Source organism: Phyllopteryx taeniolatus, chromosome 18, assembly GCF_024500385.1.
Source record: "Phyllopteryx taeniolatus isolate TA_2022b chromosome 18, UOR_Ptae_1.2, whole genome shotgun sequence".
Taxonomy (NCBI): Eukaryota; Metazoa; Chordata; class Actinopteri; order Syngnathiformes; family Syngnathidae; genus Phyllopteryx; species Phyllopteryx taeniolatus.
This window is the reverse complement of record NC_084519.1, coordinates 9,596,304-10,099,196: the sequence shown is the minus strand read 5'-3', so window position 1 is coordinate 10,099,196 and position 502,893 is coordinate 9,596,304. Positions and strand designations below refer to the sequence as shown.

Sequence of the window (502,893 nt, the reverse complement as noted above, 5' to 3'; positions counted from 1 at the left end):
ATAAAGTCTTCTGGACGAACACTAAAATTTGATCTTACACTTAACACATTCCCTGCCGTTGACGGCTTTAGAACTCAAATATCCATGTTAACTGGGAAGGCTGGCAGAAAATGAGTTTAATAAATAATCGTCCCTTTAGGGGTAGAGTACAGTGGATTGTCAATGGGGTGGTACGCTCAGAATTGGCTTTTGCAGCCTTACCACTTGACTTTGACACACAGCATTGTAACATACTTTTTTTTATTGGCTTTTTAAAAGTTACAATCCATAGCCGTGCAGTCCAGTGATTATCACAATAGTCTACATTAGTGTGGAATGTACTCTGGAGGCCAAGTACTAGTCCTACTTCACCTCTCTGTCTGATGGAGCACCACCAAATACTTCTAGTTTAAATTATTGCTCTCAAGTGATCGTTCCACTGTGGTACTCCTTCTTAAGTATGACCATCATATTAATTTTTTCAAATGACGGAAAGATGCAATCGTTGTTGTCAAGTCTTCTTAAGTACTTATCTGTGCATTCCTAATAATTCAATTGTTATCACCACTTTTCCTGCTATGTAAATAACACACCTATAGCGGTGATAGCATGTCAAAGCCAGCTTGAATAAGCATCATCCATCCATCCATCCATCCATCCATTTTCTACCGCTTATCTGAGGTCGGGTCGCGGGGGCAGTAGCTTTAGCAGGATGCCCAGACTTCCCTCTCCCCAGCCACTTCATCCAGCTCTTCCGGGGGGGTCCAGAGGCGTTCCAGCCGAAGGATGTAGTCTCTCCAGCGTGTCCTGGGTCGTCCCCGGGGTCTCCTCCCGGTAAACATCATGACAAATAGAAATGTTATGAATTCTTGCACACTTTAGCTACAAATATATCTCATGGAAATATAGGGAGACAACAGTAAATATAGTCTGGGTGTTTTTACCCTTCTGCAGTTGCCCCTCTTGGATATGGAAGGTGCGAGGACCCTCTTCTTGCTGTTGTCTTGCTCTTGCACACAAGAATATTAGCATAGGCAATCTTAGTCTGGATCTAGAGGAGCAATACCTCTAATAAGGTTATTACCGCAGCTAGATTGCCGGTGTGCAATGGTGATTTGGTCTTCTCCCAATGTCCGATCGGTACGTGTGAATTTCTGGCCTGGAATTGTACGGCAAATTAGCCAGTTTGCTGTCTCCATGGCTCTCTTTTCAAAGCATGAACTTTATATGGTAACACGCAAAGATAATGCCAGAGTTTTAGACAGCATTACAACACATCGGGCTCCTGTGAAATCGCATTGAACTGGTTGAAAGAAACAGAAAGGTTTTAGGGTACACACACGTTCCGATTTCTTTAAAACGTGAGACCCCACACAAGACAAACGAAAAAATGCTATTTGTGTCGTGTGTGGTGTACTTGAGATGACCAACACAGCTCACCACCCACAATAAAAATATTGCAAAAGATAATCGAGTCTCCTGCCCCCAACCAAACATACTTGTGAGAGGCAACATAGTGCTACCAGGCATCTAGAATTCTAGACTGCTGGAAACGAGGAAAGAATAGTAGTGTAAGAAGAAATAAAAGATGCTGGGTTGATTATTAGCTAATCTGGTAACTACAATCTGGCTAATTTGCTGGACCATTCCAGACCAGAAATCCACATTCACAAACAGTTGCTCCTCTGTTTGTGTCCGACAGCATTTGATTTCATCAAAGAGCTCTGTGGTAAATCCACATTCAAATCCTTTTCAAACATGGTGAAACATGTCATGGGCAAGTTTTTTGTTGTTGTTGCATGAAAAACTATTCAATTCAATAAATCAAATATATATATATACATATATATATTTTACCTCATTCATTGCCAGTCCTCCATGTTAACGTGGATATTTGAATTCAACAGCTGTCAATGGCAGTGAATTAATGGATTAACCAAATGTGAAGTGTCATGTTTGCATTTTATATATCATACAATTTGTACAACTTTTAGTCAAAAAATTCTCTAGCTAAAACTGGAATGTTGTTAGAAATCTACTGGGAAATGAAATGTTCCCTCCCCTTTTCAACTTTGGTACAGAGTAGTACGGACAATTGGAAATCAACCTTTTAAAATGTAAAGGGCGTGGCTAATAACTTGTTTGTACAGAATGTGAGAAAAACATATTTCCAAGCTATAAAGAAGCAGAGTAGTAGGAGTCAGACATCATACAATCTTTTAATGTTATTCTGTGTGTATAAGTATATGATTGCTCCCTCTTTTCAGCAATTCATAACAGGACAAGCAGTAGCATTAATGTTAAAGAGTGAGAAGCAAGCTTACAGGTCCATTGGCAAAATACAAAGCATGGCTCGGTTTTACCTCAGGCATTAAAGCATGAAGGTGAGAGGTACTCACAGTTTGTTGTTTTTTTTAGTTATGAAGATTAACCACACAGCCAGTTTTCACCAAACTTTATGGAGAGGTGGTACATGTGCAATTTCCAACAAAAATTCAGACATGAATTTATCTTCCGCACCCCAAATGGTAGTCCAAACGGTACAATCCCACGAATCAGGATGTGGCCTGGTAACTTCTGAACTGACAAACAAACAAATACTGTACGGCATTTTCTTTTTTTTCATTTTTGCTTACAGTTGAGCCTTGGTTGGTGTCTGTGCTTTGAATGCCATTGTAGAGTTTTCACATTTTTACATTGATAACCACCATATAGAGTATTTGTTTTCAATTCCAGGGTTGGTCTATTTACTATATATATTTTTTTGTCACAATCTAGTGGAGATTTGTGCAGCCTCAACTCAGAGTTGTCTTTAACCTTCTGCTTTGCTCTTATTTAGTTAGGATCTGTCAAAGATTGAGGCGTGAGGCATTAGTAGATACACTTCTGAATGTATAACCTCAAATCAAACCACTTGTGGTCTCGGTGTGAAAGATGCGTAGTGTTTAGTTCCAGTCCTGAAGTCTTAGCTGTTGAGCAGAACAGCTATGCGGAAGTGTGTTTATATTAGAAAGAAATATGAGAAGACTTGGGTTTGTATTTGCCAAATCCTTTTGACACACGTTCAGGTCTCAGGTATGCAACCCGGTGTAGGAGTGTGTAAACACACATGCACACAAATATGTACTTGTGCACGCCATACACTCTCAGCAAAAAGCAAGTTTTGCAGCTCGTCATTGAACAAGCGTTTGTAATTTGCTGATGCAAACAAATGTCGTAAACTCATCCAACAGCTATCAACTAAGATATGCAATCCAGAAAAGTCAATAATTGACATTTAAAGCTGCAATAATAAAAGTACTACTCACTGACCTTTCATTAAATGTAACTTTTATTAACTTCAATTCCACACTATTCACATTGTATTTCGTTTTTTTCTGGCTGTAGTGTGGCTGTTAAGGTAGACTTTCACATTTTCTCAATGTTGAGAAAAAAACCAAAAACAAAACACAACTTGGTATTGGAAATGTGATGCAAATGGGAACCAGCTATAACTAGATTAGAATACCTGTTATACTGATGGGTGCTTACCTTGCCTAGTACTGTTCACAATGAGTACTATATAGTAAATGGTAAATACACACACACTGTTATGCAGACTGTATAGCACCTCACTGATGAGGCATATTCTCCACAAGCTACACAAATAAACATAGCATTGTCTTCCAGCTTTGCATACACAGATTATTCACAATGTTCTGTTTTTCTATTACATATTTTATTGTCCTGGTGCCTTCATGCATGCTATTCCCAAACGGGCAAGTCAGCCCCTGGGACAAGGGATTAGTCCAGACTACTATAGCCAGTTTTCCCACACTGGTTGCAGTGCTAAACCAGGGCACGGTTGGTTGTGTTTCAGTCAAATGAAAGACTCCACAGTAAGCTGCAAACTGTGATATGAAGAGAAACTGTTCCAGACTTGTGTTTTGTTTCAAACTAACATCTGACACGAAAAGTAATAGGTATAGAATTGGAACCGGACGAATCAGAATTGGAAATAGAACAAAAGTTAATTTTAAATAATGGTAGAAAATAGAGAGTAAGGAAAATGGACAATGCATTCATGCTACAAAGCAGGAGTATTTGGGCCCCAAAAAGTAATCATTTGAGAATAAAGTCAACATTTTAACATCAAAATTCCCACATGAATGTAAATGCAACAGAGTCAGACTTTGAATCTCTGTTGATTTTTCTCTCTAGAGACAACTTATCCCAACTGACTTTGACATACACTTTAGACACCTATGGACAATTTAGAGTCTTCAGTTAAAGTAACATGCATGTTTTTGGGATATTGGAGGAAGCCGGAGTACCCGGAGAAAGCTCACGCAAAAGTATTTTTTCTTGCAACTGTACTCACAAAATTCTGACTTCAAAAAATGTGTAAATTTTTTTTTTTCTCATAACATTAGAAGTTTGCTTTTGCAAATGTTTTCCCCGATAATAGTTTTATTTATAATATTACAACTTTATGCTTGTAAAATTTGAAATAACATTACGCTCATAAAATTCTGACTTTTGAGAAAAGTTGTCCTTTTCCTTTAAAAAAAATGTCCCTCTTGTAATAGTATGATAATAATCACATTATCTGATTATTTGTTACATTATGTTAATTATTTGCATTGCACCTCAGTGTCCTCACAAGCATAGAAGTATAGTACATTCAAATTGTATGTGGTTGAGTTCCAGGTCCAACCTAGCCTTCAAGCTTGGGGCAATGCCCACTTGTCTGTTCTGCCGTTGTCATGACAATGCCCACCAATGCCAGGCCAACACCATATGGTTGCTATGGTAACTCCCCCCCCCCCCCCTCCCCCCTTTTCTTTTGGCCAATTCCGGCGAGCCAGGTGTGTGTGCCAGCTGGTAATGACAGGTGGATAGTGGGAGTGAGTGAGTGTGTGTTGCGTCTGTTTTGGAGCTGATAATCAGAAACAGCGAGCCTCCAGGAGACAGAATAAGCCAGGGCAGAATGAAACACAGCTTATGGCTATACCACAAACAGAATAGAACTACTGCTGTGTTTTTTTACTCACTCCCAGATGATGACATTTAGAAGTGTCGATGCATTATGTGCATCTTCACTGATTCACAGCTCTCTTTGCTACTGAAGGACTGATATACAGTATGTAAACAACAACTGGACATTTGGTGCTTTTGGACTGTAACTCTGTCGCATGTCTGTGATGGAGGGCCAACCAACTTACTGTCATTTAAATGCTGAAGATTGGTTTCTTTTTCCACAAACAGAGGACCAGCCCAAATCATTACCCTTTAAATTATGTAAATAATTACGTTTTCTTTGTGTTGTTGTTATGAAGACTTTTTTTTTTTTTTTTTTTGCCAATGACAATAGAAACAATTTTATTCACAGAAGCACCACTTCATATACGACAGTGAGTGTATATGGCACATCGACAAATACAACACCACCGCCATGACAACTTCACAGAGCAATCAAGCATTACCTGGTTTATCAGAAGCTAAAGCTGTTCACGAATGCTACAAAACTAACTGCAGCTCTGCTTACCCTTCGGCTTTGACATGATAGCCGTGGAGGACGAGGGTGTTTGTTCTTGATAATGTTTCAGTTTTTAGAGACTTTTGGCATACCATTACAACTCTAACGTACACCCCAAGAAGCTAGCAGAAATTGGATTTTTGCACAGTTTCACATACAGCCAACATTGATGAGACATTTAAAACTGAAAACGTAATATGAATGCCAGGCCAGTTGCCAGGCCAGTTGCTGACCGTGTAAAGAAATTAACTACCTGTCATTGAGGTTGTTATTCGTTTGAATACCCTTTATCGGAGTTCATCTGACCATAACATTTGATGCACAGTTATTTTCAAAATAAAATAAATGTTTTAAAAGTGAGTAAAGCTCCAAATCCTTATACAGATGTTCCTCAGTTTACGACCATTTACATCTGTTACATAACGCAAATGTGGACATAAGCCGGAACTAACCTGCGCTAACGCTAAATATAGGTATGAAAAACAGTTCTAGGGTTTAATTTAATGAAAAACAGCAAGTATGGTAATAACCGAGTGTGCCTTCTTTTTCTATGTGATGATGTATTCTTATCCTGCGTGCCATTAATAACCCCAAAACCAGTCTGTTGGGACTGTTGTAGACTGAGGACGCCATGTAATAGCTTTCCATACACACAATTGCATTGGTAACACTGAACACTCTATTCCAAATCAAAAGATGAGGAAAGTAAAAAAAAATACGTATTTAGCTGAAAAGAAAAAGCAGTTTCCGCACTTGTCCTGTATAAAGTGAAATTGAAATTTCAGGGACTCACTGAACTAACAAGTGGTCTTTCTCAGCTGGAATCCTCCCATCTCCAATTTAACAACTTTTCACGACATAAAAAAATAAAAATATAAAATGGGATCTTGCTTTCGTTACCAAACAGCAGATCAATCAAGTTGGTGTTATACCTTATATTGCGCATCAAAATCAACCCAAGACCACCCCAAAATCAAGTTCAATCATTAATTTAATATGCTTGACAATTGCCAAAACAGACTTAATTAAATATATCTAACATCAATATTTTACTCATTGTCTAAAAAAACATCCAAACTTTCAATCTTGAGGCGACATAATTCTGCACGGCTCCCGCAGGGTGAGGGAGGAGGCGGAGTTTTACAACACTTCCCAGATCGTTCAAGCATAGAAGAGTGTTAATAGATTATTTTCAACCCTTTAAATTTGGTAATGTGTAAAACTAACAGACTTCATGGGGAGAAAACCAATAGTAGCGATTTGTAATAAAAAAATATTAAATTCACCACACGTCATATGTCCCGTATGAGATTTATTTACGACAATGTAGTAGTATAACCGCTGTTTCTGTGAATTGCTTCACATTTGTGTTTCTGTTATGGCTGCTACCTTTTTTAGAAACAAAAACAGTATTTTCTAATAACGTCAACGTTGTCTTGTCAGCAGCCGCTGAAACTTGTTACGGTGCCTCATCTGTTACAAGATGAACTCACAACAGCTTTATCATCATGATTGTTATGCGTGGACATTGCTCACCCACACAGTCGCCCTTGTACAACAACATCAGATGGCCAAAGGGGTAAACTTAGTGAAAGGATTAGAATTTGTAATAATAACTCTTGCCTTGACCACTTCTATTGACATGTAGCAGATACTACAAAGCATACTTCCCTACATTTCTAGGGCGAGGTTACATTCAGAGGCCTTTATCTACATTATCATGGTCTGAGGAGCTTTTGATAATCACATCATTAATGTGTTTTTACGTCAGTGAAAGCGTCTACTTTTGCAAAGTGAGTTCAGCGTCTTCCTCTGCGCTGTTCCAACCGGTGTTATGGTCACTTTTAACCAGCTCATATTTGTCATACACAATGAGAAAATAGCTTTTTTAAATGACCCTTTAAATTCACAAACTCTCTCCAAGGAGAGTATCCAAAGGAGAACGTAAGCCATTCATTCCTGCATGTTTCTCAAGGAAATAAAGACAGCAGGCAGGTGGAAAATAACCACCTTGACATTTTCAGTGCTGTATATTTGTACTTTTACACCATATTTTGATGAACACTGCAGTAATTTACATTAATCGTGGAGTCCTGTTGGGATCAGTTCAATAACTGCATCCTTTGGAGCCCACATTTGAAGGCAGACGTCATGACACAGCATGAAAACCCAATTTGAAGACTCCCCCAGGTTCAGCCTCCAGCCATCCATCCATCCATCCATCCATCCATCCATCTTGATAGCGCTTGTCCTCATTTTTATCCAAAACAACACTTTTCACTTCAATTTTCACCACAAAAACATAACCATTTACTGTTTCACAATCACACCAAGATTACAAACCGCAGCTGCGTTGTTACCAATGTGCAACAGCTCATACATTTGTCGACATAATTAGTGAGTGACTTCATTTTTGGCTGTGGTGTCCGTTTCTACATTGACTTAGAATGTGACGTTATGGTGTGATGTTGCCATCATAATTCCGATACACTTCACAGGGAGATTGGGTGAAGCGGGGGATTTATACTCATCACCTGGCAACAACTTCTGCACTTGTAGCACTTTTGTCCTATTAGTACGCAATTAAATCTTACAAGTAAACTACTATATATATTTAATGTATTCATTGTGGTTCATGTTTATGTGGTTTATGTTTTACATTTGAGATTTGAAAAGTGTTCTATACATATACAGCACTTATACAACAGTTGCAGCTGTAACAAAGTGCTATACATAAAATCAAACATAAACCACAATAATAATAATAAAAGTAAATAAATAAAAGTAAGCAAATCAAATATTCCTTTCTAATTCATATATTCAATAACAGCTCCCTTCACAATGGCATTTTGGCATACAGGAGGTGTTGTGTTGGAGCTGTTTGTCACTGAGAGAGAGGAACATGAGTGAGTATGAGTGCATCGAGATACTGAAATTGTAATTTCGCGACCACATCGTGAATGACGTGTGTTTTGAATGGCGTTTCAAATTAGTTTGACAAAAAGCATATTGCAAGCCATGAGACCCGCTAACCAGAAGCTGAGCTGCACTGTATTTGTTTACAGCATAAACTAGTGACTAGAGTACAGGTGAGTAACTTTTCCTGTCGCTTACTTAATATATTCCATGTGGGAGCTTGGTACGCCTTTGAAGTTTACAGAAAAAAATCTGAATACGAATACATATAACGTTTTACTAGCTGTCTGCGACGCACCCAAATTGGGTCCGCGACCCACTTTTGGGTCCCGACCCAGCAGTCCGGACCCATCACAGGATATCAATGCAGGCTATCACACATCATATCAAGTCTGTCTCCTGACTCTGTTTGATGAAGCAATCCTCTTCTGCTAAAGATGTTGCAGCGTTGATTGCTTTGATGCGCTACATGATGGGTTCTAATCCAGCTCGTCTTCTGCTGAATCGGAGCATGAGGATGCAGAAGACTGATCAATGAATGCAATGATGTTTTTCTAACTGCGGGCGTTAGATGTAACACGCGTCATGCCGCGCCCTCATCAAGTGTCGGTTCGAGCACACAGGGATTCTGATTTGCGAGGCGAGCGGGCAGCACAGAATGTGAAAAAACATGGGCTTGATTTGCTACATGAATTAGCCGAATCGTGAGAAAATGGATGAATAATTCACAAATTCACAGTGTATCACTTTTCAGCCAATGTCTTGATTTTATGGCACATCTTGATCACAAAAACAGCTTGGAAAAAAACACAATATGTATGATGTAGTAAATCTCAGAATTGGAATTTTTTTTCGAAACCCCCCCCCCCAAAAAAACAATAAAGTCATACAAAACTTTGGAATTTGAGCTGCTGTCATGCATGGCATATCATAAGATATTAACTTTTTAATGCTAGTAAAAATGTTAAAATATTACATTATATTATAAATGTTGCCATCACAGCTAAAAATAGAATATAGAATAGAATTGGAATTGGAATAGATGCTTTCTGATTCTGTAATTTTCTATGGGAAAAATAGTTATGAAATGTATGAAGTCCCAACCCTACCCAACGTTTTTGGAATGTAGGAGGAAGCTGGAGAACCTGGACAAAACCCACATCAGCACGGAGAGAACATGCAAAATCTACACAGGAAGGCCCTATATAGCTGGGTTCTGAACTGCAGTGTTTGTACAAATGTACTGCAAACTATAAAATTATCATGGACAATACATACATACATGTTGTTTTTTTTTTTTTAAATGGTGTGAGATTAGAAACAAGTTTTGCTGGTGTCCATTCAAAGTAGTCCACTAAATAATAGACATCATTTATATCTGCTGGCTTGTTTTTCTGCTTAAATGTCCATTTGTATACCTCACAGTGTCTTAAAAGTAAATTACAATTCACAACTCGAGCGGGAGATTTCAACTAAAACACCCCACTATTTTTAACTCCTGCTTTAATCATCCATCCATCCATCCATTTTCTGAGCCGCTTATCCTCACAAGGGTCCCGGGACTGCTGGAGCCTATCCCAGCTATCTTCGGGCAGGAGGCGGGGTACACCCTGAACTGGTTGCCAGCCAATCTCAGGGCACACATAAACAAACAACCATTTGCACTCACATTCACACCTACGGGCAATTTAGAGTCTTCAATCAACCTATCATGCATGTTTTTGGGATGTGGGAGGAAACCGGAGTGCCCGGAGAGAACACGGGGAGAACATGCAACCTCCACACAGGCGGGGCCAGGTTTTGAACCCCGGTCCTCAGAACTGTGAGGCAGACGCTCTAACCAGTCGGTCTCCGTGCCTGCTTTAATCATTTTACAGTAATAATGCAAGTCACAGTTTAATAATTTAATAACAAGCTGCTGCTACACTCGTAATCACCTTAATAATGCCACGTAGTTTTATTCTTGACACTGTTTTTGAAACCCTGCTAAATTCTAAATTACTTTCGAAATAGTTGCTAATAATTGGCTCTCTTTTATCTTGTATGTAATTCTGAATGTTGCATGGGGGTCTTGGGAAATTAGGTTTGGTAGAGCAGTGATAATAAATATGAACTGAGTTTACCTGTGACCACAGAAACCTCAGCCACCCTGTCAGACGTAATTCAAAATCAATATTTTGGTTTCGACAGGCTACAGTGTAATCCCAGAAGGTTTGAAGAATATTGGCTGTAAAACGGGCCTGGCAGTGTGCTCTCAAACATGTACCTTACTGACCACAGCTATCTTAATAATAAAAATTCATTTTAAAGGAGACTAATATTCTTACTTATTATTATTGATATTGTATGTTTTCACAAATTAAAACAGGTGTCTGAATAACCTATCTGTGCCTTTCATCCAAATACCCCAAGGATCAAGACTTACATGTACACTTGACACGTACGAGAGCGGCTCCAACTACCGGAGACAAATTCCTTGTGTGTTTTTTGGACATACTTGGCAAATAAAGATGATTCAGATTCTGATTCTGACACACAACCTATTTCCTGTGTTGTTAATATTAGCCAGTTTTAAGGGACCCTTCAGGAGGCTTATGTGTGGGGGACCAGAATTTGCTGCTATACGACCCTGTTCCAGGCAGATTACTTCCAAGGGGAAAACTTGTTTATAGTTTGGTTTGAAATATATCGTTTCTGCCACAATCCTGGAACTCTTCTGACACACCTCTTAGGCAGACAACACAATATTTACTTGGTTGCTTAATGTCACTCTTGCTTGGGGGGCAGGCACTCCGAAGAGCCAACCATCTGTTCACATGCAATTAAAAAGTTAAATTTGAATATGTCCCCGTTAAAATCTAAGGATTCTTTGACAATACTGTATGTTTTGAAGACGTGGCTGCCAAAGCGCAGAAAAGAAACACACGCTACTAAAACAATCCTATCACCTTTTCTGAGACTCCAACTAATATTTTGTGCAGGCAACAAATCTGTTCAACCGTCAAACTATTTTTGCCAAAAAATTATAATTGTTCTCTTGTAGATTGATTGAAACGGCAAATTTCACAGCTGGATGTGTCCCCAAAGATCAAGTGATGTATTAAGACCCACATTTGGGGTTAGAAGGTTTATAATTGTCATTGACGGTGTGCCAGAAAGGACATGAAAAATGACACTAGGCTTCTGTTTGCTCTTGCCAGAGGATGCGTGTGTATCACCATAAATGTGTGTGGTTTCCCATAGAGAGCAAGAGAGGTAAATTCATATCAGACTGTTTTGCCAAAGGGGTAGTAATTACGGCATTTTTTAATAACTGTGCTTTATAATCATTTAGCGCTGATGATGCATGAAAACACGCACGCACACACACACACACACACGTACACACACACACATACACACGTAGGAGAAACAACACGCGTGATCATCTCTTGAGTCACAAATGAATTCAGATGTGATAGGCACTGGTGCTTAACAAAAGGGGAGCGGGGAGATGGATGGATAGATAAGGAGGCACGAAGTTCAAGAGATAGATAGGAGGGAGAAGTTTGACGAAAAATGGTCATTCTTGCATGACAATATTGTTCGGCATAGATCATTTCTCATGAGTGTGCTCTGGGAATATCTTATATTCATCCAACGGAGTGCTGTTTTTTATTGAGTGAGAGTTACTTCTCTTCACACCTGAACACAAGTATGCAGCATTTTGGTTTCTATACATCACAAAACTGTGTGCATTCAGGATACTAAATATTATTTCAGTGCCAAATTATTATTTTATTTAGTTCTCTTTGCAATGTTTGTGTGTTTCCCATGTGGCATTCCTTTGCGAAGCCTAGTTGATCCACAGAATATTTAGAACTGAATTCCTGTATTTACAAAACAAAGCATTTTTTCCCATTGAGCATTAACATGGCTTGATGTAATAAGGGAATTATTAGACCGAAAAATGTAAAGCACAAATAAAGATTTCAGGTACAGTATCAAATATCGAAGAATACCACCAGTTATGTACAAATGCAATACCGTACACTAAAAAGGAGAGTTTGCAATTTTCCCAAAACTTACTTTTTTGTGATACAGTTGTGCTAAAAAATATTGGCACCCCAGTACTACTTTTTGAGTACTACTTGAACACTAAATGTCAGAATAGTGAGAGGATTTTTTTTTTTTTTTTTTTAGACAAATATATATAATAGACATACAATCATGCTCAAAAATATTGGCACACCAGGGGTACCAATATTTTTTAGCATTACTGGGCTTCAGGAGCTTTGCTGAAACTATGGCAGAATATCCACCTCGATAAAATGAGATAAAAAATGCCCATCCTTCGCTTGCCAACAACTGGGCATGAGACCAGCAACCAGAAGCAGAGCGAAGGAACTTCAGGCAGCTGAGATGATTCAGAATCGACACAGAATTTGCAACATGTCTGCTCATCAGGTACGTTCATGACCTCTTTTTTTGTTTTTTAATGATTGTACATGACAAAAATTAAAACTTAAAATCGATAACATGTAGTGTTATCGTAACACTCCAGAAGGAAAATGTCATGCTACAACGTAGCAACCGTGGCTAACATCATTTACAGTGCTAGCTTAGTATTGCTAGCACTGGTATTTTGTTGAAGCTGGATATGCGTTTTCTATGACTATCTGGCTGTATGTCTTGTATGTCAGAGACTCGAGGATAAAGTGTAGTCAGGCTACATTCAAATCTTGCTAGCAATTGTAACACTGCGACCCCCTCTTTAATCAAATGACTGGCATTATTGAGGTCGGCGGCACGGTGACCGACTGGTTAGATCGTCTGCCTCACAGTTCTGAATACCGGGGTTCAATCCCCGAGCCCGCCTGTGTGGAGTTTGCATGTTCTCCCCGTGCCTGCGTGGGTTTTCTCCGGGCACTCCGGTTTCCTCCCACATCCCCAAAACATGCATGGTAGGTTAATTGACAACTCTAAATTGCCCGTAGGTGTGAATGTGAGTGCAAATGGTTGTTTGTTTAAATGTGCCCTGCGATTGGCTGGCGACCAGTTCAGGGTGTACCCCGTCTCCTGCCCGATGATAGCTGGGATAGGCTCCAGCACGCCCGCGACCCTAGTCAGGAGAATCGGCTCAGAAAATGGATGGATGGATGGATTATTGAGGTCCTTGAAGAAACAGTTGGGTGTTTTAGCCCAAGGGCGCCTCCTACAGTTGTGAAGTTGAAATGATTTGGAAATTCTTCTTTGTAAGTTTGAATGCACACTAAACATAACAGAAATATTAGCACTGATTATCAAAACACGTGCCCTGGCTGGTTCACCAATAATTTAGAACACTAAAATAAGTGATGCAGGTTTGCCATGGCAATGACAGTGATATCATTCTTTTTAATTAAACAGACTGTACTATTAATATGATTTCATGCTGTTCATTCGTGAACAATTCTTACACATCGAGGGTACTTTGATCGAAAAACATGTTTGCTTTTGCTTCTCTAGGAATGCAAGAAATACTTAATATATATTCTCCTCCCTTATAATGTAAACACTATTTTTTTTCCTATGATGTGACGAAAATATATACAAACAAAACATGCGATACATGTGTTCCTGTAGACCATTAAGAGTCACCTGTGTGAAACATTATGCTTTTTTTTCAACATACTCATTGTCATACCATTTAAATGTACAGAAACTTTAGCATACACAAACAATGCAAACACACCTGAACAGTGTTAATACTTGTGCTAATGTAACACGAGAGGTGTCTTGGGTCCTCATTGCAGAGTACAGCCGCGCAGTTGCCATTCAATCGCTGAGCATGTATAGACAACCATTCAGTCCCATTCACGCCCATGGAACTTTGCGTCTTCACTGAACCTAATATGTATCTGTTGGAATATGAGAAGAAGCAGGGAGAAGTTGAACATACAAATTCCACACAGGAGGGCCTAACCTGAGATTGAAAACCAGAAGCTTATGAAGCAACGTTAAGCTTTTTCTGCATAGTGTGCGCCTATGGAGAAAAAAACGGTTAACGTCCAGAAAATCGGGGTGATTGTTCTGATATATTTCAGAGGTTGAAGTGGGCATAAGTACAGATGTCCATATAAATTTTGGTGACAACTGATCGTAGTTTTCGGACATTAAGTGACATTAAGCTTTTTAACATTAAGCGCTGTAGACTGTCCCAAAGAAAGCAGCAGGTGAGCAGATCAGCAGCGTGATTGTATCAAGCTTCCGGCACGGTGGTGGCATCAGACCAACCGTCATCATGGTTTAAATAGTGTTTTAGTCCATATGTTATAAATATTTTAAAACAATGGCTAACTGAAGGAATCACAAGGAAAAATCGAGGTGTCAACACGAAATTCAAAATACTCTATTTGTGTATGTAATACACAGAGGCTTACACAATTATGGCAATTCATACATGCCCTTAAAGTGAATCTATATTTGCCTTTTGTTCTCGTTCTTGATTCTCCTCAATAAGTTTGGACAGATACTGAGCGAGGCAGCGCTGAGTGAATTGGTTGCTGAGATGGGTCATTAGCTTTTCGCCCTCGCCATCGATCTGCGGAGGGAGAGCCAGGAGAGAGAGAGAGAGCGAGTGCCAATCGACGCCGTCGTGCCGTTTTAAATTGAGACAATTGGGGGGAGAATCAAAGAACGAATGAAGTGGCTCCAACAGGGTTGGCCAGGTTAAATTGATTAAACTGTCCAGAATGCTTTGTTTTAACTTAATGTCACGGGTCCAGTAAGTGTGCTTGATAGGGCGACCATCTTGTGAATGACATAGTCCAAAGGTTTTCAATAGGCGGACCCAGACCAGACTATTATTAGATTATTTTAACCAATGTAACTTTTTGTGATTTATGGTAATTTCATTTTAACATGCCAATCAGCTTCGATCCATCCATTTTCTAAACCACTTATTCTCGTTAGGGTTACAGGTGTGCTGGAGCCTATTCCATCAGATTTTGGGCAAACTGCTCATCAGTCAATCACAGGGCACATCGAGTAAAAAAATGACCATGTGGGATGGAAGTATCCGCAATAACATGGAAACACCACACAGGAATGCCTGAGGCGAGATCAGGCTCCCAAACCTCAGAACTGTAAGGCATACGTTGCAAATATTCTTAATGATACCTTGGCTTGTAGTGAGAACATGAATGTCTCTGTCATTGCCATGGCAACGCCACATCATCCGCTGAAAATATTGTTGGAGCAGCCTTAAAAGCTCCCGTGTTAGCCTCATACTAAAATGATCAATTTCCTCATTAGGTCACCACGATTCATCATCCAAATGCGTGTCTGTTAAAAAACTGAGGCGGACGTGCAAACTACTACTTCCATCATGCGGCCCTTTTCTGGTCTTTGTTGTAATAATTGTAGAGATTAATTTCACGCATAACTCCTCCCACTTGACACTAGTCAACCAACCAAATTGTTTATTCTGAGCAGCTTTCCGAGTCGTGAGTGAGTATGTACGAGGCTGGCAAGGCGTTATATAGATTATTAAAGGGGACCTATTATGATATTTTTCCACAAATAAAACAGCTCCCAGGGAAATTATTACATTTTATAATAGGATATTTTTCCTGCAGTGCAGGTGCAGTGGTTTCTCAATAATCAAATTAGAGGAACAAGATGGAGCCAGAGGGCTGATTTTTTTCACCAATGATTCTTTAAATGTGCTACTGTCAGGTCATACTGACAGTTTTATCAGAAATGACAGAAAGTGATTTTTTTTTTTGAATTGCAAACCATCCCTTTAAGTGGACCTCTAACTTTTAATTGAATCTGCCTGGTAAAGTCAGTTTCACTCGCAAAATCCATAAAACCAGCACACAGGATTATTTTGTTCTCGTTTGGCTCAACAACTGATCTTAATTAACTAACATTTCCGAGGAAGAAGTAGCCGGAATGTCATTCTAATTAATTCTATTGCAATGCTCTTGTTGAGAATTGAACAGAAAAGTACTCCAGCTGGGTGTTAAGATGAGAGAAGGCTCCCCTAATTCACTTAAAATTATTCCGTTTCCAGTGGCATTGTCTTCTTCAGTTATATATGTTTAGTTGTCCTCTACAGTCCTCTTTGGTAAACTCATATATCGTCTTTGTATGAAGCCCTAGTATGTCTATTTAGACGCGCATTGACTAAAACATCAGTCCGCTCCACTCATCCCCACCAACATCTTTGCGATCTTAATGAGCTTTGACATCACTCTCTTGCCGTTTTAACGGCCCGTGACATCACTGCAGCCGTGCTTGCTTGATTAAAATGCTGGCAGCCTTCAGGAAGTCGAAATAAGATCCCAATCCAATCACGGCTCGCCTTAATGGCATTAGGAGCCGCCATTGGCTTGCTGCTTGCGCTGTAACATGATTAGCACTGAAGTAGTTTGATGTTAATGAGATTTGCTCTTATTGGTGTCTGATCACATCACATCACTTATGCATATGCACTCACACACATACACACTCACGCACATACACTTAAGGAAGAGGTGAATGTACACGTCAACTTGTATTCAAATATTGCATTACAATGAAAGTGCCCAACTCTGCTCACCAAAAGAGGAAACTGAAGGAACAACCAAAAAAAAGACCACTGGAACAGTTTAAAATCCAAACCCTGGAGGCGGAAGAGTGGAGATTTGTTGCTTTGTAATATTTCTGTGGTCAATCATGTGGAAACGGAGAGACAAAACAAACAGATCTATCCCAGCAAAGAACTCACATATTCCCATCACATCCATGTAGGCCAGGTTTTTCAACGCTTTGAAAACGCTCATTCCATTCATTTTCTTTGCTGTCTATACTGTGCAAGGTCACTGGAGGGGTTGCGGTCTGAAGGCATAGTATATTCTGGCTAGATCAGCTGTCAATCATAGGCTGACATACTTTATAGCTTTACATACATTTACAAGCACACAATAGAACCTCTAATGTTGAACACAAGCTGTGCCGGGACGCTGGTCAACCTCAAATTATTGGGAATATTGAAGCCAGTTTCCTCATATGAAGAAATGTATAGCCTTGAGATACGAGGGACACACCTTACACATTTTTTGAGATGCGAGCCGTCTTTTGGCTGATTTTTTGCTTTGACTTGCGAGCACAAACTTGATATAGCCCTGTAACCCGAGCTCTCGTGAACAATTCTTCAAAAAAACCGCTTCAAGCTGTTTAATGCCACGCCCTTTTGAAGTTTACTGTAAAACTAAACATCAAACTAGGAGGATTATACATTGTGCATTTAAACCACACACATAGCTTAGGCTTTAGTCCGCTAGCTTAATGCTGAAGCTAACACATAATAGGAAACACATATATACCCCTTTAAGCAGCTAAAATATTTGAACACAATTGGTGCAGGAACACATTTAAACATTAAATATAACAGTACTCACAGTCATATAGTCTTTATCCTCTGCGGGGAGCTGAGATGAGTTGAGTGGAGCTGAGATGTCTCTACTGTACAGACTGTACAGACATCTACAGTATATCTGTCTGTCTGTCCTTTACTGCCTCCAGGTGGCCAAGGCCACATCAACAAAAAGGCCATTTGATTGATGCAACGTATGACAAATGTTTTTAATTATTTTTCATTTTATTTAACCATATGAATAATAAGTACAATAAGTATAATATTATAGAGTGCTATTTTTCTTATTAAAAAAAAAAAACACGACCAGAAAAAGCAATTTTTGGCAATTGATAGTTTGATGCTGCCTGAACTGTGGTCTCGCGCAAATTGCTGATTTTCGACACATTTTGGATTGTACAGCCTCAAGGAAATTGTATACCTTATCAGCAAAGTCCGACTGTTCCACTCCTTGTACTAGTTGACATGAATGTTTTTTTTTGTTTTTTTCCCCCCACAATATTTCCATTTGTCAGCTTGTTTAGCAGTGAGGCTTTTAGGTAGCTGCAGGTAGCTAGAAACAAACATGTCACTATCGTAGCTACTGCAGCGTGAACTCATCAAGCACCTCTTCTGCCACATGTGAAAAATAACCCAATTTCAACAGGATATAATTGTCTTTGCTCCTGACAAACTTGGGTTGGTGTTACAATTACATGGAGACTGTTTTAAATGTTTTTTTTCTCCAAATTAAATTGTCTTTTAGTTGTTTAGTTAACAAGCCACCCTTGTTTTAGAGCCTGAAAATGCAATCATTTGAATAGTGAATGTTGTTGCTTAACAACAGGTCTGTGTGTGCGTGTGTCCTGTTGATGAGACTGCTTGTTGTTGCTCTGACCTGAGGGTTGGTAAAATTAAGAATAATAATAGTACTGCATGAGAATAGATTTACACTGCATGGTTCAAGATATTTTCAAATGGGAATTACGCCTCTTCCACATGTGGCTAAAAATCACTTACATAACAGACACATAAGTGCCAGATTCCAGCATAAATGCACAGATCAGATATATCCCATCAATGCAAACTGGACGTCATCGATTGGTGACATACACTATATACACTCGAGTCTGCCCAAACACAAAAAAAACTTAAGAAAACAAGTCAGACCAGGCCAACAAAACAGTAACGCGAACCTCCACTCATTGCAGGGTATACATTCCAGACCCAACCACTATAGGTGAAAATCTGCAATGTGTAAGAGACCATATAAAAAATACAGTCTTTTATAGTTTTATCCCTACTTCACATGCCAAAACACACTTTTTAAACACATTGTAAATGTATTTGAACATTTTGAACACAAAAATAACACTGCAGTTGGTGAACCGAGATATGTATACTGTTACCATGTTGTCGCTGCCTGGTGCTGATGATTGTGGAGATACTTATTTATGTGCAAGTTGGGGGCACGTGGATTATTTCATGCTTTACATGTATCAACAACCTGCGATTGGCTGGCGACCAGTTTAGGGTGTACCCCACCTCTCGCCCGAAGATAGCTGGGATAGGCTCCAGCACGCCCGTAACCCTAGTGAGGATAAGCGGTTCAGAAAATGGATGGATGGATGCATGGATGTATAAACAGCCATATTGCATACGTGTCAGTTGAGATGTTCCGTACATGGAAATAGACAGAAAAAAACCCAGATATGGAATTACATTGACATAGGGTACTTGGACCTTTAGTATAAATCCAGCCCAAGATGTAAACTTCGAGGTTTGGTGTTAGCCATACTCTTTTAAGAGATTTTAGATTTTGGTACGCGGCCCCTCATAAACACAGTAAGAGAAGATTATGTGAGGATGTAATGTACGTGTAGGTGCAGGGTTTCTTTATATTGAGTGAGCTGAAATTCCATCTCCTCTTTTCACTTTTTCTGATCCCCTTATAATTAATCAAGCATGCAATTATAGCAGAGAAAAGAAAGCGAGGGAGTGAGAGACTATAAAAACTTGTATGCTGTGGGAGCGGGACAAAGAATCATAAGAAATAGTGGGTTTCTCTTGAAAGGTGATAATAAGGAGACCTTAAAAGAACAAATGAAAGTGTCAACCCCCCCACCTTTATTGCCTTTTGCCTGCACACACCCCCTTCCTGCTCTATCCTGTGCTTGGTTAATGAGGGAAGTAAGAGAGAACGACATGTCGAAACAGCGCTGTAGTTCTTGAGACATCTTTCCTCCTCCTTCCTTTCCTGTCCCCTGAACACCTGACTGCCTTTATGGTTGTTTCCCCCCTCTAATAAATGCACTGCCCTTCTCAACCGCCTTCTCCTGCAGCTTTTTGTTTTGTTTTTTTGATTCCATTATTCCCAACATTAATTTTAGCTTGTTATCAAAGCGGCAGGTTTTGATAGGTTTGCTCTCCACCAATTGAAATGTCACTTATTATGCTAATCATAGACACTTTTGATATCAAAAGCCGCTTTCTTGTTCCAGACAAGTTTGATTATCCTCTGCTTCTCTCTCATTACAAAAAAGCACACTTGTGTTGAGAGGCGATAACACAGGGCCCAGGAAGAATCAGCCCAAAAAGTCTGAGAGTTCGTCTTTACTTTTGGAGCAGTAAAACAAAGATCAGAGCTCATGTTACTGACGACTAATGTCTGGGTTGGCATAAAAATTATTCCAGCATGACACATCCAAACCCAGAAGAATGTGACAGCATGTGTTTGTTTTATTACAAGAAGACACAATGTCGGTTGAGTGTTCTTCTACTGTATGTGGTCTTATCGTTTGGCTCTGAATAGCAGCTTTATGAACCACTGTTTTTGCTGCAAATCCAAATTTGAATCGCTTGGGAACGGTGTCGCAACATTGCATAATATGTAACAGCCAATCAAAAATGCACATGAGCTTTCACAAAACAAAACAAGAAGTTTCCCGGATTTAAGCGTGAGTGAAACCCAGTCTCAATGCCAATACCTTCCCAAAATATCCACACTCTCTCCTTTATTACAGCCCATTTCCTCTCTTTGTGGCAATCTACTTCTCCCTTGACAATCGCACCATGTGGCGTCTGAAAACCCAGGTTTGCGTCTGAAAACCCAGGTTTGCATTTTTTCTGTTGCAGCGTGTCAGTGGTGCTCAATCGCTTGGTGCGACTGTAACTTGTTTTTCAATGGTCCACTTCAGTTGCTTTTGGCCGTGCCGCTCTGTGAACGACGGGCTTTAGAGTTATTGATGATTCATTTTCAATGAGTTTGCTCTCTAAAGAAGGACAACATGATGTCAGCCATGGGAGGTTAATCTACATCTAAGCAGATTATTCAAAGGCTACATATCAGGAAAACTACAGTACTCAGATATTATCAACTCTATCGGAAATGTTTTAGAACATGTACTGGATTAATTGGTGCAGTTTGCTTTTTTTCTTTTTTTAAAATTTCCAGGCATTGTAGGATGCCTTATTGTAATTCACATCATTTTTAAATACATCCATCCATCCATCCATCCATTTCAACACCGCTTATCCTGGTTAGGGTCGCGGGACGCTGGAGCCTATCCCAGCTGACTTCGGGCGAAAGGCGGACTACACCCTGAACTGGTCGCCAGTCAGTCGCAGGGCACATATAGACACGGACAACCATTCGCACTCACATTCACACCATCACTGAGTGGGAACTGAACCCACGCTGCCCGCACCAAAGTCAGGCGAGTGTACCACTACACCATCAGTGACTTTTTTAAATACAGTACAAATTTATTTTACCATTCATTTGCTTAATTATTATTTTATTTATTATTGTAATACTATTGAATTGTAACATTTCTGTTATGGACTAACCATTTTTAAAAAGTTCTATGCCAGTCTTGCCCGCTAGACTTAATTACAGTCTCAGAGTTGACAGAGCCATGGGCTGGAAGGAAGAGGAAGAAGTTAGACATACCAAGCAAATCAATCAATAAACTAAATATATACTTTAATAACTATGAGACAACTTTATTGATATCCACTCATTTTGCAATTGAGTCACTGTGCTGTATTTAACAACAAAAAAAAGATTATTGGGAAGAAAGAAAAATAACCACGTGTTGGTGACTGCTCCGGAAGAATTACTTTTTCCTGACAGTTTAGTTGATAAGCGACAAGTGCTGTGTTGTCATAAGAAGGTGAGTGTAGAACTGTGTGCAGAAATGTGTTCCTTCTCAAGGAGACCGGTGTAAAAAATCATGTTGGGCTTTTTCAGGCGTTCAGCATCTCACAGCATGCTTGACCTGTGACTTGACAGGCCTGCTCTCTGTCACAGAACAAAAAGACAACTCTTGCTGTGTGTGCTTTGCTTATTCTAGTGGCATACTGGTGGTGTTTTGAACACTTAATGATGGAAGATTTCCTCTTATTATGTATACAGCATATAAATATATCCTTATATGTAAAATGAATCAAATGTCTTACAAATTTCACCAACCACAGAGAAGAGTGTTAGCAAGTCTGCCAAATTTGAATGAATAAAAAAAATAAAAAATAAATCACCGAGTATATAAATACTGGATAGCCTGCTAGCTCACTAGCTCACGGATCGGCGTCGTCCAATTAGTCACCGCCTCACTCGGATTTGTGTCGTGTAACATTGCGCTGTATAAGTCTAAGAGGCTAGTAGCAGGTAGGTTAGAATGAATGACTAATACAATTATTTTTGTTCAGTTCAAAGTACGGATGGAGACAAATTAAAATCAATTCCATGTATTTACAGTACACTGTTAAAAGCTGGTTGTTCCTCTGTGTTCACGTTGCGTATGTGTGTGTCTGCGTGAGTGTGTGTGTGTGTCTGCGTGAGTGTGTGTGTGTGTGTGTGTGTTTGTACACAACAGATGGGCAATAAAAGAATCAGTGAATTAATCTTCAATGCAGCACATCATACTAATTACTGACTAATAACCACTGGACTCCCTCTGTCGTTTTTTTTTTTTTTTTTTTTTTTTTACACAAACATAAACACACTAGTTTGTATAGCTACCTTTTATGAGAACATTCATTAATATAATGAATTTCTTTGCCCCTAAATTATCACAGCAAAGTGTTTTTCCATTTTCCATTCATGACCTCTAATCATAGTGCTTGTTATTTCAAATAGTCCTTGTCAGCATGTCAACACACTCTTGAATATTTGATTTTGTATGTGTGTTTGTTACCAGGGAGCATGTTGGAGTAGTGGTTGACACATCTGCCCTCCTCTGTCGAGTTTACGTGTCCTTCCTGTACGTGCGTGGGTTTTCTTCAGGTACGCCAGCTTCCTCCCACGTTCCAAAAACATGCAAGTTGGGTTAATTTAATCCTCTAAAGAGTCCATATGTGCTTTGACTGCTGGTGAACAGTCCTGAGTGTACCCCTCCTCTGGCCCAGAGTCATCTGTAATAGGCTTTGGTCCACCCGTGACATATTGCATTTCATCTTTCACACTGCCTCCTAATCGCAGATTTTTTAACCATCATTTTTTTGTGGCTTTTTACAGTATGCAGGCCAGTCTCAACTCCCCCTTTGTTGAGCAATTTGGCACCTGCTATTTGGGATCTTCGTAAATCAGACCCCAAGAGTTGTTGTCTTTTTCGCTTATTTCTTACAAGAAAGGACCCAAAATAGAGTAGATAAAATATGCAGAATACTTCTGACTAACATGATAGCTTCTGTTACACTTAAACTAAATATACGCTGCCTGAACATCTCATTGTCGTTGTAACTTGGGACAGAGTAAAAATAAATAATATCATTGGATAATGATCCACATGCTGCTTCACCAAGTCTAAGGAAAAATGCATGCTCACAAGTAACAACGTGTTCTGCTTAATTTCTAGCATAAATCAAAATGTATAATCAGGTGTGGTGTGCAACTTATTATTTGACCAAGAACATAATAATACACTGGTTTTTTTTCCAACCTAGGTGGAGGTATTCAGCATTGCGGTTCATCTTTTAATGACATTTAAAAATAATAATATTTAAGAGATTTTAGAGAAAGAACTTAAATTAGACTAAAAATGGAGAGAGCGTGACATGAGAATGCACAGGGATTGTGCCCATTGTCTTTGGCCTGCACACAGTGCTCATTGTTCCTAATCCATGTAGACGCAGTGGGGTAGTGCTCACACAGACTGTTATGCCTCTATTACTTCATATGACTTATTCATATTTATGTAAAAAATGTCATAACCTATCAAGACTCTCTGTGCAGCAAATCATACAAAGTCTTCTTACTGAAATGTAATGATTTGTATGTCAAAAGATTGAAATCCCCCACAACAAGGGTATTATCTGGAGGAGACATGCAAAAATTTCATGTGCTTCCACTTAAGGCATTTAGCTGACATACAAAAAAAAAGAAAGAAAAGAAACGCACACACAAAAGCAATTTTCATTGTGGTTTTGAATCATTGTTGCATTGTGTGCTATTTGAATAGCTATAATTAATCTACTTTAACCTCATATTCAACACTGTCCCACCATTATTCATTTCATCACTGTCTTCTGTGTTTCTTTGTAAACCCATTCGAACACATTTTCGGCAAATCAAAGGAAGCACAACAATAAAGAGGAAAAGACATTAATTGTTCAGTTTCAAGAAAATGTTCAGCTTTAATGAGTACATTCTTACTCAGGGGTTTATCCAATCTGAGAAGGAAACAACAGGAAAACAGTCCACAAAAAACACCAGTCACTTTACATGACAAATGGTACCAGACCTGTGAAAACAATGCATGAAATCCTTTTAAATAACTTTATTTACACACTTGCTAAAACTACACCAGTGGTGGTCTCTGGTCTGGATCCATGTGTTTTTCTGTATGCACCCAGTCCTATTAGATTATTTTCATGACCATTTGGGTTTAACCTGCACAATTTTTGATGGAGTTTTGTTGATCTGCTAACAGAAATTTCCGCTGCTTAAACACACAAAGAGCAGCAACACATAGCACACAAAAATACTCACAGGCATATGTTCTCCCTGCTCTGTGGGAGCAACCACTATTACGAGAGTTTTGTTGGGGATCTTCTCTACCTCTTCTTCTTGCTCTTAATTATGCTGCTTCTCTTTCAGTAGACCTTAGTGCTGCCCAGCATGTTGGGGCACATTGTGGTACTACACTAAAGGCGCACAACTTTAAATTCCGACTTGCCTGTATACAGTTTAAAAAAGAAAAAAAGAAAGAGTGGGTTTTCTTCTGGTATTTGAGCGACCTCTCACATAAAAATGTTAAGTTCACTGAAGACTAAATTGTCTGTAGGTATGAATGTGAGTGTACCCTGCCATTGACTGGCGACTGACAACTGACTCTTGCACAAAGTGCAAACTAAAAGTGTAATGAGGACAACAAAATGGATGGATGTAACATATGTGCAATGGTTTTAACAGGAGTTATAACAACAACAGTAATAAAACAACACTTCTTAATGTGATCTATCCGGATTTAGTTGGCGATATAGGCTGCCGCAAACATCTGGAAGGAGCTTATAGATGACCTCATGCTATAATGACGCTTGTAAACAACATCATGTTTTGAATCTGAGCTTTGCAGCTATTTTTCAAATGTAACTAAAATCATAATCATGCAAATTTCAAAAAGCTACATCTCCCAGTAATGTAATGGATTTCAACTACATACATTTTGCAATTAAATTACATCATCTTATTACATGTAATTAGTTACACTGCAAATAACACATTTAAACATGGCTGTGTACGGTCATTTGTCATGTTGGTGTTTGTCTTTAGCAGTGGGGCACTGAGCTGACACTGTGTGTCTTGAGGAAGGACACTCACTATTGTATGTAAGTGGAAACTGTACGCTCATTAGTCAACATAATGGACAGAAACAGAGAGGGAGGAGAGAGAGAGTGGGGTTAGGGGGAGGCTGAGTTGGATGTGAGTGAGTGTCCCCCCCACTTGATCATGCAATATTACCTCTCTAATAGATAAAGTCCAAAAGTGCTGAGGTGTACTTTTCCCGCCTCTGAACTGGACCATCTATCTCACTAACCGCCGCCGTCCGTGGAAGCTGTTATTTCTACAGGAAATTACCATAGAGCCTTTACTTTCCTATGGAATGAGCACATTAGCTTTATCTGTGTGCGCTGCCATTTCCACTCTATAGCCTTTTTAATTGTTAAAAAAACAACAACATTTAGTTGATTCATTAGTGTGATGATTAAATCTGGTGTGTCCTTTGATGACGTTGTTGAGAGTTCACATGAGAATTTGCATCTTCACTCGCAAACTGTATCGTACACTATAATGGTGTTTTTGGAAATAACCAGCAGCAGAAATAAGCGGGCCCACTTAAGAGATAAGGCACATAGGTTACAACCCCTATAAATATTACATCTATTGGTCATTACATCCAGGACGCCTAGAGCAGTAATACATTAAAGGGGACATATTATGGAAAACTGACTTTTTATTTGCTTGTTTGCAAATACAGTAGTTGGGTGTCTGGGGTCCCTGTCGAGCTGCATTGAGGTTTGGATGCACCGATTAGTGTTGATAATCGTGTTAACTTCTTATAAACGGCGTTTGGTGAAGTTGTCGCGACGGTGATGTGTCTGTTTGGTGATGTGCCCATCCATCCATTCATTTTCTGTACCACTTATCCCTGGAGCCTATCCCAGCTAACTGCGGGCAGGAGGCGGGGTACACCCTGAACTGGATGCCAGCCAATCACAGGGCACATATAAACAAAGACCCATTCACACTCACATTCACAACTACGGGCACTTTAGAGTCATCAATCAACCTACCACGCACGTTTTTGGGATGTGAGAGGAAACCGGAGTACCCGGAGAAAACCCATGCAGGCACGAGGAGAACATGCAAACTCCACACAGGCGGGGCCGGGGATTGATCCCCGGTCCTCAGAACTGTGACACTGATGTGCTAACCAGTCGCCGTGTGCCACAAATACTTTACACACTTTGCTCTGAGAAGTCGCTCTAGTAGACGCAACGCCAGTGCCCTGCCCCCAATTGTCATGGTTAAGAAGTTAGTTAGTTGGTTAGTTAGTTAAGAAGCAGCAGTTCAAGGGCTGAGTATACAGTTGCTCGTTTACATGAGAGAGGGCCGATCTCTCAAAACAGTCTAATTTCAGCAAGACAAAAAATAGTGTGTGAGAAATTGTCTATAATTCTTGATACTTGCGGTATTTTGACAAAAAACATGTCATAGACATGTGTTATTAAAGGTTTTTTTATTTGTATTTAAAAAAAAGAAATTTTCAAAACAGTCATTATGACAATACTACATGATAAATTTGACCTGTTTACCTTGTTACCGCAGAAAGGCACCTTATTGATAATGGAGTGTTACTATAACACTAAACCTTATCTGAAGTCTGAGTTTTCGAGAGGCCGCGGAGGTGTGCCCACGATAAATGAAAGACACCGCCTAAGTCGTGCTTTCTCTCTATGATTGATTGTTATTCCTGGGGCGCAGTGGTTTCTTGTACAGTGTTCCCTCGTTTTATCACAGTTTACCTGTTGCGGATTCAGTGCATTGCAGATTTTTTTTCATATTCGTATCGTGCATAATTCGCCATATCGTGGGATTTTGAGTGTATGATGTACTTTTTTTTGTGGTAAAATAGAGGCCTATCTAGCCTAAAGCAAAACTGTAAAGAAAAAAAAAAGAAAAGAAACAAAAAAACATTAGAACACATATTACACGGAATGAAATGAAATGAAACATAGAGTCCAGTACTACTGTGCATTACTGTATGTATAAGAGTTTAAAAGGTGTTTAAGAGTAAATAAAATGTTTATAAGGGTATGGTAGAGGTTAATTGGAGTCTGGAGAAGAGCAATAAGAGTCTGGGGAATTTCATACAGCTTGACATAAAAAGGAAATATGTGGTCGCTACTTCACAGATTTCATTTAATTGCGAGAATGGTCCCGAACCTTATCACTGGAATGAACAAGGGATTACTGTATATCAATCACACCATATGTATCATTCACAACTGTCAAGTCATATTGACTGTTTGAACTAAGTTATTTTAAAAAAACTCCTCCTTTAAAACACCTGGGAACTCTTTTAAACTATGATAAAAGTGAATAATATGTCTCCTTTAATTCATATGTAGGTACTGATTTGGGATGACCTCTTTTATAAGACCCACTTATTTCAGACTATTTTTTGACAAAACCGTATAAGAATATCACACTTACGCTCTATAATTTAAACATAAATTTAAAATGGTGAGTTTAAAATGATACAATAAATGAACTACCCATAGTATCCTATTTTTCTACTCCACTTATTTTGTGTATAATGTGGTAAGCCACACAAGAATTAGAGAGCAATAGTCAGGATGTGAGTGCGGATGGTTATCCATGTCTAAATGTGCTCTGCAACTGACTGGCAACCAGTTCAGGGTGTAGTCCGCCTTTTGCCCGAAGTCACCTGGAATAGGCTCCAGCGCCCTGCGACCGTGAACAGGATAAGCGGTGCAGAGGATGGATGGATGGACATTTGTGGGACCACATAGAGATGTAAATCTCACAGTGTTGAGTGGGGGAACAGCTTTAAACAGGTTGATTGTGCTATAATACCTATTTGTTTATATTTCATGTCTCCCGTATCATTCTAATCCTAGTAATTACCCATACATTTTTTTTTATAAAATGTGTCTGTTGGATAGTAATATGTCAAAACAGAAACTGATGAGCTGCTAGGCACTTAAAATGGCTGCTACAAGAATATAACCACTTTGGTGAGGTGTCAGTTATAAATATTAACATCCTACTCGTCCCTCACGTCTGTGCTTACTCATTCGTCAAGTTAACTCATCCGCAAAGCCATCCTTGGCAAGCCTTGGCTTTATCTAAGCGCACCTGTCCACAGCTCCCAAAATTTCCAGCCCTCTGCTTCTCCACCTCCTCCTCATCATTCATAACTCTGTAACCCACTTCACTGTGACACTGCCAGACATCGCCGTCAGCTCCACCCCAAAAAACCAAATTGATTCTTCATCCCTGCCATATCCTTTTAAAACAGGCTGATCAAAATACTCGCTGGTTCATGCACCAGCCACCTTACATTGCTAAGGAATGTAGGTTTTTGCTTTCTCATTACTTTCATATTACAACACTCTACCAGACTGATTTGCCCTCCAAATCTGAGCTGTGGAAAGTGCTCACCGCAAATAAGAATTTATGGCCAGCCAACCCACAGGATTAAACAAATATAAACAAGAAAATGACAATATTGCATGGCATCATAATGAGAGCATTACGATAATTAAAAAAAATCCTAATAAGCTCGGCTTACAGCTAACCGCTTGGACCTGAGGATTGGCAGATGTGGAGCCCGTCTCATCATAGAAATGCCACCAGTTGACTTATGACCATTGCAACGACTCAGTGCCATTTGCGTCCTGAGGAAATAAAATGCACGATAAAATTAACTGTAAAATATATTTTTTAATACAGCAAAGTCTTTTGCACATTGATTTGATCACATATTTAATAATTACAATTTAAAGGGTGAGTATAACACTTGAACACTGGAGAAATAGCATGTGTCGCCTGTTTCCTGTTACAAAATTACACTTTACCTTGGAATAATAATTTAAAACCTTTAGAAATGTCATATTTTTTACATAATTGTGATACCCCTTGTCCCAGCTATACTTTAAGTTTATTTTCTTGAAAAAAGAAACATTTTAATTTAAATTCACACTTTAGTTGTGTCCCTGGGTTTTCACTCACTCCTTTAGCATTATTCAGATCCTCTGCTGGCCAAGGGAACTGCACTCCTTTATTTTTTCTGTATTTTTGATAATATTTCAACAATGACTGGGGGTATAAAATACATTTATTTTTGTTAAATCATTTTAATGTGCTTACCTGAAGTGTTAACATGATTTTAGCATAAATGCCATGTGGGTGTATTTCGTGGATTTGCTAATTCTATGCTTAAAAAGTCACTTTCAGCCCTGTTGCTCAAACAATAAGTTTCAGTACTATACAAGTTTTTCATTTTTTAAGTTGCTTGAGAGGGGCCAATACACATTTTGAGGTACTATATGATTTAGTGCAGAAAAAACCAGAAATGTTTCTCTTCTCCTATGATTGACTGGCGACCAGTTGGAGGGTGTACTTTGCCTTTCGACCCAAGTTAGCTCCCCGTCTACCCTCAACAGGATAAGAGATATAGGAAATGGATGGCTGGAAATAATTCTGATGTACCTAAGATTTGTCACGTGGATGTTTTCATTTATTCACTACCAGACTGTTAAAGCCATAAAGGACTATTATTAAGTCACATTTCTAGTCTAGTCTACCACGTTCTATGCTGCAGCAGCTGTGGTGTGAACATACAGATGCTGATTAAACTTAATAGCATCTAACCCAGATCACATGCACATCTGACACAGAGACAGTATTTGTGCTCATACACTTGCGCGCAACAGCCCCGGATGTGTGTATTTTGTTTGTGTGTGTATGTTATGGGTCAGTCATTAGTGATATTGCTTCTCTGCATCTGTCAGCCTAATCCGGTTCACTACCAGGAGCCTGGATGATCCTTGTGTGTGTGTGTGTGTGTGTGTGTATGTGTGGTTTCAGGTATTCCTATCATTGAGTGGCTATTAAGAGAAGCGAAGCCATTTTAACCACTGTAGAAAATGCAAATAAAGTCAATTAATCCTCTGCATACAATGAAAAAGTTGAATACAAGTTGATTTTGATGTTAGTTTTTCCAAAATTAAAACTAATTTTCCCATAGTAGACTGGATTAATTAATTCCAGGCTTAAATGTTCACTTTCATAAAAACAATTAGGTAAACAGATGTCCCAGGATTCTCTTATGCATCTTCATGTGTTGATACACTGCGGTTCCTGTAAATGTTTTTAGTAGGGATGGGCGAGTACTGATACCGATAATATTATATATTATCATTTTATTAATTGAAATGTTATGTATCAAAAATATTACTGTAGAGGTATCGGTACTTGGTATCGATGAGCACACAATAGTGAATACTCGTATGGGTATCGGTTTGAAAAAAAGTGGCCTCAAACAGCCATAGTTTTTTGTAATATTTTAACAATTCTAATGCTCATACAGGCGCAAACATAAGTTAAACATTGTGTAATAAATCTAAATTAAAGTAAAACTACTCAACCTTTGACAACACCTTACAAACAGAGTAATGGAGAGGGAATAGGAAGGTATTTGTAGAGCCATACTGTCACATATTATTATAGGTAAGGTTGCTGCAATTAATCACTGTATGGTCCCTTTTGTGTTGGTTAGACAAGCACTGCACACCTCTTTGAACAGCAAGGTTAGCATTGACGCTAGTGCTAACACAACATGAGAGCCCTCCCAGCTGGTTTACTGATATTAAAAGACCACTAAAGTAGGACATCTGGAGTCACCATTGAATCAATCTCTCCAAGTCCTTATGAGATTTTAACCCGCAGCTTCTATTCTTTATGGTAATGTAACCTCACTGAGTGCAGCTGATGAGAAAATGTGGACCGAGCATAGAAAAGATGACCGCATTAGCCTCGTCCTGACCTCGCCGTGCGACATATTGCATGGACTTACACCGTCTGAAGTCTCTCTGAACAGGCTGTACAGTTATTTTTTTTCTTTTGTGTCTTCATTTTTGTTTAATTCATGCAGAAAATGTTTAAACAATTAATAGATGTTTTTTTTTCCTTTAGTGCTGTTGCTAGGGAAGTTATACACTTAGTGGACAAACCATTAGGTACACTTGTACATGAGCTGTGTACAAATACTGTAGCTAGCCAATGATTCTCTACAGCGCGGTCCTAATTAGGGTTGCAGATGAGATGGAGCCTATCCCAGCTAAGATTGGGCGAGAGGCAGGGTACAACCTGCTAGCTGCTAGCCACTTGCAGGGCACAAATAAACCAAAAATCATGGACAATTTAGTTTCATGATTTTGAATTAACCAAACCAGAGGAGGTAAAGGTACTCATACTCTGTATTTAAGTAGAAGTACAGATAAAAAAGAAAAAAAAGAAAAATAAAAAACAAAAGAAAGAAAAGTCCAGGGTGTACCCAACTTCTTGCCCAGAGTCAGCTGCGAAAGGCTCCAGCTCACCAGAATGAGGACATGCGCTGTTTAAAATGGATGGATATATTGTGCAGGTGTACCTAACGTTGTTTCCAGTAAGTATAAAATCCCTTAAGGTTATCAAAGTTTCTCTCTGACCATTGGATCATGTAGTGCAACACTGTTGGAGTCATGCATATATTATGTATAGACTACAACTAGTAAGCGTATGGTTGCATACACACGGCCATGCAGGCAGGAAGGCAGGCATCGCGAAGAATGGGCCTGTGGCACTCCCACATCCACACTCATACATGAGCAACGTGTCTCAGTGGGCCAGATGCGTGTGCATGTGTGTGTCTGTGTGTGTGTGGGGGGGGGATTAACAAAGTTGGCAGTCAGCACAAAGCTTCTTATGCGCTGGAGTTAATTCACTTAGCACGCTACGTCTCCCTCCACTATCTTTGTCTCCCTCTTCACCTTTTCAACTGTTGCTTTTCCTTGCCTTCTGCTCATCATTTCAACACTCCCCTTTTTGCTCCGTTTCTTTCGTTTGCAAGCCGCAGTTTTTCAATTTTCTACCTCCGTCAGCTGAATTGGTGTTGGAAAGCATCCCATGCCTGTGGCTGTAAAAGCCCTGTGCTGATAAACGGGGACATTACTAATGAGGCTCCTTTCAGCTTTGAAAATTGACTAAAGGTGAGTCAATGTGACTGGGGTTTTACTTTTCCAACTAATTCTTAACAATTTAGCGCTACTTTGGGGGCAACTGCGGATAAGTGGTTAATAATACATGTTGGCCCAATTCCGCCGACCAAAATTGGCTGTTGAGCAAGTCATTTCCTTGAAAAAAAAAAGAAAAAAAAAGTTACCCACTACTACAACCTAGATACATTTTATTTATATAGTGCCATTTGCAAAAAAAGTTACTTCAACACACTTTACATATGGGGCCGGTCTACAATCACACACCTCACGCATTAAGAAACCAACTGAACACTGCATGAGCAAGCACTAGACGATGGACGCAAGGAAATTAATTCATTCATCGTGGTGATTAGCAGCGTTTATGGATTTAGTACTACTGAATTGTATTCATTAAAGCAGATGCAAAAGGTGGAGTTTGCAATCCCCCCCCCCCCCTCCCCAAAATCACTTTGTCATCATTTGTGTTAAAACTGACAGCACGACCTGACAGTAGTACATAAGTAAAATGACTTAAATAAATAAATAAAATTAATGAATAAAGAAAACAGCCCTCTCTGGCCACATCTTGTACTTCAATAAGAAACCACAACGCCCGAGGAAAAACAACCAACCAGAGACAGAAGTTGTGACCGACGAGGTGTTAACAATTTGCCCTGCACTTGTTTCCTTGAGCATCAGGAGTTTTGATGAAACTATTGTGGAACATCCACAATTATCCGGAGAGCAGCAAAAGTTAAAAAGATGGAATTGGACAGATCTCGAGACAAAACAGTGGTGAACATAGATGCTGCCTGTCAGACCATTTGAGCTGAATTTTCATCTGGACTGCAGTATCAATACGTTTGACACTTTAGTTTTGTATTTTGTTGTAATTACTCATGCACTTTTTTAAAAAAATCACTGAAATGCTCACCTGACACTTCTTTAGAAACTAAAATAATTTGATGATCACCACAAGGCTTTTCATTGTTTTCATTCCAAAGCCTGGTCGAAATTTATTTTTATTCTATTAAAGAAGTATTTGAGCACAAAAGACAAGGTCTTTTCATTCACGTCTTCGCTGCCGGAGAGAAAAATTGGTAGACATCGGTTTCCTTTATCACATAGGAAAACACAAGGCCAAACCCTTATGGATGTGACATTGTTGTGTTGATCATAATGTTGTGTAGATTTTTAGACTTGTTTTGCAGTGTTTAAGAAAACTACTTGTAATGTGAAGGTTGGATGGTTACCTGGCATGGCTACTACTTATTTAATACTGTTGGCGTGACCATGGTGAGGACAAGAGCTACAGAAAATGGATGAATAGATGTACAAACACATTTTGCATGCTTCAATGCTGAATGTTCCATTATACTACCATCATATGCTATGAATGACATTAAAGACGGCGGCACGGTGGCTGACTGGTTAGAGCGTCAGCCTCACAGTTCTGAGGCGTGGGGTTCAATCCCCGTCCCCGCCTGTGTGGAGTTTGCATGTTCTCCCCGTGCCTGCGTGGGTTTTCTCCGGGCACTCCGGTTTCCTCCCACATCCCAAAAACCTGCATTAATTGGAGACTCTAAATTGCCCGTAGGCATGACTGTGAGTGCGAATGGTTGTTAGTTTCTATGTGCCCTGCGATTGGCTGGCAACCAGTTCAGGGTGTACCCCGCCTCCTGCCCGATGACAGCTGGGATAGGCTCCAGCATGCCCGCGACCCTAGTGAGGAGAAGCGGCTCAGAAAATGGATGGATGGATGGATGGACATTAAAGACATTTTGAACAAAGGAAAATATAGACATTTGTTGATGAGTTTGTAATATAGGCCTCCATTTGTTTCGGGTGATCAGACTCTCCCTAAAAAAAGGCAGAATGAAATAAGCTACTGCTCACCCCGACCCCCTCTACTATGTCATTTGTTACCATGACAGCTGGGCTGAGCTGGGAGTTTCAGTGACGCAAACAGCTAGCTACTTGCGGAAGCAGCAGCCCAAACCAGGAAGAAAAAAAGTGGGCGCCCATAAAGACAATGAAAGCATCAATGGATTTTCACTTGTGGAGGCAGCATTTCATCACCAAGCCACTTGTTACATTGGGTCTGATTTACTAAGATCAGATGGCACACACTGTTGGTGGGGATGTAGCGTGTAGTCTTTTAAGGTTGTGATTTTTTTTCAAAACTAAAATCACAAATTGTGCTCGCTGTTGACAACAGATTAAAATTTGGGATAGCACACCCGATAACTGCTCTGGGAGAGCCAACCACCAATTGTCACAGAGCTTTTAAATGACCCAGATGCAATGAAATGCAGAGTTGAAAGGCGTTTTGTCATCGGCGGTATGGCATGACTCCTTCTTGTGACTGGAGGCAAATCAACCTTTAGATCATTCAGAAGCTCCAAAATTACATTGCTGAATAGACAATGTAGTATTTAAACACAAAATCAGCTATCGCAATTGATCCCACCTTTGATTGCAGTCTGGCATGCATTCCAATCGCTGACTAATTACAAGCGACGATCCCCCCAAGCTGAGAACAATAGCACATTAGCCAATGACTTGAATACCTTCTACTGCAGATTTGAAAAGGACAGTTTCACACCACACACCAACCCGGCCGCACCCGCGACCACAATCACACCTCTGACCTCTGCGTTAACCATCCATGAACAGGATGTGAGACGCATCTTCAAACAACAAAAGATTAACAAAGCGGCAGGCCCGGACCACGTGTCCCCATCCTGCCTCAAAGTCTGCGCGGACCAGCTCGCTCCAGTCTTCACTCAGATCTTCAACAGATCTCTGGAACTGTGCGAAGTTCCATCCTGTTTCAAACACTCCACCATCATCCCAGTCCCCAAGAAACCTGCAATCTCGGGTCTGAATGACTACAGGCCTGTCGCTTTGACATCTGTGGTCATGAAGTCCTTTGAACGTCTTGTGCTGGACCACCTCAAGAGTGTCACAGGTCCCCTGCTGGACCCCCTGCAGTTTGCCTACCAAGCGAACAGATCTGCGGATGATGCAGTCAACATGGGACTGCACTTCATCCTAGAACACCTCGACAGTGCAGGGACCTACGCGAGGATCCTGTTTGTCGACTTCAGCTCAGCGTTCAACACCATCATCCCTGAACTCCTGAACATCCAGGCTTCTCCAGCTCAGCGTCTCACCTGCCATCTGCCAGTGGATTTACAGCTTTCTGACGGGCAGGACACAGCAGGTCAGGCTGGGGGAGGCCACCTCATCCACACGCAGCATCAGCACTGGGGCGCCCCAAGGTTCTTCTCTCTCTACACGAACGACTGCACCTCCGCGAACCCGACTGTCAAACTCCTGAAGTTTGCAGATGACACCACTGTCATCGGCCTCATCAAGGACGGTGACGAGTCTGCATATCGACAGGAAGCGGAGCGGCTGGAGCTGTGATGCGGCCGACACAACCTGGAGCTGAACACGCTCAAGACTGTAGAGATGATCGTGGACTTCAGGAGGCATCCTTCGCCACAGCTGCCCCTCACGTTGTCCAGCTGCCTTGTGTCGACCGTCGAGACCTTCAAGTTCCTGGGAATTACAATCTCCCAGGACCTGAAGTGGGCGACCAACATCAACTCCGTCCTCAAAAAGGCCCAGCAGAGGATGTACTTCCTGCGGCTTCTGAGAAAGCACGGCCTGCCACCGGAGCTGTTGAGGTAGTTCTACACAGCAGTCATTGAATCAGTACTGTGTTCTTCCATCACAGTCTGGTTTGGTGCTGCTACAAAAAAGGACAAACTCCGACTGCAACGGACAATCAAAACTGCTGAAAGGATTGTCGGTACCCCCCTACCCACCCTTGAGGACTTGCACGCTGCCAGAACTAAGACAAGGGCATGCAAAATCCTCTCGGACCCTCCCCACCCCGGTCACCAGCTCTTCCAGCTCCTTCCCTCAGGAACGCAAACTAGAACTAGTAGACATTCCAACAGCTTCTTCCCTCTTGCAATCAACTTCTTAAACAGCTAATTTATAATTCCATTACAACAAGCTGGCAATTTTTTGACTTGAGTTCGTTGTCACATTTCTGTGGGGCCAATTATGTATTACTCGTGCACTCACTGTAGTTGTCTCGCCGTGCTGCACTATTTGCATATAGTGGCCACTCATGCCAGAGTAGCATCTGCTCCATTTGCACACTGATTGAGGAGTATCTGTAACATTTGCACAACCATTGTCCCAGATTATCGCACTACTCGTCACTTTAAACCGCATACACTCCTTGAAGTCTCAGTGCCCTTTGCACAATGGTCATTGCACCGGACTATTGCGATATTAGCCATTCGAACTGCTCTAAGTGCTAGAGGACTCTGCATCTTTTTGCACAATTGTTTTTTGTCAATGTCTTTATGTCTCCAAAGTGTTCTGTAAATTGACTGTCTGTTGTACTAGAGCGGCTCCAACTACCGGAGACAAATTCCTTGTGTGTTTTGGACATACTTGGCAAATAAAGATGATTCTGATTCTGATTCTGATTCTGATTCTGATTAATCACATCACACTCTGCGTACTAAATTCATCAATTGTCATGAACTCCCAGAACGTGCAAAATAAACCACTCCGACTTGTGACTGGTGCCAAGTAAGCTCTGTGTTATAGAGCAGAATCTTGGACTACCAAACAGATTAATCACAAAAGACGATAAAACTCAATTTAATAAAACTAAAAAAAGGTTGCACGTAACACATGGAGTACAATAAAGCGTGATATAACTAAAAGCGACACCAACAAAAGGCCGATGTGGGGAAAACAAATATAGATTACTATATCTAAACTAAAATGGTGACAGAAATAACAAATGGAATCTAACTTCACAAAGTCAGAACACAAAGTAAAAAAAGATCACAGAAGTAACCACACAATACGAGAAAGGCAAAGGGAGTAAGCAATATAATAATCAATCCACTGCTGTCTTTTCGCTTCTGCTGCACCTAAATACACAGCTAATAATCAGAGACAGGAGGTGCAAAGGAAGAGGCTCCGCCCACCAACGATAACCTCTCAGTGTTGTACGTCAATAATTACTGTGGTGACCAACATCTGAACATCAAGAGGCAACACTATTTTAGTACTCAACTAAAGTGGTGCCTTGAGATAGTCTTTTTTTAATTTCTTTATTTTGCTTTGACTTTGCTTTTAAAATTGAGATACGATGCTGTATGGTGGCAGTGAACTCAGCTTTCTTCACAATAAGCACCAAATGTTCAAAAAAGAGATACCACTCACAGTTAGAGTTGCCTGTCAAACTAAACAAAAAACATAGAAATAGACATAAAAATAACCATATAACTTTAAATCCTCCTAAATTCTACAATATAAAAATGCAATAGAAAGTCTAACAAATAGCATCTACAGTATGTGACGGTGGTAAAACGCTTTCTGGAACAGATATCAGATATTCATTCAAAAATAATTTGCTCCAAAATGTTAAGTAGTTTCACCTCATCCTTAGGGAGTAAAATATTATTTAAATAATTTGTTCCCATGACTATATTTAATAATTGACAACTCTAAATTGCCTGTCGGTGTGAATGTGAGTGCAAATGGTTGTTTGTTTGTATGTGCCTTGCGATTGGCTGGCAACCAGTTCAGAGTGTACCCCGCCTCCTGCCCGATGACAGCTGGGATAGGCTCCAGCACTCCCGCGACCCTAGTGAGGAGAAGCGGCTCAGAAAATGGATGGATGGATGGACTATATTTAATTTCTTGCTTTACTTTTCCCTGTGCTTCACATCATGCTTCTCTCTCTCACTTTCATATTTTCATCGTGATGGTTTAACTGGTGTGAAAAATACAGAAAATCACTGCTTCTTTTGTAGTTGTTTCTTGATTCATTTCATTCCACAGTGGGTTACACACACAGAGAAAAAAGATGTTGAAGGAGAGCCAAGTCATGACACTCACTCATTCACACACACACACACACATGCACACACACACACACGCACAAACACACACACATACATGCACGCATTTTCTTTTAAACATGCGCTATTCAAATTATAATATTCCCAGCAACCCTGAACAAGATAAATGGTACAGAAATTGGATTGAAATAAATGGATATGGCTTATTTGCAAATTGTGTTACACCTAAATTAGTTTCACACACACACACACACACACAAATAGAAATTCACAGTCATACAACAGTTTCCAAAGAAAGAGATAAATTGCAAAATTGGTAAGGGCAATAATCACCTTCTAAATAGCATCTAGAGCAATTAAAATTGTAGTCCAATTATAAAACACAGCATTTGCGAACTGAACAAGTCTCATCCAGATGGATTTGCATGCACAACTGTGTGGCATTATCTTATGGTGAGGAAATAACTGTTCTTCACAAGGAAAGGACCACAATACACACACTTTTATACATCTTCCTCTCAAAATTAGATTGGAACATTTTGACAGCGTGCTTAATGAAAAATCCCCAGTGGTGACAGATGAATCCATAAGCATCAAAATATGTTCTGCGCTTTTACTTTGTGTTATTGATGAATTCTTTGTTTCTATTTTATATTTGATAAGCAAATTACTTCCATGTATATGTCATACTGTATATGACATAAATATATGATCTGTATTCTCCTGGTGAGACTGGCTATACATGCTATACAAAATGATACACTACATTGAAGATACATCTTCCATAAGAGTTACTCCAATTAATATGCTGTCCAAAATTTGCAAACCATGCGCCCCCAGAGCGGCAATGTGTCAAAAAAAATCAGACAACAGAGATAAATAAAACAACTTTACTCATCATTGAGTCTATACTATTTATCTTGCTCATCTAATATATCTCTCATATATTTTGAGTCATGTTTGTTTTATTATTAATATTTTTAGTTAAACTTTTGTTTTAGTAATGTGGTTACCACCATGTGAGGTGGGGCGGCAACCTAGCGCCCTCTATTAACCAGCCGCCACTGAGCAGCCTTGCTGTTATGTACATGAGCAATAAAATTAAAGGGGATCATTGGTTCACAAAATTATTACTTGTATCAGAATGCTTTAGTTAAAACTCTGTATGATCACACTGTCATGATATGCAATTTATTTTGTTTTGTGATATAAGAACAGATCAAATAAAATATTTTGTTACGATAGTCAGCCAGACCTGTATGGAAAGAAAAGTTATCAGTGTCCAATGTCCTTCCATCGTTCGTACTCTGCTTTTTTTGTTTTGTTTGTACAATAAGGACAAAAGTCCTGTTTTTGTTTAAATTCCTCATTTTAAAAAAGAACAACCAAGCAACACGTTTGTCCTCATGTTTTTGAGATTGCAGGGTGAAATCTGCAGCTAGCTAATAGTGTGAATTGAATGGGTGGCAACAGTTGGAAAATGAAATGCCAGCATTTTAAGGGTAATAGCCTGTCAGCAACATATTGAGAAAAAAAAACCCCAAAACTATTAACTAATTTATTTTTGGAATGGTGAACCTAGTTAAAAATTTTGAATTAATTTTTGAAACTGTGAACTGAACTTTGAACTAGTTCGCATAGAAAATGAATTTTCCCAACACTGACTGTTGAGATGTGTTCCTACAACAGCGAGGTAACCAGAATTTTGTTTTTCTTAGTCTTTCAGTAACCTACGCTAACACAGTAGTAAGGTCATAATTACAGTAAATATTTGTATTAAAACTCTTATAGACTGCCATAAATATAAAACAATTGAATGAATAACAGTGGTGGTAACAGAGCGTGCCTTCTTGTGCTGCGTGATCAAGTGTTCTTACGCTACTGCGCAAACTAGTTCGTAACCTTGAAACTTTATATGTTGGGATCCTCATAAACTGAGGACCTCCTGTACTATAAAGCAATTAACTTATCTTTATACTCACATTGTCCCAGATTATCGCAGTACTCGTCACTTTAAACCGCATACACTCCTTGAAGTCTCAGTGCCCTTTGCACAATGGTCATTGCACCGGACTATTGCGATATTAGCCATTCGAACTGAGGACTCTGCATCTTTTTGCACAATTGTTGTTTGTTGTTGTTTTTTGTCAATGTCTTTATGTCTCCAAAGTGTTCTGTAAATTGACTGTCTGTTGTACTAGAGCGGCTCCAACTACCGGAGACAAATTCCTTGTGTGTTTTGGACATACTTGGCAAATAAAGATGATTCTGATTCTGATTCTGATTCTGATTAGAGTTAGGAATGTTAAAAATGTGACGCGAAACATTGCCTATACTGTACAGTTACAAAATGTTTTAAGATAGCAACAGTTTGAGTTTAATTCAAAATGTAGCTTTGAAATGACAACAGCTTGGATGTCAACCAGCATTACCCAACAAATTGTATTTGACTTTGAAGGTGTATATGCTTTTGACGACATTTTCTTAGGTGGGATGCTGTGAGATCTTTGTAACAATAAATGAAGGTTGGGAAACACTTGTCTACAGCCATCCATCTACCTGCTACAACCCTCCCACCAGTCTTTTCACGGAACAAATCACACCAGACACATTGCAGATGACCCTCACACTCAGTATACACACATCTATCCACCATTCCTTCCACGTAAGAAAGCCTCAACACAGTCTTAGGTGACAGAGGCAAGTGCCACGAACAAGCAGGGCGGAACAAGAAGACGAGCCTCAGTATTTCAACGCCGAAGCAATGTGTGGAGGCGACAGGACATAAAAAGGCAAAGGGCTGAGGCGTGAATTGAAAATCGATCATTAGCGTTGGTCATTAGTGCTCACCTCGTCATTAGTGTCACCAGTGCTCACCTCTCGACAGACAGGTGTGCAGTATCTCTGCAGCTGAATAAAATGGGATAGGGTAGCCAGCAGTCATTGGTTGACTTGGGGTCAGAGGTCTGGGCGAAGGTTGTCTGTATTGACCTCACTGGTCTCTACATCCCAGGTCAGCATGACCTAATGGCGTAGGAAAACAATCAATCACTCCATCCCCAATAGTTTTCACTGTTTTATTTGGACCTGTTGTTCTCCAACACATAGATAGAAAACAACAGGAATGGCAGTTTTTGGGCATATTTACTACCCATCAATCCATTTCCTTTTCCGCTTGTCATCAATTAGATAACAATTATTGGAAGCTGTTATTGAATACATTACTCTGTAATCCAAATGGGTAAAATCATGTCGTCATTTATTGTCTTACCTGAGCAACATCGATCATCCATCCATCCAGTCCAGTTGGGGAACAGGTCGTTGCGACAGGCCTCCACGATGTCCTGGTGGTCAAAATCTAAACTCTAACATCTACATAAACATGCTGGGGGCAGTGCAGTCAAAAGAAACGCTACAAAATGCAGAGAATAGATTGTTACGAATAAATGTATACAATTTCACTGACCAAATATGAGAATTTGGGTTGTAAATGAAGGTCAGTGCTTCTGATAGTGTTTAGATCAGCAGAGAATGCCATGATGGCCCTGACTTCTCACCAATGTCATACACTATGTGGATACTGAAGAAAAAAAAAATAACAAGTACACAACAGAACTAGATGATCGTTGACAGTGTTGAGAAAACACACTGATATTATGAAGGAACATAGGGAAGGAATTAAGAATAGAACACCTCAGAGAATGCAACCTACTGTACCTTTGCTCTTCTTGGTACAAACAGGCAACCAGGATTCTCCCTGTGCAGTTACGACACCAGGCTGAAAGAAAGCAGCAGAATCGAGCCCGTGTAAGCTGACTGGGCCAGAGCAGAGGGCAAAGCCAACACAAAGATGCCCTAAGAGAGAGGCATAAATAGTGCTGAGATGACAAAGAGCTACAGTACTGGTTAATGATAACCATGCAGCGTGTATAGTTTACAATGCACATTTCACACGGAAGATATAATTGCTCAAATGATGCGCAGTGGGGGAAAAAACCTGCAGGTGGAAATGAGAGGAACGATTAAGGTAAAGGAGATGAATGAAGACAGAATGGATTTGTTTAGAGGATCCGTAGATGAAGATATATCTGGCAGTTGGGCCAGAGAGAAGTGGGAGCGCCTTGGCATTTCACCAAGTGAGCTGCCACGGAGGACGGAGGTGCGAGTTAGGAGGCGAAAAGGAGAGAAAGGGGGGAAAAGGACAGGACCGACCTTTTTGGCTGCGGGATGCCGAAGGAGGAAGAGGGAGAGATCAGACGAGACACGGAGCCGCTTTGATGGAGCGTGTGTGTTTTGGATGTTGGAACATGGTGATGCGCAGCCTCGTTGTGAGAGCTGTGGAGGCACATCACACAGCAGACATGCACACACTCACGTACCACTTTGATGTGGAAAAACGGAAGTGCTCGGGATGAAAGCGTCTTGGGAGGAATGTGACGCTCAAGTACACGATGACCCCCCGCCATCGCCATCGCCACCGCCGCTATCATCCCCCCTTCCCTCCCTCTGTCACTTCTACTTTCTCTCTGTGGTCCTGCCAGTTAATTCCTAATTGGCTACTCTGTGCACAACCTGAAGCCGATCCCAATCACAGCGAGCCTCAGGGACCGGGGGATGAAAATCCCACATTGGCTGTGAAGAAGACGCTGATCTGAGACGGTCTTTTCAAGTCCAGCCAGTGAGGCCTTTAAGATCCATTCAACTGTGGAATGTTGATCACTCCTTTCCAATACTTGACATTCTTCTTTACAAAATATGGACTGTTATATATTCTGCACTTGCCAGGAGAATGATTTCAATTACTGCCCTTCAGCTCATGAGCAATATTTTCAGCATATGCTCCAGGCACAAAAAGTGATTTCTCCACCATATGGGAATTAATAGGCAAAAGCAGGAACCGACAGGTTTGACTATTAATTAACTGGAGGCATTATTTTTTCAGATTATATCCCTAACCAGTTGATGGTAAACACGGAACAGACAAAAACTGATGGAGATAGGGAGATTTTGTCATGGTCCGATTAAACCAAGGTTGAACTTTTTGGGGCAAACACAACATTGCTCATCACCAAAGCAACGCCATACCTACAGTGAATCATGGTGGTGACAGCGGCATGCTTTGGGCCTGTTTCTGTTCAGATGATTCAGGAGTGAACCAAAACGTTTTCCACATGAGACAAATCTGTATTTTTTGTTTTGTATTTTTAATTTGTATATATAGTGTAGCTTCAATCCGCAGTTAATCAACCCAGTTCAGCATTAAGCAGCACCCTAGTTAAATGACCCGCAAGCAAGGTGAGTTTATTTAATTAACACAGGTCTGTCCATTTTATCTGCACTGGACAAACTGTTGTGTTGTTAAGTCATTAACAAGCAGTTGCAATTCTAACTGAGTTTCATCCTATTCCCAAGATGGCTGCCTTAAGAGCTTGAGAAAGATTATGCATTTTTTTGGCAACGATTTTGCCCCTCAATAAAAACTTTATGAAGCTGGCACACAGTGAGTTATACAGGCACCAATAAACCAGCACCGGGAAATTCATATTTTCTGTTTAATGGCAGATAAAACTGTTGTTCTTTTTTTACATTTTAGGTCATCCGTCAGCCCTTCAACAAATTGAGTCATACTTTTAATGAGCTCCATTTATGAGACTTCCAGCACCTACTAAATCCTCAATTACAACACTTTAATATGATGTGATATTATACCACGTTTTACATTTACTTAACCCACTATTTACCTTGAACCAGAGGTAATGAATTACCAACATTAGCCCACAGTGCACGTTGGATTCAAGCATAGTCCGTGAAAAGTCCAATAACAATTTAGATCAATGTAATGCCAATGTATAAGGATTAATTAAACAGTTGTAATCAGGGTTTGAAAAGTGTTTGTACTGTACCTAATCTATTTTCTGGGGAAGAGGTGGGCTGCACCCTTAACATCTGGCCAGCTAATTTCAAAGCACATAAAAAAACGACAAAAAAAAAATTATTCTCACTCACATTCACGCCCACAAGCAATTTAGAGTCTTGAATGAATTTAACATGCATGTTTTGTAATGTGGGGAGAAGAAACGCCACACGAGTGCCTGAGTCGAGACTCCAGCCCAAACCTCAGAACAGTGAGGCATTTCAGTGTAAATTCTGTGCAAAATGCAGTAGAAAAAATATAAATATGTATAAAAACTAAACGTCTCGTCGTCACATTTATTTATTTATGGAGAATGAGTGCTATCGGCCTTGGTTTCCTGCGTGTTTTTGTTTGTGATTATGTACGTGCATTTGTGCTTGTGTGTGTGCGCAGGCCACAGAGCCAAGGATACAGTTCCATCACACCACAGTCATTCAGCGGAAGAACACTTTAACATGAGTGCCGCAATTGAGCACGCCTCAGAATTCACAGCATAATAAGCTATTTGCATTACACGAGCACACGGATGCAATCCAGTCCGTGCTTTATTTGATTATAAGTGCCGCCCGCATACACGGCACTGCATTGTTCAGTCATATTTAAACACAATTGGAGCAGATGAAATGCGTTGCACGCCAAATGCCTTGGCGCTGAAACAGAAGTCATTTGTATTTTGCATTTGTCTACTGCAAGAGGAGATCTTGTTGGTTGTGGCATGATAAAACTATTCATCCATTTTTCATCATTGAGAATATTGTTGATCAAGTGGGAGTTAATTGATCTATTTTTCAAAGGATAAGATTTTGTTGTGAAGTTCATCCATCCATTTTCTTTTTGTTACCGCTTATCTGTTCAGCCTATCCCAGCTGACTTCGAGTGCAAGGCAGACTACACCCTGGACTGGTTGGCAGTCAGTCGCAGGGTACAGATAGAGACAGACAACCATTCACTCTCAACTGAACCCACGCCATTTGCGCCCATGTCAGGTGTAATGTACAGCTACACTATCAGTGACGTTCACACTCTACTCAAGCGTGAATTGGTTCTTTATGTTGTGTGATGTGTGCATGTGTAATGCTCAAAACAGGGCGAGAAGCGGGTTTCCCTTAGTTGATTAAAATTACAATTATTGAATATATTTAAAAGCACCCCAGGAAAACCCGGCCTCTGAGCCCAGGGAAGAGAGCCTATCGTCAGCTCTACTGTCTGCGGTACCAGCCTTTCTGCATCTGGAGGTCTTTTAGGGTCACAAAATATTTGATAGATAAAGGACAAATTATTTCACGCTTGTACTACATACTCGTGAACACATAATGATGCAAATCAACCTACCAAACTGAACACATACTACTGTATTGATTGACAAGTTGGCGAGATGCAACATTTCAATGCGAGTGAGTTTCAACAGCATAGGAGTAAATGGCCATTGAGTATCAAAAGATGAACCCGTGGCATGTTTTGCTTTGTCTTTTTAGCAAATATGAGAGGATGAACTTAAGGCCTGCTGCACTCTGAGCGACGCAACCAAACGCGACTGATTGCAAAAAAATTAATGTTGGCGACTCTTTGCTGCATGCCATGCGATTGAGCACAAAAAAATCTCCAATTTCAGGTTAAGAGTACATATAGACAAACAACACACCGAGACATTAATCTTCCATTGACCTAACATGCACATTCCTGGGATGTGGGAAGAAGCTCTAGTGGCTGGAAAAAAACCCCCACGCAAGCATCGGGAGAACATCCAAAAACCCACACAGGCGTGCCTGAGCTGAGATTGACTGTGAGACACACGTGCTAACCAATTGGTCACCATACAACACATATCTAATTATAACGTAATTTAGCATTATGCGTGAACCTAAACTCCGTACATTCAGTGTCTGTTTAAAGTGTGTGTGTATATGGCATCTTGGTTTCGAGAGAGAACTACTTGTTACCACTTCAGACAGCGTGTGGTGAGTGGTGCGGGGCAGCAGGAGGAGCCCTAAAACTGTTGTCAAGTTGGACCAAAACTTCTGGTTTCTTCACAGGACAACATTTTCACATGTTCCCGTCCGTTCCCCTTGAGACAAAGAGGGGAAGGAGGAGAGAGAGGAAGAGGAGGAGGCGTGCAAAGTTCGCTTCAACTCCTGCTCACAGTGGCGCGCCGGCTCCCTAAACCTCACACGGGACAAACATGACGCCGCTCGGGACGGTGCTCCTCGCCGCGTTGCTATGGCAATGCGGCCACGCGCAGCAAAGAGGTAAGCGTCTGTCTGTCTCTCTGTCTGTCTGTGGCTAATGCGAGAGTCCATTAGTGATTACGTCACATGAGTCACTCAGTGGGCAGAGGCTCATTTGGCCTAATCAGCAAATTAGTCAACTGCTAGCAACCGTCACAGAAAACACAAGCATCTCGGCACTTTTAATTATTTACACTGTATGTGATCTCTTTAAGATAACTCACATTTTTTATTATTATTTTATTCTCTCAGTGATGGTAAAACATTTAACAACGTGGCTTAGTGTGATAATAGTTAATTAGTCATCAGCTAGCAAACATTTCTGCAGGCTAGCAAGGAGAGTCATTCAGCTAGCCTCACAGCATGCTTTTTTCTTCCATTTTTTTGGGAAACCCATATGAATTTTGTAGCCCCCTCCCCCCCACAATCAGAACTGTTTAAATTAACACATAACATAGATCTTTACGGGAAGATGTCAAAATTGTATTTTTTGGAAAACCCATATAAATGTTTTTTTTTTCCTCTCATAGCTGTTTAAAATCAATAGATGATGACACAGGCAATTATAGGACTTATCCATGTGGAAGAGGCTTCCGCAATGTTGGTGAAACTTGCTTTATCCTGTCTTAAAAATGTTATTAGTTACTTTGCTGTTTTGTCCTGCCAAGCCAACATTGTTGATACAATCTATATGTAACCCCCTCAGTCTTACATTTCACATTTATCCTCCTTGTCGTTTGGAATACGTCTTTCTTGAAAGCATGCCTATCCGCTGTAAGCAGAATTTCATGTGACTAAACCCGGAAAACACGTTAACTGACTTCCTGTGTATGCTACACTAATGAGCATGACTACGGTTTGATGACATGACAAGTTGAAGTCGAACTTGTTAAAATTTTGTTTTCTTTATAGCTAGTGTCTGTGGACAAAAGTTAAATACATGTGCAGTATATCATTTATTTATACAAATATGACATGATATATGTAAACATGAATGAAGCCTAAACATTGAATATTGTCATCTTTGGTGGCTCTGTGGTGACATCTTAAAAAAAAAGAAACTGTAGCTGTTTCGAGTTCCTATGGTTGTTTTGTCAGGGTCCCCTTCGCCATTCAACCGAACTGTGAGAAATTGCTTCAACATGTTTTGCCGAATGCCGAAGTAGGTTGTGCAGATACTGTACTGGATTGTAGTAGCTGTCAGTCTGTTTTTCTAATCTAATCTAATCTATCAATCTAATTTCTTTTGACCTATTTTTTTTTTAACTGCTTAAAGCCCTCATCATATCTACCATAGACTTCTTTCACACATTTCTAGTATGGATCATCAACTTTGCCCCCTGTATGTTTCCTAAGAATGACCAAAAATACTAGAGAAAACTGAGAAAAGTGTTTTGGAGACTTTTGGTGATGACTCAACCTGATCAATGACTCATCAGCCATGAAAATAACAGTTACAGACTGAAAGAGCTTCCATCTTGGTTGAGATTAAATATGATTTTTTTAAATTAGTTTTCAACAGTGGTGGCATTTCAAAGTATATTGTTCTGGTCTTGTTTCTCTCTGAAAGAAGCAGGACAAGCATTCTGTTGATAATTGTTATTTTATGATTGTTGATCAATTTTTCACGAGATTCTGTGCCCGTAGAGGGTTGTTTAGGTTTGTTTCACACCACCTGACATGCTCAGGGATGCTTTTTCTGGAATTACTCAAAGAAAATAGGCAGACCCCTCTAATGATCTCAAACCAAATCAAATAATTTTGCTTTGTATTATACTCATGCAACTGAGGGGAAATGTGTGTTGGTTTTAATTGGGTAGGTAAAGATCAAATCCTCTCACGAAACCCTTTGAGAAAAGACACACTGTAATTTGAAAATGAATTATGCTCGGTGACACACAGGTAACACTGACAAATGGCATTAATGCTTTGAGAGGCTATGACTCACAGCTGGAGCTGGGTCAACAACACGGGTCAAAATATTCCCCCCAAAAAGTAATTTTGTCCTTTTTTGGAAATGATTTTGTAAAATTGAACTTGTATGTTCTCGAGAGGTTTGTCTATTGTTTCCAGTTTTACAGTTATGTCACAATAGCAGGTGGCTGCATATTAGTGTTACTAACATGTATTTCAACAGAAAAAGCAGCATTCACCATTATTAAATGGGTTGAGCTAGCCTTCAGAGATGTCCTGGTTTGCGTCACAAGTTCCCATCTTTACATCATGATGGTAGGTGGCTTCATATTAGTGTCAAAAAGATCACATATGTCACCAAAAAAACTGTTGACCTTCGTTAAATAGGACAATCTAGTCTTTCAGGCAGAATTGGACGATTTATTGAATTAATGTGGGGGATCACATAAAATTGATTCTTCCCCTTGTTCACACCGTTTAGACTGATGAGATCGTGGCGAACAGAGAGAATAAATAGGCACCATTCCGTCAGTCATTTAGAATTGGGTTGGGTTTGCGGCACCAGACAATGACCAAGAAACCTGCAAACTACGTTTCAAGACTGTTGAAACTAAAGCGTGTAGCACAGAAGGAAAAACTCCTACTACGAAAGCGACAACACGACCAAATAATTTCACATTGTTTCACGAATGACAAGAAGGGTTAGGTTCCTAATTCAAGTTTGCCAAGTTTTACCACATGCATATACAAGATCTGCGATTGGCTGACGATCAGATCAGGGTGTAATAGCTGGGATAGGCTCCAGCACACCCGCGACCTGAGTGAGGATAAGCAGTACGGAAAATGAATGAATTAATGCATATACAAGGTGTTTCAGAAAACTTCTAGGATTGGTGTCACAAAAGATATACTGCATTTCAAATCCAGACTATAAGTTTCCCTTTCGAAGTAACCCCCTGGAGTTATGCTATTTGACTTTGACTTTGACTAACTTTCAGACTACCATTCAGCCTCATTTCCCAGCCTTCTCTGCCTAGCCTTCATGCACTCCTGGAAGAATTCTTCCGGGATCCTCTGTAGCTCCATCACCAGGATTCCATCTTGATGTCATCCATGTCTTTTCAATGTGTCCCTTTCATGACCGCCTTAAGTTTGTCAAAGTGGAAAAAATATCACACAGAGCTAAGTGGCGTGGGTGAGTTGGGAGGTTAACACCAGTGTGACGATGCTTTTCTCGGCCAGGAATTGTCAGGTGCTCAGGGCCTTGTGAACAGGTGCATTGTCATGGTGAACCACCCATGAGTTGTCCTGGCACTCACCTCTTCTCATGTACCGAATGAAGCCTGAATGTCACAGGATCTCTCTAGACATACCGGATCTCGGTATCTCAACTCATTGTCTGCTCACAATGCCCTGAGCATCCGACAATTCCTGGCCGAGAAGAACACAGCCGTGTTGGAGCAACCTCCCTATTCACCCGCCACATTCAGTGATTTTTTTCCCCTCTTTCCCAAGCTCAAAGGGGTCATCAAAGGGACCCGTTTCGAAGAAGAGGATGGCATTAAGATGGCTGTGATGACGGAGCTGCAGAGGATCCCGGAAGAATCCTTCCAGGAGTGTTTGAGGGCGCCACGGTTGTTAGTAGGAAAGTCTTTTAGACTCTGCGGGTACTTCAAAAAAAGGAAAACTTGTAGTTTGTAGTTTAATTTTGAAATACAGTATATCTTTTGTTACGCCAGACCTGGAACTTTTTCCATACACTTCCTACTTTTCACCCGCGACTGTTGCTCAAGACCAACAGCAACAAATGTACAGCTGGCACAAACAAACTTAGGTTTTGGTGGTCAAATACACTAAATGAATGGTACTACCACTCCCTTGACAATCCAAGAAACAATTATGTATTGTTTTTTTTTTCTGATTATGCTCTAACTTGCATAACACATTCGTTATATATAGAGAAGGAAATGTACTTGTAAAATGGGCGAGCAACTTCTCTCAAAAACCCCACCTGATGATTTGTGCTGGTATAATTGAATGTCTGTTCCTTTTAGTACTATAAGCAGTGCTAATAATTTTTAAAAGACTATCTTCAAAGCAATTACTGATTTGTTCATCAGTTTATGTTAATGAAAATTCAAACAAGGTGCGTTTGACGACTTGTTAGCTCCCAAGAGACATCACTGAATGTGATGTGAATCCAGTGTTTTTCTTCTAAAGGCCATTAGAGAAATCAATATTTTCATGAGATGGATTCATCTCAATGTTATGTTTCTGAAACATGTTGATCCCAGCCTGCTTTGTTAATGTGAAAGCAGCCACGCTTACTTGGATGGGTTTGATAGACAGCACCATTGGGAAATCTGTCCAACTTTCTCAACTTCGAAAGGCAAACTTACTGCAAGAAATTAATGTTTTCTCAAAATAAGAGCAAAGGGGAAAAATGGAGTGGTGGAAGCACCCAACAAAGCATAAAATTTGAGCGATATGAAGATGTTTTAAAAGAAAGTCAATCCAAGTGCTAGATCAAATTGGCATATGCAAGAACAATTGAAAAACATCTGAGGAAATGAGCGCTAATGAAAAAGCAATGGTAGTGGTTAGTCTTTAATTTGTGCTGGAAAGTGGTCAGCCTTGTCCACCATATTTATTTCTAATTACAGTATGGGAGCATTGTGTGTTCTTATATCCAAAATTGCACTCAATTTAATCTGTAAACTGTATAGATATTGATTGATATATACAATTGAATACTACGTTCACCCCCAAATTGTTCACATCAGAATGAGGAATAACGTTCAATGACATTGTGCCAAAGACACAAGTCACTGTAGTGTTAACAGGTGTGTGAGTGTTTGTATGTGTGTGTGTGTGTGCGTGTGTATTATCACACTCCTTTGGGTTCTAAAATTAAATGGGTGTAAAGTGGGAATGAGCGGCACGGTGGCCGACTGGTTAGAGCGTCAGCCTCACAGTTCTGAGGACCCGGGTTCAATCCCCGGCCCCGCCTGTGTGGAGTTTGCATGTTCTCCCCGTGCCTGCGTGGGTTTTCTCCGGGCACTCCGGTTTCCTCCCACATCCCAAAAACATGCCTGAATTGGAGACTCTAAATTGCCCGTAGGCATGACTGTGAGTGCAAATGGTTGTTTGTTCCTATGTGCCCTGCGATTGGCTGGCAACCAGTTCAGGGTGTACCCCGCCTCCTGCCCGATGACAGCTGGGATAGGCTCCAGCACGCCCGCGACCCTAGTGAGGAGAAGCGGCTCAGAAAATGGATGGATGGATGGAAGTGGGAATGATGCGGCATCCTTACTGTTAAGATTGGGGAACCAAGGTAAAAAAGTATCATATTTCTGTGACTGTGACACCCAATATCACTTTATTTAGTGCTAAAAAAGAGTTGGTAGCATCACATCTCTCTGCTTTGGATACATTTATCTTTTTCATTATATAGTGTTTGTCATAATGAATGTTGGTTCTGTTATTTTCCAAAATTTTGTGATATATCATTGTTTGCGTGTATGCTACTGTCACGTTAATATTTAATTTAGCCTTTTCCCTTTGGGCCTGTGCCTATCAAAAAAATAGTACATCCTCAGCAAAACAAAATCTAGGTCTTTTTCATGTACGTGCACACCTCTGTCTAGCTGGTTTGTTGTCAGAGCTGCACTGATAATGCTAAGGAGAAAATCAATAGTTAATTCTTCTAGGGACACAATAGCTGCTCTGCCCACCTCCACTCTGCCTTAGTGAGAGAGCGAATGCTGGCATTGGCATGAGTTGATGAATTAATTAAGTGTGTGTGTGTATGTGTGTTGACAGAGGCGCCTGCGTTCTTACTGTTTACCAAGAGAACATATATAACTTTACAATTGGAGGACAGACATTTTGAAAATAATAACAGTCCCTGCTGAAGTCGGCACACATTCTTTAATTCAGGCCGCATCTAAAACAAACTCCCTTGAGGGTTTAGTCTGCACCACAGTGTAAATAGAGAAAGCTCATACAAGAAATGTCAATTTTATCTATGCTGAGAGGTCACAGTCTTAGCTGTAGATTTTAATAAAAAGACAAAAAGCAAAAAATGCGACCTAAAATTCATTCTCCCATTCTGCATTGTTTCATTACCGTTATTTCCTCAAACAGTGGCTATCCGCCCAAATTAGTCACTGGAATTTGTCATCCAATTAAGACAAACGCCTCCCTTTTCTCACCAAGAAACAAATAGTAGCAATAGATAGTAAGTAAATATTTCAGTTCATAGACATTCACACAGACATTAAAGAGTTGAACACATTGGACTCTGTTCCTAACCAAAACAGAATCACAGAAGCATGTATGTAAATAGTGTGTCAGTTGAAATCAAGTGTGGAGCCTCCCCAAGGTTTTGTAGACTGTCATGCATAATAATCATTAAAAAACAACTCCAGCTTCACTTCAGGTAATTTGTAATATACATGTAATATTCTATATATGTAACATTATGTTATTATCCAACATTATTATCCAACAATGTCCAAAAAAAAAAAAAATCCTGTTGAATTTATAAAGATTATACAGTTTTTTGACCCTGGAATGGATTTTGTATTTCAATTATTTCTAATGGGAAAATGTGTCAACCAGCATTTCAGAGAATATTGCATTATTTGTTCCATTTTATGCTTGATTAAGGGTTAAACAACTATTAATACCTAACTACATATAAACTGTCAGGCAGCCCCAATTTTACCTCCCTCTCCCTATATTTACCACTCATTAGTTATAGTATTGCAGTATTTAAAATCCTCAACGAAAGAAAATGGCAAAAGGTAGGCTTGTGGTTCTACAACTGTAGGGATTAAAATGTTTGATCCCGTGGTTAGCAACACTGAAGGCCTGACACAGATGTACGCCCGTTGAACCTTGGACACATGCACACATGCAGGCCTGCAGCTGCAAAGAGTTGAAAACCCCTCCTTTCGCTCACTTTTTTTTCTTATATTGTTTCCCCCTCTCTGATCTGTCCCCATGCTTATATTTTCCCAAGGAGCCTCCTGGGGTAACACATGGTGTCAATAATGAGCCCCCCCCCCACACACACACACCCACACACACGTTCACTAAAATTTTACATTCTGTCTTACCTATCACTTTCTTTGCCTCTCTCTCCATTCGTTCCTTGGTCCCCTGATCTTCCTCTTTGGTGTATCCTTTGACTGAAAAATAGCATCTGTGTATGCTTTATAAAATCCGAATGGACTATAACTTAACAGTATATAAAAAAAGAAAACATCAAACATGTTTCACTGATGGATTTGGGTACCATTTTCACATTTCCACCCATCAAAAGCTTTCTGCACTTTTGTGTTGCACCATTTCATCATTTCGCCCCTTTACTGCCCCCCACTCTCACTACACTACTCATCTCTTTCTCCTCCTCCTCAGCGGCTTCCCTTTCATCTTGCAGTTAGAGTATGGCTCACAACCTCTACAGCCATACCCTAGATCTATGTTTGGCCTCACTTTATTTGTCTCCCTGCTCCTTCACTTTTGGTTTGTGGAGGTACTGCTGGTTTGTTCAAGTTTAAAACCTTCTGATCCACAGTGAGGACACTGAGGGCAAGTTGTCTTTTACAGGAAGAAAACATTGTCTGACACGTAATTCAAAGAACGCTATAACGTGAGACACCAAGATCCTGTCTGGTTTCTTTTTTTAGTTTGTAGTGGTTGGTGTCGTGTCATGTTGAGGTCAGTGAAGTGTTTATTCAGGTCTGGTTGTTTCCTGTTAATCTGTTTCTGAAAGATCATCTTAAGAAACTTTAGAATGCTAAAAGATAATTTTTCCTCTGACACAATCTCGGAGGACGTCAACTTCGCGGGTTGACTTTGAACCCCCATTTTGCATTGCAACCTTAAGCGGGGTACACACATTTTTGCATTTTCCCTCAAATAGAGGGGCAACTGGTGATGTATAGTTTTGGGATAATGTGTTTAACAAGTCATCGCCACAATAAAAGTTACAATGACTCAAACGTAGCCCAGCTTCTTGTTTTACTTCTTTTACCACTATTCTTTTTTTCTTCTTTGTATTCTCCGGCACTCTGGATAGCTTGTGGCACCATAATGCATCTCACAGGTCAGTCTCTGGGCGACGTCAGACATCTGGTTTGAGGGAGAAGACTCACAATAAGGGTGTGGTGTGCTTTGTTGGTCATCTTGAGTAAATCACGTCTTATGTGTGGTGTCTCTAACATTTAAAAATATGATAGAATCCAGATATCCTTCAAAACTGAGTGGTGTTATGTAAACGTGATGGATGAATAGAAAGAAAGCTCCACCCCTGGTTTCTGCACAAACCTGTGGATAACCATGACTGAAAGGCTTCAACCCCATCAAACATCCCAGGGATGCTCATAGACTTGCACTTCAAAGTCTCGTTGAAAGTTTTCCCAAAATGTTATTTTGAATTCCACTTTCTGCAGGTGTAAGATGTCGTAATGCTTTTCTCCATGAGTTTTGATGGTTTGAATTTGTTGGGCTCATTGTAGACTACTAAAGCCAGTTAACAATTCCAAAGGTATTTCTGGCCATATACCCTTTAAAAAAACCTCAACACATTATCAGTGTTCTCAATTTCTCAACAATTTCAGGCTTCCAGTTATGCCACACTGCACTTTGGCTCACGTTCCCCCAACTGAGGCGCTGTCAATTTGAAACGTGGCTGGTTTGTGTCCGAAATTGCATGGTTTCATAGCAGCTGGGTTTAGTGGCTGCGAGAATATGCTGGTTACTCTCCCACAAATACTTGCTCAACACATGGTCACAGCATGGTTTTCTGTGTATTGGTATCACAGGAAGAGATTCCCAGATAATGTCTTGGAAGGTTTGTTGTTGCATCTGTTGGTTTGGTGTGTGGCCTGCTGTGATGCTTTTTTTTTTTTTTTTTTTTTTGTCAAGACATTCAATATCAAGTTGAACTCTAACCTCTCACACTCGTGATCTTTGACCCTTTGCAATCACCCTCCTCTCTCTTATGTTGTCATAACCTTACCCAGCTGTGTGGGCCTAGTCTAAATGCCCAAACTGCTCCAAAGGCACAAACGAAGAGTTTGACTTGATTGATACTCTAGGCCAGGGGTGTCAAACTCAAATTGACGGTGGGCCAAAATTAAAAATTGGGACGTCGCGGGCCAAACTCAATATTTCATGAAAAATCACTGTGATGTGCATGTTTCCCTTATCCCCATAAATGTAGCGTTAAAGTTTATCACATGAGAGCAAACTTAAATTTAGCTTAATTACTGAATCTGGAATAAACAAACTTTAATATTATAAACACGAGAAATCAAATTTGCAATAAAAGACAACAGTGGTGTTTGTTTCTTCTTTTTTATTTAAATAGATAAGATGAATTCTTCTGTCTCCATCTTCTATTTATCTATCTCCAACTACCTTTTTTTATGTAAATCTTTTTTGAAAGGCCAACAACAACAAAAAACCCAAAGATAAGAATGTCCTTCAATAAAAATCCAAACTTCAAACTATTAACAGTCCCTGCCTAGGAGTTGATAAAGGGCATTAAAAAAAACAATTCAATTATGTCATATTCTTTGTTACAGCCACGTTGCTCTGCACACAACAAACAGGTCTCTCTTTTACTTTAGTGAACAGACAATCTCCATCCCACCTGTCTTGGAAGTTAACCGTTATCCATCTTTCGTTTGGCCATTTTTGGGAAGGGGAAGTGTAAATTTGCTCGAGGAGACTGGTAGCATAGTTGCTAACGACTGCAACAGTGCTCGCCAGTCTCGACTGATGGGCCAACACACTATCAAAGCATTCTGGGATTTGTAATATTAGTGGCCCATGTACTATATACTGGTGGGCCAGCTCTAATACACATTTGATATGGTCTTGCGGGCCAAATATAATTACATTGTGGGCCAAATTTGGCCCCCGGGCCTGAGTTTGACATATATGCTCTGGGCAATGCTATGCTCTTTCTGGTCTGCCAACTTCTTGGGGGGAAGGAAATGTTTTTATGTGTATGTACAGATTAGTCAGAGCCTTACTCTGGTCTGGTTGAATTTGCTGGTTACATGCTCCATTACATTTTGACTGAATGGCAACCAGTCCAGGGTGTACCCCGCCTCTTGCCCAAAGTCAGCTGGAATGGGCTCCAGCTCATCCGCGACCAAAATGAGGACAAGTGGCAAAGAAAATGGATAGACGAATTCTGCAATACAATTTTTTTAACTGCCTTATCCAGGTATGAGCATTAAAATAACAAGTTAGTAATAAATACTTCCAAAAAATAAATAAATAAAGCAGAATTCCAAACTTGTGCACTGGTTGACAGGTATTTTGACCTATGACTTATGAGCAAACTGTTCCGTCTGTCACAGGCAGTGCATACTCCAGACTGCATGTTTGAGCTCCTTCTATACATGTTCAGTAGCATTTAGATGAGAATTCATCAAAGTCCCATGTTCTGTCTTTAGCAGTTCTTTTTTGTTTTTAGCTGTGTGTTTTGGCTCTTTATCCAAGGCTTTCTGGAAAGCCAAATGTGCTGGTCTTTGCCGCAGGGTTTTCCAATAGGATAAAGACCCAAAACACACAGCGCTTCAAACTCATGACAGGAAGAGCAGTTTGCTCACAAGGAGTGGACCAGAACACCCATTGACAGTTACAGAAATTGTTCGATTACAGTAATTGCCTAGTAAATTGTGCAACACAACACTAAGTCAACGGTAACATAATTTTTGTATAGGCCAGTGTCATTAGTTTGTGTTTTGAAACTGTTTAGTTGGACCACAAAAAAAGTGAATTGATTCGAAGATAATTTAGCCTCAGTGTGTAAGTGTCCAACCAGCAAACTGAAGTGCAATTTTTTTCATAAACTACTAATTAGATATGCACTAGATGATAGTACTTCAGCTCCAAGACTATGGCCGTGCATTGGCTTCAGTTTTTATTTAAATTACTTATTTACCAGGTAAATTTCCATAAGAAACAGATCATGAAATAGAAAATAAATTGACCCCTAAGAAAATCTGTCACTAGTGACCTCCACTGTCCTTTACTTTTGAACTAACACACATTCGCAAAGTCAGTCAACCGATGAAATGCTTGCAATAATAAAACTGAGGGTTCCTATTTCATTTCCAGGCAGCATTAGTTCTTTTTCCTAATTAGGTGACTGAATTAACATTAAAATTTGACAGTTGGCTTAGTGTAAAATTGAATCACCGAATCAAAGGATTCTGATGTGTCTTTAGCAGCCCATCTGTATGCAGTGCACATGGACACGTTGCAGCTCAGCTTCTAGATAGAAATGAATGCACACGCACACACATACGTGTACACACACAAACACACACACATACACACGTACACTCTCACACATGCACACACACACAGCAAGCAGAAAAGCCATTATTTTCTTGCTGAATGTTTGTGTGATTCCGCTGATAAAGCATCAGAGAGAATAAGAGTCTATCAGAATGGCCTGGTTGGTTATAGGACATTTATACACTGTGTGTGTGTGTTTGCGTGCGCAGGTGCGTGTGTGTCCTTGCATATGTGTGTGTGTGAGTGTACACAAACAACTAAGACAGAGAAAAATACTCCCAGAAGTGGAGCTAAGGTGGCAGAAAAAAAGTTTCTATATACATTTTGATTTTCCATTATTCCTGTGGCTTTTCTCACTGATATTGTGTGTACTGTGTATAGGAATGAGATACAGAAAGAGGGAGAGGTCTATATTCTGTATTTCACATTTCCATTCGGTTTTTCTATTTCTATTATTGTGGTCCAAGGCAAACCCACAGAGAAACTACTGCAGAGCAAATGTTCACATTTGACAAAAGATGAAAAATGGGAAAATGTGTGCGTGTGCCTGTTCGCAGGGATTTTGGATCATGGCTACAGTAATAGACTGGCTGCACCTAGGAATAAGGGTGGTGGTCAATGATTGTGCAAGGTTGTGAGTTAGTCCAGCATGTCCCTTTCCTGTTGAGGACACAATGAGTATTTGGCTGGGTAGTAATTTGTTGCTTTATTAATTATTATCTGGATGGTTAACTTCAAGAAGAAAAACGTCTCGGCCAGTGATGAGAAATAACTTACTAGACATCTATGGGGAAAAGGCTAGTGAAAGCACTCTAAGACAGGGTTTAATATCAGTGAGTTATTTGGATGTTTCTCTTCCTGCTGACCTTGTTTGGATCTGCAGAGGACAGCCGACCTAAGCGTTCAGCGTGACCCGAAGCTCTGATGGTGGGTGGTCCGTCAGCACATTTATTCTTTGAGTAACTCACAGCTCTGGTAGAGCAAATCAACATGCTCATTGTTTGTGGGGACGCTGTGAATAAAGGCTGTTATTTTACTTGCTTTGCTCTAGGATGGGAGGTGCTTGTTTGTGTATCAGATAAGCTAATATTGTTTTGAAGAGCCAAAGCCCTGTGAAACCCAAACCCATCCATCCATCCATCCATTTTCTACCGCTTATCCGAGGTTGGGTCGCGGGGGCAGTAGCTTTAGCAGGGACGCCCAGACTTCCCTCTCCCCAGCCACTTCATTCAGCTCTTCCGGGGGGATCCCGAGGTGCTCCCAGGCCAGCCGAGAGACGTAGTCTCTCCAGCGTGTCCTGGGTCATCCCCGGGGTCTCCCCCCGGGCATCCGAATCAGATGCCCCAGCCACCTCATCTGGCTCCTCTCAATGCGGTGGAGCAGCGGCTCTACTCTGAGATTCTCTCAGATGACTGAGCTTCTCGAGAGCTTCGCCTTTCAGCTTAGCTCCTTCTTTACCACAACGGACAGGTACAAAGTCCGCATCACTGCAGACGCTGCACCGATCCGCCTGTCGAGCTCCCGTTTCATTCTTCCCTCACTCATGAACAGAACCCCAAGATACTTGAAACCCATCCATCCATTTTCTGAGCCGCTTATCCTCACAAGGGTGGCGGGCGTGCTGGAGCCCATCCCAGCTATCATCGGGCAGGAGGCGGGGTACACCCTGAACTTGTTGCCAGCCAATCGCAGGGCACATAGAAACAAACAACCATTCACACCTACAGGCAATTTAAAGTCTTCAATCAACCTACCATGCATGTTTTTGGGATGTGGGAGGAAACCGGAGTGCCCGGAGAAAACCCACACAGGCACGGGGAGAACATGTAAACACCACACAGGCGGGGCCGGGGATTGAACCCAAGTCCTCAGAACTGTGAGGCAGACGCTCTAGCCAGTCACCCACTGTGCCGCCTACTTGAAACCCAAACCCAAGAAATAAAAATTACTGGCCTTTTGATGAAACGTAATATATATTAAGATGAGCAGGAACGCTGTCATTGTGCCTTACTCAAGTCACTGGGGGGGGGGGGGGGGGGGGGGGGGTAACCTTGGATCTTCTTTTTGGTCTTAGAAAATATACAAACAGTTTCCGTTAATCACTTTTCCAGTAAGCGTTACAGTTTACTTCGGATTAGTAAAACCTGATCAGGGTTGTGTTTCCCCCGCATGTTGCATATCACTGCCGTCGGGTGGAAACCCATCACTTTTCTGGAAACAAAAAAAAGAACTAAAAGCATGTTTGTTGAGCCATTAACATTACATTGTAAAAGATGTGGGGACTGGTCAATAGTATCTATTTGTGAAAAAATATGAAATTGACCAAATTTAGACATAGGAGGCTTTGGCCCGATACTAGTGATATGTAGGATGGGTGTTAGCTACATTGGCTTTTTAAATACTGTGACATCACAGTATGGATGTTGGCACAGAAGGCTTTAAAATCCCTCCCTCCATCGTCACGTTGTTGTTTTCTTTCCATCACTGTCATTCTATTGTAACATGGAAGGGACTATTTTCTATCTACCAATCAATGTGCAGTAGCGGTTCCAGCTCCATTCTACACAAACAAACTGTATCATACTGTGCCACTGTTTCCATTACCCTAATGAATGTTGTGTGAAAAGGGATGGGGGCATATTATGGGACCCTTTATGTGTGTCTTCATGTATCCGTGTATCTTATGAAACTGAACCAAACAAGCTTTGAAATCCAATAATCAACATGAGCAATGGGGCAAGATTCTTTTTTTTTCACTCTACTGTATTCATTCTGTTCTTGCTACAAACGTGTATATATATGGTCTATATATACAAAACCATCTACACAGACTATTAAACAAAGAGGCTCTACACAAGCCACCATGTCAGCCAAACCAGCAGTCGTTAATGATCCAACAACAAATGTTGAAAGCTCTGACTTATCTCGGTTTGTGGATGCTTTAGCGAGATGGCTGAGCAAATAACATCTGACCCTCTGGGAAATATATTTGGGGGTATACGCTGAGCTTCAAATTAAGTTCTCCGAACACAGGTATTAAAACAATGCTGCTGTGACCTTAATGTCAGCATTATCCCAGGACGATAACTTTTAGATTTTGTCGTTGCGAGGTTTGTTAAATTGTGGCAAAATGACCCAGTCTTAGCACTGAAACAGTCATTAACCCCACTGATAATCTTCCCACAGAAGACCAACTCTTCTATCATCAATGCAAGATCTTGGCCAAGTTTTTAATGGAAATATTTATCGGGGCCTTGCGTAAGCTAATGAAAATAATGTCATGGGGAAAGTGCGTAGTAATCATAGCTGAAGGCGGCTCAAGAAAATATTAGTGTGTTTGCTGGGCAGCGTATTTTGTCTAAAGTAGTGTGTACAATGCACACATTTCATCAGTATTTCACAACAGACATGTCTCTGCTGCGTGTCATCATCACCTCCATACAGAAAGCAATACAACTATGTTGTATTCTGTGCTTTACTGTACCACTTTACACAATTTTTGTGTGCTGCTGGGTACATGTCCATGTGTAAGGCATTTCTCACATTGCAGACACCTTCCAGGGACTGAGGCTATTTTTGAATGACTTCACAATGCAAACTGTGTTGTAATCGGGGGTCGAGATTTCATCTACTTGCTTTGGCAGTGCTGACTGTAAACCCCCCCTCACCCCACCGCCAATAGTCTCCCCTGTTTATTTGTGTGTGTTTCTTTGCTGAGGCAGCAGGTCTTTACCCGTGGCCGACTCCCGGTCCAAGCTGTTGATGCATGGAGGAGTCAGTGTATCAGTAATGAGCAGAATCAGCGTCCTTTTTCTGTTTACCACTTTCACTCCTCTTTGCATTTTATTTTTGAATTTTTGTAGAAAAAAACATTAGAAAAAACATTGCTTTAGGAATGCCTCTTTTTTCCCTTCATTCCCCTTAATTATCAATATACAGTACAGGTTAGGGCTGGGTGATATGGCCTAAAAATAAACAACAAGTGCAAATGACAGCGAACTCTAAAGTTTTGTTTTTACTTCATGAAAAACTTAAATGTAACCCCTACTTCCCTTCTGGAATTAAAGTGCAAAACGTCTGTCTTGAATAAAATACTCCTGAAAACATAAAATGCAGCATAGCACTTTGTATGCAAAGAAATAATAAATCCACTCCAACACTAATTGCAAGCTTACAACTTTTTTAAAGCTTTGTTTTAAAAGATAAAGAGTGCCAATTGTATCCCTGAATATCGGAACAAAATAAATATGATATTTAGGTAGGCGTGAATAGTTTTTTAGTACATACGTGGGGTCGACAGTTTTCAGCAAGTGGATAAACGCTGTAGATTTGGGCCATAACTTAAGCGATGTGCAAAGCGACCGCTTCAGTGATTGGTCGCCATAGTGCCCATTTTCATATCATACGTGATGCCTTCGATAAATGATTCCACCACAATAAGCTCCTTTTTAGCGGGAGTTTGTTGTTTGTAGCGGTCCTGTTTCCCTTGTAAAAATGTAAATTTCTACCACTCGGCTGGATGCTGATGTTTTCAACGCTGGAATAAGTTTGCTGTGCCGCTGTCTTACGTTGCAATGTGCTTTCAACAGACCTAATACTGTGCAGTTACCTATTCCACATCTGTCGCCCCATGTCCTTTCTTTTGAACGAACTTTTTTCTTACGTTATCGGGAGCCATGTTGTTACGCTAGTCTGTAATGGAAAAAAGGGGGAGGGTGGAAGCTATGGAAGCAAGAGGGGAAAAAAATCTAGTTTATTATTTTTTAAATCATCCGCAATAAAAAATTCAAATGAATCGAAAAAAATCAATATATCGCCCAGGCCTAGTACAGGTATATCAGTGATTTTTTTTCAATTACCTTCATGTAATCTCTTCGGCTTCAATCTCAAATTAAGCATCCCATTTTATATACACCATATCTTTTTGTCTCTTATCTCATTGATTGCACTTTTTCTTTTGCTTCATTCGCCTGTATTTTTTCCTCTTGACACTCCATCTCTTTTCTCTGTTTTCCTTATTCTCTCTCCTGCCCATAGGGGCTCATTCATAACCTGTACCCATTACCCACCGAGCTATTAGGCTTTGCTAACAGTGAGATCCATTGGGTGAAAATCAATGTCTCTCTAGGGAGCAGTTTGTCCGTAGTGCCACTGTAATGAATGCTATGTGCTATGCTACACATGTGAACAGAAACACACTTTCTCTAACACACATGAGTGTACTGCACGGACAGAGACTCATACACACTAATGGGAGCAGCTCATACCTTTTGTTGGAACTTCAGTGGAAACATGTCGGAACTGTCTTGTTCTAGTAAAACTCATGTGGAAACACCGGGAATGGTGTGTCTTGGCTTTTTTAACTTTTTAGTAATGTGTGTGTTGACAAAAAATGTAATCCGGTACAACCAAGACCCAAAGAAAACACTACATTAACACTGTAATAAATGTTGTAGTGTCAAACACATCTCTGCTGCGGTCAATACCTTGAACATTTCCCATGCCAGGGCAATGAGCGCAAGCTTCAGACCAGCTATTAGCAGAGGTGTCGTCATCAGTGGTGGCCAAAATCATTGCGTCAGCATCCTGCAGTTCAGCTCTCTCCTGATCAATAGCCTTTTTTTTTTAATACTGTGTGAGAGCACTGAACACAGACATCACTTGAACTCATTGTGGCATGTGTATGTAAAAGTCTTACATTACCTCCCTTACCTTTCATTACATTCGAACAGAGACGGAGGACAGTTCCCTGTCAGCCTATCAATGTACAACAGCGTGTATAACTCCACCCGCCACAAGTGAGAAAACATGTTTCACTGTGACCGGATGTACAAACCCTGTTTTTGATGAACGTCTGAACATCTGTCTTTTTATTAATTCTGGCCTGCAATGATTGATTGTATCTCATGTTCAAATTGTTGGCTGACATCTGTTAACAGGCTGTAAAGTGCTTAACTTACTTCTTTGCTTGTCCAGTTGCAGACGGCAAAGTGCTAACAGAGACTGATTGGGATGCAAGCTTCCATAAGTCTTAAGTAAGAATGTTGCGCATACCCACTTTCTTCCTTCTGAAAGATTGAGTTTGTGTGACTCGGCTGTCAATATTCCCCATGATTACTGGCTCTTCCTCCTGTACATACTTTGCTGATTGTACCCTATGGACTCTCCCACTCAATTCTTTAGTCAGTGGCACACTTGACTGTTTCTTGAATCAGTCATAGGTCAAGTGAGTAGAGAACACAGGTGAGCACAATACAAAAATGAAACCCCAAGGATCAGAAGAAAATGGAAAAGGAGAAGAGAATAAGAAAAATAAAACTGAGATGACAGCTGAAAAGACCGAAATGAATGCTATTAACGTTGTTGCTTGTTTGTTCAGTTCAATCTCCTCGGTAACTCCTTCCTCTGTGAAATTCATGCACGTCCATCTGGATTTCCAATTACTCACAATCCCTTGTGACCCCACTGGCCACATCTAGAAAATGATGTTATTTCCTGACCTGTCAAATACAAAATACACTCAGTCCGTATGACCATGTGCACAGACTGATCTACAAAAACTCAAATGTAACATTGTAAAGCTAGAAGTCATCCCAAAGCCACTTGCCTATTTGATCTGTCTTGCCAATGTCCTTAAATAATTTTTCCACGCCAGCGAAGATCCTTTAAAAATGAACACTGATCTGCCAACACTATGGAAATTATCTTTATAGTGGTGTTTTCTTTTTAATGCAACAACCAATTTGCTCGGCTTTATACAAGGAAATTGTATTGTCGAATGTGTGAATTTCAAATTCTAATGACTCTTCCGAAGACTTTTGAGAATCCGGCGTGTAGAGCTTGAGCTGAGATCTGACTTCAAATGGTTTAACGTCATGTTATTAACTCATGCAAACACTCCTACCTTCTCTCAGCGCTACTTTGTTGTGAACATGGAAGTGTTATGAGCTTCTAGTACCCTTGTAGAGCCTCATCTACTGCAAGGTCAAGATGCATCTAGAGAAGTGGAACACGAGTGTTCCACATACATGCTCTTCTACAGCCCATAAGTGAACCGTGACTGTATCACCAAGGAAGACTTTTAACGCAATGCTCTAGCAATCAGCAGCATGAGGGACTGTGATTGCTAAGCTAAAGATAAATGCCAAAACTGATATTGTCATTCTTGCCTATGCTATGTATGTGTTGGGTTATAGTGGTTGTAACTATGAGAATATTAGATTCTTCACCCGTAATAAATCTCTGTTGGGGCCAGAGATCAAGTTCCTCTCCTGTAAATCTGCTCAATGGCATGTTTTCATTACCAAGCCCAACATATTCCCCATATCCCCAGACAGTGTAAATGTGTGTATTTGTTTGTGCGCTTGTGCAGGTCTGTATGTGTTTGTGTGTGTGTTGTAGCCTTGGCTGATGGCTTTGTGAGTGTAACGCAAGGCTAGCCCAGATGAGTTCCTACTTAAATCATACGTGTATTTCAGAGGTGCTTTGGGATGATTGAACAATGTCCTCATCACTGCCTCATCAGGTGTGTGTGTGTGTGTGTGTGTATGCGCAACTGAGGGGCCAGTCGTAACACGGCTTGATAGATTTACCACTAACCGTCCCGACCTGGCTTAAATCACTCCAACCACTTATCCAGGAGTAATTGTGCATAAAAATTCAAACTCTACTTCATTTAAAAAAAATAAAAATAATACAATCAGAGCGGAAATAACGGGTTTACACTGTAACTTTTTCGATGCTGAATGAATGTAAGCGTTTCATTGACTGTCTAGAATTCTTCCAGTTTTTGATGTCTGTGCCTGACAACGTTTGGTTTATGATTGGCCTTCTTATCTGCAGCATAAATTTAATTGCTGAGAGAAGCACAGGGCATCAAACCCCCCTTGTGCGTGTCTTTGTGCGAGAGGGGGATTAACCGTCTATAACTCGGTGGTTTTCCTGTTTAGTCTGACTTTATGACCGTCTGGAAGAGGACATCATTTGCAAACACCATTCCCACTACAAAACACAAAATGAGAGCGCATGTGCAGGGTAAGAGACTCACAAACACACTCACGTCACCACCACTTCTCTGTCGACTGCGTCTGCCAAGCACTATGTTTTTATTTGTATTTAGAAAAAAATATAAAAACTAATGCATATTGGAAATGGCCATTATCAGTCCCTGGTTGTCATCATAAAAAGTGAAAAGAACATTTCAAAGTAACAGTTTTACATTCAAGCATAAAAATAGGTGAATCCCTCCCGAAAAGGTGTAATGCCAAGGTGATTTGTGTTGCTGATCAAAAGTGTAAAAAAACAAAAAAACCAAAAACACTTAAACGTAACTGAAGCATGACAGTGGTTGCTTTGCGCAGCTTTTGAGGCATGCTTTTCTTGGACTCGGTTACATTTTGAATTATACAAGTGGTTAGCATGTCTTCCTCGCGGTTCTGACGTTTTGTGGTTTGTATCTCGGCTGTGTGTTCTCCGGTGTGCTTGTGTGGGTTTTCTCTGGGTTCTTTTGCTTCCTCCCATCTTCCAAAGACATGCATGTGAGGTTTATTGAAGACTCTAAATTCTCCATAGGTGTGAATGTAAGTTTGCAATGTGATCTGTGATTGACTGTCGACCACTCCAAGGGTGTACCATGCCTCTCGCCCAAAATCAGCCGCTAATGGCTCTCGCTCACCTGCGACCCATTTGAGTATAAATGTGGACAAGCGGTATAGAAAATGGATGGATGGAACCGCAGAAGCATTTAACTTTATTGGTGTATATCTTTTGCTAAGAAATTATAGATCATTTGCTGTCCTTTATAAAAATGCTGATATTTCCATGCCGTTGTTACGATCAAATATAATAGTCGCATGTGGTATGGTAGAGCGGGAGGACAAAAGATGTTGTGCTGCCATTATAGTCAATGGAATGAAGTCTAATTGGAAAAAAAGCAGGGAAGTGGGTTGGAGAAATATCCTGACCTTTCTGATCTTTCTACAGTCATTCCTCCTGCCTTTCACATGAGCTCTCTGCCTATTTTGTTGGTTTAATAAATAATTCATGACAGTATTTCTACGAAGGGTGACTGTTTGCTCGTGTTTTTCATTTTGGAGCTTCATTTCAGACTTGGACGGCATGCCAAGGCAGGAAGTCCGAGTGAGAGGAGGATGTTGACTTAGTTTTCATTACTCCTAAAACCCCTCGAGGTGGAGCGGAAAGTGACCACCAGATGTAGAACGAGACCGTCAAGGCCAAACTATAGTATACATCCAATTCTTATCGCACCACATCATACAGACAAGATTGAAGTGGAAAACCTGAAGCACATAGCTATTTATTGACAGCAATGATGTGTAGCAATAATGTTCATCCTTAAAGTGGATGCTGAGACTCAAGCCACCAATATATATTTTACTTACCATTCCACTGCATAATAATATTGCCTCACCAGATTTAATAAAGAACATATTGTGCAGCTCATTCAGGTTGGGTCGGTTGACTAATCACGGTCAATTCCTGCACAAATACTGATTTTTATATTTGAAATGAAATGTGTGTGTGTGTGTGTGTGTGTGTGTGTGTGTGTGCGTGTGTGCATGCATGCGTGCGTACGTGCGTGCATGTGTGAAGCCTTGTCTGTCTCTACTGTATAAACCCTGCTATAATCTGTTGACCATTCCTGACTGTAGTCTCCTATTTGTCCTAAATCAGCCCTTTATCCCTCCATTCCTGATCAGAAAAGGCAGTAGAAAATGCATGAACTGACTTTGTCCTGCAAGGAGCACTTACTGTACTAAAGCCCCAATTTCACCAAAATAATCCAAAACACATATTTCTTTTCCAACACCATTTTATTGTACAATATATTTTGCTTATATGTTTGTGTAGTGTGGAGCAGTGGCATCGTTAGGCCTATTTTACGGGGGGCTTCAGGCAGTCTTTGCACATATTTTCAGCAATTATCTTCAAACATACAGTTATACAATTTATTTAGAAACCAACAACTTTGAAGGACAGAACTTGCTGACCAATGGTGACGAATTTTTCTAAGAAGCAGAAGGTTTTTAGCTCCAATTTCAATTGGTCACATCCCTGAGCCTACCAAGATTGAATTCATGGTTAAATGTATGAATGCAGGCGACCTTCTACATTCGGTAACTATTCCAATATGTTAGAAGATAAGGGATAACTCTCAAAACATGACAGATCTGACATGTGATATCTTCAAGGTCTGTCTGTTTTCTCCCAATGAGGAAAAGTGGATATAGAACCGGTTTGTTCTCAATCAAATGTTTAAATCATGCGAATCTAAATATGCATCATAGTATCTGTAGGTTTAAAACAACCAATTTTTAGACTAAATCTAGCCTACATTTTAAAGCCTTTGCTCCTACTGCAGTGGTTTTCAAGTTTTTTTTTTTATTTCCTCCAGTGGATGAATCCCAGATTTTTATCCAAATCTGAGCTACGGTACTTTCTTTCTGCAATGTGATATAATAAATAAACTCACACCCCTAGTCTCGTAGCTGTGAGATAAGTCCTGCCTGCCACTGTGAAATATGACAACAATAGTTCCAACAAATTAAGACACAATGGTCGTATTATTGTCCAGTAGCACAGCCAGCAGCCTCTCATATGACTGTGTATTGCGTTTTTTTAATATTTATTTTCTCTAATAGATTTCCACCAGTTTAATTGAAAAATAGTGCGTGAAATATATTTTTTTAATTGAGACCTTTATCATTTTTTCAGAGCCTTAGATCGTGACTCCAATCTGATTGTACCAGATGTTCTACCACTGTATTTGTCCCTTATTACACCTCATGAATAAAACATGAAAAGCTAGTTATAAAAAAATAAAAGCAGCAATGATGCACAGTATTAATGAGTCCTGCTGTGCTCAGTTGGCTGCAGGGATTTAATGAAGCGACTGGATGTTTTGTATTGCAGAAGCAGCTTTTGAGCTTCAGACACAATCTGATTTCATGGTTTTTATCGCTGTTTTTTCTGGTGCTAATTTATGAACATCTGCTGGTTGGGGCCAAGTTTTATTCAAATAATTAATGTATTTAAGTTTTACATCCTGCTCGTTCTACTACATTTCAAATATTTCTTTAGTATTCACAGTTGTTAATTTCTCCAGAAACTGCATTCTCTAGTTATTCTTATTAGTTATACTTCCCACATAATTGCTTTGAGAGTCAAATACTTTGTCAGATTTAGCTTGTATATAAGCAATCTAATGTTTTTAGACCACTAAGCAATTTCCTTCACCTTTAAGTCAGTAACAGTAAGCTTCAACCAGTCTAATTTGATACTGTAGACGTGTGGCTTTGCTGTTGCTAGAGTCAGGAAATTCCCACCGATGTAATCATCAGGTTTTGGGTGGTAATACAGTATCGGGGTCAAATATTATGTGTCCAATTTATATATGCGCATTGAGGTGAATGCTGGTAGGCGATGCCATAAAGGTCAGTTTCTATTCGTGGAACAGGCACAAAAACCGGAATGGCAATGATGAATGATGACAGGTGATTATTAGAAAAGAAAAGGATGGTTTTGGTTAAGTCTTAATGATAAAGGTGACCACCACCTTCTTGTGCCTTTAGAATGCAGTGGCCGAAGATGGGAAAACGCAAAATATCAATTCATTTCCTCCTTGTAGATGCATGTCAATTAGCAGTGACAACCATCTTGCATTATATCAGCCACCATTAAGTCCATCGGGAGCCAATATCAACCAATTACAGCCATATAGGGGCATTTAGAAACATATCATTATTCCTAACATTCCAGTAAGAAATATGTAACCATGGAAACAAGACACCGTGGCCACTTGGCACACCACGCATATGTTTAAGTAAAATATTTTTGTAAGGTGTGTGCTGTGGTGAACGTCATTAACTCTTCTCCAGATTGTTGCCCTTTCACGCATGGATCACGAGATAATCACATGCACTCTTACCTTGCAGAAAGAGCCCAGTTGGGCTGGATGAGGTGTGGTTGAACCTGCAGGGTGTACCTGGCAAAAAGATTATTTAGTATTTATTTAGTAATGTTTTAATAAAAATTGAAATACTACCAACTGCTTGTATAACTATAGAAGCGCAAATGTATGTCTCTGTGTTTTTGCCTTGTGTGGCGAGCCCAAATCTTTGGTGCAAGCGAACTTCAGAGATGCCACCACTTGAGTGAAGAAAAACAAAATAAAAAATGGAGAAATGAAGGTACTATAGTGTCTTTGCATGTAGGTAAGGAGAGCCACTCTCGCCATGAATTGAACAGGACAAACACTCAAACACACAAATACAAAACGAGAACACTCACAAGGAGCTGGAGTCAGTCGGGGTTTTTCAGTTACTGCTCCTGGTGTCACTAGCCCACGCCTCTTAAAGGCACACATGCGACACACAAATACTGCAGTATCTACAGTAATTACAATTTATAAATAGTATTTTCTAACATGATCTTTTATTGTTTATTTTTATACAAGACAGTGCTATTTTTCTATTAACAATTTAAACTTGTCAGTCCACTGTACTACTACCGTACTAAGGCGCCACAACAAGGCACATGAGGTTACTGCCATACTTACTGTTTTTAATTCTATTTCTCTTATATTTGTGGCCTAGAATTGTTTTAAGCACATTTATGGTAATTCTAACCTTACTATTGTGTTGGGGTATGTTAGTGATAGACTACGCCATGTTGCAACATTTTTGGGTTGTGACAAATTTGGATCACGTTGCCATAGGAACAGTACTCTGTTGTGAAGGGAAGTCCCCCTGAATGTCCATATTGTTGTTTGTGCGCATAAGTTAGTATATTGAGCCCAAAGTGATTTGGATTTCTGACAAAACACAGAACTCTCATCAGGGACATTCTCATGAGAATACACTGAATAGCGAGGTGATGGAGGTTGTTGTTCCTTTTCAAATTCTCTCTCTTTTAGACCCTTACTGACAGAAGTTCCTCGATCTCATGCAAATGACGGCCCTCCTCAACCTTCAGATGTTTGCATTCATCTAGATCCTCTCCCATTGGGTTAAGATCCAGTCCGAGTGATTTGGACATTTGCATTCTCAAGTAATGTCAAGGTTTGCAGTGTGTGGTTGAAATCAGCTTACGATATGCTGTGATCAGAGAGTCATGTTGTACAGTATGTTTGCGCATAGCTGTTGCGTGGGTTGTTAACCTCAGCTCTTTAATTTATGCTTTCTTAACCATTTCTTGAATCGCTCATATTAATTTGGTCATTTACATTTTTTTAAAACTTCCATTACTGAAAAACTTTACTGTGCTCTTGATTTGATGAGATTCTATACCTTGAAATGACATGGAGTGCATCATTCAATTTGTTTAAAACTTTTATTCTTACTAAAATCATTGATGCTCAAGATTTAAAAAAATATCTATGTTGTCTTCTTCTGTGTTATCTAGCTGAGTATGTTGAGGCGATTGACTTGTCCGTTAGAAACAGGAAATTAGTTTTGTTCCGTTTCTGTTTTACAGATAGCGTCTTAGGCAGCCATAGAGTTACAAAAACAGTTTGTTGTTTGCTTTAAGTAAATTTGAATATCCCAAATAGGAGATGATTATTTTAAGTGCATGACTAAAAGAGACTTCAAATCTGTTTTACCATATGGCTAAAGATGAATGGATAAACGCTACATGCATAGTGCAGTGTTTATCCATTCATCTTTTACTTACTCATCTAGTTCTACCTGTCTGAACATCGACAACACAACTTTTTGTATAGTGTTCACACAGAAGGGTGAACGTCTACTGCTCTGGAGTCTCAGTCTCCAAAGGTCTTCAGTAATACCACAAAAAGTCACTAGATTTGTAGTGTGTCGCTTTTTTTAAAAATAGAGGGTCTCGAAAAGGTTGCTAAATTGGTAACAAAAGCTATACTCTTCCTTAATTGGACTTTTTAAATTAATATTTTTTGTTATGGGACAAATTGTTACATCTTTGTTCACTAGGCCTACGTCATTCGTTATCAACGACGGGTGAATAATTTAATTAGACTCTTATTTAGTGTTTTTAGAGAGCAGGTCACTTATTTTTACAGTTGTGTTACAGTTAGGGATATTACAATGTTACGAAACATTGCCAGTAGTTTTAGAATGGTAACAATTTAACGTACATAATTTGCTATGGGGCACATTGTTTTTAAATACAACAAATTGGATTGTGTTTGGACTTTGGAGTTTTCACTGTACTTTGATCACTGAGAGTTCTTTGTCGATGATGTGGATTTTTATTGTCCTTTTTTGCTCCTTAGCATTTTTCATCTTTGGGTTTATGCTTGCACACAACTTTATATGTAGATGTGGTCACATCCTCCATATACATGTGTGAGCATAGAGGATTATAGTAGACTCATCCCTCATTCCTCTCCCAGTCCTGACCCTTTTAAACAACACACTATCCTTCTCTAAGAATTCTTCCATCCATCTTGGCATCTTCATCAATCTTTCCATATTTTTCCCAGCCTGTAACGCTGAAGTGCTCAGGGTGGATGGGCAGATGGAGAGGGAGGTGCACAGAGAGATGATCCCGTCCTTTTCAACCTCCTTTTTATTCCATCACGCTTACATCTAGCCCCAAAACTCAACAATAACACATCCATCAAACACACATACACACGCATAGAGGGAGGATACACTACACACAATATGAAGACTCATCTCCCCCTCATGACAGAAAACGCAAACACTGTTTCCTTGCACAATGTAATAAAGAAACCTTGGGTACATTTTCTGCTTTAATTTAGCTTGAGCTCCATTGCTAATGTCTTGTTTTAGTGACTGTATTGATCAAGTGGCATGCCTCACTATTCTCTAGTCCAGTGTTTCCTAACCTTTATTGTGTGAAGGCACACCTTTGAGTTGCCTGTTAGCAAAGAGGTAAATAGACACAAAGTACCTATTAGGACTTTCCATCTTTGAAACAATTAGCTCCACTAATGTGGTATAGTGTGTTTAGTGTAGACTGTACCTTGAGGGACAGAAATGGACTCCTACTGTACACATATTTGACAGAACTCTGTAACCATCTTGGAGTACAAGGACAGTGTGCTAAGGCTGAGCCTCTTAATTATGACATTTTACAGATTATACTTGTGGATCCGTTAGTATTGCAGGGAATTCTTACACACATTAAACAGTGCACAGACGGGTAATAAAGTGACTCTCAGGCAGGTTTCTTTGGTTATGAGGGCAGGGAGACAAGAATGGTGTGTGACAAACCTGAAGGCAAGACCGTCATTGTGTGCATGACATTCATTGGATTTGAAATCCGATCCCTGTCGCCGATGTTTTCCCACCTTTTTGTTCAACTTGAAAAGGAAGCGCAGAAAGGTTTTACCCATGATAACAAAATGGAACATTTACAGCAGGTTGCTATGGCAGCTTAGGCAGAAAACCAAAAAAATCTTAAATTTATAAAAAAAATATATAATTTAGCTGTTTTGCTTTCATTCAGGATTAAATATACACTATTCATCATCTATGTTTAGTCTAAACCTTCAAGCATACTGTACATCTATTCATGAGATTTGGTCATAAACTGACAAGTTAAAAAAACATAAACAAGCTCATAATCGGTATCCCTGTATGCCCATTGGAGAGATAGCCAGACATTTATGCAAAGGTAACACACAACAAAATGAATCTTCACTTGTCGATAGTAATGGCAACCCATCAAGTGTTCAGAATTCAAAAGCATCTGCGTTAGGGTGCAAATGCGGGCTTATTCTTTTGTGCAAGCGCAAGGCTCGCTGCACGTTTGCCAATTTGGCAGACCGTTATGCGCCAATCTGGGTGAGGGTGTGTCCTTGGAGACTCGCCTGGTGGAGTGACAATTTGGTGGCACAAAGTGAGGGTACATTTACGCCTGCTGAGCCCACGTCTAACTTCCAGCGAAGCTGGTCTAACGCGATTTTGATCGAGGTGCAGGTCGACAGATTCTGAACGCTGCAAACGTGTGGTGGACGTCAGATGTATTCCATTCATAAATACGTGAACAGCGGGCATCAAACCCTCTGAATAATTGTAGAAATCAATTCTTTGAAAACGTTATTATTATAATTGTTAGACCTCCCTCTTTTAGTTGCGCCGGGCTGCACTGTTCTATGAAATTACCAACACCAGTCTAACCCGCCTCCTCGCAGAGTTACACCGCCCGCCGCGCCGGTTCTATGCCAGTCACAAAAATAGAACCAATAATTTTAGGGTGCAGGGATTACCTATTGTTTGTTAATATTTTCTGCAAACACTAGCATTTTTCAGTTTTCATTGGACATTAAATTCAGAATGATTTGTGTGTGAGAATTTGTACATTCATAGATTATTAGGATATCTCACATGTTCTTCACACTTCAACAGTGTTGACATCTGCTCCAACAGCTGTGGTCATCTGGACACAGACATACACATGCACCACTTTCCTCCACTTCTGGTTCACACGTTCCTCCTGTTTACGACTAGACTACATTTTTATGTATCTGTGTTTGTTTTTCTGTCATTGCACCTGTTTAAATATGGCTTGGCCTGTTCAGACCAGACTTGGATATTTTCGTGGTTTCGTGGTTCTCATGAACAGTATGTGTTGGTTGTTTGCTGGACTGTCACACAGTGAGCATTCCTGAACTTATTTGATTCATCCTTAGTTGGTGTCCAAAAAATAAGTAGTTGAATAAACAAATACATTTTCTATATCACATATCTGGGTCAGGGTTACTGTGAACTGGAGCCTATCCGAGCTGACTTGGGAAGAAAGGTGGACTACACCCTGAACTGGTTGTCAGTAAATCACAAGGCACATATAGACAGGCAGCCATTCACACCCTCATTCACATCATCACTGAGTGGGAACTGAACCCACTCTACCTGCCCTGTACGGAAGTCAGGCAACCTGACGTTAAATAAATGTTTGACACTTTTATGGCTCTTTTCAGGACACTGAATGACAAACTAATATAAATAACCTTAAATCAATAAATGAGATATCCACACTAGAGCTTAGTTGAGATTACAAAATGATTATTTACACAATCAAAACTGCACTGTCAGGCAAATTTAAAGACAACAGCTTTTACTGTCAGTGGGATAGATGGTTTTAACTGATTTAGGCAATAATAGAGTAAATTCAAATTAGACTTTTTGGGGTTGTCCGAGAAACAACCCTTCCGCTGATGATCAGGATTGATTACTTACCAACTCAACAAATATCGTAGGTATTACAGCCCACAAATATTGTACACTAAGAATGTATGCTCGTCCTTTGTGTTCCATAGAAATGCTGCTGCTCACATTATACTTTGTTTTCAATGCACATCGAGATACAACATCTAATGCTCTATGTAATTGTAATTGTCTTCTTTTTTATCCCAGGGTTATTCCCGGCTGTTTTAAACTTGGCGTCCATGGCGGATATTACAACCAATGCTACGTGTGGGCTATCTGAACCAGAGATGTTCTGTAAACTAGTAGAACATGTACCAGGTCAGCCTGTAAGAAACCCACAATGTCGATTCTGCTATCAGAACAGTGCGAAACCATTTGGTAAGAGAGAGTCTCACACACATATTCAAGATAGCTCATAATCATAAAATTGGTCAGCAATTAATTACTGTAGATGTGTCTCGAATTGTTTGGATCAAATTGATGGAGGAGTACTGCTATGTCTGTCTACAGAGCGTCACCCCATAGAATATGCCATTGATGGGACGAACCGTTGGTGGCAAAGTCCCTCCATCAAGAATGGAATGGAGTACCACTATGTGACGATAACACTGGACTTGAAACAGGTAGAAAACAATCACACTTTCACGATACTGCATTTATCCTAACAGTGTGCCTTACTCAACCTAGATTGAATCCTACATTGAGGAAATTACTCAATTTTGATTTGGTTTAGAAATCTTCCAGTGTAGGTGGACAGAACAGATAAACACACTGGCGGGAAATCAAGATTAGTGCTAAATAATGCTGAGACTATCTGCCTTTTAAGCCTGTGTGTGTCCAGGATAAAAGCCTTCCATGTTGTTGCTGACGATGCCACTTATGTTTTGTTTCGGGCAGGGATATTGCACCAGTGGTGCATGTGGGTGTTTCAACACCACTTCTATGGCACATTCCAACTTAAATTTAGGTTATGCTGCTGCCTTTTTGTGTGCGGTGTGTACTATATTTCCTATAGGCACGACATTGCAATTGGGCATGAAGTTCTTCACTGTAAATCTAGCTCCTCTTTAGCATCAAAACATTTTTTGCATCATTCAAAAAAAACAAAAATTCCTAAGGAGTTATTTGGAAGTCAGGCTCATTTTGAAAACAGCTGACACAAGTTCGAAAATCCGGTCATGGTGCTGCGAGTTGGTGACCCAACCTGTGCAGTGACCCCTCGTCTTTTCCTTTGTCCCAGTCAAGCTTGCATAGAGTGCCAAAGAGAAATGATTGAATATTGATTATAACAGTTGACTGCAGGCTTGGCAGTTGACGGCAATCATCATCTTGCTCAATTTGCCATGCAAAGATTCTTTAAAAGCTTTTTAATACTAGAGACATTCTTTCTAGACGACCACCTACTGAGGCATTGCTGACTTCCAATGCTCTTATTTTATAATGACACATTTTCCTTAGTAACGAAGGACATTTTAGATCCCACTTGACTGCGTTATTGGCAAATATGTGCTAGATATTGTTTTTGTATTTTTTGAAAGATCGCAGATAGCCACATTCATATTCGTGATATATTTTTATATAGCTCGTTTTGAACTCAGGTAGCACTTGTAATACGTTAATTAAACTACTGTTGGTGACAAAAATAAGCTATGTTTCTGCCATTATATGTATTTATCCATCCATTTTCTATAGTCCTTGGCCTCAGTAGGGTCGTAGGTGAGCTGGAGCCTATCCTTGCTGACTTTGGGAGAGAGGTGGAATACAGCCTTGACTGATCACCAGGTTTTTTTTTTTTGTGTTTTTTTTTTTTTTTTACCTTTGGGGCAGTCACAATCGAGCGAATGGACTTTGTCTGGCAACTTGTGATTTAACGAGGGCAAATACTCTTGTCTTTTTTATCTATGTTGCTGAGTCTGCACCTATATAAAATGTAAATTTTATAGGTTATTTTTGTAGTTTTCCTGGTTAGGGTTAACCGAAGCATAGCAAAGTTGGTCAAGCACTGTGTCAGACTTTGCTTAAAGCATTGTGAAGCAAGGCGCTACTGTACCTTTTATGAATATTAACATTAACATATATGTAGGCTGTGAAATAGCCAGTAAATGTCCAGGGGCTAGCCACTTCACAATTGAGGTAAATTGCAGTTATCATGGAAATGTATCAGCCTGGTTTATTCATAGTCAAGTTGATGAATGTGGTGTAATGAGTCACGGGCCAGGGAGGTGGGAGGAGAAGCTGTCGGAGTGATCAGGATCCTGAAAGCAGCTGTCAGTCAAAGCACTTTTAATGTCCTTACTTCCTGAATACTGTGACACACACCCTTGCACAAAAAAATTACATCTTAGAATTTCTTCTGTATATGCTGTCTTTCATTCAGAAAATTCAGATTGTCAATCAAACATTATTCAACTATCTAATTGTTTTAAGTTTAGTATCTTTTCCTGTACATAACCATTAGATTTGAGAGTTTTTTGTGTGATGACTGGCTGAAGGGATGCATAATAAAATATTTGCCCTTTAGCAATGCTGACAGTACATTATTAGCCCTAGTGCAGCAGCTTGGCTAATATGGCCATCAAGCAGATCTGTGGTTCAATCTTTGGTTCTTTTTCAGTCTTGTTGAGTGTTGGGTATGTTAATGTTCTTTGCGAGGTAAAGCAATAGAATAAAGCATTTGTAACAACATTTAGGTAATATTATACCTGTAACAGTTACAATGCATTTTATGACCAGACCTTCTCTTTTGCACCTTTTGGGACCTCCAAATATAATCTGCTCAGGATTCTAAATTGACAGTAATGCAAGCAATTACGAATGAAATGTCTTTAATATTATACAATTACTCAGTATCTCAGTCATGCGTGCTACAAAGCTAATGGTGACCATTCTCTTTTCCTGGAACGCATCCGCTTCTTACCCCAGGATGTTGTTGTTGTTCTTGTTCTGCTCGATAGTGGCTTGTGCCTCTGTAAAGTCTCACCTTCCTGCAGAGACTGACTGTACTGTCAGTAGTTTGACTTTAATCCACTGTTCAGTAATTACTTGGCGGTCTCCATGTCAATCACTAGTTAGATACAGTCACGTGTTTGTCTATACTGTATGTGCCCTGCGATTGGCTGACAACCTGTTCAGGGTGTACCTCGCCCCTTGTCCATAGTTAGCTGGGATAGCCTCGTGCACACCCGCAAACCTAGTGAGGATAAACGGTACAGAGAATGGATAGATGGATAATTTGATTTTGTGATCAATTATAAAATTCCAATGGAAAGTACCAAACCCTGATTTTTTTTGAAAGATAATACATTCACTATGATTACCATTTTTCAGTAATTTAGAATGCCAAGTCATTGTTCTGCAGCTGTTTTGAAAAAAAAAAAAATCCTTTAACACACTACATTTCAATGACAACAATTTGGAATATAACTAATCGCATTCAAGTAACAATATACCCTGCTTATGAAAAGTCAATCTCAAAACCATCATTGAACCAGTCTCTTATTTCAGCATTTGGACTATAAGAGGTTTTTTTTCTAGTACTTTTCTAGTACTCACTAGTAGTTTTCTAGGACTTTTATTGAAATTTAGTGTGAAATCATGAAATTTTTTGGGGTGCGTGATGTGACATCCCGCATGTGACAGCAGCTCAGGCCAAAGCAAGACTGTGAGAGATTGCAACATCTGTTGTTTTGCGCAGTAGACTATTTAAAAGCTTAAGGCCAAATTCCTACCAAGTTAGCTTTGTTGGCACATATACATTTTTATGTCTTTAAGTGTACAGACAAACACACACAGAACATTTCCCCTTTTTCTAATCTGTTTGATCCAGAGGCCTTTATCTCTCCGTCGCTGTCTTGCTCTTCTGCATTCTCTTCATTATTAAGGCAGATGTGGAAAACACTAACAAAACAGTTTTAGTTGTGTATTTTTTCTTCAATGCAGAGAGTTCCATTTTAATGTTTTTCCACATTCTGTTATACACAGAACTGCGGCATTCAAAATGTCTCTGTGTATAAACAGGGCAATAAGATGACTCCAGTGAATATCTGCTACTTTCTTGCCTGAAAGTTTGGCAGGCAAGAAAATTGGACGAGTCACACGATTAAGAAGTGGGCCAAAAACCTTTTTAATAGTCCAGTGAGATGTTACCACATTTCCAGTGACAGTAAATTTTTAGGGTCTGTCTTGTGGCATATGCACCTGTCAGCTTCTCTCATGTTTTTATGTTAGCATCCCAGAACCCACTTCACTTATATGACTGCCCTCATTCTCCCAATTAACTCTCTGGGTTGCCCTTTTGGTCTTTTAACGACTAATTTCCAAGTTACATTATTAGTATCTTTCCATTTTATTTAAGCCAACAAAGATTCTAGCATATGCCCATCGGTGATATTTAAACACCAACTGTTCCTCCCAAATTATTTGTCCAAAGCTCACAGAGACCACCGGAATTCCTCACAGTCCATTTAATGGCAGGCTACCCAATTACACTGGATGCAGGCCTTAAATGGTCAGCTGGAGAAACAAAACAAACCCTTCAGTGTGCTCACTTAGCTCTGATGCTTAAATATTCGGGAAAGCAGGATTTTTTGCTTTTATATAAGGACTGTGAGAAAATGTTTGAGTACGTTGTGACAATGAATTCATTGTTGGACTGTCATATTTAAATATGAGCAAGCTTGTAGTTGTCAGTGATGGCTATTCCTTCGATAGCATTTCATTTTAATAACATCAGTGAGAAAAACAAGAGCAGATGATTTCATCTGGGAACTTCTTTTTTTGTCTCTTTAATAAGAGCATCCAGATGTGTTTGAGGTATCTTTTAAAACAGTCCATCCACCTTTATGACTGTTAGGATTCAACCTATTACTGTACATCTATATGTAGAGAATGTCAAGTGTGTCATGTGTCCACTATGTACTTAGCTGGTTTTATATAGCAGTAATGACAAGTTAGAAAAATATGGTCCCCTCCTTTGCAGTTATCTGTCTTCTGGGAAGACTCTGGACAAGATGGATGCAAGATGCAATTTTTTATATCCATTAATCCAGGAGAACATTTTTAAGGTCCCGTGTCATTGATGTTGGGGGAGAGGGCCTGGCTAACAAACAATCTCTGTTCTACTTCGGGGTGGGTCAGGACTCAAGTTCTTTCACACCAAACTGACCCGAGTATGACTTTATGAACCTTAATTAATTCATTAAAGAGCGTCTCAATAGATTTGTGTCTCAATATATCTTTGTGTTTAGGTAACTAAACAAAATATTTGAATAAATCCATAGAATCCAGTTCAATCCATCCATTGGAACACCGTGTTTTAAATGTCAGTGAGAGTATTTCAAATGTATTATTTCATTTCCATAGTGGGGTAGGCACTCCCAATTCAGGGAAGCATCCATACATTTTCTTTAGTGTGTGTTGGTCTATCTCAGATGACTTCAGGCGAGAGGGGTAGTACAGCCAATCTCAAACGACCATTCACACACACACATTCAGAAAATCGGCGGTTATGTGAGAGTCAAGCCGGAGTACCTGGAAAAAAACCCATGCTGCCACAGGGAGAACATGCAACCACCACACACTATGAATCAGATATTAAGGTCCAACTAACAGTTTCAAGGAGTGATTGGCATTCTCCAATTTAAGTTATGTTTTCTTAAAAACACTCCACAAAAATACAGTTTGATTGTCTTTTACATGTATATTTCAATGACAAAACCCTGTTTACACAGATAGAACAAATGAAATTTGTGCACAAACGTATAACTTCGTATATGAGCATCAACACCGGGAAGTGAAAACTTAAGACTATGATACATAAATAATACCAATAATAAACGTTGCATTTATTTGGCCTGGGCTGATTCTTCCCACCAATGATTTAAATGAGGGTATCCCCACATTACGCCACTGGCCGCCTTTGGCAATACAGTATGACTTATTTTGCTTATATCATGGTCAACACACCTCTAATGTGACATATTTTAGACCATATTCAATGTTTCATGCTTTTGCTGTAATTTAGATGGGATGTTTTGAAGATATTTTTTTGTATTGTTTTTTGAAAAACGCAGGTTTGTGTACATTACACGTCAGTGTATTTCGATGACGCCCAGCTGTAATTGACACTGAACTTGCATCGGTAGCTAGCAATACATCATTAATATTTATCCACATGTGGAAGAGATCTGATCTGAAGATGTCCGGTTCCATGCGGTTCTTATTTATTTATTTTTCCTCTGTAGGCAGCCATGATTCATATCCAAATAGTGCCACTCAAAATGAATTGTCACTTGAGCCATGTAGTGTAAATCTAGCATTAGATATTTTTCCCCTCAAGAATCTTCTAAAAAGAAATTTTAACAAACTACAATACGCTAAGTGAAACAGGTCCAATATTCCTTAACAAGACAGGATCCTCAAATGCAAGATGTAGAAACAGTTCGTCAGTTTCAAAACAATGAAAATTGTAATTTAGCCTGTTGGATTGGAGCTTATACAACATAAGATAATCATTTTTACTTGTTTTGTTATAAGTTATAAGAGAGTGTCATTTGTTGTTGCTTTGTTGATGCTATGTTGATTCTTCGACTTAGAAGTAAATCCTTTTCCTCAATGTTGTCTGATCAAAGCACAGAATTTGATGTGCCGTGCAGTCGATAGCTTCTATTTGGTGTGAATACATGTAAAAGTCACTCTTTTGTAAGGGCTTTGAGTAACTCCTATCAGGTTACTCTGAAATGTACTGTTCTTTCACACTCACACACAAAACCACACAGGACACACACACAATGGATGTTCTGATCACTGCAATATGACACTGCTGCCCATATCACTCATTTGCAGTGAATTCAATTTAGACTTGTTGTATATTAGCCTACATATGGTGTTTATAACATTGAATGACCCCATCCATCCATCCATCCATCCATTTTCTGAGCCGCTTCTCCTCACTAGGGTCGCGGGCGTGCTGGAGCCTATCCCAGCTGTCAACGGGCAGGAGGCGGGGTACACCCTGAACTGGTTGCCAGCCAATTGCAGGGAACATACAAACAAACAACCATTCGCAATTTAGAGTTGGCAATTAACCTAGCATGCATGTTTTTTTGGGATGTGGGAGGAAACCGAGTGCCCAGAGAAAACCCACGCAGACACGGGGAGAACATGCAAACTTCACACAGGCGCGGCCGGGGATTGAACCCCGGTCCTCAGAACTGTGAGGCTGACGCTCTAACCAGTCATCCACCGTGCCGCCCATTGAATGACCATTCTCATTAATGTACTTTAGATCTTTAGGACGCTTACATTATGTTTTTGTTCAACTGGGCAGTTTGGATGTCTTAATTTTGCGCAATGATATGGAAAATGGATGGATGGATGGATGGATGGATACTTTAATAGGATTACGGAGATTTAAACTGGAACCTTCCAGTCTAGAGAGAGACATCTATCTCAGCCAAGAAAGCCCCTCCAACACCAATGTCCCTTTGAGAAATTATTATAGTCTTAAGTGCAAGAGTTTATGTACTATAGACATGCCAATAATGGGGAACAGGCTTCTCCCTATTTTCTTCAGAGAGATATAGTCATTTTTTTCCATATGTAAATACAAGTGTGCTTAAATAACAGTCTAGTGTAAATGTGTCAGTTTCAATCATTAATCTTTTTTTATATTGTCAGGTTTTCCAGGTAGCCTACGTGATCATTAAGGCTGCCAACTCGCCTCGTCCGGGTAAGCGTTCCACCACATCATTACTATTCAAACAGCCTCACACTTTCACATTTCCACATTGCTTTGATTCTGACATGCAACCTGGACAACATAAAGTACACGAGAAGGTACAGTATATTAGCACAATAAAACATTTCAGGAAAAATTCCATAATCCAATCCAACAGGGGTCTTTTTTTCAATTGATTAAATTAAATTATCCATAACATGTAACTGAGAGCGGCACAGTGAGCGACTGGTTAGCACGTCCGCCTCACAGTTCTGAGGACCGGGGTTCAAATCCCGGCCTCACGTGTCTAGAGCTTGCATGTTCTCCCCGTGCCTGCGTGGGTTTTCTCCCACATCCCAAAAACATGCATTGTAGGTTGATTGAAGACTCTAAATTGCCCATAGGTGTGAATGTGAGTGTGAATGGTTGTTTGTTCATATGTGCCCTGCGATTGGCTGGCGGCCAGTTCAGGGTGTACCCCGCCTCTCGCCCGAAGATAGCTGGGATAGGCTCCAGCACCCCCGCGGCGACCCTAGTGAGGATAAGCGGTACAGAAAATGGATGGATGGATGCAATTGAGATCAAACTAAAATCGATTAAAGCGACAATATGTAGACGTGTAGTATGACCTTGGATAATCTACTTTGTTGGTCTATACTATTGGTGGACATGTTGTGTTAGCACTAGCATTAATGCTAATGTTATTCTCAAGAGTTGTGTTTGTACAAGCTTTGCTGATAACTGCAATAATCAGACATTGGTTATTTCAACACTTGCTGTTATACCACAGATGAGTTAGGATTCACCATATACCTTCCTTAGCTTGGGAATACAATAAAATATCATAGAACCTGGTAACAGGGTGTAGGTCATACTTATGTCAGTTTATGGTGTATTTCCACCCCAAACATGCATTTATGAATGCGCTCATTTCACTTAAATATTTCTCTCTGCAGGTAACTGGATCTTGGAGCGTTCAATAGATGGTGTGACCTTTGAACCGTGGCAGTTCTTCGCCCTCACAGAGACGGAGTGCCTGACAAGGTTCAACATGAATCCAAGGACAGGACCGCCATCGTATACTAGAGATGATGAAGTTATCTGCACAGCTTTCTATTCCAAGATTCACCCTTTGGAAAATGGAGAGGTAATGTCTGTTGTTTATGTTACAGTTTGATAGACAGATACCATGATGAGTTATATTATTCTACTGATTATACACCAAACATGGTGGTACAGTACCAAAAGGGTGGCACAAGTCAAGTTTATTTGAACAATTGCAGATAATTGCCTCTTTTCAATTATATTCAGCTACAACAGATATAGAATAAGAACATTTTATTGTTATATCAGCCAAATGCCAAGAAGAAAAAAAAAATCCTTTGTCTACTATGGCCTTGTTTACTCAGAGATCCTGCAAAATACTGTCGAAGCATCTGACCCATAACAGAAATCCAGTAATCAGTCAAATGTGGCTTTCAAACAAAACCCGGCAAAGGTGGGGTATTGCCGCAGCTCTGAGTGCTTTTATACAGAGACGCAGCATCCTGCAAGCAGATAATTAGATAAGGATGGAAGGATATATCTTCTGGTGTGATATAAAAAGACAATTACCGGTACAAGTTGGACAGTCAGTTAGAAAAGGGCTACTGTGTCGCATTCATATCATGCCCCACTAAACTGTTGAAGAACACACTCACACGCACACAGACATGCACACACGCACACACGAATTAAGTTATTCAAAGAACAACTTAATTTTTCCATTTTGAACTCACCAAATGGAATTGTGTGGAACCGGTTGTTATAAAAATGCTAAGCCGGAGAGTATCTGACACAACTGCCTGCACATCTGATCCTGACAGGTCAAGGTTTGCTTTTTCAAAACGTACTGTTGCGAGCTGAATTGAACTGTATCTCTTGGTGTAAACATTGCTTAACACAATATTATTACTGACAGATCATTTTTCTGGTAAAACACTGTGTCCATTGCTGTCAGTATATGTTTTAGATTAACTTTTTCTTGCCCTCACAGCTTCTATGAACCGAAAGACCAGACAGGTGATTTTTTTTTTTAAATCAATATTTTCTTATCGTGTACTGCAAGTTATTACAGTGTGCACACAAGATTATGGTGCACAACATGTCAGTGAGTTTTCTCCGGGCACTCCGGTTTCCTCCCACATCCCCAAAACCATGCGTGGTAGGTTGATTGAAGACTCTAAATTGCCTGTAGGTGTGAATGTGAGTGCGAATGGTTGTTTGTTCATATGTGCCCTGCGATTGGCTGGCGGCCAGTTCAGGCCCGCGACCCTTGTGAGGATAAGCGGTACAGAAAATGGAAAATGTGAGTGAAGTTTTGCCATGCAAGACAACTCAAGAAGCTTACTCAAAGGTTTGTGGAGGTAAATGGGCATCGGACCATATTAGTGCGAGACACCCAATCTACAGCCTCAAAACATCATTCATTAACCCTACCCATTAAGACAATTATTGTTCTGTTTTGTGTAACTATATTACCTGCATTATTGATCCATAGTTTTATGTTTGTGCTAAAGATTAGCTTCTCGCTTTTAAGCATCAATACTCACAAATATATTATGTTTATTGAATGAAGTAATTGTTGTGCTGTCTTTGTTTTTCTGACCAGGGTGGACAGAAGGCATTAAAAACATTTAAAAAAACGAATGTTTTTGATGTGATAATTAAAACTGTCATTATTTCAGTCAGTCAAATTTTAATGCACGAGTAAAATAATTATGACGATAGTGGTTGCTTGATTATTAGTGTTAGCTACAATTATGTGTGTGCATGTGTGTGGGTGTCTGCGTGTGTATGTGCATTCAAAAGTGAAATAGCGTTCTTAACTGACATTAATGAACGGAATGCTTTAGGATACAGACACACACATCTACATTTCCTACACAGGCTTCTAATTGTAGTTGCCTGTCTGGATATGTGTGCACATTTCCCTAGGGTGTGAGTGTTTGTGTGTTTTTCTAGTGTGTTTGTCCTCTATATGTGTGTGTGTGTGTCCTGTGGGAGAGCACTGGAGGGTATGTGAGCGAGAAGATGTCAAGAGCTGCAAGTAACGGAGGAGTCTGAATGTGCCGTGTGTGCATGCGCGCTTGTGTTTGACAGCTCCCTAGCCGTCTGATCACAGTGCAACTATAATGAGTCAGAGGCTATGTGTCTCACACACAAACACACGCAAATACACTTAAATACACACACACCCACACACCCACACACACACACACACCACACATGTACGCGCACACACGCACAGTGTCACTCATAACACGTTCACACCTACACAGCCATCTCCTTCGTTACTTCCAAGTGTGCAGCTTGCACCCATCAAGTATTCCCCCCCTTGCCACACACACACTCTTGGCACAATTGACAACTTTTTGGCAGATGCCAAATGTTGCTTTTGGCCACATTAGTGAGACAGGCTGACAGAAGTTCTCCTCTCTCTTACTGTGCGGCTGCTTGTTGACATTGCTCTTACTGGACAGCAAATAATTCTCATTCTATGCTGTACATATAGAATTATGTAAACCGTGGTAGCGCATAAAAACTGTCCTTAAGTTTACAGTTCTACTCACACAACTTTATCTTAAAGTGTGACCATAATCTGTTCTATTTCCAAATAAAAACAAAAACTCCTATTGACATCAAATATATTTTGAATGCTATGCATGTTGCCGGTTCTTCCCATGCTTGCTTGGGGTTTTTTGCTGGTACTCTGGCCTCCTTCCACATTCCTCAAAACATGCATTTTAGGTTCTTTAAAGACTCTAAATTGTCCTTAGGTGTAAATGGTTGTCTATATGTACCCTGTGATTGGCTGGCGACCAGTCCAGTGTGTACCCCGTCACTTGCCCAAAGTCAGCTGAGATAGAAAATTGATAGATGGATAATTTGTTGCCATAAAATCTTTAACTACTGACAATGTTTTAATTGTTGCCATACAAGTCTTATCAGAAGTAAACAAATCTAATGTTAATCTGTTAAAAACAATAACACCGACAGCTAGTGAAGCTAATGCCGGCTAATATCTTCACTCAGTGCATCTGACAAATGGGACATAAATACACAGCACCAGTCACAGAATATCCCAATCAAAGTCATTTGTACACATAAAGATTCAAGTCAAACTAATGCTAAATCAGGAACCGGAAACCTACAAGAATATACATAACAGTGCTAATAATAATAACAGCGCTGAACATCGCTTAACAGCGCTAACACTTCTGCTCAGTCATCTACATGGCTCCAGGCGATCATCTCAAATTTTCATGGCACTGAAACATTCAGAGACACTTGGCAAGTCTGCTTACTTCACAGTAACTTCTAGTGGATATTCTTCTCCTCTTACCACTCCCTTACTACCTTCAGTGACGCAAACAGCCACAAAAATGCTGAAGAAGAAAGCATTCTCAGGGCATTGCGTCAATCGCAACAGGACTGTTCTGCCGTCCAGTTGCAATTGATTCAAGTGCCCTGAGAATGAAATGACTTGGATGGATGAGAATATTCCCAGGAAAGAAGAAAGCAAAACACCCTAATCCTTTCAATGCTTACTCGTGAGATTTGATGAGGTCTTTCAAGATACATTTGGTGGTATTGTGTAACGTTGTAGATGACAGTGAAATTCAAACTTATTCAACCATATGGACTTTTTGAGTGTTACCAGGGTATTTCGCTTTTATCATTCAGTTATTACGATTAAAGTTGAGTGGAAACTTTTTCAATGTGACTTTAATGCTTGTTTGGAGATTTCCCATACTATAGTAACCACTGCATATGCTAGCTATATCTTTACAGTGTGCTCTTGTCAGAAAAGGGAACGTTTCAGTGTGTACCTTTCTTTGTGACAGGTTGAAGCTTCTGTAGACTGCACCAACCCACCACGATCACCAATAACACCTTTTCTTACCACAACACACTATAATCACATGGCTCTCTCTGCATATGTCTTGAACTTAATTAAATGAATTCAATCAATCCCACCCACAGGTCACTTACAGTACATCTAAAAAAAATATTTAATGAGGTACCAAACCAGAGAACCAAAAAAAACCATTTTTTTATAAAGATAATTTTGCTTTTGATTGATGCTATCCGAGGGGTGTTCATTTAACATTTCATTAAAGTTTTTATTGTGGTTGTAGTTGTGTATAACTGGACTGCATCGTGCTGAGAGTGTTTCCTAATACCAGCCAACTGACAAAAATTACAAGATTGTAGGGGGGATTTAAAGTTGAGTACAGTAGATGTGTGTGTGATTTCTGGCGACTGTCCTTTTCCCTCTGTTACCCAAGAAGCCTTTCACCTCTGTCACTGTAACAGACTTTATCCACCTTTAATGTTTGCCTTGTTTCATTCATTTGTTCCACGTCACTATTTATCCATCTTTCCCTCGTATAGATCCACACTTCTTTAATCAATGGTCGTCCCAGTGCGGATGACCCTTCCCCGACCCTGCTGAACTTCACCTCAGCACGCTACATCAGACTGGTCTTTCAGAGGATCAGAACGCTCAATGCAGACCTCATGACGCTGACACTGCATGACCCCAAAGATATCGATCCCATTGTGACAAGACGGGTAAGGCTGACGATACATCTTGTTTCATCCCTCTCATGTGGGCACATATATCTGTCAATCTGGAAAGGGATTTTAAGTTGTAACGACGGTTCTAATGAAACTTTATGATAGTATATTTCAATACATCTTACCAGCAATTTTTATTTTTCATTGTAGGGAAATATAAAGCCATTCAAGAAATTTGATTTTCTGTCCATTAAGTCAGAAGTCCGTTGGTTCCGGGTCCATTCAATCGAGGTTCCACTGTATTGGTTAGTGTATTGTTTTAATCGTGCTAAATACAAATTTGCTGTGGTAACAAGCTCATGAGCTCAAGAGATTGACTGTTTGTATAAGACTTGCACTTCTGTTCTATATATTGGTTGAAACATATAATGTTTATTCTGTATTTGTGTTTTATTTATTGATAATTCACTCAGGAGCGAAGAGCTGTTGAATACAGCCCCCACCCCCGCTATTTATGGGGGAAAGGGACCGGGCCGGACCGCAAATAGTGAAAATCCAAATTGCATTGCACATTTTTTGTTTTGTTTTTGTTTACCCCAAAAATTATTGAATAAGTGGGGATAAACCTCCAATAAGCGCTTTTGGGGTTGGTTCCCCCCAAAACAAAGAGAATAAAGAAAAGAAAAAATCCCAGAACCGCAGGTATTCGGGGGTTCCACTGTGCACCAACATGTACGTAACTTTCTGCATGCAAAATCAAATTGTAATACTCTCCTCCAGAATTATTCGAACCGTGAGGCCAATTCCTTTATATTTCACCATTGACTGATCACATTTGAATTTGACTTCTAAAGACACATCAACAGTTCAGCTTTTATTTCCAGGTATTGATCTTCGAGCACCTTTTGTCCAAATCCACCCATTTTTCATGTGAACAAAAATCTTCGAACATGTGATAGTCAGATGTGTTTTGTTGCCTGATGTGCCTTCTTACATGAATTTGTTTCAAACAATAAATAGCGCTTAATGTCTATGTATATACATTGCCGTGAAAAAGTATTGGCCCCCTTCTCAAATTGTTATGTTTTTGCATGATTTCCCCACTTTAATGTTTAAGATCATCAAACAAATGTAAATATCCGACAAATATAATATATTTGTATTTTGATGTCAAACACAAATGTTTTCAGTCTACAACAAAAAGTAAAGAAGTTGGCCTCCCTGATCCACTACTTTAGGAAGGGAGTGTAGGGTCATGTGATGTCAAGCCAATGAATCTCAATGCCAAACACAAGTTATAAGGTGGTCCTGATTGCTCCACAAATATTTTAAATGACTTACGTAAATGACTCACAAAGCAATGACGAGAGGCTATTGTTTTCATGAAAGGTGCTACTTCAAGGTCCATTTTTTTTACATAGTGTTACTTTAAAGGTAGGATGTCATCACATCAATTTGTCTGCAGACTCATGAATGTGCTCATGTTGTTCCTCCTCAGTACTACTACTCCATTAAGGATATTTCGGTCGGAGGGATGTGCATCTGTTATGGTCATGCAAAGGCCTGTCCACTCAACAGTGTTACCAAGGTAAAACCACTGAACTCCCTCATATGCATGTCAAGATAACATAGCTTCTTATAATAACATGTTTAAAAAAAAAAATCAAGTAGCCTCAAGCTTTGAGCTTGTTACGTGCCGCCATGATATCAAACCTTTTCCTACAGGGGACACAGGTGTTGTCTGGCTTGTCAGTTCAAACAGTCGAGTGTTTGATAGCAGACACCTGATCTTTCACGCTTTTTCTCACACATTCGTGGCCTCTTGTCCTGCACGTGTCCTCAGGCTGAAACAAGCCTTACCCCGATGCGACAATTGTGTTTCTCTCTTAAACTGATGATGTCATTGAATTAAGTGATGTCATTTGTGTATGGTGTGCCAGCTCTTTTGTAGCTTTTTTCAGATCTTTCCAGCACAATCTACATATATCCCCAAGTCAAAGGGGGGGGGGAAATATGCATATTTAAATATTATGCATTGGTCCATCATTAATTATGATTAATTTATACATACATTGGAATGGATTAATTTCCTTCACAGAATGCATAATTTATCTATCGCTACAGACATTACAGTTATTGGAGAATAATTCAATACTTTTAAAATTATTTATCATTATAGAGAGTGATGTGTTAATTTAATAGCCAGCTTTAGGTTTTATCATTCCATCATCTTTTAATTTCACATCCCGTTTTGAGTTGAGTTTGAGTTTGGTCCCACCTCTGCTGCTAAAGTCACAGCTATGGGAATCACTACGATACCAATGGTCCATATTTCATTATTTCTTTTCATATTCACTTTTATTTTGTTTTTTTGCTTACTGGCAAAGGAAACATATTATGTTTCACCTAGAATACAGTTAGTTACCAAGTTGGGTCCCCAGCCAAAATAAGCGCTTTACAAAACATGATCATGATAATGATGATGATCATCACCATCATCATACACAATGTCTAAGAGGCTTTCAGGTTTGGATGGATTTCCAAAATATTGTTTGTCTTGAATCAGATGGCAGCAATTTCTCCCAATATTCTTCCAAACAATATTTCGGTCAACATGGTTATCCCTCCATTTTTTGCAAAAAATAAAGACAAATAAATATAGTATTTTATTTTCTTTCCTAAAAAAATGAATGTGAACAGGAACATAACAACCTTGGACAAAACAGTATATATAATCTAAAATATGGCTTGTTTATTCGGTACAATATATTAGCTCTTCTACACGGTCACCCGTCCTTGTGGTTAAATCCTGGGCAGATGTTCAGAGGGCAGATACGATGGAGACCTGTGAGCTGATTTGTTACTGATTGTCCACTGAACATCTGTTAGGATGCGTACTCAGCACAAAAGCCGCATGGAGCCAAGAGCTGGAGCATTTTGTATCAGATAAAAGCCGGTGGGAAACTGACTCGTGCCAAAATAACCAAACTTGGCCCGTGATGCGCTATTGTACTCTGTTCAATCTGGCAGCCTCTCCTCATCAACCAATTTACAGAAAGTACTAAATTGAATTACTAAAGCTCTAAATTGGCAGATGTCTTCTATTGGAGTATTGTGCTCCAACTGTGTTATGATTTCTTTTCTCTCAGGAAGGTGGTAGTGAACCCATTTGTTACCAGCTGATAATGTGGGAAGGGAAACAAGATCCTTTTATTGCACTCCCTTGTGAATACATTGTTTGATAGGCCACTTACAAATTCTGGTAATTACCTTTTGCAGCCATCTATTTGAACATTGAATTGATTGTTGTTCAGCCACATGAAGCCACATTTCCTTCACTGTTTTCTTAACAACTGAATAACACATATATGATTATGGAGAAACACAACCTCAAAGGTTAGACAAAAGGTCTTTACTGCATGTTTGAGTTATTTGATGCTGGATGTTATACTGTATTTATGTACTTTGACTTTAAGTATACAGAAGACAACATATTCTGACATCCTTAGGCATTTGATAGATTCAGGTAGCTACTCTGAAATGTAAAGATATTTCATTTAACTTTGGAACAACCATGTCGCAGGCAGAAATTCTTGCAATTAACCCATGTTTGGTTCTGTCTGATTAACATTCTTTAATATCTGTGTGTCCTTGCAGAAGTTTAGCTGTGAATGTGAACACAACACATGCGGAGAGAGTTGCGATCGTTGTTGCCCTGGTTACCACCAACAAGCATGGATGGCTGGAACTTTCGTCACGCGACACGTTTGTGAGCGTAAGTTGGTGCACCACATGAAAAAGCAAGCAAACAAACAAACAAACAAACAAGTAAAGAAAGTTAAAGTCTGGAGAATTGTGCCTTTAGTATAATTCTGAAATGGACATTATTTTTCAGTTTCAGTTTTCAAGCTATTCATTCGTGTGAACTATAAAAACAAGTTAATGCCTCAAGTGTGTTTAGCTGTTATATCTGCCCAAAGCGGCTACTTTAATGAGTCAAAGGTTTAGAATACATTTTTGTTTGTAGATTGATTCCATGATATCTTTTGTAACTTGAATAGTCTATTTGGTCTGTGCTTTCATTTCAGGGTAAAATGAGAAATTTCAATTTAAAAAAAGGTGGAAAAATTGGGGTGTTCTAAAACCTTTGACCGGTAGTGTACATACTTTTTTTTTTTTTTAATGATATGACAAAAAAATATACCGCACCCCCAAGTTACAGCTTGCAGATCCCTGGGAATCCAGGGAACACAGTTTGAAAGCCACTGATGTGTAACAAAAAGGTATTACAACTAAACAATCACATTCCAATGGTAAGGGCAGCACACATTAATCTGTTAACTGTATTTTAATGACATTGACTCTGTAGTTAAAATGTGACGGCAACGTCTTCTCACACCGGTAGCAGTGCCAACCGCGAGATCAAACCCAGAGCGTGGCCCTTTATCGATCTTAAGATCAAACCAGCCGTTGTCTTCCTCCCTGCTATTATTCCATCAGGCTGATATGTGACACTGATGAGTGCTGTAGGTCTCATTGATTATGCATAAACAGTGGGAGGAGGCTGCGAGCCAGCTAATCATAGGACTGTGATATTTGCATTAATGTATAAGCCAACCACACATGGATGTGCATGGGTGAAGAGAGTGTGGGATTCGAGGGCCAAATCCTTGGGCAATAAATTGCTTTTCTAATGTAGATGATTAGATGCTGCACATTTGCATTCTTTTCAAGACATTTGACACGCTTAGCAGTTGTTTTGTATGCATCCATTTTTTTGCTTGCTTTGCTTTTTTTCTCTTTCTACTTGTGGTTTTCCCCCATATTGCAGTTCCAGAGGGACTGCCAGTTGCTATACTAATATCAAGTACTTTAATGAAAGATACCTACATGTCAATCAACTGCATTCCTTACATCCATCCACCTATTTTCTGTAGCGCTTGTCCTTATTGGGGTTGTGGCTGACCTGGAGCCTATCCCAATTAACATTAGGTACACCCTGGACTGGTCGCCAGCCAATTGCAATGCGTGAAACAGGTCAAACAGCACCCTCAAGATTACACAGTGATAAAATTTGTTATCTTAAAAAGTATCACATTTACATTTCATTCCACATACTTGGCGAAGACATACACAAACACAGAAGACAGTCACTAAATATGTGACTGAATTAAGGACGTCACAAGGAGAACATGAGGTGCTAAATGCGACCTAGTTAGCAGGCTATAAAACAAAACAATTTTCTTATTTACATGAAAAATAACTGTGAGCACATTAACAGACAGAAGATTGTAGATTGGCAGAAACCGATATCTCCAAAAGTGAGTGTCATTAAATAGCAAAAGACTATGATCATTTGCAGCAAGCATCCTTTTTACACAACTTACCCTCAGTGACATAGTTTGTGGAGAACCACTATATGGAATTCAGCTTCCACTACAAAAAACAAGACACAATTAAAAAATCAACCTCACATGCTGTATGTAATGCCGAAAGCAAAAAAAACAAACAAACAAAAAAACACATGCAACCCAGAGAAATGAAACAGGGGTTGATGACTCTGAAACAAATGAATCGTGTTAATAGGCTGATGTATGATGGGGAGTTCAGCAGTGTGCAACCAATTGCTGTATGACCAAACCCCCCTCTGTCCTTGCTTTTAGAGTGTAACTGCCATGGGAAGGCTGAGGAATGCTACTTTAATCAGACTGTAGCAGACCTATCGCTCAGCCTGGACGTCCACGGCCAATACCGAGGGGGTGGAGTGTGTATTTCATGCCGTGACAACACAGATGGTATCAACTGTCAGAGCTGTGTTCCCGGCTACTACAGACCTACTGGAGTAGGTTGCTTCTAGTGGAATTCACTATTCGAGTCAATGAGTAAATGTTAAATATTGGTCTTTGTGTCCTGTCAAGGTGAACGCTGAGGAGGAAAACCCCTGCATCCCTTGCTCATGTGACTCACATGGTTCTCATGGCCAGTCTTGTGTTGAGGACTCAAGCCGGGCGACACCTTGTATGCAATAATACTTACTCTCTCTCGTCTGTCTTTAGATATTGTTAGTTTCCAATGAAAACCATGTATGTGTACATTGCAATTGTATTCAACACAATCCATTCCGGGGTAGTGGTTAACCTCTGATACAGTTGGATTTTCAAACGGTTGTAGGAAATAATTTCCTCAAATAGAGGCTGTCCTAATAAAAGCTAAGCCCTAATCAGACACCGGGGGCATTATTCACATAATACAAATGGACACCTTCTTTTTTCCATTAGGAAACAAAAACAAGTAGTAATTATCTCAGTTCATAGGCACATACTGTTTTATATATTTTAAAAAATGCCCATAGACTAAAGCTGTTCCATGCCAGATATCACAAAACCTTTATTAATTGTACAGATGGTGATGAATACATCCATCCATCCATTGATTTTCTGAGCCGCTTCTCCTCACTAGGGTCGCGGGCGTGCTGGAGCCTATCCCAGCTGTCATCGGGCAGGAGGCGGGGTACACCCTGAACTGGTTGCCAGCCAATCACAGGGCACATAGAAACAAACAACCATTTGCACTCACAGTCATGCCTACGGGCAATTTAGAGTCTCCAATTCATGCATGTTTTTGGCACGTGGGAGGAAACCGGAGTACCCGGAGAAAACCCACGCAGGCACGGGAAGAACATGCTAACTCCACACAGGCGGGGCCGGGGATTGAACCCGGGTCCTCAGAACTGTGAGGCTGACGCTCTAACCAGTCGGGCACCGTGCCGCCGGTGATGAATACATCATTTCATATTCTTAATGGCCATACCAGAGTACACATTGGTTAAATAAGACATACCGGTACCTCAAATATAGGTGTAGGGTCCACTGTATGTCTGTCTACCACATTTTATTCCTATTTTTTAAAATTATTTATTTATATTCTTTTATTCTTGTCCATGTTGTGGATGTGCAGTACTTGTTGAAAATATGTCAAGTGAAATAAGTGAACATGTTTCTATTGGATGTTAACATACAGTCTTCCAGAAAATAGAAAATATGAACATTCATTACATGATAACTCCAAATTATCACAAACTGGAGTTGCATGAGTTTCATTGTACATCGACAGTATCAATCATTTTCCATTTATGCTCTTTAAATACTTTTTCCATACTTTTTCTAATTCCAAATTATGATATGACTTGGGCGGCACGGTGGCCGACTGGTTAGAGCGTCAGCCTCACAGTTCTGAGGAGTGGGGCTCAATCCCCGGCCCCGCCTGTGTGGAGTTTGCATGTTCCCCCCGTGCCTGCGTGGGTTTTCTCCGGGCACTCCGGTTTCCTCCCACATCCCAAAAAACATGCATTAATTGGGGACTCTAAATTGCCCGTAGGTGTGGATGTGAGTGCGAGTGGTTGTTTGTTTGCATGTGCCTTGCGACTGGCTGGCAACCAGTTCAGGGTGTACCCCGCCTCCTGTCCGATGATAGCTGGGATAGGCTCCAGCACGACCGCGACCCTAGTGAGGAGAAGCGGCTCAGAAAATGGATGGATGGATATGACTTGCATTCTTTTCCTTCATGGGATTTCTTGAACTATTTATACTTATTACGTTATTTGCGCTATTAACTTCACCAACAAAGTTATGTTTATATCTCTGTTTGTTACAGTAGTTTTAAGGGATTACTCAAAAATGACTTAACAGATTGCTAATAGTGCAAATTCAATCATTGTTGGTTGAACTCATCAAAAAAATGACATTTTAGGACTTAAAAAAAAAAATCAAAAATGCTGTACAATTTGGCTGAATTGGGCTGAATTAGTATTTTTTTTGGCTTTAGCAGATTTTTTTTTAACATGACTAATATACCCTAATACCTTTTTTAAGTATTAGTATTTTAAGCAGACACTTCAAACAGAGAACCCTTTACCCTTACACACTTCTGTGTTTGTGCGTGTGCGTGCGTGCATGCGTGTGTTTGACTGACAGCCCAGCCACCAGGGTCATGCCGTTGTAAGGAAGGTTTTGGCGGTCTGCGATGTGACAGGTAACACACACATATATACACACACAGAGACAGTCACATTTTGTGACAGGTGAGCTGAACCTTTCAGCTGTTGTCTGTTCCAATTAGTGTTTGAAAATTGCCTTAAAAGTTTTCATTAAAACTAATTATTAATTATTTGTTATTTACCAATATGCTGTAGTTGAGATGACCTTTTAAGCCCACTAAATAGATGCTGCATTTGATTTTAATTTTGTTCACTTATATCGTCTTTTCATTGGCTTGTTTCCGTCACTGCATGTTGTAGCATTATTTCGCTCATGCGGTGACTTCCCAGGCGTAATTATTCAAATTTATTCTGTCGCCTTAAATCAGATCATCTTTTTTCCTATAAACCATTCAGCCCACAATTAAGGCGAGTAAAAAAGGCAGCATAGTTAACTCAATTTTAATGGGCAAGTCTCTGTTGCCAGTTAATTATGTGTAATGTTTCCTCTGAGATGCATGTTACACATGCATGCATGCTTACCTGCTTTGCAAAGTCAGCTGTTTGTTCTACACCAGAAGTCCTGTAACAGCTCTACTTTTGAGTGGGGGCCACTATCAGGAGGATTGACCCTGTGATCTACCGGTTATTAAATCCATTTGTCTTTAGGTGTGCAATTGGTTATATGGGCTACCCAGACTGTCAGCCATGTAACTGCAGCATCGAGGGAAGCAGCAACAGTGACCCGTGTACTTCACCCTGCATGTGCAAGGTCAGCAAACACACACCCACACCCACAAATAATAACTATCAAGACCATTTATTGCAGTTATGTTATGTTATTTTTCTGTTGGACAATGTAGCACAATAAAAACATAAAGAAGTCATGGAAGGCAAGTAGGGTGTCATTTCTTTTCTGTTTATGTATTAAAAACTGAGGGATGATGTTTTTTTTATATACAGTAAATGGTTACATTTTTCATCTTTGATTCTATTAAGACCCATCTATCACTCAGCCTGAACATCCATATAGCAGACAATATGGTTAACCTATGATGAAACAATATTTCCAATAGGGTGACAAACATGAAAGCTTTTTTCTTTTTACTTGGGATGGGATTTTCACTAGTAGTGTAGTGGTATATGCTCCTTTCTGCATTTTGTATAGCAGGTGGGGGTTCCATGTGCCCCAATACCCAGGGGCTGTCACTCCCAAGCACAGATAAAAAAATAAATGAAGAAATAAAAATGTTAAAAATAAAAATGTGTGTGGTTTAAAAATTGCGTGGTAGGTTGATTGAAGACTCTAAATTGCCTGTAGGTGTGAATGTGAGTGCGAATGTTTTTTTTTTGTTTACATGTGCCCTGCGATTGGCTGGCGACCAGTTCAGGGATTACCCCGCCTTTCGCCTGAAAATAGCTGGGATAGGCTCCAGCACGCCCACGACCCTAGTGAGGAGAAGAAGTATAGAAAATGGATGGATGTATCTCTCAAAATGATTTTCTGATTTGAGCTTGTGATTTGTTATGCATACGTACAGTCAAAAGTTGATGCCTATCAATAGAATAGTGGGATGAGTCGCTTTAACCCCTACAGTAAATAGATGGATGGCTGGCAAAAGTTAGCTTCTTCCTCTTGTGGCTAAAACGAGGATTAAAACTAGATTTTGTCCTTGACTAAAACATCTTCCATCAAAACAGTAACATAAAGTATGGATGAATGGCCTAATAAATATCTTTCCCTGTGCTCACAGGGCACATTGTCTCATTGTCTTTCTTCTTTTTCCAACAGGAGAATGTGGAGGGAGAGAATTGTGGCCGCTGCAAACTCGGCTTCTACAATCTCCAGCGTGACAATCTGCGTGGCTGCGAGAAATGCTCTTGTATGGGCGTAGCGAGCCAGTGCTCTGCCTCCACGTGGGTTTATCAGAATGTAAGAAATGACACACAAACTATGATTAGGATTATCTGCCTTTCTGGCTTTCACAAGTAAACATTGTTCAATACTGAGGGGGAGGCGAAAGAATCCGCAGCGGGTGTTTAACTGCAGTTCAGTCTTTGTACAATCCAAGTGCAGACACAGACAGCTGCTAAATTAGATAAGTGAGGTTATTATTACAGTGGAAAGGCAGATTGGAACATAAAGGAAGAGAGAGGAACTGGAGACAGGGATGAACCCATTTTCACTCAAATCAGTTTAGTTTTGCTGGCTGTTTTCCCTGGAAACACTGCATGTTTTGGGCAATACATTTATCGCATACAGTATGAAAACCAAGGTGAATGCCAACAGTCCACCACTTAAAGGTTATACGACGGGCCCAGGAAAACACCTGATCAAAACTCATCCAGGTATTGGATGACAATGGCCTACATTTTGTTTTTAACTCCAAATATTGGAAAGTGTAAGTTGAGGGTGAGTGTGTAACTGAAGAGAGAAATGAGGAAAGTGGAGATAGGATAAAAGAAGATGAGAGAGGGGAAGAGAGGTGAAAAGAGGAAAACAGTTTTTGACTGACAGGCGGGGGATGGGACGAGGGGACGTTGACAGAATGACAGCTTTGATTTAGACACTGATAGGGTGTGCGTGTGTGCGTGCGTGTGTTCAAAAGGGTAAGCCAAGGTCAGGTTAATCGCATGACAGATGTGTGTCTGAGGTGTTCCTCACACACACACACACACATACACTGACAAGCTGACGTGTGACAGAATCTTAAAACATAATTTGAGTTCAATACAGCACTTGTAAGGGCCAAAAAGTCTTGCATAGGATATTATTGGATTTCCACTTACCGACACTTCATGTAACAAAGCATCATCGTTACCTACGCCAAGGAGTTTATGTTTTGATTGCCATTTTTTTTATTAGTTGTCATAGGCATTTAGGTATATGCAGCAAGTGGGCATCTATGAAGGTATGCAATTTAGTGTCGATCCAAGTGTCCTTCAACTTCAGAGGTCTGTGTTCTTCTGCCTTTTTTTTCTTTTTTTAAATAAATTAAAGCTGTGTTCCCAACCTTTATTGAGCCAAGGCACATATTTTACATTAGAATAATCCCACGACACACCACCTGACAAAATTCTTACGAAATAATCATGATTTTGCTTCAATTTACTCACAAATTTATTTACTCAGTGCAAAATCTGTGCCTGTTTTAGTTAAACACTAAGCTATTATTCTGTGTGGTATGAATGCCAACAGGTAATATTTGTATTTTACCTACTGCCATCTTGTGGAAAAGCATTTAATTGTTCTGCCTGTCACTATACATCGCTGGCATCAATATATTATTTGTAGTAAATAGATAATAATTTTGGACCAACTAATTGGACAATTTCCCACCGCACACTTGATGATCTCGCGCAACACATTGATTAACAACGTGACAAATGAGCGCCGTCTTTGTGAATTTTCTAAAAAACATGTCATGAGCACGTCAAACGCTTCTAAAATCCTCCAAAACAAAAAAATTCAGGAAAAAACAATAGATGACTAAAGTACATGACCTATTTTGCTGCCCAGACTGCCCTTTTCGCGCATAATGTTAAATTTGCGCTATTTAAGTCGAGCCTATCTGAAAGCATTGGTGGATATTTTTAACTGAAAATTGTCAGCCAATCGGGGTTCCCCGAGTAGATGCCGAAATGGAAGGGTTTAGGAGATATGTTGAGAAATAATGAATTCATACTTTTTTATTCCAATTTGAAGGCATTTTTTGATCAGATGTTGGGTTGATATCACACAAAAACAATCCCAAAGAGGGGAAAAACTGAATTTCTCTGGAATGCATCATCTTATTTTCAAAATTCTTGCTGTGTTGTACTCAGATTGAAGTGTTCATTCCAACCAGACTCAACATTTTGACAGAAAGTCATTTTTGGGTAATCTTGTCACATTGCTACATTGATGTGCCTCAGCACAGTGGTTGGGAATAACTGAATTAAAGAACTCAATAATGAACATTGTCCGTCTTTTTGAATGTCTGTTGCACAGGAGAGCACACTGGCTGGCTGGTACCTGAGTGGAGATTCAGGACGGACAGTGTGGCCTATTCACAGAGAGACACCTCAATATCTAAGTGTCCACCATGCAGATGTTGTGGACAACCTTGGCTCCGCTTACTACTGGAATGCACCTGAATCATACCTGGGAAACAAGGTGAGAGGAAGACATACTGCGTAGTTAAATCTATCATAATGCAAGTCCATATACAATGGGAGCGTTTAACATTAAGGCATTTTAACTGTGATGAACAGTAAGTGTGAAAAAAGTAGGTAACCACTTTTAACATTAGTCATCCGTTACTTTGAGTGAGCGATGCATTCACTCATAGTTCATTCTTCAGTGGATTGCATTCTACTCTTTGTCGATTTTACTAAGAAGCTGAGAACCTTTTTTGCCATCATTGGGAGCCTTCAGTGGTGGCATTTTGAAGAAATAAACAAAAAAGACCAAGAAAAAGCACAACACATTAGTGTAAACTTGAACTCCAACCCATAAAAGGGTGTCAAAGCTTATGAAAAAAATCAAGTCAAGTCAAAGTTATTTCTATAGCCATTAATCACAAAAGAGTCTCATAGGGCTTCACAGGCCCACAGTTGACAAAGATTGACAACAAGCTCTGATCTAAAGCCCCCCCAACCAGGGAAGGAAAAACTCAAAACCCCATTTGGGGAGAAAAGAAGAAAGCTTGAGAAGGGACCACAGATGGAAGGATCCCCCTTTCAGGCTGCAATGGATGTCACGTGGCCAACATTTATCACATAGTATAGTGCTGTACAATGTTAATTAAGATGGCATGACGGTCCATTTGAAGAGATGAAACGCCGTAGGTGGATGCGTTCAGGAAAGAGGTTCTGCCTCAGGACCTAGCCCAGTCGGTCAGAGCAGAATTTCAAAAATATAGGTGTGGCATGGAACCTTTAACATAACAATGAAATGCAGGGGCAGTTGCGCATAACAATGAAATGCAGGGGCAGTTGTGTATAGTACAAAAAAAGTATGAGGAGGTGATTATACATTCATATCACTGGCTGTAATCCTCGCATGTCTAAAATCGTCACTTTTGTTGAGCCATTATATAACACTGCATCTTTAAAGAGGAAGCCATTTTCAACACTTGAGATTGGTCAATAATTTGTAAAAGAAAATAAAAAATAAAAAAGTTGGTCAGGTCCCATGTGGGTCTGTGATGTAAATGTGTAATATCTGACCCAAGGCTGCATCATTAGGATTGACTTGCACAAACAAATGTGTGCGTGATCTAAGAATGAATGGTGTGAAGATACCACGCATTGTGAGAGAGCATATCCTGCTGGGATGCCTGCCTCCCCCCAGCGCTGCTTCTCTGGATCTGCTTCTGCTAATGTCGACTATTTGAGCGTGTGCCTCGTTTTCTTTTGTCACTGTAGCCATGATTAGACGTTAACACTTGAGCTGGCAAATAGCTGGAGTCCATGCTTGTGAAGTGAAGTTGTTGTTCTACAGCAGACTGCCTGTGAGGTTTGTCTGGGTGTCATGGCTTCGAGGAAGAGATTGCTGCTGCATTTCATTACTTCACCGCCCGCAGGCCCTGGCTTGTCATTTCATTTATTTGTCTGTACTTCTTCCCCTTCATCCCTCCAACCATCCCTCCATCCATTTCTTTTTGTGGGCCCCCTCGTCTAACTCACTCTGTCTCTCCAGGACTCCCATTTTCTCTCCTCATGTTCCTTAATCATGCCTCTCGATCTCCCCTCAGCTCTTCTGCTTCTGTATCCCGCTCACTCTTTCTGTCTCTTTTAGAGTAAAGAGTGTTTTTGCCTGTTGAACTCCATAATAAACTTTGTTTATCTCATAGCACGCAAACACAAACTCACACAGATTTGTACCTTGAAAGTCTCTTTTCACCAATGAGCAACATTACAGTTTACCATTGTGAACATTCAGTTCTACCACGGGTTGGGAGCCTGTTGCCCATCAGTATGGTTTTATTATAAAATAACAGAAATAAAACATCAGACAAAGTTTTATAAAATGCACCAAAATATATATATTTTTAAAAAGCAACACCAATGCTCATACGATATCACAAGAACATTTAGTGTGACACTTGAAGGACTTTTGAAATACTAAAATTGCCCCTGATAGGAAAATGATTCCTCACCCCTGAGCTACAAAAATAGCTACACCGCCACAATGATCTTAACAAGGAAGAAGGACTGGGTAAACAAAGACAGCCTGCCAAAACCAAAAGTCAGACACACACTGGAAACTTGCTTCCCTTCATCCATCCATCCATTTTCTGAGCCGCTTCTCCTCACTAGGGTCGCGGGCGTGCTGGAGCCTATCCCAGCTGTCATCGGGCAGGAGGCGGGGTACACCCTGAACTGGTTGCCAGCCAATCGCAGGGCACATAGGAACAAACAACCATTCGCACTCACAGTCATGCCTACGGGCAATTTAGAGTCTCCAATTCTGCTTCCCTTCAATCACTTTCAAATTTGTGAGAGTTTGTCAGTAAAGTTTAATCTAGCCCGTCGGGGAAAACCCTGGAGATACTATGGATTCATGGTCATTTATCCGCTGCTGCCTTCGAGGAGTTGTGTGTGTGGTTATGTGTGTGTAAATCACAGGCCATAGTTTTATTTGGATACGGCTCAAATTGTGTACACTATATAGGTGCATCACAATAAATTAGAATAAAACCTCATGTGTTTCTGTAGTTAAAAAACTCATTGATTAGCGACACAAACTATTTTTTGATGATTTTAGTTTACAGCTGCAAAAGACGTTTTACAATCTCCAAGAAATTAGCATGTTACATAAGAAACAGCCAAAAAGATTTTAATATGGAAATGAGGTTGGAATTGGCCTTGTGTTGAATGAATCTGTATAATTTATGAGTTTCACTTTTGGAATCGGAATGCTAAAATACAATGAACTCTCCCGTTCGAAGCCATTGAACATTTCATTGCTGTTGAGGATACAGAGTTTAGCGGCTTGCGTGATCACTTTGGACTGCCAGACTAGTTTCATAGTAATGAAAACTGCTGACCTTGCATTACCAATTATTGCGTTGATGTATTTTAAAATAACACTCCTTAATGACGTCTTCAAGAGTCTCCCAATCTAGTGCAATGCCATCATCAGTTGCTTTGGTTTTATTTTTCCTAACTGTCAATCTTGGCTGATGTGTTGGACAGTTGAGTCTTTTGCCGTATTTGCTGGTGATTGTGTGACACTAGAGCAATGTCAGCATTAAAAATTAGATCATCTAATTGGGACCATGGTTTCTGTCGTTGTGCGCATAATCCATCATAATCCTTTCTGGTAATTACTCAAAATTATTCATTTTCTTCATACAAACCTATTAGGGGTGTCACACATGTTATACCTGTACCTCCATCAAACCTTAACAATGAACCAAAACTTAAACTCAAGCCTAAATTAAAGATCATGTTGTAAACCTTCAAACTGGCTGCCTTGGACATGTCACAAAAAATGTACTCAAATTGTTTTAACATTGTAAATGACTTTTAAGTATAAGCAGACATGACTATACAAAGACACATAGCACCATTAAACGTGGGCAGCTGAGACACGAACGAACACATCTTATCAGTCAGATGATGATGTTTTTTTAAAGGCAATGGGGACAGCTAAGCAGAACTGATGCATCAGAACATGAGCAACAAATGGCACTGTATACGCTGTCTGTGTGTATTCGGTATGAAAAAGTGATTATTTGATTCAGTCTAAGATTGTGTTATAGAGATACTCTGTGACTTGACACACACACACACACACACACACAACGTTCTGTTACTTTAAGAGCGTGTCATTGGAAGTGACGTGTAATGACAAGCTAGCCGTGACTATACGTACGTCTGAGTATGTGCGTGATAATGCCCTCAATTCATGCATGACCTGCAGTGTCGTTCAAGCCAAGGATGCTCATTGGCCCGTCAGCACGCTTAGTGGCTGCTCATTGGTCCAGAAAGCACGTTGGTATTTTATTGCTGGTCTGGGTCCAAGGACTGCTCCTTCACACGGATATTCTCAAATCTTATCCGCCAGAAACAATGGATGCTGATGACATCACTCTATTTCAGAAATTAGTACACATTTGAAAGTAGCAGGAAGTAATTTTTTTCCCCTCAAAATATTGTATTACACAATTTAATTCACTCCTCTTGCCAGTCATTCATATAAACCACCGCCTTGCACAATAGAGAGAAAACAAAACGAGAAACAACTCACAGTTAAAAGAGGCCACAGCAAGTTTGGTCGCATGCGCATGTGCAATGTAGATGTGTCATTTAAATACCGCAATGTGATTCTTCATCAAGTTATTAACGATAACTACCACCTTGCACAATAGAAATGAACAGACTGAATGCAATAAATGCAGTAATAGTGCTGTTTAATGAAATGATGGCACAGTTAATGGCGCATACTATAAGCCTGAATTCTTATTTTCCTAATAAAGTGAGTCCTTCATTTACTGGGTTGTACATTACTCAGAATGCGCTGTAAGTCTATCGCTAACCCATCCTAACGCAGTTGTAGGCTATAAATTGAAAACAATCAAATGAAAAACACAAAGCACTAACTCCGGTAATTGAGTGTCTTCTTTTGCCGCTGGCCAAACTAGTTCATTGTATGCAGTTCGTAACCCCGAATCAGCGTATATCGGGACCATCGTAAAGATAAGTTCTAAATACAGGTGCTGTACTTAATTTCCTTCACAGGATTGATCAAGTATTTATCTATGTGTCTATTTTAATGGGCAGTGTGATCCCAGGCCAACAGGGATCAAGACATTTAAATGGCTGAGTGTCAAACTTAGGCCTGGGGGCCAAATTTGGCCCAGCATGTAATTATATTTGGCCCGCAAGACCATATTAAATGTGTATTAGAGCTGGCCCGCCAGTATATAGCACATGCGTCACTAATATTACAAATCCCATAATGCTTTGCTAGTGTGTTGGCCCATCAGTCTAGACCGGCGAGCGCCCCTTCCCTTTCTGTTGCAGTCGTTAGCAACTATCCTACCAGTCTCCTCGAGCAAATTTACACTTCCCCTTCCCAAAAATGGCCAAACGAAAGATGGAAAACAGGTTACTTCCAAGACAGGTGGGAGGCAGATTGTCTGTTCACTAAAGTAGCCAGACCTGTTTGTCTGGAACAAAGAAGATAACATAATTGATCATTTTTATGCCCTTTATCAACTCCTAGGCAGGGACTGTTAATAGTTTGAGGTTTAGATTTTTATTGAAGGACATTCTTATTTTTGGGGGGTTGTTTTGTTGTTGGCCTTTGAAAAAAGATTAACATCAAAAAGAAAGGTAGTTGGAGATTGATAAATAGAAGATAGAGAGACAAAATAATTAATGTTATCTATTTAAATAAAAAAATACAAAAATACCACTGATGTCTTTTAATGCAAATTTGATTTCTCATGTGTTTATAATATTAATGTTTGTTTATTCCAGATTCAGTGTTTAAGCAAAATTTAAGTTTGTTGTCATTTGATAAACCTTAACGCTACATTTCTGCAGAGAAGGGAAACAGGCACATTGCAGTGATTTTTCATTAAATATTGAGTTTGGCCTGTGACGTTGTCCCAATTTTTTATTTTGGCCCACCGTGAATTTGAGTTTGACACCCCTGGCCTAGTGTAAGAAACCTGTTAGAAAAGTTCTCCAATATTCATATATAGGGGCAGAGCTAGTCATTAGGGAGCCCAAGGCAAATCCAGTCATTGGGCCATATACATCCACATGTAATTAAATGCATTTTCTCAAGTACTGTACTTTAGTTCAATTTTGAGATATGGTAAGTGAGTGTGAATCACTTGGGTGATTTTGTGCTAACATGGCTTCATTTCCCACTCAGTGATGGTCCATCAATCCATTGTCAACACCGCTTATCCTGGGTAGGGTCGCGGGGTGCTGGAGCCTATCCCAACTGACTTAAGGCGAAAGGCGGACTACACCCTGAACTGGTCGCCAGTCAGTCGCAGGGCACATATAGACACTGACAACCATTCGCACTCACATTCACACTGTCACTGAGTGGGAACTGAACCCACGCGCCCCGCACCAAAGTCAGGCGAGTGTACCACTACACCATCAGTGACCTCTCAGTGATGGTGTGAGTGCGAATGGTAGTTTGTCCATAAATCCCCTGTGATTGGCAAGCAGTCCATGTACCCCGCCTCTTGCTCAAATTCCGTTGGAATAGGCTCCAACTCAAACATGACTTTGAATGGGATTAGTGGTAGAAAGTGGATGAATGGATGCTTTGGGGGTCACTGTAAATGCATGTGAACCTTTTACTGGGTGGCTTTGTTTTATTTAGGCTGCAATGTGTCTGTTCAACTTGCGTGTTTCTCTGGATTGTTGCATTTCCATCACTTATTTCTTGAGTGTCGTCATCCAGCAAAGGTTAAGTACTTTTGGTAGATCCCAATTCTTCTTTAAAGCAGTTCTCAGTAAACAGTATCCAAGCTATCAGCAGTTTTATCAGCCATCAGTCAAACCAGTCAAGTAGACTAATTGCTTCCATCTACCTTGTACCCAGCTACACTAACAGATTCACTGTCACTTCAGATGAAGGCTGAAAAACAGGAACGTTTCCTCACTTGTTGGGGAAGGAGTGACAGGGATAGACCGATGGAGAGTATAGTGGGAGACAAAAGGAATGGATGGAAGTGTAATGGATGAATGTGCAAGTGTCCTTACTGAACATAGACCCTAGTGTAACCTGACACACGATGGGGATTGCCTTTCACATCAAAGTATTCAAAGTTAGTGTTACAATCTGTTTTCATCTGTTTTATCTTCCCTGCATGCTGCCTTGTCCAACAACAACCCTAACAAAAGGCAGAACCATGCTCCAGTCTGTGTCCCTGTGACATATCACAGTTTGATAAATGAAACCACTTTTTTTTTTCATGCGAGAAAATATTTATCTGGCAGGATCACCAGCCGTGACCGGCTTTAAGAGAATTGATGTGTGAGACGTTGGTGTGCGCCGTCACTCCTAATCTGGTCACAATGGCATGAGATGGATTTGCCCATTCCACTTTCTTTTCTCCTCTCTTCCCTCTTCGTTTTCCCCCACTTACATGGCTGAAAAGATGCCCTTACTTCTATCACTGCAGATTAGTGCCGCTTTTTGTCAGCCAAATAATTTGCTCTCACACACACATTTGTGTGTCTGTAAAGTGTGTGCAAGGGGCCTTGCATGTCAATCCTGTGATTTTATTTACGAATATACTCATCATAAAACAGGATATGAAATGTAGTAGAATTACGGGATTAGGCTGCAATCTAATCTCTTAACTATACAGTATGTTTTCTGAGGATTCCATGAATACCTTTGTACCTTCACAAGTCAATTTATGTCATCAAGCTAATTTGAGTACAAATGAGATCTTTTTCTCATTCAGCTGCCACGGATTTTTATTTTTTCATAGTCACAGTTTTATTTGAACATGTCACAACTTTGTGTTTATAACATGGGCCTACAAATTGTAATTCTTTTAATTTGGACAATTTGCTGTTTGGAATCTGCCATTTACTCACAAGGTAGAACAAGTACACGTCTACACTTATACCACGCAGTTGTGCTTCCAGCCAATTGTGTTTTGAAAGACACGAGAACCACAGTCCATGATGTCAGGTGTAATACTTTGTGGTGGTCAACATGTGCCAAAATTGTTTTCATCTTCTTCAATGAAGTGTAAAAAATAAGAGATGGATGAATTATTTTCTCATTACATTCTGTTGCCGTTATAAAACCTTGTGCAAAAACTGTATAGACAATATTTTAAGTATCATGTTATATGATATACCACTTATACAAATACTGTACCTTCCACTTCGCTGATAATGATGAATGAGGACCTTTTTAACACCACTTGCCACACAGGTGTAAAAAGAAGTTAACCAGTTATTTTAATACACGTTCAGAGTTAATCTTTTGATGCCGGCAGACCTGAGCCTTCATGAGATTTTCTCATGTGACATCCCGTGCAATAATGCTTTGACCTTCAAGTTCATCTCCACCTTTTAAAGTATATTTTATTCAGTGGAATAGCGTTACCTGCTGCTCAATTATTTTCTTCTGGTATCCGATATGTTTTTTGGTTCAACTTTTTTCCTTGTTGGATGCAAATTTAGGTAAGTGCAGCCTGGAACGGATGATAACACACCCTGGTTACCGTCCATCCATCCATCCATTTTCTGAGCCTCTTCTCCTCACTAAGGTCGCGGGCGTGCGGAGTAAACCCTGAACTGGTTGCCAGCCAATCGCAGGGCACATACAAACAAACAACCATTTGCACTCACATTCACACCTATGGGCAATTTAGAGTTGTCAATTAACCTACCATGCATGTTTTGGGGATGTGGGAGGAAACCGGAGTGGCCGGAGAAAACCCACGCAGGCACAGGGAGAACATGCAAATGTCCACATATGCGGGGCCGGGGATTGAACCCCGGTCCTCAGAACTGTGAGGCAGACGCTCTAACCAGTCGTTCACCGTTCCCCCTGGTTACCGTCCAGTAACTAATTAAGGTGTCCAAGTTTTGAGGTACCATCTCTGTATAGTGATCATATCAATTTTTGTATCAGTTTGTTATGCTGCGATTCCCAATATTTAAAATGAAATGTAAAAAAAACAACATAAAATACATTATTGTCTGGTTAGAGGTAATAAAAATAGGTCGGAAACACATACTTGCATATGCAAAATTATTCAAAGCTCGCTTGTCATACACATGGGGGCTCTGGTGGGAGGGCCAAGGGAAAAACTGAAGTGTGTGTGTGTGTGTGTATATGCCATTTTTATACCTATCCTTGTTGAATACTAAACGCACACTTCTGAGAAGAGACTATGAATGTTATCCAATATTTTTTTACTTCTGTTTTCCTCATCTTTCCCATGTGTTTGTTATCATCCTTCCATGTTCTTATCCCGGTTCTTGCTTGTTATATGCTCATATTAACTATATTTTAAGTGCTTGCAGTGATGAAATCCTTTGATTATGCGTTATAAGTCCATATTAGGTCATTTCATTTGTGTAAAGTGGCCCGGCTTTCTTTGTATCCACATCAATGTGAACTTTCTGATTGGGGTTCTGACCGTGAGGATGATACCTTCTTCCTCTTTATTTCGGTCACCAGGAGTTAATAACAGGCTTAGTGAGTCTCTCAAGGGGGATCACACTGATGCCTTTTGTAGCTGCCAGCGTGTCAGTGCCACTATTGTTCTTTTGTTTTTGTCCCCTCTAATTCTACTCTCTCTTACCATGCTTTCAGGCTTTCTTGCTTTCTTCTCCTCCCCATGGTGGAGAGGAAATAAAAGAATTTCCTCTCCCTAATGCAGAGATTTGGTCATTAGGTTGCCATGGCAAAAGCTTTGATTGCTTTCCACATTGAATGTCTGAAATTGGAGAAATTGTGAGCACTGAAAATGTTACATATTTTTCTTCTAAATGCTCGTAAACCCCTGAAAAAAATACTCAAATTATCTTAAATGCACATGATATGCACAAATTTAACAAAAAAAGAGTTAAATTAGTTAAACATCTTATAAGCAATATATTGATGCAATATTGCTTTTTCTAGTTATAAATCTTAAAAAGATGCTGAAGAAAGCTGAAGTAATACATAATTAAACAATAGTCCTAACAACAACAACAGGAGTAGCAATAATAATAATCCATCCATACCCAGAGAAAGCCCAAAGAACCACAGGAGAACATGCAAACTCCACACAGGAAGGCTACATCCCAGATAAGATTCCACGACCTCTGCACTTTGAGGCAGTTGAGGTAACCAATGGATCACCACCAACACACTGCCACCACACCACCACCACCAACATCAACATTTGTTTTCACACATTTTATTTCAATTTAAATGAAAGTTCATTAAAGAAATAACATCATCCCATAAATACTTTTTTGAGGATCTGCAGTAGCATTATAGCGTGCCTGCTTGTGTCAGCAGTTGCCCTATTACAGTAATAGCCAATTTGTCTTTTTATGTAGTGTCTTTTACTTTCACAGCGCCGCTATTAAGTGTTGGCTCCATTTGATTAGATAGGCCAACCTCACTGGAGGCCGTGTTGGTTAATCGTGAGCGAGATGATGCAGCCCCTCCACGCTAACTGTACTGTGCCTTTCAACTATGATTTTACTGTCGTCCAGAGTCCAAATCAGCAAATGGGGTTAGATAGAGAATAAGTGTTCGTCAATAAAATGGTCAGTACGGTGTTTGTGTGTTTTCATTCATCTGTGAAATGGGTGATTCCTCCTCCAGGTCTAAAGATGAGTGCAAAGGATGGAAGAGGTTTATAGAGGCATAAAATCCACTTCTATACTCCCCCCTCCAACTCCTAAGCTCAGTTTCTTGCACCCTTCTTCCTCAACATTGTCCCTTTCTGTCTGTTTTTTTTTAAATGGCCGTATTATGCCTTCACTGCAACCCCCTCCCCTGTATGACTGTTCAGGTTGCAGAGAGAGGAATACATTCTGCCATCATGCTGACACAGCGTTGTGCTATGTACTGTAAAGCTAATTCAGTATAGTTGACAGAAACACTCATTCATTCTTCTTATTGCATTTATACAGTATATAAAGATTTGTGAATGAAAAAAACATCCTTCACTAGTTGTATTCACTGGTTTTAGTACTTTGGGTTAATCATATACTTACAGTATGTATACAGCCTTGCTCCTTAATTTGAGTTTTTTTAACTTCGTCAACTAGGTAGCCAAACAGCCAATGAAAACAGTTTTTTTAAAGCCATGATTTTAAAGAGTATGCCAATTAGAAAACCAGAGCTGTCCTTCAAAATACATACTCGACATTATCAGCATCATTACCCTTGGAATTTGAACACAATATTCTGAGGAGATGCCTGACGATAAAGTTATATTTTCTGTGAACTCAGTCTAATTAAATCATGAATTACCACTATTCAATGTAAAATGCACACAATGTTTTGAGGACATTGTGCGCTTTCTGTAAACGTAAAAAGATAATCAAGTTATGAGTATGTCAGCTTCAATACATGAAAAGATAGTGAAGCTTAGCACAAATGTTTCTATTTGTGGGTTTTGCTTCATATTATCTTATCTTCATTTATGAGGCATTGTTATTGTTAAACCTCGCCTATTACCCGTTTTCTTTGTCTTTAATATTGAGCATTTTTGTGTAATAAGAGTCTTACTTTCTTTTTTTCTATTACAAAATCACATTATCTTTAAAGTTAAAAGAGAATAATCGGAATTAAGTGATCGCATGATACCAGGCCTATCTTAAATATGTATATGTGGACTGATATTTGGGGGTGATCTGTACATTAATTGCAATGAACAACTTACATGTAATTTTGACACCTTTAATACACATTTCTTTCATGCAAACATATCCCAATTACAGTATCTTAAATACAACAACAGAGCGTTGTATGTTATTCATGCTCCACCAGTGTACAGCACCGACCACAGTACAATGTGTCTGCCTTTTAATATCAGGCATTAAACCATGTCATTAAATATTTGTTTTACTAATGGCTAGGATTTAGAAGACATTTACCAGCGCTTATGGGCATCATCAGTATAGGCCCACATATGTGCAGTATCAGCAAATCCTGTTAAATAGTTTATCTAATAAACAGACATACCCATACAATGCGCAGTAATTGGGAATCCAAGTCTTGTAGAGTGATGTTTCATCACATCGCTTGTGCTGCATATAAATGAAAACATGTTTTTTTTTTGTCTTATAATGAAAAAATAAATAAATACAATCTCACTGTTTAAATTTTGTATTTGGTCTTTTATTCAGCTACCAGCCTATGGAGGGACAGTGGTCTACACTGTGTCTTACACTATAGATCAGCAGGAAAGGATTATTCGAGTCACTTCAGAACCCGACTTTATTATTGAGGTAAGTGTTCAATCACAGTATCACCAAAAAACTGAAACAACACACACACACACACACACACACACACACGAACGCATGCACACACACTGCAGCAAGTATAGAAACAGTTTAGAGATGACTTATGGACTCATAGTAATAAAACAGTCTATGAAAATCCCAAGCCTCCCTCCTTCCTCTCAGTTTGCCCCTCTGTCATCAGCTAGTGGTGATATGATGAACTACAGCAGTAAGCAAAGCACCGACACTACCTCGTTATGGTTTACATGTCACAAAACGGTGTGTAAATGCGCTACACAAAAAGTAACTATCTATCCATCCATCCATTTTCTGAGCCGCTTCTCCTCACGAGGGTCGCGGGCGTGCTGGAGCCTATCCCAGCTATCATCGGGCAGGAGGCGGGGTACACCCTGAACTGGTTGCCAGCTCATCGCAGAAAAAGTAACTACAGAACAAAAAATCATTTTGATGAAAACCAAGGAAACCATAGAAATGAGGCAAATATAAGGGATCGTCAGTAAATGGAAGACAGACAGAACGAAATAAGTAATTAGAATGATTCAGCCTAATTGGGTAATTAAGGATAGAAGGAGAAAGAGAGGTATAGAAAAGAAGAGAAAGATATGCAATCAGATAATGTTATTTAAAGACATGTCAGTGAGAGTGACAGACTGGGAGGAGGAGGAGGAGGAGAAAAGGAGGAAGACAAGTGTCACCCTTGTTGTCAACAAAAAGCTGCTCCAAACGATGACAATAACGAACCACCTACATGCTGTCAAGCTGCTCGGTGTCCCTCTTTGCTGTCTGTCTCTCAGTAATCAACCCTCCCAACATGCTTTATTCATCTGACACCCACCACCAAACATGCAAACATGTGCATTGTATGCATCTAGAATGATGCATATATAATCATCACTCAGTTTTAATTTGTGTTCATTGTGTTCTTTTTTACCCACTCCTCTCTCTCCGTAACCATACACATAACTTTACGCACACCTTTACAATCTATCCAAATCCCAAATTATAGAATAGCAGTGAGGAGAAGACTCACAAACAACAAAATAAAATTACTCAGGCCCTGTAATGGTGTTTGTTCGGTTATCCTATGTTATTGTTAGAATCTATCCTTCCTGGTCAAAAAACAAACAAAACATCCATGTCCTATACAGGGTCACAGGGAGCTAGTGACTACAGTCTACACAGAAGTCAGTTGAACAAACTGTTACACCATCTGTCCCCTAAATTAAACAAAACAGGACAATTAACTAACAAACGCCAACCTAACCAACCGCAATAACCAATTAACAATATGACCAACACTCAAAACCAGCAAACCAACCAACAACTGAAAAACCCTAGAAACGAGGTTGAGTTGTGTTTTTTTTCTTTCTTTCTTGTGTTTGCTTCAAACCTTTTTTTTTTTTTGGTTGGAGAGTGGCTCTTTTATACATGCATTTGAGCATTAAACTATATTAAGATAATGTGATTTACATTGGTTCAATAAAAAAAAAAAACATGCACATATTTTGTCCTTATTTAAAATGCCATTTTTGTTTGAACATTAATTATCTTGTCTTTGTAGTGTATTCAATTAAATATAGGTTGAACATGATTTGCAAATTATTGTATTCTGTTTAACACAACGTCCCAACTTCATTGGAATTGGGGTTGTACAACCAAACTAGCCATTAAAAATGCTAAGCTACCAACTTAATCAATGTTGCTCAACCACCTAAACAACTCTAACCAAACATCCATCCATCCATCTATCCATCCATCCACTCTTGATTTCTTTCTTTCACCCAGGTTGATTGTATATCTAATTGTAGATTCCTTCTGTATCTTGGCTCATAAATTGTATGCAGTATACATGTCTGCACCAGCACAACTTCTGATTTCTGTCTCCCTTGTGCTCCCTCCATCTCCTCTCGCAATTAGCTGTTATTTAATGGCTTATTGGCATGGTGGGCTCACGCTCTCCCCCCCTTTCCTCTCCATCAGTGGTTGTCACTCTGTGTTAACCACTGCATCCCATTGATCTGTTCCCAACAAGAGATCGTCAAATGTATGCGATTCACTTTTCATTGAGTCTGTTCGCAAATATTGACTGAAGCAGCAATGCTTCATCTAATGATGCTTCAATCATTTCTTGCAAAAGAAGTTGAATCTTCAGAGAACAAAACAACTTGTAAATTAGAGCACATGAACAAGGGATGACATTCCTTTCTCCGGCAGGGCGGTGGGATCAAGATTATGGACAAACGGTACGGACTACCCGTATACCCATCCTCGCAAAGCACCAATCACATCGCTCTCCTTCCTGAGAACTTCCTGGTTTTAGAGACTGCTGAGCCAATCGGCCGCAGGGACTTCTTGACAGTGTTGGCAAACATGACCAGACTAATGGTCAGAGCCTCTTACAGTACGGAACCCAGTGCTGTGTACAGGTACAGTGTAGCAACACCTTGCGTCAATGGTTCCCACGTATAGCTGTTCTAATATGACAGTTTTACACAGTTAGACTAGCATGAGATTTTTTTTAATGAATGGTTATTTCAAAAGTTTTAAAACATTTGTTTTTGTGTGTGTGCGCAGACTTCACTTATTCTTGATGCAGGTAGGTAATCGCTATGCCAAAGGAGAGAGGACAGCATCAGCTGTTGAAATGTGTTCTTGTCCACCCGGATATGCCGGAACATCCTGTGAGGTAAACACATTTTAAAGCAACTCTTTATTGTTTTTCTAGCAAATTCCAAATGAACTATCCATACTAGTGAAACAATACCTTTAAGGTCCAAAAATAAACTTTGGAAGATTTGGGGGCTGCAAATATTTTAGCTCACAGTATCTAATAGGTTGAGTCATGTTGCTAGCTATCCACTAAAAATACCACACGGTGTCTTAAAAAAAAACAAAAAAAAATGCAGAAGCAAAAAGGAAGTACAGCTTAAAGAGTTGTTTTGGCTTTTAAATGCAGCCAATGGTGATGGTGCCATCAAGGCTACAGAGAGCTTGCATTTTTGTCAAAAAGATTAAAGGTTAGGGTGTAAACTAAACACCAGAACGTCATCTGCTTCTTTAAGCTTTTTTTCCTCATTTTCGCAACAGCATTCTACAGTTCCACACGATTTGAGACCATTATCTTGTTCTGTGTAATACAGTGCGGCATTGGGGCAAATGTAACTTAAGAAATCTGAATAGCAAAACACACAGAAAACAACAAAGCTGTGGAAGAACTCTTTAAAACCTCACTGTCAAGATGATATAACTTTTAACTAGTTTTAACTGAAGCTATTCGGGGTACAGAAGGTAAATAAAACTTGGATACAGCAAGTGTGGATAACTTTAAGTGGTCAATGTTAGCGGTCAGATATGCCTAATAGAAAGAAGACCCTATACTAATCAATTTAACACATTCAGGCATACACACATTTTTTCCCTGTCTTAAAAAATACACAATATTATTCAAAAATACATGAATGTATACACACACGTGAGTTCTTACACATTACAGCAACTGAGAGAGCAACTACATCTGATTCTGCTTATGTATATGTGCGTTTTAGGCTTGTGTTGCTGGATTCCGAAGAGTGGATGGGCAGCTCTACAACGGTGTGTGTGAAGTGTGTCATTGTCATGGCCATGCAACACAATGCCACCAGATCACAGGCCACTGCCTGGTACGTTTTTAGCCATGCCTTTTTAAAATGAATCTGAAGAGGTTTTTGAACTCCTGCAATGGCACATAATAAACAGCCTCAACCATATATTAAATCATATGTATGTATAGAATTGAGTCACAGTATTGCTTTCTGGCCACGATATGATGTTTTCCGACAGAACATTGAATATTGATTTACTGCTACACCTTTATCTAAATGTGCACACTCATATTTTTTTATATCTGACATTGTTATTCATGTTGTGGTCTTGTCAGCCTAGAGGAGCTTCATTGATTTTAACATGAATAATTGTTAGAAGCTCTGATTGTTCACGCATATTGGTCGATTACTGAGTCAGAGTTAATGCTATGTTTTCAAGAGAAAGTCGGAATATCGTGCACTAGTTGGGGTGACCATAATACTATTGATTCATGAAAGCGTTAGAAATGAACATCAGAATAACTCATTACAATAAGTAGAGCTACCTCTATAAAATGCAATTTATTAATTTAAAAAGATACCTAATTTGTCTCCCCACTGAAATTAATTACAGGGAAAAATGCCTTCCACCATGAAAATGAGGAGAAAGGCTGTTGCTGAGGCAAAATGCCAATGGAATAATTTCATTCAGGACCAATGAATCGAGAATATGCGGTATACATCACAGTATAACATGGAAGTCCCCAGATACCATGTAAATATGTCCTCAAAAGGCAGTAAGCAGCATGGGGATAACATCATAGACAGTGTTTGAGAAAGTAAATAGCTTACCTGTCCCTAATGAGCCACTAATACTTCCAACATGTCCCTCAAAGAGAAACAAACAGAGCACACACCATCTAAAGGCCATCTGAGGAACAGCATGTTGTTAACATTCCAATTTTACACATATTCACCCATATCATCATGGCCTGTGTGCACATTACCATCGGCGGACACGCACAGATACAAATATGAACAAACACACGCGTTGTGAACTGTGTTGTGAACAGGAGAGAACGAACACTGTGGCAGATTTGTGGGTGGTTTCTTTTTTCATCACTCACAAACACACCTCGTACACGTTGTGAGACAACTTGACAGTTAATCACTCACAGGCACACACACATACACATGTTTACATATTCACCCACAGTGATTGGCAGACCGATAGATGCCCAAAGCAGAGTGACTGAATATTCCTGTGACTCTGCAGGTGAACACAGCATGTGCTTGTGTCAGCAGTGAGGAGATACGATATTTGATTTAAAGATGAACTGAATTGGAACATAGGTGACATTTCTGCAGTCTAGCGACCTTACAAGAATAATTATAGGTTTTTTTCATCTTCAGGACATGAATATGATGTTACTATGTTCAGATTAAAAAAAAAAAAAAAAATGCAATGTGTGACAGTCAGATCTCACCATTGCATGTGATGAAACCATTTTCTACAGGTAATAGAATTACCGCCGTGCTTGACTTTCACTAATACTATGATTTGGTGCTTAATTATTAAGCAGTTACAAAGTTCTGGCTCATCTCGTTGAGCCCTAAGTGCTTGGTTACTATGGTAACAAAATGTGATCGGGTGCTCATCCTGTACCACATCATTAAGCTTTAGTTCCCCAGGTTTGTTTATTCTTTTCTGTCGTCCTCATACGTGAACGTGCGTTAATAGAAACCGTAATGTTGCTCTTCTAATCTTTTGTCAAAGTGCTGATCCTCCCTTTTTGCGATTCTGTAAATCTTGATCTTGGTATCGCTCAATACAGGAGCTTATATATACTGTGTATATATATATATATATATATATATATATATATATATATATATATATATATGAATATATAAGTATTCAGACCCTTTGTTCAGTATTTACTAGAAGCATCCTTTTGAGCTAATACAGGCGGTGGTCTTTTTAGGAATGACAGGTGATGACCAGTGCTTGGTTTTCTCCACATATGCCACTTAGAATTAAGGCCAACAATTTCTATGTTGGTCTCATCAGACCAGAGAATATTATTTATCACTATCTTGGAGTACTTCAGGTGTTTTTTTTTTTAGCAAATGCCATGCGGGCTTTCATGTGTCTTGCACTGAGGTGAGGCTTCAGTCGGGCCACTCTGCCATAAAGCCCCGACTGGTGGAGGGCTGCAGTGATGGTTGACTTTCTCCCATCTCCTGACTGCATCTCTGGAGCTCAGCCACAGTGATCTTTGGGTTCTTCTTTACCTCTCTCACCAAAGCTCTTCTCCCCAGGTTGCTCAGTTTGGCCGGACGGCCAGCTCTAGGAAGGGTTCTGGTCATCCCAAACATCTTCCATTTCAGGATGATGGAGGCCACTGTGCTCTAAGGAACCTTAAGAGCAGCAGAATTTTTTTTTTGTAATCTTGGCCAGATCTGTGCCTTGCCACAATTCTGTCTCTGAGCTCTTCAGGCAGTTCCTTTGACCTCATGATTCTCATTTGCTCTGACATGCACTGTGGGCTGTAAGGTCTTATATAGACAAGTGTGTGGCTTTCCTAATCAAGTCCTATCAGTATAATCAAACACAGCTGGACTCCAATGAAGGTGTAGAACCATCTCAAGGATGATCAGAAGAAATGGACAGCACCTGAGTTAAATATGAGTGTCACAGCAAAGGGTCTGAATACTTATGGCTTGATGATTTTAGCAAATGGCTGCAATATAATAGAGTGAAAAAATTAAGGGGGTCTGAATACTTTCCTTAACCAATATTGATGTCCCAATATTTATGGACTTGACTGTGTACTGTATTTCGACTTTAGGACTGTTCCCACCGCACCACAGGCCCCCACTGTGACACCTGCCAACGTGGTTATTATGGCGATGCCACCCACGGGTCAGCCACAGATTGTCAGCCCTGTGCCTGCCCTCTCAATCTGGCTAGTAACAAGTAAGTTATCTAGACACCCGGGCTAATTCTAAACATTGTCATCAAACGACTCAATCTATCCCTGCTGACCTTTGAGTCCCGTGGCACTCAATTCCTTCTTCAGCGTCTCTGTCCTCATCATCTCCTCAGCTCCTCTTCTTCTTTTGTCTCATTTTAAAGGCATCACAGAAAAACAGCCGCTTCCTGGTGGCAATGCTCAAATATCACCAGAGCAGTTGGTGTAAATGTCATCAATGTTGTGTAGCATCACGATGAAATCCACCAAAAATCTGACACAGCTGGTAACTCGAGCCTCTGAAAGGAAGTTAAAACTTTTTGGCGTGTTGCCTCTACCCTGCTAGGCTAAAATCAAGCTGTCGAGCTAAAGGAATCATATTACTCGAGTTAATAAATCCCAGATTCATTGATAAAATTTGATATCACGTTGAATTATGTTAAACTGGATCTGGTCTATCACATTTTAAATTTAATAAAGTGTGTTTTGATATGCGGCACGGTGGACGACTGGTTAGAGCGTCAGCCTCACAGTTCTGAGGACACGGGTTCAATCCCCGGTCCCGCCTGTGTGGAGTCTGCATGTTCTCCCCGTGCCTGCGTGGGTTTTCTCCGGGCACTCCGGTTTCCTCCCACATCTCAAAAACATGCATGAATTGGAGACTCTAAATTGCCCGTAGGTGTGAATGTGAGTGCGAATGGTTGTTTGTTTGTATGTGCCCTGCGATTGGCTGGCAACCAGTTCAGGGTGTACCCCGCCTCCTGTCCGATGATAGCTGGGATAGGCTCCAGCACTCCCGCGACCCTTGGGAGGATAAGTGGCTCAGAAAATGGATGGATGGATGGATGGATGTTTTGATATTATATTTTTAATATTCTTAAATAGTGGAGAAAAATATATTAATATAACTAAAGTCCTTGTAAAGTGAAAAAAAACGTGTTCTAAATTTGACACACTACAGAGAAGAGTTTTGTTAACAACTAAGCAAAATGTGAATGATAAAAAAAAATTGGCAAATATGTAAAATGAGACTTCAGAATTTTAGTCAGACTTTTCTTCCGGTGCTTCTGCCTTTCCGACCGTGAAATGCACACACTCGCGGCCAACAACGAAGCGCACCAGTGTGAAACCCCAGTCCACAAGCTGGCTGTCAAGCCAGACAGCATTTCTCTTCCCTTTCTCTTCCTGGCGCGTCCGCTTTTCTCACCGTGACATTCGCACACTTTTTGTCTCTTTAGGCATACATACATCCTCTTTGACTGTGTTTACATTCACAGAACACGTGGAAAAACCTGCGTAAGGGTGACTTAGGCATTACTCCACTGGCCGCTGTTGCCGATTGATTTGCTTATTTATTACTTAATTGACACACCTCTAATGCAGCATATTTAGACCCTAGTTAATTCTCTATGATGTCACTTTAGTTTAGATTTACATCAGGTGTTTTTAATATTTATTTGTGTTGTTTGGGCAGATGCGGGTGTTTATATGTCACCAAAAGATGTATTTCAATAAAGTTCACATTTCAGATCAGCATGTTTACGCTGCAGTCAAATTGGCACATATACAATATTTAGCAGATTTTCATACACATTTGTAAGAGGCCTGATTCCAATCTGAAAATATCCAATTTCATGCATTTTATTTTATTTTTTTTATATACGCTGCCAAAGACATATGTTCGAGTTGCGGCACTTGAGAGGAAAACATCAGAATTCAAGTCACTTGAACCACGCAGTGTAAATCCAACCTAAAACACACCTTGACCTGCGGCCGAAAACAAAGGATGCTGATTTGCTCATGTACATTATATCTTCTCACTGTGTAATTATGACCTCCCACCGGATCCTTAGTCGTCTCTTTTATGCATTTTCGTTACTACAGTGGACAGCTATTCAAAAGCTGTTTTCTCTTTGAATATGAGTCCTGAGGTCAAAGTTGGGCATCAGTGACTACAGTGGATGCTGCAGTGTCATTCCATTCACTGCCACCCGCAGGTCAGCCATTGTAAGTAGACAAAATAACAAAGCCAAGATGACTAATGGCCAGAAGTGCAGTGCATCAAACCGTCATCAAGACTCATGTATATAGAAGGAAACAGCTTTTGAATAACTGTCCACTATGAAGTTGTGGCTATTATGCATTGAAGGGTTAGTTCTGTGGAAAATTCCATGTGTTTTTGTTAACTGAGAGCACTAGCACACGCGGCCCCACACACACACACGCAGACACAGCAGCTGAGAATGTTCATGATGCAGTGGTGATACATCTTGTCCAAACTGCCTCTCCCGAGCTAAAGAGAGACACATCTCTCTTTCAGTCTGTGCAACTTCCCCGTCTTCCCGTTAACCTCCCCCTGCAGTAATAATAGCCTGGAGGAGCCAGGTCTGCAGCCCCCTTAAAAATAACCCTCTATTCCCTCGCTTTATGTCCACTGTAACATGTCACTCAAACAGGCAGTCAACCAGACAGACTGGTCCACTTAACGCTAATGTCAAAGATCTTATTAATGTAGAAAATTAAATAAGTGTGTAGTGATTTAGAGAGAATCAATCCAAAATCAGTTTAGTATTCAGTGTGGGTGCTTTCATTTACACCTGGGCTCAATTACCTAGATCCTAAGCATGCTTGAAGTTGTTTCTGTCAGTTATCAATATCTAGCTGCAGCAGCATTTACTTGCACTATAAGAAATGTAACCAACATTTTTTGGGGATATTTAACATAAATAGATCAATCTATGAAGTTTTTCCCCTTTCTTATCAGCGTAATCTCTGATGCCATGGTGTTGCTTGACTACTAATTACTTTTTCCATCCATCGCAACTGAGATCAGTATGAAATAATTTTTAATTTGCGTCCTTTTAAAATATATTATACGTATCATACAATCGGAAACCATTATTAGGCACACCTGCACTGACTATTAATCCATTGTAAGAGTTACATCCAATAATCTCCCATTAGATAATGTTCTGCTTTGATTGACACTATCACAGAAATATTAGTTACCATTGTTTATTATTGGCACAATCGTAGCTGGTACACCTCACTGAGAGCTGTTCCTAATATTTTATTATTTAGCACCATACACATGCAATGCAGTTCTACACCACTACATTCATAAAAATAAACATACAATTAAATTTATACCTACTTGATCAATCAAAGCAAGCGTTGTTTTTTGTTTTTTTTTTAAATTTAATTTCTGTTTTATCATCTCCAAACAGTAGCAGTAAATCATTTGGATACACTTTCTCAAGCTATTGAATGAGAAAGTGTGCCCAAACATTTGACAAATGCTGTATATTTATTCAGTTTTATATATGTGTTGTGTATGTGGGCTTGTTGAGCTCACACAGTCAGCTAATGAGCCAGTCTGGGCTTGGAACCTGAGCTTGCAGAACTATCTATAGTTTATGGAAGTGGGAGGGTGACAGTCGTTCTCACTCGGTCTCACTAACTCTTCATTTGGGATACATTTTGAGCAGAGGAGAAGTGTTTGTAAAAGCTGAGAGTGCAGCATTTTGTTACGTGTACGAGAAAAGTGAAAGTGGGGACACAAGTGTGTGTGTGTGTACAGGGAGACGGACAATGGCCTTAACCCATTTCTGTCCTCTCCTCCTCATCTCCATCCTCATTGCCCCGCTCTCCACTGTGGGACAACGTCACGGAACCAAAAATCAACAACTTCAACCAAAACTTCGCCGTCCTGGCAACCGCAACAGTTTCAGCCCAACCTGCCACCTTGGTGAGGGAGGAGAGCTGCTGTGTGACCAGTGTCAGCCTGGATACACCGGACCAAGATGTGACAGGTAATGCACAAGCACACACACACTCACGAAACCAGTAAGCATGGGGAGAGCATGCAATCTCCAGACAAAGAGGCCAGAGCAGAAGTTCACACCCTGAATGCCAGAAATGTGAGGCAGATGCACTAACCAATATTCCACTGCACTGCCCTATTTTTGCTCCATGAGAGGTGCAAAATGCAATGGAAATATACATGATTTTGAATACAGCTCTTCTATGTGATCTCATGAGCTAAATTATTACCTAATATTGTGGCCTGTGAGTTTATTTTCTTAGAAATAGTTCAATAATGAGGTCTGGATTAAGACCTGCTCTTTATTGTTGTTTTTCATCAGTGTGGTTTCCTCTCATCAATTGCAGTCAATCAATGACAAAAATCCTTACTTATCCTATAATAGGCTGTCAGGTCTTTCACTCTCTCTCTTTATAAGCTGCCCACCCTTTGAAGCTAACTTTCTTCTTAATGAACAGCTTCTCTAAGCCTTCCTGACAGTACTTTGTCAGCTTTATTGTGTAAAAACCCAATTTGCCAGACATCGTGAAACACATAGTGAAGGTTGAGCAAATAGCAGTGATAGCATGCTCTGCTTGGAGCTGGTCACTGTATTTAACACCTCACATATAGAAAAATGTACATATATGAATATTACTAGTCAATTGATTGCTGTCTTTTTCCCAGTACAACTACATCTTTCTGTGCATGGCCCAGGCCCAGGTGTCTGACATTCTGAATTATGAACTTTTAGTTCTATTAAAAGTTTTCTTCACTGTGGCTGTGGAGGCTAGTCTGCAGGCTATGATGTGGCTCGATGACACGTGGAGAGTAAATATAGACTAACCCCCTCAGGCATGAGGGATTACATTTGCCTGAGGGCAAAACACTTCAAGTTGAATTATTAAAGTTGTATTCAGAATGTGGACTTGAAGTGTGCATCTGTGTGAGCTGAAAGTAAATAAGTGAAATAAGTGGTAATGTTATGAGAATAAAGTATTAATAATATGGGGGGAAAGTTGTGATATGAGAAAAAAATTACGATGTTTCGTGAATGAAGTCGAAATATTGAAAGGGAAAGCGGATATATTATGAGGGAGAAAGGTTTTTTATGAATGAAGTCATAATATTCTGAGAAAAGTGAGTGATTGTCCAAATTCCCACACAAATATCAATGGCAGCCACTGCCATTTTTCGTCATATATTTGTTAATATCATTAAATATCAGTTAATTGAACTTTAGGTAGATGAATGTTGCACATTCACTGCTCATACTGAAGACAATGTTGAAAACATTCACGTATTTTTTTGTTTGCGAAATATATATATATATATATATATATATATATATATATATATATATATATATATGCTGCAGAACCCACCAGTTACAAATATGGACTGGTGCCGAAACTGTGGGCAGTCCATTTAGTGGAAGTAAATTGTACGTTAAAAGAGAACTACCTAAACACTCTCTTTTTGTGTTGTTGCAAGAATAGTTTGTATGTGTCAGCACTTGTCAAAACAGGGTACTCTGATTAATACAGCATTCGTTGAATAAGAAACAAACATAATAATAGGGGATATTTGTCAATCTCAGGGTTGCGCCATTTTGGGCAATAGGACTAAGTGATGTCAGAATCACAGTAGCGCTAGCCGCTTATGCCGGCGACTGGCGATGTATCATATGATTTTAAACAATTACAGCGTAATTAATTAAATTAAACCATTGCTGACCAAAAAGACCACAAAGGCTGGTGGAAGAAAAAAAACAAAAAAAAAACATCTGACTGATTCCCAAGACTTTTGGGAGAATATTATATGGACTGAGGAGATGAAAGTTGAGCTTTTTGTAATCTTCGTATTACGGTTGTAGTGTCAGGACAGTGTGAACAGTTGTCGTTTTGTCCTCTGTATGTGAAACCTTTCAAAACACAAACCATTCAAAGTTAGTGTTTCGAAACTGAGGTTTGCATGTTCTCCCTGTCCTTGCATGGTTTTTCTCCAGATACTCCGGCTTCCTCCCACATTCTAAAACCATGCTTCTTGTTGAAGACTCTTAAATTGGCCATAAATATGAATGTGAGTGTAGGTGGTTGTTTGTCTATACGTGCCCTATGATTAACTGACAACAAGTCCAGGGTGTGCCTCACCTCTCGCCTAAAGTTAGCTTGGATAGGTTTCATTTACCCACAACCCTGAGAAGAATTAGTAAGATGCTAAAAAAATGGATAGATGGATGAAGTTGGGGGGTTACCACAGGGAAAGAAAAAACAGAGAAACTATTTACATAGAAAGTTTGGGATCTGACATTGTGTACTGTACACTATCTGAGTGCCAAGCTATGTGTTTTATTGAACTTGAGTGACACATCCGGAACACAACCTCCTGTGACACGCTTCATTATCCACAATAATGTTATTATCATTGATTATTTTGCTGTTGCCTTGAACAATTACATTGTTCTTTCAGTTTTTCACGACTTTATAACTTTCCCGACTCGTTTTTCAACCATCATTATTATACAATAGAAGAATTGCGATGTCTTTGAACCTTAATGGTAGCTCCAAATCAGCTTTATGTGACCTTGCTTTCCATTCAACTTTTTCCAAACGACGTGCCGTGCAATAGCACATAGAAAATATCACTAAGGTTGCCTTTATTTAAAAAGATAATAAGCTGAAATGATGTGATCAGAATGTTTTGGCCCAGCCATTCAACAAGGTTGCAGTCTTGTACCCCTAAACAATAAGATATCAATTCGCTATTCATCTCTCTTCGAAATGATGTCGCAGATTTTTTCGAATGGGATTCTTAATTTTCTGTAAATGTACTTCTTTTGGACAATTCTATCCTTTGGACAGCAGATACAAACACACAAGTGTTCAGTATTGACTGCAAATAACCTTGAGTTTGAGAAAAGCAAGTTCCAACTTGGAATCCTTTTCTTCCACCAAAGCCGCAGGGAGGAAATTGAAGACTACCTTGGTTTCATTGCCTAGAAAATTCTAAGGCGCTTTCAAATGTACATCCTTTTTTGAACTGCAGTGCTCTTGACCGCTTTGGTTCACTGTGTAGCCAAGAAACAGCAGCAAAATAATAGAGATGGCAGACGTCGGCTATTAAGCTCCTACATAACTTACATAATTTGATTAACTTGATATATATACACATACATATATGTATATATGCAAAGATTTGATTAAAATGTACTGCCCATTATAGTTAAAAAAGTATTCTACCTAAATAAATGTTTAAAAACAAACAGTTGTAACAGATTAAATTCAAATGTATTTAGATTTAAAGTTATATACAACTGAACTGTACTTGGGCTGTGATTCTTTCACATACCACTAGAAAGCGCCCACATACCACTGGTGGTACTCGTACTACACTTGGAGAATCGTTAGTCTGACCCAGTCCCTCAACAGGTTGCCTGCAGGGTGACGCCATAGAATTGAAAAAAGTTCAATCCATCTTCGCGCATCCAACAGGGGAAAAGGTGGCGCAGTGATCTAGAATGAGGACAGTAAGACATTTGGAGTTTTACACTGAAAACAGCATGGACAAAATGGAGAACAAAAATATGAATGTTCTAGTATCCCGAGCTCTGGGACACAAGACAGATGTAGTATCGCGACATGGTAAAAAAAAAAATATTTTTTTAAAAAGGCACAGCAATGGACCAAGCTCTCAACTACTTTGAATGAACTAGGTTGGTTGAAAATGGTAGAAATGTGTGATTTAAAATGTTTTAACAATAAAAATGTTAGCTTATATTAACATTGCATCGCCACACATGCTTCACTTGTATCAGATGGCCTCCTCCTAATTATAAGCAAAGCCGGGGCTTTCTGTTCTGTTGCCGTCCTGCATTTTGTGTGTCTAAGCGCCTTTAGATTTTCTTTGGCTGGTTGCGTCAATGACGAATTAAGTATACTGTAATTGCCTTGTTAGCTTTCGCCATTACCTGTTGCACCAGAATGTGTTATTAGTGTTTCATATAATATTAATTAGTTAACGTTACCGTTTATTGATAGTTAAGTTAGTGGCAAGAGCAGAGCACAGCACAAAGGAACCAGACTTTAATTATTGTGCTTGTTTTGTACACCTTTTGTACACCGGACTTGATCCCTCATTAACTGCCAAATAGGAAATTTTAAAATACGGAAAGGCAATATGTTCAGGCGTGAGCACGAGAAGCTTTTTACAGGGAATGTTGTCAAATGCACCCTCTTTCTTTGTAAAGTGAGTCCTTTGACAGCTAAATTTGCCAAATGTCCCTGTTAACTTGCCCTGGGCCATTACGATTTAATTTACCATAAAGGTCAGAATCCAAATTTTCAGGGAGGCCTACTTGATTGCACATGTTGAGATGAAGTAAAAGCGATAGCTTCTTTAAAAGGGCATCAATTGTGGCAGTACTATTTCTGACAGTGTTATTATAAATGATAGCAACCATAGTTTGTTTAAAGCAAATAGTGGCCGCTCAAATAGACGCCGTGTGTCAGTTAATCCAGGGAAATGTAACTTGTTAAGAAGAAGAAGAATCATCTTTTATTGTCATGAACATGCATGCATGCATGCATGCACACAAAATTTGTTCTCTGCATTTAACCCATCACAGTGAACACATACACGTTAGTGGAACACACTGGAGCAGGGGGCAGCTGAAGCGCCCGGGGAGCATTTCGGGGTATCAGTGTCTTGCTCAAGGACACCACAGCCGTGAGTCCGGGGGATGTTGGCGGATGGTCCAGTCGGGGTTTTTGAAGATAGGTCCCCCACGGTGGCAGGCGATGATCTTTACCATTGGGCCATGTGACATAATACCGAGCTTTATTTCTATTGATTAAGAAATCAAACCGTGGAATCTGGATTTAAAATAAGCAAATGGAAATATATATGATAAATAAAATGCACATCAATATGGTCCTACACCCTTGCAGCAAATGCAAATATGAAAAGATGTAACTTCACCTAATCTGTTGAGGCATAGGAAGAATTGTGCGACTCCAACTGCGCTGCATTACTGATAAACATGCACACTAAAATAAACTGCGAGCGTGAACTAATTACATATTCTATTCCCATCATAACATGGAAGTAACAATTCACAGCTGACCAATAAATGGTTCCACCTGAACACAAGCATTTGTACACAATGACATCCTCTCAAATGCCTCCTTGAATTAAATGTTTTTTCCTTTGTCATATGGGGGGTCTCTCACATTTAAAAAAATGGTTAAGATGTTAAAAATAGGTGTGTATGTACCCCACTTTGGATACAGACGCTCAAAATCCTGATTTATAATTTGGTTTGAAGCACATGAATATCAGAGAATAAGTTTCATTGATTCAATTGAGTTTCAAAAACAGCACAACAAAAATTCTTCTTTTTTCCCCCCAACGCATGCGGTAAATTTGTTTCCATTGTCACAGTCCTGCTTTATGTCTGTGTTGACTGCCGTTGACACACACAAGACGAGGCTGACCTGATTTTTTTAACCTGAACACATAATGACTCTCTTGCACATGCACACAAGCTTAAGCATCCTACTTAACTTCCTGCCCACTGAGATGCTTCTGACCAGGTGTCCAGGCCGGGCAACCCTCCTCCCCCATCCTTTTCAATTTCTGAACACACAACTATAAATAATCTCATTTGCTCTTGGGCTTCTTTTGAAATAAAACTATGCACTATAGAGGGAATATAAAGAAATGAAACTAATAAATATGTTTTAATATTTCCCCGCTTAATTTATATCATGCAGTAAAAGTCAGTTCTTCTTGGAAGCCCCCCAACACACACACACACACACACACACACACACACATGCACACTTAAATACACACACGCACACAAAATCTAATAAACCATCTCTATTGAGTACCATAGAGGGTCAGCGGTAATAATAGCTAGCTGCTCTTGACTGTTTTCCACTTTTTGTCCTTTTCCTCTCCCTCCTCTCTAAACTCAATTCTCTCTCCAATCTGAAGACCCTTCTCATCCCCTCTTGTTCTCCTCTCATCCACCTCTCATGCACTTTCTCCTATTAATATCACCCACTCTTTCGTATTTCATCTGTTCTTTTTTTTCAGCCTCTGCGTGTTATGGAGCAGCACTCTAAATCTAGGCATTAGGACTTTCTTTAATTGTAAGCCAAATGAAAGTGTGTCAAAGCAGAAATGATTGGAATGGTGTGACAACTGACACGTGTCACACTTGTGTGTCCTTGTACAAGAAGACTGTGTCTGTTTCCTGTTCCATCAGTAAATGATTCATCTTCTCGATTGAATTTGTGCGCAATACAAGTTTAGAACTGAGTCTTCTTTCGTTATGCTGTCTCCTAGGTGTTCCAATGGGTATTACGGACAACCCACTGTCCCAGGAGGCTCCTGCCAGCCCTGTAATTGCCACGGTAACCTGGACCTGTCTACACCAGGCAGCTGTGATCCAATCACAGGACAGTGTCTGCATTGTCGACATGGTTACAGCGGCGTGGCTTGCGACAGTTGTGACGACGGTTTCTTTGGAGACGCCATCACTGCAAAGAACTGTCAGCGTAAGTTTTAATGTGAAAAAATTGCTATTCGGTGCAAAGCAAAATGGACGTCCAATGGATCAGAAGATAAAAAGCACATACTAATACAGTGGTACCTCAAAGCTTGAACACAAGTCTGTTCTGTGAGATCAGTCAAACTTTCATTTGGTCAACAGTTAAACCAGTCATTCCCATTAAGATTAGATATCCAGTATTTGGTATAATTATTTTTTAAATCCAACTCTTGAGTAGGTGACTTTGTGAGGGTTTACTGTATATTTTAATAAATGGGAACTTCCAATAGCTTCAGTGTGTCAGGAGGGGTGTTATACACTGACAAAAATATTGCATCTGTGAAAAACTCCAATTGTTGCAAACTTTTATCTTTAATCTGACCACAGAAACAGTACACCATCTGGAGTGTGTTATGCGCGTTTTGCTGCTCGTGAGCGTTGCCGTGTTGTGCGGCCGGCTAATGGCGAGCAGCTGTGGAGGTGTGATGTCGGAGCGGCTCACTGGTAGCCAGCTGCGTTCAAGAGTGAGACCACAAAGTCTACCTGTGTAAAAAGGAGCGGCACGTGTGGAGATGTTGCATGTCTGTGAAAATGAAGACCCGTGTTGATGTTGCCCGGTGCAGACGGGAAAAGAATGACACCCCGCAACGAGCGATAGACAGGCTGTTCAATCAGCAGACAGATAAACCACAAAGGCAGCTTGATGGGCTGACTTTGACTATTAATGTCTGTTTGATAGTTCATTGTTCTGTAGCTGTTTTCCCTCCACCCGGCTAAATGGTTATTGATTAATCGGCCTGATCTATGGAACTACTCCACTGCTGATTGGCTGTTCATGCCTGGGAGACGGAGGGTTGTTATTGATCCTGTGCAAATGACAAAAGACTAGCAGGAATTATTAAAAGACAATAATTCTCTTTCTGTCTCTCTGCCGCTCCTTATCGCTCCAAGTCTTAATGAATTCTATTGAGTGGCGCCGCAGAGTACGGGTCAAGTCCATTTGTGTTCCATTAGACTGTAAAAATGCCGCACTTTTTTTGTTTGTTTTGAGGTCAGCTTTCACATCCGCGGCCATTTCTGCTGTAGACATCCTTTTGTTTGACATCAATGCATGGTTTAATTCATTTTTTAAATGTGAGCCTGACAACACAGCAATGTGTCTGAGAATTCAATTCAATAACAATATAATACCAACTATTTTTCATTCAAGGAAAGGTCTTCTGGACATTGTTGAATAGATATGTGAATTGTACCAGTGCTCTTGTTCCATCACAGGAAGCGAGTGAATACGTAGTAATTCAAAAACGTAATAAAGGTTTCCTCCCTTTCACTTAATGAAGGTTCCATAGATGCTTGGTAGATAAATAAAATGTCGGGGTCATTTTTAAAACCACACAATTTAAACTCTACTCTTGCCCAGTACAGGCAGAGTCCATTGTGCTGCAGAATTTTCAGCTTTCTCTGTTAAAGCTCAAATCTAAAAAATTTCAAACAATTAAAGATACTCAGAAGCTATGATGATGCTGAAGAACATACATTTCCACTTCCAGCTCTGTAAGTGCAGATCCATCTGCCAAATCTTGTTGGTCACTAACCCCTACATGCCCCCAATTCAAGTGGAGTGGAATAATGAAAAAGGAAAATAGATTTTTGTACCCACATTTATATTTGGATGTTTTGACTGAGTTCCTGTTTGGCACATATAGCTCCTTCCTTCTACAAAAGTTATATATTTCTCAGGAATCAGGGGTAAAAAAAAAACATGTAGCGACTATAATCATCTCCGATGAAAAGCTTAGAAATTTACCGCGTGCTGTAAACAATTATAAAGGAAGAGCTCGTTAAAGAGAGATGGCATTCGGAGTGACAGGTTCCAGAATAAACGTGACCACTCCACAATGTTGTGTGCCTCCATGTTTATGTTTCGTGAAGATACACGACTAGCTGTCCCCTGTCTGCCTTGGTTCTTGCCATTCTCTTGCATTTCCCCATAACTAGTTTCACTCGGCCTGAATTCTAATAATTATATATACGAACACACACACTTTAAAATTATTTTTGAAAAATTCAGTTGTACCAATATAGACACTTCATTCAATCTGCTGTTGATTCATGAAGTTGGCTTGAGCAGAATTCATAGAATTAAGCTAAAATTAGCTTTTAGAAGAAGTTCCATGACTTCATCTGCTATTAGATGAAGTGATTGATTACTTAGTAACACATTAGGATTGTTTCCATACTATACAAACAATATTATCCCCACTACCAAAGGACAGTGCAGACGTGAAAAAGCCCTTATTTCAGGCCACAACAAGGCTCGTATTGTGGTGACTGACAGAATGGAGTCCAGATGGTCCCCCAAAGGGTGAAACCAGAAGGGCGAGAGACTCTTTGAGTGAGACTGTGTGAAACAGCATTTATATGTGCATGTACACTTGTATGCTTTAACATGCTGCATTCATTTGCATGTTTGGATTTGTAGGTGTGTGTGTGTGTGTGTGTGTGCTGTAGATTTATGTACTTGTGTCTTGTAGCATTTGTGTGTGTGTGTGATGTGTCTTTCTCTGTGTGAGTGTGGACATCTGCTGTTTTTTTTTTTCCCCTCACTTTCTCAGCCCACACTCAGGTCTGTCCTTCTGTCTGCTTTGCATCTAGCGGGCGACGAGCGAGTACATGTGTGGCAATGTGAGCCGAGCAACTTGTTTCTTTAGAGGGACTGTTTTTTTTTTTGTTTTTTTTTGTCACTGCGTGTTTGTGTGTAGTCGTGTGTGACAACCTCATTTGCCAGATGGGAGTTGTGATGTTCAGGCTTTTAATTGCTCTTCTAAGAGGCTGATTGGCGTGTGGGTTTGTGCATCTTGTTTTCACAGTACAACTTAAATGTACAAAAGTTTAAATAAAGTTGAGGAGTAGATTGACACTCAGGAGAGCGCAAACCTCCACGGTTTAATGGTTCTAATTTGTACAACCACTGAATTGTTGGCCTTCATATATCCATCCATCCATCACTTTTCTGAGCCGCTTCTCCTCACAAGGGTCGCGGGCGTGCTGGAGCCTATCCCAGCAATCGTCGGGCGAGAGGCGGGGTACACCCTGAACTGGTCGCCAGCCAATCGCAGGGCACATACAAACAAACATCCATTCGCACTCACACCTACGGGCAATTTAGAGTCAAACTCCACACAGGCGGGGCCAGGGATTGAACCCCGGTCCTCAGAACTGTGAGGCAGACGGTCTAAACAGTCGACCACCGTTGCGCCGGCCTTCATATATATTATATACATTATACACATTATATACATTATCATTATTTACATAATCATTATTTTATTTTATAACTTATTGTTATTGCTAAAAATGAGTCACTTTAGACATAAGTAGTTACGGTCTTAAAAAGCTTCACACATTAAAAAAGCTAGGTGCAGAGCCCTTTTGAACTCTGTTGCTCACCAAAACAGGAGCACCTAACCAAGGCAATCTCTTAGAGAAATAAAAAATGTGCGGACTTATAGCATGTTATAAACGAGTTCCCTACACATTGTTAACAATTTGAAAATGAAGAAGTTCTTTCAATATTTTAAGAAGAATTTAACCTCTGTGATCAAAGAGGGAAAAAAGGCCAGCATTTTGTTTTGAAATAAGAATCATAAAAAGGAGGAAATATCGGAGTTTCATTAAACTTTCTGTCGTCAGTACATGCAAATGAAGTCCTAATAAGTAATGTTGAATTGAATGTTGTAACTTTATTGAACAGTATTCAGCCTGAATAGAAAATACATGCCTCAAGCAAAACTAATTTGGAACCAAATTGTGCTTGTTTATTGTATAAAGGAAGGATTTTTTTTTCAGTTAGGAATTGCTAAGGAAATATTCACTCTGGTATCTTGATAGCTCCTTTTATTTGCCTCAGACATACTTGACGAAGAAAGAAAATTATCATGAATGTCTTTATGAATGTGATTTATCATATTTATATAATAAAGCGACTTAGCCTGAAGACTGTATTTGGGAAGAGAGGAGGTGTGCTTAGCAGGAAAATAAATTGGATGTCAACAGCTAATCCTCAAGACGACCTTAAGCACTTTAAAGTAGCGTGAAGTGAACTCTTAAAATCCAAATAATTGATGCAAAATACCTCTTCTCCTCCTATTGCAGCTTGTCGGTGCCATATTAACGGCTCCGTTTCAGAAATCTGCAATAAGGAGAGCGGGCGGTGCCAGTGCAGGGAAAATGTGGTTGGACGGCAGTGTGACGACTGCACGGTAAGTGTTTTGACACGCCAGTACGCCGTGGTCACGATGTCTCCTGGCACCATATGATGTTGATGATGATGATTATGATGATGATTATTGTTATTATTATTTCACACTACTTTTTGCTAGAGTTATAACAATCAGTACCATTGTACCTTGACCTTCAAGTCGAATTTTAATTACACACGAGCTTCAGATATGGTGCCGAAAAAAAAGGATAATCACAGTGGCCAATGCACTTTTAGCCATTTATTGAAATCTATAGACAGTGAAACAAGCAAATTAAAAAGTAAGGCAAAACTCCTGTCCAGACGCTCACATAGAGACGAACCGGCTATGTTCTTGATGCCACTAACTAGGCCTTGCCCATTAAAGGCAAACATACACCACTTCAGTTGTTGTCAACACTTTCGGCTTGTCTCAACGTACAGTATTTACACTCAATGAAACCAATTTAGTTCTTTATAATCTCTTTAATTACGTTTTATTATATACAGTGCTATTTTTCAAAAATGATGCAGATTGTGGAATTTTCATTCATTTCAAGGGCAGAAATTGATTTGATATAGAATTAAATTTGGTCACGGAACAAATTAAACTCGTAAGTCAAGGTATCACTGTACTTGTATGAAGTTGTACAGTATGTCTTTAGTGATCATTTTAATTCAATGTACATAAATTATATTCACTTAAAAAGAAATACTATGCTTTATTTTCATTAGTTAAAATCTGTTGTGATTGGTCCATCCAGCCTAATTACTGGTGGGACGCTGAGAGTCACGAGTGCGTGGCCTGTCGCTGCACCCACCTTGGCTCCGTCTCTCAACGCTGCGACGTTGAGGGCAGCTGTATCTGTCGCCCAGGATTCGCGGGCAAGCACTGTGACCTGCGTCGCCAAGGTTATGAGAGACGGGAGACGCGCCGCCCGGTGGAGCGCGTACCCGTGGAGGCCGTACAGCGGCGATGGGGCGGGCCGTCTCGCACGGGGGGTTGTCCTAGGGGGGCATTCTGGCCCAGTGAAGCGGTAACACTGCACGGGAATGACAGTGGCGTGAAGCATGGGTATTTCTGTTTTGTGTGTGAACATTGGAGATGCACGCATACTGTATGTGCAGTTGTAATTAACAGGTTTTCAGAATTTGTTTCAATTTTCATTTCATATACTTAACAAAGGCAGCATGTGCCCTCGAAGTTATCACACCTGGGAGGTCCCAGGTTGGAATCACAGCTCAACCACTCCTGTGTGGAGTTTGTGTGTTTTCTCCCATGGTTTTGTGGGTTTTCTTAGTGTTCATATTAAGGCCCCAAAACATCCATCCATCCATTTTAACAGTCCATTAAAGCTGAAGTGCGTACGAAAGATGTGGTTGCAACTGTGTTAATGTGAGCGCTCATGACTTCAGGTGTGACAACTTGGCTAAGGTTTACACAGAAAAGCCAATTTAAACATGTTTACACACTTAGCTCTCTGTTAAATCTCATCCTATCAGATTGTAAATTGTATAATTACACTTTATTCATATATTACCTTGGATGCAGAAAAAATATGGAAAAATTGCTTGCTGACAAGTCACTGATGGTGTAGTGGTACACTCGTCTGACTTTGGTGCAGGCAGCGTGGGTTCAGTTCCCACTCAGTGACGGTGCGTATGTGTGTGCGAATGGTTGTCCGTGTCTATATGTGCCCTGCGACTGACTGGCGACCAGTTCAGGGTGTAGTCCGCCTTTCGCCCGAAGTCAGCTGGGATAGGCTCCAGCGCCCCGTGACCCTAACCAGGATAAGCGGTGTTGAAAATGGATGGATGAATGGATGGTTGCTGACATTGTTCGATAGGTTGTAAATATTTATAACGGGTTGTGGACTTTTGAAGTGTTCTTTTTCATTTGTGTGACTTGCTGAGTCCCTGTAATATGGTCAAAGACAATGAATTTCAATTGGTGTTGGCCTGACCCAGTCTGTAGTCACAAAAATGCCACGTGTTCTGTTTTGAACTGTGTTTATGGACATGAAAAATATGGCAAATCCTTGAAGAGAATCAGATCATATAAGCATGTTAAAACACACGAAGGATTTTTATGGCTGTTTTTGGCACCCAGACACTGTACATATTCAGTATCCATATGGGTAATTTTCATATAATTGGTCAGTCATGGTAAAGACAAAAAAAAAAAAAAAAAAAACAACAACCTAATTTAGTTGTTTTTTATTCCGCTTTGTTTTTATATGGGTAAATGTCTCCCATGCTGAAACAGCCATGGTGAAAGTCATATTTTCAAAAGGTTGTTGATGATTTCAAATTATAGGCATTCATGCTAAAGGCAGTCCTTATTGACAGAGCAAATGGTGGTGGCCCACTGAAATACACCTCTTCTATAACGGTAAAGACAAAAGTGCATAACAATAAAGACCTAAACAGCTTCATAAAAATCATGTGAGTTGCACAATTTACATGTGTTGCCCTTCAAACTATGCAGATACAAATGCATAAATGGCCCTAACTACTCATTAAACCCGTTACACTCGGGAGACAATCGTAACAATGGTAAAGACATGTTACAGCACAGTCACAAATTCATACAGCACATATTCATTCTTACCTCAGAAATAACATTGTTTAATTTGCTGTCTGCTATTGTGTGGATGCAAAATGGCAGCCTCATCCTGGCACTTTAGCTCACAGATCCCTCTGTTGTATTGCAACAACATATTGAGGCTTTCCCCTTAACTGTAAAGACAGCTTGAGTGACAAAGAAGGACTGTTTGTAAAAGAACCATCAAAAGGAACTCTGAAGTCACTAAGATGCATTTGTGTTAGTTTTAAGCAACTGGAGAAAAATCTGCCATATCCAAAAATGTAATTAGCATCTTCAGAAAACATGTTGCAAATCATGAAACTTCCTTTCGAACTTTAAACAGGAACAGTAAAGACATTTTGGCATTAAAAATTTGAGAGATTACTTTGGAATCATTTTTTTTCTCGGAAACAATTGTGACGTTTTGATGGATAACACCGGCCAATAATTCCAATTCATTGATTTTTAAAAGGAAATTTAGTGGGCCATGACTTTACCGTTATTGATCAAATTATATGAAAATGACCCATGTACAGTATACATGACAGCTTTTAATTCAGTATATAAAGACAATACACAGTGTGCAGTGAACTTTCCTACTCTTTCAATCGTTTGGAAGTCTTGCCCCCTCATTCTCACCTTGTCTGGTCCTGTTTGTCTCCAGGCTCAGACATTCGGCCTCGCTACAGGTGGACAGTGTGTGCCGTGTCACTGTAACTCCTTTGGCTCCAAGTCGTTTGACTGCGATGAAAACGGTCAGTGTCGGTGCCAGCCGGGTGTCACTGGACCTAAATGTGACCGCTGCTCACGAGGATTCTTCAACTTCCAGGAGGGAGGCTGCACACGTAAGCAAAGCTAGACTGGGGGAAAAAAAGGCGTTTAAAAATATGGGGCCGGGGTTGGGTTGTTATTACACGATACAATATTATCACAAATTATTCCAATGACAATAATATCATCATACAGTGATGGATTTTCTCTAATAGCAATACTTTCTTTTCAAACATATTGATAGTATTTTTATAGTATTTTTGGGAGCATGAACACGTATAGCCTACAAACATAATGCAAACAACAGTTACTTGTATTTGAGGTACAGTATTTATTTAGAAGCTGCTTTCATGTATTAATACTGACTAGCAAAGTAAAGGCTCATTAAGTTATCAAAGCATTGCCTTGACAATTCACATTAAAATCAGCTACATTCAAATTTTAATTGCACATTCTACCCAATCAGTTTTGACCTGCGTGCATCTATCATAGTCTGTTCAGCAAAACTAGACCTTAATCATCAATCGGCAGCTCAAAAGATTGTTTTTGAATAGCCAAGGTTGTCAGCACTTGGTTTATTCATACAAAATAATGAAGGTTGGCTCCTGTCTTGACAAACACTCAAAAAAATGAACAGATCAGCAAATATTATTTTTAATAATAAGACTAAGAATAAAACTTGTTTCCATTGGTTATTTAAATTATCCTTGTACTGACCTCTACTTTAATAGAAGTTGTGTCTCAATTAGTCTCCTGGTGCGTTTTCCACTTCAATCAAATGCCTCTACACAAATAAAGGCCTTCCTCTTTCCTGTTAGAAAAAAAAAACACTTGTACCTAATAATCTGCTGCTGTATCGTAAGAGATAACTGTATAAAACATTTTACTGTTAATATCTTGTTCTATTCCTACCTTAAAGTTTCCCAAATAAAAAACCTATCAGTAACTTTAGCTTTATTTAAGACAGCTAATTGTACAAATAAGCTAATTAGAATTCCGTTGGCAGTGCCCATGGTCATGTTCATGCCACCCAAAGGCCTTCTAAAACCTATTTCAAGCCAGCCTTCATAATTGGTAATGTTTATATTTGAGATGCTTTGATGTTTGAATCATCCACTCCAAATAGTTGGCACCGCAGGCAGCAGGTGTCGCAAACTTTATTTGTGCTGCGAAAAAATGAGGATTAAGAGTGGCGACTATGAATAGCGCACCCCTTAATATCTCCTTATGCAATATGTCAAGGATGCCAAGCACAATTGACAGCCAAGAACAAGCAGGAACAAACACACCCAACTCAGTCACACTGTCAACACAAATGATAAACTTGGGATTTATTTGCTTTGGCTCATCTTGAAGTTTTGGAGAATGAGTATGATATTGGTGTTTATTTAATGTCACGGCTAATTTACTGTGAGACAAGATAGAAGTTAGATATCCTCCAGCCTCCCAAGATTATGTCTGTGAAGAAAATATTTAAAGTGAAAGCGTGGCAGTTGGTACACATGAACCAGGTGTATGTAATTAAAGTGTGAGCTTTGAATGAAATGTAATTTAGCCTGGATACATATAGGCTCCTAAAATTTGTACGTAAATCAACTAGCTTACGAATGACTATATAATACAGTATAATTCAGTTCTTTGGAAGGTTCTCACAGAGGCAAACCTCGCTTTTCTAATCTATATCATCCATCCATCCATTTTCTCAGCCGCTTATCCTCATAAGGGTCGCGGGAGTGCTGGAGCCTATTCCAGTTGTCATCGGGCAGGAGGCGGAGTACACCCTGAACTGGTTGCCAGCCAATCGCAGGGCACATATAAACAAACAACCAGTAGCACAAACATTCACACCTACGGGCAATTTAGAGTCTTCAATCAACCTACCACACATGTTTTTGGAATGTGGGAGGAAAACGGAGTACCCGGAGAAAACCCACACAGGCACGGGGAGAACATGCAAACTCCACACAGGCGGGGCCGGGGATTGAACCCCGGACCTCAGAACTGTGAGGCAGACGGTCTAACCAATTGACCGCTGTGCCGCCTAATCTATATCATGTTAATTTAAAAAACGTCATTCAGCTACATTTCGGATTTTAATTATAAAATACACCCATTTTTACAGTGACAAATAATAAAACAACTGCATTGTTAGCTATGAGGCATGCACTAATAAGTCTGCTTTGTCACAGCGTGTCTCTGCAGCCATGTGGGCAACAACTGTGATGCCAACACAGGACAGTGTATCTGTCCTCCAAACACACTTGGTGAAAGGTGCGACCGCTGCGCCCCCAACCACTGGGGCCACGATATCATGACTGGATGCAAGGTACCGTGACTGTAACAAACAGTCAGTGTAATTTATCATGCCCAATTCAGGTAACAAAGGGGTCAGCTCAAAGTTAGATTGTCTGAAGGACTTCTTTGACACATATACACGTTCACCTTTAACAGGGAGTTCCAAAAACTCATTGAATTCAAATACTTTACATCATTTGAAAATATGAATATCCATCAACTTCATGTCCTAAAGCCAAGCAAACTAAATTAAGATCACACGCACATGCAGGCAAGCAAGGGGAAAGTGAAAGTTGACATGTAAACAGTGCCGCATCCCTTGAGCTGGGGGGGTGGGTGTGTCTTCCTCTTTGACCTTTTTTGTGCCATATACCAATATGCTTTCCAATTGGTGTATTATTAAATTTCTGCGAAAATGAACCCTACACACACTGCCATGACTCTGCTCGAGCATATACTAAAAATGATTTAGTCTGTTTAATTTATTGTACTGATTAGAATCCCTGAGAAGGAACTTCCACTTTCACTCTACAGTAAATTTTGTGTTGCACACCAGACAGAGAACCAGATCACACACATGCAGGTATGCATGTAGTGAAGAGTCCAGAAAACCGTGCTAGACCTCTTGCTGTTGGGTTAGTGCCTTGTTCAAGGGCACCTTGACCAGTCAGAAAGCATTGGGATTTATTTATTTGTCTGTTGCAGTTGAGTAAAAACATTATTTCTGCATGTGTGCAGGAGTGTGGCTGTAGTTTGGTGGGCTCAGTGCAACAGCAATGCAACGTCAACACGGGCTGCTGCCTCTGCCACGACTCCTTTAGAGGAGAGAAATGCAATGAATGTCAGCTGGGATACAGAGACTTTCCTCAGGTAAACAATATGAGCAATCAACATAGTCGTGTACTGTTTTTATTCCTACTATTATACTAAAATAACATTATTGAATTGGTGTCGTTTTCTCCGGGCACTCCGGTTTCCTCCCACATCCCAAAAACATGCATTAATTGGAGACTCTAAATTGCCCGTAGGTGTGAATGTGAGTGCGGATGGTTGTTTGTTTCTATGTGCCCTGCGATTGGCTGGCAACCAGTTCAGGGTGTACCCTGCCTCCTGCCCGATGACAGCTGGGATAGGGTCCAGCACGCCCGCGACCCTAGTGAGGAGAAGCGGCTCAGAAAATGGATGGATGGATGAATTGGTGTCATACACGTGTAGTGGAATTAAAGCGATATTAGCAGCCTGTTTTGAGTCTGTCTTTGTGACGTTCCTGGTAGTGCACCACATGCGAGTGTACCATCTCAGGATCGGACAGCGAGACTTGCGACATAGAGCGAGGAGTTTGTGCCTGCGCGGATCGAACTGGGAAGTGCAGCTGCAAGGTATACATGTGATTTTTTTTTTTACTTTAAGTACAAGACACATACAAAATACAATAAATGTATGCATCTATTCTTAAAGGAAAATGTGATGGGAGACAACTGTGACCGTTGCAAGCCCAACACATTCGGATTATCCCTGCAAAATCCGCTTGGTTGCAGCAAATGTTACTGTTACGGCCTGACACACTCCTGCACTGAGTCACAGGGACTCATCAGGATGTGGGTGAGTAGACGCTCAGTATCTTAACATACAACATAGTGATAATGACTTGATATACACATAAACATACATCAGCATGACACACCATGATGAATACTTATACAAAATATAATGGAATCTCAAGAGCGGCCTTTACTCAGATCATAATGTTCTGTTTTGATTGACAGTGTCATAACTGTATTCATTTAGCAGTATGTTATTATTGTAATTTAGACCTGTTTTGCATCATAGAGAGCTTTTCCTAAAATGTTTGACTCCCTCGAGTAAACAATGGAGGTAACCACATAAACACGTCATAATTTTACAGTGAATGGACTTGCACACATACATTATTTTAATTTGATTCTTTATTTTTTTGTTTTTTATACCGTACATAGTCTATGAGGTCATTATACCCTAATGTGAAGTAATTTAGCTACAATAATTTCAATGTTGTTAAATTATCGACCATGTTACCCTTTAAAATCACACTTTTTAATTGAATTCTCCTTGGTGAGATTTTTAGGGAATAACAATAATGTTATTTTTCTTATCATTTTTTTTGTTGATACTAAGTAAAACCTACCCACCATTCTGGTATTGTATTTAAATATTTGAAATTGAATACATTTTGTGTTATCATGGAGATTGAAATAAGCAGTCTACCATGTGTGACAATGGCTTTATTATGCAGCCAGTATTGCCTTCATGTCCGAGCTATATAAGCTTAATAGAGGTCGCATCTTTTCTTCCCAACCAACTACACACTTCGGCAGAGCCTCATATCAACACTGTAGGACTTCAGGGACATAAAAAAAAAAAGATCCCAGCCCCGGCAGATTAATCTATTTTTAAAATCACTCCGCTCAACAGTATCCCCGAGTCAATAATGAACCCCTGATATCATTAGCACAATGCTGAAATGAAAACAACTAAAATGGGAGACAGGAAGGATGAAAACCACTTTAATTTACTCCAGCCTGTTGATAATAACTCAAATATTATTCACACATCAGACAGGAAGACTCCAACGGTAACAACACTTGTAAACACTTTTACGGGTTTACAATGGACCCTACTGTTCCCAGGGGATAGGGACCGAGCCTGGCCGTGAATAGCAAATATACGCCATTAATTGACCCTCCCATAATAGCGATTGCAATTATTAATAGTTTAAACCCTGAATACACTACAACCTCTGGTCCCAAAAACACATTTATAGCATTTCAAACAATTACAAAACACTTTGGAAAACTAGGAACATTTGACTGCACAGCAAAATGCAGGAGTTAGAGCAATAGTGCCAACGTTGTGAAGAATGGCTAGCACTTCGTTGTTTACTGATCCGAAACCATGGAGCACAGTGACAACACAAATTGGCAGTTGTAGGTTTAGCGATTTTCCATTTAGCTGTTGTTACTGATTCCAGTTGTTTTGATGCCATGTTTAGTCCTTCTTTGGCAAAACTATTCTGACCCAAAGCACACGCAGCAAACATGAGCGTTGCTTGTATTTATGCTTTCCAGCTGAGTGTCATTAACAGATTTAACATGACTGCTGTTGTATTTTTTTAATTTGGGTTTCTGCAGAGCCTTAAAGCTTTAAAAAGGTTGAATGTTATTAATACACAGACACACACACACACAGTATATTTTGTTACTTCTATAGAAATGGTTGTTTGGCGTCCCTGTTCACCCATCAAATGTAAAATTACGCAACCCAGTAAATCTTTTCTGAACTGCCTATTTCTGTGAATGTATTTGGCAAATCATGCGCCACATGGACAGATCCGCAAGTGTAATTTGGCTGGTTGGCGATGAAGCTTTTACTGTGTGTGTCTAACGCGATTAATGTCTCCAATAACACTAGAAAAGGTTGCTAGATCGGTAGTATATCAACTGTAAAGCGCACAAGTAGCCATCGCCATTGTCCAAAAGCTGGACTCAGGATCGGACAGTGGCTCATTTATACGAGACAGGAGCATGCCCTCAAAACAGGCTAATTTCAGCAAGACAAAACAAAGCATGGATTTTGACTCACATTCACATTGATCCCACTTCCACCCAATTCACAGTGAGTGTTTAAGAAAAAAATAAATTTCCATTCCCTCCCACACCGACAGAGACTGTTCCCAATCCCGAAAATTTTACAGAATCCCACTCCCATCCTTTTTCCCCCATTCCCGCCTGCTCCTGCCTAATCCCGTGATTAATAGTGAAATTCACTCCCATCTCCTCGGGAGCTGGTGGGAATCCCCCAAAAATGTCAGCCTCAAATAGCATTTAGAAAATATTAGAGCAAAATTACTTACAAATGAAATAAATAAAAAATTCTGATATAATATTTCTGTTCATTGTGGTAACATTTAGTAAATGAGAGATCTTAAATTTGATCAATATGGCCTTCAAAAGTTGTAAAAAAATCTTAAAATTGGTTCTCTTAAACCTTCTCACCTTGTTAGTGGTAGGGGTAGTTATGAACTCTGCCCAGCAATGAAATGTGACACAGAAAAGAGACTAGGAAAAATAGATTACTTGAGCTGCATTGCGACTTCTAATAGATAACATATTTTTAAATATAGTGTATTTTTCAATTTTTTTATTTTCCATTCACATGTTCCTAATATTCTTGCATGAAGGCTATTTTTGCTTGCAAGATCCACAAATTGTAGTTGTTTTAATATAGCCACTGCTGTTTGTTTTTTATGGTTACGTTGTCATCTGGTTTATGCATTCAAACATAAAGTGTGCACCAAAACAGGCACATTTTTCCACCTTTTGGTTTGCTTTGCAGTTAACACTGAGGCCAGAGCAGACAGTGCTTCCCCTGGTGGATAAAAACAGCATTGTTGAGACGAGAACAGGAGTGAGCTTCAAACACCCAGAGATCCTCGCACACGCTGAGCTGGTCACCACAGTTCTTTCTGAGCCCTATTACTGGAAACTACCACAACAGTTCCGAGGCTCCATGGTAGGAAACTTGTTTTTCTCATCATTTATTATACGGTCATTTATCCATTCCCAACATGTTCCCAATAGATCACAGCATACGGTGGGAAGTTGAAGTATGCAGTATACTATGAGGCTAGAGATGAAACTGGGCCCTCCTCATACGAGCCCCAGGTTATCATTAAGGGCGGCGCTAGCCACAACATTGTGATGACACGCCACGTAGCGGGGCTCCAGATTGGTCAGCTCACACGGCACGAGATAGACATGACAGAGGTATGTTCAGGCTTCGGGAACTCAATAAACTTAAAATGTGTTTGTGTTGTATATTTAGGTAAATGTAAGTTTGCGATCAATGTTTTGTCTCTGTCTACAGCATGAGTGGAGGCATGCAGATGGACGGCCAATGACACGGCAGGACTTCATGGATGTTTTGTTCTATGTGGACTACATCCTCATCAAGGCCTCACATGGCAACCAGATGCGAAACAGCCAGTATAACGCACACAGACAATCTTGTCTTAAATGTGATTGGAAAAAATAAGTATAGTAAAAAAAAATGTGTTGTGTCCCTCACAGTATTTCAGAGATAAATCTCACTGTGGCAGAAGAAGGTACACCCACGAGGGAGAGTGAGAAAGCCTACCAAATAGAAAAATGTGAATGTCCAATTGGATACTCCGGACTATCCTGTGAGGTGCGTTTGCAGTCAGCTAACCACAAATATATACTACACTACAGTATCCAGGCATTGTTTTTGGTAGTTGTCTTGGAATTGTTGTTAATTATTCTTCTGACGGAAGGACGCTTTCGGGAAAGCCTGAAAAGTCACTGAATTGGGAAAGTGCATCTATCCTGGTGAAAATTTACCTATTTTAGGGCTCCTGAACACAAACCCCTAAAACTCACTGGAAAGTTGGAAGAAAAAAAGTCCACCCCGACACCACATTTTCAACAAACGACATGAGACACATGAAAGTGTTTCACACCAATACTGAAAAATAAATTGGCCATTTTGGTTTGAAGCAGCCAATTTGGCCCAATCATAGTTGGACGAACTTAGACTGTGGAAAACACCTCAACAAGCCCCAAACAGAAGCAGGTATATAAAATCGAACATTAAACATACTGTAAACTACTACAAGAAATAAAATAATAATTATACAAAACGAGCTCCCTCCACTTTGTCATTTGGCATCCAGCAGGTCCAGAGATTTCTTATTTTGTTGTCTACATTTTGTTGTTCATCGATGAGAGAAAGAAACATGATTGAAGTCTCTAACAACCAGCATGAGGGCACCGGGATGCAGAGATTTTAATTCAATGATCACAGCGCATTTGACGCCCGGAGCTCAAGTTTGAATGCAAACAAACAACTGCAGTTTTCTAACTGCCGTTAGTTTGTTGTTTGGCGAGTAATACACATACACATACAGTACTGTGGGAACGGAGCTGTTGTAAACAGGCTGCCGATTCACGGGCAATATTCTACACTACCATGGCTAAAACTGTAAAAAGCTCCAAACTGGTTAGCACAAGGCAAAACAAACACTTGATGAAAAAAAAGGTGGAAAAGTAAAAATAACGATAAAGGAAAACGATAGTGGAACTGTTGTAACAGGGTGCCGACTCAAACCCAATCCTAGAAAATGTGCACTAAATCGGCAAGCTTTTTATCCTACTCTGTCTAATGTGAGCGACACATTTTGACCATCATTTCCTAAATTTCTACTCTTTATTTTCTTTCTTTCCTGGCACAGGGATTGCTGATGGAAATTAGGTACAAAGATAAAATCTGGCTCAGATCATCTCCACTCTTTTTGTTTGTCTTCTGTACATGGTCCCTGACAAATAAATGAATAAACTAAACTATTTTGATGATTCACCTTGAAAAAAAGGGTGCAAGGGTCATCATTGTTTTTTTTTTGTTTTTTTTCAATTTGGGACAAATATACATTATTCCCGTTTTAGTAGGAAAATGAATCAGTACTTCTATTAGAATATTGCAAACAATTATTTGTACTGCAAACATTAATGATATGCTGGTCTCAACTGTTCAGATGTTTGAAACTTCTTGAGAGAACTTTTGACGTGTGTTTCCAGTAGAATGTCTGAGCTTTAAATTGCTGCCTGTGTTTTGCTTTGCCTCGTTGGGATTAGCCCCCGCCGTTCAATTGTGATGTTTGTCAAACCAATTCAGCTGAATCCGGCTTCTCCTCTTAAGCCACAGAAAGCAAAGAGGAGCTAAGCCAATTTTTAGTTGAGTGAGGATTTTGTAGAAGGGGGTTATGATACACACAAGCCACAGCTCTGGCCGATTCCTCTAGGTGATGGTCATCAATTTATACTTGTAAATCTATTTTTTTAAACCTTGGTTTTAGTTACCCAAAGGCCGGTGGACAATCCAGCTTTATTGTCTGACAAGTCTGAAGTGTGCCAACTTGAAGGCAAATAATAAAGTGTAGCTCAACTTAAAACTTTTGTCGAGGGCTTTGCCAACAGATGGGCATCCTGTTTGTAGCTGCTGTCGTTATTAAAGTATTTCTAAAACGGGCGTTTAGCTCGAGCAGAGGGAGCAGATGGCTCTTTAAAAGGACTTCATTAATTATTGCTGAACACACAGGTGTGTGCTCGTGTGTGTTCAAAAGTTACTGAGGGGAATAACCCTTAATTGGCTGTATGTGTATAAGCGGAGGTCAACAGTTGCCTTGAGAAATAGCAATTTAGGATAATTATGAGTCCATGAGTAGTGTTGTCTTCGCTCTGTGCAACCTCCATTATTATTCACATTTTATTGTGACTGTGGGAATGCATGCTCACACAAAAATGATCTGACATTCGGCAAGGTCCTTCTACAGTTGTACCCTGCCTGCTTTGTTAACTCTTACTGATGTTGTCTGTTCACTCTGTTTTATGTCCTTTTCTCTTTTTCTATGCAGGAGTGTGCAGCCGGTTTCTACCGCCTTCGCAGCAGCTCACACGCATCTGCTCCGGCCTCCAGAGTCCCCACTGCTGTGGGCATGGGCGGCTGTGTTCAGTGCCAGTGCAGCGGCCACTCGACCACCTGTGACCCTGACACATCCATATGCCAGGTAACTTGTGTATAGGTGTGTGTGTGTGTGTGTGTGTGTATGTGAGACACTCTTGGGCTAGAATCACCATTCAGCCATATGCCAGGAAGCTTTTGAAAGAGAGATTAAGGTGAGACTGAGAAAAGAAGTTTAATTAGCCTCGCTGTAATTAACCAGGCTTATTCATATTTCGCGTCATTCTGTCGCTCTTGATCGTGGGCCAAAGGTACTTCAAGAGAGGAGAATTTGAATTTCACAGTCCATGTCAATAGGTGACAGAGTACTGGCAGAGAGTATGGTGTCCCCCTCTTCAATGTGGAAAATCTCACCTCCTAATTTTGTTTTGCAGACCTTAGTAACAACAAGAATCATTTACATAAAAAAAAAATAAAAAATAAAAAATAAAAAATACAGTACTCTAGTCATGTATTTATTTATTTATTTAATAGAGCAACAACCATGTTCGGGAACGTTAACACACATGCTTCACTATAAGGCAGTAGAGCCTTTCTCTTGACCAATCAAAAAAGAAAGCTAATTATTATATTAAAAGATATTAAACATAAACCGAAGAGTAACTACACTATTATATTGGTATATCATTCATAATGACATTAACTGCGATTGGCTGGCGACCAGTTCAGGGTGAACCCCATCTCTCACCCTAAAATAGCTGGTATAGGCTCCAGCACGCCTGCGACCCTAGTGAGGATAAGCAGTATGGAAAATGGATGAATAATGACATTGATAAAAATGTTATGGAAAGTCACTTTTAAAAAGTAGTGTACTACAACAATTTTGTGAGGTCAAAACTGTCAAATCCAAAAGTAGGAATGGCCTTTAAAGCAATTTGCTGACAGTATGAATTCAGGGTGATCATCAGTGGCCATCACAGGTGATCAGTTAACTTTTAGTTTTTTACATTATTTGGAATTGCAAAAAAAAAAAAAGAAAATAAAAAGAAATGAAGAGACACATTTTGTTAAGTGTACATTTTAATTGTTTGCATACATATAGAGTAGTTTGGAAAGCCAGTCCACCCATCAAGTATGAAATTAAGCAGCCAAATAATATTACGCTACCATTTGCAGAATCATGGTAATTCCAGCCAACTGATTGTTGTTTAGAAATAAGACAGAGCCAGTCAGTGCAGCAACTAAAAATATCCACCAGCAATATACTGTATCGTATAGGGATGCAGATGTATTGACACGTTAATGCTGTCAGCCTGCTGAGGTAACCTCACTCCTTTCACATTTTTTTTTTTATTGCCAATGCCATTCATCCATCCATCCATCCATTTTCTACCGCTTATCCGGGTCGGGTCGCGGGGGCAGTAGCTTTAGCACGGACGCCCAGACTTCCCTCTCCCCAGCCACTTCATCCAGCTCTTCCAGGGGGATCCCGAGGCGTTCCCAGGCCAGCCGAAGGACGTAGTCTCTCCAGCGCGTCCTGGGTCGTCCCCGGGTCTCCTCCCGGTGGGACGTGCCCGGAAAACCTCACAATGGGGGGGGTCTGGGAGGCATCCGAATCAGATGCCCCAGCCACCTCATCTGGCTCCTCTCAATGCGGAGGAGCAGCGGCTCTACTCTGAGATCCTCCCGGATGACCGAGCTTCTCACCCTATCTCTAAGGGAGAGCGCGGACACCCTGCAGAGGAAACTCATTTCGGCCGCTTGTATCCGGGATCCTGTTCTTTCGGTCACGACCCACAGCTCGTGACCATAGGTGAGGGTAGGAACGAAGATCGACCGGTAAATTGAGAGCTTCGCCTTTCGGCTTAGCTCCTTCTTTACCACAACGGACCGATACAAAGTCTGCATCACTGCAGACGCTGCACCGATCCGCCTGTCGATCTCCCGTTCCATTCTTCCCTCACTCGTGAACAAGACCCCAAGATACTTGAACTCCTCCACTTGGGGCAGGATCTCATCCCCGACCTGGAGAGGGCATGCCACCCTTTTTCCGAATGAGGACCATGGTCTCAGATTTGGAGGTGCTGATTCTCATCCCAGCCGCTTCACACTCGGCTGCGAACTGCTCCAGTGAGAGTTTGATGAAGCCAACAGAACCACATCATCAGCAATGCCATTCATTGTATTTATTTCAACCCCATTCTCACTCATTCCCTTTTTCATTTCTTATTCTTGCGAAGAACATTAGGTAAGCCTTTCCTTGATAGCAGTGAATGAACTCTTGCTTCCTTGCACGCAATCCACTATATCTCTCAAACCCAATTATATCCAACATGTTTCGCTTTTGTTAATTTTTTTTTAAATTCCTTTTCTCGCTTCTTTTCCATTCCCTTTTCACTTGTTTTATTCCTACCTATGTTCCGCCTCATAGCCATTTCTGATTTCCTTGCCCATTTTCATTGCACCTTCCATACCAGCGTCATTAGAATTTTCTAACCAAGCGAGCCAAATTGAAAACGCTAAACGAGTTTGTTTCTGGGGTAATTAGCAGTAACGAGGAACACAGGAAGTTAATGGAAATACAACTTCCTGTTGCAGCTGATTGAAGGTCTCATTTTAACAAACAAAACCAGCACAACAAAGCATGACCCTGGAGGGGAGAAAAATCAAGGGTACTCCTATGTACTGATACTGATAACCAAATTATTATTGTATATAAATTTGGAAACTATACCCACACATATAAATGGGCATTATGTGTATATTTTGTGCTTAATGTAGGTATGTGTGTGCCATTCAAATTTTTCTAACAAAGACGGAGAATGAAATCATCCAAACATGAAAGAAGCTATTCACTATCGACTTTTATGTGCAGCATGGGGAATGGCAATATTTCCTGCCTCGGTTAAAAAAAAAAAAAAAAACCTTGAAATGTGCTGAAAAGAAATTCTTTTTCTTTCACTCCTTTGGCAGTTGCTTCTACAGTGCATATATCGGTTTGTTGAAAACTAAAACATATTAATTAAAATTCCAACAAAATATTCAAATGGCTATATATTTTTTAAACTTCATTGACCGTGTTTGAGCATATTCTCACATAAGAATATGCATTTTCATCGCTAGTGAATATCATATATTCCACCCTGATAAAAAGTAAAATATTAAGCTAACATTAACTTAAAGCTTAAGTCTAACATTAAACTTTTTTTTAAAACACTTCTCATTAAAATGTGCAATCATTCGAGGAATGATTGGCTATATTATTAAAACTTGAAAATTAAAAATTAAATTACGCCAAATGTGTATTTGCAATCCAGCTCACCTGTCCTGTATACAGTGTTTATCTTGAATTTCTATCCCTTGATGATAGCGGTATAATTAAACATAATATAAAAAGTTTAGTTTTTATGTACAATAGCATTATTGGCCACTTAGCATTCAGCTTTTTGCATCATGTGTATGGTTTCGTGTGTTCTTTATAAAGAACTGTCAAGACAACACAGAGGGGGATCACTGTGAGCGCTGTGCTCCGGGATTCTACGGTGTGGTCCGAGGATTCCATGATGACTGCAAACCTTGCGCCTGCCCCCTTACGACACCTGGGAACAAGTATGTGTTGCCGTTACACAAATTCATTCTTTTTAAAATGCTGTATCATTACTGGATATGTCACTGGTAGTGTAGTGGTACAGCCACTGCTGGTCCCAAGCCTGGATACAAAGAGGGTGGGATCTGTCAAGAAGGCTATCTGGCATAAATAATGGGCCAAACATATCATGGGAGTGACTTGCTGTGAGAGCTGACAAGATAAACCGAAAGTCACAACAGCACTGGTATATGACTAAACATGTTAATGGCTCAAATAGGGGCTTCTGCTTTATCACACTCTTGCCCAAAATCAGCTGGGATAGGCTCCAGTGTTGTGTTCTTCACGATACATAGTGTAATATGTATTATTTGTGGAAAAAAACATTTCACAGTACTTTTGTGTAGTAACAGCCTCCTCTCCAATAAACGTTTGGATCCCTGTGCAGTTGAATAAATAAACAGCCTTGTTCCACTATTTAACATAATACAGTGGACATTTAATTTGCTTTGCCGTTGTTCCATATTGATATTGTTAACTGAACTCTTTCCCCATGTGTCTAGTTTTAGTCCAATGTGCGTCACCGAAGGGTATGATGACTACCGTTGTACGTCTTGTCCTGAGGGATACGAGGGAAAATACTGTGAAAGGTCAGAAACAAATTTACTAAATTACATTTTTGGGGGGGGGATTTATGTTTCAAAGGTGCAATTCCAGAGAATGCAAATTTTATTTTACACATTTTGCAATGACGATTGAACAAACCATACCTGTATAGCTCATTCCATTTTGGCTAGTATTAAGTGCAAGATGTTTTTCTTACTAAGCAACTACAAATAAACAGTATTGTGTAGTCTATTTTTTGAAGTGTAATTTACTTTGAAGCCATTGTGATGACTATGAATCGACTGGTAAAATATGCACTTGCATTAGTTAATGGCTGCTTTACCATTGACTTCCTTTTCCCCGTCCAGATGTTCCACTGGTTACCATGGTAACCCTCAGATGCCCGGCGGTCGATGCGAGGAGTGTAAGTGTTCCCCGTGGGGGGCGTTGCCCGGACCGTGTGACCCTGTCACTGGCCAATGCCGATGCACGGTCGGGGCATCTGGGAGGTCTTGTGACCAGTGCATGGAAAGGCATGTGTGTGGACCATCTGGGATCATCTGTAAGGACTAACACACAATCTTTTTATACATTATCACTTTTTTACTTTTGAATTTATGTTTGCTGTGCTATTTATCAAGTTCTTATAGTCAGCATATTAATATATACCTCCAGTGATAACAGCCACATTTATTTACCTATATTTGTTTGTATTGTTACCATAGGTGAAATGCCTGCACTCTACAGAGTTTAGTAATTTACAAACTATCAATCCATGCTCCGACCACATCAAATGGCATAGTCAAAAAAGATTTGCAATTTAACATTGCCTGTCTGTCTAGTATAGCTGAGTCACAATGGGACTCATTTGGACGACTTCCCTAGTAGGAGCTCGCCAAAGTGTGAGCCTTAAATTTTGTGTGCCTACATGCCCGACGTCCTGTTAAATTTCAGGCATGGGTCCTTCAGACTTTTCTGTGCGCCCTGTCATGGTAGATATATCGGCTATTAAAAAAAAGAACCCTTTTCCGCCATTAATGAGACAACTCTTTAAAAAAATTTACTATCGAGATGGGAAGTAAAAATAAACAACTGAGATAATGTGGTTGTACAAGTGTGCACACCCTCTTATAACTGGGATATGACTGTGTTCAGAATTAACCAATCACATTCACACCGATGTTAAATGGGAGTTAGCGCACACCTGCAACCATTTAAGGTGACTGATTAATCCGAAATAAAGTTCAGATGTCAGCTGAGCTAGGTGCCAGCACACGCGCGACCCTAGTGAGGATACGTGGTATGGTAAATGGATGGATGCATGGATTTTCTGTTATGCTTTTCCTGACATTTTAGTAGTCACATTTTAAAGTACAGGCCATTCTCCACAGAGATCTTCCACAGCATCAGAAGGATCTTATTTTTCAAAGGAATCAGTCAGAAGAAAGTTAAAAAAAACTACATTGGATTTAAATATACAATGGAACACAGTGAAGGCAGAAAATATAGCATAACTGTGGCATTACCAAGAACTGGATGCCTCGCCAAAATTGATGAAAACACGAGAAGAAAACTGGTCACGGAGGCTGCCAAGAGGCTAAGAGCAAAATTGAAGGTGGAATTTCTGGCAAATACTGACTGTTTGATACATGTGCATATCTGGGCTATGGGGTACGAGTGGATTGATGAAAGCCTTAGTGGGAAATGGTTGTGTGGGAAATGTGGGAAAATTTGTTGAAACCAAGGATAAACCTTTTGGCCTTAATCCCAAACATTATGTTCGGCGCAAACCCAACACTGGTTATCACCAAAAGAACTCCATACATTCAGTAAAGTGTGGTGGTGACATCATCATGCTTTGGAGCTTTTTTTCTTCAGGTGGAACTGGGACAAGGTGGAGGGAATTTTTAACAGTTCCAAATACCAGTCAGGACCTCCAAACCCTCAGACTTCAAATAGAAAGCAAGAACACATCTAGAACATTTTAACTGCATTTGAGGTTAATCAGAGGCACTTTTAATGGTGGCAGCTGTGTGCTGACTCCTATTTAACATAGTTTTGTTATAAACATTTTTTACTTCCACTCTTGAAAACATTTATTTTTTCAATTGAATTGTACAGCGTATTGGTAACAATGGTGGAAAAAAGTTTTTAAAAGATTTATCTTGGTGTCATTTTTTGTATAACAAACACCTGGCATTTGAACAGGGGTGTGTAGACTTTTTTTTAATCCACTGTATGTCCACTCAATTTCATGTTGATTGGTGAAACTGGTGTTGGGGCTAATTTGAAATGACTTTCCAGGGTTTACTGCTACATGTGTTTTAGAGGGTTTGTGTCCTTAACCCATGAAATACATACAATACATTGAATCTGTGTGTTTCCGGGCATGTTGAGCCCCTCCATAAGGAAGAATAATAAACATTAATTCCAAGTATTTTGTTTTACACTGGTAACAAACTACCATCATGCCAATGAAAAGGTAACTTTTTAGTTGACATGTAGTTGAAAACTTGAAATCAATAAAAGTACCTTAATGTAATTCATTAAAACTAAAATCATTACGCTGTTCTCTTTGGCTGCTTTCCAACAACAGAAGCCAACACAAAGACCAAATTGCGGTTAAACACGGTTTACCCACAGGCATCCTCGCCCCACTCGCGTTCTTCTCCTCCAATTTTTCTCTGTAGGCACCAAGCGCATTCACCTGATGTTGCCATTTTTACTTGATTTTTCTAAGCAAGTGCAAATGAGCAGCTTTCACCCGGTTCCCTTGGGAGATGGATGGGATGGTCTGCATCAGAATTGAAATTCCAGTTATTTAGGCTATAATTTCAATGTCATTTGGAGCTAATTTAAACTTAATATGATCATAATGATGGGGCCAATTTGCTTCCATTAGCATGTCTTGAGGTAGTTGTGTGTGTGCACCAGGGAGAGGATAGAAGGAGGTTTGTAAGACAGATGCTGATAAGAAATTGCTCGCTGGTCGCAGAGGTGATTGCTCCATGCATTCAGGTGCCAAGCGTGTGTTCGTGTATTAGATGTGCAATTGTGCTGGTGCACCCTGACAGCAAACTGGCTTCCCTGTTGCGCCCCAGACCATAATAATAAGTCCTGATGGGTCACATGGACTGAGGCAATCAGATGTCAGTTCGCTTGCTCTGTGGTAGCCGAGCCCTCCACTTAGTGGCTCTGAGTAATGGAGACTTGCTAACAGTTTAGATCTGTTAGACTTTATAACAAGGTTTGATTGACAATGATGGGAGCATTGTTGTACCTGAACGAAGTCAATGAACGAAAGTTCATGAACTACTTCATACGTGAATTGAACTTACTTCACTTCTGCATGCTGAACATACGAGAACGAGCTCATTCTGGTGTCAAAGAATAGTTAATATAGTCAGCCAAAGCTGTAAGGAATGTAAAGTTATCAATGTCCTTTCATCATCGTTTCTGTCATACTGTTTTTGTTTGTACATTAAGGACAAAAGTCCTGTTTTTGTTTTAATTCCTCATTTTAAAAAAGACCATTCAAGCAAAACGTTTTTCCTCATGTTTTGTAGGGTGAAAGCTGCAGCTGGCTACAAGTGTGGACTGAGTCGGTGGCAACAATGGGAAAATGAAATGCCAGTATTTTAAGGGGAATAGCCCGTCAGCAACATTGAGAAAAAAAACAAAAAAGAACTATGAGCTAGTTAATTTTTGGAATGGTGAACTTAGTTCAAAATGTTGAAGTATGAACTGAACTAGTTCATTTTTGTAACGGTGAACTGAACTTTGAACTATCCATCCATCCATTTTCAACACCGCTTATCCTGGTTAGGGTCGCAGGGTGCTGGAGCCTATCCCAGTGGGCGAAAGGCGGACTACACCCTGAACTGGTCGCCAGTCAGTCGCAGGGCACATATAGACACAGACTTATTTGCTGTTTTACTTTCCTTTTTCTCTCACTAAAAAGAAACCTCTAAGGTCGAACACTATCCTTTCCAGGATTCTGGTTGATTTGGATTCCGATTTGTATAAGATTTTACCCATAGATCATTTAAATAATCAGTTAAAACGTGAAACAATTACCGTTGTAAAATTTATATTAATACTTTTTTTTGCTTTATTTTTCCATTTTAAAAATACAGCATACACAAGTTACCAGCATGATCAGAAGCAGATTATACCTTCCCTTGACACAGATTCTCCTGATAAACAACATACAGTACCATTGTAAATTAAAACTTAACAGGCAAACAGAACCATAATACGTGAGGGTTCTAACATTGACTGCACCCCACTGGCACCAACATGGCTGTGCTACTTTAAAGATTTTTGTTCTTTAGTTTGGGTGTGATAAAGAACCTGATCATGTTCTTCCAACAGCGGTTTCTTCAAAGGCGAGACAATGTTAATTCTTCAGAACTATTCTGTCAGTCTGTGATTTTCTCGTTTAGTTCCCTTTCCCGTCTCTGTTTTATACACGCAGAATTCTGCTTCCCTTCCATTAAAGATCATTTAGTATGTATATATTTTAATCAGCCTCAATTTGTAGACACACATTACAGTTCTAATCATTCCACGCCTTTCTAGATCAACTTATTATGTTTTACTTTTTTCTCAGAAATGTCCCTCAACTGTAAGCGATTTGAACTGGTCATGCTTACTTAAATTGTGGTTTTGTTGCAATACTTGGAAACTCACGAGAATACAATTTTTTTCCTCATTGTACAGAATGCAGTAAGCCTTTCTTTTTTAATCCATGTACAGACCATTTTTTAAGTATCATTTTAACATTCCTAATAGTCTTATAAATGTAAAAATGATGAGTGTGTCACACTATGATGAGCTGTGTCACTAATGATCCTCTCAGTTTCTTTACATTCACTAGTGTAAAATGCAGTAGACTAAAGCAAACTGTAGAAACCAACCGTACTGTTGATTGTAACATAACCTGTATTCATCCTTTAACCACCATTGTAAAAAAGAATACACCTATTCCTTATAATAATAATGTATGTAAAAATTCCACGGCGCAAGTACAGGAAGTCTGCACGGTGGCGCATTGGTCTTGATTTTCGTAATTTCTCAGATGCACAAAGCCGGCGCATTTAAAAAAGGGGCTGTCTGCACCGTTGTAGGAGTGAACACAGCCGACTTCATTTTCCGCCAATCAAAGCGGCTTCTTGCATTCCCTTTAAATGAGGTGCAACGATGGTGTTGCATTAAGTTGTCTTTGTGGAAGTCACTGCATTTGGCCTGTGTGGCAAAAGACAACGGGATTAAATACAGTATGACCTGGTGATAACCGCGGCCGCCTTAAATGTATTCGTGGACCTCAAGCATTTGTCCACACCCACGCACGGTCGTGATAATCATAATTTGAAAAACTATCACCTCCAATAACATTTACCATGTGACTTTAATTTGCATTTAATCTAGACCATAATTTAAAAAACCTCCACTATATATCACAATAGTACAATTATAATTTTTTTCCAATGAAAAGATTTCCATAGGCAAGCCGAGCACACAGGATTTGAATGTGTGAAAGTGACTTGCGGGGACATTTAAATGACATTTGTATGTGCCATCCAAAACAAACATGTCACATTAAGGTAACAAATGATTCATCACGCACCTGCATGTCATGTGCGTTTTGCAGTGAGAAGCATGTGTTTGGTGAAAAGCTACCACAAACCTCCAATTAATCGTTCATCTATACACAAATAAGTATCCACATCAAGTTTGTGTTAACGTGAAAATAAATAGAGTGCTGCATATATATATATATATATATATATATATAGAGAGAGAGAGAGAGAGAGAGAGAGAGATACATGCACACTTTCAAGCAATTATCTTATTATCATCAAACGTACAGTATAATTTATTTAGAAACCAATCTCTAAATCCACTTTCCATGCTCTTTAAACGTATGCATTTTTAGATCGCCTACAGTCCTTACAATGATAATAACATACATGATAGTATCTCAGCGCTATGTATGACTAAATTAAAAAACTGATAGTATAATCAAAAGCGGACTTTTTTGTGCTGAGAATGCTCAAATTGATGTATTTTGTAAAAAATTAAATACAATGCCTTTGCATAACACATTGAAAATGATTTTCCTGTCTTTACTTATTAAATAAGGGATTAGTTGTTGTTATGTTAATTAGTTTCAGAGTTTTGTAGTATATACTGTGAATATTTTCAGTGTAACTTTTGTGTGTATGTGTATGTTTGCGTGTGTGTGTGTGCGTGCATGTGTGTGTGTGTCTGAGTGTGAGTACGCTCTGGTTCTGTCAGAGATTGATAGAGAAGAAAGTCTTTCTATTTAATTTATCTCAGAATCCCCTTGTCAGAAATTGTAATTTCAACAATAAATCAGCCCCTGGCTGCAGAAAGGAAAGAAAAACTCTACACTACACGCACACAATGTGTAATGCGTGTGTCTGAATGAGTCCCCTGATGTGCAATTTATGGGTATTCTCAGCCTGCAGTGTGCTCATAACAGGTGCGCTTACCTCCCTGCGCTGTGTCCTCTCACACACTGATGAGACTCTCATGGAAAGTCCCTTAAGGTTAACAACACTGTGTCAGCTATAAAAACAATCAAAATTCCACACTGCAAAAAATAATAAATAAATAAATAAAATGTAGTTGTAGTTGAATGTGCAGAGAAGGAAACACATTGTCAATAGCTTACAACAAAAAATATTTACTTCGGTGTTAATTTTGTTTCAGTAATAACAACTAAAAGGAAAAAAGATATACAGCACAGTATAATACAGGTTGTTCCAAAAAATTTTTATATCATTTTATAAATAACTAAATGTTCTAGGCAAACACAATTAAATAGGTTACATGTTGAAAAATATGATTTATTCAGCAAAATTCCAACAACTATACAATCATTATATAGATTGAAGAGCCGATTTCACGAAGCTTCATAAATATACAGTGGGTATGGAAAGTATTCAGACCCCCTGAAATGTTTCACTCTTTGTTATATTGCATCCATTTTCTAAAATCATTTAAGTTAATTTTTTCCTCAATAATGTACACACAGCACTCCATATTGATGGAAAAAAACAGAATTGTTGAAATTTTTGCAGATTTATTAAAAAAGAAAAACTGAAATATCACACAGCCATAAGTATTCAGACCCTTTGCTGTGACACTCATATTTAACTCGGGTGCTGTCCATTTCCTCTGATCATCCTTTTGATGGTTCTACACTTTCATTGGAGTCCAGCTGTGTTTGATTATACTGATTGGACTTGATTAGGAAAGCCACACACCTGTCTATGTAAGACCTTACAGCTCACAGTGCATGTCAGAGCAAATGAGAATCAAGAGGTCAAAGGAAGAGCTCAGAGACAGAATTGTGGCAAGGCACAGATCTGGCCAAGGTTATAAAAAAAGTTTCTGCTGCACTTAAGGTTAAGAAAACCAGGCACTGCTCATCACCTGTCCAATACAGTCCCAACAGTGAAGCATGGTGGCGGCAGCATGATGCTGTGGGGGTGTTTTACAGCTTCAGGGACAGGACGACTGGTTGCAATCGAAGGAAAGATGAATGCGGCCAAGTACAGGAATATCCTGGACGAAAACCTTCTCCAGAGTGCTCAGGACCTCAGACTGTGCTGAAGGTTCACCTTCCAACAAGACAATGACCCTAAGCACACAGTTAAAATAACAAAGGAATGCCTTCAGCACAACTCCGTGACTGTTCTTGAATGGCCCAGCCAGAGCCCTGACTTAAACCCAATTGAGCATCTCTGGAGAGACCTGAAAATGGCTGTCCACCAACGTTCACCATCCAAGCTGACAGAACTGGAGAGGATCTGCAAGGAATGGCAGAGGATCCCCAAATCCAGGTGTGAATCTTTCCCAGAAAGGCTCATGGCTGTATTAGCTCAAAACGGTGCTGAGCAAAGGGTCTGAATACATATGGCTGTGTGATATTTCATCCATCCATCCATTTTCTGAGCCGCTTCTCCTCACTGGGGTCGCTGGCGTGCTGGAGCCTATCCCAGCTGTCAATTCTGTTTATTTCTGTCAATATGGGGTGCTGTGTGTACATTATTACCTTCTCACGTCGTACCTATTTGGGCTTGGACTGCTACTTAACTTGCTTTATGTGTCCACAGCGTGTGACGACGAGTGCTCAGGTTTGCTGATCAGTGACATGGACCGTCTGTATCGCATCATCACTGACATCACGGTGACCACGCCCTTGCCGCCACCTTACAAGATCCTGTACCGCTTTGAGAACATGACCGAAGAACTCAAGGTACCATCTGACCCTGTCTACTTCGCATCCCTTGTAATGAAAATAAAAGACACACGTAAGAGGATGTAATCCATTATCAACAGCGCCAAGTTAAATTTTATCCACTTGCACGCTCTTTTCCCTGAGCCACAAGGTTGAAATGTTTGAGCCCCGAGCCAAAACATGTCAGATATCATGTCTGCTGCATCACCTTCATGTTACTTGCTCTCTCTCTCTCTCTCTCTCTCTCTCTCTCTCTCTCTCTCTCTCTCTCGCTCGCTCGTCTGTCTGTCTCTCTCCTGCAGCACATGCTGTCACCTCAGAAAGCTCCGGAGAGATTACTGCAGCTGGCCGACTCCAACTTGGGATCGCTGGTTGTTGAGATGGACCAGCTCCACAGCAGGGTAGACATGCCTTCGTGTCGCTTTTGGCCCAACTTGAGTCCCGCTCTGTTGCTTGTATGCCTTCCTCCTGCTCCTTATCCTTCTTTCATCCCCTTTTGTTTCTGTCTCTGGAGCAAATGGGCTTTGGCACAGAGTGAGATCATAGTTTAAGGCACTTACTTGCAGAATGTGTGAAGAATCCTTCGACAAACAAGTCTGAGTACTTGTACAGCAGACTGTGGCGCAGCATGAAAACAACCTGCAAGGTTACAGCTGTGAGTTGATTGACAAGAGATCAGAATAGTGGCAGAAAGACGAAATTAGGCTTCACAACAGTATTTCAAGTGGTTTAAATTGTGACTTGTGATGTCGGTTTAATCCTCTGTCCAACATAGAGATAAGCTAAAGATAGACGGATGGATGGATGGACAGATAGATAAAGAGCTAGATGAATAGATAGATGGCTGGATGGATGGATGGATACCTCATTCCTCATCAAAGCAAATTCCCTTACAAGAGAAATTCACCAGGACACTGGTGTTTACATGCTGTGATGAAGCGCAACTGTATACATGGTAATGGATATTTCTGTGTTATACTGTATACAGTCATTACAACAACAAAGGACATATTGTACATACCGGTATGCATTTTTCACACTTTAAAACAGTTTCCAAGTGTCTTAATAAAAGGTCTCATATGTTTTCGTCAAAATACAGGAAAGATAAAGAATTATAGCATGCTTATTATCTACTTGTCACACTGGTTTGGTTTTGAGAGGCGGTCCGGTCTAATGCAAATGCAGTGTATGGCTTTTGTTACCATGACAAACAGGCGGAGCCGGGGTATCCCACGAACGGCTGTTTAGTGTTACTGTAATTTCTTGTTATAATGTGCATTTTTTTTCCTCAAACAATTGTCAAAAGTCAATAGTGCGCATTATACATCAGTATAGGGAAAAATGAAAAGAAACTTTCACATTCTATAAATGTATGCCACCATCTGGAGGTTATGAAAAAGGTGTACACTTTCATTCTAGTATGCCACCGCCACCTAGAGGTTATGAAAAATGTGTACACTTTCATTCTAGTACGGCACCGACACCTAGAGATTATGAAAAAGGTGTACACTTTCATTCTAATATGCCACCGCCACCTAGAGGTTATGATAAAGGTGTAGCCTACACTTTGATTCCAATATGACAGGGGTACATATAACTGCATAGATCTACAGTTGTGCTCATAAGTTTACATACCCAAGCAGAATTTGTGAACTATTGTTTTTGTTTTTTTAAATACGACTGATGACTGAACAAAAACCATCATTAATTTCTTTATGGTTATGTTTTGTTTAATGATAATGCTTTTCTGAAATGCTTGACAGTTTAATTTGAATCCCATTAAAATACAATTAAATGTATTTCGCCTGGTCCTTCATGTTTTCTTTAAATAACTGTGCACATCTTACAAATTCTGCCTGGGTAATCAAACATATGAGCACAATTGTGTGTTTTCTCATTTACTAAATAAAAGGAGGGCTGTGAATTTCAAAGTAAGAGCAGGTAAATAAAAATCACGTATTCAAATAAAGTGCTTAACTTCAGAATAATTCTTTGAAAAAAATAAAATACAGATAATACTTCATATTTTGATCATATGGGTAGAAGCAAAATCATCCATTGTAAAAATGCATTCTATAGGTAGAAGGGTTTTCCAGAATGTTGAGGTCTACTTTGGGGGTGTGTATTGGTGTACATTGGTGCGCATTATACATGAGAAATTATGGTACCAATTTAGCGTCTTTTCCACCCTCCCTCAGTGTGCAAACTGAATGGCGCCTGTACAAAACCACCACTGTACAATTTGACAATAAAATGTAAATGTTTCAATATGTGCCTTTTAAATAGACTAATGGTGTCTCATGAGCACACAGTAAAACATGTTTTTGTCTTAAAATCCACAATGATTCCATTTGGATTACACTGGCCAGTATTCTACCAGGTGATTGAAAAGTAACTCCCTATTTTTAAGTTCTTGTAATTTATTTCTGAACTATAATTCTTACAAGAAATGAACATGAGAAGAAAGTGTATTGCATGGAGTTTTATTTAAAATTCGATATCGGCGCCAGTATTAGCCACCAGTTTCTCAAGCCGCCTGGGACCCGGATTAACTGATTTCACAAGGAACTCTTGTGGGATGGAAGACATAACTTCTCGTATTCGCCCGTCAAGTTCTTCCAAAGTCATAGAATAGACTTGCTCCTTTAATTATGGAACATACACAAAGAAATTGAGAAAAATATTACAACATATGAATAAATTATAAGTATTTTAAAATAGGGAAAATGGATGGATGGATGGAGTTACTTTGCAATCACCCTATATATTTTCTATTGTTAAACATTTATCAATGTGTTTTTATAAATCTGGAGGTTTGGGTGTCAGCTAGGTAAAACAAAATAAGTTGACCGTAATAGCAAAAATGTCTAAATATACAGTTATGCTGTCAAGCAGCACATTTTTAATGACTTGTGCACAACCAGGCATTCAGCCACATGCCCAGGCACACACTTGATGAATGACAGGCATGGTCCTGTTGAATATCAATAATTACATACTCTATCGTGTGTGTGTGTGTGTGTGCTTGTGCGTCTCTGTGTGTGTGTGTGCGTGTGTGTGTGTGTGTGAGAGAGAGTGTGTTCATCAGAGATTCCATTCTTGTATTCCTCAAATCTTTTCTGTGATTGTGTATTGCATCGCAGTGCATGAGTTTGTGTTTTGTTGTACATAATTCATATATAGTATGTAGAGGCATGACCACGTGGATGTAGACAATAATCACAAAGGGAAGCTAAAAAAAAAAGTGTACATATACAAACTAAAATGTTGATGGTCCTCGTGTCATTGTTCATTTGACAAAGGATGTCAATAACCTGTTCATTTATTTTTAAATGCTTACTTTTATGTGTGTACGTGTGTGTGTTCTGTGTAGGCTACGAAAGTGTCTGCCGATGGAGAACAAGTGGAAGACGATGCCAACAGAATTCAGACGCGAGCCGAGGTCCTGGAGAAGTTCATCAGGGACACGCTGCTAGGAGCTCAAGGTAGCACAGATGAACACCACCTCGCTTCCGTTAATTCTCTCTTCTTTTGTTGACTGTGTTTTTCGCTCTGCTGTCTCCATATTGGGTTATATTATACACTCATTAGTCCACCAGCAACATCAAATTAGGGCCAATAGAACAGCTGTATTGACGATTCCCACAAGTATAATGTAAGATTTTCAATAAAAGATTTAAAAGTTGTTTACTTCACAATGTTCTTGTCCTAGACAACTATCCATTTTCTGTAGCAGTGATTCCCAACCAGGGTGCCGTGAGAGATTATCAAGGGTGCTGCGGGAAATATGTAATTTACCTAATTTGCCCGAAAATGATTATTTATTAACAGTGTGGGGAGAAACTAATTACATGGAACAAGATTACGTTGAGTACAAAATGTATGTAATTGTAATCCATTACGTTACCAGGAGAGAATGTGTAATTAAATTACAGTTGTTTTTGGAAATTTCCATAATGATAATTTTAATTACATTTGAAAGCTAGCCGCAAAGGCTCTTTTTTTTTCCCATATCACTTCCTCTTTCTAAACGCTTGTGATTGGCTCTCTCTGGTCATATGCCATTCTACCGTAGTCTCAAATATGACATATTTCTCCAAATGTGACCTCGAAACGTCATCTTGTGGTGAAATCTATTAGTTAGTTGAAAAAGTTATATTCATAGTTTTATATTTTTGAACACATAAAGAACATTGACTTTTGAACAGTTTTATCTTTGTAATTTTGGACTTTTTTATGGAACATTAATTTATCTCGGATGTCATATGAAGCGATATTGTCTAAATTGTGCACATTAGTAATCCATCCATCCATCCATTTTCTGAGCCACTTCTCCTCACTAGGGTCGCGGGTGTGCTGAAGCCTAGCCCAGCTGTCATCGGGCAGGAGGCGAGGTACACCCTGAACTGGTTGTCAGCCAATCATAGGGCACATGGAAAGAAACAACCATTCACACTCACAGTCATGCCTACGGGCAATTTAGAGTCTCCAATGAATGCATGTTTTTGGGATGTGGGAGGAAACCGGAGTGCCCGGAGAAAACCCACGCAGGCACGGGGAGAACATGCAAACTCCACACAGGCGGGGCCGGGCATTGAACCCGGGTCCTCAGAACTGTGAGGGTGACACTCTAACCAGTCGGCCACCGTGCCGCCACATTAGTAATTATTATTATTATTACTGCGTTCTTTTTCAGCATTCAAATCATAGCATTTCCATTATTTTAGACTCGATGGAGAACAGTTATTTTTCTTATTATTTTCCCTTCAAACATTTCAGTCTCGTTTTTCTCCAAACAGTTTGGCACAGATCATTTCAGTATCGTTTTAATTTTTGACCGTTTCCATAGTAAAATGTACCCGCTACCATTCCTCACATCTTGACCTTTTTATTAGCAGTAGTGTAATACGCTAGTGTATTGTCACTACTATTTTTTTTTTTAAATACTAATGAAAGTTTATGTTTCCACATACTGTAGATAAATGCTTTAATCTTGTTCACAATCATTCAGAAAGGCAGTAAGGCATGATTAATCAATAATCGTTTCCACACAATCATCAGAATATCCTCACTGTCTCGATACATACTGTAAGTCATAAGTCGTCTTTAAAGATGAGTTGTTGTATTGCGCACTTTTTCTTTTTTACACAGCACCCTCCTCACTGGTACTTTTACAGATAAAAGTGATGTAAAATTGGATTTCTGCTCAAATAACTGCGATTATAAAAATTTTATGTTGTCTGGGGTGTAAAGAAAGTGGTGAAACTTTCCGCTCCTTGTTGCTGCTGCAAGCTCTCTGGCCCTCTGCCTGGTCGCTGCGTGTTTATGGCTGTGTGTGTGTGTGTGTGTGTGTGTGTGTGTGTGTGTGAAATGTGTGTGAAATGTGTGTTGCTTCGCAGTGGATGATTGAGAGTAGCAATTAGGGACATAATTAGTGGCTATCAAACACACACACACACACACACACACACACACACTAAAACTCAAAAGCAATGTGCATAAACACTGGTGCAGAAGTGCACGAATAATGCAACTTCATACGCACACACTTATAGATAATGAGGCAAGGAAATACTGTACATACTCACTGAGTGTATATGTGTGTGTGTTTACTGGATACCATAATATAATTCCATTCACGTTTTAAGTGTTTAATTGGCTTTTAAATCCCAGCATGTAATTATATGGCTGTGACACGCAGACTCAGTGGGACACGCGTGCACACACATACGCTACAGCTGTTCATTAGCGTGATGGCTTTGCTTGTGTCTTAGCTGTAATCACATCGTGTTTACATTTCAGATGAGAAGAAAGGCCGAATCACTGCGACCATGCACGCCCGCTCGAAAAAACCTTACACACATTCACCAGTGTGAAGTTTCAACTTTCTTCAATCAGATCAACTTTAGAGACATAGCATAGAATAATGGACCACTAGGACACACATGCAAGCACGCATACACGCACACACACACGTGCATCCATTATGTAATGGATATGTACAAGTCATTCTTTTCTAATGCAGGAAAAAACTGATGCATGTCTGGTTAGCGCGTCTGCCTCACAGTTCTGAGTACCTGGGTTCAATCTCCGGCCCCGCCTGTGTGGAGACTGCATGTTCTCCCCGTGCCTACATGGGTTTTCTCCGGGCACTCCGGTTTCCTCCCACATCCCAAAAACATGCGTGGTAGGTTGATTGAAGACTCTAAAAGTGCCCGTAGGTGTGAATGTGAGTGTGAATGGTTGTTTGTTTATGTGTGCCCTGCGATTGGCTGGCAACCAGTTCAGGGTGTACCCCGCCTCCTGCCCGAAGATAGCTGGGATAGGCTCCCTCCAGCACGCGGCTCAGAAAATGGATGGATGGATTTTAACATTCTTAAAGTAGGCATTTTTTTCCACTATTTAAAATAGTTCTCATGTGTCTTAATAACATGTCTATATTATGCTTTTGTCAAAATAGCACCAGGCTCAAGAATTATTAGCACATCTTTATTATTTGCCTACTTCTGCAACTCCATTCTTGCAACAACACTCAAAATCTGTCCGATTGGAGGGTATCTCTAGTTTATAGCCCCTCACTCCTCACACATTTAATCGGATTGAGTTCTGGACTCAAGCATTCCAATCGTTAATGTTCTTCTGGTTAATCTTTTTTAGATGCGTGTTTGTGGTGATTGTCATGTCTGAAAGGTGAAATTACTCTTCATCATCAGCTTTCTTCCAGAGATTTTAATGATTCGTGCAACAATTTACCATTCATAGGATTTACACTGACTAAAGCCTAAATATGGTATTTCAACAATGGTCTGCTCACTTTCTGTCTCCGCAGAATGCTGGATTATTCAGGGTCACTGCTGACATCCATTTTTTTCCTCTTAATTTTCCTTGGTGGATGAAGTTTACTACATAAAAGCTGTACATGTAGCAATAATGTCTCATCTTTGCGTCCAGACCTTCAGTCCAAAGCTGACGAGTTGAACCGCATGCTGGCACGCAAAGACGGAACGCCGGAAAAAGGTTTGAAGGAGATAAAGGAGGAGATTCAAACCATGCTGGCCGAGATGAGAAAACGACAGCTGGGAGAGAAGCGGATCATTGCCGAGGAGGAGATGGAGTATGAATACACATGCATACTTGCATACTAGACACACTCATAACTTACGTGCATTTTTTTCTGCCACCAAATTACAATGCTGCTCATCTTAAGAAAGCTATCTTTTATTCTAAATCACGCTAGAATTCTATACCTTATCCTGCACCAAATTATTCTCCTGGACTTATTATTGGTGTGTCATGTATGAAGTAAGCAAAGTCAATCTATACATTCCTAATGAATTTAACTACTATCCTGTACAGTACCAACATACAGTAAGGCTGTGGTGAAGATTTAGTTTTTTTTTTTGCTCCTGGGCTCCCCCTACAGTTGTGAAATGTAACTTTCTGGTATGCCACTGTGATTAATACCCAGAACCTGTCAAATATGAGGTAATGTGCTAATCACTTCCACACCGTGCTGCCCGCATTATAACATCATGTCTTGAAATGAATTATTTTACTGTGCAGAAGAACAGTGCACACAACTTTAAACAGTAATGTTAGCAATGATGCCAGCGCAAACCCGAAATGCACTTTTTCTTATAGGCCGCTATGGTAAGTGATCAGGTGCTGTCATGGCAATGAAAATTATGCTATTATCCCTGTTACAAGCCAGTCTACTTTGACAATGGCTTTAAGGCCGTTAATTCAAGGCACATTATTACTGTGACTACTTAATATGGCTTTAATTTACAATCAATATAAAACCAACGAATGAAATAAAGGGTAGGCTTGAATGTTTGCACATTATCCAAGTCAACACATCCTACACTGCCGTACACTGTGAAGAAGCCACAAGTTTGTGCTGATGAAGTCTTTCTGGCATTTTCGGTCAGTAATCTACACTCTTTCTCCTCCCGTCCTCCTCTCTCACTTTATCTCTTTAGCGCATTAAATGTTGACGAGGTCGATAAGTTAATTAAAACTATGGCTGCAGGGGGAGACACAGACATAACGATGCTGAGATACGAGAATAGGGGTGAACGGAGGAAAGACTAAATGATGGACACAGTATTGGGAGATAATGCACATGGAAAATAAGGCTAAAGATAAATCGCCCTTGCCACGCTCTTGTCTTTGAGACTGAACCCAGCAGACAGTTTGACCAAAACAGCCAATAAATAAAACACATCACTTTATACCAATGCCTGAAAAGGTAGCTACAAATGTCTTTCATGAAATGTATATAAACACTGTCAAATGTTGAAAATAGTCACTGTGATCATTTAGAATACATATTTATTTTTACTCGTTTTCATCTCACTGTCCCCAATAGACTTCATTAATATTATACCAAGTCCAATAATTACCTTGCATGTATCTGCCAAAACTGTGCAAAATCCTTTGAGCGGCATCAACTGGGGAGAGCTCGTTTCTTCTTGTCTCGGTTAATGCTAATCATGCATTCAGGGCCTCTGTGGTAAACATACAAATGTTCGGAAAACTCCTTTTCAAAGGTGAGAAGTTTGGTTTTCAAAACTTGCTCTCCTGAGTATTTGGCACGATTTTGTTTAAGATATATGCACTGTGTTTTGTGGACATTTGAAACATGTCCTAAATGCTTAGATATTAGGACAACATTTGCTGCTTTCAGTGCATTTCTACCATGACATATAGCTATATTTGGGGTGCACTTAGTATTATTCCAAACACCAACACGTCAGGTGTCGATTGAGTGTGGATGACCCTGGCAGTGATGCAACAGAAACTACATTATAGGATCTTTGCAAATACTAATTCATGTGATAAATCATATACAGGTGTTTTAAACACTGTCAGCTCTCAATTTGGCGAACAGGAAATGCTTATCCAGTGACTTGTAATAGTCAAGGCCTTTATAAACTAATTAGAATAACCAATTTATATGACATGTATACACACCTTGTAAGGATACCCTTATAAATGCAGGCAAGCATGCGATCATGCTCTCAATTCTTCTCTAATGACTCATAGCAGTCCATTAAGACTATTGTATTTTTCGGACAATAAGGCGCACCGGAGTATAAAGCGCACTATCAATGAACGGGTCTGTTTTCATACATAGGGCGTACCGGATTATAAGGCACATTAAGTGAAACAAAACAGTCAGATAAGTCACTTATACACACACCATATTATGTTGAAGCACAGTAAGTATTGCTCCTTGGGGTGGCTCACTACGTAATGCTCCGACAATCCGGCTTCGTAGCTTACCAAAGTCATACTAAAGCATTTTGACAGATTTTTGAGCGCCTTGTACCACATAAAATCGCTTCGAGGTCAGTAAGCACCACCAGAATTCATACATAAGGCGCAGCGGATTATAAAGTGCACTGTCGATTTTTTTTTGAAAATGTAAGGATTTTAAGTGCGCCTTATAGTCAGAAAAGTATGGTATCTAAAATATTAATTAAATGATTTACAATGAAAAAATGACCATGGACCAACATAATGTATATTTTAAAACTAATTGTGATCCTCACTCCTTCCAGCCTGGCAGAGCAGTTGTTCCAGAAAATGAAGAGGATGTTCGGTGATCCTCATCAAGCCACAGAAGACCTAAAAGCAGAGGTGCTCGCAACTCACAATTTATAATCCTTGTGCTTGAACAATACTGAACTGAATTACAGTAACTTATTCTCCTTCCTAGATAAAAGGCAAGCTGTCAGACCATGAGGGCAAACTTCAGGAGGCCCAAGATCTTCTTTACTCTGCTCGTGAGAAAACAAGGCTGGCTGGCTTGCTGGCTGGACAAAACCAAGTCAACCTCACATTCTTGGAGGTACATGATTAAATTAACTCTGGACACATAAAACCATGGGTTTTAATTTTGAAATAACTGTATAACTGCAATGGGGCAATGCAAAATGAAGGTGAAGGCTTTCTTCAGTTTTACCATCCTGAAAACTCACCAACTAATGCAAGCGTGTTTGTTTGATAGGGTGTGATTTCCAAAATGTGCTCAGTGGATCCCCCTACTGCCTGTTGTAAACCTCCAATGGCGTCGGGAATGCAATAATTCGGTTCAATGCCGCAGCTTTTTAATGGAAAGTGTTATTACTTGAATTGCACTCACTAAAAAGCTGACTATAATGAATAATTCCTACCAAGTTCATCGTGTCTTGAAATAAACATTGATCATTGAGCAAAGGTTGTGCAAACACTACACCACTCCGAACATTAATGCTGATAGTGACGCTATTGGTGACACAACATGAGAGGTGTCCTAGCTGGTTCACCAATGTGATAAGGTCCCGCAAATGTCATGTGGCTGATAGTAGTAATATACAATGCAAAGGATAGCATGTAGAAATTACATTTACGTACATCATGGTATATGCTGTATTGTATTATCCCTCTTCTGATGTGACTGATTCCACAAGTGGGATTTTATTTTCATACTGTGAAGAGCAGAAGAGTTTCTCTAAATCCCTAGGTGTCTCTGAAGAGAGAAAATGTTACAGCACTATGCTCCAAATAGATAATTACAATTATGTAATTAATTTTCCACCTACAACTGGGACTACTAAAGGAGCTGTCTACATTATTAGCGCCAAGGGGACTCAATAAAGAGCTCTCTGTGTATTTTTTTGTTGTGTGTGTAAAATTGTGTTATGCTTGTGAGCATTTAATTTTTATTAATTTAGTTATATATTTTTGAGCCAATATTGTTGGGTATTATTATAATTCCTTGGCTTGTCTTTACAGTCACTCATGTATTAAAACTTGATTACATAAAATATGTACCTTGTTAGGAACTATTACTTCTATTTTCCCATCACCCAACACAGTTAGGATTTTTTTATTTGTTTTTATTCGCGCATCATTCACGTGCAACGTCTACTTCAATAATTCCCAGTTAGTCTGCCGTGAGAGATCCTCAGGTGTTGTGGGAAGTGATCTTTTTTCACTTTTTATACGCTTCATTTTTATTTATTTACTATTATTTAATAATTTAATAATAATAATAATAAAAATAAAAATAATATAATTGATTTACTACAAATATTGTTGTTTGTTTTTGTTGTTCATCTATTTATGCCAGTGACAAGCAGGACAATTAAATGCTCTTCTACTTGATGCCATTCATACAACACAATGACGGTGTGATGGTTTGTTCTCTTGCAGAGGAAGCATGCTGCAGTCCTTGGGGTTAAAGAAGAAGCACAAAAGGTCCTGGGGGAAGGAGAAACCCTTTTGGATGATGCCAACCAGCTCTCAGACAACATCAATAAAGAGTTAGAGGTACGACAAAGGGCCTTGTTGGAAGATTGTGTTACACTGTGTCGTGTGTAAGATGTTGTGTTCGGTCTGACTCTTGAGTATTGGATCTCTTTTGTAGGATGCGGAGGAGATGAGGAAAGACCTCGGTCCTCTTAACGAGCAGCTGGATGACAAAGTCCGGGACCTCACCGACGGTTTGAGTGGTGGCGGCCTGGCTCATCGCGTGCGTGCTGCTGAGGATCACGCCCAACAGCTTAATGAATCCGCTGCAATTTTGGATGGGTAACGATGAGCCCCGTTGCAGAATTTAACACCGCAAAACAGAAATGAGAAACGACTCTTTTGTCCTCTTCTCACAGAATCTTGGCCGAAGCGAAGAATCTCTCCTTCAACGCAACAGCTGCCTTCAAAGCATACACAAACATTAAAGCGAATGTTGACGAAGCAGAGAAAGAGGCGAAGATGGCCAAGCAGAGGGGGTCAGAAGCACTGACAATGGTAAGAAGTACACACGCACATTTAGAGACTTCTAGTTTTAATGAATGAAACTTATTATTCAATATACTTGAATAGTGATCCGTGCGTGCATGTTTTTGTGCAGTTCCAAAGTCATACAGTTCACTTGCACAGTTGTGTAGAGTTTGCACGCTCCATCAATCACAGTTTGGTGCTTTTTTCCCATCATTCTTCTTCCTTTCATGTTTGGTTTTGTATTTGTACTTCACTCAAATTTTGTCGCCGCTTGCTCATGTCTTCTTCTCACAAACAAACAAAATCAAAATGTTCTTAAAGTGAAAGGTTGTACAGAAGATATTATGAAGTATGAAGAGATCCTGAAAAAAACCTTTCTGCGAATGTCATTTAGCAAAGCAACATGGTCAATCTGACACCAGAAAGGTGATATGCAGATGACTTCACCTTTGTATGCCAAATGAAAGCTATTTAATTCATGAGTGGCTCCCAAATCCTGAAGCGTTCTTTGTCACAGATTTTCCTTTGTGTGTGTATGTGTGTGTTGGTGTGTGTGTGTGCGCGTGTGCGTGTGTGTGTGTAGGCTTTAGGCCCAGAGATCCCAGTGAAGGAGGAAGCTCAAGGTGCCCTTCAGAAGAGTCTCAAGCTGCTCAACCAGGCTAAGCAACTCCATAATGATGTCAAAGGTATTGTGCGTGCGTGTATACTTGGCAATACTGAGCAGAAATAAGGCATTTCCTCAAATAATGCATGTCCCTCGAATAGCCCCAATTAGTCACCAGGTCTGCCAGCTACAAATAAACGCCTCCTTTTTCCCGAAAAAACACATAGTCATTGTAATTACCTGAGTTCAGAGACAAACGTTCACACATTCAGGAGTTTTTGTAGCTTCACAGCCCATTTGAATTCAGTTCTAACCAAAACAGCAGCGCTAACAGATGCATGTAAACAGTGTGGAGTCTTACTGCATACCAGTTACCTGCACAGTATTGAAGATGATCTTTCTGTGCACCTTTGTAACCGTTGCTATTTATGTCTTGGGGTGATGGGCTTATTAGTTCCTCCTGACCTGCCATTAGTCATTTTCATTTATTTATTTTTTAAGCTGCAATTTCACTTGACATAAATTATATAAGGCTACCTCATTAGACACCCTGCCCTGGATATCTTCTGTTGAGTAAATAAACACCCCCAGCCACTACTTGTCGAAAGTGCAAATTGTGTGTAATAGCAGGCAATGGAAATTTTGTCATACAAGTGTTTCAGTAAGGAAGTGTAAGTTATTTTCAACAAAAATATTACTGCTCCTGTTTTAGTCAGCTATCTTTTCTGTCTGTTTTTTGAACTATAGACAATGCTGCTACTGTCTCTGGACTAAAGGGCAGAGTTAAATCTGCAAGAGACCGAACCAAAGACCTGCTCAAAGCTATCAATGGAACCATGACAACACTCGGCACTATTCCCAATGGTATGACTGCACAAATGTACCGTGTACGAGCGAGACAGAGAGAGTTCAAGTGACAGTGAAATCAATGAGCGCATGAATGGAGCTCAGTTGCTCTTCTAAATTAAACTTGACACAGGTTTAGAGGTTGCCAAGTCAATATGGTAGACACAGATAGGTAACAATAACAATAACAATAAGATAAAACTACTGGAACACATCCAAACTGCAGAGGTATAGTAAGTATTGGTCCCCTTTACCAGAGCAAAAATATGTTTACCTTTAACTGACATTTTGCCAAATGGAGCCAGGCTTAAATTCCTTTTTGGTGCTCTCAAAATTATAATTCAAACCTTTAGAGATTATTGTTCAGTTCCAAAGCAAGAGCCTGTTATGTGATGCTCCTCATCAGATGGGGAACTATACTTGGTAACTTAAGTAGGTGTGAAAAATGAGCATTTGGATGCCCACCTCACTATAAGTGAGTGGAACTTTATCAGGTTTATTTCTTTCAGACAATCGACAAAGAAGACTCATATTATTAATGATAATGTATGAGGATATAGAATGATTTGACACATTTAATTGAAATATGATGAAAGAGTCCTATGCCGAAACTCCGTGCTCCCATCAGTTTGGTTATTTTAGAAGACCACATTTATTTATTTGTTTAACTGCTGAAGGGAGAAGTAGAACATGTATCAAATATGCATATTTTCAAAGAGCAAAGATGCTTTCAAGAGTAACATTAAAATCAACAAAAAGACAGTACTGTAACAAAGAGAGAAAAAAAGTATGTTGAAAGATAATGGGGTTCCTATGAAACACCAAGTGTTAAGATGTTTGACCTTTTTAGAGATCTGAAATAGTTGAATGGTATAAATTCATTTTACCTTAAATCTAAAATAAAACAATAGAACAGAAATGTACTGCATCTTATTTTTTCAAAAGTGTCCTGCTAATTTTACTATGTCAAAAAGGATATTACTTCAATGCTAGTATTACACTGTGAGACAATACAAATAAAGAGCAAACAAGTAAAAAAGTCCAATAATTATTAATAATTCATCCATCCATCACTTTTCTGTACCGCTTATCCTCACTAGGGTCGCGGGCGTGCTGGAGCCTATCCCAGCTATGTTCGGGCAAGAGGCGGGGTACACCCTGAACTGGTCGGCAGCCACTCGTAGTAATTAATAATAATTAATGTATTATTTTTTTTAAAAGGAAAACGTCAAAATACATGACCAATTCTCTTGGTTGAAAATGTTGAATTTTTGCATATTTTAATCTATTCAGGGTTTATACATCACCTTTTTTTTTTTTTTTTTTTTTTTTTTTTTTTTTTTACATGAAGGAACCTTGGTAGCTTAATTGTTTTGCTTGACTAAGTAAGAACTCTGCAGTGACTATGAACTACCATCTTCAACATGAGTCTTGTATAAGTTGAAATATAACACATGCATTGGCTTGATGGCTTTTTGCCAGTGAAGACTATATTTGACTAAACATTGTCATCTGGCAGACACAGCAGCCAAGCTGGCGGCGACAAAGACTGTGGCCGCTGAGGCAAACGCTACGGCCATCGACGTCCTGGAGCGCCTCGCGGCCTTGAACCTTCAGGTCAACGACATACAGAAGAACTTCAGCAAGTTGGCCGACACGGTCAACACTGCCAACAAAATGATCCAGGACCCGGAGAAAAACAGTAAGTATGGTTTGTTGCTTACGTGGTAGCACAAGTGAAGTATTACACTTGTTTATGAATAATTTTTTAAAGTCACAGTTTTATTTGAAGACCTTGTTATGATTAGCTAAACACATTAACTAAATTAATTACATTGGGACCCTCTGAAGTTGAACAACTTTGACTGAATTTGACTTTCGATTTCAAGGAAAATCTGTTTAAAAAGTCAGCAACATTTGGAAGTCAAATGAAAACAAATGAAAACAGGCTAAGATGCATTTATTTATTTACTGTACCCAATATTTTTTGCCTCTTTGGCAGGATATTATTATTTTTTTTTTATTTACTTATGCTTTCACAAGGGCTAAACAAAAAAGAAAATATAACATTTTTGATGTTACACAATGGAAAATGTTCATTTTGCACTTGACAATTAACTATGCCAAAACATCGGTTTTGACTTATTTTTATTATAGTAAAGCAGATTCATTCTGTCGTATCAAAGTAATTATTATTATTTTTATTTTTTTTTTAATTGTATTTTACATGAATTTCACTCCACAAACTACTGCATGTTTGATGTTTTGTTCAAAGATATGATTAGACCATGACTAGTTGTGGTAAATTATAACTACAATAATTACAAATATGTTGTCTCTTTGTTTGTTTGTCCTTCACCCCCACAGCTATAAGTATGTCTATTTATTTTATTTTACCTTGATGTAAACACTTATCATCAATGGTGCCCCAATACAATGCTAATTTAATAATCTGATCTCTGCAGGTTTATCCAAACCTGATTTGTCCCAATTTGCAAATTTTTTGATTGGAATTGAATTGTATTGGAGCACCATACTTTTGTATCTTTTCAAGCTATAAAGTCACAGTAGCTGCTCCTAATAATAATAATCTCTGCTCCAGCATGAGCTCTGTGCACACTGCAAAGCATGGAACTCTATTCAGTCTGCTTCAGTCTGCCTTTCGCCAGTGTCCATTCAAATAAATAGTATAGACCAGCTTCTCTTTGAATGCTGAGCTGAGCTACACTAATTGATTGGCTCTTTCTCTTTTTCCGCCTCTACCTCTCTTCCTCTTTATTTATCTTGTCTTTTTTCTCTGTGTTAAATCGATGACTGAGTGATTCAGCTGCTTTCAATATTCCCCCTCTCCTCGTCGCGTGCCGCCACCCTCAGCAGTAAAGTTCTGTATGCGATGATGTCGCTGATTGTGTATCAAAAACTACCCCGTCTCTTTTTATCAGTCCACGCAGCTGGAGCTAAAGTGAAGGATTTAGAAGATGAAGCTGATCGGCTGTTGGAGAAGCTGAAGCCTATCAAAAAGCTGGAGGACAACTTGAGGCGAAACATCTCACAGATCAAGGAACTGATCAACCAAGCCAGGAAACAAGCTAACTCAGTAAGGAACACTGGAGAATCTTTTTGTGAACTAACACACAGAATCAGTTTACTGTAGATTTGACTTTCTCTTTCTCTTCAGATCAAAGTGTCGGTGTCGTCAGGTGGTGACTGTTTGCGGAGTTACCGCCCTGACATCAGGAAGGGCAGGTACAACACCATCATTCTTCATGTCAAAACCACAACGCCCGATAATCTTCTCTTGTACCTCGGTTCTGCCAAATATGTAAGTATATATACACCTGTGTTAAAGTCTAGTAAAAATCACTCAAAACCAGAAATTCCCTCAAACGTTCCCTGTAAATGCTGAAAAGCTAAGTTACCAACAAATGAGTGTTCCATCATAGCATGTCATAGCTATCCCGCTATCATGTGCTTGTATACAGGCACCTCCAGTAAATGTTTTCAAAAGAAAAACATCTATCCATCCATCCATTTTCTACCGCTTATCCGAGGTCGGGTCGCGGGGGCAGTAGCTTTAGCAGGGACACCCAGACTTCCCTCACCCCAGCCACTTCATCCAGCTCTTCCGGGGGGATCCCGAGGCGTTCCCAGGCCAGCTGAAAGACGTAGTCTCTCCAGCATGTCCTGGGTCGTCCCCGGGGTCTCCTCCCGGTGGGACGTGCCCGGAACACCTCACTCAGCTTGGGGGGATTGTCGCTTGTAATTTGTCAGCAATTGGAATGCATGCCAGACTGATTTAGAGTCGTTAGCGCTAAACTGTTTTTCCAACTTTGCTGCATAGTTCCTCTTTGCAATGTTAATTTTTTTAGTCAGCTGGTTTCTAGCTCGATTATACAGGGCCCTGTCAACGCTTTGATATGCGCCCTCGTTAGCTTGGCGAAGTTGCTTAAGTTTGGCAGTGAACCACGGCTTGTTGTTGTTGAAAGTGTGAAATGACTTTGTTGGTACACAAACCTCTTCACAGAAACTGATATAGGATGTGACAGTGTCCGTATATTCATCCAGGCTGCCAGCTGAATTTTCAAAGACACTCCAGTCTGTGCAGTCTAAAAAGCTTTGAAGTTCCATCTTTGCTTCATTGGTCCACTTTTTCGCTGTTTTCACTGTAGGCTTCGCACATTTAAGTTCTTGCCTGTATATCGGTATTAAGTTAAGCAGTGATCAGACGAGCCCAGTGCTGCACGAGGTATAGCACGGTATGTGTTGTTTTGCGTAGTATAGCAGTGGTCCAAAATGTTATTTTCCCTGGTAGGACAGTCGATGTGCTGCTTATATTTAGGGAGTTCGTGGTTGAGTTTAGCTTTGTTAATGTCCCCAAGAATAATGAGGGGTGAATCCGGGTGTTTCAATTTCAATTTCGTTGACTTGTTCAGCGAGCATTAGCAGTGCGGCGTTCGTGTTAGCTTGCGGCGGAATGTAAACACCAGTGAGAATGAATGATGCAATCTCACGCGGCGAGTAGAATGGCTTACAGTTCAAAAACAGCGACTCCAAATGCGGGCTGCAGTGTGTGCTGAGCTCCGTGATGTCCGTACACCAGTTTTCGTTGCTATAGAAGCATCTGTGAAGATGGAAGCCGGGAAGCATGACGGCGCCATCGGGTACAGCGTCACAAAGCCAAGTCTCCGTAAAGCACATGGCGACGGAACGTCCGAAGTCTTTCCAGAAAAATCTGTTAAAAGTTTTATTGTGATGCTTCTATAGATTGTGTTACATTCAGTCAAAACCAACTCTGAGAGTACTGCTGATAATGCCAAAGTGTGTTCATAAGCATATGCATGCTTGTGAGTGTGTCCAAGCAAGTCTTGACAATTAACAGCTTTCAGTTGCTATCTGCTTTTAGGTTGATTTCCCCTGAGAAATCAGAGCGTTGCTGCATTTGACTGGGAAGTCTTGTGCGCTAATGTGTACAAGTTGTGTGTGTGTGTGTGTCACTAAAATTCCCCATAAGTGAAACATTCCGCATGAATAGGCGCGCTGCATCTGTGTGCGTGTTCACATACACCTCTAACATTTCACTAATAGTGTGTAATGCTGGCTGAATTGCAACGACGCAGCCGTGCTAATGAATAATGGCCATTCCTCTGGGAGGGCAACAAAGATAAGAGGGGGTGTGTGTGAATGTGTGTCTGCCTATTTGACTAATAATCTCTAAGTGTGCATATTGCTATATGAATAATAAATACTGAGTGTAAACGTAATTCTTTAGCTGCATCGAGATGAGAGCGTATGCTCCAAAGCCACTTTTTTTTCCATCCATAATAATACAGGCTCATCCATAATAATAGAAAAATTAATCAAAATACAAAACTGAGAAAATCAGGTTAAGGAGGCGGAATAGTTAAGGTTCTTTCTCCTTCACTGACTTAGTCAACTCTTGAATGTTTACATACGTGTAAATTATGTACGTATAATGTTAACTAATGTATTTATTCTATGACATATAGTCGCTTCTATAATTGTTCAAGTATGTGCCTTGTCTTCTTATTCCTCGTGATTGTTGTCTTCATTAAGTAATTAAATCCCCAGGTTTCACCACTTACACAGACAGTCCTGAGAGGCAGATTGCTTCATGTTTTTACTACCGAATCATTTTACACTCGAAAGTCAAACACAATCCGTTTGCAGGGCACAATTGTTTTCCCTATTGGAGATACTGAAAACGTTCCTTTTTTTGTTCAAGGGTCAAACTGTTGTCAACATAACCCCTGATTAACTATGCAGGCAATGTTTTAAGTACCATTTTAACACTTAACTGTCATACATGTAATACATAGTTAGCCACTGTTAATAGTAAGACTTAAAACATTGTGTTCTGAATAAGTTAGAACCATCCATCCATCCATCTTCTGTACCTCTTATCCTCACTACGGTCGTGGGCATGCTGGAGCCTATCCCAGCTATGATCGGGCAGGAGGCGAGGTACACCCTGAACTGGTTGCCAGCACATCGCAGGGCACATATAAACAAACAACCATTTGCACTCAGATTCACACCTACGGGCAATTTAGAGTTGTCAATTAACCTACCATGCATGTTTTTGGGATGTGGGAGGAAACTGGAGTGCCCGGAGAAAACCCACGCAGGCACGGGGAGAACATGCAAACTCCACACAGGCGGGGCCGGGGATTGAACGCCGGACCTCTGAACTGTGAGGCAGACACTCTAACCAGTCGCTCACCGTGCCGCCCCATTAGCACTCACCTACGGAATCTTCAATTACCTACCATGCATGTTTTTGGGAAACCGGAGTACCCAGAGAAAACCCACGTAGGCACGAGAAGAACATGCAAACTCCATACAGGCGAGGCTGGATTTGAACCCGGGTGCTCAGAACTGTGAGGCAGACGTGCTAACCAGTCAAGCACCGTGCCATAGTTAAAACATGAACCAAAATGAAATTTGCATAATCTTCACCGTGTCAGTGTTAAATTGTAGACAAATGACAGCCTGCTTGTGTACTGTATATTTCAGGTTGATTTCTTGGCTCTGGAGATGCGTAAGGGAAAGGTGTATTTCCTTTGGGACGTGGGTTCAGGTGTGGGACGGGTGGAATATCCCCATCTCACCATCAATGACGGGAACTGGCACAGAATAGAAGCTTCTCGGTAAGAATTGGGCATTCTGTGTGTTTACTCTATCACTGGCGCGTGCTGTATAATCATCCCATTATTTTCTTTTGATGCTTACAGTATATTTAACAACAGTACAAAGAACCTCATGATTCTTTTCAAAGCAGCATTTGCGTATCTATTCATGTACATACGCAAACTGGATTCAACATAGCAATACGGAACTTATCGCAGCAAATATCAAAAGACCTAACGAGCCGATAAATCCCCATGTTACCCTTTTGTCACAGAAATAGAGACATGGAATGATTCAATCCATCTTTTAGATGAAAGAAAAGCACATATGGATATATTTTAAGATCCCTGTGGTTGGGAACTCCCAATAAGACTTATCAAACTCCATATTCAAAGTTAAAAACAGAAACAGATAGTGGTAAGAAAGTACAACATTGAAAAATATTTTAGCAATCCCAATTAAAAATGTGCAAATGATATCCTATTTGCACCATTGTAAGTAATTTGATTGCACAGCTAACATTATATGTACAACCCCAATTCCAATGAAGTTGGGACGTTGTGTTAAACATAAATAAAAACAGAATACAATTATTTGCAAATCATGTCCAACCTATATTTCATTGAATACACTACAAAGACAATATATTTAAAATGATAAACTTTATTGTTTTAGCAAATAATCATTAACTTAGAATTTTATGGCTGCAACACGTTCCAAAAAAAGCTGGGACAGGTGGCAAAAAAGACTGAGAAAGTTGAGGAATGCTCATCAAACACCTGTTTGGAACATCCCACAGGTGAGCAGGCTAATTGGGAACAGGTGGGTGCCATGATTCGGTATAAAAGGAGCTTTCCTGAATTGCTAAGTCATTCACAAGCAAAGATGGGGCGAGGTTCACCTCTTTGTGAACAAGTGCGTGAGAAAATAGTCAAACAGTTTAAGGACAATGTTCCTCAATGTACAATTGCAAGGAATTTAGGGATTTCATCATCTACGGTCCATAATATCATCAAAAGGTTCAGAGAATCTGAAGAAATCACTGCATGTAAGCGGCAAGGCCGAAAACCAACATTGAATCCTTCAGGTGGCACTGCATCGAAAACCGACATCAATGTGTAAAGGATATTACCACATGGGCTCAAGAACACTTCAGAAAAACAATGTCAGTAAATACAGTTTGGCGCTACATCTGTAAGTGCAACTTGAAACTCTACTATGCAACGCGAAAGCCATGTATCAACAACACCCAGAAACGCCGCCGGCTTCTCTGGGCCCGAGCTCATCTAAGATGGACTGATGCAAAGTGGAAAAGTGTTGTGTGGTCCGACGAGTCCACATTTCAAATTGTTTTTGGAAATTGTGGATGTCGTGTCCTCCGGGCCAAAGAAGAAAAGAACCATCTGGACTGTTATGGACGCAAAGTCCAAAAGCCAGCATCTGTGATAGAATGGGGCTGTGTTAATGCCAATGCCATGGGTAACTTAAACATCTGTGAAGGCACCATTACTGCTGAAAGGTACATACAAGTTTTGGAGAAACATATGCTGCCATCCAAGCAATGTCTTTTTCATGGACGGCCCTGCTTATTTCAGCAAGACAATGCAAGACATTCTGCACATGTTACAACAGCGTGGCTTCGCAGTAAAAGAGTGCGGGTACTAGACTGGCCTGCCTGCGGTCCAGACCTGTCTCCCATTAAAAATGTGTGGTGCATTATGAAGCGTAAAACACGACAACGGAGACACCAGACTGTTGAACAGCTGTAGCTGTACGTCAAGCAGGAATGGGAAAGAATTCCACCTACAAAGCTTCAACAATTAGTGTCCTCAGTTCCCAAACGTTTATTGAATGTTGTGAAAAGAAAAGGTGATGTAACACAGTGGTAAACATGACCCTGTCCCAGCTTTTCTGGAACATGTTGCAGCCATAAAATTCTAAGTTAATGATTATTTGCTAAAAACAATAAAGTTTATCAGTTTGAACATTAAATATCTTGTCTTTGTAGTGTATTCAATTAAATATAGGTCGAACATGATTTGCAAATCATCAAATCACTTAATATTTTGAAGCTATAGAACATTTTATTTGTTTGTGAAATGAAAATAGTGAAACGCAAACGTTTTCAATGAAATATTAGATTTTGTTTTCAATTACAATATTTTCAGTATTGCATACTGTATCTCCCATCATTGTGCATCATTTTAAAAGAGTGCTATTATAGAGTACTATTCGTGTTACTGTAAAATCCAGTTCATAGTCCAATATTGTGTTTAACGTTCAGCACAATATCCTGCTTATTTCTTATGGGAACATGTTGAATGATGTCAATGACCTGATGACAACACTCGACTTGCCGAAAGAAGCCAGGAATAGAAAAATAAATACGAACTCAGCGACCTAAGGACATCATTTCTTTAACACAATTGGGGACACCACGTTGTTTCGCTTGGGAAATGAAGCATTTGCAGCCTTGTCAGCCTGCGGCTCTTACGTAACGCAGCATCATCTTGCGCACATGAAGACGCAGATAGCTGTGCGTACGGGCTTTGACTTTAGATTTCCCAACTGTTGGGCACGATGAAACAACAAATTCAAGGTGGCAGATCAATTTCACCCTACATCTCAGAGGTCCCGCCTGCTACAAACCTGTCTCTGCAATCACTTTCTCTCATTCATCTTTTTACACTGCCAGTTCATAAAGGCTGATTTCATGTGACAGATCACGCGCAGTTGTAAATGTCCTCCAGGAAATGCTCACTGGCAAATAAAATTACCTCCTAATTTCTGTCTGTCTGCTCTCGTGTCTGCAGTAACGGATTGAATGGCACCATATTAGTGTACCCTCTAGAAGGTCCAAGGGCTGGTGTGGTGCCAACCCCAAGCAGCGCAAACTCACCCGTAACCTACACCATCCTCGACGTGGACCAGAACGCTTACCTGTTTGTCGGCGGAATACTCGGCACAATTAAGGTAACTTTCAATTATCTGTGCGATTAGAGTGACTTTAAAGTCTTATCTTTATCATAAGTGTTGTTTTTCTACCTTTTAGAAAGCAGATGCTGTGAGGACAACAACGTTCACAGGCTGCATGGGGGAAACCTTCCTGGATGGTAAACCAGTTGGACTTTGGAACTACAGGGACAGGCAGGGAGACTGTAAAGGATGTGTTGTCAGGTATGCAAATACACATGAACAGAAATCATTGAAGACTCTGTAAAGTGAATTCGAACATCCTTCCATCCATCCACTATTATCTTCAAAAATGATAAGGGGTATGGAACCCCTTATCATTTTTGAAGATAATAGTTGAAAACATGCAAAGACTGAGTACTAAATGTAGTGTGTGAGATATACTAAGCCATTAAAGGAGAAGGAAACCCACAAATGTTTTTTTTTTGCAAGAATACCTTGTATGTGCCGCCACTTATCAAAACACGGTGAGGGCAACCGCAACATACACGGGGAGTCTGCTAGCAACAGGTAAGCAGACTCGCTGTGAATGTTGCGGTTGCAGACATGATAGTTTGAAACTAGTTGGGCGTAAAGTCCTGAAATCCATTACATTAATGCCTCCATTGCTACAAATGACATGCCCTAATTTCTTAGAGACAAAGTTTCAGACAGCCATTCAGATGGTGATATTAAACTGGAATTCATCTTTTTTTTTTTTTTTTTTTTTACTGTTTGTTAGCCCCCAGACATCAAATGGTGAAGGGACTGTCCAGCTGGACGGGGAAGGCTACGCCGCAGTGGGACGACCCACAAGATGGAACCCAAATGTTTCCAGTGTTACATTCAAGTTCCGAACATTTGCCTCCGATGCACTGCTTATGTATCTGGCAACTGAAGATATGGTATATGGAAGCTGGATATGACAACATAAGATGATCTCCAAAATGACCACTATACCTATTTACGCTTAATTCAGTTTTACCCATATTTTGAGAACATATTTTTGACACAATATATTTCTACATTTTCACATAACAGTACCCTAACGCATCTTCTGTCTCCCTTTGCTTCCTATAGAAGGACTTTATGTCCTTGGAGCTAGCAGGGGGCAAGGTGAAGATGAACTTTGATCTGGGGTCAGGAGTTGGCAGCGCCATATCACCTAACCGTCAAAACGATGGACGCTGGAAGTCTCTCACTATGTCTCGAAACAAGAAGCAAGGTAAAATCAGCAACGGCAAATAGATGGACAGATTCACAGATTTTAACATTACACTATATACTGTAAAACTGGATGTGCCTACTGTTCCACTTCTGTTCCATGGCTGTTAATGTCTTTGTGAACTGTTTTTACAGCCACAGTTACCATCGTGGACATTGAAACCAGTGCTGAGGAGAAGATAGCGGCCACATCTCTGGGTACGGCCTCTGGGCTGAACCTCAAGGAGAAGCAGAGCATTTATTTTGGAGGCCTGCCCACCATTGGAAACTATAGGTAAGGTAGCATCGCACTATGGGGCCACATTATGATAGCTGAGGCCTGATATAGTTAGAGTGGAATCTCTAAGTTAGAACACATACTTTAATATTGTTATTAATAATATTCTTAACTGTCACACAATTAAAGTAAGCTAACCAGTGCTATGGGTAAAAGATAACGCAAGAATCTTAACTTTATAGATAAATAACAAAGACATACTGTACATACATAAGCATGAAATCATCACAGTCCAACTTGTCCGTGTGCCTCTACTGTATGTAAGCAACTTTTACTGTTTAATTGTATCAGTTATTTATTGTTGGGTTTGGTGTAACTATGCTGCAGCCCTCTTGGCCAAGAGTCCCTTGTAAAAAATATGTTGATGCCAGTAGGACTATCCTGCTGAAATTACTATATTTTGTTCTTTAAATCCTTAACATTCAACATTGGCTAATCAGGCCTCAGGCCTCACAAACAATTTAATCTGCCAATGGTTCAATTTAAGAGCACATGTAAATGTATTCGTCCATGGTGAAAGATGTGTGATAATGTGCAAATGTTGTGTGTTTTCTTAACAGCATGAAATCCAGGTAAATGAATACAAATTCGCATTATACAGCAAGTGTAACTGTAAATTGCTCTCTGCATGAGGCTGGCCACACTGATGCTGAAGTGCCATTTACCCCACAATTGGTGCGTGCGTGCGTTTGTGCGTGTGTGTGCGCGCGTGTGTGTGTGTTTGTCGGTCCTAAACGGTCGTTGCTCTTCCACACAGCAGCTGGAAATCACCTTTTCTGCTCTTTATACACCTAGATGTGTCATTTGTCCTTCCAGCAGCAACAATGTGGAGTTTGTGACAATTGTCATATTTTGCATTGTTATAATAATCAAACTGTTTTTGGGATGGGAACTTAAGAATGTTTACCAATTTCCAGTGTAAGAGCAAACACCAAATTCTGCTAAAGCAGTTACAAAAGGTGCATTAGGTTGTTGAAATATGTTCCCATCAGCATAAACTGGGCTCAAATCCAAAGCAAATACATAAAGAGCTCTAATGAATCCCAATCTTTAATAACAAGGACAAATGCCATATTCTGATTATGCTCACTGTGATATCAGGTCAACACTGATCATACACTGCAAAGCGTTCAAGGCTGCAATAATGAAGACATGATCCCATTACATTAAACTTTTACGAGATTGGAAAGTCTGATGTTTCTAATGTCTTTATAGGCCAGAGGTCATGCTGAAGCGTTATGTAGGCTGCCTTCGGGAGATTGAAGTATCCCGAACTCCCTATAATCTCCTCAGTAGCTCTGATTACACTGGGGTTACTAAAGGATGTAATGTAGAGGTAAGACTGCTCACTTCTTATTTAAAATCACATTACATTTGAGATATCTTCTTGCAGTTAAATGCAATAACATTAGTAATTTTCAGATGTGGAATTGTCACTATAATTAATGTATTGGTGCCTGCGGAACATGTATGTTAATTAAGTTATTTGACAATGACTATGACTTAAAGCAACAATAAGTAAATAAGGTTCCCCCAAACTTGGTTTCTTTTTGGGAAGGGGGATTGGGGGGGGCTGTTTTAGGCTGTCAAATTGGTTGTTGGTTAACATTGCTCATTAGGGAAAAAAGGGACTGAAATGAAGTCACTTAAAAACATGACTTTTAATAAAGCAACACTGAGTAAACACCTTAAAGTAACAGTTTCAAAACAAATATATTGGTACACTAGCTTGTAATAACAGAATTAGTACCTTTTTATCATGGTGACCACTCATGTTGTTTTAGCATTAACATAAATGCTAACAACAATAGTAATTTGTGTCCGGTGCTGGAACAGAAATGTTATAAATGCACTCCCTTTCTAAAAACTAAATGGTCATAACGGGAATAGTCTTTTTTTGTTGGTTCACCATTTAGATTTGGAAAACACCCTAATTTAAATAATAATGTTGTCGCTCAGCTCATGTTGTATTAGCTCAAGCGTAAATCTTAACACTACTTATTAGAATAAGTCAGAACAGCTTTGATAAATGAATTCTAATACAGATATGCCCTCTATGCTTGGTTTCCTACCTCATCAGGGTTTCTATTCACTAATGGAATTTATTTATACACTCAGGCAGCCACTGTCAATGTACAAAGGAGTTGAAAGCCCATGCTTGTGTGTGTTTACATTTGGGGGGGATCTGGTGTCCTTCTGTTTCCATGGTTGTCTACTTTGTTGCTTTTGTGACTGTGAATGTTCTTAAACATTTGTCTAATGTGTATCACATTCTCTGATAGAACCTGTACACAGTCAGCTTCTCCAAGCCGGGATTTGTGGAGCTCGGTGGGCTGTCCCTGGCGGTCGGCACTGAGATCAGCCTGTCTTTCAGCACCCTGGTAGACACTGGCACCCTGCTGTTAGCCGTGGGTGGGCCTCTGCCCCTCAGCCAACAGGTTAGCCGTACTTTTTTATTCTTTTTTTAAACTTTTTTCCCCCTTCAATCAAGATTCAGCCACTTAAGTATGAAGAGATGAACTCTAGTGCAAGCTTGTAAATCAAGGTGACACCTGAGGAGATTAGTGGAAATGTTGCCATAGCAGCAGTTTTATCAGAACTGGATAACATACACTATATTGCTAAAAGTATTTGCTCAGGATTAAGGGTTCGTTTAAATTCAGGTTAGGGTTATTTCAAAAGATTATAGTTATAGTACACTCCCCTGTTATTGTTATTATTATTTATTAGATCTTTATTTGGAATGTTCATACAGGTAATCCACATCAAATATTTTGAAACTGCTTGGGCGTAAAATCCACATCAAATAAATTAGAAGATAGAAATATGTCTTCCAAATTTGTTTGTTTTGGTAGGTGTACTTCCCCATCTGTCGGGGGCATATGAGTCCACAGAGAACATAATTACAGACTGTAGGTCAGAGTTCCTGTTATTTATTTTTATTTACAAAGCACAATACTGATCATTTCAGAGTAATTTTGTAGTTACTGTATGTGAACATTTTTGACTTGTCTCTTTTTAACCAGATTATTTACCGTAATTTCTTGCGGATAATGTGCACCCATGTATAATACGCACCCCCAAAGTTGACCTCAAAATTTTGGAAAACCCTTCTACCTATGTATAATGCATTTTTACAACGCAAGATTTTGCTTCTACCCATTATTATCTGTATTTTTTTAGTTTTTCAAATAATTATTCTGAAGTTAAGCACTTTATTTGAACACGTAATACTTTCGTTTTATTTACTTGCTTTTATTTTGAAAGTCACAGCTCTACTTTTATTGAGTAAATGAGTATACACAGTTGTGCTCATATGTTTGATTACCCAGGTAGAATTTGTAAGATGTGTACAATTCTTTAAAGAAAAGAATGAAGTACCAGGCAAAACACATTTAATTTTCTTTTAATGGTATTCAAATTAAACTGTCAAGCATTTCAGAAAAGCATTATCATTACACAAACATAACCATAAATAAATTAATGATGGTTGTTGTTCAGTCATCAGTCATATTTAAAAAAAACAATATTTCACCATTTCTGCTTGGGTATGTAAACTTATGAGTACAACTCTGCATAAATGCAGTCACATGTAGCCCTGTCATACTGGAATGAAAGTGTAGGCTACACCTTTTTCATAGCTTCTAGGTGGCGGTGGCATATTGGAATAAAAGTGTACACCTTTTTCGTAACCTCGAGTTGGCGGCATACATTTATAAAATGTGAAAGTTTATTTTTCATTTTCCCCTATACCTATGTATAATGTGCGGGGTGGGATTTGCATTATACACGAGAAATTACAGTAATTACTTTCTTGGCATTGTCTACTTTTGCAATAAAATGACATCAAATACCTCTTTAAATAGCAATTATTAACTTCAACCTGGAGCCACAAATTAAAAAGAAAATAATTTTACTCGATCACAAAAAATAGAGATGCCTGCTTTGGCGTTTCAACTCTTCAATTATTCTACTTCCTACTATCCTACTAAGCAACTAGGAGGTCACACATATGAAAACTATAATGAATTGAAAGAGTCATTCTTTATGATAATACTATTGAAGACAAACTGTTTTTTGCAGGGCACTTCATAGAATAAAATCTAGGTATTATTGAATATAAGTGGACAAACTAATAATTGGTTTCTTAAGTATTGCAGTGGCGGCAAGGTGGCCGACTGGTTAGAGCGTCAGCCTCACAGTTCTGAGGACCCGGGTTCAATCCCCGGTCCCGCCTGTGTGGAGTTTGCATGTTCTCCTCGTGCTTGCGTGGGTTTTCTCCGGGCACTCCGGTTTCCTCCCACATCCCAAAAACATGCATGAATTGGAGACTCTAAATTGCCCGTAGGCATGACTGTGAGGGCGAATGGTTGTTTGTTCCTATGTGCCCTGCGATTGGCTGGCAACCAGTTCAGGGTGTACCCCGCCTCCTGCCCGATGACAGCTGGGATAGGCTCCAGCACGCCCGCGACCCTAGTGAGGAGAAGCAGCTCAGAAAATGGATGGATGGATGGAAGTATTACAGCGGCACCTCCAATTTGGAACACTATATGTTCTGTTACTCTTTTTGTCATCTGAGTTGTTGTCTTTTCAAAGCAAATATTTCCATTTGAAGAAAAAAAAAGCCAAAACAAAATCATTTAGATAGTCACTGTGGGTTCTACTGTGTTTGCAGTTGATACGATTGATCTTGATACGATCTTTAGGATTTTTTTTTTCTTCATAAGTAAGCTAGCATGTAAATCTTTGGCAGAAATGTGATTAAAAAGTCTTAAGCAATGATAGTTTATGAATATGGATTATGTTTTTATATTTGTATATTTTATATACACATTTTAACTCTATTGTTGTAAAAAAAAAAAAAAAAAAAAAAAGAAGTACTCTCACAAAGTACCATTACACTCTGCTGGTCATAAGGCACACTGATATATTTATAATAGATTTTCATATACTGTAAAAGAGGTTTTAGGAAACTAAGCAATATTGTTCACCACAGGTCCGTAACAAAAATGTCATCTCTAAGAGGAAACGCAGACAATCAGGAGAGGTGAGTTTATTACACACACACACGCACGTGCACACGCTTTCTCTAAGTGAATGCATAAGTGCATTTTAATGAGATTTGCATTTGTTGGCAAATGGACCATTTTTCTGAAACACGGGTTTGACATAGACGCCCATAAACATACACATACACAGACACACACATGCACACACAAACACACACAGACACACACCACCTATTACAGTAAGTGTATGACTTCGCCATCATTGCAATCTCATTGCCTAATGAGGTTTCACTTGGTTTTCGACAGTGCTCATTATACTGTATGCGCACATGTGAATGTGCACCAAACAATCATAGTTTTACTTGTACGGTGAATTGTTTGTTTAGTGTGAACATATCGACTATAATTATAATTGTTGCCTATGTCTTCAAATATAGTAAATAAATAGTGCCGCTTAATGTGGGAGTATTATGTGCCCTGAAATAAAGTTGCTCATTAGAATACCGGGTCCCAGGACACAGGAAATATTATTTGCTTATATTGTTACATTATATGTATGACATTCTAAATATACAGTATATTAGATCATATTTTTGTATAATAAAAATCTAAACTTGTGTAATTGTGCCACTAAGCAGAACAGGAATGTCACTGTGAACATTGTGGGTGCATGTGTGATTCAGCTGACGTGAATGCAAAGTGTGCATGCGTGTGTGTGTACGTGTGTGTGTTTGTGTGTGTGTTCGAGAGTGAGCGAGTGTGTATGTGGTTGTGAGGACAAAGGGTTACCTCTGGTTTATCCATCATTACTGGTTGTTGGGTGCATAAATCTATTTTTACTAACAACGCTGAAAGGGACGACGTGTGTGTGTGTGTGTGTGTGTGTATGTGTGTGTGTGTGTATAGGTGTGTGTGTGTGTGTATGTGTGCCTGCGCATATCTGTGTGTGTGGAAAGGTTAAGCGAGGTTGAGAACACCATCAACTCAACTTGGCCCTGACTAATGGATGTGTATGAGAGGGACAGAGCAGTGGCAGCAGAGAACACGAAACAAAAGATGGAGGGGATTTAGAGGTGAAAGTGATTCTTTTGAAGGGCACAACACAATTTGAAAAGAAAATACAGTATTGCATGAGAACGAAGGTTGGGTAGAGAAGAAAAACAAATTTTGGGAGGTGGCCAAAGAGAAAAGTGACAAAGTAAAGCAACGGAGAAGGTTGAGATACATTCAGAAACTGAGATGAAACTTTAAAATGTTACCTTAACTAAAACAACAGTGTCAGTTTCAATTATGGTGAAGCAGCCAAGACATGTCTCATATTGTGTCTGTGCACACTAAAAATAGTCAGACAGTAGTTATTTCCTGTTTACCACCATTGTTTTTGCACTTAACACACTTATTAAAAAGTAAAAATAATCGACATCAGGGTATCAGAATGTTCAGTATGTCCAGTACCTCACAAAAGACTGCTTTTGCCTACCTGATTAACTCACACTACTTTTCTTCCATTTTCCACTGTTGTTGTAGTGTTTATTTTCCCAGGAAATTACTTTCTTCAGGTTTCTAATTGGCTCAAATGGACTCACGGTTGGCGGCACAGTCGCCGACTGGTTAGCACATCTTTCTCACAGTTCTGAGGACCGGGGTTCAAATACCGGCCCCAGCTGTGTGGAGTTTTCATGTTCTTGTGCCTGGGTGGGTTTTCTACGGTTTCCACCCACATCCCAAAAACATGCATGGTAGGTTTATTGAAGACTCTAAATTGCCCATAGGTGTGAATGTGAGTGCGAATGGTTGTTTGTTTCTATGTGCCCTGCGATTGGCTAGCAACCAGTTCAGGGTGTACTCCGCCTCTCGCCCGAAGATAGCTGGGATAGGCTCCAGCACGCCCGCGACCCTAGTGAGGAGAAGCGGTAAAGAAAATGGATGGATGGATGGATGGATGTATATCTAAAAGAAGATTACACTCAACAACTATAGGGGGAACCTTAGAGCAAAAGAAAAAAAATCCATCCTGTTCCTTTGAGAGCCATATTATTCTTCAATAACAGTCCCATAAACAGGATCGGGAGGCAGTGTCATATTAAATAGGTATTGGCATGATTATCAATCAATCAATTAAGTGATTGTTAATAATTCTGTTTGTCAAATGTGTAGATTCATTTTAGAATAATCTGAGGTAAATGGAGATTACTGCTTGCCTCTAACTAACATAGGCGAGGGTTGATTCAGTCTCAACTAGTTATCAGTCTGAAGGAGAATAATATTACGCCAGCTATTTGTTCAAAGCATTAAATTTTTTATTATTAAAACATTTTACTCATGATATATATATTTGTATTAACATTGAATTGATTGATCATTAATTTACTGAGTGAATTGAGCAAATGTCATCGGCAATTGTCTATGCCTACTATTCACATTTTAAAGGCTGATACTAGTAATTCAGTTACTTGATTTAATTGACGTCTCTGCTCTTTTTGTCATCATTTGTACATTTGTAACGATGTAAGTAAAAACTTTCTTCCTTTATACATCTTGTCAAATCATGATTCTTATCGACATTTACAAAGTGGTCGAAAGGCGCACCAGACACATGCTGCTACCAGAAATTTTAAACCAATACTCTGGCACATTCTTATGTAGGCTTACATGAACTGTACAACATTTTGTTACCGCTGTGGTTGTTATTGAATAAATTTGAGTTGTGTTGAGTTCAAAAGCTGTTTGAAAGGTGTGATGTATGAAAGACAGCAGAGACTTTGCTTTCTTTCCTACAAATGTGGTTAGTGTGCAGGTTTCGTCAAGCATGTCAGTGTTTGACTTCACGCTTGTGTGTGTACGTGTTCTCCGCTCACTGTGCAAATCTATGCGTCAGTTCATGTGTAACAGTGTGAGTCTTTCTCTGAACGTGGGACAAGTGTGTGCGCGCGTGTGTGTGCAGGCAGCACAGCGAGAGGCATGTTGTAGCTACATCTCGGTTCAATTTGTCCCCCGACCTCAAATTGAAATTCCATTTTCAAGTGGTAAATTGTCTCCCACTTCGCCCTCTGGCACACAGTGAATTAAAATTCAAATGAGCCTGACCTTGCACCACTGCACTCTACCACCTTTCTGTCTGTCTCTTTCTCATGCTCCCTTCATCTCTCGCTCTCTCTCTCTCTCTCTGGCTTGCTGTTTTGCTTTCTGCCCTCTCATCTCGTCCCCCTATTATCCTCTCCTCAGCGTTCCTCTCATCTCTTGTTATCCTTTCCTCCCCAGTTTCTCCACTCCTCCTCCGCCTCCCCGATTTCGCTTTATAAACCCACACTCATCGCCACTCTCCCCTTTTGCCTCTGCGCTCTTCAGCCCTCACGCTCCTCTAGCCATTCTTCTCCTCTTGGCTTCTCCACAAAGGTCTAACGCACGTCGGCATTCAGCTGCACAAGTTGAATTTATGTTAGGAATTAAATGGTTGTGGGTGCTTTGAGTCTGGCACAGTTAATTTGATTTAAAATTTAAATTTTGATGCAGGTGGGCATTTGACTTTGACTCTTTTTTTTTCTAATTCAGATCTGCACACCCAAAAATATTTTTTTGTTGCCATTGTCCCGACCCCTCCACAAAACTGGTTCTGTAGTTTATTCCTGCTAACTAAAAACAGGAATCAACCTGAACAAACTTAAAAGTTGTGGTGAGAAATTATTATTCTTAGGAAGTGGCTGTAAGGTGTAAGCAATCTTAAACAAATTGTCTCTTTAGTGTTGTGCTTTTTGTTGAAATTGATCCATTTCATCTTGATCACTATCTTGTGGTCCCCAGTGTATTGAATGCATGTGATATCATGGCCTAATGAAGTTCCTTCCCCCCTCTCTCCCTCAGCCCTTCCTCTCAGTGATGCTGAACAAAGGCTCCCTGGAGGTGTTGGTGTATACGGGCAGCCACAGTCTGCGTCGTGTCATCAGACGACCCGAGCAAGGCATCCTGAGTGATGGTAGAGAGCACTCGCTGCGTATCGAGAGATTACCTGGCAGGTTAGTGAGCCAAGGTGTTGCGTGTCTTCCCCAATCTTTTACGCTGGTTTTGTTGTTGTTGTTGTTGTTGTTTTTTGCTCACTTTGATATAAAATCACCATTTGCACAAAATTATTTGACCAATAAAGTTGATGAAGAATCGAGAGTCAGGGTTGAGTCAGTGGCCTTGCCCAAGCGCTGATTAATCTTATCTTAGCTCTGTTACATATTTACACTGTAGAGGCTAGGGTTGCAAGGAAGCAGAACATTTCCATTATAATGTTGGATACTTTCCACATTTTTCATGAAAACTTTTAGCTGAGGAATTTATTTCAAGCCGGCACGACTGGTTAGCACATCTGCCTCACAGTTCTGGGGAACGGGGTTAAAAACCCGGCCCCGCCTGTGTGGAGTTTGCATGTTCTCCCTGTGCCTGGTTTGGTTTTCTCCGGGCACTCCGGATTCCTCCGACATCCCAAAAACATGCGTGGTAGGTTGATTGAAGACTTAAAAATTGCCCGTAGGTGTGAATGTGAGCCCGAATTGTTGTTTGTTTCTATGTGCCCTGCAATTGGCTGGCGACCAGTTCAGGGTGTACCCCGCCTCCTGCCCGCAGTTAGCTGGGATAGGCTACAGCAGCTCGCGACCCTAGTGAGGATAAGCGGTAAAGAAAATGGAGGGACTTTTATTTAAATTTCCATGGGCCTTGATGGGAACTACAAATTAAGGAACAATTTGTTTTCTTATTACTATGCCCATGAGTCTTGTACACAATGCATTTTTTTCTTAATAAATCCAAAATGTAGCCAAACTTACTGCACTTACTCAGAATCGGGACATAGAGCTATTTCTGCCATGATATACTCTTTTGAAACTGTATTTTCAATAGCACGAGATTTGGCAGACCTGTGAGGTCACTGAATAAAGAGAATTAAACGAACATTAATTCAATTATTGGAAACAAATGAATGGCACATTTGTATGTAATAATGCAGGGAGTCAGTTTTTTAAATCAGAATCCATCAGAATCAGCTTTATTGGCCAAGTGCTGTATGTTGCAAGACACAAGGAATTTGTCTCCGGTAGTTTCAGCCACTCTAGTATAACAGCAAACAGCCACTATGGCGAAATATACATTTAGGACACAGATGTCAAACTGGTGGCCCAGGATCCAGATCCAACCCCACCACATCAATTTATGTGGCCCGTGAAACCAAATCATGTGCATCGACTTTGTGTTTCTTTATAAAATATAAAAAGTGCAAATTTTCTTCAAATTTAAAAATATTGACATATTGCAAGCAGTTTTTGTAACCAATCCCCCTTTTATAATAAATTGAATAATACTGTAGGTGAACGGTTTTCACTGGCTTCTGATTTTCAAAAGTAGCTATCCATCAATTTGTGTATATGAGGCGATCATACAGTCATATGGGTTCACAGCCATAACGGCCCTCCGAGACAAACCATTAACCACATGGTGGACCGCGACAAAAATGAGTTTGACACCCTTGATTTTGGACATAAAAAACACGTGTGGCAAGTCATTGAGCAATGAAAGTGTACCACTAGTGTAGTGATACTGATATAATGTCAATTCTGCAAATGGTAGTCCTGAGGCAATTTAGAACAATTTAAAGTGTCTAATAGTGCAATGATCTGGTACAGTGACGACTGTTCAAATGGTGCAGAGAATTCTCAAACACATGAGTGGCCAGTAGTAATCAACATCAGAATGCAAATAGTGTGCCGTGATAAAACAGTGAGTGTATGAATAATGTAAAAGTTTCCTGAAAGAGAGGTGCCAAATTGGCAGTATGTTGCAATGAAATTGTCAGTTAACTGTTTAAGAAGTTAATGGCAAGAGGGAAGAAGCTGTTGGAATGTCTGCTGGGTTTAGTTTGCATTGTTCAATAGCGCCTACCTGAGGGAAAGAGCTGGAAGAAGTGGTTTCCAGGATGTGGAGGGTCCAAGAGAATTTTGTGTGACCTTGTTTTAGTCCTGGCAGCGTGCAAGTCCTCAAGAGTTGGTAGGTGGGTACCGATAATTTTTTTCAGCTGCCTTGCCTGTCCGTTCTAGTTTGATTTTGTCCCTCTTTGTGACAGCACCAAACCAGACTGTGATGGATGAACACAGAACCGATTCAGTGACTGCTGTGTAGAACTGCCTCAACAGCTCCTGTGGCAGGCCGTGCTTCCTCAGAAGCTGCAGGAAGTACAGTACATCCTCTGCTGGGCCTTTTAGACGATGGAGTTGATGTTTCTCTCCCACTTCAGGTCCTGAGAAACTAATACTCAGGAACTTGAAGGTCTCGACAATTGACACAGGGCAGTTGAACAACGTTGTGGGCAGCTGTAGCGAAGGATGTGTCCTGAAATTCAATGATCATCTCTACCGTCTTGACCGTGTTCTGCTCTGGGTTGTGTTGGCCGCACCAAAGCTCCAGCCACTCCACCTCCTGTCGATACGCAGACTCGTCACCATCTTTGATGAGGCCGATGAATGTGGTGTCGTCTGCAAACTTCAGGGGTTTGATAGCAAGTGTGTTGAGGTGCATTCATTTGTGTAAGAGAGAGAAGAGCAGCGGAGAGAGGACACATTCTTGGGGGGCCCCGGTGCTGATAGTGCTTGTGGATGAGGTGGTGTCCCCCAGCCTCACCTGCTGTGTCCTGCCCGTCAGGAAGCTGTAAATCCACTGGCAGATGTCAGGCGAGACGTTGAGATGGAGAAGCTTGGAGGAGAGGAGTTCCGGGACGATGGTGTTGAACGCAGAGCTGAAGTCCACGAACAGGATCCTCACATAGGTCCCTGCGCTGTCGAGGTGTTACAGGATGAAGTGCAGACCTGTTTGCTCGATAGACAAACTACTGGGGGTCCAGCAGGGGTCCTGTGACGCTCTTGAGGTGGTCCTGCACAATGCGTTCAAAGGACTTCATGGCCAAAGATGTCAGGGCGACAGGTCTGTAGTCATTCGGTCCTGCAATTGCAGGTTTCTTGGTGACTGGATTGACGGTGGAACGTTTGAGACAGGATGGGACTATACACCGTTCTAAAGATCTATTGAAGATCTGTGTGAAAACCGGATCGAGCTGATCCTCCCAGACTTTCAGGTAGCAGGGGGACACACTGTCCGGCCCTGCCACTTTGTTGATCTTTTGTTGTTTAAAGACGCGGTTCACATCCTGTTTGTGAATGGTCAATGGTGGGCGGGGCAGAGGTGTGATGGTTGTCGTCGGTGGTGCGGCTGGGTGGGTGTTGGGTGTGAAAGTGTCCTTTTCAAATCTGCGGTAGAAGGTATTCAAGTCATCAGCCAGTCCTTTGTTGTTCTCCGCTTAGGGGGATGACCGCTTGTAGCTGGTTAGGGATAGTGATGCACACCAGACTGATTTACAGTCGTTAGCAGCCAACTGGTTTCTCAGTTTTTCTGCATAATTTCTCTTTGCAATGTAGATTTCTATTGTCAGCTGTTTTATGGCCTGATTGTGCAGGGCTCTGTCCCCACTCTGCTATAGGCATCCTCTTTAGCTTGGTGTAGTCGGTAAAGTTTGGCAGTGAAACACGCCTTATTGTTATTAAACATGCAAAATGTCTTAGTTGGTACACACACATCTTCACAGAAGCTGAGGTAGGATATAATAGTGTCCATATATTCTTACAAGGTAGCAGTTGAAGTGTCAAAGACACTCCATCGCATCATAGACAAAAAAGAGGCCTCAATACATTTCAGATTTTTCCCATATTCCTACAGTGCCATGACTTCATTCATATAGAAATATGTCAAGATATAATCTCACTTTATTTCCTCTTTCATTTCTTTCAATATATTGCTGATTTGTGTTTCATCAGATCTTTTGCAGTTCAAGTGGATGAGGAGGCAAAAAGAGAGGCTGCACTTCCTAATGACCAGCCAATCAGCTTGCAGCGTGTGTTCCTCGGTGGTATTCCTGCTGATGTGGAGCAGACATCCAACAGGGCCAACGTCCCATTCCAAGGATGTATTTGGAATCTCATGGTCAACGCTGTGTAAGTACCCCAAAAGCCACATCAACAAAAACTATGTGTATTTCTTTAGTCCTCCATGGTTTCATGTCACTGCATTAAATACTTGGAATTGTCTTTTATTTTGAGATATCTTGATGTTCATTAAGGCCCAATTGATCACATCACTTCACTTCATTAGACCTAAGATGTTCACCTTGACACTGCTGCATGAAATTCCAGCAGGGCACCATTCAGGATGACGATGACAATACCGTCTTTGTCTCTTCGTGCCTGGTCTGCAGTAATAGATCTGCCCAACTGCATAAACATATTCATGACTCTCATTGTGTCTGATTGTCCCTCTCTCACCTCACATCACCCCTATTAACCCATCTCCTCCCCATGTGATGCCTCCTTGTCCCTCATTTGTCCTCCAGACTGGCTGGCTGTCTATTTTATGTATATCACCATTGAACACCCATGTAGATTTGACGTGCGTTATCCTGTACATGTTATTGATTGTGCATGTATAGCCGAGCGGAATTTGAAATTGAGATTTTGAATGATTATGTTTTGAGGAAGTGCAAATATACAAATGCAAATGTCCAGGGTTCCTACGCAAGTATGGAATGTATGGAAAAGTATGGAATTTGATTTCATAGATTTGCAGGTCTGGAAAAGTATGAAAAATGGAAACTACTGTTTGGAAAATATTGATGTTTCCAAGACTGTTACAATAGCTCTTATTTTCTAATACAAAAAAAACTATTAATATCTAAAAATATATATATAGATCAATCCATGTTTTTTTAAGGCGCTTGGAAGATCAGTTACAATTTTGGTTTGAGAGCACATAGTATTATAGCATGGTCTTGGTAAATACCCAATTCTGCTTTGCTCAGAAAATTTAATCGCCGCAATAGACTGAACAGTTGTTTTAAAAATAAACCAAAACAAAATCTGTGTTGGAACACTGAAATGTCTAAATGACACCAACTGAGGTAGATCAAAGTGAGTCTGATATTGTTTGATTGAAATCAATAGAGGCACACAAGCAAAAGGACAGCAAATGAGTAGACATTGTACGAAGGCCAATGATAAGGATAAGCAAAAATTCATATATGGTGGAATACGGCAATGCACAAATACACTATGTTATTTACTTTACTCTTTTTTTCGGTCATTCTAATGCATCCGTTTGTGTCTTTTTTTGTTTTAAATGAACTGATCTTATTTAATCGGGCTTCTTGTACCTCTCACAGAGTGTCAGACTTCTCCCAGGCGGTGTCCTTTGAAAATGCTGAAATCGGCCAGTGTCCCAGCCTTGCCCCGCTCCCTGCTCTTCCTTATCCGACAGAAGAGGCGGAGAAGGAAATAGATGCAGCCAAACCTGACCGGCCTGCGCCGACTGCTGTACCTGTTACATGGCCTCCTGTACTTCCTGCTGTGAGTGATTCCAACTAAAGACATGTTAATGTTAATATTAAAGCAATAGGGAACAATATTGTGGACTCCGCTACCACCATATCAGATATACCATATTTTATATATTATATGGTGTGTGATAATTTTAGCGTGCAGCAAAGTTCGGACAAACACTGCACATAACTCTGAAACTTAATGTTGGCGCTGACACAATGTGGAAAGCGTCCTTGCTGGTCCACCAATATTATGGACCGCTATAGTAGGTGGCCGGGGTTAGCTGTGAAAATGGTCTGTTAATAGATGGTGAAAATATGTAAACACAATTGTTCATATTTCTAAAGGATACAGGAGCCATTCATTTACTTTATGCGCCCTACTTTGAGTGTCGTAACAAATGTGAACACGTCCTCTCAGTCACACGCCGATTTGTGAGGGATGCAATACAGCCATGGCCTTGCTGTGTTAGCTTAGCGCTCCATCACGCCGCACTTGTACAGCCCATTATCTGTACTTTATTGTCCCTTTAGCCTTGAGCCACTAAACTCCCTCTTTAGCAGCCGGTCGTGTGCTTTAAAGTCACACTGATGTGCCAGCTAACTGTGCATGCCAGCTATTCTTTATGGGCCTGCAGGAGCCAAAGCAGTAACCACAATGCTAAGAGGGGGTTAGACAGTCAGCCATTTGTTTTGAACCTTAAGCCTTGGCATGTAGATACATCACCGGTTAAAACCTTGATATACAGTAGCTCACTGGAACACTTCAGTAGTTTCGTCCAAGAATATTATGCTAGTATTCTAAGATTTTTTTGAATGCATTTATAGTTACAAAAATATTTTATTTTAGAATTTTCTTCCCTTTTAATAAAATAATCAATTGGAAATTAATTAAAACACTAAGAAGAAGAGTGGCACGGTGGCCGACTGGTTAGAGCGTCAGCCTCACAGTTCTGAGGACCCGGGTTCAATCCCCGGCCCCGGGGATTCAAACTCCACACTCCGCCTGTGTGGAGTTTGCATGTTCTCCCCGTGCCTGCGTGGGTTTTCTCCGGGCACTCCGGTTTCCTACCACATCCCAAAAACATGCATGAATTGGAGACTCTAAATTGCCCGTAGGCATGACTGTGAGGGCGAATGGTTGTTTGTTCCTATGTGCCCTGCGATTGGCTGGCAACCAGTTCAGGGTGTACCCCGTCTCCTGCCCGATGACAGCTGGGATAGGCTCCAGCACGCCCGCGACCCTAGTGAGGAGAAGTGGCTAAGAAAATGGATGGATGGACTAAGAAGAAGAATAGCTTGGCTTTATATAGCGCCTTTCAAGGTACCCAAGGACACTTAACAAGAGCTCATGGAGGTAATTAAAATGTTGACCATGTTCGGAGCGCCATGTTAGTGAAGGAGTAACTACAGTTGGCCACCAGCTGATAGTCGGCAAGGTTGACAGCGAACAAGGTTGCACTCTGTACAGTCTGTCCTCTTTCTTGTAAGGTTACATTTACACTATTCCCAGCGGCCACGGCATCTCAGTCTCAGACCACCATGGACAAAATGGGATGGTCGCGAGACAATGTAAGGGACGGGATGTGCAAACGTCCATCCATCCATCCATTTTCTTCTCCTCACTAGGGTCACAGGGGTCCTGGAGCCTATCCCAGCTATCATCGGGCAGGAGGCGGGCTACACCCTGAACTGGTTGCCAGCCAATCGCAGATGTGCAAACGTGACAGGCCTTGATAGCCATAGATGGCCGGCGAGATTTTTTTAAGTGTCAAAACATTTGCTTCGGCAGTTAGCTAGTCGTCGGTAGTAAAACGGGGTACACGCAACTAAACCTGACAGGACGTGATAAGGCGTATCAAAACTTACTACTCAGTACTGGGACGGCAAGCATACTGTATTGGCCCAAATCAGTGCACTACGTTTTGGGCAAATGGACCTGCCGTATGAACATAGTTTAACGTAGCCTAAGAAATTAACTATTAAGACAACTCTTAATGCGTTTGTCACAGTAACGTAGAAAATATCGTCACAACAGGGAGGAGCTGAATTGCATTCTAACCATCATTGCATGGCTAACGCTGCTGCTGATTGGAGTGGCTACATGCGCTTCATGGCTGTGCCATTAATCCCCCCTCCTTCCCGCCCCTGATGACTGACAGGAGCCCACAGCACTTGTCGCACCTGCTGCCACACCCACTGCTACACCTACTTCTGCTGAAGCCCCGCCCACTGCTGATACGGTATACACACTTTCACACAATTGACTATACAGAAATGAAAATATTTTTCAATCAGATTTCAAGTAGTACTGTAAGGATTCAAAATATAAAAGCATTTTGGGGGAATACAGCTTTTTTTACTGATTCATTCATAGTTGATCCAGGTGTACCTATTTTTTTTGTGTGAGGGTAGAAATTCCAGTGGTGTTTCATCCTAACCACAAATAGAAAAAAATGCAAGTGCAGGCCAAAGTGAATCACATCACTGCTCTTTGTGAGCAGTATGAATCAGATTCATCTCAATTTATTCTTTAAAAGAGGTGGCACTCCAGAGCACAACGCTATAAAGATAAATAGATATTAATCTTGTGAGGCCAATTAGGGATAATAGAATCATCTCACGTGGTCTAAACTTTACACAATTGCAGCTCAAAGATGGAAAAGAGGTTAAAACAGTATTAAGGCTTGTAATGAGCGCTCAGTTACAGTATGAGCAACAAGTCTGAGTGGTCTTCTCTGAAGTAAAAAAAAAAAAATTGGGCTAAAGATAATAACTCCTGGAGCCTGTAAGAGTGGCTCATTTCGACTTTATAATAAGTCTCTTCTCTGAAGGAAACTTGCTGGCAACACACACACACAGTACACATGCGTACCTACACTTATACCAAGTCCCGACTTAATGACTTCCCATTCTATCGGCGTGACCTCCATGAAAAGACTAGCCGCTCTGAATGGAGGACCATCTTCCCATTGTTAGCCCGATGGAAAGCCACAGAGGAGATGAGAGAAAAGGAGGGAGGAAGAGGAGAATAAAAGAGGATAGAAGGAGAAGAAGAAGATGACGGCCTCGGCCATTGAAGAGGAGGAGGAAAGGACACTTTCTGAACACAGCGCCTTGCGCTTTTTTGTTGGCTTAATGGGAAGCCACAGGAGAGGGAGCAGACGGAAGAATGAGAAGGAGAGAGAGGGAGAGAGCGAGAGAGCTTCTTTTGTTAGATGGAGTCTGGTGAGGCGGAGAAAGAGAAGAAAGGCAGAGGTTGAGCAGGAGCGGATATGAAGACAGAGCATGATAAGAGGTGAGTGTCGGCGGTAACAAAGCAAGGTCGCCGTGTGGGGAATGTCTTCACTTGAAAGAGAACAAGAGACCAGAGGAGATTAAGATACGCGCACGCGTGCATGCACGCACGCACACACACACACACGCACACAAATAGTGTCGCTAACTTTGTAGGTGGAAATATAGGAGGAAAGAATGAGTTTTGAGGATGATGATGATGGTTAGGTTAGACATGAGGAGTCTGGTGAGGGTGGGGTCATGTCACAAGTATTAAGAGAGCAAATGTAACATTCAAAAGGTTGAAAAGGATATGATGTGCATTTTTGCTTCTCGAGCAGCACTTAAAACACTTCACTGTGTGTATGTGGCGCATTGCCAAACACAAATACCGTCCCACCGATACTGAGCAATCAATTATGCGCCAGTTATCACAAACTCGCGTCAAACTCGAAAGTGGTTCTTCGCCCAGCCGAGCTGATCATGTCATGGGGTGGAGAAAGTCGATGTGGGGCCGTTATTGTGTAATGTAGCCCCACTGTTAGGCCCGCCGCACACAGACATAACTGTAATTGACAATTGCAAACAAATTAAAATTGGCCACTCACACCCGCACGCCTACCAAATGATCCTCGCACTCATACAAACTGAAAAACTGCAAGTCCTGGTGTTCTTATTCGGAAACATTTTGAGGTGCCATATATAGTTTACTGTATTTTTTTATTGTACCACAAACAATATGGTGCAGTTGTAAAGAAAGAAGCAGATTTCCCCTGGTTGCTGTATTAATATTATAACAATACAAAGTGCGAGATTGTGGATATTTGAGTGGCTGTTGGCAATGATAGCCCCTTTCATTAACTGCACTCGTGCATTTCGGCGACAGAGACTCTGCACACTTCGCTTTTTTGGCCACAGGTGCATGAAATTATTAGACAAATAAAACCAAATCACTGACAAATTGAAAGGAGAACACGGGTTGTGGGACACTTTGCAAACTGATAAAGGTGAGAGGAAAAAAACTAACATGATTTAAAATGATAGATTATTGAATTGCAACACTGACATCTACTGGCCTCAGATTTAACTACAACTTTTTAATATTTTTGATATGTGAGAGGAGAAAGAAAAAGAAAAATCAAACCAGGCATTTAATAACTCACTACAGTATGTCGATCACTTTACTGGCTCTAAGAAGACCCCATACAGTATTTGATTGACACTGTCAGAGAGATACATTGAGCAATCTGTGTATTATTGTAGCTGTAGACATGTTGTGGGTGTTTATGACATATTTAGTCCAATCTCCAGGACTCGTGCCCCTCAGCTGTGGCCCCTGTGGCTCTGGAGAAGGCCTACCAGTTCGGACTGAGCAGGAACAGTCACATGAGCTTCGCCTTTGATGACGCCAAAGTGAGAGAGAGGTTTGTATTGAGAAGCAGGAGCATCAACGACACTGTGTGCAGGTTTTTGGAAGTGACAAATGCTCCCAATGTGAAAAAATCTTTCCTAGATCTGCATTTTTCCTGGATTATTTTAGACATCCATTTAACATAACTTTAATCCTCTAGACAACCTTACTATTAGTAAGTGTACTTTTCAATAGCTATTGTTTTCCTAAATGTGTCCTTCGTGTGTGTTACAGGTTGATTTTGGAGTTTGAGCTGAGAACACAGGAGGAGTCAGGACTCGTTCTCTACATGGCCAGAATCAACCACGCTGACTTTGTCTCCATCCAGGTGTCATGTGGAATGCTTGTTTTCATGCGGCCATGTTTCCAGAGATAATAGCACGGACTAAGCGCTTGTCATCTGCTCCTCTGTGGTGACGCAGATCAAGGATGGACAGGTGTGCCTGGGTTATGACCTCGGTCACGGCAACACATCTGGATGCGTCCCCTTTTCCATCAATGACGGCAACTGGCATAAGGTGGGACAGCCACGCACTCGGCTATGGTTTCATTGAGACAGTGTTGCCACAGTTACCTTGAAAAAGTAACTTAGTTACTTTACTGATTACTTGAGCTTAAAATTAACTTCGTTACTTTACTGATTACTTGATTTCAAAAGTAAGTTAGAAAAAGGAAACTTTTTAGTTACTTTCAGCAGCTATCACTTATTCACAGTACAAAAAAAAAAGCATTAGCTTAACCGTACCCATTACTTGGTAATGTACGCCAAACAAGTTACAGAATGATGTCATCAACATGAAAAAATAACTTAAATATGAGTGTAGTTGGCGGCACGGTGGACGACTGGTTAGAGCGTCAGCGTCACAGTTCTGAGGACCCGGGTTCAATCCCTGGCCCCGCCTGTGTGGAGTTTGCATGTTCTCCCTGGGCATTCCGGTTTCCTCCCACATCCCAAAAACATGCATAAATTGGAGACTCTAAATTGCCCGTAGGCATGACTGTGAGTGCGAATGGTTGTTTGTTTCTATGTGCCCTGCGATTTTCTTTTTCTTTTAATTCTCTCAGATCCGTGTGGCTCGCAGCAAGCAGAGAGCTCTCCTGGTGGTGGATGGGCGATACAGTAAACAGATGATCAGCCCCAAAAAGGTTGATCATTCTTTATTTTATTACCAGTGGTAATGCCAAAGATGCATTTTGTTACGAAAATGACGCATCCATAACCATGTGTCATGTTCATTTGCGGTTATTTGATTTTCAGGCTGACCTGCTGGACGTGGTGGGCGTGCTGTATGTCGGTGGTCTCCCGCACAACTACACCACCAAGAGGATCGGACCGGTAATAGAAAGCAAAAATAGGATGACAAAACATGAGAAATGTACTAAATCAATTCTCTGCCTTTAGATTCTTTACAGCATCAACGGGTGCATACGGCGCTTGAAGATGGTTGGCGGTCCTGTCAGCACAAAGGCTGCTGCTACTGGTAAGAACGCATTTCAACTAAAAAGGTCCTAAAATATATGCCAATTGTAATCCCTTCCTCTTGTCCCAGGTCGTACCGAGGCGCTCACTGAGGACTTCGAGCTCGACATGGCGACGCCAACGTCCGGCCACATGGTCGGAAGATGCTTTGCTGCCACTGAGGCGGGAACTTATTTTGACGGAACCGGCTTCTTGAAAGCAGGTCACTGTTGAATGTTTTTAGAATCCATTATTATATTGATTATTCCATAGATTAAGCGAATAATATTTTTAAAAAAAATATTTTGCATTAAAGTTTATTGCAAAATTGTTTTTTCGATTACTGTTTATTAACGGATTAATGTGTATTTGGTTTGCTTAATGATCATCAATCAAAACCAAATAAGGAGAATTAAGTAATATCACTTGGGAAGAACTGATATTGTACTCAGTACTCACCAACGTTTTTGAAACTGAGAGCTGCTTCTTTGGGTACTGATTAATACTATTAATGATTTTTTTTTTTTTTTTTACTGCAACTGACTCATCATTCGTTCCCTGTATAGTTTCCAGCTACAGAGTGGGTCTCGACGTGTCCATTGGATTGGAGTTCCGAACCAGCAGAACCAATGGCGTCCTTTTGGCCATCAGTAACCAAGGCAATGATGGACTTGGTATAGAGATTGTTCAGGGCCAGGTGTGATGAATGAATTGAGACCTTATAAGAAGGTGATACAGTGCCCAGATAATTGATGAGAACCCACAATGGCCGTTCCCCTCTTTTAGCTGCTCTTCCACGTTGACAACGGCGCCGGACGCATCACGGCGATGCACGCGTCCGACAGCGACGGCTTCTGTGACGGCCGGTGGCACACGGTCGTCGCCGTCAAGGCTCGCCACAGGGTGGAGCTCCTGGTGGATGGGAAGATGAGCCAAGCGCAGAGTCCCAACGCACGGTCCAACACCTGCGATACCAACGACCCGATCTACGTGGGAGGCTACCCAGGTCTGAAGCAAATGCACAAAAGTCGCATTTAAACTAAGCGGTACACTTGGTTCAGTTCACCACAGTACAGTGCAGCGGAATGTTAAACTCAGATGTGGCTCGCACTTAAAACAGCGAGGACTGGTAATGGTGCCATTTGCTATATAGCTACAGTGCACCCACTAAAGTTGAAAGCCCCTGAAGTTTGAAAACATGACGTCATCACGTGAGGCATCTCATAAGACTTGAGCTAAATGAGCATCTGAAGTAGTGTGATCTTGTCATGCCACCACAGAAGGCGACCATAAAATATGAATTTATTATCACTTAACAACTCTTTCCCCAAAAAATACATCTTTTTTAATTCCTAATGACATTTAGGGTTACATGTAGTAGTGCAGTGTAATGTTTAATAAGTTGCATGCATGTTGAAGACGTACAGTATCAAGTGACCGTCGTGCACGTCTTGTCCAGACGGTGTTCATCAGGCAGCTCTGTCCGGCCGCACGTCCTTCAGAGGTTGCATGAGGAACCTGAAGATCGTCAAAGCCTCAAAGGTCATGGAGGTGCACTTCAACAAGGCTCTGGAAGTCACAGGAGTCCAACCGCTCTCGTGTCCTGCCATCGCTGCATGACAACCGACCCTCTAAGCGTCTCTGCCGTTTTTAAATGGACTCAAAGGTCAAAGGTTTTGAACACTGATTTTGATGCAGCTTAATGTGCAGTCTGGACAATAAATATGTAATGGCTCCTTACCAAAGTGTAATATAATGTACTTTCTTTACTTTAATGTACTTTCACCCCAACATTAAATCTACCATTCAAAATCTAAACATTAACACAACAAACTTTACGAAAACAATAACAAACAAATATTTACAAATCTACATTTAACATTAAATCTACCATACTAAATCGTTGGGATCATTTTTGACCTGCCCGCATATTTAACTTCCAAGTTAAACTAATGTAAGTCACTTTACTGGATACACCAACTGACCACTTGACCAATTAGAGTTGAGTTATATCAAATATTGTGCCCTTACAAATATAATGTTCAGAGGTATGAATATAACCAAACATTTATTATGCTTTTATTCTGGAGTGGTGTATCCTAATAAGAGCTTTCCCTAAAATTTGAATCAAACTCGACACAATCAGTAAAGAAACATGCTTTGTAATTGTATGAATGTTACAATAGTAATACATTGTCTTATATTGCTTATCGCCCTCCATTTCCTCATATTTCATACTGTAACTGTGACTGTAACAAACTTCTATTTGTTTTAAATGTCACTCCTGTTCTTTTGTCATCAGTCAAGCTCCCTTCCTTTTCTTACACTTTTCTGAGTCGCCATTTCCTCACTGTAAAAGAGCTTAAGACTGAATACTGCTTGTTTCTTGCTGTGTTGTTGAGCATTCACTTTTAAAAAGATGCTACACAAATGAGAAAAGCTTTGCTTGATTGTTCAGTGACTTTGGTTGCTGGCTGGCCCTCATGGATAATGTTATTTGTCAATTTGAGGGATAATTACAATTTTCTGTTTCTGTTGAATTTATAGGAACATAGAGATATATAAATATGGATTTTACTATAAATGTGGATACACAGACATCCACAGGAATGTGAGGACATCTGAATTTTGAGCAGGAGAGCCCAATAAAGTAGGAACCACATTTGATAAATTGTACTTGACTCCATGTACCTCACTATAAAGTAGTTATACTACTATGAATTATACTTAAATACATATTGTTTTGTCCTTTAAAAAGTTTGTGATAATCATTACATTTTAGTAACAAAAGAAAAGGGCTTAATCATCTTCTGGCTACTGTAATAACAATTTGTGTATCTCAGTTAATTACCAGCAGATGGCGCTGCTGCAACAACAATGAGTTTCTGGCACGCTATTGCTTCTTAGAACTTAAAACTTTGGTTCATAAAAAAAAATGACTTCAGAATAAACAAAGAGTAGCATTTTCTTTACATTATTAACACTAATGCATTTTTATCACGTGAGACTAAAAAGAGGAATTTTAGTCTGTTTTTACTAAAGGTGATAGTCTTACCTCCATAAACACTACAGTACAGTATTTAATACATCCAGTCCCAGTTAAAAATCACCCGTGACTGCATTTTTGCAGCTTTTTTTATATCGTCCATAATAATAGATCAAATCATTGTCTTGCGCATTCCTCTTTTATTATCATACTCTTCTTTACGTAAGAATGGTTGGAGAGTTACATTTGAAGCTGTGGCTGCATGGAGTGGAATGTTTGGAAGATTTCAATACATTGGAAAGTATCAAGTCAGTGTCATTTTAAGTATTACAGTTTTGTAAAGAGAGTTGTCTTAAGTTGTCTTCTTCCCCACTTTACTTTCACTGTTTATGCAATGTTCCACCAGATCCACTCAGAGTGGGCTGTCGGCATGAATACTTTCCCTGTCAATCACAGCCTCCATATCTTCTGTCACCATGGTGATGGGTGATGTAACTCCAGCATTAATCTCATTAAGTTGTCAAGCCAAAGTTCATTTTCTTTACATCAATTCAAGGAAACAGATAGTCTTGGCAGCTCGCTACCATATAAACGTGAGTGGAGATAGAACCCAGCTTTGTGCTTTGAACGAGTACCGCTTTGTTTTGTACATTTTTATTTATTTTTTTTTTGTTGTCCTCTGCACTGTCACTTTGCTGTCCCGAAGTCAGCTCAGATGATTTATTGCATGCTGCCGGCCTTCTTTAACACAGCTTTAGAGAGTTACGAAGCGCGATGGCGGTCCAGGTCCAAAACTCGGGTGCCCTCATGGCCTCCCGCACGCACACGCTCACGCCACGGTATCTCCGCAGCTCCTGTGGGTGCCCGAGTCCAGACCAGACCTCGTCAGGACGACTGCATGAGGCCCGTCAGGCGCTTGCCAGTCAGTGACTTGCCCTGCAGGTAAGACACAATGTCATATGGAGGTCAAATGAAAGTTTTAATTACAGCAAGTGTCTACACAAAACACTTACTGCATTGACACACATGGACATCCGCTTTTAATGCTCCAAACGGGTCCAATCATGCTTTGCATACAAAAACTTCAACTGTTTAAAGCACAGCTAGTGATTAATCAAAACCAGTGGAAAAAGGAAAGGCTTTCTCCACAGAGAAATAGCAGGAGCTGGAGAAGTAAACGTTTGTGTGGGTATATATCAGTAGAATTAGAAACCAATCGATCCTGGATCACTAAAGCGACGTTACAAGAGCTGCACATGTGCAATCTAATGAGCCAATACAAGAATTATATTTTGCATACAACAAAAGCAAAAGTCAGCTCATTTTTGCATTTTTGTTTATATTTTGGGGCTTTTCCACATGTCATATTTATGCAAAAATACCAAAAGGTGAATTAATAGACAGGAAAACAGCGTAATTAAATGGCAATGAATGGCATTTAGTAGCATCCAATCAGATTGCTGCAATATAAGTCACAGTAGTGCTCACATTATTTGCACGGTAACTGGGGGATATCTATGCAACGTGTGAAGTATATTATTGCTACTGCTATACAGTAGTAGTCTGTGATTTAGTAGCAACTGCATAATAATGGGAAGTGTTACACATTCAATACAAAAGAAAAGAGTCAATTACAAGTGGTTGTTGTTGTTGCTGCTGCCATTATCAGTTGTAAAGGTTGAATTAAAAAAAGAAAAAAAACTCACCACACTGCGTGTGAACTTCTCCAGCGAGGTCCGTCGGCCCTGCTCCGTTTCCAGCTGCAGGAAGAGAGTGATCAATATGACAGGGAAACCACAACTACAGATTAAATGTCACAGTACGGAAACCGCAAAGATTTCGAAGACCTGTTTGGCTGAAGCTAGACTCACCTGAACTCACCATGTGCAGCAGGAAGAACATGTCTATTTTTTAAAATGCCTTACTATACTGTACAGGTAATAATAATTTAAAAAATGCCTGACTATGCGTCATGTAGTCATGTTACTGTTTTTGTGTGTGTGTCTTTAGTTGACTGTACATCATATCATTTTTCAATTACATGCCTTGCAATACATTTTTCAAAACGCCTGACCATGCATCATGTCATTCCATTTAAAAAATATCGTACTACACATTGTGTTTTTTTGTTTCATGAAAATGTTTAAGAAAATGATTTACTATAGTGTGTCTATACATCATGTCATTTCTTAATTGAACTACACATGGCTTTTTTTTTCCTCTTACGCAAATGGGAGAATAACCCATGATCTATAGTCAATTCAAGCCACTGCCAGCCTTCCCAGTTAACATGGATATTTGACTTCTAAAGCCGTCAATGGCAGTGAATGTGTTTTAAAAACAACATGGACAAAGAATACAACTTCATGTACAGTATAATTATACTAAAATCATTAAAAGATGAATAGACTAAAAAAATTAACTGATGAATAGTCAAACTAAAAGAAGTACATAATGTATAGTCAGGCATTTCCAAGAGGGATAACATGTATACAGTTGGAAGACTAATAAAACCGCAGTGGCTGTGTTAGAAGTCTTTTATTATTATTATTTTTCCCTACTATACATACAGTATGCCATTAAATGACTTCCTATACGTCAGGTTTTTTTTTCATGCTTCTTCAATTTTTCAGTCTACGTATATTTATGTCGTTTAGTGTGACTGTGCATTTGCTTACAAAAAAACCCGACTGTACAGCATAGTTAAAAATATATATATATTTTACGTCATTTGTCGATGTAGATGTGTTATTTTACATGCCTGACTATACATACATCATGTCTTTTAAAAAAACGTCTTACTAAACATCATATGTAAGCATGTCTTTAAAAATGCCTTGGTATACAGGTCAGCATGTTGGTGTTTTTGTTTTGTTTTTTGTTTTAAATATGATTAGACGTGTTGTCTTTTTGTTTGAGTTATCAAGTGACTTGTGTCAGGTAGCCGGCAGCCATGCAGTACCTTCTTTCTTGAGTTCAGCAGGTCCTGATAGACGTTGGAGCGCAGGAAACGAGTGTAGCTGTCACTCTTCATCAGCTTGTAGATGTGATCCTGGACACAAGGCGGCGTTACAGCTCGGTGGGGAAAAACGACCCACTACTGACACACACAACTGTTGTGTACCAATATAAAATGTAAATAATACCAAAAAAAAAAAAAAAGTCCAAAATAAACATCTGCAGCAGGTATCGCACTAGTGGAACAACTATGGCGCAGTAGTAGAACAATTACAGTATGTCTTACAACAACTGATGTCCCCCCCACACTATTTTATGATATTTGTGTGCACTAGTAGAACAACTACTAGTTACTAGTGAGGCAAAACTGTGCATTAGTTGACAAGTGTGTGCAACCAGTACTAGTCGTGACATTTTAAATTCTACTAGCTAACAATGCATTTCACTAGCAGTGTGCTGATGTCAACTAGTGCGGTTTTGCCTTACTAGTAATGTTTAGTTGTTCTACTAGTGCGCAAAAAAACGTCATACAGTTGTGGGGGGAAAAAAACATCATTATTAAGACAGTCAGTCTAAGCATGCTGTATTGTCAAGGTTTTTTTTTTATTATTTATTATAAAAAAAATTTTAAACCAATGTACAGGTACATCAAACTAGTGAGGATAATAAGCATACAAGTACATGTAAAATTCAATCCACTACTAGGATGGACTATCAGGAAACGAACACCCAAGGCCACCATATGATGAAATATGGTAAATCTTATCGCAGTTGTTCGTGACATCTTGTCCCCCACCTGTGCGTCCTCATAGCTGTAGTGTCCCGGATCTTTGAGGTTGTGGCTCGTGCGCTCATAGCTGTGCGAGTCCAGATTGATGGAACTGGGCGCCCCTTCGGCCAGGAACTCGGCCCAGATCTCCTGCGCTCTCTGCGCTACTTCCTGCTGCGGGATTCTCTTCAGGTCCTGTACGGCCAACCAGAACCTGCACAACAGCCACAGCGTGAAACAAAAAACAAACCAACAAACAAAAAATAAAGAGAGCTACAGTTTCAAGACATCTTAAAATCACTTCATTTTATATCATTTATATAAATTTACTTTACTTTTATATAATGTACAGCACTTTGTGTGCAGCTGTGGTTGTTTCAAAGTGCTCTATAAATAAAGTTGAGTTATAGTCGATGATTGTGCATTGACATTATCTTGAGCAACTGCATCTTTACAGTTGTAAGTCATTAAGGTTTGGAAAATAAGTGCATAGGATGGACCTTTTTACTTTGTTTAGATTCAACATATAAGTAACAGTGATCTTCATCTTTATGAAAATAATTCATGTCAAATAATAGCACTTGGGCAACAACGTTCTCTCACTTTCTTTTTATTTCCCTTCTATATTTTTGTGTATCACAAAAACCTCCAGCCATTTGAACAGGGGTTTGTAGACTTTTTAGATCCAGTTTAGCTTAGTTGTATTATTGACTGCGTTAACAGAAATCAATACTGTACATAAGTTACATATATACTACAGTTTTTTTCTTGTATAAATAATTTTTTGCATTCTCTGTGCTCACCGCAGGTTTTCGGAACTAAACTCGGACTCCAGGAACTTGAGGAAGAGGTCGCGTCCCGCTGGGTCCTTCAGCGCCTCCTCCAGGGAGAAACCCCACTTCTTCACCCTCTGGTGACCAGGCTCCTTGCTTTGGGGGGGAGGACAATGGCTGAGTGAGAGATGCTAGCTTCATAACACCAAAAACGTATCTCAAGTACATCAACTCTGATATATCTTTAGAGACTATCAAGTTGATGTGTGTGTGGTTTTGTGCTCTAAAACGCTGTGGGCACGTCCGCTGAATGCATCGAAACCATGCCCCGCTCAACCGTCGAATGTCAAAATGCCACTACTACGACCGGAAAAATGGATGCTACTTCGGCTAGCATTTTTCTTACACCTATACATAACTACATACTGTATTTGAGCCGTGAAAATATATCCCCTTAAAGCTTTCCGGTGGCTGGAATATATCCCACCGGATCACTGTGGGACTTTTCCATGCCACAACAACGAGGCGCTCTAAAGCAGCCACGCGAGCCCGAAGCCCTGGTCCACATGCTTTTATTTATTGAAAAAATGTTTTTGCTGTCCTCGCTATTCTGCCTTCCTCTGCGTGACAAGCATGAATGCAAGGCCAACAACGAGGCACTCTAAAGCAGCCATGCCAGTGGACTACCAGAAGGGAAGATGCATTTTCAGGGTGTAGGCATAACTAGCTACAGTAAGTGCACGCCACAATGGCACCGGACAACCACTGATACGAACAAAGGTGCTCAGGTTCTTATATAGCAGGGGAGGGGCAAGTCATGCTGTGGCCGAGGTGCGTCACTGGCCCCGTTTTAGCCGGAACCTCAAAAAGGCAGCAAAACTGAAATGAAAAAAAGTTTCATATATATAGTTCTCCCTATTTGAGTACGACATAGTTCTCAGTCTTTGCACATGTTTTCAGCAATTATCATCAAACTTGTAGGATGTATTTAGAAGCAAATCTGTGAATTCACCTTACAAGGTCTAATGGTACGGTATTATTTGTGCAAGGGCATCAAGAAAAATATTGCTTGCTCATCTTGGTTTGCAGCAAACTTTGTACAAACACTTCACAACTGAACAGTATTATCAACACTGCTGCTAAAAGTGACACACGAGGTGTTCTGACTTGTCGACCTGTATTTTTGCTCTGGATTTTTAAAGATTTTGAAACCATTATTTGAAGGTAACACTATCACAAATGGCCATGCAACCTGTTCAAATTGTATTTGGTTTCGTTCATTTCCATCGGAGTGTCACCCATTCAGTAGACATCAATACTTATACATTGTCCTTTATTGTCAGTAACATAAATGGCACTCTTTGATTTGATTTTGATTGATGAATGAGAGTGACCTCTGAAATTCCTTTAGTGCTTCAAGAAAAGAGCCCATTACTCAAAGTAATTACCTGTAAATATCCGGTGCGCAGCTTTATGGGGCTGTTAAATCTACTGCACTGAGCTCCTTGTTTGTCTGGCTGACACTCGTTCACTGCCGCCCAATTATTTATTTAAAGAATACATCGCTTTAAGTCAGCTCGGTGACAAGACAATGAAGACGTTTTTGTATTGTTTGAGTGTGTGTGCACTGCAGAGCCTGTCCATAAATAAATAACAGCAATACAATTGGTCTGTTTGTTTGTTGTTTTAGTCTACGTGAGGAAAAGGTTATTTTCACAAAATATTTTATTGTCCTCTGTGCCACAATGAAAAGAGGGGGGGACGTTAAATTGCAATATTAACAAGAATGTAAAAATTACCACAACCATTTAAAAAAAAATCTGAAATAAGAAATATTAATTTATTCTCTAATACAACTTTTAAATCATTTTGTTCATTGGGTGTGGCTTTAAAACTGTTAAAACTGTACAAATTAAACATTCCCTGTGCACACATCATTAATTAATATGACCCAATAAGGCAATAATGCATAAGCAGTGTTTTATCAAAAATCTCCTGTAAATTTTTTCTTTTTTTTTTCTTCTTTAACTAGGTAAGGCAATTGAGAACAGTTTCTCATTTACAATGCCAACCTGGAGGAGAGTTAGGGTTCAGTGTCTTTCCCAAGGACACTTTGACAGCAGGCAGGGTTTCGATTCGATACCAGGATTCGAACCGCCAACCCATTGGTCAGGGGATCTACCCACTCTACCAATTGAGCCACAGCCGGCGTGATAGAAAGACAGAACCAAGTACAAAACTGAATCAAAAGATAATGACAATTTTCTGATGAAAAGGTATGTTTATCAGAATTAACATTCATGACCAATAATCAATGTAAGTACTTGATTCTGAATGTGTTCTCATTCACTGCCAGCCTTCCCAGTTAAGATGAATATTTGACTTCTACAGCGTCAATGGCAGTGAATGTGTTACAGTCAATTTTCCCAAGATAAAGATAGCTGGGATAGGCTCCAGCAGCCCGCGACCCTAGTGAGGACAAGCGGTAAAGAAAATGGATGGATGGAAGAAGTTTTTGCAAACTTTTCTTTTTTTTTTTTTTTTTTTACTAGAAATATGCCCCTTTTCATGCATGGTTGTATTCAAACATCGGAATGCATTCATTTCAGTGAAACTGATGTGGGAAAATGTGCTTTTTGAGTGTACCTGGCTTCCAGGTCCCAGTAGGACTGGTCATCACTGGTCCAGGGGTTTGACGGCTCCTGCGGCATCACCAAAGGGTCGTACTCCAAGTACTGCTCAGTGTAGCTTATCAGACTGACGCAGACATCACACGAGACAGAAGAACATTAGTATCATAGTTGGCATGGTTGGCATTTAGGTCTTACGAAGTGTATATTCATTCCAGTTGGGTTTTTTTTCCCAATCAACAAATGTTTTACAAATTAGACAGTCCTGAAATTGTTGGGCTCAAGATGTGAAACACTACTGACCGTTTTTTATCATCAGTGGCTATAAAAATAGTCATATTTAATTTTGTGAAAAACTAAGAAGGTTCAATATTTTGATTTCACATTTTGGTCTTATAGACAGTATTAACCTAACCCTCCTGTTAGTTTTATGATTCATGGGTCAATGTGACAATTTAATCATCAACAAATATAACGACATAATTCAAATGATATCTTTTTATTTCCTTTATAAGTTCAATCCTTTTTTATTCAAGATTGTCTGAACATAACAGGAAGCTTAAAAATCTATTTATTTACTCAGATTATGTTTTGTGTAGAAAAAAAAAACCCCCATCTTAATAGGATTGAAAATCAATAAACAATTTGATGCTGGTCGTTAATGCTCATGATTGATATTGTATAACGAGTTAACACTCCAAACTTGTGCTCTGAGAAGCACCAATTAACACAGTCCAATGATCAGTGTCAGCAGATTAAACGGTCAAGGAGGCACGGTGGCCCGCGTGGCGGCCACCATTGACAGTTTTTCTGCACTGCTCGAAAGTAACGATGGTGCCCGCTGACTTGCGGGAGGAGAGGGAAGAGGGAAGGCTTGCAGGGAAAAGGAAGACTTTCGCTTTCTCGCCCAGATGTAGCAAACAGAACTCACACGTCAGACAGAGTGTGTGCTGGAAGTTGGGTACTCGACGTTTTACATGCTGTTAACAAAACCAATATATGGGTTTTTTTCTTTTTTTCTTACCTTTCAGCAACTTTGGACATTTTCATACAGTGTCGATCTAGCTGGGCATTTAGGAACAAGATCTGAAAGCAAGACGGCATGAATGATTTCAGCAATTTAAAGCATAGTTTCTGATGTCTGATGAGCTCGTAGTTTGTTCACCAAGCTAAAAGTGTGACAGATGGTAACACCTCTTTCTCCACGTCCTCCTTAGTTCCCTTCCTGGAGTGGTGGGAGGGAGTATGGATTGGACTTCGCGACTGCGTGCCCTCCTCTGCCAAACCGTACACTGACTGGCCCCATTGGAGCATGATGAAGAAAAATAATAATAAAAAGGGGAACCACACATGACACTTATTCCTACTACCAAGACTGCAAATAAGAAAACTAATACACAATGTACAACAGTGTGTCTTCACTGTAATGACATCTTTGAAAATAAGTGACAAGATACAGCAGACAAGAAACATGAACTTTTTAGATAAAAACCAAGTCAAGCATGTCGTGTTCTTACTTGTGATCCTTGAAAGTAGGGCTGCAATTAACGATGATTTTAATAAGCGATTCATCTGTCAAATTTTTTTTTCCCCAATCAATCGATGAACCGGTCAAAAATAGTTTTCGTTTCCAGCTCTTTATTCAAAAGCAGGACATTATTTTAATTTGATACTTCAGAAAATGCCCAAACAAATGTTGATAAAATCGGCAAAAATGTTGATCTTTTTTTTTTTTTCTAAAGTAAATGCAGATGTTTGCAAATGTCTTATTTTGATTCAACACAAAGATAATCAGACTGGTTTCATGGAGGACTGCAAAGATCTGAGAATATTTACTGTTGAGAGGCTGACATTCCGAGGATTTTGTCAAAGTTAAACAAGGTCTCTAAACGATTAAAATATTGAATAAAAATCGATTAATTGTTACACCTCCACTTGGAAGTTGGTTGAAATGATTGTTTAAAATTGTGATTGGAGGAGACTGGGGAGAGCTAACTTACAGTATTTCAATGTAACCCGGTAATGCCTGCAACATCATCTACAAACACCATAAACCACGGAAGATGTGTTCAATTAATTTTGTCTTTTCATTTTTAAAATCATTTTTCACCATGTTCAGAAATAATGATAATATTGTCTCAGTTTATTCACAAATTTAGTGTGTAATCTGGGACGATTTAGTTGAACACAAAGCTATAATTCTGTTGTATGAATAGCAAGAGGTGGATACACAGTGTTCTTGTACTTCCTGCCAGTGAAAGAACATTTAATTGTTCTGCTTGTCACTACATGTTGCTGGCACAGATCAACAAATCATAATTTTCTGACCAATTGAGTACCTTCTTAACTCTATGAGGATTCTTCATGCGTCTGCACTTCCTGATGTCCATCTCTGTGGTGTTCACACATCCAGGCTGTGGAAAACAACAACACACAACCTCCCTGGTCAACACTGATCATTTCAGGACTTTCCTCATGTCATGCAGAGAGAGCGAGAGAGAGAACGAGAGAGACAGACTCAAAGGAGGAGGTGTAGGATAAGGTGTGCAGTAGCATCAATCCGCCACGCGCAGGCAGAGGCTTACCACGGGCCGGTGGACATCCCAGAAGGCTCTCTCCTGGCTGTCGAGGATCTTCCTCTCGGTTTTATCTTTTTTCCTGTCAATCCTGCACAGGAGATCAGTCGGGTTGAGATATACAACCCGAAGCTGTCCTGCCACCAGCACGAGATGCGGCACATGAATCACCACTTGGAGAGTTGTGCCGGTTATGAAGTCTCAGAAGTATGTGTACTGATACTGACACGCAATATGGAGGAATTGCTCATTTAACAGTTACTCTCCACTTTAACACAGATTCCAGTTGGACTACCAAACAGTTACATTTTCTTGTTTATCAGTTCAGATTTCTGTGTCCGTGATAATGGAAATATACGTTTTTCTGTGATGACCCATCTATTATTCTTGATTTATTGACAATGGTGGATGTTGGGAAGTCACAGACCATGGAGTTTCCCTGACAAAGCACACTTTTAATTTGAAAAGGCATGAACATTTTTTTTATTCTGTATGAAATAAAACCAATAAAAGTAATGTACTGTAATCACAACACTGTGCTTACGACTGAATGAATGTTTAGAGGTTTATCAATAAAAGGTGTACCTACTGTGCTTATTAAGTATTATTAAGTATCGATCATTAAATTCAATTAATATCAACGGACACAAACCAATAGGTCTACACACATACACACGCTATATTGTTTTAAACTGATTAGAATTTGGTAATTCTCTGTATTGGCCAAAGTATAGTCCCATCCAAGGATAAAAACTCTTCTAAACGGGAGATGAATTTCACAGATGTAGAGGAAGAGGCGCAGTGTGTCAAAAGGCACCAGGCAGTTTTTAAAGCACTTGAGGATGACTTCTGCCAAAAGGCCAACAGCTGGGCCAAAATTGCCCTGGATGTCGTTGCCATGGGGAGCTGTACGCATTCCGCCACTGTGCTGAAGCACAAATTGAGAGACCACTGACCTCCTGAAAAACAAAACCTCCAAATACCACAGGCATGCATGCACAAGGGACCGGAGGTGGCACCTTTGCTTCATTTAACTGCACTGGAGGAAGCAACGGCATTCGCACTCTCTAAAGTAGACATGCTCGGAGATTCCCATGGTGTAGATAGATACAGGGAAAAGTAAGTAAATACTGTAGTGGCTACGGGTTTACAAATGAGAATATAAAATGTCTCACAACCGCAAAAAAACTTGACATTTTACATTTATAACAGTGGCAAGAAAATGTATTTGACAGCTTTTTGGTAGTATCTTTTACAATGTTATTAGTATGTGCAGCCTGTATTGTAACTGCATCCAAACTTCAAGCGCAATAAGATGTTTCACCTTCTCTGGGCGCTTGACTTAAGTCGACGGGAGAACGCACGGACCGGCAGATTTTGACAGCCAAAACGCCTACATTTTAGGCTCGTTCCACCCAGAGCGTGAATCTGGAGCGAAGGTGCGTAAACGACAGACTTAAGTCAACGGCAGAATCCGCCGCAACCAGAAAAGCGTGCTTTGCAATTTCCCGCTCTGACACGCATTGGACAATACGGGTCCAAGTCACTCTCAACCTCCCTCTCACCCTTTGCAATGCACAGCAAACATACTTGTAATATCCGCGAGGGATTCACACTGTAACTTTATAATGATGTCATCACCTTTGTTTCAGTTTGCCTTGTTGCCATAGTAACAGAACCCACTTACTTGACCTGGGCCTCAGCCTGCATGTAGATGAACTCCCACTTCCTGGCAAAAGCTCTCTGGAGCCTAGCGAGGTTTTCCTGTTCGACAAAATTGATGATGTTATATCAAAGATTGGAAATCGTGCTTCAATGAGGATTAGTTGATTCATAACAATTATTTAGTAATGACCATGGTACTCCTGAAGTTAAATACCCCTCGTGTTGAGACTTCAACATATCCCATAAAGACTGAACTCAGGAAACATGAAACATTTCATTCTGAGCGTGTTTTCTGTGTTGTTCTTTAGCATTTTATGTCAAAAGAAGGAGCCTGAACAAAGGGTTTTGAGGGAAGAATGTTAAAACGAAGATATTATCCACAAGGAAGTGGAGGACGTCAAATAAGGAGAATCGCATTCAAAGCAGTCTAAATACTTGATTAGCATGGTCGCATGTGGCACGACTGTGTTATGTTTACATTTCTAATAAACAGTCACTGTTAAAAATGACTATTACTATAACTATATATATATATATATATATATATATATATATATATATGTTTAAAACTTACTGTTGCTAGCTGCCTATGCCGCATAATTGAATATCACGCCTATGCACTTTCCTACTCGTCTGCCATTATGAAGCGTCATGTTCAAGAATCGCGCTCGTGCACGTTATTGAGGGGCGTGGCTCTGGTCGGGGGGGGTGGCGGGATTAGTGAAGTGAGGCCACGTTCAAATCTCACTAGCAGTTTTAACACTACAAATTTCCGCTTGAAATTCATACATTGTAATCTCATGTCATTTAGCCGCTGATTTTTCCAACCACGTCGACCATTTAAAAGTTGTGCTCTTCTGTGAGATGTTATTCAAATGTGTCACGGTCACATACACACACGGCGCGTGACCTTTACGAGGATATTTGTAGCCCAAACTGGACAAACAGATCAATAAATAATAGGTTAGAGGAGATATCCGGCACCTACCGCCTCGTAATCCGCCAGCTCCAGCCTGGTCTTATTCTGCATGGTCCGCTTGCACAGATAGATGGCTGTGGGGCACGCAGGCAGGATTGGAACAATGAACGACCTTTCTTTTTTCTTTTTTTTCTTTTTTTTTTTTTTTTTACAGCGTACACATCCATGCATCTAATACCCTCTTATTTTCCTAATCATCTTTTTCCTCTCTGTTGCTTCAGGATTATCAGGTCGAGTGTAAACACTCAGCGGGCCTCTCACACTTCATCCATCAGGCTGAAGGACACCAAGTGAAATGACAACTGACTAATCCCGTCGACGAGTTGCTTCCACATTTGCACTGCCTATTTGTGTGCGTGCTTCCCCTTCAATCCCGTTTGCTATGTTCCTTCTGCCAGGGAGGGCTCGGCGCTCCATTACTCTTGTGTGAAATTTTAACATGATCATTTCCAAGACGAATCGCGCCTGCTTTCATTTTTTGTGTTATGTCGTGTTGTGACACGCTCGACTTCTTCCTGCCTCCGCTTATCTGCCGGTGTGTAGTGCACCACATCTGCTCACTTCATTGCAAGTATTGGTGTCACAGTTTGGAACTAGAAACTTTGCAGACACTGCCCGTCTCAATTGATGTAAGATGTAAATGATTGCGTAAGCCATGTTGTGTAGCTGGGGTTTGTTTTAGCCTCTACTGAATCCTATTCAATATTATGTGTGCATTCACTCAAGCGAGGACTGAAATTGTTTGTCTGGTTAAAGAGACAATATGAATTTTGTACAAAGATGCATCAGGCTCTGTTTACAGAGGGTATTTTTTTTTAAAATGTATCCATCTTTTTTTGGGTACTTTTTACACTGTTCGTGGTCATATGGAGGTGGCGTGGATCCCAGCTGACTTCTGGGCTGGTTTTAGTTGTGATATTGAAAAACATTCATGTTTCGACATCTTATTTTGAAAGTGCATGGTCACATGAGCCTGGTGTGTTTTCAGATTGTACTGTGGAATTGTGGGTCACAAGACATGGAAGCAAGACGTCATGGGAGATGGTCGCAGTCCTTTACAGTTGTGTGTTCAGGAGGCGCACAGTGTAATTGTGCTTTTGTTTATCTGTATTTTATCTTTTGGTTGTTGACAATATGCTTTGGGCATACACTTGACACTTCATGTGTTCATTTATTTACATTGTCTTAGCATTAGACTCAATGACTGATTCGCACTCCTGTTTTTACTTTTTACTTCTCACGGTGTCTCGTGATTTTGTAACATCATCAGTGGAGAAGGAGAAATGAAGTGAAAATCCACACAAATTGGGTTTCAGGTCACTGAAAATGTAGTTTTCAGAGAAGTTTCAGAATTTGTGAGAAAATGGTGAAATGGGCTTCCACTTGAATAGCGTTTTTCCACCCTCTAGGCGCTCAAAGCCACCGAACACCGTCTCCTCATTCACCTCCTGACGACACGGCATCTGGAGCAACAGGGGTTCATTATCTCGCTCAAGGAACCTCCTGCATGCTCAGGGGGGCTCAGGATCGAGCCGATCACTCCACCGCCTGAGGCATTTCGCGAAGATAGGTGTTGTCCCTGTGGGCATGTGCCCTTGAACACTCCCGTTCCGTTTGTTTCTTTGGGAGACCTAAAATGATCATGGCTCAAACGTGACTTGCTGCACAATTAACCGTCAATAACGGATTAGTACATGCTGCTACCTTTGGTGCAGATGAAGATGGCACAGGTTTCAATTCTTGGCCAGTGCCCCAATACCCAGTCACAGCACAAATCGGTGCGGTGCGCCAGGTAGGGCACCTGGTGCAAAAATTGTGCCAAACTAATCATGATGGTGACTCACTGTGGCGACCGCCGATGGGACGTTCCAAAAACCGCAGCAGCAGCAACAACATTTTTTTTCAAAACGCTACCAATTGAAGATGCCTTTTCTCTTTTTGTGTAATGACAGACATACACTCTAGAGATTTAATAAATTACTATACTGCAACTCTTACATCCTAATTTCAACACCTTTGGGATAAACTAGAAAGGGTGGGGGCCTTATTTTTTTCTTCCCTTCTCACTTCCTGTGGGTGCATTGACTACATAGGCCAAAACCTTTGTCTACAAAGTGTACGGTTGCTGATTTTAAACGTGAGTTCAATCTTATCTTTCCCCACAATGAGACACAGACATCAGAATGAGCTTCTGTTGCTTTATGAGGCTTCTGATTGTCTTAATAACACGGGACACCTATATGTAGTGACTATATTTTCATTCTTAAACAGCATTATGTTTGGATGAACATTTTTAGACCTTTGAGTGGTGAGCATATACAGTACATGATAAAATACCGACAGTACGTGAGCATACAATCTGGGATAGTGGGGAAAAAAACAACAGGACAAATATTAATGTCAATCAGTGGTGGATTCCTCCACATCATTTGTATATTCAAACAGTTCTAAATTGTTATTGACAATATTCTACTTTAGCCCTGTTGATAGTGGCAAAACCGTAATACACTACGACATATGTGGCTAGCGACCATATATTGTTCAAGGTTAGAGAAGCGCATCGTTTTACAATTACCCAGTACAAAAAAGTCCATTGAATTTGGTGAGAATATTGTCACATTAAAAATCAAATATAATAAGCATTCTTACCATAGTCTGTGTTCTCAGGCTCCCAACAATTAGACGGCCAGAAATATGGTGCCTGTGGAAGGGAAAAAAAAAGAGGAGCAAAACGCAGGTGGAAAGCAATCACTACAAACCAGTTGGATATGATTCTGCTAATTGTACTTTTACGATACACTTAAATACCCATATTTTTGTTTTTTATACTTTTATTTATTTTGAAAAGTAGTTCTTCATATTTGGAAATCCATCAGCGACACCGTAAGGGCCAATGACTGATAGGGGCAGGAGAAAAGAATATTTGCCATATGCCACACTGAAGTAGTGGGGCCAAAAGTCATTTCTTTTTGTATAGGGCTCCAAATACCTTGCGATGACACCCATGTTAAATGCTACTGAAGACACGCACGTTTTGGGAAGGCCCACCCAGAGCCTCGACCTAAATCTGCCGAGTGATCTGACGGGGGCTTTACATGGCAGATACAATTTGCCACATTTATTACTTTGACATGTAGGCATTCAGATTTTGTCTTCTATTGTATATCACCAAACCATGCATATGTTGGGGTGTGTGGACTTTTGCTACCCCCTTAATGCCTTAAGGAGAAAATGGCATGAAATGCATTTACTCAGCCAATAAGGCAAACAAACTAGTTTTAGATCTTATTGTGCATCATTGCTGAATCTCACTCAAGAATTGTATTGGCAAAACATGAGCGCAGGTCCAAACTGCACAAAAATGCACTCTTCAAATGTTTGTATGAATCAAAAGTGACGGCCTTTTTAGCAAAGTGAAAACTCGCTGAGATTGCCTTGCGCTACTTTCTGTGCTGAATATTTTCCCTATCTAAATTGAAGCGATTCAAAATAGCTGACTCCAAATCTCCCTGTAAAAGCTGCATCGCGGGGATTTGGAGAGGCGAGGGAACATTGCGGCAGTACAATAAGATGAGAGGCAGTGAAAGGCGCAGGATTCACAATGGGCGAAGCAGAGAAAGAAAGCCGGCACTCAAACAGTAAAGATTCTTCCTACTGTTTTGTTTGGACATTGCGCACACGCTCTTCTTGAAATTATATTTTGGATTTTCTTTACTGGTAGTTTTGCACTCTAAAATGAAATTAACAGTAATTATCCTAATGCAATGACAAGCGGCTCTTATCTCCCTCTTCCTCGGCCCTCGTGTCTTGCCTCGCACTTCGCCGTCGAAGCGAGGTCAAAGAACAGCGACGTTCAACGCTGTCGGCTTGAATTAAATTGCCGAACCAGCGCCAGCGGCGATTCGGCCTTTCCAACGGGTCAAAAGCAAACGAGACGATACTACGCAAAGATCACATTAATCTTTCCTTGTGCTGCTTTTCCTACCGAGGAACACTGTCAAGTTTTTAATTAGGATAAAATGCTGCGGCATAATTAATGCGCGACTTCAATAACGCTGTCGTATTTGCACATCCTGAAAGACGAGGGAACTCATCGGCACTCATTTATCTTCCTTCTGTCCCTGGCTTGACTGGTTTTACTTCCGCAACACAGGCTTTTGGCAGCCACCGACAAAGTCAACTATAACCCAAACCAGCTCTCCTTGTGCGCTTGATGAATATTTGATCAGCTCACCATTCATTTTTAATAAGGTCACTAGCTCCTAACATAGGACCGAGGATGCTGGAAATGGTGGAGAGAGCGTTTCATCACCAGCATGAGATGGTTGTGTAATTCTATGCTAATAATGCTGATCTTCATAGTTAGCTCATTGATTGATTAATTGGGTTAAGGTACTGTAAGTGGCAGCCTGGCAAATATATCTGTCATTATTACAAGTCCATTAAAATCATCTGACAGTTTGAATAAAGCCAAAGGTTGTTTTTTCTTTATATGCATGGAATAGAGAATATAATACTTTGTTCAAATATAGACTTCAACGGAACAAGAGGAGACTTAATATTGAACTTGTTGTAGCTATTCTTCTTTATCTAGGTTGTTTCATTCTCAGGGCATTGAATTGCTCGCAACTGGACTGTTGCGGTTGCCTCTCGTCAGTCCTTCCTCCTCCAGTTGTCTACCTGCACCTCCAACAGGTAGCACTCAAAAATGTGCATAGGATGCTTTGAAAGAGGAATGAGAAAGGCCATCTCCCATTTAAGGTCGAAAGACGTGTAACCTCTCAACAGAGGAGGCGGCTTACGACACCACCGTCCTTTCGTCTATTCCGAAGAGAGTCAATAATTCAGGCTCTAACAATTAACGGCCTCATTTGGCCGTGGCCTACACACTGCGTCACGACAGCTAAAGACAAACGGATCTGATCTGATCTGATCTGTTCTGGTAAATTTCCATGACAAACTGAAATCCTGGAGTGCCTTATTTGTGTCTGTTTTTCTATATCTGTTTGTTAGTCTCTAGTGCAGGGAGGATGACGTAAGACAATGGGACTGTACCACATTTGAGTAATGGTAACTAACAAGTGCAAGTGCATGTAGCCCTACATGCTTTTTTTTCCTGAAATCATTGTAGTTTTTGCATCATTCTGCTAACTAACACTGGTCCATTTCTAATCGGACCACGGCTGGCACACTCGTCCCTCCCCTTCCTGTCCTCTACTGGCCTGCGCTCACCAGAGCTCCAGCACGTCCGTTTTCGCTTCATTGCGTTTTCTGTCACTCTTCAAATGTGAAAGACGCTAGTTACAGATCATTAACACCTGTCAGGAAGAACAATCGCTTCATTATACGACATCCAAGATGGGCGTCTGTGTATGAACAAGTGTACCGTGCTCAAGCCCACCTCTTCCAACTGTCTCAGGGCCAGGAAAGGGTACTATGTACTTGAGCAAGGCATGATGCATTCACACTAATCAAACAATCCAAACTTTTGAGTGTCAAGTGTTTTTAAGTAGAGCAGGGACTGCCTAGCGTAAATGCCCAAAAATAATAAACAAAACACAACAACTAAGGCGTGAGCAATATAACACCACTGGCCTTTCTGTTTTCACTCTCAGAAATTACACTGAAAATGTCCTGATTACTTAGACTTCCTGTTAGCAAACAAAGTTTAACCTGTACTAATTCAGTATGCGTTGACGCTCGTGCTTACCTGAAAACGATAGAAGGTGCCATCGTCCTTGAGGGAGAGGACGTGGTCGGAGATGGGGAAGAAGTAGCCCTGTGCGGCAATCAGGCTTCCAATGTGCATGGCCTCGGCTGGGGAAGAAGTGATAAACCGGGCATATGGATCACACCAGCTTCCGCAACATGAGTGAGCCTTGAGGTATTTGCAGTCAAGTATGCAACTGGGATGGGTGTGCAATCAAATCAGGATGATAACTTAAGTTGGAGAACAGTCAGTACAAAAAAAGTTTATCCTTGATTAAACTTCTCTAGCCTGGAGAATCTAACCTATAGCGAGACGATAACTTCCATTCCTGATGCAGTGACTCAGTGTCCAGGCTGTGGGCTTCCACAATAAAAACAGCTCTCCCACCACCGTGCCTGAGGCTCTGATAGTGTTTATATTTGGCCACATACTGCCAAAACCATATTTTCCTTTAAGTAACTAGCGAAAGCGCCTTAAACCCCAAACTGTAGCATGCAAGTCAAAGCGAAAAATCGGGTCACTCGTATCCAGAGTTGGGTAGTAACGCATTACATTTACTCAAGTAACATTTTGGATAAATTGTACTTGTCAGAGTAGTTTGAATGCACCATACTTTTTACTTTTACTTGAGTATGTTAAGACGATTAGATACTTTTACTCCATTACAATGATCGACATGCCGCTCGCTACTTTTAGTTATTCATTATTGCGTGCGATCTATTTTCGAACTTCATCTTCGACGTCCGCATAGGGCGCTGTTGCGGCAGTCTCACCTGATCACTAGTGTCATTTGACTTCAGTTCACCAATCAGACTGCACAAGGCAGTCACATGACCGCAGGCAAAGCCTTCACGGGCCAATCAAAGTGACTCAATTTGGGGGGGGGGGAAACAGCCGCACGAGTGTTTACTTTACAGACTTCAAAAAACAACAGCTTTGTCATGCAGCTCTTAAATTGAGAGTGCCCAAACATGGAAATTTCAGCCCACTTCTAACTTGAGAAAAGACCTTGCGGTGAGTTAAAGATGTTTCTGTTGTTTTGGCAGTGTATCTGGCAACATTAGCCCTATTTTATGGTCATAAGTCACTGTAGAACATGCTTCTTGCGGATATGTGCCATACTGAAAATCTTATGTCTCGCGCGCAGGCACGCATGCACGCACGCACGCACACACACACACACACACACACACACACACACACACACGAACACGCTATCAATAAATCTGTTCAGCAAACAGCTTCTTCATTCAGTCATTTAAGTGAATAAAGCAAATAATGTTTCTGTAGGGCCCAATGCATGTGTTGTAGGTTTCTGGGCACTTAAAATTTGTAATGGTGGCAGGTGTGTGTGGACTTCCAAATATTATTAATTTTTGTTTTATTTGACGTTCATGCTCTGATTTAAAAAAAAAAAAAACTGAAGTTAATCACCAGTTATTCTTGAGTAGTTTTTTTCATTGAAGACTTTCTTACTCAAGTAAATATTTGGAGGACTACTTTTTACTGGAGTCATATTATTCTAAAGTTACAGTACTCTTATTTGAGTACAATATTTGGCCACTCTACCCACCTCTGCTCATATCTCAAGGCCGTATTGAAAGCACGACTGTACTGTACATCCAGTTAGTTTCTTGAATCCAAATAATAATCTTGTTTCTATTCCTACGGAAAACATACCTGGATCTTCAATAGCCAGGTTCTTCATCATCCACTGAACAATGTCTGTACCTGTGTCAGATCAGACACATTTTATTTTGCAAAGAGATCATCATAAAATTGCAAAGAGATCATCATAAAAATACTGTATTGACTCTTACGACCACTGAGAATGTGTCAAGATGAAGACAAAACAAGATATATTGTTGAAGAAAAAAAAAATATATATATATATATAAAAGACATTTCTGCAGACGTGTACTACTTAATATTGGCTATTTTTCCCCACATGTCATGTATTACCTCTCTTTTCCCTCTACCAGCTCTCTCTGTGTTCCCCGGGGGAGCTGCTGGTAAATTCTCCATCATTTATTACTTTCATCGCCCTAGGCACCCATCTGAAAACGATTGCGCACCTCCATTCACGACTGTAGTAAATGCTAGTTTATTGATATGATCTGCTCGTGGTCATGCATTTTCCATATGTGGATTGAGTCAGACAAAAAGAGGAATGTTATTGGCTTTGTGCCGTCGCCATTTGTTGGTGGGGTGTCTCAGACTCATTGCCACCCCGCTGCTGCACATTTATCGCTTGGCACCGGTACAAGCCACATCGTGCATTCTTGAACAATGTTTGACAATTCTTCTGCTTTGAATGTTTGATTCTTTTTTGGAATTGAATGCAGTTCTAACACACACCAGCGAGGACATTCGTATTGCACTTCAATCACAAAGCAGTGAATGTGTGAAATTAAGGGTTTTCAATAAAATGGTCTCCATCCAAAATCTACAGAGTCCATTACTTTTTGCCACTTCATTTATGATTGCCTCATTTATGATTGAGCCCTAATAATTCTACCTCGCAACAAGTGGCATTGCAAATACTGTACATGCCATGAATCTGAGCCATCTGGTTGGTTGATACATAACGTATCCAGCATGTTTCATACTTGGGACTTCTGCTAAAAAGGTGGTGTCGGTTATGATCATGTTATGCTCAGAGCAAAGAGTAGCTAGTCTCAATTTGGTCTGCATTCACCCGGCCAATTCATCTCTACCAAGCACTCCGCTCCATATATCCTCCTGTCCCAATCTGGCATTCAGATACCCAAGCAAAAAGATTTTGTCAATGACGGGAATCCAGCGTAGGGTTTTATCCGGTGACTGGTAGAATGAATGGTTGGCATCAGCCTCAAATTGCAGTGTGCATAAGCACTAAGAAGTGTGGTGAAGTGATGCTTTACAGGGGGAATACAGAAGGTCATTAGTCTCGGGTGTTTCATTGAGTCTTGGTAGAAGTGTGTTTTTGATGGCCAGTCCCACATCGTGCAGATGTTGTTGCCCTTCTGAAGGGTAACCACTCCAGAAGAACGCTTCCTGCATTAGGGAGCCTTCATTTGGGAGCCTGGTCTCACTCAGGGCAGCAATGTTGATTTTGGAGAGCCTCAGCTCAGCAGCAACCAAAGCTGTTCTCCTGTGGGACCTATCAGTGTTGCCAGATGAGTCCAGGAGAGTCCGTACATTCTATGCTGCCAGTTTCAAGTTGGATGATTTCCTTTCAATGCGACCGCGGAAATGGAATCGGACGGTGTAGTATCCTCTCCCTTTTACGTGTTGACATGGTTGGACGACTATTGATGTGCCACTCAATCCAATCAAGCAGGTTCTATTCATCAGTTTAACCTTTTCATGTATTCATTTCGATTGATTAATTACAGTAAAAAGAAGGAAAAAAAAGTTTGAAAAATGCGCTAAATATTTTCTATTTTCTTTCTTGGCGTTCGTAACTTTCTCAATTGGTGTGACTTCCTGGCACACCAATAACAGAAACTTTTACTCGGGAGGGTGAGAGGATATAAGGGAGTTCAGTCAGTCAAGTGTCCATGTTTTTTTTTGTATGTATTGAAACAACTTGCACACTAAGATACACTTAATTCCTTCATACCTAGTGCTACTGCTGCTTCACACACTTTCACCCCTTAAACGGACTGCACACGCACGGCCCCACAACAAGAGATTGTTTCTGTTTTTTGGCTTTGTTTCTTAAAACGTCGCTCACTTTGTCCAATTAATAAGTACATTTGTGTCTCACCCCCACTACTTTTCAGACTTTTCTGCAGCATTAACCCCCTCACAAGACTCACCCAACAATTTACCTGTGACAACGCTGGGGATTTTGGTCATGAAGCTTTTCACCGTCCTGATGGGAACACCCTGCGCCTCATCCTGGAGGAGAGTCACAATGTCTTCAATCTGCAGATGATGATAAACAAGAAAGAGGGAAATGAGTGTGTGTGTCTGTTTTTCTATTCACTCCCAATAGGTAAGTGACTTCTTGCACAGTATGTTGTTGCAACATTCAATGTTGATGTTTCAACTGAATCAATTACTATAAAGACAGTGCACTATTCGGCTGCAAGACAGCAGAGGTGCTTCTCTATGAAATCGTAACTAGTTTGCGGTCTAAAGAAGGGCAAAATTACATCCGCTATCGGAAGTTGACCTACATTGAAACAGGCGTAGAGACAAGAATTCACAACTATTACAGAGAGAATATCTCCCTTCTTATCAAACAAAACTAACCCCCCAAAAAATTAATTAAAAAAATCAATACATGATAAGTCATGGATTCATTAATGTTCCCCATAGTGGATCCAAAGTATATACTCAATTTCACATTCTTAGTTATCCATGATATGTGCAAAATTAATTTGATGTGTTTTACAAGGAGTACACTACTGAGAGAAGCATTAAATATTTAACAAGGTGGAACAAAACAGCTTGTTATGGACTTTTAGTAAAATTATGCAGAAACAGATCAAGTGTTCCGATTGGAGTGTGATTTTTTTTTTATTTCATTTTTTATTTTATTTTCTCTGCACAGATGCTTTTTTTCCCCCTTTTCACTGGTTTCAGAGTGGGATGTGGGACGTTGGTTGCTTTGGATACATGGGAAAAAAAAGAAGAAGAAGAAGAAGAAGAAGAAGAAAGCATTGGACGCACACGTTTTTCTCTCTTTTTTTCCCCAGAACAGAACAAAACTGAAGGATCCCCTTAAGTGAGTATTTTTAGCACAAGGACGAAAATACAATGCACACAATCAAGCATGTATAGCCTACTGTACTGCACAAAACATGTCCTTTCATTTTCAGACCCTTTCAACTACACATCGAGAAATGTCTGAGCAAGTTGACAGGAATACAGGCAAGCACTCTGTGCCAAATGTTTCACAACACAATCCTGAATGTGTGTTACAAAGAAAATATAGAATACAAATGCATTTAGAAACATTTCAGGCATAGTCAACAATTTTAGATACTCACTCATGCGACAGCGAAAAATCAACTACAAAGGGCTGCAATACGCATGCCAAACCAGTAGTTGGCGATGGCACAGAAACACTACTTGCCTGTGCACCAACTACTTGTTAACACGCCTCGTATCAAAAACTGTTCTTTCAATACCCTTTATCTGGTTATACGAGTGTAGAATTTAACTACGACTTCTACTATGCAAGTAATGCAATTCTGGACACATTAGCAGTAAATACATGTAAATCTTGTTCACCGCTTTACACCTTAAATGCAACAACGGCACTGTGGTCGGCCATATTTGTTTTGGGTGTACGTCCACACTATATTAGCGTTTACAAAAACATTCACATCTGCATCGTCGTGGAAACAAATAGTCAAAAAGACACAATTTGTATCTTTTCAGCTAACAAAATGTGTTCTGTAAGCAACCCTTGAGATTTATCTATAGACACCTCACCTCAAAATTGTAACATTTTTTAATGCTAGAATCCAGTGCTTTAGAGCTAGCCTCATCATTACTCTTAGAAACAAACCCCATATTGTTTGCAATATTGCCTTGAAAATTCTTCTTATCAATTTCGACATGGTCAGCCTGTAACAACAGCTCCAAGAGTGGTACTAATGCTGCATTTTTGCTGCATTCACAAAAAACAAGTAGTCTGAGATTATTCCGAAGTAATGATAACTTGTGTAAATTTCCAAAACTGGCGACAGAAATAAAAACCATGGCCATTTACATCCAGCACAGATGTTTACAGCCCCTGTGGAAATGTCAAGTGACAAGCCTTTTATTTGCAGCGACATGGTCATCAGACTGCGTGTCATCTTTGTTCAGAGAACACAGCCTGGCTGCCTGCCATTGGCTGCTGAACATTCCAATCAACATCACGATACGATTCTAACAAGACGTTGATGGCGCTCGGGGGCAGCTAGCCGAATGCCATCTTACTATCAATTCCCACTCCTCATTGAAAAAAACAAATAAATAAATAATAAGAATAATTTAGAACTGATTTTTGTTGGACTTAAAAATACCTCTACTCTCGTTGTTGTTGCTTGCTCGAAAACTATTTTGGCCATTTATTCCATGGGAGAAAAAAAGACTACACAATCAACTAACCTAAACATAAAACAATAATTGCGAATGTGATTCGGGGCTTGATGAGTGGGTGCAGATTTCAAACAATCAGCTGTATTTAACACCCTGTAGGCCACAGTATAAAGTCAGAATATTGCAAGAACAAATCATCACATCCTGGCCATCTGCCATTGGGTACCGCACATCCTCACGAGTGAAGCACAAAAACACTGATCAGTCCCTCCAGAGCAGTGATTTCCAACCACGGTGACATGAAATTAACAAATTTCACCTATTTGGTCCAAAAGTTCTAAATTTACTACAAATATTTTATGTCAATCTACCGATGCCTGCGACATTAAGTGACAGGCCCAACAATTAAACGCTCTTCCGCTAGTTAACAGAAGGTACAATCAAGTTGTCTATTCACCTGTTGCACTTCATACAACAGAATTTCAGCATTGTGTTCAACTAAACAGGCAAATATTTCACTCTTTGTCAGTAAATTAGATGAGATCATCATTCTTATTTTTACTGTAAAATTATAACTTTATTCTTGTAATATTTCAACATCATGCAACATCAAAATTCTATGAAATGAAACCGACTATTCTCATAACTGCATCAATTTTTCATGAATATGCTATTTGCTCTACCAGTTTGGCCTTCATACTTTTAGTAGTCAAATACTGTGCCTAACTTGTCATTGCAAGGTCATTTTTAGACTGTTTTATAAAGCAGTCTTACCTTTTGTATGAAGGATGTTCTAAAAGTTTGCATCAGTCACACTAAGCCACAGGAATCCCTCCCGGCAATTGCACTTGGCTGTTTTTGATAGAAGAGACTGAACACACCACTGTGGCTTTATCGAAGGCAGGTAGACGTCGTGCTGAGAGAAAATGTCAGCGCGCACCCTCGGGGTATCTGTTCAGATATACATGGCTAACAGATTTTGACAGAAGAGATCACAAAATAGTAACGCTAATATTGAAAGGCTAACTGGAGGCCATCTGCTTATGTAACCACATTTTTAGGATTGGAATATTGTTTCTCTGATTTGGCCTTGTTTCATATTCCTCCGAAGATGAAGCAATGTTCCTCACGCGCATCTCGACTTGCACTCTTGCAAAATTACTAAGTCAGCATATTTCCAGGTTTTTCATTATACCATTGTATTATCATAGTTACTTCGGAGGTTGTTGGGTTTTTTTACCTTTGTGTAGCTATTTCTAAAGCTTGTGACCACCAGGTCAAGTGGGAGACTGCGAAAGGCTGAGAAGGTCTTGAGAATTCAAAATAGCACACTTAGCTTTACATCTCTGCAAGGTTGAGTTCATTTTCAGGGTAGAGGAAGTATGCAATCTAACTAGTTGAAGAGACATTTCACTGATTTGGAGCTCCTCCAATTGCTGCTTCATTTGCATCACCGACTTGGGCTCCTACACAGTCAAGTGCTGAGACACTGATTGCCTGCTCCTCTGTGTCTAAAGTGGCAATCGCACCCTGATTAGAAGTCAAGATACCGGACTCAGAGAACTTTAAAGTTGTATCTACTTTTATCCATATGTGCCCTACAATTGACTGGTGACAAGACCTGGGTATAACCCGCCTCCCACCCAAAGTCAGCTGGGACAGGCTCCAGTTCATTCACAACCATGAGGACAAGCACTATTAGACCAATGGATGGATGGATGGATAGAAATTGCTAATGTGATCCAGTCGCATATTTCACTCCGATTGTGACACGGAATAACTATTTTCTAACAGTCAGACAGCAGCGTGTCTTGCTTTTTGAGGCAGTTTGGCATATTCCTGATACTAATTCAACCACTAATGTGATTTAATGCTTGATGTGTTTGTGTTTAACAGAGAGGATGCAGAGCTCATTAAGCAAACAGCTGCATTTAACCCCCCACAGGGGAGAGGATGGAGTCATAGAATTCCAAAAAACAAATGATCACATCCTGGCCATCCGCTATTGGCTATTGCACATCACCGATTGTAAAGTACAAAAAAAAGCGAGTCGCTCTCTCAAGAGCAGCATTTCCCAAACACCCCATAAACCCAATAAAACTGTGTCGTATTTGTTTTTCACGATATGCTTATTTTCCCGTTAGTTTGGCCCTCAAATACCTTGACAGTCATTGCAAGGTATGTTTAAACCGTACCTTTGTTTGTGAGTTTCATAAAGCAGCAAAAGTTCGAATGCATGAAGCTTTTATCGGCTACTGCTGCGCTTGTCAGGTGGATGCAGTAGTTGTATTCAGTCTCTTTTATAAAAATGTTTTTAGAAGCAAAATTAGACATGTCTGTATTAGACACTAATCCGCAGGAATCACTCCTGACCCTGAAACAATGGCAATTAGCCTTTGCTGTTTTTGATAGAAGTGAGTGACAAGACCACTGGGGCTTTATTGAAGGCGTCCTGCTGAGAGAAAATGACAGCGCGGACCCCTGGAGGGGCATGTATGTCTGCTCAGCCAGATCTTGACATAAAAGAATTACAAAATAGTAACGCTAACATTGCAAAGCAAACTGCAGGCCACCTGTTTATGTATCCATCCATTTCTTCGCTTATCTGGGGCCAGGTCACGGGGGCAGCAACTTAAACAGGGAAGCCCAAACTTCCCTCTCCCTGGCCACTTCCGGGGGGATCCCGAGACGTTCCCAGACCAGTTGGGAGACAGTCTCTCTAACATGTCCTAGGTCGTCCCCGGGAAAACTTCAGCATGACAGCATGCATTATGAACAGATCCTCGAGCCAGCTTATCTGGCTCCGTTCCTTTACTCGGAGCCTCTCCCGGAACACCGAGCTTCTCAGCCTCTCTCTAAAGGAGAGCTCGGACACCACGCGGAGTAAACGCATTTCGGCCGCTTGTCTGTGATCTTGTTTTTGCGGCATCGTGACCTCAGGTGAGTGCGGGAACGTCGATCGACCTGTAAATTCGCCTTCGCCTTTTGGATAAATTCTACGATAGACCGATGCGGAGTCCGCGTCACTGCCGACGCTGCGCCAACCGGCCCGTCGATCTCTCGTACCGTTCTTCCCTCACTCGGGAGCAAGACCGCAAGATACTTAAACTCCTCCACTTGGGGAAGGATCTCATTCCCGTCTCAGAAGCGGCACTCCACCCTTTTCCAACTGAGGACCATGGTCTCAGATTTGGAGGTGCTGATTCTCATCCAAACCGCTTCACACTCTGCTGCGAACCGCTCCAGCGTGGGTGGAAGATTGCGGCTTGATGAACCACCACCATCTGCAAAAAGCATAGACGTAATACTGAGGCCACCAAACCGGACCCCCTCAACACCTCGGTTGCGCCTAGAATTTCTGTTCATAAAGGTGATGAACAGAACCGGAGAGAAAGGGCAGCATTGGTTGAGTCCAAGCCTCACTCGAAACGAACCCAACTTACTACTAACAATGCGACCCAAACTCAACCACTGGTACGCGAGCCCAAACGTCGATACACGAGACCACTACTGACAATTGGGCCATCCAATTTGCCATCATTTGCTTCCTGCACCACGTGTACGTGGCTCCACACAACAGAGACACTTCAGGGAACGTTGACTGTTTATTACATTAGCTCGACCACAAGCTAGTGTCCGGTTGTCTAGTGTGGGTCTACATAACAGAGACACTTCAGGGAAACTTAAGCGTTTATCAAACACAGCAGCACACATTTTTCAGAGCAGCCTGTGCCTCACACAGGCACATATTCACGATTTTTGGAGTCTCATTTTATATACTTTATTCATTCAAATTTGGCAGGCTTGTCATCGACACTGTTCTCTGTGATCTGCCAAATTCATGAAACATGTTTATTTTCACTTTCCAAGGCCAATATTACACAAAAGACTTTAGTATTACTGTATATACAATGTAGCTTTCTCATTTGGAATTCATTGAGCAGGGGTGCTGAGTGGTGCAACATTTTGGTTTCTGAAGCCCTGGCGAATGATTGGAAATCTTATTTATTTTATTATTATTGTTTTTTTCTTATTTTATTCTCTAATCCCCAAAACGACAAATACAACAGGAAAAGTAGAAAAACTATGGCATGTCGCGATCGTAATGAAAAGTTGGTGGGTGTAAAAATAATCAACTCCTAAATGCTCTTATAAAGATGACTCAAGGAAGTTGTTTTTACTTTGAGGCATTTTTGAAGTTTCACTGTGAGTGTGCTGCATATTAATAAACATTCACACAAAATACTAAGTGTCAAATCACAAGAGATTTTTGTTTTTGGGAAGAACATTATCAGCTCGTTATTATCAGGAGTCATGCAAGAGATCGTCTAATTTGTATTTCCACGACGTTTTGCGTTTCCCCACTCCAAAGGGAATATTCCCTGTCGCCCAATCAAATGACAACACCATGTCTAGCTCCATTACTGTACTGTACCATTACAGCCAGTACATTATTACTAAGAGTATTAACAGTACACTGGCTCAAGTGATGTCAGTTTGGCCATGGTAAGGACATCAATTTTACTGAAGGGGAGACAAAGGCAACAAGAAAACAGATGGCTAAAGCAACAAGGAGACTGCAGTATAATACTGCAGCAGCACGGCTAAAGCACAGCAACAGCCTAAGCTGTAATCATGTCTTTATTTGTATCATTTATAATTACAACTTTATTCTCCTACAATTTTGAGTTTCTTCTCATATGACTATTCTCCTACAATTGTAATTTGTTTCCACCAAAATATTCAGACTCTCTCATCATCAAGTAGTTTTCTTGTAAACATGACAACCACATGCAATGCTATTACAGTTTCGGTCGGACACTGTAAAAACCTATGAAAATGATCACTTAAGAAATTGTGGGGAAAGACTGCATAATCATTTCCCCTCAATTCTCTGGTTTGTATAATTTTACATACTGGACACAGGTATTTTTATTCAACTGAAAATCTAATGACGGTAGTAAGATCATCACTATGACAACCATAAAAGGTCAAAGAGCGCGCAAGCGTGTGTGTTTTCACAGGAACACAATGACACACAGTCTGAAACTCAAACATACACGGCAAATGAATTGCCACTCATCCAGAGGGGGCGTAATGACTCACAGCGGAGATGCTGGACGGTCTTCCTGCAGCAAATACACGTTTATGTGTGAAGGTCAGATTCGTGGCCCGGCTGACAGTTACGATGACGATGAGTCTTACTGGTTTCAGGCCAGCGCGCCCGGCAGCAGGGGGATGTGACTGTTAATAGAAGTGTAATGACAACAGGATGGCTTCTGCACACTTGACTGCCAGTGCAGCGCTGCCTGACAAGCAAGGCGAGATGGACCCAGAAAAATTGATGAGACCAGTCGCAACTTTCTGACCGCTAAATAAGTTTATGTCTCTCTAAAATAAATGGCTTGTTGTTTTTTTCCTCCCTACACAGCCAATGAAAAGATGAACTACCATCATAAAATTGGTATGGAAGCAACCCCTTCGAACAGGGGTGTCAAACTCATTTTTGTCTCGGGCCACATTGTAGTTTTTGATTTCCCTCAGAGGGCCGTTAGAACAGTGAAATGTGTTACCACCAAATCATATTATTACCATTATGCAACAAAATTGAGGGATAACTAGTTTTGAAATCAGAAGACAAGGATAATAAGTTTGTTCAAGTATTATTTAAGTTAATGTAGAAGAAGGTTTTGGCCACAGAAATAAACATTATTGTTTATTATTATGACAATTTGGATATAGATTTGAGCAAAAATCACAGAAGTTGACGAGCATGATTTGCTTTCGCCGGCCACATAAAATGATGTGGCGGGCCGCATCTGGCCCCCGGGCCTTGAGTTTGACACCATGCCTTAGAACAACTACAATGTTTACTCTGACTAAGAGGTGTGCTCTTTCCAGTTTATTTTCCAACGGCAACGTATTAAACTTCTAAAAATTGTAATGTATGAATCTACGATTTCTAAAAATGTATATTTCTTTCAGGCATAGCAATAAAAGAGAAACAACATTTTAGGGAAGCCAAAGATTTGAAAACCTACACGAGCACAAGGAGAATATGCAAACTCCAAACATGAAGGCCTGAGTTGAGATTTGAACCCAGGACCTCAGAACTGTGACACAGACTTGCTGACCACGACCTCGCCGTGCTGTCTGCTATGCAGAATTTGTTAGTTTTTCAAATTACGTGCGCCCTCGAGCCAATTAAAAAGTGGTGCTACGATCATGTTTCAAAGACAACTTGAAGCCGAGGCATCTGCCGCCGCACGCAAAAGATAAAGGGCAGGGAGAGCTGGCAGGAATAGGAAGTCCGACAGACGCACACAAAGGGGGAAAACAACACAATAGAGATTACTAGATCAGCTTTTACGCAGACGAATCACTATTTTGTAGCAACAAGAAACAAGCTTATTTCAACACAGCGCCATCTGGTGGGGCAATGCCCAATGCAAAATCACAACTGGACATATTGATTATGTTCAAGGCTGGATATGTCAGTGATTGTAACTGTATCATATGTTAGTGTTTTTTTCGTAAAATTGTTGATTATACGATTGGTAGTAGGTCCAACAACTTTTAATTCAGACAACATTAATGCGGAAAATGTGGTCTGAAAGTGGAAAAAAACAAACAACACAAAGCAATTTGGACATCAATGAGTGTGAATTACATTGACATTATTATTAATAACTATTCTAAAATGGTACTTGAAACACGGCCTGTACATCGTTTCCAGTTTTGTGATCTGGATCGGATTAATTTCCATAATTTCTTAGTTAAAGAGCCTCCTGTAAGGAATTCTATTCCACTTCTGAGGATAACAGCATACTGCATGCGTCTATTTAATGCAGCATATTTTCCTCAATGGTCTTCCCCATCCATCATTCCATATGTGCTGTCACACAGCCAAACAATGCCTTACTTTCTGACACTGAATGAATTCTGAATCCATGGCAGGCTGTTGGCAGCCAGCCTTGCGAGGCAGCTTATTACTGCCTTGTCAAGTCAAAGTTGGTGTCCAATGGCTTTTCTTAATTCCACGTTTCTCTCACAGGGCCTGCCGTTGTCCAACTCAGTGCTTCCCATTAAGTTAGAAGGCACATGTGCCATATGTTATGATGCAGTCCTAAGTCCCAAAATGTTGGCAATTCAATCTGTGATTTAAAAGAAGTTGAATTTCTGTCAGTTGGATTTCATGGCCTTTGCTTTTTATGGTTGTTTTTTTGCGAGACATTGGGGGAAAAAAATAAGGGACAGCCTTAAAAAGAGGTGCAAAGACGGAAGAACAAACAGGAAGTGAAGTAAGCATACATTTACAGCAAGACTCCAGCATCACTGTACGGAATGACAAAATGACAGTCATCTTTTGACAATGTTAACTGTTTACATTTTACTGTGTTTTGCATTTTTGTAATTAACTTATTTTGACACTGTAAAAGTGAGCTGCGCGTTTTGCAAAGGCACATATTACAGTCGTCATAAATTAAGTGTAACAGTGGACCCCGGCACACTCACGGTTCGACACCCGGAGATTCTCACCTGCTTGTGGATGTTTGTTTTTTTTCAATTTTTTATAATTTCTTTTAATTATTATTATTATTTGGGGGGGGTAACCAACACCCAAGACGCTTATCGGCTGTTTCTACCTGCTTAGTCAAGATTTTGGGGGTTAGAGGCAAAAAGTAAAGAAAAAGATTTTCATTGTAATTATGTCGGGCGTCAATTATCCTCAGATTTTTGCTGTTCGCAGTCTGACTTCAGTGCAGGCGGCGTGGCTTCAGTTCCCACTCTGTAATGGGAGTGTGAATGGTTTTCTGCCTTTATATGTGCTCTGTGATTGACTGGCGACCAGTCCAGGGAGTATTCAGCTGCAATAAACTCCAGCTCCCCATTCAAAATCAGCTATAGCAGTGAAAATATAAAAAGTGAAATAATAAAACTGTTAAATTGATTTTCGAGCCATGTGGGTCAGTTGCATTAGACCCTGCTGAAGGTAATAATATCCAAACAAGTTGGATTCCACAACATTTCAATCAACTAAGTATTGTATTTTTAAGCACTCAGTCTGAATTTATATTAAAAATAGGTCAGAGAGCTCATTTAAAGTTGTGGATTGCCATCTGGCCCAGAGCCGACCAGCCAAAGAGAACAAGAATATGAATTGAGGGCAAACATTCCCACAGCAATAATCGATTGAGACATGTTTTCATTGCTCCCAGCGGCGAGGGGCATCGTAACATTGCTGACCTGGCGTCTCAAAGTCATCCGCATACCTGGCACAATGCGAGTAATCATCACGGCAGGAGGCTGATTATTTGTTCTCTTCCATCCGTGTTCACTCGCTGGAGTCGAGCCATCCATTTTGCCCACAGCAAAGTGTGTCATTACCGGGAAATCAAATAACATTTTGAAAGCGTGTTCCCTTAATGAAACCAACACCCGAGATGAATCTTTCCATCTTCATTTATTATAATTATCTCAGCCACTGTGACGTCCAGGTTTCTTGTTCAGCTTCCTCGAGTCTCGCTTTAAGACAGGAACCTCCAAGTTGGAATGCAATCTGTTCCGAGACACTGCTTGACCTCCATTTGATTGGTTTTCGAACTAAATAAGAAAATAATCTCTCTCGAGGCCAACTGTTATAAAACCTTGATTAAGCGCGAATGCATTTTATAAATAACATTTAAACAGCAGGATGGTATAGCGGCAAGCTTTACAGTTTGGGTTTTGGGGTTCGAATCTCAGCTGCGGACTTCCTGTTTGCATGTTCTCTCTGTGCTTATGTGGGTTTTCTCAGGGTACACAGGATTCCCCCCCCCAAAAAAATGCATGTTGGGTTAAATGAAGACTGTAAATTGTCCATAGGTGTGAGTGATTGTCTATGGCAATCAATTGGGAGCTCAACTACTCTCATTTTTGTTTTGTTTTAATCTACAGAACATACTTAAACCTATTTGCCAAAAAAAAAAAAAAATGCACATTATCTGCTTTTTTTTTTTTCTCTCTCTCTCCGTAACATCCTTAGATGTTGCTGACTTGACAGCGGCCGGTTTGATAGCGAACGGCAGTGTGATGTTGCAATTCCAAACAGTTTTAGGGGCAGGCATTGATTATTTGCACATTTTCTGTTTTCCAAATGTGTCGAGCTTGGCGACAACTTTAATATCCTAGAATAGCAAAGGTTCTCTGTTGTTGTTCCCCAATCTTAAAGCTAAATATCGGTTTTATGAGGTGCTTGGTTCGACCTCTGAAGTTTTGTGCGGTGTAAAAGGCGTATTTTACCAGAAACTGTTTGCAGGTCTATTGTGCCATATGGAAGATGTTGCTGACTGAACCATATCAGTATTCTTTAGCATTAATAAAGTCAAGGCAATGAGAGGGTTTCGATGTCCTTGAACCAAGTTCCCTGTGCCCCCATTACAGGAAGTAGTTCATAGGAATCTTCAGGGAGGACAAAGATGGAAGGAGCAGGCCTGAGGCCCACTTTTGAGACTTCAATTAGCCTCTGAAGGAACAACTCTTTGGTTTCCCCCTTTTCTGTCTTTTCTTCTCCTGATCTTTTTCATCTTGTTATACAGATCCGCGAAGACTATTGAAGATGTACTGTAAAATGAGGAAATCACTGCAATCGAAAGAGTTCTGCAGCTCTCAAAAACTCCACACATGTTCATTAAGATTTAAATCACTTCAGTATTGTCTAATGGTTAGTTCATGGCCTTTTTTTTTTTTTTTTTTTGTTTGACGGATCTGCAGGTGAGATGAAGCTATCTGACATTAGGCGGCACATTTCAATCCAGGATGCCTTGATAGTCTTGATATTCTCCCAAAAATACGAATTTAAGGGTATCATTATTTTTGTTCACTAATTCAGCATACATTTCCATGGATGATAGATTTTGGTGTGGATTAACTAGACTGAGTCCTGACCTCAACCCGACAGAAATTGGAGCGGAGACTGAGAGCCACGCAGGCCTCATCGGCCAACATCAGGCACGTCATCGTCGTCGTCATACAGTATGAAAGCCTAAGAATCAAGAATGGGATGTCATCTTCATTTCATATGCAAGACAAGGCACATGAGCGAATACTTCTGGCAATACAGTTTATATCGGGTTTTTTTTGTGTGCGGGTGGGTGGTTTCTAGACAGTAGATTTACATTTTTAGCTATTCTCTATTCTTGTTGGTATGAAGGCTCAAAGGTCACTGTGTCAGATACTGTCGTCTCTCCAGCACACTGTGCAGCTCAGCCAAGAGTTACATCCTCTGAGGTCCAATTAGAGTGGAGCTGTGTGAGCTCCATTTACATCTACCTTTCTGAAATACAACTGCTACAACACCTGACACAGAGGATTGATTCCCCCTTCATCCCAAAGGGCTTTAAGTGCACCAAGGCGTACTAAAAAGAATTGATGACTTTGCTTATTTGCTGTTTGACCTTTGAGATGGGGACTGGAGAGTTCATGCGTTAAAGCCCACAGCCAAACAAGCAATTCGTTATGCATTATTGTATTGCAGTATTCTGTTCTATATTGAGTTTGCTGGGTTTATGGTGATATTATTAGAGGATTAGCAAGTAATAAATGTCATACGAAAATGAAACTTTCTTTGGCTTGTGAGATATTAAAGTATGATCTTATGAAGTTTAACTGCATCTTTCACAACCAGGGGGAAGAAAAAAAAAACATGGATCCCAGTGTAATGAATACTGAAGGCTGTGATTTAAAGCCCTTTAAAGAGGCTTTGAAACTGTATCTTGCACCCTGGTATTAATAAATACATCATGCCATCAGGCTGGCATGATGTATTTATTAATTTGGCCAAAATATGTCAATTCATTTATTAGTTGGACCACTTTGATAAAGGATCAAGACAGAGTGCTGCGGGGCAAATTTGCTCTTAAAGCTCATCAAGCATCTCCAAATTTAGACATCAATACTTTAAAAGCAATGCAGGAATTAATAGATCAATACATCACCAGAAACCCAAGTAGGTGACAAAATAAGTCAACGTGTACACAGGAATGGCTGGCTCAGCAGTTTTCCAGCTTCATTCTCATGCGCGCACATACTTTAGGCTAATAGTGCTTATTTGTACAACAGCGCATAAGCTTGGATAAACAAGTACGAAACACTGGAACGCTTCAAAATGGTCCCACGGAGAAATACCCCACGACACAATTTTACACCTCTATTTGCATTTTGTATTCAAGCTTTGGCTTCACTGATGGAAGCGGTACGCATGAGGCAAAAGCAAAGTAATAGACAGCTCGATCTTTCCAGGGGTGAAACAAATGGACTAAGATGCAATCCAATTATTGGCGTTAGCATTCAAGGTAGAACAACAGCAACGCGGCTGGAGAGACCTCATACATCTACCTCGCATCCAGGAGCGCCATCGATTGCGCTGATGGCCCCCCGGGAACTTCTGCCTGATAGATGGAGAGGCCAGACATTAGTCCTCCAGCACTCTTTATCTACCGGGATCCTGGACAGGCCTATTTATTGTAGCCCCATCTTAAAGCCATATCCCTTTCCCACACCCACCCCGTCAGCTCCTGGAGAAGAACACATTCATTGCTATCGGGACTTTTAAGCCATTCGTGATAGTCCTCTGGCAGCGGCCCATACGAGTGCACACTTTGGCAAAGAATGAGAGCGAAAACATGCTGCGGTGAACGTGAGAGCCACTCAGCAAATGGACCGGTGAGGAGGTTCTCGGGCAAAAGTGAACATTTGAAACTTGAAACGCATCAAACAGCTGCCATTGAGAGCGCGGCGGCACTTCAGAAGACCCCTGGCCGCTCGTTAATGAGTTATATGCTGTGATTTAATAACCGTGATGAAGCAACAACATGACCATTGGGTCATATTCAGGCTACATTTCCCGTCATGGTTTAAAAAGTTCATTAGAAAAAAGCCCCCTGTAGTGACAGCAAGAGATAAAATGGGGGCGGGGGGGAGTTAAAATGATACTAAACATGCTTGACATCTAAAGTCTTGTTAGTTTGAAAGTGCTTCGATTCTGTAAAGTCCAACCATTTTCTTTCAGGTGAGCTGCATCCTATCGTAGCAGACATGAGGTGAGAAGCAAGGGACGCGCCGGATTGGTTGCCGGCCAATCGCAAGGCGCCAAGTCAAAGTATGAACGATTTAGAGCAGTGCTTCTCATCTGGTGTCACCCTGGGGCCCTCATTTTCCTATCATCACAAAGTCGCCATGACTGTTACTGAAGTGAAGAACAATAATAATAAAACAAAGATGCATGTCGTAACTCAAAATACCTTTAAATTGGGGCACTCGTAAGTCAAGTCAAGACCGTGTTTGCAGTATATTAAGCAGTAGATGCATGGGTGGATGGAATAAAATGCACAATTTTAGTTCAGTCTATGCAGGGAACTCGCAACCATTACATTATAATTTTTAACCTGTGTGTGTGTATCTAGATGGGGATTGATTTTAATGTAATGCACTTCAAGTTGCATTTCACTGTATGCAGTGAAATCCTGTAGTGCTTTATAAATAAAATTAGATTTGCAATACAATCTTCGAGGACCTTGTAAGAATTTATTTCTCTTAGCTTCTCTTTCTTTTTCATTCTTCTTTCATTTGAAATCTATGTCGCAAAAAAAGAAAGAAAATCCAAAATGCATAAATTACCAACCGGTCTATTGGCATTCGCCGAACTCAGATGATATGCTGACATCTCTTGTCATGTATAATTAAGAGAACATTTTGACTACATGACTATCGAAATTTTTGGTCTTATTACAAATTTACATCCTCAGGGATGTTGTACTTTGCTAGGAACTAGTCTCAGGCCCCTGTTATTTAAATGAGTTGAGCTTACAGATACTGTAGGCACGCTCCCTCCATTTGTTGCACATCAAATAAAGAGGGCGTGTCACTTTGGATGAGACAATTCCTAATGTCGAAGACGAGGTCCAATTCATGAATCAGGCTTGAGCAGTCAAGGAAAACGTTCACTTTGGAAAGTCATTTCTTTTCAGTGCAGCGTGGAGAGAGAGATAGCAAGCACGCCATTAGCAGGCAAAACTCTGGATTTTTATTCCCACGAGACCGCCGGATGAGAGATAAACGCTCCTTCCGTTACTCCATCACTGAATATGCACATATTCTCCATTTGTTTCTTTCTAAGGATTTTGGGGTTTTTTTTTTTTTTTGTTATTGGCAGCTTGGCTGTGTCAGAATAAGTGACAGGTCAATCAATGACGTATGATTTGAAAAAAAAAACTAATAAATAAATAAGTCGATTGACTAGGAGATTATGTGGAGAGAACTTCTCCAGTCTATGTCCAAATGTCGGGAAGAATGGAAATGCAATATTGAACGCAGATGACGGAAAGAAGACTTTGGCTCGTCCATTCTCACCATGAATTATTTACCTCGTGCGTGCAAAGATGCATGAGCATAAGGACACATGATGTATCTTTTATGTATATAGAAGACGTACAGTATGTACTCTCAGGTGTATGTTCAACCCCGCTATATCGCGGTTCATCGTTTGCTGCGCCTCTACTGTACAGGATATCGTCGATTTTCAAGAAATGTTTTTGTTAATGGGTATGAGCGGGCAAGTCCCAATTTAGAGTGTAGTACCCGCAACGTGCCAGCTAGCACTGAGGTTTACTGGAAGCGAATTACAGTAACAGCGAAGAGGCCGAGAAGGTACCTGGTGTTACCGTTAGTTTGTGCAAACATACATTGTTAAATTTTAAAAAGTGATTGTATTTCAAATCATGGCTTCATAAAGAATACAAAACAGTTTATTCAGTCTTACACTAGCTGCTTGATAATACTGGGTGACTCCAATTAAACTCGCCAGCAAATATTTGATTAAATGGTTAAAATCTTCGCGTGCCACCGTGGGGGACCCATGTTCAAGACCCCGACCGGACCATCCGCCAACATCCCCCGGACTCACGGCTGTGGTGTCCTTGAGCAAGACACTGATCCCCCGAAATGCTCTCCGGGCGCTTCAGCTGCCCCCTGCTCCATCCAGTGTGTTCCACTAACACGTGTATGTGTTCACTGTTGTGATGGGTAAAATGCAGAGAACAAATTTCGTGTGCATGCATGCATGCATGTTCATGACAATAAAAGGTGATTCTTCTTTCAGAAAGGTCAAGGATTGCAAATTGAAGTGCTACTCTATGCAAAATGTGCTACAAATTTTCTATTTGATGGTAAGTGTGCTTAATTAAAATAACGTAAAGTTTTGAATCGCCTGTGTTGTCACGACGTGCATGTCCTTTGTCCTTTTCATCCGACTGCACAAGGCTGTTAAAATGCCACTGTGATGCAGCTCGTGTCAAAACAGCAACCCTTTGGATCAATAAATGACACGCCGTAAAAGAGAGTACAGATTTGTGAACGTGAACATGAAGGCTTGCTTCTCAACAGTCTGCTCCAGTCTGTTGTTGCTAGCATACAAGCAGATAATGGACGGTCGCACAGCTCGTACGGAGCAAATGTTTTGTTCAGATGTTCATTTCTGCTTGCAAAGCAGACTCCTCCAAATCCCAAACAGGCTTTTCTACCTATAATGCTTCAAGCGGAGCCGAGTGGCTGGATTAGTTTGAACTAATATCGCAACTCAGGTTTGAACTGCCCAGGAATTTGGCTTTCCTAATTTGCATGCCCAAAGGGCTGGCTGGTTCCACCATTTTTTTTTTCCACCATTCTTCACCATCTTGTCACCATTGTTCTGTAAATGAGGCAATTACTCAACACTCTCTGCACAGTTACTGAAAGAGAACTGATGTTGCTTTGCCTTTACCTGAATAGGTTGATAGAAATTACTGGCTATATGCTTACACAACACTGCATACACTTTTGTTCGATAAAGCCCATTACAGATACACACCCAGACCTTTTTAAAAAATATATATAAATAATTCGCCATCATCAACTTGCCTATGCTATTTTCAACATCACACAAGGTGGTGTTGACCAAAATCTGCTTTGATGCACCTCTTTTTTCAAGCTGAGCATTCTTTTGGACGACCACATTCCGATGTCTCCGTTAGACAGTCAGTCCAGTCAGTTGTTCATTTTAAACCACAGAGCCTCTGGGCTCTCCTCTAGCCAAAATTACAGTACAATTACAAATAGGAATTCCACTACATATGAGTTGGAAGACAAAGATATTGGCATTAAAGACATTATGAAAAGTTTGTCTGTCAATGCTCCAGAAGATTTATTGTTGTCGTCTTAAATTTCGTGTGACATCAACTAGAAAAGCTTCGAACTCTTTATTTCACACTGTTGTAAAACCTTTTGACATCAAAGACAAGACACGCTGACAACAAAGAGAGAAAAATAGCAGGAGAACGTAGGATATGACTCACTTATACAAGTCAAAGTTGCTCACGCACCCTCCGCTGGCAACAAAAAGCTGACCAATCAATAAAAACACACTTTTGCCAACACCATTCAAAGTCTCACGCAAGCCCAAGACAGCTGCGAGCATCTCGCAACGCACACAACACGTTTTCAGAGAGGAAAACGTCCTGTCAGCAAAATGGACCAGCAACCATAATTGGTCTTAAAATAATGACAATACATTCATTCAGTACATACTGACATAAAAAAAAGACCAATACTTAAAAAAAGAATTCTAAAATGAATAATACCAAGAATGTTAAAAAATGTAGATTGTAAAAAAATAAGGATGTGTGGAGAAAAGTATACCTTGAGTCAAATTTATTCTGTTAAATGGGAGCAATTACACAATGAGCAATCGTGAAAACATCTTATTTTTTTAATGAAAATATTGAATAAATAAAAACAAAAAAAATTACCAATCACGAAAATCAATACTTAAAAAAAAAAAAAACATCCCTGGCTTTGAAGAGTTAAAACATGTTGGCGAGTTAAACTCAACCATGACTCATTAGCTACTACAATTAGTCACATTGTCAATAACATTTGAAGGTTACATTAACCACGTCAAGGTTTTTTTGTTAGGAGCAATTTTTTAAACAAACAAAAAAAAAAAAGTTAATGGGACTATCAAAACACGAGCCAGTATTATCCCAGATATTAGCTTTTATTACGTTCATGCTAAATGTGCTACAATGCTAATATGTCAGTGCATGCACATTCTTGCTAAATGAAAATCAAGACTATCACATGAATGCAGAAGCAGGAAGTTGATACTCCCCGCTCAGTGGTGGGCTAGCAGTTTAATTAGTAAGCAAATGTCACATTGCACGCCAAACACAGCCAAGCGTGATATATCACATTCACCAAGCCGTACAAGTTACCGTGCAGGTTAATTGGATGCCTTTGACCTCGATAGACAAAGTGGCCGTTAGAAGCGACGGAGCGGCGCTGTTTGAAGCCATTAGCAACGTAACATCAGCATACACACAGGACGCAATTAAGATGTGGAAGCAATGGCTATTCAAACAAGCACTACACGTTGACTTAAAGGTGGGAAACATCTGCCGTTGCCAGGGCAACCAATGGCATGGCAATCGGCATAACTGGTTCAAATTTGGTGGCAAATGATCAGATACGTTCAGGCATTGATTCGCCCTCTGAACAAAAGATTTTTCAGGTTTAAATCCTTCAGCTTATATTTGAGGCACCTACACCAAGGAAGTTTGTTTGTGGACAACTTGCTGTACACTTCTTCATTTATCAAGAAGTCATTATTGTTATTATTATTTTTTTTTTTCATCATAATTAGCATTAGTAGCATTTTTTATCATTATTACTAGTATAAGTAGTAGTAGTGGTATTAGCATTTATAATGTACGTGCTTCCAAATGAGTTAGCATTACACTTCAGTGAGAAAGCACATATTGACGATGTCATAAAAAAAAATGTCAAAAATAAATTAATAAATAAATAAAAATCAAAACGTATACTGGCAAACTACTACTATCACTACGAACAATAATTCTTATTACTACAGATGTATTGAATGTGACGAAGCAGTAAAATGGTAAGGTTGTTGCAAATATCAAGCCAATTTTTTTTTTTTTTTAGAACCAATTATGACCTTTTGATGAATAACAACTGCCTACAATTCTAGTACTCATATCAATAAAACGTATTGATTTTCAAAAGGAAATACAGTGCCCCATGTCTTTCCAGTTATTGATCAAATTATCTTAAAATGAGCCATAAAATAAGAAACATTTCAGCGGTCATCGCATCAGAATCTTTCATGCATTTAGTATGGCCCATCGGAAGACTGAAATGAAACCTGAAGTACAGCAAAATAATTATTTCCAGTGTGTACAGCTTGAAAAAAGTTAAAATTAGAATGACTGATCTCTTTACATCCTTTCGAGTTCAATTCTGCCCAACATGAATCGTGTGCGTGTGTGTGTGCACGTAACGTTAAAGCTTTTAAGAGCCACTTTTGAATCTCACCAGCTTTGTGGCCGACTAAGTGTGACGGCAGAGAAAGTGGCTTTCTGTTTTTTGTTTCCCTGGAAAAAAAGAAAGTCCCAACCTGGCAATTACTTGAACTGAATCGTGTGAGCGGAGAAGAAAGCAAATACATCACAGGCACTACGTTTCGATAAAAGAAGGCCGCAGTTACACTGACATTAAAACGTCCAATGGCATATGTCAGACGTGTTGCAATGGGCTGTCAATGAGTCTTTTTGTTTTTTATAAAAGAAAATCTTATCGAGAAGTGTGTGACTAAAACTGCCTCATTGTTGGTTATTAACGATGAAAGGCAATCTGTGAAATGTCATTTTGAACAAAATGATGATATTTGACGGCAGATGTTTCTCAAAAGTCGAGGCGCAGCGGACTTTTGGGGAATTCAAGTCATTCCACCTTCTTGATGAGATTATTAATACGTTTTCCTCTTAAGAAATAACGATAAGAGAATAGATTCGTCACAGGCGTCAAATGTACATACTGTATGAAATCTTAATATTTTTGCATAGTTTATCATTATGCAAGTGCAAAGTTTATCCAAGTAACTGTTACTAGTCAAACATTTTGCTTGATTTTGTACCCTTGAGTTCTATCGTTGTTGTTAACGAAAGTACAAACACTTTAATGTAAGGCAAATATGGCACATTCAAGGTGAACCGACAAAGGTGTTTTGTTTACCACAAAATAAATGGCCTGCTTGTTTATCGGTAACGACCCTAGATTGATTATGTGTGTGCGTGTAGCACACACACAGTCAGGCAGAATTTCTTTGCACCGATGGACTCGATTTTGTTCTTGCACAGTCACTTGATTATGAAAAACAAATGCACAATAGCAAGCAGCAGAACAATTAACTTTGAAAATCTTTAATAGAGAGGGGGAAAAAAGCCAAAAAGCATCCAATGCTCGTTATTGTCATTACTGCAGTCTGCACGACGAACGAAATCGCATCAGTGCGAATGTTGAGGCAAACCTCTATTGAAACAGACTTGAAAATGTAAATATTCCAACCCTGGACAGTTAACTTATGCAATAGAAGACGCTAACGTTTTTACATTTCCTTTTCGACATCTTATGTAAGGTTTCGGTCTTATATTTCTTAACTGATTGCTATTTTGCCGTCTCATCGTGGGTGTACAGGGTCCGTTTTGAACACCCACTCCAGTTACCAAATATGGTTCCCAGCCAGATAAAGGGCTACTCAAGTGGGATTTGTCTTGCAAATAAACCTCTCCTAATGCGTTTCTCCTAGATGCATCTTAAGAGCACTTGATTATGTCGAATATAAAGTGGAAACGTGCACTGCAAAGCAACTAAGCAGAGTAGCAATGCAATACATAAAACATTTTCTTGAAGTGAACATAAAACTTTGTGTTCAGTGTTTCAGTGTCAAACCCGCCAAAGACATTTCTGCCTAGATCACTCATTTAAGTCATCTGAAGTCACAGTCAGAGGCGTTTCTAGGCCAATCATGGTTTGCTATTAAACCTAGTTTTTGGTTTGATAATTTAGAAAAAGAGGAAAAAGGGAGTCGCAAAAATATCGACAGATAAACTCAATCTGCTGCAAATAAAATGTCTCTCAATGCAACGACGTGCCCTGTGCTTGTGTCAAAACGTTTCTCAATTGCGGATCTATTTGGGGCAGACGAGCCAGCATTTGTTGGGCAGGCTTGATTTTATTGCAGCAAAATTTTAAAAGTGTGTTGTTTTTTTTTCCCAATTACAGATCTACCGATAAGGCTCCACAGGAATAAGGCCAAACATATACAGTCACCAAGTTCATTCGAGTTGTTGAAGGAGGTCAGAAAGACAAGGTGATGAAAATGGAGGAACGACGACCCTGCTGCGGAGGCTGTAAATCTACAATTAGAAGATAACAGACCAAGAAGAAGGCCAGACGAGTGATGGAAAGATAATGTGCCGTACGTCAGGATTCGGAAAAACACGAATTCCTGACGGGACGGGACGAGGGAGGCTGACCCTGCAGTTTAGTGGGGGACAAAGAATACGATTGCACCAGCAAGCCATCATTTCCTTGTGTTTTTTTGTTTTTGTTTTTGTTTTCTAAAGCGGCACTCTGCAACGTCTTGAATGTTTTTGCCTCAATAAAAAATTCGAGCAATAGACGCATGATGAAAGTGTCTCGAGAGGCTCAATTATGCGGAGAGACAAAATGAGGACGACCGTCCTTGTGCATATTAATGTAGTGTTAGTTGTTTACACACACTCGGAAGTTTTGAAAACAAACTGTATTTTAAGACTGACTGTTTCAATATTTATTTTACTCGAGTGGTGCCTTATAGTTTGACCAGAATCTGCTGGATGAGTTGGTCGACTTTCAAAACTAAATTTTCCCATGGAACGGTCAAGTGTCACCATCCCAAAACACTTATTAATGGAAGCATAATTCTGTTCATATTTCACTAACAAGCTGATTTCATGTATTATTTGTTCAAGAAGACAAGTCATTTCCAATAATATCAATCAATTTTGGAGCAATTGGTAAGTAACTAATTGCCATTGAAGGTCGCTTTTTCATGGTCCAAATCGGCACGGCCAGCCGTGTCTTGGTGTGACGTCAGCGGCAGAAGCCGAGACCAAATGTGCGGAAAAAGGAACGTACGCTACGAAAAAGTGGCACTCTTAACTGATATTTTTTTAGTTTGGAGCTGTAGTCAAAGTTCTTTCAGTAGAAAGACATGACAAATAATGTCTCGAAAGTTACATCGACATACAGCCAACATAACTTTGTGATGGCTTTTCCCTGATAGATATTGATCACTCACTTCCCTAAAAGACGTGTCCATCAGTTCAACAATGTGCATCGCTATGAAATATGAACGCGCTCTGGGCTCGCTCATGGATCAAATGTGAGTTAAGTGCTGAAAATATTGGAGCTCTGAAGTCTCTTAAGATGTTAAAGTGTTTCCCTAATGCAGACACTTGACCAAAATTTGATCAGTGTTGGTTTTCTCCAATCGGAATCCCTCGAGCAATAAGCCTTCTTTTAATTGGAAGAGTTCGAGTACTTTGTCTCAAGCTGGAGTAATGTTACATTTTTAGAGGTTTACAGCTAAAGAAGATGAGATGGCACAATGCTAAATGAGGTTCTATGCCTTGTGTACGTTGCCATGTCGTTTTTTTTTTTTTTTTTAAATACATAAAATGTGCAATTAAAATGTCATGTTTCTTTCAACATACTGTACCCCGAGGAGATAGAATGACAGCACACTTCTTATCTTTGTAAACGGCCCCTTTTGAAGGCTGTCTCGCGCAAATGAGCAACTGCTCACCCCCGCCACCGCTAGTGCAGCTTCGGGTTACCGTGACGGCAAACTGAGCAACGCAGTCGTGGTTGAGGCAGATCAAGAGGATACAACGGGATTTTCATTGAATGATTAGCTTGGAACTTTGTGGTTCTTTCCGTTTGTTGGGAGCCAATCACACTCACATTCAGCACCTATGGACAATTTGCAGTTTTCAATTAACCTAACAGGTATGATTGGAATGAGGAACATGGAAACTCCACACAAGAAGAGATTGGAACACCGGACCTCACAATGGAAAAGCAGATATAATAACAAATACAACAACACAGCAGCTCTGCTTAACCGGCTTTAACATGTTTGTGCTTCCGTGCCATCCGCTACGCTTGCCAATAAAGAAAATGATGCAGCATTGGAGCGGTAGCTCATGGCTTCGTAAGGTCTAAAGTCTGCATACAGACATTTCATCGCAGCTTACTAAAAATGTAAATGGTTGTGTAATATCGCACACTTCTCAGAACCAAATGCGTATACGGGCAATTACAGCCAAATTTACACAAAGTGTGGCCTATACAAGGTATGTAACAGGACCGATGACAAAGGCGGTTCTTTACAGAGACAACACATGAAGGAAGGATGCATTAAGAGTGACTAGTGCACGGATCAATGAAGACTGAGCAAGAAACATTGTTATGCTGATTGATTGTCTGAGCTCTTCATCTTAATAGGCTCCAAGCTTGGAAATCTATACTTATCTGGATTCAGTCAACTGAATCTTTTTATTATTATTTTTTTTTTTTTTAAGGTGTGGTCGAATTATTTTGAACAGCATGGTGTGCACCTTAAAGAGCACACTTCTAAATACAATATAGGGAATTATGGCTTTCAACTCAGTGGCTGAGTTTTCTTTCTTTCTTTCATCGGACAAAAATGCCTTCGCCCAAAGTTTGTAGGGTAAGTTGCCTCCCAAGTTTATGAAACCAAGTCTTTTAGTCCAGCTTGGCTACACCATCACGTTCTTGTCTGTAGCTTGCCTTATCTGAAAAAGTCACGTTAATCCAGTCATACTGGTCCTCAATGACGCCCGTGTTTCTTGGTGCAAATAAAACTCCCACCTTTTTTTTTTTTTTAAATAAAAATGGATCATGGTAGTATGCATCACACCTCAGATGAATATTCATTTACACCGGTGAGAAATACCACGTGTCCTATCTACTCTTCCGAGATCAATATTTCGCCGATTGTTATTCATGTCCCATTCAGCCTCCATGTGTGGTCCGTCTATCAACAGGAAAACGTCAATCAACTGAAAACAACCGATATCCGAGCTTTGTAGATGAAGGATAACCTACGGGTGTTTATGATTGACAGTAAAACTTTTTTAATTATGCCGCATAAAAACAATTGCGCACACTGTCGGTATGAAAGTGGTGGAGATATTTATTTGACGGTTTTGCTCTTTAAAATATATTGCCAAAACGTGCACATCAAAAAAAAAAAATATTATTGGATTCCACGGTAAAGGTTCTTTGCTAGGAACACAAATGTACAAGTATGAGCCCAGATTTGAAGTGTGAATACTGTAAAAAGAAATGCATTTAAGGTTAACAGCCCAGTGACAAAAAAAACATTGTACCCTGAAATGTACCCAGTGATGCACTTTATTTCTGAAGCTAGAATCAAAAGCAAACGTCATCAAGTGCCACCAACTTAACTGATTCTGCCGCGACAATTGTGAGACTCAAAGTTGTTGGTTTTATTTTTGTTTTTTTTCCCAGGTTGTTGTAGAAACACTACTTACTACTGCTGGCTTCGAGCAGTAACATTCACTTCCTCAGCCCTTAGAGCCCAACGTGACATTCGAGCAACCACAGATCTTGCATCTGTTCTGCGCTAATATTGACCTTTGACGACGGCGACTGCGGTCTTTGAAATGTCTTAATCTGAGTATTTGCATACATTAGCAACCCCCTTTGTTTTATACAGTGTGTGCATTATAGCATCACTGTCTAACGTATGGCTATATTTTTAACGAGACTTTCCATTTGCGCTTCAGACGAGCAAGGACTCAAGACGAGGAAGATAGCTGTGCAAGTGCAGACAACCTTGGAAAATGGAATAAAAAATGTAAAATGCGAATGCATATTGTGAGCAGTTATTGTCGGCTCTGAAAAGGAAGATTTACATTTCTTCGGATAAAAGTGTCAGATAAATTGTTTTTGATGTGTTTAAATTAAAAATAAATAAATAAATAAACCAGAAGTATGGGCCACATGCATACATTATTTTTTTTAAATGGTTAATTTATTCATTACATTTTTTTATAAATATATGAGTACAATTTTAGACATTCAACCTTTTTTAATTATTTTATTACATACCTAATTACATTTTTAAATCAGAATGAATTGTTCTTTATGTTTAAAATAAACCATTTTATGTATACTCTTCTTTTTTTTAACCTCTTCTACAAATGGCCTTGCCCATTTGTCTGTTTTAAAAACAAATTGTGGTCCTTGAGCCCCAAAGTTTGCCCACCGTGGCTACACAAGCACTACTCTCTGCCATGTGACTGAGCGACGTTGTGTCCATTGGATTTGTCGTAGTCGTACTTCGTCATACTAGTGCAGGGTGCCCCTTTCCAGCTGGAGGCTAATGAGAGAAAGCGCATTAATTGACAAGCGCCTCATTATTTCCACCCGCTGCCTGGCTGATACAAAAGCTGCAGGTGTGTTTAGTTACAGATGAGGTCAAGCGTTTCACAAAATATTTAAACCATCCTGTGCGCTTTGTATCCTTTCCATTTTTAGACAATACAATGTTCCTTTTTTTTTAGCTGCACTCTCCTTTGTAATTTTGGCCTAAATTTCCACTACATCTCATTGGAGCCCAGAAAACGCCTGTTATTGTTCCCCGACAAAACAATATGCTAATCCATTTTAGACTAGATTATCTGTGGGAATAATTAGGAATTAAACAGTTTGCTCTCTGGACAAGGCCAATGTGTTCACAACAAAGAATTACAGCGCCACTAAACCCGGATGAACAACAAACTGCTCACCCAGCCCACATTGTTTGGCTGTGATTATTATTACTGGCTGTGTGTGTGAGTCACCATCTGCATCACAAAAACAGGACACGCGCGGACACGGAAGCGCGCGCACACACACACACACACACACACACCCAATGCATTTGTTACGCTTCTGGAAGAAAGGTGCTGCTCTAACCTTCCATTTGTGAACTGGAAATATAAAATGCTGAAAAGTACTGCATCAACAGTAATGTGTACCCGGGTTCATATAGTGCTCACACAATCCAAAATTCGAGATACAGTCTGCACTACAAGTTGGAGTGGTTTTTTTTTTCCTACTTTCAAACACCAACCCTGTCTTGAAACCTTAACCATGTTTTGAAACATCACTTTGAATCCCTAACACAGGCTCGAATGCTTAATTTGAAACCCCGGCTCGAGAGCTTTCCCATCTCGCCGATGTGCAGGAAATGATGAAGCCTTGCCGGACGAGAAGGGAAACATCTTCTAAGACAACCGGAAGACTCCAGTTGCTTTCAGTTCAACGCCCTGAGAATACAGCGACCTGGTGGAAGGAGGATATTCACAGGCTAATTTGAAACCCTCACCCTGACTTGGAATTTTAGTTTGAAATCCCAATCATTACCCTGACTTGAAACCCTAATCGTTGCTTCAAATACTAAACCAAGCTTGAAACCTTAACTCTCAAACCTAATCCTGATTTGAAACTCTTAAATCCTTAAGTAATCCATTAAATCCTAAACCAGGCTTGGAACCTTAGTTTGAAAGCCTAACTCTGGCCCAAAAATCGAAATTGCTCCAAGTCAAACGCTGAAACTGGACCAATGACAAGTTCATTTACAAACAACAACCCGATTTCACAGTTGCAATTCTGTGTACCCAACAGAGCAAAGAAAACACTTTGTAATCGTCAATGCGACCATTTAAATGTATCGTACACCGTTGCTGTCACGAGCCAGACTTTTTCAACCCCCGGCCGCTTAAAGGAGAAAGCTGAACTTTCACATGTGAATCCGCTTGCCTTGTCGCTCCATACAGGATCAAAGAAATAGCGCTAAAGTTTGGTAAAGCAATTCCCTCCCGCATTTGCAGTCACCTCATCCTCATTCCGTATGAACAAGCAACAGCCAAAGCGTTGACAGAGAATCAACGCCAAGCGGCTTGTTTTGACACCTGCTGTCAGTGTGTAGACCATGAAAAAAATACAAAATAAAACACTGAAGGCATGAATAAAGTCAAGGGAACGGAGCACCCCGGAAAGTGATTCACATCAGACTCATTCAAGTGTGACTGGTTGCGCGGTCTCCATTTGAGCTCCGGTGCGTCAATGTTTGAATAAACTGACACACGCACGTTGAGAGCTCATTTAAACTGACTTTTTTTTTTGTGCCATGCATCTTTCCCTCTACTTAACCTCAGGAGGGGAAGGTTAAGGCTGTGAACAATCGACTCCCGTTAGTGCAACTTGTGCCAAGACTATCTTTATTGACGTAAAAACCTCTGAGGCACCGCTGATCAAATTGATCCAACTATTGATTCAATATTATGAACGCTGCACTAAAGGCAGGCAAAAGAGGATTCGTTTGGGTTGCAACTAGGATGTTTTGGAAGTCAATATTTGAGGGCAGCAAAAAACTCAAACCACTGCAGCACAATGCTGCCTGGACTATAATATTGTGGCATCCTGTGTTTATTGTTTTCATTTCTAACAGTATATATACCCTTAAATGTTACAATGCAATCAAATATACCAAAAACAATATTAACACAGTTCAGTGTGACTGTGTACCTCGCACAAAAGTTCATTGCACGCCATTGGTAACCTCGAAAAGTCGTATGTCGGGACCGCCTGTAACTAATTTGGTAATAACGAGTAAATGGGTAAACGGCCATTATCGAACCAATTTTGGTCATTGGCAAGCTAATATACCATACTGTACTGTATATTGATTTGATCCTTGTACTTACAGGATACGTACATAGAATCCTTTACCTTGAGATTGTGGATCTAATTTTGGTCCACAAACATTTGATCCTTCTTACAACAGGCCACACACTGCAAAAAAATGCTAAATCTTATCGAGTGAATTGAGCTTATTTTGAGTGAAAACATCTTACCGTACTTATTTGAAGATACCTATGACTTTTGCTTTTTTTTCTAAATTTTCAGCAAGATAAAAAGATCTCATCAAGTCAATTCCTACTCGTTCCATTGGCGGATGTTTTCACTTATTTTAGGGGTAAAATGTCTTCTTTTTAATGTTTGATTTGTTTTTGAGTAGGTCTTTTTTTCCAGTGCAGTTTGAGGCCATTGTTTTAATAGACTTAACAAAACAAAGAAAATGTTTTAAATCATATGGTATATCAGTGGGAACTCTTTCCAGATTGCCGTGTACGAAAGGGTGGCAAGTCTGTGACCCCTAGTTGCTGCTGCTATTATTAGCACACATTTTTGTTGTCTTACACTCTAAAGCGTTCTATAAGCTTGAAAAATGCTATAAATACAAACCGAAGATAAGGAGGGATAACAAGGGATTGAGTTTCAAAAATGACTTGTTTAACAGTCTTATCATGTGTTGCAGTATTTTCTTCATTACTGTAATAAGAATCAAAACAGAAAGAGTTGGCTTTCTGTTTTGATTCTTGCAAGAAGAGCAGCGCAGGTGCACCGAATGCAGCGTACGAGGTCTTCCGAATGGTAAGGCAGACAAACATGAGCCGCCTTGTGACTGCAAACAATTGTTTGACGTTACTTTGAACAGAGACGAGAAAAATAACCTTGGACAGCGAGCCACACGCTGCTTCACCGACAAAGACGTTACCTGATTGTATGTACTGGTCTGCTCTGGTAAATTTCCATCACACATTGAAATGATAGCACATGAATTGTACATCATCTCCACGGAATTTGATTATGCCCACATTGTTAGGCACAGTGGTGTCGCTAGGCTTCTTTTAGGGGGGGCTGAAGCGCCCCTACAAATGTCTTAAGCCCCCCCCCCCCCCCCCAAAAAAAAATGTTTAGTTGTTAGTGGTTATTCCAAAACGTACGTATTAGCCACCCCCTCAATGATTTCGAACATTCCCCGTCGACGAAATGTAGCGGTTTGAGCCGTGAACATTTCCGAGGACGTCCACTTCTTCCAGTCTCTGCACCCGTTGCAGGCTGCTGATTAAACTCCGTGACGCTCTAAACTCACTGGCCACTCGCCTCCGAGAACATCCTGTTTGAAGCCTGACAATGGCGAAGTACTGTTGATCAGTTGTAACATCTTGGGACTCATGACATCAAAACGTGAACAACAATTAGTGGTTCTAATTGAACCAAGAGATGTATTGGTCCATTCAGTTCCTTGTTAGAGAACAGCAAGTGGGCCCCAAAAAATACTGAAACAATTGGACCTTGTGTACTCAAAGGTTTAGAGAAGGTCAACTTAAGTTCACCTGTAAAGTTTATAGTGCATTTTGGGTTCATCCTGAAATTTCACCCGAAAGCCCGATATCCCGAACTTTTTGTGAGTTGCGCACTTGATTGTTCAGCCACGTTGTCGATCCCAGAAAGTTAAAAGATTATGTAAGTTTTACACGCATAAGAGTAGTAGATTTTGAATAGGCTGCATGCATGATAGCCAATAAACCGGAGTGGTGAATTCAAAAGAAGCAGAAACATGTGCGATATGGTTAATAATACTTTCATCTTGAAATTTGCAATTTAAACCCCTCCAATTAACCTCTCACCGCTGCCTTGATTCGATTAGCTCGCTGCGTCCTACCTGCTGTCGTGATGAGCTCGCCTCAGATATCTGCAGGCGGCTGGGTTTACTCATCGCAAGTGGCCTCAACACGCGTGAGGGGAATTTGAGTATTTGCCACAAATGTCAAAATAAATGAACGCAAAAAAATGGCAGTGCACTGATCATTGAGCAAAGGAAACTGTTAAAGGTTGTAACGAGTACACAAGCAGTATAAATCTCGAGCCGAACTAGAAAAGAAACGAGCGCAGAGTTCCCACTCACGACAACAACTACATTTAGGGTAATGATTAGCTGTATATTTCATCATTTGTTTGTTTTATTTGTTCCGGTGCCGCTCCGTAGGTTTACATCTTTATGAAACCGCTGGCCTAGGACACTTTAGGTCACTTGTTTTCAAATAAACAACCTCGGCATACATTATAAATACATAAAGAACTGTACGTTCAAAGATTGACGGAGGTTTAAATGCTGATTACTTCCAGAAATTCTACCCCAAAGAAATAAAATAATAATAATAGTAAAGCTCCAAAAAGCTTAGGAGAGGTTCGGCAGCAGACGATTCATCTTTTTGCTCACCGATAAATATCCGGCCAGTGTGAAATTGGCTAATAAATATCCAGTGGGCCGCATTGAGCGGGCATGTCTTCAATTTTATGGCTCCAACTCGAAGGATGAAAGTTGGAGACAAAAAGTCAACGCTGGGTGAAAAGTGTCCAGTCTGCCATGTCCATGCTAAAAGTTAGTAAATAACTTCTTACAAACACCCTACCCTCACTGTTTATACAATAACTAGTAGTAGTATCATCTTGTCGACACAATCACGAGTGTTACCATTGATGTGATTTTGTTTTGATTATAGATCCAAACGAATTACTCGTGGGAAACAGAAGCGCCGTTGATCGTTAAGCGGAACGATGACGGCTAGATGATTGGCATGCCACCAATTGGACCTGCTGTATTTTTGCCGCTCGGAGATGTTAGCGAGTAAATGATCAGAAATAATCCGACCTTTGAAAGTCAAGCGGTAGTTTTCATTGTAACGCCATTAACTGTAAATGCCAGTAATCATAAAACGGACCACTTTTAAGACGCAACCTGCATCCAATCGAAGGCGATAACTGTAACAGACTGGTGTGAGGCTTCTGGATGGACATCAGGGCATAGTAGCAGTACTACACCCGGTGGCTTTTAAAATCCTCTTGGTCTTGCTTTCACAGGAAATTAGAATCCTTTAAAAGTGAAGAGCTAAAGCAGACTAAATTGAATTTCCTCTTGAGCAAACAAATTGAATGTTGAATAAAACTAATTATGAGCCTAAAAAGATGCACTATATACAGTATAGTTGATTGTGCTTCCTTAAATGAAAGTATAGGATTGGTCAGGCCCTCTGTTATCAATAAGTGCATCATTTGTTTTTCTTTTGCGTATCCCTAGGAAGGTCCATCAGTAAAACGGTTTTAATCTGTAGTTTTATGTCCATGGCTACAGCTACCAAAGAGTCAACATTTTTGGGTGTTCCTTTGTGCAGCAGAATCAGATTTCATCAAATATATGTCTCCGTCAATCATCCCCTCAAAACAAGGCTTGCGAAATTCAAGGTTGTCGACAAAGCTTTTAGCAGTACAGAAGTGTTTTGCTTCCACACACAAAATAAAGGCTTAGTGTTACACAATGACATGGAAAAAAAGTATCAGGTAATTAGATAAAGAGTTTGTTTCAACAATGCTGTTTTCACATAGGGTGAAGCTATCACTTTTGATGGTTTCACTTTATAACGTGTAATCATCATCATGTTATTTCAAAATACGATATGTTCACATTTACGCACGATAAACTGCCAACGAATATTACAAGAGGCGCAAAGTAAGAATTTGCCTCATTTTCACGAAAGGAATTGAAGTCTACTCAATGCTCGACTAAACACGGTGAGATTCTACACTGACGACATGAAGCGCAGTGAGATTGGTATCAGTATGCGCAGTCCAATAAGGAGTTTGAAATGCATGGGATTGTACCAACGAAAGAAGGGATGCGACCCTCCTGACGTAGCGTTGCTCAGTCGCCACTGATCGGGTGGACGGGCATTGAACGCGCCGTCACATAAGTTGACGTGGCAACGCGATATAGGATAGTTCAACAACAAACTTTTCATCCCAATATTTTGCACTCTCATGTAACTAACAGAGGTAACCAAAATATTAGAATTAGAATTATGATGCCGTACACCTCGAGCGCACTACTAACTACAAGCATAGTAATATTGTACAAGTTAATTGAATACATCTCTGTCAGTGTCAAGCAAAATTGAACATATTACCTTTGTAAAGGTAGAATATTCAATATAGCTCTTGCATTGGACATCATTTTATTTTATTTTTTTTTGCGATGTGGCTGGTCAGCATTAATATACAGTTGCATCTCATTAAATTTGATTGTCAAAAACGTAATATATTTCAGTAGTTCAATTCAAAAAGCGAAACTTAAATTTATTACACACTGAAATATTTCACGATTTTATTTTTTTTATAATTTTAAAGACTAAGCTTTACAGTTAATAAAATCCCCAAATCATAATATTACATAAACATCCAAATGAGTTTTTAATATAGAAATTAGTTAGGAATTGGCATTCTTTCTGTTTAATTAAGCTGTATAATGAGAGTTTATTTTTTTGACTACTGAAATAAATTTCACTACAATCTTCTAATATATGAATTTCTTATTGCATCTTGCATTGTCAAAGCAGGTGTGGAGCATTGTTGACTGTGGTGTTGAATGCACAAAAATTGCGTGCGCGCGTGTGTACACGTGTAATTCAGCGCCCCGTTGCAGGCGCAGCATTGAACAGGCGCCACAATGTGGCTTTTCAAACTACGTTCTAAAGCAGCCCCTCATGGGAATATGGGAACTGGCATCTGTACAAACAGCTGCTATTGTCAGTGTGGAGTGGAAGGGGGGAAAATTGTGTAGGCTAAAGTCAAAGCTCTACAAACAGACACGCCACAGCAATACAAAGCACCCCCCCCCCCCCCCCCCCCCCCCATTATTTTCATTTTTCAAACAATACAAATATAATCCAGTAGTGACGGAAAATGAGTGTCAATGTGACACATACAAACATACAATATGTATGGCTACAGGACATACACCCACACAGATTTTCATTTTAATAAGAGAGGCAGGCCAGGCAGGCACGTGTGTGCAAATGTGTGTGTGCAAATGTGTGTGTGTGTGGGGGGGGGAGTAAAAATAGGATGAGGAATGTCGAGAGGAAGGCGAGCTGGAAGAGAGAAGCGGTCGGAGGAGATGCATGGCTCCCGGTGGGCGAGAGCATCACTTCTCGTTCTAAAACTTCTCCACTATCAGCTCTTATGATCGGCCCCAGTTTAACCTTTCAACTTCAAAACCTCAAAATGTCAGTGTATTCGTTTAGGAGGTGCGGTTGGCGGGGGGTGTGGGGGTGGATTTTGCTTTAATTATGAGCAGAGCTTAGTTAGTTTGCGTCCCGAAGCTTTGTACACAGTAAATTGGGAGCACCATTTACATATTCTACACGGACTCCCCCATTCGTGGGTGATTGATGACTCATCCGGCGAGATAATGGGACGGCGGTCCAGGTCATGCATATTTCATGGCCAGGCAACCTTTCGCATAAGAGCAAACGTTAAGAATCAGCGGGACCGTTATCGTTTTAAAGTTGAACTGTTGAGAGGATGCTGGGAAAATCTAAACACATCGCTTTCTCTTTGCCCTCACAAACCACGCGTTAGTAGTTTTCGCTGTGCAAGTGCTTTACTCTTGTTTGACAATAATGGCCTTGCGTTCGCTGCAGCTAAAGGGCAACGGCACCATTTTGTTTAAGAGAAAGGCCTTCCATTGCAAATTCAAACTTACTTTAATCCATTTTCTATAGCATTTACCATCAGTAGGGCCACTTTTTTACACTACTTTGTTTAACAACATTTTAATGATGAACAAATATGTAAGTGTATAGATGTGTACTGTATACCATTGTTAACATCAAAAGCTGACTTAATATTGCATCTCACTTTTTAACATTCTTAGGTTTTATACAAAAGAGGGCACCATGGCTTCAACTTCATTCGCCACTCTACAGAAAAGGGATCTCAGAGCTTCCCCTGTCCAGTTTTCCAGTCAGAGGAGTACCAAAGACAACCAAAGTAAGAGTCCCATGACTCGTGTGTAGCCAAAACTGCTTCCACCCTGTCAAATGAGAGCCAACGGACACCTGCTGCAGTTAGGTCGAATCAGCCCTCAAGCACCAAGACATCGTGGGCCATGTGCAAAAAAAGAGAGACGAGGGCTTTGTCTCCAGAAAGTCAACCACCATGGTACAAGGCATCTCCAGTTCAGCGGCTAGGTTTCGTGGTAGAGTAAGGGAACAGGTTGCAAGGTGCACAAGGACTGTTGCCAAGGAAAGCAAGGACAGTGGATGCCTTGGTAGAACATTAAGAAGCAAAAGATCTTTTGGAAGGACTTATGGGACACCGAAATTTTCAGATCCAGCTTCATTTTATGTACGACAGATAATGTCCTACCTACTCCTCGGAATCTAAAGGTATGGAGAACACCCGGCGTGTCGCCCCTGCCTATCCATCCATCCATTTTCTGAGCCGCTTCTCCTCACTAGGGTCGCGGGCGTGCTGGAGCCTATCCCAGCTGTCATCGGGCAGGAGGCGGGGTACACCCTGAACTGGTTGCCAGCCAATCGCAGGGCACATAGAAACAAACAACCATTCGCACTCACAGTCATGCCTACGGGCAATTTGGAGTCTCCAATGAATGCATGTTTTTGGAATGTGGGAGGAAACCGGAGTGCCCGGAGAAAACCCACGCAGGCACGGGGAGAACATGCAAACTCCACACAGGCGGGGCCGGGGATTGAACCCGCGTCCTCAGAACTGTGAGGCTGACGCTCTAACCAGTCGGTCACCGTGCCGCCCGCCCCTGCCTAACTCCAGCAAAACTAAAGCATAACTTTGAGACGATCAACTTCAGACCTGACCTTGTGCTCTGGTTCCCTTCAATGAAGAGGGTGGACATCATTAAGCCCAGAATGCCGTGGGAGGAAGCTGCGTGTGAGGTCGATGAACGCAAGAGGCTTCAGAACACTAAACTGACAGCTGATGCAGAACAACTGGGATGGAAGGCCACAGTTCCTCCAGTTGAAGTCGGTTGTAGAGTTTTTGTCGACCAGTCAACATCAAGGGAATCCGAGCCCAGGCCCAACATCAAGCCATCGAAGTCTTGTGTGGAGCTGTTGAAAGGGAAAGTCAATGCCTCTGGATCAGGACGAGCGAAAACACCAAACTAATAGCATGCTGCCTTTGCAGCAGCAGGGGTTGGAAGGGGTTAAAGTGGAGAAGGGCACTCCTGGCCTGCCAGATGATGCTGTTGAGGAGGAAATCATTAGCTCCCTCAAACAACAAAGCCCGAAATATCATCATCTGTCTCACAGCGGTGTCTAAAAGTATTGTAAAAGCAAGGATTGCAACACCGAGTGCTGAAGCTGGTCCATTCAAGCTCAGGGAGAAGGATGCCCCTGCCATGCAGACTCCCCAGCGCTCGGAATCTTAACATCACATCCTCTGTTTTTAAAACAGACTCTAGCTTGCAAAACATATGTCCAGTATGAGTGCGTACATAGCTAGAATGACATTCAGTACAACACTGACAAAGCCAAACAATCCTAAAGCTGCATTATTGACTCCAGAAATGATATAGCATGTCGTAACCTGGAACCCAAAGGAAAGACAAAACTTCTAAACCTTTCTCCTAATTTGCTCCCTTTTTCCCCCCACCCATCCTTAGCCCGTGGCGCACACTCCACTAAGTATTGTGGAAATTGGTTTAGTAGTTGTTGTTTTTGTGTCATCCTGCTGAGTGATGCTGCCGCTGAAAACAACCTGCTTGGCGCAAGCAATAAAAAATGACCATAAAGTTTATTGTCTCCCATAATCCGATGGTGTGCTTTCAGCACCGTTACCTGAAGTAACCTCCACTCACTGAAACTTCCTGATTACAGCCGCATTCAGAACTGAGCGAGGCGTGCCGGCAATCTCTCTTTTGTAAGTCACACTCGTTCAAGGTTTATGCTGCCTATAAGCCCCTTCCTCTCTCTTTACTCTCATGCTGTATTTCTGTAATCTCCCCTCCTTTCCCCTCGCCAGCACTTCGGTTTCCTCCATAAACAACCCCCTTCCCATTTCCAACCTGATTCAGCACCAAGTCTTTAATCAAAGTTGTCCACATTACACCCACACCTTCTCATAACAAGGAACTGGCATGATATTGTACATGTGGTATCATCGGTTTTAAAAAAGTCATCAATTCATCGAAATTTCCCTGATATCCAGCAGCTTGAATAATCAATGACAACTCAGCTGAAGTCAGTAAAATATAGTCACCAAATAATCAAGCATAGAATCGTTAATTGAGATATTTTGTGAATGATAAAGACACTGTGCTGAAATAGTGTAGTGGAGGAACTACAAATCCATGGTCGTCGATGACCACAAAATATTCCACCAAATATGCAGAAATAAAACTGTGATATAATGATATACTGTATATCGTAGTGAGATATAAAAAGGTCTACCGTACGATGTAAACTTCCACGATATATATTGTTATCGCTGATCGCTGTAGGAGGACTGCCTTGTTGTCGCAATTGAACATCTTGATCTTGTTCTGAAGGGACGAAGCCTCGGTGGTCCAAATGAGTCGCAGTGTTGTTATAAGCGTGTCTTGCCTGGTGCCTTGTTTATTCGGCTCTCGATGCCCTGGCCCCATCCGTCATCTTTGCCGACTATGCTTCCTAGATATGTGAAGCGGTCCGTTTCTTTGGTCTCTCCCTGTTGGTTGATCAGCGATTCCTACCTGTTTGTTTGTATATTTTCAGTCTTGTTTGTTTTCAGGCTTAGCTGCCTCTTCACAGAGTCGTGTTAATTTTGATTGTATGTGTTGTTGTTGTTGTTGTTGTTGTTATTGTTAGGACAAGAGGCTGATGTCATCTGCAATCTAGGTGCTCCAGATGTTTCTGACGGTCCAAAGAATTTCCATCTTGTTGGTAATGGTTGTTTCAGATGGAAAAAAACTTTTGCAGTGACGTTAAAGGCAACAGTGTGAATGTTTATCAGCAGTCAAAATCACAAATATTGACTCAATTATTTAAGAAGTAATTTTAAATCATTGTCTTTGGGGTAGTCGGCACAAACTAAGAAGGAGAATTTACCATAAAGGCTTTGTTGGTGGAGAAATCAGTTTTCCCGCTGGCTGCTTTGACTTTGTGTGTCAACATGCCTCAATAGTTGTTCCCTCAATTGCAGGCTTCCCCTAATAAAACAGCACATTTGAACATGTGAATTATTCAACAATGCACTCAGTGAGTCTTTATTCTGATTCAAAAGTTTGTAGCAGATTAGCTATGCTCAAGGCCATTTTTACTTGATTTTCCAAAGGCGAGCTACGAGGAAAATATCATTCAAATTGTGTTGATGCCCTCCACCCAGCATTTTCTAATCTCCTCCGCCTCGCAATGCTTTATGTTGGTGCACTATAAAAATAAGTAAATGTGTGCAATTGCTGCCTGCCGGGGAAGCAGTGAGACGTACGGTCATTACATTAGCTGTGTTATTTTCTGGCTGGTATGAGGGCCGCATGCAAACATGGCGTGCGTCACAGTTCGTCTAGCGTGACGGCGGGTGCCGACTGTCATGTCCCAGCATTCGTTCACCCGCCACACATACACACACACACACACACACACACACACACACACGCACTGTGGTACTTGAAAGGGGTGGCAAGATTGCCTTTGGGATGGAGTCATCTCATCTTGTTGCTCCCTTGTGTGCCTCTACTTTGCATGCAGTATGCTCACGTGAAGAATTGAGGCCCATGGGAGTGGCAGCCTATTGGGTTGTACAAAAAAAAAAAACTTACAAAAAAATAAAAATAAAAAACAGTCCTAAAAAGGTAGCTGCTTTCCTCGTGTTAAATTGTAAACACTTGTAGACAGTGATGTATCACTCACTCTTGTGGCTCTAATATTTTCGTCCTAATTCCCACAAAATGTAAATGCCAGTTACAGCTTTATTTTTGTTACCACAGTCGTGCCTTTAGATATGAGGCTGATTCATTATTGTAACAACCAAGCAGATTCTTCTGGTGTGTGCAACTTGGCTACTGGGGGCAGTATAATACAGTCATGCAGACACAAACAAAGATGAGTTTCACAACTACTGTGACTCAATGAGATGCAGTAATATCACTTTTTTTTCCACAGAGGATAAAGACTATGCCTGTGAGTATTTTATATGTCTGCCCTGCACCGTTTGTGTTCAAATATCATTTTCTTAAAACGTTATTACACCACCACAAAGATGCTATTTGTGAGCCTTTCCCATTATGTGTTAGCATTAAGCTAGCCAACAACATGTAATTCTCTCCATTTGAGGTTTCGTGTGTCCAGTAAACTAACTCAAAAAGCTTGATTCCTCTTTTTGAAGAATTGTTCACAATCTGCCAACTGCTGCTTGTTGTGAAGTGAGTCGAGTACACTGCAACCATAAGGTGCTCATATTTCAAATTTTTACTTGTAAGTCAAAGCAGGAAATTGGGTCACTCATATCTCAAGGCACCACTATTCTTCTAACCCAATGTCTGACTTAACATGTATTAGGTATTTGTCAGTAGACTAAATCCAAGAAGTAGCATCAAATCACCTATGTGATAATATATATCTCAAATATATAATAATCAAAAATACAAGGAAAAAATAACCAACCACACTACCAATGGCTCCCATGATTTTGGATGACACAACATGTCTTTGCCAAGTCAAGAATTATGTTAATTGTGTATCTGTGTCGAAACAACCAGACTACTGACTCGACTGCCCAAGAAAATCGAGCGCTTTGGAGTTTTTCCATTACATTGTGGAAAAAAATCATATCATTTACCATACCTGATATACTCATACATTAGATATTATCATGAAAAACACAGGATTCTCAACCCGCTTTACAGTTCCTCAAACCTTTCAGCTACCCAATTGCTTCGGTCCCCACCCCCAATGCTCCAACCATGCTCATTCCGGGCAAACGTTATCAGGGGGGGAAAGTTGCTCGGCACAACAAGCAGACTAAGCTAGCGGAGCACAGAGCTGCTGGAGTCAGATATTTCCCTCAGGAGGCCGATAAGAGCGGCACCGTGGACAAGCATCAGATAGCCAGGGAGTGATACCGATGTTGGCTGGTTCTATAATCCAACTTTATTGCAACAATACGGCAGGAGTTCACCGATAACGCCGTATTCCAACCGACGGTGGTCCCATGAAGAGGAATTTTCTACAACAGCCATAACTAGAGCAAGCCATGGCAATTTGTCATTGCCATTTATCACCTACAGTGAACAAAGCAAGCACACTTTGCCTCATCTGAGGAACTGTGCGAGCGAGAGTCATCTTTTCATTACCTCAAAGTGATGTTATATAATATTCATCCATTTCTTGACAGCAAGAGTGAGAACAACAGGTTAAGGAATACTTTGTGCTTTAACAGGTTTAAGTCTGTTTTAATACCTTTGAACTGTGTAGGGGGGGTAAAACTATTTTTCGAAACTTTTTCTATGCTCTCTCTAGTAGGTCCGGAATGTATATCCCCCCACGTTGAATGAGGATTCAGTGCATATGTATATATATTTTTTTTAATTTATTTATTTATTTATTTTTTTAAAGTCAGCATTATTTCTATTCCCATTTGTCTTGGAAGAAAACTTATGCAGATGAAAAAGATAAAACCTCAGTTTAGATTAAAAGTTCAGCTATATGCTCGCACTCACTGGCACCAAAAAACAGTGACAGTGAAATATTCAATTCTACTAAAGGTTGACAACCGCTGCCTTTCCTCACTTGTCATTTAGGAATAGCACAAGGGACAAGTGATGAGTTCGTCTCCAACTGGGTGCTCTGAGCATGTTAGTGACCATTCATCACAAAGAAAATCAGCGCATCGTTTGTCTTACTTTTCGGTAGACGATCATGTTGGGAGAGTCGTCGTCGGGGTCCACGATGCTCAAGGACCTCATGGACAGCAGCGGTCGGGTCGGAGGCGTCCGGACGTCCTCTTTCAGGTCTTCAACCTCTTCATCGGCATCCATGGACCCACAAGAGCTCAGCTGCTCCTCTCTCGGCTGCTCTTCTTCTTCTTGCTGCTGCTGCTGCTGTTGTTGTTGTTTTGGTGCCTCAGCCATCTCCTCGCGTCCTGTCAGTCCTCCTTGCCCGTGTTACGTTATCCTGTCTTCTTTCAAAGAGTCTCTCTCGTCCTTACCCTTATTGTCCCTCCATCAGGATTCAGCTGCTGCTGAAATAAGAGCAAAAGGGATGAATCAGACAATATTTTTTATTTTTTTTTATTTTTTTTGTGAGCCCTTTACAGGCCAAGGAACCTCAGCTTTTCGTCAAAAGGTAATTATCATCATGTTATACTACAGAAGTTTTGGTATAAATTAAATAAAAAATGTTGACATAGTGTATATATTTTATATTTTAGAGTTTGAAAACACTTGCACTGCCATATTAATGTACTGCGATCATTCTATGAGGTCACAATTTTGAATTTCAATGAAATTCAGTAAAAAAATGGTCGTGCCGTGCACTGTAGCAACTTCAAACGAGCTTATCAAACTAGTAGCTTTTTGCATTAATCAGTACCAATGAAGTATCTCTCAGTTTTAAAATGGATGACGAGTACACCATAACTCACTCTCGTGTTACATGGCTTAATTGTTGTTTATGTATTTTGTAATCATTTAACAATACCAAATAAACAGCAATGATCAGTTAATAAACCAATTGAAAAAATATTTAGCTGTAAACTTTAATGGGAAATAGTTGATGCAGCATAAGCGATATAGTAAACAGATGGATGAACATGTTTTCTTATATACTTTTTTTTTGTATTGAGCCATGATTTGCACCACTTAAGCAGCATTGATTAGAATAACAAGAAGGAAAGTGTTGTCTGTGTGCATTTTTTCCAAATTCACAAAACAAAGCAATAGATTAGTGCCGCAAATATTACTGCAAGAACCGAAGCTGCTACAGTATATGCTGTATCAATATCATAGTACGTAGACACTGTACTATCGTTTTATTTAGGTTTTGATGAGAAATTAATGACTGTCGCACTGGTGGGCGGCACCAAACACAAAGCGTTGCACTTTTCTGATGTGCGTGCATGTCCGTGCGTGTGCGCCTGGATGCGTGTATGTGTGTCTCAATAATGTGCATGTCACTCCCGGTTTTTTTGTCCATGACTATCAGGGATTTAGTTCCAAGTCATCTGGTTCTTAAGGTCGATACTCCTATCAGACACATGTTTGTGCATCAGTGAGCTTGTGAAATGATATACACTTGCTGCGATATTAGGTGCACCTGCACAATCTGAAGTGGGATGCACTAATACACAGTTTTAAAATGTGAGGGGCCCCAGACATGATGAGAGGGGGGGGGGGGGGGGGGGGGAAAGAGTCATGTGTGCGTGTGTATTGCTATTATAGTGTGTGGTGTATCCAGACACACCTGAGCACACCACGCACAAAACAATGTCTGGGACTGGCTATTGTTTCATTCCGCATCACAATCACAGAGTAAGTGGCTCAGCCAAAAGGATTTGCAAATGTAGATATTGGACCAGACATTTACAATTGACGGCTTTGACCGTTTTCAAGCAAATTAGGGTGGAACAATCAGTCTTATCGCACCCCACACCGCAGAACAATCGCTCAAGATAATCTTTTAGAGCAGTGACTCTCAGCTGCTAGTGGTAATCGGGCTCACTCGAGTGGTACGCGAAAGTACACGCCCAAGTACAGTTCAGTTGTAGTTCACTTTTTATAACAATTGTCCTATATTTAGGCGCAGTGTTAACGTTCAAACTGCGCATAATGTGACAATGACCTACTACTAGACCTACTACGCTACTGTATTGTAACGTTGGTCATGATGGACGACCTATTGTTAGCATGATTGCATAATTGCGTTTTTCATCATTTTTAACATACTGTCACAATAACAATAGAAAACACCAATGTGCGTGCTTAATATCCAGACATCCATCCATCCATTTTCTGAACCGCTTCTCCTCAGTAGGGTCGCGGGCGTGCTGGAGCCTATCCCAGCTATCATCGGGCAGGAGGCGGGGTACACCCTGAACTGGTTGCCTGCCAATCGCAGGGCACTCATAAACAAACAACCATTCGCACACACATTCACACCTACGGGCAATTTAGAGTTTTCAATTAAACTACCTTGCATGTTTTTGGGATGTGGGAGGAAACCGGAGTGCCCGGAGAAAACCCACGCAGGCACGGGGAGAACATGCAAACGCCACACAGGCGGGGCCGGGGATTGAACCCGGGTCCTCAGAACTGTGAGGCAGACGCTCTAACCAGTCTTGCACCGTGCCACCCTTGCTTAATATGTTTTTTCTTTATGTATGTGTAGATTCTCAGTCATCCCGGTCAAGCTAATCGTAGCCACTGGACTCTTCTTGCGTGACTTGGCCATCATGATACTAGGCCACCAGTATGAAAATCGGACACTTGCTTGCTTTAAGCTTGTAAGTCTTTAGTATGTTTGTGCTGTACTCCGCTTTATAAGATCCAATACCAAAGGTGGCAAAGATAATAATGGGTGTACCATCTCTTTAACAGGCATTTAAAAATGCGTGAATGGATCGGCTGAAACACACAAAGTGACAGTAGCAGTGTTGTGTGTCTGGAATCATAGATGTAGCCCTCGTGGCGTTGGATTAATTGCGCCAACATATTCTCCATCTGCATGGATTTGCACGCAAATGAAATCTTCAGGTACTTGTGTCAAGGTTGTGTTGTTGCATTAATTGCTGTAAAGCAACACTATACTGTGGCTTCAGGATGCAGCCTGAGGAGAGTAGCAAATCATCACAACCTTCCAAAGATGGTTGATAGACATGTTCAAAGATTTCACCTTTAGACTTTGGCCCAATATGAGGGAGAGTTGTCACCCTGACAATTTAAGGATTTTATGTGGAGATGAATGGCTCATTTCATCATTTTTTATTTGCATTCAAGCAGGTTATAGTTCCGCCATAACCTCCGAGTGCACTCTGAGATGAAAGTTTCTGGGGAACAACCTTCATATTTCTCACCAGCGGCTGTGATGACAAGCTTGACACTTTCATACTCTTTTTGTTGTGGACCTTTTTCCACATTGCAACACTAACTAAAGCAGGGTACACACAAACAAACAGATTTATAATATCTGTTACTGATTATTTATTTATTTTTTTTTTTTAATCTGAGAGACCCCATAAATGACTCGAGAGGACCAACTCAGCCTTACCACGCACACAAAAAATATCTCCATAGACAATCGCAAGTTCTCTCCCGCAAACCAGATATATGGCGTAGTACCAAGACTGACCTGTGAGAGGCAGCATGGTGCCACCGGGCATCCAGAATGCCAGGAAAGAAAGAAAAAAGCACTACAGTAGTAGAAAAAGAAAGAGAAGCTAGGCTAACTCTTGTGGACACACATTATTAAAAAAAACTCAACACAGAAGTTAGGTTCACGTCAGTTTTTGCGTGTGTAAACCTTTAGTAACTCCTGTCTCTTACTCTCTCCTCAGCATTAGTCGGGGGTCTCTCCATTCTCTGAGGATCACTTCATAAATACACAGAGCCACTAGCTGCAGCCTAAATTAGATTTTCTGACACACACATACATACATATAGGAAACGACCAGATTCAAGCATGTTATTGGAGTAAACAATCAGTCAATATAGTCTGTCACAGTGAGTACACCCTATTTGAACATTTTCACTTAGGGGTGTTGTCACTTTTGTTACCAGCGGATTAGTAAGTAATGGTTGTGTGTTGAGTTATTTTGAGAGTACAGTACATTTAGATTTTACATTGACTTGGGTAACACAATCGTGCAGGAGTCAAGTCTCTTCTGACAAAAACACACACACCTTGATGCAGAACACTTGACCAAGCATCTTGTGAGTTTAAATCCCAGGTGACAACTAAACATCTGGTACCAGCACACTGCGTGCGCGCACACATACGCACACACAGAATGAATAACAGGCAGTGTGTCACTTCCAAGTTAACAGACAAGATTATTATTAGCATGATGAAAGAACATAGAAACACATTCCAGTCAGTCATCTCCTTCTCACCTCAATGGTCTCTTTTTCCTCCTCCTCCTCCTCCTCCTCTTCTTCTTCTTCTTCTTCTCCGTCTCGTGTAGCTCACATAATATAAACTGCTTCACAGACACAGGCGCGTGCACTGCACTGAGAGAGGAAGCGAGCGGGAAAATGGGAGAGCAATGGGGGGAGTAGCGAGAGAGAGCGAGAGAGAGAGAGAGAGAGAGAGAGAGGCATGTGTCAGAAAGCAGCAAGTTTGAGGGAGACAAAGTACAAAGTGAGCTAGAGAGAGACAGAGTGAGATACAGAAACACAGAGTGAGAGACTCACACACACAAACACACGCGCAAAGTTTGCACTTTATATTCTTCTCTGTCTAACCCTTACAGGAAGACCAGCAGAAGATCAAAGCACAAGCTGAGCATGCAGCCACAGAACACTTCATTTGTGCAATGTCGGTTCCTGTCCAATGGTCTGCATCTGCCCGAGGGTGAGTCTTTTCCCGAAGATCTGGCACGCCCAGAGTTTTCGAGGGTGTTCACCAGTGCATCTGTTATGAGGCCGTTTCTCAGTCAGAGTCACGACCCCTCTGCTGTCGCACCTTCCACCCCTCTTACCACTCGATGTGGATGTTTCCTGATGGGGGGTGTTGTATAACCGCTCACCTGGACAATGGGACCTGTGTTTCCATCAGCCCGATAAGACGGCCACGGTGGAACGGAAGGGGAGATATAGATTTCAGGGCCATCTTCCCGGAGACTGAAGATGAGGACGGGAGGGTTGGGCTACGCCTGACGGCCACGAGCTCAACGGGAACGCCAAGGCTGAAGAGCGTATGATCGTTGCGGAAGACGAAGGGGATGAGGTGATTGGGGCCTTTCCGCCTGTGCTTCCACTGAACCCTCCCCCTGCTCCTGATCCAGAGGAGGCCCCAGAGCCAGCTCTCGTCCTAGAACCTACGCCTGACCCTGCACCGGCCTGCTCATCTATTTGACGATTTGACCCGGTGTCGCCCACGGTAAATGCAGAGTATGATCTTGATGTTGGGATCTCGGATTCCTTTATGGGGTTATTTATTGCCTGACGCTTCCCCTTACTCTCGGTTTGAGGGCCCTGGACCTGAGTCTGAGGAGGGGGTGTCGAGTGTTGGTATAAGGTAATGAATGGTGCATTTGACTGATGGTACAAAATGTGCCTAAATTGTTGATCGGATACAGGCCCAAAAAAATTCTGAAATGAAATGAAATGTCCATCAGATGGAGCCAGAATAGAATTCCATCAGGTCCGTGACATGGCTTTTACACAGACATGCCAATACAGTCTTATAATCATGTGCTCGCTCAATGCATATTCGCAGAATATAACCGTATCAGCTTTTTTTGGCAGCATAATACACATGACTTCCATTCATAATAACTAAGTGTTAGTTATTGGATGGATGATGAAGTGACAAGACCTTTTCATTGTACAAGTGGGTGTTCGCAATGAAATGTTGTTTAATGATCAAATTATGTCATGTTGTATGTTTTCAATGATGTCTGATGTTATGAATCAGAATCATCTTTATTTGCCAAGTATGTCCAAAACACACAAGGAATTTGTCTCCGGTAGTTGGAGCCGCTCTAGTACAACAGAGTCTAGTCAATTTACAGAACACTTTGGAGACATAAAGACATGATGATTATATACTGTATTAAATGTAGTGATCAGGTACGAGCTGTCCTCCAGATTTGAAAAGGAGAAAGGGTTGGGTGACAAGTTCCGTTAAACTAAGTCATCTCCATGACAACACAGGAAATGTGCTGTGCGCTGATAACGGACACTCAGCGAAGTGGGCTAAGGTCCTCTGCTCTTATGAGGAAGTGAAGGCATTTGCTCTTAAACTTTACCTAATATAGTTACCAACGAGGGCAAAACAGCCCCAGATGGCTCTGTAACGCCCTTGGCATAGGCAGTCTTATCAAAGCGGAATACTTCTGATTTTTAATGCTCTTTGGAAAACGTCTGTTAGCAGCAGATGTTGCGCTAGAAGTTCTGATGTTCTCATTCTGTCTTTGTGTAAGACGCAAGATGATAAGAGATGGGGCTTCTGAAAGACAGCTTGAAAAACCTCTGACAAAAATTAGCGAAAGAAAAGAAATAGTGCAAAACTTTAGGGAGAGAGCCCTTCAACAAACTAAACCCTTTCCTAATCTTTCTACAAATTTTAAGAAGAAGCTCGTCGAAGCGATGTCCGATCTGATCAATCGAATATTCCTTTGGAATTAGATTTTATTATCATCATGTTTTGGATTTTTACATTTTGGACTGTTTCCATATGTCATGGAATGAAACTTTGAATGGAACCACCTTTTTTCTTGGACTGGTGTTTTTGGTTCATTTTGGTTTTCATCTCAAAGGATCGGCTTGAAATCTTTCATCTCATTTATGAGTAGATGTTTCACATACAGTTCCTTTTTGTGAATATTTGTATTTTCATGATTTGATGCTTATGCCCTAGCTCAATTCTATTCATTAAAAAGCCTTTTGTCTGATTCTAGAAAAATTTCCCTTTTATTTTAAGACTGATTGGCACAGTGTTAACAATATTGGAAGATATAATAACACTTTACCAACATAGCCTATAAACATTTTGACTCCTATTCTTGAAAGGTTATTTCAGCTATAACATACATTGATAACAGGTCCTGACTGTCATATAAAGACCGTCTAATAATCCTAGGTCAGTAACAAGTGCAAAATATCATTGAGAGAGGGAGCAGCTTTAAAGAACCGTGGTTAGGTCTTCGGCACACATCAGCTCAGGTTACTCGGTCGAGGTGTGGGCTAACTTAAGCAGGGCCGACGCTTCATAGGCGGCTATTAGAACCGAGGCGAATCTTTCAAACAGTAGCTTAAGCAAGCCCCTCGTTGCCATTTAGAGTCCATTGTGTAATCCGCAAGGACAACGGGGATTTTGACCCTTTAAACGAAGAGCCGGTCAGGACTCCTTTTATACCATAGGTGCAAAGGAAGACTGGGTTAAGCGAGATCTGACACACCCTATGCGGCCTGGAGCAGAGATGGGCAACTGGTGACAATTGGAGTGGCCCCTCAATTAATTTTAGGGAGGGGGGGGAAAAAAAAACATTTAGAATTATTTTTTTTTTGCTGTCCTTGATCTACACTGTATGGAGCAGCACACAGCGTGCTGCCCTAATTCTCCACAACATTACTCTGACGGACTCAGCAACATCACACTTAACCGTGTCTTTTTTTTTTTTTTTTTTTTACCCCCTCTCATTTTTGTAGTGTTCAAATGGCAAAAAGTAGACAGCAATAAGCGGACAAATCAATAACTCACACTTAGCGGTCAACTGTCGTTCGCTACTACTGTAATGGACCACTCTAGCCTAACACACATACACACAATGTTGTCTACTCACGGATGCAAACAAGAGCCACTACTACACTATTGAGCAAGAGTAAACAGGAAGCGAAGATCCCAGATGATTCAGGTGCACGTTGGAAATTGGCGAGGCGCCGATCCTAGTTTTCACACAAACACACAACCAGACTACTCAGCTGGTCAACACATGAATTTAACTGAAGTGGGAGTGCCCCAAGGCACCCAAGTCAGCATCCTCCATTCATTAGGGGCCCAGACGCACTATTTCCTCAACCATCAGAGCCATGGGATCAAGTGCTACGATGCAGTTGAAAATGTTCCTCTCCAGTCCGTAACTGCCGAAAAAAATGAAGAGGAGCCATGTCAGCCACCTTCATTGTCCCCAAAAATTGATCACTGCCGTTTATATTCATCAACCAGAATCCAACCGTTTACTGCCACCGGCGTAAGTATTCGTCAAGTATGTTTTTAACGGGTAATCTTGGATGACGGTCTCACCCAGAATGTCGGTGAAATTCAAGTTTGTAAACTACTGTAATGATTAACAGATTACTTGAGTTGGCGGCGTTGCATCACTTTGGACTTGAAATCAGTAGAGCTTTTGAACAGAAGATAAAGATTAGGCGGTGAATGTCAACCTGTCACATCAATTATGAGTAAAGTACAAAAGAGAAATGCCAACATGCTGGGAGTTGGATGACTTTAGGCCCCTCCCATTCAGATAGAGTAGGTATGGTATGAACAGAGTATGTGGTCTGGTAGGTATAGTAGAAAGTATGTGTCATGATCGTGAGAAAAGATGACAAATTATTTTGAGGGGGGCTTAACATTTTAGGGGGCTTCAGCCACTGGTTTGTATCAGGCTATACATGCAGGCAGCATTCCACCTTGATACTACTTGAGGAGTCAGGAAATTTCCAGGTCTGTTGCAATTTCAGATGTTGTATTGGTACCTTATGTACTGTACACAAGTTTAAAGTCCTATGCTGTTCCTACAGGGAACAGCAGTGGTTGACTAGCATGACAAAACACATTGTGTTCACTGTATATTTTTCATCCAGGACAGGATGAGTATTTCAACTATTGACTTACTTCATACAAAAACATGAAGGTCAATTTCATGATTCCAACAAGTTCAAGTGATGCCTTTAAATGTGAATAATCCTCCAGCTCTCCTCCGCCAAACTTCTGTCGAAAATCCTTCAAGTGATTCAGCCCCCACGTTTTCCACCTGTACCAAGGATGACTAATCAGCGGCCGCCTCCGCTGTTACACCTCTCCCCTTCTGTATGTGCCTGCGAAGAAGTCGCCTCAAACGACCCTCGAACGTCTCAGCAAGTGGACACACTTAAACAAGAATAGGTCGGCTGACAGCATGAAGGAGACGTGACAAACACAAATCCCAGCATGTGCTGTACTATTGCTTTCGTGCGTGTTGACTGAAGACTAAATTGCCTATAAGTGTGACTCAGAGTGCAAACAGTTATGTGCCCTGTGATTGGGTGGCCATGTTGTACCTCGCCTCTCTCCCAAATTCAACTGGGATGACCTCAAGCACATCCACGACCCTAATGACAAGTGCTACTGAAAATGGCTGGAGGTTGGCCAAGCATGATGTCTTTAGCTTCAGAAGGTTTCCTTGCTTCGTTTACAATTCGCCAAGTAACTCAAAAGTTACTGTTCATCTATTTCAGGCTTTTTACGTTTTATGACTCTCTGCACAAAAACACATGGTTTTTGGCCCTCATCTAAAAACATTTTGAGAGACAACAGGTGAATCTGTAGTGCAAATACTTTGAGCAATTGTTGTCACATTTTGTACTGTCAAGGGTTGCAATATACATGTTGAGCAAAGGATTCACACACCTTCTGACTGGAAGATTATGAACAGTTTCATAACACCACCTAAAAAAAAAAAAAAAAAAAAAAAACCTAAACAAGATGAGGCGGAGCATTGTGAAGTGGTTTTTCAACATTTTGTTATTTAAATATAAAACATGTGTAAAGCACTGTATTATAAATGTTGAATTTTGTACTCACCATTAACTCTACAAATGCTTGAAGGACCTGGAGATGAAACTGCAGAGAAAGGACTACTGCCATCCACTCACGAACAAAATAAAAAAATTATTTAAATGTGTTTTGACAAACAGAATGCCCTGATAGGCTTGAAATTCAAGACACCCTGTGTGCCTGATGTGGGAAGCAGCCCCAGAACATAACAGAGCCTCCTCCAAGTTTCACAGTTAGTACCTACAGTACAGTATTTTCTTTATGTTTCGGTTTTACATCTGTAAACATAACTCTGTGACTTGCCAAAAAGCTCTATTTTCGTCTCATGTGCCTTAAGGACATTCTCCCAAAAGTGATGTGGCTTGTTGCCATTACGCATTTTGGCAAATTTCAGTGGTTATTGTCTGTTTGTCATCCTTTTAACAGAAGGGGAACACAATTGTTCTGTACAAAGAGCACCTATTGTGAAAGTGGGGCCGATTTGCTATATCCAGCACAGTGTGTGTCATATCTGAGCAGGGTGCAATCAAATCTCATTCTATGAAATTCTATCTTTCCTTTACTTTCAAACCCGAGACCAAAAATACCTGTTGACAAGTGCAGAGCTCTCGTTGAGTTCCAAACATCTTTTGATTGCCTCAAATGGTTGTGCAACTAAATATCTTAAGTTAAGGGTACCATAATTTTACCATTTTTTCGTTAGGCCAGAAAATAGAGCAATGCTTGATTTTTTTTCTTTTTTTTTTTTTAAAGGTAATTTTCAGTAAAATGTTATTCTTAAGTTATTTCAGTAACCACTGTGCATTTGTAATTGTGTAAGGGGACGGTACCAGCAACTTCGTCCATGTGTGTACTGTACTCAGGAGCCAGGACAGGAATACATGTTCCCCTATGGTTGCTAGGGAACCACTACATCGCGGTCACTTCCATTTCCTTTTCTATGGTCATCATCACATTTTTTTCTTTTTAGCCATATAGTATTCTTCTATGGTCGTATCACAAAAAGACAAGGTTCAAAATTCAACATAAGAAAGGAGTGTATATATAGTTAGAATTTTCTAAGAAGGACATAAATGAAATGACGAATGCACAACGGCATTTGTTTCAGAAACTTTAATACTGTGATCACTGCAAATGTCTGTTTTCCATACTTTTACATTTTACATAAACAATAGACACAGGATTTACACAGCATTTTGTATCCTGTAAAGTTCTACGGTCCTGCATGATACATCACATCATGACTCATCGAAACCCTCCTACTACTGCAATCGCTGACCAAGCTGGGATGAGCATCAATCCAGAATTCATTCTTTTCAAACCTGTTCGTCCGATCATCTTGCGCGGCTTTGGGAACGAAATTAACCGGGATTTCCTTTTTTTTTTTTTTTTTCTCCTTTTACTCCCCCTCTCTCTCCTTTTATAAGAAAAGTCGAGCACCTCCCTCTGTTGGTCAGAAACTGCAATAATAACAAAACTAAAGAGCAGCAAAGCACATCTCAATAACAAAGATTGCACAGAATGGATGGATCCTTCCCGCACTCTTTCAAAATATGTAAACTCCATCTATTTGACAAAAAATATGTGCAAAGGTTTTTTACAAAATGGAACGTCTGAGTAATTCACGTTGACACACATATACAAAAAAATAATAATCATAAATGGACTGGATTTACTGATTGATGGACTGGACTGGCAAGCAAAATATTTGCACGGCACACTTTATCACTCAGACTTTCTTCATTCATAATACAAAAACTACAGCACTTTGCATGTACAACAAAACATGGATTGTTACCCATTTACCATTTGGACAGTGCCAATTCTTCAGGGGAGTAAGTGACAGGACATTTTTGGCCAGTGGTGTTTGATTTTTGTGAGTAATTTGTGTTTCACAGTATTGGATGACTGGAGCAATTCATAACATGCTGCCATCTTAAATACAGATAGATTGGCAAGCAATTAGCATCTATGATCTATATAGTGATTCTTAAAACAGAACCATTTTTTTAATTTCTGATTCGCTCATTTCTACAAGTGGAACTGAGCTAAATGTACAGGTGCATCTCGTAAACCGTTTCAGTAGTTCACTTAAAACATTTTAAATTATTATTAAATTCACTACAGAGTTTGTTTTTTTTTCCCCCCCAGAATTTGGATTATATCTTTCAGCTACCAAAACCCCCAAATTCACCAGCTCGAAGAACTATTACAGACTCCAAATGATTTTTAACATAGAAATTAGATATAAATTGGTCTTCTGAAAAGTATTTTCCTGAATCTTTGTAATATAAGAGCTTCGCTTTTTAGCTGAATTACTGAAATAAACTTTTCTATCATATTTCAATTTATCGAGATGCACCTGTATGTCATGTAAACATCACATTACTTTAGGCCTGTTAGTTTCTACATTCATGCGAAGGAGTCATGTGCAGTCAGGTTGTATATATAATAATGTGTCAATTATTAATGTGAATTCAACTTAAGGAGATTCTAAGTGGGATTGTTAAATGTTATGTCAGTAAGCAACAACTCTTTCGTGTTGCAGTCCGACACCTAGCGCAATAAATTAGTTATTAAGCTATTCGTGTTGCATCGTAAATGAAAATTGTTTATTACAGCTTGTTTGAGTACATACTGTATGGAATGGAATGCAAAAGGCACACACACACTTGTTTACACTCTTAATGCCTGAGCCTCTCATAAGAATTTAGATTTTGTGCAAAAAGGAATCAATCGTTAACTACTACAGTGGAAAAGTGACCCCCCCCCCCCCCCCCCCAGTTATAGCTTTGTTGTCACTATTAATATAATGAAAATAATAGAGCCAATAATCTTTTGCGCTTTGAAATAATGGCAATTACAATTTATCGAATGTTTGGTGGCAAGACATCTTTTAAACACTCATTTGGGACTTTTTTTGTACTTGCTGCGTCATTTTGACTAAGATAAACTCCTGCTAGTATTGGTTGTCTAGTAGATGGAGAACGCAAAAAAAAAAAGCAATACTTGAGTAAGATTTCGTACATATAGTAGAATGGAGTACTATTGCTGAATGTGTATTGGCAGTAGTTGCAGTTTTTGTTTTGTTTTTTTAGGCAGTGATGTTAATATTTTTGGAAAACCATCCACCTATAAATTGTAATGTTATTGCACTGTTTTTTTCTTCTTCCGTTTTTATGACTAAATTCAGTGCCCAAAATTTTTGTGCACAAACTGCTTTAAGTGTTTGTTTGTGTTAATTGTTACCAAGATAATTCGGTCCTAATGTTGGTGTTGCGATTTCAAGCCTAGTGGAGTAAAAGAAATATTGAATGAAAAAAAATAAATAAATAAAAAAAAAAAAAGCAAACCATATTTTGTAAAAATAGTAGAATGGAGTCATGTTTTTAGGTCTGGTTTGTTGAATGTCTTATGGCAGAAGCCACAATTTTTTATTTTTTTAAGGCGATGTTTATTTTCCTGGCTTTTGTACAAATCATAGAAAGGGTACATAGTTTTTAGGGCCACTTAGCGTTGTTTTACTCACACATTTCATACTAGAAATGACTATAAAAAAACAATGTATCCTGCCAGAGAAACACTAATTGTGGATGTAATGTACTTTTTCATTTTTTTTTTCTGACCACGTTATCTTTAGTGTGACATGCAATTGATTTTGTGGGTGGGTGTTACCAGGTACGTTTAACTGTTAGAATGAAGAGGAGTCTTTCGCTTCCATGTGTTGCCCAGGTGTTGTTTCAAAGGCACGTACGTCCCTACTCATCCTGGGAGGAAAAATGACCCTTAAGTGACTGTAGGCACAGCTGCATAGACTGATGTACATTCACGCACGCACTCCACAGTTTTTTTTTCCCCTTGTGGTATCCAAAGATAGATAATTTTTTTGTTAAATACCCTTTGGACCATTGTCTAAGCATCCTCACGTTCACACACCTGAGGGAAAGTTTACAAGTAAACCGAACAATCGCACCTAAAGGTCAGCTCCCTTTCTCCAAACATCAACCTTTGATTGTCAGTCAAAACTGGCTTCTGATGCGCCACCGTGTTTTTGTACGCGAGTGTTCTAAGAGGAAAAATACAAAGTGAACGAACTGGCGACATGTTGAAGAACCATGAGTTGCACTGGTCATCACTAGCGGGCGTCGAAAGCAACACGACAACAGGCTCGAGCACCACGAAACGTAATACAGAATTAAAATGCAGATAGTCAGGATTAAGAAAGAAAGCCATTAAATTATATAGTTACTGAGTTGTTTTTTCCCCTCCTTCTTGACGAACTTAACACTGATGTCAGTTGTACTGTACGAATAGAGCAACTTATTTATTGGAATTATAGTACAAGGAAATAAATATACCCTTCATTACTTATCACCCATCCCCCCCCCAAAAAAAAAATAAAAAAATATTCAGATTACTACTATTCCAGATTCTTCCAGAGTCTTCTCCCACATCTTTATCACAGAAGGAAGTTCACTGCTTTAAAATGGAGAGGAGGTCGAGGCTCATGAGTAGCTGTGTTGGGTTTAAGAGTATCTTTTTAAAATCTTTCCAGGGAATTCTCTCATGTCTTCTCCCTATTGCTTTTAAGACATAAAGCATTCCGGATAGAAATCGAGAAGTTATGGCGTGGCACAGCTGCCGATGGCTTTGAACTATATTCCTATCGTCGGGGGGGGCTGTCTGTACTGTCGAGCACGGATTAGTTGCTGCTCCCCACTTTCCGGAGACAATAACATTGACATTTAAAAAAAAAAAAAAATAAAATAAAATGTATAGGCTTCCCTTCAGTGCTTAGTCAATAAGCCCCCGGGGAGCATTCAGAACAATCAGCGTTGTGCAGGGAAAAAGATAAAAATCCAGCCTCAAACATCTTCATTCTCCGTTGCGGGGATATGAAAAGCCTTCCCCACAGTTTGGTGGGCAAGCAGCTCATTATGGTGTGCGGCAGTGTGTTCCAGTGAACAGCAAGTGGTCGGGACTGCAAGAATTGTTACATTCTTTGTGGGTTGTAGGAAGTCCACTGAGGTCGTTCGAATACCTCAGCTAACCTCAGTCGGGTTGGGTTTGGCACCTAAAAAAAAAAATCTTCCATAAAAGCTGTCCCAAGCTGAAAAAAAAAAAAAAAAAAAAAAAAAAAAAAAAGGAAAGATGAAAGTCCACATCCATTGTGGGATCACAGCAGGTCAGAAAATGGCTTATGTTCACCGTATAATAACTGGTGGAAGCGGTTGTTCCTTCAGACTGCAGGGAGCGAGTGAATTCCCTTTCTTGTCACTGTATTTAAAAAAAAAAAAAAAAAAAAAATAATAAAAAAAAAAATTAAAAATAAATAAATCAAATGGGCAGATGAGTGACTGTTGTTTACACTCAATCGGCGACCAGAGTGGGATTTTTTTTACTGGGACTGCCATTCATGTGTCTTCGGGAGTATCAGTTCATATCAATGGTATTGAAAACCCATTCTGTGAACTTCTTGAGCTTGGCAGCGGAGGTCTGAGACTCTTCCTGAAGCCTCTGGTTGTCCTCCCACAGCCTCTTGATCTGAGCCTGAAGCCGCCCCTTCTCGTCACGCTCCTGTGAGTTTTGAAACAGTTCACAAAGTACATGACGGTCAACCTTTTATTGGCTAACATTGGCACGTTGTATTGCAGGCAGAAAAAGCAGCTTTGAATGTCTTTTTTTAGTTTATTTTTTTAAAAGGAGAGATTGAGGCATCTGCTCATTATCTAAAAACATGAGCGGAGCTATTTAGTTGATGGGATGCAATATATATAATCAAGCTTTAAAATGAAAACACATATGGGACAAAAACATCTGACACAGAAAAGATACACATGACAAAACTCTGTGGTCACACTACATTATCTGACTGAATGACATCAGAAATCTGCCTTCACAAAGATAAGAGAGGCTGGGATTTGCCTTTCAAGGAAGGTATTAATTCAACAAAGTGCTTATTATTATTATTATGTCCTCAGTTTACAATTGTTTCTACCCTCAACGTTCCGTGTTTACAAACATCACACAATGAAGTAGTTTGGAGGTAAGGATTTATTCCCTTTTTGGTTACATTCTTTCAATTTTTTATTTTATATATTTTTATGGCCAAGAATGGGTTTTCATACAAATATAAAGATAAACTATAATTATGACTTTACTTCCGCGTTGGCACAGCTTAGTAATAGAAACTACGGAGTGTTCCGATTTAGATACAAAATCGGATTATGTTGATGTTGTGGGAACATAAGTTTGTTGTAAACACAGGACAGGGATGGGTGGTGTAGAAAATAAATCTCTCTAGGATCGAATGTTCTTGTATGATATGTACCGCTTGTGTATCTTAAAAGTATTGCAAACAACAGTAAAAAGCACTCTTGCAAGGCCAATTATTTCTGTTCCACTTTACATATTCGATCTCACTAGACTGTGTAGGTGTACCTAATGTTGCCAGTGAGTGTAAAAATATATAGCTGCTTGGAAGTAAAAAGACAACATATGGAGCTTTATAGTGACACTCCATTGTAAATACCGAGACTGTAGATTTAAATGCTAAAATGCTCTTCCACTTAACCGAAGGCACTAGAGTTCACGCTCAGTGAGACGTTAGGAAATTATTGCAACTAAAGCGGGGTACACGCATAAATTTGAGTATTATACCCCCCGGTTCTGATCAAAGTCACCCAAGGCCCAACTATCGCATGTCTCTGAAAGATTGTCCTAATTACCCAGTGGTGTGAGGTGTGTTAAGAGGGATCCTTGCTCCCTGAAGTTCTCAGAAAACGGTCAGGGCTGACCATCACACGTCAAGGCTGTTCAATATTTACGATCACAAAGCCTTTTGCGTGGTCAACAGAGAGCTTGGCCGAGCCACAGACTCGATTTCTTCTTCTATACCACTCTGTCTTCTTTGCATTGTACAACAATCTGGATGCCTTGTGGTACCACGCTGCCTCTCACAGGTCGGATTTTGTACTACCACATACATCTGGACTGGGGAGTACTCACTTTTGCCGGTGGCAATATGTGGCGGAATGAAAATGGATTAGATGCTAAACAGTTGATATGCGTGTACCCTGCTTTAGTGTCAACTCAGGTTTATATTCATGTGTGCAGAAAAAGTAAGAATCTATTCAATCCCTGCCGATGACGAGGTTAGTGGTGGTAATTCGGTACAGTGTTCATGCCTACCTTCTTCAGGTCTTCTTGAAGCATCTTCACCATGGCCTCTAACTTGGTCACCTTTCTCTCCAGTCCTATGTGACCCTCACTGTGCAGAGTGAGTAAGTTTGACTTGATCTTAGTCACCGAACGTGTACACCACATATTAGCGGTACTATAAGGAAGGGATTCCTTACACTACCACGAAAATAACTAACGTTTTTACACTATGAAGGTGAGAGCTACTTGTGTATTATTCATAGGACTGGTAATATTTTTATGGTAATTTGCCTTATCACAATTATGTTGTTCAGGGATGAAAAGGTCATGTGTTACCTCGATGCGGGCCGGGACATGGGAGCAGGCTGTAGCTCTATGTGACTCTGCTGAGGACTGGAGGCACCGCTGCTTCTGTGGTTTGAATCCCCAAACACGTAACTTCTCTGGACTGGAAAGACACACATGAAAACAACAAGTGACCATTGTTGTTATCATCTTGCCAGGCTTAAAAATTTGATAGGAATAAAAATTGATCTTATTAAATAGCTTCCCTTGAAAAAATACTGTAGGTGGGAGTAAACGACAGCTTATATTTCACACAACAGGAAATCATTTCTTAGACTCTTGCTGCCGTCAAATAAATACAGTTGCTGCTCCTTGACATTTTTTGTAAAGAGTGCCCTTTTTCAAAAAGTCGTTTTTCTTACATGGTTTTGTAAATAAACACAGACACAGAACAACACAGAATACATACGAAATGTGCAAAAGAAAACATGTGGAATTGTGGAATATGAATCCAAGTCCAACGGACCTGGACTGGAATACCAGTTCACAGGTGCTTTAAATTGGTCACTTGCGTGCAACACAGATGCGAAGCAGTTATTAGAAATGGTGGCTATTCAACTAAGGACTAGGTCAGTGAAAGCAAGGAAAACGTTGTAAAGGAAAATGCATACAGTGCTATTTTTAAACTGCCTAATACGTACGTTGTTTCATGTTCTGCAAGGGAATTATTTGATAAAAAAATGTTCATGTATTGATTCGGAGATGGATTGTGCAGTGTTCCCAATGCATTTTCTTTTGAGCATAACTGACTTTTTACACTGCCATTAATCTTAACACAACTGTATATTATAAATATTGCTGTACACTCTTTTCATTACCTTTATTTGAGTATCATAATGTTATTAAGACGATAAGTCAAAATGAATACACAGCAGAGCTAAAAGCACAAATTATACCATAGTGTGTGTTTCTTTCACTGTCAAAGGTGTTGGCCACATCCACAAGGTGTGTCCAGTTAAGTGGGCTGTCCCTCTCAGAGGATGGGAGGGGCATCAGCTCCTGAGGCAGAGGCCCACGATGACGCTCCACCAAATCCACCAATGACGTGTCAGATGCTGAGAGGTCACCTATGAACAGAAAAGAGATTACGTGTTTACAAAATGTTAAGCCAGATAGATTTCACATTACTAGGAGCCAAATTTTGTAGTCAGACTATTATATGTACTGGACTTTCTTTCTTTTATGCAGTAACAATTTCCTGCCATTCTGTTACCATGGAGTTTGACTCCCAGCTTATAGGAGGGCCGTCGAAGGGGTACGCCACGGGTGGTGGGGGAGCGCGGGAGAGTGGAGCAGCTGAAGAGAACGTCGGCGCCGAGTGCCGCTTCCATCATGGAGTCGGTCAGAGAGGGAAGGCGCTGGCCGCGGTAGATGCTCTCGTCGGATAGAGTGCGATGGAGCGAGCGGCGGCGGCTGGGGGGCTGGCTCGGTGGGGATTTCTGCGCATGCTGTAGAAGCAAGGATTCGTGTTGTGAGCAAATAAAGACACTATCAGTCAAAAAGTGTGGATAGAGTTTCTCGTTCAATATCATGAGAAAGTGTGTCTAAACCTTTGACCGGTAGTGTACATTACAAGTGAAAAGATGAAGCTGCTAAACTAGTGTGAGCAAACTTCCTCTACTGAAAAAGTTGGTAACATTTCATAAGTTAATGCCTATACAACCTTTCCCCCCCCAAGAGTTAAAAAAAACAGTTCAGTTGTGTAAAGTACTTGTACAAAATTCAAAACACACTCAAATAATCTTAATGTCATTTCCACATGAAATATTCACACAGTTCAGTTGGCATATACAGGTGTAGTATGCGTCCTGCTAATGTTTTTTTTTTTTACTAGCACTTCCAATTATTTTAATATAACTATTTCTTTTGTGAAGCACAGTGCACGTGTGTTCATCACATCTGCCTCAAACCTCTAAGGTTCGTGGTTTAAATCTCAGCCACGGCCTTCCCGTGTGGCGTTTGAATGTACTCCCTGGATTCTACGGCTTCCTCTCACATTACAAAAGATTCGCTGGGTTCCTTGAAACCTCGAAATCCTCCATAGGTGTGAATATCAGTGAATGGTTGTTTGTCTAGATGTGCCCTGCAAATGACTGGTGACCATATTCCAGGGTGTAAACCACCTCTAGCCTAAAGTTAGCTGGGATAGGCTCCATAAAAAAAAAGATCAAAAATTTAAAAAATTAAATTAAATCTACTGTAACTCATTCTATATTCTGGTTGTAGGTTAGCTCCACACTCGCACTAGTAGCAGCACCTTTTCCTTATATCTGCGTGGTGGTAGAGGGCTATCCTTAGCAGGGTGCCTCTTCACGTCTTCTTCAATCGTAGACTTAGCATGGCCCTGTGGAGAGTGCATGTCCCTTAAAGAGGGCCTGGCTGCAGGCGTTGGCATAACCTCCAACCCACTCTCCCCTGGCGATTTCCTGAAATCACACAAAAAAGTATTTTATTAGCCAAAGCCATAAGGGGAACGATGCAAATACAGTCTGCCGGGTTCCTCAGTTACCGCACCAGTGTTGGGTTTTATGTATAATTTTCTCTACAGCCACAAGGGGGAAATCAAGCCGCACAAAAGGAAGGTTGAGGGGGTGTACAAGGAGCAAAATTAGCAGCCAACAAAAAAGATCCATATGAAAGAAAAAGGGTAGATGCTGATCAAGTGTTTCAACATTATACATATCACTACGCGTTACTGAATTTCATGATCGTGTTAAAACATAAATTGACACACAAGACCCAGGGAAAACCTAAAATCTGAATCATTAATAAACATTTAAAGCATTAGAAAGACAATGTATGGTGGTATCATTGATAACATATTTGAACTGGTGTGTTTTTGCACATAAGTCATAAGGCAGAGATTAAAACAAGAAGTGTTGAGTTTGGCATCAGAGGTTCAATGCCCCCAATGTAGCTTAGAGGAAAATACTGAAGAAGGCCCCCTCATCATTAATCTGACATTTTGGAAGCACTCTCAAGTTAGAAAGGTTTCAAACCCTTCCAACTGCAGGCTGATCAAATATTTGTTTAAGAAAATTTTTCATACGGGCAAAAATAGCAATATTTGTAAGTTCAGTAGATCATTTGTATTAATGAACCCAAATGTCTGTCAGTCTTATTATGATCCTTCTTACTTGCGTGTGTCTCCGAAGTCAACCGAATTGATGGTGGAACCAGGCTTCCTCCAGCCTATCAGGTACTTGGACTGAGCTCCCTGGCGAGGGTAAAAGCTCTTTGGTCCAGGAGACACCGAAGACTGAGATGATGGGGAAGTGGTTGAGGAGGACTCTTCCCGAGGGGAACTGTGTCTGGTTATCAGAGGAAAAGTGGCCAATATTTGTAAGCAAGATAAGTATTTTACATGGAATGATTATCATTAGGGCCTGACCGATTAATTGGCCGATATTAGCCCTTTTCAAATTGGCCTTTTTTTTTTTTTCAACACATTACAACATAAGACAAAGATAATGACATGCAAACAGTCAAAATAAAATTGGGGGGGGCAAAATCAGACAAGACAATCTACTGTTTTTTGCTGATTTTTCTCTATGCTGTAAAGTTAAAAAATTCCTTAAGGACAAAGTATTGTAAAACAGTCAAATGCTGTGCCTGTAATTCATATCTTTATTATTGTAAGCACTAAGGCAGATGTGTCAAACTCAATGCTCGGGGGTCAGATCCGGCCTGCCACATCATTTAATGTGGCCCGCAAAAGCAAATCATGTGTGTCAACTTAATTTTTTGTGCTAAAATAGCACAATTGATTGAGAATTGCAAGTACTTTTTGTTACCAGTCCCATTTTTTAAAAGAAAATTAAAAATGGTTGAACAGTTTTCATTAGCTTCTGATTTCAAAACTTATCAATCAGTTTGTTGTGTATTTGCAATAGTGAGGCGATTATACATTTATATGGGTGCAGAGACATAACAGCCCTCTGCGGGAAACCATAACTATGACCCCTGCACTAGGAATAAAAAAAATAAGTTATTTTATTGATTATATTTTTTTAAACTATATCGGCTGATTAATCTGTTATTGGAATTTTGTCCTGCCAAATATCAGAATCGGCATCAAATAATCCATATCAGTCAGGCCCAAATTATCGTTATTATTAGCTTCCAAAGCTTGAACATTAAGCCATGTTTTTCCTTAGAGATGGCACACAGACCAACCTTGAGTGAGATCCACCATCACTCAGACCGAAGGTGCTGCTGTCTCGAACGAGGAGATGAGTAGGAGGAGTTCGACCAGTGCTATCTAGGCTCCTTTCTACTGGAGGAACTGGGGACTCAGAAGCTGCGGGCGACCTCTCCAGTATTCTCCGTCCACCCTCAGTGGGGCTGTGCCACGGCGACCGCTCCCTGCTCTCTCGACTTCCACTGGGAGCGAGCAGGGAGGTGGCGCTGCCGTGATGAGAGTGCGGGTGGTTGTGGTGCGAGGCACCGTACGAGCTGGTGTCGATGCCGCTGTCGGCCGAGGCGCCCTGGAGGTAGCCTCCGCCTCCCAGGCCGTTGGGCTCTGGCTCCCCTTGGTCCCCGCTGGAGCCTCCACCGGCCCCCATTTCGTACCATTTATCACTGTCACTGTGGCCCCCGCTGGAAGCTGTGCTTGAAAGAGTATTACTGCTGGAGTGGCCAGAGTAAGGGCCGTCCGACTGTCAGAACAAACAAGAAAGACGGTACATCAGAAGAAGAACTGAGGCGATATATATAGAATGACAATCACTGCTAAAATTAACTATGTTAGCATAGCTGAAAATACAGTACATCATGCCACCAATGCTTCAGTGGCAAAGGCTGGATTTATACTACAGTGTTGAACTGACACAATTTAATAATGTGCATCCTAGCCGTGTCAAAATAAAACATGAAATATGCACTGTTTTTGTCATTCCTATCCATAAAAACAAGTTAAAATGACAGGGCGATGACAAACTGCTCAAACACTGAGCAACTAGCAGCGATTTATCATTATTTATTTATCGCCCATATGGCATTGATTGGACATACTTGGAACCCTAGACTGACAAATGACTAAAACAATATGTGGTAATCCTGGGTTATGCTAATGTAAACGTTTCAATAGTGCCAATCCTGCAGTTTGCACAATGCTGGCAGATGTCTTGAAATGTCCAAACATATTTACCAATTACAGCCATCCCTTTCTGATGGTAGAATTAGTGTTAAAAACCCACCTGACTGTTTTTCTTTGGGGACAGATGGATGACCTGCTCCTGTCTTTGAATGCGAGGTCCTCCAGAGTAGCCCTGACCAGATTTAGAGACTGGTGCCTCTGCAAAAAACAAAAAGCACACAGTCAGGGTTGATAGAAAGGACACTCAAAAAAATCCCGAGGTACAATCAGATGACTCTTTTTGCCGCTTTTTTTTTTTTTTTTTTTTTTTTTTTTTAGTTTTGAGGGGGTTGTGGGTGCTTTTCATACTGACATACTACGACGAGGATCATGACATAGACACTGTCGCCATTCTGGCTCTGCCGTTTCCATCAAGAAAAACACAAATCACTTGTCATCCAACGCAACATACATCACAAGAAAATGTGTCCCTCAACAGCGCCTGCTGGGACTGTTCTGGCCAAGCTGTGCCGTGTGAATGAATGTGCGTGTGCTGAAGCAAAACTATTGTAACACGGCACTGTTGTGTAATTGTCGACATCTTACGCAATATGACCTCCAGAAGAGGCAGATCAGGATCATGGTAACGCAACGGAAAGTGCCGAGGGAGTTATCACATCTACTGGGATGATTTTACAAATGTGGATACCCTCTCTTATCTCTCTTAGCATTACTCCGCACAGAGTTTTTGCCACACTGCTGCCCACGGGGCTTTATGTACTCATTAGAAACGGCTGACACGTGCGTGCCTGCTGACTTGCTCGAGTACAAATGCAGTCTATGTTTACTATTTTGGCTAAGAAGTTGCCGTAAATATCTTGGCAAATATCAGCCTTAACATCAATGACTAGAATGTTCGATTTAATGTCAGGTTTATAATAAGACATTTTAAGGCACACCTAAACGATCGAATCGCATCCAATACATTGCATTTCTCGTAAATTGTGCATTTCCATAGTAATAATGCTTACACAAAAAAGTATGCAACTAATAATTGTATTGTGGCTATATGTATAAGGTTTCTACCATTTTTTTGTAGCTAGATTGTTACACAATAAGGTGCATACCTGTTCATCTTCAAATTAGTTAGCAGGCCAATTCCTTATTCTTGGAGGAGAAAGCTGTGAAAATAAATTCCAACCTCCACCTTTTCATCCTGATATTCACCGAAATCCAATAGGTCAAGCTAGGTGGCCTGACACTTTAATGATTAACTATTTCACCTTGACTTACAGTATATTATGTTGTCCTCTATGCAACTAGTAATATTTTTAGACACAGTCAGGCCACATCCTCAACGCTTGTGACTTTTGGGACAAGACGTTAACATAAAAGGAGTAAACAAGTGTAGAAGAATGCTAAACCACACAGCTGGAGCTGGACTCTTGGCTGACCTAGGATGAACGTTTCCAGCCTGAACCATTCTACCCTGACCAAAAAAGACAAGGGCTTTAAACAAACCACAAAATGAAAGATTATGGCTTTTTCTATAAGATTGCGGGGGTCAGAACCGGGTTGGCGAACAATCCACTGAATTAAGGTCCAGCGGAGAACCAGAAAGGGGTGGCAAACGAGACCGTAGTTTCGGTGGCTGCCACTGACCAGCGTGGACAGAAATAAAGATCATTTGCAAAAGCCATGCTATGGGAAAGTGCTTGCAAGTAAATGAAAGCAGATGTACAAAAAGCAGGGAGAAAAAAAGGTGAATGGGAGGCAAACAGAAATGGAAAAATGAGAAAGAACCTTAACAAAGAGAGGAAAGGAAAGTTACACAAGGCCTCAGTGAGCCAACTGTGGGAGAATAAGAGAAGGAATTTCCCCTGCTCTCGCTCTCTAAGCCTTATAAAGGATATAGGTGAGCAAGAGTTTTGCCATTTCCCCACATTTTTTCCCTTGTCTGCTTATCTCATTATCTTGCCACTTTTGTGTCTGTTTGCAGAGACGTTAAGACTTTTTCTGCAACGTCCAGCTCACTGGGAGCATAAGTGGCAGATTGTTGTACTGCTTGACGGCACTGTGGAAACAGCTTGAGTCTGTGTTGAATAGGACGCACACACTTCTAGATGCCCGTTATTGCAAAAGTTGAAGGGATTTAAAAAAACAAAATAAGGCTTCGCTGGCTAACCTTGCATTCCGTGTTATTCAGCAGTCCAAGACTAGTTTCCTCACATTCCTGTGCACATATGCAAACATACAAGCATGCCCATACACACACATAACAGCAAACCGGAGACACTGGTTCCTATAACATGGACATGAATATTGAGTTTCCTAATTAAGGAAATACTGATCTGAGGAGAAAAACGCTAGCTATGTTCCGTTTTAATAAAAATTGACATTCAATGGGCATAATGTGGTCTCCATGCTTTGTATAATCTGGTCTTTATCATGTAAACACAATTACGAATGCAATAATAAAACTCTAGAGAAACACCATTTACAGTCTACAAATTGTGAACGAGGAGAAAGAGAAAGTGCATCAATCCATCCATCTATTATCCTGTTCAAGGTCATGGGTGACTGAGTCTACCCCTGCTCGATTTGAAAGAGACTGAAAGTCAAACACTGAGCAAATATAGACAGGGGGGGACAAAACAAAAAACATTCACACTCACATTCACACCTATGAATAATTTTAAGTCTCCAATTAACCTAACGTGCACGTTTTAGAATGCAAGAGCAAGCTGGAGGATCCGGAGAAAACTGTGAAGCAGACGCTCACGCAGCCGCTTCACAGAAGTGCATGATCCTGCTCTCAAATGGAAGTCACCTGTTGACCCTCGTTCAATCGCTCCTTCTTCCATTCGGGACCAATTGGGGGTGGACTTTCCACTTGAACCGCCCTCTCCAACAACCTGTCTCTCATTGGACATCGGAGAGTGGCGAGTCCCTGCAAACCTGGCAAATAAGCATAATAATTTAAAAAATAATCTATTAACCATTTTTTCCATAGCATCTATAATACAGTATATACTTTAGATAACAATGCAACCAGGCAACTCTCTTTGGAGTGTCACAAATAATGTGGAGCGCACACAAATAAATAATCAAGTGCCCTCCTCGACAGCTTGATGAATCCAATACATAAAATTAAAAGTGAGGTAGCCCAAATTCACTGCGTTTTCTGGGTATTCTTGTGTACGGGTAAACAAAAAGCCCTCGAACGCGGCCATCAAAAGACGGCCACGCTAGCAATATTCCTTACTGCTCAGGCATGGACTTCTGTCTCCAGTGAGCCGAGCTGCCGGAGGCGTCGCTGGAACACGACAGGTTACTGGGCGAGCTGCGATTGTGAGGAGCGCGCCCCAGAGCCAGAGAGGAGGCCAGGCTGTAGCTCTCGCTGCCTGGAGATATCCTGGGAAATTTAACACACATGTGCGCGCGCACACACACAGTTTATGTTTAGAAATCCACTTGGGAATGTTCTTTGCACAGGTCTCAGAATGTGCTGTGATTATTTAGAGAGGAAAAGTAAACATTTCTTCTGCATGTATGTGTACTATATACATTTTTGTCTATCATTTCTGTGCCTTGCTTTTTGAACATAAATACATTTTAATGAACTATGCTGTGTTACTTGAGCCATATTTTATATACTTGGGTCACAATTATTATTCTACTTTGAAATAATTTCTTAATAAATTCAGTAGAGTACCCCTCAAATCTAATTCTGTATCTACCGCTCATTTGCAAATCAGTGACTCTTTCCACCCCATCTCCCATTGGGAGTGTGTAATTTTTTGGGGCGTGCCACTATTAAAACTTATGGGAACCGACAGTCAACTCATCAAACTTAAGCAGTTTCCCCCTCCCGAATTTAGTAGAAAAAGTCCAAAGCTTCCCGTCTTCATCTGTCTGCTATACCCAACTAGGAGTTGCTTATACCAGGGCCAAAGTCCCACAAATATCACAGTTTTAAAGCAAAGTGGCTGGCTTTCTGTTCTAGAAATGTGTTGGGAACCTCACAAAACATACATATTTTCACCAGGTGATTACCACACAACCACAAAGTTTGAAGAGGGTAATTAATTTTTGCTAAGAACCTTAAAAACTGGAAGTGCATGGTTGACAACAACCACTGGGCTTGCCCATGTTGAGATCCAAAGTAAGCCAACATTTTAGCATTGTGATACCATATGTGGCTTTAAAATGTATCTAAAAATGACAGTTTCAATTGATTAGTGTTTTCCACCATGTTTCTCATTCTTCCTCTCTTTTCTGTGCTTTGGTTGATCTATCTGCTCATCTAGATTAAGAAAAAAACAAAACAAAACAAAACAGCAGTTACATCATACCTCTTGGTGTCCAGTGGGCGACCATCACTGCTGACACTGCGTGGGATGACTGCGCCTCTCTCCAGCCTCTCAGCCGACAAGGTCTTCCCCACTGAGCTCCCCAGGCTGATGGCCCTGTTGGGCGTGTGGGGCTGTGGCGAGGCAGTCAGTGACTGCTGGGGGCTACTGGATGTCCTCTGCCACTTGTTGTTGTTGCTGCGGAAGGGGAACTTGTATTCAAAGGAGCCGCTATCATTACTGCTGCTCTTGTAGTCCGCCATAGGCATGCGATAGAGCTCTGAACAGCCCCTGGAGATAGTAAGTAAAAGGTCACAGAACTACAAATGCATGCATGCCTGCATACATGACCGCAATGTGTCCCAATGGGTGCCCTCTAAATTCTTTAAACTATAATAATACTGCCATTCCGTACAAGTTGTTAAACAAAACAACTGGTTTTAATGATAAGCTGGGCTCAAATGAAATTGTTAACTGTCTTTTGAATGACACTGAATACTGTATAAGAGCAAAACATGTTATTACACAATTGAAGAAATTGTTAGAATTTCTGTGCCAAAGCTGATATCTCAAGTACGGCTACTAAAATGCAAACAAAAAGAAAATATCAATTATTTAAATACTGTATATACCTATCTATTTCAACTGCAAATCTTCTGACCCATGTTAACCTTATATGAGGCGTCTTTTCATAACGAGACTGGCTATTAAACTCTTGGCTTGTCTTATCTTATTTACCACATATACACTACCAGTCAAACATTTAGACACATTTTCTAGAGCTATTGAGTGATAAACTGTGTCCAAACTTTTGACTGGTAGTATATGCGAACAGTCCACCCAGGAAATTGCTCCCAAACTAATTCACTTGACATTTCAGTTGAAATATAAAAGAATCCCTTTCACACCTACCTGCGCGGCGTGGCATCATCGTGCGGTGGGATGATGGAAACACGCACGGTCACCGAGGTGCGCAGCAGGTCAATCATTTGCTCGTGAGTCAGTGTCGCGACTGCAACTTTGCAGATTTCTACCAAGCGACTTCCCTGGCGAAGTCCTGCCTGCCACGCGTAGCCGTACGGCTCCACCTTACGCACAAAGAGTCAAAGTGTCATTGTCATCCCACCTCGATTTTCACTTTTAAAGAAAATGGTGAAAATTTACAATATTACGACTGCATAGGATCCTTGTAAGTTCAAGGTTGTTCAGAAATGTGGAAAAACATAGGCAAAGCAACAGTAATTAAATGAAATACTGTCTTGGTATGAGTAAAATAGAATATGTGCAAAACTAAACCACAGATGAGCTGACACACACCCTCCACAACATGGTTTTGCAGCTTGCCATACTGACAACAAACCCAGCAAGGATAAGAGGAAAAAAAAATTGGAATCCAAATATATAAGTTCATTTAAGTAGCAGGGGCAGTGATATGGACTGCCCAGTGGTTATGTGGTCAATACATCTGCCTCACATGGTTTGCTCTCAGCTCAAGCCCTGCAGTGTGAACTTTCCAAAAACATTTACCGTAATTTCTCATGTATAATGCGCATTTCCCCCCCCAAAAAAGTTGCACATTTTTTATTTATTTTTTTTTTTTTAAATCACTGGTGCACATTATTCATAGGTATAGGGGAAAATGGAAAAAAACGAGGTAATCTAGAGGTTATGAAAAAGCAGTACACGTTCATTTCAATATTCCACCGCCGCCTGGAGGTTATGAGAAAGGTGTACACTTTCATTCTAATATCCCAGCGCCACCTAGCGGCTATGAAAAGGGTGTAGCCTACACTTCCATTCCAATTTGACAGGGGTACGCACATATGACTGCACAATATGTACAGTTCTGCTCATAAGTTTACATACCCTGGCAGAATTTGTGAAATGTTTTTTTATTTTATTTATTTATTTATTTTTTAAATATAACTGATGACTGAACAACAACTATCATTAATTTCTTTATGGTTATGTTTTGTTTGATGATAATGCTTTTCTGAAATGCTTGACAGTTTAATTTGAATCCCATTAAAATAAAACTAAATGTGTTTCGCCTTGTCCTTCATGGTTTCTTTAAAGAATTGTACCCATGCATTGTAAAATTGCATTATACATAGGTAGAAGGGTTTGCCAGAATTTTGTTCAACTTGGAGGGTGTGTATTATACATGGGTGAGCATTATACACGGGAAATTACGGGATATGCACAATCGGTTAATTGAAGACTCTAAATTGTCCATAGGTGTGAATGTAAGGGTTAATAGTTACTTTTCTTTATATGCCCTAAAACTGACTGGTGACCAGTCCAGTGTGTAGCTGCCTCTCACCCAAAGTCAGCTGGGATAAAGTCCTGCTCACCAGCGAACCTACTGATGACAATCGGTATAGAAAATGGATGGATGCATGGATGAGAAAAAACAAAATACCTCAGCAACGATGCCTTCGTAGTTTACATGGAAGCCGAGCTGTCCAAGGCCATTTCGACGGAGTGTCATTTCAGATGTCTCACAGCCTTTTGTCAGGAACTGGTCACAAGGGCGGTAAAGAGATGAATAGATTGTTGAGACAAAACTAATTGAGCAAAATAGTCAAAAGGGAAAAAGTAGGTTGACCATAGAGAAAAAAACTTTCATGTGCATGTAGTGTAACACACAAATAGCGGATGACAGCAGCCATGAACCTGGAATGTTTGTCTCTTTCATGTCGCAAAAAAAAGCTGTTTTTGCAACCTCTGCCATTCAGGCAGCGTGACGATAAGCTGTAAAGTAGCTACGCTTCTTCAAATACCCACAATGCCCCCCTAAGCTTGCAAAAAAATATTTTAACACTTAAAGCAGTACTGTGATTAGCTGTGCGTGCAATTGAGTGCTCACTAATTTGGTAAAAATCTAAATGCTAGTACTGGATTCCAGTTTGTGTCAAGCGATGTGATTACTCTGGCAAGGGCTTTGGTGGATTTGCTTTTGAACATTGCAACTTTAGTGACAAATCCTGTGAAACACACACCCAAAACATGACGAAGATGAGTTACAACCCACACATAAAACATGTTTTCCACTAGATACAAGCATTTATGTTGCATTCAAATCCTATATCAGGAGAAGTAACCTTAATAACGGGAGCACTGAAAAGACGTAGTCCAGTTGTCAGAAAAGTATAATTTTCTGCATGCTTTTACTGCTGCATAATCAGTGTGAAAACTTCCTACACTTATTTTTATAACCGTAATAGTAGTCTCAATTCTTAAGAATTCCCGTAGGTGTTATCTGCTCTCGAAAAAAAAAATGCCTGCAGAAATTACAGTATGGTCCTATAAAAAGAGCTGTGAAAAAAAGCCATCAGAAATGTGTGGAAGACTGGCTTCTTGTGTCTGCACATTCTTCGATATACACATTTTGTTGATTTCTGAAAATGAGCCTTTTTGCAAACTTGGTGTCGGCAATAACAAATTAATCCTTTGCAGGGTCCTCCTCATGCCTGCTGAGGTTCAGCTGAGGGGTGGTGTCATCAGTTGGTGGTGTCAGTCTGGCATTTGGCGCTGGGGGTGACGTCGTTGGGGTCCTCAAAGCGGGCAAAAAAACTGGTTGTGGACATCTGGCACGGAAGGGTCTTTTAGGCATTGTGCATCCTTGTTGTAGTTTGTGATCCACTTATTGCCTTTCCACGTGTTTCGAGGGTTACTGGAGGTGAAGTGGCCCTGGATTTTCTGGGCATACGTCTTTGGCCCTCCTGATGCCCCCAGCTAGCTCGCTACTTGCTGCCTTAAGTGCTGATGTTTTGCATGGCCTCAAAATGCTATTGATTGTACCTTTTTCTACAAAATACACAATATTATAAATATTGTTGGCATACCAGAGTTTGTTGTACTGTATTTGACAGTCAGTTATTGACAACAAAATGTTTCTGACTGAATTCTAATACATGCGGTACATTATGATGTTCCAGACCTCGGAAACAATTTTCAGGAAATTTAACCCTTAAACTGAATTCAGACCCTGATGGTGACACACTGTTCTACTAATGTCAAGTTTACCGTTTACTGTTACTTCATTTGTTATGTAGATGCGCACTCCTATTTATCACCTTCAGAGATAAAGCACATCACTCTTCATTTGATCTCATCACAGCTCAGCACTTCGATTTCGGTGTGAGCTGGGTGTTATTTGTTATCCTTTGTCTGGCTCACCCACACGTGTACTTTCTTTTGACCGCCCCCACTCCGGTTGGTGCTTGCATGCAAGAAAATCCATCCCCCAGCATCCATTTCACTCTCCGTGCTCATTCAGTTCTACACATCAATAGTTACACATTGCCTCATTTCACATTACACAATTTGGCCTTAATGCATTATTGATAGTGGTCAATGATAGCCGAAGGTTAATGTTCACTGCACATTTCTGAAATCATCCTCCCTTTGCTTTATCACGCTGGATTATTAAATACTGGTACAGACCTTGTCTAATTGTAACACATTAAAAGCACAATAGTAGCTAAACTGCACCACAACAGTGCACCATGATCATTCTATTATCTCTATTGAGTGTATCCAAACTAATTCTTATTAACATTCAGTTAATATTGCATGCTGTAATTCTGTCAAACCAATGAAGAAAAATAAACGAGAATAAAGCTTCCAAAGAGTGGGTGGGCAACGGCCACTTCCCTACCCTTCCTTTTGCTCCAGGGCAGCCTAAATGATTCAAGATGAACACCAAATGCATAAAATGTGACATAAAAGCGATACACTTGTTAGTACTAAATCAAATACCACTATACATGTGCGCGTGTGTGGGTAGTAAGACGATAGGGAAATTCATTTGTTCTAAAGCATTGGGAATTATAGAAGACAACACTTTTCCCCAACCAGTTTCCATGGCAACAGCTTCTGAAAAGCTAGAATGGCTTCTCTTTTTTGTGTAGGTGTACGAGTCATTAAGAGCATACTGTCCAGAGGTGTTTATGAAACTCCCTCAATAGGCCAGTGAGACACAAGACGGCCAGTGCCATGGGGAGACAAAATCGTGTTGGAGGAGGGAGAGGAAAAAAAAAAAAAAAGCAGTAGTACAAAAAGCTTTGTATGAATGGGCCACAAACAACATGAATGGAAGCCATGAACCGGGTTTACATGCAGACTTTTTTTTCATTCTAATTGTGGTCAACTGTTTACATGTGACATGATCTATTCCGATCCGGTGTGTACTACATGTATTCGGAACAGCCGTTTTACAAACGTGTGACATCTAGCTATCTTAAGTCAGTGTGTAAACATGACGTGATTTATCAAGATGGAGGTCAGTTGTATTTTTAGCACAGTAGTTGGGATTGTTTTTACACTTTTAAAAAAGCAACAGCTTGATAAAAACAAGTGACAAGACAATTAAGATTTCCATTCCATTGTTCTGATCGGAAAGCGGCATATTTACAACTGCGTAAATGTGCAGTTACGTCAAGATAGAGCATCCACAGACGGGACGTACGTAGCCTGGCTATTCCGAATGAACAGTATACACGATTTTGGAAGACTGTTCCACCCCGGTGAAACCGGGTGAAATTCCATTCGGATTACGCCTTTTTATTCCGATTGAGGTCTTTATATGGAGCGTTTTTATTCAGTTTGGGCTTCTAACAAGATTAAAATCGGAATACAAGTATCCATGCAAACCAGGGTGCTGATTTGTTATCCATACATACAAATGGTTGCCAGTTTTTGATAAATCAGATTTCTTCATGGGCACGCATGGGCTAAACTTCGTAGATGTACGTAGCTCAACTTCCCATAGCTGACATCATATTTTCTTCTTAAGATAGCAAATTAGTTGAGCGATTCAAAAACATCTCTGTTGGTTGCAGCCAAATTGTGCGCTCCAGTTTGTCTCAATTAATTCAAGACAAAAATTAATAGCAGACAACTGACGGAATTCTTAATGATCAATCAACAGATCGCAACGCTCATCTCTAGGACAGACAAACTACATTATTCTTGTAAGTAATGATTTTGGATACCAGTTTAGTTTATTGTGTGAAAAGCAATGAATCAGAAGACATTTTACTACCACTTCTTTTAACCAGTCTTCCATCAAGGAGTACAGTTCAGTTCAGCGCACCACAATACTGTTGAGAGCAGTCAACCTTGACCTGGCTTGCGCTTCCACAATGGGGTGTGTGCGCTCGGTGTGGTGATAGCTGCTCCAGCTATAAAAATAGCGTAGCACTGGGAGACATGCAACATTTTGTGTGTTTTCTTATTGGAATGTGGTTGTATAATAAAGATGATGAGCATTGTTTGAGAAAATCTGAAATTCTGGGACAATTCTGTCCAGCAATCATTGGATTGCAGGGCATCTAGTAGCGGAAAGGCAAAATAGGAAAGTAGTCAAACTGCGATGCAAATGTAACTTTTGAGAAGGCAAAATATAGTGTTTTCTGTCTGGTAGTCAGCAGCATGTTGCCGCAGGACCTAGCATTCAACGTACAGTAGTGCATTGTGTGGGATGGGGAGCTCATGCAGCAATTTTTGTAACATATCCCACAAAATGTGTGTAAGAACACGCTGCAGCGTGCATAAAATTAGGATTGTTATTTCTAATTTTTGAACCAAGCAGAGCACAAACAATGAGCATTTGAGAGATTTTCACAATAATGTAATAAGCGTCTCACCTCTAGACGCTTGAGCACCTCTTTGAAATCTTCTGTGTTATTACTGATACTCCTTAGCGACACACTTTCTCCCCGCTCGTAGAAAATCCGTAAAGATGCCGGGCTGCTCAGCGTCCAGCCAATCACATCTTTGGTAGCACAGTTGAAGACCACAGCTTTAGCATCGTGGTCCAACAGTAGGAGGAAATCATTGGAGATAGCGAGGACGGCATCTATCTCTCCTCCAGTCCCTGGATCTTCTGCATGGACGAGCCAGGTAATCGCCCCAAGGCTGCGCATCTCAGCCCCCGCATACGGTCGGCTCTTCTCCTTCTTTTTGTGGGCCAGTGAGATAAAGGGGAACTTCCCAGACGGGTCGATGGGCGTGCTAGTGGTGTGCCGCTCGGCCAGGTCGCGCAGGTACTCTTGGCGTGTTCGTGTGGCCATGGCGCGGAACTTGTGAGACTTGTGGGCAGCGTTCTCTGCATTGATGACCTTGGCAAGAAGGAAGTCCCGGAACACAGAGGACTTAGGGAAGGTCACGCCCTCCGGGATAGGTGGTCCAAATGAAGGCATGTCTTTAGAACGGGTGACTGCCACACTATATAGGCCAGGGAAAGAGAACATAAGGTAGAGAATTACCTTAATGGTATTAACCTGTTGCTTGTATTAGATGTTGAGTCAATGAACTGAAATAGTCTCAATTTTAATACTTATTTCTATATTTTGAATAACTTTAACTTTCCTCCATGGTTCTCTGATTATCTCTAAATACAGGACCAGCCTCAACATTAGTCCCACATGAACAATCAAATAAAAGTAAACAAAAGAGCTGCATCAAAAGAGATTGCCCATGGAAAAGCAATGGACAATTTTGGTTTAACACTATTCAAAAGGTATTAATGAACAAGTTTATTCATGTAGTTCTAGTCTGCAGTGTTATAGAACTACACGACATCAGAATGAGCACCGTATCTAATATCAGCCCATTACACAAGATTCTTGTGTTGGATATTATCATACTGTACAAGTGGTCATAATCCTGTAGCTGGTCGGTATATTTACGCTGTTCAATGCATTTTCCCCCTCAAATGTTTAAGTCTCGCAAAATTTGGAGATATACTATGTGATTTTTATAAGCCAGCCAAGATATGGTCCAAAAAAACTTAGAAATGCAAGCTCATTCACCATTTTTGTCTCATGTTGCGATTAACCAACGGTGCACACAAAGTTTGAGAGTGATCCAAATTAAACTTGTTCCAAAAAAAATTTAAAAATCTCTGCAGTGTTAACAGTAAACCATTAATCCAATGTACTATAGTCCCCCGGTTCTCCCATTGGGATGTAATTATACTTCCAATGTATGCAATCAGGATCCCATTTATGTATAAAAGAAACCATATCCAGTATCCATTTGACGTTTGAAGTTTGACTGAATTTAGGCCCTGTTATAACTGCTTGCCATAAACTCTCACTAAGAGGCCCTTCAAATTGCCGTCTCAGGATGTTTTTCCTGTCTGGTATGTCAGGAACTCAGTTGAGCAGCCGTTGGGAGGAAGGAGAGAAGAATGAACGGAGACACTCAGCGCTTCCAAATCTACAACCCATGGTCAGAGAATATCTAGAGCAGGGGTGGCCAACCTGCGGCTCGCGAGCCTCATGCGGCTCTTTAACTAGTTTCATGCGGCTCTTCAGGAGCTGTAACATGACATGCGTCAAAAATTCTTGGCTGGCGCTGTCATTCACTCCCCTACAGCTAGATGGCACACTGACCATGTAAGCCTGTTTGAGTGACGTCAAACGAGCGACGAGAGAATCTTTGGTGTGACATCATTTGTGTTGTAAACAATTTCCGACAAGTTACCTCTTGAAATGGCAGGGAAAAAAAGCACATCCAAACGAAAATATGAAGAAGAACACAGGACGTTTTTGCCAGAGTGGGAGAGTTTATATTTTTTTGTTAAACGTAATGGCAAGCCGATCTGCCTTATATGTCACGCAGCATTAGCGCATTTCAAAGCTTCAAATCTTCAGCTCACTCCACCCTAACATCGAACAGGAATTTCCAAAAGGGACTGAACTTCGCAAGAACAAGTTGGTCGCTTTGAAAAGCAAGGCAGAAAAGCAGGTGCAGTTTTTCAAAAAAATTACAAAACACTCAGAGACCGTAACGCTTGCATCATATCAGCTGGCTTGGAAGCCAGACTGTTTGAAAGCCCCGCTCGTCACAGATGAGGCTGCGGCTGAGTTGGAGATGATCGACCTTTGTGAGGAGGATCAACTGAAAACTGTTTTAAGGGAAGGGACCGTTGAGTTCTGGAAAAGTGTGCCAATTGAAAAATACCCCAACATCAAACGAGCTGCGCTTAAGATACTGTCCATGTTTGGGTCAACGTACGTCTGCGAGTCTGTGTTTTCTACCCTGAAACATGTGAAATCAAAGCATCGATCTCTTCTGACTGACACTCATTTGAAAGAATTGCTTAGAGTGGCAACAACAGAATACAAGCCAGATTTGAAGAGGATTGTTCAAGATAAGGAATGCCAGAAGTCTCACTAAGCAGCATAGTAAGAGAAAGATGTTATTGAAAATTATTCTTTTATTGTTTGTGGACTTGCTTGAACTGAGAGTTTGTGTGTGTGAGACACAATGTTAACTGTTGAAAATTACTGATATTATCATGTTGGTGTGGTTATTTTCATTAGATCTGGCTGAGCAGAGGTCTGTGTATGCGTGCATACATGATTAAAAGATGATGTTCATGTGTACCCGTGTATGTGGCTCTTTGCAGTAACACAGGAAAAAAAGTGGCTCTTAGTCTCTGACTAGTTGGCCACCCCTGATCTAGAGTGAGAGAAAAATGCAGCAGGAAACAAAATAGACAGGCGAATGTACCAGAGCGCACATCTGATTTAAGCAAACAACTAGGAATCCTGGAATTTGCTTTCGAAATGACAAAGGAATCACACAGTATCCAAAGGTCATTCATCACCTCAATCTCTTTGAGACCAACATGGTGCTATTACATAGTCGCTCACAGGTAATTGCCAGGTGACACACGTTCGACTTTGAAGCAGTCATCCCACACACACACTTCCCTGCTGACATTTGTCGGCACACGTTGACATCATGAATCACTTTGTCTAATAAGCAACTATAGCTAATAAGTCGCCCACATGTTTCTAAATAAACCCCTGAGACAACCTGTTCTCACCGGAGAAAACTGTGGCATTCAATTATACATAAAACAGCTTATTTCCTACATTTTGACAGACAAGAGGTTAGCAAGGACTCGTGTAGATAGCAGATAGTGAATCAGAGAGGAGTAAACATGGAACTAGATAGTCTTGGAATGTTGCCTAAAAATATACCGTAATCAAGGACTAGAACAGACCTGTGCATATAGTGGCCTTGGGATTTTATCAGGATTTTATTTGGAACCAATTCACATTCTTTTCACACCAGTGTTTTTCCCCGCCAATCCCTAATTATTTTCAGGTTAATGTTGGCATTTTTAGGTTTTACTCTGCATAAACAAATATTTTCTTTTGAAACCTCACAGTAAATTTCAGCTTTAGACGTCAAGCCAGTTTTGTGTGGGTTGGGTGCTGTTGTAATGGCATCCTACTGCAACTCATGGGTGCACCAGATGTCAAGGTAAAGATCATTCCAGCCTCATAGAGGCAAAAAAAAATTTTCCATGTAGGGGTACCATTGAGATGCTGCATTTATTATCAAGTTTAGTAAAAGTATTCTTTGTTGCTTGAATTGAACACTTCTCTAACAGCCTAACCGCAAAGTGGCAGTGGCCACATTTTCATATAAAACACAACCACATGATAAATGAATCACATAGGGCACATTGAAGTGGGACAGCCAAGTGGTTGCAAGCAGGCTGCACAGACGCTACATACAAAATGTGCCCTTTATGGTTATTCCTCTTCATCATTACAACTATCACTCAATACACTGAACTGAAGCTCTAAAAGCGCTCGTCCTCAAAACACCTGTGAGTCAGTCAACCGAAAACCTGTGACTCATGCTGGACATTGAAGGGGAGGAAAAGTGTGCTGTGAAAGCCATAATGAGAAGACAGGCGAGCATGAACATTAACTTGAAGGTTGACAGTCAGAAAGAAGGACAAGACTGCAGCAGCACAAATTGCTACGCTTGCGAGGCAACTGCGAGGTCTCTGAGAAGGGAGGCTTGCCAGAACCAGATCACAGAGTCCGCACTCCTGTGGGTTCAGTGACTTTCGGTCTTATACATTTGTAGCGTGTGGGCAGCTGCACACTTCCAATAGCCCCAATCTGCTGCCTACTGCGCCAGGGCAAAAGAGAGAACATGTCAATCCCAATTGCAGTAGGAGACTCGCATATGTGCAGCGCAAGAAAGGCTTCGTGTGCATCTGTACGAGTGTGTGTGCATGCTTAGCTATGGTTAAAACTTGTTTCATCATCCCAAAGAGGTTACATCTTCCCTTCAGGCAATTCAATTCCCATTATTGGCAGATAACAGAAGGCTCGTGTGAACAGTATTCACTCAGCATTCGCTGACTTGCTACAGCCTCTTCATTCATGCGTACGCGTGTGTTGTTGCTAAGTAACCAAGTAGCCCCATGTGGTACAATTAAGACCTAACACAATGTGCTCAGACTGCAATTAAAACACCCATTAAAAGACGGTCAAAGGAGACCTATGAGATAAAAATAGATAATCAGACATAAAAAAGGAATAACCAGAGAATATTATGCCCTTCAAGGCAGTTTTAAACAAGGAACGGAAGAAGGGCAGGACGTTCATTGTCTTAAAAATGACTCCAGGCTGGCACATTCCATTTCATATTCCACATCTTTGTCAATGTGGGGATATAACAATGTGGAGTGAGACCTCACAGGCTTGCTGTGATGAAATTATTAAACTACAGAGGCAGAACCTTCTCAGAGAAAATATGGGAACAATATTGTTTCAGCAGTGATGAAAAAAGTCAAACCATCCAATAGGTGTAAATAATATACTGTAGTTGAACTTTTAGCGCAGTGCTTGTTTATATCCGTGGTTATGGGCATTTTTTCCCCAGTCATTTTTCCATAACGTAGTCACACACTCATTAACCTAGTGTAGGTCCATTATATGTTGATTCAGATAATCTCACCTGTAAGAGGTATTATCTGAACAAGGGTTGTGTGCCCGGACAACCACAAAGACATGTTGGAAGTGTGAACGGATGTTTTTGGGGGTGAAGGGGAGCGCTCCAGGCTCCTGGAATACAATGGTGACGATGTCATTCCCAATGTGGCGCTTCCGCAGCAACTGGATATGTTCAAGAACAAGAGTGGAAAAAAAGAATTATTGACCTGAACATGATGAGCAATGATTAAATCTGTGAGACAATTGTATTAACCACCCTCACAAATGTATTGAATAAATCCCAAACAACACTGGTCTTAATTTGTGGCTATGATGTGGAGGAAATAAAACACCAAGGTACCAGAAAGGCACACTTACTTGCTGTTTATTGTTGGGCGTATAGGGAAGCATGGTTGACACATGGAACATGATCTCGTAATCCTTGTGAGTCGTATACAAAGAGTGAGTGCCAGTTGAGTCAGCTGAAAGAAACAATCGACTGTGAAATTGCCTATCCTTCTTCACTAAACGGTAATACCAACGGCAAATTAGACAAGTAAAAGCTATTACAGAACTTGTTCAATTAATTAAAAAATCTAAAAGTTAGTTGAATTGCATTTTCTTTGAAGCAATTTATTGTTGTAATATAACAACAGTGATGATGAACCATGAAAATGCTATTAAGTGGCCACCAAGTGCCAATAACCACCTCTGCCTGTTCAGGCAACAAAATAGTCATAAAGTTCTTAAATAGAGTTTGACTTGTATGGTTGTATTTGATATACTAGGGTGCAGGTTGCTTGCTGCTCTGAAGGAGACGAAGCCCCTTGGCAGGCACTTTTCTCCCTTGTTTCAAGTTGCTAGTCTGTATAAAACCGGATTTACACTGAAGGTCTAAGTGGCCAATTCCGATTTAATGCCTAATCCAACTGTGCAACTGTGTACGCATTTAGGAACACATGAAACAACCCGCACGCGCAGATGGTTGTATTTTAATGAGCCGATCCGTCTGTTTATACTGAAGATCCATTGTGACATATTCAAAGGATTTTTATTCACATTTAGAGGACGTCTGACTCTAATCTGAGGATATCTGACTTCCTGCGTTTTCTTTTGTTTTTTGCTGCCACGATGCATACCTGAATGGTGCCATTTGAGAGCAAAAATTAGCAACTGTGTCACTTGAATCATATCGGCCTAAATTGCAGAAAAGAAGGGGCGAGGGGAATAAGTCAGCCTGGCAATTTAAAAGGTGTGGACATTTGCTGCAACAATTCTGCGGTCTATATGTAGACCCTTTTAAACTCCCTTGCCGGCAAATTGGTGCATCAGAGATGTGATAGAAGAGCCAGCGTTTATATGCCTGTCCCTTTACAAACATCTTATCCAAGCAGGACATTTACGTACGTCTCCATAGTGCAAGTTCACACATCCTTTGCAGCTTTGTAAATTCAGACAAGATGCGTGGCGATGTAAGTACGAGTATCTAGGACAGTGACAATTGCGTTCAACATTAATGTGTGGGCTGTGTGTCTCTCGTGTGTTACAATTCACACTCTGGTTGCGGCCCCTTCTATACGGGCAGCATTCTCCCTCTGTTAATACGTCATAAGACAGACCTCAATCCCCCATCCCACCTTACGCACAGGACAGTAAGCTGGAAAAGGATGTTAAAGGGGCTCACTCGTATAAGACGCTATGGCTTTAACAAAATAGCAAATTGAACGGAGAGCAATGTCTGGTGACTGACATAAAATGTTCAGGGGAGGGGTGAAAAGTCAAACGCTAACATATATCATTATATCTCAGGCAAAAAGTGCTATTTTCCAGAAAAAACACCATTTTAGCGATAAACATAGTTGTTGTTGTGTCTTTGAAGTGCACTCTGCACCCAGTCAGAGGACCACTTATTCATCCAGGTACAGCGACATGGCAGATGTGTGTCGTGAACAACACCAATTATTGATGACGTACTTATTTTTAGGAGAGAAATGCTCTCTGAGTACGAGAGGATAGCAGTGTTTGAACGTATTCCCACACCTTGAGCGTGGCAGCTATATTGAGAACCATACTTTTGTCTAAATTGTTTAAATGTTTAACATTATAGGACCTACTCATTGATAACTTTGATTGTTTATACGGATTCTATGTTTCAGATACTGTATTTGTTTTCATGGGAAATTGACAAAGTGTGAATATTCTATATTGTACTTGTAACAGCAACGATCCATTTTCTTTTCCAAGTTATTATGGTCGCTGGTGAGCTAGAGCCTCTCTCAACTTTGGCGAGAGGCGGGGTACACCCTCGACTTGTCGCCAGCACATCACAGAGCTTGTAACCCAATGACTGGAATGAAAAATATCAATTCTATACAGTGGAACCATGAATTTGAGATTGTGCAGTTCATATTTGGGCCAAACTTTTCAGGAAACGTGTATCTAAAGATACACAGAGTTTAAGCCCTCAAGAGTCTTTTTCTTTGGCTTTTGGTGACATGTATTCTAAGAAAAAGAATCAACTTAAACTAGTATGTTAAGAGATGACCAACATGGGAAGAGAAGAATAAACACCGCAAGTTGGATGACGACGGATCCCATTCAAAGACTCCAGCTTCACCAAACGTGTTATTTATTATCAAAGTTGAGAGTATTTGTTTTCTGTTTTGTTTTGTTTTTACGTTTCAAACTGGTTTGACACCTGAGACTCACAGCCCACGCCCCTTTGTATGTAAACTAAATATCGCTGCTAAGTTTGTCACAAATTGGTATCTGAAAGAGACAAGTGAATCAATTACGCCACTACTTTTACACCACTTCAATTTACCAGTAATGCAGTGTGAAAGTGGATTTTTGCATTATAGGTACATACTTTTGGCATCCAGCTGGGCCCGGTACTTGGAAAAGCCTTTGAGTCGAACCCTCTCCCCAAGAAGATGGAGAAACTCCTCCAGTGCTAGACCAGCTGATTCGTTGTTATACATTTCTTCTTCGCTGCTCTGGCCTGCCATGCAGTACATCACTCCCACTTTCCGCTGGAAACTCAGCTGTCGGGAAGAATACAATACACATCTTGCATCGTGCTGCAGCGATTAAGGTGGCATTTACGAGAAAATTAAATGTGTCGACATGACATTTTCAGGCTTCGACTTGAAATGATAGCATCATCATTGACTGCCAATATGTGAGGAAGTTCATCCATGAACAGAGTTAGGGTAATTATTTGAAATGTACTGAGGCATGAAAAGAACGCAAAGGCAGTGGTATTTGTCCTTACCCCCTGCTCATCCAGCTTCATCAATTGCTCAGTGACCTTGGGAGTGTTAAGTGCCAGACGCAGGCAGTGAACATTCAGCTCTGGCACCAGGTACTCAAGCACCTCTTTGAGGGGCAGGCCTCTTGCCAAACCATGTTTCGATGTGGAAGGTACTGCATCCTCTAAGATGGAACCACGCAGGGTGTTTAACTAGACAACAAATCAGGAAGAAAAAAAACAAAGCAAACCCTATTTTAGAAGCAAGATTACAATTATTCACAAGTACACTATATAGACAAATGTGGCAGGTTTTAAAAAAATAAATAAATAAAAAAAGGTTCCACCCTACTGGGGAACCAAAATTCTGTAGTGCCTGTCTACAATTCCAGTTCTTCTTAAAGGCACACCTTTAAGAAAAACTGGAATTGGACACTGACACACTCCAGAATCTTGTCATGTGCCAGTTATCCAATCGTGCGTTTATGAACTTTGGTTCTATTGAACAAATTGTTTCAACAAAGTTAGCAACCTAAAATTTCAAAAATGTATAGGAAGGTTTTGGTATTGAAGTTCAGCAGGAACTAAAGGGACTTCTTCCCTGATTCTATTTTTACTTTTTATTAATTTAGAGATGTACACCCAAGGTCAGGAGACTTCGAAAATGAACCTATTGACATTTCCTTGAGCAAGACACTGGAGCCTCCACTATGGCCACAGTTTTTCAATGTGCATGAATGAGTGTATGTCATTGGGCGTAAAAGGCTTGAACGACGCTGTACAAAAGCAGCCCTTTTCAAAGACGTTTCTAGCGTTAACGTAATTTCTCGTGTATGATTTTCCCCCCAGTAAATTGTCAAAAGTCAATAGTGCGCATTATACATAGGTATAGGGGCAAATGGAAAAAGGTTTCACATTTTATAAATGTATGCCGCCATCTAGTGGTTAAGAAAAAGCTGTACACTTTCATGCCAAAAGGCCACCGCCACCTAGTGGTTATAAAAAAAGTACAGTTGTGCACATAAGTTTACATACCCTGGCAGAATTTGTGAAATTGTTTTTTTTTGGGGTTTTTTTGACTGATGACTGAACAACAACCATCATTCATTTCTTCATGGTTATGTTTTGTTTAATGATAATGCTTTTCTGAAATGTTTGACCGTTTAATTTGAATACCATTAAAATAAAATTAAATGTTTCGTCTGGTCCTTCATGTTTTCTTTAAAGAATTGTACCCATCTTACAAATTCTGCCTGGGTATCAACCATATGAGCACAACTGTGTTTTTTTCTAATTTACTAAATAAAAGTAGGGCTGTGAATTTCAAAATAAGAGCAAGTAAATTAAAAAAAGGATTACATGTTCAAATAAAGTGCTTAACTTCAGAATAATTATCCATCCATCCATTTTCTGAGCCGCTTCTCCTCACTAGGGTCGCGGGCGTGCTGGAGCCTATCCCAGCTGTCATCGGGCAGGAGGCGGGGTACACCCTGAACTGGTTGCCAGCCAATCGCAGGGCACATAGAAACAAACAACCATTCACACTCACAGTCATGCCTACGGGCAATTTAGAGTCTCCAATTCATGCATGTTTTTGGGATGTGGGAGAAAACCGGAGTGCCCGAAGAAAACCCACGCAGGCACGGGGAGAACATGCAAACTCCACACAGGCGGGGCCGGGGATTGAACCCGGGTCCTCAAAACTGTGAGGCTGACGCTCTAACCAGTCGGCCACCGTGCCGCCAGAATAATGATTTGAAAAAAAACTAACAAAATACAGATAATACTTCATGTGTTGATCATATGGGTAGAAGCAAAACCATGCATTGTAAAAATGCATTCTACGTATGTAGAAGGGTTTTCCAGAATTTTGAGGTCAACTTTGGGGGTGCGTATTATACATGGGTGCGACCAAATTACGGTAATTCTGTCAGTACTGAACAATGTTGGTTTTATCCGACGAAATCTGATTTTTGATGATCAAGGATTAGACATCTAGTTCTTTTAGGACTCAGGGTTGTCAAACTCAATTGCACAGAAGGCCAAAACTCAAAGCACACTTCAGGTCACGGGCCAAACAGTGTATCATTGGCACTTCACCTAGTGGCATTAAAAAAATTATGTGGCGTGTTAGGGAATTGGAGTATGAGTGTTTCCCAGCATGCTTTGCTATAGTTACAATTATCACATTTGCCTGTTATCAATGTCTCTTTTTATTTGCACTGGCCAAACCTCCTTTGGATATATTACACTTTAACAGAAAGATGGCAAAACAATACCCAAAAACAATAACTAAAGCAGAAAAACATTTTGTAACTTTGTGATGTGTCTTTGTCCATTTTGATATTTCTTTTCCCCCTACAGGTCCTATATTAGTGCCAATACTCCCTACCCTGAGTTAACAGGAGAAGCACTAACTAAAGTGAGGACAATACTTCACCTCAATGGACACAGGGGCCATCTCTCTTCAACACTGATGCATTCTACTCACTCCCACACAGACACAACTATATCTATACCTACCCAGCTCCCAGTACTGAAAATAGCAATAAGAGAGACAAGAGTGAGGCAACAAGAGACAAGAAAATGGAAGAAAACATGCATGCATGGATCATGCATCATCCCTGGAGACTCGTAAGGCTATTAGTCAGAGCGAGCTTCAAAATGAAAGCAAGGCTTTCTCCTTTTCTACACAAATACGTTTGGCACTATTTTTGTCTTGTTTAGCTGTGAAATGGCACAGCTCAGTCCTTCACAGATGAAGGCTGAGGAAAATGGTAGGTGGGTGTTGTTCGCAGGGAAAGGGGACAAGATCTCTGGCATCTAGTATTCGTCTATAGGAGAGCATCATCTCCTGGTGCAAGCCACGGCTATCAAACATATAGGAACATCTATTAATATGAGGTAGCCTCAGGTAATAGAAACCGTTTGGATCTAGGGTATTGAGGAATGCATGGTAGACAACCCAAGTGTGACAGCAGGTTTCTCGACGCACAGCCAGATTAACTCACGTTAGCTTCTCATAGATATTGTGTGTGGTAAATACTTTTCAACAAAAGATTGTACATATTGGTCCATAGATTAGAGAAGAATAAAATAAAGTGTGAAAATGTTACCAGTGTCGCCATTTACCTCACTCGTTCTAAAAATGACCCTGTAGTTGTACTGCTGACCATGCTCCTTGTGTTCCTCCAGCTTCTCCCTCCTGAGACTTACTGCCACAGGGCCTAAGTTCTCGTCCAACCCGAGGTAGTTCCAGTGTTCTAGGGAAGACGGGAGGAACATAAATAAATAGTGATTTAGAAAAGGTTTACATTAAATGGAACCTTGAGAAGAGTAAGAGACAAGTGGAGCAAGAAGACAAACAAAGGAAAGCCTTTGCATATTTTATTCTTAAAAAGGAGGCAAAAAATTAATTACCAAACATGTACTGCTGCTCAATAAATGTTTGATAATATTCATTTTCTGTCAACAACTAATTTACTAATCATCTCTTGTACCAACACATGCAAGAGACTTTTATTCGCATACACTGCACAGTGTATTCACATTGCCCAAAAAAAAAACGAGCTGTTTTGTTCACCCCATTTTACTACAGCCGACTAGTTTCTCTTTTGAAATGTGACTGTGGGGCAAAGTTTTTGACGGTTGTAAAAATCTCACTGCGCATCCACAGCAATCACGGTCTGTCACGTTTGCCCATCTCGTCCCCATAACCATCCCGTTTTGTCCACAGTGGCCTGAAGCGGTGCTCTTGTGTCCGCCGGGATCATAATGTAAATGTAGGCTAAACTAAGTTAAGATATTTTGCTTACCTCGGAGGTAAAAGTACTTTCGATAGTAATAGGCTCCGAGGTCAACATGTTCCACGATATATCTTTTGGACCGGTCGGCATGTTGACTTGGGCCATCTTTTGTGGCCTCCAGGACTGCTACACCTGCATTGGTAAAATGACTTGTGAGGGTAGCCTCTAATGGTCCTTCTTCTGGACTACCAGTAGAATTGCTTGAGCTCCCACCGCTGCCAATGCTGCCCTGCTAAAAAGTGTCAAGACAAAGCAGTATGAAGCTCCCTCAACCATATTGTCACACACATCTTTCAGATAATCAGAAACTTGCACCGAGCTTACCTGTTTAGCTGGAGCGACGTTTCTCTCACCTTCTCCACCAATCTCATTCCTGAAACATGGGCAGCTGAGCACAAGATCGTTGCTCTTGTCGTCGCCTGGGTCCAAGGCCGGGTTGGCCCCATGTCCTCCTATCCCCTCCTTGCTCAGCTCCTCTTGTGAGCCACAGGGTGATACATACACTACACTTTGACTTGAGGAGAGGGATGATGTGGCCGAAGCAGAAGCAGCAGCAGCAGCTGAGGCACCCGTAGTGGTGTTCTTGCGTTTGGCTCCTGACTGCCGGCTTTGGATGGCCTCATTGAGGTCAAAGAGTAATGAGTTGATATCAAAATGGGCAAAGCCTTTTTGGCACATCCAAGGTTTAGGAGGCGGTAAACTCTCATCTCCTTTTCCTCCATCCTCAGCATCTGACCCAGCTCTTGAAGCGTCACCTTCTACCTTCACACTGCGCAACTTACGGAATATTGACTCTCCGCCTGTCTCCGACTTTGACCTTCTTTTCAAGTGCTTCTCTCGTTCTTTAAGACGACTGGCAGGACTACCCCTAGCTGGTCCCAAGGAGCCATCGGGCAAATCCAGGGCAGTTTGTTTCACAGGTGCGACAGTAAGCAGCTCTGTCAACCTTTCTGGTGCAGGACTTCGTTGATCAGGGGCCTCAGAAGACTGATATCCTTTAAGCATGTCAAAAAAACTCTCCCCTGAGACCCCATGTTTATCTATGGATGAAGTGCTGCCGTACTCTCGGTGCATGGGAGTCCACCCGGAGAAAGACCAGCCCTCATTACCATCCACGTCCAGTTCACTAATTGTTATATCACTGTTACTCCGCTGTCGGATGCGTCTCATACTCTTACGAGGCGACCCAAGATAGCCATCGGGTGACAAAAAACGGTTGTCCTTTCCCTTCATTTGCATCTTGTTCTTCAGTGTGTTCTGGATATTGCGGAGCATGGACGAGTCCTGGGGGCTGATTAGGTGCCCCAGCTTGGCCGACAAATTGCTGTGGGCTGTGACGGCTGAGACCCCTCCTCCACTACCACTGCCACCGCCACCGCCGCTTCCCACAAGTCTTTCTCGATCTCCACTTCCTGATCCAGAAGAGCTAGTGGTGGTGGAGCTGGGTGAGTCGGTTTCCACTGTGATATGCCATACAGCTCCTCCTCCCCCGTCTTTTCTAGGGGGCCAGTCAGCCACTCGAGCTCGAACTCCCATCTTAGGGACTCCGGGGTTGGTGCCAGTGGTGGAGGAGGAAGAAATGTGTGCGCTCTCACTACGGGGCGGTGGTGCCCCTCCATTGGGCAAACGCAAACGGCGAGTATAGAACTCATCAGTAGCTGGCACTGAGCCTCCAACAGAACGCTCTGTCTGGGAACGCTTGAGACTGGTCATTATGACGATGGGGTTAAGGGGATGGGAGTGTAGAGGAGCAACTGAGGTTAGATGGGCTTTAACATAATGTCCACAGATGTGATGAGGCCTTAAAGATACATTTGGTTCTGGAAAAAAAGAAAGAGGGAGAGAAGAGAAAGAAACCCTTTAGTTTCTTTAAAAAGGCTTTGATACAATCAGCCATTCAAAAGCTACAAAAAAATGTTTATTTGATCAATATTATATATAATATCCATTCATTTTCAACACCGGTTATCCTGGTTAGGGTTGCGGGGCCTACCCCAGCTGACTTTGGGCGAAAGGCGGACTACACTGAACTCGTCGCCAGTCAGTCGCAGGGCACATATAGGCACGGACAACCATACGCACTCACATTCACACCGTCATTGAGTGGAAACCGAACCCACGCTGCCTGCACCAAAGTCAGGCAAGTGTACCACTACACCATCAGTAACTTTTTATATATATATATATATATATATATATATATATATATAAAATATATATATAATATATATATATAAAATATATATATAATATATATATATAAAATATATATATAATATATATTTCATTATAATATATATATATATTATATATATATATATATATATATATATATATATATATATATATATATTATATTATATATATACAGAGAGAGAGAGAGAGAGAGATTATACTATTACTTTATGAAACATATCATTATAAAGTACAAGGTATCAAATGAGAATGTCTGTTCACAAAATAGGAGTGTACTAGACTACTTCTCTTCAACACAAAATATATCATAAAATATTGACTAACAACTTTCTGTGAATTTATTCTGTATTTCCACAGACCTTGCAATGAAAATACAGTTTCCCCCCATGGGCACCCATGAAGAAAAGGTTGGGTTTTCAAATTACAATTATACTACATTGTGTAGCGAAGGTATATAAAGCGGTACTTTCAAGTTTGACCCCAACCCACGGATTTACGTCTGTAACTTCAATTTGGTCGACTTTAAAAACTGCATTTCCCATTGCGACTACTACCACTGAAGTAATGCAAAACATAACACGTGTAAATATTCTACCTTCACCAGTGACAAGCATAAAGCAGCTAACCAACTGTCGTCAAACATTACAAACAGATGTGAATAAATATGACACCAGTCACAGATCCTGAATCATCTCATAAAAGTATTGTAACACACACAAAAGAATGCACATCCAAAAAGGTACTGGCTGACAGTCCGAGAACGCCTACGGCAACAGAACCAAAACAACAACCAAAATCAGCACTAAAAATTGTTTATCAGAACCTAGACTTTTGCTAATATACTGTACATGACTACTTGCGATCATATCTACAAAGGTACAGGAGTCTTTTCAGCGATTTATTTTTATTTTATTTTTTTTAAACTTTACGTACTTTGCTTTTTTACTTGACTGCAGTTTTTACACACTTCACAGGTTCCTAATGAAAAGAAAAACATTTGACTGAGCCAACACCAGAAGCAACAAATGTATATTGACAGTCTACAATATCAGAATCAGGCACAAGTACCTCCTCAAATTCTCCTTTAGAGTTGTTCAGAAGGGTGTAGTTCCAGAGGTTTAGCATCAAACAGTGTTTGAAGCTGGGAGCTAAAACCTCAAACGTAAGTACTTCCCACTTTCTGCCAGGTGTTGGTGAACGTATGGTGCCTGAGTGGGAGATGAGTTGTTGAACCATTTGATATGCTAAATAAGCCTTTTGGGTTAGAGCCGGAGATAATATGAATTCCAAAGACTTCAAATATATTTAAATCATCTCGTGTTTATCAGTCGACGTGAAATGTCATGTAATTATTTGGAGGCGTGCAATACACACAAAACAATATAAAGACTTGAAAATACATCAGTCTTGCAGTCGCAGTATCACAGTCTGTACTCTCCAAAACCCTATTAACGAGGGTTCGGTGATTCATCGATTTCATTGGTAAATCGTATTGTTGTTTTTTTTTTTTTTTTTTTTTTTATGTTCACATCGACCAACGTACTTGGCATGTTACCCGAGTGCTATATACTGTATGCTTGACTTTGTTTACATTATCAGGGACAAAGTTTAATTTAAAATGTCTTATTATATGTCTGCTTTCATGGAGGACTACATATTGTTGCGAGGCTAAAATTCATACGATCTGGATATTTAAGATGAACATGGTCTCTAAAAGGTTAATCATTTATCAAAATAGTTGATTAATTTTACGTAGAATTCGGTGTCGATTAATTGATTAATTGTTGCACCTCTAGTCTACAGCCATGCATTTCAGCATACAACAAATACACAATCTTCGTGAAATGAATAAATTATGTTGAGTGCTTGATTTTTTATTTTTTTTTAAGTACAAAGATCAATTTCCGACTTGACTGTCTTTTTCTGACATTATCAGATTACAATGATAGGTTTGTGTGGTTAGTATCTACTAGATACAGTGTTTATTCTGTGTTCAAATGCCAACTATTGCAGCAATGAGTTGATTTTAATGCTCAATGTACACCAGCATGATTATTGCAAGGCAAGCCAGGTTATTTTTGCATTTTGTGACAAATTACCTGGAATCACAAGTTATTCAGTAAAATAAATACACATCACAGAAACTAAACAATAGGAAGTGACAATTTTTGATTATGAAAGAACAAACGAAGACCGATACAACAAGAATGTGTCACAGAGTGTCGAGTGCATTTCTTTCATTCTGCTCAACCTCTGACAGTCATACACCTGATTCACTAATAAGAAATTCCCACAGTAGCTGGTGAGTCAATTTCAGTCTAGCCAAGTATTGTCTTCATCTCAGAGACTGTCGGTGAAATTTACCAACGAGAAGAGAGACAGGCTCTGACCCAGTCTGCATTATAATGAGCCAAAAAGAAGACATTAAGAAACCTTCTCGCTAGATGTCTATAGTGCAAATATGGCTATGACAAGATGACGCAAACTTTGACAGAAATTATAGCAGTGTAGGTGATAGTGAGAAATTATGACTCCCTTTGTTTCATGTGTATATACGTATATTAGGGCTGTATTAATGGCACGATTACGGCCAAAATAATAATCCTGATTATTTTGATCAATATTGTAATCACGATTATTAATCACAAGTATTCCTCATGTTGAAGCACTTTTCATATGCACCAGTGCCCGCATTTTTAACGTAAAAAATACGCCAATGATCAAGCTCATTTAATCGTGTCAGCCAAAATCACGATCACCATTAAAATTCTATTAATTGTGCATCCCTAATGTCTATACATGTCTGTCTTTTGTTGGTATACCAATTACTACAAGAGACTAAAAAGTAATGTGTTCTGTTTTAAAAGTAGCTCTGAGTGTATTTAATTTCAGTCAAACTCAACATATATGAAGTTGAAGAGTTGATGGTAGCTTTAAATTCACTCAAGAAATGTCTTTTTTTTAAAAAAATTTAATAAAAAAAAAAAAAGCAAACATTCCAACCACCTCATGTCAAATGGAAACACTGAGTTATGTCTTTAAAGCTAGAGCAACCTAAAAGCCACAAAGTGTTTCATCTCAGCTTGTCTGAACGTAGGGGAGGAAATAGAGGAAGATAAGGAATGGGGGCAAAAAATAAATCAAACATTATTCTCTTTGAAAACTGCAAAGTAGCAGACGACCCAACCCAAGCGATGGCGTTGCAGCTCAGAGCGTTTCAAAGTGAAAGTGTAATTGTGTGGAAAGATAAATGCGCTTTTTCTTTTCAGCTGCTTCCTGCACAGCTTAGATGTGTGACGTGGGGTCTGGTCTATATGGGTGACTGAAATCTAAAGAAGGGCCTTCTAGAGGCAGCTGTTGTCTTTCCTATCAAGTGTGAAATTGCAAAAGTACTGGTTCGTCTTGGCTTCCCATGTTTCACAGCGGGAAAAGATGGGTATTGACATTTGACAAAAGATGACATTCTTCAAAAGTTTGAATTTCAGGTGCATCTCATGGTGGAAAACGTGACGTCACAGATATCAAATTTGTTCGGACTTTGAAATGGAAATGGGTAACTGTCAATATCATGTAATTAAACATTCATGCATTTTTAAGCTACATTTTAATGTTTATAAGTTTAACTTCATAACTAATACATGTTAACCATTACTACAAAGATGATGCAACAATGAATCCTGTCACAGATGGCTCTGATTGAAGCGCCTTACTTTGAGCACATTAAAAATTTGCTAACCACTGTATAACATGAAAACAAGAACCCAAACACTGCTGTATTTTGACAGCTTTGAATGCACATCCACTGACTTATGTAACTGCTGATACAGTACGCGTTTTGACATATTTCCTGAAAAAACTCATTAAAACGTACGACTTTTTTGGGCATTTGACTTTAAAAGTACTACTGCATTTTGAACACTGTCCCATACTATAAAAAAAACAAGTAATGGTTTGCGTGATGTGCCCGTGTGTCACATATTGTATGCCAGTTGGAACTCCAAAAAATGTTTTAACAAATTTGGTCAACTCTAAATCCCAACTATTTTTGGGGCCTTCAAACGTCAAGGTACCATTGTCCAGCAACTATGGATGCAACGGTACTCAGGAGAAAAGGCCCTTATTGACCAAGGTTTTTCGGATTTGCAATTCATTTTGCATCGACACAATTTACAGGCCGTGTGTGTGTGTGTGTGTGTGTGTGTGTGTGTGCGCTTACACAGGCAGATGAAAGGCCCGCCCCCACAAAGTAACATCCATTCACTGTCGCGTGTTCACCCACTTGAAGTTGTAACTGTATCCATGTTGAAAGTGCAGCTCACGGAGGCGGTAAAAGGTAAAACATGTTCACTAGCACGAGCGGACTAGCGCAGGAGTTGGAAGACAAAAAGTAGCAGAAGCATCGGCTTCATTCAAAGTTGATATATTTTGGCTTTGCCACTGAATACGACGACGAGGGAGTAAAAACGGTGGACACAAATGTTACCGACGGCAAATTTTGATTTCAAAATGGCCCAAACATTTTCAGCATAAGCATCCTAATATTAAACCCTTTATGGGCACAGGGCCATCAAACGACTCAAAAAGGTAACAACAAGTGTTTTTTGAGAATGCTTTTGAACAGACCAACTGGGACACTTTCGATAAACACAATGAGTGGAAGGATTTATTGCTAAAGATTTTCAGACCTTTTCTGTGGTCAAAGATGTGAGGTTTTGTCACTTTATGAAAAGGCTCGTTATTTTTTGTGCTGCCTGCCATACACTTTTCAGCACACATTTTCATTCAGAATGCAGAATGGAGATAAATTTGGTAGAAAATGTTTCTTTATTCACAAAACACCAGAATATGTGTACGGACTGTACCACTACGGTTGCACCCTTACTGGCAAATGTGCCCTAAGTCACTAAACAAGGTCTTAAGTGTTAACAGCGATGTTGACATGTGCCAGTGTAAAAGAGGTGGTGGTGATGATGATGATAAAGAGCTAGAACTAGCTAGAAGTAGCGGTGTATTTAGAGAGGCGTGTGCCGGAAGATAAGTCCCACTTAGTGTTTGAAGGCCACAGGTTATAAAAAAAAAAAAAAAAAAAAAGTCACAAATGGCTATGCCGTCATTTAACTCCAGTCTGATCAAAGATGTGGATGGTTTTTATTTCTACTACTGCAAACAGCTAATAACACTACAAAGTACAGTTTTTGTTACTTTGTTCGTTTTACAGCCAATAAATCAAATTTTGACCAATTATTTTGACTGAATTTTTTCATGCCCATCATTATTTTCTCCCTCATGTGATGACAATGTTTTTCCTCAAATTTCCTGATCAGGTTGAAGGTACAACCATAATTTTAATCTGTAACATACACAATTGGTTGCCAGACTTGGTAAGTAATTAACATGGAGGAGTGTCCAAATGGCTTGGTTTGGTTTGGCTTAATATCATCACTGTGTTTTTAAATGAGGGCATACCGCATGTAATGTAATTAAAAAGGCTGGTCTGATGCACCCTTTGACAAACCTATTAAACGATATGCCTGCTTCTGTTTCGGAACGTGTCAAAAATGTGTGCCGCTAAATTGGAGTTGCTATGAAGATAAAGACAAGCTAAGATGGCATGTCATATAAGTCAGGGAATATTGTGATATCTTTTTTGTGCTTGCATTACATAGTCTAAGAGGTTAAAACATAATGTTCTAACTATAGTATGACAAAATCATCCATCAATTAACTATCAGAAGAAGGAAAGGATTCTGTCAGCTGTGCTCTAACAGCAGTAATGAAGCTGGTTCTCTGCAGGAGCCTCCTCCACACAACCACCAAAGAGCCCTCTAATCTGTGCCAATCAGGTGACGCTTAACAGCCATTTGTTGTTGTTGCACTGGGATCCAAGACATGCACCCCCCCCCCCCTACGCACACACCTCCCCTCATTTCAACAGCCAATGCAGACCCTTACTGCTAACAGCTAAATCAGGCATGGCACAGAGGATGACAGAAATAGCAGTATTGAGTGGTGAATAATAGAGAAAAGGAGCTTTGGTGTAATTAACATTGAGATAGGGACATGCTGCGGAGAGAACATGTGGAGAGGGACTTGAGAAAAGAGGATAAATCAAGGTAATGCGGATAGAGCATGGGGGATAAAAATGAAGGGAAAGCATATGCATTTATGAGTGATGATTTACATTCGAGAGTGGTTCAGAAAGAAATCAGAACTATCCCCAACATTCTGCAACAATATGCAAAACTATATTACAGAGCCGGGCAAGGATGGGATCTAATAAAGTCTACTTCTCATTGGAAAATGAAGCAGAGAAAGAATAGTAGGTGAATTATTTATTTTGACTTGAATTACCACATCAGAAGCGAGGTGCTGATTTCCAAACTGGCACATTCTGCGTGGGAATGTGAGTTGGAACAACACTGCAGAGAAGAGTGTGTAGGACCGGAAGTAGTGCACACTTCGCAGTACAGTACATGTGTACTCAAATTGAGAAAAAGCAGATGACTGGGTGTAGAATAAATAAGATGAACCAGAAGGAACCAACGGAAAGTTTGACAAACTGCAACTAAAGCTCATACAAATAGTATACAGTGCATGTACTATAGATTAAAATTCCTGCTAATAGTGGGTGAGCTGCAGGTGGAGGTAGTTTAAAAAAATAATAATCTGTACAAGATACAACATCGAGTGTGGGGAGAAAGTAAACGTTTAATTCAGGAGGCTGCTGCCACAAATGCCATTAAATATGTAAACGGTTTTCCTTCCTGAATGTGCTACAGCTGAGGGAGCTGTCTCACATTCAAACAGGAAACACAACTCAGCCACTTCCTTCTTATGCTTCAGGACGTGACAGGTTGCACATGGAATGGGAGAGTCTGTCACACTCAATAGTCAGGTGACAGGGTTTGTCCCAAAAACAAAAACAAATATTAAATGCTGTAGCTCAGTAACCAAGAGCTGCTCTCTGTGGTGTTAAAATGGCTTGAGAAAACTTTTTTTTTTTTTTATTGTTTTTGTTTGAATAAATGTATTTTAGTAAGCCTAACTGACTGCTTTTCAAATAATATTCCTGAAAGTCAGACGCACACAAGACCCCAATGCAACCTCTTTTGGGATATTTCCTCCAACTCTTGCCAACATTTCGACATTGTTACTTGATACAGTGACATCCTCGCATTGCACAAATCACTTCCTGGTCCTTCCTGCATGTTTAGAAAGCACATCAACGTCAGGGGTCGTTTACACATGACCTTTGCCAACTGAAAACAGATAAAAGTGCTGTCGTTTTGGAGGCTGAAAATGAAAACCTTTGAAAAAGGGTTTCAGTTATTTAAAACATACCGAAAATGTTTTTAAAATCGCAAAGAAAAACACTTTCCTAATTTTAGTAAGCCATTGGTGTTAATGTACTGATCTGACTTTTAACCCCACATATTATCTAAGTGAAAAGATTCAGTAGACATTTCAGCATATAAACGTTAAGATTAAACAGTAATATTCAAATAGTTTCTCGAAATCAGTGCAATCAACAATGAGAACAATATGGCCAACTGTACATGCCAAATACATAACTAGCGATGGACTAATCCAATCCCTAACGATTCATTCATTGTCCAATCATCTAAGCCGTAAGGCAGGTTTTCACAAACTTCAATGGAAAATGAGGCAAAGGTCCATTTTCGCAGGGTCGCCAAAAGACAAACTAAAATACTGTAATCCATTTTAATGATAACCAAGCAGGCACACCAATTTTGAAACACACGATCCATGCTAGTTGTAATATATAATGTGTAATTAAATAAATATAATAAATACAGCAGCCAGCGACCCTAGTGAGGATAAGCGGTAAACAAAATGGATGGATGGAAATATATTATTATATTCATCTATAACAATATTTATCTTCAATCTAGGATCACATTTTTTTTTTTTAACAAACTTGAAATAATAACATTCATTATATTAAGTTTGGTAGCACTGTGAGCTTATATGGCTGTATCTGGATTGGAGGTAAAATCTGCGACAGGTTTCTTCAGTGTTCGCAATAGTTTGTGCATTATCTCAATGCTGCGGTAATATATCATTTTATTTGGGTAAAATTTGGGTCCCTGGGAGGAACCAAACGTCTAATTAATCCTGCACAAAGTTTGCAAAACTTTGCTTTAAGTTCATTGACATATGGCTATAAAATAAACAGCATTTCAAACGGGGCACCGAGCTGACAGGTACCCTGGCGTTTTTGTCCAATTACAGCAGGAAAAGGATGAGTAGGATAAGATGAGCCATTGAAAACTAGAGTAGGATGTAGTATGATTGCAGCAGAACTGAAGAGCCACACGCTCATTTGTGCCTACAGCGAAGAGTATTCGATTGCTAACGAATGGGCCAGAATGAGGTGGCGAAGAGGGAGCGGCAGATATAGATAGGGGGAGGAAATGGGGGAGAGCGAGATTGAGTCCTCACTCAGTGTGAGAGCACGTGGGAGGAGACGAGTGAGACGGCACGTAGGAAAGAGATGCACAGATGCAAGAGGCAATAAGTCATCAAGTCCATCAAGTCAACTACCCTTAGTCGTTTTCAACCATCCGTCGCTCCGTACAGCAAAGTCACTGAAGCACAGCCAACCGAAGCAGCAAAGTAATAATGACTAAAGCCCTGCAAGCAGTCTCACGGCACGCAAATGCATCTTAGCTTGCACTGTAAGTGACTTTCAAGGACGTACCTCACTTACTTGGGGCCATGACATTTGACAGGGAAGCAGACACACTATAGCTATGGCACAGCCACACCATCACATTACCTCTTTGAATCAGATGAACCCATCTTCTCTGAACATTTGTGACCAGATTAATATAGACATTGAGGTCTTCTTTTAGACATCTCTGATTTCAGTCTCAATCACTTTTCCACAGCTTGCAACTGAATCACTTGGTGTGCTTTTTTCCATTAGAAATATCCTGATTTATGTCTTTCTTCCCTGCCGTAACTTTGCCTGGTCTCTCCACTATCAGTCATCCATGTCTCTCACACTTCTCTTACATACTTTTGCCTAAACAGCAATGTCTGTTTCTGTGTGTCGATGAGAGCGTGGGAGGAGAGTAGAGCAGCATTGCTGGCTAGAGGAGGAGGTGAAAGATAAGAGAATAGAAGCTAGGAGAATAAATATTTTTAAAAATGTATCTGAACAAAACATGCAGTTTTCCCATCTCATGGATAAGGACCGCCCCCTTTTTAGCACAATCACACTAATAACAACTGATACAAAAGCACAAAAAGGATGGGAAAGTCATAATTGTTTATCACCTTGTGAAAAGCAATTCTATGTATCAGGGAAAACTCACTTGGCAGTTAATATACATAAGAAAGAAATTGGGCTCTAGGTTGTACAATGTGAATTGGACCGAAAAGTTTGCTTTTAAGTCATACAAAACTTTGAATTTCTAAAAACGCTGTCACACATAGTATCACACAAGCTGTCAGCATGTAGAATAGAGCAACAGACAACCGAGCAACCACAACAGAAGTGTTGTTACTTTACTTTATCAAAGTTAAGTAACACTACAGTGTCCAATTAACAGTCGTTAGTTTATTTTTACATATACCCTGCTGGTAAAAAAAAATTAAGGTTTTATGACAACAACAGTTGGACAGTTTCCATTATTTACACCACAGTAAACTCCATCAAAGAAGAATTTATGACAGTCTCAATAAAAACTCAGCTATTATAATTTCAATAAAGCGATTGTATTAGATTTCATGAGGCTGTGGAGGAGGTGTACCAGATGAAGTGTCAAGTTCTGTTATCTTCTCCAACACCTGCATATCTTGCGCACTGCCACTGTCTACCAATGCAACGGGCTGCAAGTCCAGACTTAACTATCCTTTGGCTGTTTCTGCATGCTGGCATTAGTCCTAATGAGGCTTGCTAATGGGCCATGCCAGTCATGGGGAAACCTCCAACTCTATGCAAACTTGGGACACAGCTGCTCTGAAACCAAATGCGTACACATACACACATGCACACATGCACACATGCACACATGCACACACGCACACACGCACACGACTACTGTCCACAATGACCTGGTTAACGAAAGGACAAATCCAATTTTACAGATTAAATGTCTTTTGTCTTTTTCTCCTGCTAGCATCTCTTGCGGGTTTTGCAAATTATTTTGCCCAATAAAATAAGAACCTCTTGTAAAAGCAAATGTAGCCTGGTAACAGACATTGCAGCAGCTAATATACCAGTTCCAATGGAAATAAAGTTGCAATAACTGTTTACTTTCAAACTCTGCTGCAGCTCATTTGCACGGCAAACTAGGAAAGCCCAAATGAATTGGCGTGTACTACTTGGCTGCAACCAACAGAGACGATTTTAATTCAGCTTCAAGTTAAAGAACAACAAAATGATGTTATCTATAAGTAAATAGGAAAATGACCTACATTCACACTGACTATGGTAACATCAGAATAACAGAACAGAAATATTCTGCTCAGTGACACTAGCATGAAAACAGGAGTTCTGGACATTCCAAGATATACAGTATTATTCCATCCATCCATCAATTTTCTGAGCCGCTTCTCCTCACTAGGGTCGCGGGCGTGCTGGAGCCGTGCAGGAGGCGGGGTACACCCTGAACTGGTCGCCAGCCAATCGCAGGGCACATACAAACAAACAACCATTCGCACTCACAGTCATGCCGACGGGCAATTTAGAGTCTCCAATTCATGCATGTTTTTGGGATGTGGGAGGAAACCGGAGTACCCGGAGAAAACCCACGCAGGCACGGGGAGAACATGCAAACTCCACACAGGCGGGGCCGGGGATTGAACCCGGGTCCTCAGAACTGTGAGGCTGACGCTCTAACCAGTCGGCCACCGTGCCGCCAGTATTATTCCTTCCCCCCAAAATGATTAATCAATTGATCGATCATTTTCCCTTTAATCGCGCAAGGAAATGTAGTCCCAGCCCTACTATCCACAGTCTATAACTATAGAGAAAGAAGGCTGAAAAAGGTAGCTGACCTACAACTTAGATGCAGTTGAAAGTATGGGGACTCTAGCCTGGAAAAAGTAACAGGTATATTTGTATATAGACTCCTGATTAAGCCATCTCCACTTTTCAAACAAGCGTCAACATCAAAGAAAGGATATCGTAAGACTTTAATGAAGGCTAGTAGATGACACGAACCAGAGAGATTTGGTTTTGGAAAGCCGACAAAAAGACACAGAAGACAGACAAGAGCAAAGCGGGTTAGAACTGGTAAGGCCGTAATTTTGACTGGCAAAATAATCTACACTAAAAAAAATGGGTTCAATCTTAGATCTGTAAAAGTTTAGCAATTATATTATTGATGTTTAACTTTGACAATGACAGAGTATGCAGCAATATAAACCATCTGTTGATTCCTACGATAAAAGTTTCTCATGGAAGATTTGCAGCACACCCTTGTTGTACAACGAACATAAAACATTGAAACACCACAAATTAAATGCGTGCTTTGTGTGGTGTAAAAATGAGACCAAGACAAATAATTTTTACTACAACATGGAAGCAAACAAAGTGCACAATTCAGTTAAAAAACAATGTCAAATATCTACAAAAAGGGGAATGAAAATTAAAACCAGACTGGCACTCAGTTGAGGCCTTTGTCTCTTGTTTCTATTTGAATTGTTTGATTGGTAAATCAATGTACCAGGTAACACTGCCCCATTCCAGTCCTGTAAGTGGCGGTGATGCATATTACAAAGTGAGTGCCAGCCGTCACACTTTACTGGATTTGGTGGGTCACTTTCCTTTTTGTTTGTTACCCGACTTGGAACCCCCGACTTCACTTAAATGGGTTCTTCGCCCGTGCTGCTCTACAAAATAAAAGTATGTGCTCTTGGCTTTGTTTTTAGTAGACATCTTGACAATAAAAATCCTGCCTGGGCAGGCAGGATTCAGAGTCAAGCTCAAGTGGCAGGTCATAAAACAGATAGTGTCCAGATGTTTGGCAGGGCACAAAATGTAGAGGAACATTTTTTCTCCCTTGTCAGCTACTGAATGCACTTCGGGAGAATTCGCTTTAGAGTTTCCAGGCTTTGAGGACGGCACTTGGCACCAATTTCAGTTATTACAAAAGATGGCCATCCAGTAAAAACTGAGAAGCTTTCTTATCTAGAGGTCATATCAAGTCACAACTGGTGGAGTGGTCAGGAGATTTATCAAAGTGACCAGTTTCCAAAGTAAAATAAAACCGCTATAATCCACTTTTCTTAAATAAGTGACTTTTGCACCAGTCACTGATGGTGTAGTGGTACAGTCACCTGACTTCGGTGCCAGGATCTTGGGTACAGCACCCACTCAGTGATGCTATGACTGTGAGAGTGCATGGCTGTCTGTCTCTACATGTGCCCTGCCACTGATTGGTGACCAGTCCAAGGTATATGTAGTCCACATTTCGCTTCAAGTCAGCTGGGATAGGCTCCAGCTCCCTGCAACCCTGAACAGGATGTGGCCGGATGACGGGTGGACCATAAGTCAAAGTTTAACTGAATTTGGAGATTCTGAAGTCTGTCGCACACAGTGCAATGTAGCTAAAAGCGACTGAACTGGACAATCGCGAAAAAAACTACAGTCGGCAACTCCTTGCCGCACACTAGGCGATTGACACTTGCACACAACCAACTATGCAACGGAAAAACTACAACCCCCAGTGCTCTTATTAGGAAAAAACATTTTGAGGCGCCCCATACACTGTACTCTATTATCTTCTTATTGAACCACAAACAACATGGCACGATTGTCAAGGAGGACGTGGATTGCTCGGCCGCTGTAGCTATGTTATAATCCTACAAAGAAAGGAAACAGATGAAAAAAAAGGTGAGAGTGTGGATATTTGAAACGCTGTTGGCACCATTCATTGACTGAACCTGTGCATTTCCGTGACAGAGACTATTCACACTTGGGTTTTTCATCTAGAGGTGCATATGAAACTAAATACATAGTTAAGTATTATTGTAAGTTTCGCCGAGTTCAACCGCGTCCATTGGAATGTGGCAGGCCAAAGACCCTGCTCAGTGGCTGCCACGGTAGTCTTATTTCTGATTGAGTTTGCTGCACCAGTCTCAAAGGAGGCTGTCAAGGTGCCCACTGCCCAGGGTTAATAAATGGACAACAGAGAATAGAAGTAACCTTGCAGACAACTTTAAACTTTTTCCTCCAGATGTCCAAGAATGAAAACTAAAAACTGACCATTGCTATGAAGTCATATATTCATGGGAAAGGGGCAAAGAGGTGTTGCTAGTTTATACACTACTTAACAAAGATGAATGTTGATACAAAGTCAGGCACAAAATATTTAAACACAAACTATAAGTACAAAATAGGACACATGGACATGATGCTCATGTAATCTCCATTTAGCTTTTTGAGAATACTATGCAGGGCATTAAATGTAACAAGTTTATAATAGGTCATGATGAACAAAAACTATTTTAATAAGTGAATCAGCAAATTGAGAAACTAAACTATATAGAGAAACTCTTAGCTCACACAATATGCATATTCCATTTGAAAGTCATTTGAAAGCCTCTGTGAGCCTGCATAAACAATTCTGTCTTTGGCCATCCATCCTCTCTTTTTGGTCCATTCTAAAACTATCTTGATTGTCTTGGCTAAGGATCTCATGCTCTATCAAGTCTTAGCTGTCTTTTTTTAACATTCCTCTGTCAAGGCGACACAAGCCTTAGCTTTGCTCTCTCCCGCAACTATTCCTCATGGAAAATCAGGGATGCAGCCGCTATATTTAATCTAGTATGCCATTAAACCTTCAAGGCATCTTTGCTTATGATGATGCTTTTGTGCTGTCATATACTTGTGACAGTATATATCACTGCCGTCCGTCCAAAACCTCTCATGTCCAAATTTGGTAACTTTCATTTTTTTTCTATTATGGTAAGTTGTTTATACAAAGGCAGACACTGCCATTTGTTGCATTCCGTCATCTCTTGCTGGCCAGCAGACATTTTGTAATAGACTTTAGAGTCAAATCTTGGATGGAGAAACTGTGGCGCAAGCACATATTGTCTTAGTCCAGTTCACTTTCGTAAGCAGTGTACATGCATCATTAAATCGATTTCTATCGAGGGCCTAATCCAACTGTATTAATCCTTTTGATCAATTCAATTCCAGTCAGACAAACATACAGGCTGCTATTTCAACTGACGTTTTATCTGTTTGCATCATGTCATCTCGATGCAAGGCGAATTATTTATATTTTTATTTTTTTGCTTTTGCGTTTGTGACCAAAGGGAGCCTGGATGTTGGTTAAAGCTCGATGTTAGATACCATATTGAGTGTGACTTCGCCGCAGTCTTGTGAAGTACGGAACACGTCTCTGCAGTTATCTCACTAGAGTTAATGTGAGTAGGAATGTGTGACGCCTTTTGGGAACAGTGTGGCAAAAGCTTGATAATGATGGTGATAAATCAGTGCTACAACATCGCTTTCTCAAAGTTAATGCAACTGCTTCTCCAAATAACACCCCATACATAGGGTGCCAACTATTATTTTATTTATCCACTATTTACACTATGCAACAAGTGAATTTATAGTCACAGTGTATCCTTGTCGTCATACACTGTGCTCTAGGTTTCAGGTATTATTTCTCTTAATATTTTGGATATATTATGAAAAAGTGCTTTTGTAGTCTTAAAACAAAAATCTCTAAAAGAGGACTAAACCGAACCTGTATCTATTTAGGCCAATACCAAAAAATCCTGGATCGTTTAAATTATATCAGCTAATGTATTGCTATGACAAACCTGATATAATACAAACAAAATGTAACCACACACACAGCCAACTTTGCAGGACAACTGGTCAATGAACAGCAAAATTTACACTTGTATCGGTAAGACCGTAGATCAGTGAAAGGCATCAAATGACTATGACACCATCAGTCACAAGACAAGGACCCTGATTGACAAGTGTATGTTTAATGGCCGTGAGAAACCACGAGCAACGTTTCCTTAATAATCACTGCATAAGGATGTTGGGGGGGACACTTTGGCAGATGTGAGGCTTTGCATGTCTCAAAGGGGAACAGAGAAAGGCCTTTAATAAAAGGTCCACTGCTAAGCTTTCTGAGCAGTGGCCTTAGACCTGCAGCTCAATGAAAGAAAGGGTCAAGCCATTGCTTGACTATAGGCATCGAAACACTAGTCGGGGGTTGGATGGCCCAAACCTCCCTAAGACAATGATTTTCGCACGACTTCACAACCATAGCTGCAATACCTTACGTAATTCTCTGATGCATTGATAAAGAGCAACCTCATAGATTAAAATATTACAATAACAATATTTAGAATCCTGCATTCGTCTGCGTGAAGTCCAAGGTTTAGTGACTGTACACCGGCATTTCAGCAACATCTGTGCCGTCCTGGCAATGCGGCTGGAAGTGAGAGACGGGAGCTGGCGTTTCCCCTTTAAAATATCCAAAGAGCCGTACTTGCACAGTATTTCTTGCACAGTAACCCATTGCTTCCATCTTAACCTGCTTATTGACAGTTTTGGGTACCAGTGGCATTGTTCGATGTGTTAAGGTACAAGCGGGCAAGCAGAAATCAAAGGGAAAAGACCGTTCCTTCAAAATTTCAATTCTTCAATGGCTAGTCCAGACAGGAGAGCGACCGGGCTGGACCGTGAATAGCGAAAATCCATGGATAATTGCTGCCCATCATAATTGCAGTAAAACATTATTTATATATATATATATATATATAAACAAAACCCAACATTCTTGAATAAGCGTGGATAACCCCCCCCCCCCCCCCCCCCCCCAATGAGCATTTTCGGGGGTTGGTTCCCCCCACATAAAGAAGAAAAAAAAAAGAAAATAAATCCACGAATAGCTGAATCTGCAAGCGCTGAACCCTGAGTATGTGGTTGAGCACTGCAGTGGAAAATGGTGAGTTATATAAATGTAAACAACTGGGCATTTTACCATAACTGATTAATTTTAAATATGGGTCATATTCTGATGGAATTCTTTTTTCTGCTTGTTTAGTATCACAGAGCCAAAAAAAAAAAAACATTTTTGCAACCTTCAACTCAAAATCGTCTGCTTTATTCGTGTGAGCCAGGGAAAGCTACACAAAGGTTAAGAACATTTCTCAGTAGCATATCAAGCAGCTTTTTAGTCGTGACTCTGCTTGCGTGATCACATAGCTCAGTAGAGTTACACAGGAGCTGTATTTCCCCAGGTGGTCTTAAACCTTAAATGCATCTCTTCCATTTGACGTTGCGTACCCATCTTCCTGCTGATGCCCACGAATGGTCTAATAATGCAGCGGAATAGGAGACAATGGCAGAGGTGTGTACATCAATCCAGCAAAATGGCTGGCATACCTTAACAAATTCATGCTGCTTATCGAGTCCTCACAGAACCGTAATGCGTTCTGCAGTTAACGGTTATATTTATTGAGATTCACCTGTATATTGTCCAACACTGCTCATGGACCTAAACCCTAATGGTAAATTTAGTCTGACAAGCGCAGGTGAAGACATTTGTCCGCTTAGCATACATCCTTTCACCAATCAGCTGAACAGCACAGCTGGGTGCATCAAATATTACATAACCCAGCGCCACCTCCGCAGGCACTGTTCACACCACCCCTCCTACTACTCTGCCTCCCACTCATGCACCATTGGCTATTTGCAGGCAGCGGTGCATTGCTAGATTACAGCAGTCCACTCCTGACACAGCCTGAGAAATATCTGTGGAGGATTCAGTTTTGAAAGTTTTAAGATGAAGCCACTGTCATTGAACAGCTTACACCTTGAAACTCATGATGTAATCTCACTAAGTAGAAATAAATGAGGTAAGACGCACTCTAATGTCTTGTGTATTGAAGATTAGTATTTTTATAATTGTCCTAAAATAGTGTATTCTCTCTGAATTGTGTGATCTGATCAGACTGTTAGTACCACTCATCTTCACAGTGATGCTGGTTCTAAATCTTGGAAAGAAATTTTGTTACCAAGCAATACTTGCCTCAAGTAGGACTGCACTTGTTGCCTGGCAACATTCGTTCATTGAATCTGAAACTAAGGGTGCTTTAAGTCCTAACCCTTTAGATGCTTATCATCTGGATACAATGATGTTAAATATAAAAACGTCATGCTCTCTAATAAACTATTGTATATAAAGAAAAATGCTTTACCTTGACAACTTTATTCTTGTGGACTGACACTAAGTGGTAACGTGTCTGTCAGTCAATTTTGAGGTGGTTCAATTCGCATTTGTTAGTCAGTGACACCAAAGTAAAGCCTCAATTTCCTGTGAGTTTGTATCATGGTTCAAATAGGTAACATTGTAAAGACAATGGCAAAACAGCTCATTTACTATTTACTAACTACACAAAGGACAAAAGGGTCAAGGACAACTTGAGGGGTGGGGGTGGGGGAATAATTGTCCTAGGGCCTATAGCCTTTTGGGGGCCCCTTGCTGTCCAGCAGGGGGGCCCTTTGAAGGTGCTGTATATGGGCCCATAATCTTGTGCTATGCCACTGGCTGGAATCAGCCCGTTTGAAGCACTCTAAAATGCTAGAGTGACAAACATCTTTTGATAGGGATGTCCCAATGACATTTTTTTCCCCCACCTGAGTTCAAGTCATTTCATTTTGAGTATCTGCCAATAGATACAGTCCCAATTTGACATCTGGCCAGTTACGAAGAAAAAGAGTCCATCCAAATTGTCCTTTGAATGAAAGTATCCCAACATGATAATTTTTTATATTACACTTAGTCTGGTGCAGCAGTGGTTCAAACAAATAATAAACAAATCCTTTTATGGCATATTAGTGGTGCATCACAAAATAATGATGCAAACAAATTACATTTAATGATCATGTCTTACATGAACAAACTAAAATCCCCCCTCCAAAACACATCAGGAATTCCAACTGGTGACAATTTACCCCACTTCTTAGAGGTAGCTTCACATTCAGCCACAAACAAAAACAAATCAAATCCCTTTTCAGGGTACTTTGTAATTAACTAGTCTAATTAGTCTAGTAATAAAATGAACGACAGAAATCTCAGTTCGACACGAAACACTCAATTTATACACATTAAAAGTCACTGTTTCACTCTTGTCACTCTTGTTTGATATAAAACTAAGCTGTTGTCATTCCATTTGGCAATATCTTTGTACTTCAGGGTTATTTTGTTGCTTTGAGACCATGAAAATGTTAAAATCAAAAATAAAAATGCTTTTAAAAAGTGATCTTTTTCGCTCGATCATCTGAAAATTACATGATTGGCTTGGTACAACTACTTTTTGAGTGACTGCATAACATGGGAAGATTTTGCAAGCTAAAATCAAACTACTGAATTGACTTTTGAACAAGTGTTTAATCAGTCCTTTATGGTATATTTTACTGATGCACAACAGGAAGTTGTCTAAGGATCCCCTTGACATTTTTACAATAAAACTTTTTTTTTACGCTCATCAGTGAGTTTGATAAAAGCTAGTCAATTTTACAAGCTGAAGAGATGATCAAGGTGGTATTTACCATTAAAGCAATTAATTTAATTTTTAATCACAAACTGGTACTAGGAACATAGCTCATTTAGTTGGGTTTCCTGGCATGTGTGTATATTTTAAGAATTATTAACCAGATCAACCCTGGGCAAATATTTCAACCTCTGTTTAAAAAAAATAACTAACTAAATAAAAAAGGTGAAATACACACCTCAGAGATGGGAGCACACAGACATACACAGTGAAGTGCTAATATGAGGTTCGTGGGGGCGCTGATTTTATTATTATTCTGACGATGTTAGGTGACGCTTCAAACTATGTCATCATCCCCATTGTGTTTGTACAGATTTCATATTCATTATGCACGCCATTGTACTCCTATAGCTCAACTAAAATCCAATCCAATCAAATTTACTGGTGTGCCTTTTGTCAAACTTGTAGTTTTTACAGCAAGCTGAGATCCATTAAATCTAAGATGAGAACATCAGCCTTGCAGTGCCATCACCTGTATGTCAACCCCCCACACCCCCATTCCACTCAGATGAGCAAAGGGAACTTTCAAGTTGCTGCGAGAAGCACTCCATATCATGGCACGCCACTTTCCTGTTTTGGTTTCTGCTTGCACCATCTGCAAGGCAGATGTTAAATACATTGGCATTGTGACCTCATTCTTTCAGGTATAGACGTTCAATCTTGCTTACTTATGAACGTCAAGTAGGCACTGGAACTGTTTGAATAAATTAGCCATTAGTCCTGTGTGAATGTGAAATACCATTCAATCAGCAGTATACAGTGGAATCTGAAAGGTTGAATGCAATCCTTTGTGGGATGGTTATGTACTTCACATTTGTTGTTGTTTTATATACACACACACACACCCACACACACACACAGTTGGAACCTCCAAATTCAAACATCCGTAAAGGAAAACAGTCAAAATTTTACAATACTAATGTCAATTTCAATTCTGTTCCTTCAGATAAAATGTATTCTCAAGTTCAGGTCAACCAGAGTCCTACAAAGGATTTTTTGGCTTTTTGTGATTTGCATCGCAGATGTATTTCACGCATCAAATTGTTTTAACTTTGTCATGAGGCACACTGAGCTCATTAATATTTTCTTACTCTGAAGTTTTGTGCAATTTTAGAGGTATATTGTGCTCAAATATTAAGACTTCAGGGGCATTCAAATTCAGCGGTTCCATGGTAATTGCTTGTCTTTGTTGAAAACAACTTGAGAATGTAACCTTCAACAAGACCCTGGAGACGTGTACAGAAAGGTTTTACATTTCACAGGCTTTCCTACATTTATAAAAAATAAATAAATAAACCATCCAAACATGCATAATTCTACAACATCCCCGTGCGACAAGTGGCAGTGAAAACAGCAAGGGGTCCATTACTATCCTATTATCTCTGGCTTCTTGTGTCAGACAGTACAACCAACTGTAAGGCAGGAAAGGCTACAAATGGTTCAGCCAAAATCCTTTGCAGCAGCATTCAGTAAATCAAGACAAATGTGTGCTTTTACCACTGCTGGCATGGACCTCCCTGGGACCTACAAACCTAAGCAAGATGTCTTTCATTACGAGGCTCTCTTCCCTTCAGTGAGTGAGTGTGAACAGTTCATTTTATTTTTATTAGAGGCACAAAGGTGCTATTAATGAGTACCTTCACTGTTAACCAATTACAGAAGCTTTATTTAAAGCTCACTTGAATTAACATCCATGCTGTTTTGTACTCTGAACCTTAACCCATACCAAGAACTTCATTAGGTACACCTGCACAACCAAATGAGTCTTTAGAAGAGCTGTATTAGATTCTGTGCCTCAAATTGAGTATTGTCTATATCTCATAACTGTAGTTCCGTGCTGAAACTCAAAGAGAAAGACACTACCAGACTGTGGTGTCATAAATGTAAACAATGCTGAAGAAGCCTTAAAGGGACAACTGCCAAGACAAAGCTGTGTTCTGCCGTTACAGTTTTGTATGCGACTGAACACTTCCTTTTTACAGATGACCATTTTCACCGTTTAAATGGCTGATAAAACTATCTTTTTCATAACCTTGTACTTACCACAAACAAGTGCTGTGCAAACAGCCTCATAGACAGCAACATAGATTTTGGTATATAGATACATAGCCCATTTCTCTACAGCAACCACTGGACATCTGTAATTATCAGGTGGTGTCAGAAAATCAGCGCTTCCTCAACTGCCTCCAATCCAGGCAGGCAACATAACGACAAAGTAATTCAACAAGAATTCTATTTCAGAGTTCTGTCTGGCTTTGGGAAACAGATGGCAAAGCAGTTGGTGGGAATTTCAGTAACACTTCCATAAATGTTGGATGGTGAGAGTTACACTTTTACAGACTTACTTGTGACTATACTTGACATTAACAAATTTACATTTAAGCGTTAGACAGTTATGTTGTGCTACTTGTTCATCTTTGTACAATTGCTCAGAGGATTGGAGCATTGTTGTCATAAAGTGTGACTCGGGTGTTCTCAGGATTCTCCATCTGCGCATTATGTTCGTTCTGTTTACTTAGGCACTGAATATAGAGTCTAGCTATTGTAGCACCTCTTTTTTAGTTTTGCTGATTCGTCACATCTAAAACCCAAGGCTGTTCTATAATGCACTCTGTCCATTCTTGTAGCTACTCTTTTTTTAATAAGACACAGATGACAAAGAGGTGCTGTCCAACTGGAGGAACTTTGGCTGCAACCCTAGTTTTATTTCTAAAAAGAGGTCACAGCAAAGCCAAGTAGGAATGAATATTGTGTAGCCAGTACTTTTAAGCACCCCGTCGCTTGTACAATTTGCAGGTGGACCAAAACTAATACGTAATGTCGGCATACCTTACTAGACCTCCTTTCCCCCAGCGTCAAAGAATTACCACAGATTATGCATTTATCTTGCTTTTTTGTGGCACTACACAGAAAGACCAACCAATTTGCTGTTTAAAGAAGAAAAACGTCATTATGAGAATATACTGTTAATATGATTGTTGCTGCACTGCATGCCAAGCTTATATTCGTGCTGACTTACATCACTTTTGTTTTGAACGCAGTACAAATGAATAAAAAAAGCTCAACAACGTTCAAAAGGTATCAAAAAACAAAATCATGCTGTCCCTGATCATGGGAAATGTTGAATAATTTTTCCCAGTATGGCTGAAAATCATCTGCAAAATATTTGTTAACCTTGGTATTTCTCAAGAGAGCAGAACATTCTTCAAACAGGTGGAACTCAGTAAAATAAGGTACAGGGAGGTTTTAAACACTGTCAAAAATGAACAAATAAAGAACAGAAGGGGAGTGTGAGTGTTAGTCTAGATAGGTTGAGCCTAGAAGACAGGAATGATGACAAAGTCGTTTTCCTGGCATGCCTTCTCAACAGGAAGGAAGCAAGATGGGGAAAGTCGCTGTCTGACGGGTGAATGGAATTGTGGGAGGCGGAGAATGGAGAATGAGCAAGGAGAAGCAACAGCGGTCGCACAGCAGGAAAGAATACGGAGAGATATTTGCAAGGCAAAGTATGATGTACAGCTGTAATCAACAAGAATATATCCACCTACGTTTTGGAGTAAAGATGAAGAAAACATTTTAAATGAGCTTTGTCTAATGTTCATTATGACAGAATATGACCCAGAAATGAAGCAAATAATCACAACAGTATAAACTCAAAATCTACACTCAACCTGTACCGCCATGATGTGTGACATCAAAAAATGTTAATACTTCAGCTCCAGTGAACATTTAAAGGAAAGTTTATTTTGCTTTATTGCATTTTTTTTTTTTATGATACTGAATATTGCTGTGATGCAGACTAAAAGTGTGATGATGACCATTGAAAGTGTGATGATAACCATTGAACAGGACATCGAACTTTGTTGAGACAGGAAAGTGGGACATAGTCTGTACAATAAGGCTAACTGGTCAGTACTGTAATAAAAATCAACAGAATGTTCACCAGAACCTGAACTACCTTTTAAGTCTTGTTGTGAGTTCACTCACCTTTAATACTGTTCACTGTTCAACAGTAAACTTTGTACACATATATTGTGACAATTAATTATATCATCTTAAAGGCCCTCTCTAATGCTCGGAACATTGGCACGTTTTTTTTTTATATTTCTGGACCTAAAAATTATGTCTGCAGAAAAAAAAATCTCCCCAAAAAGACTCAGTAGTTATTATAGGCTTATTTTCTGAAGGTGTGCAGCAGATTTTGGCCCGACCACATTTCGGTCAAAAAACTTCTTGAGTTTGCGACATCAGAGCCAGAAGCCAAGCTGATTTCCTCATAGTAGTAGATGTTCTTGGTCGCCCCACAAGCAAGCCTGCAGCATAATTGTTACCTCTATTCAAAGTCTGGATGTTTTTTTTGAAACAATAACGAGTGAAAATAGTGAGGTTAGATCAATTTATGTCGGCTTGTTTTGTTGAAATCGATCACTATAATGCCTCCTTGTAGTGAGCAGCCACCTGGGAAAAGTGATTAATTTCCGACTATATACAAGAGTTTTGTGAGCTCTTCGTTATATAAATTGCGTCCATTATCTTTGAAAAATAGTTTTTGAAGATGATGTAACACAGACGTTGGCTAATATGAAGTTTTTGTCTGGTCGCTGGTATTGTGTGACCGCAGACATTGATGGACCCGGCTGGACACAGCGAACATCAGCCGGCACGGCGCCATGTTCGTACCATTTTATCAGGCTTGGACCCTTGAAAAACAGTTTGGGACGATGACATTACACATGCATTTGCTTTTGTGATATATTAAAGGCTTTTTCTCCGGTTAGGGGCTCGGCGTGACCGCGGACTTTGATGTGCATGGCTGGTGATCGCAATGTATTTTTACCATTTTAAACAATGACCGCTTGATAAATTAGTGATTTTTTTAAACATATTAAATTAGAGATTGGACATATTTTGGGGTGGTGTTGTGTTCATGTGAGAGTGCAACTGTATATGATAGCAATATAATGTATAATACTAACTTCAAAAAAGTGGTGTTCGGTAATGCAAGCAAGATGTCTTTTTTTATTATATTATTTCCTGAAAAGTTGTCATTTTGGAGATGGCATGCCTTCTCAACAAGATTTGGATTCTGACCGACAGTGCTATTTAAAATACGAGTAAATACTGCCCCTTTACAGTATACAAGTACAGTGGGTCCCCTCTGTTAGCAGAAGACAGGGATCGTGGATCGTGAATAGCAAAAATCCACGGATAATTGACACCCATTATAATTGCATTGAAAAAAATATTTTTTTTTTTAAACCCCAAAAAATTCTTGAAGAAACAGGGATGAACCACCAAAACGGTTTCGGGGTCAGTTCCCCCCAAAAAGGGATAAAAATGAAAAAAAGACCTGAAGAAAAAAAAGTAAAACAAAAAAGAAAAAAATTTGGAAAAAAAATCCACAAATAGGTGAATCTGCAGGGGCCGAAACGTGAGTATGCTGGGGTCCACTGTACATTTCTTTGTCCACATCGGCTACTCAGCGAATTTGGTCTCCACTTCTGCCTCTAACGTCACTCCAAGACATGGCGGCAAATCAATTATGGTGATGAAAAGGGGCGTTCCCAGGGATATTACTTATTTACTAATTGCTCCGAAATGACTACCAGATTCATTTTTTTTTAGCAAAAAATAAACAAATAAATAAATATGTAAGAAAACTGAAGGATGTGCCATCTAGACACTCTGGGTCCTTTAAGGTCACTTAACTGTAGAGCACATATTGCACACAATGCACATTATGCCAATCTTTTTACTGTTGTCACTTTTACAATTAAATGGCCTGTCTAATGCAAGTGAGCGACTGTATACCTCGCCCCATATTTGTTTGGGACAATGGCCAACCATGAAGACTGAGCCTTGCCACGAGAGTGGTTTCTACTTGCGGGAGCAGAACCCAGTATGTGGGGAATAAAGTGAGTGCCCATAAAATACAAAAAAATATATAATAAAATTTCTTTTTAAAAAATTTTAAAAATATAAAGCAAAAACGCGTATGTAGCGCAGGGACACATCACCAAAGACCTTCTACTGCCACAACAACTTCACCAAGCAATCAAGACTTTTTATAAAAGATTCACTTGGATATTTACTTTCACACTTGATGGGTGGGCAGGCACTCCAGAGACCCAACTATTTGTAAACAACTTATACAAGCCATTAAAATGTAAATTTTCCATCATGAATTCTCTTGAAAATTTCCCAACAATAAAGATTTTATATTGGAAGTTTTACCCTCATGGAGATTCATTCCATTCCAATGCCTTTCAGTATGATGCAAACAAACCACAAAGCGACTGAATGGTTGAACAATCCAGGGTGTTCCCCCGCCTCTCAGCCAGCTGGGATAGATTTCTTTAGGACTAGATGTCGTTGAATGGTCCGTCGAAGTCTTTGAGGAAGAAGCGGCATGCGTGCGTGCGTAGAGCCAAAGTTGGTAGAGCACAGACGCCAAAAACGTAAATGGCAGTAGTAACAAACAACAACGAAGAAAGGGGTTGGGGGGAACTGCAGCTTTGCAATGTGCTTAACATTATGCCTCAATCAAAAATAGTGACCATACTGCTTTGGTGTACAAATATGGAAATCCAGTTTGAGAATTTACTGTATACTTGATATCCATCTTAAGGTACATGTTCTAGTCGAATGAACTAGTAATGTTCTTCCCACTACTAGTGCCAAGTGGAAGACAGTAGTTTAAAAAAAATGGTATTAGTAAGTCACAGTCATTCAACTAGTCTGCTGAATTGTCTTACGAGTGAGGGAAAAATATATATATTTTTGCTATTAGGTTTTGGCTTCAGGGACTAGTACAATCTTAGTTCTATTAGGACAATTTTGGCACTAGTACTTGCACTAAGTACTAAGACTTGTATAGATGTTATAATCGCTGGCGTCAGGTGGAATCCTAGCATCTCCAAAACCATCACTTTTAAAGATAGACAAAAAAATTTCATGTGTTTTGAGCCATCAACATTGCATTGTCAAAAAGTGTGAATGGTTGTTTGTTTATATGTGCCCTACGATTGGCTGGCGTCCAGTTCGGGTGTACCCTGCCTCTCGCCCGAAGATAGCTGGGATAGGCTCCAGCATGCCCGCAACCCTTGTGAGGATAAGCGGAACGGAAGATGAATGAATGAATGAATGAATAATGCATTGTGCGCCATCCCTGCTTTGCCTTGTTTTTTTTTTTGGTTGGTTTTCATTGTGGGGAGGACTGGAACAGACAATTTCCCCTGTGGATGATTTAAGTATCTCGTGAGGCAAAACTGTGCACTAGCTGACAACTTTGTGCTCCTCGTACTTCTAGTGACATCATAAAATTCTTCTAGTTAACATCTAGTACTTCACTAGTCACACCAGTAGCATGCTGATGTCAACTTGTACACAGTTCTGCCTCACTAGTAACACATAGTTGTCCTATTAGTATGCCAAAGTTGGCATACCAATGTGCAGAAATGTCATAAAGTAGTGGGAAAAAAATTACTGTACTAGTGCCCTGAATTGTTTACTAGTTAGGTCAAAGCCTAAGTAGATGATATTAAGGATATCGACTAAGTGCTTGAACAGCTTTCCATAGATGACTGCATGAAGCAATGAATGCAAACAGGAACTTAATTGAGCTCACTTCAATATTGACCTGAATCAATTGAATGTAGCGTTATGTCACCATTCAATGTTGGAAATAGCCTCCACAGTCGACCATTTTGATTGATGAGGCTTTGACTGAGCATCAGGGTGCTTCAGGCAGACCAGCCACACAACACAGATCCAATGCATTGCTCAGCACTTCTACACTAATAGTCACATATACACAAATATTTGATCAAATAATCAAACCAACAATGCCAGGAACTAAAACCATGCACACACTGATAAGAATAAATCTCTCAGTAGCAGATGCATCGTCCCCATGGGAAAGGATCGACATGCACACAGGAAAGCAGAGCGGCTGCAGCATAGCCATCCTAATTTACGTTGCAAACAGAACAATTGGCACTATCTGAAGAATGTTTCCTGTTTCTCCACCGGAGTAACGGTGAACAGTCGTTTCGGCGATGTATGTTCCGCCGGCGGAGAGTCACACTAAAGGCAATTAAAAGCAACGCGGTTATACAGTATATATTTACGGCACTGCTTAGCAATTAAAGAGATTCTGCCTCTGGTTTTAGGTTTAATTCACTCGGATAGTAGTGTTTCGACCGCTCGCTAAACTTTTTCCGCTCGGTTTACTCGAGGAAACGCAATCAAACTGAACGGCACAAAACAAACCCCCAAACGAAGAGGAGCGAATAGCATCCAACACGCGTGCACACACACAAAAAATACGAGCACAAAACGTCTTAATATGTTTAGAATAAGATGTGTTTCAGCGTGAACTCACCTTTTCATTCACGGCACCTTCTCATGTCCACCTTTTCCTTCGTTCGTGGCGTGGTAAAGGAACAAATTCGCACCCTCCCCGGGCAGTCGCTGACGTTCAGTAAAAAAAAAAAAAAAAAAGCAAAAAAAAAACATGCAGAGTATGAGAGGTTGTCGAGTCAAAAGCGTCCCTTTTTTGTTTTTTCATATATATGTGTGTGTGTGCGTGTGTGTGTGTGTCGTGCAGTGCGCCTGCCGCCTCTGGTTTGTTCAAATCAGAAGTTCATCAAAAGTTGCAAGCGATTCGCTCCGCCTCTCGCCATCGATGAGGTCACCCGGCTCCCAGGGCACACCGCAACTCTCGCGAGAACAAACAGAGAGGCAATGGATGTGCAGTGTAGTCTCGCGATGTCGGAGAAAAAGATGGCAGGGAGAACAGGCAAGCACGTTGCCTTGGCAACAATCTCCTGCAACAATCGGAGTCTCTGGGACAAGTTTAGTTCAAGAAACTTTTAGAACACTGTCAGTGAGTTTGATGCTGTTTACTAAATGCATTTATATATGTTTTAGTTCCTTCTCCTTCACAAGTGAGGTGAGACATTGCCTAAAAGGAGTAAGTATACAGTAAATTGATTTTCTCATTCCACTTGGTGAAATATTCATAGACCACAGTGTCCATCAGCCATTTTTTTATACATGTGTGAAGGTTGACGACTGACTTGATTGAAGGTTTTCTTTAAGTTTGGTAACTATGAAGTACTGTATAAAATTGTATAGGGAGTTTGTGAACATCCTGTGTAAAGTCAGCCTTAAAGGTGACATATCTTTTCTTATACAATTGAAAATTATTTCCATGTCTTTTCAACAAAATATTCCAAGGGTCAAGAATTATAACAAACTGCACACACCCTATTTATTGTCTTGCTGAAACTAGGCCGTTTGAGAGGGTGGCTTCATGCAAGTGAGCCAGCCCTCATAATACTGGGCCAATGGAAAGTGTGGAGGTCATTACCATGACAACTAGCGGCTGAGTTGGAATGGCATGACTAATGCAGCTTTCACACTGCACTTGTTTTGCACGGCGTTCACCGCGGGGTAGGGCACAGGGGGGACGGTGGCCCGGCTAAAGTTTGCCCTGTTTGTTGCTGGTTGCTAAGCGCTCAAACAGAAGTAGCATGGTGCATTTTTCTCCTTGTTTGGATGTGAAGTAGGCTGCAGCCCTGGCTTTACATTTACTGAGGAGGTAGAGGAGATGATGAGGTGCAACAAGAAAAAGGGAATGGGTTCATTCATTGACAAAGACACGGCAGGAGCTCTGAGAATTCAGGCACCTCCATGAGCTACAGCTATTTGGAGACGTCAAAGTCTTTTTCAGGCTTCTTCAAGTTTCTCCATGCTTTTTCTTTTTCACTAAAGCCTACAACACTGCCAAAACATCGTGCTGTTTTTACTCTGAAATCACTTTGACACGATCTTTCCTATTTAGGGCTGAGCATCGAGTTTCGAGAATCATTTTGAACCGAGACCTAACGTTCTCATTCTCCCGGAATTGTTCACATTTACAAAATGTTGGTTCGTAGTTTTGATGTCCAGTCCGCCACCCACCAACGAAGAAGAACCAGCACTGAGTGTGTGCGCGCAACAGCGATCGAAAATGTGGCTTAACTTTGTTAAAATAAACGGCCAGTCGGCTAAGTGCAACACTTTTTTTAAAATTGTCGTGCAAAGGAGGTTGCACGACTAACATGGTTAAACGGCATTTGAGTATTTGCTTGGCTTTGACATGATGGTGCTTCCGTGTAGCCCAGTAGCAAGGCGCTGGCCGTCACTTGAAAGTTGCTCTGGATCTTCTACCAGCCTAGTAGATTATGTCATGGCAGAAAAACTTGTGTGGGGGTGTTATTATGTAAATTAGTAGAACTGCTTGCTCACAGATACATTTTCAGAAATAGGCAGAAGACAAAATATTTACTTGGCTGCGTAATTTCACACATTTCAGACCCAACTATTTGTATACAAACAATAAAAAGTGAATTTTCCATTATATATCCCTTTCAGCCGACACGATGGACGACTGGTTAGCACATCTGCCTCACAGTTCTGATGACCGGGGTTCAAATCCCGGCCCCGCCTGTGTGGAATTTGCATGTTCTCCTCGTGCCTGAATGGGTTTTATCGGGGCGCCCCGGTTTCCTCCCACATTCCAAAAACATCCGTGGTAGGTTGATTGTAGACTCTAAATTGCCCATAGGTGTGAATGTGAGTGCAAATGGTTGTTTGTTTCTATGTGCCCTGCGAATGGCCGGCGACCGGTTCAGGGTGTACACGGCCTCCCGCCCGACGTTAGCTGGGATAGGCTCCAGCAGCCCGCGACGCTAGTGAGGATGAGCGGTAAAGAAAATGGATGGATGGATGGATATCTTCTTCTTCTTCTTCTTCTTTTCCTTACGGCTTGTCCCGTTAGGGGTCGCCACAGCGCGTCATCCTTTTCCATGTAAGCCTATCTCCTATTTCCTCCCTTTTAATATTCAATCAAAGTAAAAACACTGATATGATTACGACACTGAATAGGCACTTCAAATTGAAACGCAGGAATTCATTCTAACATATTTACTCTGGTTCAGCTGACTTTTTTTTTTTTTTTTTTTTTTGAAATAATTACCATTTAAATTTATGTGCATCTGTCTCCATCTTCCACCTATGCATTCATTAATCTTAAATGATCATATTGCGGTTTATATAACGATCTAATAAAGACAAAGGGAAGAAGATTACCATCATTAAAAACCTCATCGGTTCCTGCAGCTCTGTGGGTCTCAACGCTACCCACCCTTTTGTGTCATGGGGCGGTTATTTGTGTAGGTGGTTTGTATTGTTCTCTGGTGAAAAATTGCTCCCCACTGGGATTGGCTCAAGTAACCTTAATGAGTTAGCGACAAAATAACATCCAATACGGATCTAACCACGGAGAACACAACAGGGACACTATCAGTCTATAACAATACACTGAGAAATTAGTTGCAGTGCTGCCCTGAAAACTATGCCATTTCTTTAATTACCGTTATGTTTTTCAGAACTCTTTAAACAACATTACACCTAATGTGGTTTATATATTGAGAAGACAATAAAGCAATAAAACCACCTTACTCTCAGAGGGCTGCTGATGCATGCAAATGATCTTCATTTGTTGATCCAATTCTTCGACACATTTCATGGAGATTACAGTAGATGGGTTCCACCCGAGCCTTGTGGTTAGCAAGTCTGCTTCAAACGTTTCTGGGTTCAAATCTCGGCTATGGCCGCCTGTCAGAAGTTTGCATATTCTCTCCTTGTTTGCATCGGATTTCTCCGGGTACTCCGGATTTATCTTTTTTTTTTTATTGTCATGAACATGCATGCGTGCACACGAAATTTGTTCTCTGACTCTAAACTGTCCCTTGGTGTGAATGTAAGCGTGAAAGGTTGTTTGTCCTGTATATGTGCACTATGATTGGCTGGGGACCAGTCCAAGGTGTACCCCACCTTGCAAACAAGCACTGTAGAAAACGGCTGCACGGATGGCTAGCAAGCAAAATATACCCGAGTACACCCAATTGTCCTGGCAGACTTCTTGTTTGCAGTGATAAATGGGCCACAAACATTTATAATGCAAAAGTTTGAACTTGTTAGCACTCAATTATTATTTCATGATCCCTTTTATTTGTGATTTGGAGAATTTTCCGCATTTATAACTTAGCATTGCTATTCAATTGACCGTACGCGTGGCTTGAAAAATAAAAAGCCTAACCAAAAGTGTCATTTTAAAGCTTAGCTGTTGACCTCATTGACTGAATTCCCCCAGCGTGGCTCAAAAAAAATCATTATTTTATCTTTACTTTGGCATCACAGCGTTAAACTTGAGGTTTTTCAAATGTGATGGCATTGCCTTGTTCTGGGAGACATGTTTATTAAGCTGTCACAGACTCGGGGCGACCACCTCCAGATTACACGACCGCAGTAACCCAGAGAGGCAGAGCGGTGGAATTCCTGTCTGCGTTGTGGGGGGAACTGAAAGAATAGAGTCCATTCACAGTGCTGCACTCAAGCGGCACTCCAACACTAATGGAGATTGACATGAAGAAAGGCGACAAGTTGTTTTCACATGCGCCGCCTCTTTTCTCCGCTTTGCTGAGAGGCGTAATGCAGACGTGTGTGTGCTCTGGAAATAGACAGAATTGGATGCACTTGTTTTTGTGGGGTGGAGAGACAAGTGTGTCTCATTAGAAGAGTGTGTAATTACAATCCTGTTGCATTATCGCCAAGATAGTCGCTCAGTCAGCTGATTGACAGACATTGGAGAAGGACAAAAAAAGTAATTGTGGTATCCTTTTTAACTAAATGAAGACAAATAATGATTCAACTCCATGACAAAGTCCATTCTTCAACCCCCACAAAGATCAACACATTCATACAAAGCATCAATCAGGGCTCTTTTAACTCATCCTGAAAGACATTTGGCATTATTCTTTACTTCCATTCTAACAAGAACAGTTTGGGGAAAGCCTTTTTGTCTTACATGGTGCACAAAACAAGTACAGCACAGCATGTTTGGATGAATTTAGTTAAGAACAACTTTTCTCAAAAGAGTGGAAGCTGTTGTAACTGCAAAGGGGCAGAAGTACTCCATATTTTCTTCCAGCCATTCATCTATTTTCTATAGTGCTTGTCCTCATTAGGGTCGCGGGTGAGCTGACTGTGGGGAAGAGGCGGGTTACACCCTGGACTGGTCGCAAATCAGCAAATCCCAGGGCACCGACAAACAACCATTCACGTGCAAATTCACACTTCAGGACAATTTTAGTCTTCAATTAACCGAACACGTTTTTGGAATGGTAGGAGGAAGCCTGAGTACTCAAACATGGAAGCATGGAGAGCACATGCAAAATGGAGGAGGGAGATAAAAAAAATGTCACCCATGAAAATAAACCTTCGCTGGTGGTGGGGAATCAATGCTCACCCTGACCTGTTTGGATGCCCCCCACCTCCCCACACCCAAGGTGGATGCCCAGGGCCACCGCCCTTCAAACCCACAACCTCAAAACTGTGAGGCAGAAACGTACTAACCACAATATTTCACTGGGCTGCTATCCATCCATCCATTTTCTGAGCCGCTTCTCCTGACTAGGGTCGCGGGAGTGCTGGAGCCTATCCCAGCTATCAACGGGCAGGAGGCGTGGGTGCACCCTGAACTGGTTGTCAGCCAATCGCAGGGCACATTTAAACAAACAACCATTCGCACTCACATTCACACCTACGTGCAATTTAGAGTCTTCAATCAACCTACCACGCATGTTTTTGGGATGTGGGAGGAAACCGGAGTGCCTGGAGAAAACCCACACTGGCACGGGGAGAACATGCAAACTCCACACAGGCTGGGCCGGGGATTGCACCCTGGTCCTCAGAACTGTGAGGCAGACTCTCTAACCAGTCGTCCACCGTACCGCTGCTATCGAAACCCAATTGTCTAAATGCAATCCGTGACACCCGTATGCAATTAAAAAACAAACCTCTCTTCACTATGTCAGCTAGTACAGGCTGCTGTCCACTAAATTGAATGTCAGCCATATGAAAGACAGGGGTCAGATTATATACTCGATACTGTATATATTTAATTCCATGCATGTGCCTCCAGGCAGCGGTAATAAAAAATCTAAGGGCAAAACAAATTCTCTATTCAGTATCTGTTTTTTTCTTCTTTTTCTGGCGGCCTACAGGGATTTAAAAGTCACATATTGCATTTAGAGACAGAACAGATGCCTTATCTCAAGTCTGTGTTTTTCTTTCCAGTGCAGCTAACCACTATTCAGAATTCATCCAACATTTTCGGGGAAAAAAGGCCTCTCGGTCACACAAACTTTCAGTGCTTGAAACCATGGCTGTGCATGGCATCACACCAGAACACTGAGTACCTCGCCATAGCTCAGCACAGCAAGCAGGATTTTCTTATTTTCTTCTTTGATTCTTTTATATTTGTTTAGGCGGATTCAACTTCAGATTAAGTCGCCGCCGTAGGGACGGAACGTTTTGTTTAGGGACCCCCTGTACATGGGAATTACTTGAAGACTGAATCACATTCAACACAATTAGACTGTTTTGTTTGTTTGCCAATGGTTAACTTCTTTTTACACCGGAGTAACAAGTGAGAATGTTAAAAAGTGAAACGTGTGCCAAACATCTATGACGCAGCTCAGTTTTAGGGATTTTATATTCTTATTAACAGTGCTTGGCATATTTTTAACACTTTATTGACAGCTTTATGAAGGCAACAGTTTGGAACAGATTATTTCTATTTACATTATTTTCTATGAGGGAAATTGTTTTGGAATGCGTAAAAATAACATGGGTTCGGAATTATTCACTCATTCCAACAATCCATCCATATTCTGCTTATCAATTATTACAACGAAGTACATCATCAGCCAGTCTTGTAATATGTTGCTGTACTTATATTGAAGATATTTTTACACCACAACCCATGAATTTGTCTTGTGCCAAAAATCAAACTAACCTAGAAAGTAATTATTTATTTTTTTCTGTATCAACCAAATGCATCATGGGATATATTGCTTACCTAGTGACCATCGGGTGTTCACTGCTTTTCAAGAATCATTGTGGGATACATTAAGGGCACTGCACCTCACGAGAGGCTGCACACGAGGTGGGCACTCCGCACAAGGTAAGCGCAGCGAAAACCAAGAGTAGTGTGTATAGTGAGGACAAGCGCTGTAGAAAACGAATGGATGGATAAAATGTTTCGCCATGGGCCAAGAGGAGCGAGTTGGAGAGAGTCCCATGTGGGTTTAAGATAGCATTTTGTGTAGTCCATTATAAGACAGGGCTATGCATTAATTATGAAGCCCTTTAAGACTCTTTGACTTACTTGGACTGGAGTGCATCACTTGAGGTGCACATGCCATATGAGGGTGTCAAAACATCTTAGGCGCTGTCAAAATCTTTCCAAGCTCAGCCTGTCTTTGTAGAGACATACAAAGTGGAGACGTTCAGGAAGAGGTAGAGGGGTATAAAGCATTCAGAAGTATTTCTCGGATGGAGCGTGTGAACACACACACACTCCGAGAGCTGGAGCAATGTGACTCACACTGGTGTGAAAGAAAGCGCAGTGGTGGGAGGATGACATCACAACCCCCTGCAGAGAGAAAAAAAGGGCCGAGCAGTTGGACCCAGTTCAAGCATGTACATACTGTATAGCCCCATTACCCCCCCCCCCCCACACACACACACATATATACACACACACACACAAACACGTACACACGTGTTAAGATATATAGGTACACACGCTCCCACTCCTCCTCCATGTTGCACCCATCACATGTGAGCACAGTGAGCATTTTCTCACCAGAAGCAGCACATATTGTCCCGAGGAGACACTCCAGGTGTTATGTTGTGGATTTTCAAACTCACATGAGGTGGGGAAGGAGGGCTAGGGGGAGGAGCGGGGGCTGAGCCGGTGGTTGGCCAGGATACGGACACGCTCTGACAGGATTTACGGGGGGCTGAGGTTGGAAAATAGGACAGTAGCATGCAACAGATGTTGAAAGGCGTCATTTTTTTTTTATGGACAGTTGGTCTGAGGATGTGCCTTCAGCACGTTTAGCCCCCCGCCTGCCTGCACCTGCAATGACAGCTCAAACACAGGGAGAGTAAGTCACTGTCATAGAACCCCACAACCCAACCACCACCAACACCATCACAGTACATTCTGCATTCAAGTGAAAGAACACTCTCACGCTCAGTCACTCTAATGCGATTGAGGAGAAGGCGGCGAGATTACAGCTTGATCTGAAAGACAAGTTGCTGATGCAGTGATTCACCACCAAAAGCAGATTGGGTGTCTTTTTTTGGGTGGGGGCATGGACGAACTTCTTTTCTTTTTTCTTTGTCCAAACTGAGGAACAAAAGCTTTCTTTTGAGCGCAAATGTGAAATTTCTCAGCTCTTGTGATTATCATAAAGCACCCTTGTCAGCAGAGAGTGTTGTCTGACACAAGCGACGTGTGACAAAATCTGGCTGAAACTCAAAACTGATGATGATTCTAAAGCTGGATAGTGATTTACCTGACTGGACCCGGGAGAGGAAAGGTATAGAAGATGGATGATGGATGGATGGATTTTTAAGATGCAACAGGGGAAGTCGCCCATGGCGGCGTTCTTGGGGGGTGCAGCCCAACCCCCGTAGACAAATGGATTAACAATGTAAAGATGCCCGTCACGTTGTTTTGTTACCCGTTTTGATAGGTGAAAATTTTTCACCAGTCTAGTACTACAGTCTTTTACTACAAAGCCACGCTTCAGGGACATCTGTGAAAAAATGTGTTGCTTGGATGGCAGCATATGTTGCTCTAAAACCTGTATGTACCTTTCAGCATGCCTTCATAGATGTAAAAGTTACCCATGCCATGGGCACTAACACATCGTCATACCATCACAGATGCTGGCTTTTGAACTTTGCGCTGATAACAATTCCGGATGGTCCTTTTGCTCTTTGGCCTAGAGGACACGACGTCCATGATTTCCAAAAACTATTTGAAATGTTGACTTGTCAGACAATAGCACATTTTTCCGCTTTGCGTCAGTCCATCTCAAATGAGCTTGGTCCCGCAGAAGCCAGTCACGTTTCTGGGTGTTGTTGATAGATGGCTTTGGCTTTGCATGGTCGTTTTAACATTTGCAGCTGTAGCGATGAATTGTGTTAACTGAATGTTTTTCTGAAGTGTTCCCAAACCGACATGGCAATATCCTTTACATAAAGTAGTGATCCTATTATTTAATGCAGTGCAGCTTCAGGGATCGAAGGTCATGGGGATTCAATGTTGGTTTTCCGTCTTGCCGCTTATGTGCATATATTTCTGCAGATTCTCCGATTTTTTTCATGATATTATGCACCATAGATGATGAAATCCCTAAATTCTTTGCAATTGTACATTGAGAAATATTGTTGTGACTCTTTGCTCACGCAGTTGTTCACAAAGTGGTGACCCTTGTCCCAGCCTCGCTTGTGAAAAACTGAGCCTTTCGCGGATGCTCCTTTTATACCCAATCATGATGCTCACACCTGTTTCCAATTAACCTGTTCACCTGTGGAATGTTCCAAACAGGTGTTTTTTGAGCATTCCTCAACTTTCCCAGCTTTTTTATAATGCGTTGGAGGCATCAAATTCAAAATGAGAGAATATTTGCAAAAAAAACAAAGAATAATGTTCATGAGTTTGAACATTATCTTATGTTTGTAGTGTATTCAATTGAATGTAGTTTGAAAAGCATTTGCAAATCATTTTATTCTGTTTTTATTTACATTTTACAGAACGTCCCAACTAAATTGGAATTGGGGTTTGTAGAAAAAAAAGAAGAAGCCAGGTTAAGTGTTACCTTATCTGGTAACTCCAGTACATTGTAGTTTCAAACTCTCTTCCTGTGATTTCTACTGTGGGGACTAACTTGTGATGTGAGACATGTTATACAAACAGTAGGCGAGAGGAAGTGGTTTCCACCGTGTTGGTTGGTTAGTTAGTTAGTTAGTATATTTGCACTGCTTTATTTATTTATTTATTTAATTTAAATCATTAAACACAACAAGTCACACTCACCCATGAGCATTCTTCAGAAGAAATTAACACAAGAGGACTAAGCATTGGAAAAAAATGCTAATTCAGAAAGTAATTTCAAAAACTAATAAAGGGAAAAGATCAAGCTGGCAGAATTAGTTTTATCCTAAAACGTTTGACCCACAATAAAACAGGAGGGTTAAGGACCTTGGGAGAGGTTAGAGCTCAATTGAAAGAATCGACGTGGCATTAATAGCTTAAGCTTATTGTCCGAATTAAGCGAAACCTATTTATATTAGCTTTATTTTGTGTTTTGTCAGAAGCTAAAAGAAGTATGCAGTAAATATGTGGGAAAAAAAGAAATTTTGCTGAAAGGCTAGTGACTGATGTGTTGTAAAATAATATAGCGCGTGTCCTCATTAGATTTGAGGGTACGCTGGAGCTTACTCCAGGTTGACTGGTAGCCCATGCAGGGCGTAGATTAATACAAGCATTCACGATCACATTCCTACCAGAGGACAATTAAACAAAAGTGTGTGTTTTTTTTATACATGCAAACTCCAAAATTGATTCAAACCTGGATCTCCTGACTGTGAGGCTGAGCACTAGTCCACCATGACTACCTACTAGTGCTGCCATTGTAAAATCAATGTGTATGACTATATGTATGTACTTTTTTTTCCCTCCAATCAATCTGACCAGCCTCTTTCCCTGTCCCTTTTTTTGGAGTATGTGGCAGCTGATTACGCTGCATCACGTTTCCAAGGAAACAGCATAGTGAGTCTGTTTGCCAAGTTGTTAAAAACACACATTAGCCACTACTGTAAGTGAGAGTACTAGAGTCTTCCTGATACTGTATGTAGTCCAGCACTAAATGCTTTCACATATAAACGCCACTGACAATATCACATTAACAAACTACATTCAGTCAGTCTGTCCCTCACCTCCAACTTGAGAAGAACAGAGACGCACCGGTAGATAACGTACTGCTGGATTTTCCTTGTAGTCTCCTTAAAATGTTGTTCGACATCAACGCAAGGGCCTGCTCCCTTCTACTCGGTTCAGTTTGCACATCTCTTCTCTAGAAGACAAGTAGAACTCAAAGTACAGGTGGCATGAAAAGATCGACAAAAGGATTCTGTGATTGCTCAGGCTTTACATCCGCCCACACAACTCTGTTTCAAAGTGTGATGTACAGTCTATTTTCACCCATGATGCCGTAAAGCTTCATCTCTCTTTGGATGGAGGGCTGGAGCGGTTGGCAATCTGCACCAAGAGTTAATTAAAGCTGTGAGTCAGGTATTTGAGGATTACTAGCATATGCTGGCCCGTAGTAGTCATCTCCTGGGAAATAGAGGCTGTGGACACTAATTACATGTCTGCATGAAAATGAGATGTGTGTTTTTGCCTGTTTGACTGCTGACTATTATTTATGTATTTATGCAGGAATCATCAAGCACCTTCTTCCATCCTGGATTTTGATGACAAAATAATAACTAAAGCAAAGATGATACCAATGACAGCCAAGAAAAAAAAAAAACACTATTTGGTGTTTTTGGCTTGCAATTTGTACATATAGTATTGAACACAAAAAGGAGAGTAACGCCTTTGCCCTGCCCAATTGACAAGTACCATATAAATAATTTAATATAAAAAATATCAAATTGAATTATTTTTAACTTAAATTATTAAATATCTAATTAAACCAAATTAGTTTGATAAAACAATATTAAAAATGGTCATCATATACATTAAATGTATAGTTTAAAATAGAATCACTTCATAATTGCATTTTATCAGGCATATTTAATTAATAATGGAATAGCTATCAATATTACTGGGAAAAATGTCACTTTGGGTTAATAGTGCATCTAACAATTGCACTGCATTAGGACACTGCGAGAGTCTAACTGTTTTCCATGCGAGTTTGCTGACTTCACATAACCTGCAGGTGCATCTCAACAAATTCTAATATTCAATTCAAAATGTTTCACATTATTTGGATATATCAAAGACAGGCAAATACCTTTCACAGGCCCAATTCCTACCTAATTAAAAGTGCAAAAATCCTTTTAATGTTTTCTTATGTACAGTAAAATTCTAATTTATTGAGTTTTCCACCATATCCTAATTCATTGATTGCAGGGCATTGAGGAAGAACAGATCAACATAATACAAGTAAAATGCTCAGCTCTATTTGTTCTTTTTAAACCTGTGTCACCTTGTCAGGTACCTATGTTCAGTTACAGCATATCAATTTATCATTAATTAATTATTTGATTAACATTTAATCTTCTGTTTTTGTACAGAATCAAAGGATCCTTTCTTTGGTACTGATTAAAGCAAAGGGCTACCAGTTTTACGCACACTTCAGAAATAACATTTCGTTGGTTTACCTTCAATGTTATTATTAATAATTTATGATATTCATCTATGTGAAGACACTTATCATCACTTAATGATTTCTCACAATAATTATCAACAATGTTTTTAACAAGCCAGGAAACAAATATCAATATGCAACATTTATTTCTATAGTGTTTTACGTGTTTACATTTTAAATGATCGCTTCCACAACTTTCCCAGGAAATTACAATGTCTCATCAGTGATGAGTCATCTATTGTGAGCTATATTTCGAACAGGCCCACAGGCTACTCATGTGGTCCTAGGGGGCTACCTTGATGATATTCAGGATCCCACTTAGTGCTTTAACACTTTAAATGTTGTGTAAATCAAACTCAGTCCGCACCTGGAGTTTAATTTCAGGAATGTATAATTCATAATAATCCCTGAAGGGCAAATTGAAATTATGAATGATCATTAATCATTATTATTGGCAGGATTTGAGGGCCCCAAACTGAAATTTTGCTCTGGATAAATTGATAGAGCACCTGCCGTTAATTATTCGTACTTATTGATATAGACACTCACAAGTGTTCATTCCAGATCCATTTTGTCTCAAGGCCATGCTGGTCTCAGCCATGACTCTGACTGAACTCTTGGAAGTCTTAAAATCCTTCGCTATGCGCATCACTCTTAACATGTTGTCATCTTATGTACTAAAGCTGTCAAATTAATGTTAACGCATTAGTGGAGGTGCCGCATTTCTCTTGCATGCAGGGAAACGAGCTGCCGTGCGTGTATCAAAGAGCATTAAATAGTGCACTAAATGTACTCGGTCACCTTGCACGCGGCTGTGTGGACACGCGTGGGTGATATGTGTCAGTGTGCACGTTCACAATATATGTGTGTGTCACTCAGCCTTGGTGCTGGATAGCGAGCTGTCATATCAGTGCCACATGCATATTCATGGTGAAGCTAATATCACCCTAGGCGCTTTAATGAGTTGACAACATGAACAACTCGGATGAGGCGATGGACAAAAGCTTTGCAGCTTTTCTCTCCCTCAGAGAACAGAGTAACTGTCAACCTCTTACACGTCTATTACCGGCAGTTCCAGTGAATGGCTTACAATAGCCTCTTAAATAGTTTGGGAAGAAATATGAAGACAATATTGGTGTTATTGCAGCTAAAAATGACCCCGGACCTCGTGATCACATGATGCTGTAGCAAGTAATTACTGTGAATGTTATACATGAGTACTCGTTTCTCTGCTGTGGGATATTTTTGTTGCATCTGCCATCTAGTGGTCACATCAGCAAACTACATGAAAAACTCACTACTTTGAATATAACGTTTGAAGGCTTAAAATGTCTCTATTAATTCAGTTCTTTACTGCTTGTTACAGTTAGCTTTTAATTGCAAATAAAGTGCATTAATATTGATTATTATTCAATGTTGATAGTATTCTTGTGATTGGTTTGTATTAAGGGAGAGTCACGTTTGCATTTTTTTGTATTTTAAGTATTGAAACTTACATTTTTCTTTTTTTCCTTTGTATTCGTTCATTTATTTTACTGTGCAATAAACGTCTTGCATTTAGAATTTTTCTTATACCCATTGGCTCCTAATTATGTATATATACCAGGTTTTCAAAAGAAAATCACTTGATAAATGGATGATGTGAAAAATATAAATGCAATTTAATAAGAAATCTAATAACATGATGATGATATAAGTTCAACCATATTGTATTAATTTTATGACATTTTAGGTTGTGGTTTGTTACTCTGTTCTGTACTCACTTGTACCTCTTGTTGTATGAAAATGATACACAGTGCCCGAGACAAAACAGTTTATTTTCTGAAATGAAATGGGATGAGGATGCAGGGGAAAAAAATGAAAGTCAGTGGGGAGGTGCACCAGGGGCAAGAGAGTGAGAAAAAGACTAAATATTTATCAGTGCTTCAATTAGAAAACAATTAGAGTCAATGCGGGCACCGAGTTAAGCCAAAAATCTTTGTAGGTCCTACAATGAGAGTCAAAGGGGAGGTGTACAAGGGGCATGAGAGTGAGAACAAGCCAAAATATTTCCAGGTACTGCAATAGAAAAAATAGGCAAGCTATTTTAGGTGTTGCAGTGGGAGTTAATGGCTGCTGTACCAGGGGTATCAGAGTGAGAAATGTTGCTTCACAAAAAAATCCATAGCTTTGAGTAGCATGACAGTCTCTCCATAAATAAGAAAAGAACACCCTTGAACACGGTTTTAAATCTGCAAGGATTTACTCATAAACGTGACAACTTCTCTTCAAGAATAATATGCTGCATTCTGCTTGTACAATGTAATATAGTTCCACAAATACTAGTCAAGTAGGTCTAAAGAAGGGAGAAAAGTTATTTTTTTCTTCTTTCAAACAACATCTGTATTACGATTCTAGAGTTTACAATCCAGAACACCATTCAACGACACACACACACGCACACACGCACGCACGCACACACACTCACACACACACTCTGTCATTTCCCATTGTCGTGTAGTGTTTAAGAATACGAAACGGATGCACACAAAGTGGATGTTCATTCTGTCTCTGAGAGGCATCTCTGGTTGAATCATAAGAGTTGAATTTACAGCCAGCTGATTTTTAACTTCACTGAAGTTGCAATCAAATAAAATTTGCGTGCAAAAACTGTTCACTTGTCTCCAGGACGAACTGAGATTTTGGCTCTTGAAAAACACCACTGTGGGCCTCTATCTATGCACGTACCTTACTGTGGTAACACAAATTCCTTTTTATGTGAATTCTGTGTTTTGGAAAACCCTGCTGTGCCCGTTTCAAAAGGACGGTCATTAAACCATCAAGATTAGAGATCACAGATTTCAAACTATAAAGAAATATGTGTTAAATTCCCCTTAATTAATGAGTTAATTAAAGTAATTTAAGCACAAACTTCTTGGATGTGAACAAAAATGATCGACAACCAAAGAAAAACATCCCTGAACGTCTCTCCAGTGTGCACACTACGTTACAATTAGCGCCATTTTGGGGTAACTTCGTACAATAGTGCATTAAACAGTTGAAAAAGTACCAATGTATGTACTCACTGAAAACCACTGAAGAGGTGGATGGTGGGCAATTGTGAGTACAATGTTCATTTGCTCTGGTGGGGAAAAGATAACAAAACAAATCTAGTCAATATGGAACAGTTTGGAAACATTGTCTAAATTTTACACTGATTTTGAAACTCTTTTCTACAACCCAAATTCCAATGAAGTTGGAACTGATAAACTTGATTGTTTTTAGCAAATAATCATTAACTTAGAATTTTACGGCTGCAACACGTTCCAAAAAAGCTGGGACAGGTGGCAAAAAAGGCTGAGAAAGTTGAGGAATGCTCAACAAACACCTGTTTGGAACATCCCACAGGTGAACAGGCTAATTGGTAACAGGTGGGTGCCATGATTGGGTATAAAAGGAGCTTCCCTGAATTTCTCATTCATTGACAAGCAAAGATGGGGCGAGGTTCACCTCCTTGTGAACAAGTGCGTGAGAAAATAGTCGAACAGTTTAAGGACAATGTTCCTCAACGTACAATTGCAAGGAATTTAAGGATTTCATCATCTACGGCCCATATCATCATCAAAAGGTTCAGAGAATCAGGAGAAATCACTGCATGTAAGCGGCAAGGCCGAAAACCAACGTTGAATGCGCGTGACCTTCGACCCCTCAGGTGGCACTACATCAAAAACCGACATCAATGTGTAAAGGATATCACCACATGGGCTTAGGAACACTTCAGAAAACCAATGTCAGTAAATACAGTTTGGCGCTTCATCCGTAAGTGCAACTTGAAACTACTATGCAAAGCAAAAGCCATTTATCAACAACACACAGAAACGCCGCCGGCTTCTCTGGGCCCGAGCTAATCTAAGATGGACTGATGCAAAGTGGAAAAGTGTTCTGTGGTCCGACGAGTCCACATTTCAAATTGTTTTTGGAAATTGTGGACGTCTTGTCCTACGGGCCAAAGAGGAAAAGAACCATCCAGCAAAGTTCCAAAGCCAGCATCTGTGATGGTATGAGGCTGTGTTAGTGCCAATGACATGGGTAACTTACACATCTGTGAAGGCACCATTAATGCTGAAAGGTACATACAGGTTTTGGAGAAACGTATGCTGCCATCCAAGCAACGTCTTTTTCAATTTACGCCCCTGCTTATTTCAGCAAGACAATGCCAAACCACATTCTGCACGTGTTACAACAGTGTGGCTTCGTAGTAAGAGAGTGCGGGTACTAGACTGGCCTGCCTGCAGTCCAGACCTGTCTCCCATTGAAAACGTGTGGCGCATTATGAAGCGTAAAATACGACAACGGAGACCCCGGACTGTTGAACAGCTGAAGCTGTACATCAAGCAAGAATGGGAAAGAATTCCACCTACAAAGCTTCAACAATTAGTGTCCTCAGTTCCCAAACGTTTATTGAATGTTTTTAAAAGAAAAGGTGATCTAACGCAGTGGTAAACATGAGCCTGTCCCAGCTTTTTTGGAACATGTTGCCGCCATAAAATTCTATGTTAATGATTATTTGCTAAAAACAAAAAAGTTTATCAGTTTGAACATTAAATATCTTGTCTTTGTAGTGTATTCAATTAAATATAGGTTGAACATGATTTGCAAATCATTGTAGTCTGTTTTTGTTTAACACAACGTCCCAACTTCGTTGGAATTGGGGTTGTACAATGTAGCTGTCTTACGTGTGAAGAGTATGGGAAGACATCTTGGTTTTTATTTGATATCCTTGATATCTAGTTTAAGGTTTGTGTACGCTCTTTGTCCTCACTAGTAGGACAACTTTGACAGACAAGAACAACAATGACATGTTACTAGTGAAGCAAAACTGTACACTTTATGACATCTGCGCAATACTAGTACTATTAATAAAGCACTAGCTCTCAAACTGTTCACAAGTACAACCTAAAAAAATATACTTAGCTCTTCAAGTACCACCATCATAACCAACACTGAAATACAGTAGCGCAGTAGGCCTAAGAGTTCATCAAAAACAAGTCATGGGCTTTATTCTTAAAATGTATATTTAATGTGATTGTAAACCACTTTAACAGTATACACAGTTTAAACATCAACACGCCACTTAAATCTAAATAATAAATAAATGAATAAACTGTGCTTAAATGATGCGGAACGGTGACCGACTGGTTAGCACATCTGCCTCACAGTTCTGAGGACCGGGGTTCAAATCCCGGCCCCGCCTGTGTGGAGTTTGCATGTTCTCCCCGTGCCTGCATAGGTTTTCTCCGGGTACTCCGGTTTCCTCCCACATCCCAAAAACATGCATGGTAGGTTAATTAACTTGAAATTGCCCGTAGGTGTGAATGTAAGTGCGAATGGTTGTTTGTTTATATGTGCCCTGCGATTGGCTGGCGAACAGTTCAGGGTGTACCCAGCTTCTCGCCCGAAGATAGCCGGGATAGGCTCCAGCATGCCCGCGACCCTAGTGAGGATAAGCGATACAGAAAATGGATGGATGGATACTTAGATTATTTAATAAAAATGTATTGCAATTAAGATAAATAAAAACTGTACCTCAATATATATTTGAAAACAAGCAATTTCAAAAGATTAAATGCAACGGTAGTCTACTTAAAAGTTAAATACAGCTGAACTCTACATAACAAATGTAGTGTACTGGACTTACAAAAAAATAAAATAAATAAATAAATAAAGTTTAAGCCACTCTAACATAGATTTTTCATATACCACTAGAGGGAGCCCACATACGAGAATCACTGCCCTAGATGTTAACTAGTAGAATTTTATGAAGTCATTAGTTGTACTAGCAGCACGCATTTTGCAACTAGTGAACAGTTTTGCCTCACTGGTAACATGCAGTTGTCCTACTAGCATGCCAAAGTTATCCTGGTAGTGAGGACAAAAAGCATACCCAGTACATGGACCTTACGCCGGATATCAAGGATATTGAATAAATGCTCAGGCGGTTTTCAGTGCTTGACACATGCCTACTAGTTGGGCCTAGTAGTGTTACTCGTACAGCACAGTAGTTTACTCGTAAAGTTCAATTGTGTACTAGAAGGCCAGAAATGGCACTAGTCGTTGAGAAAACATTACTAGTAAGACACAGTCATTCTACTAGTGCGCCCTAGTTGCTTTACTAGTATCGCCAAATTGTCATACTAGTGATGACAAAGAGCGCACTAGTACATTGACCTGAAGCTGGTTATCAAGGATATTGAATAAATGTTTAAACTTCTTTCCATAATACAATTTCCCGACGGGTGATGGACAAGCATTAGGCAGGAACAAACACAGTCGCCACGCACTCCCCGCATCTCGGTGCGTCTGAAGGAGGCAGTTCAACGCTTTGTGTTCCGTCTTTTAACACCAGCACCCCTTCCCCTGGTCGGCGGACCCGCCGTCACACAGTCCCTCCTCTTCCTCCAGAGCGGCCAGGTTCAGCTCGTCGTTCAGAGACATCCGCAGAAGATCCAGGTCCTTCTTGTTGGCCGCCAGCACCTGCTCGCCCAGCCGTGTAAAAGTCTCCATATGGAACACAAAAGAGCAGCGAGAGAGACATTCATATTTTTCTATTTTGTAACCAAGGCCAGACACTGTGAATCCTTATTATCCAACAGTGATAGTTGTAATGCATTTTATGAGGAACAGACGAAGTGCAATGCCTTTTCTTGTTGTTGAAAACTGCCTCACCTCTGTTATGTTTTGGTTGGTGAAGGCACTTGTCTCAAAAAAATCCATTCCATAAGCTCTGGCCAGCTGGAGGATGGGGAAATTAATTAGATTTAGGGTTGTTACTTGGTCTCTCTCACACACACAACTCATTTGATGGAAAATCTGCACCAAAAAAAAGTAACGGATCTTCAGCTTTCAGTTGAAATTCCAGCATGAACCTAGAATGCACTTTAACCTTTAGAGATTAATTTAATTTGATTTTTGAATGCGAGTCAAAAAGTTAGATGTTTCAGTACAGTAAATTCAAGTAAAGAGTTACGGTGCATATTAGGTTCATCCTGAAATTTCACCAGAAAGCCGAATATCTCTAACTTTTTGTGAGTGGCAAAGTATAAAGTGACACACACACACACACCTTGACACCTTGCTCTGTGGCCACCTGCCTCTTGTCCACTTCATCCGACTTGTTCCCGACCAAGATCTTTTGGACCTTTTCTGGAGCGTACTAGTAATAGTGGGAATGAGAAATTAAGAGGGAACAGATAGCTACTGTAGATAATGGACTGCCTGCCAGAAATGAATTACTACACTACAAATGACTTCATTAAAAATTATATAATAAAACCTCATGCACTGGCTGCCACTCACCTCGTCCACGTCACTGGCCCACTTCATGATGTGTTGGAAGGAGCGCTCACTTGTGATGTCGTAGACCAGGAAAATTCCCTGAGGAGTGATGGGAGATTGGAAGATTTTAATTAACAGAACAACAGTGAGCGCGGAGCATTAAAGTAGAAATTGAGTATCACTGGCCGGAGGAGGCATTTAAAGGAACATGATCTTGCAATTTCATTATCTGTTTTCCAGTAAATAGAAAATTCTATTCTAGCAGATTGGACATTCTGTGCAGCCTGCCGGCTCAACTTCACAGTACTTGTTAATCAAGATTAACATCTTTTACTGTCTGCAGTGCTCTTTTTTTTTTTTTTTTTTTAAACCAAGCACCTAACAGCCATCCACTAACAGGGCCTTGAATAGAAAAACAAGGGCACCTCCATACATAACAACAGTGTGACCGGGGTCGTGTGTCACATATCGACAAATAACCATTCACACTCACATTCACACCTCTGGTTAATTTAGAGTCGTTAATGAATGAACACTTTGAATGTGGGAGGAAGCCAGAGTACCCACTGAAAATACACACAAGCACGGGGAGAAAATACAAACTCCACACAGGAGGGCTGATTCAAACTCCCAACCTAAAAACTATGAGGGAGACGTGCTAACCACGAGGTTCACCGTGCTTCCACAACCACAACATTAGGTGTGCATTTATTTTTGCATGGAAGAAGACCATTATGTAGCCCGCTATGCATCCTTGGTACATAACATAACATCTATTTGTGCGATAAAAGTTCTCTAAGAAAACAATCTGGTTCAAACAAAAACACTCCAATATGTTGAGAATAACAAACACACACATTTACTACCTGCGCTCGCCTGTAGTACTGCTTAGTGATGGTCTGGTAGCGTTCCTGGCCTGCAGTGTCCCTGGGAAAACAAACACACATAAGAACAAAAATATAGTTTCATATAACATAGTTACCCAGCCAACACCTTAATCGAACCCCTTGATAATATGTTTTTAATTGTGTTGATGTGAATTGAGGAGCTTTATTTGAACACAAATAGTGCTTGATGCCTTCTTTTGGCATCTAAGGGAAATTAGAAACCTTTTTTGGTGGGGTTGTCAATTACTCGTGGATTTTTGCTATTTGCGGCAGGGCTCGCTCCCTTTCACTGTCTCGTCAAATGAGAATCCTGTATACAGTTGACACCTACGACCTTTTCAAAGATCTAATGTCCGCTTCGGTGGCAGGAGCTACTGGTACAATAACACATATCACACACATGTTGTGAATGCTTACCATATCTGGATGCGCACTTTGATACCATCTATTAGCAGAGTCTTCATTTTAAAGTCGATCCCTGCAAGAGACAGAAGGTGAGGTGTGTATAAACAATGTTGATTTTGGAGAGAAGGGTGACAGAAAGAATGAGTACTGTGTACTACTTTTAACACTGTGGTGGTGTGCACTTGCTCAATATGTTGCAGATTTTTTTGGAGAAACATTTCTACCTGTCACGGAAATCCCTACTATATTATGGAGGTCTGTGGTTTACAGTCATCATTTTTATGGGTTTTCTTTACATAGTGTATACCTACACACTGTCAGGCTCTTGCTCGTGATAAAGAAGAGCCACAGTCATCTTACAATTTGAATCTATTGATTGAACGAGGGGAGAACAGTAAAATACAAGCAGCCACAGCTCACGCCCAGACACTGGGTTGAGTTTACATTTGTTGGGGTTTTGACACTGTCCAAATAAATACGCTTGGAATATTTTTTTCTATTTTGTAAAAGGCCAGACACACTGTCAACCCTTATTATGCACTTACAGTAAATGTCCTTTTTTGCAACGGTGATAGTTGTAAAAAAAAAAAAAAAAGAAAATGGTATGGTCCTGTTATCTTACATCTCTGTGAACCAGTAGGAAGACTGCTAGCATGAAAGATGTTCCAGATGTTTTTTTCTTTTCCCTAAGTTAACTTTAGCATAGCAATGCACTCTTCTGAATCTCTTCCTCGTTATCAAATGTAAATCCCTCTCAACTCTCTTTTTGCTTTTCTTTCCCCGCCTGACCGCCTCCACTGACTAATGCCACTGAAGTCAACAAAAAGTACAACTGCACCCTTTCTACAGACCACAGTATTCCCTAAGAAGTCAATTAACAGCTTGTCTTGGTTAGACTGACTCACAATAAAGTGACCCAGCATCTCACTATATGGAAAAACAGGTACTGAGTTCAATCGAATACCATTTATTTTCCATTCCCAAGTTCATAGTTGCATGTTGTATGTATGTATACAGCAGGGAGAAGGCAGAGTTTGGACATCTTATATGCTCCAGTTGAGTGACAGAGCCACAGTTCACTGACATTGCAGCATTGTTAGCACTGTCATGAGATCCAAAGTCATCCAAGCAAACAGCACTGATACAAGATAACATAATGGATGCTCGAAGAGCTAAATAAAATCAGGGAAGAAGACTTAAGAGCTATAACCAATTTCTTCTTCACATTGTGGTCGAGGGACCTACGCTGTTCAGGCTTAATTCTTGAGTTTATTATTCAAAAAATGTTGATTCAATGAAACAATGCATGTAATTAAGGCCTGTCCTTAGGAGCTGTGCTTCTGCTGAAGCTTAAAAAAGCAGATAACATTTATGCAACCTATTTACTTCACTGTAACAACGGGGAACAGAACAATACGGCAGACTGCATTTAATGGAACGTAGCAGAGCTTCACAATCAGCAGAGTGAAGGCCTTGAATAAATGAATGGGAACAAATCCCAAAGTGACTTGACAAATAAACTGAGCGTGTTCCAGCATTCGACATAGATGAGGTGGTGACATTTGTCAGTGTGTTGGAGGACATGGCTGCGTACTGGATAATGGATGGGCAGATGCTCCAGTTCTTTAGGAAAAACATAACATTATCATTACTACTGGAACAGCTGCAGTCTTAACGTTGCAGCAATATGAAGGGAAGCATCTGTTATTTATAATAAACTTGTTGAATATTGCCTTAAAATTATCATTATGTAACCAGCCATGTAACCAGCCAGCCAGGACACCGCTCATGTTGTGCACGAGGCTATGTTACTCTTCAGAGTTGTGTGCAGCGTTCGTATATACAGTGAACCCTGTTTATCTCTGCGGGATACGTTCCAGACCCACCTGCGAAGTTAAAATCTACATTATACAGTAAACAAGCCATAATTTTTTTTTTTTTTTTTAAATAGTGTTACCCCACAGTAACGGTGGAGACTGGTTAGAGCGTCTGCCTCACAGTACTAAGGACCGGGGTTCAATCCACGGCCCCGCCTGTGTGAGTTTGTATGTTCTCCCAGTGCCTGCGTGGGTTTTCTCCGGGCACTCCGGTTTCCTCCCACATCCCAAAAGCATGCGTGGTAGGTTAATTGACAACTCTAAATTGCCCGTAGGTGTGAATGTGAGTGTGAATGGTTGTTTGTTAGTATGTGCCCTGCGACTGGCTGGCAACCGGTTCAGGGTGTACCCCGCCTCCTGCCCGATGATAGCTGGGACAGGCTCCAGCACGCCCGCGACCCTACTGAGGAGAAGCGGTTCAGAAAATGGATGGATGGATAGTTTTACCCCTCCCACATGGTTAAAACACACTTAAAATAAACAAAACACACTTAACCCTTTGATGCATGAATTATGAAAGCCTTGGTCAAGATTTTTTTTCTGAAGTGTTTTTAATTCTTCTCAGGACATGAAAAAAAAGTTACTTTTTTTTTCATGAAGTTACAGACATGTCCAATCCACTGGACTACAGGACCAAACTACCACTATGCACCAGAGGGTTACAGTAAATATAAACACACTTTAAGGACATTTCATATTTAAAGACAAAGAATTGCAAACATAAAATGTATGCCTGTGCACGAATCGGTAGTGACTCGAATTGGTATTCAGGTGGGCTTGAAAAGCGATCAACAAATCTGAATCAGAATAAATCTTAGAATATCATACTACAAACTGCTGACAAGACCTGCAACTGCTTACATTACATTAAAAGAATATGCAGTGGACCCCACTATTTGCAGAGGGAATACAAATACAAATGCATTGGGAAAAAAAGAGCAAATATTGAATAAGCAGGGATATAGTGCAAATATACCCCCCACCCCAAAATGATTTTTTTTTTTTTTTTTTTTTAAACCCATGAATAGTTGAATAGTGCTGAACCTCAAATATGCGAGAGTATACTCAACTGTATTTCACGATTTTTATCCTGTGGTTATGTCCGGCGCCATTTTGACTTACTGTGCATAGTTTCTGCGCATACCTTCAACGAGACGACAATGAGGTGTCAGATAGTCGAGCCTGAGGAGCTGCACGGATGTTTCTAACAGAACTACAACTGAAGCCGGAAAGGAGCCATCGCTGGAGGTGGATGACGCCGCAGCATAATGAATGGGAGAAGGTTGAGCAGGATCCAACACAGCATGGCAGATGACGACTGCTAACTGCGCCAGGGAGCCAACTAACCAGCCAGACAGCTAGCTAGCAAGGAGGCAACTGGTCCCAGCTAGCGAGGATATAAGCCGCCGAGACAGTTTTAAACCAACCTGGGCTCTACCTTTGGCCACAGTACGATGATGGATCCTGGTTAAAGTAAGCCATTTTAAACTGTTATGATAAAATATAGTCTATATTATTTTATTATATTATCCCATAGTTTCTGTGTGATTTTTATTACTTCAGTAGTTCTTTCTTTGGAGGACAACGCAGGTCCGTGTGGATCGGTTGTCCAGCGACCAGCCAGTCCCCCTGTCCAAACGCCTCCAGTAAGGGGCAAGACAGTTACTCGTCTTGGATGATCAGTCTCCGTCCGGTCCCTGGTCCGACAGGCAATCCTCAGATGCCACTACTGACACCAAGTTTGTTTTGGAATTAAATCAGGAAACAATCTTGTCTATTGTCAAATTAATGAAATCTTTGCAAAGAGAGAGACAGACAGAGAGCTTACAGTTGCTTCGCCCCTCTTTCTGACTCTGAGGAACACGGAAGAGTAACGCACAGTTAAAGGAAATGGGAGGGAGACAAGGAAGAAAGGGCTTTTCACACACAGTTATCTTGTCCTTGACAGAAAAGGGAGGCTGGTAGAGCCACTGAGACAGGAGGAAAAACTTTTAAGCTACTAGCTACGTTTCAAAAAGTCACACAAGAACAAATAACTATTGCAGTAATAAAAATCACAGAAACTATGGGATAAGATAATAAAAGTATATTGTCTATATTTTGCCATAACAAAAATGTTAAAAAAATAAACGTTTCCTGAGGGGAAAACAGCAAAAACCGCCAAAACGCACCAGCGTACTCTCTTTGCGGTTCAAGAGATAGTTTTCAAATAATCAAATTGGATATTTCGTTGGACTATGACATGCCTTTTTTTTGGAATAGTACAAGTAGTAACGATTTGATTCTCATTTGTAAGTCAGTTGCGACTGTCAACACGGATAGCGACTTTAAGCCCTAATAGAATGTGCAGAATTTACATTTACAATTGAGTTATGTCTGTGTGCCTTTAAGAGGTGGGGCCTAGTGGATTTAAAAAGTTTTGTGTGATTCTTTTTGGCACAAATCTGATACGGACTCCCAAAGTCTCAAACTGACTAATACAGTTTTCTTCAATTTAAAACAATTACTATTGTTTTAGTCTTAATTCACATGCTTAAAAACAACGAATCTAACATGATTGTTTCGACTATTATTATAAACAAGAAAATATAGGTGGCCGCACAGTGACAAAGTAGTAAACACGTCTGGATCAGAGTGGAAAGGTTGCGGGTTCCAATCTCGGCTCAGGCCCTTCATTGACAAATGGAAAAATGCAGTACAATATTTGGTAAACACAATAGAAATGATCATGGAAAACATTCATTTGGAGTGATATTGCTCTTCTGTATTGCAAATAAAATGTGTATTGGAAGAAAAAGATACCTGCTTGATCTGGTTGGGCATTCCCCCACTCGATAGAGACCTCTCATGCAACATACACATACAGTAGCGGATATTGGCGCTTACCTATGGTTGAAATGTGAGACGGGTGAAATTCATTGTCGGTGAATCTGCATAGCAAACATGTTTTTCCAACCCCAGAGTCTCCGAGAAGCAGGAGTCGGAAGAGCACATCGTACTGCTTGGCCATGGTGTTGAATTAAAGCCAGGGAAGGGAGGGGGTGTGGAGCTGCCAGTCAGCTAACTCAGCGACGAGTGGCTCCCTCTCCACTCACGAGCCATGTCTGCTTAAACTGTCGACGTCAAAATGTGTGCTTTTGTTTTGTTTTTGTTGTGGACTCAGAGACAAAACAAGGATGTTCGAGCTTGCCCAGTGTCCGAGGCAGCCTCCTGCCTCCAGTGGGTGCGGTGAATTACTGTAAAGTTCAACCAAGATGGCTACTTCCGCTTGCTGGTTTCACAATTAAAGATATCATTTACATTTCGAACATGGATCTTGTTGAAAGAAACAACATCATATAAACGTATGTCCTATGTTATGTTTAAAAATTACATTTTGTATTGATAATTGTGTTGAGCATATATGGGGATTTGGTTTTGTATTATAGTGTTTGTACTTTATTTCGAAAAAACAATCGTTATCCGGTTCTTGTGTCAAATAAACCACCTGCGACCGAATTACTGTAAAACAATTTTTTCCCCTTGTTTCATAGACGCCTTCTCATTTCAATGGAAATAGCGCCTGTGGTAAATTAAATTATTTGAAAAGGAGAAACACAAAATATAAATATAGAATGGCTGACATTAAATTATGAACACGTATATTCGAGTAAAAGTAAAGCGTTTGTGTACTGTCACCGAACAGACGAGATACATATTTATGTCCTCTTGAAGACCCGTACTTGCTAAGTTAACGTAATTTCCGCTGACTCCAACCGTAACAGGAAGTGAGCGGACCAGTGTGTGAAAGTGAGTTGAAACCAGTCAAAACAAACACGCGATACCGTCCCGAGTTTTCCTTTATCACGATGGACGGCGTGCAGACTCCTCTGCGGTGTTTTAGGGAGTGTCACTCCTCTGAAATGTTCACGGACGACGGGTTAGGAACCGTGACTTCACGGGAACAGGTAAGCGGCGGCTCACATTAGCCCCTGGATAATGACAAGCTAAATCTGACTCAGGGGCGTCATTTACTTGTGATAACTTCGAATACATCCGGTACGTTTAAGAAAAAAGGATGTCAGATTTTTAAGCAGGCTTGATTAAAAAAAAAAAAAAGTTTTTTTGTACATTTTTCTTCTTTTCCCTTTTTGGAATAGAAAAGAGTAGAGCGCAGCATTGAAGAAGTGATCAACGTTTACAAGCAAATCCACAGCATACCTCAGTAAGTGCCTGTTGTGTTTTATTACAGTGTCCCCGCTAAATTGTTAAATCTAAAACTGCAAAAAAAAACAAAAAACAGTCCTTCTCAAAACGGGCAGTGACAGAGCTCTCGTCAATTTGGAAAATGACACTGAAGAAAGCGTCACATCGTCGTTAAATCAGTGCAGGTACCGTTTGGCGCACTGTCGCCACAAGCTGGTCAACTTGAGTAATTGAAATGTGAGATATTTGAGCGCTCAATAATACATTATTTTTAAAAAATGTATTGCCAAATTGTATTCCCTGTGGCCATTTACCAGTATAAATTACTACATTAAAAGCCGTCGTATTTAATACTGGCAAGTATTAAAAAAATTGATGTAACTACATAACAGTATTGTTAGATTACCAATATTGTTATATTTTCAGTTTGTAATATGCCTTGAATAATAAGTAAGTTTGGAAACAAATTAGGCAGCCAAAAGTGAAGGCTAAAGAATGTAATAAGTAAAAAAAAAAAATACATCTTGGTAGACTCCAAGCTGCTATTCTTGCGTTGCCATGACAACCGACGAGTCGCCCTCATGTGACGCAGCTAACAGAACGATGTTTTTCCACGTCTCAAGTCTAATTAGTAACATATGAACTGTCCTTATCGTACAAGGCAGCACATTTTGTTTTCCAATCAAAAACACAATAATTAAGATACTGTTAATTGAATAGTATGAGAAGATTTAACCCACTAGGCCTTAATCATCCTTAAAAATGAGCACAGTTCATCTCATGGTCTGAAAACCTTAAATCTTTGTCAAGTGACAGATGATTTTATAATTACAGTTTTGTGTTCAAGCATAACTTTTTTTTTTTTTTGTCTTCAGATAACATTAACTTTATTCATTTGTGTGTTTAGCTTACAAAAGACAATAATAAATACAAATAATTCAGTGTTTAATTTTTTTTGTTGAATCTCTTAAAAATATTACAACAATATTGAGCCCAAATTTATCGGCCACTTCTAGTGGATTAGAGGTCTTAGTCTTAAATGTGACTTCCTTACACCTGTTTGTCAAATACTGGCATAATGGTGTGAATTAGCAGTAATGGTGTCGATTAACGTGCCTATTTGGACTCATGGAGTAATGACTAATTGTGGGCCTCTGCTTTTACTAGTTTCATTTTTCTGTGATCATGACACATTAGCGAGCGCACTGTCAGTGTCTGTGGTCGTTTTAAAGGCGTGCCAATCAGCCCACATGTTCTCCTGCTGTGAACGGCCGCCTCCCAGCAGACTGACTCATCTCATTTCTATGACAACTATATCAAACCTCAACATCAAACTGCCACCGCAGACGAAAAAGAACATCTTTGTCCTATTTCAGCAGTTCGTCCAGTTGTAGTACTGTTTTTGTTGATTGTATTACTGTAAATGTAACGTCTCTTTGTTTAGGTTTTTAATCCAGGGGTGGCAAATTTAGATCATTGCTCCTGCCCACCATCTCTTCAGTGGCTGCCTTTTGACAGATTAATTTAATGTCACAGTCCATAGCACTGTTCATGGCACATCATGAACTAAAAGGCCATGAAAAAAATGAGACATTAAATTAACAAATACATAGGCAATGCCATTAGGTTAAAATTCCAATGTGCTTCAGCATCATGACGTAAAAGGCCATTCGAGAAGAAAAACGTAAGTTATTCAATAATTAAAAAATGTCAATAAATAAAATGAAAAACATTTAAAGCACTGCTGTATCAAGTGATAAAAGGCAATACAATAGGTCATTAAAAAAAATCAAACATGACATTCAGTAAATCAAATGACATTTAATTTAAAAAAAATCCATCCAATGCACTGCAGCATCATGACATGAAAGGCTATAAAATAAAACATTAAGTAATTAAAAATGCCAATAAATAAATACAAATCAGATTAAAATGGCATTACATTAAAAAAGATGTTCAAAAATTAACGCATCATTAGGTAAATAAATTGGTTATTAAGTCTGAAAATCATCATGACGTTAAAATATTGGTCATATAATTAATTATATTGAATAGGTTCAATATAGTTATTTAATTTATACAATTGTTCAATAAGTTTTAGAATGTCGCTGGCAGTGGTCGATGTGCCTGACCTCGATATGCCCCGACAAGTGGTCAGGGATAGACAGCCACCGGTGCGCTTTCAACGGCTTTATTGAACAAACAGTAACAAAGATAATCAGTCTGCTTTATTATTATAAAAAATATGACTGCATATTTATTGCTTTGTTATTATAATAAGTATAATTATTCATATTTACTGTTGAGAGGCTGAAATTCTGAGGATTTAGACAATTTTAAGTTAAACAAAGTCTCTAAACGATTAATCGATTATCAAAAATCGTCATCAATTAACTTGATAATTGATTAGTTGCCAATTAATTGTTGGACCTCCAGTCTTTACAGTTATGCAAGTGGTGTATTTTAGTGGGCGACCACCCTCTGTCAATAAGGACTGCCTTTACTATGAATGCCTAAAATTTTAAATCATCAGTAACTTTTTAGAAAAGGACTTTAAGTGTGGGAGACATTTACCCATGGAAAACTAAGGCGGCATAAGAAAATGAAAATTTTTATTTATTTATGTTTTTTTTTTTTTTTTGTTAATCCAAGTTTCTTATCAAATTATAATAAAATGACCCATTTACTGTGATTGTTATATCATTTCAGACTCTCCAGTGAATAGTTTTGGAAACATTACAAAGAAAATATGTTATTATTTTCATTTTATTTTTATATTGAATTACATCCAGTGTGGGGATATTGTACTAACAGTGTCAGTTTTATGCTGATTTTAATCACCACACAGACACGCACGCTGCCATTTTATATCTTTAACTGCTCCTTGTCTTACATTTGCTCTACAGGCCAACCTTGCTGCGGGAACAACACTACCAGTATCTCAAGAAGGGCTTACGGCATTTATCAGACTCTTACGAGGTACAATGTCCAACTCATGCAGTGCTGATGCAAAACGACATTCACTGCCTCTTGCTTGTACTTTAAGTAGAAAATGCTGTAGCATTCAAAACAATGGGCTCTCTGGAAGGTCGCCGCTTCATTTTTACCGCGAGTCCTTCTCTCATTGTTAGACAGAAGGACGAGCATTTTGTGACATCATCGCCCGGAGCTCAGTATTACATCGGTGAGTGGTACAGATGGAATTCAGGAAATTAGGCTAATGCTTAGTGTGGCGTGGATCAATGGCATTCAATCATCACATAGCTGGATGTCAGTATATGCAGTGGATGCTCCGAAATGGAATGTGATGAACTTTTCTGTTCGGTTCCTTGTCAGAGCACAGCAAGTTGTGCAAAAAGTACTGAAACACTGAACAGTTGGACATAAGTGTTCAAAAGTTAAGACAAGGTCAAATTAAGTTCACCTCTAAAGGTTATTGTGCATTTTAGGATCATCCTGAAATATCACCATTTTGTGAGCGGTCTATAGACAAACAGCCATTCACACCGATGGACAATTTAATTTCAGTTAACCTAACTTATGTTTTTGGAATGTTGGAGGAAGCCAAAGTACCCGCAGAAAACCCACGCAAGCGCAGAGAGAACACATTCACACGAACGCCACATGGGAAAAGCCGGAGCGCAGATTCAAACCTACACCATCAGTGACCCACTATATATTATTTCCAATGTATTTATATTTATATTATTATCATATCAAAATTTCGAATCGTCAAGTCACCCCTGAATTTAATATTACTTTACAGTAATTTCCTTATGAGCCATAGACTACAAATGTATGCGTCGTCATCTATTTCTATGGTCCCCCCTTTCTCCTTCTACTACTATATCTCATCTACGCTTGTGTCTATCTGTGTGTGTAGTGTCTGGATGCAAGCAGACCTTGGCTTTGCTTCTGGATTCTTCACAGTCTGGAGTTACTCGACGAGCCTGTTCCTGCCACCGTGGCCTCGGAGTGAGCCACGCACACACACTCTCATGTTCACGCCGCTGTTTAACAAGCACTCGACCACCAACACTCTTAATATAACCTCACTACTTCACTGAGGGAGTCTCTTGTTGCCTCCTTGTCATAATTACTGCAGTAACCTTCATGCGCTTTCTTTTTTTTCTTGCAACAGTGTAAGTGAACTGCATTTTTTGTGTGCCTATATATATAAAAGCGGACACAATATAATTTTAAGTTCGTGTCTGTGGCATGCTTTTGTCAAAATACCCCAATGATCGTGAAGTATATTACACGTTACGCACCATATTTCCTGTGTCGCTGAAATTAATAGGTGTGCGATTGTATATTCCGCCCGAGATACTGGCCAATGGCGAGTCGGGTTTTCGTTTCCATGACGACCAGGGGAGAATGGGCACGTCACCAAAGCCCCTCACCGCCACCACATCGACACCTTCAAGCAAGCAGTAGTGTGCCTGTTACAGTATAAGAAGGCATTCAACAAAACTCAGTGCAGCTCTGCTTACCTTTTGGCTTTGATATGATAGTAGGGGTGTCACCCTGTGAGGAATGCAATTCTTTCTGCGTGATGGTGTTTCAGACTGTATAGTGTAGTCAGGCGGCAAGACTAGCGTTCACTTGAAAGTGGTGCTGGATCTTCACCCAGCCTCGCTGATTAAGTCATGGGCGGAGAAACCTGGTTGGTTATTATGTAAATTAGTTGCATAACAGTTGGGCATAAGTACAGAACAGCTCGCTCACAGACACTTTCAGAAATGGGCAGACAAAAGCTTTACGTGGTTGTTTAATTTCACACTTGATGGGAGGGCGGGCACTTCAGAGACCCAACTATTTGTATAAAAACAATAATAAGTCAAACTTCCATATATACTCTTCAGTTTAAAAAACTGAAGCATTTAAAAACTTCCAAGTACTGTTTAGTCCCACAGAAGTCTTCCGATTCCTGCCAGTGGAAAGTCACCAACTGCCAAGCACCCCATTTTTTTTCCTCTCGGTCGGTTGCTCACTCTCTCGTTCTCTGCTTGTGTTCAGGTCAGAGCGTGAGAGAGGATGCTAAAGCTCAGTTTGCCTTCCAGATAAGTTGGCTGGCGGCATCTTTTCGGGTCGTGTGATTGCTCACCATGGCGAAGGATGAAAAAGGCGCCCTCTAACATGTTAAGAATAGAGTGAAGTTTGGCATTTTTGGGGAGGTAAAGGGAAACTTTCTGCATCATCTGGCCTCATTCTATTATATGTTACTTTCCCATTAAAATTATGGTTTACTATTACATATTTGCTTAGTGTTGGTGTCTACTTTTGTCCAGTAACGCGACCGCATTATGGAAAACTGTCTTTTTAATTGCAGTACAAATATTTGGGTATCTGGCATACCTGCTAACCCATCAATTGTGAAATTTCACAACCAAGTCATTTTTTTGGGAGCTGCCTGTGTTCGCAATCAAGCTCGACCTCAAAATGGGTTCAACAGGGAGGGTAAAACGAGGGCGAAATGCCTGGCAATTATTCTATTTTGTGGGGAAAATATTTTAATACTTGCCGCTGATTACTTCCAATGCAGTGTGTGTCAGTTCCTGGCCCGATGTCAGAGCCCAACGGGAGGTTTCGGGGGCGGACCCTCACAGCACGCCCACCTGGCACCCACCTACGCCGCTGTCAACGCCCTCTGCATCATCGGCACAGAGGAAGCTTACAACGTCATAGACAGGTAGGCGGATTTTACCCTTCTTGAACACATGGAATCATATTACTGTAATAAAACATGTTTCTCCTCTATTCTAGGGAGAAGTTGTTAGATTTCCTCTGGTCGGTGAAGCAGCCAGATGGCTCCTTTGTGATGCACGTGGGAGGGGAGGTGGATGTCAGGTGAGAGGCCAGATGATGCTATGACTTCAACCTGTTCTTTTCTCTGCTTCTCTTATTTAACAGTTTACAGTGAATCGCCTTGCCGCAAATAGCGAAAACCTGCAAGTAAATGAGATGGCGACAAAGCACTTAGACCAGGGAGGATCATAAAAAAAAGGGGGGGCTTATATGAAGCACTCACTAACAGTGTGCTCAAGCTAAAGAACAGTTCATTTATTTATCGTGGTCTGTAACAAACAGTCAAAAAATCATCTGCAAAGCATTTACACCGTGCGTCTAGCACGTACACAATCATGAACCTATGTTACATAAGGTCACTGTCGGCCGTAAATCCCCTACATTCTAATGTTGTCAATTCTTTACACAAATCAATACTATTGGTCAGTCCCCACGTGGGTCTGTTATTTTTACAATTATTGAGCAATCTAAAGTATTTAAAATGCCTTGCCGTCTTTGCTGATGCAATGTTAAGTTTTCAACAAACATGAGTATTTTGTTTGTTTTTCCTGAGATGTATATTTTTTGACAGAATAAGTGATTTTTGTCAGTGAATAACAGAGTCGTTCCAAAAAAAATCGGAAAATAGGCGAATTTGCAACTGCTGAGCCGTGAATATGCGGGGGTTCACTGTATATTTAATTTCCAGTATATATTGCGTGCATGTACCTCCGCAGGAGTGCGTATTGTGCAGCCTCCGTAGCGTCGCTCACCAACATCCTCACACCCAAACTGTTTGAAGACACCACTAACTGGATCCTCAGGTAAGTGACTTGCTTATTTATTCGTTTATTCATTCCCACTCTTATCTGTGGTTTTGCGCAGTTGTCAGAACTGGGAGGGCGGCCTCAGCGGGGTGCCGGGTCTGGAGGCCCATGGCGGCTACACGTTCTGTGGCACCGCCGCTCTGGTCATCCTGGGGAAAGAGCACATGCTGGATCTCAAAGCCTTACTGGTGAGGAACTTTGCAACACATTTTCTCCTGTTACAGATCAAATTGCCCTATCATAAAATCTTTTAACTGTAAAGCCAATATTTATAGTAACATTGTAAATCTTAACGCTAAGCCAACTGTAAATATAAGTTATCCAGTGTTAGTATTAAAACCTATACACAATAAAACACTTTAATGACATGACAATAAGGAATGTTTGATTACAAAAGTGTTTGGCCTCAAATTCTCTTTTTTTGTTTTAAGAAAAGCCTTGCGATTGGCTGGAAACCAGTTCAAGGCGTATCCCGCCTCTTGTCCAAATTTAGCTGGGATAAGCTCCAGCTCACCCGCTCCTAATGAGGACAAGCACTATACAAAATGGAAAAATGGATGGATGAAAAGCTAAATAAAAGGCAAAACTCACAGTTAAATCTTTTGAGGCTTGCAGATCTGAGGTCTCATGAGACGTCCTGCATTATGGCAAAAGTGATCAAATGGTGTGGTCCAAATCTTTTAAGCGATTCAGACTTCCAATTTAGATTTTTCACTATACTTTGCAATTGTTGAAAACGCAAAAGGTTATCATGAAACTAAAACACTATAAAATCTGGCCAAAGCTGCCAATTATAATAGTTTGCGCCCCACCAGTCATACAAACTCACAAAATGTTAAAGCCCTTCTTGTTTAACTTGTCTATGAATCAACATCTGAAATGAGCACCAACCTCCTCAATCCAACTAGACTCCAGCTGTTGTTAAAATTTAAAGGTACCATTCCATCAACATCCAAATTTCCATACAGTATTTTATGCTTAATGTGGGTCAAAATGAGTCTGTGACCTGGTTCAAGTTTGACATTTAGCGGTTTGTCAATTGAATGCAATAGCCTTTTGAGCACCAAACCACTTGCAAAACGGGTGGATTTGACTTTGCCGTTGTTGTGACGCAGTTTTGCTAATCAATATTCAAGTTTCATTTACTGAAGATTGAAATGATTTTCTTTTTAATTCACTTCCCTCTGCAAAGTTGAATGGGAATGCTTGTTTTTTTTTTTTTGCAGGAAATAAACATATACATATAGGTGAAAAAACGCCCACATCCTAAATTTTAATTATTGGATCCCAGGCATCTCTGTCAGTCTGATAAATTTAGATTTTTTTTCTCATCAATTCATTGTTATGATTTAGACAACTGACAGTTTAATTTGAGGGTAGCGCAAAACCCCCTGAAAAATATCTTCTTACGCTTTCTTTCGTCGTGTGTCTCTGCAGAGGTGGGTGGTCAGCAGACAAATGCGTTTTGAAGGGGGCTTCCAGGGCCGATGTAACAAACTGGTGGACGGCTGCTACTCCTACTGGCAGGCCGGACTCCTGCCGCTCCTCCACAGGGCCTTCTTCAAAGAAGGTAACTTTGCTGCGCTTACGCTCATTGTGGTGTTTGAGTTTCACTTATTGGTTTTGCGCAGGGGAGTCAGAGCTGAGTCGACACAAGTGGATGTTTGAGCAGCAAGCCTTGCAGGAGTACATCCTCCTCTGCTGCCAGAACCCAACCGGAGGGCTGCTAGATAAGCCTGGCAAGTCAGTATGACAATACATATAAGCGCAACAAGAAAATCCTGATCAAATGGTTCGACACCTGCTACTTGTCCCATCCAGATCCAGAGACTTTTACCACACATGCTACTGCCTGAGCGGCCTTTCCATAGCGCAGCATTTCGGGAACACGGACAGCCATCACGAGAGCGTCCTCGGCAAGGAGCAGAACAGATTGGTGAGGCTGCGGCAGAGGGTCCGAGATGGTGGGAGCTAGTGTTTAACTGACTGCTGACTCAAAACACACAAAGCATAAATAATCCTTAAACCAGTGATTTCCGACCTTTATGGAGCCAAGGCACATATTCTACAACAGAAAAATCTTACAGCACACCAACAGACAAAAATTGATACATTAATTACTGTATATACTTCCTGCTATCTAATAGAAGAGCATTTATTTGTTCTGTCTGTCACTAGGCCTCACTGGCATAAATAGATGAACACAGATACATTATTTCTTGTAAATAATTTTTTTAGCAATTACATAAAATTTTATAATTTCCCACAGCATACCTGAAGAGCGCTCATGGCACACTAATGTGCCCGGCATGCTGGTTGAGAATCACTGCCCTAAATTTATCTACAGTAACCAACAACTACATAACTAGGTTTTTTTGTATTTGGTGAAAAAAAACAATTTCCATAAAACACATTTAAAGGAATATTTGATCATTAATAATAAGATTACTAGTTCAGGGTATACCCTGGGTCCTGCCCAAAGTCAGCTGAGAAAGGCACCAGCACACTCGTGACTCTAGCGGTTCAGAAAATAGATGGATGGATCATAAGACTCTGAGATGGGTCAATAATTGGCACATTTCTTTTCATGTATTTTTGGCGAGTCAGATTTTAAAACATTTTTTCAAAAAAGACAGCTTATTAAAGTCTAAAAACACTTTCCCCCCCCCCACTTCAAATGCATCTTTTTTCCCTTTTTACTATTTTTTTCAACTTGTAATAGGCATATTAATCATTCATTCTATTAGGGGGGATTGTTACCCTTTGCATAACTATTTGTTTGTATTGGGATAAAAGTACGTATGCTATAATATTTTCCATTAAATATATTTAGAGGGGCGGGACGCAGTTCTGAGGAACGGGGTTCAATCCCCGGCGCCGCCTGTGTGGAGTTTGCATGTTCTCCCCCGTGCCTGCGTGGGTTTTCTCCGGGCACTCCGGTTTCCTCCCACATCCCAATAACATGCATGGTAGGTTAATTGACAACTCTAAATTGCCCGTAGGTGTGAATGTGAGTGCAGATGGCTGTTTGTTTGTATGTGCCCTGCGATTGGCTGGCGACCAGTTCAGGGTGTACCCCACCTCCTGCCCGATGATAGCTGGGATAGGCTCCAGCACTCCCGCGACCCTTGTGAGGAGAAGCGGCTCACAAAATGGATGGATGGATATATTTAGAGGCATATTTAATCATTAATACTGGTCCCTGAAGTAAGTCGATAATTAGCAACAACAAAACCGAAAATTGTGCTGTAAAAATCTATTGTTTACACTTTAAATGAATACTTCAGAATGAAATATATGTATCAATTATGAATTATATTTAATAATTGGTAGCAACTTTGGTTTCCAAGCATTTTTTTCATACAAAAAGTCAGCTTCCCAAAAACTAAGGGGAAAAAATACAGTATTTAAACGATACATCCTTTGAGACTACCTATATGCCTATTAAATGTGAACTGTAGTCTATTAACCCTTTACTGAATTACAGTAGTTTTATAACGCAGTGCGGACTTCTACAAGATGGAGTCCTTGTTGACATCATTCCCACTAGGTAGCGCAACTACATTTTAACCGAGACAAAAATCCTGACTGGTGGCTTGGTTGCACTGTGGTCATCTACGAGCATTTCTAGTTGTACATGGTCATACTTTGGTACTTTTTTGGCACCAAACATGTTATTATATTCCAGTAAAAGATGTTTAGTGTTAATGCAAATGGGGAATGAGAGGTTATGACAGACGTGAGGCGTTGGCTGGAGTTGAGAAGTGAAGTAATTGGGATGGGGGGAGGGGGAGGTGCATGTGGTTTAACTTAAAAATGTGAACAGCACCAGCTGCGGTGTCACTCTGCCTCCTGTTACGTCACTTGCACCTTCGGGTGGCGACACAGACACTGTCCATTGCACATACTAGTGTGTCTGCCGTGTTGATTCAACTGCGGCAAATTTCTTTTTGGCGGTGTTACAAAAGGTTGCCTGTTAGCGCATTCATTGCAATGTCCAAAGCACCACAACTAACAAGTTTTTTTTCTGCAGTGCTGTGGTAAAACATGTCCATTTTTGTTCCTATTTGTAGGTTCCAACTCATCCCGTTTACAACATCTGTCCAGAGAAGGTGGCTCAGGCCTTGCAGCATTTCCTCCGGCTGCCTGTCCCGACGGAAAAATCCTCAGCCGACCATCGGTGCTAGTTTATAGTCGTACAGCGGTGCGGGAAAACGACTGGAAGCAGCAAAAAGGATTTCTCGCTCTTAATGCCTTTTGTCACCACTCTGAAATCAAATGTTTCAGTATGGCCGAGGTTAATAAATCTTTGTATTGCACCAAATTCTGTAATTTCCTTGACATCTTCACCACACAATTAAATAATCAAAAGAGCATTAAAGGATAAAATAGTTTATTTTATAGTCTCATATTAAAGGTAGGCCTCAACTTGCAAGACAATTGTTGGCAGTATGTACAACATACTTGTAATTTCCATGGAATGGAATCGGACAAAGACACTAATCATATCCTCTTGAATGGAAAGAAAATTGAAACGATGTACAGACACACTTCCTAGACACTTTTTTTTTTGTTTCAGCAACATGGATTTTGGGACTTTGTAAAGCACAATACGTCAACGGCGGGGGGGCTTCACTGGCTTCCGTGTACTGCAAACGACAGGAGCTACTTTGGAACATTCCGGTTTAAGTGATCTTTTCCATGACCTGTGAGATGACTACAAAATGCATAACATACATTTGAGCTTGAAAACATCCAATCATTACAAATCTTTTTTTTTTTTTTTATGTAATTGTCTATCAAACAAGCTGCCTAATGTGTTCGGCCACCTAAAGTCATTCACTACTTCAAGCTAAAGGACAAAACACAATACAAGTTTAGGAATATTATTCGAATTCAATCAATACATCCATTTCAACACAGGAACTTTTTTTCTTCTTAAATTTCATTAACAAATGTGTCGCAGCACAAAACATCTGCAATCCAGTGAGCCTGAGGTGGGTGTCACTAAACATTTCTCCTTGGGGGGGGGTCTTCACATTCTTAAGTGGAAAAAGCTACAAATGTACAATTTGTGGTGATAGTAGTTCAAAAAGATAAAATTGTCCAGAACAATTGATCTTGGTGTGTGTTTAAGTTCAAAATCAACAAAATACAGTGGACCCTCGCAGTCACAGTTCAGCTTTTGCAAATTCACCTATTGGTGTTTTGTTTTTTCTCCATTCCTTTACCCATCCTCCATTATTCACAAAAAAATATTTTATTTTCATGGCCAAATACTGTTTACCTTATGGTTGCTGTATTGGAGCGTCTCTTTAATTTCGATAATGAATGGTTACTGTCAGCTGTAACTGCGCCCCCCCCAAAAAAAATCTAGTTGTAAGCTTAACCACGGTCTCACGGTGGAAGGCATAAGATAAGGCTGGTGTGTGTGTGTGTACGTGGAACCTTCACTCAATGTACTTATCCAATCAAAAATATAACAGCAGCCATTAGATTTGTGATTGACAGTCAGTTGAAATTCACTATTCGTGGTCAGGCTCGGTCCCTATCCCCCGCCAATAGCAGGGGTCCACTGTATATGTTATATAGCAGTGCGTAGGACTTTGTCTGGTGTGCACCTGCTGTTCCCGTACACAAACGCTTGGCAGCAGAACATAAAAATAAAAAATAAAACAATTCTTAAGTAGCCGAGCTGCCTCTTTTTGGGGTTTTGGATTGTTGCGAGAAGAAAATTTTAACCCTCCACCCTCCTTGCTCTAGGAGGCATTTTAGAGGAGTTTTGAGGGGTCATGAGTCTCCAGTGCGAGCCCACCCAGAAGGGAGGGAGAGGGTGGGGGGTTGGGGCGTGTCAGGTGGAAAGGTCAAAGAGCCTCGAGAGCGTTTAAAAGGCTTCCTCTTGCCTTTCATGTGAGGCCCCATCTCTGGCCTCATACCTGCTTTTTGATGCGCCAGGCGCTTCCTAGCTTGCCTCCGGTCGCAGCTTCTTGCGGTTGGGAGGCTCCTCGGGTTCAGACTCAGAGCTGGAGTCGGAGCCGCCATCGAACGCCGACACGGCGCTGCCTTTTGGGTTGGTGTAGAGGCTGCTGTCGGATGACGAGTAGTTGGTCTGAAGCTGCGCCGAGCCCTTCACCTTCTCCAGCGCGCGCACTGTACAACATAGAGGACCACCAATCACCACTTGTACTCATGCATTTATTCTGTTAAATACAGGTAAATGTAAAACAGTAAATACGGCAGTAACTGAGCGTGGCGTCATATATGTAATTTTTACGACCCACCGGTTGTGAATCACTGAATTAGGGGACCATTATGAACAGGCAGTTTGCACAGCCTCACAATTTTTGTTAACTTCAAATCCATAATATTGAGTGTTAGTAACAGTCAATTATGAATTAGGTGCTTTTATGGGGTAACAAGGTAAAAGGTCAGCGCAGGGCCGCAGGGGTGTCCACGAGTTCGTGACAAATGATTGAAACCTCAGTCAGCCCTTCTGTCTCTGTACGATTGTTTGTCCTCAGGCGCAGTGGTTTCTTGTATCCAAAATTAGAGGCAGAAACAGCTGACAGACCACAAAAACATATTTTATTTTTTTAAATCACTAACTCCCCTCCTTTAAATAGAAATTTGTTGGCTGTTCATTAGCATGGCAGCTTAGAGGACTGAAAACACAGCCCTTTTGAAGCTGAAGTGAATCATTTTTAAACTAACATTCTCCGAACACTAAAAACACTAGTCTATGAAATTGGAAAATAGAGAACACGTTTGTGCTTCAAACACCTCTTCAACAAAGTGTACATTTATTACATGGCTACTGCGTCCAACTGAATCACATTACTTCCATAAGACAGATTCTAAACTGAGGGTTTTTGAAAGTTGGTTTTGGATAAGACCTACGAGGACAAGCATTTGGTGTGAATACTCAAACAGCCCTTTCACGCTGAGCCAGTGCTGGTGATTAGGTGCTAGAGCCAAAATCTGCACTGTAAACAAATGTGAAAAGTTATGTATGGACATTATATTCGTGGCGTCATGCTGTCGCTCTGGGTTGGCTTTCTTCCAGTGTGTGGTGTTTGGCGGTTGAACCAAACTGAGGACCAGTACCCAACCACCACAGGTACCAGCTGAGTGTGACAGGGGAAATAGTGTTTCATCGCCAACTACTACCCTGGCAAGCTTACTCAAGTGTTTTTAGTCGGGGGGTTTCACATCCATGCAAACAGATTATTTAGGCAAAATGGTCATTTCGAGTGGTATTTTCAGAAATACAAGTGAATGTGAGTGCGAATGGTTGTTTGCTTATATGTGCCCTGCGATTGGCTGGTGACCAGTTCAGGGCGTACCCTTCCTCTTCCCCGAAGATAGCTGGGATAGGCTCCAGCACGCCCCTGACCCTAGTTAGGATAAGCGGTACAGAAAATGGATGGCTGGACAATTTCACGTTTGTTTGTTTTTTCATCTGTAAACATACCCTAAGTTTGATCACAAATTAACAGTCAAAACAGACTGTATTATGATTTCTGACCCATCCCTCATTTCAAACATTTCCAGGGTAATGGTAATGTTGGTTGAGCTCAATAAACACAAGCATGAAAGTTGAGCATTTCCTTCCTGTTCTCAGGTGTGCAAAGATTTGGAAACCAGTCAGAAAGTTGAGTAAGATCGCATAATCGCTGCCATTTCAACACTGAAAACGGAAGCCGTGCTAATTCAGTCACATTCAAAACAGCAGTGGAACTCGGGACTGCTGTTGCGTGTGCCACAAATAATACGCTTAATAACAATTCGCACATATACTCTAACCAATCTCAAAATTTTAACCCAAACATATGGCAACTAGAGCTTAGCGATATGAATGGAAAATGTATCACGATATAAGTATTTCACATCAGTCGATATGGATAATTACTGATTGTGTTTTTTTTTTACCTATTCAAAATAAGGACCCGAAGAAAAAAGTCAGAATTTAGATCATTTATAGTTGCCATTTAGAAGAAACCACTTCTGCAGCTCTGTGTGTACAGGCATGGACAAATCTATCACCTGTACCAAGACAACAAAACGCAATCAATCACGACTAGTTGCTGGAGATATGCCAGGGAAGCACCCAACTGCAACAGTTTGACTCTTCAGGCTATAAAGACAACCTGCCATTGGCAATCATTACCATAAGCTAGTTCACATCCTGTCAACTCCTGGCAGAGGTTAAGACAGAGATGACACAAAGTTGAGGCGTTACCTTGCTGCTCCAGCAGCGCGTTTTGTCTCTTCAGGTCGTCAATGTCCTGCTGGTGCGTGTGATTTTTTCGCCTCATGTACTGGATGTACTCTGTGGCTTTGTCTAGGATTTGAGCTCGAGACGCCTGTTTGGTAGACTGCTGTTAGTGACACATGCAAAAGAGAAGTGACGTGTGTGCAGAGAAATCATCACATTCACACAAAAAACACGATTGCTTTATTTAATTAGCTCACAAAGCCTAGACAACAGACATTTTCTTTAGCCAAAAACACTTTAGGTTAAATAGTAAAATTGGCTGCATACTTTTTATTAGCTCTATTTAACCATCATGTATTGTTTCACTCTTATCTCAAGATCCCTCATTGTAACACATTTGCTATTAAAACCTGTTTAAGGCTGGATTTACACTGCAGATCATAATGCCAAAATTCAGGTTTTCTTCATGTGACCCAGATCACTGTTTTTACATTCACTGAACACCTGAAAAAAGCAACAGATGGAATAATAACTAAATACAAATTTTAACATACTTGTAGACCCAGTCAAGATTATATAAAGTTGGCACACTTGTTTACCTTTCTAAATATGCATCTCTAATGTAACATATTCAGACAATTTTAGGGCTTTATACTTTGTTTTGATTTAAAGCGGGTGTTTTTTATTCACTGCGGGTGTGTTTTATGTGTAATCCATTGGTGCATGGCGCAAAAAAAATTAAAACATTTTTTTAAAATCTGAATTGTGTCACTTGAACGAGTGTAAATCCAGCCATTCACATCATCATCATCATCATCATCATCATAAGACCAAGTCCACACCAACATGGGCATTTTTTTTTAGAAACATAAAAGTCATGTCCGCATTATTTTAACATGTGCTATGCTTTTTAGTCTTTCATTCACACAAAACTATTTGAGTAAATCGCAAACTGACATCTTGACAAGGATGTGTTGATTTGAATTAACATGCTGAACCTTGTGGTGGTTTAGCATATGTTCACAAACGTCAATGTTGATCTGACTACATTGAAGAATGAAGACATCAGAAGTAGCTGCAGTAGCTTATCAGGCTTTGAATTAGCCAGCATAAGCAGTTTATGTGGAAATACATTTCATTAAAGCATCATTGTGTGTGGAGATGTATATTTTTCTTTCACTTTGATGAGTATATTTCATGGTTGTTGGTTTTTTTTTTAATAATAAAATACCCAAACGGATGTGGACCTAGCTTAGATTCTTACATAATTTTCAGCATGTCAGCAGTGTGACAACCTATAGGGACATGCAAGGCAGCTCCCTGAGCAAACATGACTACCACTGCACCACCCAGCCCCTAGCCATCCACCCACCCAACTGGTTTCTAGGGGAGGAGTGCTCTAGTAACGTTCTCCATGTCACGGATGTCAAAACAGGAAGAGCACAGCGACATTTGCTCGTAATAACTTCCTGACGCTGGTCCAAGCAGTTAGACATGCAGCTCCCACCATCTGCTCTCCACTCACACACTAATATAGCTCTCAATATACACTACGCTATGTCTTTAAGTCATGACCATGTCTCCCATAATATAAGTAACATTGAACAAACATAATGAAGAAGAAAAAGATTTCTCTTACACTGTTGTGGTTTGCACCAGTACTGTTACCAACCTTTTCTCCCTGCAAGGCAGGCACAGAGTCCCGGAGGCTGTGAAAGCTGTCTTTGATGTGGTCCCTACGCTTACGCTCCAGCGCATTGTGATGTGCGCGTTTGTCAGCCTGCAATGAGAGAGTCACAAGGCCTTCAGCCCAGTAGCACAGCAGCGTGGGTAGAGGACAACAGGAGACAAAATGCGCTAGCTGCCTAGTGCCACTCTGCCTTTAGGACACCCGCACAGTGCTTTTAAGTGGGTGTTTTCGTTTTGTTTGTTTGTTTGTTTTATCCGCGACATGGAAAATTACCACTGTGACAGATGGGGATAATAAGCTGAGGCTGACATGTTAATGAGGAAAAGCTCAATATTGTCCAATAATTTATTTAAACTGAAAGACACAAATCCTCTCTCAAAGCAATTCACTTAAACTGGAAAACACTCCAGTTTGTATTGCTTACTACTATAGCCCATTTTGGAAGGTTACAAGTCAGAAAGGTTCAAGGACTTTGAAGCAGATAAATCACATAGTCACTCTTCTACTGCAAAGTTAGTCACTTATTTTTCGATTCATCTCATTAGGTTCAGATAAAAGCAAACTCTAGTGCAATTGCTCTTGATAGATAGTAAAGTGTCAACAGCTCTTCATGTCATGTAAGCTCCAGTGACCTTTCTACAAACTGCAAAGATGTTATCATGCATCCATCTATTGTCGATAGTGCTTATCTTTTACTAGGATCATAGCTGAGCTGGAGCCTATCCCAGCTGACTTTAGGCCAGAGGCGGGGTACACCCTGGACTGGCCCCCAGCCAATCGCAGGGCTCATATCGACAAACAACCATTCCGACTCACATTCACACTTATGGATAGTCTTCAATTAACCCAACATGCATGTTTTTGGAATGTGGGAGGAAGGCAGAGTACCAGAAGAAAATTCAAGCAGGCATGGGGAGAACATGCAAACCCCAAACTGGAGCCGGGAGCCTTGAATGCAAAATTACTCGAGGTTTAGCTGAAGCTCAATGCTAGGGCAGGGAAAGATCTGGTTGACGACAACATTAATTCAAACAACTTCAAAACTTTATTTGAAGGAATGAGCTAAGGAAATTGAACGGCCGTTGGGAGTCAGGTTTACGACAACTTTCAGTTGGATGTACTGATTTTGTGAAACTTTCCAGACTCAATCCAAGTTTCATAACTGTGTTTATCTTGAAAACACAGTCTCCATTACCTGACAAGCAAAACCAATTTGCCGTCTAATTGGAGTGCAAGGCAGTGGAACACAATATGGCCGCCACAACTGCATAATGCATAGCCACGTGGGCTGATGAATCATGAAGTTATGTGACCCAACGAAAGGTTAAAAAAAAAAATAAGTTTGTGTTTTTTGTAATATTCAGAAATTACAATGACACCTGAAAATGGAGATAAACACTGACTAAAATGTGTCCTCCTGTGTGTGATTACAACACTGGCAGCCATTTTCCTGCTCTCATTTTTAGTAGAGCATGGGAGACAAGCAAAGACCGCCGGAAGACGACATCACACGTCAATAGAGCATCACGTCTGCTTTCAAGATGGAAACATCACCATATGTACAATGGCATGCTTCACGAATGGACGCACCACTTAACATAAATACATCGTGAGGAAGTGAAAACCATGCAAAGCTGGCTAAAGCACGGCATCAAATGATTTGAGGTCTTGGATTTGAACCTCCGTGAGCTGCTGCTCATCAGCGCTGCCTTTATTCACAATTGCTTCAATAAAAACTACATCAGTCACCTGATAAGCTTGTTTCCTGCTGGAGTGGTTTTCATTCTTAGCCAATTTTATTTCTCTCTCCACAGAATACCCACTGTCGTGTTCTGCCTATTGTTTTGTTACCTTACATACATCCAGGTTTGAGATTTAGGAGTAACTCCACTTCACTAACATTCCACAATGATCCCCCAATGAAAATCTCCTTAATAACGTATTTACTGCATCTATGCATGTACACTCTGTTCTCATACAATACAGACTCGGTGGTTCAAATGCCCTTGTCTAAAAACAAATCAAAAGCTTCATAGATTTTACAGAAATGTTGAAGCCACATAATTCATGTTAAAGTATATTTGAAAATTAACACCTCAACCAAGGTAAAAATAATGTTTTGGTGGGGCTGATTTGTAACCAAAAATGTTCCCGATTCTATGGTAGATTATTAACATCACGAGATTTTTATTTGGTAAAACTGTGTCAAGGGTAAAAAAAAAAAAGGCTGGGAAACTTCAAACCATAATAAGTAAAGGTGGGCCCTACTGAATAAATCTATGACACGAGTAGAAATTAAAACTACTTTGGTGGTGGTTTCCACTGTTAAAAAATGAAATGGAAAGTGGATGGATGGAGGAGGTCAATCAAACATATTACAGTACTAAAATTAAATAGTACTGATCACAAGCCCAAGATGTCCCAATAATCATGATGGGAAGCCACTGCGTGTGTTTATGCTGCTATACTATTAAAGATGTGACTGTTGCGTTGTGGCTCAGCACATTTGTCACCAAGACAAACAGGTGTCCAATTACAGTGCCGCCATTATTAGTCTGTCATAAAAACAGGTACCTTTTTTTCCCTCCTCTGGTACCGCACGCTAGGCGAGCTGCTCCCTCCATTCAACTCATACCTGACCACAGCACGTAACACAAGTGCTCCAGGTGGGCGAGGGGAGGAAGGACAGATAAGTGCATCTCCTTCGCTAGTGATGGCCATCACACATAGTCCCGTGGACAGCGTGGAAATGACAGCGCCAAAAAGAAACAATGGTCCAGATCATGAATGAAAGCGCTGTTCCCAAAATAAAAATAAACAATGTGTTGCTTCCTTCTTATCAGGCTGCATATAAAACCAATAGCTCATGACGAAAAATGTCCTACATCACCCACCATTACGACTTCATTATTTTATTAAAGCGATTGTTGGGCTTGCAATTTATTATCATTAAAATTCTAATACTACTGAGGCCTTTGTAGTTAATACAGTTAATAATTAGAGGTGGAAATTTAACTGTAACTGCTTAATTTTAAGAAGTGGTAAAAGAAGAGGTGTTTGTTGTTGTTAATGAGCATTTTGTGCACTAAGTAACCCTCAGTTCAAAGATGGTTTTATGAGACAAACAGGACTACTCTGTGTCATTAACATCTTTTGGGGGGGGAAGAAAAAAAAAAAGTCAGATGTGTTTCTGTTACTCATAAAGTCAATTCCAGGTGTCAACAACAGACATTACAACATTGTCATGTCATATTTCCCGTGTTGTTTGTTTGTTAGGGCATCCATTTTCCATCCATTTTCAACACCGCTTATCCTGGTTAGGGTCGCGGGACGCTGGAGCCTATCCCAGCTGACTTCGGGCGAAAAGGCGGACTACACCCTGAACTGGTCGCCAGTCAGTCGCAGGGCACATATAGACACGGACAACCATTCGCACTCACATTCACACCGTCACTGAGTGGGAACTGAACCCACGCTGCCTGCACCAAAGTCAGGCGAGTGTACCACTACACCATCAGTGACTTTGTTAGGGCAGTGGTTCTCAATTTTTTATAGCCAGTACCAGCTCTGAAAAATAATTGGCTCTCTAAGGACCACTATAAAGACGAACATTAAAATACAGGAGCAATGTAGGCCTAAATATTGATCAAAAACAAGACAGAGGTTGTAGTCCTACAGTTGTAATATTACAAGAAAAAAATACATAACCTTCCAAGAATAAAGTCCAAATTTTAACGTGAAAATTTTCAAATTATACATGGTTATACTACGGGGGGGGAGGGGGGGGGGGGACTAACTATATGACAAAACTAACTATTTGACAAAAACAACCCAAGGTTTAAAGGAATAAAGTCGAAATATTATGAGAAAAAGAACAAATACTACAAGAAACAAAGCAAAAACAAAACAAAAAAACATTTGTAATTTATGAGAATAAAGTCAAAGTACATAAAAATACGTAATTTCACAGGAAAAATGTAAAAATGTTTTAAGCAAAAACTACCATACTAACTCCCAACCACCATAGTAATGATTCAATTAAATGTATTGCACACAAAAGATACATATACATTTTACCTAAATACAAGTTTAAAAAGCAAGAGTTGTTCAAGAATAAATTAATGCAAATGAATTGAACTTAAAAGTTAAATACAACTGAACTGTACTTGGGCAGTGATTCATTCACGTGCCATGTGAGGGAGCCCGCATACCACACTTTGAGCATCACTGTGGTAGGATTTAATAGAGGAGGATTTAGGCCCAGGCTATGTAGAGTAATACATTGGCCTTGAAAAATACAGAGGAAGCTCACAATTCAAACCCCCTTGAAGGTAGTATGATTTGAAAACAGGCCAAACTTTTGCTGGTAAAATAAGTTGGCATTACTTGAGAGACTGCAGCAAATCTTGTCAGATTCTAGCTCTGTGAGCTTTGAAAACTGTGCTTTGATTTTTCTGTGAAGCCACCACAGATGGTACAAGTGATGGCAAAGAGGACAAGTGTGGTGCCAATGACCATAGAACCGTAAATGGAATGAGAGTTCGGACGAGAGCAGCACATTTTAACTTTATTTCAGACGATATTTTTATACTTGGACGATCCTGAATATAATTTGTGTTTCTTGTGTCTGCAATAAAAGGTATGAAGATGGCAAAAGTTTGAATCTGGACCTGATTTTGATTGTATCTTTCTTATTTTCTATGGAAAGATTGGAGGGGACCATACCCGTTCCATTACATTTATCTTTATTACAAACAAACAAACAAACAAAAAATATATATATACTAACATTACAAGGTAGGAGATAGGTGACCACACTCACATGCAGAGTAATAACATTTGTATACTACTAGATAAAAAATAAAAAAAGAAAAGGGTAGGACAAAATATTCCATAACCTTTGGCTTTGAGCTTCCTAACATTTTTAAAACTTTTTTCTTATTTATGTTTCATGGATTTACCTAACTTAATCAGGACAGCTGAGTAAACTAAATTTACAATAAATTAAATGATATACTATATTTTAGTCTGTCCTGTGACCATTATTGTTGTACACATCTGTTTGACCCAAGCAATTTATAGCACCAGGAAATTGTTATAAACTGATTTTTTTTTTTATCCCTTGGTTACTTATTTAGTTTGCTCAATGCCCAAATAAACATAAATATAAAAAAGCCTGGGGTCAAATTGACCCAAAAGAACACTGATGCGTGCAACAATATGTGCAGGACAGGACGGACTTAAATAGATCGTCATGTTAATTTATTTTATTTTACCCACCTGTCTCCATGTCATTAGGTAACATCCATTCATACGTTTTCTATAGCACTTCTCCTCATTTGGGTCGCAATTGTGGTGGCCAATGCTGAAAATGGGTTTGACATCCCTGCTTTAAAGTCTTAAATTAACCTAACATGCAGGTTTTCAGGAATGTGGGAGGAACACGGGGTACCCGGTGACAACCCACGCAAGCTCGGGAGACCATGCAAGCTCCACACATGAGTTTCATGAGATTGAGAGAGAGAGATTCATGAGATTCAAGCTGAGAAACTCAGAATGATGTGAGGCACACATTAAGCATTGAATGGGGACAAACGGACCCCAAAGACAATAAAAGAGTCAAGTTTTCAGTGAAAAATGCATGAATTGCAATGACGAAACTCATGCGGATTTTTTATTTTTTTTGAAAGGTGTCAAATTTGGTGCTGATCCAAATTAGGACTCTTTAGCCTGCACAGAGGTACCACTACTGATTGAATTAAAAGTCAAATGAATTAATGTATTGCATTACCTTACTCAGTAAATTTTTCCCCTCAAGACTTATTAAATAGGAATTACATTAGTATGGTTCCATTGAAGATGTAGGGGGGTAGTACATTTGCAAAAACGCCAAGCTTACAGCCATTTACATTAGAATTGAGCTGATGGTGCGTCGTGCTTTGTGTGTGTATGTGTATGTGTTGCCCCCCCCCCCCCCCCCCCCCCCCCCCCCTCCACTATGTTGTGCAGTTAGCTATAACGTCATTCATTTCAGCCTGCCAGCCCCTCGGTGGGATGTAGAGAAGACTGACTCTAATCAGAGGCTGCAACACAGGAAAACATCCCGCTGCAGCCCTTCCTGACACGAAGGCTTTCCACCCCAGATGCATGCACGCAGCAGCATCTCTTTAGCTGAGCATCATTCTCCGCCATGGATGCAGCAGTATGTCAAACAAGATCCGTCTGTTGAGGTGACCTAGATGTGCAAAAGCGGAATCCCCCGTCGTGTTAAGGAAAACCACCACGATCCGCACGCCACTGCGCGTATTTATTGGTTAAAAACAATAACCAAGACACAATGAAAGACAGCCTGTGCAGCTCTGCAAAGCTTTTGGTCTAAATATAGCCGCCGTGTTACCGTGTATACACGCAGGATAGGGGATACCCTGCCTGCAATGCAAAACGTACCATGCGAATATTGCCTTCCAAACACTACAAACATGTCATATCTATCTCGATCATGTGACCCATTGCTTTCACATTCGATTTTGAAGTCCACCTACCCTCAAGCAAAGCCTTATTACTAAATAATGAAGAATCTGTTATCATAAAAAAATTTACAAAATCAAGCAATGATACAATACAGTACAATGATTACAATAATAGACAAATTCCCCCCACAGAATTACGCACCACATTGTGATATCTCGGTGAGTCTTCCTGCAAAAAAAAAACAGAACAAAAAGTACAATTGTAGCCATAATTGTTGAGAAGCGTTAAGTTTCGCCAAAGCTGCTTGGATTTTAAAACTATCGTACTTAGAATGCTTCTGAGCACAGAAGAACAGTACTATTTCTTGTAATTATGTCAATTTATCTGAGGAGCACGGCGACCCAGCTTATCGGGAAGCTAATGCTAGCTGAGCAGCTACATGGGCTACGCACACACACACCTACACACTCGCACACACTCACAAACACACACACACACACACTCACTCACTCACTCACTCACAAACACAGACACACACACACACACACACACACACACACACACAAACGACACGAAAAGCCAAATAAATGTACTCATTGGCGTAGAAAAGTGGTCATACTCACGTCACTATCGACTTCGATATCATCGTTATCACTCATTCTTCGATAAAATGGTCAAGTATAAAGGGACCCGTGGCTAAAAAAACAACATGAATCGGTTTAGCAGCCCAGCGGCGCTCGAACAGACAGACTGAGTACTTGCTAGTAGCAGCGAGCGACTCACTCGCTCACGTTCTGTTTGGACAGAACCGTGTGGACTGTCTCCACGTGACTCCACTCCACACACCAAGCTACCACAGCGTAATGCGCATGCTCAAACTCCAAGGGTGTTCTGGGAAATGTGGTCTTTCGTGTATGACATGCGGAAATTTATTGCAATATCCTGAATAGCAGGCAATTTTTACTCACAGGAAGATTATTAATTGTTATCCTCAAATGTTTAATATTATTTTACGTTTACCAATTGGTTATTTGACCTTGGTTGTTTGAACGTTTCTTTTTTAAACTACATTTCCCAGCAGATGTGAAGCGTACACCCTACGTCACGCCGTTGGTAAATGTTTTTTTTTCTGTAGTTCTATGTCACGGGGCAAAACAGGGCCAAGGCAGACACGTGGAATAGTACAACACACGATAAATGGAAAACATTGAGACCATAAGGTCACCGTGTGACATGTAGCGTGCACTAAATCATGTGATTCAGCCTTTGTTTTACACATAAAACCGACTAAATGTGTCTGTGGTTTTTTTTTTTTACCTTTTTGTGCATGTTTTGTTCTTCTAAAACGGCATTTTATTTGTTTTTATTTGCATTCAGTTCTACTATGTTAAAATAAAATATAAATAATTCACATTAGTGGTAGTTAATGATACTTAAGTGCTACTTTGAGCATCATGTTACATTTGCAAGTCTAGCATCAGAGGTTTGGGAGTGCTGAGCTCCGGTCCAGGCAAGATAAATTTCAGTTTTGTACATTATAGCACAATTTCACTCCCACATTTCTGTAAGAAAAGCATCGCACTTTTTGGGAAAGTCAATGACTAAACCTTGAAATCTATTTCAACACCGCTTATCCTGGTTAGGGTCACGGGGCGCTGGAGCCTATCCCAGCTGACTTCGGGCAAAAGGCTGACTACTCCCTGAACTGGTCGCCAGTCAGTCACAGGGCACATACAGACAACCATTTGCACCCACATTCACACCATCACTGAGTTGGAACTGAACCCACGCTGCCTGCACCAAAGTCAGGCGAGTGTACCACTACACCATCAGTGACCCCTTGAAATCTAATAAAGGTTATTATTTAAATGTTTAGCCACAGCAAAAGAGGGATAATAAAAAACTAAAATAAAGATGATTCTGATTCTGGTTCTGACATCAAGAGTATGCATTCTTTTTTGGGAGTAAACCTGCCCCCCATATTAAGTACTAAAAAAAAAAAGCAAAAAAAAAAATGGACCCTAGACTTGTTTTGGGTATTTTTATATCGAATACAATGCACAGCATGTAAAACACATTAACAGAAATTGACTTTTGTGAATACTTTGAAGACTATTTTAAACAATCCTCTCTTTGCTCCTCCCTCTCTCTGTGTCTGTAATGTTAATTGGCATCCAGTCAGTTACCTTGTCAGTTGCACCTTGGCTTTAATATTATCACATCACATCCACATATGGCACAACAGCTAGCCGCTCCCATTCAAATTCAAAAAGAGGAAAGTTGTGCTGTCTCTGACTTCCAGAAACGTTTCCTAATGAGAGAAAAAAATGCAAATGCCTACCAAACATAATCAGTAAACTATGATTAAATGCAGCAAAAATAAGGAATGTAATAATCGTGTTGGTACAACAGTAGAAGAAGTTCCCCATATCCTGGTTTAAGCCAGGTACATGCGGCACCACTGGAAGGCGACGTATTACTCTGTGCAACCAGCCTACTCAGAGCCCAGTGGGGATTGGATGGAACAAACCTTTTTTTTTTTTTTGTTAAAATATTACATTTCAACCAAGTACTGAATGGTTTTACACTTTTCTAACTTGTTTTAAAATGATAGGGTAAAAAAAGAATCATAAACAATCTCTTAAATTTGAAGGGTGCTGGGACGATAAACAGGGTTATGGTTGCAGGACAACTTGGGAATAATCTGCTCAGGTCTTCCCTTTTTGACAAAAATTGTGCTATAGATAAGGAGCTTACATTGTGGATTAGTTTGAATATCCAGCTCAGTAAATGTGTTAAAAAAAAAAAAGGCTTCATCTCCCCCTCCCAGCAGGTCAAGAGGCCACAGCAGCTGTGGGCGACACCCTCCCCTCCATCTACAAAGAAGAGCTGCCCCTCATTTTGTATCATTTCTGCATGTTAACCTTACATGCACTTATTTAATACGTTTATGTCCTGCAGCGGCATAGGCAAACAAGGTCACGCAGGACCCTATTTACTATCAAGGTTCACAATGGGGCCATGTTTCTGCTGCAGCGAAGCCACCAAGGTCGACGGCAATCACATTTGCGTGCCTTTAAATCGGCCCTTTCAAGGGTAAACATGATCACGAGCGCTCATTCGGCTCACAAACAAACCTCTTTGCCACGCCCTTGTCGCTAATCTCTCCCCTCTGCCTCTGCGGGGCTCTCAAGAGACAGTTCAATTCCCACAGGGTCGCGACCTGCCCAAACTGCAGGTTCCTCTTCAAGAGCGAGCATTGATTTGTCTTGTCTGGAACTGTTGGTAGAAAAAATAATAATGCAAAAAAAAATGCAGGCATGTGATGTAGGGAATTGTAATTATAGCACCCAAGAGGCTGATCAGGTCATTACCCCTCCCCCATGTCTTTACAGGGCTTGGCCTGTTCAACCACTAAATGCCCTCCTTTTGCCCCAAACAATGCATTATAGACTACACTGACTGGGAGTATATGCTTTGACCATGATGGTTTTTTTTTTTTTTTTTTAAATAATTTTTTTCTTGCCCATGGCCTTGGCATTGTTGTCAGTGCAGGCTTTATGAAAAGGAGTCGTCACATAACCCGTCTCTCTGTTAATAAAGTGTATTAAATGACTGCAATGTTTCCAGTGTGGTTCCTTTGGATAACATATGATAACATAACATATGATAATATTTTAAGAAGAAGAATATTTACTTGTACGGTAACAATCCATTTTGACAATTTCATTAAAACACATTTAAAAAGGAACCCGAAGCGTAAATTAAAAAACAATAATGATTGTAATACCAGATGTTAATTTCCATACATACATGTTTGAGAGAAAAATGTATGTAAATTCTATGACGTTTGTCATGAAAATGCAAAACAAACAATAATGTTGATAACACAATTATGTAATAGCACTGCCGCCACTCATGAAACAAAATATAATACTATTAAAGTAAGTGCTCTAAATGTAATTGTACCAATAAGCACAATGACAACCACAATGGAAGGATGGATGGATGCTATGGTGGACTGATAGATAGATAGATAGATAGATAGATAGATAGATAGATAGATAGATAGAAGGCCCTGTGCATTAATTTGTATGATAGACACATTTTCTTTAACTGTCGTGGCATAAGCCAACACACACAAACAGTACTTGCAACTTTAAAAACAATGACTTTTGAAGGCCATCGGAACCCATTGCTCAAGTTTTCTCCTTATCCAGTAACGTATTTGAGCATCACGAGTGCTTCATTTTGCTCTGCAGAAGATTTTACAGCCAGCACATGAAAGCCATCAGCAACCTTGGCACTAGTACTAGAGTAACAGTCTGTCGAGTGTGGCCATCGCATGCAGCGTTTGTACTTGGCACTGTCTAGTGTAGTGTGGTGCTCGCCAATGAGTTGTAGACAGCATCATGGTCATCGTACTCAATTAAAACTGACCAAAAAAAACAAAAAAAAGTCACTAACAGATTTTTTTTCCATGAACATTCCATTCTGTCATTTCATTTCATGTCATGTCATTATGTCCAAATCATGTACTTTAATAATAAAGAAAACACCTATTTTATATGACCAATACATAAGGTCTTTGCACTACGACCAAGAAGTGGTCTTTCTATATGGAAATAATGGGGCAGGTTAGTAACCGCCTACATACTGTACATGGAAAACTACTGTACTCTCGCTTACTGCCTGCAGTGTTTTTTGTTCAAGTTCCTTTTCCAACACCAATGTTATCAGAATCAGAATCAGAATCAGAATCAGAATCATCTTTATTTGCCAAGTATGTCCAAACACACAAGGAATTTGTCTCCGGTAGTTGGAGCCGCTCTAGTACAACAGACAGTCAATTTATAGAACACTTTTATATGACCAATACATAAGGTCTTTGTACTACGACCAAGAAGTGGTCTTTCTATATGGAAATAATGGGGCAGGTTAGTAACCGCCTACATACTGTACATGGAAAACTACTGTACTCTCGCTTACTGCCTGCAGTGTTTTTTGTTCAAGTTCCTTTTCCAACACCAATGTTATCAGAATCAGAATCAGAATCAGAATCATCTTTATTTGCCAAGTACTTCCAAACACACAAGGAATTTGTCTCCGGTAGTTGGAGCCGCTCTAGTACAACAAACAGTCAATTTATAGAACACTTTGGAGACAAAGACATTGACAAAAAACAATTGTACAAAAAGATGCAGAGTCCTCTAGCACTGAGAGCAGTTCGAATGACTAATATTGCAATAGACCGGTGCAATGACCCTTGTGCAAGGGGCCCTGAGACTTCAAGGAGTGTATGCGGTTTAAAGTGACGAGTAGTGCGATAATCTGGGACAATGTTGGTTGTGCAAATGTTACAGATACTCCTCAAACAGTGTGCAATGGAGCAGATGCTACTCTGGCAAGAGTGGCCAGTATATGCAAATAGTGCAGCATGGCGAGACAACTACAGTGAGTGCACGAGTAATACATAATTGGCCCCACAGAAATGTGACAACGAAGTCAAAAAATTGCCAGCATGTTGTAATGGAATTGTAGGTCAGGTGTTTAAGAAGTTGATCGCAAGAGGGAAGAAGCTGTTGGAATGTCTACTAGTTCTAGTTTGCATTGATCGGTAGCGCCTACCTGAGGGAAGGAGCTGGAAGAGCTGGTGACCTGGGTGCGGGGGGGTCCGAGAAGATTTTGCACGCCCTTGTCTTAGTTCTGGCAGCGTGCAAGTTAAATCAATTCCCTGGTGTCTTAATACAAGCTCATTCACTGCCAGTCCTTCATGATAACATGGATGTTTGAATTCAACAGCCGTCAATGGCAGTGAATGGGTTTGTTCATAAGAATAATTTATCAAATTAATTAATTAGAATTAATAAAAATAAGCTTAATAAAAGCTTCCTGACAATCTTTAATCAAAAATACGCAAAGGATAAAGATTAACAGGACACTTGCACTTGTTACACTAGTGGGGAACTGTATCCTTGCCTCAAAAGCAGATTCAGACAAGTGGAGGAGTGCCCCACCAATTGCAGCAGTTATTTTGTTGATGTATTTTTATCGTTTATACAAAGTAGTGTTCAACCGCAAAATTGTGTGTGTGCATATACAGCGGAATCTCATCGTTGAATGTTTAACAATTTGGAGTTCAAGCAAAAATGATTGTAAAATATTGCTTTAACCCTCATATTTTCATGCTAATTCACATATTTGTCGAAGTAGTATGAGGAGTGAATTTATCTTGTGGATGAATAAAGGATCTATATATCTACCTGCTCACTGTTTTTGTGCCCAGGCCAAAACAATAAAAGTATCGTTTTGCCGCCATCTTGTGGCCACGGAACTATGTTGCGCTGCAATGAGGAGCTTCAGTTGTACAAAAGTTGTGCTTAATAAATAATTCAAACATTAATCAATTAAATTGGCCATTGAACGTTATTTTTTTTCTGTATGCGGCCCTAGGAGGGAAAATTTTATTTTGGACACCCCTGATTTAAAACAACCTGTCTGGAGGCGTTTACACCTGAAATGAAGTTTACATGAAAGTACTTGAAAGTAGTACGCATCAAACCTTCAAAATAAAATACATGGTCCTGTATTGTCGATATTTCAGTGGATTCTAAATAGATTTGACAGAATGTCGTCTATGAATATATATTTAAAGGGTCAAATTTGTCCCCATGTACAAAATATGTAATTATTCAACGCGTTAAAAGGAGAAAAGTAAAGAAAATAGCTCGCTGTCTTTTTAAATTGAAAATCATCACTGGATGCGGTGCGTTCAGGATTGCCAGGCTGTCAAGCACACGCGCGCGATGGCTTAGTTAAAACGCTGGCGTCTTCTTTATCGTGCAATAAAACACACTTCGTTGTTGAAATATACGTCTTCTTTCGCTAATTTTTTTACTTTGTATTTTATTTTATTTTTTAGCGATAACGTCAATTACACGTCGTCCTCTCTCGGCGACCCGGTAATGTGGGATTAAAATGGTCATCATCAAGGTTTACGTCGCCTCGTCAAGTGGGTCTGTGGCGGTGAGTATGAGTTTCCTTTTTCTTGCTTTTTCTTTCTTTTTCTTTCTTTCTTTCTGTAGATTATTAATGAAAGGTACAGTAAGTACATTTGTAACAGTACATTGTCTTTGGTCATTTAACAAAAGAAGTAGTTAGAAGTTATATATACATTGACTGACACTCGTCACAGAAAGGCAAAAAGAGCCCACACAAGATCACAGTTCAGTCAGGTATTGTACGCCTCAATGATTTCATCATTTGGGTCAGTAATGCCAGTGCGAAGCCTGTGAGGGCAAAAATTGCCTCTGAATGCTTTTTAAGTTTAGTTAGGGGGGCCTGAGATACCCCACTGGGTTGGAAATGGCATCTTAAACAAATATATATGGCATTAAACTCATTCACTGCCCTAGTTAACATGGATATTTGACTTCTAAAGCAGTCAATGACAGTGAATGTGTTTTGCAGAAGCCATGAATGATCTGTTTGAAATTGTCGCCATCATAAAATATTTATATAATACAATACAATACAATGTACAATCAATGTTTAAAGTAAACTTTACATAGTTGTAAAAAACAATTACCCTGATTACGTAAGGCAGTGGTGTCAAACTTTTTTTTTTTTTTTTTGTCTCGGGCCACATTATAGTTATGATTTCCCTCAGAGGGCCGTTAGAACAGTGAAACCATATAAATGTTTTAATCACCAAAACATATTATTACCACCATTACACAACAAATTGAGGGATAACTAGTTTTGAAATCAGAAGACAAGGATAATAGTTTGTTCAAGTATTGTTTAAGTTACTGTAGAAGAAGGGTTTGGGAACAGAAAAATGCAATAGCTCAACATTATTGTTTAGTATTATAACAATTGGGAATTTGGGTCACGGAAGTTGACGAGCATGATTTGCATGATCTGGCCCCCTGGTCTTGAGTTTGACACCAATGACGTAGATCTATCATTAAAAAAATATACTGGAGGGATACAGAAGGGCTTGCTGAAGACTTCACTCATCATGCTTTTTTACGTCAACTCTTGTACAGGTGTAAAAATAAGTTAACCGCTATATAATAACTACTAGTACAACTACCCTGATCACGACGGTGTAGTATTCAAAGACCCTGTAAATTCGCATATCTTGAGCGACAAAAAAAACTTTTTATTTTAATGATACACGAGCACCAAAATCTTCAAATTCAGAATTACATTTGAAAAAAGAACGAAGTAAAATAAAATCTAATTGAAATGAAACAGTCATTATGTATTTTCCAAATTCACAGCGAGCCACAGCAGAAGGTTGAAAGAGCCACATGTGGCTCTCGAGCCACAGGTTGCAGACCCCCGTGGTAGCCAAAGTAGCATCCATTTTTCAAGTTGTAGTAGTGGTATTTGACAGTGATTGTGCGAGGCAGGGTTGCTGCACTTGAGAACGCAGATTTTTTTGGGATGATTTTGAAGCCACATTTTATATACTTAAGAGATTGTTATTTTTTTTTAAATCCAAATTTGGCCGTGTTTTTAACTACACTCTGTGGTGGGACAAATTTAGAAGACATTTATTTTCACTTTACAGACACTTAAGCTGTCGAGTACAAGGTGATTGAAAAGAAACCCCCTATTTTTAAGTACTTGTAATTTATTTCTGAACTATAATTCTTACAAATGAACATGAGAAGAAAGTGTATTTCATGGAGTTTTATTTAAAATTCGATATGGGCGCCAGCATTAGCCACCGGTTTCTCAAGCCGCCTGGGAACCACATTAACTGATTTTACAAGGAACTCTCGTGGGATGGAAGACATAACTTCTCGTATTTGCCCTTCAAGTTCTTCCAAAGTCGTTGTTTTGGTAGAATAGCCTTTCTCCTTTAATCATGGAAAATACACCAAAAAAATTGAGAAAAATATTACAACATATGAATAAATTATAAGTATTTTAAAATAGGCAGTTACTTTTCAATCACCCTGTAAGCAAAGCAATGTTTTTCATTTCATTTAGTCTTTTGCATCCTCCGTTTGCCCTCAGGAGTCCTGCTTTGTCCCCCTTTGTCCTGTAATGAAAGGATTAATCCAAGGTAATCCCTTCATTCACAGTGCAAACAATGCACTTGCATGCTGTATCCAGCATGAGGTATTTATATATGTTTAGGGGTGGACTATTTTTATAACTCACCCACAAGTGTTGAATCTCGCACCCCAAAATCATGACAGACACACAGAAACACACACACACACACACACACACTGAATTATTTGCCATCAGACTGCCTGGCTGTCACTGCGCCACGTTGCTATTGAGCGGGCACCGTAGGGTCGCCCTTGTTTGGGTGCATGAGTGTACCAATCGAGCCCTGACTGGCAAACAATAGGGTCATTGTGGCCGCCGTCCCAAAATACAGTGCCCGCATGCCCAAATAGCCTCATTACTCTACTGTAACTGTATTTTTACCCCAATAAAATTCAATGTTTTCTGCATTTGATGAAAAATATCAAATGTATTTTCTTTGCATGTAATTATTTATAATTTTTATGGTATAATTTATTTCACCATGATACACTGATTATTTATAGAGGTGCAACAATTAATCGACAAGTAATCGATTATTAAATTAATCGACAACTATTTTGGTAATCGATTAATCATTTATAGACTTTGTTTAATTAAAAATTTCCCAAAACCTTGGAATTTCAGCCTATCAGCAGTGAATATGCTCTGATCTCTGTAGTCCTCCGGGAAACCAGACCGATTATCTTTATGTTAAATCAAAATTAGGGATTGGCAATTACCAATACCGTCGTTATCATGTGAATCAGAAAGAGGTCTTTGTGCACAATTATCTGTTATTGTGTTAGTTAAAATTTTATGTCTCAAAAGTGCCAGTGGTATCAATACACTCAGTATTGGTACCGGTGAGTACGCATAATTATTTGTATGCCCTTTTCTCAGTTGTGTTAGAATTTATAATTTAAGTAACTTAAAATTATTGTTTTTGGTAATGATCTAATATTTTTAAGACAAACTGACTCAGTTGTTCTTTAAATTTAAATCAAATAATGTTTTGTTTTATTATTTGTATGGTATGCTTGTTTTTATCGATTCTGTTATAATTAATTAAAATGAAATCAGAATAACATTTTATTGTATAATGTTTTTGTTAGGCGGCACGGTGGCCGACTGGTTAGAGCGTCAGCCTCACAGTTCTGAGGTGCGGGGTTCAATCCCCGTCCCCGCCTGTGTGGAGTTTGCATGTTCTCCCCGTGCCTGCGTGGGTTTTCTCCGGGCACTCCGGTTTCCTCCCACATCCCAAAAACATGCATTAATTGGAGACTCTAAATTGCCCGTAGGCATGACTGTGAGTGCGAATGGTTGTTTGTTTCGATGTGCCCTGCGATTGGCTGGCAACCAGTTCAGGGTGTACCCCGCCTCCTGCCCGATGACAGCTGGGATAGGCTCCAGCATGCCCGCAACCCTAGTGAGGAGAAGCGGCTCAGGAAATGGATGGATGGATGGATGTTTTTGTTAATCCTTTATTGTGGTTTATTCAAAGAAAATGAAATCAAATTATTTGTATGTATGTATTATTAGAATTTTGTAATGCCTGTGTCACTGATGGTGTAGCGGTACACTCGCCTGGCTTTGGTGCAGGCAGCGTGGGTTCAGTTCCCACTCAGAGACGGTGTGAATGTGCCCTGTGACTGACTGGTGACCAGTTCAGGGTGTAGTCTGCCTTTCGCCCGAAGTCAGCTGAGATAGGCTCCAGCATCCCGTGACCCTAACCAGGATAAGCGGTGTTGAAAATGGATGGATGGATGTAATGCCTGTGTTTATCAGTATCAGAATTAATATCAAGACTATATGATGTATTTTTGTAATTTTTTTGGGCGAGGGGAATCAAAAACAAAAATGCCCCGCCAAAACGTTTTCAGGTCGTTTTTATTGTAATGACCTTGTTATTTATTGGCTGTCTTTTTTCTGTGCAGGTGAAAAAGCAGCAGCAGGCGGTAGTGGGCTTCCTGGAGGCCAATCGAATCGAGTTCCAGGAAGTGGACATTGCCATGCTGGAGGAGCAGAGACTCTGGATGTACCGGCACATCCCTCGGGACAAGCGGCCGGAAAAAGGCAACCCGCTGCCTCCGCAAATCTTCAATGATGATCGCTACTGTGGGGTAAAATAAAGAATATTTTAAAATGTTGCTCCACGTTGCCAGAAATACATTGTGTGTGTTTGTGAAATGATTTTTATTTGTTTCTATGCTGGAAGGTCAAAATATTTCTTGACGTGAATCCGGTTTGTGACGAAAAAAAAAATGTTGGGGACTATTGTTGCAATCGCGCCACATTTTATCTGCAGGAGAGACTAAAACTGTATTACATGCAAGGTATGAAAAAAGATTAGTGTGCAAATCTGAAGAGATTATTACAGGTCCCCTATTTGGCTCATTGGGACAAAGGAGCTACCTTTTGCTAGCTATTGTCAGTTTACGCTGTCTATTTTCTCTTGAGACTGCATGCCACCTCTGTAATCCCGCCATAATCCTGGCCCGGATTACGTGGCGTCACTCTCTCTGGCCGAGGTAATCCATAGCGACATGCTCGTCAAATTGGTTCCCAAATGACAACTTTTATGTAGTATGTTGTTTTTCGGCGTAAATGAATTCAGGGATTTGATCACCCGATTTATAAATTTTATAAGAAGCTGAATCTCCACTCCAGTATATATGTATGTTTGTTTTATACTGCCACCGGGTGGCCACGGTGCACACACCAGAATGAACAGCACAATGCATTGTGTCCAAAAGTAATTATTTCTATTTAATTATGTATGTCATTACGATATGTTTTTATAAAATAGAATATTATAAAGTGTTATTTTTCTCATTAAAAAGCATGTTACGAAATGTTTTTTGGGGGACACTGGAATGGATAAATGGCATTTCCATTCATTTCAATGGGGAGAGATGGTTTGAGGTACGAGCGTGGTCACGAGTCGAATTAAACTGGTATCTCAAGGAACTACCGTTCTCAGATTATTTAAAAAAAAAAAGTTTTAAAACCTGTGTATTATGTAAACAAGGTGGAATAATTGTACAAGACTCAAACGTTAACAAGGAAGATCTAACACACCTTTTCCTTCCCGACAGGACTATGAGGACTTCTTCCAGTCGAAAGAGAACAACACTGTGTTTTCCTTCCTGGGCGTCACTTCTCAAGCATCTGTCAAAGTAAAGGATTCCACTTACTGGTGTTATGAACATTACAGTAGTCCCTTGCCTCATCACATTTCACTTATTGCAGTATCTCTGATCGTAAATTAAAAATTTTATATCGCAGATTTTTCGCCATCCTGCGGGATTTTTGCGAAAATGTTTTCTTCACACGGACGGTTACTTCAGGCTTGGTGACGTATAGAAGCAATTCAATAACTATATGGTCGCTACTTAGCAGGTTTTTATCTATCACGCTGGAATTCTCTGCCGGCTAATTGAATAAATCACTTTGTAGAGATGTGATTACATGACCTTAATCCCAAAGGAGACCTTTCAAGTTTCATTTAACTTAATGTGATAAGTGACTATGTGATTTACTTTCTCGCCTGTCCAAACGATAAGGAGTATGTTCTTTATTTGTTTTTGTACTGCAGGATTCCGAGTCTTAGATGACAATACTCAAAAGAAATGTGAAACCTCCTCTTGTGTCTTCTTACCGTGGATGCCAAACATGGAACTTCCTCCAAAACGTCTTGTACATGTTGATAAAAGAGACGTTTCAAAAAAGGGACGATTGACAATCATGTAATTGTTTGTGACCCTGAGCGCTCACCAGCCACAATATTAGCCACACCACTGTTTTTCAATATCTTTGATAACCAGTTTAAAGCCCATTTACTAGTACGGTCTTTTTCCTCACTAGAAAGAGAACTTTGGCATTGAGAAACAAGTGGCTCAACTTTGGCGTTTTTCTGTTTAATGATGTCATTACTGTTATTTTATTATAAAGTACAATGTTATGGAGTGCTATTTTTCTTCATTGAAATACACATTACAACAGTGTTTAGGGTGAAAGCTAGAATGGATTAATGGCCATTTTAAAATTAATTTCAATAGAAAAATAGGCACCACTCTACTAGTAGGACAAGTACATGTTACTAGGGAGGCATAACTGTGCACTAGTTGACAACAGCATGTTACGAGTACTACTCATGAGTCATTAAATTATAAAAATCTGCTAGTTAACATCTAGTGTGTCAATAGTAATACTAGTAGCACGCAGATGCTTTAGGGAAAGCCATTCAAGCATTTAACCAGTTCAGGGTGTACCCCGCCTCCTGCCCGATGATAGCTGGGATAGGCTCCAGCACGCCCGCGACCCTAGTGAGGAGAAGCGGCTCAGAAAATGGATGGATGGCATTCAAGCATTTATTCAATATCCGGCTTAAGGGCGAACGACAAGGGCAAAAGCGGCACTAGTAGTGGGGAAAAAAATAGTAAGAACTGTCTGAACTGTCTTTCTTGTTAGGAAAAAGCGCATGTTAAAACTTACCTTAAACTGGGTATCGAATAAATGCTCACACGGCTTTCGATAACAGCATTTTACTGAGAACTAACGTTCCTACTATATTGTTCCTCTCATGTAGCGCAATAAGGTAAGAAAATTCAATGATGTCTCCTTTATTTTTTGTTTTTCTCAATTTTTCTTTTTTTCTTTTAATGTCATAAGGTTGCTGAAACTGCAATTCAGTATTCGGCCTGCCGGCCTCTAGGTTGAGCCACTGCACTTCAATTGTGCTTTCATCCAAATGAGAAAATCCAGAAGAGGATCCATTGTTAGTGTATAATTGTCTTCGTCAAGGCAGAATTTTCTTGTTTTGGATTAGGTTCAGGTGTGCCTAATGTTGTGGCCACTAAGCATGTATATGATTTGTCCATTTCACTGCTGTGTACAATATTTTCCGTGTTCTGTGCCATCATGTTAAATAGTACTGTGACTTTTGACATTTGTGAGATTTGATGTCAGTCTGCCACTTTGCAAGGTAATAAAGTTTATAACTTTACAACATCTAATGCAAAATTATTGGTGGGTACATAATTTGTGAAACATTTTCTCCCCAATGTTAATAAGAAGAAATCGCATAAGCAAATAGTTCTATTTTTCTGAAAAGTTTTCACCAAAATTCTCATGTGTACAAAAACAAATTTTGTAGAATAAAATTTGAATTTTATCAGAAAATTAGAATTTTGAAAAATTAGAATTTTATCCGAATATGTATTTTTCTTTTTGAAAGGTCAATTTTGAGAGGGAAAGTCATACTAAAATAACAATACATTTCTAATGTTATATGATAATCATAATTTTACTCAAATTTGTAATATTTTCAAGAGTTGTATTTTTTTTTTTAGAAAATAGTTTAGAACCAGAACTTTTTGTTACAAGACTTGAGTTGCAATTCTACAAGAGAAGTCATATCATAAAAGTCAATTTTACTAGCATAAAATATATTCGCAAGCAAATAGTCAGAATTTTCAAAAAATCATTGTAATTCCGAGAGCAAAAAATCTAAATATTTTTAGATCCCTTCTAATTTTTTTGTAAGTAAAATTGTAATGGTTGACAAACGAATAATACCAGACTTTTTGGGGGGAGAAAGTCATAACAAGGAAAAGTTATTGATTTAAATAGAATAAAGATATACTGTATTATTATGAAAGTCAGATTTTTGCAAAAACAGTAATTGTGAAAGAAAAACCCTAATATGAGAGATCAAATGTATTTTTACCCAAAGTTGTGCTATTTACAAGAGTGAAAATCTTCACAAAGCTTAGGCTACGCCCCCAATCAGTTAGACTTTAGAAGTTCTGCTGCACTTGTTACCGTCTGTTTGGTGAATGACGGTCAACTGAAGGTCAGCCAAAACGAGTTCCCTCCTGTCTGCCAAACTTTCGCAATGACTCGCTTGCACTTTGACTGGAGCATCGCTCGGTGTCCTCTTGTCCCCCGACACTCGTTATTTCCCATCAAAACCCGCGTTGCAATGATTTACCCAGCAATCAATACAGGAATACAAATTCATATGACAAGTGGGAGGGTGGGTGTAATTTGAATGGAATAGAGTTGTAATTTTACAGGACAAATGGTCTGAATTTTCAGGAACTTAAATGATTTTAGCAAATGGCTGCAATATAACAATGACTGAAACATTTAAGGGGATCTGAATACTTTCCGTACGCACTGTATATTACCAGAATAAAAGAGGTAATTTTACTGAACGAAATCCTGTAATTTTATGGCACAAAAATGACAGACTTTTTCCAAGAACAACTTTGTAATTTTCCAAGGAAAAAAAGTTGTATTATTGCAAGAAACACCGTGTAATTTAATGTGAATCAAGTTGGACATTTTACGAAAATAAAGTTCTCCTTTCAAGAGACAATATTCATATATAATGAGAAAAAAAGCTTACTTTTATATGAAAAAAGTCACTTGTAATTTCAATTTAAAGTTGGAATTTTTCCAAAAAATAAAGGAGAATATTTTACAATTTAAATTGTGGAATAAAATAAAGTCAAATTTTACAAGTAAGCTATTTCTATTTTAGAGGGGAAAAAAATCTAATTTTACTTGAGTAAACTTACCATATGACAGGAAATACCTTGAAATAATAAATACCAATGTTATGTAGATAAATACAATAATTGAAAACTGCGATACGGATGGCACTAAGGAGTTATCTCCATTTGGTTATGCAGACATTGGGTCAAACAATCATCTGTCATGGTCCGCCTTTAATGATTTATCCAAATGTCAACACACTGTTGCGGTCCGAGTCCACACACTTCTTATTTCTAACAATTACTGCATGTTTATGTGGGCGTCCTGTCCCGTAAATTAATAGGACATAACAGGTACGTTTTCTACTTTTGACTTTCTGTAAATAGCAGTAATTTTGGCAGTGATGCATAACAATTTCTTCCTGATTTGTGGCAGGGTTTTGGACTACGTTGAGTACACATTATGACCTCTGTTTGTGCCAAAAAACTACTTTGCTATCTTTCAATTGGTAAGTTTTTACTTTTTTCCCTATCTCCCTTACTATGAATGCCGTAATCTATTGGATTAAGTTGTAGATGAAGTATATTTTGATTTACCTTCATCAGAAAACAGTAGTAGTATATCAAAGTTATAATCTTATAAGAATAAACGAATTTTAAAAAAAGATACCGGTATATCTTAAAAAAAGTTATCTTTATAAGTACACAAATTATAAGCGAAAATAGCTTGGTTTACTCGAGTAAAATTGTATTTTTATGAGAATAAAAGTCATACTTTTTTAAGAAAGTATTTTTTATTTTATTTTTTAGCGGAATGGTTGTAATATTATGACCTACGCGAATAAAGTATTATATATGAGAATAGAAATGTAATTTTCCAAAAATAGGATTGAACTCTTTTAAGAAAAAAAAAAATTACGAGAATAAAATTGTAATTTTCAAGAAAATTGTATTTTTTTTAATAGTCGTACTTTTGAGGGGGATAATTTCAGAAGATGAGGGGAATTTATTTGTAATTTTACCCAAAATTGTAATATTTACAAAAGTAATCTATTTTTTGGGGGGGGGGGGGGGGGGGGTGGCCAGTAAATTACGAGAAAAATATTCAAAACATACATTTCCCATCTCTGGGAAAATAGACATGAGGGAAAAAAAAGAATAGAATAAAGTTGTATTGTTACGAGAAATTGCATTTTAACAAAAAAATATTCATAATTTTGATGGAATTAAATCATCGTAATTTCATGAAGAATCACTTGTAATTTTACACAAATAAAGTTGTGATATTGACAGGGGTGACATCAGATTTTTGGGGGGAAGAAAATAGTTTTTAATTACATGCAACAAATTCTTCATTTAAATTGAATAAAGTTGTATTGTTATGAGAAAGTCTGGCTTTGACAAAAATACTTAGTTTTTACAGGAATAAAAAAATAATGTTATTAAGAGATTTTTTTTTATTTTTTTTACAAAAATCATTTATGACTTATGTGGGGAAAGAAGTTACATTATGACAAATCACTTATTACAAGAATAAAGTCGTAATTGTACCTAAATATGGTCGTACATTACGATAAATAAAGTTGCAGTTGAATAAGAAAATAGTTGTGAATTAGGAAGGAGGAAGCTCGATGTGGAGGAGCAGCGGCTCTACTCTGAGCCCCTCCCGGATGACCTTCTCACCCTATGGCTAAGGGAGAGCCCGGACACCCTGCGGAGGAAACTCATTTGGGCCTCTTGTATCCGGGATCTTGCAAAAATATACAATTTATAAGAAATAATACCATGTTGTATTGTTACAAGGACATCATTTTGTAGTTTCGGGAGATAAGGCTTTACATTTTCCGCAAATAGATCATGAGACACCACTTGTAATCGTACCCAAATAATCTTTTTTTATTTTTATTTTATTTAGTTGAAACATTTCAAAGGTAAAGTTTCAGCTCCATTTGTGTAAAGTATTAGCAGTAGTTTATCTTCATTGTATTGTTTTAATTTTGGATTTCATGAAATTGTGTAGGTGTAGCTCAAGTTAAAAATGTATAAAGTTACAAACGATCAATTATATCTCACAGTTTGTCATTTATTTCTACCTCAGGTATTTTATCTCTGTTCATCTGTACAGGTCAGTACGCACTGTATACTTAACATGGTTAATATTTTTCCACATTTTAATTATTAGTACTAATTTGGCATCTCTGCTTTGCCTTGTGGTGTTTGTGCAGACTACTGGAACAGTATATTTCCCTTACGGATGAATAAAATATAAATTGAGCTAGCTCTTACCATTGTCTTTATTAAGGGAGCATTTTTGGATACAGTTCTTAGCTGATGTTGTACCACGTGGTATGTTGTACCACAACGTGGTACTGCACTGAAGGCACGGAACTTTGAAGTCCAACTTGCCCGTAAACCCTAAAAACCCATAAAAGAACAATCTGCGATAAAACGGGTACAACCGATGAACTGCGATATAGCAGGGGTGCTCTGAATTTAAAAGGCGTCTTCTAAAAGCAACTTCGATTTCCCAGAATGCTCCAGCGCTACGGTGAGGCTGGCGGGCCGCGATTCGTCGCGTTGCTCCGGCCGAGTGGAGGTCCTCCACAGCGGCATCTGGGGCACCGTTTGTGACGACCACTGGAACATGGCCAACGCCCAGGTGGTGTGTCGCGAGCTGCAGTGCGGTTCCGCACTGGCCATCCGGAAAGCCGCGTACTATGGCCAGGCCAAGGACCGAATCTGGTTGGATGACGTGCAGTGCACCGGAAGCGAACTGTCCATCCTCAAGTGCCAGCATAGGCCCTTGGGGGAGAACAACTGCGGTCACAGCGAAGATGCCGGTGTGGTCTGCTCGGGTAAGATTTGCCTTCCATTCACACGCTCACTTCAGTTGAAAGTTTTCACAAAATGAAGTACTGTAATCATTTTACAAGGAAAAAAAAAAAGTAATCAATAATCCTTTAAAGACTTGTTGCTAGGCAGATTTCGTCAGACTGAGTCGTGAGTGAATAAATGGCTTTTTATACGCATAACGTTAGCATCTGAATGACTGCTCTGTTTGAAATGCAAAGTACATATTGGAAGAAAAAAAGATGATGAAATAAAGTTATACAAATTTTGAAAGGTAAAGAAAATTAAAAAAACTTTTTATTTATTATTATCATTTTTTAATTGTACTGTTTAAGTTGTGCTGGCACGGTGGACAAATGGTTAGCACATCTGTCTCACAGTTCTGGGGACCGGGGTTCCTTCGTGGGTTTTCTCCGGGTGCTCCACTTTACTCCCACATCCATGGTAGGCTGTTTGAAGACTCTAAATTGCCCTTAGGTGTGAATGCGTGTGCGAATGGTTGTTTCCATGTGCCCTGCGATTGGCTGACGACCATTTCAGGGTGTACCCCGCCTCTCACCCAAAGATAGCTGGGCTAGGCTCCTTGTGAGGATAAAGCGGTACAGAAAATGGATAGATGGATGTTTAAATTGTCATTTTTACAAAAATAGTAATTTTACAAGGGGAAAAAAATAAATAACGTACTGTACTTGTACAGCCACTTTTTGCGAAGCAGATTTCATAAGACCTGATTGTGATGTATGAAATACAAACTACATAGTGAAAGAAGGAAAAAAAACAAGATCATGAAATATTATTAAAACATTGAAAGATAAAGAAAATAGTCATACAACGGACCTCCACATATTCGTGGTTCGACGTTTGCGAATTCACCTGTTCCCAGATTAAATTTTTCTTTATGCCCATTATATGTGGAAAAACTCCGCTTATTTGTGTTTTCTTTTTTATTTGTATTTTCTTTTTTTACACAATCACGCACTTATTTTTGTTTATTTTTTCAGAATTTTTTTTCATGGCTATTATTAGGGACTGTCATTTTTTTGCAGATTTTGCAGAATAAAATCATAATTTTACAGGACAACGATGTTATATTACAACAAATACTTTTTTCTGTAAGTAATGTTGACATTTTACGAGGGTAATAATCGTATTATGAAGAATGAAGTCGAAGCTTAAAAATAGTAATAATTTTGCCAGGGGAAAAAATTATCATATTATGAGTGACTTTTAGTACTTTATGAATAAAGTTGTCGTTTTTTAAGAATAAAGTTGTAAATTTGTAAGGAGGAAAAATGATCATATTTCATGAATATATTGCAGTAATTTCTGTGGATGTTTTAGAATGTCATTTATTTTATATTATAAAGCTAGTAGCATGTGATTGTGCGTTGCAGATCACGTGCGAGTGATCAACGGAAGCAATCGGTGTAACGGCCGACTGGAGCTCTTCCTGGACGGCCACTGGAACAAAGTGTGCGCTGACCTGGGCGTGCCCGAATCCAAGGTGGTGTGCAAGGAGCTCAACTGTGGAAATCCTCTGGTTTCTGCTGAAAACCTGTATTTTGGAGAATCGCGCGACCTCTTAGGGATGAAAACCACCTGTTCGGGCAACGAGAGCTCCATCTCGCAATGCTCGCACAAGTCCATCAGAGACCACTGCGTTGATGCCACCGCTTCCTGCTACAGTAAGCCAGCCGTGTCGAGATTCAATGTGGATTCATTTAACCTTGATTTACGAGTTTTTCAAGTTCATACCGTCAACTGGTCAATTTTTTCATTTAAATGTTTTTGCTTTGACATTAGAGCCAAGATTTTAATGAGCTCTGGATACCCAGGTGCTCAAGTGAAGTGAAAAAAGAAAGAGCCATTATGTTATTGTAATGCCCTCGCATGTGGGAGGCGCGGATGCAAACACAAATAGAAGATGACAACACTCTTAAGGAGCAGCTGTAGACCACAACTCACGCCCAGACATTCACACAAGCTATAACCAGCCAACCCAACTCGAGATCCTGATCTCACTCACTAGGCCATGACCCTTAAAGGCACACATCCAACACAAATACTCCACTGCATACATTAATTATACTTTATGAAACCAATCTTTGTTTTATTGATTTAATTTTTTTACAATGCAGCTGAGGTGACAAAAGTACTCAGACTCCGTACTTGGAAGAAGTACAGATACTTAAAGAAAATGTTCATCAAAACCTTTGTAAAAGTAAAAAAAAATACAAACTCAAATGTACTCAATAATAAAACAAAAAAAAAAGTGCATTTTCAAATCAATTATATACAATACCCGTTTTGACCGAGTATATGGGGAATTTTTGAACGCCAGATGCTAGTGCGTTTTAGGCTGGCACAAGAAAACTCATTTGCCACTAATCATTTATCATTATCATCGCCTGATTTTCCGCCTTATAAGTAACCGCGGTTAACTTTATCGACTTTTTAAGACATGTCATCCTCCGTGGAGGTGGAAAAAAGTAACTAGCCTATTTTGACAAAGTAAGGCATAGAAAGTTCTACCAGTTTTCAAATGTAGGGAGTAAAAGTTAAAAATAGTTTGAAAGTACACATACAGTACTTGAAAAATCTACTTGAAGCAAAGTACCCACCGCTGCAATACAGAAGACCAACTAATTTGTTTAACGCAAGCCATTAAAAAGGAAACTTTCCACAATATATTCCCTTTTGAGTCCAATTTCTTTGTGCCTGAAAGACAGCCAACCCATTCGTCTGGTCAACGGGACCAACCGCTGCTCGGGCCGAGTGGAGCTCTTGTACTCGGACCAGTGGGGGACGGTGTGCGACGACAAATGGGGTATCCAGGAGGCGACCGTGGCATGCCGCGAGATGGGCTGTGGGGCTCCCCTGGAAGTCAAGTACAAGGCCTTCTTTGGCAGCGGCGACGAGCAAACGTGGCTGGACGATATGGAGTGCACAGGCCAGGAGAAGTCGCTAAGTGAGTGCTCGCACAGAGGATTTGGGGAGCACGACTGCAGCCATAGCGAGGATGCCGGCGTCATATGTTCAGGTGCTTACTACACTCCCCTCCAAAAGTATTGAAACATGGCCCTTCTGTGGTGGCATTATACACACACAAAAAAACAAAGAAAAAGCATGTCTTTTTTTTTTCTTCTTCTTCCAGAAACACTCCGACTGACCAACGGGAGCTCACTCTGCTCGGGCCGCCTGGAGGTCCGCCACAACAACGAGTGGGGCAAGTTGTGTGATCACAACTGGGGCACCAAGGAGGCCATCATGGTATGTCAGGAGCTCAACTGCGGAGGTCTTAACAAATCCATCGAGTACTTCGGCGAAAGCCAGCTCAGGAAATACAGGGGGACCTGTCCGAGTGGTGCCACCTCATTCTCTCAGTGCAGCGTCCAGGAAACCACCGAGAAGTGCCAAGGGGTTTCGCTTTCATGTGTGGGTAAGACACATTTTGAACTGCCAAACAAGTGTCAAAAGATGATAATAATGCAGTAATGAACAGAAGTACTGTACACTATGTAGAATTTGTTCATTGCAATATCTGTTGTAATTTGGAGAAAGAAGAGAAACGAAGATTAGCAGAAGTAAGAGAATATATGTGCATGAATGAGAGCGGTGGAGGGGGAAGAGTGAGGCTACAGGGAGAAGAGATAGCGAGGGTGAAGGACTTTAAATACTTGGGGTCAACAGTCCAGAGCAATGGTGAGTATGGTAAGGAGGTGAAGAAACAGATTCAAGCAGGTTGGAACAGGTGGAGGAAAGTGTCAGGTGTGTTGTGTGCCAGAAGAGTCTCTGCTAGGATGAAGGGACAAAGCGTGTAAAACAGTGGTGAGGCTAGCTAGGAAGTACGGATTAGTGACAGTGGCACTGAAGAGACAACAGGAAGCATAGCTGGAGGTGGTAGAAATAAGGATGTTTAGGTTCTCTCGAGGAGTGACCAGGTTGGATAGGATTAGAAATGAGCTCATCAGAGGGACAGCTAAAATGAGATGTTTTGGAGACAAAGTTAGAGAGAACAGACTGATGGTTTGGACATGTCCAGAGCAGAGAGAGTGAGTATATGGGTGGAAGGATGATGGGATGGAGCTGCCAGGCAAGAGAGCTAGAGGAAGACCTAAGAAATGGTTGATAGATGAAGTAAGGGAAGACATGAGGGCATTTGGGGTAAGAGAGGAGAATGCAGGTGATAGGGTTACATGGAAAAGGAGGATGCGCTGTGGCAAGCCAAAAGGGGACAAGCCAATAGTTAGTTTTATGGAATCAAACGTAGCGGTGACCGTGCGCATGCCAATCCGTCCGCAGGCACTCCCACAGTACGGCTCGTCAACGGCACGGACCGATGCTCGGGCCGAGTGGAATTCTACCACGATGGCGTTTGGGGGACGGTGTGTGACGACTCGTGGGACATTCGAGACGCTCAAGTGGTGTGCCGAGCCATGGACTGCGGCACGGCCATGACGGCCAAATCAGGTGCCTATTTTGGCGAAGGCGCGGGAGAAATCTGGCTGGATGACGTGGAATGCGTGGGCAACGAGTCGTCTTTGAGCAACTGCGCGCATTCATCCTTCGGCGATAACAACTGCAATCACGGCGAAGACGCTGCAGTGATGTGCTCAGGTGAGCAATCTTGGTGATGGCAATAAATGCCTTGGACCCCTTCTTTGAATATGACTAGATGATTTTGTTCATCATTTGTTTGCTGTTGCGGTTGTTGGCTTTAATTTCCAAAATTTCCCGTACCTGAAAGGACACAGAAAAGTCTGTCATTTTGGTCTGAAGTGGACATTTTAGGATCATTTTGGCCATTTCTTCAAACAAAATTCAGCCCCTGATGCCAGTTTTACATAGCAACATGAATTTGGGTAGGCATGTCTGTCATGAAGTAGACCCACAAAAAAGTCTCAAGAAGCTATTCCCGAAAAGACACAGGAAGTCTGTCATTTTTGTTTGAATTGGCCATTACAGCGTCATTTTTGCTCTTTCCAAAGGTCCTTCCAAGAACAATCAGCCCTCAAAGCCAGTTTGAGTTCGGACTTGATTTTGTTGAGCCACGTCTATCATGATTAGAACCACAAAATAGTCTTAAGAACCCATTTCTATAAAGGGACTGCAAGTCTGCTATTTAGTTTTGAAGCGGCCATTTTAGGATAATTTGGCCATATCCAGGGGTCCTTCCAAGAAAATTCAAGATAAGGCAGTTTCATGAAGTAACATAAAATGTACAAGCCATGTGAATGATTAGTACACCCACAAGTCTGGAGAACCAATTCCTAAAAATATGTCTGCAGTTTTGGTTTGAAGCAGCCATTTTAGGGTCCTTTTGACCATTTCCTGGGGTCCTTCCAAGAAAATGCAGCCCCCAAAGCCAGTTTCAGTTTGGAACATGAAATGTCCGAGACCCATGTATCATGAGTAGACCCACAAAAAAGTCTCAAGAACCCATGGCAGAAAAGTCTGCAATTTTGGCCTAAAATGGCCATTTTGGCATAATTTTGGCCATTTTCAAGCGTCCTTCCAAGAAAAACCAGCCCCAGAAGCCAGTTTCATCTTGGATAATGAAACTTAATAGCCATAGCTATCATAAGTAATTTCACTAAAATGTCTCAAGAACTCATCCCTAAAAAGACACAGGAAGTCCCTCATTTGGGTTGGAAGGTTATTTTGGCCATTTCCAGGGGTCCCTCAGAGATGAACAACTCCTAGAAATCGTGTTCAATTGCCAAGTATGGAGCAACATTTTGCAATTTTGGTCTAAAGTGGCATTTTTTAGTGTCATTTTGCCCATTTTAAGGGATCCTTTCGAGAAAATCTATCTCCTGAAGCACGTTTCAATTAGGAAGATGAAACGTATTAGTCAGATCTATCATGAGTAGACCCACAAAAAAATCTTAGGAAGCCATAGCGTGTGGGCTGAGTATGACGGCCAGTTAATGCTCGTCAGTTTGAGTTCATAGTGTCAGCTGTATTTCCACATTTGCACCTAACTCATTCCTGATTGGCTTTCTTGGTCTTTCTAGCAACCATCAGACTGATAAATGGTACCAACCAGTGTTCGGGACGGGTGGAGGTCCACCAGCAAGGCCACTGGTGGTCGGTGTTCAACCCCCAGTGGGGGCTGCATGAAGCGGCAGTAGTGTGCCGGGAGATGCACTGCGGCGATCCCGTGAAGGTGTCGGGCTCTTTCGGGCAAAGTGGTGCCGTACATGTGTACAAAATTGGCTGCAACGGGAGGGAGACTTCAATCACGCAGTGCTCATTGCGGGAGTATGTTCGAAGTGGCCACGATCTCGCCGAGGAGGCATCTGTCCAATGCTCAGGTAAATGTTACTACCGAAGCACATTGTGTTTTGTGTGTATCGATGTGCGCTGTACAAGACCCGTGAAAAAGTATTTGCACCCTTTCCCGCAATTTTTTTTTTTTTTTTTGCTATCACACCTGTTTCAGATCATCAAACCAATTTTAATATCTCACAGAAACAACACAAGTAAATATAAAATCGGTTTTAAAGAATTATTTTATTTATGATATGATATGATATGATATTAAGTGGGCGGCACGGTAGGCGACTGGTTGGCGACTGGTTGACCTGGGTTCAAATCCGACCTCGCCTTTCTGGAGTTTGCATGATCTCCCATGCCTGCGTGGGTTTTCTCCGGCTACTCCGGTTTCCTCCCACCTCCCAAAAACATGCATGGAAGGTTAATTTAAGACTCTAAATTGTCCGTAGGTATGAATGTAAGTGTGCATGATTGTTTTTTTTATATGTGCCATGTGATTGGCTGGCAACCAGTTCAGGGTGTACCCTGCCTCCTAGCCACAGTTAGCTGGGAAAAGCTCCGGCATACCTGCGACCCTAGTGAGGATAAGCAGTGTAGAAAATGTATGGATTATATTAAGTGGATAAAAAAAATCTGCTCCGGTTTCCTCCCACATCCCAAAAACATGCGTGGTAGGTTGACAGAAGACTCTAAATTGACTGTAGGTGTGAATGTGTGCGCAAATGGTTGTTTGTTTATGTGCCCTGCGATTGGTTGGCGACCGGTTCAGGGTGTACCCCGCCTCCTGCCCGAAGATAGCTGCGATAGGCTCCAGCACGTCCGCGACCCTTGTGAGGATAAAGCGGTACAGACAATGGATGGATATTATTATTATAATTTTCAATAGTTGTATTTTATTAAAAGAAAATCTGAATTTTTGCATTGTGACAAGACAAATTTTAAAACTAAATTAAATTTAAAAACTAAATTGAGAAAGAATTCATAATACATTGACAGTGTGACAAATCACAATTTTACACAAATTGTAATATTTACAGAAATAGTCTTGAATTATTCTATTAAGGTAGAGTTTTTTTTTCTGATTATTGTACTTGCCCCCTTACTGATTTCTGATTTTCAATCAGATCAGCTCAAACAAATATAAAATCCCACGAAGAAAACCAAGTAAACACATAATGAAGTTTCTAAATGAAAATTTTATTTAGCAAGGCCTCTATGTGAAAAAGTAACTGTCAACCTCCACTTGGGTTGTCTTTGTGAGACATTAAAATCGGCTTGATGATCCACCTTATTTAATGAATGTGCAAGAAAATCAGAAATCAGCAATAGGGCAAATGCATTTTCACAGCACTATACTGAACATGTCGGTGCTACTTCCACAGGCAACGTGAGGTTGACCGGTGGCCACAACCATTGTACAGGGAGGGTGGAGTTCTACAACAATGGCCGCTGGGGGGACGTCTGCAGTGAAATGTGGGACAGCAATGATGCGGCGGTGGTGTGCAAGCAGCTGAATTGCGGCACTGTCCATAAGATCACTTCAGGGACGGAGTACGGCCCCGGCTCGGGACACGTCTGGATCGAGCAGATCGAATGCAGCGGGATGGAGTCCACGTTGGCGCAGTGCGCGCAAAGTTCCTTCCAGGAGAGATCGTGCAACACCACGTCACTCGCCGGTGTCATCTGCTCAGGTGACAGGCTACATCATGAAAACGATTTGCGTGGATGCTGATGTTGGATTTAAAAGACAAAAGAAAATCAGAATATCTGACATCTGCCTTAGAAGCGCCAATCAAAGTCAGTTTCAGTTACCGTGAAATTTGGTGGGGAAATTCCATATAGTAATACTCCCATTTATAGAGGGGATATGTTCCAGATCCACTTGGGTCTGGTGAAAACCCACAATATAGAGAGATCATATAAAGAAACAGTTATTTTAAAGTTTAATGAACAATTTTAATAATCAATCTGCTGATTATATTTTCAATTAATTGATGAATCAGATCCCTTTATTAAAAAAAAACAAAAAAAAAACAAAACAGGACATTATTTCAAATTGACAGTGCGGAAAATGCAAAAACAAACTGATGGTGATGCAGTTCCTGGTTTGGTCCATAAAATGTCAGAAAATAGGCAAGAACGTTTATCATTCTTTTCCAAAGTAAAAGCAGATTTTGCAAATGTCTTATTTTGATTAAACACAAAGACAATCAGTCTGTTTTCATCGAGACTAATGGAATCCGAGAATATTTAGCGGTAAGAAACTGAAATTCCCAGGATTTTGACAATTTTAAGTTAATCAAGGTCTCTAAATGATTAAACGATCAAAATAGTTGTCAATTAATTTGATAATCGATGAGTTGCTGATTAATGAATTAATTGTTGCACCCCTCGTTTTACCCTTCCCATATACCTTAAACACATTTAAACCTATTAACACTTTGAAAATCCCATTTCAAAGTATTCCTTTTGTTATTACTCTCTCGCTCTCACTGTTCTCCAAATAAGAGGCATAGCGTGCTTCAAAATGTTTGTCACTCCCAGTTGAAATTTACTGTAAAACAGGCCCATTAAACAGAAGAGAACTAAACATTGTTTTTTTAAACACCAAAATGTTAGACCAAACCATTTAATTTTACTGTCAAAAGGCTGCTAGTTTAATACTGATATGCAGTATAATGCGAAATACCCTAGACGGGCTAACTGAAGTTAGAATAGATGTTACCGTAATTATTAACATTACTGTATGTGCTTTGTGTCTAAAGATTGCTGTGGTAGTGCCAAAAACCTCCATTCATTCAGTCCTGTTACTTGCCTCCCGCAGACAGCTTGGAAGTGCGCTTGGTGAACAGTGACGTTGAGTGCACGGGCAGAGTGGAGGTCCAGCACGACAACGCGTGGCACTCGGTGTGCGACGACCACTGGGACCTTGCTAAGTCCGACTTGGTGTGCGATCATTTGCAGTGCGGTCGCGTGGTGAGCGTCCATGGCGGCGCCCATTACGGCCAAAGCAGTGGGCCCGTGGTGGAGGCCAGTGATGCCTGTTTCGCCAATGCCACCACTCTTCACCAGTGCTCGTTCAAGGGTTTCACCAGGTCAACGTGCGAGCATGATCATGACGTGGGTGTTTCTTGTGCAGGTGAAGCAATTCATACAATCATACATAGTCACACCTTGACTGAGGAGTACCTCAAGTTTTTCGAGTAACGAGCCGTCGCTTGGTCAATTTTTTTGCTTGGAAATTTTAGTTGAGAGCAACCTTCCGCTACGCAACCACTTTTTTTGTGTTAAACCAAGTTGGATGTTGATCCGCTCTGTTATTTGTCCATTTGTGTTTCCACTCGCAGAAAAGATACAGCTGGTTGACGGCTGGAGTGGATGTTCCGGTCGGTTGGAGGTGTTCCACGGCGGCTTGTGGGGGACTGTGTGCGACGATGAGTGGGTGCTGACCGCTGCCGATGTGGTGTGCCGACAGCTAGGCTGTGGCCATGCCGTGTCGGCCCCCTCCAACGCGCACTTCGGGTGGGGTACTGGCCCAATATGGCTGGACAACGTGGTCTGCGAAGGTCAGGAGTTGGCCATCACACACTGCACTCATCAGGGTTTCGGGGAAAATAACTGTGGACACTCTGAGGACACTGGAGTCATCTGTTTGGGTAAGAAGCCTCATAGAAAGACAATTGAAAGACCATAGGAAATAATATTTTGTTCCCCTTTATTTTACCGTGGTAACTCACTGGTCGAACCTTCGAAACAAAATTCCCATAAACCCAGGACCCCCTGTAGATAGATACGGTAGTGTTCCACAAGTCTCACTAGGTCCGCACAGGTACATTTTAATCTACAGAAATGTCATAATTATTTGCTGTTCCAGTAGAAAACTGGTGGCGTTTTACAAGGCTTGCTACTCACTTTACATTTCCTGGTGTTACAGTCGAGAATTTGTGGTGTACCACAAATCTCAATACTAGGTCCGCTGGAGATAAATGTCAAAATTACTTCGTGTTCTCATAGGATAGGCTATTTATTTATTTTTTGGCAGGGGTGGGTGGGGGGGGAGTCTAGTCCGTCCGACCTAAGCCTTGTTGGATGAACTGATGAAGCCTGCTTGGATGAGAAGCCTAAACATCTTCCAAGACAAACAGAACAGTCCAGTTGCAATCGAGTCAATGCCTTGAGAAGGAAATGACCTGGATGAATGAGAATATTCATAGGCATGTTCTAATAGGAATGCCGGATGATAGTGATAAACTGCAGCATGTTCTGACTTACTTACAAATACAGGTTACGGCCCTGGCATAGGAATGAAACGCAGTCGTAAACCGAAGACCCCCTCAAATGTCCTCCCTTTCAACTCAGTTGTTTGTGGTGTTTCACAAGGCTCTCTACTTGGTCCACAGACCTTTATAATATAACCTACAGATTTTAACACGAAATGAAAGTCGACGTTTCCTGGTTTTATGTTAGAAAATGGGTAATATTACACAAATCTTGATACTAGGACCACTGTACATGAATGTCAAAATTACTTTGCATTCTAATATGAAAGCTAGACCAGAGTGAGAAACTGACATGTTCTTGCTTACAAATACGGGCTACGTTGCCAGAGTAGGAATGGAATTCCATCATAAACCGTATGCCCTTTTACCTGTGTTGATGCAAGACACAATTAATCTACAAAAAAACATTCATTATCGTGCCACCCCTATTTTCTCAGGCGCTCTGGAGAAGCCTCAGATCACAGTGAGTCCATCCGCGGTGGTCAACTGGGGTGACAATGTGGAGTTCACCTGCACCATCCTGACTGAGCACATAGGCGGCACCTTCTTGCTGAAAAGGTTACAGGGGTCATTGAAGCTCCACAAGTATAGCGAAAGTGAGGGGGCCACCTTCAGCTTGCCAAGAGTAAACTTCAGCCACCAGGGCTCGTACTTCTGCGAGTACCAGAAGAAAGTGGACGGTAACATAATCTACTATCCTCAAGGAGATCCCATGGAACTAATCATCAAAGGTGCTTGCTTCTACTTGAACGTCTTCTGTATGCTTGCTACTTCCACTGCGACATTTCTCCATCTTTGTTTCCAGTCTCGCTGGAGAAGCCGCTCATATCCATGACCACCTTCCAAGTGATGGTGATCTACACCCCTCGGGAGGTGTCAGTCACACGAGGCAGCAGCTTCTCCGTCACATGCTCCGTCCATTCCCTGTACCCTCACGGCATGTTCTATCTGAAGAACACCAACACCAACGCCACCACTTCCAAGGCAGCGTTCGGACACACCGTTTTTTACGTGGCCTTGTTCGAATTCCCCGACATAGAGGACAAAGACCAAGGAGCTTACATCTGTCACTACGCCGTTAACATCTCCTCCAAGGCTTTTTGGTCCACACCCTCTATGTCTCTTTATATCAACGTTGTCTGTAAGACCCAAAGAGCTCTGAAGGTTTCCCATACGTTTTTCCTGGGCTCAAACATATGTTCTATCTGATCGCCCACAGCTGCATCTTCTTCGTCAGTGGTCTCAGGACTGGTGAGTGGGTTGGTGCTCCTGCTGCTAATTGTCATTGTGGGTTATCTGGTCTGGAGAAGACAAAGGCAGCATGCTGGTAAGTATGTCTCCTCTCTCCAGAAGTTAGCTGAAAATTGACAATAAATAAATAAAATAAATAAATAGAAAGCACTATACAATAAATAAATTTTCCCAAATGAAATTTGTTGAAATGCCATTTATCCATTACAGCCCCCCAAAAGCCACCACAATTTAGACAAATAGCACTGTATTGTACAAAAATATGATAAAACATCCATCCATCCATTTTCTGTACTGCTTATTCTCACTAGGGTCACGGGCGTGCTGGAGCCTATCCCAGCTATCTTCGGGTGAAAGGCAGGGTACACCCTGAACTGGTCGCCAGCCAATCGCAGGGCACATATTAACAAAGAGTCATTCGCACTCACATTCACACCTACGGGCAAATTAGAGTCTCCAATCAACCTACCCCGCATGTTTTTGGGATGTAGGAGGATACCGGAGTCCATCCATTTCCTTTACCGCTTATCCTCACTAGGTTTGCGGGCGTGTTGGAGCCTATCCCAGATTGAACCCGGGTCCTCAGAAGTGTGAGGCTGACGCTCTAACCAGTCGGCCACCGTGCCGCCGACTTAGAGCTAGTTGTTTTTTATTTTTCTGACTTGATGTTTTGCTTTCCCTTGCAGGTACCTTGATTCAGTTCAGCAACCGATTTGGAGGAGCCACGAAAGCTTACTCAGAAGACACGGGCAACGGAGGGCTTGAGGACAGGTAGGGAAAAGAAGATGCTTTCATGCCTAAATCTCAAATGGGTGACCAAATTGTCATCGTTTTACCTCTCTCAGGGATAGCAGCACACCCACCAACGAGGGAGGTGCTCAAAGCCTTCCGACGGACAAGACTGCTGAGGTGGACTCTGAGAACTTCGTGGAGACGGTCCCTGAGGACCTGGCCGGCCGAGTGTGTTATGAGCTGGAACCACTCGTTTACTCCTGATGTTGTGTCTTTAAACATGCCACACTTTACACTACAAAATATATTAACAACGATATCGTTCCTCAGCTTTGTACACTGTCTTAATATTGCTGGATTGGTAAAATTTTAATATTTTATTTTATTCTTATTTTATAAATAATACATTATGCCTTAATTGCTTTTTAGTAACCAAGCGCTGCAGCAGGATTGATCAGATTTCTGGTCACGTCACAGAGGTCACTTGTTGCTAGGCGGATTTCATGAAGTGTGACAAGTTTATTCGGACACAATTTTGCAATTGAATCCGTACTATTAAACATAAAGTACGTATTGGAAAGAGCTTTTTAAAATCAAATTTAACACCATATTTACCTCAGATATGCCAATTATCATAAAATGCATGAGTGCAAATAAAAGCCTCCTCTCTACTAAACACATCACCTAAAGTAAACACCCTCAATCTCTCTGAAGTCAGGTAAGATTAAATGCCTTTGCACAAATAAATGTGTTACATAATATTAAACATGTTGCCTTTGATGAATTGCTTCTCTCTAATAATTACAATAAATGGTTCATGCTCCGATGTAATTTTTATGAAAACTATCAAATTAATTTGTACAAATACAAGGCCGCCTCTCTCATGTTACATTTTTCAAACATGCATACTCTCTAAAGTAATATTAAATATTACTGTAAATGCATTTTATGGAAAATATGAAACATCTTGCCTCTTAAAAACACCTCCTTTCTAATAAACTCACAAACTTTAATAAATGGCTCACTAAAATGTATTTGTAAAAATTAAAGCCCTCTATAAATGCCTTTATTAAACATGACATAGTCTAAAGTACCGTAATTTGTCGTGTAAAATGTGCACCCATGTATAATACGCACCCCCAAAGTTGACGTCATAATTCTGGAAAACCCTTCTACCTATGTGTAATGCGTTTTTACAATGCATGATTTTGCTTCTTCCCATATGATCAGAACATGAAGTATTATCTGTATTTTGTTAGTTTTTTTTCAAATAATTATTCTGAAGTTAAGCACTTTATTTGATCAAGTAATACTTTATTTTTATTTACTTGCTCTTATTTCACAGCCCTACTTTTATTTAGTAAATAAGGAAACACACATAGCAGAATTTGTAAGATGTGTACAATTCTTTAAAGAAAACATGAAGGGCGAGGGCGGCACGGTTAGGGCGTCAGCCTCACAGTTCTGAGGACCCGGGTTCAATCCCCGGCCCCGCCTGTGTGGAGTTTGCATGTTCTCCCCGTGCCTGCGTGGGTTTTCTCCGGGCACTCCGGTTTCCTCCCACATCCCAAAAACATGCATTAATTGGAGACTCTAATTTGCCCGTAGGTGTGGCTGTGAGTGCGAATGGTTGTTTGTTAGTATGTGACCTGCGATTGGCTGGCAACCAGTTCAGGGTGTACCCCGCCTCCTGTCCGATGACAGCTGGGATAGGCTGTCATCGGATAGGCTCCAGCACGCTGCTGGGATAGGCTCCAGCACGCCCGCGACCCTAGTGAGGAGAAGCGGCTCAGAAAATGGATGGATGGATGGATGAAGGGCGAGGCGAAACACATTTAATTTTATTTTAATGGGATTCAAATTAAACGGTCAAGCATTTCAGAAAAGCATTATCATTAAACAAAACATAACCATAAAGAAATTAATGATGGTTGTTGTTCAGTCATCAGTCATATTAAAAAATTAATTAAAAAAATCACAAATTCTGCCAGAGTATGTAAACTTATGAGCACAACTGTACATACATGCAGTCATTCGTACCCTTCTCATATTGGAATGAAAGTGTAGGCTACATCTTTTTCATAACCACAAGGTGCCGGTGGCATATTAGAATGAAAATGTACACCTTTCTCATAACCTCGAGGGGGTGGTGGCATTTTGGAATGAAAGTATACAGCTTTTTCATAACCTCTAGATGGCGGCATGCATTTATAAAATGGTAAAGTTTTTTCCATTTCCCCTTATACCTATGAACAATGCGCACTATTGAGTTTTGACAATCTTTGGGGGGGAAATATGCGCATTATACATGAGAAATTACAGTAAATTAATACTAATATAAAGGGCATTTGAACAAATAAATTACTCCTTAATAAATGCCTTCCCTCTAATCAGCATCTCATGCTCTCAGTCGTAAATACAGTAAATCCCCTTTCCTCAATTTGAGGACGTGGGCTGCTTATAATACAGTAACTCTTGTGTTATTTTTTCAACTATGACTTCATTGGCTTGAAGTAGTAAAAGCCCCCCGGCCCCCAGCCCCCACCCATGAATATTTTCCCCTCATTTTTAGTGCTGGAATTGTTTATTTTTTTATTATGATTAGCTATGTTTGTAAATGCCCACAACAATAAAACTTTATTTCTTATAGTGAAGCGCTTCTTCATTTTTGTCTGTTTGTGTGTGCCAACAAGTCACAACTGGAAAGTGGGTGTGCCCATACACACAGGTTTGTCATGTCCAAACCTGCTTACCTAGTCTGCTTTCTCACACGCACACACATACACACACATTCTGCTACTGGACGTCTCTTCTTTAAATCAAGAGTTTTTTGTTGTTGTTGTTGTTAAACTTGCAGCCATGCCAGTCAAGGTGTTTTACTCCAGTGTAAGCGGCTCCAATTCGGTAGAGTATTCTTCCCTTTTACTCATGACTTTTGCCAACTGTGTCCAATTTTTTATTTGATTTAATTATTTTGTTTTACTCCAGTTAAGGAATGACCAGCTAAGAATCTTCATGGTCCTCGAGTCCAAGAAGATCCCCTTTGAGAGGGTGGACATTGCCCAGAATCCTGCAGATAAAGATTTAATGAGGAAGATAGCAGGGAACCCGACCGCTTTGCCCCCACAAATATGCAACGGGGACACATACTGCGGGGTAAGGTTATTTTTTTGTTTTCCCCCCAACTCTGCAATTCCTCTCTGCTAGTCACGGGTGTGTGGGAACTAAAATCAATATTTGAACTATTACAACACTGCAACTGTCAGGTGTGGGAAGTAGCTGAACCCAAGAGCAGGCAGACGCTGATGTAGAATATTGAACAGTTTATGGAGCAAAAGTTATGGAAGTGGTCCTGGATGTGTTGACAGTCGGCGGCATGGACAGGTGGCAGGCAGTGGACAGAACAGGGGGCTGGCAGGAACGACGTGGGTCAGGAACACTGGGAACGAGGAGACACAAGAGTTAACAAGGGAACGAGGAGTTGAGTAGCTTACATGAGTACGATGGGCCGTGGTACCGCTAGGAGAGGCTGCAATACTTTGGCGAGGATTTCCGGGAACAGGCAGGCTTAAATGTAGGTGGTGATGAGGGTTGATTGGAGACAGGTGCGTGGCTTGAGGAGAAGCTGAAACAGAGAGGGGAGGGGAGAAAGAGGACGAGAGGGCGCAAAGCGCCATCCAGGCTCCAAAATGGTACTGCAGGGCAGTACATGACAGCAAAAAAAACGGTAGACCACAACACGCCCTAAAATTATCTCTGGTCTGTTCAATCGTTGTATTGACTTTGTGGTAGAAATGTTGATGGGAAAAGAAGAGCTGCTCCCATATCCATATGCCCATTTACATTCCATTTTTTAAAATTATGAAAAAAAATCCTCCTCTCCAATAAACACCTTACCTTTGACAACCATCTGATGTATTCTTCTACTAATCTAAGTGACTCAGTAAGATGCGGCAATATTAGTCATTTTTTTGTGGATGATAAAGAATATATGCCTGTGAGGTTTGTGGAACTGGTATTTTCTATCGATATGTGTTCCTCCACCGTTTGTGTTCAAATATACCTTGCTTAAACACCTCCTGTCTAATGAATATCTTTCGGCCAATGACCACCCCATACTCGCTGAAATTAAGTAATCTTACTAAATATAAAATATGACGGTACAAATAAATGCCTCCGCTCCAATAAACACCTTATAATAAACACCCGCACTATCTAAAGGAGATACTCTTAAATATTATTATTATGCATGCGTGTAAATAAGAAGCACTGTGACTCAGCGTTCTCAGCATTTTGTGAATGAATACATGTAATGTGCATGTTGTCATTTTCCAATTTAGGACATGGAGGCGTTCAATAATGCAATTGAGATGGAACAACTGGAGGCTTTTCTCAAACTCTGAGACGAGATGTGACCGAGCCACAGGAATCCTCCACCACTTTCTTTTGCCCAAAAATATGTGTTGAATTATGTACTGATATTTCGTTTTTGTCAGATACTTTTTAAAAAAAACACAAATCAATAAACAACAATTAAGAAGGACTTTAGCTCCTTTAGGACTGTCTGCTTCCTCCAAATTTTGTTTCACAGGTATCTAATCCTAGGTCTGTGTCATATTGTCTGTGTCATGCTTTTGTCAAAATACCGCAAGGATCAAGAATTCCAAACATTTTTTTACAGAATTTTCTTTTTCTTTTGCCATGAAATTGGCTCATTTTAGGAGCTGATCTGTCTCATGCAGTGTGCTAGCCTGCATCCCACAAATTTATTACAGTGGTACCTTGGCTAACGAGTTTAACTCGTTCTGTGACAAAGTTCGCATCTCAGTTTACTTTTATATCAAATCAATGTCCCCCCCATTGTTATTAATTGAAATGCTTTTAATCCATTCTGTCCTCTGAACAAAAAAAAACATTTTTTTGTTATGCATTTTAAACAAAGAAAAGTAGCATTATTTTGTATAAAAAATAAAAGAGAATGTAAAGAAAGCAACTGGTTTATAAAAATGTTACTAATAATAATATAATAATAGAGTATCAGCAAGCTTTGTTACAGGTTTCCAAAAATAAAGTTCCATCCATCCATCCATCCATCTTCTACCGCTTATCCGAGGTCGGGTCGCGGGGGCAGTAGCTTTAGCAGGGACGCCCAGACTTCTCTTTCCCCAGCCACTTCATCCATCTCTTCCGGGGGGATCCCGAGGCGTTCCCAGGCCAGCCGAGAGACGTAGTCTCTCCAGCGTGTCCTGGGTCGTCACCGGGGTCTCCTCCCGGTGGGACTTGCCCGGAACACCTCACCTCATCCGAATCAGATGCCCCAGCCACCTCATCTGGCTCCTCTCGATGCGGAGGAGCAGCGGCTATACTCTGAGATCCTCCCGGATAACCTCTAAGGGAGAGCCCGGACACCCTGCGGAGGAAACTCATTTCGGCCGCTTGTATCCGGGATCTCGTTCTTTCGGTCACGACCCACAGCTCGTGACCATAGGTGAGGGTAGGAACGTAGATAGACCGGTAAATCGAGAGCTTCACCTTTCGGCTTAGCTCCTTCTTTACCACAACGGATCGATACAAAGTCCGCATCACTGCAGACGCTGCACCGATCCGACTGTCGATCACAAATAAAGTTAAATGATGGAATTTGACTTAAACAGTATATTATTGATATGTTTGAAGAGCTGAAGTCGGAAATTCCGACAAAAATCCACACTATTGGCAAGTTTCACTATATTTGCATCAAAACAGCAAATTATTTTTTTTCTCTTTTTTTTTTTTTTAAAGAAAGCGAGGTGAACGCAAATAGCCAGCATAGAGCCCTACGGGTAATATTACGTAGAGATTAGAGTATATTTGTATTCAGAATTAATAACGTAGACATTTTCTTGTTATGTCAAATAATGAAAAGTCGCGATTTGGTTTCATATTCATGAATAGAATATGAAAATTAAACAGGCAGTATTCGGACGCTGTCAATTGAAGGGCCTTCCTTGCTGCATTAAAACTGTGTCGCCGATTTATGACGTCCTCTTTACCCGCTAACCGAGAGGAGGAAGGGGTGCGTTTGCTCACCTGCCAGACATAATCCGCTCAAATTCGCTACCATCCTGCTTTGTTACATGCTGAAAGCCATTAATCGGCGATGGAAATGAACTATTATATGTTGTTTGTGCTTTATTACAGAAGTTTAGGTCCGCCGTCCATCCCTAATCAACAATGGCCGAGGAAGGGTAAGCATATTGTCGCTCTCATGTGGAATCGACTAACTGAGCCATTATGACTGTAACGTGTATATGCGCTGTACTAAATATATAGTTGTGTTTTACCTCCTTCCACTGGTATTGCTTCATTTAAACTGAGAGGCTTCTTTGCGTATTTTTAACGAAGTTGTTTGTCGTGTGTGTTACCCGCGTCGCTAACATGCAGCGACAACAAATCTTAATATATGGCAATATGTACGTATATAGCGCTACTAGTTATAGGTGGGGAGTGTAAAGGGATGGAAAAATACTAATTCCCACTTTCCTACTAACCATTTTATTACGTTTTTCGCAGTGTGATGGATACTCATTTTTATTGCAGAAACTGTCAACCCCCGTTGAACGCCGAGGATACATTGAAGTCCCAACCTGCATTAGAAAATCTGTGATATAGACAAACAACGCTTTAATCACACTTTTTAAAAAATATTCCTAAGTACCTGTTATCACTCTTTAAGATCAGTTTCCCACCACGCTTCAAAGATGAGCTTGTGTGTTTTGGATCATAAGCAGATCATTTCTTTCTCCATACTTTGGCCATTCCATCACATTTGTAGATGTTAATCTTGCTCATCAGTCCATAAAACTTTGTTCCAAAACGTGTGTGGCTCATCTGTAGTTATTTGCAAAATCCAATCTGGCCTTCTGATTCTTTTTGCTGATGAGTGGTTTGCATCTTGTGGTATGGCCTATATATTTCTTCTCTTGAAGTCTTCTTCGAACATTGGATTGTGATGCCGTCACCCCTGGCCTGTGGAGGTTTGGAGCGATGTCACTGACTGGTGTCTTTGGGTGTGTCTTCACACCGCTCAATGTTTCTGTCATCGACTGCTGTTGATACCATTGGCCTACCCGTTCAATCTCTGTTCCTTAGTACACCACTAGGTTCTTTCTTTTTTAGGGCATTCTAAATTGTTGTATTGGCTATGCCCAATGTTTGTGCAGTAGCTCTGAATGATCCTCCTCTTCTCTCAGCTTCAAAATAGTTTGCTTTTCTCCAATAGACAGCTCTCTGGTCTTCATGTTTGCTTAACAGCAAATGCAGTTTTCACAGATGAAAGCCAAAAACAAGCACTACCTGTTTAAACAATCCATCTGTAAAAGGCAGCACCTGAGCAACGAGAAACATCCATCAGTCATGTTCCAATACTTTTGCTCACTTGAAAAATGGGTGGCTTCAAACAAAAGGTTCTCTTTCCTGAGTTGTTTAACACATCAAGATGTAAATAGCATGAAATAAAAACTGGAATTCTGAGCTTTTGTCTCATATTCTTTTGATCTGAAACCCAAATGTCTTCAGTATACAACAAAAACAAAGGAATTGACCTTGCAGTTCCAATACTTTTGGAAGTGTCTGTAAACAGACCCCAGATTAATACTCGCAGGCATCTTGTCTCTGTTCTGTGGGAAAGACACTTGCTGGAGTTTTGTTGGGAATCTTGCAAATAGTTATGCTGCATGTCTTTCAGGATACCTCAGTACTACACTGAAGGTGTGCAACTCTGAATTCAGACTTGCCTATATACTGTAAAAACCCCTTTTTATAAAATTATTGCTTGAACATTAAGTGGGGGTGTGAACTATGAACTGCTATATAGTGGGGGAATGCTAATTTTCTGGAAAATGTCAAAGATTAACCATTTCTCTTCAACTGAGCTCCTACATGCTTGAATGATGACTTTTAATCTTTTGTCGGATACCCCTTCACTCTCCAATGGGTGATAAACCTCTTCTGACAAGCTGGAAGCTCACCACCAACTTATTGATTGTTTTATATTTTATTTTTGTTGATGTTGTCCCCCTCTTCTGTGACAGCGTTGCCGCCGGAGGTGTGATGGATGTCAACACCGCGCTCCCTGAAGTGCTGAAGACCGCACTCATCAATGATGGCCTTGCCCGCGGTATCCGCGAGGCTGCCAAAGCCCTGGACAAGTATGTCGTAACGCGTTTACAAATGTATACTGGTACCTTGACTTACGAGTGTCCCCAACTCAGGAGTTTTTTTGAGCCACCAGCGGTCATTGTGTTGTTTTTTTTTTTTTTTTTTTTTTTTTTCCATTGCGAGCAAAAATTTGACTTGTGCTTGAGCTTTTTTTTTTTCTAATCTTGGGTCCTATGAAAATGAGTGGTGAGATGAAGCGGGTGTCGATTGTCCTCCCTGAGTGTGTTGTTTGGCAGGTAGCAAACATTTCTTACAAAAAGTGCACCAAGTGTACGCTTCAATCTGTTTTTTTGCCATTCCCCATTAACATCGACTGTAAAACTAAACGTTTAACAAATTAGTTGTGTAGCTAACAAAACCAGTCTTACAAAAGCCTGTTAGCTTAATTTCAACACAATACGAAAAGCCAAAACAGGCTAACCAAACTAGCTTCAATTTTGCAGTAGTTATAAACCTTTAAATCACTGGGGGGGGAAAAGTAAACATATACTGTGTGCAATGCCGAGAGGCATATATTCATTATGCTCAGAGAAAAACGACTAATATTACTGCAACTTAGATGCAATGGTATTATGCATTTATTACACTGTCACTGTTAGCCCTGATGTGCAAACTAGGAGCAGTGCAATAGTATGAAGTAAAAAATGCTGCAAAAACTCAAGAACTTTAAATTGTATTTAATTATTACTATGTTTTTATACACTACAGCACTATAGAGTGCAGTTTTATTTTAAAAAAAAGCATGTTACAAAAATGTTTTTAGCGCATCCAAGAATGGATAAATGGCATTTTCATTTGTTTCGATGGGGAGAGTTGATTCAAGATATGACGGATTTGCGTTACGAGCGTGGTCGCGAACAAATTCAACTCGTAGGTCAAGGTGCCACTATTTTAACTCTCTGCAAGTATCAGTGATGATATCTTGGCTCCCTCTACTGACCACCCTGAGGAGAAAAGCCATTGTTACCCAATTCTGTCTGAGATGTTGGCTTTAAAAAAATATATATTTGGGTGTTTAGCATTTTAATTTCATGGATGCAATGCTTACAACTCTTGAATTTCATTTAGGCGCCAGGCCCACCTGTGCGTCCTCGCCGCCAACTGCGACGAGCCCATGTACGTCAAGCTAGTGGAGGCCCTTTGCGCCGAGCATCAGATCAACCTGATTAAGGTGAGGTGTCTTCTTGCTTGCTGCTATGTTGAAAGTTGATGTAGATCTTGATGGAGAAATTGTCCAATAAAGTTTGAAGATGTATTTGGTAGGGCTGGGTGACAAATGGATTTCAGTGTTATTCATATGTATATGTTTAGGGTTTTTTTTTTTTTTTTTTTTTCTCTCTCTCTCTCTCTCCTCTTCTTCTTCTGAGCAGCTCCCATAGTTCATAGCATTTCCCCACTGACATTTACTGTTTATGCCAACATGGCTGCGAATAAGGGAGCTAGTTTACTTAATTATAGTCAGTTTAGCCAAATTGGTGATTTAGTCGCAGGTAGGCAGGTCGCTAAGGTGACTATTTTTCAAAAATATGACTAGTAACTTCTCACAAAAAAAATTAGCAACTAAAATGGAAATTCTGGAGATTTTGTTTTTAAGGCCCTTGGTTGCATCGCTGATGATAATCTGGCTCCCTCTACTGAAAGCCGTGATGACATTTGCCACTGTTACCCAATTTGTGTCTGAGATGCAGCCAAATTGCTGCCCTTCTGTTCTATTCCACTCGTTGGGCACACAAGTTACAACGTGCGGGTTCTGTCTCGCAGGTTGATGACAACAAGAAGCTTGGCGAGTGGGTTGGTCTGTGCAAGATTGACCGAGAGGGCAAACCCCGTAAAGTGGTGGGCTGCAGCTGCGTTGTCGTCAAGGTAATGAGCCACACTACACCCACAACTTCTCGTTACTATGAATAATCCTCTTTTTTTTTTTTTTAAACTTAAAAATATTTTTTTTATTTAATTTTATTAAGATAAAAAATGGGTGGGGCTATTCCTAGTTATTTGTTTATTATTATTTTTTTAATGGATCTTTTTGACAAAGGTATGAATTGAATCACATTAACCCATAAAGATCTTTGGTGTACCAAAGAGACATAATAGGAAGGTTGGCAAAAAAAAAGTATGTTTCTTGTTGCTATCCCGTAAAACTGAAGTATTTGTGGCAGAATGTGTTTGTAGCCAAAAGTTGCGGCCCATCTACTTAAAAAAATAAAAATAAAAAATTAATCAGCATATAATAAGTCATTGAGGCTTATTCATCCAGTAGTGCTTCAGCCACTAAGCATAATTAACTGTTATAAAGATTTCATAAAAAGTATATATATACTCAAATATCATTTTACTTACATATGTACTTGTTGTGAAATGTGGGTCCTATCAGTTCAACACTTAAGCTATTTTGTTTTATGAATGGCAAGGGGCGGATGCTTATCCAAAAAGGTAGGTAAATTGGACCTTCCGCCTCTAGTGGAAGAGCATCTCATTGTTCCGACTGTCACTATAGGTCTCTGACATACAGTGGGTACGGAAAGTTTTCAGACCACCTTAAACCTTCGGCCCAGTCTGAGGTCCTGAGCAGTCTGGAGAAGGTTTTCTGTCAGGATATCCCTGTACTTGGCCGCATTCATCTTTCTTTCGATTGCAACCAGTAGTCCTGTCCCTGCAGCTGAAAAACACCCCCACAGCATGATGCTGCCACCACCATGCTTCACTATTGGGACTGTATTGGACAGGTGATGAGCAGTGCCTGGTTTTCTCCACACATGCCACTTACAATTAAGACCAACAATTTCTATCTTTGTCGCACCAAACCAGGGAATCTTATTTCTCACTATCTTGGAGTCCTTCAGGTGGTGTTTTTTTTTTTTAAATTTGTTTTAAGCAAACTCTATGTGGGCTTTCATGTCTTGCACTGAGGAGTGGCTTCCGTCGGGCACTCTGCTATAAAGCCCCAACTGGTGGAGAGCTGCAGTGACGGTTGACTTTCTAGAACTTTCTCCCATCTCCCAACTGCATCTCTGGAGCTCAGCCACAGTGATATTTGCGTTCTTCTTTACCTCTCTCACCAAGGCTTTTCTCCCCCGATTGCTCAGTTTGGCCGGATGGCCAGCTCGAGGAAGGGTTCTGATCGTCCCAAAAGTTTTCCATTTCAGGATTATGGAGGCCACTGTGCTCTTAGGAACCTTAAGTGCAGCAGAATGACAATTGTCTCTGAGCTCTTCAGGCAGTTCCTTTGACCTCCATGATTCTCATTTGCGCTGACATGCACTGTGAGCTGTAAGGTCTTACTTATATAGACAGGGGTGTGGCTTTCCTCATCAAGTCCAATCAGTATAATAAAACACAGCTGGACTCCAATGAAGGTGTAGAACCATTTTAAGGATGATCAGAAGAAATGAACAGCACCAGAGTTAAATATATGAAGTGTCACAGCAAAGGGTCTGAATACTTCTGGCTGTGTGATAATTCAGTTTTTCTTTTTTAATAAATCAGCAAGAATTTCAACAATTCCGTTTTTTTTCTGTCAATATGGGGTGCTGTGTGTACATTGAGGAAAAAATGAACATAAATTATTTTAACAAATGCCTGCAATATAACTGAAAAATTTAAGGGGGTCTGAAAACTTTCTGTACCCACTGTAGATGAACTGTTATTTGTATCAAATAATTATTTTTGTACCAGTTAATTGAAATTAGATAACCAAACCAGTGTTAACTGACTAACTCATGTCAGTGTTTGGGGGGGGGGGGGGGGGGAGTACAACTGTACCTGTGTATCACGACAATCACCACTGTGACCTATGTCAAGCTTCCTATGCCAGTCAAGTCCAGGTGCTGTGCCCCTGCCGTGCCATGCAGCTGTTGTTTTAACTGGCTAGAAGGACCGCCACGGTACGAGCCCCGTCACCTCAAATGTGGTGACTGGGGTCCCTGAAAATGGCAACAACCTGTGGGCAAACGGTGCCTGCATAGCTCTGAAGTCTCCATTTGAACTTGGGTGCCTTCTTGTCTAGCATTGTCAGGGTCCCACCGCGACTTGCACTGCCGGCTACCGCAAAGTGCACCACAGTCGTAACAGCCCACCTCTTAATTTGGACTGAGTTTTTTTTTTTTGACATTGTTTTGAATTCCCACTACAGGACTATGGCAAGGAGTCTCAAGCCAAGGATGTCATTGAGGAATACTTCAAAGCCAAGAAGTAAAAGACAATAAAAGTTTGAAACTGAAAATCTTGTCTCGTTTTTTAAAAGTATCCTTTAATACTCATTGTGTAAATGCTGAAGAGCATGTTACTATGCACAATTTGGTTTATTTGCCCCTCTTTTTGACATTCATTGCACATTTCTCAACTGATCCAAATTTTCAGAAAATTCAAGACATTCTGAGAACTATTTTCCACATTATAAAAATTCCCACAATTCCACTTTTCCAACAAAAAACTATTTGACTAAGACATTGAAGAAGCGTTCCTATTGTTCCCATTCCAAATAAAAACTGTTAAACACACCTTGGGAGCTGTTTAATATAAACTTGATGGATTGGATTTCAAAGTTGCTCTTTGCAACTGTCGATTTTTCTGTATGCGGCCCTAGGAAGTCAACATTTTGATTCTGATCGTAGTGAACAATCAAAGCCAACACCCAAATATTTATCCTCGTTTAATATTTACACTTTTGAAAAGAACAGACATGAAAACACATTAAGGCACAACACATGTTGCGCATACTCAACAACCCCATTCACCGCACCAAAACAACACCCCACCCAAAAAAAAACTTCAACACATCACCCACACTTCGGCCCTTCACTTTTATTGCAAATAATTTACACAGGCGTCTGCATCGGACGGACCAGAAAGGAAAACGCAAAAAACCAGCTGGCGTGGCTACGTGCTGTCTGTACAGAGACCTCCGGCTTTTAAGTCTGGACAGTCCTTTTTGTGTGTGTGTGGATTCTCGGAACACCTCTCAGTCCTCCATTGCTGCTTTTAAGACCATTCAGTTTGTAAATCCAGGCGTTTGAGGAAAAAAAATAAAATTGCAGTGTATAGTTTCTTCTTAAATAGTTTTACAAAAAGGTATGCGCACGTCCATTGTGACAAGTCCTTATTTTGAACAGTTACAGGTACTCGAACTCCAGTGCTTGATGTAACGCCAGCAGGTCAGAGTGGCTGGATATCCTCCAGAAGGGCATGTTGTGCTTTGGATGACAGTTAGTGGGAGGGAAAGAATGAGTTTGCAGCTAAATACCAGCGATGAGACAAACACTGCAAACGAAATCCATGCAGAACAGCATTAGGAGGTAAGAATTGCTTTGTTGTCAAGTGGCCACATCTTTCTGCTGCATATGCTTGAATCTTGCCATCAATAATACTGACATGTTAAGGAAACTATGTTAGGGGGGAAATTCTGAATCCATTACAAAAATTAAAATGGATTTTGGAATGTGTATTTTGTTTAGAATAGGAAAAATATAAATTTAAGATGGAAAAATGTTTTTTTTGTGCTTCTGATTATATTTTTCAAAATTCAGATTGTAATGATAACTGCCAAAAATCTAAATTGATGACTTTTCCTCAAAATTCTTTTTAACCTTGGCCAAAAAAGCAATCCAGTACTTTCCTTAAAATGCTTACTCCCAACACCTACCAACTAAATCAGGATTAATTCCCTGAAGTATACTGGAAAGCATGAACTGTACATATTTTCTTGCACTACATGCTGCAAGTAGCGAAGAACCTGCAAACCTCACGGCTAACACAAGCATTGTTTAAACTGGAACCTCCCAAGTCGGAACATGCAGCAAAAGTTTAATTTGGACTTCAAATTATCATCATAGGTGACGTCAGCTCACTGAGAATCGAAATTAGGATTGTTTTACTTTGGGTTTTTAAAACCATAGAACTTCAACTACGCGAAGGTAAGTACAGCAAGTAAGGTCAGTACAATGTGAGCAATATAATGTGAATTACGCACATTTTAGAAAGTAGATGCTGGGAAAGTGATTTGTCTTCCTTACTAAGCTACACTTAATTCCAACAATTATCTATTGACAACTAGATGGTGCTGTTCCCCCCCTGCAAACACCTCTGGCCCGCTCCACGAATCCTGTCATTCATCTTCCAAGACTGAGTAGTTTTACATTATTTTCGCATACAAAGGTTCACACCTCTTCGTACCTGCATGGCTTTTACGAATGTTGAAATGTTACCTTCAACATTGTGAGCTTAAAGATTTTATGTGCAATGAGTTTTCATACTAGTGAAGGCAAACTCATACTACAACCCCAATTCCAATGAAGTTGGGACGTTGTGTTAAACATAAATAAAAACAATACAATGATTTGCAAATCATGTTCAACCTATATTTAATCGAATACACTACAAAGACAAGATATTTAATGTTCAAACTGATAAATGTTATTGTTTTTAGCAAATAATCATTAACTTAGAATTCTATGACTGCAACGTGTTCCAAAAAAGCTGGGACAGGTGGCAAAAAAGACTGAGAAAGTTGAGGAATGCTCATCAAACACCTGTTTGGAACATCCCACAGGTGAACAGGCTAATTGGGAACAGGTGGATGCCATGATAGGGTATAAAAGGAGCTTCCCTGAATTGCTCAGTCATTGACAAGCAAAGATGGGGCGAGGTTCACCTTTAAGGATAATGTTCCTCAACGTACAATTGCAAGGAATTTAGGGATTTCATCATCTACGGCCATTAATATCATCAAAAGGTTCAGAGAATCGGGAGAAATCATTGCCCGTAAGTGGCAAGGCCGAAAACCAACATTAAACGCCCGTGACCTTTGATCCATTAGGCGGCACTGCATCAAAAACCGACATCAATGTGTAAAGGATATCACCACATGGGCTCAGGAACACTTCAGAAAACCAATGTCAGTAAATACAGTTCGGCGCTACATCCGTAAGTGCAACTTGAAACTCTACTATGCAAAGCAAAAGCCATTTATCAACAACACCCAGAAACGCCCCCGGCTTCTCTGGGCCGGAGCTAATCTAAGATGGACCAATGCTAGGTGGAAAAGTGTTCTGTGGTCAGATGAGTCCGCATTTCAAACTGTTTTTTGAAATTGTGTACGTCGTGTCCTCCGGGCCAAAGAGGAAAAGAACCATCCGGACTGTTATGGACGCAAAGTTCAAAAGCCAGCATCTGTGATGGTATGGGGCTGTGTTAGTGCCAATGGCATGGGTAACTTACACATCTGTGAAGGTACCGTTAATGCTGAAAGGTACATACAGGTTTTGGAGAAACATATGCTGCCATCCAAGCGACGTCTTTTTCATGGATGCCCCTGCTTATTACAGCAAGACAATGCCAAACCACATTCTGCACGTGTTACAACAGCGTGGCTTTGTAGTAAAAGAGTGCGGGTACTAGACTGGTCTGCCTGCAGTCCAGACCTGTCTCCCATTGAAAACGTGTGGCGCATTATGAAGCGTAAAATACGACAACGGAGACCCCGGACTGTTGAACAGCTGAAGCTGTACATCAAGCAAGAATGGGAAAGAATTCCACCTACAAAGCTTCAACAATTAGTGTCCTCAGTTCCCAAACGTTTATTGAATGTTTTTAAAAGAAAAGGTGATCTAACGCAGTGGTAAACATGACCCTGTCCCAGCTTTTTTGGAACATGTTGCCGCCATAAAATTCTAAGTTAATGATTATTTGCTAAAAACAATCAAGTTTATCAGTTTGAACATTACATATCTTGTCTTTGTAGTATTTTCAATTAAATATAGGTTGAACATGATTTTCAAATCATTGTATTCTGTTTGTATTTATATTTAACACAACGTCCCAACTTAATTGGAATCGGGGTTATAATAGATGGACCTTAAGCTGGATATGAAAGATATGGCAAAAATGCTCAGCTTTCCATAGGTGACTGTTTCAGTGCGGAATGAATTAATTCTGCTTACATTGTTCCCTATGGGGTGAATTGATTTTAAATTAGAACAACTTGGAAGTCAACCGGCGTCACCGATGGGATTGTGTTGGAGTTGGGAGGTTTTACCAATCTTTGACAGTAATTGTACAGACTTGGAAGAACCCATCCACAGCAAGGACCACCAGTAAAAACCTCTAGAGCAAAGACAGGCAGGCGTCATCCAATCAGAGCGCTCACACTGTGCCAAGTGGGCGGGGTCACAGGTGGCGAGGTCCATTTACCTTTTTGGCCGCCTGCTCCTCTTCCGCACCGTCCCCCACTACAACATACACTACTTTCCTGCCAAACCTTTGCATTATGCGCTCAAAGCAACTCTCTTTTCCTGCAGAAGAAACAAGGAGGAAGAAGGGGTTGGGTGAAAACAAAAGGAGTAGAAAAGTCATTTTACCTGGCTGGCTGCATGCTCCTCATCCTTGCCATCGCCAATCACAACATATGTAATGTTAGTGCCAAAGCGGGACACTATACGCTCAAAACAGCTTTCTTTGCCTGGAGACACAGAATGGCAGAGATGGGGGGACTCGAGTCAAATGACTTGACTCGAGTCGACTCGAGTCAAATGACTTGACTCGAGTCGACTCGAGTGGCAGTTTTATGACTTGCGACTTGTTGCCAAATACTTGAGAAAGACTTGACTTGAGACTAGCTCGCCAAGAGACTTGACTTTGACTTGACTACATGACTTGACAAGTCATCTTGTTTAGAAATATGTATTTTAATTGAGACAGTTTGCCTTTTCTTTTGAAAGACAGCGATGTTTTGGGGGGACATTCTGGCCAACCTGGCGGCACGGTGGCCGACTGGTTAGAGCGTCAGCCTCACAGTTCTGAGGACCCGGGTTCAATCCCCGGCCCCGCCTGTGTGGAGTTTGCATGTTCTCCCCGTGCCTGCGTGGGTTTTCTCCGGGTACTCCGGTTTCCTCCCACATCCCAAAAACATGCATGAATTGGAGACTCTAAATTGCCCGTAGGTGTGGCTGTGCGTGCGAATGGTTGTTTGTTTGTATGTGCCCTGCGATTGGCTGGCAACCAGTTCAGGGTGTACCCCGCCTCCTGCCCGATGATAGCTGGGATAGGCTCTAGCACGCCTGCGACCCTAGTGAGGAGAAGCGGCTCAGAAAATGGATGGATGGATGGATTCTGGCCAACCTGGCAACACAGTCTGCGTTGTTGCGCACTTGCCAGTATGACGTAGCCACCTGCATGAACAACGATGGAAAGGAGCTCCAAAGATAATAAAATTTGAGTTCAAGGATTATGTTGTCGATGAAATCTGAAAAGAGGATGGCAACCTGCATGGCTTGCAACTCGCGCATTAAAGACACAACAACGACATCGAACTTCATCCGTCACTAAAAACTCAAAAAGACAGGTAAGCTAATTTAACAGTTTAGCTAGCTGGTCAAACATTACGTTTCATAAGCTGGTTTGGGCCGATTAAAATTATGCGATTGTGAACGTTTTAGTACAGCTAAGTAACATAACTAGGGGTGGGACGGTTTATAATAATTGTCCGACTCTTTCGTTTCAGTTCATATTTCATTAATTCATTTTATTTTTCCCCCCTCTCTCGCTCATGCACTGTAGAGTAGAAAGTAGCGCCTGAAATATACTGCCAACCGCAGAGTGCAGAAATGAAGCGGCGTTGCTAGCGTTGTGGATATTAAACAAGTTGCAGAGACATTTGCGGGCATGACAAAAAAGTCGGCGCTAGAAGATGCCAGGTGCGTTATAGGTCTGCTTTATGGGATCACTTTGCATTACGATCACGGTGATAAAAATGTTGAAAAAAAGTGCGTTCCACTATTAGTAAGTACAGTACAAATTGTAAGTAGCTATGTGTGAATATAATTTTCATACTACTGAACATGTTTATTGAAGTTTCACCGTTGATATAAACGCTGTAAATAAAGCTGTCTGCACTTTGTTTTGAAAATTGAGACCATAACATATGAAACATAACCTTTAATCTAATGACAATTGTCAGTTGTACAGAGTCAGTGCTTCTAAATAAATTAACAAACCCGACTGAGTGATTTAATTAAAGTAGAGGACCCAGAAGGAATGCAGATTTTGTTCACATAACCTTTTTGGATGGCCACATTTTTATGTCATGTATTATTCCCTTAATTATGAATCTCTTTCTTTCTCCATTAGCCCATTAGGTACACATCCAATTATATTTGACCAACAGAAAACAGTCTTGGCTTTTGCTGAATTGTGTTCTCCCAAGAACCAAGGCTGTCATCACAAAGTACAGAGCATAGTTTGTTCAGAAATAAAGTCCAGTTAAATTAAAATACAACTTTAAAACAATTCAGCGCAATAAATTCAATCAATCATAATCTCAGTTGTTATTCATTTAACTTTTATAAGGTGTGAATATTTTTTTTAGTGTTATGATTTATGAGGGAAACAATTGTGAAAAAACATTTTATTACCACTCTATATTGTGACTGGAACAAAATTGTTTGACTTGACTTGCGACTTCCTTAAACCAAGTAATGACTTGCTCGACTTAAAATTTAGTGGTGAGTTGCTTGATTTTTCTCCCACAGTGACTTGGGACTTGCTTAAGACTTGAAGGTTATGACTTGAGACTAGCTTGTGATTTGCACATACAGTATGTGACTTACTCCCGCCTCTGTAGAATGGCTTTCACAGCTTTTCCTTGTTTGGGTGATTATTCAATTTATAAAAAAAACAACAACTAATTTTACTCACAATATACAAGGTGCTGATGACTTCAACATGCTACATTTGGATTAAAGTGCATATACTGTTGAGCAGGGGTTACCTATTTTGTTTTAAAGTGAGAGCTACTTCTTTGGGTCTGATTAATGCGAAGGTCTACCAGTTTGAGAAACACTTTTGAAATAAAGTTGCTCAAATTACACTTAATTATACAGACAAACCTCAAATTAGAATAGTGTCAAAACCTTTATTTAGTTAGGTAGTTTAATTCAAAAAGTGAGACTCCTATTTACGCACTGGTGTCCAATCAGAACACAGCATTGTCCCGTGTCGAGGTCATGTGATCAGCATCGCCTGATTTGTTGATGGAGTTTGGACTGGATACGTAGTTTTCGTGCCAAGTTTTCCTTCTCATTATTTTTCCAATCACGACTTCTTTTTATCTATATAGTGTGCCCAAGTGAAGTTGTTACGATAGCAACCATTTTCCCACCCATTGTCCAGTTAAGGTGTAGGTTTTAATGGTCCTCCATGTTAACATGGATATTTGACTTCAACAGCCGTCAATGGCAGTGAATGAGTTATTGTGACCTAAATCGGCTTATATCTCAATGGACTTGGGACTGGCTGTACAGTTTTATCACCAAGTGTTGCTTTTCATTATTTCCTCAAGTTGTTACCATAGCGACCAATGTCCCATCTAATATCCAGTTAAGATACAGGCGTTACTGTGCATGTGTCTGTACATGTCTTAAATCAGCAAATGTCTCACCCGAGTTTAGACTGGTTGCGCTACTTATATTTACTACCTTGGTGTTATCATTTTAAGTGAGTTTGGACGGTTTAAGAGTAATGTTTAAAAGTGCAAACAACTTGAATATTTTCCTCTGTCTACTAGGTTGTGATGCTGTTACCATAGCGACCACAGTTCGTCTCCAGCTGCCATCGCTGTCCAACCTCCAGTTGAGTTGCATACTGTTCAGGCGTCTTACCTATTTTTGTCGCACTATAGATGTTCTCGATGGGGAACACGGAGCCGAGACTATAGAGGAGAATTTTAGCCAGTGCCGGTATGAGCTGCGTCGTGGTCACCAGCACATTGACGCAGTTACTCCTGTGGGACCACAGCACATTTCAGTACTGTAACGCTCACAATTCCAGAGCAGCGTGCAGGAGGTGGTACCTGGAGCTGATGATGGACAACGACTTGAGGGCGTGAGTGAGCCAGGAGTCGGTCAGCGCCTCCACCTCGGCTCGCAGCTGCAGCCAGGCGTCTCTCTTAGCGGGACCCAGCAGACCTGCGACATGACGTGGACGCATTAGGACATCGAGGAATCACGTGCGCGGGTAATGTAAACAAAAAAAAGGTTCATAAAGATGTTTTTATATTTGAGTCTATGTAGAGTGAATCTCTGCTGTAGGGTAAGTTTAATGTTGCGTCCATAATAAATGCTCAACATAGGCATCCCCTTGCTCCCCTTAGTACAAATCTGTCTGCTGGTCTTACCCCCCACATTGTTTTTGTAAGTGCTATACAACTCTTTGACACGTCGGTAGCGGAAGGCCAGCTTCCTCATCCAATCGACGCCGCCGCGGACGCCCGTGGCGAGACACAGATTGGCGCTGGTCGCAGCTGCATGGAAGCCATCAGTTGCAAAACTGTAAGTACTGTTGATAATAATAATGACATGTCTTATTTCAAGGAAAGACTGGCTCCACTGGAACAAAAAAAATTATGTTGAATTAGTCTTAACTAGAACAGCTTACAATCGGCTTTTACATTAAATTGACTCTGTTAGTGAATTTCCATCCATCCATCCATTTCCCATATCGCTTATCCTCACTAGGGTCGCGGGGTTAGTGAATTTCAACATATTCAATTAGTTAAAATGTGCACATTTCATAATTTTGACATTATTATTATTATTATATGCCAATAGACTGCAATAATATTGATACCAATAGGAGTTTATTCTCACCTTAAGTCCTGCCCGTTGTCATCAGATGATACGTCATCAATATGTACCTGATCACACTCCTGCAAACACACATGACACAATAGTATTTGATCACAGTTAAAGAGCAGTAAAAAAAACAATTACTCCATTTCAAAATTCCCATACACAGATGATTTTTTCCCCTTGAAGACTATTCTTTAAGATTCCAAGTTAAAAAAAAACAAAAAACTTAATGATTATAACAATTTAATTATTGTAATATTGCACATTTATTTCTGAAAAGAATATTACTAACAAAAATAGATTTCAAAAGTTCTGACAAATATGACCATATTAGCAAAATAATACTCTAATATTGAACTTAAATTTTTTGTATTTATATATTATTTTCTCATAATACCCAACCCTCCCCCACCCAAAATAAGACTGATCCTTTTAAGATTCTAACAATTTTCTCTGAAAATTACAACTTTATTACATTTTCAGTCAATACTCGAGCTCAGAGCATCAGCATCTATAGCAGTTTGCAACAAAGTTACAGAGAGACTGGAAGAGTCACGGGGAGGCACAGAAGTGTGTGTCCTTGGAAGTAAAAAAAAACACGACCCATTTTGCGGTTCAGCTGCTTGTTAGGGAACACCATACAGACACATTGAACAATTGAAGAGTTCAAACGCAAAACCAGACTATTTCCTTTTTTTGTAAATTGAGTAAAATTAGTTTGTATTTATTTATGGTTCCAGGGCAACGCTAATATTTTTTTATTTGGGCTATTGTAAGTTAATTAAGAGGGATTTTTTTTGGGAAAAAAAAAATCCTAGTTATTGAGAACGTCTTTCAAAGAGGTCTTTGATGTCATATAATCGCAAAACCCGACAACTCCAACACAATAATTTAGTTCAAAAACAGACTAAACTATAAAATCACATTGAAATGGTAAGTACAGGTATTACGCGTTGTGAATAAAAATAACAGATGAGTGTATGCACTAGAACTACAATCTCTTGGACTAACTCTTTACCTTAACTTTAATCTTAAACCTTCACTAGCGTATAATCCATCTATAGTGTGGTGTAAATGCATTACACATTTGTAGGACTTAAAATTCCCGCATGATGAATGTAGTTTCACATTTCCCCACTTGGTGGAAGTAGTGGCTTTGTTGCAGCATGCGGCTGTTGCTCATTGTCACGTTAAACTCAACAATTTGTCGGAACCAAAACCAGTTTACAAGTGTACTTTAGCGCCTCACCTCCAAGTCATTGAAGAATAAGTGCGAGTCGGCCAAGTTGAAGATCATCTCCTCCATCCTCAGGCCCAGCGTGACCGCCATAGGAGGGTCCTCAGCGGGGACAAAATAACAGTTTTTAAAATTTGGTTCAAAAAAAGATTTAGAGACACACGCTCATCACCACAGACGATGACAGACAGGTTGCACTTGTTCTGTCCCATCAACATTCCCTTTGGCTTGCTATGTGTGTGTGAGGCTCAGCTGCAAAAACCATCACGCGCGATAGGTCAGGGGGGTGGAGGCTGTCAGTGCACCAGAATAGAAGCAAGCCAACAGACGGGAGAGTGAAAGTGGGCTAGAGACAGAGAGAGGTTGGGCATTCCCAAGTGTGAGAAAGTGACATACAAAGCGAGGGAATGCTCCATTATGTGTTCTAGTATGTCTTCATCCCCTTTGAGGATTGAATGGGTACGAATGCTGAGACCAGCTAATGCTAAAATATTTTTGCCACATGACAAGAGATCTCAAATTGTGAGCAAGACGTGGGATGCTGGGCGGATGTTGTGGCATTCGCTCCTGCAATCTGAAGCTCGCTTGCACCTCGCAGTTAGGCTCAAATGGCATTTAATGAGCACATGGTGGACCTTCACTTAAAAGGATTCAGTTCGCAAGCGGACTGTGTACTGTTTAGCAAATATATTTCGAATTTCTGAAAAGGTTTTCATATCAATTGATATTTCACTATGACGGAGTGGACATGTTAAGCGTGACACCTGACTACAGATAATATGATAAAAATGATGAAAGATAAGTATGAATATTCCTTCTGCAACTATCCACTGTTTCAAGCCTCCATTGAAGAAAGAGAAAATGCTGGTCGTGATGTCACTGAAAACATCAGTTTCTTAAGGCAGTTATCCCATAATGACAGGGTGGACAGAAACTTTACGACACAGTATGAGAGTTGCACTCCTCTCTATTTGTCCTTATAAAAAGGGAAACGTTATACTGAGCCAATGCATCCTAGCGGCCTGTGTGAGAGAGGCAACTCGGGTCCTGTGGTTGCTATGCCAACAGCGTAAACACTATTTTGGGAGAGGTGTGAACAGACACAGCTGCCACTATATCTCATACAAGTGGGGGTTTGGGGGGCGCAATGCTCTTATTTTAAGGCATACATTCAGGCACATTCGTGCAAATTTTTGGCCAGCTCCCAACTGGGAGACGATAAGTCGACTTATCAGGACGTGTTGTAGTGATGACATCATGCGACCCGTTTGTTCGTTTGTTTACAAGCGAGGCAGAACGCGCAGTGTTCTTCACTCTTGAGCCAAGACTCGACTTGTCTTATCGTCCTTTGGTATTGAGCATTTCTTTAAAGGAAACACACACAGATCCGATACAAGTGCTGCATCCACACTTAAGTGCTATAACCTAAATGTTAATATTTGCCATATTCATTTATCTCAACAGTCTATTCTCTTCATTTCGTAGCATTTCTCTTGGCTGCACGGCTTCCAGTACATTAGGACGTTAGATTTTTTTCCCCTGTCCAATCAGATTTCAACCACTTTGTGTTGCCATGTCAATCTGATCTGCCCAGGGCCATCACAGTAGTGCTGGCACATACAACTCTGTTGTATTACCAATGGGACTGTTTCTTTAACCAATCAGATTTCAAATTCGTCCTCACATGGTCACATCACTGACCCTCGATCATGTCAGCAAACTGTTCGTCTAGCAAAACACGTCTGTAACGATCTGTGCACATGAAATATCTCGAGTGTCATGTGTTTTATTGAAAAGTTTGTTTTTGCCATATTAGACGAATATCGATTCTGTACTGCACCAGATGATGTTCGTAGCACAGTTGTGTGCTGTTATATTGCTGATGGTTTCTATAATTGCAATTGTGGTATTAGGGGGTGGCTTACTATTACTCGATGTGAGTCAAGAAATGTTGGAAGGTTGAGTGTCTTACCTTGCCGTATTTCTGTGAGTAGGAGCCTGTGAGCAGAGAATGGAAGACGATGATGGTCTCGTCCAGATCCCACACAAAAACCCTCTACAAAAACAAAGGGAATATAAACATTATAAAACAATTTTAAAAATACACTTCATCAGGGGGTGGATTAAAGGAAATGGTGGCCGTATAAAAGCAGGTAAGTGATGTTTAAGGTCACTACTACATTACCTCCAGGTCGCTGTCTGGCGGAGGCGAGGGGTTGTTCTTACGGCTCCTGCCCCGCGACTTAGATCCACCGCTCCGGCACGCTCGCTCATCCAGGTCCTTGATGGGTGTGGAAGGCCTCTGCACCGTGTCAAAGTCCCCTTCAGGTTGCAAACAAACAAGTCAGACAATGGCGAATTAATTTTTTTTTTTCTTTATTTATTTTTTAAGATACTGTCCAAATCTACTGTACAGTATATTTGCATGCGTGCCCACACATCCAGCAAAGGCCAGATGCTTCCCACCACACTGCGGTAACTCGAACCCGACCGAGCTTGGCCTCTCATATTGTTATGTCTCAATCAGAGTGGGGGAAATGAGGGGGGTGGAAAGGCACAAGAAGAGAATGAGTGAGAGTGCAACGATAAGCTCTTTTACCATAAGCTCAGCCAAGATAAACTACAGCGAGGGGAAAAAAAGCAGGTCTGCACGTGTACTAGATGGGCAAAGGTATTGGAACACACGGAAGAACACCCCCCCACCATCAGCACCCCCAAACAAAAAGCCTGTGATACTTCACAAAACATCTTCCCCAAACTCTTTTTCAAAGGTCTAAGAGCATGAGTGATGCAATAAATCAACAATAAGATGATTAAGCAGTGTGATAGGCGTAAATGAATCTGCACACAAACTGCACCTTTATACCTTACGCTTCCTTCTGCGCCGAAGCATTACAGCTATCCATTTTTAACAAAACAGACTTACTCCAATGAATCTAACCAAACTAATTTCACTCGTTATTATCTAAAAAAAACATCCAGACTTTCAAATTTGAGGCGACAATGCCGCGCGTCTCCCGCTGAGTGAGGTTGGAGTTTTACAACACTTCTTTGACAGATACTGTAAACATTCAAGAGAGTTAATAGGTTTGTTCTCAAGATATTTTCAACAGTTAAGGTGGTTAATAATGCATAAAAATAACTGATGACGTTGGGACAGACCAATAGTATAAATTTGTGAAATAGTCGGACATACGGGGTTTCTGGCTGACAGCGACTATTTGTAAAGCCTTCCTCTCAAGTTCTTGACCTTTATGAACACCCGGCGATACTGTATCGCATCTTTGCTATATCGTGTGTTGTTGTTTTTTAAGCGACCATTTATGCCACTGCATGTTCACTAAATTAAATAATTAAACATAATCCAATGAAAAATGAGAATTCATTATTTCATTATTAAAGTAAACCATTTTACTTTGACATTTTAACAATTTTTTTTCTTTTTTTTTTTTTTTTTTTATATAATCTCATCTACAAATGACCTGTCCTTTTTAAAAATCAAATGGCCCTTGAGCACAAACGTTTGCTCACCCCTTGTTTAAGCGTCACATAAGATGGAAGGAAACCAGACCACGGAGCCACGCACCTGGGTGAAGTTCTGCTGCCTGGCCCGTCATTCCAGGCGTAGGGTCCTGCAACTGGTAGGCGGCGACGGTGGTGCCGTTGCCGTCAATGCTGCTGGGGGTCATATACGTCCCGTACGGGGAGGCGGAATAATACTGGGCGTATTGGTTTTGGCCAAAGTTTGTATACGAGGGATATTCCTGCAGAGAGAACAAGATCACAAGGGATGTTGTGTGTCTTTTTAACAAGATAGTGTTCCCCTCGCTGTTATCTCGTGTTCCCTTCATTTGGACTTCCAAAAGCCTGAGTTTGATGGTTTTAACTGGCCCAGTGAAGAAGGCGCTTTTACGAGTCCTCCCTCTAAATCTTTGAGGCTTTGTAAACTAGAGCGTGCCACACAAACACACACTTTAAAACCCCCATTTGAAGCCCTTTTCTTGCCAAAGATACAATCCATCCAACAGACATGGCCACATATTCCCAACAAAGTCTGTGTGTCCCTATTGTAAAGTCACTGTATTATTTGATTTCCTCGTCTGTAAAAATACTTTTTTTTGTTTTAACTGCTATTGCAAATGTGCCTTTGAGGAAAAACAAAGCTTTAGCTCGTCCCAATGACGTTGCTTGGATCCGTTCACGTAACATCTGCTTCGATGCTGACGACTGCCAAGGAAGCTTGTGTGGGAAAGTTCATATTTAGGATTTTAAAATTTATTTTTAAAGCAGAAGTAGGGAACAATTGCTTTGTTTCCTTTCATTTTTATTTGCTCTAAGGCTCTCTGTACTGTTAAGTCACCATGGTGATGATGATTGGACAGAGTTAAGAGACAAAGACCTGCTAAAAAAGCTAAGCTAAAGAATACTAAATTGTTTGCATCTGTATTTCCGCTATGGCCGTGGTTTTAAACTTTTGACAAACATTTTGGAAAGGAACTCTGTCAAAAACGAGGACTTCCTCCTAGATACTGGTAGTGTTCCACAAGGCTCAATAGTAGGCCCACAGATTTTTACATCATAACCTACATATATGTCATAATTACTGCCATTTAATAGAAAACTGGTAGTGTTCCACAAATCTCAATACTAGGTCCACTCTACATGTCAAAATTATTGGTGTTCTAGTATAAAAGCAAGTTGGCCGATTATTTCAGTATGAGCGTCTGGGTGTGAATTGTGGCCTACAGGAGCTCCTTGTGTGTATTCTCATTTTGTATTAGTATGTTTGACTGTTTGTGTCGTACAATAAAAGTCTGCAACTGTGGCTCTCCTGGCCCACATGTGCGGGCTTTACAGTACCTTGATTGCTCCATTTTTTTCCCCTCTTCACTCGAGCTGTCGCATATCTAAAACTCGCTTATAACAAAAATTTTGGTTTGCAACGATGCAATGGCTTGTAACTCATAAGTTGGGGCACTCGTAAGTCAAGGTACCACTGTAATTAGGTTGGCGGTACCTGCTGAGTTGCAGTGTAGTTGGCGGGACTGGACACTGAGTTGTTGGTGGCATAGAGGCCTGAGGAAGGGGTAAAACTTGAACCTGGAAGGAGAACCCAAAAGACACTAAGGGGGGAAAAAACAGAGGAAGCCCTTGTCTGAGTTTTAAAAAAAATTTTTTTAGGTAGCGACCTGGCATCTGGTAGGGCGAGTAGGCCGTCTGGCCGGGCTGGGGCGTGGTGAAGCCGGGGCTGTAGCTGAGGCCTGTTTGGAGAGGAGACTGACTTTGGGCCAACCCACTCTCCGTCTTGATGCCTGGCAGCATCACACCCAGGTCTAATGTAAAAAACAAATAAAAGACAAGATGCAATTCTGTCATTTTACTCCGTGGTGAAATCAGTGTTTGTCTCTTGTTACCATAGCCAGACAGTCCATAAGCCTGTCCCGTTTGAGAGTACGTGTAGACGGTGGACTGCTGCATGCTGCTGAACTGCGGCTGGCCCGCGTACGCTGGCATGGACGGGGCGGGCGGCGTGGACAGGATGTGAGGGTACGGCCTGAAGAAGGAAATTAACCAACAATAGATGATTTCGTGTGTTTGTCAACAATAATCGCCAAGATACTTCCGGGTGGCAGAAAAGTTATAGACCTGGACTAAAATGATAAACTGGTTATATTTGGGGTTGTGCCTCCAGATAGACATCAAATATATGTTTGTATTTGAATTATTTTTTTTTTCCCTTCAAAAATCAAAATGAATCCACCGGAATCTGTGGGGGCGGGTGATAACTGTGAATGTTGTAAACAGTTGTACAGAGAAGATCGCAAGAATGCCTGTAAGCATAGTAGCCGCTTCAAAAGGGAAAGACTGGAAACCAAAACTTGAAGACATTTTCTCACAAGTCATCGGGTTTGTGGAAAGCATTTTCTCACAGTTATGTATAAAATGTTTGGTTTGGTTGTTTACAAGTCATTTAAAAACAACATAATGGATCGCTCGCTAACGTCAGCTCAAGAGCACACTATCCATTTTAGTGTCAAAAGAGCACACATGTCCCATTTATCCGAGCAACAGAAAATCCAATTAATTAGCCAGTCTCTTAATAATCATGTATACTATATGTGAACTTCTACCACATCTATTTTTTAATTAACCTAATTAAATATAACAAACTAAATTCTATATAAATTCTGTTCCACCTCCCTTTCAAGCAATTGATATCCTTTTTGACTGACACCTCACACATTCATACTACAGCGGTAGACAATGTGGCTCAATCGCTGCCTTGGTCAAAGGGCACAGAACCGTTTGTTCACTAGTGGTGCCATCGGAGAAAGCTTTTTCACCCGGAAGTAAGTATGACGTCATGGTGAAATGATGGTGAAAGTTTTCAGACAAGAGGCTACTTACTTAGACGGGTAGAGGGGAGGAGAGTACTGGTGCGCTGAGCGAGGACTGTATCCACTGCTAGTAATGACTGCAAACAAATAACCATGATTAGCGGTGTTCAGACCAAGACTAGTACGATTATTGACTTTTCAGTTCTCACTGATACCGAGTACCCACACTACTAATATTTTTTTATACAAAACCTTTCAATTAACACAATGACAGGTAATTGTGAACAGAGACCTCTCTTTTGTTCTGACGCACAGGATAATGCGCCAATGTGTCAAACCGCAATAGTGTAACGACGACTTCATGTCAGATTTTTTTTTGCCTTAAGTATCAGTGGCTGGTATCGGCAGCCCTCACGAGTACCTGATCCATTGAAATAAGGCCGGTATCGGTACTCACCCATCCCTAATAATAATAATAGTAATAAATATTATTAGATTTGATGCACTGTAGCCAAAACAATCACTTTGGAATATGGAATTATCCATTAAAACCTTGTATGTAAAAAGATGAATTTAGACAAACTGTGATGGCTGATTTTGCCTCTTTAGAACTGCATCTGATGGTTTATTGTCACTAATGGTTAATTTCACAAATATTTTCGTATTCCGTATATTGCGTATTCCGTATATTGCATTTTTTTTTGGGACGTTATTCACTGGGTCTACCCCGCCTCTCGCCCGAAGATACCTGGGATAGGCTCCAGCATGCCTGCGACCCTAGTGAGGATAAGCGGTACATAAAATGGATGGATGGATAGATTGGCCCTACGGGGCCTCAGTAAACGTGATATATGAATTTAAATCGTCCACACATTGCTGAGTTATGGACGTTTTTCTGCCAAGAGGCCTGAATTCAGGTCATTCAAATTTCTCAAGCTTATCTTTTTCACTCGTGAAGATCTCCTTCTACCTCTCCACTCCCGAGGCAGCACTGTCAACATAACAGACGTGTGCTCTCACAAGTGGGTCTTCTACAAGGAGGCAACGAATCAGAGGAAAGGGGGCGATCTTAGCCAAATATGGACAAAGCAGATACAAAACTGGGTCAAACAGAAGTCGCTGTCACAGGGGGCTTTTCTGGAATCTCGTTTGACAAAACCAAGGTGTTTCTTTAAATGAAATTGATACTTTTATACTAACTTAGAGGTCACTCTATGAAGGTCTAAATAGTCAAAATATGGGTTTGTGTGCAGATTCATTCACACCTTTCACACTGCTTAATCATCAATCAACAAATTTGATAATGAGATAAATGATTAAAAAAATTAAGTATAAATGAATTGCTACATTAATGCTCTGGGGGCTGGATTAAAGAGCACAGTGTGCTGTATGTGACCCGTGGGCCACACTTTGCCCACCCCTTGCATGACAGTCACATTAAGATGTATAGAAATGCAAAATTATTCTCTCTATACATTAGAATATGATTGAAAACTGGTCTCATTATACTGTATTATATACAGCATTATAGTATAGTACTAATCCGCTCTGTGTATAGTATATACTAGCTATGTACTATGTAATAGAAAAACAATAAGGCTATATTGGTCTTCCCTCGTGGCCTCCAAGTAAAAAATGTTTGTTGTCATTGAGATGTCACACACACACACACATTGTGTGTGTGTGTGTGTGTGTGTGTCCAAGTGATAAAATGTCTGCTTCTTTTGCCAGCACTGCAGCAACGCCATCCAAGCCGAGCCAATGCTTTGCGGGATTAAAGCTTTCAGCGAGGCCACCGCTCGGCTCAAATTGATGACGCTGTTTGTGCATGTGCCAGTTGACACCTCCACTTTATGGTAAGTTCCTCAAACCTTCGAAAAAATGTGTATGTGTATACTGTATGTGTGTGTTACCTGAGCCGGCGTACGTGTCCAGTACTGCGTCGCCTGTCGTGGTCACTGCATCACTGTTGTTCATCGGCTCTGTTTTCACTTAAAAAAGACGTGTTAGAAATGTAGGTGTTATGTGAAGCTAGTATAGAGGAACACAAACAAACAGAAACCCATGCACATACAGTATAGAATTTGTTTCGCCCCATTTCCACCAAGCAATGCTAATCAATTCATTTTGTATACTGTACTACTGCCATTCTTTGGGGTTTTTGTCAAAATGTACCATAGTAACTTCCAAACCACAATGCCGATCGACTCGTACTGTGGAGAACTAAACTTGGTGGAAACGTGGCTTTTTAAAGTCTGTGCATAAAATGTCATTTGCAAAGTTCCCTCGAAGAGTTGTGGATGATTTACTTGACCATGAAATGGAGTAAAGTGGTATCTTGACTTACTATCTTGACTTGAGTTTCATATGTTCCACGATTACTCCTAACTCAACTTATCAGCTCAAATCAATTTTCGCCTTTAAAACAGATTTAAATGCCATTGATCTGTTCCAACCCGCTGAAAAAAACAGCCTTTCTTACGTATATGCAGTCAGGTTGGCCAGCTTGTCTGCATGTGAGTGTGTGGGCGTGTGTTGTGGCCTACATCAGCTCCTTGCGAGTGTTCTCATTTTGTATGTTATTGTTTGACTGTTTCTTCAATAAACAGCTGAAAGTGCATCTGGGATTGTAGCTCTCCATGCCAACATGTGAGGCCATTACAGTACCTTAATTGCTCCATTAATCTTTGAACTTCACTTGCAACACAAAGCAAAAAATTGAATGAATGATGACTTGTAAATTGGGGCATACGTAATTCAAGGTACCACTGTTGATGAACAGAAATTTGAAAGTATTACATCAGTGGTGGGGAAATCTTTTTCCTATCAGTCCTCCAAATTGGAAGGCAAAATTATGAAAAAAAAAATCTAATGTAGCAATTAAAAGCAGATTATAATTAGTCATTCTGACCGTTTTCATTTTTTACATTTTGTATTTTAGAATTAACACGGCAGGCTGCAGTTTCCCCACCACTGTCCTAAGGCATGAGAACTGTGCCAATGTTTCATTCCAAAAAACAAATCAGTATTACAGTCAACAGAAAGCCAAAAAAAAACACTTCCCAGCAAACTCAACAGCAATCCGAGCCAATTCAGTGCAAATAGACACACGGCGTTAGCCTTAAAAGTACAGTCTATACTGTACAGTATAAATAGGCATAGTAAGGGCTGCGGTCAATTCACACACATGCACCTCTGTACCATAGTCCTTGGAGGTTGGCGCTGGGGGCGGGCTGCTGCAGCCCAGCAGCCAATCAGCCGTGTTTAGAACGGTCATGTTTTCACCTACGAGATGCAAGGTGGGAAGACGGTGAGGACAAGAATGACGGCTGCCAACTGATGCCTTATAAGCAACCCATTTGTTTTACAGCAGGTGGACATTTTGTAATAAAGGCTTTCGACAGCAGGGTCTATGACACTTTAGTGTTTTTTTTCCATTGTTAGATGAATAAATACAGTTAGCTTAGCATCAAATAAAGACTAAACTATGAAGGTAGAAGCATTTCAAAGCCAACAATTCCAATACTATGGCATCCACAATAAGGTCAAAACATACACTTACTTATAACTTTAGCACATCGGGTAAAGATGTTAGATAAAAATACTCCGACTTGTCATACGTGTGTATGGAAAATTACGGTTACTAAAAAGCAAAATTTTGGGTTAAAGGTATTCATATGTTTTTTGTTTTTGTCATGCCCCCATTTGCAAGAAAGGATTGTCTGCCCTACAAACGTTGTAATGGGACTTTTTTTTAAAACTTTACACTGGAAGATTAGCTGCTTTGATTAGTTTGGAAAGACTCAAATTGTTACATTTTATTGATGAATTTATGAGAATAGTTATTGTTTATTTTAGGAGACTAATTTATTTTTCATTAAAATGATTGTATGTGGTGGGTCAAATTGACCTTTTTGAAAATCTAGAAAATATGTACTGTATATCAAAAGAGATTTGATTAAACTTCTTCAGTTGGCCTTATTTTTTTACTTTACGGTTTCAAAAAATATATTTAATAAGTACAATTCAAATTTGCATTGTGCTATTATATTTTTCAATGATTCAACGTACAGCATGTCACATTGATCAATCTTGTTGGTAAGAAACTGACACAACAGGAGGGTAAACTGAGCAGCAAATCAACATAATTCCCATAAATAGAATTTTTTTTCAATATTTCCCTCATCTCTAGTCTCTGCAACCGATTTTAAAATGTATATTTATGTTTCTATCCACTTTTACTGTGCATAACATATGCATAAATGAAAGCAGCTCAAGTTGGATATTGTTGTGTAAATGTACAGTGAGCCCCAATCTATCATGGGGGATACATTCCGGACCCAGCTGCGACAGGTAAAATTCTCAATATACAGAGACATTATTAAAAAAAAAAAAAAAAAAAAAAAACTGAGGAAATTAAAGACTTGCTTGCACAGTTCTCCAAATAAGAGGCAAAATGTTCAAGCTGTGTATTTGTCACTCCCAGTTAAAGTTTATTGTAAGACTGGCACATAAAACATTGTACATTTAAATACCAAAATGTTCAACCAAACCATGTCATTTCATTTATCGAAAGTTCACTACATATAATGCTAAATGTCATGGCCGGGCTAACAGAAATCAGCATAGATGTTACGGGTTGCGGTCCCCCCCCCACCCCAATCCAATTTCCCACACAGCAGGTCAAAGCCGTCTGACGTCAGGTGAGAGGAATGCAAGCGATGTTGTTTGTTTTGGCCGCAGGCTTGCCGTCTCGCCTCAGTTCGGATTCGGCCCCGCTACCTGTGAGCTCATCGCCAAATGATTAAAATGTGTCAGCGTAGGATGCTAAGGTCAGCGTTGAGGAGAAGAGAGGGAAGAGGGGGCCTAAAAGAGGAGAATACGGTGGTCTGAAAGAGCTGAGGCGTTGACGGACGTGACGTGTTAATGCTCTTGTTGAAGAAATAGTTTCCAATGGGATTTTGGAGCGTTTCATCCGCGCACGCTGCCAAGTGGTTAGCGGCAAAAGTGCCTCAGTGTGTATTTACACTTGACTGCTTGTGCCAGTGTTGTTGGCACGTCAAGGGAACGGCAAATAAATTCTCTGACTGATGACTTTGCAATGGATTTCATAAAGTTCTATTGTTTCAATCACATCCTTTGCTCCTAAGCAGAGAAGCATGAGACAGTCGTAAAAAATGAGTATAAAAGTGGTCATCAAGAGTAAAACGATGGGCCCTAAAACTCTGGCAACAGCGCAGCAGATGGCCCTGCTTTTTATTTTCCATTTCATTGCTAAAATGTATTTTCATCAAGCCATAATTCTATGAACTATGTCCACCAGGTCTGTGACATACTTCCAATCTCGCCAGTGATTGGCAACTTAGTTTGGGGCCTGCTTCCTGAATGAATGGACAGAAAAACCTGAAAAATGTGTAAATGCAATGTGAGGGATACTTTTAGGAAGGTTAATTTTGCAATTATAGAGAATCAATCCGGTGCAGTGAGGCACACAGCAATGGTCATTTGAGCCACCCACCGTTTTATGGAGCGTAAAAGTATCACTCACATATTTATTAATTTTTCAAGCAGAAAATCGCCCAAGTTTTTCTATATGTTCACTTTACCACTTTTATGCATGGAGCAGGAAGCTAACAGGATACTGATTTACCAATGACTGCGAGATCGTAAGTACGTCACGGACCATTCATTCTCACATTTACACCTTTAGGGAATTTTATAGTCTTTAATTAGCCCAAGAAGCAAGAAGCTGAAGTACATGCAGAAAACCCACACACGCTTGGAGAGAACATGCACATGGCATACAGGCTGTGATTTGAACCCAGAATATCCTGACTGGGATGCAGATGCACTAACCACTACACACTGTCCTGCCAGTGTGACATCTCCAATTTTCAAAATGTTTAAAGAAGTTAAAAAAAACAAACAAACAAAAAAAAAACAATACAGTGGACCCCTGCGTATTTGTGGTTCGGCATTTCCAAAGTTCCTTTTTTTTTTGTGGGGTGGGGACCTAACCCCGTTATTCATGGCAAACTGTGCATATTCGCATTTTTTTCATATAGGTATTTAATATAACTTTTAAAACTTAACATTTTTTTCCACGGCAATTATAAGGTGTGTCACTTATTCATATATTTCGCTATTCGCAGTCGGGCTCGGTCTCCATCCCTCGCAAATAGCAGGGGTGCACTGTACACAATAAATTGCTGAATTACTAGTTTTGAAATGACATGTCAAGGAAAAAAGTTTTTGAACTATTGTTCAAGTTAAATTACAAAGGGGTTTGGTAAAAAAAAAAGCATACAATATCTCAATGCTATTAAAAAGGAAGATAATTTTTGCACAGATTTTAGCAAGAAACATGAAGTAGACACATAATTTGCTTTAGGGTTAGGGTTAAAAAATGATGTGCCGGCCGTACGTTTGACACCTGTGCTTGACATTGTCACAATTACTTGCTGTTACAGCAGAAAACTGGTGGTGTTTCACAAGGCTTGCTACTTAGTCCACAGATCTTTAGTTTATCACTATATGAATGTCAAAATTGCCTGCCTTGCCGGCGTAGGAACACAACTCCGTCATAAACCAAGTACCCCCTGAAGTTGAGAACCATTGGACCAAACGACCAACAAACCTTTTCATATACGAATGTGATGACATGCCGTAGAAGCAGTGTTTTTTTTTTTGGTTTTGTTTTTAGCTTTTAGGTTGGTCGATCAACTGTCACAATAACAGGGCCGCTCACCTCCTGTTCCATTGGCGGTGACTGTGGAGGGGCTGCCGAGGTTGTTCTTGTCCAGCTTGGAGCCACTGGAATCGCCGCCGCCCACACGATTATGAGGACTGGCTAGGTCCTGCATTTCCATAGACCTGTACGGGTTCGAAAGTGAGAAGGAGAGAAGTGGAAGTGAAGAACTGCACTTATGGATGCACTCCATTTTGCATGTGTCTGTAAACCCTTTTGTCGTACATTTTTGTTTATTATGGATGGTTACCATGGCAGCAGCTCATGTGGGTTGTAAATAAACACAAAGGAGTAGGAGAAAAAACATGAAACACTTGCTGATGACTTTCACTTTACATGCTGCCGCAAAACCCACAACCACATGTGTGCCATGGCGGAATGTTGACTCAAGTGCGTGTAGTGGGTCTGAACAGCTAGCTGTGCGTGTGTGCGTGCATGTGTGTGCGTGCGTGCGCGTGTGTGTGTGTGTAGTGAGTCACGTCGCCTGCAGGCGGGCTGGTCACACTTTTGCAGCACATCAAAGGCAGAAGAGATGGCAGGATGGTGGGAGAATTCAAACAAACGCGCACGTGTGTCGCGGTTCAAGAAGGCGTGTCCAACCCTTCCTGTCCCGTGCCTTGCTTTCCAGGCCCGGTTGACAAACCCGCAAGTCAGAGTGACAGCTTTAAACATTTCACTCGCACCAGACGAGGCTTGGCTTGCGAAAGTTAAACATTCTTAACTTGGCTTTCACTCACTAAATTTTTTTTTCTTGTATCGTATCCAAATAGTACATCTTAGAACTAATCAGTGTTCTGAACCAGTTGTTTCTAATGGGTCGAAAAGTACTCCCCCCCCCTGTCTTTTAACAGAAGGAAATGACTTCTATTCATACTTACCTTCTTTTTTGTGATGGCAGCAGTTGGTGTTTCATAAACTCTTCTTCTCTGCTATTCACATTAAGAGTGTGTATTGAGACGCATTACTTGATATTTACCCGCGTGGATGTGGAAAATGGACCAAAGGATTAATGTCAAAAGAACGTGCATGCATCCCACCCTTACCACAGCACACACTGAGGTCTTTATGGTGAGTATAGTGAGATTCATTCACTTTCTTCAAAAGATGTGTGGTTCTGTATTTCTCAATCTGTCTTGAATAAATACAGTGGTGCCTTGAGATACAGGTGACCTGACTTAGAAGTAGTTTGAGATACGGGGGACGATTATTATTATTATTTTTTTGCTTTGACTTGCGGGCCAAATTTTGAGATATGACCGCTGTATGGTGGTAGTGAACTCAACTCACTTCACAAAAAGCAGCATTTTGGCATAGTGAACGATTCTTCAAAAAGAGGCCTCAAGTTGGTTAATGCCACTCCAATTGGAAGTTTATTGCCTTCTGCTAGCTTAATGCGAACAGACAATGAAAAACCCCATATACAGCATCTATGCGTTATAACCCTTAAGTAATGGATATTTGTACACAAACGGAGAAGTTTCTGTGTAGACACAAAATATAACAATACTCACAGGCATATATTATTTGTCCTCAGCAACAAATGACTAATATTAATGCAGTTTAAGGAAGAATTAAGAGTCTATATATATTCATATGTCTGTATTATTTTGATGCGGCACAGTGGACAACTGGTTAGCATATCTGCCTCAGAGTTCTGAGGACCCGGGTTCAATCCCCGGCCCCGCCTGTGTGGAGTTTGCATGTTCTCCCCATGCCTGCGTGGGTTTTCTCCGGGCACTCCGGTTTCCTCCCACATCCCAAAAACATGCATGGTAGGTTGACTGAAGACTCTAAATTGCCCATAGGTGTGAATGTGAGTGTGAATTGTTGTTTGTTTATATATGCCCGCTGATTGGTTTGCGAACAGTCCAGGGTGTACCCCACCTCTCGCCCGAAGATAGCTGGGATAGGCTCCAGCAAGCCCGAGACCCTAGTGAGGATAAGCAGTACAGAAAATGGATGGATGGATGTATTATACTGCCCCTGGTGGCCAAGGCGTGCACACCAGAGGGAGCAGCACCATGCCCATTTAATTGAAGCATAAAGTGTGACAAAAACTGTTTAATTCTTTACATTTTGTTTGAATATGTCATTACTGCATGTTTTTATAAAGTACAATATTATAGAGTGCTATTATTGTCATAAAAAAACTGATGTGTTTTGGGAGGCTGGAACGGAGTAACGGCATTTCCATTCATTTCAATGGGGAAAGATGATATGAGATACGAGTGTTCTGAGTTACGAGTGGGGCCATGGAAATAATTAAACTACAGACACAACTGCCTTTTTGTTTTTTCTACAACATGTGTTTGTACATACTGTCGCCTTAATGTTCATTTACCTGCTGTCCGAAGGGTCTGGAACATGAGAATCACTGTTTGATTTCTTCACCTGCAGATGACCCAGAGCAGAAAGATTCAGTTATTCAACATTAAAGAACAAAATCATTTGAAATTATATTGCTTGGAGTATGGGCCAAAAATTAATATGCACATTTAGTTTTTTTTCCCCTGGCATCTTTTCCCTTCCTGATCACATTCCTTCCTTTCTTCCTTCCACTCCTGACCTGCTTTATTCTTCTTTCCTTTCTGACCTCCTTCCTTTCCTCCTCCTACCTTTCTTCATCCCTTCCCTCAGATCCCCTTTTTATTTTGCATACTTCCTTCCTTTGCTTAAAACCTCTTTTCTGTCATCCTTCCTTCCACTTTCATCAAATTATTTGTCATCATTCACAGTACCTCATACCTGTATATAAAAAACGTATTGAAAGTGCATACTTATCTTTGACCCCGCCTCCCACCCAGCTGTATAATATACAGATATATACAGTATTCTACATAAATAACCCAAAATTGACAGAAGCTTTAAGTGGCCTCCAAGTTTAGACATTATCTTTCTCTTGTTCACCCTTGACCCCACACCATGCCCGCTTCGAGTCCCTTACTCTCCTCTTTAAGGGTTGAAAGGGAACGACGGGGTCGCGTTAGGTCACAAGGAGCGGGGGCCTCTCTTTCACCTCTCTTAGGCAGCCGACACTATAACGAGACGTGTCAATCAACGCATGCCGGAGCGTGTATACTTTATGAATGTTAAAAAAAAAAATTTTTTTTTAAATGCACACAGGCCGAGTGTGTACGCGCAAGTGTGTACGCGCGGCTGCCACAGCGGGTCTCTATTAAAATTCCTCCCTCTTATTTGGAACAGGAACTAATTAGGACAGTAAATGGGGGGAGGAGCCACAGGCAATGTGTACCAGCTGCCCTCTAATCACTGTGTCAACACGCTGCTGAGGTGTAGGCCACGCGTACTGGACACACACGTGGAGACACGCATGCACAAATCGACATAGGCGGCGTGTGTTCAAGACATTTGCAAATGAGCGCAGTCATGGTCAGCGTGAAGAAACTGCCTGGCCAAGCACCTATTTAGAAAGCAGGTCGTCGACTTTGACCTCACCCACATTTTGTCATTAGTCATCCACTTTTATAGTATTTTCTTTTTTAAATAGCCATCAAAAGCATCTTTTGAACGTGCAACATTCATTTGAGTGCACATTACGGAACTGGTGGGAAGCGTGATAATTAGTTAATTCATAAGTTTTATTTGTGTCTTCTATCTTTGTGTTTCAAAGAAATCTCAAAGTTCTACCAAAGTTTAAAAAACAATATTAAAAGCATTCAGAAATGACAACAAACCTCCGGAGGAGGTACAAGTCGACAAAATCAGAATAGCAAGGTTAAGAATGGAGATTTTAAAAAGATGAGAATTTTTAAATACAAAAGTTTTTAACCCCTTTTTGAACATCTCCCCACGTTGTGGAGCTGACAAGGACTCTGGGAGGGTTTTCTAAATTGTGCATATAAAACAGTAAATAAAAGAATAAATATAAAGACAAATTAAATAGCACAATTCCATAAAATGAAACACATTAGACGCAGATATTCGAGCCTGACCGCGAATAACCAAAATTCACAAATACTGTCATTTCTTATAATTGCCATGAAAAAAAAATTGCAAGCAGAGACTTGGGTCAAAAAACCTGCAAATACAGAGGGGTTTCAGCCAATAACGGGCAATAGGTTCAGCCCCAAAACAATCCACGAATAGGAGAATTTGCAAATGCCACACCGCAAATTTGCGGGGGTCCACTATGAATGTCATTAAATTCAATAGGTCACTTAGTATTTTCTCTGCCTGTCCATTATTCATATACTTAAATAAGACAAGCCTAGCATTGGATGCACATTAAATATTTTAATTTGTGGTGGGGTAATTAATTCATTGTATTTTAATAGAATGCAAATACTTGACACAATAGGCTATGTTTCTCGATTGCTGTCCTACTCAAAGCCTGTCTGTGTAGGCAATGCGCTTTTAAACTCGCGGAGTGTCAAAACAAATCAAGAAAGGCATTTTTGCTGTCCATGCGCTAGGGATGCTAATGCTAAAAACATTGCTATAGACGCACATCTCTATTTTGGGACACGAGTTTCAAAAAACGTTTCAGATCAGTGTAATCCAGCCTGAACTCTGCTTCACCTGTACAAAATTGTTGTCGGGACCAACCAAAGTATGTGGCAAGTTAGTCTTGCTTGTAGTAGAATGGTCGATGGTAACGTTAGCTCTGGTGTCTGCTAACTGCAACAAGTTCAGTGTCACAGAAATAAAAAAGTGTGAGTAAATGCATTTTGTAAGCATATTCAAATTCCGAGCCTAATTGTGTGAATTCTCAAGAATATTCACGCATTATTCTGCAACCACAAAATATTTATTATTTATTCTGCCCACTTTTTTTTGTTTTATATCCTACTGCTACCACATTTCTCAGCCGATTCGAACCACTCAAACCTGACTGGATTCACAATATTCAGGACGTTAGGAATTACTTTCCACAATCCACTAAGTCATCTTTCCCATTCCAAATGGAAACTGTTTAGCTCATTCAGGACAAAATGTCCACATTTTAATTATTCCACATTTTTCATGACAAAATTCCCAATTTTTTTCCATTAGTCCTCATTTTCCATGACAACATTCCCAAATTCAGAGACATTTTACATATACAGTTCCATCTTCCACATTTCTGGACTCATTCAAACTATTCCAACTTCAAACTGTGTGACACATTCAGTACATCTTGGAAACATTTGATCAAATTCTGAGATATTTTACATATTTATGTCCGCCCTCATTTCTTGACGGAGTCAGCGTATGCATCTTGGGAACAAGAACATCATATTCTCAAAATTCCCAAATGTTCATTGAAAATTTTACCTTCTTCCATTTTTCTTTACCATGTCAAACTATTCCAACTTCAAACTGTTCATCTTATTTAGGACATCCTGAGAGCTATTTATCACACGCCTGAAATTCCCAAATTTTCACAGTAAAATTCCCAAATATGTGTGGGCGTGTGTGTGTGTGGCTGTTATTATTTGGGTGACATGGTTCTGATTAGAGGTTCCACGCAGAGAGTCCAATAAGAAGTGGCACTTAGCTGTTTAAGACGGGCGGCGGGGGCAGGGGGCGGGTGGTTGGGGACCTCGCATGGATCACTTTACACGCACTTTCATGTCGCGTTTCATGCTTTGCTGAAATTTAACAAGGCTGTCAGTCACGCCGTTGGAGAGAGCGCGGCCGTGAGAAAGCGTGCACGCACACACATGCACATGCACGAGGGGGAACAGACAATCCTGGCTGTTTCTGTCTCGACACAATCCCAGGACACCACAAGCACACTTTGATCCCCGACAAAGCTTATCGTTCATTGTGCGCGTACACTTTGGCCTCAGTGACAACATCCCTCAGACATTCACTGTTAGATTTAATTCTATATACGGAACATACAAACATCTTTCTTTGCAAACACTTAAGTAATTCTCCTGTCGTTTAATGCAATAATACATGTTGTTAAAGTAAATCCCTCCCCGACCGGAACCATATTTGGTACCCTTTAAAATGGATGCCTCACTATTAGGCAGTAGAGATAGAATCATGTGTTAGCGAATTAGCGAAGAGGTCCCAATGACGAAGACAATAATAATTAAACACAATGAAACATGAGTATATTATACTGGTATACCTATGTATGCATATATACATACATAGATGTACACATGTATATTATAGATTTCATGATGAATAAGCATTTATAGATACATAGATATCGACAATATAAGCAAGGAGGAAAAAAAACAGAAGATTGAAGATGTTGCTATGTGGTAAGTATTAAATGGTCTAATTATGCTACAGTAACATTTATAGTAGCAAATAAATGACTGTTCATTTTCCACCTTGTTGTTATACTGTATACGTATACAGCCAGTTGACTAACCTTAAAGCACATTGTACACATAAAATATATCCGTATACCTATTTCCCCAGAGACGTTTCAGTGTATTTTGTCAGGTTTGGGTTGTGTGTTGTTATATTTTTTTCATACTCAGTGAGATTAAATTGTCACAGCAGCAAAATTCACACATAATTGTATTCATGGTGGCGTACACACAACGAAGTACTAACAAAAACAAAGAGCAGCATTGAGGAAAGATTTTTTTAAGTAAAATTTGCATCTTGAGGGTTAAAAAGTAAGTAAAAGAAAGCATCCTTGGGTCCCTTGTAAGCGCTATATAAATCTAAGCTCTTACTATTTTAAGATAGCTGAATTTACAGTCATTTGTCCACTGCATAACTCAGAAAATAGGATAGACATTTTTGGTCTTTACTTAAATAAAAAAAAAGGTAGCAAAAATGGGGCAACAGAGTAGGGGAGTGTTTAGCATGGCTGCCTCCCAATTCGGAGCTTCAGAGTTTGAATCTCAACTTCCTTTGTGGGATGTTCTTCTCTGTGCTGACATGGGTTTTTCCTCCCACGTTCCAAAAACATCCGTTCGGTTCATTTAAGACTCTCTATTGTCCAGAGGTGTGAGTGTGAATGTTTGTCTGCCTGTACGTGCGCTGTGAGCGACCAGTCCAGGGTGTACCCCACTTCTTGACTCTAATGAGGACAAGTGCTATAGAAAATGGATGAATGGTACTACAATAAAAATGCTGATGCCGCAGTGTTTCTCGATCAGTAGAAAAGGAATACAAAGTGTCATATGATAACACGAAATCCCTCTTTCCGTTATCTAATAGAGTCGGCCTCCTTCAGGTGGCCACCAGGCCTGAAGGAGCCATCTGTGTCGCCTGAGCCACTTTTGGAAAAAAAAAGGGTCGACCTTTGAACCCGACGGCCGGGTGAGCGCCCGTGAACACAGCGCGCCTGATGCTGTGTGGAATCCCTCAGGGGAAGGAACAACAACAACAAAACTAGCACTAAATTAGCACTAAATTAAAAAGTGTCATTTATTTCAGGGAATTACACCCAATTAGTTAGTGCTGCTGTCAGTGTTGAATGATATTTGTTTGTGTGTGTGGGAAATGAACTTGCTTGTTATGTTTGCATTTACGTGACATGTTAAAGAATTTAAAGCACAATCGGGAAGAAGTGAGGCCAAATTAGATGGATTTGGGGAATGGAATATTGCTATACTTTTGATAAGGGTTTGAAACAGACAGATCACGAAAAATATACATATATATATATACACATATAAACATACACACGCGCACTTTCGGATAATTAAAAAGGACAAATAACCGCAGCTTGCCTTTAGGAACTCAAAGTAATGTCATGTCACCTTTACATGGTTGTACTTTTTTATTTTGACAATGTACATGGCACACACACACACACACACACACTACATCAGTCCTATAATAATAAAATACTATTTAATATTGTTAACAATGAACACTCACTGACCTGCACAATGCAATGAGATCCAACACAAATATTCTCATTAATCACTATTGGAAATTTGCTAAGAATAATCTAACAGTATGTCCTGATAACCCAGTCATCTCCTCCTAAGAATCTAACTTTGTGCAAACCTTTTTTAACATAAGGCCCAAGATGATCAATTCTGTACTAACATACTCAACTATTTCACATATTGCCTAATATCGGCATGTTCTGTACACAGAAGACGTCAGTTTACTATACAGGCGAGCGACTTACCTCAAGAGTGCAGTCAGGTCACTTTGCAGTTGTGCACTTCTGCACATTAAACAGCGATGTCATCCACCAGTCAGCTTACACACACACACACACACACACAAACGCACACACTCGGTCCAATTAAAAGTGCGTTGATCGTCCCGCAGGTGCCACGTTCGTCTGTGTCTCGCTATGTGCTACAAACAGGCATTAATTCCCTCCTTTCATCTTTAAGTCCCAGCTTTTCTCAAAAAGTCCTAAAAAGTTTCAAAGCTCTCAATAAAAAGGAAAAAAGAGCGTTAAAGAGACGCTTTTGACTCCACGTCCTCCGAAGCAGTCCATCCATGCGCAGCTGCTGTCTTCCTCAAGTGCACTAATGGGGAACGTTTCACTCAGCCTTCCTCCCTCCCTCCTCCTCCTCCTCTTCCTCCTCTCTCATTCTCCCTCCTTCATCGCTCCTCCTCCTCGCACTCGCTCTCTCACCTGTCACTCAATTCACATTTTTAGCCGGTCAACTCTCTTTTATTCAGTTAAAGCCCCGAGAGCTGAAAAAACTTCACTTGAATGTTTTAGTCTCTGTAGAGTGAAAATAAATGTCTTGTAAATTGGACACAGCACAGAGAAGAGTGTTGTTAACAAGCCTGATAAGTTTGAATGATTACAGACAAAAATCACCAAGCATGTAAAATGAGTCTTCAAAATTGTGAAAAATCAAGCTATTCTCATCGCTCTCACATGCTGTGGGTGTGTCTGTTTAATCCGCTGAAACCACGCCCTCCTCAACTGGCAATCAAATAAATCTACTACAACCTGGAAAAATGGATGCTACTTCATCGAGCATATTTCTTAAACCTACACATAAGTACATGTTTGAGCCGCGAAAATATTTCCGTTTAAAGTCTCCGGTGGCTGGAATGTATCCCACCGGGTCGTCACATGGCTTTTCCATGCCGTGACGACGAGGCACTCTAAAGTGGCAAAGCCCCTGTCCACTCACTGGCTGTCATGTCTTGACCGCCCCCCCTTGCTCTTCCGCCTTCTCTCCATGATGTGCACACACTAATGGCCAGCGACAAGGCGGCCTAAAGAGGCCACGCCAGCGGACTATCCAAATGGAAAATGCTTTTTTGGGGTGTAGGCATAAGTAGCTAGCTAACTGCACGTCGCAATTGTGCTGGATAACCACTGATGAGAACGAAAGTGCTCAAGTTCTTATATAGTGGGGGAGGGGCAACCACCTGCCGGATGCGGGAGTGCGTCACCAGGCATCGTTTTAGCCATTCCCAATCAAACTGAAAATGGTGAGAAACTGGTTGACGATAATTGAATACCACATGCAGTAGGTCTCGGTCTTTACACGTTTTCAGCAATTATCTTCAAACATGTATAATATAGTTCGAATTCGAAATAAATCTCTAAATTCACGCTCCAGGGTCTTTAAGTCAAAATGCATTGCGTGTGCGCGCGTCTGTATGTGCGTGCCCGTTTGTGTCCAGTGAATCTCAGCCACGCGAAAACAATGTCTCACTGTGTAGTAAAAAGTGCAGGTCAAACGATAAAATTCTCACCACGCAACACACACACACTCTTTTATGAGCACCTGAGCATGCCACACACCAGTCGGTGTTAATTGTAGCCACCTGTGTATGTGTGTTTGTGTATGTGTGACTACCAACTACAATACAGTTAAACCTTTACTTAAGAGTTTAATTCGTTCCACGACCAGCAGTAACTAAATTTACTTGCGTGTCAAATACATTTTTTGCCATTGAAATGAACTGAAATGCACAAACTGAAATGCACATTCATCCAGTACAGCCACACAAAAAACTCAATTTTAAAAAGAAAGAAAAATAGCACTGTATTGCACTACATAACATAATAAAAGAGCATTTGAAGAAATACAACTTTGTTTTTAAAGTGTAATTACCATATGTACTGTAGTATTTGTGTGTTGGATGTGTGCCTTTAAGGGGCATGGCCTAGTGCGTGACATCAGCAGCTGGAGTTGGCCAGTTTAGTGTGAGCATCTGGACATAAGTTCTGGCCTACAGCAGCTCCTTGCGAGTGTTCATTTTGTATGCTTTTGTTTATCTCATTTTTATTAAATGCATTAACGACTGCGGCTCGCCTTCCCGCAAATGCCAGAGCATCACATTGCCTTAATTGCGCAAATTTTTTATTTTTCACGTCAATCAAGCGGTGGCATATTTGAAGCTCGCTCGTGACTAAAATTTTAGCTTGGAACAAAAAGCAAAAAAAATAAATCAATCAAACAAGCAATGGCCCATAACTCAAAATGTTTTAAGTTGGGGGCACTCAAAATGTACTATTTTATAGTGGAACCTCTGCAGTGAGGTACACATTATAATCTGACGGAATTTTTCCCTGCTTTTGATCAAAGTAAAAAAATGCCCAATTGTTGGATGAACCATTATCCTGTTATATTGGCTGTGATAAGGAGAGTATACGCATACTGATAATCGGGCCTAATTTGAGCATTTTTCCTCTCTAGCAATCAAAATCAGCAAAGGCTTAAAAGTCAGATGTCTTTGAAAGAATATCCCAAGCGATTATTCTGTGGTGTCAGGTGTTCATCCCCGATCTTCTCGGAAAACGCACGCGCCCGACAATCGTAAATGTTACACCTGTTCAATATTGAGGATGACAGATCTTATTTGGAAGGAGTCCTGGACTCCGTTGTTGTGACGTGAAACGGAACGATAGCCAATAAAAATAACATAAAATTAGCTTGTGCTGTTGCTGGACACAAATAGACGAAAAACTGTTTGTGTTGAGAAATGTTTGTATAATGCGTCTTACAAGTCATTCACAGCAATAAAAATGACAAGGAGAGTTTGTAAGTCTTTGTGACTAAGAACAGACATTTTGTTTTTCTTTCTACAGTCTGTTGTGGTGAGCCATGCATGGCACATACAGCGAGCCTTATTTTACATACAGTCCCATCCAAAAGTATTGGAATGGCAAGGTCAATTCCTTTGTTTATGTTGTATACTGAAGACATTTGGGTTTCATATCAAAAGACGCTCTTCTCTCAGCTTCAAAATTGTTTGCTTTTCTCCCATAGACAGCTCTCTGGTCTTCATGATTGCTTAACAGCAAATGCAGTTTTCATAGGTGAAACCCAAAGCCAAAAACAAGCACTCTCTTATGTTTAAGCAATCAATCTAAAAGGCAACACCTGAGCAACTAGAAACACCCATCAGTCACATGTTCCAATACTTTTGCTCAATTAAAAAGTGTGTGGGTTCAAACAAAAGGTGCTCTGTCCTGAGTTGTTTAACACATCTAGATGTAAATACCATGAAATAAAAGCTTGAATTCTGAACTTTTGTGTCATATTAATCTTTTGATCTGAAACCCAAATGATTTCAGTATACAACAAAAACAAAGGAATTGACCTTGCCAGACTTTTGGAGGGGACTGCACAGCGTGATTATTATTATTATTTTTTTTATTCATTAAAATTTGGCAGGCTTGTAAAAACAAGGCACTTTAAGTGCAGTTCAGTTATATTTAACTTTTAAGTACAATACATTTGTATTTAATCTTTTAGAATAGTTTGTTTTGGAACAGGCGGCACGGTGGCCGACTGGTTAGAGCGTCAGCCTCACAGTTCTGAGGACCCGGGTTCAATCCCCGGACCCACCTGTGTGGAGTTTGCATGTTCTCCCCGTGCCTGCGTGGGTTTTCTCCGGGCACTCCGGTTTCCTCCCACATCCCAAAAACATGCATTAATTGGAGACTCTAAATTGCCCGTAGGCATGACTGTGAGAGCGAATGGTTGTTTGTTCCTATGTGCTCTGCGATTGGCTGGCAACCAGTTCAGGGTGTACCCCGCCTCCTGCCCGATGACAGCTGGGATAGGCTCCAGCACGCCCGCGACCCAAGTGAGGAGAAGCGGCTCAGAAAATGGATGGATGGATGGATGTTTTGGAACATTGAATTACTTTTTTAAAAATACAGTATACTTATTGGGAATATCACCTCTACCTCAGGTTTAATGAACATTTAGGCCTACTATGCTATAGTATTCTAATTTTGTTTATTATAGTGGTACTTGGGAGAGGTAAGTAATTTTTGAGGTTGTAGTTGGTGTATAAAGTGTGAGAACCACTTCCCTAGAATATTTCCCCAGAACTTTGTCACCTATTATGTTGTGGGTTCGCCAGAATTCCACAACCTTTATTGGCAGGGTTAAAGGGTTTTGGTTGTACTCCGCCAGGAATCATGTGCCTCCGCTCAACAACAGAGGAGTGCCATGGAATTTTCAGACGACATACTTGAGGCCAAAAAATACTGATGTCACTCTTTTGTGGGAAGTTGTTCTGATGAATAGCATTTCACACTGAGGAATCGGATATGGGTTATTAAAGCGACGATTATTGAGCTCTATTCTTTTTTGCTGCTTGGAATGTTCCCTAAAATTCCAATTGGGGTATAAAGTCCATGAGAATAAAATCAGAAGTTGTTTTGCAACCTGCGAGTCCTACAAATAAAATTCCACTGCAACTTAACGTGTCACAATTGGGTGATGAGTTGATCCTGAGTCTGTAAAAAACTGACAGCAGGATTCAGCGGATCGAACAGTGGTCTTGTGATGTTTTGAAAATAATCATTTATTATCAAATATACAACAAATAAACGCGAATGGCTCGAGTTGAACATCAGTCGTTTTTGTACATAGCATTGGTCATTCACTCCATGACTGTGTCATCTTTTCTCCCGATCATGCCACACACTTTGTACTACATACCATGACACATACTCTGCTCATACCATACATATACTTACTCTTTTAGAGTGTGATGTGCCTGAACTTGTTTGACTTGCAACGTGTTGGCTTTTCTCTCCCTCATAATCAACATGACAAGACAATATTTTCCGCCTAATCTTTATCTTCTCCTCAAAGGCTGTGCTGATCTCAAATCCAAAGTGACACCACCGCACCATCTACAGGGATCTGTTAGTCATTACAGTGGTTTACAAACCTGAATTTCACAGACAAGCAGGACGAGACCCTCTTCCATGCCTAACCGATGAAAAACGTACTTGACAAATATATACGGGTCACTGCCCTACTTGCAATGGCGAAAAATAAATAAATAAATAATTGATCAATCTGCAGATTTTTTTTGTATGGAATTTTATTTGTGTTTATTTCCTGCTGTCTGACTAAAACTCGCAACTTTTTGAGTGACATCATTACATTCCTGTCCTGTAATGCTAATTGCATATTAAGGAGTGTCAACTGCCAGACACGGTATGCTTTTCTTCTGCTGGCTCTGATGGGTCACTGCCCCACTTGGCCCACACGTAAGTGAACCGTAATGGGCGAACACTGCACCCAGCAAATCAACAAGGTAGTTTTGTAGCCCCTGCACTCTAACATGTAAAGTGAATTTCCCTCAGGGATCAATAAAGTGAAGTAAATAAAAAATAAAAGTAAGTCCACAGAGCATTTTGGAAACACGCCATCATGCTCCGCAGAGGGCCATACATCCCCCCCAGCCCCAATAAACACACTGATTGATAGAGTGTGCGAGGACCTCTGTGCGCATACACTTTGGCGAGGCCGTCACACGGGCGCACGGAGGACGACGTGTCAGAAGAGATTAGGGGTGTCGGTGAAAGCGCTGGACAACTCAAGCAATTTATTATTAGCCAGGCAGGACCCCATGTGGAGGGAGGCGGGGTCGGGGGCAGTTTGCCTCCCCCAAAAACATCCCTGATGAAATATTTTCACAGCAAGTGGAGAAGGCAAACCAGGGAGGCGTCCTAAAACACGCCTGGGGGGGAAAAAAAAACAGTAGCACGACGTGGGTGTATCACGGGAGAGAAAACAAAACGGGTAGCACATTAGACGACTAAATGACAAGTCGGCTCGGGCTTTTGTTGACATTCGGACCATTTCAAGTTTCTGTAAGCGACGCCTCTCCGCCTCAACAACAACATCAACATGGCTGACGCAGTAAAACAACGGCTGTTTGTCTCTCAGCAGACCAAAATGCACTCCTTCGCGCCTAAATACTGCAACTAAACCCGCCGCTAAGTCGATTTTCGCTTTGTGTTACGAGCCAAAATGTAGAGGAACAGAAGAACCTTGGTTTTCGGGATTAAATCCGTTCCAGAAAGTCTGACTAAAACTGAATCATATGAAAACCAAAGCAATATTTCCCATACGAAATAATGTACATCCAATTTACCGTTTCAGACACTCAAAAAAAAAAAACATTTTAGAAAGAATAACTATTGTTCTACATAGCGAAATGGTATAAAATAAATAATGATTATTGATGAAGATGACAAGGAGGGAAGAGCCATTTTCGTACGTTGCTATAAGTTATTTCTCTTATTCTGTCTTGTTTCTCACCTTTATCAAATGGCTGGTACTCTGAACTTTCTATCGTATTGTCTAAAAAGTGATCCAACAGATGGCACGCCATATTACACAATGCAAGCCGTTATTAACAACTCAAGGCAACAACAACTCTCCCGGTCTGCTTGGCAACATTTGGGAAGGATGGCACAATATCGGCACAACACAGCCCAAGGCTCAAAATAACTTTTTTTCCTTTGAGGAGCAGTTTTGGCTATTCAATGACTTCATTTGAGGAGCAACTTTTTAATTTTGAGGAGCAAGTTTTTGCTAGTTAATCCCACAGGGACCTGAAGCAAGGGAGGGGTATATCAGGGGTTTTGTGGGATCCAGGGTGGGCAGAGATGACCAGGCCTTTAGGTCCCCCCCCCGGCAGCACTGGGTTTTTTCGACCTGCTCCTGTTTCGCCACGCGTGGCTCAGATATGCTGTCCCCTGCTTGCACTCAACAGAAAAACTTGACTGTGATTCGCAGTTTTGCTTTTCATTGTGTTTTTATGAGGCGCAAAAGGTGAATTTTGACTTGCAAATTATGATGTGAATCCACTTATTTTGAGCCTTGCATCCTAACAAAAGTCGGGGCTTCCAGATAAAAGCACACCTGTATAATAACACACCTGTATGCCGATGTTGCCCAAGTGAAAGCTTGCATTATGGAACACGCCTTGCTGTAGGTTGAACCCTTCATACACAATTTGCAAAGTATGTCCAAAAGGTTCGTATTAAAACGCCGCAATACAGCAGGGGGCATGAAGGATGCACCACGATATCGTGGGGGAACAACATACCTGCATTTCTATCTGTCCTCCATGCTGTCCCCCTTCATTTTGTCTCTGGCACACACGTTTACCTGTCACCCCCCGCACCCCTCTGTCCCTCCCTCGCTCAAAGCACTCAGTTCTCTCTCTCCATTTGTGTGAGTGCTTATCGCTGCGGTAACCCTATCCCCTTCCTTTCATGTAAAATACATTGTGCCTCCCTGCCTCCACTGCCCCACCCGGCCCTCAGCAGTTGTGCCCCAGCCCGGGGAGGTGTAAAACTATCCCTCGTCTTTATGTCTCCAAAAACGACCCTTTTTTTTCTTCTTCAGGTGCACTAGGACTCTATACAAGAGAGAGGGAATGAGCAAAAGAGGTAGGAGGCTTATGTGAATATCCTAACCCCCCCCCCCCCCCCCCCCCCCACACCTTTAGTCAGCCTGAGCTCGCTTTACCCCCTGACGTTCACACGAATGTGCCACCTCGGGAAGGACTCGGGAAAAGAAAGGAGTTTTCACCCTGGATGAATCAAACCTTTTTGCCTTTTTGTTCGCAAATTGCCCCAACCAGACGACAATGGAGCTAAAACTGCCGTCAAAATGACCTGTTGCTATACATCGCTATGTTACGTATCTTAAAAACTCACCGGCCACAATAATAGGCACACACTCTTATGAGAATCAGTGTGAAATTACATTAAGGCACCATTCATTGAGATGCAGTTGAAAACCATTGTAATAGACAGTCAATTTGAAGTTTTGTATTGTAATATATAAAATATTATTTTGTTTCAGTCTGTTTAAGCATTTCCTTGATTTGCATCTGATTGGCTGGGAGGTATTTATTTACCGTTTACTCTTATGACTGCATCATAATAATAAGAGCTGTTGAGAGTGTCAGAATATTAGGAACAACAAATAATAAACATATTGTTAAATCAATATCTCTCTGTCAATTCTCTCAAGGAGCTGCTGTAGGCCACCAATCACGCCCAGACCCTCACACTGAAATTACCGCCGACTTCAACTCCTGAAGTCATCCACTAGGTCACACCCCTTAAAGGCACACATCCAACACTTGAATACTACAGCATAAACAGTAATTGCAATTTATAAAACCAGTTTATTTCTTTACATTCTCTTTTAAGTTTGTATACAATGCAGTGCTATTTTTCTTTCTTAAAATACTTAAAAGTATTTGTTGTTTTTGGGGGCTGGAATGGATTAAAGGACTTTAAATTCATTACAGTGGGGAAAATTTATTTCAGAATGGAGTAAGTTACGTTACGAGCTTGGTCACGGAACAAATTAAAGTTAAGGTACCACTGTAGTTGAACGTCAAGGTTGTTTACCGAGCTACCAAATTTACAATTTGACTGTCAAAAGGACCATTCGGTCTAATTGCACAGGGGGTGGGGGGCTGGGGGGGGGGGCGCGGTTCAGCCTACTCGTTGCCCCGGTGGTCTTCGTATGCGCCACTTGATTGAGCTCGAGAGAGTGAACGGATCAGCGACATGATTTAATGCAGCTTTACTCAGTGGACACAAATGAAAAGTAACTGATGGATGTGTGTGTGTGTGTGTGTGTGCGCACAACAGTTCTGCGCTGTTAATTGTGAAGCGTTTGGCCTCGACTGCCCCTGCCAGGCTAATCTGATGAGAGTGATTAAAAAAAAAAAAAAAAACACACTGGGAGAAACTTACACCAGTCCACAGATGACTAGACACAAGCACGCAGGCACACACACACATGCACGCACACACACACACGCACGCACACACACACACACGGCAGGAAAGTCAGACAGTGGGAGAAACATTTGCAGATTGAACAGATTGTCTAAATTTCAGAAGACATGATGATGAATGATGCCATTGTTTTCCTCCATTTTGTCTCGCTGGTTAGACTTTTCACCCAAAAAATGCCATGACACTTAACAAGTAGAGTCGAACTGTTGTGTGGTGGTACAGTTTGGACTTTCATGACTTCATCAGGAAGCCCATTTTCTTCTCGGCTTCTTTGTGGCTTATATTGTGAGTATCGGGACTTTACACCCCCCGTATAAAGCCAAGCAGGACCCAGGGGCGTACAAAGGAGGCGGCGAACGGGGTGGGGGCCACGGGCATTCACCCGGAGGGGGCATTTGAATCGGCCAACACTACCCCACCCCACAACCGTCTTTCTCGGGCATACAAATTCGATCAACAGCCCCCCTGCACCCCCTAGTTTTAGTCATATTACTAAATAAATATTGTGAAGTCTTCCAGACGATGTACAGTACATGGTACAGTTGCATGCTGTTATCATGCGTTTTTGTGTAGTATATTAATGCTTATTAAATGTACGGCCCGCAACTGCAAAATACACAGCTATATTCCATACGCTCAAACCTGTGAAAGGTTGAAGAATGCTAGAATGAATCGTAAGACGCAGCCATATGGGAAGATGACTTAGTGCACTAGAATTGTGAGCGCTCCCCTCATTCTCTGCTGCTGCTGTTTGGAAGCTGAGGAAACACAACACCGCTCTTTTTGCATTCCCCCAAAAGACGTCCATTTCCCTAACCTGACCACAGCCACTGCACAAGTTCCACCCCCATGCACCCACTCTAGGACCCCAAACCACATCCTCCATCCCCACTCTCCCCCAGGCCCCCACCCAAAAAAATAAATAAATTAACAAACCGCTCCGTGAGCGCCTCAACATCTCATCATGCAAACCTCAATCTGTGAACACAACCTTTCACACACAACTCAAATTTGCCCAATATATGCAACATGTTCTCCCTTGTATTGTGCATTAAATTATAGAAAAATTCTTGGGTTGGGAATGGTGAAATAACACGTGACACCATATTGCGATATTTTTAGGTACTGGTAATATCACAATGTAGCGATTATGCAATAACAAAACATCTTTAATACATCAAGTCTACGTTACTGAAGAGGGTAACATTTGGAAAATGTCTTCTTGCACACATTAAAGAAGAAGAATTACAGCACACTCTGGTTGAAATTGCACTGTTCTGGAACGCCAGTTCTGTCTCACGCAAATGGCGAGTATGACATTCATTACCTTTTACTGCTACCTGACTTTTCTCACTCTTCTAGTAACTATTTTTTCAAAACAAATCAGTTAGCAATTAATTAAGCAAGGTTTTGCATTGTTATTGGAGACGACTGGAGACTTTGAGAAGAGAAATAGTCAATTTTCCAGTCCCCTTTAACTCATTCACTCCCGTGGACGATTATTTTCATAAACTGAAATCCAACCGTTTACTGCGACCGACGTAGAGTATCTATTCGGGTCTCGCCCAGCTTGTCTGTGAATATCAAGTTTGTAAACCCTTGTAATGACTAACAGATCCCTGTAAATATTGGCGTTCCATTGCTCTGGATTTGAGATCAGCTCAGCCTTTGAATAAAAAGGAAAGATGCGGCGGTGAATGTCTGTTTGTCACGTCGATTATCAGGGAGAGAAATGCCAACACGTTGGCGGTCGGCCAAGTTTAGGCACCTCATACTGGAATAAAGTATGTATATGTATCGTATAAAGAGTTTGGGTGTCACAGTGGGTACTCGAAAGTCTGTGTCGCGCCCGTGAGACAAGATGACGCAGTGAATGATGAACGCCAAGTACAAAAGCCACTGACGTACAACTCCAGCTATGCCGTGTTTCTTAGTTGTATATCAGTAAATAAAAAAATTGTTTTCCATCAAAAGCCTTTTCTCAGTCTTCTTTTTGTTTTATAGTTTGAGGTGTCACAAAAGCAAAAAATATTCACGTCAAAGTCACTGTTCAACTTGACATTTCTTTTTACCAAAAGCTTACTCTCGCCGCTTTTTGGTCGGAAATTGGTGTTTTGGTGAAACCAACCCGTGCTCTACCGCTGATTACTAAAGAACTGGTGAAAGAAGACTTCTCTTTCTTTTGGTAGGATCTGTGTTGACATTGTCACAGAACACAATATTCTGCATATCTTCAAAGATCTGTCAACACGCTGTAAAACCGCTGTCAATACGAGGAGCTCTGCTTTGAAAACAGCTGGCAGTGAATAAGTTACGTACCCTCGCAGTGTCATTGCAGCCAATAATGAAAACAAATTTTGCCTTAACAAACATAATATGCTCTGGCTTGATTGGGCTTATTACGTATTGCACTGCATCATAGTAAGAAGTGCGTCTAATATTTTACTGCATTAGAGGGTCAAAATATTCGAAAGACCTTTCAGTATGATGGAGTACAATTTTAGACCACTGTAAATAATCGCTAAAGTGTCAAACAAAACTTAGCATTATTATCTTTATGAAGGCCGAATTTTTATACACCCTAATGTGTATCTAATGTTGTGGCCAATGGAGTCAGGTAGTGACTTCTTATTAGTCAGAGGCATGTCATAAAATGTGCCATGAAGGTCTTCTGTGTGTCTTTGTGTGCCTGTGGCCAAGTGGGATGGTTCTATTGTGAAGACGGCAATCCGATACAGAGGCAGCCTGCCAGTGGGGGTTTGTAAGGGGGGGTTAAACGATGAAGGGAGCATCACAGAGAATAGGGAGTCGGGTGGGGGGAGGGTGTTCACATGGGCAGGCCCCGGCTGTCTGGAACCCCCCCTGAGGGGCCCCTCATACCTGGCTGTCTGCTCTACCTGTTGTCCCTCCAATACGGCTTCACCTTGTCCCATTTTTGGACTTTCCATCCTTCCATCTCCTCGCCTTTCGCACTTACGTACTTCCTCCCCCTACTCCTCGACCTCCTTTTAACTCACAGACGGTATTTTGAGTGACTTTATTAGGAAGACGATATGAAGTGTTTTTTTTAACAGCCTGGAATGACGGAACAGCTGGCTGTTAGCCTCTATATTGAATCTTTGCTAAGAGCAGATGGCGAGTGTGCGTGCATGTGTGTATTTAGCGTAGCTGTCTTTTCCTGTCTGTTGCGCCAAGCCTTCAAAAAGATGTTTTTAAAGGATATCTACCTTATGTCGTGATGTCACGAGCAGCATTATTTAACAGGCAGCTGGGAGGCCATTCATCATTTAATTAAAAGGCGTCTGAAAAGGAGCTGAGGCCTAATGACATTAGCTTCAATTATTGATGACGCTGCTGCTGACACACACGCATAAACGTATACACACACACAGGACAGGACAGAGACTTTGTCCTCAATCATATTGACTTGACCTCCCCACGGAGATATCGGAATTACACAAAATCTATTAGTGTAGAGTGAATAAGAAGTCTTAAATTAGACACACCACAAAGAAGAGTGTTATTAACGATCATTCAGAATTTGAATGATTTAAAAAAACAAAAAAAACAAAAAAATCGCTCAAAATGTAAAAAAAAATATATATATATTTTTAAAGTATATAAAATGAGGCTAGAAATTGGTGAAAAATCAAGCTGATCTCAAAGCTCTCAAACACTGTGGGTGTGTCTGGGCAATGCGCTACCTCATCTAGCAGCTTTCTTACACCTATACATAACTACATATTTGAGCCGCAAAAATTATATCGGTTTTAAGCCACCCGTGCTTGGAATATATCCCACCGGGTCGTCGTGGGGCTTTTGCACGCCGCAACAACGAAGCGCTCTAAAGCGGCCACGCTAGAGGACTATCTGCAGAGAAGATGCATTTTCACGGTGTAGGCATAGCTAGCTGGCTAACTGCACGTCGCAATTGCGCCAGGTAACCACTAATGCGAACGAAGATGCTCAATATCTTATGTAGTGGGGGAGGTGCGACTAATGCTGGCTTGCAAAGTACGTCTCGCGGTGCCATTTTAGCCACAGCCCCCCACCCAAAATTTCTAGTCAAAATGAATCTGATCACACCAAAAATAAAACTCATCACCTAAAACGTAACTTGTTCTTAGACAGTTTTCACATTTTCAATCTAATTTTTACTTGAAATAAGTAGAAAAAAAGTGAGTTTTTATTTTTTATTTATTTATTCTTTTAACTTCTTACAGTGACAAATGTTGCTTGAAACAAGTGAACATTGTCTAAAAACAAGTTACGTTTTAGGTCATGAGTCTTTTTTTCAGTATTATCAGTTTAGATATGACTAGAAATAAGACATATTTTTGAGTTTTTTCAGTGTACTGCATGTAGAACATTTGTTGCCCTTGTGCTGATGAAGCAAAAACCTAAGATGTGCCAACATTTGCCACATTGTGTCTACATAAAGAGTCAGGTCAAAGGCAAACTGGCCTCGACATCCGTTCCCGATACCAGTGCGGTTCTATGCCGCACAGACAGAAATCCAATCCCCCAGCAGCAGAGCAGCAGAGGAAGTTCTTGCTGCAGGCAAGTCAGTCTGGTTCCTCCATAACCGACACGCCATTGTAGCAATCTGATTTTCTTCCTAGCAAAAACAAGAAAATGTGCTTGTTTTTTTTCGCCCTTTTTGTTTTGTTTAAGATGGACACTTTGCCAGGTTTAATATAAGGTGAAGCCGGAATAAAATCAAAATCTGGCAGCCAGGCTTCTGCGTCTTGAAAAGTCTTTGAGTAATCAATAAAGACGAGAGTCTTCGAGACAGACTCCACTGGGATGACCTCAGCCGTCCCACGCTGCCGCGTGCGTATGCGTAAAACAGAGAGCCAAACACCTAGACGCACTCAGCAGACACTCGAGCACAAATATCATGCGGTTTCCTGTCTGGTGCGTTTCACTCGAAAGAAAAGCCCATGCTGCTTTTCTCTGCCGCTCTCAATGGATTCTCCAGTCCATTTGGCGCGTCGTTCGCAGACTTTGTGCTTGACGGTCGACGCTGACCCGCCGACCTCGCGCCTCTGTGACGCTCTAGCGCCTTCGTAAGCTCGATAGCGCCAAGCTAATTATCATGTTACATCTTTTTTTCTGCACCCCCCCCCCCCCAAAAACAAAGTGAAAGACTGACATGGTTGGTTTATGGGGTGTTTTTTGTGTGTGTGTGTGTGTGTGTGGGGGGGGGGGGGGGGGTCTCTCACACACACACATATACACACACACACACATATATACAACACTCCCCACTGGGGGGAAAATAGTCCACCTTTGAACACAACCAGGCTAACCTTTCCCTGTCTAACGCGGCAGGGAGGCATTGAGAAACTCGCAAACCAAAACCAAATTTTTCTATTGGATGCAACAAAGGCAGCATTGATGATTTCTCGACGCTGCCTGTTTGTCCGTAAATTCTTGGAACAAATGGAAAAATGAACACAGTTGATGCACTGAACTCGAAATAAACTCATGAATCAGAATTTTTATCAGGGATGGACATGACAAACGAATTTCAATGGCTAAGCAATTATTGATTTTAGATATCAAGGAATACTAAATAAAAGCATGTTTAGACAACCCAAATTGGGCTTCAATTAATACTACTTCTAATAACTTTATTTATAAAGCACCGTTAGAAAACATGTTTACAAAGTGCTTTGACAGAACAAAAAAAAGCATACATAAAACAAAATAAGACAATCACAAGCATAAATATCCAAACACATAAAAATCTGATCTAGCAATAAAACCGATTGAGGAGCCCAGGCAATGCGAGAACCCAAAAGATAATATCAATTGCGTCCTCTGCTGGTTGTAGAGAACTCAGTTATTAATCAATTATTACAAGGGCTGCAGCTATCGAATATGTTTAATATTATTATTGTTATTTAGTATTTTATCGATTCTAGGATCAATTACTCGAGTAATCGGATAAAAACGTATTTTGCATTACTAAACATAAGAACATGTCCACTTAGATCGATATCCTCACGTCCTTCTGTAGCATCTGTAACTTTGTGTATGGCTTTAAAAGGCAGGGCCAGGCTTGCTGTGTGATGTGGGCATCAGGGAATAGGAGTGTAGAGTTGGCAGGCTGTTAACGTTTAGCTATTCGAATAATCGTTGCTGCCCTAATTGTTACTGTCCTAACAGAGGGCAACGTCTCCCTGATTGTTTTCGGATTCCTGTTTTTCCTTCCTACTCACTAGAAATTTAGTTGATTAATGCTGTGTGGCAACTCATTTTAGGCTTCATTAGACGTCCATCCAGCCATCCATTTTTCTTCTGCTTATCCGGGGTCGGGTCACGGGGCAGCAGCTTAAGGAGGAAAGCCCAGACTTCCCTCTTCCGAGCCATTCCAATTCCGAGGCGTTCCCAGTCCAGTCGAGAGCTGTAGTCTCTCCAGCGTGTCCTTGGTCATCTCCGGGGCCTCCTCCCGGTGGGACGTGCCCGGAACACCTCACCAGGGAGGCGTCCAACGGGTATCTGGTTAGGGCACCTCAACTGGCTCCTCCCGATGTGAAGGAGAAGCGGCTCGACTCTGAGCCCCTTCCAGATAACCGAGCGTCTCACCCCATCCCTAAGGGAGAGCCTGGCTACTTGTATCTGCGATCTTGTTCTTTTGGTCACGACACACAGCTCGTGACTATAGGTGAGGGTAGGAACTTAGATCAACCAGTAAATCGAGAGCTTTACCTCGGGTCCTTCTTCACCACGACAGACTGTAATTTAATTGCAAAATTCATGCAATTGTAATCCATTATATTACTTGGAGAAAATGTGTAATTAAATGAGTTGCTTTTGGAAATTTCCACAATTACAATTTTTACAATTTAGTTACTTTTCAAAAATAGCGGCAAAAGCTGTGATTTCTTTTTATAACACTTCCTCCATCTAAAGCCGACGCTTGTAATTGGCTCTCTCTGGTCATGTGCCATTCTGCCGTAGTCTCAAACATGAGACCTTGAAACGCCACCTTGTAGTGCATTCAGTTAGTTTGTATGAGATTTTTAAAAGGATAGACTCAACAGTTACACTTTTTAACATAAAAGAACATTGACTTTTGAACAGTCTCATCTGACTTTTTTATGGAACATTAATTTATCTGGGTTGTTGTTTGATGCGATATTGTCTAAATTGAGTACATTTGTCATTAGGTCAACATGGTATGGTGGTTTTCTGCATGCTGTACACATTTTTTAATCATTATTTACATTTTATTTTATAAGTTAATAACTTGTGCAAATAACAAATAACAAATATGTGGTTAATTCCAACATAATGATCTATGGTTTTAATACTTTTTAAAAAAAAGTAATTAAGAATAGTAATCAAAATGTAATCAAATGTAATTAGTTATATTACTCTGTCACTGCCCCCACTGGCCCCCAATTCAAGCAGACTGTTAACGGCAGAAAGTGAATATATAAATTCCTCCATTCGTACCTTCTGTGCAAAAATATCATTAGTTGTTCCTTGGCCTATACACCACCTGTCCATAATGTTTGTGTGGAAATTGAGTATGTTGTTTTTACATGATCTGGCTAACTGATTAACAGTGTTCAAAACATAACCATTGAGATTATAAATAATTACAGTGGTAACTTACATACTTGTAAATCAAGATACGACTGTATATGGGAAACATTTCAAATGTGCCCTCAGATTCAAAAAGTGCCCTCAGATTAAGGTGACCGCACGAAGGCCGACTCTCAGCTGTCAGCTACGCATCAATCTTACGAGAATCACTGTACACCAGGCTGAAACTTAAACGCAACAGTGTGCCGAGGTGACGATGCCAGCCTACTCGAGGGATGCCAGGGCTTCGCTGTTACACTCCGCTCTCCTATCAAGCCCCAGCACACCTTGTTGTTGGGCAGATAAAAAAAAAAAAACATTTACAAAAATCAAATGTCAATGCCGTCGACGCAATTCTGACGAGCGGGGTCGCATTCAGCCTGTGCTGCTCCATGTATGTTTATGCGAGTGTGACTGTATGGGGCTGTCAGGGTGAAAGAGAGGTGCAACCTGACCCCCTTCGCCTCTTCTAACTTGGTCCATGCAGTCGCTTGCTCGCACACAAACTGGGACAGCTGCCATACTGCACGCATACTGCGCGCCTCTCCCAGCACGCTACAGAAAAACTGCTACAACTAAAAGAACCTTTTCCCACCCGCCTCCATCTTGATGACTTTTTCCATATGGAAGCCATGTATCACAAAGGCAATCTAGTAGGAAAATGTTTCATGCAAAAATTCACTGTAAATATGACATCACTACAGTGTTAGCGATGTTAGTGATAGAATAGGGTTACGTGTTGTAAAACGAGGACCCCCTGTACTGTAGAGAGATACTAGTAGTGTTCCACAAGGCTCGTTACTCAGTCCACAGTTTTACAGTATACTCTACATTAGTGTTTCCCAGCCTTTATTTAGCCCTGCCACATATTGTACGTTAGAAAGATATCACGGCACACAACCAAACAAAAATGTCACAAAAAGTATATATACTAAAATAATGATGATCTCATCTAAAGTTACTTACAAATCCATGTACCTAGGGTGAAATCTGATCCTGTTTAGTTAAACACAAAGCTATTTTTATGTTGTTTATATGACAATAGGTGGATACGCAGGTTAATTGTAACTTATGCCATCAGAATGAAGAACATTTAATTGTTCTGCCAGTCACTATACATCACTGGTATAGAAAGATGAACAAAGATACAATATTTGTAGTCAATGAATAATAATTTTCAGACCAATTAAGTAAAAGCGGATACATTTCCACAACACTGCTCCGCTACATGACTGTCAATAGCCTGGTGTCACAGTCGAAAACTAGTGGTGTTCCACGAGTCTTTATACTAGGTCCACCCTATTTAAATGTCAAAACAACTTGGCTTTCTATTAGAAATGATAGATAAGACAGGAAGATACAGGGTTTTTTCGGTTAACGACGATCCCATTATGTGAAGTTTCGAGGTTACGAACGGCATGCAATGAAGTACTTTGTGCTGCGGCATCAGTATATGTCGTCAAGCGGCACAAGAAGGCACGCTCAGTTACCGCCGTACTTACTGTTTTTCATACAAATATTTTCTGTAATTATGACTTAACTACTGTGTTAGGGGAAAACAGATACAGCTAAAAGAACTTGTTTCCAATTATGTACCAATTCCAGTAACATTGCTGCCGTGGGAACGGCATGTTGTTCTCAAACAAGTTGAGACTGACTCAACACCAAGTACAGCACTACATTTTGGTTCAATTGGTTCAGTGTCGATGCTAAATCAAACTCATAGTTGACACGAAGACGTCATTATCATCACACGTTGGGGGCGGGGGGATTGTTAACACCATTTTGCCACAGCTAAACAAGTACGTGACAACAGGTGGAGTGGGACAGTTAAACAGGCTAAAAGTAGCATTAGCAACCACTTTTGGCTTGGACCCAGTCTCCTTCTAGGCCACCCCGAGGGACCCCAGACGGCTGGTTGGCCCTCGGACCGCAACCCAGATGACGCGCGGCGGTGGGAAATAGAGGGGAGGAAGTGAAGGGACTTAAAAGGGTAGCAGGGCGGACAACGGCGGTGGGTTTGGAAGTTCGAGGTATCAAGTATCGACAGACAACTCCCCGAAACTTTGTGTGTGACGTCTGTTTTCTTGGTCCCCCGAGACACGCCTTTTTCAATGAACGAATTGGCTACTTTCACTATGAATGGTGAACCTCGACAAGGGAAAAGTGTGGTTGTCGCTTACTTTAGGTTCAGTTTATGTGAATTTGCTGTTCCTCATTAAAAGGCAACAAGAAGCAGGAAAAAAGTCAAGACAAATCTCCCAGTTACCTGCTAAAATGTCATCGGGGCAACTTTTGAACATGTTTACTGAAAGCTGATATCGTTATATGATAGTATAACAATACATTGTTCATTTGGTGAATGCTTCCTCTGGCCTCAGTTAACATTTCCACAATGCAGAGGATTTTTTTGTTTGGTTTTTTTGTCGCCCTGCCCTGAGGCGACCTGCATACAACTTTTACCCACCCGTTTACATCAATGTGGCTAAATATGAGTGGACAACGCCCCTTAACCGTACAATACACTGAAACGTCTATGGAGAAATAATTATATAGACATATTTAACAGACTATATTTATTACTTACCACATACTAACATTAACACACACACACACACACACACACACACACATTATTCCATCTTTGATTATTATTCCCATCCAGATAATATCTGGAAAATTAAAATGTAATAATTCGGACAAAACTAATAAAAATCCCAATTCTGTTCTTCAGTCAGCCTAAAAACTCTATGTTGAGTTGAGTTCTATGAACAATTGAAATCTCTGTGCTCGCGCCGATATCTAATTTCCACCACTGAATCAATGTGGCCGATCCAAAGCTCAAATTCACATTATAAATGATGTCACATGCGTATTTAAAGCAGATGAAGTAACTGAGGAATATAAGGGCATTAATATTTAATAATGCCACAGTGTAAGACCCATTTCTTTTTCTTCTTTCCGCCCCACCCCACTTTCTTTGCCTCCTGTACATTTGAGTGACAATGGTCCACCGGGGTCGGCCTGCCATCCACACCACCGACGTCTAGCAGGGCAACATAAAAAATGGAGGAAAAACAACATAGTTCATGCATTGCAGGCCACTTTGCGCTATTATTACAGTGCAGACTGACAGCTCAGAGCGGGAGGGATGGGGGTGGGGCGGGGGTGTTGGAGGGGGGGGGGGGGGGGTCCAAGGCTTGATAGAGGAGATGAAATTACACCTGTTCTGGTAGCTGACTAACGACTTTGAAATGCGAGCACACCTCGTTCACCGCCAAAATCATTTTCCCAACAATACGCGTCCAATCTTTAAATAAGCAAAATGGGGACGCAAGCGCTGATGTCACGCACAGATTGTAATGTGTACGGGAGCGGAAATGTTGAGTTTTTCTCCAATAGTGCACAGTAAACTGGGGGACACTAAAGAGGGTTAAAATAAAATATGTCTGATTTTTACATTAGCCAAATGGAGAAACATGTTCAGTCCAAACAGGCTTCGTCAAATGCATCTAGCCTAACTATTTTCATTCATTATTGTCTAAATGAACCATCCAGATTTTCAATCTTGAGGAGACACAATGCGACAGAGCTCCTGCAGATTGAGGGAAGAGGTGGAGTTTTATAACACTTCTCAGACAGTTGAGCATTCAAGAGCTTTTATAGATTTGTTCTCAAGCTTTTTTTTCTACACCTTATACTGTTTATTGCATAAAAATAACAGACGACGTGTGGACAGACCAATGGTATCAATTTGTGAAAAAATATGAAACTGACAATATCTGGATATACAAGGTTTCCACCTGACAGCGACTCTAGGCAAAATGGAGACTCATGTCACACACAGATTGCAGTGTGTACAGGAGCAGATATGTTAAATTTTATTAGTGCACAATAAACTGAGGGGATGCTAAACAAGGTTCAAAATAATTTTCCCAACGATCGATGTATGATCTTTAGTGGGGAAAATGGTGACAAAGTGTTGATGTCACACACAGGTTGGAGCTGATATTTTCAGTTTTGTTCTATGTAATATTATGATGTTAGTGTTGAATTTAATTCATTTTTCTTAAAAAAAAAAAAAAAAAAAAAAAAGAAAGTTTGTAATATATTGACTTTTTTCTTGAATAATATTTTAATTTGGCGGCACGATGGACGACTAGTTAGCATATCTGCCTCACAGTTCTGAGGACCCGGGTTCAAATCCGGCGTCGCCTCTGTAGAGTTTGCATGTTCTCCCCGTGCCTGCGTGGGTTTTCTCCGGGTACTCCGGTTTCCTCCCACATCCCAAAAACATGCATGGTAGGTTAATTGAGGACTCTAAATTGTCCGTAGGTGTGAATGTGAGCGCAAATGGTTGTTTGTTTATATGGCTGGGGACCAGTTCAGGGTGTACCCCGCCTCTTGCCCAAAGATGGCTGGGCTAGGTTACAGCACGCCAGCGACCCTCGTGACGATATGCGGTGCAGAAAATGAATGAATGAATGAATATTTTAATTTCTTAATATTACATCTCTTTCTTCATTCTTGTAAAACCATCACATTTCTTTTAATATTACTCAGAATTTACTCAGAAACTGTTTTCTCTTCAACATTGCATTATTTTTTGGGACAAAATTTTACAAAATTCTCACATTCACCACACACTGGGGCTAACATGCAGTAATAACAACACATTACCATTTGCTCGTTGAGGTTCTCTGAGGCCTCCATGATTTTGTGGGCTTCAAACCTCGCACGCTTCAACTGTAAATAAGTGACAAAATGTGCATCAGTGAACATAAAATCATTACACTGTTAACTTGTCAACAAATTAAGTGCCACCTCTCATGATTATACAATGCAGTGTATTGCCAGGCAGTATTCAGGAAGAGATGATGCGTAATTAATAGCACGAAAAGACTGCCCCTTCAGAGTAATACAGTACAATACGTTTTTGCTGTTTTAATATTCATTGGTCCTCGCAGAGAAGAGAGAATTGCGCATGTTGTTGTCTGGTCTGTTGGCCTTTTCCGAAAATCGCTCATCAGTGAGATATGTAGATATTTTTTTTTCTTTGTTGTTTTTTAATCACACTTGCATGGGTGTACATTTTGAAAACGACAGTATCATAAGCCTAATAGGATAATTACCTAAGACATTTTAAATTTACTACCACAATATCCATAAAAAATAGCAATGTGCTTGCTAAGAATTGAGTTTTTTTTTTTGTTTTTTTTTTATTTGTCTGTGTAGCTTGTCAGTCATCCAAGGTCACGGTAATCCGCAAAGGTTGAATCGAGGCAACAAAACTCTTCTTGTGTGTTGAATTAGACAAAATTATATGGTTTGGTTGAACATTTTGGTTTTCAATAGTGTTGTAACACTCAAGACAGGTCTTGGTCTGAAGACAGGTCTCGAGACCACATTTTGATGGTCTTGGTCTTGACTCAGTCTCGACTCCCAAAGGTCTTGCTCTCAGTGAGTTCTGTTATCAAGCAAGTGTTGGTCTCGGACAGCGTGGTCTTGAGCACAAAATTAGTTTTCAAACATACAATGTTTAATTCTCTTTTGTTTTATGTGTCAGTTTTACAGTACACTTCCCCTGGGAGTGATAAATAAACAGCTTCAAGCAAGTACACTTTGCCTCTTATTTGGAAAACTGCGAGCAAGAGAGTCTTCTTTTGGATTCCTCAAAGTGATGTTATACGATAGTCTCGCATTTCTTGACAGTGCGAGGGTGAGAACAGGTGCTCAGGAATACTTTAAAAAGTGTGTTTTAAAAAGTGTAAATGTGTTCAAAGCGTCTGGAAGGTGTAAAACCCCAAAAACGTTTTTCTCTATATATATCTCAAATTTCCACCTATTGCAGGTGGGTATGAAATGTATCCCCCTTGATAAAGGCGAATTCACTGTAGTAATAAAGCCAAATTTTTGCTCCACACATGCTTGAAACACGCCAAAACAATTATCTTCTGCGCATGTGTGCGTCTGTGTGTGTGTTGATGTGTCAGGCCGCGGTTCCGCCGGTGTGTTTATGTGTGAGCAACAGGAGACTGAGGGGAGGCGGCCGGCCTGCGTATCGTCTTCAGCCGAGGGCAAAGCAGAGAGATAATTGCACAAGTAAATATCAACAGTGAAAAGGGAGACGCGTAAATGATCTGCGCGCTTGGCCAACAGACACACTCCAGGACAAGAGTACTGACTGGGCCACGGCATTGTGACGTGATTGTGTGACAAGGTGAGACGGATAAGATGAAATGTCAAGATAAACAAATATATAACATTCTTCTTGTCTGTATTGTGGTGCGTCAAAATTCCTACTAGCTAAAATAACTACGAGAATGTCACCAGCACCAGAGAGCAGACCTTCTCCACCACGTCAAGTGGCGAGTCAAGTATTTGCTCCCTCTGCTGCACTATGGCTCCACCAGTAAACAAACATAAAACAAAGGGAATTGCATGTTGTGTATTTAAAACGACAAAACGTTGCCTCATAAAGTCCGCTAGATTCGTGCTCACACATAATGGGAAATAACATCGTTGTCATGGTGTTATTGCCCTTTAAGCAAAAGATATTTGAACACAAATGGTGGAGCAACACATGTAGTTGGGTCATATAACAATTCTCACAGCAGGCATATATTCCTTGTCCTCGACAAAGAATGACTATTACTGCTGTACTGTGTATATCCATGTCTGTAATATATTGCCCCCAGGTGGCCAAGGAGTGCAAACCAGAAGCAGCACAATGTCCACTGGATTAATGCAAAGAATGTGGCAAAAACTGTATAGTTTGCATACATATACATACATATTTATGTCATTACCGTATGTATTTATAAAATAAATTATTAGAGAGTGCAAATGTTTTTATTAAAAAACACGTCCCACACTTTTGTTGTATTTTTGGTGGTCGGCGGGAACGGATTAGTGACATTTCCATTTCATTTCAATGGGAAAATATAATTTGAGATATGAATGCTTTGAGGTTAGAGCGTGGTGACGGAATGAATTAAATTCATAACACCACCATTATATTTAATCAAGAGTCCACGTTTTACGTGTTTATCTTTTTTTCCCTACGTCTGTCATCTCATTACATAACTGATTATTGGATTTATTATAAAAAATACAAATATTTTTGTAAAATTAACGATTAACCTATTAAATAACTGGTTAATTAATTATAATTAGATTTTAAACAATTGTGAGAATGAATTAGAATTTCATTATTCAAATAAACAATTCTCCATATTTTACCTGTGCATTAACTTTTATTTTTTAGTAATTGGTTAACTAATAATTAAATTAACTATAAATAATACAATAAAAAAAATGAGAATCCATTATTACATTATTAAAATAAACTTTGTAAAATAATTTACATATACTTACATATTATATACTTATATATTTAACCTTGCCTACGAATGACATGTCCCATCTGTCCATTTTAAAAATCAAATGTGGCCCTTGAGCACAAATGTTTGTCCATCCCTTCTTTAGGGCCACTGTGGTTGTTGCTCGATTTTGCCCGAGTTGGTCTGTTGAACAAACACATTTACTTGTCGCATCTCAAAGTATGAGAAGGAAATGACAGACAGAGACTCTGCGGCACAAGAAGGCACTTTTAGTAATAAGTGCCATAACTTCATACAACTTTACTGCTGAGTTAACTGCAGTTAAAGGGAGCTTTGGGAGTTGAAAAAAATATATCTTTTTTGTCGTATTTATTTAATATGCCTGTATAAACATGACAGTAGTACATTAGTAAAATGATCGGTGACAAAAATAATTCCTCTCTGGCCCTATCTTATCTACCTCAAATTTGAGTTTTAAGAAACCTCTGCACCTGAGGAAGAACAACCAATCAGAGACAGAAGGCGTGACTGATGACGTGTCAATCGTTTGCCGTGCACTTGTGAGCACACTCATAGCCGATCACCACAGCCTCGCACTGACCTGTTAGCTTGAGCTTCAGGTGCTTTGCAGAAACTATGGCGGAATAGCCACCTCCGAAAAATAAAAACAATTGCCCAATCCTCTTTTGCGAGCTGGGCATAAGACTAGCAAACAGAAGCTGAGCAAGGTACCTCAGGTAGTTGAGGATTCAGAAGAGACGCAGAACTAGCAACATTTCTGCTCGACAGATAAGTTTATGACCTCTTTTTGATTTTTAATTCATTGTACATTCCCAAAAATAAAACTTAAACGATAACATTTCGTGTTTATTATAGTAACACTTTTATTACCAATAAGTCACGCTTCTATCGTAGCAGCTGTGGCTAATGTTGGCTTGTTTACAGTGCTAATGCTAGCTTAGTATTGCTAGCGCTGTTGAAGCTGGGCAACATTCTTTTTTGACTATTTATCACTAAGATGCACAATTGTATGCTATTCTGAATGGATTAGTGCGTGTAAGTGTGGCGACATTCAGATCTTTTATAATTGCAAACTCCAACTTTAACGGCACATTCCGACTACTGTACAAGTTGAGGTTATGTTGAAACTCCGGCGTAAACCTAGGACCCCCTGTAATGAGTTGAGTTGCCCTCTGAAGGCATTGTGAATAATTTCACTTGAGCTGGGTACATAAATGTGATTGGACTGATTTTTTCCCGCTCGATGAGGGTCAAAGTCACTGGCATCCTTTGAATTTTTCATAGCTGCCCCTTGCCTGAAACCCAAGACACTAATGCATTTCTCAAGTGAATGGATTTGTGCACTCCCAACACTACTACGAAACAACCTCTCACCTTTTTTTGCGGAGCACAGTCAACTTCCTCTCCGTAACTTCCCAATAAATTAACTTTCCACCATTAAACGTTTTAACGAATCATAGGCTTTCATTAGTTTCATTCCCGCTGCCTCACTTTGGCCCGGCCGGGATTAGAGGTCACCTGACACTGTATGGGCAATCAATGATGCCTGCCATTTCCGCCACGGTCCCACAAGAGAGAATTCTGTTTCTCACTGTAAGATACGCTGATTGGGGTAGGGGGAGTGGGAGGAAGGAAGGTGGGGACAGAGGATAAAAAAGTGGGCTACAATGTCATCATATATGTTGAACAAACCGCAGGCTGAGGTTGCGGTGGAAAGGCACGTGCGGATATGACTGCACGTAAAAATTGCAAGTAGTGCCTCTTATTAGTAAAGGCATTTGATTTACTCTTATTTTTTTTAAATTATATTTAGGGCTACAACTAATGATTATTTTAATAATTAATTACACTGTCGATTTTTTTTTTCAGAATAATGGATGAATCGGATAAAAAAAAAATCCATTAATTATTTCAAAAGCAGGACAATACCTATAATAAATTGACAGTGGAGAAAATGCATCAACATAAATTGATAATGATTCAGGTACTGGTTTGGTCTGTAACATGTCAGAGAATAGGCCAAAATGTTGATCATTGTTTTCCAAAGTAAAAATCTTTTTTTATTATTATTATCTGAGAATATTTACTGTTGAGAGTCTGAAATTCTGCAAACGATTAATCTATTGTCAGAATAGTTGTAGGATAATTTGATAATCAATTAATTGTTGCACATCTTATATTGCTATTAAGGTATGCCCCGATCACATTTTTTTGTCCCGAGTCAGACTCACTTGATTTTGTGAATCTACCATTATCGAGGCCCGATCTGATACTACGGCAATGCATTATAAAGAAAAAAGAGCGGATCCAAATTGTTTCAATTATCGTTTATTTCCCCCCTCATTCCAATAAATTGATCCCAACATGATACATTTTTTATATGGCTTTAAATCAGCGGTGGCTCCAATCACATAAACAAAAAAAAAGGTTTATTCTTGACTTTAAATATTACTCAAATTTAAAAATCTGATATTTTCCAGCAGATACCAATCAGCTAAAAATCACGTGATCGGAAATCAGATCAGATCGGGACAACCCTATTACTATTCTCTTCTTTGCTCACTCCCATTGTGTAAAGGCTTATGCTATTCTATTTACTCAATACTCAATTCTATTCACACAAAACTCAATTACATTTACATGGATAATTATGCTCAATTCTTATTGATAGCATTTGTTTAACAATGTGTAATATTTGAAGTGTTAAAGAAATGCACTGCATTTTTCTGAAATTAGTTTCTAATATTTTGATGACTGAATGTAACCATACGAGAGGGGCAAAGTGTTACAAACGGCTCTCAGTATGATACAGTGCACTTTCTTGCAAACTACCACCACAACAATAGCCATAATATATTAATACCGCTCTGACAATGTCAATCAAAACAGAGCATTACTATCTTTGCGAGGGAGCTCAAATCTGTTCATTAATGGTTAAATTAAACCATAAATGATTCATTTTTTGTTGGGTTACAACAACAAACCTCTCCTTAATATCACATGCAAAAAGGTCATTCATTCGAAATAGTCCAGCGAGTATAAATCATGGTTGTACACCACATAATAATTTATTTCCAGAGCTAAGGAATGACATCTGCACAAGTCATCCCAGTTATGCGTCAATAGCCCTTGAATTTATGTGTTCACTGTACACATGTGAAATATAATCTTGCAGCATGCGGATGAGGACGTGGTAGCCCCGTACAAGCCATCATGTCGTCGCGAGCCCGAGGTGTTGCCATTTCCTACATATCAGGTAGGAACACAAATGCCACGTGGGATGAGAAATTACCTGGGAAAGCTCATTTCTCCTTGTGCCCATATATTATTTCATTTATTTCACTTATGCCGAGTGATATTACCCACACACACTGGATATGATTGGTGATATCGCCACATAATACATGTTCACGACCATATGATCTGCAGATGTCGTGAAAAAAAAATCCCTGAATGATGTGACCAATGATAAAAAAAAGTAAACATGAAAATATTCCACATGATAATACAGATGTGTGTCAGCCCTTATTTCAAGTCCAAATATGCATGTAAATTCTATGAAATAAATGTTAAAATAGTCTAATGATTTAAATATTTACATTTTCTTTTTAAATATATTTTTTCAAATGTGTCAATGCTATGTTTATAAAACGATTTCAATATTGAAATGACCACTGTTTTTTTTATATTCATGTTGAAAAATTAAAATGACCACTTTAAAGGTTCACCAAATAATTAAACATGATAAATGTTACAGATGTGTGTGTCAATGTCAATTCCAGAAATTCAGGGAAATTCTACAAAAATACCTAGACTAATAAATCTTATCTTAATCCTTATGACCCTTATCTTAATCTTTTAAAATGGTAATTTAAATATTTAAACACACATACATATACATACACACATTAAAAAAAACTGTTTACATGACCACTTTAAAAGTCAGCAATATCGTTCAGCATGATAAATATGACTGTGTCACCATTAATTTCAAGTTTAAAAATGCAGGTGAACGCTTTAAAAAAAAAAAAATCTTAAAACGTGGCCATTTGATTTTTAAAAATTAAATATTACAAAAGTGTCAGTATTTAATAAGTCATAACGTCTTTAGAGATTGAAGTGGCGACTTATACAGATTGTTTTTATATTTATCTTTAAAAACTCACATCACTTTTCTTTAAATATGTACTAAAATTACAATTGTTAAAATTCGTTGTTAGATTATAAAATCAAGTATGCAGCACGCTCAATAACAAATGTAAAGTTGTACCTGTGTTGTGCCAGCAAGTAGTCTGATCCCAGGTCCGGCTTACTTTCTGGCTCATCAGCTCATCATACTGACGTGCTCTGCTCTCCCTGCTGCTCGCAGGCTGTCACCGACTTGTTTACAACATCGCCGATAAGAACTGAGTAGACCCCAAACAAACTTTTAACAACAAGCTAACGACGTGTAACTTTCCGGGGGGAAAAAAGTGAGCTGACAGCGGCGGCAAGGCAACGCAACTTTGCTGGGAGTCGACAAGTCCAAATTGGAGGAGCGGCGGCCGGGCTGCTTGAGAGCCATTTAGAGGCACCTTCATTATTGACCAGGCGAGGAGCCGGCACTGCGCATGCGCACTGCGACGCCGACACTAATGGCCAACTGAGTGATGGCCCTCAAGATGGAAGGGAAGGGCTCCACCAACAACATGATATCAATACACCAGTTGTATTGTACAATCTGCTTGCTTCTTGATGTAATTGCTGTGTAGCTAGCTTGCTGACTGCTAGCTATTAGTGATGTATGGGACTGCATCTAATGATTATTTTTATATAATTGATTAATCTGTTGATTCTTTTATTATTTAATCGATGAATTGCATTCAAAAAATATATATATTTCACAGGACATTATTTCAAAGTGAGATTGCAGAAAATGCACAAACATAAATTGACGATTCAGTTACTGGTTTTACTCCGTTACATGTCAGAAAATAGGCAAAAATGTTTTCCAAAATAAAACCAGATGTTTGCAAATGTCTTATTTTGATGAAACACAAAAATAGTATGCTTCATTATTATAATAAATATAAGTAGTAATATTTACTTCTTTATTATAATACATATAAATATTAATATTTACTGTTGAGAGGCTGAAATTCTGAGGATTCTGATCATTTTAAAGTTAAACAAGGTCTCTAAATGATTAATTGACTGTCCAAAATCGTTATTGATTAATTTGATAATCGATTAGTTTTCGATTAACTGTTGCAGCTCTATTTTTATATATTTGAAGTTAACAATCTTACATTGATGTCATACAAGTTACTGACTCTACTGTTAATATTAATTTTCAGGCTGTAGCTGTTTACCTGGGTGCGGAGATTACTTACTATCCGAGATGAGACTAAGGGCAACAAAAAAACGGAGACCTGCAGCAAAGTGCAGACTGTGGAGTCTAATACTGCAGCATCCAGAGCTGAAGCAAAGCATCAGGTAATGTTAGCATGTACTATATGCAGACGTCGCAAAAGTACTCTGTCCATTCTTTTAAAAATTCTAGCCATGTCTCTTTAAAAGTCTGTATTGTGATTAAAAAATAGCTTATGTCTATAAACCAGGGCTCATAGTGATTGACACGTCGTGCCCAAATAAATGACTAGCTCAGTGCCCGAAATAGCAGGAAGCTGCAGTGGCGACCCGCCTCCTTCGTTGCCACATATCAGGCGAGCTTAGAACACTTGGCAGAACACGATGCACAAAGGAAGCACGTCCAGGTGTTTTTAGAGGTGTCAGACCGTGGACTTTCAAGGCGCAGATGCACCCCTTTATTTGTCAGACCAGCTGTTCTTTGCAATGGCGAGCACCACACAGTGACTCACAGCGCACCCTCTTCTCGCCGGGCCCAAAAGAAAATGGCCGCCAGCTCGCTGGTATTTATAGATACGCACGGAACTCGTGCTTGCGCTGGCCCGAGGTGCTGACGACGTAAAATGAGAGGACGTGTCCAGAAAGTCCAGAGTGTCAGGGTGCTTGGATAAAAATACCCGGTGAAAGATGGGCCCGGCCATTAGTGGCGGAGCCCGGCATGTGACATGGCAGCGTTTCAGACGTGATTTATGATTATTACTACTGCCAGCCTGGACCACTCCCACCAGGCAGCCCAAATTCAATTGCCAAATGAGGGTTATTTCAGGCACTGATGCATTGACTAAATACCTGGCTGGCTTTTTTTTTTTACTTTGGTGTTGGCCTAGAATTGTCATTAGGTACACTTACACGCTCCAATGAGATCAATACAACTGCTCAAGGAAACACCCTGCACTGGTCGCCCATCAATCGTACGGCACATATAGACAAACAACTATTCACACTCACATTCATACCTATGGACAATTTAAAGTCTTCAATGCAATCACAATTTTACAAAGTTGCGAGGGCCTTTAATAATGGCATTTTTTTTTTGTCAAAATACCCCAAGAAGCAAGAATTATAGTACAATTTACTCACCCTGTATCTTGTCCTGCTGAAATTAGTCTTTCTAACGCAAGTGAATGACTGGGCCAATGGCAAGTACAGCTTTTGTTACTTTGGTGATAAGGGCACAGCCCAAAGTGTGGAAAAAAGTGTGTGCCTATAAGCAACACAACTATTTTCATTCGTGGAGACAGCAATTCACACAGGTCAGTTAATGTTCGGATCCCCGCATTTGGCACATGCAGCGGACACATTGAAAAACCCAAGAGCAATACAGAAACCGTGTTGTGGTAGATATAGAGAGACCATAGATATGGAGATACAAATAAACTAAAATTAGATCACTAGTTAAAACTAGTATGGAGACATATGTAAACACTATGGAACTACAATTTTCTGGAAGAGTAAGAGTGAATCTGAGACTTTGTCCACACGGAACCGATGTTTTGGGAGCTCGAATACGTTCACAGAATTGCGGAATAGCTTTTACGTCTCACTTCGAGTCTGGTGCAGCTCTAGAACACAGCAAAATTGTTGTGATTCCGTGTCAACTTTGCCACATCGTTTTGTGCCGGTGCCGTTTGTACAGAGCAGCGACACTGTAAAAACGGCGAAATTAATGTCGCCTTTTACAGAATCGGTGACAAAGTCCAACCCTCACTGGATCGAGTCCGACTTACTGCCGGCAACGCGTACCAAACTCTGACACCGGTCGTACATGGAACGAACAGCCCGTATCAGGGGGTTCGGTACCCCATACTAATATTACTGATGATTACTGAGTCACACTAGTTGAGTGAAACTCTTCTTTGTCATTTATTTGCATGATTGTATTATACTTCCCCCAGGTGGCCAAGGTGCGCACACCAGAAGGAGCCACAATGAATTAATCATGATGAACAAGCAAATTTCTTTACATTCGAATTAATTTTGTTATTCTTATATGTTTGTATAAAGTAGAATATTAAATATAGCTATTTTCCTTGTTAAAAAAACATGACAAAAATGTATTGTTTTTGGGGTGAGAGGAGGAATGGATAAATGGCAGTTCAAGTTAAAAAGAAAACTTTGAATGCTTCCGCCATTTAATCATAATTGGAGTCAAGTACAATAAACAATTCTCTTGAATATCACTTTTCAAATGTAAGCAGTAAAAGTTAAAAAAGGCATCAGAAAAATGAATACTTAACTCGAGTACACATACCTGAAAAATCTACTCAAGTAACAAATTATTTGTACATTGTTATTTCCCACCAATGCTTGAGTGTATTTCGACAGGACCAATATGTGGTTTAAATTCACCAACACGTATCATTTCAATACTAAATTAACAACACCGGCATCCAGCTCTCGTTGTGCTTTAATCACAATCCACTTTTCTTAATTGTGCGTTTCGTATCACACTCATGAGTTTCTTTCCCATCCGTCGTACTAATGGTTGGTCAGGGTTTTACTGCAGTACTCTTGGGGAAGGTCTGGAGAAAACGGGCGGGGGGGGGGGGGGGAGGGGGGGGGGGCTACTGTGGCCTGTTCCAGAACAGTTAGCTTTATGTGGAGGGAAAGTTTTATATGAATGGGCATAATGTTTAAGCACGTGAACAGTTTCCGCCAGAGTAGACCCACGCATGGGCGAACAGCTTACTTTGACAAAAATATGTAAGTAGCTGCTGTTTGATTTATTATTTATATTTCATACAGCGAAAAAATACACTAAAATACAGTTTATTTCTTTATTTTTACATTGCGGGGCAAGTGGAGTGGTGCCCCGTTAGATCCTGCAGATAGTGCTGTGATAGTAAAATGAATGCAAATATACTTGTTTTACACTCCTGTTTAAAGAATCATTTAATTTAATCCAGCGCAAATTATGCCGAGCAACCAGTGACCGTGCGAACATGTGACATGAATTCTACCTATTACTCTACTAGGTTGCAAACAGGGTTCACTGTATTGCTATTGTGAAGTTTTATAATGCATTACATTGACTATTATGTTGTCCTTGCAAATTCATGTTGGAAGAGAAATTGGAAACTTATTTCTAAAAATGAGTCTCTGTCAGGATCTAAAGTGCAAACAACAGAGAAAAGGGAGAAAACTGTGTGAAAGTACTAATACCCTTACAGCGGCATGCAAAGATCACTCGCTTTCATTTTTGATGATGACGGGGGGACGAAATTTTTCCAACCTCAAAAAACAATTGTCAGTTTTTTGGTCAACTCTCAACAACATGCTTGCCCAGGAAAATGTAAAGAGGGTAAAGGCCCCCATACCCTGTTTGGATAACTAGCCCCCCCACCACCACCACCACCAATACCACCAATTTGGATGCCCTTGGCCGCCGCACCGTCCGTCACTGCACACCCGCTGCGTGCTATCTTAAAAGTCCTTGATTGCTTTTGCTGCAGTAGTCAAGAGGGCTAATCACTTGTTATTTTCACTGCTATGAAACTAATGTATGAACCTTACACTGTGTGTGTGTGTGTGTATGTGTGCGTGTGTGTGTGTGTTTATCTGTGTGTGTGTGTAAGTGTATGAGCGTGTGCACGTGGTAATGATGTTGAGTTCCACTGCACTCGTGTCTTTACACTCATGGTAATTCATATTCACATGTATAATGTTACCTTTTGGATGCGTCACTGCCGCCAGCTTGACAGCCAGTGTGTGGACCGGGGCTTCCCGCTTTCGAGTGCCTCGTTGTCGCAGCCTACGACGACCCAGTGGGATAAATTGCAGCCACCGGAGGCTTTAAGCAGATATATTTTCCCGGCTAAGCGTAGTTATGTGTAGGCATAAGAAAGATGCTCGACTAAGTTTTTTTTCCAGGTCGTAGAAGTGGTATTTAATTGGCAGTTGACAGGGCGCGGTTTCAGCGCATTCAGTGGACACGCCGACAGCATTAAAAAGTGGAGAGATCAGTTTGACTTTTCATTTAATTCAAAGACTTATTTCAAACACTTCTCTTCTCCGTGCTGTATCAAATGTACAAGAGATGTTTTTTTCTTTACAGGGACTTTAAGTAAAGTTTTTTTGAAGTGATTTTCATAACCACGCTTAAACAACTTTTATTCCAAATCTATGTTCTTCTTTTAACATTAGGCCAAAAGAAAAAAAAAAACTTCAACTGAATCACAATTATGTACAAAATTCTTTGACCTACAGTAGTATTAATTATACTTTTTAATGATGACAATCATCCATCCATCCATTTTCTGAGCCGCTTCTCCTCACTAGGGTCGCGGGCGTGCTGGAGCCTATCCCAGCTGTCATCGGGCAGGAGGCGGGGTACACCCTGAACTGGTTGCCAGCCAATCGCAGGGCACATAGAAACTAACAACCATTCGCACTCACAGTCATGCCTACGGGCAATTTAGAGTCTCCAATTCATGCATGTTTTTGGGATGTGGGAGGAAACCGGAGTGCCCGGAGAAAACCCACGCAGGCACGGGGAGAACATGCAAACTCCACACAGGCGGGGACGGGGATTGAACCCCGCACCTCAGAACTGTGAGGCTGACGCTCTAACCAGTCGGCCACCGTGCCACCTGATGACAATCATTGTTTTGAAATACTTTTGTAAATTTGTGGCAAAATATTACAATTTCAGTGCAGCATCTTCGCCATATTTGTGAAGTATCAGGTCTGTTTCATTTGTTCTCTCTCTCTCTCAAGATGATTATATATCGTGTAAAAATATATATTCGTACTTATCCACTGAAAAGCCTGTTTCTCCAAATTTTCGTATTGTGAAAATATCATAGACTTTACGTGATATATACTTTTCATCGAGCTGCTACAAATTTTGATAAAAATTTATGCATGTAACCGTAATTTCTTGTGTATAATGCACATGTGTAATACACAATCCAAAGTTGACCCCAAAATTCTGGAAAACCCTTCTGTCTATTTATAATCAATTTTTACAATGCGTGATTTTGCTTCTACCCATATGTTCAAAACATGAAGTATTATCTGTTTTTTGTTAGTTTTTTTCAGTTCTGAAGTTAAGCACTTTATTTGAACACGTAATACTTTCCTTTTATTTATTTGCTCTTATTTTGAAATTCACAGCCCTACTTTTATTTAGTAAATAAGAAAACACGTAGTTGTGTTCATGTCTGATTACCCAGGCAGAATTTGTGAGATGGGTACAATTCTTTCAAGAAAACATGAAGGGCCAGGCGAAACACATTACATTTTATTTTAATGGGATTCAAATTAAACTGTCAAGCATTTCAGAAAATCATGATCATTAAACAAAACATAACCATAAAGATATTAATGATGGTTGTTGTTCAGTCATCAGTCATATTGTTTAAAAAAAACAATATTTCACAAATTCTGCCAGGGTACGTAAACTTCTGAGCACAACTGTACATATATGCAGTCATACATACCCCTGTCATATTGAAATGAAAGTGTAGGCTACACCTTTTTCATAACCTTTAGGTGACGCCGCCATACTAGAATGAAAGTGTACACCTTTTTCATAACCTCTAGGTGGCGGTGGCATATTGGAATGAAAGTGTACAGCTTTTTCATAACCACTAGATGGCGGCATACATTTATAAAATGGGAACGTTTTTTTAATTTCCCCTTTATCTATGTATAATGCGCACTATTGACTTTTGACAAATCTCTTGGAGGGGAAATGTGCATTATACATGAGAAATTACAGAATAATAAATGACTGATTATGTCTCAATATACTAATCAACTACTGCAGCCTACTGTTGAACTTGTCATGACACGGGACATGGGTGTAATCATTTAAGAGTCACTTGGGACGTGCATTTAAGGGCTGAATCATTATGAGGCAATGTCTAACATGTAGTAAGGCTCTCTCTCTCTCTCTCTCTCTCTCTCTCTCTCTTTCTCTCTCACTCTCTCACTCTCTCTCCCCCCACAAATCCCCACTCTGACACTGAATCTCAATAGTATTACAGCTGGAATGCCTACTATGTTGTTTCAACTAATGAAAGAATAAAGGAAAACAAACACAAGGGGATACAATTAAAAGAGAATAAGAGGAGAGGGAAGAAAATGAGGCGAGAAGGAAATGGATGGAGACAGTCAATTCTTATATTAATCTCGTCCATTGCGAACAGTCTTTCGGAATCTTTTGTTTTTACGTCACTAACACAGATAAATCATATATTTTTTGCCTAAAAAGATTGAAATGTAATTCAAATTAGCACTTATTATTATTCTTTTTTTATTATTTAACCTTGCATGAATTAACAACAGTGAATCCCAATCCCCAGCCCGCAATTGGTGAAAGTTTTAAAACACACCTTTTAAACACTTTGTAAGCATACAGTAACATGTAATGGAAACACTGTTTGTATTGTAGTGTCTGTGTACAAGCATGGGCCTTTAAGAAGCAGGGCCTGGTGGGGTGATGGCAGGTGTGTCTGTGTGAGACCTGTGGCCAACAGCAGGTTCTGTGGTTTAATGTTCTCCCGGCATTCAATAAATAGTTGTGTATCTGAGGGCATTACAGTAAGTAAGTATCGTGGTACTTTGAGATACGAGTTTTATTTATTCGGTGACCACGCTCATGATTCATGACTCATGCATGGAAAAACCTTTATTCAATATGTTTGCATTGTTTGTGGCCTTTTCACTCACTTCTCAATAAACTAACCATGATCCGGATATCCACAAGGAACAGTTTACAGAAAATCATCCGAGCGCTCTTGAACGTGCACCCGACCTTTTCTACTGTTTTGTTTGGCATTCACTTCTCATTTCGAGGCAGGCATTCTGCGAAGAATTTAAGCATCGCATGTCCTTACCAATCATAATCATAAAGGCCGCAGTCGGTTCACACTACGCACATGCGCGTGCAAGCACATGCACACGGCCT

The 502,893-nt window shown here is 40.3% G+C and overlaps 11 protein-coding genes, 1 long non-coding RNA gene and 3 other non-coding genes across 42 annotated transcripts; 9 read left to right on the top strand and 6 right to left on the bottom strand.

Annotated features, from left to right (window-relative positions):
- The first annotated feature begins 46,427 nt into the window (after positions 1 to 46,427).
- On the top strand, positions 46,428 to 207,189 carry lama2 (laminin, alpha 2). 7 transcript variants are annotated; one of them, XM_061753378.1, is made up of 74 exons: positions 46,428 to 46,609; positions 75,214 to 75,384; positions 75,517 to 75,629; positions 82,684 to 82,735; positions 83,680 to 83,870; positions 88,160 to 88,339; positions 89,784 to 89,873; positions 91,943 to 92,060; positions 93,949 to 94,127; positions 94,204 to 94,303; positions 96,259 to 96,316; positions 96,930 to 97,032; positions 98,053 to 98,193; positions 100,252 to 100,416; positions 112,107 to 112,208; positions 114,441 to 114,652; positions 114,801 to 114,912; positions 115,772 to 115,885; positions 118,639 to 118,766; positions 122,487 to 122,573; positions 128,918 to 129,129; positions 133,278 to 133,384; positions 134,127 to 134,399; positions 136,614 to 136,794; positions 138,910 to 139,046; positions 139,754 to 139,885; positions 140,290 to 140,394; positions 140,474 to 140,617; positions 143,387 to 143,563; positions 143,632 to 143,817; positions 143,918 to 144,036; positions 144,121 to 144,238; positions 146,481 to 146,633; positions 150,012 to 150,136; positions 150,677 to 150,763; positions 151,088 to 151,143; positions 158,867 to 159,009; positions 159,294 to 159,392; positions 162,365 to 162,476; positions 165,943 to 166,105; positions 168,558 to 168,636; positions 168,716 to 168,847; positions 170,194 to 170,310; positions 170,408 to 170,571; positions 170,649 to 170,787; positions 171,344 to 171,446; positions 172,112 to 172,228; positions 173,730 to 173,912; positions 175,153 to 175,307; positions 175,389 to 175,532; positions 178,745 to 178,878; positions 181,672 to 181,831; positions 181,911 to 182,035; positions 182,553 to 182,715; positions 182,891 to 183,035; positions 183,170 to 183,308; positions 183,872 to 183,883; positions 184,527 to 184,647; positions 185,594 to 185,749; positions 188,308 to 188,358; positions 192,182 to 192,333; positions 196,159 to 196,335; positions 197,556 to 197,739; positions 199,874 to 199,954; positions 202,299 to 202,411; positions 202,633 to 202,726; positions 202,821 to 202,916; positions 203,464 to 203,544; positions 203,657 to 203,734; positions 203,801 to 203,879; positions 203,949 to 204,080; positions 204,424 to 204,554; positions 204,644 to 204,863; positions 205,317 to 207,189. In XM_061753378.1, the coding sequence occupies exons 1-74, from the start codon at positions 46,543 to 46,545 to the stop codon at positions 205,475 to 205,477; spliced, it is 9,630 nt and encodes a 3,209-aa protein (XP_061609362.1). In that variant the 5' UTR covers positions 46,428 to 46,542; the 3' UTR covers positions 205,478 to 207,189. The 7 variants fall into 7 exon arrangements, with proteins under 7 accessions (XP_061609362.1, XP_061609359.1, XP_061609363.1 ...); XM_061753375.1 differs by having other exon boundaries at positions 151,088 to 151,281; XM_061753379.1 differs by lacking the exon at positions 183,872 to 183,883.
- rgs6 (regulator of G protein signaling 6) lies at positions 207,021 to 272,820 on the bottom strand. Of its 4 annotated transcripts, none has more exons than XM_061753383.1 (18): positions 272,683 to 272,820; positions 268,480 to 268,814; positions 228,719 to 228,815; positions 226,584 to 226,634; positions 224,904 to 225,010; positions 221,843 to 221,894; positions 219,203 to 219,267; positions 218,237 to 218,313; positions 216,559 to 216,640; positions 216,313 to 216,387; positions 215,168 to 215,269; positions 214,998 to 215,059; positions 213,990 to 214,100; positions 211,374 to 211,499; positions 210,598 to 210,784; positions 209,806 to 209,895; positions 208,550 to 208,603; positions 207,021 to 207,779 (listed from the first exon to the last, which is right to left on the bottom strand). In XM_061753383.1, the coding sequence occupies exons 2-18, from the start codon at positions 268,705 to 268,707 to the stop codon at positions 207,729 to 207,731; spliced, it is 1,617 nt and encodes a 538-aa protein (XP_061609367.1). In that variant the 5' UTR covers positions 268,708 to 268,814; positions 272,683 to 272,820; the 3' UTR covers positions 207,021 to 207,728. The 4 variants fall into 4 exon arrangements, with proteins under 4 accessions (XP_061609367.1, XP_061609366.1, XP_061609368.1 ...); XM_061753382.1 differs by having other exon boundaries at positions 268,480 to 268,817; positions 272,683 to 272,813; XM_061753384.1 differs by lacking the exons at positions 268,480 to 268,814; positions 272,683 to 272,820 and adding an exon at positions 265,057 to 265,350.
- Positions 272,821 to 279,151: 6,331 nt separating this feature from the next.
- sipa1l1 (signal-induced proliferation-associated 1 like 1) lies at positions 279,152 to 349,945 on the bottom strand. 3 transcript variants are annotated; one of them, XM_061754326.1, is made up of 24 exons: positions 349,850 to 349,945; positions 342,953 to 344,788; positions 314,131 to 315,626; positions 313,816 to 314,038; positions 313,133 to 313,263; positions 310,025 to 310,213; positions 309,620 to 309,794; positions 307,129 to 307,232; positions 306,776 to 306,933; positions 301,642 to 302,221; positions 297,411 to 297,509; positions 295,901 to 296,076; positions 294,992 to 295,186; positions 293,902 to 294,051; positions 293,467 to 293,594; positions 290,758 to 290,855; positions 289,736 to 290,217; positions 288,697 to 288,870; positions 287,817 to 287,985; positions 286,773 to 287,007; positions 286,456 to 286,626; positions 285,551 to 285,662; positions 285,245 to 285,323; positions 279,152 to 283,630 (listed from the first exon to the last, which is right to left on the bottom strand). In XM_061754326.1, the coding sequence occupies exons 3-24, from the start codon at positions 315,517 to 315,519 to the stop codon at positions 283,487 to 283,489; spliced, it is 5,361 nt and encodes a 1,786-aa protein (XP_061610310.1). In that variant the 5' UTR covers positions 315,520 to 315,626; positions 342,953 to 344,788; positions 349,850 to 349,945; the 3' UTR covers positions 279,152 to 283,486. The 3 variants fall into 3 exon arrangements, with proteins under 3 accessions (XP_061610310.1, XP_061610308.1, XP_061610309.1); XM_061754324.1 differs by having other exon boundaries at positions 294,992 to 295,279; positions 349,850 to 349,944; XM_061754325.1 differs by lacking the exon at positions 349,850 to 349,945 and having other exon boundaries at positions 294,992 to 295,279; positions 342,953 to 345,005.
- Positions 349,946 to 356,716: 6,771 nt separating this feature from the next.
- On the bottom strand, positions 356,717 to 368,706 carry rab15 (RAB15, member RAS oncogene family). The gene is made up of 7 exons (XM_061754660.1): positions 368,287 to 368,706; positions 363,536 to 363,596; positions 363,098 to 363,158; positions 362,253 to 362,330; positions 362,020 to 362,109; positions 361,623 to 361,688; positions 356,717 to 361,454 (listed from the first exon to the last, which is right to left on the bottom strand). Exons 1-7 carry the CDS (start codon positions 368,408 to 368,410, stop codon positions 361,293 to 361,295), a joined length of 642 nt encoding a protein of 213 aa, XP_061610644.1. The 5' UTR covers positions 368,411 to 368,706; the 3' UTR covers positions 356,717 to 361,292.
- Positions 368,707 to 369,132: 426 nt separating this feature from the next.
- Positions 369,133 to 380,523, top strand: fntb (farnesyltransferase, CAAX box, beta). 2 transcript variants are annotated; one of them, XR_009785414.1, is made up of 12 exons: positions 369,133 to 369,347; positions 369,540 to 369,604; positions 372,492 to 372,564; positions 373,469 to 373,560; positions 375,131 to 375,277; positions 375,352 to 375,435; positions 376,110 to 376,196; positions 376,258 to 376,387; positions 377,637 to 377,769; positions 377,831 to 377,938; positions 378,021 to 378,135; positions 380,273 to 380,523. XR_009785414.1 is itself a non-coding variant. In XM_061753641.1 (12 exons), exons 1-12 carry the CDS (start codon positions 369,249 to 369,251, stop codon positions 380,384 to 380,386), a joined length of 1,251 nt encoding a protein of 416 aa, XP_061609625.1. In that variant the 5' UTR covers positions 369,133 to 369,248; the 3' UTR covers positions 380,387 to 380,523. The 2 variants fall into 2 exon arrangements, 1 of the variants encoding a protein (XP_061609625.1); XM_061753641.1 differs by having other exon boundaries at positions 377,831 to 377,942.
- Positions 380,524 to 380,575: 52 nt separating this feature from the next.
- max (myc associated factor X) lies at positions 380,576 to 393,440 on the bottom strand. 9 transcript variants are annotated; one of them, XM_061753645.1, is made up of 5 exons: positions 393,199 to 393,438; positions 392,777 to 392,803; positions 386,054 to 386,194; positions 384,439 to 384,562; positions 380,576 to 382,349 (listed from the first exon to the last, which is right to left on the bottom strand). In XM_061753645.1, exons 1-5 carry the CDS (start codon positions 393,232 to 393,234, stop codon positions 382,162 to 382,164), a joined length of 516 nt encoding a protein of 171 aa, XP_061609629.1. In that variant the 5' UTR covers positions 393,235 to 393,438; the 3' UTR covers positions 380,576 to 382,161. The 9 variants fall into 9 exon arrangements, with proteins under 9 accessions (XP_061609629.1, XP_061609632.1, XP_061609628.1 ...); XM_061753648.1 differs by having other exon boundaries at positions 386,087 to 386,194; XM_061753644.1 differs by having other exon boundaries at positions 384,439 to 384,574; positions 393,199 to 393,437.
- A 5,912-nt stretch (positions 393,441 to 399,352) lies between these two features.
- sh3bgrl2 (SH3 domain binding glutamate-rich protein like 2) lies at positions 399,353 to 406,639 on the top strand. Of its 3 annotated transcripts, none has more exons than XM_061754798.1 (4): positions 399,353 to 399,601; positions 403,564 to 403,749; positions 404,725 to 404,805; positions 406,301 to 406,639. In XM_061754798.1, exons 1-4 carry the CDS (start codon positions 399,554 to 399,556, stop codon positions 406,346 to 406,348), a joined length of 363 nt encoding a protein of 120 aa, XP_061610782.1. In that variant the 5' UTR covers positions 399,353 to 399,553; the 3' UTR covers positions 406,349 to 406,639. The 3 variants fall into 3 exon arrangements, with proteins under 3 accessions (XP_061610782.1, XP_061610783.1, XP_061610781.1); XM_061754799.1 differs by having other exon boundaries at positions 405,225 to 406,639; XM_061754797.1 differs by having other exon boundaries at positions 404,725 to 406,639.
- A 1,643-nt stretch (positions 406,640 to 408,282) lies between these two features.
- Positions 408,283 to 426,170, top strand: LOC133468043 (scavenger receptor cysteine-rich type 1 protein M130-like). Its single transcript, XM_061753440.1, has 17 exons — positions 408,283 to 408,483; positions 408,566 to 408,638; positions 410,228 to 410,254; positions 410,661 to 410,984; positions 412,374 to 412,664; positions 413,705 to 414,019; positions 414,134 to 414,418; positions 415,282 to 415,596; positions 416,997 to 417,296; positions 418,641 to 418,949; positions 420,083 to 420,397; positions 420,606 to 420,914; positions 421,976 to 422,269; positions 422,344 to 422,679; positions 422,758 to 422,865; positions 423,476 to 423,560; positions 423,635 to 426,170. Exons 2-17 carry the CDS (start codon positions 408,593 to 408,595, stop codon positions 423,783 to 423,785), a joined length of 3,810 nt encoding a protein of 1,269 aa, XP_061609424.1. The 5' UTR covers positions 408,283 to 408,483; positions 408,566 to 408,592; the 3' UTR covers positions 423,786 to 426,170.
- Positions 426,171 to 426,265: 95 nt separating this feature from the next.
- zgc:153284 (uncharacterized protein LOC751696 homolog) lies at positions 426,266 to 428,064 on the top strand. The gene is made up of 3 exons (XM_061753447.1): positions 426,266 to 426,425; positions 426,510 to 426,677; positions 427,862 to 428,064. Exons 1-3 carry the CDS (start codon positions 426,381 to 426,383, stop codon positions 427,922 to 427,924), a joined length of 276 nt encoding a protein of 91 aa, XP_061609431.1. The 5' UTR covers positions 426,266 to 426,380; the 3' UTR covers positions 427,925 to 428,064.
- Positions 426,313 to 427,267, bottom strand: LOC133468047 (uncharacterized). Its single transcript, XR_009785397.1, has 2 exons — positions 427,039 to 427,267; positions 426,313 to 426,960 (listed from the first exon to the last, which is right to left on the bottom strand). It is a non-coding gene; the product is annotated as an uncharacterized LOC133468047 (long non-coding RNA).
- A 1,407-nt stretch (positions 428,065 to 429,471) lies between the features above and the next one.
- Positions 429,472 to 435,942, top strand: rps12 (ribosomal protein S12). The gene is made up of 6 exons (XM_061753446.1): positions 429,472 to 429,576; positions 429,702 to 429,748; positions 431,594 to 431,710; positions 432,789 to 432,891; positions 433,482 to 433,583; positions 435,853 to 435,942. The coding sequence occupies exons 2-6, from the start codon at positions 429,735 to 429,737 to the stop codon at positions 435,913 to 435,915; spliced, it is 399 nt and encodes a 132-aa protein (XP_061609430.1). The 5' UTR covers positions 429,472 to 429,576; positions 429,702 to 429,734; the 3' UTR covers positions 435,916 to 435,942.
- Positions 431,444 to 431,519, top strand: LOC133468757 (small nucleolar RNA SNORD101). Its single transcript, XR_009785567.1, has one exon. It is a non-coding gene; the product is annotated as a small nucleolar RNA SNORD101 (small nucleolar RNA).
- Positions 432,625 to 432,707, top strand: LOC133468760 (small nucleolar RNA SNORD100). The gene has a single exon (XR_009785570.1). It is a non-coding gene; the product is annotated as a small nucleolar RNA SNORD100 (small nucleolar RNA).
- On the top strand, positions 433,324 to 433,407 carry LOC133468761 (small nucleolar RNA SNORD100). Its single transcript, XR_009785571.1, has one exon. It is a non-coding gene; the product is annotated as a small nucleolar RNA SNORD100 (small nucleolar RNA).
- Positions 435,943 to 436,356: 414 nt separating the features above from the next.
- On the bottom strand, positions 436,357 to 495,188 carry eya4 (EYA transcriptional coactivator and phosphatase 4). Of its 6 annotated transcripts, XR_009785395.1 has the most exons (21): positions 494,842 to 495,188; positions 487,888 to 487,953; positions 461,005 to 461,054; positions 458,664 to 458,788; positions 455,117 to 455,200; positions 453,829 to 453,906; positions 451,986 to 452,052; positions 450,992 to 451,131; positions 450,767 to 450,910; positions 450,595 to 450,677; positions 449,164 to 449,341; positions 447,763 to 447,899; positions 447,550 to 447,633; positions 445,590 to 445,679; positions 444,359 to 444,417; positions 443,887 to 444,047; positions 443,563 to 443,677; positions 443,372 to 443,493; positions 440,075 to 440,175; positions 439,908 to 440,008; positions 436,357 to 436,912 (listed from the first exon to the last, which is right to left on the bottom strand). XR_009785395.1 is itself a non-coding variant. In XM_061753442.1 (20 exons), exons 2-20 carry the CDS (start codon positions 487,918 to 487,920, stop codon positions 436,832 to 436,834), a joined length of 1,932 nt encoding a protein of 643 aa, XP_061609426.1. In that variant the 5' UTR covers positions 487,921 to 487,953; positions 494,842 to 495,187; the 3' UTR covers positions 436,357 to 436,831. The 6 variants fall into 6 exon arrangements, 5 of the variants coding, with proteins under 5 accessions (XP_061609426.1, XP_061609425.1, XP_061609427.1 ...); XM_061753442.1 differs by lacking the exon at positions 439,908 to 440,008 and having other exon boundaries at positions 494,842 to 495,187; XM_061753441.1 differs by lacking the exon at positions 440,075 to 440,175 and having other exon boundaries at positions 494,842 to 495,186.
- Between the last annotated feature and the right edge of the window lie 7,705 nt (positions 495,189 to 502,893).

Excerpts from the sequence above, each read along its gene's own strand:
- lama2 (XM_061753375.1), top strand. The coding sequence starts at position 46,543 with ATGACGCCGCTCGGGACGGTGCTCCTCGCCGCGTTGCTATGGCAATGC. Across the intron at positions 172,229-173,729 it reads ACTCGGCACTATTCCCAATG|ACACAGCAGCCAAGCTGGCG; the intron begins GTATGACTGCAC and ends GTCATCTGGCAG. Across the intron at positions 183,036-183,169 it reads GTCTCGAAACAAGAAGCAAG|CCACAGTTACCATCGTGGAC; the intron begins GTAAAATCAGCA and ends CTGTTTTTACAG.
- rgs6 (XM_061753383.1), bottom strand. The coding sequence starts at position 268,707 with ATGGCTGAGGCACCAAAACAACAACAACAGCAGCAGCAGCAGCAAGAA. Across the intron at positions 226,635-228,718 it reads AATCCCCAGCGTTGTCACAG|GTACAGACATTGTTCAGTGG; the intron begins GTAAATTGTTGG and ends GATCTGACACAG. Across the intron at positions 218,314-219,202 it reads AGCTGGCGGATTACGAGGCG|GAAAACCTCGCTAGGCTCCA; the intron begins GTAGGTGCCGGA and ends TTTGTCGAACAG.
- sipa1l1 (XM_061754324.1), bottom strand. The coding sequence starts at position 315,519 with ATGACCAGTCTCAAGCGTTCCCAGACAGAGCGTTCTGTTGGAGGCTCA. Across the intron at positions 313,264-313,815 it reads AAAGTACTTTTACCTCCGAG|AACACTGGAACTACCTCGGG; the intron begins GTAAGCAAAATA and ends CGTCTTCCCTAG. Across the intron at positions 286,627-286,772 it reads GCTGGGAGTCAAACTCCATG|GTGACCTCTCAGCATCTGAC; the intron begins GTAACAGAATGG and ends TTCTGTTCATAG.
- rab15 (XM_061754660.1), bottom strand. The coding sequence starts at position 368,410 with ATGGCCAAGCAGTACGATGTGCTCTTCCGACTCCTGCTTCTCGGAGAC. Across the intron at positions 363,159-363,535 it reads AAAGTGCGCATCCAGATATG|GGACACTGCAGGCCAGGAAC; the intron begins GTAAGCATTCAC and ends TTGTTTTCCCAG. Across the intron at positions 362,110-362,252 it reads GGGCCAGTGACGTGGACGAG|TACGCTCCAGAAAAGGTCCA; the intron begins GTGAGTGGCAGC and ends CACTATTACTAG.
- fntb (XM_061753641.1), top strand. The coding sequence starts at position 369,249 with ATGGACGGCGTGCAGACTCCTCTGCGGTGTTTTAGGGAGTGTCACTCC. Across the intron at positions 372,565-373,468 it reads ATTTATCAGACTCTTACGAG|TGTCTGGATGCAAGCAGACC; the intron begins GTACAATGTCCA and ends CTGTGTGTGTAG. Across the intron at positions 377,943-378,020 it reads CTGCTAGATAAGCCTGGCAA|ATCCAGAGACTTTTACCACA; the intron begins GTCAGTATGACA and ends TGTCCCATCCAG.
- max (XM_061753642.1), bottom strand. The coding sequence starts at position 393,234 with ATGAGTGATAACGATGATATCGAAGTCGATAGTGAC. Across the intron at positions 392,804-393,198 it reads ATATCGAAGTCGATAGTGAC|GAAGACTCACCGAGATATCA; the intron begins GTGAGTATGACC and ends TTTTTTTTGCAG. Across the intron at positions 382,350-384,438 it reads CGCGCTGCTGGAGCAGCAAG|TGCGCGCGCTGGAGAAGGTG; the intron begins GTAACGCCTCAA and ends TATGTTGTACAG.
- sh3bgrl2 (XM_061754797.1), top strand. The coding sequence starts at position 399,554 with ATGGTCATCATCAAGGTTTACGTCGCCTCGTCAAGTGGGTCTGTGGCG. Across the intron at positions 399,602-403,563 it reads CGTCAAGTGGGTCTGTGGCG|GTGAAAAAGCAGCAGCAGGC; the intron begins GTGAGTATGAGT and ends TTTTCTGTGCAG. Across the intron at positions 403,750-404,724 it reads ATGATGATCGCTACTGTGGG|GACTATGAGGACTTCTTCCA; the intron begins GTAAAATAAAGA and ends CCTTCCCGACAG.
- LOC133468043 (XM_061753440.1), top strand. The coding sequence starts at position 408,593 with ATGACCTCTGTTTGTGCCAAAAAACTACTTTGCTATCTTTCAATTG. Across the intron at positions 408,639-410,227 it reads ACTTTGCTATCTTTCAATTG|GTATTTTATCTCTGTTCATC; the intron begins GTAAGTTTTTAC and ends TTTCTACCTCAG. Across the intron at positions 422,270-422,343 it reads CATGGAACTAATCATCAAAG|TCTCGCTGGAGAAGCCGCTC; the intron begins GTGCTTGCTTCT and ends CTTTGTTTCCAG.
- zgc:153284 (XM_061753447.1), top strand. The coding sequence starts at position 426,381 with ATGCCAGTCAAGGTGTTTTACTCCAGTGTAAGCGGCTCCAATTCG. Across the intron at positions 426,426-426,509 it reads GTGTAAGCGGCTCCAATTCG|TTAAGGAATGACCAGCTAAG; the intron begins GTAGAGTATTCT and ends GTTTTACTCCAG. Across the intron at positions 426,678-427,861 it reads ACGGGGACACATACTGCGGG|GACATGGAGGCGTTCAATAA; the intron begins GTAAGGTTATTT and ends TTTCCAATTTAG.
- rps12 (XM_061753446.1), top strand. Across the intron at positions 432,892-433,481 it reads ATCAGATCAACCTGATTAAG|GTTGATGACAACAAGAAGCT; the intron begins GTGAGGTGTCTT and ends TCTGTCTCGCAG. Across the intron at positions 433,584-435,852 it reads GCAGCTGCGTTGTCGTCAAG|GACTATGGCAAGGAGTCTCA; the intron begins GTAATGAGCCAC and ends TTCCCACTACAG.
- eya4 (XM_061753442.1), bottom strand. The coding sequence starts at position 487,920 with ATGGAGGCCTCAGAGAACCTCAACGAGCAAATG. Across the intron at positions 453,907-455,116 it reads GCCAACCTCCAAGGACTATG|TGAAAACAGAGCCGATGAAC; the intron begins GTACAGAGGTGC and ends GTCTTTTTTAAG. Across the intron at positions 445,680-447,549 it reads ACTCACAGAAATACGGCAAG|GACCCTCCTATGGCGGTCAC; the intron begins GTAAGACACTCA and ends GTCCCCGCTGAG.